The sequence below is a fragment of the Panthera tigris genome, chromosome B2, assembly GCF_018350195.1.
Source record: "Panthera tigris isolate Pti1 chromosome B2, P.tigris_Pti1_mat1.1, whole genome shotgun sequence".
NCBI classification, from domain to species: domain Eukaryota; kingdom Metazoa; phylum Chordata; class Mammalia; order Carnivora; family Felidae; genus Panthera; species Panthera tigris.
Genome location: NC_056664.1, coordinates 34,218,640 through 34,741,995, shown reverse-complemented (window position 1 = coordinate 34,741,995; position 523,356 = coordinate 34,218,640). Strand labels below are relative to the sequence as shown.

At 43.5% G+C, this 523,356-nt stretch overlaps 9 protein-coding genes, 5 long non-coding RNA genes and 2 pseudogenes across 30 annotated transcripts; 7 read left to right on the top strand and 9 right to left on the bottom strand.

Annotated features, from left to right (window-relative positions):
• Positions 1-46,980: 46,980 nt before the first annotated feature.
• On the bottom strand, positions 46,981-80,968 carry BRPF3 (bromodomain and PHD finger containing 3). Of its 4 annotated transcripts, none has more exons than XM_042986210.1 (13): positions 80,812-80,968; positions 75,917-77,393; positions 72,689-72,845; positions 70,224-70,355; positions 67,853-67,981; positions 67,250-67,562; positions 66,217-66,519; positions 64,082-64,588; positions 61,149-61,242; positions 57,305-57,402; positions 54,327-54,424; positions 50,544-50,698; positions 46,981-49,285 (listed from the first exon to the last, which is right to left on the bottom strand). In XM_042986210.1, exons 2-13 carry the CDS (start codon positions 77,365-77,367, stop codon positions 49,102-49,104), a joined length of 3,621 nt encoding a protein of 1,206 aa, XP_042842144.1. In that variant the 5' UTR covers positions 77,368-77,393; positions 80,812-80,968; the 3' UTR covers positions 46,981-49,101. The 4 variants fall into 4 exon arrangements, with proteins under 4 accessions (XP_042842144.1, XP_042842146.1, XP_007085326.2 ...); XM_042986212.1 differs by having other exon boundaries at positions 75,917-77,372; XM_007085264.3 differs by lacking the exon at positions 80,812-80,968 and adding an exon at positions 79,780-80,069.
• Positions 80,969-81,031: 63 nt separating this feature from the next.
• LOC122238613 lies at positions 81,032-136,690 on the top strand. 2 transcript variants are annotated; one of them, XR_006217610.1, is made up of 5 exons: positions 81,032-81,735; positions 125,285-125,422; positions 125,861-126,141; positions 129,674-129,811; positions 136,427-136,690. It is a non-coding gene; the product is annotated as an uncharacterized LOC122238613 (long non-coding RNA). The 2 variants fall into 2 exon arrangements; XR_006217611.1 differs by having other exon boundaries at positions 136,422-136,690.
• A 92-nt stretch (positions 136,691-136,782) lies between these two features.
• Positions 136,783-145,261, bottom strand: MAPK13 (mitogen-activated protein kinase 13). Its single transcript, XM_042986214.1, has 12 exons — positions 145,056-145,261; positions 144,085-144,214; positions 143,038-143,096; positions 140,033-140,141; positions 139,808-139,837; positions 139,369-139,416; positions 139,138-139,252; positions 138,923-138,994; positions 138,047-138,126; positions 137,702-137,780; positions 137,415-137,591; positions 136,783-137,124 (listed from the first exon to the last, which is right to left on the bottom strand). Exons 1-12 carry the CDS (start codon positions 145,172-145,174, stop codon positions 137,042-137,044), a joined length of 1,101 nt encoding a protein of 366 aa, XP_042842148.1. The 5' UTR covers positions 145,175-145,261; the 3' UTR covers positions 136,783-137,041.
• Positions 145,262-148,327: 3,066 nt separating this feature from the next.
• LOC122238612 lies at positions 148,328-155,429 on the top strand. Of its 2 annotated transcripts, none has more exons than XR_006217609.1 (3): positions 148,328-148,416; positions 148,754-149,096; positions 151,107-152,557. It is a non-coding gene; the product is annotated as an uncharacterized LOC122238612 (long non-coding RNA). The 2 variants fall into 2 exon arrangements; XR_006217608.1 differs by lacking the exon at positions 148,328-148,416 and adding an exon at positions 153,466-155,429 and having other exon boundaries at positions 148,792-149,096; positions 151,107-152,873.
• A 681-nt stretch (positions 155,430-156,110) lies between these two features.
• Positions 156,111-158,539, top strand: LOC102967508. The gene is made up of 2 exons (XR_006217281.1): positions 156,111-156,964; positions 157,947-158,539. It is a non-coding gene; the product is annotated as an uncharacterized LOC102967508 (long non-coding RNA).
• Positions 158,540-163,686: 5,147 nt separating this feature from the next.
• MAPK14 (mitogen-activated protein kinase 14) lies at positions 163,687-238,490 on the bottom strand. 6 transcript variants are annotated; one of them, XM_042986207.1, is made up of 12 exons: positions 237,933-238,472; positions 213,361-213,490; positions 206,371-206,429; positions 192,439-192,550; positions 191,685-191,714; positions 191,308-191,355; positions 190,054-190,168; positions 189,406-189,477; positions 172,369-172,448; positions 169,948-170,026; positions 166,938-167,111; positions 163,687-166,114 (listed from the first exon to the last, which is right to left on the bottom strand). In XM_042986207.1, the coding sequence occupies exons 1-12, from the start codon at positions 238,046-238,048 to the stop codon at positions 166,047-166,049; spliced, it is 1,083 nt and encodes a 360-aa protein (XP_042842141.1). In that variant the 5' UTR covers positions 238,049-238,472; the 3' UTR covers positions 163,687-166,046. The 6 variants fall into 6 exon arrangements, 4 of the variants coding, with proteins under 4 accessions (XP_042842141.1, XP_015394374.2, XP_042842143.1 ...); XM_015538888.2 differs by lacking the exon at positions 172,369-172,448 and adding an exon at positions 176,465-176,544 and having other exon boundaries at positions 237,933-238,470; XR_006217607.1 differs by lacking the exons at positions 163,687-166,114; positions 166,938-167,111; positions 172,369-172,448 and adding exons at positions 175,491-175,631; positions 176,465-176,544 and having other exon boundaries at positions 237,933-238,482.
• Positions 238,491-238,613: 123 nt separating this feature from the next.
• Positions 238,614-319,842, top strand: SLC26A8 (solute carrier family 26 member 8). 3 transcript variants are annotated; one of them, XM_042986203.1, is made up of 20 exons: positions 238,614-238,833; positions 250,685-250,871; positions 257,218-257,357; positions 268,882-268,998; positions 270,687-270,868; positions 278,378-278,542; positions 279,215-279,364; positions 285,186-285,268; positions 292,902-293,049; positions 294,340-294,453; positions 299,938-300,015; positions 302,550-302,669; positions 303,791-303,897; positions 303,973-304,042; positions 304,476-304,568; positions 304,684-304,815; positions 309,024-309,395; positions 313,267-313,321; positions 313,418-313,602; positions 319,018-319,842. In XM_042986203.1, the coding sequence occupies exons 2-20, from the start codon at positions 250,687-250,689 to the stop codon at positions 319,465-319,467; spliced, it is 2,946 nt and encodes a 981-aa protein (XP_042842137.1). In that variant the 5' UTR covers positions 238,614-238,833; positions 250,685-250,686; the 3' UTR covers positions 319,468-319,842. The 3 variants fall into 3 exon arrangements, with proteins under 3 accessions (XP_042842137.1, XP_042842138.1, XP_042842139.1); XM_042986204.1 differs by lacking the exon at positions 238,614-238,833 and adding an exon at positions 240,837-240,938 and having other exon boundaries at positions 302,550-302,645; XM_042986205.1 differs by lacking the exons at positions 238,614-238,833; positions 278,378-278,542; positions 279,215-279,364 and adding an exon at positions 240,837-240,938 and having other exon boundaries at positions 302,550-302,645.
• Positions 319,843-335,895: 16,053 nt separating this feature from the next.
• On the bottom strand, positions 335,896-336,372 carry LOC122238373 (annotated as a pseudogene).
• A 1,656-nt stretch (positions 336,373-338,028) lies between these two features.
• Positions 338,029-341,285, bottom strand: LOC102968772 (annotated as a pseudogene).
• Positions 341,286-341,619: 334 nt separating this feature from the next.
• LOC122238372 lies at positions 341,620-347,110 on the bottom strand. Its single transcript, XR_006217280.1, has 3 exons — positions 346,976-347,110; positions 342,093-342,205; positions 341,620-341,871 (listed from the first exon to the last, which is right to left on the bottom strand). It is a non-coding gene; the product is annotated as an uncharacterized LOC122238372 (long non-coding RNA).
• Positions 347,111-347,276: 166 nt separating this feature from the next.
• Positions 347,277-426,615, top strand: SRPK1 (SRSF protein kinase 1). Its single transcript, XM_042986202.1, is given in 16 exon segments — positions 347,277-347,448; positions 347,451-347,973; positions 393,923-394,041; positions 395,452-395,560; positions 396,506-396,593; positions 397,623-397,710; positions 401,755-401,861; positions 402,711-402,876; positions 404,379-404,404; positions 404,831-405,044; positions 405,421-405,840; positions 406,210-406,310; positions 414,724-414,831; positions 419,308-419,377; positions 424,271-424,363; positions 425,876-426,615. Coding segments are annotated over 16 exon segments (2,493 nt in total). The 5' UTR covers positions 347,277-347,372; the 3' UTR covers positions 426,061-426,615.
• Positions 426,616-433,384: 6,769 nt separating this feature from the next.
• LHFPL5 (LHFPL tetraspan subfamily member 5) lies at positions 433,385-450,044 on the bottom strand. Its single transcript, XM_042985280.1, has 3 exons — positions 449,633-450,044; positions 442,992-443,228; positions 433,385-433,790 (listed from the first exon to the last, which is right to left on the bottom strand). The coding sequence occupies exons 1-3, from the start codon at positions 450,042-450,044 to the stop codon at positions 433,774-433,776; spliced, it is 666 nt and encodes a 221-aa protein (XP_042841214.1). The 3' UTR covers positions 433,385-433,773.
• Positions 450,045-459,414: 9,370 nt separating this feature from the next.
• On the top strand, positions 459,415-461,771 carry CLPS (colipase). 2 transcript variants are annotated; one of them, XM_007085269.1, is made up of 3 exons: positions 459,415-459,498; positions 461,055-461,177; positions 461,640-461,771. In XM_007085269.1, the coding sequence occupies exons 1-3, from the start codon at positions 459,415-459,417 to the stop codon at positions 461,769-461,771; spliced, it is 339 nt and encodes a 112-aa protein (XP_007085331.1). The 2 variants fall into 2 exon arrangements, with proteins under 2 accessions (XP_007085331.1, XP_007085332.1); XM_007085270.1 differs by lacking the exon at positions 461,055-461,177.
• A 14,494-nt stretch (positions 461,772-476,265) lies between these two features.
• Positions 476,266-478,325, bottom strand: CLPSL2 (colipase like 2). The gene is made up of 3 exons (XM_042985279.1): positions 478,227-478,325; positions 477,446-477,568; positions 476,266-476,361 (listed from the first exon to the last, which is right to left on the bottom strand). The coding sequence occupies exons 1-3, from the start codon at positions 478,323-478,325 to the stop codon at positions 476,266-476,268; spliced, it is 318 nt and encodes a 105-aa protein (XP_042841213.1).
• An 18,094-nt stretch (positions 478,326-496,419) lies between these two features.
• ARMC12 (armadillo repeat containing 12) lies at positions 496,420-511,341 on the bottom strand. Of its 3 annotated transcripts, none has more exons than XM_042986199.1 (7): positions 511,148-511,332; positions 507,407-508,463; positions 506,654-506,799; positions 506,305-506,439; positions 499,356-499,529; positions 499,138-499,209; positions 496,421-496,814 (listed from the first exon to the last, which is right to left on the bottom strand). In XM_042986199.1, the coding sequence occupies exons 2-7, from the start codon at positions 507,648-507,650 to the stop codon at positions 496,482-496,484; spliced, it is 1,104 nt and encodes a 367-aa protein (XP_042842133.1). In that variant the 5' UTR covers positions 507,651-508,463; positions 511,148-511,332; the 3' UTR covers positions 496,421-496,481. The 3 variants fall into 3 exon arrangements, with proteins under 3 accessions (XP_042842135.1, XP_042842133.1, XP_042842134.1); XM_042986200.1 differs by having other exon boundaries at positions 507,488-508,463; positions 511,148-511,329; XM_042986201.1 differs by lacking the exon at positions 499,356-499,529 and having other exon boundaries at positions 496,420-496,814; positions 511,148-511,341.
• Positions 511,342-516,486: 5,145 nt separating this feature from the next.
• On the top strand, positions 516,487-522,129 carry LOC102970136. 2 transcript variants are annotated; one of them, XR_006217605.1, is made up of 3 exons: positions 516,487-516,575; positions 521,264-521,330; positions 521,717-522,129. It is a non-coding gene; the product is annotated as an uncharacterized LOC102970136 (long non-coding RNA). The 2 variants fall into 2 exon arrangements; XR_445464.3 differs by having other exon boundaries at positions 521,264-521,395.
• The last annotated feature ends 1,227 nt before the right edge of the window (positions 522,130-523,356 follow it).

Sequence of the window (523,356 nt, the reverse complement as noted above, 5' to 3'; positions counted from 1 at the left end):
CTCCAGGCTCTGAGCTGTCAGCGCAGAGCCTGATGTGGGCTTGAACCCACAAACTATGAGACCATGACCCGAGCTGAAGTCGGACAGTCAACCGACTAAGCCAGCCAGGCGCCCCCGGGACTATACTTCTTGAAGCTGGGGGGAGGTCCCAGGGCTTTTGTGTGTGTCCTCTCCCTGTTCCCTGGCTCCTCCCTCCCCTCAACCTCCCCTGTTCTCATAGATCGATGGGGTTCTTCGGAACACAGTTTGGAAAACATTGGCCAAAGCAAGGTCCACCTCCAACCAGTTACTTCCTCTCCCAAAGTCTAAATACAATCATCTGTAAAATGAAAAAGTTGGACTCACTGACCTTCCTTCTATGAAATTCTATATTATAAGTCTAATCAGCTGCATAAATGCAGAAACTTATCTAAGAGTCAGGTAGACTCCAAGATAGAAATTGCAAAAACACGTTCAACGTCATGCCTGCCAACAGCCAGCAATCATCGGGAGTTTATCAAGCATTTCTTGTTTGACAAGCAGTTTGTGGAGCCACGGGACTCATAAAATCTCAGATTGCTCAACCAGCTAGTTGATGAAACAAGACACAGCCCTCGAAACGAAATCATTAAGACCGTCTACCATCAAGTGCTAGAACAGGTAGACAGGTTCTATGGGCAAATGAGAGATCACGGAAAGAGATCCAGTGGGGTAAAATGGGAAGGTACCTTGGAAGAAGGTGACATCTCTCCAGAGAAAACCAGAAGGCCATTTTAGGTAGAGGGTGTAATGGCTGCTGTGTTGCACCGTCCGGGCCCTGTAGCAGGACTGAGGTTCTCACACCCTCAGCTGCCCAGAGGGCAGCCTACTGATGGTTCGGAGCTGAGGCCCTCCCAGCCAACAGAATGGACTTGGCCCGGTGGTTATGGAGTCAGGGTCTTGGTCCCAGGCCGAGACTGAGTTTTCCCTCATTGCCATGTCTCCAGTTATGGTCGTTGTGGCAGAGACTGCTAATTGTCCCCACCATCCATTCTCCGCTTCTTCCTTGGGACTTGAACCTACGGTTTTGAGCCAGACACGTGGCTTCCCAGAATAAAGTCTGCATTTCCCAGTTTCCTTTGCAGTTAGATGTGGCCACGTGACTAAGTGCAGATCCATGGGATGTAAGGTGACATGATGTGTGTCACCTCCAAGGCCTGCCCTTAAAGAGAGGAGGTGTGCCCTCCGCTTTTCCTTCCCCACCTAGCTGGAATAAAGACATCATGGGGAGCCCTACTGGACTGTAGGCAGCACAATGGAAGGAAGCTTGGTCCTAACTCTGTGGTCCCAAAGCTAACCACACTAGCTTTGGGAGGCTGGAGTGCAAAAGGTCACGTAAGTGAGCAATGCTCTTCTGTCTTGCTGAAGCCTCTGCTATCCCAACCAAAGCAACTATAGTATCAACCCCTTAGTTGGCAAAGCTCATTCATAGGAACCACTGTGATTCCCAGAGCGAGGCCGTGGAGAGGGAAAGGCAGGCCTGATTCTCTCCCATTGTACAGCCACCGAGCTAAGCTCAAGATGGCTGGTCCAAGGTCACTCACTGCTGAGTGGATTCCTGGGCCCAGGGGGAAAGGAAGGGTTTAGACCTCGGGAAAGGAGAGAGTTTAGACCTTGGGATCACACCAGCTTTGGTTTGAACCCCACCTCCCTCCTTACTGAACCCTACCATGAAAGACCAGGTGAAAACAATGTGTGTGGCAAGCTAGGCTGATGATCTGCCTCTAGGACATTTTGGTTCTCAGAATCCAGAGGGCCTGATGCCCAATCAGGTGCTCTTTCTCATGGGGATTCTGGCATCTGAGGTAAGGGCTATTCTCTGGCTGTGGGAGCAAGAAGGAAATCAGGATTCACTCTCAGGGGAAGTGATGTCTGAGGTAGGCCTTGGAGGATGGGGAGACGTTACATGGGGAGAGAAGAAGGGACGGCATTCCTCAGAGAGGGAACAGCTGGAGAAAAGGCACAGGGATATGACTCATCCTGAGACTCCATACCGTGGGACTGAAAACAAAAGCTCCCAATCCTAGCCCTGGTCCGGAGTCCCACCCTTTTAATATTTTATTTAGTGGTTTGGGGGTTTGGAGTGGTGGGGGCTGGGGCAGAGGTTGGGGGTTGAGAAGACAGCATGACAGTGCTTGGAAAATAATTACTTAAAAAAATTTTTTTAAGTTTGTTTATTTGTTCTGAGAGGGAGAGAGAAAGAGAGAGAGAGACTCTGAGCGGTGGGGGGGGGGGGGGGGGCAGGGAGAGGGAGAGGGAGAGAGAATCCCAAGCAGGCTCTACACGCTGCCAGAGCAGAGCCCAATGTGGGGCTCAAACTCACAAACTGAGATCATGACCTGAGCCGAAACCAAGAATCAGATGCTTAGCCAACGGAGGTGCCCCAGGAAGATAATTATTTTTAGAGGACAAAACAAAGTCACCTGATGAGCTCATGGTCCCTCCTCTCACCCACTAGGAGATGCTGCATAACAGCCACTGAAGCAGGTGCCTGCCCCCACAGTCTGTGCTGTGTGAGCAGATCGACCCGCCTCCGTGCCCCTGGGCTTCCTCAGACTCACAGTCTTTCTCTGCACGGAGATACATGGTCTGAGACGTTCATGTAAAAAACAAAGCCTGGTGAGGCTACATGCAACTTACAAAACAAAACAAAGCTGGGTGGGGAGGCTCTGGATGAAACCCAGGTTGTAAATGCTGATAACTATTGAAGTTACAGGATGGGTTCTTGGCCGGGGCGGAGGGGGGGGCGGTGTGAGTGTCCATGATATTGCCCTTTCTCCAACATGTTTGAAATTTTTTTTGTTAAAAAAGTTATTAATAAGTTTTTTTAATGTACATGTATTTTTATAGCAGCATTATTCATAATAGCCCAAAGTAAAAACACCCAAATGTATATTACCTAGTGAATACATAAATAAATAAAATGTGTTATATCCACATAATGGAATATTGGATAAGAGAAAGAATGAAACAACCACACATGTGACCATATGGACACATTTGAAACCATTCTGCTAAATGAAAGAAGCCAAATACAAAAGACCACGCATTGTGTGAGTCCATTGATAGGAAATGTCCAGAATAGACAAATCTACAGAGACAGAAAGTAGATTAGCGGTTGCCAGGCACTTGGAGGGGGCGCGGGGTGGTGGTGGTGTAGGAATTCAGAGGTGACAACTAAGGGATATTGGGTTTCCTTTGGAGATAACTAAAATGTTCTAGAATGGATGGAAATTGAATGGAAAAAGCCATTCCCCATTAATAATCGGACAGAGAATTTTCATTAGGCCAGTACTGTGATGGGCATTTTACAGGTTTCCATACGAAATGCTCCAGCCATTTCCACTGCCTCCTGGTCAGACATTCACCAAGTCTTAGGGAGGTAGTTTTCCAAAGTTCACTGGGTCTCAACCCTGGCTGCACACTGGAATCCCCTGGGGGTTGGATAGACACTGGTGCGTGCGTTCTGCCCCTGCCCCAGGAGGATGGTGATTTAATTTGCTTTAGGAAGTGAGCATTAAAAAAATTTTTGTTAACGTTTGTTTTTATTTTTGAGAAAAAGAGAGAGACAGAGCACAAACCGGAGAGGGGGAGAGAGAGCGAGACACAGAATCCGAAGTAGGCTCCAGGCACTGAGCTGTTAGCACAGAACCCCACGCGGGGCTCAAACTCAAACCGGGAGATCAGGACCTGAGCCGAAGTTGCATGCTTAACCGACTGAGCCACCCCAGGCGCCCCATGGGCAGCGGGCATTTTAAAAGCGCCCCAGGTCATCTGAATGTGCAGTTGAGGGGAAGACTGTTTTAATGACTAGAAGAGAATATTGAAATTATGACATTAGAGTATGGCATTCTATCATTTTTTTTTTTTTTTTTTTTTTTTTTTAGAATTACGTGTACATGAGATTATAACATAAACAGTATTTCTCCCTGTGCATTTCAGTCTGGGAATCTGGAGACCTTGGGTCTACAGGTCATCTCTGTGACTGCACCAAACAAAGGGGACCCACGGGAGCAGCAATCGGGCAGGCAGGTGGGTCTCTCAGAGGGCTGGTGCTCCCTTCTTCCAGAGCGGCCCTTTCCCATCTTGGACAACTCTTGCTGAGCCCAAAGCCGCTTCTCTGACACTTGCACATGGCCCCTGACCTCAGTCAACCTGCACCATTCACCACTCCCTGGAGGTATCCCCTTCCTCCCTGCCCTGCTGTGTTACTGTTGTGATGCAATTTGAGGTCCTCACGAGAAGCCCCGGCTCCTGCCCAACCTATCCCCTACCTATGGAACTTCTCACCACTTTCTTTTCTTTTTTTTTTAATTTTTTTTTAACGTTTTATTTATTTTTGAGACAGAGAGAGACAGAGCATGAACAGGGGAGGGTCAGCGAGAAGGAGACACAGAATCTGAAACAGGCTCTAGGCTCTGAGCTGTCAGCACAGAGCCTGACGCGGGGCTCGAACTCACGGACCGCGAGATCATGACCTGAGCCAAAGTTGGCCGCTTAACCAACTGAGCCACCCAGGCGCCCCCACCATTTTCTTTTTTAATGTTTGTTTTTGAGAGAGCACAAGAGGAGGAGAGGCTGAGAGAGAATCCGAAGAGGGTTCTGAGCTGACAGCAAAGAGCCCGATGTGGGGCTTGAACTCACGAACCATGAGGTCATGACCTGAGCCGAAGCAGGACACTCAACAGACTGAGTCACCCAGGTGCCTCTCTCCTCCCCTTTCAGACACCACCTCAGATGCCACTTCCATGAGGCATCTCTGGAGACGTTGCCCCCTTCCTCTGCACTCCCATGCCTTTGAATTTTCTGACATTCAGCTGGAATTCTCCTGTGTTATACCTACCTGCTGGCTGCCCTTAGGTCCAAGTAGACTATAAATAAGTTCCTTAAGGGTGAAGGCAGAGTTTCATTTTATGTTATATGTCTGTGTCCTCTGTAGAGCCTAGCATAGGCTCAGCAAACACTTGTTGAATGAATGAATGAATGAATGAATGAACATAGACCTTTACTGCATCACTAATGAAAACCAGGCACTGTGCTAAGTGGTTTTACAAACATTTTCACGTACCCCAAATCGGTCCTATCACAGAGCTTGGCACACATTTCCAGAAGATGGACCTCCTGCTGCCTTGGCTTTCCCAGGAACAAAACATACAATCTCGGGGCAGAAAGCACAGGCTGGCAACAAGAGGAGGGAATGTGACCCGGAGGAGAGAGGCCCTGCGTACCACATGTTGAAGAATTTTCTAAAAAAGAGACAAACCTCAGGGACACCTGAGTGGCATCTAACTCTTGGTTTCAGCTCCAGTCATGATCTCACGGTGTGGGGGTTCAAGCCCTCCGCTGAGCCCCCCATCGAGCCTGGCAATGGCAGCATGGACCCAACAGCAGCTTGGGATTCTCTCTCTCTCCCTCTCTCTCTGTCCTTCCTCTGCTCGTGTTCTCTCTCCCTGTCTCAAAAATAAACTCACAAAAATAAAAAAAAAAAATAAAGAGAGACTAACCTCTGGTTACATGGTGATACAGTGATTATTTGCACCTAAAATATGAAATCATCTACCAACAGACTTTTGGAACTATTAAGAACGTTCGCACGTTTGCTCAAAACCAGCTCAATACGTCAAAAACAGTCAACCTTCCTTTATATCAGCAATAATCAATTAGATTAGAAAATGCCATAGGAAGAAAGAACCCGTATTTCACAGAAACAAAAACTAATAAATTCAATAAAGACATACACAATCCTTATTGAATGGCATTAAAGGCCAGAAGAAATAGAGAGAGACTATATTTACAAATGGGAAGATATAATTTCAGTTAGAATCCCAACAGAGCTTTTCCCAAGGGGAAAAGCGGGGTCAAGAATAACAGAGGCAATATTTGAAGAAGAAATTGGAACAGGAGCAGAGGAGGAGAGGCGTTGCCGTATATAATAAGGCTACTGTGATGAAAACGGTGAGATGTAGTGCAGAAATGCACAAATTCACCAGTGGGAGAGAAGAGAGACGCCAGGGACAGACTCTTGAGAGTCCGAAGCTTGAGTAAGCCAGAGGCAGCATCTCAAACCAGTGTGAAGAGGGTTGACTGTAAATGGTGTGGAGAAATTGGTTCTCACACGGCAAAACAATGAGAAACTTTGATTTCTCCCTCAAACCAGCCACAAAATAAAATTAAGGATTTTTTTAATGGATTAACGAAAGAGCAAAAACCTTCAGAACTTTTGAAAGGAAATGTAGAAGAAGCCATCGTAATGAAGTAAAGATATTAAAACAGAAATTATAAGAGGCAAAGTTTGAAACATTTGTGTTAAAAGTGACATTTTCTGAACGACAAAAGACATCCTAAAATAAAAAGACAAGCCACGGAGTGGAATAAAAGGGCTGTAATGTCTGTAACTGGTACATGAATTCGTGTGCTGACTGTGTAAAGAACATCGACTACAAGTTAAAGAGAACAAGATGATGGTAGGAAAAAAAAAAAAAAAACAGGAAAAGCTCACAAGCAGGCAGGTAAGTCACAGAAGAGGGCACACAAGTGGGCAGGAAATACACAGAGATGTTTAACATTACGACCAATCAGGACATGACAATTAAATAAGCAAAATAAAATGTGATACATTCTCACACGCATTAGATTGACTTAAAACTTTGAGGTCTGACAATACCAGGAACTGATGACATTGTGGGAAACTTAGAACTTGCACATGCTGCTGGAGAATGATTTAGTCAAGCCTGGTAACGTTAATGGGAATGCGTGTCCTAGAGAAATATTCGATGTGGGCATCAGAGACACAAAGAAGGATGTTCACTGACGTGTTTATAACACAAACTTGACTGTTCCATCAATGGAATGGCTAAGCGAGCCATGATATAGTCTTAATGGAATATATACGGAAAGAGGTAAAGATGCTCAAAGAAAGGAGTCCTCAGGTACAGATGCTCAGGAAATGGAGTCCTCCTTCTTGTTCTGCTTCTAACTGATGATGGGATGTTGCACAAGTCCCTTGTCTCTCTTTCTTGAATGCTCTCCTCAGATATTGTCACAGCTGGCTCCCTCACCCGCTCCAGGTCCGTGCACAAATTCGACCTGCTCAGACTTTCCTGACCCCAGGATCCACACAACCGGCATCTGTACTCCCTGACGTTGCCTTGTCAAGAAGAAGCATATTTCTGGGACGCCTGTGTGGCTCAGTCGGTTACGCGTCCAACTTTGGCTCAGGTCATGATCTCACGGTTAATGAGTTTGAACTCCGTGTCGGGCTCTCTGCTGTCAGTGCAGAGCCCCCTTCGGATCCTGTCTCCCTCTCTCTCTGCCCCTCCCACACTCGCTCTCTTTCTCTCTCTCTCTCAAAAATAAATAAACATTTAAAAACAACAACAACAACAACAAAAAGAAGCATAGTGGTTTAAAAGATGAGTGTGCATAATAATGAAGCAACAGAAAGACAAATAAAGAAACTGATCCCATTCACAATTGCACCAAGAAGCATAAAATACCTAGGAATAAATCTAACCAAAGATATAAAACCTCTGTATGCTGAAAACTATAGAAAGCTTATGAAGGAAATTGAAGAAGATATAAAGAAATGGAAAAACATTCCGTGCTCATGGATTGGAAGAATAAATATTGTCAAAATGTCAATACTACCCAAAGCTATCTACACATTCAATGCAATCCCAATCAAAATTGCACCAGCATTCTTCTTGAAACCAGAACAAGCAATCCTAAAATTCGCATGGAACCACAAAAGGCCCCGAATAGCCAAAGTAATTTTGAAGAAGACCAAAGCAAGAGGCATCACAATCCCAGACTTTAGCCTCTACTACAAAGCTGTCATCATCAAGACAGCATGGTATTGGCACAAGAACAGACACATAAACCAATGGAATGGAATAGAAACCCCAGAACTAGACCCACAAACGTATGGCCAACTAATCTTTGACAAAGCAGGAAAGAACATCCAATGGAAAAAAGACAGTCTCTTCAACAAATGGTGCTGGGAGAACTGGACAGCAACATGCAGAAGATTGAAACTAGACCACTTTCTCACACCATTCACAAAAATAAGCTCAAAATGGATAAAGGACCTGAATGTGAGATAGGAAGCCATCAAAATCCTAGAGGAGAAAGCAGGAAAAGACCTCTTTGACCTCAGCCGTAGCAATTTCTTACTTGACATATCCCCAAAGGCAAGGGAATTAAAAGCAAAAATGAACTACTGGGACCTTATGAAGATAAAAAGCTTCCGCACAGCAAAGGAAACAACCAACAAAACTAAAAGGCAACCAACGGAATGGGAAAAGATATTTGCAAATGACATATCGGACAAAGGGCTAGTATCCAAAATCTATAAAGAGCTCACCAAACTCCACACCTGAAAAACAAATAACCCAGTGAAGAAATGGGCAGAAAACGTGAATAGACACTTCTCTAAAGAAGACATCCGGATGGCCGACGGGCACATGAAAAGATGCTCAACGTCGCTCCTCATCAGGGAAATACAAATCAAAACCACACTCAGATATCACCTTACGCCAGTCAGAGTGGCCAAAATGAACAAATCAGGAGACTATAGATGCTGGAGAGGATGTGGAGAAACGGGAACCCTCTTGCACTGTTGGTGGGAATGCAAACTGGTGCAGCCACTCTGGAAAACAGTGTGGAGGTTCCTCAAAAAATTAAAAATAGACCTACCCTATGACCCAGCAATAGCACTGCTAGGAATTTACCCAAGGGATACAGGAGTACTGATGCATAGGGGCACTTGTATCCCAGTGTTTATAGCAACACTCTCAACAATAGCCAAATTTTGGAAAGAGCCTAAATGTCCATCAACTGATGAATGGATAAAGAAATTGTGGTTTATATACACAATGGAGTACTACGTGGCAATGAGCAAGAATGAAATATGGCCCTTTGTAGCAACGTGGATGGAACTGGAGAGTGTGATGCTAAGTGAAATAAGCCATACAGAGAGGGACAGATACCATATGTTTTTACTCTTATGTGGATCCTGAGAAGCTTAACAGAAACCCATGGGGGAGAGGAAGAAAAAAAAAAGAGGTTAGAGTGGGAGAGAGCCAAAGCATAAGAGACTGTTAAAAACTGAGAACAAACTGAGGGTTGATGGGGGGTGGGAGGGAGGGGAGGGTGGGTGATGGGTATTGAGGAGGGCACCTTTTGGGATGAGCACGGGGTGTTGTATGGAAACCAGTTTGACAATAAATTTCATATATTGAAAAAAAGAAAATTTCCATTTTCTTTTGGTAAATAGTCAGTAGTGGAATACCAGATCATATAGTATTTCTACTTGTCAAATCACTTTGTTTTATACCTGAAACCAATGTAACAGTGTGTGTTAACTATACTTCAATTAAAAGAAAAAAGGAAAAAAAAAAAAAAAAGATGAGTGTGCAGATGTTGGGCCAGAGTGGGTTCTAATCCCAGCTGTACGAACTACTGCTTGTATCACCTTAGGCAAGTTAGTTAAGCTTCCCGTGACTCGGTTTCCTCCTCTGTAAATGGAGATAATAATAGTTATCTCAGAGGGCTGTTGTGATGACTGAGTGGGTTGATATGCCAAAGACTTAGAACGGTGCCTGATATAAAGGAAGTGCTAGTAAATTACTCGGCAGTTAACTTGAATGAAGACGACTGGAATGCCGTGAGATAATAAACCTCACAAACATGCTGCTGAATGACGAGGGTAAGTCCCACATGCACCTCACTCCTCCTTGAACTACTCTCCTGATTGAAATGAATGAGTTCTGACAAGTCCTTGAATGCCAGAGGATGGAAACACCACTTACTCTCCCAGATGGTGTATTTTAAGAAGTTGCAATAAAGATACGACGAGGGTGGGAGCAACAGAGCAGGTGAGTGGCACAGATACACAGAAAGGGACAGAATCCCAGAGGCAGGATGTCTCCAAGGGCAGGAATTCTGTGACTATCAGACGAGGGAGTGGGGGCTCTCACCCAGCTGCTTTTTGAAGGCTTGTCCTAGGGTCCATTGTGTGACTGAAACATTAACTGCGACATTCAAAGAGGTCTCTGTGCATTAAAAAAGATGTAGAAGGGCCAAGAGACACCTGAAAAGATGCTCAACTTCACTCATCCTCAGGGAAATGCAAATCAAAGCCACAATGAGATAGTACCTCCACCTGTCAGGGTGGCTAAAATCAAAAATACAAGAAACAACAAGTGTTGGTGAGGATGTTCAGAAAAAGGACCCTCAGGCACTGTTGGTGGGAATGCAAACTGGTGCAGCCGCTCTGGAAAGCAGTGTGGAGCTTCCTCAAATACTTAAAAATAGAACTACCCTATGACCCAGCAATAGCACGGCTGGGAATTTGCCCAAAGAATACGGAAACACTAATTCAAAAGGATAGGTGCACCCCTATACTTATGTGATTTACAATAGCCAAATTATGGAAGCAGCCCAAGGGTTCACCTATTGGTGAATGGATAATTACTCAGCCAAAACAAAGAAGGAAATCTTGCCATTTGTAACGACATGGATGGACTTTGAGGGTATAATGTTAAGTGAAAGAAGTCAGTCAGAGACAGACAAATACCATGATTTCACTTCTATGTGGACTTTGAGAAACAAAACAAACAAACGAGAAAAAGAGACAAACCAAAACACAGACTCTTAACTATAGAGAACAAACTGATGGTTACCAGAGGGGAGGAGGGTGGGGGGATTAAAGAGCACACTTACCATGACGAGCCCTGGGTAATGCAGAGAATTATTGAATTGTATTGTACACCTGAAACTAATGTGACATTCTATGTGAACTATACTGGGATGTAAAATTTTTTAAATGAAAGAAAAAAAAAAGATCTAGAAGGATCTAAGCAGAGCCCTTAGCACTGGCTACAGGAGGGAGGCTTAAAAAAAAAACAACAAAACTCCATTTACTTTTGCATTGTTCGAGTTTTGTGCAGTGAGAAAGAGTTAATTGCTTGTGAAATACTAGAAAGAAAAAGTGATTTGCCCATAAGAGGTCCTCAGTAGATGGGCGTTACTATTATTCTTTACAAGGAAGACAGACAGACTTCTCAGCAAGCACAGAGGTGCCCAGGAGGGGAAGGCAGTCCCGCCGGCATGCTTTCCTCACACAATGCAGCTGGGCCTTCTATAAGGCTCACTGGCTCTACCTTCAAAGTGTATCCTGAACCCATTCATACTGTCCTCATCACCCAGCCACCTGCTGTGCTCATCCCTCGTTAGACACAACGGTGGTCTCCCTGTTGCTGCCCTTCGCCCTCTGACTCATTCTGCCCAGCAGCTGAATGAGGTTCCTTAAAAACCCCAGCCCGGTAGGGGCGCCTGGGTGGCTCAGTCTGTTGAGCGTCTGGCTGCGGCTCAGGTCATGATCTTGCAGTTTGTGGGTCCGAGCCAGCTCGGAGCCTGGAGCCTGTTTCAAATTCTGTGTCTCCCTCTCTCTGCTCCTCCCCCGCTCATTCTCTCTCTCTCTCTCTCTCTCTCTCTCTCTCTCTCTCCCCCTCAAAAATAAATAAAAACATTAAAAAAAACCCAAAACCCAGCCGGTCGCTGAAGCTTACCAAGCAAGCAGTTCCCATGTGCCAGACTCTGATAAACCGGTCCCTCTAGCTCAGTTAATCCTTTAACGACCCCGGGAATTCGGTACGAGACAGAATTTCCACCTTACAGAGGCGGAAACAGAGGCACAGAGCATTCAGTAGTTTGCCCCAAGTTCGTGGCATCACGGGTGCACCATCTGACCCCTGCCTGCCTCTCCAGCCTTGACCCCCACCCCCTCCTCCTCACCCCTACTCCCTGGCCCCCTGGCTGCTCCTCCACCTGGAACGTTCTTTCCCCCATCTTCAAACGACCTGTGCTCTCATATCACTCGGGTCCCTGTTTGAATGCCGCCTTCTCCGAAAGGGCTCAGAAGTTCCCCCAGGGAACCCAGAACCAAGGCCTTACCCATTTCAATCCCGCAGATGACCAGGGCCGCAATCACTGCCCCCGCCGACGTCCCGGCAAAGCGATGGGTCGTTTCCAGCATCCGGGGGGCCAAGTCTCGAAGGGCATCCACAGCCCCGGCCTGGTAGAAGGAGAGAAATCCACTGCCGGAGAAGGAGATGGAATGAGGAGTGTCTGGGTCCCCCTTGAACACCTGTTCTTCCATCTCCTTGGCCCCTCAGTGCTTGCCTCTGGCTGCTGTCCTACTGGAACTCAGGGCCAAGCTTCCCTGCCGGCCCGGAGCCTAGAGTGGGGCCGTCTCTCCCCGGTCGGCTGGGACACTCACGGGCGGCTCAGGCAGCCACTGCCTGGGCTTGTCGGGCTCCTCCGGGAGGCAGTCCCAAAGGCTGGTACAAGGTCTCGGGCCCAGGCCGAGGGGCAGAAGGCACCCCGAATGTGCGAGCGGCGTCCTGGACCTCCGAGCGTGCCTCTGGCTTCATTGTGTGGCTAGGTTCATCTCTGGCACAGACTCCTCAGCCCTTGTCCCGTGCTGCATTCAGCTAGCAGACCGGCAACTGCCACCAGGGCCATCCCAAAGAGGCAGGCACTGCTCAGCTCTCAGCCCAGGAGGCTTCACACACTGAGTTGCAAAACCTCCACTGATGGTTATCATAGGGTGTCTCTGACATGCTGCGGCAGCAAAGGAATTATGTGTTGGCCTCCCTCCAAGAGGATGGTGTCCCCTCCCCGACAGGGGCAGGGCCGGCAGGTTGGCTATGGTCTTTGAGGGGGACCCACTCACTCCACCCGTGCCCCCCGACAGCATCGCCCCTCCCCAGGCTCCTTCTCCAGGCTCTACGGGCCACACAATGTGTGTTACACAATTGTTTTTATTTGTTCTTATGTAAGACCGTGTGTGTTTGTTCACGTGTTAGGACTGGCCACGGGCAAAATTGTAAAGGAAGAGAAGTCAGGCTTCAGGGCCCCACCCATCACCACCTCACCATCTCTTCCCACCTTTCCTCTCCAGCCCTACACTGACCCACTCACGCTCAGCACCCTCTCACCAAGCGCCAGACTTCCATGCTGTCTCCTAAGTGTACAGGAAAAAAGTCAACCTGAAATCTAGACATTCTAAGTGATGGGAGCTTCATACTGTATACTCTTCTAATGATAAGTTGGAGAGGGCAAAATTTAACCCCGAGAATGAACAGCTTTGGGAGGCCAGAAAGGAGGGCATTGGGGTCAGGGCCGAGAGGTGTTTGGAGCCCAGAGGGCAAAGGAAGTGGTGCGTGGGGACCAAGGTTGGCTCCAGGGAGCATCGGTCATGCCCCTTCTGGAGCTGTGTAATGTGGCCCGGAGAGGAGGGCCCTTCCTCAGCCCACAAATTTCTCTGCCTAGGATACCACAAAGCTGCAAAGTGGCAAAATCACATCTCTCCCCTCCCCCCAACCCAAGACCATACAGTGGTAGGACCAGAATTAGCATTGAGACACCAAGTCCCCCACCCAACGCTCAGCCCAGCTCCACACGCGATGTCAGTGCTTCCCCCTGTCCCAGGGAACCCCCACCAACTCGTGGCCCCACGGATCCACACTGGAATCCACAATGAGGGCAACACCCCGGATTCAGTTAGGAGGAAGTTTTCTCTCTTGGGTGGATAGTTCCAGATATATAATTGTCTCCTCCATCTGCGAAGGGACCTTTTGATTAACTGTGTGTTGTAACAGGGACAACGTGTGCGTCTGTGAGTACAGACAGAGGGACGCGAGGCTTTACCGCTGGTGGGCAGGATGGCGGGACGTGACAAGGTGGAGTCCAACCAGCTTTCGGAACACGGAGACCCTGCCTCCTTCCTGGGAAACCAGGTCAGCTCCACTGAGTATTTGCGCACCCAGCTCTGTGTCGGGGGCCTGGGGGACGGGAGTGTGTAGAAGCACCATCCTTGAACTCAGACACTCGCAGGCTTCTTGGGAATAAGGCAAAGCCAACGTGAAACAGCCAGAGAAGCACACACGGCAGTCTATAATTAAGGACCAAACTGCGCAGAGCTGAGATTCCTGCCAGGGAAGTTAAGATCCGAGGGCGAGTAGGTAGCATGGGCTGAACCCACCAGAGAAGCCATGCGGCGGACCCCTGGGTTGGGGGGATTTGAAGAAACTGGAAGGAAGAGGGAAGGAATAGTGGCAAGGAACAGTACAAACTCCCCGCAGAAGGCGGAATGGGCGTGATGGAGGGCAGTTACACAGGATGAAGGGCTTTGGATCATGCCGACACGAGTTGAATCCCAGTTCTGCTATTTATTTTTTTTTTTAATTTTTTTTATGGTTATTTATTTTTGAGAGAGAGGGAGAGACAGAGTACGAGCAGGGGAGGGGCAGAGAGAGAGGGAGACACAGAATCTGAAGCGGGCTCCAGGCTCCGAGCTGTCAGCACAGAGCCTGACTCGGCGCTCGAACTCACGAACCGAGAGATCATGACCTGAGCCGAAGTCGGACACTCAGCCGACTGAGCCACCCAGGCGCCCCCTCCCAGTTCTGCTATTTATAGGGAGCGTGACCTGTGTGTGAGGCTCCTGGCCTCAGTTTTGCTCATCTGTGAAAGGGACGATAATACCTATGCTGTGGCTATAAAGGTTAAAGATATGGCTGTAAAATGCCTGGCACGTGGTACCTCTGCTATTATTAAAGGGTAGTAAGGGTGGAGGCTTCTGGAACAGATGGACCTGGGAGGTAAGATAATAGAAACGTGGGCTCTGAAGAGGGAGGCATGATCCACTGGCAACCTTCGGGAGCTGGCAGTGGGCTCGGACAGGGCAGTGAGACCAGGACTGGAGGGTGGGGAAGGAGAACAGCACTGTATCCTCCTAGAGATGTTGGTGGCCAGGCCAGCGCCGAAGCGGAAGGAAGACGAGGTAATGAAGCCAATGCTGCAGAGACTCTCATGACCAGGTGACTGGTTGGGTGAAGAGGGGTCACTGCTGATGCCTCGTTCTCAGCCTGGGGGTCGGGAGGGGTAGGGCGGCCTTTGCCTAACTGGAGGAGACTGGGACAGGGCAGGGGAAACTGAGTTCACTTGAAGACGTGTCTGAGAGGACAAGAAGATGAGGGAGCTGGAGGGGGGGTGGGGAGAGGGAAGGCTCCGGAGAGGGGGCAGAGACCCCTGCCATTGAGGCAGGAGAGAAGGGTAAGCATTTGGAGGTTGGCACAGGGTTCCGCTGAAGAAGGACAACCTCGGGCCGGTAGTCTCCTTGCAGAATCATGTTGCCATCCCCAAAGAAGCAGGAAGCAAGACCACCTTGCTCTGCTAAGGCTGCGAGGCTTCGGGAAGGCTGGGGCCCGCCATCCTTTCAAGGACGGTGCCCTGCCCTGACGTGGCCTCAGGAGCCCCCACCGCCCCGGCCTGGCTGTTGGGTCGGGCTGTCATCTTCGCTGAGGGCACTTATCTGCCGGGGATGATGGAGGCCCCGGCGGGTGCAGCACAGCCTCTCTGCAAACGGGCAACCCAGAAACTCAGGATAGCACACGAGGAGGCCCCGTGGGCGCTGCTAACGTGTTCCCCCAGTGCTGACCCCGGCGGACTGCTTCTCGCATCTTCTCCTGCGCCTCGGAGTCAAACCACTGGGAAGGTTCATCTCGTTTCCCCTTGTTCCGGATGTTATACTGAAAGCCCTGAGAACTCCAAGTGGACGACGTCAAGAAAGGATCCCACTGCAACATTTCTGCGCCTCATTTTTCAGGTCAGCTCATAATCCTCTGAGGTGTTTTGAACGAAGTTACCACGGCCCATGTGACTCATCAGCCCCTGGGGCAATCACAGGCGGGAAGAGGAGACTGTTTACCGCACACAATCCCATCAAGATGACCCCAAATGAATTTATGGAAGAACCTGCAGTTCCCATTCCTAGAAAATGTGTGAAGCCACCCAGGACACGGCTCTCGGGGAGAAAGGCAGCGGGGAGACTGAGTTAGCCTTTCACTGATGATGCCCCGCCCTCTGCTTAAATGTTGTAAAATATTTCTTTAGTGAAGAAACTTCGTTGTTTCTTGAGGCGAGAGAGTATGAAGGTCACAGCATCGCCCGTGAATGATCTTGCCAATAATGTTTAACCTGAATCTGATTAAGACTTACTTTCCAGCTTACAGTGAACACAGAGTGTGAAGGAAAAAGCTAAGGGTGCCGGGTGAAAACAACCAGACAAATTGCAACTGCGGGCAGGGCTGGTAGATACTGTTGTTGCTCCACAACAGTCGTTCCCCGACCACTTGTTCTTTGGCCACTTCCCTATAAAGCAGCTAAAAGACCTGATACTTGATTTCCCAGTGCGCTGCCCACCCCCCCCCCCCCCACCCGCATCTAGAAACAATCATGAGATCCAGTTCCTGTCAATGTGAAGTAAGGGGAAATCTGCTAGTGGCTTCTAGGAAGTATTTTCCTCCTTGGTGAAGGAAGAAGGTACAGAGAGAAAGCCCCTTTGGCTCCATCCTCCATTTTTCCTGTCTGAGATGCTGCCCTGTGAGAATGTGATGTTTGGAGCTATGGCAGCCATCTTGTGCCCTTCAGGGGAAACATGGTGAACACATGGAGTGTATTCATTATCTATTTCTGTGTCACAAATTACCTCAAAACTTAATCTCTTAAAGTAACATTTATGATTGTACGTAGTTTCTGAGGATTAGGAGCCCAGAAATGGCTTATTTGAGTGGTTCTGGCCCAGGGTCTCTCATGAGGTTGTAGTTACACCGATTCTCAGGGTTGCAGTCATTTCAAGGGTCATTGGGGTGGGAGAATCCACTTCCAAACACACTCTCATGGTTGTTGGTAGGCATCAGTTCTTTGCTGGCTATTGATAGAAAGCTTTGATGCCTTGCCACATGGATCTCTTCAGTGGGCTGCTCACAAGATCACAGTTTGCTTTCCCCAGAGTGAGAGATGCAAGAAAGTGAGAGAGAGAGAGAGAGAAAGAAAGAGAACAGTGTGAACCCACGTTGGGGATTGTAGTCTTTTTATAACCTAATCTCAGAAGCGATAGCATCCTTTCTATCATATGCTATTGGCCACATTGATAACCCCGGTAAAGTGTAGGAGGGATATGAATACCAAGGTGGGAACTGTTGAGGGCCAGTCTGGAGGCCAGCTACCACTGGGGATAGCAAAAGAGAAAGAAAGAAAGAGCCTGAGTCCTTGAGACGATTGGTGACTGACTGTACCAATCCCCCAAACATTTTGTACCCTTTCTATTATGCCAGGCAACTGGGCATCTCAAATGTTTAAGCCACTGTTGATTTTATACTTGCTGTGAAAAACCTCAGGGTTAATGCCAGGGCTATTAAATATTTCCAGTAAAATGTAAACTTGACCTTGAAAGGAACAAATAAAATATGCCATGGGTTTTTAGTAAAAACAAGAAGAAGTACTTTAAGGTAGTTTGTTATTATCGATGAAATCATCTCGATGTGTGAAAATTCTGAAAAATTTAAAAATTTTCAGGAAATTTTTATAATACCTTTTAGAAACTGCTTATCAACAATGACTTTTGTTAGAAGAAGTAGAATGTTTTTCTCTCCGGTATTCCTCCTGAAAATGAAGTGGGGCTCTTGCTCATTAATCAAACAGGGCTCTAACACGGCACTTTGATGCATGTGGCTTAATTTCTGGATACTTGATCGACTATACGTGTATCCTCTGTGTGGTGCAAAGGTTCACACCTTTTCTAAAAAGTCAGCAATTTTTGGGGCGCCTGGGTGGCTCAGTCGGTTGAGCGTCCGACTTCAACTCAGGTCACGATCTTGCGGTCCGTGAGTTCGAGCCCCGCGTCGGGCTCTGGGCTGACAGCTCAGAGCCTGGAGCCTGTTTCAGATTCTGTGTCTCCCTCTCTCTGACCCTCCCCCGTTCATGCTCTGTCTCTCTCTGTCTCAAAAATAAATAAACGTTAAAAAAAAAATTAAATAAATAGATAAATAAATAAATAAATAAAAAGTCAGCAATTTTTAAAATTAAGGCTGAGGGAGAGGAGAAAAATGTGACACAAGGGAGTTGGGGACAGAGCTTGCTGGCATGGTGTCATGGTGTCCTTTACATGACCTTGAGATAATTCATGCAGCCTCAATCATATCTTCCCATTATGAAATAGCTCCAACATAAAGTACCAAAAATAGAAGAGGAAGTATCCAAGGACCTACCAGACATATTGAACAATCTTAACATTTCACCACATCTCAGTCAAATATTTGTTTGGTTTTCAAGAAACGAAATATCGCAGATAGAGTTGAAACCTCCTTTTGAACCCTTCCCCTCTTTCCTAATCTTATCCCCCTGCCCCACTCTCCTTCCCATGGGAAACCAGGTCCCACATTGGACAGAACCTATCTCTTCCATGTTTTTATAGTTCTATTACACAAATATGATTTATAACCATGTATACTGTTGTTTCATAAATGTTTCTAAATTTCACGTAAGCAAACCCTTTGATTTATTCTGCGATTTGCCATTTTCTTTCGGGTTGTGACACACGGTTCTCGTCTTTTGCATTTCGCTGCTTTCGGGTAACCCATTATGGGACCGTGGGACAACATATTTATCATTCTCCTACTGACGGACATTCTGGTCATTTCCAACACTTCACTATAACAGCAATGCTGAAGTGGTCACCCTTGTGTACATCTCCCTCTGTAAGGTATGGGAATTTTTCGGGTCTCGGTATGGGTGTATCTGAATTTATGGAGGGGACTGAGTGATGATGGGAAAGCCCAATGCCACTGAAAGCAGATTTCTCTTACAGTGGTTCCCCATAACAGTGGCGATGCGCCCCAAGACCCCCCCAGTGGATCCCCCAAACCCTGAATAGTAGTGAGCCCCCTATGCATTAGGTTTTTCCTGTACGTACGTACCTATGGTAAGGTTTAACTTATAAATTAGGCACAGTAAGTAAGAGATTAGCAACAACAATAATAAAACAATTATAACAAAATCCCATAATAAAAGTTTTGTGAATGCGGTCTCTCTCTCAAAATATCTTACTATGCTGCACTCACCCTTCTTCCTGGGCTGGTGTGAGATGACAAGATGCCTACATGAGGAGATGCCACGAGGAAAATGACGCAGGCGTTGTGACACAGCGCCGGGCTGCCACTGACTTTCTGGCAATACGTCAGGAGGACGGTCACCTGCTTCCGGACCGTGGTCGACCACTGGTAACTGAAACCACAGACAGCGAACCAGTGGTTGGGGTGGCAGGGGGACGGGGGTGGGGGGTGATGCTGCACTTACATTTCCAGAGACCAGGGCACATGCAGGCCCACCTGGGGAAGCAACGGGTTTGGTCAGGAAGCAGAGGGATAAGGGGAAGGCAGGCCCCAGAGCCTTTCCTGTGTTTTCTGCCAGAAACACAAGGCAGGTGGGAGGAAAAGCTTGGGTTGGCTAGTTTGAATGATGTCAGGGGCTGTGGACCGTAGGAGTGGTCTTTAGCTGTCTGGTCCCCGGCCCTGGGTGACTAGGGCAGAGGAATATTGCCTCCTGGAGTATAGGAGCCCACGGAGGAGGTGGGTCGGAGTGTGGGCTTGCGATTGCTTGTTGGCATAGGAAAGGTGTTTCCTCGAATTGGCTAGCCCTGGGGGTTCGGGCGTGTGGGCAGTCTCTCCTCAGTCAGGGATGCCACACAGGCCAGAGCAACAAGAATATACAAAATAAGAAAATAGAGTTAATGCAGAGGGCACTTCTTCAATCGGGCTATTGCTCTCTAGAATGGTTGGGCCAATTTACGTTCCCACTGAGAGTTTATAAGAGATCTAATTGCTTTGCTTCCCTTGTATTACCAGAATTTAAAAAATTGCCAATCTGAGTGATGTGAAACGCGATCTCATTGTTCACCTGACATTTTCCTGGTTCTTTGTGAGGCTGGGCATCGTTTCATCCATCCCTTGGTCAATCCAGTTTCCTCTTCTTTGAATTGCTTTTTCTTAGCCTTTTTCCTTTGGGGGTGGGGGCAGTATATGTCTTTTGTCAGTAAGGAATACATGTTGGTACGAATACTAGCTAATATTAAATGCGTCGCAAATAGCCTCTCTCAGTTTGTGACTTGTAACTTAAAAAAAATTTTTTTAAGTTTATTTATTTTGAGAGAAACAGAGACAGTGCAAGTGGGGGAAGGGCAGAGAAATAGAGAGAGAGACAGAGAGAGAATCCCAAGCAGGTTCCTCACTGTCAGCACAGAGCCTGATGCGGGGCTCAAACTCACGACAACATGAGATCATGACCTGAGCCAAAACCAAGAGTCGGAGGCTTAACTGACTAAGCCACCCAGGCACCCCTTAATTTTTTTATGCTGTCTCTACAATACAGAAGTTTAAAATGTATCATTCTTTTTCCTTTATGATTTACGTTTTTGTGGCTTGAAGTCATAAAAATGCTTTCCCATATAAAATAGAATGTTGGTTATTTTTTTTTTTTAAATTTTTTTTTCAACGTTTTTTATTTATTTTTGGGACAGAGAGAGACAGAGCATGAACGGGGGAGGGGCAGAGAGAGAGGGAGACACAGAATCGGAAACAGGCTCCAGGCTCCGAGCCATCAGCCCAGAGCCTGACGCGGGGCTCGAACTCACGGACCGCGAGATCGTGACCTGGCTGAAGTCGGACGCTTAACCGACTGCGCCACCCAGGCGCCTCGAATCTTGGTTATTTTAAATGATTTAACCATCAAGCCTAAGCTATCGGTTCAGTCTCCGTCGAGAAACTACAGTCTGGTGGGCAATTTGGCACCATCTATTTTAAAATAAATACTTGTAGAAATTTATCCTACAGACATACTCACAAGAGTCCCCAAAAATATATGCACAGGGTTGTTAAATACAGCAACATTTGTAATAGCAAAAATCTAGAAGTAACTAAATATCCATCAGTGGAAAGAAAGCTAGCTAAATGAATTATGGCACAGTCATATAATGTAATTCTCTGCAGCCACAGAAAAGAATAAGGGAGATCTGGATGTGCTCATATGGAAAGTTCTCCAAGATATATTAGTAAGTAGGGAAAATGAAAATAAAAAACCAAGGATCCAAACAGTATGCTATCATTTATGTTGAAAAGAAAAAAAAAAAAGATTCTCTGTGCACGCATGTAACATTTCAGAAATAAAACTGAGGGTGGTTACTTTGGAGGAGGGGGACCGGGGTTTGAGGGCGGCAAGGAAACCCATTTTTCATTGCCAATCTTTTGTGCTGTTTTCACTGTTATTTCCATTCCTGTAAACAAAGCAGTATCGCTGTGGATGGTCCCATTTGCTGTAAGTTGCTATTTGTTTTGGCATTTGAAATATTCCGAGGTGAAGAGGGCCTCTCGTTCCAATAGCGGAGATGAAATTGAATTATTAGAAATGGGGCAGGAGACTGGGCATCCGCAGGACAGTTTCATTACATGTGTTCTGGAGCTGGGTCGGAAGGGCAGCGCTCCCAGCAGAGAGCAAGCCTGGTGATGAGATTCAGACCGCCGCTGTCTGGGGGACAGGGGGGTTGTCTGAGAGAAGAGGGGGATGGGGCGCTGAGAGATGTGGGGGGAGGGGACACAGGAAAGACAATGGAAGGTCGGGGCAGGTCTGAGCCAGGAGGATCCACCCAGGTCCCTGCAGTCTTGGGCTGAGTCCCGAGGTCTGGGCCACCTTGCGCTGCTTGGCTGCAGGGTGAGAAGAGGCACCCTTTTCCCCAGTGGAGGAGGGGAGCCCCCAGCTCAATGCTCCTGGCAGGCAGTTCTCTGGAGAGGAAGAAAAGCCATGCTCAAAGTAGGAAAATGCTCAGCCTGCAAACGAGCATTAAAGGCACTTGAGCCTACCCTGGAGATTTAAGAAGGAAAAGGAATCAGGTCAGCAGTCATAGAACAAAGACGAAAAGTGCGGCCAGGGTTAAACCCAGCTGCTCCTTTCAGGGCAGAGCAGTGTAGCTGGTGAGGGGCCCGGGCTCTGTGGGTTCTAATCACAGCTGCAACACTGTCCCGCTGACAGGTTACTTCACATCTCTGTGCCTTAGTTTTCTTACCTGTAAAATGGGAGAATAATATTTACCCGCATAGGGGGTTCCCTGGCATATAGTAAATGCTGATGAAGCGTTAACCTCTGTTCTTCTTTCCTTATTTACCACCTTTGTAAATTCACCGTGGCTGAGGCCCTGGCAGGGACAAGGTCAGCACATGTCTGTCAGACACGTCTGTCGTGGATGAACATTAACCACGTTCACAAGCCTGATGAGTAAACTGTAAGCCAACTTGTCCATTTACACTGGCCAGCACAGCAGGTGGGTCCATCATCCTTCTCTGTGCTCCCCATGTGGGAACCTAGACTGGTGCTCAGAGGCTCCCTGGGGAGTAGAAACAGTTCTGTGCTGTTATTTGTTTCCACCTGCTTGCCTGTCAGCCCCTTAGGGGAAAGCACTTTGGTACACAGGAGGATCACAATTCATGGCTGTCAACAAAGTACTTGTTGAATGAGTAAATGGTCATAGCGCGTCCCCTGTCATAGCGACACTAGAAATGATCTACATGTTGGACAACAGGGAGTTATTATTAAATGTGGTCCAGTCACCCCACAAAACCACACAGTCCTTGAAAAGGACGATTATTGCAGTTATAGAGAAAGATCGAGTTACGCTTATGATGTAGTCTTAGAAAAACAAAAGAAAACAAAATAGGCTGGACATGATGTTGATCCATCTTGGTGATATTTCGTTAACTGAAAAGGCAACGCTCAGAAGAGGGAGTATAATAAGCTACCATTTGTGTCAGAAAAGGGGCAGAGAATATAAGGTGTCACGCTCAATTATAAGCATAAAATACTTCTGAATGACACACAAGAGACTGAGAACACTGAGGGCCTGTAGGGAGGGGACAGAGAGGTGAGCAGTGGGGGACAAGTCACTGACAATTCTTCTGTACCTTCTGAATGTTGAGCCATCCGAGAATGTTTCCAATTCAAAAAATCAAATAATTTCAAATACCTGCTGGAAAGAAAGAAAGAGAAAAAAGAAAAGTTTAGGGGGTGCCTGGCTGGCTCCATCAGCAGAGCAGACGACTCTTGATCTCAGGGTTGTGAGTTCGAGCCCCACGTTGGGTGTGGAGATTACTGAGAGAGAGAGAGAGAGAGAGAGAGAGAGAAGTAAAATAAAACACTTGATGATACATAGCAAAGTAAAACAGATCCATAATTTTTTCCTACTATATTCCTCAATTCTAAGGTATGGGTTTTGCTCCCTACATTTTAAAGTTTCTGATATCAGAATGAATCTCATGATCAATGGACATCCTTAATAGGTTCTTGCAGTGGTTTCTTTTTTTCCCTAAAATGCTTTTAGTAAACGGATGCTAAGTCTTAACATTGATGGTATTTTAGAATCAAGGAAAAACAGTACATAAAAATGTGGCGTGTGGAAAGGGATTGTAACAACCAAAACTGTTATGGGGTGAGGTGATGGGGATCTTTCTACTTTACAATGGTCCTGACTTGTATTTTTGTATCATCTTTTCAATAGTTTGTGGAGGTTTTTTAAAACATATTTTAAACCATTTTTTAGGACAATCAATGGTTTGAAAGGGAGCTGTTCCCCAGCAGCAGGGTTTAGCTAACCCGCAAAGCGGTAAATCCAGGAAAATCACCCCTTCCTCAGCTTAGTTTAGTTTAAATAATTATCAGAGCCAAGCCCTGGGCCCTCCATTTAGCTGTGGTTACAAGGAAAGACTCACTTCCCGTGAATTTTTTCCAAGATACCACCTTCCAGGAATCTTGCTTCAAAAATTGATAAACACTCACTCTGCCACCAGGGGTGTTCATTCCTGCAATCGGCTCGGAACTCAGGTTTTGGTCCGAACCATCGCCATGGTTCACAAACGTTTGTTGAGTTGAGAACGCTGATAAAACCCAGTGCCCGCTGGTCAGTCTGTCGTTGCAGTGAAGCACACGGAGCGTTATAACCAGAAGGTGGCCCAGGAAACCTGTTGCTCAGTGTGCTGAGTGTACCCTACAGGACGCAGTTCTGACATGTGCTCTGTGGGTAAAGGATTTCTTAATCAAATGAACAAGTGTAAGAAATACTGCAGATGAGATTGGGGATAAGAACTTGGAGATCCACAGTGCAAACCTTCATATTAAAGGCTCTGAAAAGTCCTGGGTGGCAGTTTCCTTTGCTTTTCTGCTTAATAGAGATTCTTAACTTATTCCTAGCTAATCAAACCCTAAATCTGTTTACCCTCTTCAGGGCAACCATGTCCCTCAGGGCAACTAAGTCCCAGAACAAGGGGGATTAAGAAAGAGCAGGAGAACGCAATTGTGGCCAATGAGACAGAAGAAATCTGCCGGGGGATTCTAAGAAAGCCCTCTTTGTTTTTTAAAGAGACACTAATAAAAATTATGCATCCAGGATGACATGATATTATAACAGAAAATCCTAAAGGGGCGCCTGTCTAGCTCAGTTGGTAGAGCATGTGACTCTTGATCTTGGTATTGTGAGTTCGAGCACACATTGGGTACAGAGATTACTTAAAAATAAAGTCTTTAGGTGCACCTAGGTGGTTCAGTCGGTTAGGCATCCAACTTTGGCTCAGGTCATGATCTCATGGTTCGAGCCCCATGTTGGGCTCTGTGCTGACAGCTCAGAGCCCAGAGCCTGCTTTGGATTCTGTGTCTCCCTTTCTCTCTGCCCCTCCTCTGCTTGTGCTCTCTCTCTGTCTCTCAAAAATAAAAAATAAAAAAAAAACACTAAAAATTTTTTCTTAAAAATAAATAAAATCTTGGGGCACCTAGGTGGCTCAAAAGCAATATACAGATTCAATACAACCCTCATCAGGAAATCCAATACAGTTTTCATAGAAATGGAACAAACAGTCCTAAAATTTATATGGAACCAGAGAAGATGCCAAATAGCCAAAGTAATCTTGTGAAAGAAGAACAAAGCGGGAGGCATCATGCTCCCCGATTCAAACTATATTACAAAGCTATAGTATTCAAAACAGTACGGCACTTGCATAAAAACAGACACATAGTTCAAAGGAATAGAATAGAGAGCCCAGAAATAAATGTATACAGTCAATTTATGACAAAGGAGCCAAGAACATACAATGAGGGAAGGACAGTCCCTTCAAGATGGTGCTGGGAAAACTGGACAACCACATGCAAAAGAATGAAACTGGACCCCTATCTTACACTATACCCCAAAATTAACTCAAAATGGATTAAAGACATGAACATAAGACTTGAACCCTTGACACTGGTCTTGGTGATGGGTTTTTAGATTTGACACCAAAAGCAACAAAAGGAAAAAATAAATATTGGGACTACTCCAAACTAAAAAACTTCCGTACAGCCAAGGAAACCATCAACAAAATGAAAAGACAACCTATGGAATGGGAAAAATATTTGCAAATCATAAATCTGCTAAGGGGTTAATATCTAAAATGTATGTTTAAAAAACTCATACAACTCCATAGCAAAACAAATAATCTGATTAAAAATTGGGAAGAGTAGGGGCGCCTGGGTGGTTCAGTCAATTGGGCGTCCGACTTCGGCTCAAGTCATGATCTCGCAGTTCACGAGTTCGAGCCCCGCAGCCAAGCTCTGTGCTGACAGCTCGGAGCCTGGAGCCTGCTTCGGATGCTGTGTCTCTCCCTCTCTGCCCCGCCCCTGCTCATGCTCTGTCTCTCTCTGTCTGTCAATAATAAATAAATGTTAAAATTTTTTTTAAAAAATGGGAAGATGATCTGAATAGACATTTTCCAAAGAAGCGCTCAATATCACTAGATGTCAGGGAAATACAAATCAAAACATCAATGAGATAGCACCTCACACCGCTTAAAATGGCTATTATCAAAAAGACAAGAAACAACAAATGTTGGCCAGAGTGTGGGAAAAAGGGAACTCTGGTGTAGTGCATTTTGGAATGTAAATTAGTGCAGTCACTATGGAAAACAGTACGAAGATTCCTCACAAAAATAAAAACAAAAAATACAGTCCAACAATTCCAATTCTGGGTATTTGTTCAAATAAAATTAAAACAATGACTCAAAAAGGTATCCGTGCCACCAGGTTAGGAACAAAAGGAATGAAATCTTGCCATTGCAACATGGATGGACCCTCAGAGCAGTGTGCTAAATGAAAGAAGCCAGACTGAGAAAGACAATACCATGTGATCTCACACGTGAAATCTGAACAAACAAAAACAAAAACCCAAGGAAGCTCATAGACAGAGAGAACCAATTGCTGGTTGCCGGAGGCAATGGAGGGCTGGGGTGGAGTGGACAAAATGCGTGAGGGGACTCAAAGGTATAAACTTCCAGTTCTAAAATAAATAAGTCCTGGGGATGTAATATACAGCATGGTGGTTATAGTTAATACTGTATTGCATATTTGAAAGTTGCTAAGAGAATAAATCGTGAATGTTCTCATCGCAAGAAAAAAGTTTGTAACTACGTGTGGTGACAGATACTAACTAGACTTATTGTGGTGCTCATTTTACAATATATACAAATATCCTAATTATTATGTTGTATACCTGAAACTGTTATATATCAATTACACATAAATTAAAAAAAAAAAAAGTCATGCATCCGATGACTGAGCAGCTCCTATGGGACCACAAACCATCCACAAGACAAAATTATAAAACGCAACTATGAAGTCACTGAAGAGTGATCAAAGCACACAGGTAATGAGGAGGAATCAACACTGGCAAGAAGGGGATAGCACTGGATAGGTTTGTTTTCTTTTCTTTCTTTCTTTTTCTTTTTTTTTTTTTTTGTAAATTTTTACACGAGGGAATGCCCATCAGGTTCATGTGGGGTGGTCAAAACTGGAATAGAAGCCCACAGTTGTGCTGGCATGAAAAACAAGAGGACAGAGTTCTGGTGAACACATGGCTGGCAAGTGAGGAGCGAAATCCTAGAAAGGAGAAGGAGCCACAAAATGGGAGTCCCAAACTCTGTATGTAGACTGCACAACTCTCTGAAGCCCACTTGTGCAGGACAGACTTCAAGCAGCACAGTTAAGGCTAAAAAGGTCTACACTGAGATAGACGTCCATCCGCTCACATCCACCAGAGGGGAGACGGTGTTTGCAAAGTGGGAGTTCAGCCACGCCAACGGCCTACCGAAACAAACGCACGCAGAAAGCAACACCCTTTAGAAGAACGACAGGAATCGGGAGTCTACATCGTATCGTTTGCAATGTTCAGGATACAATCCAAAGTTACTTGACGTTAGAATAAACAGGAAAACGCGGCCCATATTGACAGAGAAAACTCAATGAATGGAGACCAACCTCCAGATGACCAAGATGTTAGAATTAGCAGATGAGCATTGTAAAGCAGCGATTATAACTACGTCCAAGAACATAAAAGAAAATAAAGGAAAGGACCGGCAATAAATGAAAAATTAGAAATCTCGGCAGAGAAACAGAAACTATAGAAAGACCATAATGGAAATTCTAGAACTGAAAAATACCCCAAAGGAAAAAGACTGGAAGAAGAAATAGCCCAGTTTTTGCCTTTGGCCAGCATCAAGAGGTGATGATTCTTTTACCACTGTCGTCTTCTAGTTGCGAGGATAGCTAGCGCAAGGATGGGGCCCGTGCGCCACACGAGGCAGAGCAAGAAGATGGACGGGACCGGGGTCCTTAATGATATCAGTCAGCCACTGGATTAACCAAACTGGGACCTTCCGTGATTTCTTGTATTGGGAGAAAAATAAAAAGTGCTTATACTAGCAATTTCTATTTGGGTTTTATGTTACTTAGACGAGAAAGAAAGCATTATAAGTTGTAACACCATAGTGAAGAACTTGGCTTAATTTTGCTTAACCCAAGGTTGACCAAATTTCTGTGACCACATCTTTTTTTAACTAATACCTATGGAAATGTCAAGCACACTTAGGTGAGTCCTGTGTCAGCCCTAGTTTCTACCTTCTAAATCTGTGCCATTCAATTATATCACCTGTAGGAAGTTAAAGGCCACAGGCTGTTTTGCTCATACGAAAAAGGGGAATACATAACAACTGTCCAAACTGAGGATTTTGAAGCCTGCCCGGAATCTTCTTCTTCTTCTTTTTTTCAAAAAATTTTTAATGTATATTTATTTTTGAGAGACAGAGTGCAAGTGGGGGAGGGGCAGAGAGAGAGGGAGACATGCGATCTGAATCAGGCTCCAGGCTCTGAGCTGTCAGCACAGAGCCTGACGGGAGCTCAAATCCACCAACCGTGAGATCATGATCTGAGCCGAAGTTGGACGCTTAACCGACTGAGCCACCCAGGCATGCCTGTCTGGAATGTTCTATTAGAAAATGTCACGTTTGCAAATTACCGCAAACCCTCGTTACTGAAAATGCGGGGTGTGAACCAGCAGCAGCAACAGCATCTCATACCCCAGACTCACTGAATCGAAGATCGGCATTTATTTTTTATTATTTTTATTTTTTAGAAAGAGAGCGCAGCAGGGGAGAAAAGCAGAGGGAGAGGGAGAGAATCCTAAGCAGGCTCCATGCTCAGGCTGGAGCCTGACACAGGGCTCCATCCCACGACCTTGAGATCATGACCTGAGCTGAAATCAAGAGTCGGATGGCCTGAGCCACACAGGCGCCCCTAAGATCTGCATTTAAACAAGACTTCCAGATGATTCATACACACACCGAAGTTTGAAAACTACTACAGACAACATGTTGCAGTATAGATGTTAGCTGCGTTATCATTAATGAAAACAAAACATAGTAATTAGTTAATTTCTTAATCTGCTTTCAGAGACCTTCAGATAATCATCTCATTTGGCTTTCACATCAATACTGAGTTGGAGGTTTTTTTAAACCCCCGTTTACAGAAAAGAAAATGAGGCTCAGAGTAATAAAGTGATATTTATTATATTGAGTTTCACTAGTCCTATCCCGGGGGTAAAGGTGGCCAATTCATTATTCAGATGCTGTCAGGGTTTTTGATAATGCAGACATTTGACGTCCAACTAGACTGGGTGGTCAGTCCCTTCCATCCCTTCGGACATCCCTTCCAGTCTCTGCTACGATTGTACTCTTCTCTCAATGCCCAGGGCTGTCCTGCCCCTTAGGAGGAAAAATACGACAACCCAGTTCACAGTTCAACCTGTCTGCTTAGCCAGGCTTCAGAGAGGACTCAAGCCCCAGTGGGGGTTCTTGAGCCCAAGGCTGAATAGCCAGGGTAACAGATTCCAGGTCTAGAAAGCCAGACGGGTGCTTACACCAGCCTAGCAAGGACTTTTAAACTCCACTCCAGTTGGAATAGCCCGTTCTAATCAATTAGAGGATCAAGGTCAAGATGTTATTAAGCTGTGATTGAAAATAATTCAGGATTTGTGAGAAAAGAACAGAAGCATTTATTTCTCATGAAACTTAAGTATTGTTTACACCTCAGAGGGGTTTTTTTGTTGTTTTTTTTTTTAACAATTGATGATGTTGGATTATTTGCTTGGCTATTTAATGGTTACTTTGTTTAGCTGTTTGACCAAGGGGTGCGATTTCTTTTTTTTTAATGTTTATTTATTTTTGAGAGAGAGAGAGGGACAGAGCACGAGCAGAGGAGGGGGAGAGACAGAGGGAGACACAGAATCTGAAGCGGGCTCCAGGCTCTGAGCTGTCAGCACAAAGCACGACGTGGGGCTCAAACCCACGGACCGTGAGATCATGACCTCAGCTGAAGTCAGATGCTTAACTGACTGAGCCACCCAGGCGCCCCGCGGTTTTGTTTTTTAGAGGAAATATTTTGCCTTCTAGCTCAGTTAGCAATATTTACAACATAAGCCCCGTATCCAGACCAGATGAACTCAGGATCAGAGCAGCATACCCTGACTATAAGGATCCTAAGATGAAAAAAACAGTGGCGAGGGCTCAGCTTCCAAGGTGAAAATAGCCACTATACATACTAAGTTCTTCCTGAGTCAGGCAATCCATTCTCGCGACTTTAACATTAAACACATTCTCTCATGCAATCATAGAAGCATTTTGGTTCTACCAATTTGCAAAAGCAATTTGACTATTCAGAATCATAGCACCATTTTGGAAAGCAATTTGGCTATTTACCAAAAATCATAGCAGTTGTGTCTTGGGTGAGGTCCACTGCTTCCAACTCACTTCTTTGAATGAGTTATTCCATCTCTGGAAACTTATCCTCATAATCTTAAGTCAGAGGAAAAACTCTGGCCAGAAGAACTCACCACAGCGCTATGTTGAATATTCAAGCATTGGAAATTCATAGCAACTGAGAGTAAGAGAATAGTTAAATGACCTACCGTGTATCCACCTAATGATGCTAAGTAGCCACATTTTATTTATTTATTATTTATTTTGATTTTTTATGCTCAATGCCCGTCACCCACTTTCCCCTCCCTCCCACCCAAGTAGCCATATTTTATTTTATTTTTTTAATTTTTTTTAACGTTTATTTATTTTTGAGACAGAGAGAGACAGGGCATGAACAGGGGAGGGGCAGAGAGAGAGGGAGACACAGAATCTGAAACAGGCTTCAGGCTCTGAGCTGTCAGCACAGAGCCCGACGCGGGGCTCGAACTCACAGACCGTGGGATCACGACCTGAGCCGAAGTTGGACGCTTAACCGACCAAGCCACCCAGGCGCCCCCAAGTAGCCATATTTTAAATGATGCTTACATTCAAAGTATATTCACAACGCCTTCAGCACACAGCACGTGTCTCCTCCACTGGGATCCTTGACATCAGCCACTGGGTTTTCAGACTCCTTTTATTTCGCACAGCCTGCAGCCCAACCCCTGCACCCAATCACTGAGTCCTATTGATTCTACCTCCTAGCTTCCCTGAGCTCTCTTTCTATTCCTTCAACCAAGGCCTGCACCCAGTGCCTCCTTAAATCTCTCAGGTGGACTCCTGCAGTCCTGTGGCTAACAGTGTTGTATCGTTTAGTTTGCTCTTGGCTGCAAGTAACAGAAAACACAATGCAGAGTGGCTTAAATCATGAGGAAAGTCTGTTCTTTTTGTTTGGGAGAAAACCCCTTTCCAGAAAGCCCTCCAGAAGACGCTCCCTCAGGGTCCACTGGCCAGCGTTGGGTCACACATCCATGCCTCAGCTGCAGGGGAGGCTGGGAAGGCCATCATGTGCCATTTTCATCTTTTTTTTTTTTTAATGTTTATTCATTTTTGAGAGACAGAGCGCGAGCAGGGGAGGGGCAGTGAGAGAGGCGGGGGGCGGGGAGGGGCGGGGTGGAGGGCTGCGGGCAGACACAGAATCCAAAGCAGGCTCCAGGCTCCGAGCTGTCAGCACAGAGCTCATCGCGGGGCTCGAATCCATAAACTGCGAGATCATGACCTGAGCTGAAGTCGGACACTCAACCGACTGAGTCACCTAGGCTCCCCATTAAAAAAATTTTTTTAATCTTTATTTATTTTTGAGAGAGTGAGAGAGAGAGAAAGAGAGAGAGAGAAACAGAGCGCTGGGGGGAGGGGGGGGTGGTGCGGAGTAGGAAGACAGAGACAGACAGACAGAATCCGAAGTAGGCTCCAGGCTCTGAGCTGTCAGCACAGAGCCCGACGCAGGGCTCGAATTCACAAGCTGCGACATCATGACCTGAGCCAAATTTGGACGCTTACCCGGCTGAGCCACCCAGGCGCCCCACATGTGGCATTTTCAAACTCTACAGTGAGTTTGGAAGAAAGTAGGCTGAAGAGGTAGCTTCTATGAGGGCAGGGACTCAATAGTATCTGTCTCAAAATCCCTGCCTGGGTCTCCCACCCCTTTAACCCATTTCCAACACTGCCATCATTCATTCATTCATTCATTCATTCAGTTAATGATTCATCCATTGATGAGTCAGGTTAATTTTCAATGGCCATGGGCAGCGGGGGGGGGGGGGGGGGGGGGGAATAGAGCACAGAGATCCATACCAGCTCTCACCTGCTTCTGCCTACAATCAACATGTATCAATTCTGCTCACATTTTATTGGCTAAAGCAGGTCGTACAGCCACACCTAACTTCAAAAGGGGATAAAAGTGAGATCATCCTCTGTGCAGGGTAAATAGCACTACCAGTTACCACATTCAGCAAATATTTATTGAGCATTGATTACATACTAGGCAAGGTGCTGGAGGTGCGTTGGGAAGAAACACAAAGTACTGCATCTGTTCCAAAAGCATTTACAGTCTAGAAAGGAAGCAAGTTCTTCCTCCATGCCCTCATGCTAACATATAAAGACTCCCACTGTACCACCTCTTACATTTTTATTGCGTTAAAAACAAACAGTCAAAAAATTTGGCTGTCTGCTCGAATAGGCTGTAAAACCCTAAAGAGGTCTTCTCCCTCCCTGTAAACCTAATACCTCGAATGGCGCCTAGAGCTAGTCGAAACTTAATAAATGTTTGCTGAATGATATATGAGATAGGTTGGGCTCAGCTATAAGGAACAGGAAGCCCCGCTGACAGCAGCTTAAATAAACAGCGCTCGTGCGTTCACACAGTGACGAGTCTAACAGCCAGCAGCTGCCGTGGTTGGTTTCTCTGCACCCAAGCTCTTCCCAGCCTTATGCCAGGACATGCTCGGCTTATTGGCTTTTTCTCCTTGTGACTGTGCCTCAGGGTCACAAGACCGCTGCCACTGCTCCGCGTAATGTATTTACAGTTAAGGTGAGAAAACATAGAAGTGGGGGGGGGGGGTAGCAGGGGACTCTCCTCCGGTGACTGTCCTTTATCTCAAGGCACAAAAGCTTTCCCAGAAGCCACCCAGGAGCGGATGTCTCACAGCAAACCATGGATCACATGGCCACCCCAAGCCTCAAGGAAGGCCGAGATAAAGAGTCCCTAGATTTCCAGTCTCTGTGGTTGGATGTGGCAAAGAAGGGGCTGGGAACCGTGCGGGGAAAAACCCGAAAGGGTTCGCCACCAGTGCAAAATCTGTGCTCAACAAATGTTTATTGGTGGAAGTTCAGATTTTCATGATCTGGCTCTTTGTTGATTTTTCACCACCCAGAAAGAAACTCCATCATTGTTGTGCCAAACCAGTCTGAGTGCAACTTCTGTTCACGCCGGCCCCTAGGCCAAACGGGTTACATGAATTTTCTGATTCAGTCTTTGCAACCTCATGACAAAGTTCTGATCAATCTGTTTTACATATGAAGCAATTGTATCCCAGGGTAGTTAAACAACCCGTCCAACCTGTTCACTTACCAGCTAATAAGTGATAACACAGGGGCTTGAACTCCAGTGTCTTGAGTCTAGAGCCCGTGTTCCTACCCTAGAGCTTTAGGTCTAGAGGGCACTAGAGAGCTCATTAGAACTAAGCCCTTTATTTTCATGGTGCCAAAGCCCAGAGATGGCAGGTAACCTGCTCAAGGTCACCCAGCAAGCCCAGGGCAGAGCCGGGTCCAGGCCCCAGGAGTCCTGACCTGACTCGCAGGTTCCCTCTACCACAGTGCACTGCCTCTATTTAGAAATCTCACGGATTCACTGATCTTTAAAAAGATGAACTGCCAAACTTGGGATCCCGTTGACAATTCAGTTAAAAAAATAACTATTGGACTTAGGGTTGGGCAAATCAGAACAAGTTGTTTCCTTTTTGGAGTCAAAACCTGGTGATGAGTTGGTCCAAACTCCTTTACCCATCTCAGTGGAAAGGTATCAGTGACCCATCTGAGACTCCAGTCTGCACACTATTTTCTCAAGTCGTAAGAGAAAGTAGAAGTTCAGAGCTTCAGCTGGGACTTCCCGAGATCACTTCAGACTCCAAGCTCATGGCCCAGAAATGCCTTCCTTGGGGTGTGTAAATACGTCCTGTCTATCACACAGCCTTGGGAAGCCTCTCGATAGAGTAGAATGTATCTGATTCAAATTCTCCTTCCACCATGGACTAGCTGTGGGAACCCACCAAGTGGGGCTCGTGTACAGAAAGCCCCCGGCACAAAATGGCACACGGTAGGTGTCGGTCCCCTTTCCTGGTCTACTTCCCCTTCTGACTCAGGGCTGAAAGTGCAGCCGGCAGGTGACCTAACCAGCAATGCCCGTGTTACCCGCACCACGCCCTGTTTCAGGAAGGTCAAGTTCCAGGACTCACAACTGTTGGGGGAAGAGTTTGCTGGAATTGAAAAGTCATTTGGCTGTGACATTTAAGACCCTGGAGAGTGAAGGTTATGGGCATAGGCTCTTGAATCACACAAGGGTTTGGATTTAGGCTCTGACACTTCCCAAGTCTGTGTGTTGCTGTGTAACCTCCTTGCGTCTCAGTCTCCCTCTCCATGCAATGGGGGTATATTATGATAGTGCCTACCTGGCGGGGGGGGGGGGTTGTTGTGGGGGTGAGATGAGAGAATGTGGCCTGAGAGCCAAGGACCGTGAGTCCGCCCCACAGGGAGCATTGTGTTCACATTTGATGGAGGCCCATAGGACCCTTCAGTCTCTTCCACAGACAGCCTTTTTCTTTTTTTTCTTTTTCTTTTTTTTTTTTAATGTTTATTTATTTTTGAGACAGAGAGAGACAGAGCATGAACAGGGGAGGGTCAGAGCGAGGGAGACACAGAATCTGAAGCAGGCTCCAGGCTCCGAGCTGTCAGCACAGAGCCCGACGTGGGGCTCGAACTCACGGACCGTGAGATCATGACCTGAGCCGAAGTCAGATGCTTAACCAACTGAGCCACCCAAGCGCCCCCACAGACAGCATTTTTCATCTGAGCCCTGAGTGTGGCATAGACAAAACATTTTCTCTGCCTCTTTTAGGGGTAAGGACAGTTGGGCAAGTGACTGCATGTGACATAGCAGTAGCAGAGAACCCAGGACCATGGGGCAGGAGACCTGGATTTAACTGGGTGGGGATTTTGCAGAGTGACTAGGATCTAGCAAGCTTGATATGTGAGAGGTGTAGGCAAGAAAGAAAAAGCCGTAGTGACTAACTGGGGAGTTGAGGCTGGGAAAGGAGTGGAGGCGGGGCTTGGAGGGGACAGTGAAAAGGTAGTGAGTCAGTGACTGTGGGGCCCTTCGAGCCAAAAGCTTGAAGGAAGGAGCTAGGAAGAAATTTGAACATGGGATCTTCGGAGGGCCCAGGGCTTGACCGTGGGGCTGAGTAGCTGAGCCATTGCAGGAGAGGAAATCAGGGAACGGGGAGGCCAGGACATCAGTGGATGACAGACGAAAGCACCGAGCACGGTGGCAGGACCAGTGGAGAGAGGACAGTAATCGGGGAGCTAAGACCCTCAGGTAATCCATTAAACTGACAGCGGTGAGTGGCGGAGCTTATAAGGACATATTTACCAGTGTAATTTAATGTTACATTTCGGGAAGTCCTCTGTTGCTTTTATAAGACCTACAGGAAGGGAGAGAGCTGTTTCTGTCACGAAAGGCAGGCCTGAGCATTAAAGGGTGGGGAAGTACCTGGGAGAGTCTTGTTTCGTCCAGGATCCAAGTTGTCAGCCTAAGAGACGGAGCTCTACGCGTGCCATCGAAAGCAGCCCTAAGCTGATGGGAAGGTGTTTTGTTTTTCAGGCGTGAGGGGTCTTCTTGCTTCTCCTGAAATACCAAGGAGGCAGCCACCATTCCAACAGAAATTTGCAATAATGCAATGATGCAATGATGCAATAATGCAGTAATGCAATAATGCAATTATAATGATAATTTAGGAGTGTCATCTATGGGAAGCCGTTGACTGAGAGGCCCTGGTGTAGGGGAGTGAAGAATTTGGGTTCTGCCCGGTGTTAATCCCAGCCCCGCTCCTCACTCGTCCTCAGTTCACCGGATCGGACAGCGGGGGTCAAAACAGCACCTACCCCTTCCGCCTCTGAGAAGTAAATGAGCGGATATATGCAGAGAGATTAGCCTGGAGTGTGGGAGGACTAAAAAAAATGTTGGCTAGATATTCTACTCTTTCTCATCTCTGTTGGCAAATAAACAAGCAAATAAAAGCAGGCCTGGAAGGCCCCGCATCCTTCCTATTTCTCTGCATGGAAAACCAGCCAGAGATCAGAGCTGAGACATGGGTCCTTCCTCCACTCATTGAGAGCCGCTGGGAGGCAGTGTGGGCCAAGGTCAGGGAGTCCGCTGGGCGTGAGGAGCCCTGGGATTTAGTTCCTCCTCAGGCTCCGAGGCCCCAGCCGAGTGCACCCAAGGGCACGCCTGGTGTCTCTGAGCCTCAGCTTGCCCACCTGCAAAAGGGAGCGATCATCCCCCTTTGAGGAAAGATTCCACGAAGGTAAGTGGTGACTCTCTGGAGGAGTGTGTGTGGCTCACTGTGTTGAGTGCCTGCCTCCTGCGCGCTGAGCACAGAGATTCAGAATTTGGCCCATGGAATTTCCCCTGCCAAGAAGCACCCAAAAGATAGCCAGAGTCTATGGGAGAAAATGCTAGAGGGGTCAGGTTACAGGAGGAAGTGTTTTTATTGTTAAGCTTATGAGCAGAATTGGGGAGAATACAATGGTGGTACTGAGTGTAGTCAGTAATTCTCGTCCAAGAGCTCCTCCCAAAAGATATTCCTGCTCATGGAAAATGACCTGAGCTCAAGGCTGTTCACTGCAGAATGGTTTAGAGCAGCATGAGTTCAGAAGCCCCCTGAATACCCACCAAAATGAGCAGGGGTTGTATATATGGGCTATAAAGCAGGATAAGGAGGGGTGCCTGGCTGGCTCAGTCAGTGGAGCATGTGACTCTTGATCTCAGGGACGTGAGTTCAAGCCCCATGTTGGGCATGGAGCCTATGGAAAGGAAAGGAAAGGGAAAAAGAAGAAAAGAAAAAAGAAAAGAAAAGAAAAGTTCTCCATGAACTGACGTAGAAAGACTGCTGAGAATACTAAGGAAAAAAAAAAACTAGGTGCAAAGCAGTATGTAGGATGCTACCATTTTTTGTTCAAAGAAGCAGGGGAGAGTATCTATGGAATATTTTTATTTATATAGGCACAGAAGATGCTAAAAGTAGTTATAAGAAACGAGTCCCATAGTCCCATTAGTTGTCTCTAGGAAGGGTAGGAAGAGGAGTATCACTGTATATCCGTCTGCCCTTTTTGATTTTGGAGGCCCTGTAAATGCAGTATGTACAGGGGAGGGGGTGGGGCGAGGAACACTGTGTGGGCTGTGGAATCAGGGAGCCGGACGTGAATCCTAGCTTCACCTCTTCCCAGTTGTGGGAGCTTGCATGAGCCGCTCAACCTCTTTGAGGCTCCGTTCCTGCATGAAAGGGGCATAATAATGTGGTAACACCTCCTGGTGTAACCCGCCTGGACTCGGGAGACTGAGGCTGAGTTTGAAGCACTCAGACGGAAAATGGTTGCTGTAGCCGGTTCACCAGCCAGGGCTTCCCACTCTCCAGATCAGCTTCCAGACTTCCTGGAGGGTACATGCAATGCCCCAGGCACCCAGCCCCAGGGAGTCCCTGTGCCTCCGGGCTACCAGGTCCAAGCAGAGGGTGTGTGGGGCTGGGGGGCGAGGGGAGTGTCCTGAGTCAAATGCAATACAATTCTTCCTCCCAGAGAAAAACCCTGCAGATAGGCTGCTGGGCTCTCCGGTAACAGGGATCAGCTCTACTGAGCCCCACACCCCTTCACGCTGCTCTGCAGCCCCTCACTCTGTTGAAAACAGCAATTCTCAAACATGACAGCGTGCGTCTGAATAGTAGGTACACCTCAGATTCCTGAGTCCTCCCTAGGACCTCGCTTGCCCACGGAGGCCTCCAAGATGGAGATCCAGCCACATCTCCAGCACTCGGTCCCACACTTTTTACACTCCATGTCGCTCCCCAGATCACTCACCCCTCCTCAAGCATTTTCCACCTTCACTCTCCACGCTTCGGATTTCAAGGATCTCGTCCTCAAGGGAGGTTTCCCCACTTGTCTAAATGATGCCTGTCTGGATGGATCCAGCACAAATATCTCCTCCTCCAGGAAGGCCCTCTGATTTCCCCCGTCCTCCAGGTACTTTCAGACTCAGAATCTGCATCTAAAATAGCACCACCGTGGCTTCCTTGAATTAGAAGTATCCTCGGTAACAAAGAGAGCTATGACTCACAAGGGCCTGAACGTGGGGTGCTTTGTAAACATCAGCCCCACAGTGCCCTGAGCCCCAGGGACATGTTACTGTCCCCGTTCTATAAAGAAGTGAGCTTCAGGGACATGGGGGTTTGTTCAGGGTATCATAGCTGATGGGTGTTGGATTGGAATCCATCCTAGCCCCTCTGGTTGTTTCTGTGTATGTGCTGCCCCGACCCCTTTGAGACTATATACTCTCTTAGTTTCTATTCTTCTCCATCAGGGCCGAGCCAAGTCCAGCCCCTCAAGGAATACTAATTCTGAGACAGGGATGGTCATAAGAAGGAGATGCTGGGGCAGGGACTGTCCCTGAGTGATCTCTCTGGTGGTGGGGGTGGCGGTGTAGACGCCAACAAGATGGTTCTGGGTTGGTGCAGAGGGAAGGACGGGGTGCGGGGGGTGGGGCGGGGGAAGATGAACATCATCATCTAAGGAAAAAGACAGTGCAATGAAACAAGACAGGGCATATGCGGCTCCCACCTTGGGGAACTCAGGGAATGAAGGGAGTTTTCTGGAAATAGGCACAGTGCCAGAGGTGAGCAAAAACGGTCTTCCATTTTCATCTAAACGTTTCAGGAGGTTCCTGTGTTAGAAAAGTACACAGACTCCTCCGCGAACAGATACACTTTACCACCAACATACACCTATTCATTGCGGAATTGTCTGGGAAACACTGGGGCCAACTCCGTGTGTATCAATAAGGAATTGGTCACATCAGTCAGATTTTCATCTGATAGGTCACTCTCCAGCCCAAAAAAGGAGGAAGAAGTTCTCATTGCTCTGATATGGAACAATCACCAAAATATATTTTAAAGAAAAAATGCGATGTGCATAATGGGGCGCCTGGGTGGCTCAGTCGGTTAAGCATCCGACTTCGGCTCAGGTCACGATCTCGCGGTCTGTGAGTTCGAGCCCCGCGTCGGGCTATGGGCTGATGGCTCAGAGCCTGGAGCCTGCTTCCGATTCTGTGTCTCCCTCTCTCTCTGCCCCTCCCCCGTTCATGCTCTGTCTCTCTCTGTCTCAAAAATAAATAAACGTTAAAAAAAAAATGCGATGTGCATAATCAGGAAAATAAATCTTTTTTAAGTTTGTTTATTTATCTTGAGAGAGAGAGAGACAAAGAGGAGGAGGGGGGCAGAGAGAGAAGGAAAGAGAATCCCAAGCAAGCTCTGTTGCTGTCAGTGCAGAACCCTGCATGGGCCTCGATCTCACCAACCAGAAGATCACGACCTGAGCCAAAATCAAGAGTTGGGTGCTTAACCGACTGAGCCACCCAGGTGCCCCAGGGAAATAAAATTTTAAAGCATGCTGAGTGATAATTTTACACGTTATCAGTCTGGAAATTTTTCAAAACTGTTAATTCCAAGTGTTGGCGGGGAAGTGGGGCAAAGGGAATTCTTAAGCATGTTGGCAAGTGTGTGAATTGATACAACCACTCTGGAAGACAGCTTGGCATTATCTGCTGAAGTTGACAAGGTGCATTCCCTAGGATCCCGCAAATTGCCCAAGGAAGATCTGTACCCAAGTCCCCAGCAAGGTCCCCAAACATACACACCAAAAAAGAAACAATAAACAACATTCACACCAGTACTGTTCCTAGAAGCAAAAAATTGGAAGCAACCCAAATGTCTTAAATAGTACAATGAAAACTTAATGCCATTATCTGAACACAATGGAATTCATACAGAGTGAAAATGAACCGGCTTGCAGGGGCACCCGGGTGGGCTCAGTCAGTTAAGCGTCCAACTTCAGCTCGGGTGACAATCTCACGGTTCGTGGGTTCGAGCCCCGTGTCGGGCTCTGTGCTGACAGGTCAGAGTCTGGAGCCAGCTTTGGATTCTGCGTCTCCTTCTCTCTCTGCCCCTCCCCTATTCACGCTGTCTCTCTCTCTCTCTCTCTCAAAAAAAATGAATAAACATTAAAAAACATTTTAAGATTTTTTTTTAAACATTTATTTATTTTTGAGACAGAGAGAGACAGAGCATGAACGGGGGAGGGGCAGAGAGAGAGGGAGACACAGAATCGGAAGCAGGCTCCAGGCTCTGAGCCGTCAGCACAGAGCCCGACAAGGGGCTCGAACTCACGGAGCGCGAGATCATGACCTGAGCTGAAGTCGGACGCTTAACTGACTGAGCCACCCAGGCACCCCGAAAAAATTTTTAGAAATGAAGAAAATGAACCAACAGCCATGCATATCAGCATAACTGAATCTCAGAATCATAGTCATGGATGGTATCAAAGCAAGTTGTGTAAGGCTGCATGCAATATACTTCCTTCTCTTCAAAATCAAAAAGGTGAGTCACTACACAATATTTATCGTGTGCTGGGGTGCCTGGGTGGCTCAGTCAGTTGAGCATCCGACCCTTGATTTCAGCTTGGGTCATGGGTTGTGGGATCACACCCCAAGTTGGGCTCCATGCTCAGCTTAAGATTCTCTCCCTCTCTCTCTTCTCCCCTGCTCACTCTCTCTCTCTCTCTCAAGAAAAAAAAAAATCAAATGAATGAACACATAAACAAACAAATAAATAGTGTGCTGATTTAAACATATGGCAGGACTATAAAGGGGAAAAAAAAGGGCATGACAAGTATAACATTCAGAGTAGTATTTGGGGAAAGAGAAGGCGGGGTGGGAATGGCCACAGAGATGTTAGAAGTTCTGCTTCTTTGTCTAGGGCAGGTGGCAGTTACCAGGCGGCTTATCGTGCGGTGGATTTTTTAATTTATATATTATTGTATAACTGCTATTTTTGTATCTGCTCAATATTTAATAAAAACAAAAAATTTTTTAAAACAAGGCCTAGGCCAGTGTGAACAGTTTGCTCCCATTTGTATAACAAAGGGACCCACACCAGCACGTGCACGTACAAGGGTATTAATGTTTGTCTGGAAAGTTCCACATGCAACTGGCAAAACTGGTTGCCTCTGGCAGGGGAACTGGGAGACTGGGGACAAGGAATGACAAACTTCCTTGAATTTTTAAAATTTTGAATCATGTAAACGGGGCGCCTAGGTGGCTCAGTCGGTTGAGCGTCCAGCTTCTGCTCAGGTCATGATCTCACGGTTCATGAGTTCGGGCCCCACGTTGGGCTCTGTGCTGACAGCTCAGAGCCTGGAGCCTGCTTCGGATTCTGAGTCTCCCTCTCTGTCTGCCCCTCCCCCACTTGCCCTCTGTCTCTCTCTCTCTCTCAAAAATAGAAAAAGAATTAATTTTTTTTTAAATTTTGAATCACATAAACCAACTTAAATTAAAAGTAATAAAATTTGAGGGGTACCTGGGTGGCTCAGTTGGTTGAGCATCTGGCTCCTGGTTTGGCTCAGGTCGTGATCTCACGGTTCATCGGTTTGAGCCCCACGTGGGATTCTCTCTCTCTCAAAATAAATACATAAGCTTTAAAAAATAAAATTTGAAGACAGAGAAACAAGGTGGGGGCCTGTGGGAGGGAAAAGGAGGGTGTGAGGGAAGGAGGAGGGATGGAGCAGGAGGAAGACTGGCCAGACTCTGGGTGCCAAAAACTTCCTGTGTGCCCAGGGTCGCACGTGGAGCCAGAAACCCCTCGGACGGGCCAGGGGGGCCTGTGTCCTCATCCCACAGCTCAGGCCTAGAACCAGATCACTGTCTTGCCCCTAAGGACAGAGCCACCTTCCGACAGTTGCCCAAGTCAATTCTGGCTCTGCAATCTTTTGTCTCCAAACAAGGTGTCCTCAGGTCTCTTTCCCTGACCCTGCCGTCTTAGCTCAGACCTTCTCCCCACCGGTGATTTGAGCAATTCCTTTGAAGTCGCTTCAGGGTCTTCTGAGCCTTCATCCTCAATGACTCTGAAATATGCTTCTGCGTCACGAAGGACAGTTAACAGCACATGGGCTCTCTTCACCCCCATTCTGATCCTCCCCTCAAGGACATCAAAACAGGCTCGCACCTCCTTCATTCACAGGATACCAGTTCAGTCCCTGGAGGCTTGGGTCTGTAAGAGAGGGTAGGGGGCCTGAGGCTGGGCTCACTCCCCCTTGCCCAGTAGCCAGGGATGAGGAGAGGGCCAGGGAGGGTTGTGTTACTCTGAACTTAGAGGTGCCTTATTTCACAAAGAGCCGGTGCAGGCATCTGTGTGGCGCTGAGACGTGGGTTCCCTGATGGAAAAGGACCTAGCAAAGTAGGGCTGTACAGCAGGGGACAAGCCCGGCTATATAGTGGAACTCAGGGAGCCTGTCAACAAACCCCTCCAGGGCCAAGCCACTGACGGTGCTAAGCACCGAGGGTGTGGAACAGCTGGACCCCCCGCACACTGCTGTGGGAGAGCAGCCAATGGAAACTGGGAGAAACTCCTAAGGCTTAACACATAAACTTTAAGCTAGAGCTAAATGCTTAAAGCTAAACCCCGTGACCTAGCACTCCTGGGGATAGTCTGAGGAGAAATGGGCACTGTGTCTACAAAACGTCATGTACAAGAATGTTCACAGCAGTGTTATTCGTGAGAGCCCCAAACCGGAAACAACCCAAGACCAGCAGGAGGGCGGACAAATTGTACAATGGAATACTCTTCAAAGCAAACTACAGCTACATGCAAAACAAGGATGGAGTTCAGAGGCATAACGTTGAATTAAAGACGCCAGACTCAAGGGGCGCCTGGGTGGCTTAGTCGGTTGAGCGTCTGACTTTGGCTCAGGTCATGATCTCGCGGTTTGTGAGTTGGAGCCCCCTCACTGCCGTCAGCGCAGAGCCTGCTTTGGGTCTTCTGTCCCCCTCTCTCTCTCCCTCTCCCCTGCTCGCACTCTCTCTCTAAAAAATAAATAATAAAAGTAAAAAAAAAAAAAAAAAGCCAGACTCAAAAGATCACAAACTGTATGTGTCCATCATATGAAGTTCAAGAACAGGCAACACTAATCTATGGCCATAGAAGTCTGGACAGTAGTTACCCCCTTAGAGAAGGGGGATATTGACTGGGAAGGAATGGGAGGAACTTTCTGGGGCACTGGAAGTGTTCTGGACTTTAATTTGGGTGGTGGTTTCATGGATAGATACACATGTAAAAATTCATGGAGATTAAACTTAAGGTTTGTAAGGTTTGTAACTGTCATATGTAAAGTTATATCTAAAACAACAATAAAATTCAAGGTCTAAAGTTCCACCGCTCCTCAACACAGGGTCTTGCCCTCAACACAGTGTTGTGTGTACCTTGGAGTGACCTCGTAGGCCAGGTGCTGGTGGCTGTACCTGAGCACAGAGTGGAAACTTCTCAAAGTAGAGAAGAAAGTATATGGCCATTGGGCGGCGGGGGTGGGGGTGGGGAGGGGTGTCTCCTTATTCGCAGATGTTTGAACACAGGGCAGAATTTGGTCTAGGACTTATTTGCATGGAAAGGCACACCCAATAACAAATTTCTTGGGATAAAAGTATATAACGCCCATTCAATTTCAACTGCTGGAGGCTGCCACTATGTTAGCAAAACAGAAGGAAAAAACAAAAACAAAAACAAAAACAGCCAATAGTTGGCTTGGGCCAGTTCATGATACACAAAGGAAGAAAAGGTTGGAGAGGTGTTGGGCCTCGTGTTCCGATCATGCCAAGACCTTCTGCACAGATGTCAGAACCCACACCCTCTTGGGGAGGCCAATTTCTCAGCTACCCAGTACAAGAAACTGCAATACATGCTTTACTTAGAAAACACAATAGACTATAAGGACTTACATTAAAGTGGTTGGAAATGGTTATTTCTGGGTAGTTCGAATAATTTTTCTTTCTCCTTTGCACTTAAAAAAAAAAATCCCAAATGAGGTAGCAAACAACACATTTTATAACCTTCCTGCCAGCTCAGATAAAATCCCCTGGGGGATCTTTCTAGACTGTGAAGCCAGGGGAGAAGAAGCCCTCCCCCGGGGCCCCGTGCATCTTGCACCCTTGCCCATCAGGAGCCAAAAGTGTCGCATTGCCAATACTGCCTCTTTGTCCCCCAAAGGAGCCTATGCAAAGCTGGAAGGAAGAGGAAGGAATTCACACACTGCCGCAGGAGAAAGCAGTTAGACTGAATTCAGCCACTTCCAACCCCGGGGCCAGGCAAAGGACACAATGTTCTTTGAAAGACAACAACCCTTCTGAAATTTGGGGACGATTAGATTTTTCTACTCTGCGTAGCCGGAGTCTTGGCCCTCTCAAAAATATGAAAATTGTTGGAGTGCCCGGATGGGTCAGTCGGTTGAGCGTCTGACTTCAGCTCAGGTCATGATCTTGCGGTTCACGAGTTCGAGCCCCACACTGGGCTCGCTGTTGTCAGCCTGTTAGCGCAGAGCCCGCTTCGGATCCTCTGTCCTCCCCCGCCTCTCCCCCACTTGTGCTCTCCCCAAAATAAATACATATTTTTAAAAAAACAAAAAGAAAATTAAAATGGTGGAAAACACACACACGCACATCTTTTCTTTCCATCCCTAGAGCCCTCTGCTACCCTTGAAGGGAAAAGGCAAGCAGAAGGGCACCCCCAAGTGCCTGGGGGGTGTGGAGGGGCCTGCAGACACAGGGGTAGTCAAGGCCTCACCCTCTATCTCCCCTCAGCATCCCCCCCAGAGCCTGGCAGTCTGATCACTCACCCCTCTCCTCTCAAGAGTCAAAGCTCACAGCCTAGTCAGGTGGGGAGAGTCCATCTGGAAGGCAAATTCACACTCAAGTGTTAATAGCAATATATTAAAGGAAGTGGCCAAGCTGACAGGGTTAAGCAAATGTTTTTAATTATGTTTTAAAACTCATTAGGAAAACGGGGTTTTGTATTCCTACTCAGTACCCCCACATGCTCCAGTATCATAATATTTTAGACTTGGGTCCATGACTTTTAATCGCAGGATTGATCAGATTCATTAAGGACACTTCTGCTCACCTTGAGGGCTCTGAATACACGGGCTGGTGGAGAGTAGAAAGTGCTGGTTTCTGGGTTCTTTCTGGTCCAGCGCTGCCTTTTCCTGCTCTGTGAGGCTGAGTGCATGTGACCTGCCTCCTTCTGTGAAATGAGGGGTGAGTGGGTCTAGCTGATCCCTAGGGCTTGACTGCCTCTGTGTGAGGCCCTCTCCAGGGAGCAGACCCCTCTGAAGGCACCGTTTTCCTCTTTTCTTCCCCAATCCCAGCCTCCAAATATAAGAGGCTTTCCTCAGGTCTGTCCTTTCCCTCCTTGGCCATTGTCCTAACTGCCCTGGTGTGCTCCCGTGCCTCCACATTTCTGTCATCTGCTCCTACCTTCCTCTTGAACTGCCCAGTCCCGTCTGCTTGCTGGGGGGTTTTTCTCAGATATCCTGCAGCCAATACAAGCTCCTCAAAACTTAGCTCTCCTTCCTCCCCTTCAAACTCACTGCTGATGCCTCCGGCCATGCGGCAACCTTGTCTTCCCACTTCTGCTTTTGGCCTCTGACATCTCGTTCATTAGTTGCCAAGTTCTGGTCCTGTCCCTTCCCCAATCAAATGCTTCAACGGATGCTACTTACCATGCCTCGCCCTGGCCTCAGGTTCCTCTGTTAAGTCAGCCTCAGAGAGGCTCAGAGAGGTCAAGTACCATGCTTGAGGTCATACAGCCAGTGAGTGACAGGGCTTTAACCCCAGCACACTGCCTTGCCATCTCAGTGGCTGCCAGTCAGATGGGGCAGCGGAGCACGTGCCCAACCTCCCTGAGCCCTGCCCGTGTTGTGTCATCTACAATGCTTTTCCTTTCCATCCTCACCTGCTAAAACCCTACCCCTCTGGTCATTTTCTCTTTATGTACAAAATGGCTTCTAAGATGAGCGTTTTCACATCTTTCTAAATATTGCCTTTGTAGTTCAGAATACAAATTTACAAAGAGGGATTTTCAATCCCATTTTTTTAAGGCTTGAATGAATTGCTTTATTCTTCTGAAAGCTTTTGTGATTCAACTAAACGTTGAGTTTGGTTGGAGGAGTCTCCCAAACTCCTCCCCTCGGGGCGGGGGGGAGCTCCACACCTGCCACGTTCAGAGTTGCCCTGACAGGTCTCATGAATCAGGTTGTGAGCATTCTGTGGGCCAGAGGGGCGCATGTCCGCACCCACAACGTGCAATTCAAGAGTTAGCACACTAGAGGTACCCTGTCGACGTTATACCAAATTGAGCACTTTTACCCTCTAGCAACTTCAAAGACAAGAATTTTGAAGGAGCTTGTGGAGGTGATCAGGAGACCCTTATCCTTTAGTCACACGGCTGTGAGATGTAACTCACAGCCAAGCACATGAGCCAGGCAGGAGCAGGCAGGAGCAGAGATAGGACAGGGGAGGGGATGGGGAAAAGCTATCCCAAGGCCCAGTGACCAAGTATTGAGTCCCTGGGAACTCTCTCTACTCTCCCAGATGCCCCTCTCCAGAAATGCTGGAACCATAGCTGGTGAGAGGGGAGCTGGTACAGAACAGGCCAGCACAGCCTTGAAATGCTGTAGAGCCCACAAGAAACCCCCGCCCAGATCCTTGTCCCAGGATTCTGCCGCCATTTCTTGGCCAGCTGTCCTTGGACAAGCCTGTTGATCGTGCTGGTCTGTTTTCTCATCTGCAAAATGAAGACCAGGTAGGCGCCAGGATCCCTTCCAATTCCAAAAGGAGCGAGGTCCATGTTAACGCCTGTGTGTCCCAGCTACCTACCTACAGAATGGGGACAGCAATAATTACAAAGGAGGCGTGGGCACCCTCGAGTCTCAAATTCAGCAAGCTGGGTAAACAGGTGGCAGACACAAGGGGCTACTTCTCCAACTGCATGAGGAACAGATGCTCCCAAAGGAACAGGGCCACAGGAAATCTGAGGCATGAGAAGACAGGCTGGACCTTCTACAGGACCCAGAGGGTGGTGCTGTTTGGGGGAGGAAAACGTCAGAGCCCATCTTCACACCCCTCCCAGGCGTCCAAGAGATGGACAGAGCCCTTTCCAGCTGGCAGTCTGCAATGGCTAGACAACCCGTTCTGAATGGTTCCTGCCTTTTGAGGTGGGGGTGGGCTATGGGATTTTGGAAGAGAAGCACATGCCCCCACTGATGACACCAAACACAGCACAGCAACTGCTGCCCATTAGAACATTTATTTCTCAGAGAGAAAATAAGTTTCAGACAGTCATATTATAGTAGGTAAAATTAACTTTTGTATTCTTTACAAGCATAGATTTTTCTCTGTTTATTACCTCTCTTATACCATCTGTTATAAACAATTCTAGAAAGCAAATAAAGTCACTTTCTACAATAAATAGAGCATCGTGTGCTTCACAGCAGACGCGACTGAGACACGTAGGCCCCATGCCACAGCAGGATCTGAGCCGCTTCCCGTTCTAAAAGAGCAGTTTTAAAGATGAGACTCAGAAAGAGACTGAAAGAGTCAAGGAGATTGAAAAAAAAGAGAGACTAGAAAGAGAAAGTGTTGGGGGGAAGAGACACAGAGAGAGAGAGAGCCCCGAGATCTTACAACACAGGTTGAGACAAAGGTCACAGAGTCCACAGCTGACCGACTACCTGGGGAGAGGGGGACGCATTGGCTCCTTTAAATAAACCACACTGTGTGCATTTAAAATACTCAGCCACACAATGGAGGACTCCAGTAATGGAAACTATAGGCGTGAATAATTTAGAACAGTATTTTACAATTATATACACCATGTCCTTCCCTAGCCATATGCTGTATTGTATTTTTATTATTGTACAAAATCCAAAACCCCATCCTTTATGTTATAGAGAGTTTTGTTGGTTCCCTTTTAAACTCTGGCTCGTGTCCCAAATGTATAAGAAGTTGTGGTGGTTGGTTGGTTGTATTTTTAAAAAGTCGAGTGTGTAAAAATGGCAGTGATCTCCCCAGTGACTTTTTTTTTGTCCAAAACTCCCCTATGAAAAATTTAAAACAATTAAAAAGAACGTCAGGTTAAAAATCAACATGGCGATCAGTGGCCTGCAACCTGGCCCTGCGGCTTTGGTGCTTAAGAGGTGAAAAGAAACATCCAGAGAACAGACTCAAAGCCTCTGAAAGTTGTGTTGGTTTGTCAGTCAGCATTTCCCATTTCACAGTTTTTTTCCTTCCGTTTTTGAGAAGGTGAAGGTGGGGAGGGGGTTGAAAGGTGGAGAGGGAAGGGGACAGAGGGCGTGAAATAAGTGTGGTGTCCCCCGGAGTTTGGGAGCGGGAGCAGCAGAGGCTGGGCTGGGCAGAGCGCAGGCAGGGAGGTGCTGGACCGCGGGCACCACCGTCCATGGTGGTGGAGAGGGAGGCCCACAGAGAGAGGACAGCAGGGGTGAGCAGACCCAGCTGAAGAGCACAGCTTCAGTCAACACCCCTCAACATCCAAGTGGACAGACGGACACTCCCACAACCAGCCTGGTCTGACGGGAGCCCGTCAAGCCTCGGCCCGCCTCTCAGCAAGACAGGGACGGGGCAAGCTTTCACAGCCTGGCCTCAGCTGTGTGTCTGCAGCAGATGGGGAAGGGGTGTGTGTGCTGGTGGAGGGGTCACCCGAGTGGTAGGCTGGCCTCTGTCCTGGGCCCTAAGGAGCCAGGTGGAGGAACCCACCTAGCATAGCAGCTGGCCTCAAAGGGAATGAGACATAAAAAGAAAAAGACCAGTTTGGTGATGGTTTCTGTTTGGCACAAAAGAAAGGAAAGGAACATGGGAAAAGAGAGACGGCACTGGTGCAGAAGATGGGACAGGGAAGAGGTATGAGAATGGGTGACAGAGGGGAGAGAGGGTGAGCTCCGTGAGCTTCCCCGCGGGACTCCCATGTATCCACAGCACCTCTGGGGTCAATGTCAGAGCCTCGCTTGCCCTGAGGTGTAGTTAGCTGGGAGTGGGAAGGAGCGGGCCAGGCACACCTTTGAGAAAGAGCCTAGGACCTCTTGCCTTCTGGCCTCAGGTCCATCTCCTCGGCCGGGCCCAAGCCTCACAGCTATTTATACTTCTAACTGGTTCTTCAGTGGACTAGCCCCCCCGAGCGAGCTCAGGTGGGAGTTTTTGGCACACAGCAGGCCCAGCAGGGGAACCATACAGTTGGTCAAAACTGGGGCCTTGCCCATGGGGAGGACACGGCCCAGTCCCTGGCCTGCCATGGAAGGGGGAAGCTGCCGGCCATATGACTGGCTGGGGCAGGAAGGGGCCTCTGTGCTGCATGGGACAGAGGCAGGGCAGGCAGACACAAGCCAGGACCCACCCTTACAGGTAGCTGGAGGTGACAAAGGAGTGGGGCCCCCGGACGCGGCTCAGGTGGATCATTGCACGGTCGTAGGCCACTTGCACCGACTTTCGGATGCTGGTCTTGCGGCCTTCCAGCATCTTGAGCTTGTCCACGGTGTCTTCCACACCCAGGGGTAGCACTTTGTCCCTTGGAAGCCACTGCCTAAAATACAAGCACAGTAAGAAGCCTGGGCTGAGGCGGGTGGCATGAAGGGGCTCCTCTGGGCCCGTCTGCCTAGGACAAGCAAAGCCAGGGGGAGGGGACAGGGCAGGAGGAGACAGACTGGGACACCCCAGGCAGGAGGCCACCAAGGGACCTTTTTTGCAGCCAGGCCCTTCCCTGAGCCTCAGGGCACTCACTCTGCTTTAGAGGGCTGTTAGGACCCAGGAGCTAAGAAAGACCCATATTAGGGCTAGCTCTCGCCTTGGGGCATCAGGGAGCTATGGCTAGGAAGTGGGGCTGATGCCAGGAACCAGTGATTCCTGATGGGGCCTGCACCAGGTGTGTTTTTCTAAAGATCGCCAGTTGAATCTAACGTGTGGCTAAAAGCTAGCCTTTGGAGCCAGATCTTGGCTTGTATCCCAGGTCTGGCAATGGGGTCTTTGCTTTCTGAGCCTCAGCTTCCTCATCTGCAAAATGGATTGGGAGAGGACTGATGAAGATTTAATGAGGATTAAATAAGGTTATGTATGTAAATCGATTTGCATCAGGGCACGGAGTAAACAATAAGTGATAGCTATTATTTTTACTTGTTAGTCCTACCTCCTCATTCTATAAAAGCAGAAGTGAAAGAACTCTAAGAGAAACCTTAAAGGGCAAGCAAGCCCTTTGTAGTGGACCCCACACTGCCCCAAACCACCCTCCACCCCATCCCCCCACCTGAGGACTAAGACGTGCACTCCCACAGCCACTGGGAGCGTTGGCTGCTGACTAGCTCTCAGCTGAGTCCTCTTCAGGAATCACCCGCCACCAAGGGAGTTACCTGGACCAAGGTGACCCCGTTCCCAGGGGCAGCCAGCATTCAATGACTAGTTGCCATGGGAGGACATGCCCACGCACAGCCCCAATTCTGGACATCATTAACAAGCCTCCCAGCTCCGGAGCTCCCCTTAGGATCAGCTGAGGCCTCTATACCAAGTGTTCAACATGTTCCTCCACCCAGCACTGCACCCTTCATCCCCACAGCTCTCCTCAATAAGCCTCCTGATAGAAATATCCATCTCAGAATGTTTTCCAGGGAATCTGACCAGCCACACTCCTCAGTAACTATTAATGTGGCTGGGGCAGGCCAGCTGTTGGTAATGCCTCACCTTGTCTGGATGGAGGCAGGTTAACTGAGCCCACAGCCCCTCTGTGTACTGCATGGCAGGCCCCTTAGCCCTCATCCTGGCCCAACCTCCAGGTGGTAGTACCCACTCACCAGGTACGCTTGTTGTCAAAGAAGAGGACAAGGAAGAGCTTCTCTCCAGCCTCGGCCTGTTTCTGCTCTCCCAGCTTCAGCACATCCAGAGGGGGGACAGGGATGGGAACACCATTGTGCAGGAGGCCCTCCCGGGGCATCTTGGGATCGATGATCTAGAGACAGGAAAGGAGACGGCACTCAGATGGGGGTGGATGGGGTGAGCAGGGCATGCTGCCTCAGGACTACCTACTGAACCACCCCTCAAGTTATGCAGGGCCTTGGCCAGGCCCACAACCAAGTGATGAAGGGGGCTGACCTCTTGTGACCCTCAGGACCCCAAAATGGAAATCTTGAGTGTTTTCCCAGTTCATTGGCCAAATCCTTCAGCCCTGCTCAATCAGTTCTTCCAATGAGGGAGCTTGTGCCATGAACCCCTGGGGCCCAAGTGGAAACAGAAGAAATGTGAATCCAGTATGGGAGATACCAGAATTGAGGGTATATCTATGATGTCCAGGCCAGACTGGCAAATTCCACCTTCCTAACATCCCTTAGGGGAAGGGAATGGAGGCCAGGAGGCCATTTCTTCCTGTCAATTTTTCCTTTAAAACCTTTGCAATTCACTTCAAAGGCTCAGGGACTTTCCTAAACACCATGGCTATAAAGGAGGTTCTGCATCAGCAGCAGGGCCCATCACCTTGGTTCTACCTAACAGAGCCCCTGGTTACCCACTACCTTCCTGTCTGACCATAATCTTCCTGCTGTGTGGACTAGGTACCTTTGTGGGCACCTCCATCTAAGATCAGAAAGCTTTAAGACTGAACTTGAAGGGTTGCTGGAGAGGGGAAAATGAATGATGTGGCTGGCAAGAAGGACCACTGGAGGAATTAATGCTCAAGGCTGCAAGCTCTACAGGGCAGGGGCTCAGAAAAATGCCTGGTGGCATCAACACAACAGTGATCTCTAGCTCTATGAAGCACTAACAGAGTGACTGAAGATCCTAGTTATTCACACGTCATCCATCATCTTATTTCACCTTCTTGCCGATGCTGAGAAGTCTGCTGACAGGTATCACCTGACAGAGGAAAGCCGTGAGCACAGAGCATGTAGCTGGCTGTGGCCATGGTGGCTTAAACTTCTGCTGCCTACTGTCCTACACAGCCCTCATTTCCAAAGCAGTGAGTTGATAATCTATGTGTGTTGAGGCCAGAGAGACTTGGAAACTTACTGAGGAAGCAGCTTTCTCCAGAGATGGAACAATCTTAATTTCTATACTCTGTCCCAGGGGGCCTGTTCTCATAATAAACTGCTCTCGCTGTTTACCTTTGGGTGTCTGCCAGCTTCCTTACTTCCCTTCCTAGATAAGCAGCTAAAAGCAGGTGCTCTGGTTAAGAGTTTTAAGGAAGAACCATCCCTACCCTGTTCGAGCTGTGTAATTTGGTCAAAACTCTCCCAGCTTGTATGTCCCCCCTGGGATTAAAGCTAAGGGTCCTAATGAGAACCACCATACAAGCCCTCCTGAGCTTCCTCGATTATTGAACAAGATTATTGAACAAGATAGTGGGGCCACTCTGGTATGTTTCCTCGACAGCCATGCTGGTTCCTGCCTTGGAACATGGGGCAGATTGTGAAAAATGTACCCCCCACCCCCTGCCACCAAGGGCAGAAGCAAGGAGAGCTCTCCTCCCTTTCTAAAGAAGATAGATGCAAATATGTCTCAAAATAATAAATAATGGACCATTCACTCAAATGTTATGTGGATGTAAAACAATGTGGCTTATGAAATACTTTAACACATTATATAATGAAGGCATATATACATACTATTATTATAGCTGTAATACATAAACAAATAGAAGAAACGATACAAAACGCTTATAGCTGACTTGCTAGAATGATGGGGTTTGTTGCTTTTCTCTATTTTTTCCCCCAACTTCTATAATACAGATACATTATTTTATGAGAAAAAGCAATTTTAAACAAGAGCCAAAAAAATTTTTTTTAAATGTATATTCATTATGGACACGAGTCATATTTAACACAGGAGAACAACGGGAGAGCATAAACCAAAATAAAAACACAGCTTGCATTCAGGTGGTAGGTTTTTTCAGGTGGTGGCTGAATTTATTTACTCATTAAAGAAAATGTATGATTAAGAAGATAATTAAAAAGGAAAAAAAAAGACTATTTTTAGACTTTTTTTTTGCACCATGGGACTTAAAATCACAAAACCAAACCTGTACAGCTTTAATCACTTCCTCAACAATTATGCTGGAAGTCTCACTGACAACAGGGCACACAGCCTTGTGAAGGCAGGCCCAAGGCCCAACCTCCTCAACTGCTGGATCACAGCATGGATTCCCCCTCCTGCCACTGCTGAAGAGGGAGTGAGGTAGGCAACATGGTTCCAATATGGCTCCTGCAAGTTGTATAACCTCTTACAGCTGTAGCTTCCTCACCAGTCCAAAAGGGTCAGAGTTCCTGCCCTCTTGACTTTAAGGGGCTGCTATGAGACTTGAAAGACCCATTGATGTGAAAGAGCTAAGAGAAGCCCAGAACTCCTGTGTGCATGCAAGAGGTTGGCAGGGTAGTTCACAACCGTGGCTACAGATCATCTGAGAAGCTTTATAGAAAACATTCATACCTCGGCCTGGTGTCAGTCTAATTTCATAGTTCTGAAATGGGGCCTCAGTTATCTGTATTGTTTTAAAAACTCCCCCATGATTCTGGCATGCCCTAAAGGTTTAGAATCACTAGCTTCCAGTGCCAGATGGACATTACCTCCCCAATACAGAAAGAGCTCTAACAAATAACAATCAAGGTGGTAAAAATAGAATTTTTTAGCTACTGCTGACGGGAGCATAAATTGGAACTAACTTTCTAAAGGGCAACTTGGCAATGTGTATCAATTTTGCACAGACCTTGTTCTAAGAAGGCACGCCTAAGAATTCACAGTATGGAAATCATCATGATGTGCACAGAGTAAAGCTACAGTGATGTTTATTGCCAGCTATTAATCATAGTGAAAAATTCAAAACAATCTAAATGACCAAGTAGGGAATGGTTAAAATAAGGTACATGCATACAACTGAGGACAATGCAGTCATTAAAGTAATGTTGATGAAGAATGTTTAATGGCACAAGACATGCATGTTCATGGTATGCTGTTACGTGAAAGGGAGGTTACACAGAGTACGGGCTTGCACTTATGCGTTAAAAAAAAAAAAAAAGAGTGCCTATATACACCAAGAGGTAATCTCTGAATAGATGAGACCATGGGTGATTTTGAACTTGGTGGCTCAGAACACAGGCTTTGACATCACACATTTTGAGCCTTGGGCTCAAATTCCAACCCTGCCATTTAATCAGCTAGATGGCCACAGGGAACAGATAGATCCTCATTTTTCTTCCCCACAGAATGAGAAAAACCACATCTTCCTCAGTATTTCAAGAATTTAGCATGACAAATGTCTAATACAACACTTAAGCATTATAAGCAGCTTTAAAAATTCTCTACAATGAGCATACTACTTTTATGCATAAGCAAATGAATAAATGCTATTAAATCCCTATGAGCCCTAGTCCCTGTCTTCACACTTTTACCCTATTTTAAGTGCTCTGAGCTGAAGACCTTGATGGTTTGACCCACCCAGGCTGGGCTAAAACCTCCCTCCCCTCTGCAGCTAAAAGCACCCTGATTCCCACCCCTCTGCTGGCTTGATCCAATCAGATAAGCTCCTGAGGCAAGATAGGGGCCAGAACAGCCCAGGGGAGGGAGGAGGGTGGTGTCTGGGGCAGACTCACCAAGGCGGGGTAGGAGGGATAGCCTCGGCACTTGGCCCACACCAGCTCCAGGGGCTCCAGGTCTCCGCGGTCTTCAAAGGGCATCAGGAGGCTTCTGCCTGGGGGTTGGGGAGGGGAGGAGACAGTACCCAAAGGGGACTTGGAATGGTGCCCAGGAGGCCTGCCTGTGGCCTCCATTTGACTGGGGCAACCCAAGAATGAGTCAGCAACATCCCCTCCACCCTTCCCCTTTCCTGCCCTTTCCTTAGTTCTTAGACTAGATCAGGGGTCGGCAAACTCATTCTGTAAAGGGCCAAACAGTAAATATTTTAGGTTTTGCAGTCCACATGGTCTCTGTTGCAACTATTCAACCCTATTGTTGCAGCATGAAAGCCACCACAGATACTCTACAGAGGAATGAGTATGGCTGTGTCCCCATAAAATTTTACTTTTAGATGCTGAAATTTGAATTTCATGTAATTTTCATGTGCTACAAAATATCATTCTTTTGATTTTCTTTTCAATCATTTGTAAGTAGAAACCATTTTTAGCTTGCAAGCCCTACAAAAACAAGCTAATATGTTAGTTTGCCGACCCCTGGACTAGAACACTAGAATGGTGTTCCCTAGAAAACTAGGACTGCTTTTATCACCAGGATCCCAGGAAGAACAACAATAACCCAGCTTGGCAAAGCCACAAACTGCTCTCTGGGCCTAAGTGGTGGGCCTCATGATAGAGGCTTCATGGAAAAAGATGCCTGGGACAGACATCCCAGTAAAACCACTTGCTAAATGAGTTCTTTTCTGACAGAGCCACACCTGGCCATTCAGGTCACCTGGGTGCACGGCACGCAGCAGAGCCAAGCAGATCTGCAAGCCCTTCACGTGCCTGCATTTCTCAGAACCTGACACTGGGTGTCCTGCCTAAAGCAGGCACCACATCTCTCCAGCTTACTTTGTTCGCACACAATGCACTAGCATATGTGGATGGGTACACTTCACAAATGCTCCTGAGCAGAAAGGAACCTCCCTTCCCCCTCCCCACGCCTATAAACCGGAAGCCCAAGGTGACCACAGGGAAAAGGGTCCAAATCCTGCATAGTGGAAATTGTGTTACTAAGGAAATACTACTATCCTCATTTATAAAACAAAACAAAACTACTACTAATAATGAGGTTTTTTTTGTTTTTTTTTTTACCCATTGAGTCAATAGCAGTAACAACCAAGAGATAAAATCCAATACTGAAGAGGCTGGCTGTGGGGAAACTGGTGCAATCATACACTGTTGGAAGAAATTGCAGACCAGTCTAATCCTCAAGAACATAATTTGGTGGCATGTCTCAAGAGCCATTAAAAAAAAAAAGTATGAATCATCTGCTTCAGTAAATTCCTTCCCTGGGAATTATTCTAAGAAAAATAACTTTAAAAACAAATAAAAGGATTTTTAACAAAAATATGCATTTACTACATTATGTATAATATTAAAAGTTGGAAATCACCAAAAATCTAACAATAAAAAAGTTAAGTAAATTGTAATGCATCGACTGGAAGACATATTGTTCCAATAATATGAGTTAAATCAAGATTGTGTCAACACAAAAAAAAGTGTATAACATTGAAAAATGCAGAAAACGAAAAAGCGTGTGTTCTGGATTAACATTTTGTTAAAAACGTGCCTGAAATAAACAGAAGGCAACACAGAGAAATGAAGACAATTGTGTTAAGGTGATGATGGAATAGTAGAAGGTCGAAATTTTTAAGTTTCCCTTGGCATCATTTTATAAGTATGTGGTTTTTTAAAATAAGAGTAAAATGTCACTACCAGAATTCCAATGTTTGTGCCAATCCACTGCCAGTTTTGCACTAGATGCTGTACACTTTCATGTAGATAGGAGCCCTGCTTTCTGGGCGCCAACAGTCAGACAACAATGAAACACGCAGGCATGCATTCATCAACACACATGTGAGACAGAAACTGATGCTAAGGGAAAATAAAGCAGTTGGGAAAAGGAAAGTGGGGAAAGAGGCCCTGAAGCCTGTGTTAGATGGGAGCTTCGAAGACCGGGCATCCAGGGTGCACAGCTCCCACAGGAGGGCTGCAGAGATGCACTCGGAGAACAGCCCACCCTGTACCCACTCCACCTGTGCACCAACCAGCCCTCTCCTTTGGCCCTGCCTTGTCCTGTTCTTGAATCCCTTGGTCCAAAGAGACAAGACCCATGTACTTCCCTGTTTGGGTCGGCTAGAGAAGAATGTCTCATGAGGACAGGGCTGAAAGCACTGGATCACATGAACCTACACGGCAAGGTGTGAGATTCAGTGATAGAGGCTATCGCTGATTACTCCAGCAAGGGCAGGCTGGCAAGACCCATGGAAATGACAAATACACACTCCCTTCAAGTTTAGCAGCTCTGCTTCTCTATAGAAGTGTATGCTCTCCAGGGCTACAAAAGATCTATGTACAAGGTTGCTCACTGCAACACTGGTTATAACAAATACATGAAAACAGTCTAAATGTCCATCTGTAGTAGGCTGGCACTCCTAGATAATGGCACATTAGGCAGTCAATAAAAAGCACGGAAGGAGCTCCAAGATCTATTATTAATTGAAAAAAGGCATGGTTTAGGAGAATACGTGTGTATTAGGCTTCTCTACCTATGCTCTTAAATATACACAAGTTTTGGCTTATATGTATATAAATTACAAATAGAGAGACACAGAAGAAACTGCTAACAGTGGTTGTTCTAAGGAGGGGACCCTGGCTTTTCATTATGTACCCTTCTGTGCCTTTTTGATTTTTGTTATCATGGGCATATATTACTATTCAAATTTAAGATGAACTTAAAAAAAAAAAAAAAAGTATGAATGACCTGTGAGGGGGGGGCATCTCCTTGCCCAACGCCTGAGAGTTTGGAAGAATGAAGGGTTTGGCTGCAGCCCACAGAGCTGGTTCTTTGGAAGGCCTGGGCCCCCCAGATTCACCTGTACACCACTCCTCACCTGAGCTGCTGTAGTCAGAATCTCCATTTACACCTTCCAGGAAGGGTACACGAGATAGGGCTGGCTTCCCACGGCTGCGTTTGGGGGGCGTCAGACCACTGCATATAGAGCAAGAAGGCAGAGGGGGCGAAATGAGCCATTTCAATGACTAACATACCCACTCCTGCTCTCCTATCTCTGAGATGAGTGGAGCTGTAAAAACCGTTCAACAAGAATGGTTTCTCACCTTCCCCTAACAACTCACATTAACCCATGACACCCTTCTGACCACAAAATTCCCATGAGGCTTTGAGAGACCATTTCATGCAGGTGGAGGGACTCTGGAAAGAGACGCCTGCCTCCCTGCCCAGGGACTTTGGACTTCATCCAGATGAAAGGTCGCTCCAGGCACTTGTCAATCCTTCCAGGGTCTAAGCAGCCTAGCCATGAGGAGGGCCCATCTCACATGGATCAGAATTTGTTACCCTGTGGTTTCTACGGCTTCTTTAGAAACCAATTTATTTTTGAGGTACAAAAATTTGCCTCTTTCCCAAATTGTCTATGAAGGACACGTCTTACTCCTTAATTAGAAAAGACACTTTTTAATTAAAAAAAACATCCACTTCTCACTTCCACTTTGTGTATGAAATTTTTCTTAGAGATGGACTTTTTTTTTTTTTTTTAATGAACAAGCAGAACAAGTTTTTTCCATGTGGTTACTACAAAGAGGTAAAACAATATATAGATATATTTGACAAAGACTAGAAAGGTAATAAAGCAAAAATGAGGATGGTAATACCAGAGTAATGGTATAACTGGAACCCACCCAAGGATCTGTAGTTTTAAACAGCTCCCGAAGCAATTCTAATGTACAACCATAGTTGGGAGCCTCTGGGCAAGAATGAAGTGGCTAGGGCCTTTTCCCATCCAAACTTTAAAAAATATCATTGCTATATAATTTTTCCACTAAAAAAAAAATGCTTAAAAGGTGGGGAAACAATCTGCAGAAGAGTAGAAATGCTTAAGAAACCCCTGGTGGGATAAGAGGAGGTTGGTGTTAGGACTGGTTGGGGAGTAGGGTACTCCTGTTTTCCTAAATCATACGGACTTTATCAGAGTCTTATTCAGAAAAACTTGTACAAACAGAACACAATGAATCATAATCCTTCAGTAACTGGCAGATTGGTAGTTTTTTTTTTTTTTTTCTGCTATTCAAAATTAGGACCTGTTTGGGGAAAAAAAAAAAATTAACACCCAGTTTACATTTAGGATTCAGTTCCCACTCATCCTATAAAAATCTGTCACTGTGCTTAGAGACTCTGAGGCCTCTCAAAGTTCATTATTCTGGAGCTGGGGAGACATCTTCAAATATAACAGAAGAGGGCACAACAAAGTGTTTAAAAGAGAAACTCTGGAGCCAGACTACCTGGGTTCAGAACCTGGCTCTTATCTGTTTGTTTATGTTAATGTTTATTTATTTATTTTGAGAGAGAAAGAGACACATATGCACACAGAGCAAGCAGCGGAGGGGAAGAGGGAGAGAGAGAATCTCAAGCAGGCTCTGTGCTGTCAGTGCAGAGCCCAGTGTGGGGCTCAATCTCATGAAACGTGGGATCATGACCTGAGCTGAAATCAAAAGTCTGACGCTTAACCTACTGAGCCACCCAGGCGCCCCTGGAACCTGTCTCTTCTATTCATGAGTTCCATGATGTTGAGCAAGTTACCTACCTTCTCTGAGGCTGCTGTGAGGATTTAATAGATTGATACACAGAAAACACTCAGTACAGCACATACCAACTACTCAATAAATGGCAGATGATAGTTATGTGGCAAATATTATATGAAGAGCAGTAAATTTTAATGCCTCACTTTAAATATTATAAACTACTAATGTTGTACTATCAAATGATGAGCTCTGAGACAGATGAGCTTAGTAAAATAAGAGGCAACACCAAAACTAGGTCCATGTATTCCTGTTTCATAGAAAAAGCACACGTGACTTGATATGGCCTGTGTTTCAGTCCTCTTTCCACATTACACAGACCAAAGCAGACAACCCAATCTATAATTATTCTGTTTACTGGTTTAACACTCATCTCCCCCTTCTAGAAGATAAGCTCCATGAGAACACATACCTTTATCAGTACTTAGAACAATGTCTGGCTTGAAGTAGGTGCTCAATTATTAATAACCAAAAGCGTGACCCATAGAAAGGGGGAGCAGCTCCAATTTCCTCAGAAAATCATCAGGAAAGATAAACCCAGGGACAGGTGGGGAGGGGAATGGGATTAGTGCAGGTTCCTTGAAGGGTCTTTCTGATTCTGGGAGTAGAGGATTCTAGTCTAATTAGTAAGTAAAATCTTCCTTTATGTACTTACCACCACAGTGGGGCAGGGGGAGGAAAGAAAGAAAAAGAAAAAAAATCCTGCAGTTGCAGTCCTGAATCTCCTGTTTTAAACCCTGAAATTCCACTGAGGTCCACTGAGTTAAAAAGGAAATGCCTTCCAAGGGCATTGTTTCCACACTGAGCAGGGCTCCAGACAAATCGGCGGCACAGACTGGAGTTCTGCAGAAAGGCAAACACACAGTCTGACCAGCAGGCTGACCAGAGCCTAGTCTGGCTTTCTTCTTGTGGTTCATGGCTGGGAAGACTGTCCTTCGTGGCGTGAAAAGCCCAACACACCTTCCACCTTTAGTCAAGGGCTAGGAGGGGACAGTTTGATAACCCCACTCCTTCCCCACCCCAATGAACTGGGTTTCCAGGCACCATTACCTTTGAAGGGAGTTAAGAATTCCCACCCAGGACCAGGGTGAAACCATTTTGTAGGATTCCAAAAGCTCTGCCTCCTCTATGCCTAGTAACTATGTTTTTCCCATTCGTTCCCCTTATGTCTCTAGAAACCATGGAGAAGACAGCTAAGGCAATTCTGAGGCTTGATGGGAGGAAAATCTCAAAGCAACCATGGAAAGCTGGGCTATGCCACAGTAAGGGGCCTCCCGTACCCACCACCCAGGAGCCCAGGAGCCACGGTAGAGTGAGTACCTGACAGAACATAATGCTCAACCTGCCTTGGAAGCACTTCAAACACTGCTGCCCTGGGACCTTTGAAACCGCCCCTACTCGGAACTGAGGATCCATTCAGTAGCCATGTTGGGGGCCAGTAATTAGCCTTCAGGACAACTTGTTTCTCCTCTGTGGCACTGAGGGTCTCCCATTTCCAAGAGTCCTGCAGCCCCCGATTTCTTACAGAGTACACTTAACACAGAGTAGGGATTCAATAAACTCGACTTGGAAGAAACTTTAACATTTTGGGTCTCAGAAATCCTCCCTTCTTGTAAAAGAACAGGAAAAGCAACCCATCCTTTCCCAGCTCAAGGAGGGTAGAAGAGCTAGGGCCTTTGAATAAAAGGCCATTCTGAACTTCCTATCTGCCCATTTCTTACTCCCACACCACACCTCTACAGAGGCCTTTGCTGTGATGCCCCAAAAGGCAAAGAGCAAAACTATGTCTGTAACTGGGTCATCAGAGTGGGCCAGGGGTGTGGGTGGGGGATTGGCTCAAATGTTAACTTCACTGGGCAATACAGATTTGGCTGGCCCTGCCCTCTGGAGCCAAATTCGGCTTCACAAACCCTGTAAAGCATCAGCATCACTCCTCCCCTCCTAGTCAGATCAGGCCTGTGAATCAAGGGTCACACTGTTTCCTAGGAGCTACCAGTTACAGACCAGAGGCCTCAGGAAATAGCAGGGGTGGAGGAAGAAAAACCTTAGATAAGCAGGAGGAGGCTCCATCTGTGGCTGAATGGAGAATACAGAGACAGGTGGAGGAGCTGCCAACAAAGCTTTGGGAACAACTGTTCTTACCTGCAAGCTTCAAATGCCAGTCCACCACTGAGACCCAAACTACATTCTGAGTCAGACCCGCTTTCGGTGTGTTTTCCAAATCCGTTGGTCACGCCTGCCAAGGACACATAGTGTAAGCCTGAGTGCAGAAACCCCCCTTCCCCTGACACATGCTGCAGTGTGAGGTGGCCACCTGAGGAGGGGTGGAAAGGATGGTTGTTGCTTCCTGCATGGGAAATGGGTCTCGGGCAGTGGAAAGACCCCGATAAAGGTTTGGGGGAAATGTTGGCTAGGGAAATAAGTAGACCCCGCATTTTCCTTCTCATCCTTCTGGTTCAACTTGAAGGAAAACACAGCACACAGCTCACACCAGTTACTGTCATTTGGCTACAAAATGAAATACCAAGACTTCCCCACTCTGGCTGGCTCACAAGTCCCTAATTCTGCTCCTAATTTCAAGCCTCAATTATCAGGGAGTCTCCTCTGCCTCTTGGGGAGCCCACCCGCCTTGCCTCTTCAGATAAACACTCACGCCCTATCCATCACACAGCTGGCAACAGTGAGCTTCATTCTTTTGGGATGGTGTCAGCAGAGGCTGGGACAGGAGAAGGGCTATGTCAGCCACACCCTGAGATCTCCAGCAGAGCTAGTCAGAGCTGGGGGACTTCAACAGATCTAGAGCAGACTGGACCTTCCTGGGGTGGAAAGACAGAATTCCCTGGGTTCTAAGCAAGGCTCTGAAATACAGGTCCTTTTTCCTCTTTAACCTCTGCTTCTCCTTTTGTGAACATAGTATCTTCTTCTTCTTTATAGAGGACAGTGCTGAGTACGAATGAGAAGTCTCTTTATAGAAGGCGGCCGTATGGAAGCAAATGAAGACCGGTCATCCCAGGGACAGGAGGAGGCTCATCGGCTGTAGAGGCTTCAACTCTATTATCTGGTTCCTAACCACAATCCAGACAGAGTCCTACAAGTCTGGCAGCTGAGCCAAGCGCTTGAGATCTAAGTCACAGATACCTTGGCCAAAAAACTGTGAGGCAAGTTACACCACCTGTAAGAGCAGGTGCCTGAGCCAACACATCTGGACTCTAACCTGGCTCTGTCTCTAACATTATGGCTTCTGTTTAAATCACGAAGCCAGCTGTGCCTCAGCTGCCAAAGATCAATACCTGTTCTTGTGAGACTCCACTAAGGTCATACAGAAATATTCCTGGGTGCCAGGCCACTACGATGGGGGACAAACAGATTCTAGCAGGTTCCCCAAGCAGTGGGCCCTCTTTAGGTTGGATGAGCCTGATATCCAGACCTATTTCCTATTAGAGGGATTTTTCATTTTTAGTGCACAGCATTCTCAGTGTTGTTTGGCTAGTCCTGATACAGTGGAGACAATGACAACAGTAACTGCTACCATCGACTGCTGTATGCCAAGTACTTTATACAGACGATTTCCAATTCTCGGAGCCCTGCAAGATAGGTATAACTAGTCCCATATTAGAAATAAGGAACAAGCTTGAAAGGTTAATTAATCTGCCCCAGGATACACAGGTGGTCAGAAGATGGGATATGAACCCAGGTCTGCCTAACTCCAAGCCTCAGACTCGATTCTATGAACTAATCTACTCCCTTAATACGGGGAAGCTTGGGCCAAACGGGAAGGGAAGGTATTGTTGGAAACAAAGTGTTAGGAAGGAAGAGAGAAGTATGTGCTAGCCAAATAGCCCAAAACCACCACATAAAAAGGCAAGAGAGGGACATGAAGAGCACAAGCCAAGAGTAGGCCCCTCCCCACCAAGTAAGCTCACCTCCCATATTTCACTAAGACTAAACCACACCATCCAGAAAAGAAGCCCTGCATATGCAGGCTCACCTCACCCATCCAGCCTTGGCTCCCGATGCTTCAGGAAGCCCCTCTCCAAACTGTCCTTCACAGGGATTCTGTCCTTGCTTCCATACACCCAGGCCTGAGCCTTCGCTCCATCTACTCCCTTCTTTTCTGATCTCTTCTCACAGGGCCAGCTCAGGCACCACCTTCATGGAACCTTCCTGACTCCTCTAGCTCCTAGTTGCTAAACACCTCCAGCAGTGCTGTCACCTAACACATAATCACATACTGTCTGGCACCATGACATCTCTGCACCTTTGCTCCCCACTGGACTATGAATTCTTCCAGAGCTGGAACTCAGTCTGACTCATTGTATGACCCCCTGTGACCAGCTTGTGCTGGATGTGTAGTAAGGACCCTTTAGTATGGCAGCCGCCATTACCTACCTCTGGAACCTCATCTCTAACCATGCCCTGGCTAACTCTGCTCCAGCCACACTGGTTTCCCCACTATTCCCCAGGCATTCGGGCATGTTCCCACCACCAGGGCCTGTGCACCTACTAGTTTATCTTTTTGAAGTGTTCTCCCCCAGAAACCCCAATAGCCCATGCCTTCAACTCCCTCAAACCTTTACTCAAATGTCCCCTCCCCAAGTCTCCCCTGGCCACCTTCTCTAATACCACCCCAGTATCCCCTATTCCCCTTCCCTGCTAGATTTTTCTCCATAGCTTCTGATACAAGGTACAATTCACTCATTTGTTTTTAGTCTTTCTCCCCTACAAGGGAGATTTTTGTCTTCTGTTCAAGGACTTTTTTCCCCCCAGTGCCTAAATATCTGATGAATGAAGGAACTAAAGTCAAGGCAGGAACCACTTTATCATATATAGCTTTGCATTCCCTTCAAGGCCAAAGAAAGCCCCAGAAACAATGTGGCCCTCTCAAATTACTTTCTCAAAGCCTCTTCTCCAGGCCACTACTCATGTGCCAGGCACAACTGTAAGCTATGGATCCCTCAATGGTTCTACTGGCGTCCACAGGGACCATTAGGGAGGCAGCCAACTAGGGGAGGTGCTGGCTGGCAAGGCAAAGCAGGAAAGCAGATGAGAAGTAGAGAAGTCACAGGCGTGGTCACCTGTCTCCTCCTCCTGCTGGGGGGACCTCTCCCCTTCGCTCTCACTACAGCTCCTGCTCCTTGGCCGCTTCCGGGAGTGCCGTTCATCCTCGATGCTGGCCGGAGAGGCAGGAGAGCCCACTGTACCATGGTCCTCACCATTCTCTGGGGCCCTATCTGGGCTCCTCTGTAGCTTAACTCCATTTTTGGCCTTCTTGAAGAGGACGGATGTGCGGCGGCCCACGCCACTGAGTGGGGCACCAGCAGGGGTCTCAGGGGGCATGAGAGACACTCTGTTGATGCCATTGTCACTGAGCAGGCGTTGCAGGGGCTCACTCCCTATCTGCAGAGGTGATTTTTCCAAGAGCTCATCTTCTTCCACCTTTCTGGGCTTTAGGAATCGGCTTGGAGGCTTACTATCATTAATGGGTTTCAGAGTAGGGGGATCCGGAGGGGAGTCTTGCTCAGACAGGGAAGGTGCAGGCCCAGTGGGCTCGAGGGTTGGTGGGGGAGGCAGTATGGAGTCATCTGTTAGAGAAAAAGAGAACCTGCTTGAACATTTTAGAAAAGGTCTGCCCCTACACGCCAGATAATGACTCTGATAAGCAAGAACCAAAGGCATTGGTTCTTGACATGTATCCCAGGTCTCCCATCTGAGGCAAAAAGAATGTAGGATTAAGTTTTATCTACATTAGTAATTCTAAACCCTATGTATGAGAATCATCTAGGAAGTTTCTTAAAACTTCCAGCGTCAAGGTCCGATCCAAGACCAACTGAAACTAAATTTCTAATGATGGGGTATTTTTTAAAAAAGCTTTACCAGGTGAATCTGATGAAGTGAGAATTACAAAACATTACTCCACACCTGAGAAAGCTGAAAGCTACCTGGCTTAATCAATAATCAGTTAAGTCTCAGCTTCACAGATTAGAGGTGCACAGCTCTCATTAGACTCAAGTGTTTTCCCTTCTGTCAATGTGTTCTGTTTCCTATCACCCAAGTGAAGCAAGGAGGACAAGCAGAAAGAGTAAGTTTATAAATGTGAAAAAATGAGAGCAAGTAAGTTAAATCAGTGGTTCCCAAACATGTCTGTTCACTTACTATCTTGAAACTTTTAAAAATTAGAATTTCTAAGCCACAGCCCAGACTTCCTTAATCTGAATCTCTGGGATGTGAGGCCTGGGAATTTTGTTTTGAAACCCTCTGGAAGAAGCTGTTGTAGCCGGTCAGTGGGCAGGACTCTGCATGGCCACAGCCCAGGAGTGGGATACAAGTGGCATGCTGGTTGCCACACAGGGAATCAGGAAGAGTCACTGCCAAATGTGACCTCCCAGCCACGTCCTTATTCTCAGCCAACCTAAAATAAAATGGGCCATTCCTTGCAGTTTGGGCCCTGGAGAGAACTACCCTCTGGAGATAACTCCGAACCCTTCTAGACTGTGTGGATGACAGACCCTCCCCAAGCTGTAGGCTCAGCTCTGAGGACCTGTATAAGGGAGACAATTCTGTCCCCAACGAAGTGGGGAGGATGGAAAGCAGCTCAGTTTTAAGGCTGGGTCTCTGAGAATCACTTCCCCAGATGTCTCTTGCAATCTGACCTTTCTGCTTAGGATGGGCCTGTAGACTTGGCCAGCTGGGGTCAAAGCCATGAGGTAGTTCAAGAAGCCAGACCATCTTTAGGGTCTTTCTTCCTTTTCTGTCCTCCCACACCACAACCTAACCTGCTCTAAAAAAGCCTATCTACATGATGGTAGGTGAGCAAATATTTAACTGATATGTGCAAGATAGCCATTATCAGGTACAAAATACTGTAATACTTCTTTATTAGTTAGTACAGAGCTGCTGGGCCCCAGCCTCTAAAACTCCCCAAACCTGTCCACAATCTAGCAACTAAATATCCCCATCAGTGGTCCCCAGAACCGACTCCAATGCAACAGCCAACATCTACTCTGATGAATTTTGGTCTCTACTGATTATTAAATATTTTGAATATCATCCCTGGATATACATGGAAGCACGACCTCTCCAAGGATTTTTGCTTGCCCACAAGGGTCTGACCTAAACTCAGGAAAGGATGCTTGCACCATCCTTGAGATTTTAGCTTAACCCTTACTCCCTTAGTTTGGCCTCCAACCCCGTCTGCCCCTGATTGTCTCACCTCTGTCCCCATCATCTTCTGGCTCCTCCTGTGGGGCCTGCTCCAGCACAGCCGCATCCCCCTGGGGCCCTGCTGGCAGCTCCCCATTGGACACAGTCTTGTTCAGTGATGGTGGCTGTGGTGGTGGTGGCTGTGCCAGCTTCTGCCGAAGGGCATTGATCTCCCTGCGCAGCAGGCGGACGCGACGGGTCCGGGCCCCACTGGACCGCATGGCGCTCACCAGGTCCAATTTCTCCAGCAGCTCCTTCAGCTGCACCTCCGGGGACAAGTGGGCCCGGTTCTCTGGGATGAGGATGTTGTCCACTGCCAGGGAGAAGGGAGGACAGAAGGGCTGAAGGATCTGCCCAGCCCAGGGCAAGGGGAAGGGGCTGAATCCTTTGGATGCAAAATATTCTCCTGGAATGCCTGGGCCAGTGGCTTCCAGCAGCATCACTGTGGGGCCCTGGCCCTGGTAACACCGTTGCCCGGAGGGCAGCCACAGGGACAAGGTCAGAATCTGGGAAACATCTGCAGGAAGCTGTTCACAGTCATAATTACAGGCTCTGTGGAGCAGGCACGAGGCAGCTTGGCAATCTCCTGGGCCTGAGTGACTGGCTACTGCCATCGAGAAGCAGAGAGCAGGGGCAGGCAGGGTGTGGGGCTCAGAGGCAATTCCATTTTTCTGGTCCTCTACTTGCACTCTTCTGAATGAGCCAGACATACACTAGCACTGCACTCTCCCTGCCCCATGCTCTGGACGCTGTATAGAGGGCATCCAGAAGAGGAAGACCCCTGGTAAGGATTTAAGTTTTCAAACAGACAGCCAGTACCTGATTCCTTTTCCTACCATTCAAGAAATAGTGAATTCGTTAAACTTTAGCTCCTAGAACTACTGCAAGCCACAAGCAGGAATATCCCAGTCTGGGCCTACCCTCAGCTCTCCTCGTGTCTACCCTAAATAGCTCCAAGGCCCACCCTGATCCCTGGCTCTCTGGGCTCCATCCCTGTGCCTCCTCTTGGTCCCTCTCCTCCCCACCCATCCAAGGCTTCTCACCGTCTTCCCAGGAGAAGCGGTAAAAGTCCTCCAATTTGGGTGACTCAGGCAAGTGGGTGCCCCTCTCGGGGTCATAGCCGATGTTCTCTGCCTGCCGCCGGGCATGCCGCAGGATGGCCCCTCCCAGGTCCCGCAGGCGGACAGCTGCTCGGTGGAAAATTGTGTCTTTAGCATTATACTTCATGCAGTTGGTAACTATAAGGTTAAAGTCCTCCTCAAACTCCTCCAAGGTGCGGTACAGGTGGGACTCCAGCTTCCGCCTCATGGTAGAAAAATCCATTGGCTTGGATATGAATTCCAGGTAATCTGGAACCTAAACATATAAAACCTGTACAATTACAACAACCATTTACTAGCCAAACAGGTGCACCCTTCACCAGCACTCTTGCCTCCCCATTTTCTGGTTTGGCACGCTGCGCAGTCAGAGCCCCAGGGCCCTGGCCCACCCTGGCCTGCTAACTCCTCACCATGGTCAAGTCTACTAGCTTTGCCAGAAACCCCCAGGTGTCATACACCCTGTGGCCTGACCCCTTCCTGGCCTACTCAGACCCTGTTTCCAGTCCAGGAGGGGCTCACTGCTCAGGAAGTGGTGGGGGAACTTGCCTCACTGAGGTTGACAGGTTCGGCAAAGATGTGTGCCGGATCCTTCTCCTGCAGCAAGTCCAGTGTGGTTCTCAGCAGAACATTGAATGGCATAAGCTCCAGCTCCATCGCGGCCTGCTGGACTTTGACCTGTGCAGAAGGTGGAAAGAGATCAGGACACCCTCTGCGAAGAGGCACCAAACTTTTTCTTGATTACTTTTACCAATCATGTACAACAAATTTTCACAGGATATTAAGCTGACCGGTATATGAGGAGAGATCACCCAACTTTCAGCCTAGAAATAATGACCAACAGCTACTGCTGTGTGAATGTTCCCTACATATCGAGCACCGTACCAAAACTTACAATAACAGTTAACACTTTCATAGTCCTTCCTAAATGCCAAGTAACATTCTAACCATTTTATGGAACATTAACAACTATATCAGGTAGGTACAGATGAGGTGTTTTACATGGAGAAAACTGAGGCACAGAGAGACTGACCGGCCCAAGGCCACATAGCCAGTAATGAGCAGAATAGGGATTTAGTCTCCAATAGCCTGATTCCACAGTGTGTGCTCTTGACTACTATGCCACACTGCTTCTCTACTTATGTTACTTTGATTAATCATCACAATAATCCCGAGGGAGAAATTATTATCCTCATTTTACAAATCTGGAATCTGAGATTTGGAAGTATAATGAGGAGTCACTAACCCAATGAGATAGGACTTGAACCTAGCTTTGTCTTAGTCCAAAGAGCACACTGATGATTTAAAATGTGACTCAGGCCAGCATTCCCACTTAGTATGCTAAGCTATTGATCCCATTGGCCTTGAGGCCATCTTGGGATAACTAAGGCCTCTAGGCTCACCTCCTCAGGCAGCCAGAAGCCTCACATATGTACAGTGACAGAAGTACATTGCACAAATGTTATTTGCTATGTATGCCCTAATGCTAAAAGGTTGGGAAGCCACAGATTAGATTATGAAATGTTTCTTCTTCTTAGTGACATCAAAATGGGCCTGACTGCTTCCTTTCCCCTTTTATCTCTCTGAACCAGAGGCAAGAAGAAAAGCTCAGCTGTGCGACCAAGACTGGGATGGCACAGTCTGAATCCACAGAGAAGGTCCTGAGATGTCCTCTGTGCCACCCACACACACTATGTATGGCAAGAGCTGCCCAGTCTCACAGATGGAAACTCAGACTACAGGTCTACAGAGAGAAGGGCTCGTGCTGGGGCTGAATAGTGAAGTAGGATTTGGAGAAAGAGAGAAAGGAACATCTTTAACCCAGGCCTCTGAAGCATGCAAGGAACAGCTGCTATTCCTAGACTGGAGAGAATGGTTTTGGCTTGTCACTGATTCAATTAATAGTATTTACTCTCTGCCCTGTGCAGAGTGCTGCAGTAGACACTTCAGGGAGACAGACTATCGATGATGGTGATGCTGACAGCTGACACTTCTGTAGCTCCCACTGCATGCCAGGCACTGTTCTAAGCTCTTTATATATAGTAAGTCATCTAATTTTCACAACCTTCTGGTGTAGGTTCTATTATTACCCCCATTTTACAATCAAGGAAACTGAGGTAGAAAGAGTTTAGCAATTTACCCAATGTCACATAAGCACTGAATGACAGAACCAGATATAAAACCAGGTAGTCTGGTGCCACAGTTCATATTCCTAACCCCTCTGTTACACTACTACCTCAACGTTGCCCATGCTTAGAGGCTTAGAATCTCCTTGAGTCAAAGCTGGCAATTTGTTTTCAATTTTTTTTAATGTTTATTTATTTTGGGGAGGGGGAGGGAGAGAGGGAGAGAGACAGAGTGTGTGCACATAAGTGGGGGAGGGGCAGAGACAGATGGGAGATACAGAATCTGAAGCAGGTTCCATACTCTGAGTTGTCAGCACAGAGCCCGACGTGGGGCTCGAACCCATGAACCGTGAGATTATGACCTGAGCTGAAGTCAGATGCTTAACCGACCGAGCCACCCAGGTGCCCGAGGTTGGAATATCTGAATGATTCAAGACCATAAGGGCCAAGTGAAAACTCTCAGAAGCTCTCAGGCCAGCCGCAATGCCCATCAGAATGGGCTGAGAAGCTTTTCAAAATACTCAAGGCCAGACTCCTGAGATTTTTTAGGTCAGAAACTCCAGGGATGGGCTCAAGCATATGATAATAGCTTATGCTTGAGGCCACCAGAAGCTGAATCCCCATAGTTAGAAGCCATGTGCAGCACCATACCAATACAGAGTAGGCAGGCTTTGGAGGGCAGGAAGGCGAGAAAGGTGACACCAGGCAGAGGCTCCTGGCTCTCCTGATGCCACACTGAGAGCGGGAGAAAAAGATTCTGAACAAGAACCCTGGAGCTGGGGGCTCTTCCTCACCTGTTCTCGCTTGAGCTTCTCTCTTTTCCGAATCAGCTCAATCAGCAGCCGTGCCCGCTCCAAGTCATGCCGGAGCTTCTGCCAGTATTTCAGCTCTTCCTTCACTGCACTGGTCTTCTCATCCTGCTCTCTCTGCAAGAAGGACAGGAAAGGAAGAAGGAGCTGGGGGCCTCCCTTTTACCCAGAGTGCCCTCCCTGTTCAAGTCTCACAGGGCCTCGGCAGGTGACAGCCCTTGACCCTTGCTGACCCACACTCCTGAGAGCCCTTCCACCCCTCCCTCTCTACCCATGCCTTCTTCCTCTGCTCGCCCAGCCTTGCAGCAATGTTTCTTGCATTGCCCCACAATAACCACTGCTGGAGTGAGATCTGTGACTGCTTCCTCTACCCCTGAGGACACCAGGGGGCAGCTGTGCCTCTCAGGGATAGAAAGAATTTCAGAAGGAAAACTAATAGACACCTCAAGGTGGAAAGAATTTCACCCTACAGCTTCGACTTGGCTAGAAAACAAAGTGAAGTTCTTACTACCAGCCTGTACTAACTGACTTGACCATATTTTAAAATACCACCAGCACCAAAAAAGATGATTCCTGCCCTAAAAGAGGTTACAGTATAGTTGGGGGAAGGCAGAGGCCTAGGGTTTGACACATAAGGGCACAGTAGCATAAAGACAAATAATAAAAACTCAACAGATAAACTGAATACAAAATGTTAAGAGAATGTAAAATAGAAAGGATCTGAGTGGGTTGGAGTTAGGTCTGGGAATGCTTCTGGTGAAAGCACTCTCACTAGGGGTTTACGGTAGTGATGGACACGGATGAACAAAGCAGTAAGGAACCAAAGGGACCACACAGAAGAAGTGCTGGAAGAAGCAGAATTAGTGATTTTTTGCCTGGTGAAAAAAAATGGCCTGGCCAGAGCAGAAAAGCTGGATAACCATAAAAGTTAAGCAAGATCCAGGATTCAGCTGATAAGAAGGCTCAAACTCCATGCAAAGGATCCTGGATGTGGCCTGCCTGGAGAGGGGGAATATATTCTGGAAATGGAAGTGACAAGATGGAAAATGGTATGTGAATGAGACAGTATCAGTAGTAGAGCAAAGAAAGAATCAGAGGTGGGAGACCAACTAGAAAGCTACTGCTGAAATTAAGGGGGCATGGGTGAGCAGGGGAGCTGTAGAACAGAGACAAAGGATCATATACTGATAAACTCCTCCGAAGTAGCATAAGGGATGATTAACTGTGGCTTGTTATGGAGGGAAGAATCAAAAGTAACTCTAAGGTGGGGAAATGTCTGAGGTCAGGAGAAAGAAGGTTCCATGTCAATATTAGGGAAATACATTTATGAAGAGAAGAATAATGAATTCAGTTTCCAATATATGAATTCTAGGAAACAACATCTACAAGAACATCTATAGTCTCTCTGCCCCAGGACTGAGGGCAGAAAAAAGGGATGAGGACAAGAAAAGAAACCCGCCACACTTATTTACAACTATGAGAGTGTACAGCTCTCCAAGCCAATGGGGAGGCAGCACAGTCCCTGGGAATGTTAATATTGCAGTCAAAGGGTGGAGGAGGAGCAAAAGGGTGTGACAGAGAAGCTCTAAGACAAGGTGATCCATGGTGACAAATGTAGCCCAATGGACAATACAATGAGAATCTGAGGTAAGGCTTGCTAGGCTGGGAGGAGGTGGCTGATGTTCTAGGAGAAGCTACAGGGGAGCCGGTGGACCATTTCAAGGAAGGACGAGATACAGACTTGCACTTCAGGATTTTAGTTACAAAAGGCAAAAGTGAAATCAGATAGAACCCAGAGGGCACCAGAGTCACGTAAAAGATTGCTTCATCTCTGGGGTAGTGGTGTGGAAATATTTAAAGGCAGAAGTAATGGAGCAAGTGAAGAGGGAAAAAGAAGTAAATAGTAAAAAAAAAAAAAAAAAAAAAAAAAAAAAAAAAAGAGTCTCTCACGAGGCTTCCACCATCTCAGAAAACAGTAAACATGCAGCAACTCCGTGGCTAAAATGCCACAATTGGCCAGGCTGTGTGCTACAACTGAGATGGCACATTTGTGTGTTTTCTATGAAACATTTTTGGCAGATGTCAGTATAGTGTGTTAAGGAAAGTGCTCCTTGTCCTAATTCATGCAACATGGCCACCTGGCTCTCATTCAGCCCATTCCTTCCTTTCTGCCATGTCTGCAAGGTTTTCCCCACATAATGGAAAGTTGGGCTTATTCTCCATTCTCCCCTAGAATATGCTTCAAAGTCAAGCCTCTCCCATCCAGAAGGAGCTGCTGTCTGGTCCCAAAGACTCTACAGTGTTGGAGGTCATTCCTAGGCTATGCCTCCTGGAGGGGTGACCGCCTACAGGTAAAGGCTCTGCAGAGGGCTCAGGGAGGGGTTACCCCAACCATCATTTCTTCTCCTTCACCCTCCACCTCCTCCATCATCTTCAATCACTTCACCTACCTGCTCGGCGTTTCTTTGGGACTGCAGGTGGGAATGCAGGCGCCGGATGAGGGGGACACCGTTCCGTGCCTGCCGCTTCAATAGCCAGTAGTTGTGAAGCCGCTGTATGAATTGGTTTTTCCTCTGAAAGGAGAGACCACTACAGATCTTGTTCAACCTTGAGTGGAGGCACAGGGAAGTGAAAGACAAGGTCAGTGGGCAGCCCTGATTATAGCTTCCTATTCAGACCCTGGTTCATTTCTGAACCTTATATATAAAAGAATATAGGATAAAGTGGTCAAATGCCTAACCTCAGAGAAAGGCTTAAAAAAGACAGCAAAGTTAAGCAGCTCAGATTCAGCGTGAGATATATCGCCTGATTTTCTACTTCCTACCTTGCAGTCCTGATTCTCCAAAAGAACCCTCTCCCAGGAACCCTGTTTCCTACAATCCTAAGAAACAGGCCTGTGCCCCATACCCCTACACTTCTCTTGATAAAAGCAGCAAAAGAAGGCAGGAACTCGAGTAAGCTATAGGCAATGTGGTCACTATTTCCAGCCACCCTGTGGCTGAGGGTCTCCCCAGACCAGGGACTAGTCAATAGCCAAGCTGGAAGGAAAACTAGTAGAACTACACCAGGCTACTGCTTTCTGAGCTCAAATGCAACACCTTGGAGTTGTCTGACCCCTGGTTTTTAATTAAAGATCTCAGCAGCCTAAAAATGTCTAATTTTGAACCAAATGAAAAAAAAAAAAAAAAACTGGATAAGAGGATGGAGAATCTGAAAACTTAGCTGGCTAAACTAACCCAATAGAGAAATCTTAAAGTAAGGATTTAAGCCAATAATACGTGGGGACGATGGAGGGGTAAGTGAAAGGGAAAGGAATTAATAAACCTATAATCTTTATGTTAACAGCCCTGTTGCGAAGTGGGTAACATTATTCTCATGGTAACAAAAGATGGAAAGGCAGCTTAGGAAGAGAGGCTGAATAAACTATCAAAGTCACTAATGCAGTTAAAAATATGGTGGCGCAGTGCGCCTGGGTGGCTCAGGCGGTTAAGGGTCTGACTCTGGCTCAGGTCATGATCTTGCAATTTGTGGGCTCAAGCCCCACATTGGGCTCTGTGCTGACAGCCTGGAGCCTGCTTAAGATTCTGTGTCTCCTTCTCTTTCTGCCCCTCCTCCACTCACGCTCAGTCTCTCAAAAATAAACATTAAAAATAAATAAATAAATAAATAATAAATAAACAATGGTGGCCCTGGATGGGATTTGAATCAATGATCCCTCTGCTACACCATCCTGTGTCCTAAAATTGGTTATTCACACAGTAAGCAAGGCCTCAGTGCCCCTGCTATGTTTCCCCCACTTCCTCATCTCGCTGCACTGAAAGGAAGGTTAAGTGTGGCTAAACAAGAAAGTAAAACCTAACAAGGGTGGGCATGTTGGGCTGGACATTGATCACCTAGGCCTTGTGCCTATCCAAGGTCAGACATTCCTGTCCCAAAGCCAAGCTTAAAAAACCAAGACCTAGGCCTTTCCCCAAAGAACAGATTCCCCACCAATGCCCATGCCAAGCACACCTGCCCAGATGCAGGCAGCCCCCTCCCTCTACAACCTCTTGGCTATGGAGGGTCCCAACAGCATTTGTGCAGGTAGAAAAAAGAATAATAATAAAATAGCAGCAGCAGCAGCAGCCACCATTTATTGAGCACTTACTATTTACCAGGCACTGTGCTAAGTGCTTTACTTATATTATCTCATTTATTTCTCACAACAACTCTATCAGGTTCATTAACAAATAAATAAGACTTGAAGAAATAACTTGCCAAAGTTCACATGGGTAGTGACAGGAGCAAGATTCAAAAGCAGGTCTGTCTGGTTTCTTAGCCAGCATGCTAAGGCCTCTGCAAGACACATCTATAAGAGCAGATATGACAACCAAAAAGTCTAGTCCCAGGGCACAGCCACCCTACAGATGTTACTAAGTGTGAACTCCAGTCAACATCAGGGAAGAGGGTAGCCTACAACAGCTCTGTGACTAGAAGGCATTTCCAGTTGACTGAATTCTAACTCCAGTCATGGCTCACAAGAGCCTCTCCCTCCTGCTCTGCTCCGCTCTTATGTCTCCTTCCCAGACTGACAAGTCTGTTTGCCCGTTCCTTACACAACTCATTCCCCACTACCCTCTAGCACTCTTTTCTCCCTATCCTTTTCAACAAGAGAGACAAACAGCAGGAACAGAGCCTGGAGGCATCATGAGTTCCAGCTCGTGGTCAGGTTCTGTTGCTTTCCGCCTGGTTCCAGCCCTTTGAACAGGACTTGGCATATAGTAAGTGCTCAATAAACATCTCGTTGAATGAATAAAGGAGTGAACAACTTTACCTCCTGTTGCCGCAGTTTCTTCATCTGGGGGTGTGGGAGAAGGTGCAAGGACTACATTAGATTAAATAATCTTCAAGATTCCTTCCTACTCTAACACTGTATACTTTGCAAAGAATATCACCCTTGAGATGACCTTCCAATGAAAAATCTTTCCTGTCTCTGGCTTTTCTGCCCTCTAACAGCTACTTCTCTAATGGTTTAAAATAGATACAATGATGTCTCTACAGACTCACTAGGGGCCAAGGTGCCTTAGACATACAGTTGAGCTGAGTGATCCTTTTCCCCCTAAATCTAAAGCTTCTCAAGAAGAGAAATAGCATATCCTCCCCACACCACCACCCCTTCACAAAAAGTCTCCATCATTCTCAGAATAGAGCCTTCTAGATAGCAGGCACCCATACTGACCCCTTAAAACAGTGGTTCTCAGTTCTATCCCCCCAGGGGTTTTTGGAAACATAGGAGATTGTCACAAAGACCAGGCAATGAGGGAGTGGATACAAATGGCACTTACAGATCAGGGATGCTAAACATCAAGAAATGTATGGGACAGTCCTAATGATAAACAATCATCCCATCCAAAATGCCACTTGTGCACCTGTTGAAAAATGCTGCCTTAGACATCCTTCACCTGGGTTTCTAAGCAACTTAATTTTGTCTCACCTTGAAGCCAAGGAAACACACTGCTGTCAGGGCACAATCAAAACCACAAACCAGACCAGGGACCAAAGGAGAAGTCTAAATTTGAGGGCACAGAAGAGAACAAATGTTCACCAACCATGCTTGGGGAAGGAGGTCCTGGCTCAGGGCCAGCACCAGCCCAACCAGAAACCATCGGTCCATGTGGAGACCTCCTGACCAAGCTTACCTATATGAGGGGATCTGTGGGACAGTGACCATGGGGACAGTGGAGGGTGTATCTCGGCCCATTTCCTCTGGCTCCTTCTTGATTTTCTGCTTCAAAGTCATCTTGTTCTTCTTGGGCACTCCCTTGAGGGGGCCACCTACCCCGCCTTGGCCTTCATCTTCCTCCTCTTCTTCTACCTCTTCCTTCTCTTCCTCCTCTCCACAGCCCTCCTTCAGGCCTTCCTCATCCCCAGCCTCACTGAGGCTTCCAGGGGAGTCACCCTTCCTCCTAGCAGTGGCAGCACCTGGCGGCGAGTGGGCCTCACAGTAGGCGGTCTTGCGTACTGTGAAGATGGTGCCATTGAGGCTGGTCTCACGCATGGGCTCAATCTTCATGAAGAGCCCAGCCCGCTGTGCACATGTCACATGGAAGGCTGTGTAGCAGTTCACCTTATGGCACTGGATGGCTGCACCCAGCCCCTTCTGCTTGCAGATATAACAGGTTAGTTTCCAGCGGGCAGGTGGGATGTTGTCAATGCCCTCAATGGGCTCCAGGAACACGGTGTTAGCGAAGCAGACTTCAGGGATCCAGATGGCACACACCACGTGGGCCCAGTGCCCATCACTGGTCTGTTTGAAGGCGCCGCCCTTATTGGGGCAGAGGACGCAGTCCACAGGTCGGGAGGGAGACTGTAGGCAGCAGCGGCATAGCCACTGGCCCTCAGGGATGTAGGGGACACCGTAGCACTCCTGGTGTACAGCCAGGTTGCAGATATCACAGAAGAGAATGACATTGCTGTTGTGGCATTCGTCATCCAGGCACACACAGCAAAAGGCGTCTTCATCAATGAGTGACTGCTGGGCCCCACTGCTGCGACTCTCCAAGTATGACTCCTTCTCAAGCCGGTCTACCAGCAACTCAAAAGTGTCTGCTGACACCAAACTGTGCCCATCTACTCGCCGCTTCTCATTCACCATGTCCAGCCAGGCAAGGTCCTCCTCATCCATGTCGTATTCTACCTCCGCATCCAGGTCTTCAGGTGGCTTCTCGATGTAGCGGTAGTAGGCAGCAGGCAGTGGGGGTGCTTCTGGCTGGCTGCCTGAGTCCACCATGCGAAAGCTGGGTTGCGGGAGGTGGAAGGAAGTGCCGGATGCATGCTTGGAACAGGACTCCTTCTTCTTGCCCTTGGAGGAGGGTTTTTTGGACTTGCCAGGAAACTGAGGCTGCTCACTGTTCTCCTTGTTACTATTGCATTCGGTGATATCCTGGGCAGTCAGCTCATCCTCTGTGATGATCTTGAGTGGATCATAGATGCTGATTCGATGCAGGCGTCCATCGATGTCCACCTCGACAATCCTTTGGGCCTGAGCATAGGTCAGGGTCTCCCGAGTAGGTGAGCACTTCAGACTGTAGGGAGATGGGGAGCGCCGACCCTCGGCATTCTGCCGCGACTTCCGGCGCGGCTTCCTCATGGCACCTGGGAACCAAGGGGACAGGCCTAAGGAGAAACCAGGAAACTGAGGTGAATGTTCAGGCATGCACTCATTCACCCTTCCATCTGATCGAATGGCCACCACGAAGACTGTCTGTTCCCTCTGCCTGAACATCCTGCCCCTCAGACATCATCCACACAGCTTGCTCCTTCGCTTCAACTTTTTTCACAAACACTGCTTCTCAATGAGACCCTCTCTGACCATTCTGTCTTAAACTGCAAATCTCCTTCCCCCATCAGCAATCTTTCATTTTGCTTTATTTTTCACTATGACACTCACCATTTTTTATCATGCTATGTAATATGCCTATTTATCATAAATGTTTGCTTCCTTCCATTAGAATGCAAGCTCCATGAGGGGAAGATTTTTGTCTATTTTGTTCACCGCTGTATTCCCAGCACCTGGAATGATACCTGGCTCCTTAATAAGCACTCAATAAATATTAGTTGAATGAAAGGAGAAATCAAACCTGCATGGTCCCTGCCTCTAGGTGCTCCATCTAATTGAAAGGACAGAAAAGTAAACAGATCTTGGGGCGCCTGGGTGGCTCAGCTGGTTACGCATCCGACTTCGGCTCAGGTCATGATCTCACAGTTCATGGGTTCGAGCCCCGTGTCAGGCTCTGTGCTGACAGCTCAGAGCCCAGAGCCTGCTTCGAATTCTGTGTCTCCCTCTCTCTCTCTGCCCCTCTCCCACTCATGATTTGTCTGTCTCTCAAAAATAAATAAATGTTAAAAAAAAACTTTAAAAAAAGAAAAGCAAATCATTACAAATGATCATTACAGAACATTACAAAACAACACAGGGAGAGATCTAAAATTCTAATGATGTCCTACATAAGGCTGTGGGATACCTACCTATGGAAAAGGATGGGGTGGTTAAGGGTTCAGAAAAGAAGAAAACAAAAAGAGCATCCACTTTTAAGCTGTGTACATGAACAGTGGCCCCACCAGAGGATCAAAAGCTCACAGGTCTAAAGCCCTCTCCCAACCCATCTTACAATGATCAGAAGCCCTATCCCCTAACCACACCCAGGAGTGAAGAGGTGAAGGCACCTGAAATGTCTACTATGTACAGTCTAAAGACTTCAAACTACAGTATAAAGGGCTGTCTCTGGAAAAGGCAGCTTTGAGGATGCACTGGCTAATACATTTCTAAGCGGAAACACTGGAAGCTCTGGGAGTAGTCCACAAGTGGCACTGAAGTTTTAAGTGGCCTATCTGAGACCCTCATTGGACCCAAGGCCAAGATGATTGGGGCAATATCTGAGGTAACCTCAGAAGTCCCTCTCTCCCCAAATCCTTACATTTAGTTTGCCCCTGTGCAACAAGGAGAAAGCCCTTAAGTTTCCCATATCATGCTCTGGATAAAGGGAATCATGACAAGCTCATAAGGAGCTACGGCAGCAGTTACTGAGGCCATCACTACTGGGAAAGACATTTGGAGATACGGGGCTCCAAGTGTGGGCAGAGACTTGGAAAGGAAACAACAGTGAGAGGATTTCAAAGAGAAAAAGAGTCTGTCACCTTGGTTGCAGGATCTACCACCTTTATCTATAAAAGCAAAGATGATGATGATAATTTAGCACACTTTTGCAAACTACAAATCCTTTTCCCTTTTTTTTTTTTTTTTTTTTAAATTTTGAAGTAATTTCTACCCTCAACATGGGGCTCGAACTTACGACTCTGTGATCAAGAGTCACATGCTCCACCAACTGAGCCAGCCAGGCACCCCAATCCCTTTTACTTTTAATTATTTCTCTCAACTAGCTTGGGAGGTAGGATAGATATTATCGTCTCCATTTTACAGATGAAGAAACAGAAGCTCAACAAGATGTCACTTAACCCAGAGGTAGTGAGTGATAAAGCTACAGTTCAAACCCAGGTCTCCCGACGGGTTGAATTCATCTCCCTGGGAAGTAAGACCACCACAGAGATGCCGTGGTCTGGTTCAAAAAGAGGCTCTGGGGCGATCTAGGTTCCAACCTTGGTCCTGCGTGACCTGGAGAAAGTCACTTAATCTCTCTGTGCCTCCACGCTCCACCAGTAAAATGAAAAGCTCTACCTCTTAAGCGTTGCTCTTGGTCAACAGAGAATTATCACCACCCTTGTTTAAAAGGCCTTCCAATCCCCAAGTGTGACTGAAACACACAAACAAACACCGACTTGGCTGAGGAACAGTGGCGGGCAGGCACACGACCCATTGGGAACAAAAGGCAACAGAATCATCACGGCAATTCTGTCCAGGTTCCAGAGACCCTTGGCCACTACATGCCTGGCAAATGCCAAGTCCCTGGGGGCAGCCCAGGCCAACAGACCCGCCTCACTGCCCCCACGCCTTCGCGGGCAGGGAGAACCTCGCAGGAGTGTGAAACCCTACCTCGGTACTAACCTGAAATCCTGAAAGAGTTTGGAGGGTGTGGACCCTCCTTTGTTAAAGCGCTGTATGTTCTTCCTCCCTACCAGCTACCACCTCCTTGGCAGCGTGGGTTAGTCCTCACCCAAGCAGCAAGTATCTAAGGAATACTTAGAGGTTTCTCTTGGGTCCTCCCCAAGCCTCCAGGCACCGGGGGGCAAATTCTGGAGAGGGAAGGGCGGCTGCTGAGGAAAAGGAGTTTCGCCCGCAAGGAGCTTACAGTCCAGTTTTTTGGCGGGAGCGTCTCATCCCACACAGCCCTTCCCACAGACACGCGTCCAAATACCCCCCAACACCCCCAGAGGTCTCCTCAGCACCCCCGAAGCCCCACTTGCCCACCCCACCCAGGTCCCCGAAGAACGAGGAGTTTCTGCAATTAGACCCTACCCCCTGTACCCCCACGAGATACTCATGAGACAAGGGAGAACCCCAGCCAAGGCTCCTGCCCCTTTAAAGGGGCACCTCTTCCAGAAAAATCTTGACCCTTCCGAGGAGAAAGGAGGGAAATAACATCTCCTCCCCCAAGGGGAGGGGGGCGAGCGCGCCAGAGACAGACTGACGCGCAGTCCGACCCTCAGACAGAGAAAGCTAGCGCCAGCGAACCAGCGGGGCAGAGAGGCGAGCGCCCATTGGTCGCCTCACCTGCCGGTCAGCAGAAACCAGGGGGCCAAGGGCCGTTCGGGGGGCGGAACCTTCTTCCGGCCTGACCAATTGGAGAGCATGGCGGGGGCGGGGCTCGGCGGCTCGCCAGCCAGGGCCGGGGGGGAGGGAAACAAGATGGCGGCTACGGGAGGGGGTCCTCGCTTTTCAGCTCCCCCCTCACCCGCCTTCTCCTTCCCCGCCGCCGCCCTCGCTCCTGGAGAGCGCTTTCGCGCCGCCCCCGCCCCGCTCGGGAAGCCCCCTGCTTCCCTCTCCCTGCCCCCCCCACCCCGGCGCGCAGTCCCTGGTCCCCGTAGGCCCCGCTGCCCCCGCCCCCGCTCCGTTCGGCCCCTCTGCCACCCCCATTACCTCAGCCGCCGGCCCGGCCCCACCGTTCGGGGCCCCTGGGCGCGGGCGGGCCGGCCGTCGAGCAGGTCGGCGCGGCCCTGGGAGCGGAGCGCGGCCTCCTCCCGCGCTAGCCTCCGCGGCCACCGCCGTGCCCCCTCCCGGCCCGCGCAGGGGCCCCGGCCCGGCCGCCGCCGCCGCTCCCGGGGGAGGAGGGGGAATGAAGCCGCTGCCGCCGCCGCTGCCGCCACGGAGCCCGGCCGAGGGGAGGGAGGGATCAGCCCCCAGGCAGGATCCGCCCCTCCGGCCTCCCCCCCGCCACCTCCACCCCTTCCCTCGCTCCCTCCCTGGCTCCGCGGGCTCTCCCGCTGAACAGGAGCGAGAGCGCGAAAGAGGGGGGAACGCGAAGAAAATCCCCCCGCCCGTGCCCGGCGCAGCGGCGGCCGGGGCGGCGCGGAGAGGAGCGCGGAGCCGCCGCCGCCACGGGGCACCGTCCCCGGCTCGGCCTCACGGTGGCGGTGCGGACGCGGCAGGGGCGCGGAGCAGAGACCGGCTCTGCGCCCGCCGCGGCCGTGGCTCACCCCGCGTACCCCGCCGCCGGGCGAACCCCACAAGACAGCGGGGGACGTTCGGGTCTGGTTGGGAAAGACCGGCATCCCTAACTCCTTAGAGTGGTCAGTCGTCCACTCCCCCTGCTCCTGCGAGAGGTGGCTACGGTTTGGGGCAACAAACCCCCCACCCGAGCTAGAGGGCCCCTCCAGAGGTTAAGCCAGGGGAGTCATCGGAGTCAAAACCCGTGTGTAGTTTCTTGGGGTGCAGGTGCCTGTATTCCTCCCAGAAAGTCGCCCTCCCTCCCTGGCCGTGCTCTGGTCCGGAGGACAAAGGTCTGGCGATGTCCATCCCCTCCCCCAGTGAGGACAGCCGGGAAAGACCCTCTGTTGTGGACAGGTGAGCGTCTCGTTCCCCATAGGACATCCTTCTTAAGAAACAGACCTGACTTCGTTGTGCCATTCTCTCCCTTACGTGTTGAAAAAGAGTAGACATGAAAGTTTGACAGTCTACTTAAGGACGTCTGGTAACTCGTTTGTCTCTGGAGACAAGGGAAACTCTCCTTAAACCTGATGTGGCTAGGAATTGGTTAATTTAATGCAATAAGCGGCTTTCTAAAAGACTCTTGACAAATGGCAACTCGAGACTTCAAGATATGATCAAGATATGACTGGCTTTGTTTTGATAAGTAAATCTAAGAAGAGATGACTCTTTTGCCACCCCCTTTTGCCTATAAATTAAAAAGCTTGCCTCATACGACTGAAGTCTTAAGTACCAATATTTAATGACGTGTATAAAAGATGTATGGATAGACTGCCTTTCAACGTGGAGATGAATGACATATTTTGAAAGCGTTTCCTCTGCCCGCGCTGGTGGTGTAGCTTGATGAGACTTTCACAATCTCTTGCCTGGTTCTGATGATGAAGGACACGGATTCTAGAGTCAGAGGACGAAAGGTAGTCTTGGGACCCAAGTCTTCCAAATGTTTAAACCGAACGTATTGCTACTTTTGGAAGTATAGATGTTCGTTATCCTAAGGAATTTAAATACATTATGTTGTGAATTTGGAAGTGTGGTAAAAGTTAGGAAGCTAATTTGTATTACGAAGATGTTTTTCTGGTTACACAGTAGCACCTTGTAAAAGTGAGAGCAAAAATACTTCTGTTTACCAATTTTTTGAAAGAGAAGGGAGTGTCTCGTGGAGCTAAGCAAGGCCAGGGCAATGTTTTGAAAACTGTGAAGAAGTATGAATTGATGTCAAGTGTTCTAAGGCTATGGGGAATAATCATTTGGACGGAAGGTGTAGAAAAAAGATGATTAATTGTGGGAGGGAGAGCCCCAGAGGCAAAAGAATATTACAGTTACTTTTAGTTAAGGGGGGGAAAAAAAACCTGAAGACTAATAGAAACAATACTGAATTTCTTTTCTTATTCTTTTAAAATGTGAACTATATCCATGTATCCAGGGGACTAGTAACTTCTATTTCGTCACAAATGTTCACAAAATTTATGTAGCACATTTCCTGTTTGTGTGATTGGGCGCTGTTTTTTTCCCACCAAAATTAATGAACAGATATGTTGGGGAAATGCATTGGTTTCCACTTGTAACAGTAAGTATAAAATAATGACTTAAATGCCATTGAAAAAGCATGAAGTTAACCTAATGCATTTGATGTCCAGGTTTTTCTGTTTGAAGTTTCATAATAAGACCTTATTCAACAGAGTGTTTCGCTTCTGTTTTCAACTTCTCTCTTAATGGTAACGTTACAGTTGTCCTCAACTTTTATTTTTTGACATTTATTTATTTATTTTTGACATTTGGTATTGGTTTCTGTTAGTGTAACTGCACACATAATCAGTTCACAATGATGTAATCTTAAATGACAATTATGTCATTAAAAACAAATTTGGAACATGTATCAGAAATCCCAGAGAACTAAAATTTAATTAACTTTAATCTTTAGCTATTAAATTCACTAGCCCTCAGCCCTTCCATTAAACCATACAGCAATTAAGTTCAACAAACATATGCACAGACCTTTGTTTCCAAATAGTTTTTCAAAATTCTGCATTTTTAAATAGAAACTAATTTATTTGGAGTAGGAGGGATGTTTTATCATTTAGAACTAAAAAAGGAACTACAAAAATTTCCCCCCCTCAACATTTGTTTTCAGCATCTCAGGATATCTTTGTCAATGCTTTATTTTATCATTAGTTTATCAAGGCAAGAAACCTCTCAAGGGTCAGATGCGATACCACTGGATTGGTAAAATATGTATGGTGAGAGAAAATAGGCTTTGATTGATAAATTTTTTAATGGAATATTCCTTCCTTAGACCTTGGCTAAAAGAAGTATGAAACCATAAATGGGATAATGTATGAGGTTGGAATCACTATATTTTAATGCCACGATGTAAATTGTTTAAGAATGTAATGTTTGCTTAGAAAAAGGAAAAAGTTTCTAAATTTAATTCCACTTATTTATTCCTATAGCGGACACTTACTGAACACCCACTGTGTGTCCAATCTTACACAAGTCTCTTTGGATATAATGGCAAAATCTCAGCCTAAAAAAGGGCCAGTGATCATATTTTCCCTTGCTACTACTCTTAGTAGTGTACAACTAAGAAGCAAGCTAGAAATAACTAGAAAACACATGTGGGAGAAATTAGATAAAGTAGTAAACAGTGTGGAGGAACTATTATTCAAATGGAAGATGGGAGGCTTTTTTTTAGTCAGCTTCTAAATCATGATGGATGTGACTTGGTGAAAAGAGTATAGAATGACATTAGGATAGTGACAGGTAGCCCAGGCAAAGGAACAATATGCAGGGAATAATAAGGAAATTATTCTAGCCGGTCTATATGGAAGATGCTAAGAAAAGAAGAGGTTGAATTGGATATGAGGTATAGCAAGGGTATAAGGATAATAAAAATGATACCTAGCACTTAATGTGCAAGGTAGTATGCTCAGTGCTTTGCATACTGTATCAAAAAAAAATCTTTGTTGCACTTAGGAAACAAACTCAAATTAGTTTAATGAAGGAAATCTATTGACTCATAACCAGAAAGTCCAGGAGTGCATCTGGCTTTAGGCAAAGCTAAGTCAAGAGATTGAAATTATGTCATCGGGATACTGTCTCTAGCAGTCTCTCAGCCAACCTAAACGTTAGTTGTGATCGGAAAGACATAATACTGTGATGAAGTCTGGCCATTGTCCACTACTAGAACCAGAGGACATGGGCAGGAGGTGATTCACCAAAAGCACAGTGGGCACACATACAAAATAGGTCCAATATACGTGCCATTTCTCATTTATCAACTTATTAACTCATTATTGTTATTCTTATGGTCCCCATAGGATAAACTAGAGCTGGAACAGTATTAGGTAAACCCAGAAGAATGTACTACAGGTAATTAAGTGTTGTGACAATAAAAGGGCATTAACCAGAATGATAGAGGGGATGGTAGAGAAAGAGGAGGGAAAGGGAGGTTCAAATAAAAATCAGAAGATAGATCAGTAATTTGATGGCTGATCGAACATAGGAACAAAGGAAAAGATTATCTTATATTCAAACTTAGAAGGTACAGTTATTGGTACAATTGGTATAATTGGTACAATTATTGCAAATTAAGAGGTGGCAAAGGGTTACATAGGAGCTCCTGTTGGGTCTGAGGACCCAAGGATTGAGGAAATGATGAGTCAGCTCAAGTTCTCTGGAGTTTCTTTTGTCACACTAAAATACATATTCATTCAATGATTATTTGTGAGCTCAGGTAAGTTTCTATTTTATGCTTGTAAAGACCACACAGGTAAAAAGGCTATGCTCTCCGGCCTGAAGGCACTAAGTCTAATCACAGGAATAAAGCAAGTATATTAACAAACATATAATATAATATAACATATAATAAGCATGTAAGCCACTCAAGAGAGATACAAGCAAAGTGGCATGAGGGTTTTAGAGGAGAGAGACGAGGGAAGGTCCTGTGAAGAAGGTGCTGTTTGAGCTCCACCTTAAAATTTGGGTTGAATGTCAACTGGGAGGATGGTACAAAGCTGGCGGGCTGAGTACCAGCATGACCAAAGGTAAAAGGAACACCGAAAGACTGATTCAGGGAACAGTGGGTTACCCCCGGTTGACCCAGAAATGGGAGATGGCAGAGAAAAGACTGGAAAGGTAAAAATAGAGTCAGAGCATGGAGACTGTTAGGTAGAGAAATGGATGTTAAGGGGCAGCAGTCCCTGATAAGTTTTGGAACAGGGGAATGACTTGAATAGTTCTATGCTGTAAGATCTAGTCAGGCAAGAAGAGTATGGTATACTATGGCTTGCATTATGCACTTAGCGTGGCTTGCATTATTCTCTTTGGGCTTGAATTCTAGCTAGAACATTTTACCATATGCTCAGTGTAATGCTCAACCACAAGCCTGAAAGTAAATAGTTTGTGGTTTAAGTGTAAATTGTTCAAATTGATTTAATGTTTTCTCATGTCATCCTTTAATTTAGCATTCCCATTAAATCCTAAACCTTAATCAGAGTAAAGTCAAGACACCATAAAATGTAAGTTATTTCTATATTTTATTTATTTTTTTAATGTTTATTTTGAGAGAGAGAGAGAGGGAGAGCACGCACACACGAGCAGGAGAGGGGCAGAGAGAGTGGGGGACAGAGGATCCGAAGTGGGTTTCACACTGTCAGCAGAGAGCCCGATGCGGGGCTTGAACTCACGAACCGTGAGATCATGACCTGAGCTGAAGTTAAGACTCTCAACCTACTGAGCCAACCAGGCACCCCAATTTCCATCTTTTAGCAAAAGAGCCAACCTTGCAAGTAGCCATTTATTTGGTATAATTTTACAAAGAGAGGGAAAATACACAAAAACATGGCACCTCCTGAGCCAGGACCTGTTTTTTACAAGATCCTCCCCTAGGTGATACATACATGTAATGGTTTAAGTGTCAATTTGACTGGGCTAAGGGATGCCAAAGAGCTGGTAAAACATCATTCCTGGGTGTGTTTGTGAGGGTATTTCCAGAAGATTAGCATTTGAATCAGTAGGCTGAGTAAAGATCATCTTCACCAATGTGAATGGGCATCATCCAATCTGTTGAGGATCTGAATCAGACAGAAAGGTAGAGGAAGGTCAAATTTACTCTCTGCTTGAACTGGGACATCATTAATCCTGTTCTCGGATATTGGTGCTCCTGGTTACCGGGCCTTTGGACTTGGACTGAATTATACCACTGGTATCCCTGGTTCTCCAGCTTGCAGATGACAAGTTATGGGACTTACTGGCCTCCATAATTGCTTGAACCAATTCCTATATCTCCTCTCTGCATATACATATATATGTATACACACACAAACGTATACACACATATTATTTCTCTGGAGAACCCTAACACAATATGCAAATCAAAGTTAAGCAATAAGAGCATATTAGAGAATTCAGGAATAAAGTGTTTTAAGGTTCTTGAATTGTCTGGGAAAAGAGAAGAGTTCAAGGATTTAATATCAGCCTTTGATTAGTTAAGAATACTAGTAACATAACATATGATTTGGAAGTGCAAAATCTATAGTCACAGAAAGATTGGTAGCTGCCCACAGGTGAAAGAGATGACTGACTGACTATAAAGGGGCATGAGGGAACTTCTGGAAATAATGGAAACAATATGGAAGTTGATTGTGGTGATGAGAAACATTTGTCAAAAGTCTTTGAACTGCTGAATAGCTGTAGCTTATAGAAATTGTACCACAATTAAGTTGATAAAAAAAATACCTGTTGTTATTTTTTAGACTAATCATTAAGAGAATGAAAAAAAGAGGACATAACTCACAAACTAGTGGAGAGGAAAAAAGGAATAATCAAAGACTCAACCAACCAAAAAGAAAACAAGGAAAAGGAACATAGTAAAGGTGAAACAAGCAATGAAGTAAAGGGATACATTTCTGGGAAAGTTTAATGATGGGTGTTTAGAATGTGTGGATTAAACACATATATTTATCCCCCAAACTTCATTACTATGTTAGTAAAGGATTTAAAAAAAAAAAAAAAAAGTCCACAAGAACAAAGAGAATGGGGAAATAGCAGATGAGAATTACCAATAAAATTTTGGAGAATGAAAGTAGATGGATATCAGAGAAAGCTAAAACAAGTCTGCAAAGAGAGCCAGTAAAAACCTGATTCACATGAGACCACTAGAAAGGCTTAAAAGTAGGAGACTGTAGATACTTCTGAAGGAAGGGTGGGTGGGGGTGGTAACTGGGAGAATAGACCTGAAGGTAGAATTGGCTGAAAAATCTGTTAAAATGGGCAGTTAGATGTTGCCAGATCTCCACACTACTCCTTGGAGATGTACTATCCCAGTATCATCTCAAGAAATTGAACTAAAGAGATCTGGACTTGGGGACACCAGTTACCAATGATGGCAGGGACGAAATGCCATTTTGAAAATGGGAATTCAAATGAAACTACATGCTGAATGGTGAGATAGCCCGTTCCCCACTCTCATTTCTCTTCTTGAAGCTGATAAAGAGGAAGGGGGTAGCTGGTACAAATTGCTGGGACTGGTGATCCAGAAGGGGGCTGAGAAAAAAAATCCCATGAAAAAATTTTAACCAGCCCATTTTTTCAGTGGGGAATTGGAAAAAAAAAAATGTTTTCATGAGATCAAAATCCTCAGTGGCCCTGCCCTTTTCTCCCCTCATATTTCAGAACACTGGAAACCAAGTTTATATTAGAGCCATGCTACTCAGATTGTTATCCAAGAACCAGTAGTATTGACATCCCCTGGAAGGTGGTTAGAAATACAGACTCTCTGGGGCCCACTCCAGACTTAACAAACCAAAATCTGCATTTAACAAGATTCCTCCTAGGTGATTCATGTGCATATTAAAGTTTGAAAAGCCATGGATTAGAGGATATTAGAGAATTTCAGGATTCCTCTATGAAAGTAAAGATTCATTTATGAATAGGGACGGAGGAACATCTCTAATAAAAAAAAATCCAGCTTGCCACTTTGGCCTTGTACTAAAGCCCATCAGATATCAAGTGCTGCCTCAGCCTACCACAACACACACAATTTTAAACAGCCCTTTTTGTTTAAACCTCTTAAAATTGAATAGACAGTTGAGAACCAATAGATGAGAAAAATCTCTTGAAAGAGCCCAAAACAAAGGAACAGAGGGAAACAGTCAATGTAGAGAACCAAGAAATCTTGACAAAAAAATCTCTTAGCCTCAGAGAGTAACATCCATGGAATGGGAACATGGTATTGTTAGAGAGAGAGAGACAAGAAAATAAAAGAAAAGTCTGAAAAATATGAAAGATTTTTGAAGATATAAAGGGAGATTTGAAAGGTGAAGTTAAGGAAGTCTCCCAGAGAGAAGAAAGAAATAGAAATGTAAACAGAAAAGAGAATTTGAAGATGAATTCAGGAAGCCCAACATCCTATTTATAGTAATTCTAGAAAGAGAAATGAGGAATTTTCCCAGAAAGGAAGGTAGTGAGTTTTCAGAATGAAGACTCCCCAGTTCTCTGGTACAATGAATGCAAAAATACCTAAACGAAGAACACCAGTGCTATAAAAAGGGAGTATCCTAAAAGCTTCTGGAGAGAAAAGACAGGTCACATAGAAAGGACTGGGAATCAGAATGATATCAAGCTAGAAGCCAACAGAATAACCCTTTCAAATGCCGAGAGAACATTGTTTTCCATGTAGAAGTCTATGCCTAGCCAAAATATCAATCAAGTGTACAAATAGTGTAAAGACATTCTCAGACATGCAAGTTCTCACTTAACTATTCTTTCTCAGGAAGCGACTAGAAGACACTTTCTTAATTTTTTTTTTAATGTTTATTTTGGGGGGGCGGGCAGAGAGAGAGAGAGAGAGAGAGAGGGAGACACAGAATCTGAAGCAGGCTCCAGGCTCTGAGCTGTCAGTGCAGAACCCAACACGGGGCTCAACCCCACGAGCCCAACTATGAGATCATGACCTGAGTGGAAATCAGACACTGAGCCAGGCACCCCTGGAAGACACTTTTCCACAAAAGTGATGGAGAAAATAAGAAAAATCCAAGTCATGGGATCTATAAAATAGAATCCAATTCAAGAAAGAAACAAAAGGCAACCCCAGGATTATGGTGAAGGGAAGTCCTGGGAAGAATTGTGCATCACGCCTAGAGTACAACCATTGGAATTGTAGGGCAGAGGGAGGACTCAGAAACAATTGGAATGGATAGATTACCAGAAGCATTTGACCATATGGCGGGAGGTTTTTCAGTACTGATGGAGAGTTTAGAGATGAATTTAATAAAATGTAAATACAAAATGAAAATTTTAAAATAGACACTGGGGCACCTAGTGGCTCAGTCGGTTCAACATCTGACTCTTACTTTTGGCTCAGGTCATGATGCCAGGGTCCCAGGATTGAGCACTGCAACAGGCTCCGCACTGAGCATGGAGTCTGCTTAAGAATATCTCTCTCTATCGCTCTGCCCCACATGCACGTGCACTCTCTAATTAATTAAATAAATAATATTTATTAATAAATAAACAGGCCCTAAATCCTGGAAAGACAACTCACATGAAAAAGAAGTATAATTTCAGTTGAGCCAATGTGGCTCACTTACAAACATTTATATAATTATAATAATGAGGGGCGCCTGGGTGGCTCAGTTGGTTAGGCGACTGACTTCGGCTCAGGTCATGATCTCGCAGTTTGTGAGTTGGAGCCCCGTGCTGGGCTCTGTGCTGACAACTCAGAGCCTGGAGCCTACTTCAGATTCTGTTCTCCCCCTCTCTCTACCCCTCCCCTGCTCATGCTCTGTGTCTCTCTGTCTCTCAATAATAATAAATAAACGTTAAAAATTTGAAAAAAAATAATAATGGAAACAGAATAGAGATTTAGCTAACAATTGTAGTAATTGTTTTGGGAATATGAGGTAAGTGGTAGGAGATATAAGAGGGCTATTTAAATCCTCATTGTCTATAGTTGAAAGATAATAATGTATAAAATTGAAAGAGCAAGAACTAACAGTAAATGCATGCTATTTAGAAATGAAAAATAAGAGTTTGAAATCGCTGCTTTTGAATTGCGAGAGCAGGAGTTGGGGTGAAGCAGGGATCTCTGGTTTTATTTTTAAGCCTTGTAGTATTACTTGACTGTTTATTACGATGTGATTTCAGGGGTGCCTGGGTGGCTCAGTCAATTAAGTGTCTGACTCTTGATTTTGGCTCAGGTTGTGATCCCAGGGCTGTGGGATCAAGCCCCACATTGGGCTCCATGCTGAGCATGGAGACTGCTTAAGATTCTGTGTCTCTCCTCTCCCTCTGCCCCTCTCCCACTTGCGTGCATGTGCTCGCTCGCTCTCAACAAATAAAAATTAAAAAAAACACTACGTAATTTCATAGATGTTAATATGAAATATATTTAAAGATAAATGATATTATTCCAGAACTAAGTAAATGAATTGACAAGAGGCTATAATAAATTAGCTTTCTAATTCAATATGGCAGAAAGAATGCACATTGTGCAGAAAAGGGCTAGCATAGCAGGCTTGACAGCCATCCTTTGAAAGGCCTGCTTACTAGGTTGGCCCATGGCTGACATCTGGGATTTCGTGACGTTCTTACCACCCTAACTGATAAGAGTGACTCACTGTGCTTAAACTATTTGTGCAAACAATATAGTTGATGCTAAACATCTGCTTCCTTCTGGAAGTCTGGAATTTGAGTACATTCCAGAAAGCAGAAGGTGCCTGTGTGACCAGGCACCTGATAAAAACCCTGGGCAGTGTTTCTAATGAGCTTTGCTTGTAAACAACACTTGCTTGACATGTTGATACAACTCTGTGCTGAGGGAAATAGTGTCCTGTGTTACTCCGCCCGGCAAGGACTCATGGAAACTCTGGCCTGGTTTCCTCCAGACTTAACCCCATGTGTCTTTCCTCTTTGCTGATTTTGCTCTGTATCCCTTTTCTAATTAATTAAATAAATAATATTTATTAATAAATAAACAAACAGGCACTTACTAAATCCGGGAAAGACAACTCACATGAAAAACAAATATTTCAGTTGAGCCAATGTGGCTCATATAATGTGGCTCAATAAATAAATCATAGCCATAAATACAGCTGCATGGTGAATCCTATGATTCCTCCTAGCCAATCATTTAATTTGGGGGTGGTCTTGAGGACCCCTAACACATATTTTATTCCAAATACCAACTAATACTATAGCATAATTACAGGATGCGTGCAAGCAACAAACCCCCAAATCTAGCCATTTTCAGGCAAGAAGAAAATGTTTAAGGGGGGCTCACAATTGACAGGATGACTGGAGGACAAGTTAGACATCGAATACAATCTAGCCAGGTCATTGCCACCACTGCCTGTATTGTAAACAGTATCTTAAATATTTTTCTGTTAGTTGCTGGTATTGGAAAGACAATGTATTCTTGCATATTCATCTTATATTTAGCCACCTTGCTAACCTTTCTTATAATTTCTAATATTTGGTATGTTCTTAAGGATTTTCTCTTTAGATAATTCTATTATCTAAATAATAGTTTTAATCTTCTCTTTTCAAAAACTAGGCTCTGTCTGTCTGTCTTACTGACCTTCAGCACAATGTCGGCCAGAAGCAATGATCATAGAATCCTTGTCTTTTTACTCAGTGTAGAGAATGCTTCTGAAGTTTCCCCATGAAGAATGGTATTTGCTTTAGGTCTATGTTAAATACCCTTTAACAGATTAAGAAAGATCATTTCTATTGATACTTTGCTAAGTGTTGTTTTATCATGATGAGTGTTGAATTTTATCAAATGCTTTTTCTGTGTCTATTAAGATGATAATTGGTTTTCTCCAGTACTGTTAATGTGAAGAATTGGTTCTCTAATAACAAACCATTCTTGTATCCCTGGAATTGCCTGACTTTGCCATTATTTCTTACCTGTTTTATACATCACTGATTTGATTTGCTAATACTTTAATATATTTTGCATCTAGGTTCACTAGTGAGATTGGCTGTAATATGATTGCTTTGGGAATTAAGCTTTATTAACCTCATACGATGAATTGGGAATATTTCCTCTTTTTCTGTTTTCTGGAAGAGTTTATATAAGATTGAAATGAATTGTTTCTTGAAAAGTTGGTAGAATTTGCCTAGTAAACTATTTAATCCTGATGGTTTCTTTGTAAGAAATGTTAACTATCCTCAGTTTCTTTAATGGGCATAGGATTATATGAGATTTTCATTTCTTGAGTTGTATTTTTCTAGGATTTTCTTCATCTAAGTTTTGCAAAGTATTATCTTCAAATCTCTGCTGCATCTGTAATTATGTCCCCCTTTGCATTACTAATAATATTTTCTTCTCTCTCACTCCCCCCTTTTGTGAATTTTATTAGTTTTTTCCACCTAGATTATCAGCGTTTGGCTTTGTTAATTCTCTGTATTTTTCTTTCTTGATGCTCTTCATTTTTATTTCTTCTTTCCATTTTCTTTGGGTTTATTATTATTTTTCTAATTAAGTTAGGTGTCTAGCTCTTTTCCAACATTCTTCATTTCTAATATAAACATTCAAGGCTATAAATTTACCTTGAATTATCACTATTGTTTGTTTCTCAAGTCTTGATTCATAGCATTTTTGTTATTGCTCAGTTCTAAATATTTTTTACACTTCTATTATGATTTCATCTTGGACCCAAGGGCTGTTTTTCAAGTGTGTATGTGTGTGTGTGTGTGTGTGTGTGTGTTTAATTAAATTTTTTATTTTGAGATAATTGTAGATTCATATGCAATTATAAGAAATAATACAAACAGATTCCATGTACATGTTACCCAGTTTCCTCCCAGTTGAGAATATCACAACCGGGATATTGATCTTGATGAGAATTCAGCTATTAATCTTACTGAGGCTTCCTTATATGTGATAAATCACTTCTCTCTTGCTACTTTCAAGGTTCTCTCTGTCCTTGGTTTTCAACAGTTTAAATTTTGATGTGTCTAGGTGTGTATCTCTTTGAGTTTATCTAACTTAGAGTGTGTTGAACTCCTTGGATATGTGGATTAATGGTTTACACCCAGTCCGGAAAGCTTTTGGCCATTACTTCTTCAAATATTTCTCTCTCTCCTCTCCTTCTGGGACCTCCATTATGTGTGTGTGTGTGTGTGTGTGTGTGTGTGTGTGTGTGTGTGTGTCTGTGTGTGTGTGTGTCTGTGTGTGCGTGTGTGCACATTTCATGGTGTTTCATAGGTCTCTGACACTCTGTTCCTTTTCTTTATTCATTGTTCTTTCTATTCTTCAGACTGGAGAATCGACTGACCTGGCTTCAAGTATGCTGATTCCTCTTTCTGCCAGCTTGAATCTGTAGTTGTGCCCCTCTAGCAATTTTTTTTATTTCAGTTATTGTACTTTCCAATTCCAGAATTTCTCTTTGGTTCTTTTGTAATTCTGTCTCTTTACTGATGTTCTCTATTTGGTGAGACATTCTCATACTTTCCTTTAGTTCTTTAGACATGATTTCCTTTGGTTCTTTGAACATGTTTATAATAACTGATGTAAAGTCTTTGTCTAGCAAAGTCTATCCATCTGGGCTTCCTGAGAAACAGTTTCTATTAACTGCTTCCTCCCCCTCTCCCTTCATATATGTCATATTTTCCTGCTACTCATCATGTCTCATAAGTTTTTGTTAACTAGACATTTTAAATAATATAATGTGGCAACCCTGGAAATCAGATTCCCTTCACTTCCCAGGGTGTGTTGGTGTTGCTGTTTATTGTTTGTTGCTGCTGCTGCTCTTTGTTTAGTGATTTTCCTGAACCAATTCTGTAAAGTCTATTCTTTGTCATATGTGGCTACTATAATCTCTGCTTGGTTAGCTTAGTGAACAGGTAATGAATGGACAGACACTTCCTTACGTGCCATTCATTAATAAGTTTCCCAGCCTTTGCCAAAAGTGTGTGTGTGTGTGTGTGTGTGTGTGTGTGTGTGTGTGTGTGTGTGTGTTAGGGTGTATCTTCAACACTCTAGCACACTGTGGACAACTCTTTAGTCTTTACTTCCTGTTTGTGCAAAGCCTCAAGGTCTGCCAATGGTGAGAGAAATTAAGTCTTCTCAGGCCTTTCCTAGGCACGCACACAGTCCTGCACTTGCATATGCTCTTCTAGATTTCCAGGAATATGTTGGAACTTTTCAAAGATAGCCATAGATATCCTACTCCCAAATTTTTCCTTTTAGGTTTTTGTCTACTTCTTTGCCCCACCCAATTGTTATCACCTAGAGCACCAGAGATGTTAAACAATTGCCACTGATTGTTTTCCATAAATGTTCCAGGGAAAAGTGCATTCACCCTGAGTGAAGTATGAGTCAGTTCAAATAAACACAAGTCCTGAGAGTGGTGCTTTACCTGGAACTGCGAGACAGGTCAAATAATGACTTATCTTTGAGGACGGGACCTTTGAGAAGCTCCAAAACCTATGTTGTCCCCTCTAGTGATTACCAGCCTCCTGGTTTTCATGGATAACATGATTGCTGGGCTGTTGGTTTCCAAAGCCACTGTGAAACTGAGAGAGGGATAGGAACAGAGCAAATTAAAATGCCACAAAGTTCTCTTGTTTACTGAGATTCAGCCATTTTTCATGAATAAATACTCGGATTGTTCTGAGCTTTTGGTTAATTTCTAGAGTTCTGAAAATGTTGACTTTGATCATTTTTACCTGTGCTTTCATTGCTTTTATGAAGAAGCAAATTTTTGATAGTCCTTACTCCACCATTTTGAAAGTGGCTCTTATCATACTGACTTTGATACAGTCAAGATAAAGAACTGTTCATCACCACAAGGATCCCTTATGTTGTCCTTTAATAGCCACACCTATTTCCTTCCCAAGTAACCCTCTTAAATCCTGGCAACCACTAATCTGTTCTTTATTTCTATAATTTTTTATCTGTAGAATGTTTTGTAAATGGAATTCTACATTATATAATATTTGGGGATTGGCTTTTTTCACTAAACATAATTCTCTGGAGATTCATCCAGATTGTTGCCTTTATCAATAATTTGTTCCATATCATTGCTAAGTAATAATCCATGATATGGATATATCACAGTTTGCTTAACCATTCACCCATCGAAGGACATTTGAATTGTTTCCAGTTTGGGGCCTTTGTGGATAAAATGCTGTGAACATTTGTGTGCAGGTTATTATGTGATATGTTTTTGTTTCTCTGGGATAGATGCCCAAGAGTGCAATTGCTGAGTCATATCGTAATTGCATGTTTCGTGTTTTTAATAAGCTGCCAATCTAGAAGACATAAAAAATAGATATTCCATGCTTATGGATTAAAAGAACTAATATTGTTAAAATGTCCATACTATGCTAAGCAATTAACAGATTTAATGTAATCATTATCAAAGTTCTAATAGCATTTTTCACAGAAAATAGAACAATCCTAAAATCTGTATGGAACCACCAAAGACCCTGAATAGCCAAAGCAATCTTGAGAGGCATCACACTCTTTTATTTCAAACCATATACAAACTATAATCAAACAGTATGGTATGGTATGGTATGGTATGGTATGGTACAGTATGGTATTGGCATAAAACAGACACATAGGTCAATGGAACAAAAGAAAGAGCCCAGAATAAACACACACATAGATGGTCAACTAATTCGTGACACATGAGCCAAGCATATACAATTGAGAAAAGGCAGTCTCTTCAATAAATAGTGCTGGGAAAACAGGACAGCCACATCCAAAAGAATAAAACTGGACCACTATCTTACACTATACACAAAAATTAACTCGAAATATATTAAAGACCTGAACGTAAGACCCTGAAACCATAAAACTCTCAGAAGAAAACATAGGCAGTAATGTTCTTGACATTGGTCTTGGCAATGAGTTTTTGGATCTGACTCTGAAAGCAAAACTAAATAAGTGGGACTACATCAAACTAAAAAGCTGTAGCACAGCAAGGGAAACCAATAAAATGAAATACAATCAGCTGAATGGACGAAAATATTTGCAAATCATATATCTGATAGGGACTAACATGCAATATGCATTAAGAACTCATACAACTCAATAACAAAATTTCAAAATAGGCAGAAGATCAAAAGAAATATAGATGGCCAAAAGACACATGAAAAGGTGTTTAACACTACTAATAATCAAGGAAATGCAAATCAAAACCACAAAGAGATATGGAGACATTAGTTCCTATCGGTTAGAATGGCTAGTATCAAAAAGCCAAGAAATAACAAGTGCTGACAAGGATGTGGACAAAAGAGAATCTTTATGCCCTGTTGGTGCAGCCACAATGGGAAACAATATGGAAATTCCTCAAAACATTAAAAATAGAACTACCAAACATTTTTTAAAAAATGGGGCGCTTCAGTGGCTCAGTTGGTTAAGTGTCCAACTTCGGGTCAGGTCATGATCTCGTGGTTCATGAGTTCAAGCCCCACTATCGGCTTTCTGCTGTCAGCGTGGAGCCTGCTTCAGGTCCTCTGTCTCCCCCTCTCTCTGCCCCTCCACAGCTTGTGTGCTTTCTCTCACAGAAATAAAATAAACATTAAAAAATAAATTTTAAAAATTAAAAAAATAAAATAAATTTAAAAATAGAACTACCATGTGATCCATTTCTGAATGTAGTCAAAGGGAATGAAAACAACTTGAAAAGATATCTTCACCTCCATGTTCATTGCAGTATTATTTACAATAGTCAAGGCATGAAAACAACCTAAGTGTCCATCAGTGGATGAATGGATAAAGAAAACACAATGGAACATTATTCAGCAATAAAAAAAGAATGAAATCTTACTATTTGCAACAACATGGATGAACCATGACAGCATTATGCTAAGTGAAGTAAGTCAGGCAAAGAAAGACAAATACTGTATATTATTTACATGTGAAACCTACCAACTCATAGATACAGAGAATAGGTAAGTGGTTGCCAGAGGTGGAGGTTGGGGTGGGGTGAAGGAGCTCAAAAGGTACAAACTTCCAGATATAAAATAAATAAGTCCTGAGGATGTAATACATAGCACGGTGACTCCAGTTAATAATACTGTATTTTATATTTGAAAGATGCTAAGCTAAGAGAGTAGATCTTAAAAGTTCTTATCACAAGAAAAAAATTTTTATAACTGTGTATGGTGAGAGATGTTAACTTATTGTGGTGATCATTTTACAAAATATATACATATATCAAATCATTATGTTGTACACCTGAGACTGATATAATATTCTATGTTAATTGTATCTCAAATTAAAACAAAGGTTTCCCCAGCGACTTATTTTTCACCCTGCAAAGCAGATACTAGATCAGGAGAGAGTTGCCATCACAATATGAGATTTATTCAGAATTGGTGAGGATATAAGAAAAATGTATCTGTTATATACTTTTAAGTCAAAATTATGTTCTTCCTGAACAAAAATTTTTCTAACTCTTTGAGTAGGGATGCATTATTTATTTTCATTCTCGTTCACTGACAGCTATGAATTTTCCTTTCAGCTTTAGCTATATCCCTCAGGCTCTAATATATGGTTTTCTAGAAATTCTGTAATATCAGTTTTGAGTTTCTCTTTGACGAAAAGATTGCCTAAGAGAGTGTTTTTAAGTTGCCAGGAAGAAGCTTTTGTTTTCAGATTTTATTGTTAATTCCTACATTTGAATTCAGAGAATGCAGTTTGTGTTATCTTTACTTTTGAGAATTCAGTGAGGTTTAGTGTGTGTGTCTTTTGATAAGTATCCATGGTCCCTTGAAAAGAAAGTATATTCTCAATATGAGAGTATAAATTATGTGCACACACTAGGTGTGAATGTGTATGTGTGTGTGTGTGCGTTAGCCTTGTTTTTATTCATGGGGATCTTACAAATACTGAAAAGAATGAATTAAAGTATCATCCTGCTAGTGTATTTCTTCCTATATCTCCTGACAGGTCTGCCTTATTAATTTGATTATTGTATTATTACATAGATATTCAGAATTGTATCTATACTGTGAACTGTGCCTTTTAGAATTATGGAGCAATCTTCTTTGCCTCATTTGATTCTTTTTTAATGCCTAAATTCCACCTTTCTGACATTAAGAGCAAGACCCCACTTTTCAAAAATTTGCATCTACCTCTTATATTTTTAAAATGTGCCTTTTGTATATTTTACCTTTCTGAATTGTTTGGGTAAATAATTTTCTTTTCATGGATGATTTAAGCTCATTTATATTTGTTGATATGATGGGTATATTTGGTTTGAATTATCATGTATTTTATATTATATTTTTCTATTTAAATCTTTCAGTATGTTCACTATGCTTTGCTTTTTGTCATATGGCTCCTCTGATACTTAGAGAGGTTTTCATTTTTGTTTCATTGTTCCTTTTTATGATTATAATTTGATATAATAGCCTTAATTCTCTATTTCTTTAGATAGTATAAATTACCTACTATGACGTATTAAAATCAGTGTTTTTATCTTCTTTCCCATTGCCCTCCTTTTCTTCTACTGTCCAATGTTAGTTATAAAAAAATACCTTTCTTTGTGTTTACCTTTGAAATGTGAAATATGGTTCTACTTCTGTCACTTGATTTGCCAACTCTGAATGGGATTATTGGACCCTAAGATGTTCCAGATGAGGCAGTTATTCAATGTAATATATTTTCCATCTTCTTTTTCCCCTCCCTTCCCTTCCCATTTTTTGTTCGTCCTACCATTTCTGTGTCATCAGACCATATTACATTACATACTGATTTGCCATCCTGATCTCAACATTTATTTTAATCTTATTCCAATGATTATATATTAGGTTAAATGTTCATCACCACACTGTAGTCATAGTCTGCAATCATCTTTTAGTTGGCTGAAGTTTAACCTTTAGATGTTTTCTTAAGGAGAGCTCGGGGGAACAATATCCCCTGAGTTTTTGTGTGTCTGTAGTCTTTATACTTGAAAGACAGCCCAGCCCAGCTGGATGGTAAATCCCTGGCTCACATTTTAAGTATCTTTCAGGTATTGCCCTACATTCTCCTGGCACCAAGTATTGCTTTGAAGAAATCTGAAGTCAGTCTGAACTTTTTCTTCTATAAGTGACTTTATTTTGGCCAGTGGGGGGGGGGGGGGGGGGGAGATAACCTGGCTGCCCAAACATTTCTTTGTTTTTATGATCCAGTGATTTTACTAAGACATATTTGAATCTGTTTTCCCTGTTACATGGTGTGTATTTTGATTTGAAAAGAACATCCAGAGGTGCCCGGGTGGCTCAGTTGGCTAAGTGTAGGACTCTTGGTTTCAGCTCAGGTCATGATTTCTTGGTTCTTGGGTTCCAGCCATGCGTGGAGCCCCACATTGGTTTCTGTGCTGACAGCACAGAGCCTGCTTGGGATTCTCTCTCCCTGTCTGTCCCTCCCTGACTTGCGCTTGCATTCTCTCTCTCTCCCTCTCTCTCTCTCTCTCTCAAAAAAAATTTAAAAAACGTTAAAAAAAAAAAAAGAACATCCAAATCTTCTGTATGATTTCAGGAAAGATCTTTACATTTATATCTTGAAATAGTTCTTGAACTATATCATAAATACTTAAATGTCCATTGGTTTGGTTTTCTTCTTCAGGGATTCCAGTTATGTGTGGGGTCCTGTCTCCTTTGGCTGTCTTCTGCTCCTATCATTTTCTCTCTCATCCTACACTGCCCAATACAGTAGCCACTAGCCCCATGTGGTCATTTAATTCATTAGAATTAAATGAAGTTAAGAATTCAGTTCCTTGGCCTCACTGCTCCATAGCCACACATGGCTAGAGGCTACCACAATGAACACCTTTATTTCCATTGCATTTTGTTTCTTTCTTTTCACTTTTGTCCTCTATGTCCCTTACTGTATTTTGTATCATGTCTATTCTCCCTTGGGCCCTTACTAACTACATACTGAATTCAAAGATGGTTTATTTTTTCCTCTTCTACTTCTTTCTTAAGTTTGGCCAATTTATATTCCATCTCCTGTTTTCTTGCTGTCTCTTCCTTGGTTTCTTGCATTTCTGCTATGAAACCTTTCTTCATTGAGGCAGTTACTTATTTTGTTTTGGTTTGGTTATAATTAACTTTTGATCTGAATTTTAATCTGTTCCTTGTTGGTTTTCATCTCTTTTGCTATCCCTTCCCACCTTTTTTCTTATAGTATTTTTGTAATGAGGATGTGCCAGTTCCCTTTTTGTTATGCTTTATGCAATGAGTTGGATTTTTTTGGCCCAGCCATTGGCAGGAGGCTCCTTCGGTGGGTGTATTATGTGGGCATTTTCTGAGATCTGCCACCTCTGTGTCATTTCTCTGTTCTCCCTTCATCTTTATTGTACTTCTAACCATACAGTTTCTGACCAGTTGCTTTCTGCCTACTGGTTTCCAGCTCTTGTGGTGTGTAAAAGATGTTGGTTGCTCATTTCAAGGTGAGTGTTCTTTACCCACAGGAAATGTAGTATTACTAATATTTTCTGAGATCTGTCACCTCTGGCCTCTTTCTGTTCATTTAATCTCCTGTAGTATCTATTGTACTTGATCTCCATGTAGCTTCTGTAATGCTTTTGGCAGCATTTATGCCTTTTTGAGTATACATATGATATCTGTCACTCAGTCTTGCTGAAAATGGACTTACTGGTTTTTAATGCCCCATATATCTTGTAGTTAATGCAAGACATCTTTTTTTTAATGTTTATTTATTTTTGAGAGAGAGAGAAAGGCCCAGAGTGTGAGCAGGTGAGTGGCAGAGAGAGAGAGATACACACACAGAATCTGAAGCAGGATCCAGGCTCTGAGCTCCAGGCTCTGCACAGAGCCTGATGCAGAGCTCGAACCCATGAACTGCAAGGTCATGACCTGAGCCAAAGTCAGACACTTAACTGACTGAGCCACCTAGGCGCCCCTATGCAAGACATCTTTAAGAAGAAAAATTGCTCTCACCAATCCCTTCTTACCACAAGTCTTGACCTTTTATTAACTCTATGCATTAGACATTTTCTTTTTTTTAACTTTATTTATTTTGAGAGAGAGCACAGGTGGGGGAAGGGCAGAGAGAATAAGAGAGAGAGAATCCCAAGCAGGCTCTGTACTGCCAGCACAGAGTCCAATGTGGGCCTCAAACCCATGAAGTCAAGAGATCATGACCTGAGCCAAAACCAAGTCAGTCGCTTAACTGACTGAGCTACCTAGGTGCTCCTGTATTAGACATTTTCATTATTATCATTTTACAAAGTGTTTGTTCAGATTGGCCTACACATTTACAATTCTTTTTAGCCTTCAGTTATTTCTTGCATCTGAGAACTTCTTACTGGGATTATTTTCCCTCTTCCTGAACTATACCCATATCTAATGTATAATTTTAGGTTGATATTTGCTCTCAGCTCTTTGGACACTATTCCAGTATTTTAGAATTTGCTGTTGCTATTGAGAAGTCTGCTCTTAGTTTGTTTTACTTTGTGGGTAATCGGCCTGTTCTCTTTATCTGCCTTGAAAACCTTCTCTTTGTCTTTGATGTTCTGAATTTTACTATACTGTGTTTAGGTGTTCTTTAAAAAAAAAAAAAACAAAAAACTATAATGCATAGTACATTCTGCATCCTAGATCTAAAGACTCGTGTCTTTCATCTGGTCTGTAAAATTCTCAGTGATTACTTTTCCAAACATTGCTTCTCTCCAGTCCCTTTAATCTCTTCTTCTGTGGCTTATTAGATGATATTAGACTTTCTCATTCTTTCCCCCATACCCCTTAAACTGTCTTTCTGAGTTTTTCCAACATCTTAGCTCTCTGTGCTCCATTTTGGGTCTTTTGTTGTTCACTCATAGTGTGATTGCATTTTTATTGCTTTAAGCATTTCATACATTTAAAAATATTCTATGCCAAGTGAAAGATGCCAGATGCAAAGGGGAGCATGGTGCACAAGTCCCTAGATGACATTCTATAAAAGACAAAAGTTTAGGTTCAAAGGTCAGGTTAGTGGTTGCCAAGGGCTGGGTGTTGGGGAAGAAAATTGACTTCAAAGAGGCATGAGGGAACTTTAGAGCTAAAAAAAATATTTGATATCTTGATTGTGGTTGTGGTTATATGACTGTACACTTGTCAAAATTCATTGAGCTATATACCTAAAAGATGAATTTTACTATACTAAATTATACCTCAATAAACCTGATATTTAAATATCAGATATTAGATTTCAATATCATATAATTAACTACTACTTACATGCCAAATATAAATAGTGGAAGTGGAGGAGAGGAAGATGAAAATTTATTGAAATCTATAAACATTTATGCAACAGGAAATATGTGTAGAGGCGACAGTCTTTATTCTGTAATGACTTATGAGGATGTAGTTGGTATTTGTGACTTTCACCCACTATAATTTACGCTATGCTCCCTTTGCCTTCACACAGGTACTCAGTGAGTTGGGGTTTCTTACCAAAATCACAAGGGATCTGAGCCTTTGATAATTCTATTCTTATGGGGACATGGTATTCTTCCATTAATTTTTCCATTGGATGTGGTAGTGTAAGACCTGCTCCAGAACCACATATCTGAGTTCTGTTAAGATTCTTCCATGCCCACTTTGAAGCTGAAGTATTTTTCCCCCTTGATAGACAAGATTATTCTGGATCAGTCACCTCAGGTAACATTATGGCCTCCTTTTTTGCCTAGTCATTTGTGGTATAAAAGCCCAAAATGATCAGCAGCAGAAACATTGTTTTTTCCCTTACGGAAGCAGCAATCTCTTGTATGCCCAAAGCCCAAAGCAGCAGATCCCCAAGTCATGGAGAAGAGAAGCAATTATTTGACTTAATCACAAAAGCCACTATCTCACTTTCACTTCATAGTTTTCATACTTGCATATACTAATTATAGGAGAAGCGGTGCTATAGATATATTGGTTCATGATTCTGAACATATAATACTTCCTGCAGGCCAGATCCCAACTTCATGAGGTGTTGTCCCATTTGGAAGCTTAACTGGATCTTCAGTAGGCCTATCCACTGTCCTGTAAGGCAAGTTGCTGGTCTAAGCATGGAGGAGTATTAGTGACATACTCATACCCCTTAACGTGTCTTCAGAAATGGCTGGAGCCTAATCCTATATATTCTACTTCTTCTAGCTAATGATAAAGTGTTGCTTAGAATGTCCAACTTTGTAGCTAGATGGCTCAGATAACTCCCAGTGGGCAGCTTCAATATGTACACCAACATTTGGGCTCCCCAAGTACCTAGGAGCACAATGAGAGCAGTTTCTCAAAATGAAAAGAATTACTTGTCTGACAGGTCATAGTTTTGCTCCACGACTCTAGGGGCTTCTGCTCAGATTCCTACTGAGGCCTGCCATAAACTCCACATGGCTTTCTCATCTGCCACCCATTCATGGAACATTATTGGATACATTGGGTCATAAAGTCTAAGTGAAAGAATTCTCTGCCTCTTCACTGGGGTTTTTCAATATATACGTCAAGTAAGACTTGAGTATATTGTCCACCTTCTTCCATCCCAGGGACACATCAGAATGTTTTTAACTACAAGAAAAACTCTAATTCAAACTGTCTTAAATGATAAGAAATGCCACAATCTGACATAAACTGAAAGTCTATAGAGGTCAGGTGAGTTGTGAATCATAGGGTGTGAGTCAGTGGGGTTCCTTATGATCAGCACTCAGTACTATCATCACAGAGGTTCTTTCTGTTGCTCTACTTTCCATCCCTCTGTATGGTGGCCTTGCTCAGGCTGGCTTCCCTCAAGTTCACAAAGTGGTTACAGGAATTTGTGTGTCACATCCAGACATAAAGTCCACAGGAAGAAGAAATCTTCCCTCCTCTCCTCTTCCTGTGTTGGGGTGGGTGTCTTACTTTAGGACCAACGAGACATTTTCCAAAACCTTCCAGTAGAATTCCCTTCATAGCTCCTTCTCCAGAATTGGCATGTCCTAAACCAATCAGTGGCAAAGGGAATAAGAGTACCATGATTGACTTAGAGATTTGGGGTGGAATAGATGTTAGAAAATCAAACACCATGACAAATACAGACTCAAAGTAAACACCTCTAAACTCTCTTGTAGCTTATTTGGGTAACAATACTCACTATTTGGGTAACAATACCCACTTTGCCTCTGATGGTAAAGTGCCACTGTGTGACCTCTGCCACCCTGGAAGCTCCCAACCCCATTAAAATTAGATATTCCATCTCATTTCTATGTTCCAGCAGCATAGGTGGCTTCCAGAGAAGAGATGTTAAAGTGCTTTTCAAAAATGGTGACACTCCTTCACCAACGTCTTAAGGCTTTGGTGAAGAAAATACTTCTGGGCTGTCTCAGGGCCCATAATTGTATGTACATGGTGGTGATGGTGGTATTTACATAAATTGTTCCAAGCTTTCTGTCTCCCTAAGTCTTGAAGTTTCTTTTAATGCATTATTTCAAGAAACTTCTGGTACTTCAATTTGGTGTGGTCCATTGTTAAATGGAGGCCATTGTCAATCTGGGTTTTGGTTAACCAGCTGAGCAAATTATTAAAACTATTCTCAGCTGCCAGCACAATGAATTTAAAATCTTCAGTAAGGACACCAACATCAATAAATTCAGTCCCAATCTAAAATTACATTCCTCCTAACTTGGTGGGCAGACACAGAATCCACTCCTGCTATAAATCAGCAAAATCTCTATAATTATTTTTTGTGTATAGGCTACCTTCTCCAAGATTTGACTTGAATTTTTCTCTCCCAGAGCATGCCCACATCTGACTCTAGTTATAGAGGACTGTCCTTCTCTTGCAAGGGAAGGGAGTAGATGTGTTTTCAAGCAAGGGAGGACAGCTTCATCATATAAGGGGAAAGAGATTGTTTTAATGAGTATAAGAGTAGACATGAACATAAGAAGCTAAATATAAGAAGGCAATTGACAGTCCCTTCCACCAATTCCTAGCACAAAGAGCACAGAATAATTCTCTAAAAAGAACTGAAGACAAAGGCAAGAGGGATCTAGGGTAGCTAGTGCGATTTTGGCACCTCACGTAAAGCCCTCCTCATTCTGAAATTTGAGAACTTCATTCAAAACAAGATCCCAACATTTTACCCAAAGAAGTGCAGGCCTTCCATGTGTATGGCCCTCATTGAGCTGTTCTCTTTTGTATTTTTATAATATGAACAGAAAACCAAAAATCACCCAACATTGAGGAAGGCCTATAGCATGAAAGTGGAAAACCAATATAAAAAATACATATAGAAAAAACATCTGTTGACAGGGGTGTCTGGGTGGCTCAATTGGTTAAGTGTCCAACCCTTGATCTCAACTCAGATCTTGATCTTGGGATTGTGAGTTCAAGCCCTGCACTGGGCTCCATGCTGGGTGTGGAACCTACTTTAAAAAACAAAACAAAACAAAAAAATGCCCACATCTGACAACAGAGACAATTTAAGAAATAGGATAGAAACAATAATAGCAACAACAGGTAATTAATAGTCCCAAAGATACAGGGTTTTTGTGTGTGTGTGTGTGTGTGTGTGTGTGTGTGTGTGTGTGTTTTACAAAAACAAGTCATAATACTATGAAGAAAAAGAACAAGTAAAGAATCTTGAAAATCAGAAATATGATTGCTGAATTTAGGAATATGATGATAGCGTCATAGTATTTTTTTTCATTTATTTTTTTTCAATATTTATTTTTGAGAGAGAAAGCGTGAGCAGGGGAGGGGCAGAAAGAGAAGGGGACAGAGGATCTGAAGTGGGCTCTGCGCTGATAGCAGTGAGCCCGATGCGGGGCTCAAACTCACAAATAATGAGATCATGACCTGAGCCGAAGCTGGATGCTCAACTGAGTGAGCTACCCAGGTACCTCAGTACTTTTTTTTAAATTAAAGCTTTTTTTGTGGTGTAATTGAATTAAACTGTACATGTGTAAAGTATAAATTATAAATTTTGACTTATGTATATACCCATGAAACCATCACCACAATCGAAATAATGAACATATCCATCACCTCCAATAGTTAGGTGAGACCAATTTGTAATTCCTTTCTGTTATTCCCCTGTCTCCCCTTCCAGAAAACCTATGGTACATAAATGGAATGATACAGTATGTACTCCTTTATGTCTGGTTTCTTTCATTGAGCATAACTATTTTAAGATTTATCTTGTGGCATGTATCAAATAGTCATTTGATTGCTGAATAGTTTACCATTATGTGGATATACCACAGTTTGTTTACCTTTCACTTGTGGATGGACATTGGATTATTTCAACTTTTTAAAAATGTTTATTTATTTGTTATTTGGGGAGACAGAGTGAGAGAGAGGGAGGGAGGGGCAGAGAGAGGGAGACAGAGGACCCAAAACAGGTTCTTCTCCCTGTCAGTGCAGAGCCTAATGCGGGGCTCAAACTAACAAACCATGAGATCGTGGCCTGAGCCAAAGTCAAATGCTTTGCTGACTGAGCCACCCAGGTGACCTGGATTATTTTAATTTTTTAAACATTACAAATAAAGTTGTTATGAACACTTGAGAACAAGTTTTTATGGGCATATATTTCCTTTCTCTTGAGTAAATTCCTAGGAGTGGAATGGCCAGATCATATAGCAGATTTATGTTTAACTTTTTCTTTTTAATATTTATTTTTCGAAGGAGAGAGACAGAGTGAAAGTGGGGGAGGGGAAGAGAGAGAGGGAGAGGGAGACATAGAATCTGAAGCAGGCTCCAGGCTCTGAGCTGTCAGCACAGCGCCCAGTGTGGGACTCGAATTGTGAACTGTGAGAGCATGATGTGAGCAAAAGTCAGATGCTTAACTGGCTGAGCCACTCAGGCATCCCAGATTTATGTTTAACTTTTTAAGAAACTGTCAAATAGTTTTCAAAAGTGGTTTTTACATTCCCACCAGCAGTGTGTTAGGGTTCCAGTGATTCTACGTCTTCACCAATTCTTGGTATAGCAAGTCTTTTTAAAGCAGCTTTATTATTATTTTTTTAATGTTTGTTTATTTTGAGAGAGAGAGAGAACACACATGTGCTCACATGCACATGAGCAAGCTGGGGAGGGCAGAGGAAGAGGGAGAGAGAGAATCCCAAGCAGGCTCTGTGCTGCCAGCATAGGGCCCAATGCAGGGCTCAATCCCACAAACCATGAGGTCATGACCTGAGCCAAAGTCAAGAGTCGGACGCTTAACCGACTGAGCCACCCAGGCACCCCTAAAGCGTTTTTATTGAGTTATAACTTACATACCATAAAATTCACCCACCTAAAGTATACAAGTTAATGATTTTTAGAATATTCAGAGTTGTGAAACCATCACCACTAATTTTCAAATATTTTCATCACCCCCCAAAAGCCTCATATCCATTAGCAGTCACTCCCTACTCTCCACACACACCCCCGTTTTAGGCAACTACTAATCTACTTTCTGTCTCTAGGTCTGTCTATTCTGGACACTTCATATGAATTGAATTATATAATATGTGGTGTTTTGTGACTGGCTTCCTTTACTTAGCATAATGTTTTCAAGGTTTTTCCACATTATAGCATGTATAATATTTCATTCCTCTTTTTAACATTTTTGAACTCTGAAATAGTTATAGATTCACAGGTATTTGCAAAGATAGTACAGAGAGACAGGTGTCTTGTACTCTTTACCCAGTTACTCCCAATGGTCACATCTTAACTAACGATAGTACAATATCAAAACCAGGAACTTGACATTGGTACCCATTGTGTGCATTACCTTTTTTTTTTTAAGTTTATTTATTTATTTATTTGAGAGAGACAGAGACAGCGTGAGTGGGAGAGAGGGAGAGAGAGCATCCAAGGGGGCTCTGCACTGCCAGTGCAGAGCCCAATGCAGGGCTCCACATGGGGCTCAAACTCATGAAACCACGAGATCATGACAGGAGCAGAAACCAAGTCACATACTTAACTGAATGAGCCACCAGGTGCCCCTATGCATTATCTTGTCATATGTGTAGATTCACATAACTGCCATACACTCAAAGTACAGAGCTACTTCATCACAAAGATCTTCCTTGTGCCTCCTATCACCCCTAACCAGTGGCAGCCACTAATCTATTTTCCATCTCTTTAATTTTGTCATTCCAAGAATGTTATGTAAATGGAATCACACAATATGTGACATCTTAAGATATCATAATGAATTTCCCCTAGTGTTAAAAAAACAAGTACAACTAGATAGTGAAACCAAAACCTTGTGGGTAATACTTATTGTAAAATTAAATGGCAAACCCCAAAATAACAGAGCTAGGGGTCAAAACAACAGCACCAAACCTGCCCAGTATCATCATATGTGTGAGAGGAAGCAGAGGGAATAATGGTGTGTCTGGAGGGCCTTAGAAAAGGAGAATCCCAAAATAGCCCAAGGAAGTAATACTGGAAAGTGAAACAGGAATTCTGAGAACAGCAGCAGAAACCTGAGTTTTGCTCACTCCAGTAGCTTGTGAGTGCAAGGCTATCCCCCAGGAAAATCTAAGGGTGCTGGAGAATTCTCTAACTATACATTCGCGAGATTGACCACGCAGGACCACCATACTGAGGAGAAACTACAGGGTGGAATCACAGTTGAGCAGAACAGGGACAATATAAGTAGCAAAGGAAACATAAAGGCAAAATAAAATTTGAGGGGGTAAGGGGAGGAGAGAGAGAACCAGGAAATCCCAGAAAGTAAGCTACCATTTATTTGAACACTACACAAAAACAGAAAAGAGAACTCTGCTAGTTTAGAAAAGCTGTTCTGGCCACACCTCCTTTTAAAAGTCCAGGGAAACCAGCTCATATAAAAATGAGCAACAGTAGGAATAAGGTAAGGATGCCTGTTTTTAATACTTCTATTCAACATAGTGTTGGAAGTTCTGGCCAGAGCAACTAGTCAAGAAAAAGAAATAAAAGCATCCAAATTGCAAAAGAAGAAGTAAAACTGGGGCACCTGGGTGGCTCAGTTGGTTAAGTGTCTGACTCTTGGTTTCAGCTCAGGTCATGATCTCATGGTTCATGGGTTTAAGCCCTGCATCGGGCTCTGCACTGGCAGCATGGAGCCTGCTTGAGATTCTCTCTCTCTCCCTTTCTTTCAGCCCCTTCCCTCTCTCTTTCTCTCAAAATAAATAAATAAATATTTTTTAAAAAGAGAGAAAAAAGAAGTAAAAATTGTCTGTTTGAAGATAATTGATCTTATATGTAGAAAACACTAAAGATTACACACACACACACTGTTGCAACTAATAAATTTAGCAAAGAGTATACAAAGTCAACACACAAAAATCAGTTGCTTCTCTATACATTAACAACAATCTGAAAAGAAAATTACAGAAAAAAATGTTCATTTACAGTAGTATCAAAAACAACAAATGCTTAGGAATTAACCAAGGAAGCAAAATACATTGAAAACTATAAAACATTGCTGAAAGAGAGTAAAGAAGACATAAATAAATGGAACAAAATAGAAAGGCAGTCCACAGAATGGGAGAGATTAATAGCTAGAATATATAGAAAATTCCTAAAACTCAACAACAAAAACAACCCAACTCAAAAATGGACCAAGGACTTGAATAGACATATCTCCAAAGAAGATATACAAATGGCCAATATGCACACGAAAAGATGCTTAGCGTCACTAACCATTAGGAAAATGCAAATCAAAACCACAGTGAGAGACCACGTACACCCATTATGATAACTACTATCTAAAAAACAGAAAGGTGAGGATGTGGAGAAATTGGAAACTTTGTGCACTGTTGGTTGGAATGTAATGGTACAGCTGCTGTGAAAAATAGCATGGCAGTTCCTCAAGTAATTAAACATTGAATTACCATATGATGCAGCAATTCCACTTCTGACATAACCAAAATAATTCAAAGCCAGAGTCTCAATGAAATATTTGTGCACCCATGTTAATAGCAGCATTTTTCACAGTAGCTGGAAGAGCTAACACATGCCAGGAGAGGCCAAACAGTAGATCAAAGCTATAACATATTAATTAATTAATTAATTAATTAATTAATTTACTTATTAATATGAAATTTATTGTCAAATTGGTTTCCATACAACACCCAGTGCTCATCCCAACAGGTGTCCTCCTCAATGCCCATCACCCACTTTCCCCTCCCTCCCTCCCCCCATCAACCCTCAGTTTATTCTCAGTTTTTAAGAGTCTCTTATGGTTTGGCTCTCTCCCTCTCTTTTTTTTTTCTTTCCCCTCCCCCATGGTCTTCTGTTAAGTTTCTCAGGATCCACATAAGAGTGAAAACATATGGTATCTGTCTTTCTCTGTATGACTTATTTCACTTAGCATCACACTCTTTCCAGTTCCATCCACGTTGCTACAAAAGGCCATATTGCATTCTTTCTCATTGCCAAGTAGTATTCCATTGTGTATATAAACCACAATTTCTTTATCCATTCATCAGTTGATGGACATTTAGGCTCTTTCCATAATTTGGCTATTGTTGAAAATGCTGCTATAAACATTGGGGTACAATTACCCCTATGCATCAGCACTCCTGTATCCCTTGGGTAAATTCCTAGCAGTGCTATAGCTGGTTCATAGGGTAGATCTATTTTTAATTTTTTGAGGAACCTCCACACTGTTTTCCAGAGTGGCTACACCAGTTTGCATTCCCACCAACAGAGCAAGAGGGTTCCCGTTTCTCCACATCCTCTCCAGCATCTATGGTCTCCTGATTTGTTCATTTTAGCCACTCAGACTGGCGTGAGGTGGTATCTCAGTGTGGTTTTGATTTGTATTTCCCTGATGAGGAGTGACGTTGAGCATCTTTTCATGTGCGTGTTGGCCATCTTGATGTCTTCTTTAGAGAAGTGTCTGCTCATGTTTTCTGCCCATTTCTTCACTGGATTATTTGTTTTTCGGGTGTGGAGTTTGGTGAGTTCTTTATAGATTTTAGATACTAGCCCTTTGTCTAATATGTCATTTGCAAATATCTTTTCCCATTCTGTGGGTTGCCTTTTAGTTTTGTTGATTGTTTCCTTTGCAGTGCAGAAGCTTTTTATCTTCATGAGGTCCCAATAGTTCATTTTTGCTTTTAATTCCCTTGCCTTTGGAGATGTGTGAAGTAAGAAATTGCTGCAGCTGAGGTCAGAGAGGTTTTTTCCTGCTTTCTCCTCTAGGGTTTTGATGGTTTCCTGTCTCACATTCAGGTTCTGTATCCATTTTGAGTTTATTTTTGTGAATGATGTAAGAACATTCTTCTTCATGTTGCTGTCCAGTTGCTCCCAGCACCATTTGTTAAAAAGACTGTCTTTTTTCCATTGGATGTTCTTTCCTGCTTTGTCAAAGATTAGTTGGCCATACATTTGTGGGTCCAATTCTGGAGTCTCTATTCTATTCCATTGGTCTATGTGTCTGTTTTTGTGCCAATACCATACTGTCTTGATGATTACAGCTTTGTAGTAGAGGCTAAAGTCTGGGATTGTGGTGCCTCCCGCTTTGGTCTTCTTCTTCAACATTACTTTGTCTATTCAGGGTCTAATTTGATAACATATTATTTTAAAACAAGCTAAAAGATATTAAAATAAAATAAAATATTCCATTAAAAAAACCCTAAATCAGGATTACAAACACTCAGGATAAAGTGACAGAGTTCAGGAAGTAATTCAAAATAATTCATTCCATAAACAAAAGTCTAATTAAAAGAAACACAGTAGTGAAAAAACACAACAGATGAAACTTTAATAATGATAAAAGGTGAAATGAAAGAAAAATTTAAGACTAAAGTAAATGAAGAAAAAGTTAAAAAAAATTTTGAGGGAAATAGCAAATATTGAGGAAAGGCAAAGAAGAACCAACATACATGTAATGGAAGTGCTGGGTTATTGTTTTTTTAATTAGAGGATGACAAATACTAAAACTATAACTCAACAAAACATCCCAGACACTAATTTTTTTAAAGATTTAAAACTACATTTTGAGGGGCGCCTGGGTGGCTCCATCGGGTGGGCATCTGACTTCAGCGGTCATGATCTTGCGGTTTGTGAGTTTGAGCCTCCCATCAGGCTCTGTGTTAACATCTTGGAGCCTGGAGCCTGCTTCGGATTCTGTGTCTCCCCGTCTCTTGGCCCCTCCCATGCTCATGCTCTGTCTCTCTCTGTCTCTCATTAATAAACGTTTAAAAAAATTTTTTTAAACTACATTTTTTTTTTAAACCATTTTTTTTTCAACGTTTTTTATTTATTTTTGGGACAGAGAGAGACAGAGCATGAACGGGGGAGGGGCAGAGAGAGAGGGAGACACAGAATCGGAAACAGGCTCCAGGCTCTGAGCCATCAGCCCAGAGCCCGACGCGGGGCTCGAACTCACGGACCGGGCCGCGAGATCGTGACCTGGCTGAAGTCGGACGCTTAACTGACTGCGCCACCCAGGCGCCCCTTAAACTACATTTTGAATAAGCCAACTTCTCCATCATCATCTCTTACCTCTTCCAACCCTTACATTCTGTGTTGCAGCTTGCTGTGTTTTCTGAAGTTCCTGAAGTGTACTTTATTATCATGCCACCGCTCAGACCAGTCCTCTGCCTACAATATCTTTCCCTGTTTTCTCACCTCTCACACTACAATGTATCCTTCAACTCAATTCCAATATCCCTATCTCCATAATGTATTACCTGAATCCTCTTTTCCTACCTCATCCTCAGTTCTCAATTATATGCCCTCCTTTGTGCTTTTATAACAACTGGTAAAAATGTTGTCAGGTCTATGTGCACCATATTTTAACACACGCACACACACAAAACTGTAGTCATGTCTGCACTGACTGTGTCCATTCCCTGCCCTCTGAACTATAAGTGTTTCAGGGCACAACATGTCATTATTTGTCCTTAGAGCCTCTTTTTTTTTTTTTTTAATTTTTTTAAATGTTTATTTACTTCTGAGACAGAGAGACAGAGCACGAGCAGGGGAGGGGCAGAGAGAAAGAGGAAGACACAGAATCCCAAGCAGGCTCCAAGCTCTGAGCTGTCAGCACAGAGCCCAACGTGAGGCTCGAACTCACAGACCACGAGATCATGACCTGAGCCGAAGCCAGACGCTCAACCGACTGAGCAACCCAGGCACCCCTAGATCCTCTTTATCTGGCACAATATATGGCAGTCTGTCACTGTTAAATAAACAAAACAGGATGGATTTTGTGTAAGTGACTAGTAGAGAGACAAAATAGCCCAGCTATCCCATTTGTTAAAGAGACAAAGAGAAGAAAGCATCAGCCTACAATATTTATATTGTTATATATCATTATCTTAATATCTTAATATCATCATATTAAGAACATTTTTTGCTCTAATCTAGCAAATAGTAATATCGTGACAACATTTTCTCAGAAAAAAAACAAAAGTGTGATAATAAATATGAACTTCCCAAAAATAGTGAAGGAAAAAGTATGCATAAGCCAAAAAAAAAAAAAAAAAAGAAGGATATTTAAAAAAATACTTGGCACTGATATTTCATCAAAGGTTTCCACTCCCTGTGTTGGAACCTCTATCCTCTGATTAAAAAGGAACTGATCAAGTGAGCCAGAGATAACATGGATGAGCCTCTTCCTACTAGTCAGTGGCAGTTCATCTCAAAAATGGCTGAAAGACTCTCATATCTCATGCCTTTGCATTGTGAGTGCCTTTTTCATGTGCCTTCTAATGAAGAAGGAGCTAGATATTGATATTCATAGTCATTTAGGTACAAACAAGGTGATAGAACAGACAAATCCATTGTCTGGGGTTGTTCCCATAAGCAAAGCCACACTAGGGTACACACAAAAGAGCCTGGGGAAGCTGGAGAGACTTATTTGTAATCCAGACTATGTACTTACATTTTTTGGCAAGCATTTCTGTTTATTGCTGCTGGGAAAAAAAATGATTGATGCTCAGCAAGGCTGAAATCAGTTAAAAGATAAAAATAAAGTTATCTATCTTTGTCCACCTGAGTCATGACTATAATTTTCAAATGTGGTACAATAGGGTGATATTTCCTTTGGTCCAAGATGCTTCTTGCACAATAATTCATATCTCACTAAAGCAATTTCTTTTTTATTTTTTATTTTTAATTTTATTTATTATTTGAGAAAGGGAGAGAGAAGGAAGGAGAGAGATGGAGGGAGAGGGAGAGAAAGGGAGGGAGAGGAAGAGAGAGAAGCCCAAACAGGCTCTGCACTGTCAGCACAGAGCCCAACTGGGGGCTCAAACTCACAAACCATGGGATCATGACCTGAGCTGAATTCAAGAGTTGGACGCTTAACCAACTGAGTCACCCAGGCACCCCTCAGTAAGGCGATTTCTTAAGAGAATAATCAGTTATGACAGAGCTGTTTTCTCATCATTAGTAAGTAATAGCTTAGGGTTCATAATTCTCACACCTTTATTGATACTATTTTCCTCACTTAGTATTTGCTCATATTATAATTCATTTGCTAATGTTCTGACCAGTTATACAACTTCTCAACGCCTTCCTGCAGCTTGTCCCCTCTTGCTTGGTACATCATCTAATGTCATCTCTAAACTCACTTAACTTTGCACTCCTTGTCCAAGATTTATGAAAAATAACAAATACGATAATATCTGCATTTGTTCCTGGGAAATCACACTAAACTTCTCCATCTAAAGAACTCTCCATTCACCCCTGCCCACTATCTCCACCCTTTTAGTCTACATTTGCTCTCTCATTATTTGAGTCAAAATATCTTTAAAATTTAACTCGTACAGCTTGGCATTTCCTCATAAAGTTAAACATAGAACTATCGTATTATCCAGCAATTCTACTCCTAGTTATATACCCAAAAGAACTGAAAACAGATACTCAAACAAATGTTTATACGCCAGTGTTTATAGCAGCCCTATTCACAGTAGTCAAAAGGCAGAAATAACCTAAATGCCCTTTGGTGGGTAAATGGATACACAAACTGTGGTGTATACATACAATGGAATATTATTCAGTCATGAAAAGAAATGACTTAGCGATACATGCTATAACACGGATGTACCTTAAAAGCATTAAGCTAAGTCAATGAAGCCAGACACAAAAGGTCACATATTGTATGATTCTACTTATGTGAGTATCTATAATAGGTAAATCTATAGAAAGCTTGGGGTTGCCAGGGGCAAGAGGTAGGAAGGAATGGGGAGCAATTGCTTAGTGGATATGAGGTTTATTTTGGAGTAATGAAATGTTTTGGACCTTGATAAAGGGAGTGGTTGTACAACACTGTACTAAAAGCCACTGAATTTTTCACTTTAAAACATTTAGCTTTATGTTATGTGAATTTTACCCCCCCCCCCAAAAAAATCCTCTTTGCAAATCTTAACTGTATCTCAGAGATGTTCTCTAAAACTTCAACAAAGAATATTCTTTCATGAGGGGCTCCTGGGTGGCTCAGTCGGTTAAGCATCCGACTTTAGCTCAGGTCATGATCTCACGATTCATGAGTTCGAGTCCCACATCAGACTCTGTACTGAAAGCTCAGAGCCTGGAGCCTGTTTCAGATCCTTGCTCTCTGCCCCTCCCCCACTCATGCTCTGCCTTTCAGTCTCTCAAAAATAAATAAATGTTAAAAACAATTAAAAAAAAAATCTTCTTTTGTGAGACCACATCTGGCTGTGCACTGGTGGTGTGGAGCCTGCTTGGGATTCTCTTTCTCCTTCTCTCTTTGCCCCTCCCCTGCTCATGCTCTCTCTCTCTAAATAAATAAACATTAAAATAATAATAATAATAATAATAATAATAATAGAATGAACTAAGGAATATAAATAACCGGAAAGAAGAAAAGTTTATGATTATTTTAAATGGTATAATTGTTCCAACTGGAAAACCTAGGGGAAACCATTTAAAAAGTACTATACATAGTAAGAGACTTTACTCAGGTGACTGGATGCAAAATTAATATTCAGGGATCAGTGGGTTAATGGAAGAAGAGTTTTACTTACAATTGCAACCAAAAAGACAACATTTCGAGAAATAAGTTTTAACAAAAAATGTGCCATTTACTGAGTGACACAAAAGAAGGCTTGGACAAATAGGCATACCTATCATATCTTCTGGATTTCATTTTTTCCAAAATAATAATATGCAATATTTTGGTGAGTATTTAAAGTTAAAGGCACTTGGCACAGCATACTAAGTGATACAAAGCATACTAAGCGATGTGATACACACTTTCCCAAGTTTGGATGAGCACATATGTGTCAGTGGGTAAACTATACATTTTGTGTAGCAAAGGGGAGAATAAGAACATATAATAGCATTGGGGAGGGTTGCATTAGGAAAACTTGGGAAATCTTCACAATAAAACGGTAGGTACGGAGTGGATCAAAAAAAAAAAAAACAAACCACCCTTCTAGAACTAACAAATAAATTTGAAAAATCTCTGCTAATTCGAGAGATGACCTTTTATTGATACTGTAATTAGTCAATAAAATTTGACATTTAAAACGGTTCACCGTAATCTCCAGCGCCGTAAGAGTTGAGACACCACAGGACCAGTGGGTTTTGGCCTCAGCTTGTCAGTCACACTCGGAAAGCACAATATGTTCGTGATTACAGGCCGAAGATTACTAGCTTTAGGACAAGACACAGAGCAGAGAAGACAGCACTATGAACAGCCAACCCTTCACAGACACGTGTGACACCAGTGGGAGATTCAGTGGCTCCAGTTGCTTCACGGCATGTGTTTTAGTCATGAGGAGTGACAAGAGCTGTATGCATATGGGGCACATTAGATCAGGGAAGCCGTGGTGCCGAGGATCCCTCAGCCTATATGTCCTTCCAGTCACATAGCTCCTGGAGGGAGTGTGTGCAGTTCCCATTCTTTAGCGCACCGCACTGCAATCTTCAATCACCAGTGACACAGGAAACAACAACCAGAGACCACGTGAATCCCAGGTGTCCTTGGATGAGTAGTCAGCACAGAGCAACTCCAGCAAGATGGTCCTTTCTCTCTACTGGATAATCACTTCACTCGCTGATGGAAGAAGTTCCACTCAAGGTCAGACTTGTCCCTCAGCTGGAGGAAAAAAGTGACTCACCCTTTCCTTCCAGGTACTTCTCAGTGGACTCTGAAGTCTTTCCCCCTTAGACTCCCACGTGTCTTGAGTGGCAGGATAGCACGGCCAGTGCTTTTTGAGACTTGAGCAAATGGTTGAGGGAAATGCCAACCCGTAATATGGATGAGAAATGTTTACCAGACGCTCGGTCAACTGACAATGAAGCCAAACACAAGGAACACAAGGAAACAAAAATTAACGTATAGTGATTATGTTGCCCTTTATAACTTGGCTGGTGACCCCATTGTGAGACCTAGTCTCTCAGGTCCTGTCCGTGTGGAGCTGCAATTATTTTGCTTTTAACTGTTAACTAACTTTGATAATTCCCTTTAGTTAATATTGAAGATTTGGGTTCTTTGTTTTCCTCGTTATTCTTTTCAGGGCTAAAGTCAAACATAAATTTAGACCCTGTTTCTCTTAGAAGGTTTAGAGTAGGCACCTTCTTTGTCTGAAGTAGTCCTTCTAAGCTATAACCATACCACCACCTACCCAGTTGTTCTCCTGAGGCACGTTTCGTCCTGTGTGGTTTTCTCTTTAGCGTATCTCCTCTGAGTTTGATGTTTATAGCCTAGGCCTACAGCATGAACTCTGTTGTGGATTAAATTGTGTTCCCCAAAATGAGATGTTGACATCCTAATCCCCGATTCCTGTGACTGTGACCTTATATGGAGAAAGGTCTTTGAAGACATAATTAGTAAGATGAGGTTGTGCTGGAACAGGGTAGGCCCTAAACCCAATGACTGGTATGCCTAGAAGGAGGACTTTTGGAGACACACAGAGGAAAGATAGTCATGTGAAGACGGGGGCAGAAGCCAGAGTGATGTAGCTGTAAGCCAAGGAATGATAGGACAGCCAGCGTCCGCTAGAAGCTTAGAAAGAGGCCAGGAAGGATTCTTCTTTGCTCAGAGTCTTCAGAGGGAGCACAGACCACCCTGCTAACCTCTCAATTTCAGATTTTTTGGCCTCCAGAACTGTGAGAAAACAAATTTCTGTTGTTTAAACGCACCCAGTTTGTGCAAATTTGTCACAACAGCCCTTTGGAAACTAACACGTACCCTTTGTCTCAGTTTGTTTAAATTGAACATGTAAGACAGACATCCTGTGAATGGTTTAATTGATTATCTGTATAAGAAGCATGCTTAATCAGGGGCACTGGGATGGCTCAGTCAATTTAGAAGCTGATTCTTGATTTTAGCTAAGGTTATAATCTCGCGGTTTGTGAGTTGGAGCCCTGAACTGGGCTCTGCACTGAAAGCATCAGGCCTGCTTGGGATTCTCTGTTTCCCTCTCTCTCTCTCTGCCCCTGCCACGGACGTTCGCCTGTGCTCTCTCTCTCCCTCTAAAATAAATGAACATTAAAAAAATAATTAATGAAAAATTAAAAAAAAGAAAAAGAAGCATGCTTAATCAGAACTGGCAGTCATTTATAAAACCACTTACCGACCAAGTCTCTGAAACACATTTCCTCTTATTGTTTCTGAATGAAAAATAAAGGTATGATTGTTAGAACCTTTAGGAATTCAAATTACTCAGTTACCAAAAAGGCAAATAAGAAGAAATGAGTTAGGTTTTCTTTTCTGATATAAGAGATATTGTCAGTTTAAATTCTGTAACTGAAACCTTTTCTTACAGGCATTTTCTTGCTAAAGCTGCAAGGAAGATCAATAAAGAAGGCTGTTAATTAACAAGGGGGCACTGCGTTTAAATTTAGATCAAACAGGCTGGAATTACAAAGTTTGGGAAATGTTTGTTCTTTTATCTCCTGAGGCAGGTTCTGGAAACTAGCAAATGCAACCCCCTTATCATTTGCTTTCCTCCCTTTTTTGACCTCTGTGGCAATGTTTTGAGGATTTAAAGAGTGGAATGATGGTTTCCAAAACTCAAAGAACACAGCTGTGAGACCAGAGACACTAGAAAACTGAAAAAATACTGAGCCTTGGGGCACCTGGATGGCTTAGTCAGTTGAAGCATCCAACTCTTGATCTTGGCTCAGGTCATGATCTCATGGTCTTGAGATCAAGCCCCACATCAAGCTGTGTGCTGATCACACGGAGTTGCTTGGGATTCTCTCTCTCTCTCTCTCTCTCTCTCTCGCCCCCTCTCTCTTTGCTCTCTCTGTCAAAATAAATAAATATAAACTTAAAAAATAGTTGACTTGGGAGATGATTACCCACTAGGGAAGAAAACTGGTACCTGAGAAATGAGAGATTCAGAAATATGACTGCTAAAATAGGAACAACTAGAAGGAAGAGCTCAGAAATTTCTGAGTCAAAAACAAAAGTAAATTATACTGTGAAGAATGAAAAGCCAAACATTTTAAATCAGATACGTGTGTAATATAGGAGAACATCTAGATGACCTTGGGTTTGGCAATGAGTTTTTAGATACAGCACATAGAGTGTGATCCATGGGAAAAGAGATAGGTAAGTTGGGCTACATTAAAATTAAAAACTTCTGCTCCACGTGGAGCCTGCTTAGGAATCTCTGTCTCCCTTTGCTCCTCTCCCCTGCCCACATGCACACACTCTCCCAAATTAAAAAAAAAAAAAAAAAGCATCTGAATTTCAGATGAATGCAACTTCTTCAGTTGAATGCAACTGAAGAACATGAAGAGTGAATCCTAACGTAAACTATGGGCTTTGGTTAATAAGAGTATATCAATATTGGCTCATTGATTGTAACAAATATACTAAAAGATGTCAATAATAGGGGAAACTTTGTGGGGAGGGAGAGAGGGAATATGTGGAACCCTCTGTACTTTCAGCTCAACTCTGCTATAAACCTAAAACTGCTCTAAAATATTAAGTCTATTTTCAAGAATCATTAGCACATGTTCTTTGACACAATGCAGCTGAGTTAGAAATGCATAGGGGTGCCTGGGTGGCTCAGTCAGTTGAGAGTCCAACTCTTGATTTTGGTTCATGATCCCAGGGTTGTGGGATCAAGCCCCATGTCAGGCTTTGTGCTGGGCATAGAGCCTGCTTAGGATTCTGTCTCTTTCCCTCTGCCCTTCTCCACCCCTTGTACTCTCTCTCTCTAACAACAACAAAAATTAGAAATGCCTGACAGAAGGATACATTTTAAATGTCAGATGTTTGGAATGTAAAAACTTATTATAACTAGCCCCAAAAGAAATCATAGTGAAGATTGAAAAAAAATTTAATAATAATAATCAAGATATCATGTGTCAAATCTTATGGGATACAGCTGAGAAGTGAATTCATGGCCTTAAATATGTATATTAGCAAAGGAGAAAAATTGAAAATTAATGAGCTAAGCACCCAATTTAAGAAGTTGGAAGAGAACAATAAAATAAACCTAAAAAAAGAATGAAAGCTAAGAATAGCAATGAACTTTTTAAAAAGAAAACACAAAATAAATATATAGCAGATCAACAAAGCCAAAAGTTGATTTCACAAAAAGAAAGACTAGTAAAGTAAAAAAGCTCTGGCAAAATTGAGAGAGTGAGCAACAGAAAATGCCAAGAGCAATATTAAGAAAGAAAAGAGATACATAACTACAGATAGAGCAGAGATTTTTTAAATCCTAAGAGAATACTATGAAAATATTTATGCTGATATATTAAAATCTTAGATTATATATAATACATATATAGCTTCTTATAAAATACATAGTATAATTTCCTACAGAATTGCAATTTACCAAAACTAATTGACAAACACTATCCATTTGTTGCCTCTTCGACAACCATATTTGTGTGCACACACACATGCACGCATGCATGCACAGAACTCCAATTTATTTACATAGCAGGTAAAGATTCCTTGATCTCAGAAAAGATCAGTCCCAACGCCAACTGCTGTCCCAAATGAAAAGACAACGTTTCTCAGCCTGTCCCTGTTTGGATCCACACGGTGCCTAGAGGTGCTGTACTCAATTTGAGAACGCAAAGTGACAAGCCAGCAGCTGAAGATAAGGAAGTGAGGACGTGGAAGGAGACTGTGTCCTTGAGTATCTACACCAGCCTGCAAATACCTCCTCTGCGCTCTGGTTGTGCGAGGCAGAAGGATGAGAGGGACTTGTTACTTAGGCCACTGTTAGGTTGTGGGTTGCTTACTGCCAAAAGCATCTGTAACGCTATGACACAACACAAACCAGAAAATCTGAATGAACCTATAACCAAGAAAATCAAATCAGTTGTTAAATATTTACACACACCCAGTAGGCCCAAACGGTTTAATAATCATTTCTTCCAGACATTTAAAGAACATATCCATCTTTCCTTCCTTCCTTCCTTCCTTCCTTCCTTCTTCCTCTTTCTTTTTTCTTTCTTTCTTTCTTTCTTTCTTTCTTTCTTTCTTTCTTTCTCTTTCTTTCTTTCTTTCTTTCTTCCTCTCTTTCATAACCTCTACCCTCAATGTGGGGCTCAAACTTATGACCCTAAGACAGAGAGTCACATGCTCTACCTTCTGAGCCAGCCAGGTGCCCCTCATTTTATTCTAATACAGATATATAACCCTTCCAGAGAGAGAGAGAGAACTCTCAAAGTCATTTTATAGATTAAAATAACTTTATCATTAATCAAATGAAGCTAGTGGGGGAGAGGAAGATGGCACACCAATTTCACTAATAAACATAGTACATGTGTGTGTATGTGTTATGACCAAGAAGAATTTATCATGGGAATCTGAAGATAGGTTAATCTTGGAAAATCTGTTAATATATTTAACATATTAACAGATTTAAAGGGGGAAAAAACCATAATTTTTATAGAAGAAGGATTCAATACCGTTTAACATAGGTCAGCTTCCTTAACCTGATAAAGTGTATGTACCAAAAATCAGTAAATATTCATACATTTTTTTTTTTTTTTGGCAGCAGGCAGAAGTTTAATCAGAATATAAGATTAGAAAGGAAGAATAGTAAGAAAGCTCTTTTTTCAGAGAGGGGACATCCAAAAACAAATGCCTGAGGACTATATGCCAGGGTCTTTGTTTTATACGGTTCTGTCAGCCCTTCCCCCTTGTCCCTTCTCGGGGGCTTATTGGCTTGATGGTTCTAGGTGCTGGGTTGTCCATTCCTGATTGGCTCATTTCCATTGTATGAGGGGTGATCTATGGCCATACCTAGGTCTTTTGTCAAATTCTTGAGGGGGAGTAGATGGGGTTTGTTAAGTTCTTAAGAGGAACCTTATGCCTAAGGGGGCTTGCTCTGGTCAGACACTCCCAGCATGGTTCCAAAATAGGTGTTTTTCCCACCTGGGGACCTCAGGCCCTGATCTTTCCCTCTCTGCCTAGGGAAACCTATCTTCCCCTATCACATTGCCCCCTCTGAACTCGTGACTCCTAACTGCCGAGGAAACGTTCGTACTTAACCACAACATTAAGTATTTTTGAAGTGCCTCCTTTGTGTTTTTTTTAGTTTATTTATTTATTTTGAGAGAGAGAGTGTGTGCACATGAGTGTGCCAGTGGGGAGGGGCAGAGAGAGAGGGAGAGAGAGAATCCCAGCAGGCTCTGCGCTGACAGTGCAGACCCCAACTCAGGGCTCAAACCCACAAACCCATGAGATCACGACCTGGGCCGAAACCAAGAGTCAGACGCTTAACTGACTGAGCCACCCAGCCGCCCCTGAAGTGCTTCCTTTAAAACAAGGCAAGGTTGCCTGCTATCTCCGCTTCCACTTAGCCTCATATGAGGCTGTTTGAATTGATGTGTAGGGAAGGAGGCAAGGCAAACCAGTGGTCCTGGTAGGGTAAGTGGGATAAAAGCAGTCTGAGTTGTGTGTTTGCTTCCCAGTTGTCTTAGGACAATTGCCAATCATAAGACAACTGGAGGTAATTGCTCAGTTGGTATAATTTTTTAAAAATTCAAGTTCACTCTTCTTTCATGTTCAATATTCTATTAAGTATTTAGTAAACTGTTCACTAAACAGTCTATTTAGTAAACTGTTCACTTCGGGTACTAAGCTTTTTAATTCTGGAATTGCCATTTGGTTCTTTCTTAGTTTTTCATTCTCTGTTGAATCTGCCCATCTGTTCATTCATTATGATTATATTTTTTAAGCCACTTTGAAATCTTCACCTACTAATTAAATAATCTGAGTTATCTGAGGATGGTTTCTTTACTTTTAAAAATTTTTTAATGTTTATTTTTGAGAGAGAGAAAGAGAGAGCGGTTGGGGGAGGGCTGTGAGAGGGGGGCAGAGGATCTGAAGTGGGCTGTGTCACTGACAACAGCAAGCCTGATGTGGGGCTCGAACCCACAAATGGTGTGAACATGAGTTAGATGCTTAACCTACGGAATCACCCCGGTGCCCCTTTGAGGTGTGGTTTCTATTGACCAGTTTCTGTGGCATTCACATTTCCCTGCCTATTTGCAAGTTTAGTGGAGTTTTTAAAAAAATCTTTTAATACTGGGCATTGTAAATGAGACATTGTAGAAAATCAAGATTCTAATATCTTCCTCTGGAGAGTGTTTATTTTTAGTAGGCAGTTAACTTGATAGGCATATAATTCCAAATTCTGTGTTCTCTGAGATGGGCAGCACCGAAATTTCTACCTTGTTTGTTCAACTTCCAGTTATTTATTTACTTTTTTTTTTTTTCTAGTTGTTTTCTGCTAGGGTCCTTAGAGTATCCCCTGCACGTGCACAGATCAGGCGTCAGCCAAGTGTTTGGCCAAGTTTTATGTGAACTTTTAAAAGGCCTCTATGAGGGACATCTGGCTGGCTCAGTAGGTAGAGCATGTGACTCTTGATCTGAGGGTCGTGAGTTCAAGCCCCACATTGGACCTACAGCTTACTTTAGATAAATAAAGAGAGAGGGAGAGATAATAGATAAATAGGAAGCCTCTGTGAATTCTTCCTTTCTTGGATTTCTCTTCCTTCCTATTCTCTGACTTGTCAAACAAGTAAGACTAGCAAATTTATGCTTGAATTCTGGCCATCACATGCTACATATTCTACACAGTGCCTTCAGGCAAAAATTTTTATAATCACAAATCTTACTCACTGCCCCTCCCTTCTACCAACGGTTGGCTCTCCACCAGTCTCTGCCTGTTTGTGTTCTCTCTAGTCCCTTCAAATTGTGTGTTTTAAAAAATTTTAGGGGCGCCTGGGTGGCTCAGTCGGTTGGGCGTCCGACTTCAGCTCAGGTCACGATCTCGTGGTCCGTGAGTTCGAGCCCCGCGTCGGGCTCTGGGCTGATGGCTCAGAGCCTGGAGCCTGCTTCCGATTCTGTGTCTCCCTCTCTCTCTGCCCCTCCCCCGTTCATGCTCTGTCTCTGTCTCAAAAATAAATAAAACGTTAAAAAAATTTTTTTTTTAAATTTTGTCCAGAGTCTATCATTATTAAAATACAATACAGGCTACTTGACCACTATTGAGAAAAAAACAAAAAACCTTCAACTTTTGTAAAACACTCAAGGAAAGGGGTGCCTGGGTGGCTCAGTCGGTTGAGCATCCGACTTTGGCTCAGGTCATGGTTTCATGGTTCCTGAGTTTGAGCCCTGTGTTGGGCTCACTGCTGTCAGTGCGGATCCTCTGTCCTGCCCTCCACCCCTCCCCCACTCACTCTTTCAAAAATAAATAAAACACTTTGAAAAAAACCACTCAAGTGAAGATGTTGACTTGTCTGAAATTCACAGGGATGATAAAAAGTAGCAATATGCATCTAGTATTCACTGACATATTGATGGTGTTTAAAGCCATGAGAAGAGAAGGGACCACTAAAAGGTGAGCATAAACAGGAAAGGGACCAAGAATAGAAAGAGAGAGGTTTTGGGGTTTTGGGGTTTTTTGTTTGTTTGTTTGTTTGTTTGTTTGTTTTGCTTTTTTGTTTTTTATTAAATAGTTAATGTAATCCTCTTGAAATTAGCAGTAATTATAGATGCCATTTATTGAACCTGGCACTGAGGTGTTCCATGCATCTCACTGAATTCATCCAACAGTATCACAAGACAAACTGAGGCTGACAAGGGAAGTGCACGCAAAGAGGAACTTTAGGAAGAGATGAGCAGAAGGGAACATTAAGAATGGATGAGAACAGCAGAGTGAAGGAAACTGCTGAGGCGGAGCACAGTTTACAGGTAAAGGAAAGCCTTGGGGAAGTTTTTTAAACCCTCAGACACCCAGTTTCCACATGTGTGAAACGGGAATAATAATTACCTTGCAATTAGTGTGAAAATTAGAAATAATATGGGGATACCTGGGTGACTCAGTCAGTTAAACATCAGACTCTTGATTTCGACTCAGATCATGATCTCATGGTTTGTGAGATCGAGCCCCACATCAGGCTCTATACTGGCAGCGTGGAGCCTGCTTGGGATTCTCTCTCTCTCTCTCTCTCTCTCTCTCTCTGCCCCTCCCGCACTTGTGCTTTCTCTCTCTCTCAAAAGTACCCAAAACACTGCACCTAGAAAACATGCAATAATGGAATAGCTATAAGGCCTATGAATGTTATTTATTGTATTTAGCCCTATTCTGTCATCCAAATAGAATGAAGGTACCCCCCAAATCCTTACTAGGTGTGGGTGCACATAGGAGTGGAAAAGACTGAAGAGCAACAAGGGTGAAGGCGGACAGGAGAGGAAGGGCCTTCAGGGTGTGCATCCAACATGGACTTTGTGGCATGACCAGCATCCAAATGGAAGAAGTGAAAAATGTTTCCCAAGACCTCTAGGACCCCATTCGTTTGCATGATCAGTGAGTGGGCTCACCTCCTGGCTGTGGACAATATCTCCGGATCCTTTCAAGGATACGGGCTCAAGCCACATGAAAGGAAGAAAATCTACAAATCAAGTCAAAGGTAAAGCTTTTGCTATTTATTATTACTATTAATTATTTTATTTTATTATTTTATTTATTATGTGAAGTATAAAGCTACATCAATGAGTCCATGCTGATGTCGATAAATTGCTGAATAAGTCTCCCATACAGAAGAACTCCAAATAGGTTTTTTAGATACTCTCTCCTCAAGAAAGTGGAGCATAACTGCCCCTCCTGAAGCGTGGGCTGTACTTAGTGAGTTGCTTCCAAAAGGAATAGCATGAAAAGGGCGGGGATGTAACTTCACAGTAGAGAAATCTGGCAAACACAACCTCGGCTAGGCAATCAAGCTTGACATCAACAGTGATAAATCATATTGATAGTATGTGTGTTGATACAATGTAATAAGAACGGCATTTTACCCCCTTGGCCTTCATCCCCAAAACACATGAACCCCGGTAGGAGAACATTGACAAACCCCAACTGAGAGACATTTTACAAACTACCTGACCAGTGCACTTCCAAACTGTTCAAATCACTGAAAACAAGAGAAGTTTGAGAAACTGTCCCAGCCAAGAGGAGCTTCGGGAGACATGTGGCATCCTGGATGGGACTCTCGAACAGCAAAGGACATTAGGTAAAAACTAAGGAAACCTGAATGAAATATGGACTTTAGTTAATAATATATCAACATTGGGGGCACCTAGCTGGCTCGGTCAGTGGAGCATGTGACCCTTGATCTCTGGGTTGCAAGTGCGAGCCCCATGTTGGGTGTCGAGATTACTCAAAAAATAAAAATCTTAGGGGCACCTGGGTGGCTCAGTCGGTTAAGTGTCTGACTTCAGCTCAGGTCATAACCTCGTGGTTCATGGGTTCAAGCCCCGCATTAAGCTCTGTGGTGACAGCTCGGAGCCTGGAGCCTGCTTCAGATTCTATGTCTCCCTCTCTCTGCTCCTCCCCTGCTTGCACTCTGTCTCTCAAAAATAAACATTAAAAATTTAAAAAATCAAAAATAAAATAAAAACAAGAATAATATATCAATATCGCTTGATTGGTTATGACAAATGTACCATACTAACATAAGATAATAATAACAGGGAAAGTGGGATCCAGGTATATGGGAATTCTCTGTATCCTCTTTGCAGCTTTTTTGTAAATTTAAAACTGTTCTGTAATTAAAAGTTTATTTTATATTTATATATATATATATACATTAAAAATTTTTTTGTAATGTTTATTTTTGCGAGAGACAGAGACAGAGTGCAAGTGGAGGAGGACAGAGAGAGAGGCAGACACAGAATATGAAGCAGGCTCCAGGCTCTGAGCTGTCAGCACAAAGCCTGATGCAGGTCTTGAACTCATGAACAGCGAGATCATGATCTGAGCCGAACTTGGACACTCAACCAACTGAGCCACCCAGGCGCCCTATGTATACATACTTTTACAAGTAAAACACATATATAGATATAATACACACACACACACACACACACACACACAATTTTTTTTTTCCCCTTTCTCTCTTCTTTTTTTTTCAAGTACAGCTTGACACTGGACACAAAGAATGTTTTTTGGAATCATTTTATTCCTGACTCTGGAGGAGGTGGCTGAAGTCCTGGTTTCACTGTAAAAACACAGGAAACAGTGGGGGACAAGTGTGGACAAAGGCATGTGGATTCCTGGACAAGCAGAAGGGGGTGCCAATTAGTTGGAACAATGGAAAATGTCAGAGAGAGGCAGAGAGACCCATATCTCATCCCACCTACTTTTTAAAAAAATTATGTTTATTCATTTTTGAAAGACAGAGAGAGAGCACAAGCAGGGGTGGGGTGGAGAGAGAGGGGGACACAGAATCCGAAGCAGGCTCCAGGCTCTGAGCTGTCAGCACAGAGCCCGACGCAGGACCCAAACTCACGAACCGCGAGATCATGACCTGAGCCTAAGAAGGACACTCAACCGACTGTGCCACCCAGGCACCCCGAATCCCACCTACTTTTAAAAACTCATGCCTACTCTGAACCTAGTAGAAGAAGTAGTCCAATGCTGGGTAACACTAGCTTAAAAAATGAAAGGAAGGAAGGAAGGGAGGGAGGGAGGGAGGGAGGAGAAGAAAAATAGAGAAAAAGAAGAGGGAGAGAGAGAGAGAGAAAGAATTTCCTTTTTAAAAATAACTCTCATTTAAAACAACTTTCTGGAATGTTAGCAGTATTTCACAATGCAGACATCTCAGTTTGGCAGCTTGATTGATTTCCTGATTTCCAGGAAAACTGAGCTGTCATCTGGTCCCTACTAGGCTGCGTACCCTCATGAATATGCAGTTCTTACAAAATGTGAAATGGTTGCTGAAGAAGAGAAACTTAATTCTTTCTGACATATCGCTCCAAGCCCTCCACTGTCTCAAAGAGAAAGAAAACCAGTGGAAAAACTTTCCTCCTTTCCACATAAAGGAGAGGGTGAAGAATTCCTGACGATCCGTTTCCCTGGGCGTCTTCCCACGCACCAGAGGTTCTGGACCCCTCTGTTGGGTGATGAGTCAGAGGAGAACAGTGCACCTGCACGGTTTTGTGTGATACCTACTCAACCGAAAGCCAGAGAGCAGCAGCCATGGCTTCTGTTCCCTGGAAGCCCGAGAGCACTGACTGCCACCCTCAGCATGTGTTTCGAGCGCCTCCTGGTACAACCATAACAACGGTGGAAAAGACTAACATTTACTGTGCACTCTGTATGCACTCACCCCTCACCAGTCCTGCACGGTGCGCTCTTCTATTATTCCATTTCAGACGAAGAAACACAAGGCTCAGAGAAGTATCCTGCCCCACACACCTGGTATGATGGTTAATTTTATGGGTCAACTTGGCTAGGCGATGTGCTCAGTTATTTGGTTAAACACGAGTCTAGATGACGCTGTGAAGAATTTTTATTTTTTTTATTAAATTTTTACTTATTTATTTGTTTTTTAAGTAATCTCTACACCCAATGTGGGGCTTGAACCCACAACCCCGAGATCAAGAGTCACATACTCCATCAACTGAGCCAGCTAGGCACTCCCGCTTCGACGGATTTTTGAATATGAATAACATTTACAATCAGTGGACTTAAACATTTTTTTAATGTTTATTTTTGAGAGAGAGAGAGAGAGACAGAGTGCAAGCGGGGGAGGGGCAGAGAGAGAGGGAGGCACAGAATGTGAAGCAGGCTCCAGACTCTGAGGTGTCAGCACAGAGCCCGGTATGGGGCTTGAACCCTTGAACCATGGGTTCATGTCCTGAGCCAAAGTCAGACGCTTAACCGACTGAGCCACCCAGGCTCCCCAACAACCAGTGACTTTAAATAAAAGCAGATTACCTCCCATAACGTGGGTGGACCTCATCCAAACAGTTGAAGGTCATCAGAGCAAAAGCCGAGGTTTCCCGAAGAAAAAGGAATTTGGCCTCATGACTGTAATATAAAACTCCTGCCTGAATTTCTAGCTTGCCAGCCTGCCCTACAGATTTCAAACTTGCCAACACCACCCCCTCCCCGGAGAGGTGAGCCAGTTCTTTAAATTCCACTCTTTTTCTCTTAACCCCAAGGCTTTTTGTCTGCAAAGCCCCTGTTCTGCCCTCCACACAATGCAGCCTCCCAGACCCCAGAGTCATCATATAAGCCAAGAGTGACCGGGACGTAGTCTCTTGAGGACCTACTGAAGGAGGATTTGATGTGGAGACCAGGTGAGTGAAGAAAAGTGCTGTTTCTTTCTTTCTTTTTTTTTTCTTTAATTATAGTGTCGTAATTTTATTTTTTAAGTTTATTTACTTTGAGAGAGTGCCTGCATGTGCACACACACATATGCTCAGGGGAGGGGGAGAGAGAGAGAGAATCCCAAGCAGAGCTCGACACAGGGCTCAATCTCATTGAACTGAGATCACTTGATCGCTTGATCAAGTCAAGAGTTGGATGCTTAACTGACTGAGTCACCCAGGCACCCCGGAAGTGCTGCTTCTGAGAAGGAGGAAGGGAAGATGACAGGAAGATGGGGTGAGCAAGGAGAAAAGAGGATGTGGTAGAAAAAAATCACACTTAATGTTCAGTGAGCGCTTCTTATGTGTCAGACACTGTCTTGAATGCTTTCCTTCTATTAATTTCATTTTTGGGGTATGGAAACAGATGCCCAAGATCACACGGCTGGTTAATGGCAGGCAGCGCACGTCCAGAGCCCAAAACTTAACCGGTGTTGTGCACAGGGAAAGAACGGGGATAGAAAGAGGCACCGCTCTTCTGATGGGGGCTAAAAAAGAAGAGGCCGGACGAAGTTAGAGCTTCTAAAGCCAAGGCCCTGTTCTATTGGGCTGGGCTCCTCCTCAGAATTACACAAAAGTTCTGGGATCTTCTGGACCCCACGACACAAAGAAAACGTCTCTGATAATCCTTCTGTGCCTAAAACCACTGTGCTGGTGCACGAGTTAAGAATGTGTGACCTACACGTAGGAGAATCTCTGAGTGATGGTGCCTTCGGCTACAAAGTTATGTAGTTATTTCATATAATAAGAAGCCTGGAGGCAGGCAGTCCCTGGAGTGGTGTCATCAGCTTCCTGATGTCTCCAAGAAATCGGGACCTTGGCATCCTTACATTTTATCATCCTCAGTGTATGGACTTTTTAGCCTTGGGCTTGTTTCCTCGTGGTTACAGAATGGCTGCCAGAGCTGCAGAGCTCACAAAACCATCTTCAGGGCAGATGGCAGGTACACACCACCTAGATCTCCTTCCCAGACTTCCCCTAAGTCCTCTTGGGCAGAACTGAGTCCTAAGCCCACAAGCAGCAGAGAGAATTAGCTCCTTTGGTGTAGAACAATCATGGGTCACCATCTGGGGCTGGGGGAGAGGCCCACGTTTCTGTGCAGGTTGCAGCCTGAACAAAATGTGGGTTCTTGAAAGAAGAAGGGAGGGTGGCTGATGGATAGGAAACCAACTGTGTCTGTCACAGAAGCCCCCTGTCCCAGTCCACAGGGCTCTTTCAGGTCCATGGTTCTGATGCCACAGGACACACTTGTCACACAGGAATTTCAGCCAAGATTAGGAGCCCTGGGCTCCCAAGCATACTCAGCAGCCTCCTCTTGAGTTTTGCAAGGGTGTTGACAGGGAGCTGGTCACAGTCTCAAAAGAATATGGGGACCAACAGGCCCACTACTTCTCATACCTACTCACCTCCCAACCTGTTCTCTTCCCAGAATCCTAGCAAAATATTCTCAAAGATGAGACCTTGGGGATAACAGAGAAATAAATGCCTTTCTCACAGCTTCCTCTGTCGGCCAGTTAACACAAACCCATCTCTAGGCTTGGCTGTCTTCATGCCTGTGGTGGTTGGGGGGACAGGGACAGTAATGCAGTTCTCAATCAATCACCACACCACTGTCACAGTGGAAAGAACAGTATATGGTAGGTAGGAGGCCTGGGCCCCATCTCTACTCTGGAACCCAATGTCTTCATCACTAAAATTGTTTAGAGGAAATGCGGTAAAGTTGGGATGGGAGAATTCCATGCAGTTTGCAAACTAGTTATGGAGGCCTCGGCAAATTCCCGAGCAAAATGCCCCAGTCAGACCTTTCCTACTGGACTGTGAGGTTAGGAGACACAGAGAAATGGGGAGGGGGGTGTAATATGTGTTGTAGGCTTCCAGGTGCAGATGTGAAAGTTTCCAATCCAGCTCTGTGATTACACAAGACAGAGGACGGGGTGAGAGGGAGGGGGTGCGGGTGGTGGTGGGGCTGGGGGATCAGTTAAGAAATAGCAGAGGTTGGGGCGCCTGGGTGGCTCAGTGGGTTAAGTGTCTGACTTCAGCTTAGGTCATGATCTTACAGTTTGGTTTGTGAGTTTGAGCCCCACATCAGACTCTTTGCTGCCAGCACAGAGCCTGCTTCAGATCCCTGTCCCTTCTCTCTGTCCCTCCCCTGCTCACTCTCTCTCTCTCTCTCTCTCAAAAATAAACACTAAAAGAAATAGCAGAGGATATGTAAAGTCACATTTTAGGGGTACCTGGGTGGCTCAGTTGGTTATGCATCTGACTGCAGCTCAGGGCAGGATCTCACGATCCGTGAGTTCGAGCCCCACATGGGGCTCTGTGCTGACAGCTCAGAGTCTGGAGCCTGCTTCACATTCTGTGTCTCCCTCTCTCTCTGCCCCTCCCCTGCCCTCTCTCTCTCTCTCTCCCTCAAAACTAAATACACATCGGGGGTGCCTGGGTGACTCAGTCAGCTAAGCGTCTGACTTCAGCTCAGGTCATGGTCTCACAGTTCGTGAGTTTGAGCCGCGCATCGGACTCTGTGCTGACAGCTCAGCCTGGAGCCTGCTTTCCGATTCTGTTGTCTCCCTCTCTTTCTGCCCCTCCCCCATTCATGCTCTGTCTCTCTCCATCTCAAAAATAAACATTAAAATTTTTTTTAAAAAAGTCACATTTTAGTTTCTATAACAAGGGTTCTTCACTGGGTCCACCAATCACAGACTGCACCCTGTAAGTCAGACTCCGTGAACTTGGGTTGAAAAATATTACGATTTTCCGGCCACTTGCTGCCATGTCCTCGGTTCTAAACAGAGGCTGCAGACTAAGGTCATATGAGCAGCATCGATAGAAAGCACAGAGCTTTTCATTTCCCTCTACAGTTGCTGCAGTTATCTTGAAACATCGTTCATGCTCATTTCTACTTCAGATTTGTGGTTTATCAGGCTCACGGCTAGATCTTGTTATCTAATGCATTAATAAAGAAACCCATGAATTACAACATCACACATTTAAATGTTTTCACAACTGTATTTCAACATAACTGGCTTCTGCTGTAATCCTGTGTGTTTCAATTTATGTTTATGAAAATATTGTTTTGAGAAGGGATCCAAGGCACAGAAAATGGTTAAGAGCCCCCCACCCAGAGGTGCCTTGTTGTCACTGGCCCAGAGCGAGGGCAGAGGTTCCACATCTGCAGGTGGGATTAGATGAGAATTCCCAGGAAATCTCCGGGCAGGGGACCAGGGGTGAGGCCTCCATGGTGACATCTCACTGAGATCTTCGATTTGGTTGAACGGTGTCTGGTCTCTGCTGCCCGTTGTGAAAAGGGAGAAAGTCACTAGCTTCTTACCTTAAATCACAGGAGGATTTAGGGAGGATCACAGAGCCCCGAGCTCACTGTGGATTAGAGGGAGGGGGCACCCCAGCACTAGTGCTTAGGGAATTGTTTCAACTGAATTTAACAACACAAAAGCCTAGAGTGGGGAGAAGAGGTGGGAAGACATTCCTCCCTCCTCAGAAGTGAGTTTCCCACACCCTGGTAGGGAACCAAAGCTATCTCTCTGTGCCAGGGGAAAGCTGATCCCTTCCCCTTTCAAACAAGCCTGTGGCCCCTCAGGCACTGGGTCATTCACGCACCGGGCTCTTCCCGGCAGGGACAGTTCCAGCCTCCCATCAGCTGCCCCTCACTGGGAACAGCGCCACCCCTAACACACCAGGCAAGCCCTGGCCTGGGTGACACTGGTGGCCGGGCCCCGGCTGTAGGCCCCAGTGGCCTTGGGAGAAGAGCTGCACATTGTACAAGGACACCCTTCCTTTCACAGAGGAGGAGATCCAGCGTGCTGTCACTGAACTGTCTCCAGTCCCTGAGTTTGGCTTCCCTATCTCTGTCAGGAAATTTCAAGCTTCCCTGCCTATCGCAGGCAAAAACAACCTTGTCCACCAACAGGAGGGACACAGAGACTCGTCAGAGGTCCTGCAGGCCGATTCTGAGAGTAGCTGAGCCCAGTCCCCCAGCCAGCCTATAATTGGACTCGTTTCCTGTCCCTCCAGCCATGTGCCCGACGGGCGAGGCCAGAATCCATGAACCCCTTCCCACTGCCCGGCACTGTCACCTCCCTTTGGAGAAACTTCCCGGGTTTGAGAGGATTGTAGGGAAGGGGTTGAAGTGACACACAGAAGTTTACTTCTGGGATGGGGAGGGACTGGAGGGACACTGGGATGATGGGCAGAGGCCTGGGAGTTTGAAAGCCTAGAAATTTTCGGGGGAGCAACTCTAAGATGCAGGCCAGGGCCACCTGCTTCTGCTTCCTGCTTTGTTCTCTGCCCTTGATACTATGCAGTCTGGTGGGGGCAGAGACATGATCGGCAGGACCCTGGGACGACATCTGCCCATTCACAGATAAGCTGTCCCAAGCAGGGCTCACAGTGTGCTATGGGGAGGGGAGGCAGAACCACACGGACTGTAACAGACTGTAGCTACTGCCCACAGAGGGCCTGGGGCAGAGGGAGGAAAACACCCATTCTCTTAGGGAGGATTATGGAGAACTTCTTCTCCCATCCAAGTACTAACCAGGCCCGACCCTGCTTAGCTTCCGAGATCAGATGAGATCCGGCGCGTTCAGGGTGGTATGGCCGTCGATGGAGAACTTTCTTCTCGATGGCGGCCTGAGGCAGAGTCTCGAAGGCTAAGGAGGATTTTCCTAAGTGAGGAGGGGGGTGAAGGACCTCCTAGGCAGAGGCTCTGAAAGAAGCTCCAGGCCCACCTGGGGAGCAGTCCTGGGACTCGTGCCCTGAGCTTCACTGTGCAAATGGGGGCTGTGTGTGTGATGGCTCTCAGGAGATGGGGTCTTGTGGTTAAGGACGTTTGGCAAGTTCAGGGTTAATGTTGAGCAGACCTCTTTACTGACGGACTTGTCAGAACCTTTAACCTGTTCATGTGCAAAGTGAGCCCCGTGGTGTATCCCAGGACTGGTGGTCTGGCAAGTCACGTTGGGGGGAAGGAAAATAGGAGGCAGTAGGAGTACATGATGTTAGGTAGGATGCCAGGCCAAGGAGACTGGACTGTGTCCTTGGGACCAGTGAGGAGTCTCAGAAGGCTGAAAGATTTAACTGAGGGATTTTGACTCGGGGGACTTGGGGCAGTTTAGTAACCAGCAAGGTGAGGGCTGTGGCAGGACATGGCCAGCCCCTCTCTCCTTGACGGCAGGTTCACCCTGTGGGAGAGGAAGCAGAATCCATGGACATAGGCAGAGAAGTTCAGAGAGGCAGGCTAGAAGGTACAGAAGGCTGAGCCACCATTGAATCCAAGTGTGGGTTAAGTGTCTTGGGCCCAGTGGTCAAGGCTGCTCGGTTCAATTCCTGACATCCCTACTCCCTGGCTGTGGGTATCAGACCCTATCTCCCTGGGACCTCAAGCTTTTTTCTTCTCTTTTTTTAAAAGTAGACATGGTTTATTTAGAGCAATTTTAGGTTTGCAGAAAACTCATGCCAAAGTACAGAAAGTTCTATATACTCCCTCCCCAACACTCCTCCCGCCCCTGCCTCACAGTTACCCTATTATTAACAGGTTGCATTAGTGTGGTCCATTTGTTACAAGTGAGGAACCAATACTGATACATTATTATTAACTAAAGTCTATGGTTTACTTGAGGGTTCACCCTGTGGTATTCAGTTCTGCTGGTTTTCACTAATGCATGATGTGATGTGTCCACCATTATAGTCTCAGAACAGTTTCACCTCCCTAAAAGTGCCCCGAGCCTCAGTCTTCACTTCTGTAAAATGAGTGTGTGAAGCCCATGTAAGTCCTCCATTGCAGGTTGCTGATTTAGGCCTTGACAAATGGTACTGAACCCAATGAAATGTTTTTCTAAATAAGGTCTGGCGTCCATCAGAATCCCTGGGCATGGGTCAGGGAGGTCTTCATTAAATGTTCTCAGGTCTCAGCTTCAGACCTGCTAAATCAGAGTGTCTGGGGTAGGGCCCAGGAATCTGCATTTAACCCCAGGCCCCAGGGCTGGAACGACTAGGCCAGGCTCCTGGCTCCTTCCCTGCGCGTGGGAATTTGTTCTTGCCAAAGCTCTTCAAATGTAAACAGAAAAATCCCATCCACTGTCAGGTTAAAGCTCAGGAGAGATGTATCATTCCCGAGAGGAGGCCGGAGTGGAACAGTTTTCCAGAAAGCCCGGAAAAAGCCTGTTTCTGCCTGCCTTCTGCAGCTCCCAGTCAGCAAACCTGCTATTGTTTCGTATCTTGATTGCTTATCACTCACCCAAAATAACCTGCATGTAATGTCTCACCAGCTGCAGCTCTCTGCAACTCCCTTAATTTAGCAGCCAAACACGTCTGGCTCGGCAACAGAGCGCGGGGCCCAGGAAGGAGCCCCTCCCTCATGGCCATCGGTAGTGGGTCCAGTAGTGTCCTCCCCGAATCCATGTCCACCCAGAACCTCAGAATGTGACCTTATTTGAAAACAGGGTCTGGGTAGATGTAATTAGCAAGGACCGAGATGAGATCAGACAGGATTAGGGTGAGCCCTAAATTCAATCACTGGTGTTCTTATAAGAACAGGCGAGGCCAGACAGATACGCGGAGGGCAACAGGCCACGTGAAGACAGGGGCAGAGACTGGAGTGATGTAACTGCAAGCCAAGGAACACCGACGGTTCCAGAAGCCACCAGCAGCTGAAGAGAAGCAAGGGAGGATTCTGCTCTGAATCTTCAGAGGGAACATGGCCCCTCCGACACCTTGATTTCAGACTTCCTGCGAGCAGAGCTGTGAGGGCATAAAGTCCTGCTGTTTTAGGCCATCCGGTTTGTGGGGATTTGTCACAGCAGCCTTAGCGAACGAATAAGCCGTCACTGCCCAGACCCCCTGCCCTGGCTCAGTCCGCCCCTCAGCTCGAAAGAAGGACCCCACACATAGGCGATTCTCCAGACTGGCATTTTAATGTGGCTGGTTGTGATCAGAGCTGTTTTCTCCCAGCCAACATCCCTGAATTCTGCATGTACTAGGCCTGTTTCCTACCACAAGGACAAGGGCCCTGTGTCCTCCGCCTGGAAGGCTATAATCCAAGAAGAGCTGAAACTGTAGTAGTGACAAACAGACATCGGTCCCAGGGGCGGTGTCTGGCAGGTGGTGCCGGGTGGTGGTCCCTGGGCTCAGCTAAGGGTGAGGCTGGGCAGGTCACTGCAGCTTCATGCCACACCGGCGCCGTGAGTCCTTCCGGGCAATGGGGCTGAAGTTCACAATCTCCTTGTAGATGTGCTCTGAGAAACACAGGGTGGCCCGAGGTGTGAGGTGTGAGGTGTGGGGGGGGGGGGGGGGCGGGTGCCCAGAGCAAAAGAGAGGCCCCTCCCCGGATGTAACGTGGAGCAGAAGTCAGCTCAGGGAGTAAGAAATGCACACAGGAGACAATATCTGCTCAGAGAGAAGGAGGTGTTGACAGTGATCCAGGAGGGCGGTGGGGCCGCCAGAGGCCACGCATGGAAACCGTGGAGCCAAAGGAGAGAGAGGCTGCAGGCAGAGAGAGGACGAACCCGAGGCCCCCAGCTCTTACGCTTCCATTCATCCACTGTGAGTTTCTCATGTTCTAAGGAGTCATCAAATGGCTGCGGGGCCTCTGTCTCCTCCTCCGGGTCTCGGAAGGGTTCAAAGAAGGGGTGGGCGAGGGCCTGCGAGGCCGTCAGACGCTTGTCCACGTCCAGCTCCAACATCTTCTCTAGCAGGTCTGTGGCTGCAGCGACAGAACACTCATCTCACATCCCAGGCCTGGGAGAGCCCGCCCGCTGGGACAGACGTCAGAGGCCCGTCAGAGACCCGTGGAAGGCAGGGCCCAAGACTCACCCTGGGGGCTGGCCCGTGGGAAGAGCTGAGAGAAATCCTTCTTGGGGCTCTGTGGCAGGGACTGGATGTAGGATTTGGCCTGGAAGACAGAGAAGCACTGAGTAATCCCCATCTGTCAGCCCCTCGGGCTCAGGACTTGGGGTACAGAGCGGGGGGACCCCAGAAATGCCCTGGAACCGGGCTGAAGGCTCAGGTCAAAGCCCAAAGTGGGATGAAGGCAAGAGCATCTGCCAGGGCAAAAAGGAGGCAACGGGGGAGCCCTCCTTCCCAAAGGCCCACAGCCCACGTGACCCCTGGTTAGCCAAGTACACAGCCGAGGCCAGTCTAGACCCATTTGCCACTCACTGCTTTGTCATTCAACTTCTGCACAAACTCTGCACCCGGCACCCCGGTCACTTTCAGGATCTGGGACAGCTGGTCCAGGTCTTGGCAGTGGGTTAAGGCTCCGCCTCACTCGCTGCTGGTAGATCTGAGGCTGCCCTTCCCGCCGCCCTTCCGTCACTCCCACCCAGGCCCCGTGGCAACGAGCCAGGCTCCAGACGTGCCTTCCTTCCGGAGAGGACACAGGTCTCTGGAAGGCTTCCCACCCACCAGGCTGGGTTAAGAGTCCTTCGCCACAAATGTTCCTGGACACGACCCCTTTCCAGCTCCCATCCCGCCCAGCCACCTTCATCCCTCTCTTCATCACCGTCCCCCCTGCCGCACACTGAGTTCGGCAGTGCAGACTCCACATATTCTCCTCCTGCACAGCACACAGGGGCTCAATTAGTATGTGTGATGCCAAAGCATGATGTATTTTCTACATGGTGCCAGAATGACAGGTGGTGCTTTTCATCAGTTCCCTTACCTGCATTTTAAAATTGTTCTAGAGTCGGAGGGCACCCGGGTGGCTCAGTCAGTTAAGCATTTGACTCTTGATTTCAGCTCAGGTCATGATCTTGTGGTTCATGAGCTCAAGCCCTGCATCAGGCTCTGCACTGTCAGTGTAGACAGAGCCTGCTTGGGATTCTCTCTCTCTCTCTGTCTCCCTCTCTGCCCCTCCCCTGTTCTCTCTCTCTGAAAAATAAATAAATAAGCATTAAAAATAAAATAATACAGTTGTTCTAGAGTGAGCACGTACCACTTCTACAATAACAACAAAAAAAGAGGGATTAAAGTAATAAAGTGTCTGTTGAAGGAATGAATCCCTGGATGGAGGTGGGCTTTTCCAGCAAAGGATACAATCTTTCCCCTTGAACAGAGTTTTCCCGGTCAGCATCTCTGCCATGATACAGCCCACAGACCAGATGTCCACTGCGGAGGGAGGGAGGAAGCATCACCTGGACCAGCTGACCAGGACCTGGCAGTCAGTCGACCCAAAGGAACTACAACGGCCCTGGAGAAGCTTCCAGAGAAGATCCCCAGCCCCTGCCACCCCCGAGCAGCTGGCCACTGACCAGTCTGGTTGTAGTGCATCCAGCTGAGGATCACCTCAGGGGCCCGGTACCAGCGGGTCACCACATAGCCGGTCATCTCAGCATCTGCATGCCGGGCCAGCCCAAAATCCAAGATCTGTGACTCGCGGGACAGAGGAACAAAGAGTTGCTGCAGACAGTCCTGGAGCAGCTTTTGGGGGCTCCCAGGGGAGAGGGGCCCACCCCAACCCACCCCAGCCCACGCCCACTCACCTTCAGCTCACAGTCCTCGTTTACGGCCAGGTTGCCCGGCTTCAGGTCCTAGATGAGAGGAGAGAGGAAGCACTGGGCCGAGAGGCAGAGATGGGAGCCTGCCCCCCTCTCCCCTCTCTGGGTGTCAGTCTCCTCGTGTGGAAAATGACGGCTGCACCAGGTGTCCTCCTGGGCCCATCTAGCTCTAAGATACTCCTGATTCCTGGAGCCTGAAACAGTTCAAGGCTTGCTTCGTTTGCAGCACCCAGAAAGTTCCCCAGAACACAACGTTCTTCTGAGCAGGACTTCCTGGGCCAAGGCTGGGGGGGAAATATCCACACGCCAGGTTCCAGAGGACTCTCGCCTCCCCACTCCTTTCCTCCTCCCCGGCTGTGGAGAATCCTTCCATGGTGCGGAGGGTGGAGGGGCCTCTGAGGACCGGAGCGGAGAGAGCACTCACCCTGTGGACGACCCCAGCTGAGTGGATGTACTGTGTGAGAGAGAGGGAGAGAGTGCGAAGGGTGAGTCCGGCACCCGGCTTCCACACCAGGTGGTTCAGGCTGCCTCCAAACCTCCTCTTCCCTGTCACAGGGTGCTCTCCCAGCCCCCAAGTCCTGGTGTTCTCCAAACCTCAGGTGTCAACACCAAGGCGCCCCCCTCGGTCACCTTCCGGGCCCCCACGCACCTTAAGACCCTTGAGCATCTGATACACCAGGTACTGGATCTTGTCCTCACTGAACTCCATCCCCATGATCTTCTGCAGGTCTGTCTGCATGAAGGGCATCACCAGGTAGCTGCAAGGCATGAGAGCTTCTTGACAGTCCCCAGTCCCGCCCAGCCCCAGGCCTGAGATCACAGGAGGTGCAAAGGAGCTGGGGCAGAGCACAGGCCTTAGAGGTGGCCTCCGTGTGCAAGAACCAGCCCCCATCATAGCCAGCCGGACCTCCACACGGGCCTCCTGGCTTCTGGCCCCCAGCCTGGCCACGGTGGCCACCCAGCTGGCAGAGCTCAGGGTAAGCATTCTAGCTGGAGCGTGCTCAGGAAAACCAAATGGATCTGTGTGCCCTCGCCTTGGCCCCTTCCACGCCCCACAGAAAGCCACAGCTGTGACTTAGAAACATCTGCCAGAGTTCCCCTCTGCTTCTGTTTAAATACTTTTTCCCCCAGAGGGTCATGCCCAGCTGGGAGAACTCCACAAACAACCAAGGATGTGTGCCCTTCCAAGAAGGAAATAATAAAACATTTTATTTTTATTATTATAGAAGGGCAGAAGAAGGAAGAAGGAGTAGCTGAGCCATTGTACCCTCCTGTGGGATTGCAAAACAGGTCAAGGTCAGCAAAATATAGCTGTTGCTCAAGGTAGTAACAGCAACGTCCAGAACAAAATATGATTTAAAAAGGAATATCAAAGGGGTGCCTGGGTGGCTCAGTCAGTTAAGCATCCGACTCTTGATTTCTACTCAGGTCACGATCTCCCGATTTGTGAGATCGAGCCCTGCATCGGGTTCTGCGCTGACAGCACAGAGCCTACTTGGGATTCTCTTCCTCTGCTCCTCCCCAGCTTGCTCTCTCTCTCTCTCAAAATAAATAAATAAACTTAAAAACAATTTTTAAAAAGGAATATTAAAAAAAAAAAAAAAAGGATGTGATGAAGGCCATCTCTATGAGCCTGTGATTTTCTGAAACTTTCTTTTACCTGATCATCTGCCCTCCCCCATGAGGGACCCTGCTTCATGCACTGTCCCCTCCCTAGTGTTGTCTTTCACCTCTACATGGACCCTGGTGCTTTCTTCTCTGGTGACAAACTTGAAGTCTCACCATGCTAGAACCACCTTCCCTTGACTTGGTTCTTCAAATAACTACCCTTTCTCCCTCCTTCCCTCCCCAGCCAAACTTCTAGAAAGAGTGGTCCACACCTCTTGACCCGCTGCCTTAACTTCCAATCCCTTAACAATCTGGTGTCTGCTTCTGCCCCTCCGAAATGGCTCAGATCAAGATCACCAATGACCGCCCTCCTCCCCACACACACACCTGTGGCTCCCTTTCTTCCTGTTGGACCTCTTGCAGTCTGACACCTCCTCAAGATTCTCTGTTGATCTCTTAATCAACAGTATTATACCATGTTCTACCCTAGCCCAGACCTTCCTGGGCTCCAGATGTGTTTGCAACTGCTGATTAAACACTGGAACGTTCATAGGCTCCTCAAAAGTAGTGTCCAAAATGGAGTTCGTTCTTTCTCCCAACGTCTGTTCTTCCTCCACTTTGTATTTCAAGCAGGAGCCTGGCATCTTGACCTACACCCCCCTCTCCCAGCCACTGCGTCCCAACAGATAGGGCCTTTTGACAGGTCTCAGGTCTGCTCTTTGGCATCCCATCACCTCTGCCTTATTTAGATCAAGGTCTGGGTCTGGGACACTACTCTCCAGGCTCTCTCTCCTGCCACAGTGCACCCCAAAATCTTATCTGACCACATTACCCCAATGTTCAAATCCTCCCTGGACTTGAGGCTGCCTGTGGGATCAAGTGTGGACTCTTCCCTTGACCAAACCAGCCACTGGCCTTCACTAGCCACAGTGAACTTCTCAATATCGCCCCAACAGTCCAGTCTGTTGGGTTTCATGCACCATGGCCTTTGTCCATGCAGTTCCTTCTGCCCGGGATGCTTTTGGCACCTTTACTGCAGGCAAACATCTACTCACCCTTTGGGGTTGAGTTCGAGCTTCCTCTGTGAAGCCCCCTGAGGCAGCATACAGTCCCCAGCACTTGACCATACATAGAGCACCGACCACACTACTGTGAGTATTCATTTCAAGACTACACCCCCACCCTTCCTGGGGGGCTGGTCCACTTTAAATTCCCCACGTTAAGCCCAGCAGCTGGCTTCATTGGAAAAAAAACTCTATTCAGAATCACTGCATTAAATTTAAAACAAAGGCATCCTAACAAAAAGACCTTCAGCTGCATGTGAAATAGGGTCAGTTCAGGGAGCCTGGGTGGCCCAGTCGGTTGAGCATCTATCTGACTCTTGATTTCGGCTCAGGTCATGATCCCACAGTTCGTGAGTTTGAGCCCCGCGTGGGGCTCTACAAGGACAGCATGAAGCCTGCTTGGGATTCTCTCTCTCCTCTCTCTGCCCCTCCTCCTGCTTTTGTTCTCTCTCTCTCAAAAATAAATAAGTAAACTTAAAGGAAAAAAAGAAAGACTCCATCTTCCCAAAGGTTCCTACGTTTTAGACCAGGCACTGGTCTAAATTTTCTGGTTCTATGTGACTGTCAAACACCCCATCAGCCAGAGGCAGCCAAGCCTTCCCACTCCTCGCTCCATGCCCAGACCCACACCTGGGACCCCATAGAATGGGGAGGTAAGCCGGTGCAGATCCTGTGAGGACTGGCAATGAGGTCTTGGTGGTATTAAAGCGGGTAGTAAGCGAAGCCAACAAGCAGACAGCTCTGTGTCAGTCAAGGACCCCGCTAAGCCCCTCCCACCTCTTCCTGCCTGCCTTTCTTTCCACCCTTGGCTGGATCCAGACAGAATCCAGACAGAATCACGCATTAGTGGACGGCACAAAGGGACTAGCAGGACAGGAAGCCCCCCTACCCAGAAGAGAGAAATCTGGACTCTCCCCCAGCTTGCTCCCGAGGGGCAAGTAAGGCCTGCAGATGCCCCGGAACCCAGTGCAGCCCAACTCACAAGTCATGGAAGCCACGCAGGGAGGAGGCTGGGGTGAAGACATCCAGGAGCCCGATGACCTGGGGAGAAGGTTGTCAGTGAGGCTGGGCAGCCGCCACAGCCCTCTCTGCCCCCAGCCCCGGGGCCCCAGCCATGCCTATGACCACCGGCCCTTTCCTAATACACCGTCTCCAGCAGGAGGCAGGCTCCTGGCCTTCTCAGAAGCAGTAAAAAGGGCAGAAGAGGAATCCAGGAGCAAGATCACCTGTGGCTGGGGGCCATGGGGAGGGGCTGGCTGAAGAGCAACGGGGCTTAAAACGTGCCCAATGTTTTGAAATCATTATTTTAAATGTTCACCCTCCAACCTAGGTATCCTGTTCCAAAGCCCAGTTGCTAGGCCCAGAGCTGGGTGACCAGCTTTCCCAGCTGCTTCTGTCAGACAAGATGCTCTCATAATTCTGCACTGAGGCCCCAGAGCCTAGGTTCAAATCCCAGCTCTGTCACCGACTAACCATATGACCTCAGTCTTTGTGTGCCTCAGTTTCCTCTTCTGTACCTGGGAATAATAGTACTTAACTCTTGTAATACGTGAGGATTAACAAGTCAGTTTCTGCAAAGCTCCGAGAAGAGCACTTGGCACACAGTAGGTGCTCAACTGTCTGTGGTTATTGTTGTTATTATCAGGGCCACGTGTGCAAATACATTAACCAGGATGGGGGGCACCACAGCTCTGAGACCTCAGAACAAATGACAAAGCGCCTCTGTGCCCATGAAACAGTATGTTTGCACCTCCCAAAGCTCCTTTTGCTCCACTGCCAAAACTACCCTTTTCACCCTTCCTGGGAAGTAGGCAGGGCAGGTCCTGGCGCCTCGTTTTAATGAGGTGAGGAACAAGAGTGGGAGGGGCAGGAAGGAGAGTCCCCTTCTCCTGGCCCTGTCCTGAGCTCCCTGCACCCCTCAGGCCGGCGCCCTCCCCCCCTCATCCACACACACAGGGAGGGACCTGGTCAGGACCCCTCCCGGGCTCCCCCTCCCCTTCTCCGGAGCAGCCCCCAGGCCCAGCCCTACATTCTCATGCTGCATGTGCTTCAGCAGGCGCAGCTCTCGGTAGGCCCGCTTGGCAAAGATCTCCGACTGGAAGGGCCGGCTCAGCTTCTTGATGGCCACCTTCTCCCCTGACCGCTTGTCGATGGCGGAGCTGTAGGGCACAGACAGGTGAGCGGGCTGTGGCTTTCCTGCCCAGCAGCCCCCACTCCACATCCCGGGTGGAATCTCCCAGGTCACTCGGGAGAGTCCAGGCCATCCACCCCCCCCCCCAAAAAAAAATCCCTCCTGGCCAGGGGGCTAGGCTGGGAGGCACAGAGCCCCCCCCCCCCCCGGGGACATGGGGGAGCAGCCTCAGGTACAGTGACAGGTCAGGGGTATCAGAGGGGACCAGCAGTAACTGACAGGGGTGCACTGAGCCTGGCGATACACAAGTTAATGCCAACAGGATCCAGAACCCGGAGGGAAGCTCACTCTTTGCAACTTGGCAAGTCGCTTCTCCCTCTTTGGGCTTCAGTGCGCCCACTTGTAACATCAGGGATTCACCTGGATGAACTCCGGGGTCCCCTATAAGGTTCAAGTCCTGGAGAACCAGACCCAGTCCTAATTCAAGCCACAGAGACCCCGCAAAGTGAGAAAAGTGAGATGGCGCCTGTAGTGGCCTCAGGCCAGCCTCTGCCAGCCTGAGGCTTCTTGCTCATACTCCGCTGCCCAGTCGCCTCCTCCCAGCTCCAAGCGCTCAGCTCAGGAAGAGCCCCTGCGAGGGTCTTCCAAGCCCGCAGGGACTCTGGACCTTGGGGTCCTCGCTCAAGGCGGTTGGGCGAGCGGCCCCGAGGGCCCAGCGGCGGAGGGGACCCCCAAGGCGGGTCTGGGAAGGGGTGCACTGGCCCGGCTTGTCGGGAGGCTCCACCTGCGTCCCCGTGCCTATGCGCCCGCCGCGTGTCCGGCCCGACGCCCCGCGCCCCCCTGCGGCGCGCAGGCCCGGGGGGTCTCACCACACGGCGCCGTAGGCCCCGCTGCCTACGTGCGTCGGCGACACGTAGGTCTTGGGCAGCTCCCAGGCGGTCTTGTTGACGTCCTGCTTGTAGAAGCCCTTTTTCCGGGTGAAGCTCATCCCGGGCACCCAATCTCGGTGGCCCCGGCGCGGCGCCTGCGTTCGCGGCCCGCCGGGCTCCCGGCACCCGGCCCCCGCTCGCGGTCACGGCCCGGCCCGCCCCGCCGCCAGCTCCTCCCCCGCGCGAGGGCGGGCTGCCGGCTCGCCCAGGTGCGCGGTGCGCGGCCACGCCCGGGCTTGCCCGACAGCCCAGGCGGTGTGGGGACGCGGCGGGAGACCCAGCCAGGGCGGCAGGTGCGCTGCCCTGCAGGGGCGGCGGGGGGCGGTGCAGGGGCGGCGCTGGCGGCCTGGTGGACCCCAGGGCGTCCCGCGTAGGGCGGAGCGGGACACCACAGGGCCCCCTAGGTCCTTCCAGCCCGGGACTCGGCAGGAAGATCTGCCTGGGGCTGGTGAAGACAATTTTGGAAAAGCAAAACCACACCCCACAACTTTTTGATTGTGGAAAGTTTCAAAAATGCACGAAAGTAGAATAGCCCAGTGCTTTCTCACATTTGAACGTGCTCACGAATCCCTTGGGAATTTTATTTTATTAAAATACAGTTTCTGATTCAGTTGATCTGGGGTGGAGCCAAGATTCTGCATTTCTAACCGGCTCCCAGGCTCCGGGGCTCTCTGGACGGCACTTCGTCGGTGAGGTTCTAGTAAACCTGAATGACCCCAATCCTTCAGCTGCAACAATGATATCAACTCTTAGTCAATTTTGTTTTCCATCATTTTGAAGCAAAACTAGGCCTTATATAATTTCACCCATAAATATTTTTTGTATTTCTAAAAGATAAGAACTACTCTTTTAAAAAAAAAATGTTGTTATTTTTGAGAGAGAGAGACAGAGTGTGTGTGTGTGGGGGGGGGGGGGGAGCTCCAGAGAGAGAAGGAGACACAGAATCCAAATCAGGCTCTCAGCAGGCTCCCAGCTGTCAGCTCAGAGCCAGATGTGGGGCTCGAACCCACGAACCCTGAGATCAGGACCTGAGCTGAAGTCAGAGGCTTAACCATCTGAGCCACCACGTGCCCCTAAAAGTTCAGGACTACTCTTAAAACATAACCACAATATCATTTTTACACTTAAAATTAACAACGGGAATTCTGTAGCATCAACTATCCAGTCCAGGCTCAAATTTCCAGTTGGACAGTTTTTTGTGACTTCCTACTGCCCCATGAGGGCAATGATAAGCCAGGGCCTTCTGCCACCTGTGTCTGGTGGCTCATGAAGCCTGAAGAAGATTCTGTGCTGGAATTAAAGCACGGAGGCCTCCCAGGAAGCGGGGGTGGCGGGGTGGGCAGAGAATAACCACAAGAGGTCCACATGCCTGACTTATCTTAAACTGCACTGGCCTGGGGAAGGGGTGGGGACCTCTCCCTCCAAGTTGTCAAAAGGAGAGAGGGTGTCTTGGAGAAGGAAAGCAACTTGCTTGTGGCCTACAGCAAGCTGGGGGTCCTCACTAGGGAGTCTGCAGGCCCCAAATCCTGTGCCACGCTCCCTCCCACAGAGTTGTGCAAGTTATGCAGCATCGGGCACGGTCTGGAAAACCACCGCAGGGTGAGGACCGTGCAGAGATCCCACAGAAGTGCCCAACAGGCATTGCAGGTAAGGAATCTGCCTTATTCATGTCCGGCACACGGTAGGAGATCGAAAACTGTAGTGAGAATGAAATGGAATGGAAAAATCAGCCCATTTGAAGTGAAAAGATATTTACTGAACACTTGTGTTTGCCATGTGCCAGTCATTATTCTAAGTGTTTTACGTAGACAACTCCCTTAACCCTGGTAAGAGGTCTGTGAGTGAGTCAGTATGATTATTATCCTCATGATAGAGATGAGGAACCCGAGGTACAGAGAGGTTAAGTAACTTGCTGAAGGTTGCACAGCCGGCAAGGGGCAGAGCTGGGTTGAAGAAGTGAGCACAGGGGCACCTGGTCAAGTGTCCCCTTCTTGATTTCCGGTCAGGTCATGATCTCATGAGTTCGTGGGTTCGGGCCCCACATCAGGCTCTGTGCTGACAGAAGAGATCCTGCTTGGGATTCTTCCTCTCTCTGCCCCTCCCTGGCTTGAGCTGTGTCTCTCAAAATGAATCAATAAAAAGTTAAAAAAAAAAAAAAAAAAAGAAAGAAGTGAGCTCTGGTTCTAGAGGCTATGTTCTCAGCTCCAAGTCTATGCAGCGTCTCGGGGTTGAGAGGCCTTGCTTCTTAAAGGAGATGGTCTGCATTCCAAATCATCCCCCTCACTCACATCGTGAGGACATGTCGACTGATCAAACCATGTCTTCCTCCGCACATCCTGTACTAGGGTGTCCGACATATTCCCCACCCTCCCTGCCCCATCCTCTGCTCTGGCCCTGAGACCCTGTGGGAGGAAAAGGGAAGGGGCTGTGTGCCTGGGAAGGCTGCCAGGGGAAGGCACCCTGACTCTGAGGCTGGGGTGACGTCCTGGAAGCCAGAGTTCAGGACTGGGCGCAGGCAAGACAGAATTGTCCGGGGGACTGAGATTTCCTTCTGGGTTGAGGATCCAGTTCCCCAGGGTGGGGACAAGGCTTCTGACTCTCCCGTCTGTGTCATCACCTGAGCGTGGCAGAGGTGAGCCCAGAAAGGTGAGGAACACCGGGGCTCCTGCCCAGGTGGGCACAACCCCATGAGGGCGCGAGCTGGCCACTCAGGCTGTGGCTCTGGGTGCCTCTGAAGCAATGGTCAGGAAGTGACTCAGGCCTCAGACTGATGACACTGACCCCTGCCCCCTCGGGCCCCAGCTGGGCCTGTGTTTACTCAGCAGCCGGGCGGCCTCGGACAGAAATGCCTTGGAGGATCCAGTCTGGGAAGTCACACGTGGGAGAGCAGTCACAGGGGGTGACTGAGGACGTCCTGGGTGCTCCCTCCGGCCGCCCCAGGGCTCTCTTCTCTTTCAGCCCCAAGACCCCCCTGCTCTTCTCCTCCCAGATGCTTCGCCCTGTGTTGTCATGTTAGTTTCTGCCTTCTCGAGGCCGAGGCAAGGGCGTTAGGAAAACAACTTTGGAACGTGACCTGGCTTTCCACCCTGACTCTGCACTACCAGCTGTGTGGCCCTGGGCAGAGCCACCGCCCCTGTCTGGGTCTCAGTGCCCTCCTTGTAAAGCAGAAGTGAAAGGAAAGCAGGGCAAACATATCTGAAGAGTCCTGGCAGTGTATCATCCCACGTGCCCGACCAGGTGGGGACCGTCGGCGCCTCCAGCCAGAGATCACTCGAAACATACCTGGGAGTGAACAAGCCAGGTCTGTTACTCGTCACAGCGAGGAACATACACCAGGGGAACCACGGGGTGTCTTGGTAGCAGGGTGCTGGAAAGGACTCGCTATAATGTTTGGGTTTGTGTTGGGCGATTGGTGGAGGGTTTCGGGAAGCAGGACTTTGATCTGGATTAGAGGCTGTCGGGAAGTGGAGGTGACTCTGTGATTGGGGATCTTACATCTTACCTCGGAGGAGGGCCAGCTAGAAAGAGGAGAGAACTTGGTCACCGGTAGAGAAGTCGTCTTTACTCGGATTAGCTGCCCGGGGGATGTTTGGTCGTTTTTGTGGCCTGGACGCTATTCACGTTTTGTCTGTTTTCAGACGTGATTCCGGAGTGCTCTTGTGTTTGTCTCGGTCCATCACGGTGGCGGATGGCCCTGTCCGTGTTCAGCGGGAGCCACACCAGGCCCTGGCTGGGCCAGGCAGCTCCCGGATGTCACGGCTGCTTTGCCTTGTCAGGATGCTATCGTTCCCCCTAGGACAGATGGAGAGACCGGGGCACCTCTTGGCCAGAGTCCCACAAGACCAAGAAGGTGGTGGATGGGGTCTTCAAACCTGTTATCCTGCTCCAGAGTCTGCATGTTTCACCACCAACTAGGCGGCCCAACACCAGACAAGCACCTGTGCAGTGACTGTCGCTGTAGTGTGGTCTCCCGGTGACGCTGTGAGCCTCCGGAGGGCAGGGGCGTGGGTTTTGGGGGGGATTGGTGACCGGTTTCTTAGAATGGAGACAAAGCCTCATGGGACATTGAGGCTGGCTGCCCGTGTCCCCTATCCTGGCCACCCCGACTCCATCTTGCCTCAGGCACACGGCCACTCAAATACTAGAGCCCCCTCTGTCCCAAACACAGGGCCGATGACTCAAACCCTCACCACAGCTGGCCAGGAGACTTCTACGAAATGAGAAACCATGATGGGCCTGGGGCTCCTGCCGGGATGAAACAGCAAGGGGCCCCCAGAGCTCTGGTTCCAGCTTTGGGAGATTCCCCTGCTCCTTAGGGACTTCCAAAACTCCACGAAACAATCAAAATGGAGACAAAGTAGGGAATTGCAGAGGGAAGGCCACGCTTGGGGGCTGCCCTGAGGCTTGTTAGCTTAGCTAGCCTTGGACAAGTTAGCCTCTCTGAGCCTCAGTTTCCTCATCTGTAAAACGGGGCTGGTAACAAGACCCACCTCACGGGACGTCACGAGGACTAAAAGAGATGCTGGGAGAAGTGTCTAATTCAGTGGCTGGCACATGGTAGGTGGCCCTCCAGAGGCTCCTTCCCCAGTGTCATCCAGCTTTGCCTCCCGTTGCCAGACCCACACTGCTCCACCCCAGCCCCCACCCCCTGCCCCAGAAGCCACTCCCTAGGTGGCTTTGCTCCCATCCTACTCCCTTATCATGCTTTTATTATTACTTTTAAGTGTTCATTTATTTTTGAGAGAGAGAGAGAGGGAGGGAGAGGCAGAGAGAGAGGGAGACAGAGCTGACAGCAGAGAGCCCAACTCGGGGCTCGAACTCATTAACCGTGAGATAATGACCGGAGCAGAAGTCGGACCCTTAACTGAGCCACCCAGGCTCCGCCTTTGATTATCTTTTAATGTTTGTATTTAAATTCCAGTTAGTTAACATACGTTGTACTACTAGTTTTAGGTGTAAAATATAGTGATTCAGCACTTCCATACAACACCCAGGGCTCAGCACAAGTGGCCTCCTTAACCCCCATCACCTGTTTCACCCATCCCCCCACCCACCTGCCCTCTGGAAACCATCAATTTGTTCTCTGTAGTTGAGAGTCTGTTTCTTGGTCCCCACCCCCTCCCTCTTCTTTTTAACCCAGCCCCAGGACACATTGGCCCATCCACTCAATGTTTATTGCCTGCCAGATACTGATCCAGGTTCTGGGCACATGGCCAAAAAATAACAGATAAAGATCCCCCCCCCTCCCCCGCCGTGGCGAGGAGCTGACATTCTAGGGGGGAAGCAGAGGGAAAACCAATGAACAAATTCTAGCCTTAGGTTGAACCACATGAAACTGCTGATATTTGACCATTTCATGGGATTCAAGCAAATGTAATGTCAGGTAGCGGTAAGCACTGTGAAGAAAATACTGCCGAGTAAGGACACAAAGAAGGATGGTGGTGCTCTTTCGGGCAGGGAGTCAGGGAAGGTCCGTCTGAGGAGGCGATAGGTGAGCAACACCTGAATGTACGGAGGAGTGAGCTGTGCACATCTCCCGCCTGCCTTCGAAACTTTTCCCCTGTGCTCCCCCATCTGCCACGCCCTTCCCTCAGCGTCCCTGAAGGTGGGTGAGACCAGCTCACAACACCTGGGAGCAGCCCACTGGCCCCATCTGGGTACTGGGCCATCTTCCCCAGCACCTCTTCCTCTTCTGGGGGGCTGGGCCCACTCAGGACCTGAGCAGAACATCCATCTCAAGAACAGGACATCGGTTCCCCCTTCTCACTGGTGCCCCTCAACTGAATGAGCCTTTTTCCCAGCCACCTTCGCTCTGCCGTGGTCCCCTCCCTGCCCTCAGTTTTAGCACCCCCTGGTGGAGTGCGGGGCTGGGGACAGCTCTGCTGGAGTGGCACCTCCCAGCTGGCCTTCTTGGGACCCGGAAGGTGAACCTCCCCTCCTTACACCATACACCCCTCCACTCGACCCCAACACCTGTCTCTCTTTATCCAGCCTGCACCCTTGACCCAATCCTGTGAAGATGTGGCCTGGGGCCAGCCTGGTGAGACACTCCAGGGATGCCGAGGACACTTCTCCATTTGATCTGCGTTGTCCTTTGTGGTGCTCATCGTAATCTCAATTAATCTGCACTGTCCTCTATTGAAATGTCTGCCTCCACCACCGGACAAATGAGTCGTTGGGTCGGCAGTATCTTGGTCACTGCTGAGCCCCTGGCCCTGTGCCTACTCCACAGTAAGTGCTCAGTAAACACCTAGTGAATGAACGAACCAAAGATTTTCGTCTCTTGCGGGTTCAAGAGGCAATGACCGGAAGGTGGTTTGAAGACCCAAAAGGTGGAAGTGAGGAAGCAACAGTAGAGGGACCCTGCTTGAAATCAGGTCCCCCGTGAAGTGTCTGGAACGTGTGGTCTCTGTTTGGTTGGACATGCTCTATCCTGAAGGGATTTTGGCTCTACACTGTGAATTTCACTGCTCTCTGAGGCAAGGCCTAGGGGCTCTATGCTTGTGTGACCCTCCAGCTCCTACATGTGGTGGTAAAAGGCTTTTGATTAAGAACCAGGGTACACAACCTGACCTTGGGGACCTCTTCTGTCACCAACAATCTGCACCAAACTTCCATTGTAAAGCAGTCCCCCCACCCCCTACGGTCTTCACTGCTCCCACTGACCCTGTCGGGAAGCCAGACCCTCTACCCTTTGGAATTGCCCTTCCTTCCTGATCTTGAAAGTTCAGCTCTAAGCTCACCTCTTCCAGGGGGTGTTCAAGAGTGAACTCTAGACCTGCTTGCCTCCGTACCCCACTGTATACCCTTCCTACCCCCGTGACCCTGGCTTCCCCGCACCGCACACACCCAGGCTTTGTGATGACCACAGTGTCTTTGGGTATACTCCTGGGAGCCAGTGGAGAGGTCGACAAGGACCAGGAGGCAGACCAAGGGTTTGAATCCTGGGTCAACACTTACAGGCTGTTTGACCTTGAGTGGGTGAATGCATGTCTCTGAGCTTCCTCATCGGTAAGATTGGAGAGCAACGCCCACTTAGCCAGGACACGCAGGAGGATTTGATGAGACTCTGGTTTCCTGTTTGCTCCCTCTCATCCTTCAGGACTGCTCACATGTCCCCTCCTCTGAGTGTCCTCCTTGACCCCATTGCAAGCCATGCCCCACCTGCTTTCCCGGCCTCATTTTCCTTGAAGACCTTCTATAGCTCTCAATTCACTCGTTTATCATCCGCCTGCCTCCGCTGGAACATCAGGGTTAGGGAATAGGGGTTTTGATGATTTTTCCCATTGCTGAATCCCAAGGTCCTAGAATAGTGCCCTGCATACAGTCGCTGGCTGAATGGCGGGTACGTAGTGGGGGGTTTCAGCAGAAGCTGCTATTACGACTGTGCAACTCTGTCTTCTTTGTTTGCAACTGACAGGTTGGCCGAACTTACCTTCGGGCCTGGGGCAGTCCCAGCTCGACGATCTGCCAAACTGGGGTAATGGGGTCACCATCCTGCCTGGGTCCCTGTGTGCTCTGCTTTGGGCAGAGGAGGCTGTGTGCCCTGGAGGCCATCTCGACAACCTGCCCTTCCAGGGCAGAGGCCACTGGGCCCGCCTGCTCCACCCCTTCTGTGTAAACATCCAACACTAGGACACATGAATCATCTCCAGGAAACCCACAACCCTTGTCAGGGTCAAAGAAAGCCAGATAAGACGAGTAGGACTACCCGCCATGACAGAAGTTTGGGCTCTGGTTCCAGTTCTGCTTCTTTGGGTACTTCAGCTTTCTATTTTTTGTACTTAACAAATATTGATAGAGCGCAAATTACTTGCCAAAAACTGTTCCAAGAGCTTTATCCATATGTAACTCATTCGGTCCCCTTAAGAACCTTAAGAGATGGGTTAATAATACCCTCCATTTTGTATATGAAAAACATGAGGCACAGAGAGGCAAAGTGACTCACCCAAGGTCACACAGCTGGTAAGGAACAGAGCCAAGAGTCAAGTCTGGGGCCGTCTCAACCGTCTGCGCTGGTAACCACTGTGCTGAACTGCACTGGACAGCGCCCCTGAAGGCCCAGCCTTTGCCTTTTAGGAATCTGAATTTACAATCCCAGATGGCGTCTCCGTTGTTTGGCCATGCACTTATCTTCCTAAAGGTTCCGTTTGGCTTCCCTAAACAAGAATCTCCTTTCCTATCCTCCCTATCTAATCCCTGAATCTCCCTTGTTTCTAGAAGGAAACGGCCAGTGGTGTGCTAGAAAACTGGCACGGGGTGGAGGTGGGAGGAGGGGAGGAAGGGGGAGCCCCAGTGCCTAGCGCTTACTGATTTGTGGCATAATCCTTCCATCACGGCCAAATTCAAGCCACCGACGTGATGTCGCCGAACATGGAGTCGAGAAGAGGTGCTCGACGTCAGCTGTCGAGAGCCACAACCAGCGGGCCCCAGCGCTGTCGGCAAAGATGCGGCAACAGGGGTAGGTGGGATGCGCGGCACGAACCCCCAGCTGGGCCGCTGGGCCCAGGGACTGCGCTGCTCCCTAGCCTGTGCCTCCCAGGCCCTCCCGGGACCCTCGCACTTCGGTGAGGCCGCCCTCCCTCGCCCAGGGCGGGATCTGGCTTCGGTCGCCCGCCGAGCAGACTGTGCACCAGCGGGCCAGCGGCCCAGCGCAGGTGTGACGGGCAGCCCAGCTGTGGTTGGTCCTCCTGGTTACAGCAGCCTTTCCTCCGCGACACTCCCCACCCCTGGTAGCTCCCTCTTGCCTCCGGGGGAAAAAGTTAAAACTCCTTAGCCTGTTGGACAAAGCTTGCCGTCATCCGGGCCCTGCCTTTCTGGCTAATCGGATCCTCCACGGCGTCGGGGCGCAGACGACGTGCCTTACTCATCCCTGGCACCATACCTTTGCCTGAGCTGTTGCCTTCCTGGAATGCCAATCTTTCTGGAATGCCCATCTTCTGCTTCTCCAAGGGTGGGGAGGGACCCTCGTGCCTCAAGGCCTGGCTCAGTAGCACTTCCTGGGGCTGGCTTTGCCTGGCCGCTCCTACCCAAGTGCGTTCTCCTCCTCTGACTCCTGTAGGACACAGCAGGCCGTGAGAACTTGAACTGTCAGTTGACATTCAAACCAGACTAAACTGCCTGTCTTGAGGCTATGAGTGTTTTATTTCTCTCTGTCCTCCGAACCTACTGAGCAATGTGTCGTAAAGCCTTAATCCATTCCACTGAATTTTACCGAGCGCCTATCAGGACGGTGAAGATACACGGACAAATGTCACAGCCTCTGTCCTCAAGAAACTCATACCCTCGTGAAGGAGGCAGAGCAAAACAGGAAATGAGAACACACTGTCACCTGCAGGTGGGAATGTAAATTGGTACAAGCTTTTAGGAGAACGTTGAACAACCCCTTAGATGTAAGGGGTGAAAACGTGAGCCTCCTTTATCCTGGGGATTCCGTAGCTGTCAATTTAGTCGACATAAAACGGACAAGGGGGCACATACTTATCAGTGTTGTTTATCATCTGTAGCAATAAAGAGAACTTTCTAGCATCGTTAGAAAAAAAGGAAAAAAGGGCCTGGACGGATTGTTCCAGATTTGCAGAGTGGGTGTGCATTATTCCCATATGTGATTTTTTACTTGTGCTATATATGTATCTGTAAAAATATCAAACTGGATCACGCTGCAACTTCCCTTTTCACTCAAGATTGGTGGCGAGGTCTGCCCATGTTGATTCAGACTAGCTCGAGATTTCTCAACCTCGGCACCAGCGACACTTGGGGCCTGGTAATTCTTTTTTTTGGCGGGGGGGGGGGGGGGAATGGGGGCGCTGTCCAGCGCATCATAGCAGAGCCCTGGCATCTACCCACTAGATGCCAGCAGCTCACCCCTCACCCCCAAGTTGCGACAACCAAAAATGCCTCCAGACCCTGCCCCACGTCAGACAGACAAAACCTGGGAGGAGGCAGAGAGTCCTTCTAGTACATTTGCTCTCACCGCTGTGTAGGATTTTGTCATAGGAACATACTGCCGCTTATTTTAAGCAATCTCTACACCCAACGTGGGGCTCGAACTCACAACCCCGAGATCAAGAGTCGCACGTTCCACCGACGGAGCCAGCCAGCGCCCCCCTGCCCCGTTTGTCTGTTTTTTTCTATTACACATAATGCTGAGTGAAGAGGCCCCAGTATTCATTTCCTTGAGCCCAGTGGGGAAGTTTCTCCAGAACAATGACCTAGAAGCAGATGCGGAGTTATAAGGTATATATGCAGCTTCTACCCTTGCTAAGTCCTGCCAAACTTCTTCCAACCAGTGCAAGTTTTACTCACAGCCTTGGTGTAGTCGAATGCGTTAGCCTTTTCCTTTATGATTTCTGGGGTTTGTGACATGCTTTGAAAGCCCTTCTCCGTTCAGATCTTTGGTTTGTCTGGAAGTGATTACAGCTAATGGAGGAAAGTAACTGTCCAGTTGTCTCGACACCATTTACTGACACAGATGACTGACTGACATGCGTCACCTCCGTAGAATGTGTTTTTACAGATTTAGAAAATCTTCTAGAAGTTAAACCACCCTGTCAACAGCTCTTATTTCTGGGAAGTGGGATAATGGACGCCAGGGAGCTGCATTTAAAATTTTGTCAACAGGGGCACCTGGGCGGCTCAGGCGGTTAAGCGTCTGACTGCTGATTTCGGCGCAGGTCATGATCTCACACGGTTCGTGGGACCGAGCCCCGCGTCGGGCTCCTCGTGCCAGCGCGGAGCCTGCCTGGGATTCTCTCTCCCTCTCTCTCTGTCCCTCTCGTGCTCACACACTCCCCCACCCTCATAAATAAAAAAAATAAACAGAAAAAAAACAAAAAATGGTCAAAAGGGAAACAGGTTTCGTGGTCACAAAAGAATAGTGGTAGTTAGAAAAAGTCGTGTGCGACTGGTGTGCTTGGTGCAAGTTACAAAAACAGCTGGAGGGGTCACGTGACTGGAGGCTGGGGGGGGGGGAGCCCCCGCGCGTGCGCGCTGGGGGGTTTCCTAACTGGGGAGCGGGTGGGACTCGTCCGCGGCAGAACAGCCTCCAGATGGGAACACGCCTCGCCGCAAGCATCTGTCAGCAGTCATTACCAGGTAGTCACTGCCTCTGGCACTGGACGGAGCTGCGGGTGTGGGTTTTCGGTACAGGGCCCATGGCCTGTGTCATACCCCAGCCATAGCCGAGGGGAAACGGGTCTTCGTGTCGCGGCAGCGGATGCTGGCTTTACACCTCACAGCCGGAAACAGATGACTGCATTGGCAGCCCCGCCCGCCAGGTGGAGCCCGCTAACGAGGTCGGGGACACAGGCCTAGGACTCCCACGAGAAAGTCGCACAGCGTCGGCCGCGCGCCCGGGAGCGGGAGCAAGAGGTGCACCCGGCCCAGAAACGGCCACCAGCAATGAGCCCTCAGATGTGCTGTTCTTGGGGTGCCAGGGGAGTGGTACTGTCGTCGCCCGCGACTGTCTTCTTCCCCATTAGTATGTCAGCTCCAAGAGGGCACGACTCTGACTTTTAGTCTTTCTCGTGTTCCCAGTGCCTGACCCAACAGATGTCTGTGAAATTGAACGAGGGTGCGAGATACCACAATGACTTCCAACTTCCCCTTCTTTCTCCCTGATATTTTCATTTGAAGGTGGCAGATGGATGGGGAAACAGTAGGAAGTATCTGGATCATGGCCATCAGCCACCTTCAATCATCTTTTGATTCTTGTTCCAATTCATTAAACTGCGGTGCCTCCGACTCGAGTCATACAGCAAGATGCAGCCAAGAGAATCAGAGTCCATTTATCCTGAAACTTGGCCGTTCCTGAGCTGGAAACTTCCACACCGCACCGTTTCTTAGGGCAGGTAATCTGTGCATATTTAGTATCTTTCTTTTGATGGTCTTTGCTCGGAAAGACTTGATTATACAAACGGGAAGCAGAGGACAAGATGATTTGCAAGCGATTAAAAGATGATAGTCATTCAGTGACGCAGTCAGTAAAGATCGGCCGCCTGTTGTGTGTCAGGCACCATGCTAGGTGATGGGACACAGTCGCAAATAAGATGGCTTGTGCCCTTGAGGACGTACAGCCCCGAACTAACATTTATTGAGCGTTTAATGTATGCCATTGAGCATTTAACGTGCCTTAACTCATTTTATCCTCACCACAACCCTCTGAGGTAGGTTCCGAAAGATGAAGTAATTTACTCAAGATCGTACCACTTGGAGATAGAGGGGCTGGGCCTCGGACCCACGCAGACTGTTTCCAGAGCCTGTGTCCTTGACCTTTGCAGGTTTTTGCTCTCGAGCGGGTGATACAAACATCAGGCCGTGACAAAACATGGCCAGGGCCACCACAGATCAATGCAGACCCGCACAAGCGGCACCCGGAAGGGACCGCTAATCCAAGCTGGGGGATGGACAGGGAAGGTTTGCGGAGGGAGTGGTGTGGATAGCCAGCCTGGAGGAGTGAAGAACGAGGCAGGGGGTTCTGCACAGAGGGAACGCCATGCACAAAGACCAGAGGAGACAAGGCTTAAAACACATGGTGGCATTCTACATGGTGGCATTCTACGAAGAGTACCGCCTTAGCGAGGGAGGGAGAAGTGACAGCTGGGGACAGAAGCACTGAAGGGGGGCACAGGTAGCTGCATGCAGCTCGTCCTCAGACCCACTTCTCTCCCGAGCGCTGGAGGTACCTTTCCATCCCAGGTGAGCAAGAAGGCAAGGGAGAGGGGACTGGGGCCTGGGAGACGCCCAGGGTGCCCTGAGTGAGGTGAGGCACCAAGTGCCCGGCTGTGGCTGCCGTGGACACTGGTGTCCTTTTCACTCCTCTCCTCTTTTCAGCCAGCAAGTCCTTAGGGAAACTATGCAGAAGGAATACAGTTTTGATTTTCTTTCGGAAACCAGGAGGGGCGTGTCTAATGTCAATGCTGCACAACTGTGGAGCTGGGAGTCCTTCAATGGCGATTTTTGATTTTTGAATCCAGCGTCAGCAGCCACGTGACTCGGGATGAGGCTCTGAGACAGTACTTGTAGAGACTATACAAGTAAGGATATCAATTGCTTAGCATACAGGAGGGGTCAGTAACTGCTTTTTAGCAGGGAAGGCGGGGAACCGACAGGGGAGAAGAGGAAGTCAGATCATCGACATGGAGGTTTCGCTGCTTAAGGCTCTACAGCCCTTGAGTCATTTCTATGTCAGCCGTTCTCAAAGGGTGACCTTTGGAAGCCGTTGCATTTTTGGTTGTTGCAACGACCAGAGCTTTCTGATACGTAGCGCACAGGAGGCATCCTGCAGGGTGAGATTCTCAACGAGAATTGCTTCATATGACAAAATACATCCTGCCGGACATTCACAGGGGTGGAAAAACCTATTTATGGTTATCTGAGCCTAGGCTGTAACTTGACTTTATGTGTAAAACACAGGCTCGTTGGTTTTTCTGTTTGGTGGTTTTTTGTGTATGTACTTAAAATTTCCAGGATCACAACTGAGTATATGAAAAAAGATTATACTTGTTTCATTTGAAATTTTACCAACAGTTGTCCCCCAATTTCAGAAAGTCACATGACCGACAGCAGTCCATCATGGCATTTGAGTTGCCAAGACAACACGACACAGTGGTCACATTCAACACGATTCTAGGTTTAGGAGCAAGTACCTAACTGCTTCCGTATGTCTTTTATTTATATATTTATTTTCTTTTTAAAAATTTTATTTTATTTTTGGAGAGAGAGAGACAGAGCGTGAGCAGGGGAGGGTTCGAGAGAGAGGGAGACACAGAATCCGAAGCAGGCTCCAGGCCCTGAGCTGTCAGCCCAGAGCCCGACGCGGGGGCTTGAACTCATGAGCCGTGAGATCGTGACATGAGCCTAAGTCAGAAGCTTCACTGACTGAGCCACCCAGGTGCCCCTGCTTCAGTATGTCTCTTGTGTGGTTATGCTTGAGCATTAGCATGTTGAAGTGTATCTTTTTTTCTGTATCCATCATTTATATTAGATCATTCTATCTGCTTTGAAATCGTGTGTGTGTGTGTGTGTGTGCGTGCGTGTGTGTGTGTGTGCGTTGTCTATGAATTTCACTTCAGGATCATAAGAAGAATGTCTCAAGATATTATGCAAAAGCATGTTGGATCTGATAAAGACTTGAGAGCCACTGTTCTTTGCCAAGGGGCCAGGTTGGCCCTGTGGTTTTACATCGTCTTTGTGCCCACCGTCAAACGACACTCAAAAGGTGGTGGTGTTTATATATTTTCTTCATTGCAAAATTGGACTTAAGGTTACTTCCTTACTTAATTGCTTAATGACTTCTACATGAAGCACATTCTCCAAACTGAACGAATCAAGAAGTTTTGCAGTACAACAGTGTCCTGCTGGCGATGGGTACTCAGGCCACAGCCTCTGGCCTCAATAATAGGAGTTTTCCAGAAACCTCCCTGGAGCTAGGCCCTGGACTATCTCGTCCAGGGAGCTCTCCTCCCAGGTGGCTTCAGAAGCTCACACTGCAGGGGTGCCCGGATGGCTCGGTCAGTTAAGCACTGACTTCTGCTCAGGTCATGATCTCGCGGTTCGTGGGTTCAAGCCCCACGTCGGGCTCTGTGCTCACAGCTCAGAACCTGGAGCCTGCTTTGGATTCTGTGTCTCCTCTCTCTCTGCCCCTCACCCCTCCCCCTCAAAAATAAACATAAAAAAAAAAAAAAAAAAGAAAGGCTCACACTGTGGGGAGGACACTCTCACACTCACTCTAATAGAACAGCCTCAATGCCCAAGGTCAGTTCAAGAGAGATGCAAACTAACCAGTATCTTGAGTGTCCACAGCATACTGGGCACAGAGGTTTGTTATTTTGTTCATTTACAAATCTTCAGTCACCTGAAAACTAAAAGCTATTATCCCAGCATCACATACCTGACAAAAGCTTGAGTCAGGATTTGAACCTGAGATTTATGGCTTCAAAACCCAGTTATTGCTTTCCACTGTAACCCACACCTAAGAAAATCTTGCAGTCGTACCCCAGTTTAATTAATACATTTTCTGGCTGTGGCAATGGCCCAAAAGCTTCTGAACAAAGAATAATTGTATCCACTCGACACCCACTTCCTTTTTCTTTTTTTGAGAAATGGAATAGCCTTAATCCAGTATCAAGCATACCTTCTTCTGAACTATCCTTTTCTCCAAAAAAGATCTACTCCAGTTTTTAAAAAGCCCTTTCCTACATTGAGAATAGGTTAGTAGGTGTTAACCTTCAATTATTTCTTCAAGAAAAGGGTCTTTGTGGGGCGCCTGGGTGGCTGAGTCGGTTAAGTGTCCGACTTTGGCTCAGGTTGCGATCTCATGGTTCATGGGTTGGAGCCCCGCATTGGGCTCTCTGCTGTCAGCACGGAGCCCACTTTGGATCCTCCCTCTCCCTCTCTCTGCCCCTCCTCTGCTCATTCTCTCTCTCTCTCAAAAATAAAGAAGGAAAAAAGGAAAGGCTCTTTGTTATTCTGCAAGACTAGAGGTGTCCCAGCTTTATTATTATTTATTTTTGTTTGTTTTGTTTTAAAGTAAGCTCCAAGTATGGGGCGCCTGGGTGGCTCAGTCGGTTAAGTGTCCGACTTCAGTTCAGGTCATGATCTCACAGTTCGTGAGTTCGAGCCCCGCGTTGAGCCCTGTGCTGACAGCTCGGAGCCTGGAGCCTGCTTCACATTGTGTCTCCCTCTCTCTCTGCCCCTCCCCCGCTTATACTCTCTCTCTCTCAAAAATAAACAAAACATTTAAAAAAAAATAAAGCAAGCTCCAAGCCCAATGTGGGGCTTTGACTCACAGCCCCAGATCAAAGAGCCACATGATCTACTGACTTAGCCAGTCAGGTTCCCCGAGGTGTCTCAGCGTTAGACCAGTGGTTCTTAACCAGGGATGATTTTGCACCAGGGGACATTTGGCAATGTCCGGAGACATTTCTGGCTGTCATAACTGGGAGAGAAGGGAGTATGCATGCGACTGTCATGATGTGAGCAGAAGTCAGGGATGCTGTTTGACAACCTACAATGCGCAGGTCTGCCTCGACAAGTAACAATGTGACCCCGGATGCCAACAGTGTCAAAAACTGAAAAATCCTGCTTCAGATCCCCCCCGATACACTCTTCTACTAGGGAAGAAACTACCCAGGGCTCTCAGCTGGGGGCAGAATCCGGCTACACAGGAGTGGTTGTGTTATGCTTGTCAAGAGGCCCCATAGCTGGGTGCAGCCCCTTTCCACCCTGTGTTCTCCTGTCTTGGAAAGTTGGGCTCTGACCCTGGCAAAACTGAAATTGGGGGATGGTTCTCCGGGTCACACACACACACACACACACACACACACACACACACACACACGATATCTTTCTTCTGCTTGCCACTTACCTTCTCTCGCTCCTGATATATCCTGCACATGTACCCGTCTCCATATATGGTTTTCCACTGTAAGATGGCCGTGTTATTCAAGTTCTCATTGGCAGAAACGTCAATATTTTGCTATCGCAAAGAACAAGACCCCGAGTGACCTTTTATTTTTTCATTCGTGCACTTGTGAGAAGTGTGTTAAGTCCAAAGCATATGTTAAGACATATCTGTATTATTAAAAAGGTCTTCATTTGCATATTTGGTAGCTAAGTCCTCGTAGCTATCAGATCGTACAGAGAAGTGAAGGTCATCACACAAGCACATTCAACTAGTTAACGGACTACTTAGAAAATCTGTCCCTTTTTGCTTCATAAGCATCTGAACCCAGAGTGTCTATCCTACCCATTCTAGTCTTCTGTTAGTCTCTAATTACGTTGTACGCATATGACCAATGACACAAATATAAGGCAGATTAACTGCAGCAAGTAAATCTTGCAAAAGATTTTGCAAAAAAGATTTGATAAACTTGATAACGCTCGAAAACTGCTTAGATCTCAAAAATGTGGATCTGGCGGACTCAGACCAGCCAATAAAAAGGGAAAAGTAATAAAGTGATCACCAAGAGAGACTTAGAAAAAAGAACAATGTATCAAAAGATTGAGGTCTTTAGGAAAACTGAGGAAGCCTCAAATATTCTTGCCCAAACTCCCCCTCTGATTGTGCTGCAAAAATCAAAATGGGAAGGATACCGCAGGCTGTTCAAGACGGTGTCACGTGAGAAACATTTTGTTCTTTGTTCATGACAAAAGCCTATCTGAAATTATGAATGTGCTTTTACAATTCTGCTCAGTTTTCATGATCATCCCAAACAGACTTCCCCTGTCCTCCAATCCCCACCACGTACTAGGAGATTCTGGTCCCCATTTTCAATGGGTTCACTTTAGGGAGCTCTCTCTGGTGTCCATTCTTTTGAGCCACCAGGCAGCACCCACTCAGAAGCCTAGGAGGAAGGCTGAGTCACAGCACTCGTGCCTGGTATGCGAAGGCAAAATATTTCCTGCAACTGTCTGATCCTTGCAGGGGCTTATATATCACGTGTGACAACTGGGTCCCTTTCCTTTTACCCTCTTAAGAAGCGGATGAGGACAGGATGAAACAAAGAGTCTGTGCTCAGTTTGCCTTCTGCCATTATTCCCAGCTGCCAGCCTGGGACCACACACCGCAGGACAGAACACCCAGCTGCACACGCTCGATATCCTCGCAGGCTGGGCCTCGACAATCCAGCCTGGGACACCTGTCAGCATTCCTCGGCCACTGAGAAAGGAAGCACACACGGACACAGGCCCTGAAAACAGCCACGAGACCTCGTGGACCTTTAATCCTGTGGTGCAAGTCACTTGTTTTGAGGAATACTGTCAGGGGTCATAAGATAAATGAGTCATAAAACAGATTGCTTAAAAATCTATAAACAATATACATATATAGGTACACATGCAACCTTCTCTCTGGCAATTTCCAAATGAAAATATACTTTCTACAGATAGAATGTCAAAGCTGAAAAGAACCCAAACAACTACTTAAACAAACTTCATTTTACACATGAGGAGACTGAAGTCCTAGGCCAGGGGTCGGCAAACTTTTTCTGTGAAGGGCCAGAGAGTGAATTGTTTAGACTCTGTGAGCTGTATGGCCTCTGCTGCAACGACTCAACTTTGTCACTGCAGCACAAAAGCAGCCATAGAAAATACATAAATGTGTGACTGTGTTCTGATAAGATGTTACTTACAGACATTGAAATTTGAATCTTCTATTATTTTTCACACGCTACAAAAATACTGTTCTTTTGATCCCAACCACTTAAAAATGTAAAAACCATTTTTAGTGGGCTTTACAGAGACAGGCGGTAGACTGGATCTGGCTCTGGGGTCATACTTTGCGGACCCCTGTCCTGGGCTACTCTGACACCCAAGCGTAGTAATACAGAGCCTGCTGTGTTATACCTTATTTGCGATTTGCTCTATCCGTCCCATCAGTGACTCAGATCTGCTTCACCATAAAGTGGACAACTAAGGACCTCTGTAAGTGTTTTCTAAATTTCAGGAGTAATATTAAGATCTATCAGAAACGTACGCCAGGCCACAATGGAAAGAACATTGATATGATGCCATATTGTGCACTAAATAAAATGCAATCAACATAAAAATATAAGAAACTTGAGAAACTCACTAAATTTGAAAAATAGGCTTTATTTTAACCAGTGGTATTGTATGACATCCTATACGGCATAACTGATTACAGCCAAGTTCATGAATACAAATACAATAGCAGTTTCCCTCATTCTCTCTTTTGCTTTCTGTTCAGAGAAATCAGGAGATGGGAGCCTGATGCTCAGAAACGAACGAGCTGTTCCATAGGCTCCAGCCGAGTCCAGGCTCCTGGAGCATATTCAGACTCCTAACACATACACAATCACATGTGCAAAGACCTTTATGAAAAATACTCAGAGCAGTATTTCTTCAGGAAATCACACTAGCATTTACAATCAGACACGGCCGATAAAATTCATCTTGCTGTGGATTGTGAGGATTTGAACTGCACATAAAGGAGATGAGGCCTTTGCGTCCATTTTTCTTTAAAGAGGGGGAGAATCTCAGGTGAGGTGCGGTCACCATCAGCCTGCCTCCTTCCTTCTCGCTCCACAGCTGACTCAGGGGAGCTCCCCATCCCTCCGGAGGGCATGCACCACGGCACTGTGATACAGAAATGGATACACCTTGTCCCAAATACAAGATTTTGTCGCGCCACCAACAGTGGAAGTGGCTTTACGCTTTCTTATTTCACAAAAGGTTTAAATACGTGGGCCCTTAGGGGGCACAAGATGCCTGAAATTCAGAAAATTAAGGAAGCAACTCTTCTCTACCCCTGAGGATATTTCATCTTTATGAAGTTGAAAATACAAAATATTAGAATAATTTGCCCTTTCTCCCCATCAAATGGAATCACATTCTCAAAGGATTCCTGCAATATACAAAATTCTGAAACAAAATTTTTTTCTCCCCAAACCAAGACCAAGATTTCAATGTTAAGCTGCCAAGAAGACCCTCTCCCAAAGACGGGTGGAAAAGACACCTCGTTACTTCTCTAATAACCACGTTTAGACAAAGATAGCAAAAGGAGTTTCTGGCCTCATGAGTTTTTATTTTTCACTTTGATTTTCAGCATTTCTTAGCATTGGCTATTGGGAGTGAAGAGAACAATTTGTTTTTCAAAGTCTGAGATATTCCCGGGAAGAGCCCTGATCTTTCCCGTGACGGTTCCCTATAAATAGTCTGTCAAAAACCAGACGGCAAGAGTGAAAATGCTATCCACCCATCTGTTCCATTTCTTCATAGTTTTCACATCAAAAGCACCTAGAGTATCAATTGTGTTCAACACAAAATAGCACTGGGACTGGAGAGAGGATGTCACCTGCCCGTGGCATCGGCCGAGGTGATGTGGGCTCTGAACTACCCAAGAAGTCTTCACCGGCAAACCTGCCAGGCACCAGGGCCTCCCGAAGAGAACAGACAAGCAGCTGTGCATGCTCAACTAGCAAGACGTGCAAAACACATCATCACTCTGCTGGGAATAAAGAGCACACAGGAAGTACACTGACAGCAAGAACCGGCTTCTGCCTGCTGGGGCCGATATGCGTGAGACCTCGGCACTGAAGGTCGGGGGCGAGCAGAGAGAGGGCAACACCTGGGGGGCGAGGGGGAGAGAAGCACACACACGCATGCTCGCACATGCACACACGATGCCTCCAGGGGCTCCCTGGTTACTTTGGGTTCACGAGTGGCCGTCCAACAACCTGACTACTTGCCTGGCTCAGAACGTTCATCTGCCGCGCTCTCGAACTGCCTACACTTTCTTCTCTCCTTTTAAGGCACAAGCATATTTACAGTTTCAGACATACCTGCTGAGTTCTGAGACTCATACTAAGCGAAGTCAATCACAGACTAGTGCACAGAAGCCAGTTGGTCCTTTTCGGCTGCGTGTGTCGCTGAGGGACGGCTTCTGAAGCAGCCAGAAAGTGTGAGCCCCTTCTCTGTGCCACTGTGGGATACAGGCGCGTCTACCCCCCACTGCAAGGCGGGGCCACAGGAGAGGCCAAAATGGCAAAAGCATGGCTGGGATCTGGGATGTTTAATATTTTTTACTTTGCATTTGACAAACCCTAACCAGAGGGCAGCTCTCGCCTGCCTGAGCTGACTCTCACAAAGAGCAAGCAGTGGCTGCCACAGAGCTTCTGGAACCCCACGTGAAGTCACTGTGATCATAGTTTGCTCATATTCTTACCCCCACCCCCCACAGAGACAGACACACACATGCACACGCACAGGAGCGCACACATACACACACACGCACACACACGCACGCGCACACACACACACACACACACACACACACACACGCACGCACACACACCCCTTCCACCATGGAGGAAATCTTTGCAACAAGAGGCACTTGAATGATATTTGGAGAGTTCCCATGAAAAGGCCTTCCCCTCACAGTGAAGTGGGATCAACAAAACAGAAACCAGGTGCTCAGGATTCCATCTCTTCTTGGTCAAGGGGTGGGGGCACAAAGCTGATGACTTCATCGTAGGTCAGGCCTGGAAATTGGGAAGGAAAAGTAGGATGTGAGGGTTTAGACGATTCTCTTCGCTGGCAAGCACTCGAAGCTTCTAAGCTCGAGATCCTTCCTCCCCGTGCAGGCTAATGGTTTGATGGGCGACTTCAAAGAACCACCTCATTGCTTATGTGCCTATCCTAATGGAACTTGTGATTACACGGCAGTTCAGTGATACACGTGAAAGAACCATTTTTACTTATTTGTTTTATTCCTCAGTGTCTCCTCTTTAAAGTTCTCTGGAGCAGGTGCTCAGGAATAACAGAGCACTCCTGCAAGCTACAGCAACAGGTAATTTTGGCTTGGGGATTTAACTGGAGTTCTGAATGTGTGTTTTATGGAAAGAATTTGAGATTGGACATAGAGGAGACATAGGCTCCATTTCTGGCTGTGTCCCTAACTAGGTCTAAGGTAACAGACAAGATAAAAACTCTCCATCAATTGTAAAACTGTAATTCTATAGTTCTATCAACTGTAAAACTATAAAAATACCTTATTCCCTACTTAGAGAGATATTGTAAATGCAGATTCTGAGAACCTCAAAGCTCTATACAGATGTGAGGGGCTGTGTGCAAAATCAGACCAGACAGAAGCACCTCAAAGGTCCAGAGAGTATCATCTACAACAGACAGTTGCCATCAGGGAAACATATTCGTTCTGCATCAAAGACACTAGTGACAAGTTTTAACAAGTCGGTTATAACCAGAAATTCTATTTTCCCACAGCTTTTGGTTAGTGGCTCACCTAAGAAAGATTTTTAAATCTAAGTCCTCACACTAGATGTTAATCCTGCTCTTATGACTTACTCTTCCATTCATCTATAAGGAGGTCCCTGCTTTCAAAGGACTGATCATAAGGATCGGCCACTGGTTCATCATCAGGATCATGGTACTGGGCAAAGTAGGCGTGTGCAAGTGCTTGGGCCGCTGTGATTCTCTTGTCTGAGTCCAGTACAAGCATCTTCTCCAGCAAGTCCACCGCTATCAGTACCATGGATTGGAAGGAAAAAAAAGAGTTTTTAACATGACAGCAAAAAATTATGCTTCATTAAGCAAACACACAATTTTGACTCTTCATAATAAAAAGAATTCTCCTCCCAAATGTCTGCTCTAGGATACATTATCCCTCTTCTTCTTGTGTGTGTGTGTGTGTGTGTGTGTGTGTGTGTGTGTGTGTGTGTGTTGTATCGTGCTTTTTAAGAATATATTACTAAAGAGCAATTTTTAAAAATAACTGAGATTCTGTTTGAACAAGCTTTTGTGGGACGCCAATGTCAAACTGCTACCACTGTAGTCAAACTGTGTCAAAATGAAAGCCTATAACCAAAGTAATCAGGAAAAGGTAAGCAGCCTGATTTTTGTTTTTTTATTTTTTTGTCTGCTTGCACTGTTTATTTACTGACATAAGGCAATGAGTATCCATTAAACAGATCTTCAAACAATGAACAAATTGAGGGTTTTACATGGGTGTGTGGGCGAGACACAGTATTTGGATAAAGGAAATAAAATTTTCACTATGAAAAATTTCAGTGTACAAAACAATAGTACAGTGAATACTCATGTGCCCACCACCACCCATATCCAACAATTAAGATAATCTAGGGGCGCCTGGGTGACTCAGTCGGTTAAGCATCCGACTTCAGCTCAGATCATAATCTTGCAGTCTGTGAGTTCGAGCCCCGCATTAGGCTCGGTGCTGACAGCTTAGAGCCTGGAGCCTCCTTTGGATTCTGTGTCTTCCTCTCACTCTGCCCCTCCCCTGTTCAAGCTGTCTTTCTCTCTCTCAAAAATAAACATTTTAAAAAGTTTAAAAAAAAAACAAGAAAACATTATCTATCTATTTAGCTGTGTTTTCTGCTGGACCATTTTAAAATAAAATGATAGGCATGGTACTTTACCCCTAAATATTTCAGCATAAAGACATCTTTCTATATAGTCACAAAACGATCATATCTGACAAACAGATAATTCTCAAATATCATCTAAAATCCAGCTTATGTTAACATTTCTCCAATTATCCTAAAGTTGTCTTTTATACCTAGTTTGTTCAAACCAAGATCCAGTTAAGGGTCACGCACTGCATTTGACTGGGTTTCCTAGGGTGAAAAGTACCAGGTCCTAATAACCGATACCTTGATGAGGAATAAGGTTGGGGTAAGAAAAAGATTCCTCTAAGATCTTGACAGATACAAATATACACACCACATCAAAGGGCAATTTAAGTTTTAATTCATGTTTTGAGAATGCCAGTTAAACATGATGTCAGTGACTGACAAAATACAGCTGTCACTATTTACATCGTTGGTGTACTCCTGCTCAGTTAATATGCTGGGCACAAGTTCATGGTCAGTAACAACATGTTCTGTCTGCAAGAAGAAACTCTTTGTATGACATCACTGTTTGGCAGTGAGCTACGAGGCATGTTTAAATCCTGACAAGTGCAGTGCTGAACACCAGATGGCCCAGAGCCTCCATTCAACTCATCTGCAGTCTGTATTGCTAGGTGGTATCCAGTTCTTTTGAGAATATTTAAATTCATGATTCCAGAGAAGGATGGATGTGACCTAAATAAACTGCTGGGACACACGCATACCTCCCCCCTTCTCTAGAAAAGTGAGTTAACAAGTCTCTTTGAGTTGGCTAAGAGGAAGTCAAACAGTGAGCACTGCCAGGTCTGAAACATGAACTGATAGGATGAAAATACATTCAGAACAGAATGACAGACAAGAAAGCTACCAGCATACAACATGATTTCCCAACATCCTAGCGTATTTACGACTCAAAGAGAGCTTCTCACAGATCCTTGAACTGGATACTACAGCTCAAATAAATCATACAAAGCCAACGGGAGCGTACCAGGGCAGATGCAAACCTCAACCGACTGCACAGAATTCTGTATACCCCTGATGAGTCTGTGGACTCATTTTTGGATGTGAGAGTGGCCCAGCTGAGGTCTGGCACACTTACGATCTCCAAGGCTGACACAGGCTCACCCAGTACTGCCCAACTTTTCAAAAAAGGTGAGCATCTCTGCTATTGTAAGAATTATCACAGTAACACTGAAATCACTCTCAACAATCACTATGGAAGAAGTACTTAAAACGGTAAAGCCACTCAGCCTTCACTACAACCTGAAGAGGGAGTCGTGATTATCAGCCCTCGGAGGATAAAACTAAATGGGAAGCGCAGCTGCTGGGACCCATAAGGAGAGGGAGGACCCACTGAGAGATTTCAAAACATCCCACAATCTTGCACATATATATAACATGTGACATATAATACACACAACACAATCTTCAGAAAAGAGAGAAGGTTGATTATACTATTATCATAGCATTGCCCCCTCCCTGTCATAGGAAGGCCCTGATCTGATCTTTCTGTGTCTGCCGTTAAAAATCACTGTCCACTGCACAGTCCTTGAATCAGGGAATTAGAGGCTCAGGCAATGACACTTTTAGGGGCCAACCAAAGCATCTATTAGCCCTAGCTTTAAGGAATAAAGCAACTCCCTTTTTTTTTTTTTTTTTAATGTTTTATTTATTTTTGAGAGAGTGTGCACACACAAGTAGGGGAGGGGCAGAGAGGGAGACAGATGATCCAAAGCACGCTCTACACTGTCAGCCCAGAGCCCGATGTGGGGCTTGAATTCACAAACCGTGAGATCATGACTTGAGCTGAAGTCGGACGCTTAACTGATGGAGCCACCCAGGTGCCCCAGTGGTACCCTATTTAATCAAAAGGAAAAACTCTTCTTCAGATCCCCAATTTATGTCATAAACAAGTCAATATCCTTGAGATGAGGATACGATCAACTTACCCAAGGGATTGGCACCAATAAATACATTTGCAAAGTTCATTTTCGGCATCTGGGTCAAAGACTGAATGTAGTTTCTTGCCTGTAAAAATAAAAGGTTTTCAAAATGGCTTTGTTCAATAATGTTACTGCTCCCAGAGTCTCAGTCCTGCCAAGGAACAAGTGTTAACTAACAAAATCTGCTAGCTTCAGTGTTTATGACTGTCTTTGATATTCAGTTAAAGACTTCTCTTTTACTGCCTTATGTATGATCATCACCTTTGTTTATTCTGGTTATCTCTCACAGTTACATTTCAAGTGAATGAGAATGCTAACCAATTAAGTTCCCTTTTAATAGCTTTCTGATCAAAGGATCAGAAGTTTAAAAAAAAAAAAAAAAAGAGGCCAGGAGATCTAAGAAGTTCCCCTTTCTGAAACAGCCTTCTTAGAAAGCTAAAATTAGCACAGGGATTGGTACTCCTAAGGAAAGTCTGGGACTAGCAGTCTTCTGATGGTGCTGATCTCAGTAGGTACTCTTGGTACATAAAAAGGATATTCATGTTAAACCTTGCTAACAAAGTAATCTTGGTAACAAGAAAGTAAACATAAGCCTAGTAGATTATTCTAAGAGTCTTGAACACATTTAAAAAATACTCATTATTAAGAGTAACAAACAATAGTGGGCTATAAGTTACACGGCTTGTGTGGAAATCTTTCCCCTACCACTTAGAAGGTACATCTTTTGGGGCTAGTCCTCAGCTAACACATCAGTGACCTCATCTGCAAAATATTAGTATTAGATATTAGTATTTGGCTTGCCTGTAACATACAGTCACTGTGATACTCAAGTACGATAAAAGTTTATGAAAGAGCTTCAAACTAAAATTCTGCCACAAACATTTATATTACCAATATAGTTGTTATTAGTTTGGTGCCTACGGTGGAACGGGCTTGAGTTTGTATCTTGAGTTTATCACTTTGGGTAAGTCACTTACTCTCTTTAAGTCTTGAGTTCCTCTTCTGTAAAATGAGATTAACAATGCTGACCTCACCAGGCTGCAGTGAGGATTAGAGATAATAAGCCAGCACTTCCTCAGCACAGTGCTTGGTTCAGAGTGATGGCTCAATAGGCATTAACTGCCAACACTGTTGCCTTTAGAAAGTTTGCTCTCATTCACTAAGGGTGTTTCAACTTCACAAGTTCTGAATTTCACCCGAAGGAACTTAAGGCACCAAATATTATTCAGGACTGATAGCTCTACCAAGGCAAACCAAAAACTGGTCTTGAGAATAATCATATAAATACAAATGTAACTCATAAATGTGTACTTCAGAGAGTAGGTATTAAACTATGTCTATGGACATCCCTGTTTCAAAAAGTAAACCCCACTCACTATCAGTCCATCTGAGATAAAATTTCTTTTATCTTAACCACTTCCTTAAAATTCCTGTTTTAACAAGGCTCAACACTAAACGTATGTGTGCACGCCGTATGTGTGTAAAAATGTACACGCACACACGACCTTAGAAAAAGTTCTGGTTGCTAGGGTAACTTCACCTTCTTAGTCATTGTATGTGGCGCAAGTAGAAGTCCGCTTTGAAAAGCCGTTGGGTCCGATTTGAAAAGAACTCGACTGTCCACATGGCTGTAATCCCTTCCTACTTGAGCGTAAAGATAAAAGGATGAAGGGAAAACAGAGGTAAGAGAGACCTGTCTGTCTCATGCAGGGAACAGTCATCCCTCTAATAAGATTTTTTAAAAAAAGGTAAATTTCAAGACTGAAATATAGCTGAAATAGAAACAAAGCTGCTGGGAAGGGCCTCTGGATGCCAGCCTGGCTCCCAAAAGCATTAAAGGCGCCTTAGAAAGAAGTGCCCCAATCACCTCTGATAAGAAAGCTAGCATTAGATTAAGTAGTAAGAACTGGTCAAGAAGACACCTTATCCTGTATCAGTGTTCATATTTATTCCATATTATTTACATATTTTCTTTTAAATACAGTACTTATTAGTGTTGGATATTTTATTGATTTTTTGTATTTTAAAGGAAGAATACTCTTTTGCTCATTATAAAAAATTGACGAATAGCCCATCCTAATGGTCCTCAGTTAAATACACTTCCAGCCTAAAGCCATCAGATGGTAACATACCCTAACTAGGAACACACAACAGTCTCTTACGCACTAAATTCATAAAACCCAAATATAGAAGTAATATCATTTTCTATTTACAAGCCTGTAAATTATATTCTCAATCCATAGGATTGGATGACATTTTATCCCAAATGTCAACATCTTGCAACAGCACACAGGCAGTCATCAGTAGCCTTCAAGGCACATGCAAAAGCACTCAGTGACATTAAAAACTGTGTTGATTATACAGTGGCAATAAAATGAAATGTGGCCTTCTGAATTGGATATCCCTATACAGTCTGTTTGTTCTCACCTCATGGCTTGGCATCCTGTTAATGAGATAAGCAGGGGGGGTCCCCGTCAGACGCATAATCTGCTGAAGCTGGTTAATATCTTAGATGCCTAGTCAAGGGCATTGTTAAACATACAGTGCAAAAAAATAACTTTCAACTCAAGTTTTTAAGAAGGCCAAAAAAGCCACCCCAAAACAAAGGAAAAACCCACCCACTCATTCCCCCCACCCCCCACCCCAGGCCAGAGCCCAAGGCTGTATGTTAAGGCACACTTCTATGAATGGCATGAGAGTTATTAGGCATGCAGCCAGTGACTGGCCATGCAGATAAGAAAAATTGCTTTTCTTTCATTTTAGCATCATCTTTAACATGAAATATTTTAGGCTCCCTGGAAAGAGACTGCCCTGTGATCCAGGATGCCAGCCAGAGAACTGTTTTCAACAGGATGGCCCAAACCTGTTTGCTTGGGGATGGGGGGCGGGGGGAGGGGGGGGCGGGGGGGAGGTAAATGGAGAGGATTCAGAAAATTTTGATTTGGCTCTGGACAAAATAAAACTTTCAATATATCCATTCAAGGAAGAGGTTAAATTTTTGTGGCACAGGTTCTGGTGACTCTCCAAGGCACCACCCCTCCAAACGTAAGACATGGCCGGGTGTGTGAGCTGATAAGCAATGCCAAGTTTCAAAGACATTAGTCGTGGTACATTTATAACATGCCACAAACACACAGTTTGTGTGTTATCACAAACACACAAACACACAGGAAGAAACAGGAGACACGGGGGAAAGTTAGAAGCCAACGGCAAGGACGGAACAGAAGTCACAGGCCACTGATGGTGTTCTAGCAAGCCTCAGTGATTTCCTCCACAAGTCTCTAACAGGTGGACAGGCTGACTCCACTTCATAAACAGCCGGGAGGGAGCCTACAAAACAGTCTGCCGGGACCGAACCATGAGGTCTTCTGTAGGTACGCGCGCGTATGTAAGCGGCACTCCAAGCTTTCCTCTTCGTGCTGTCCCATCAGCTTTAACACAATTCCCCCGCCTCCAAAGTGCTGTAAGAACTGCCAGTTTATCATGTGTTCCTATTAAAGGAGAAGTGATGGGATTTGGAAATCAACACAATTCAATAAAAATGGTCTTGTATTCCCTTTCTTCTTAAACCTTTCGGTCCCCGCTGCGGCTGGCGTGGCATCTTCAGTGAGCACCCTGGTCAAGTAATTACACTTCCTTGGGGCTCCCTTCAGTAAGTTTTCACCTTAACTCATCCTCAGAGCTCCAATGCCCTAGGGGTCGGATGACGTGTGTAAGGCTGGCCATCAGGAGAGGGCTGGGGCCACACGCTCCACCCCGCCTGTCACATTCTGTTTCACACCGGCCCAAAGACAGGCCAGCAGATTCAAAAGGTGGCATGAAGTCGTTTTAACTTTCTCTCAACAAAGTTTAGATTTACCTTTAAGCAAGTTACATAACGAACGTTACTTTGCATGCCAAGAAATGTAACCACAGGGGGCCCGCTAAGTAAACCCCCCCCCACCCCCCCGCAGTAGTGGAACACCAGTTGGGTTTTAAAATCTTAAAATTCTGCCACCTCTCTTGTCTTTCTTGTGAACAATACTTGGCCTGTGCATTTTCTGTCTTTGTTTCCTTTAGTCAAATAGGTTCTTATACCCCCTTCCTGTCAGGAGGTTAGGAAGAATAGATTTCTAGAGAAAAATGTGAGTCGGTGAAAGGGCTTTTGCTTTTTTAGTATGATTTTTTTTTTTTTGTTCTTTCACTGATTACTATAGGTGTTGGGTCACTAACCAAAAAACTCTCTCCTCAGCCATCCACCATGACCCATTTTATCCCCTTTTCTCCCAGCACATCCCAACTTGTTCTCAATCAGCCCACCCGTTATTGCATTTTCTTACAATGTCTTCTTATTTATTGATTGAATTTCTACATCAGTGATGGCATCACTACCTCACTATTCTTCACGAGTGATGAAAATAGCTATTGGCTTTCTTTTTTTATTACATTCCTTCACTAATGAATTTTTCTTTTTATTTCTAATACCTTTACACAGGTTTCCTCACCTGGCTTTGTTATTTACACAGCATGTATCCTACACATCATGTGCTTTTAAAATAAACTGGTACTTGGGGAGTATCACTGACATCAAATTAATCTTGTTTACCCTTTTGATAGTTTAAAACCCCTTTTATCTACTCGCCATAACCATGTAGGAAAAAAAAAAAACAAAACTTTCTTATTCCTGTACTCGATACAATATTATTTGAGTGCGCTCTATATTCTGGTACTCCATTTTATTATGCCCAACTCTAGAGCTATTTAAATGTATAATATATCCTATTTCACTGAAGATAAAGGTGATCTCATTATTAGTTTGGGCACTTGATGTTGTTTCTTTCTTAACAATAAATGATGGATTAATAATAGGTAAATACTGTATCACCCATGCTTTTTCTTTCAGAAATTCTTATGACTAACAGCACACACCTATAAGGCAGATGGTTGGGGTGGGAGACACGACTAAGCAGGAGCTGCTAACAGCCTTTCCCAGACAGGGAATGAATTTACTATCTTAGTCTCCTTAGTACTATCAGTAAACAAAGTGAACTTCCTCCCAACCCCGCTCCCTTGCCCCCGTGTTTTCTCTATTACCGGTTTTTCTCAGCAAATGCATTTAAAACAATAAAGCACCATCCTCACTACGCAGCATCTCGTATCTTCTTTGATTCATTCTATCCAGCTTCTGCACTTCATAAAGCAAAAGAAAACACTCCTTTGGGTTAACACTGTGGTCAGTAACTCTGACAATGACTTTCAAAATAGTGTGCAATCGCATGAGATTCAAGTTTAGAGATCATGTTATCAGAACATCTGATATCTATGCTCAGCTCTGCCAAGTGACTCAGTGCATGACTCAGGCAAGTCACAGCTTTTCTGTGCTTTTCCTTCTTCTTCTTAAATAAATAAATGAAACAAAATAATAGAGCCAGCACAGTCTCTTACATCCCTCAGAATAGAAATTGATAAATACACTGGACTTTGTGCTCTTTTAAAGGAATGTACCGGAAACATACCAGATGACAATATTCTTTATTTTGTAAGGGAGACGATGAACCATTCAAACTCACCTGCTCAAGCCTGCCTCCAGCTACCCAGCAGTCCTTCCAATTGGGCAAAGGGACCCCGTTAGTCAGAATGCTGGGACGAGAATTCGGGAAGGCACGACTGGAGCTTGGCTCCACAGCTCTTTTTCCCTTTTAGTCAACTGCCTGGCGGCAGACAGAGGAGAAAAGGGAGAAAGGCTGAGCTTTCATGATCTCTCTCTTATCTCTGGCCCCAGAAAATGACCAACAGCAGGAAATCGGAGCCAAAGCAAGCCAGAGTCACATTCCCACGGCTTCTCTCTAAACCCCTGCTTAGAGGCAGGAAAGCATTAGCTCTAAAGCTTTTTCTCAGGTTATTTGACTTGTAATTACAAAGGCAGGCTGTGGGAGGAAGGATTTACAAGCCAACTCCAGTGGATGTGAGGTACTAGGACTGGTCTGGAGACAGGGTGGAGAGATGGCCCTGCTGAGAATAGACAACTTATACAAGATGCAGAGTTGTCGATTCTAAAACAATAAAAAGCAGGAACTTCTGGAAAAGGGCAGTAGCGTGCACCCAATGCACACTTCATCCTTGTGGTGATGAAGCTAGACTAGTACATGGTGAAGCTCATGCTCTGAGAGCAAGCACTAACCAGAATATAAAAAGAGCTCAGGTATATGTGACACTGCCGAGGAAAATGATGTCAGGGCTTGGTAACAGAGACCAATTTTCCATTGATCTCTTGGAATGAGTTAGAATCTCAAATCATTTACTGGGACACGACTGCTCAATACCAGCTCTCGTGATCTACGTATGTACTCCAATAGAGAACGAAACACATGCACGTGAGCAAATGTGTACACACACACACATACACACACACTTATACTTCATCCTGGAAGTCAGCACAAAAGGGCACACGTGCTTACAAACATACCCAGGTCAAAGTACAGATTGAGGGAAGCGGCAGAGGCTCCCAACAGGGCAGATAATTACAATCAAAGCATCAACTCACAGACTCTGAGGAGATTTTCTTCAAAAGATCAGCCCCTGGGGTTCCAACGAGTCTTAAAATGAGCTTCAACTGATCAATATCTAATGGTGGACTATAAAGGAAAATGTTGGGACAAAATAAAAATAAAAAACACAAACGACAACAAAACAAACAAACAAAATACCCCAATAACAGAAAGTGAAAACCCCCAGCCAAGCCAAAATGGTGAATTAACCTAGATCAGGGCTTCCATGGATGGTCACTTCAAGTAGAACATGTTCCTCCTGTGCGAAGACTCAAAATACTACCACTCACACCCCCAATTTATATTCATTCTGGGCATCTGTCAACATTACCCATCAGTAAAGCGAAGTGACTTTAGCTGGGTCAAAGACAGCAGGTGACAGCACAAAAGCTTCACTCAGTCCACACCTAACCTCTTTACCTTCCACCAAAGCGTGAGAAGCCAGTTGAGCAGAAAGCACTGGTAAGCAGAGTGCTACACGAAGAGAAAGAGCAGCGGAGCATAGGAGCTAGGGCTGGCCAAGCTCCCCTGGGAATACTCCCCCGAAAGGCTTGACCCAAGGAGCTTGTAATAGGACAGGAGCCTGCCACTACCCCAGGGCCTAACACCACTTGAGCGTGCCCTCTGGGAAACCTGTCCCTCTGCAAAGGCTAGAGCAGGCAGAGAGGAGCTGTGAGTGATAGTCGGCCAGCAGAGGGCCCCACTCCCCCACTGCATCCGCGTGTTCTTCAGGAGCGCCATCATGAAGCAGAACAGGAGAGTTTTCCATCTCACAGGCGCAGTGACAAACCTCACGCATCCCAGAGGCTCTACACAATAGGCTACAACGTCCAAACCCTTATTCGGGTAGCCAACTATTCCGCGTATGTGCATATATTAACCAGAAGACAGAAACTGTTCGTTTGTTCTTATTGCCTTTAGTCTTGCCCAAGAAGGAAGTTAAAAGGGGAGAGAAAAAAGTTATATAAAGTAAGCTTTTAATATGCTCTATGAAAGTGTGAGAGTTTATCCACGTCTCTACTGACATTCGGGGAAAAGGAGGGGAGGATGACTGTCTTCTGGTGCCTATCACACATCCTGTCAGGTTGTTGGCATATTAGATCCTTCTCAACCTCAGGTCTCACTTCCTCAGAGAGGACTCCCCCCACACTCTAAATAAGAAAGCCCCTTCTTCCTTGTATTCTCTACCCCAGCACAATGCTTGCAAACATCAATCTATAATTACTTCGTTTGCTTTCTGTCACCTCTGCTGATCTGTATGTAGCTCCATGAGGGCACGGGCCACCCTGACTGCCGCCTATCCCCCGTGCTTAGCCTGCTATCTGCTACATGGTGGGCACTCGAAATATCTGAGGAGATCTTCTCCTCAGGAAGCAGGAAGGAAAGGAGGATGGAAGAAATATTTCTGTTTATGATTACACATATAAAGGTAATACGGTGTAACTTAAAATAATGGCTTCTGCAAACCACAGTTGCCTAAGTTACAGGAATTACTGACGCAATATCACTGGCATCTTGCCCTGTTCTTCCCCGTCCCCACCCCCACCCCCAGCTAAGAAATTGGCTTAAATGGAAGAACATTCTAGACAGGAGTCAGCAAACCCCAGCCTGCTGCCTGTTTTGAAAATAAAGTTTTATTGGAACACAGCCATGCCCATTCGTTTATGTACTGTCTGTAACTGCTTTCACCCTACACAGCAGAATTGAGTAGTTACAACAGAAACCAGATGGTCCCCAAACCCTAAAATATTTACTATCTGGCTCTTTTAAGAAAAGGTTTGCCAAACCTCAGCCTAGACCCAAACAATTTGTGTTCTGTAGAAAACAAGGTTAAATTAGAAACAAGTCCACTCACAGAAATCATTTCTAAATTAAATATAGTAGAGAACTTTGTCATCTGCAAATGGCAAAAATCAATGTGTTCTGGAGGTTAAAATTTCAATACTGACTCTTAGTTCAAAGTGCTGACAAGAAAAAAAAAACTAAAGCGTGCAATAATGGGGACAGAGAGGGGAGGATGGACGAATATGGTCTTGCTTTAAAACAATCAAATTAAGGGGCGCCTGGGTGGTTCAAGTCGGTTGAGCGTCCGATTTCCACTCAGGTCATGGTCTCACGGCTTGTGAGTTCGAGCCCCGTGTTGGGCTCTGTGCTGACAGCTCAGAGCCTGGAGCCTGCTTTAGATTCTGTGTCCCTCTCTTGCGCTGCTCCTCCCCCACTCATGCCCTGTCTCTCTCTCTCTCAAGAATGAATAGAAAAACATTAAAAAATAAATAAAATAATAAAATTAGCTATATGACAACAGAATTTAGTACAGGATCCCCTCTGCCCATTTTAATTGATTCAGTTTACAAGTATTAAGTCCCTTCACACTCTCCAGGAACAAATTTAACTGGGTAGCTCTCCCACAACACAAAGCATATCATATATGAAAACCAACTAGACTGCTTCAACTCTTAAACAGGTAGTTTTACAATATATGCATCAAAATTAATCTCAGGAAATAAAACTGTTGAGATTGGTACTCTTGTTTAAGAGACTTCTGACTACTGAAATGAGAGTCAAGTTTTACACTCCCTTCAGGGAAGCCAGAAGACTCTGGGCTGAGTTTCTTAACCGCCCTACCTTCACCTCATCATACCTGAAGAGTGTGGCACTCCCACTAGTCACAGAGGCTCACGACAGCAATGAGCTGGGGGCCCCATGTCTCTGCCAGTATAAAACGATCACACGTCTGAAGAATAAAGCCCGAATTCTTAGCCCCTCATGGCCCTCCCTGACTTGGCATCAAGCTTCTTTTCTGACTGCCTCAGACGGTTTGCTTCAACGCACACCAAATATTCTAGGCAATTCTAAGCTTCCACCTTCTTATTTATGCAAGTCATATGCAGGAATATCCTCCGTTCTCCCCTCCTATCAAGTCTTTTCTTATTTATTCTACAGTCCTACTCAAATAAGAACTGTGCTGTGAAGTCTTCCTGGATATCTTAAGTTCGAATTACTTTACTTCTTCTCAATAACTTATTTGTACCTCTATTATAGCATTTTTATCACTCTGTCTTATTTTATAATGAGAGAGTAGACATTTGTTCTGGTAACTCCTATAACTCACTTTCCACTGAGTATGATCACTCTGGTTTGGGGGACAGGTACTATCTTATCCCCAGCACCTTCCACAGTGTAGTTTGATAAATATTGGTTGGCTTAAAAAGACTAGTTATAATATGCTTTCTAACTCAGCTCCAGCCCTCTGCCTTGCCCTAAAAAACCTATAATGATCATACTCGATGGAAAGTCTAAATACAAAAAGTAGTCCAGAAAAGTTGCTTCACTTAATATCAGGCCTAACAAAGCCCTCAAACCTTCCAACTGAAGTGTCTACACCATAAAGAGTACGCAAGTATAATGCCATGAGTGTGTAAGGGCTATGAGCAAAGAGAGTTGCTACAGCATGATAGCCAATACTTGGGAGATTAGTAAGCACACAATGCAAAACAAGAATCTGCTTAGTAGCTAAAAGTACTTGTAAGAGGGAAGTCAAAGCATGCAGACCTCAGAAGAAATCACCATAGGTTCTCCAAGAGCTGGCAAATCCATTGAAATACAGGTCAGTCTTCCAATAGTACCAGCTACTGTAAGGCCACTACAATTTGTCCAGGCAGTTAAGGCCAGAAGGTGCTTCAAGCAGCTACATAAGCAGAGCAAAGCAAAATGTATCACATAATGACAATTAGTTATCTCCACAACAAGCCATCCTTCATAATTGGTTTAACCCTCTTTTTCCCCCCTAGATAGAAGAAATTTTTCCTGTTAGGTAAACATGTGTTTCAGTTATAATGATCAAATTGTCAAAATTCAAATCATAGATGTCTTGGTCCTTTCTAAAACAACCACTGAGGCCCAAGATTACTCTTTAGGTTCTCTGTAACAAAAGTAATAGGTAGAACGAATAGATGAGGAAATCAACCTAAGGTTAATGGGGTAATCAGAAGGAAAATAAAAAAACCAATATTCTATTCACCTCTAAGTGTTCTAGACAAAGCCAGAACATTAATGTCTGGAGGGTGGAAAACCTTCCTATGACAGACAGGATGGACTAGAAGAAGACTTAGGCCTACTTTCTTCTCTTCTTGGTTGTCAAAATAGTCATTTTCACTGTCACGCACGCTAAAATTCTTAAGGTACTTTAGGTTTGTGGACACACGTGAAAATTCCAATCTTTTCTGGGAAAATATAATGTCAAGTTGGAGAAGAAAAGGCAAATAATGTAGTAAAATTTTTTTTCTTCTTCAGCATTTATTAGGACCTTGCTTTCAGTGTCTAAAGTGAAACTTTTTTTTTTTTTTTAAGAGAGAGAGAGAGAGAGAGAGAGAGCGAGCACGTGAGTTGGGGAGAAGGGAGAGGACGAGAGAGATAGAATCTTAACCAGGTTCCATGCTCAGCACAGAGCCGACACAGGGGCTCGATCCCACAACGCTGGGATCATGATCTGAGCCAAAATCGAGTCAGATGCTCAACCAACTAAGCTACCCAGGCACCCCATGAAACTGCTTTAAAATGAGAGAGAATAGGGGCACCTGGCTGGCTCAGTCAGTGGAGCATGCCGCCCTTGATCTCGGGCTTGTGAGTTTCAGCCCCATGCTGGGGGGTAGAGATTATTTATTATTTTTTAATTAAAAAAATAGTAAAATGAGAGAATATTTGAAACTAGTGACGGCAAGTGAGGGGTAGACGTGACAGCAAGGGGAGTGTTTTTACTGGCGTGTTTTAGCCCATAATCTGGGAGCTGAGAACACAGGTGTTCATTATGTTATTCTTTGTTTTTTTTGTATTTCATAAAATCTTTGAAAAAAAAATCAAAAGAAATAAATAAAGTAGAATTAAGGAGCAAATTTAATACACTAAGGAAATTCATATGGAGTAAGGCAGCAGCTAATGGCAAGTAGATTATAACTCAACAGCCCCATTAGCCTCTGGTTAATATCTTAAAGGTACCCCTTCTATTAAGATGAAAGAAGGAGGGGCACCTGGGTGGCTCAGTCAGTTAAGCATTTGACTTCAACTCAGGTCATGATCTCACGGTTTGTGGGTTCGAGCCCTGCACCAGGCTCTGTGCTGACAGTGTGGAGCCTGGAGCCTGCTTCAGATTCTGTGTCTCCCTCTCTCTCTGCCCCTCCCCTGCTTACACTCTGTTTCTCTCTCTCAAAAATAAAAACACATTAAAAAAATTTTTTTAATGAAAGAAGGAAAAAAAGTTTTACACATGAAGGAAATTCATTTGATTACTTAGGAAAGGAAAATGACAGCAAACAAACACTGTGGTCTCCAGAAGAGGAAACAGTATTTGATGTGTAACAGGGCTCTGAAACTCATTTTCTCTCTTCCTTACACTACAGACTATTAAGTATTGGTAATACCATTTTCTAACTGGCCACTCTTCTCAAAACCAATGGCATTTGAAATAGGCTAGCACTATGCCTGAAGGGACATTCTGTATCCTCACTATCTTCTAATGTGAAGTTCACCAGCTGTGTCCACCTGATATACCTAGTTGACTGGACTTCTAAGGCAAGGCTTCATTCTTTAAAACAATAATCCTGTTTTTGAGCTAGATGGAAAAAGTGTTCTACAAAGTCATAAATGAGAATAGCTCCAAACCTAACAATATATACTTAGTTTTAAGACAAAAATTAGTATTTCTTACACCTTTAGGGGAACTCCAAGGATTATTAACAACCAGTACTAAAAGCATCTCTCAAGGAGGAGACTCATCACAAAAAATGAGAAAAAGGTAGAATACGAAGAAGACTTATAGAGATCTAAAACTGCGTTGTCCAATGCAATACCAGTAATCACATGAGATTAACTAAATTTCAATGTAATCTAAATAAAATCTAGTAAGATTTGAAATTCAGATTGAAGACTCATAAAACTATGAATCCAAAGGAACTTCTCTGAAGTGATACTTCCTTGACATGATAAAGAGCATTTATGAAAAATACACGGTTAAAATCATAGTCACCGGAGAAAGGCTGAAAAACTTCCCTCTAAGATAAGAACAAAACAAGGATGCTCACTTCACCACTGCTATTCAACATTATACTGGAAATCCTAGCCAGAGCAACTGGAAAGGAAGAATTGAAACCATCTCTATTTGCAGATGATAGGATCCTGTAGATAGAAAAACCAAAGAATCCGCAAGAAACCTACTAGAGCTAATGAACAAGTTGAGTAAAGACGCAGTGCACAAAGTCAACAAGAATCAGTTTTGTTTCTTCACACCAATAATAAACAACCTGAAAAAGAAATTAAGAAAGCAATTCCATTTCCAACAGCATCTAAAAGAATAAAACACCTAGGAATGAATTTAGCCATGAAGGTGAAAGATTTGTCCAATGAAAATGATAAATCGTTGCTGAAAGACATTAAGAACTGAAAAATGGAAAGACATCTCGTGTTCATGGATAGGAAGACTTAATATTGTTAAGATGTCAATATTATCCAAAGTGATCTAAAAATTCAATGCAATTGCTATCAAAAGTCCAACAGCCTTCCAGGGTACCTAGGTGGCCCAGTTAAGCATCCAGCTCTGTTTTTTTATGTTTTACTTATTTTTGAGAGAGAGAGAGAGAGACAGACAGACAGACAGACAGACAGGGAGCGAGCAGGGGAGGGGCAGAAAGAGGGAGACACAGAATCTGAAGCAGGCTCTAGGATCTGAGCTCCAAGCACACAGATGTTCCTCCACAGAAGATATACAAATGGCCAATAAACACAGGAAAAGATGTTCAACATTACTGGTCATTAGGGAAATACAAAGTAAAATCACAAAGAGATCATGACTTAAGCCGAAGTCAGATGCTTAACCGATGCTACCCAGGCGCCTCATCCGACCTTGATTTTGGCTCAGGTCGTATCACAGTTTGTAGGACTGATGGAGCCTGGTGCCTGGCTCTGTGCTGACAGCCTGGAGCCTGCTTGGGATTCTCTCTCTCCCTCTCTCGGTCCCTCCCCTGCTTGTGCATGTGCACACACTTTCTCTCAAAATAAATACATAAACATTAAAAATACATATTAAAAAAAATTCCAACAGCCTTTCCTGCAGAAATGGAAAAGCCCATCTTCAAATTCATATAGGATTACAAAAGAGCCTGAAAAGCCAAAAAAACAAAAAACAAACAAAAACCCCCAGCCATTTAACAGTGAGAACAAAGTTGAAGGACTCATACTTCCTGAATTCAAAAGTTACTATTAAGCTATAGGAATCAAAACAGTGTGGTACTGTTATATAAGCATAGATATACAGGCAAATGGATTAGAATTAGCCTTGGACAGAAATGCCAAGCCTATTCAGTGGGGAAAGGATAGTCTCTTCAACAAATGGTTCTGGGACAACTGGGTTTCCATATGCAAAAGAACAAGTTGGACCTCAAACCTGACATCATATACAAAAATTTACTCAAAATGGATCAAAGACCTAGGTATGACAGAGAAACACATACAACTCTTAGTAGAAAACACAGTAAATCTTCAAACCTTGAATTTGGTAATACATTCTTAGATATAACATGAGCAACAAAAGGAAAAAATAGATGAATTGGAACTTCATCAGAATCAAAACTTCAGTGCATCAAAGGACATTATCAAGAGGGGCGCCTCGGTGGCTCCAGTTTGTTGAGCGTCTGACTTTGGCTCAGGTCATGATCTCACAGCTTGTGGGTTCGAGCCCTGCATTGGGCTCTGTGCTGACAGCTCAGAGCCTGGAGCCTACTTCGGATTCTGTGTCTCCCTCTCTCCCCCCTCTGCCTCCCCCGCTCATGCTCTGTCTCTCTCTGTTTCTCAAAAGTAAACATTAAAAAAAATTTTTTTTTAAAAAAGGACCTTATCAAGAAAGTGAACACACTACCCACAGAATGGGAGAAAATACTTGCAAATCACATATCTAATAAAGGCTTAATATCCAGAATATACAAAGAACTAAAAACTCAACAACAAAAAGACAACCCAATTAAAAGATGGGTGAAGAACTTGAACAGACATTCCTCCATAGGAGATACACAAATGGCCAATAAACACAGGAAAAGATGCTCAACATTATGAGTCATTAGGGAAATACAAATTAAAACCACAAAGAGATACCACTTCATACCTATGAGGATGGCTATAATTTAAAAAAAAAGAAGAGGGCGCCTGGGTGGCTCAGTCGGTTAAACGTCCGACTTCAGCTCAGGTCATGATCTCACAGTCCGTGAGTTCGAGCCCCGCGTCGGGCTCTGTGCTGACACCTCAGAGCCTGGAGCCTGCTTTGGATTCTGTGTCTCCCTCTCTCTCTGCCCCTCCCCTGCTCATGCTCTGTCTCTCCCTGTCTCAAAAATAAATAAAAACATTAAAAAAAAAATTTTTTTTTTTAAAAAAGAAGAAAAGAGTAAGTGTTGGTGAAGACACGGAGAAAAGCTCCTACATCACTGGTGGGCATGTAAAATGGTACAGCTGCTGTGGAAAACAGTTTGATAGCTCGTCAAAAAAGTAAACGTAGAATTACCACAGGACCCAACAATTCCACTCCTAGATATATATACCCAAAAGAACTGAAAGCAGGGCCTCAAACAGAGAGCTATATGCCAATGTTCATTGCAGCACTATTCACAATTGCCAGAGGTGGAAATAACCCAAGTGTCAACGAAAAGATGAGTGCATACACACACAGGGGAATACACAGAAAACGGAACGGAGTCCTGATAACATGCTGCAACACAGAAGAACCTTGAAAACATTATGGCTAAGGGAAAGAATCAAGGAAAAGAACAAATATTGTGTGATTCCACTTATATGAAATATCTAGAATAAGCCAATTGAGGAAGTTGAAGAGAGGAAACCAGAGGCTGTGGGAAGGAAGAATGGGGGTTATTGTTCAATGGGTACAGTTTCCGTTGGGGTGATGAAGATGTTTTGGAAATAAGATAGTGGTGATGGCTGCACAACTTTGTAAGTATAGTTAGTGCCAGTGGACTGTGTATTTAAAAATGGTTAAGATGGTAAATTTTATGTTATGCGTTTTTTACCACAATAAAAAAAAGGTAAAATGGCAAATTTTATGTTAATACCTTTTACCACAAAAATATTTTTAATTCAGTTTCTAAGTTTCACTAGCCACATTGTAAGTGCTCAATAGCCACATGTCACTGGTGGCTACCAACCAGTGCACAGCCCAAACAGAAAACATTCACAACACCACAGACAATTCTATTAGATAGTTCTTATCTAGCAGCTAAAACCACCAGTTTTTTTTTAACTTTTTGATGTTTATTTTTTTTGAGACAGAGACAGAGAGAGAGAGAGAGAGAGAGAGAGTGGGGGAGGGGCAGAGAGAGAGGGAGACACAGAATCCGAAGCAGGCTCCAGGCCCTGAGCTGTCAGCACAGAGCCCGACGCGGGGCTCAAACTCGCGAACCGCAAGATCATGACCTGAGCCAAGTCGGCCGCTTAACGGACTGAGCCACCTACGCACCCCTAAAACCACCAGTTCTAGATGAGAATAATATGATTAATACGTGAGGAAAACAGGGAGAAAACTGCACTCAACAGAAGAGCAGTTCTAGAGGCTGCCTCAGCATTCAGTTGCATTTAAAAATCATAAATAAGCAGTGGCTGCACATCTTGCCGGGCAAAGAAAGAATGTGTGGGGCCAGCACATCCTCCAAAGGAAAAAGAAAAAGAAAAATTTTAAGAAAAAGAAAAAGAAAAAAGAAAAGAAAAAGAAAAATTTGGGGAATAGGTAACAAATAAAATAACATAAAGAAACTGTGACCTGAGTCATAAGTAACAGTTTTGGATCTATCTTCTCTGGGTCTTGGTTTCCTCACATGTATAAAAAACAGGGAGTTCAATTAGATGTTTTCTAATATCCTTCCAGGCCCCCAAGTGGATAAGTCTAAATTATTAACTTTCTCATCTCATCGGTACCTTTAAAAAAAAATGAGGGGGCGCCAGGGTGGCTCAGTCGGTTAAGCATCTGACTCTTGATTTTGACTCAGGTCGTGATCTCACAGCTCGTGGGATCAAGCCCTGTGTTGGGCTCTGCGCTGACAGCATGGAGCCTGCTTGGGATTCTCTCTCCCTCTGCCCCTCCCTCTCTCTCTCTCTCTCAAAATAAGTAAATAAACTTTAAAAAAAAATGAGGAAAAACTGCCTAACTAATTTTTTTAGGATCAGCCTGAAAGGTTAAGAGTAAAAATCAACTGGTCTAAACTCTAGTCGTGCTCAGCACCTGCTGCACATTGGCAATAACCGGGGACTTAAAACATACGTCAAAGCCTGTGCTTGGACCCCACACCAACTTTAGTTGAGTCTGTGAGGTGGTGCCCTGGCACTTGGGAGTTTTTAAAAGCTCCCCGAAGTATTCTGGTGAAAATGAGAGTTAAGAACCACTATGCTAGAATGCACATAACTGTACACTTCAGGCAAGAAAAAGTCCTAGAAAACGTTTTCCTCTCTCCTTGTCCGGCCACCAAATCTACATCCACACAGCTGGCAACTGACAGGATGGGGGTGGTATGTATTGCAAATACAAATCCTCTGAATTTGACTTTTATGATCCGGTAGAATATCTGTCTGAAAAAGAGCCAAGTACAAAAGAAATGGTGTAGTACTAAAATAGGAATTTTGAAATGAATTTTCGTGTATTAAAAAAAAGCCCATGGTAAAAAGCCTAAATGCTAGGTTTTCTAGCTAAAGCTCACAGAAGGAAAAGAAGTATGCACAAAAAGGGAAGACTTCTGGGGCGCCTGGGTGACTTGGTCAGTTAAGTGTCCAACGCTTGATTTCAGCTCAGATCAGGATCTCACAGTCATGAGATCGAGCCTCACGTCAGGCTCCGCACTGACAGCACGGAGCCTGCTTGGGATTCTCTCTCCCTCTGCTCCTACCCTGCTTGCACACATGTGCACACACTCTGTCTCTGTCTCTAAAATAAGAAAAATAAAGGGAAGATGTCTTACAGGTTGAAAGTTAGCATTCTAAAAGAGTCAAGCCATCAGGGAGTAAGTCTGTGAGATAAAACCATAGGGCACAATTGCTTTAAAACCTTTCTACCAGTAGCCCGCCAAGGGGCTCCATCCTTTACTACTTGTCACACAATTTAAATAAAACAAACAAAAACTTTTAATGATTCACAGGCAGACAGTAAAGTGGGAAGGTAAAGGGAAAAAGTGTTTCCCAAAAGTCAGTAATGAAGATGATGGCTAACATTTCCTGCCAGGCTCTAACTACTTTCCAGATACTGTCTCACTGAATTCTCACAACTGCCTTGTAAAGTACATACTATTAGCCTTTTATGGTTAAGGAAATCGAGAGACAGAGGTTAGAAAACACACAGCGGGGAGCATAAGAGGCAGGATCAAAACCCAGGAAGTCTGATTCCAGAGTATGTGTTCTCAACCAGTACACACTACTGTCTCTCTCCACTACTCTGCATGTCAATGCAGGCACGCGTGTCCAAAGCTGACTGCAGGTAAAAGGAGCTACAGATAATAAAGAAGAGGAAGGGGAGGGAGGAATAGAGAAATGCATCAGAGTAGTGTGCTTGGGAAGAGAGACATTAGTCTGGTGGATGGGGACTCTGAGCTGTGCACCTGAGGAAAAGGGGAATTAAAAATTTCCCTAATTCTCTTAGCTTGGACTATAATGTATATACCACATTTCTAAGAGGCAGATATAAGGTGAATGAAACAAACACTAGGTATTTAAACCAAGAATCCGGGACCGAGGAGCAGTAAGGTGAGTTCAGTACAGGGAGACAGAACTCTATCAATGCAGAAATAGTCAGGGAAATACACAACTTTGCCTGAGGGACAGAAGCTTTTCAGTTCATTAGGAAAGCACATTTTTCTTCAGCAGAAGATAGATAGAACATGTGGAGAGATAGCATGAACATTCACAGTCACCACAAAAGTATATCCCAAACTGTAAGCAAGTAAACGGACATTCTGGTATAAATTCAATGAGTTTGCTTAGGTGAGGGTCCGTTAAAACAGCTTTTAGGTCTCTAAGCATGATAGAACACATTCATAGCATGACTGCAGCATTTTTAAAGCCCAGCCAAACCCACTATAGGCTAGCCAGATGAATTTTACAAAAATCTTCAAACCTAATTCTAGACACATATTTTAACATTCTTTCTCACTTGAACATCTTCCCCAAGTGAAAGTAATGGGACTTCTAACAAACCACATTTGGATGATACTACTTCTAAAGCATGAAATGGGCATACAGCAGATGGGAAAGGGCCTAAAATAAAAGGGCCATGGTAAACCATGGGCTAGATGGTAAATCTGGCAGTAAATTAAGGTTTGGCTACAATCTAGATAAAAACAAAATTGTGCTGGAAAAAAAAAATTGTGCCATCACATGGCAGGATGACCTTATCATGTCTTCCTTTTATTATTTGTTGTTAAACAACAAATATAAAGAGAGTCAGCAGGTACATCATTATAGGGATGAAATATAATCTTTTTAACATGTAAATCAAACATAAAAGCTAAAGACACCCCTGATTTATAAATGGGTATCTTGCTCTCATTAAGTGTTTGTACAAGTAGACTAAACCAGTCATTGAGATCTGGAGTCTCTCAGGAATACGCTCGGGTTGCAGAACTGCTGTGGGAAGATTAATGTAATAAAGAACTCACTGCAAAAGATGACAGGTGAAAGATATAAAGAGTTCCCCAGCTTGTGAGGAATTTTTCCAACTCACAAGTAAAACTGAAGGCACTTTGTTGGCAAGGCAAGACACTTAGCCAGAGGGCAGATCTCATAACGCATGTCTCAACTATATAAGCAAGTAACTGAGAGCTTCTCTAGAGATAGGTAAAAATAATATACTTCCATGGACACTGGAATACAGATAAGAAACAAGAATCCAAAACTTTTTAAAGGATACGGTCTGTACCAGGAAACAACGTTCTTCCAGTCAACAGCTCGGCCATTATGCATCCCACTGACCAAATATCAACTGGCAAAATTAAAGAGAAAAGGGCATACAATGTCACTGTTATCATACCTGACCACAAATGGAACTATAACTAGAAGTGAAATACTCAACTTAATATTTAAGACATTTGAGGTCCACGATTCATGCTCATCTTTATGGAAGTTAGCTTACTAAGACCTTCACCCCACTAACGGGCTTCATAGGTAGGATATCAAAACATACTTAAGACAAAGAGAAATAAGCTGTTCACAAAGGGGTAGAGACTCTTATTGGTGGAAATGGTGGATTCTCCCAAGTCATGTTGAGAGGTTACAATTATGAACCCATTGTCTTCAGATAGAAGTACTCACAGAATACGCGGGAAATCTAAATAAATAAAAACTCAACTGCTAAATCATAAAGTTTGAAAGCGGTGTACATACAACACCACCCCCCTTCTCTATCTGAGCGACTGAAATATTTGCTGTCGACTTTAAAAGGATTACTGATGGACACAAAAGATGCTTCCTCCCATTCCCACTACCTCCGCTTCTGAGAATCCCAAATACGCTCAACATGCTGCCCAAGAAGGTGCTAAATAACCAATAAAAGCAATACCTGTCTGGTTGTAATGCATCCAGTTCAGCATGATCTCAGGAGCCCTGTACCACCTAGTGGCCACATAGCCTGTCATTTCATCATCTGTATGTCGAGCCAGTCCAAAATCCAAGATCTAAGGGAGAGAAGAGAAATCAGGCACTGGAACAGTCAGGATCCTAAGTCTCATAAGGCAGGAGGGAAAAAACTCTACTGCCTCAGAAATGGGAAGAATAATACAGCACTTTCATAAACATACTTCCAAGTCTATGTTTGGAATGCATGATAAACACAGCAATTTAAAAAATGAAATTACAAAAAGCAAAACAAAAATGTTACTCCAAAGCATTTACCCAAGAGCAATGAAAACATACAGCCACACAAGGGCTTGCATGTGAATATTCATAGCAGCTTTACACAGCCCCAAACTGGAATCGAAGCAAAGGTCTATCAACAGGTAGATGGATAGACAAATCGTGGCATAGTCACAAAATGGATACTATTCAGCAACAAAAAGGAATGAACTACTGATATAACACAGATCTCAAAAATATTATACGAAGCAAAAATCAGATACACACACACAAATACTGTATGATTCCATTCGTGTGAAATTCCAGAAAAAAATAAATCTGTTCTATGGTGTCAGCAATTAGATCAGTGGTCCAGGATTAGGGGTAGAGGAGCAGGGAGTGGCTCGGAAGGAGCATAAGTCAGCTTCTGGAAGTGAAAAGGTGTTCTTTATTTTGATTGTGTTGGTGGTTAAATGGATACATAAATTTATCAAGGGTGCACTTAAAATGATTCTTCTTATTACATTTAATTACGTTTAAAAGAGTGATTAAAAATGAGAAAAAATATTCCAAAGCTGCTTGCTCTCTATATATTTATATTTATCCCCTATTTGAATTATTTTGAATGAGTGGCTTTTGCCATTCTTATCTTAGGAAACTAATCTAGTAATTATCTCTTCAGGATTGCTTACTTAATATTCAGACTATGATTTTCCTTTATTATAACTAACAAATTAAATTTCTAATGTAACTTTATTTTAGAATGAAAATACGACACCTGATGCCACCTTCAATATCCTTTAAACTAAGACTTATTAAGTCTGTGATTCAAATTTCAAACTCTGATATTTCTAAGGAAAATATGAATTTTCAGACAAAATGTCATGATTTTATAAACCCATTTACTACGTAAGTCTGCCTGGTTAGTCAAACATGTAATTACAAGTGGAAACAAACAATTCCCACCATCTCTTCATCTTACCTTCAGCTCACAGTCTTCATTCACAGCTAGATTACTAGGCTTCAGGTCCTAGGAAGCAAGTCCAGAGAGGACATGATCAACTCTATGATTCATGCTAGGTTTTCTCCCCACAGGTAATGATGAAGATCCAAACATAAAAGTAAGACTTTATTCAGCTATAAGTGATCTCCATCTATAGTCAGTCACTACCTAGTCCTAATTAGCCTTAAATAGTAAAAACCACACACATTTCTTTAATCAGTTTAAACTTAAAGTAAAGTTATAATCAATAGTTCAATGGCTAAAATAAGCTTAGACTAGGATCTTGGCCACATGCCGGTCCTTTCCACTTCAGCGCTCCCTCCCCAAATAATGCAATCAAAATCACAATACATTACCCTGTGAATTATGTCAGCTGAATGTATATACTGTGAAAGAGAAAAAAGTCAGTTAAATCAAAAAGTTATCTCCAACCTCTCATGGCCATATGACATAGTTAAAGTATATTTTCATGAATCAGTAAGAACTACTAGTATTAAAAAGTAGCATTAGAAATGACAAGTAATTATCAGTAATCTGAACATTTATCATAACTATGATTTCTATACCATCGACTCTATTCATAGAGTTGAAGTATAAGTGAAACAGCTTTCAACCTATTTTCTGGCTAGTGCTCTGGAGCTCACTAGGGACTCAAAGCTGCTAAATGTCAATGTCAAAGGTGCTTTAATTTTAAAACATTACTTATCTGCCCTTCCCACAAACAAATTAGCATCCTAGAGGAGGTTTTTAAAGTTTCAACATGACTCTGACCAGACATTAGATTAGATCAAGAGATTATGACTACTCTTTAGAAGGAAGAATGAAGAGTCCTGAGCTCTCAGACATACATATTGAAATATCTATTATGGGTGGAATGATATGATGTCTGGACTTGTCTTAAAAGAATCCAGGGCTTGGGGAATACAACAGAAACAAGATTGGCCATATTTTGGTAGCTGTGGTCATTGAGTAAACGCAGGGGTTCATTACAGTATAATTGTACTTGTGATTTTATGTTTGAAATTTTCCATAAGAAAGGGTTTTTTTTTTTTTTTTTCTTTCTTCTTCTTCTTTCTCTTAAGCCTTGAGATGGAGAAAGGGAGACTATACCTTGAGACCTCGGAGAATCTGGTAGATAAGGAACTGAACATGGTCATCCGTAAGCTTCTGACATTTCACAATGTTGTTCAGATCTGCTCCCATGAGATGGGTCACCAGATACCTAGAAATTAATGGAGAGTTACACAATAATCCAGAACCCCTGTGAAAGCTCTTAATTTCATAAGACTTCTAGAAGTATTTAAGAAAAGGCAATTGCCTAAAAGGCAATCTACTGAATAGAAGATATCTGCAAATGATATATCTGATAAAGGGTTAGTATCTAAAATATATAAAGCACTGATACAACTGAACACACCAAAAGCAAATAATCCAATTAAAAAATGGGCAGAAGATATGAACAGACATTTCCCCAAAGAAGACATACAGATGGCCAATAGACACAGGAAAAGATGCTCAACATCACTCGTTATCAGGGAAATGAAAATCAAAATCACAATGAGATACCACCTATGACTGTCAGAATGGCTGGAATAAAAAATTCAAGAAACAAGTGTTGGTGAGGATGTAGAGAAAAAGGAACCCTCATGCACTACTGGTAGGAATGCAAACTGGTGCAGCTGCTGTGGAAAACAGTATGGAGGTTCCTCAAAAAATTAAAAATAGAACTATCATATGTCCAGTAATCACACTATTGGGTATTTACCCTCAAAATACAAAAACACTAATTCAAAGGGATACATGCACCCCTCTGTTTATAGCAGCATTATTTACAATAGCCAAGGTATGGAAGCAGCCCAAGTGTCCATCAACTGATGAATACAGATGTGGTATATATATACACAGTGTAATATTTCATATACCATATATGGTATATACATAGTGCAACAACATAGATAGAGCTAGAAAGTATAATGCTAAGCAAAATAAGTCGGTCTAAGAAAGACAAATACCATATAGTTTCACTCATATGTGGAACTTAAGAAAACAAATGAATAAAGGAAAAAAAGAGAGAGAGAGAGAGACAAACCAAGAAACAGACTCTTAACTACAGAGAACAAACTGATGGTTACCAGAGGGGAGGTGGGTAGGGGGGTTGATGAAATAGGTGATAGGGATAAAAGAGTACAGTTATCATGATGCACAAAAGAGAAGAGAAGAGAAGAGAGAAGAGAAGAGAAGAGAAGAGAAGAGAAGAGAAGAGAAGAGAAGAGAAGAGAAGAGAGAAGAGAAGGGAAGAGAAGGAAGGGAAGGGAAGGCAAGGCAGTAAGTATGACAGTGACAGCTAAAAACTTAGTAACTACATGGGGGGCTCATTACCCCTATTCTAACTTTACCACCTTCCATCTAGTTTTCTAAAAATTTCTATAATCCTTCTTACTAGATGTATCTTTTCTTAGGTTCTCTGAAGAAAGAGACAAGAAAAAAGCAAAGATGAAGATCAGAATGATGTATGTGTCAATATCAGTTTAAAAAAAAATGTTGCATGAGAAATACACAGTGCAACTAAATACATGGCCATGATGAAGTATCTTGATTTTTAAATCTATCATTGTTATTTTCACCTCATTATAAACCAAGTTGTAGGCACTAAAATAGGAACATTTTTAAATTTTCAAATTACAATTCTCCTTTTTCAGGATTCACTGGTAAAAGGATATTGTTCACTGACAATATTCCTGCATTTACTTTAAAGGAAGGAGGAATATTATCTATAAAGCAAAATGGGGCATTCCAGAACCTCTCCGCACAGGTGTGGTCCTGGTTATTAACCTTACGTGGTAAGATTAGGGAAACGATTACATTCAAGTCCAACAGGTTCACCACAAATATTCTAGATGCAATGCCTTACCCACTCATTACTGTATTACACAGCTATGGGAACATAAAAACCAGATCAGCAGTAAAAAGGCTGAATTTTTAAAAATCAAGTTAGGTTTTATCTACTGTGTAAGAATCACTACCCGTTCCTGAGGCTGAATAATAATGTATACCAGTTGAGCTATTACAAATGCTTTCATTTCATTTCTATTTTTATATTTTATAAATTTAGAGGAAAAGAGACTAGGCCAGTAAATTTAAATCTATTAATCGTTATATAAATATGTGCACGATCTCTCTTCATACACACACACACCCCACCCCACCCCACATCACACCACACCACACATTATATTGTTACTTTCTCTCCTTAAAGAGGAACTGAATTTTTCTCCTGTTTCGTAATTTCCCTTTTGGGCGGATATGGTCAGTTCCCAATTTCACATAGATCAAAAGAACTTAGCCTAGATATAAAAGTAAGACTTTAGCATTTCATATTTTTAAAGGTTGCACAATTACACGTCCTTGAGGAAAGGGCAGACTCTAAATGTAATTTAAAGAGTAAACTGGACTTTTTGAAAGGCTTCATTAAAGGTAGTTCTCTTTTAAGAGATGTTCCAAGCTCAACATAACAACCAAATGTAGTCAGTGCTTGCTCTGTGTATCATGCCTGTGTCTCATGTATTCTTCCCGACAACTCTATAAGGTAAGTCTCATTAGCCTTGCCATTTCACTGATGAGGAAACAGAACAAGGATATGTAACTTGCTCAAGGTTAAAACAGTGATAATACCAAGGGTTGAATCAAAAACCGTTTGTTCTCAGGACCATGGTCTTTTTTTTTTTTTAACTTTTTTTTTAATGTTTATTTTTGAGAGAGAGAGAGAGAGAGCTAGCATAAGCAGGGGAGGGGCAGAGAGAGAGGGAGACACAGAATCCGAAGCAGGCTCCAGGCTCTGGGCTGTCAGCACAGAGCCCGATGAGGGGCTTAAACCCACAAACCGTAAGATCATGACGTGAGCTGAAGTCAGATGCTTAACCAACTGAGCCACCCAGGCACCCAGGACCATGGTCTTAATCACAGCACATACTGCTTCCAAATTCTTCCATTTGACCTCAAATGTAAGTCAAAAGAATGATCTTCTTTAAAAAAAAAAAAGTTTTCTAAGTGTCACAATAATCAGGGAAGCAGTATCTCTAGATGATTTCCATAATAATTCTCAATTAAGTAATTTGACAGTAAGTATCAAAGTAAGTAACTTTGATACTTACTATCAAAGTTAATCTTTACTGAAAGAAGAAAGTTGGCAAAAGCCTAGCAATATTCCATCTTAATCACAGTCACTGTATTTTTTTAGCCCCAACTAACACATAATCTGACAAATATGAGAATGTTATCAATAACTGGTTAATATTTTGAAATCAGGACTTCTCCCAGAAGATCAAGTATAATGGTTGCCATATGCATAATATCAATTATGACAAAATGTAAGGCTCAGGTTGAGGAAGAGAGAATCCAATTTCTATTTTATAAGTGTTTTGCAAAGAATTACATTTTATGACTTTGGATAGAACAAGGATTATTCTCTCGATTTTAAAAAATAATTTTAAGGAGAAAAGGTAAACAAAGAGAACATTGTTCTACATGATTCCACTTAGAATCTCCCTCAATTTGTCTTGAAATAAAACCTAAAAATCTTAACTCTCTAATATGCCTGTTCTAGTTCACAAAGATGTTAAGCAGTATTATCAAAACAACCATAGTAATTTCAAATATAACTATTGTGTTTAAATGGTTACCAGTGACTTAAGAAATCCTATACAGCCAGGGGTGCCTGGATGGCTCAGTTGGTTAAGCGTCCGACTTCAGCTCAGGCCATGATCTCATGGTTCGTGAGTTCAAGCCCCGCGTCTGAGCTGACAGCTCAGAGCCTGGAGCCTGCTCGAGATTCTGTGTCTCCCTCTCTCTCTGACCCTCCCCTGCTCGCACTCTGTCTCTCTCTCTCTCAAAAATAAATAAACATTAAGAAAAAAAAATTTTTAAGAAATCCTATATAGCCAGAAGACCACTGAGTGCACAGCCTGAGAGACAAAGAGCATGCTTTTAATTAGAATATTCCACCACTGTCCCTATCAGAGACCACATCTATTTTATCAGTAAAATTTCCAGGTAGAGGGTGAGACTGTCAAAACATTAAATTAACGAGTCTATATAGTAATAACTATCATGCATTGCTGCCAGGCTACAATTAAATAAACTAAAAAGCATTCATGGCAGAAATGTCTTGCAGGGAGTAACCTAATCACTGTATGTTGTTTCCACGAATCCCAAAGACTAATTCACAACAACCAATTGTCAAATTCCAGCTCATCATACACTGAAAGGTTTCAAAAATAAACCTTCCAACAGTGGACAAAAGCAAGCATCATGCAAAGTTACTGAATGTTTATGGAAGAGGTATGAACTTTTAAAACGGTGAACAAGGGAGAAGAAAATGTAGATGAACACATTTTGAATAAGTCTATTCCAAAAGGAGCATTCATGGATAACCACATTTCTACAGCATTTGTCTCTGGAAAGCAAATTTAGTTACATTTTGGTAAAGACATGACTACTATTGTCAGTGTTCATAATACCTCAAATAAATTAACAGAGGTTTGACTTGAGAAAGCCAGAATGCTATCTAGTTGTCATCTTTTCTTTCTCTCTGTTTATTTTTAAGCTAGAAAGGAAAATCAAATGTAGAACAATTATGATGGACTTTTCAAAGAAATTAACTACCACAGATTTGGGGCCCAAGCCTCGTCTGGATTCCAAAATACATGGTTTCCTCAACCCTAATTGGACAAAGAAATAAATTGAAAGTTTTTTTTTTTTCCATAAAAGGAATATTTGACAAAATTAAAGACATTTATTTAGGGTAAGAGAGATATTTTTCTCAAATAACAAGATGAGTTATAGATACCCTATTTCAAGAATTTATAACTCACCCAGTCACAAAGAATGAGGACCATATAACCATCTCTCTCTTTAAATGAGAACCTACGGCACAAGTGGTATGGAGTGGTAAAAATTATGATAAATCTTAAATTCAAATGACAAGTTCCTTTTGGCTACAGAGTGAGACAGGGATACCACACAGCCTTAGACTGTGCAATCTGTAAAGACACTGATAAAGTGACTACTTCATAGACGAAGATAGACAATGTGCTCTTGAACTTACAAGGGACCCCCCCGCATGTGACAGGGAGAGGAAAGAACATATTTTAGCATCATAAGCAGTTGCCTTTACACCTAAAGAAAGGCTATCAAGATGAATGTTTGAGCAGTTCTCCATAATGGTCTACATTTCAGCTGTGTCCTCAACACCCTCTATCTCCAGCTCAAAAAGCCCCCTGCTTAACAGTGGTTAACTGTATCCAGAAGGCTCTGGAAGAGGTCTGCTGGGCAGCAGGGTTGCTGCTGTTGATAAGAGGCCCCGCGTTGGCCTGGAGACCAGGAGCCGAAATAATGACCAGAAACAAAGATCCACTGGTGTGTCAGCCAAGCAGGATGCTCGACCAGTCAGCTTCCTCCCTCCCTGCTGAACGGTTCTGAGGGCTCCCTATCGCAGCCGCAGGCCACTAGAGCAGACAGAGAATGTAGGCCAGAATGACCAGGCCCAGGATGGCAAAGAACATCAGGATGAAAATACCCAGCATGATGGAGCCCTTGGCCAAGGAGGCCTTTGGATTCTGGGCAAATTGAGCTGTGAGCATAGAGGCTGCAGCCAGTGGAGAGACATGGGTCCCTCTCTTCCCTTTCTAGTGCTCCCATCTTTAAAAATGAATTAAGTAATTAACAGAAACCCATGGGGGAGGGGAAGGAAAAAAAAAGAAAAAAAAGAGGTTAGAGTGGGAGAGAGAGCCAAAGCATAAGAGACTCTTAAAAACTGAGAACAAACTGAGGGTTGATGGGGGGTGGGAGGGGGGGGAGGGTAGGTGATGGGTATTGAAGAGGGCACCTTTTGGGATGAGCACTGGGTGTTGTATGGAAACTAATTTGACAATAAATTTCATATAATAAAAAATTTAAAAAATGCACTTAAAAAAATGAATTAAGTAAATTGGACTTTATTAGTCTAAAGGCTGAAAAGACAATTTCATGGCCTGATTCAAATCTTGTTCTTCACTTTCCTTGGAAGATGGTCTCCCTTAAATTAAATCAAACATAAAGAGCACAAATCACCATCTCCCAAAGTGATCATAAGTAAAATCTACTGTACCAGCAAAAAGGCAGAACTCTACATTAAGAGGTTTTCAGTACTCTCAACAGTGCCCCATTTTAGAACTTCACTTATTAAGCACTTCTTCGATAACACCCAATTGTCAAGACTCCTCCCCTACCACCTTTCTTTTTAAAGCATGATACAATCAGAAAAAATCTTCATAGAAAAAAAAAAATCTCTCTTATATCTATAGATTGGCATGTCTACTACTGTTAGTCCTATTTGATAAAGCAATCATCACAAGGCAAAAAAATATTTCCACATTTAAACAAAGTATTTAAAATAATCACAGGGATTGACAATTTGTAACCACAAGCCTCTGAAATACATCCAGTGATCCTTGGGACTCATTACAATCTATTTGCAACACAGCAGCGGAGTAATTTTTTAAAAATAAAAATCAGATCATATCACTTCTCTCCTTTTCCTTTAGAATAAAGATAAAAACCCCCTCAATGGCCGAATAAAACCTTACATAATCCAGCACCCTGTTCCCAAATATCTCTCTGACCTCATCATCTACTTCTCTCCCCTGTTCCATTCAGCTCCACACTGGCCTCCTTACTCCAGGCACAGAGACCCCTTGCTGAAATTCCAATTCAGCATGGAGTCTTCTATCTCAGGACCTTTGCACTGGCTATTCTTTCTGCTTAGAATGCTCTCCTGCCTGGAATGCTCTTCCCCCAGAATATCCGTGAGTCTAATTCCTCTACTCCTTCAAATGTTTGCTCCAAAATTCACCTTCGCAATGAGAAGGCCATTGGCCACTGCATCTCACACCCTGCCCTCACACTTCTAAATTCCCCTTTCTACATTACCTTTTCTTTCTGTCCACAGCATTATTGCCTGCTAATACACTAAATTTTTTTTATGCTCATGGTTTATTGTTATCTATCTGTACAATGCTCAAGGAGGACAAAATTATTTTTGTTCCCTGTAGTATCTATAGAAACTAGAACAGTATCTGGTAGATAGTAGGCACTAAATTACTACTGAACAGAATCTAATGACTCAGGACAATGCATATAGAATTACTAGTAGGACCAAGGAAGATACATCTCATTAAAATACTCATGCCAAAGATCTTATCTGGTAAGCAGACCAGATGGTTTTAATGTAAGGAGTAAAGGCACCATTTAGCAGCCATGTAGACAGCTTAGCCAGCTTATTTCACAACAAACTATTCTCCTCATTTAAAGCAAAGATCACTGAGAGGTGACTTCTAAATTATCTGCATCAATAAACCTGGACTCAATATTTTACTATATGGTCTACATTACAGTATAAAAACAAAAAGCTAGTCAAAAGAGAATATACTGAGCATACTACCAGAAAATTAGATCATCAACCAGTTGTAAACAAGACAGCACAAGGTTATTTCTTCAATCACTCCACCAACAAATATTAATTGTTGAGCACTGGGGATGCAATGATGAAAAAAGGGAGTTACAGAATTTAGATGAGAGGAAGGCATTTATGAATATAAACTCCTAAGAAAGCATGATTAGAGCTATAAAATATCAAGGTGCTAGAGAACACACAAAAGAGGGCCCCAACCCAGACTTAGGAAGGAGTTAATTGAAGGGAAAGATTTATTTTTTATTTTTTATTTAAAAAAAAAATTTTTTTTAATTTATTTTTGAGACAGAGCATGAGCAGGGGAGGGGCAGAAAGAGAGGGAGACACAGAATCTGAAGCAGGCTCTAGGCTCTGAGCTGTCAGCACAGAGCCCGACGCGGGGCTCGAACTCACGGACTGTGAGATCATGACCTGAGCTGAGGGCAGACGCTTAACCGATTGAGCCACCCAGGCGCCCCGGGAAAGATTTATTGAAGGACCCAAACTCTAAGCCAGACCCTGAAGCTTCTTTACCTTTTTAAATTAGCTCATCTGAGAAAAGGGGGACATCTTATTGACCATATCAGACAAAAACTCAATGGTATTAAATGTAAGTCACTGAAGACAGCTACAAGGAGTTTCACCAACTCTCTACCCTCGGCAGGTCGGCAGCAGACCTGCGAAGGAAGTAAGTTGCAAATATACCGTTGATACAGTTAACTCCTTCATCTTTCTCCCAGACTGCTTCTCTTCCTGCATTACCTATCTTGGGTGCTCAGCCTATTTTCAAAGAATGAAAGTATTTCTGTAAGCCCAAACAATGAGGCTGGGTATTTCTTTCACAGTGATAGAGGAAAGCATTACTTCCGAGCAGATAATGCTTATTTGCTAAATTAGGAAAACAACTCTTCTCTGCCACAAAAGCCAATCAATCATAATTTACTTACACAGTTTTTATCCAAATACAAAACAAAAATCAATGCTTATCTATCAACTCCTTTAACATTCTCCATTCAATCAAATCTCTTTTTCTGTACACTTGACACGTTTTCTTCATTTCTTTGACTGTCTGGAATAAATTTCAACCTCTAAGCCCCATCTATATTTACCTATTTCTTCAGACCCAATTATTACTGTGTTTAGAGGCTTTCCTCTACTGAGTTTCTCCTGTGTCTTGAGACCCTGCATGTTGCTTTGACATTAGAAATTTGACTTGGTCCTTTAGTTATTTTAGGCAAACATTTATGTTTTGTCTCATTAAAATCAGGCACCACATACAACTGGAAGGCCTTCAGTTGTGACATCTTACACAGAACCAATCATAGTATCTACCCAGTAAGAAAGGCTGGCAGACTTTCAAATAATAATCACAGCCCTGGATCAAGAAAAATGTCATTAGAAATACATTTAGAAAAAAAAAAAAAAACATTTAGAGCCAAAAGACCTGAGTTGTATGCAATTTCATATGTAGTATTACAGAATTCAGTTCTTCTCTCGACCACAGTTTCCTCATCTGAAACCTCTAAGTACTAAAGATTCGACTATCTCTCTGCCCCTCCCCCACTCGTGCCCTGTCTCTCTGTCTCAAAAATAAACAAAACATAAAAAAAAAACAAAAACAAAAACAAAACTTTAAAGATTCAACAAGGAAGAAAACAAACTCCCTGCTCTACTAGACCGTGCAAGCCAGAGGGAGAAGAGACACAATCACAAATACAGGATGGCAACATCTGCTAAGAACAACGTGGAGTAAGGTGTAGACACGGATGGTGGTAGGCTGAAGCTATGCTAGTGAGGGGAAAAAGAGCTTCTGGTGAAGAGACCTTTGAGTGGGTCCTGGAAGAAACGAAGGAGCCAGTCATGTGGATATGTGGGGAGGGTGTTCAGGCCAACGTTAGAAACCAGGATAAAGGTCCCACTGGGAATGTGGATGTCCATATTCGAGCAAGAACACAGAGGCCAGAGTGGATGGATGCAGAGAGTGGGTGGGAAGAATATTAGATGTGGTCAGGGAGTGCACAGGAACAAATCATGTAGGATCTTCCAGAACCTACCACACTGCCTATGGTTTATTAAAAATTTTGGGGCGCCTGGGTGGCGCAGTCGGTTAAGCGTCCGACTTCAGCCAGGTCATGATCTCGCCGTCTGTGAGTTCGAGCCCCGCGTCAGGCTCTGGGCTGATGGCTCGGAGCCTGGAGCCTGCTTCCGATTCTGTGTCTCCCTCTCTCTCTGCCCCTCCCCCGTTCATGCTCTGTCTCTCTCTGTCCCAAAAATAAAATAAAAAAACGTTGAAAAAAAAAATTAAAAAAAAAAATTTTCTTCTCTCCTATGAGGAGTCTCAACTCGATCATCAGAGATCATGCTTATCTTTATTTACTGTTACATTCCTCAGAAACTAGTACCGTGCCTAGCATAGGATGGGTGTTCAAATACTGAATGAAATCAGATTAAATGTAAATCCAGAAACTCTCTTTACCAATGCAGTATGCTCAGCAGCTTTTATTTACAATGACGTAAAAAAGCTACACTTGTTAGGGGTCCCTGGGTGGCTCAGTCGGTTAAGCATCAGACTTCAGCTCAGGTCATGATTCACGGTCCATGAGTTTAAGCCCCGAGTTGGGTTCTGTGCTGACAGCTCAGAGCCTGGAGCCTGCTTCAGATTCTGTATCTCCCTCTCTCTGCCCCTCCCGTGTTCATGCTCTGTCTCTGTCTCAAAAACAAACGTTAAAAAAAATTTTTAAAGGAAAAAAGCTACACTTGTTAGATGAACAGTCATTTTTATCAAGTGTAACTCTACACAAGGTGATAATTTGCACACTGGTTTTCACTGAAGCAATGGTTGCTGGCTGACCCTGTTGTAAGGTCTTCTGCTAGATCACAGCAGATTCTAAAACCCTTCTATTTCCTCTTCAAGAACTAAGCAGAGATAAGGAACTCAGGTATAAGAAACCTGCAATGTGAAGGTGTAAAAAACAAAAAATGCAAAAAGCAGTAGAAAATTCCACTTACCATGACAATTCAGCTTTCCTGAAATTTGAGGAAATCGTTCCCACTAAGAGTCCAAAGACTCTTCATTGCCTATAAGCTTGATTAGAGAACTGACACCCCCAAGAAAAGGCAATATTGTTGCACAAAGTTGCAGCTTTCTCTAGGGGCTAGGTTCTAATCAAGTATTAAATGGCCAGTGCCATTTAAAATTTCTGGATTTCTGGGGTGCCTGTGTGGCTCAGTTGGTTAAGAGACTGACTCTTGACTTCAGCTCAGGTCATGATCTCATGGTTGTGAGACTGAGCCCCGCATAGGGCTCCACGCTGAGGGTGGAGCCTGCTTGGGATTCTCTCCCTCTCTCCTTTTGCCAGTCTCCCTCACTCATGTGCTCTCTCTCTCTCAAAATAAGTAAATAAACACTTTAAAAAATAATTTCTTTGGGTTTCTATTGGGAACTAAATATTTGAAGCATACATATGCATATACATGCCACCTCCCAGCAAACATACCATCAAGAAGCCAAGAGAAATGTCCAAATGATTTTCAGTCACCAAACTACAAAATTTTGCCATCTGTATGACATCATATGGCAGTCAAGAACAGCTTCATATATTCATCTTTTAACTCCACATTTCCCAAACAATCTCTCTCTCTGTTAGATTCACATTGTTCCTAATGACCAAAACTCACTACCTATTGTTCCTTTCTCAAAAGTTATGTTCTCACAGGGGCGCCTGGCTGGCTCAGTCAGTAGATCATGTGACTCTTGATCTCAGGATTCTGAGTTCAAGCCCCATGTTGGGGGCAGAAATTACTTCAAAATAAAGTTTAAATTTAAAAAAGGACATAGTCTTGGGGCGCCTGGATGGCTCGGTTGGTTAAGCGTCCAACTTCGGCTCAGGTCATGATCTCGCGGCTTGTAGGTTCAAGCCCCATGTCCAGCTCTGTGCTGACAGCTCTGAGCCTGGAGCCTGCTTCTGATTCTGTCTCCTTCTCTCTCTGCCCCTCCCCCACTTTTGCTGTCTCTCTCTATCAAAAATAAATAAACGTAATAAAAAAATTTTTTTTAAATAAAAAAGTATATAGTCTTACAAATGAAGTATGCACAATGCCTAGTAACCAAGAAGTTACAAATTCAGGAAAATTGTATTTGAATTGTATGATAAATGAAAAATGCTAACTGCAACATAAAGGCACAAATACACATAACACATGATTAAAATTCAACTGTAAATATGAAAAGTAACTAGAGATTTTATTAATTAGCACAAAAAATTCATGTTCAAAATTACAGCCTACTCTAAACCTGGCAGGCTACAGAACCACTCTAGCCTTCAGCGCGTCTGATTTGGCCAGAATAGTGGGTTTTTATCTGCCTGCTTTGTTTTAATGTGAATTTGACTACTTTAAGGAAGTACAGTACCAGTATTTTGTTTTACCACACACACCCCCACTCCCAGTTGTATAATGCTGAGCCTCATTTATGTTAGTTGGCCCTAGAAGTATTTAAATTTGCAAACCTTGCAATTAATTGTAGGCAAAGATGTTTGGTCTCTTATGCAAATTCTGAAATGACTTTGGAAAACTCTGAAATAACCACAGTCCTGGACAAGCACTAATTTTTTTCAGTGATATAAACATTATAGAAAAATAGACAATGAAACATTTTCTTAAGGCAACCTTAGGTTCACCATTCTGTTTTCCGAGATTCTCCAGTATTAAAAAAGCTTCAGAAGTCAACCACCCCAATTTTCATCATTTGCCTATTAGGTTTAATTAGAGAACCACTGGGGGCCCAGGGAGGCAACGTGACTAGTCCAAGGTCCTATAGCCAATTCGTTTCTTGATTACAAATGTGTTTTAAATTTACTTCCTTCCCCCAGTAAGATTTTGATTTGTCAAGGGCAAAGAGTAGTGTTTTCCATTATTTTGAGGCTTTTTCTAACACTCTGCTCAGCAAATATTCAATAAGTGGTACTGAGATTTCCTCCTAAGAGATAAACTCAGTTCTTGTTTATAAATCCAGTAAAACCTTGGTTTGTGAGCATAATTCTTTCTGGAAACAAGCTTATAATCCAAAGCACTTGTACATCAAAGGGAATTTCAAGAACCATTGGCTCAGTTGTGATCATGTGATGTTTGGCATCATGTACTATTTGTATTGCAAGACATTGCTCGTTTATCAAGTTAAAATCTATTAGAAATGTTTACTTGTCTTGCAAAACACTCGCAGAACAAGTTACTTGCAATCCAAGGTTTTACTGTAATCAGAACCTGGGGCACCTGGGTGGCTCAGTCAGTTAAGTATCCGACTCTTGGTTTTGGCTCAGGTCATGATCTTGGGGTTCATGACTTTGAGCCCTGAGTTGGACTCTGTGCTAGCAGCACAGAGCCTGCTTGGGATTCTCTCTCTCTCTCTCTCTCTCTCTCTCTCTCTCTGCCCCTCCCCTACTTGTGCTTGCTCTCTCTCTCTCGAAATAAATAAACTTAAAAAAAAAATAATCAGAACTCAACTTACACAACGTTCTATGTCAATTACATTTCAATAAAGCTGGAATTTAAGGTGTTACTTCTCTCTTACGGCATAGTGTATCTGTGAATTAGGGATGAGAGGGAGGTGTGCTAATTCAGATACTGGGAAAGCTACAGTAGATTGTTCCATGCACAAGAACACCTGCTGGAATCTATCTTGAACTCATACATGTGCAACCTGGGCATGTGAGGTCATTAATTCCCCATAGAGCAACCCTTGCCAATGGGGTCAGGGGCCAGGGGATAAATGTTCCCCATCTGAGGTACATTGAAACTGCTTCCTAGAAGATTCTGGCAGTTTTCAGCCCAACTACCCACAGTAGTGACCTCCTAAATAAATAACCTTATAGCAGCTTTCTCTCCTGCTTCATTTTCCCAAGCCCCTACTACTGGTTTCTGAGAATCTCAGGGTCTGTTTTCCAGGGTGGGTCGCAGGCTTGACACAACAGAGATGGTCACAACTGGGAGAATCAGCACAATTCATCAGCTTTCTCAACACGTGAGGTCCACCCCTTGTCCCAGGACAGAAATCCAGTTCTTCAAAGAAGAGTGTGCAAGTCTAGTATCATTTCCACACGCAAGTGGGACAAAAAAGAGAGAAGAACTTGTATAAAACCAGGTCCTGGTTTTTTGATGTAAATTTAATGATGCAAATTTAATGATGTAACGTGGAAAGGCGTCTCTTTAAGAACTGGGACAGTCAATGTGAGAACAAAAGTCATAGTCAAAACTCCCTATACTCCTTTCCATGGAACTCTGCAAGGACTCACTACTGAATCTTCACAATGTGCCTTAAAATGATGAAGATACTACTATGTAGGTGACCCTTGAACAAAGCAGGAGTTTGGGCACCGACCCCTCCCATGCAGATTTACACCACACATAATATACCATCTCTGTGTTCATCCCCATCCCCTAGAAGAGCTGGATGACAGGAATAAAGAATCTTGTGAAGTCTGTTTACTGCTAAACAGGAATAGAAATAGACTGCCACTCATCATCTAGCTAAGGAAGGCAAATGCAAAAGGTTCACTCACACATCATTGAATTCCTCCAGAGACCTTGCAGGTGTAAAAACATCCAACAGACCAATCACCTATGAGAAAACAGAAAAATCAGACAGTAAATAAATATAGAACCATAGTACCCATCAAGCTTAGTCATTTTAATAGGAACGAATTTCAAATCCTACCATCTCAGTTCAACAACACCACAACATCATACATTTAACTACAACTTATTTTTTACCCATATTATGGTTTTGATTTTTACTTGTTAACATCATTTCCCGTAACATATTTTACCACTAAAAACTTCATCTCTTTAGAATTTGCTCACATTTAGCCACTTGTAAATAAGAAGCAAAAAGATTTAGAGCTCTTGACTCACATATGCACTAATAGACTAATGATTAACAAGCAGAAAAAGGTCAGACTTCTAGAACTATTGTTACAATATCATGTTTCTTTTTTTTAATGTTCATTTACTTATTTATTTTGAGAGAGAGAGAGAGAGAGAGAGAGAGAGCGCGCGCGCGCGAGTATGCATGCAAGTGGGGGAGGGGCAGAGAAAGAGGAAGAGAATCACAAAGGTTCTGCACTATCAGCACAGAGCCCAACACGGTGCTCAATCTCACAAACCATGAGATCATAACCCGAGCAGAGATCAAGAGTAGGACACTTAACCAACTAAGCCACACAGGTGCCCCAGCATCATGTATCTTTTTTAAACGTATTATCATTCCATGAAAATTTTCCAGATGTAGTCTTCAAGACTGATATTTTTGAGCTCCAAAATATTCTCTTAGTATATAATCTTGGTATTATTCTTACAATAGTCTTAAAATTCAGATACTTTTCTTAATCATCATCAGGTATTTGGATCAGAAAATTTAAAGCTTTTTTCAAAAGGCTATCTTTATGCAAGGATAAAGAGAAAACTACTTAATACTCAGTAATCCATGGTCTTTGCAGTTTTTCTGGTCGTGGAGTTATACTGATCAATCCATTTATACCACCACCATCCCCCAACCACCATCAGTTACTTCTAAAACAAGAGTTAAGAATATTTGGAAATGATCCTGAGAAACTTAATGGGAACCCACAGGGGAGGGGAAGGGAAAAAAAAAAAAAAGAGAGGTTAGAGGGGGAGAGAGCCAAAGCATAAGAGACTCTTAAAAAATGAGAACCAACTGAGGGCTATGTGGGGTGGGAGGGAGGGGAGGGTGGGTGATGGGTATTGAAGAGGGCATCTTTTGGGATGACCACTGGGTGTTGTATGGAAACCAATTTGACAATAAATTTCATATATTAAAAAAAAAAAGAATATCTGGAAATGAAACAAATGAAAGCCAAATGGCCTTCATGAAAATTGACCCATGACAGTGGCCTCATTAGCATCTTGCTCTAACCAACCAAGCTAAACAAACAGCTCTGAAAGTAAAATACACCAATGCTCAACACCTTATCATGAAAAAGAACACTTTTAATTGGAATGTTACTCCACTCATTCAACTATCAGGCTTTTAAAAGCAATTTCAATTATATTTCAACTATATAGCCTGAACCCAAAAGGGAAAGGCCTTGGAAGTCAAGGAGAATAGCTTTCCAAAACTTTCCATCTTATTCCAAAGGAAAGGTACCTGTAAGATCATTACCCAGACAACTGTATACAAGAAAACCAAAACTGGGATGTCTGGGTGGCTCAGATGATTACATGTCAAACTCGATTTCGGCTCAGGTCATGACCTTGCAGTTTGTGAGATCGAGCCCCACATTGGCTCCTTGTTGACAGCACAGAGCCTGCTTGGGATTCTCTCTCTCCCCCTCTCTCTGCCCCTTCCTGCTCATGCTTTCTCTCTTTCTCAAAATAAACTTAAAAAAAAAAGGAAAACCAAAATTATTTATAACTGTACTACCCATTATAACTATCATTAACATTTTGAGATATTTCCTTTGATTTTTCTGATATATGTAAAATAAGTTGGAGTTATATTCTGCATACAGTTTTATATCCTGCCTTGTCACTATATAATGACTATTCTCATATCCTCAAATATTTTTCATGCTCTACCATTTGTATATACCGTTAATTAACCAATTTCCTATCTTTGGACATTTAAGGAACACTGCAAGTGTGCATGTACATGTGTATGTAATATATATTTTGCACATCCTGTATTTCCTTCCAGAAAATAAATTTCAACAAATAGAATTACAGCATCAAAGGATACTGATATATTTAAAGATCTTAGTATTGTCAAATTGTCCTACATAAAGCTGAGGTCAATTTACATTCCCACCAATAGTGTATCTGTGACCTTATAACAGCTCTGAATCGTGCTTTAAATTTAAGTCAAATCATTTTCTTTTACCTTCTCCATCTAAACCATAACTGTTTTTCTTGAGTCTGATATACTCCTGGCTTAAGATCTTTGGTCTTTTGATTACTCTGCCCATCCCCACTTGTACTTTAGTTAACTGAGATCTAGAAGTCGATTTTGTTCAACTGTTCCAATATTTTTTAATCATTGATTCTTATTATGTGAGATGTTCCATCTCCCCAATACGACAGGAAAAGTTTAAAACAATTTACATTGTTTTACATTATTTCAATTGTGATTGTGAAAATCCTCAAATTAAAACACTAGATGTCAATTTACATAGGATTTTTCATGTAAGAGTTACCTCAAAGATAGTAAAACAATGTAAGTCCAAAATATTTTCAAATAAAGCTCCAACTTCAATTTGAAAACACAACAAGCATTTTGGAATCAAACAGCTGTAAGTCTGAACTCCACAGTCAGTTTGTGATTTCCTGGATCCATGAACTTATGTCTTTTTCATTCCAGTAACCCCAGCACTTGGAATACTGTCTGGCACACAGCACCTCAAGTAATATTTGTTAAATAAATGAAAGAAAGGAATCCTCTCTGAGCCTCATTTTCCTCATATGAAAGAGAGGGGGATGCGTATTTTTATCACATTGCGAGGAAGATTAAGGAGACAGTGTAACTGAAGGTGCCTAGCACAAAGGACTGACTCTCTGTGGATTACCAAATTAAGTGGTGATCACAGTCCTTAGAGTTTATAAAGAATTACAAAATACAAATCACAGAAACAATCTGAAGCAGCTACTTCCAGTAACGAAATCTGAGATACAAAGCTAATCTAAATTATTCAAATGACTAAGAAGCATGCCTGCAAGAAGCACAATAAACTGATCTGGAAAAAATAACAGCACAAGCATGTCAGTAAACAGTCTATCAAATTTTAATTTCTTTAAAAGGACACATCTTATGAGATTAAAACTACCCATGTTACATCAAAGTATCTTTAATTTTTTGTGGGCTTTTACATTAATTACATTACATTAATTGTATTTATGGAGTACTCACGAAAAGGAAAATACTATAAAACGAGTTTCCCAGCATTAAACTGGGGAACTTGGGGGAACATTCCATAATCTATTCACTTCTCAATTCTTATTTTGCTAAATGTTTGTTTGTTTGTTTATTGACTTTGAGAGAGAGAGAGCACGAGTGGGGTAGAGGCAGAGAGAGAGGGAGAGAGGATCCCAAGCAGGCTCCATGCTCAGCACGGAGCCCAACAAGGAGCTCTATCCCACACCGTGAGATCATGATCTGAGCCAAAATCAAGAGTTGGATCCTGAACCAACTGAGCCACCCAGGTGCCCCTATTTCCCATTTCTTGAATGGAAATTTCCTTTTAATTCAAGTTGTATTTTAGCCTGTTTCTTTACTCCTGCTTTCAGACACCCAAAAGTAACCCAGGAATCAATTATTTAGAAAAGACATTTACAATACAAATAATCAGCAAATGTCCCTGATGACTGTCGTACAATGGTCAAAAACTGATAGACAGAAGTGATACATTTTTACCAAATTGGCACACACTCAAGAGAAAACCCACTTTAACTCAGAAACCAACAATATTTAATATCTTTAACACAAGTGCACCAAAACAATGACCGGATCTACCACGGTAAGGTAGATCCCAAATAAAAATTTTTAAAGGATTCCTTGAATAGTTTTAAATTTCAAAATGCACAGATCTCCAGGCCCTTAACTCCAGGCAATCTTTACAGTACCTACCCAGAAGGCAAAAAGATGCAGCTGGCAAGATGCTCCCCTTTCATGTTTCCTTAGAGCAGGTGTTAATGAGATCAAGGTCGCAAGTTCAATCAGGAATGCACCAGGTAACTTTGTTCAAAGAATAACTCTTATAGGCACAGAGGATATTCTCCCTAGCTCATTCCCCTTTACCCATCTGGTAAATGTGTGTCTGTCATTCGTTATCACTAATAAAAGAAATAAACTCAAGATGACATATTGATTCTGAGTCCAGCATTTTTGGGAAAAAGATCACATGTGCATTTGGCACCTAGAAATTACATTTGTTACCAATACTTAATATTGTCAAGAGTTTTAAGCTGCTACTGTTTTTGGAGGCCTGGTGTTTTTGGAGGTACCGTGGCCCAAAAGAGTCATTTACTTATTTATTTTACAGATTTTATTTTTAAGTGATATCTACACCCAATGTGGGGCTCAAATTCACAACCCGGAGATCAAGAGTCACATGCTCTACTGACTGGGTCAGGCAGGCAACCCCCAAAAAAGTCATTTAAGAAAAAGAAAGAGGAAGAGAAAGAGGAAGATGAAGGAGAGGAACTCCTCTTAAAATCCTCGATTAAACTTACTTGGAAGCCTTGGCTCTTCCCTGGGTAAAACTACTTTTACACTGTCAGTTCCTAAGGGTTTGTAGAATAGGCTGAAGTTCAGGAATTTTTCTACATGGAGTCAAAGTCTGTTAGCCCCTTCCCATTCCTCCTTCAAATACTTGCCAACAGAAGAGAGAACTCTGAAATGTTCAGCCATGTGCCTTCTTTTGTTCAAAACCAAATCACCAATACGTAAGTACAGGTGTGCTACATTCATACCGCTAAAACCTAAACATGTTACCATAAAAAGACCAACTGTTATTAAGCAAGCTGCTTGTACAACACCTTGTGTAGATTAAAATCCTAATACTATCAGTCCTCTTTTTTAAAAGATTCTTTTAGCCTCTCCTAAATTAGAACAATTATATCCCATCACTGTGGCCTTTTCGTTTCTCCAGAGTGACCCAAATGTAACCAGCCTAATATCATATAAGACACATTTTGAAGTGTCTCATCACAGAAAACTAAAGCGCAAAAAACTAAATAAGGTTGTTTCTTATGACCAGTAGAAAAGCCAAGGCATGGATTCAGATAACCCAAAAGAATCCCTGCCCTAAACATTGGCTTAAATGGTCTATGAAGCGAGGCAGAACAATAAAGTATGGCGCTGGTAATCTAAACCAGATGTTCGTAAATGAGCGCTGGCAGCATCGGTGGGATCCCAAGGCCTCCTGAAAGTGCTTTGGGGTTCCATAAATGTTTGGCTTGTATTCCATTTTCAAAGTATTCTTTATTTAAAAGCTATGATAATGTCTTTGTCACATTTATTAACGTGTAATGAAAAACAGCATACACACTCAACTGTGTTAAAAACCAAATGTAAACGCATCGGTTAAGCTGCCAGGCCACCTTGATTTTATGCAGACCCTGGAAGAGAGCTTCTCCTGCTGGCTTTTTCCATGTATATCAACTTCTTGTAAACATGTCACTGATTAGGAAGGGTGCAGCTCTGCACGGAACTCTTTAAAAACTCAGGTTTGCACATGGATGCTCATGCACACTATACCCAGGAATACAGGTTACCTGTGGAGAACAACTTGCTCAATAGGATGCAATTAAAGCAAAATATGAAAATAAATAAGAAGCTACAGCTATAATTACAAGAGCATCCATAATCCAATTCCAAATTTAAGTCTCAATGCTCCCAATGTAGAAGAAATTTGTACCTTGGGAAGCAAATGTATGTTAATAAAGGATCACATCTCTGTAATTTTTTTCTTACCATGGGAAAAAAAAATCAATTATTAAGACAGAAAAGGTCTGAATAGCCAAGTAATAAATTTACAGATTTTGAATTTTTTTCTACACAGTAACAATCCATAGGGTCAAATGATTCTAAAATCTCTGTCGCCACTGTTTCTACAATGCTACAAATTTTACAGATCCTTTCATACACAATCACATAAGTTCTTTTAAACTTGATTTTGAAATTTAGGAAAGTATCTTCAATCGTTTTTTTCTCTTTCAGCTAACATTGCAATTGCATCCCTTTATTTACTGTATTAGGGTTTTTACGTTTATTTATTTATTTTCAAAAAGAGAGAGTGTATGTGTGTGCACTCGTGCCAGTGAGCAGAGTGGGGGTGGGGCAGAGAGAGAGGAAGAGAACCCCAAGCAGGCTCTGTGCTGTCACAAGCAGGCAAGCACAGAGCCCTACTCGGGGCTCAATCTCATGGAACATGAGATCATGACCTGAGCTGAAATCAAGAGTCGGATGCTCAACCGACAGAGCCACCCAAACGCCCCCACGGTATTAAGATTTTCTAGGATTTTAGGATTTTTTGCAGTATGGCATTGCTTTCAAGTTCCCAAACTGACAGAAAAGAAAAAGTTATATTTAACTTAAACAATGTCTTTGTCACATTTATTAAAATGTCTGAATTTGGAAAAGCTGTCTTGAAAAAGATTAAAAAGGAAAATTATAATATTAAATTATCCATAAAATAACAGCCACCTTTGAAAGGACATTCAGTGAGCCTAACACATGCTGCCTCAAACTCCCCCACTGAAATAATCCATAATAACATAAAATAGCCTTGGACTCCCATATTTGAACACTACAGCCTGAAGTAAATGTAGTAAAGAATGCAAATTTGTTTAATATTTTCTCTCAAAAATCCTTTCATTAAAAAAAGTCTGTTCAATGCAGTGGCCACTACACCCCAGTACGAAAGGCACGGTCCACAGCGTGATGCCTTCTAATGTACGCCCATTTGCAGCAATTAAAACACAACTTTTTCCAGTTTATTCAACAGCAGCATTTATTCTTCCTTGAATGAATAACTTACATTTTCATGTTTCATATGTTTAAGTAACCGCAGTTCTCTGTAGGTCCTTTTGGCATGAATGATGGACTGAAACGGTCTGGAGAGCTTCTTCACTGCCACACGTAACCCAGTTTTTGTGTCAAAGGCAGCACTAAGGAAAAAAAAAAAACAAAACAGGAAGAATTCATCATTAAATGTACTTTAAATATTTCAAAATCAGTATTTATAAGGCTTTTCCATTTTCAGATTAAATGGGTCTACACAAAGATACATAAAAAGTATAAAGTATACTGGGGCGCCTGGGTGGCTCAGTCGGTTAAGCGTCCGACTTCGGCTCAGGTCACGATCTCACAGTCCGTGGGTTCGAGCCCCGCGTCGGGCTCTGTGCTGACAGCTCAGAGCCTGGAGCCTGTTTCAGATTCTGTGTCTCCTTCTCTCTGTGACCCTCCCCCGTTCATGCTCTGTCTCTCTCTGTCTCAAAAATAAATAAACGTTAAAAAAAAAAAATTAAAAAAAAATAAAAAATAAAATAAAAAAAAAAGTATAAAGTATAAACATAAAAACTAAAACAACCTATAATCCCACTATCCAAAGTAATCTGTTATTTTTGGTGTTTCCTTCTCATCTTTTTTTTGATGCATCTAAATCAGGGATCAGAAAATTTTTTCTATGAAGGACCAGATAGTAAATATTTTAGACTCTGGGAGGCTTAGGGTCTTTGTCACAACTCCTCAACAACTCTGTGGTCATAGAAAGCAGTTAAACAATAAATTTAAAAATGGATGTAGTTGTGTCCCAGTTAACACGAAAATAAGCAGCCACTTCATCTACATGAGCCAGTAGACTGATATATAAAGAGCTGGACTCTGTCTTCTCTGATGTAGCCTTCACTGTCACCTTGCCACCAAATACTGCCTGACCAGAGAGGAGGGCTTGGGATGCTTTCAGGGCAATGAGTTGGCACAACAATTTCCTGAGCATCTACAAAGTATCTGCCACTTTTTAGAAGCTTAGATGTAGTAAGGAACAGGTCAACAAATCTCAGCCCTCAGGGGATGGGGGGAGGGAAGAGCAGGATAATAAAAATAATTTCAAATAGTGATGAATGTTAGGACTAAATAAAACAGAATGGGACAAATGAAGACAGCCAGTGGGGTTTTGCTACTTTAGCTAGAATGTCTGAGGAAGGACATTTGAGCTGAGACGACTGAATGATGAGAAAGCAATAGCCATATAAAGGTATAGGGAAAAAGAACTTCAAACAGAAAAAAACAACAACAGTATTATTAATATTTATGGAGTCTTTATCACATACCAGAAACTATTCTAGGCCCTTTACATTAATTTTTAAAATTAAAATTAAAATAATTTTTAATCCCTAACACCCCTACAAAGTGAGTGCTATTATCATTCCCCCAGTCAGAAATTCGGAAACTGAAGCACGGAGAGATTAAGCAACTTGACCATGATCACAAAGCTAGAAAGTGGCAGGAGCAGGGAATCTGGATCCACAGCTCATGCTATTAACCACTTTGCCATGCTGCCTCTCAGAAGAGCTAGTGCAAACAAAGGAAAAAAGAAACAGTGGTAGAAAAAATATGGCGTGCTGGAGGGCATAAAGATGGCCTGTGTAGGTGGGACACAAGGAGCAAGGGGAGAGTAGAAAAGAATGAGGTCAGAGGCATGGGCAGAGGCTAGATCATGTAGGACAACTACAGCAAGAATCCTGATGTGTATTTTAATTATTTTTAGAGACTGGGCTAATCCAATCATGCCGCATCCTCCTGTTTATCTCAGCCTCTAATGGGCATCCAAGACTTTGGGATCATCTACCACGACCAAACTCTTTCCCATGTGACTCTGTACTTGTTCCAGAAGTTCCCTTCCCTTCACTCCCAAATCCTTACACTATGTACTTACCCTTCAACTCCCAATTTGTTATCAACTCCTGTAAATCTTCAACCCCTTTTCTGAGCCTTCCCTCCAACTCTGATTTAATTGAAACTAGGCTCTACCTTGAAGACACTACTTGTCTTACAGCCCTGCCCTTAGCGGGCACATCCCAGGTACCTCAAAGCTAGCAGGTGGGGCAGATGTCCTCCTTGCCAACCATGCCTACTTCCAGCCTCTAATTCTCCATTAGTTCCATTCTCCCTGCTGCTATAATCCACTGACCTGGAATTTTCCATTATTTACCAAAAAGTTAGTTCCTATCTCAAAGTCTCTCTCCACCCTCAACATCTGTCATCATTCTTGGCAACTTCAACATCCAGGTGGAAGGCACATCCAACATCCTGGCCTCTCGGTTTCCTGACCTCTCCAGGAAACTCCACCTCGTCCAGTCACCTCCATGGTCACACCCTGGACCTCTGTCTCCACCAAAAGCTGCCCTGCCTACACAATTTTGAATGCCAGCACCCGTTTTCCATCACAAACCTTCTTTGCCTTTCAGTTTACTTCTAGTTTAATTGTATCCTGACTACAACAATTTGTGGACCTCATCATCATTGCCTGATTCGACCCTTCAAGCCCTCTCCCATCTTCATTTTCCTTCTCGCCTGGCTTAGATTACATGTTCCCTTGTGTGTTTGCCTCTCTCTCCCATACTCACCTGGATAAAGTCCGACTTTGGGTGATCTCAACTATTTTTATTTCCCTTGTCTGAATCCAAGAACAAATTGTGGTTGAAGAAAAAAAAAATGGACAATCATACAGACTGGTTTCATTCTTAATTTCTGGCCTTACCCTCAAATAAGGCTCTCAAAACTGCCACTTTTTTTAAGAATTTTTTTTTTTTAAGTTTACTCATTTATTTTGAGAGAAGGAACATGAGCAGGGAAGGGGCGGAGAAAGAGGGAGAGAGAGAAAGGAAGAGAGAGAACCCCTAGTAGGCTCTGCACTTTCAGTGCAGAATGCAACACGGGGCTTGAACTCATGAACCGTGAGATCATGACCTGAGCTGAAACCAAGAGCTGGACACTCAACCGAGCCACCCAAGTGCCCTAAAACTGCCATTTTTTTTTTTTTCCTAGGAAGTCCATTTTCTTACTCAAAGTCATCATTTCACACTGTCACTCTCTTCAAACCTCCAATTCACTCTCTTCCCTCAAAGTTGTCCTTGGCTTCATTGGGAAAATAGAAACCATCAAAGGGAAGCTCCATCTGCCTCCTGGGTAAGTCTACAAACCCACCTGCAGTTGGACCTATCTTCTCTGCTTTGTCTCTTGCTCTAAGAACACATGTCCTTTCTTACAAAAATCCAAGATGGCTCTCACTTTGGAGCCATCTCCCTCCTCCTTTCAAGTTCTTTACTCCTTCATTCCTTTTCTCTCTCCATTCTGAGTTTCTGCCTATCTTTTGGATCATTCTCATCAACATAAATATGCTCTAGGTATTTCCCACCCTCAACAAACAAACAAAAACTTAACCTTGAAAGCTCCTCACTACAGTTAATGTTCTTCAAGGGTTCTCAAACTATGGTTCCTAGACCAGAAGCATTCGTGTCACCTGGGAACTTATAAGAAATGCACATTCTCAGGTGTCACCCTAGACCTACTGAATTGGAAACCCTGAAGTGGGTCCGGCAATCTGTATTTTATGAAGCCCGCCACATAACTCTAACCCACAGTGAAGTCTTTACCTCTGCCATTCCACAGACCAGCAACACTGGCATTATGTGGGAGCTCTTTAGAAATGCAGACTCTCAGGCCTTAAAGTAGAATCTACATTTTGACAAGATCTCCAGGTAATTCATGTGTATCTTAAGGTGTGAGTCATTTCCTTGGCTCCCATTCTTTCCTCAACCCATTACACTGAAACCGTTCTTCTCGGGTCATTAATGACCTGTTACCAAATCCAACTGCCACTTTTCTGGATTAGAAATTGACATGGTTAACACTTCCCCTTTCTCTAAACACTCTCCATTCTGGAGTCCGTATCAGCACATTCTACTGGTTTTCTGTGACCTCTATGGCAGCTCCCTCTCTGTCCTCATTGCATGTGGTTCCTCTACTTGAACTCTCTGTTAGTTCCTCAGGGCATGGCACTAGGCCCTCTTCTCTCTCCTACATTATCTCTGGATAATCTCATCTATGTCCAAGACTTAAATGCCATCTTATATTGAAAACTCCCAAGTCTCTCACTGAAATCCCTTCTCTGCGCCTGACTGCCTTCCTAACATCTCCATATGAAAAACACATAAGCACCTTAAAGCTTAGCAAGTTCAAAACACCTATAACTATTCCTCTCCTTGTCTCTTATATTTCAATAAATGGACTTTCATCCAATTGCTCAAGTCAGACATCTGAGTATCACTTGTTTTCTCCCTTTCCTCCAGCTCCAGCCTCCTGGTCCCCATCCAAACCTATCAGCAAGTCTTGTAGTTTCCCATCTCCAAAATACATCTCTAATTCAACTTCTCTTCATTGCACTGCTAACATACTAGTCCAAATCATCGTCGTCACCAGCCTGCCGCCTTCTGCTGGTCTCCCTACCTCCTGTTTTGTGACATTCTTTTTCTTTTTTTTTTTTTTAACATTTATTTATTTTTGAGACAGAGAGAGACAGAGCATGAATGGGGGAGGGTCAGAGAGAGGGAGACACAGAATCTGAAACAGGCTTCAGGCTCTGAGCTGTCAGCACAGAGACTGACACGGGGCTCGAACTCACGGACCGTGAAATCATGACCTGAGCCAAAGTCGGCCGCTTAACCCACTGAGCCACCCAGGCGCCCCTGTTTTGTTACATTCTAATATACTCACCACAAGCATCCAATTCAATCTTTTAAAAATATAAATTAGATGACACTACCTACTGCTTCAAATCCTTCAAGAAATTTCCTTGGTACATAAAATAAAATGCAAGTTTCCTATCATAGCCTACAAGGCTCAGATGACCTGACCACCAATGACCACTCTAACCTGCTCCTGCATGACTCTCTCCTTTCCCCCAGCCACTATGTTTTGAACATGCTGGCTCCTTTTAGTTCCTTAAACTCTTCAGACAGGCTGTTTCTGGTTCCTGAGCTGCTCTTCTCTCCCACCTCCACTCTACCCTACAGCCGAATCCTTCTTCTTCAAGCATTGGTTTAAATAGCCATCCCCCTCAGAGATGTATCAACAGGTCTGTTATTCTCTGTCACAACACCCTCCTTCTTGTTTCCTTCCTTATCCTACAAAAAGGGAGGGGGTGTTCTCTTCTCTCCCACTCCTGTTCCTACAAACCCATAAAATAATAACTTCTTCCCTCTTGGAAGTACCAAGTAAACTTATACTCTTCTCTAAACCCCTCAATGGCTCTTGTGAGACAGAAAATGGCCCCTGCTATGTGACCCATCCTCCTCAACTCTCCACCTCAGTTTGCCTGCCCACCTGTGGGCTGAACATGTTTTCTCCTCCACTGATAAGCCCTTGGGGACCTCCTGGAGCAAGGAATGTCATCAGGTTTCTAGCTGACCTGCCTGTATGACTGAAAGTGCAAGTTAAACTCAGTAGGGAAAAAATAAGAAGGCTACTTGAGCTGCCTGTCCAAGCTGTTCTCCATGCCAGCTTTACAGTAATAAAGTACATATTTTCATCTCTATTTGACTCCTGTATCTATTCAGCAAAAGGTAGGCTAGGATTAATCAGTACCCTATCCCAATAATCACAATTTATTACTGTATGTTTATTTACCACCCAGCAGGGTGGTTAAATAAGGGTTTGGTATTAGACAATCTGGATTTTAATTCAAATTCTGTCACTTAGTAGCTATATAATCTTGAGAAAGTTAATTAAATTCTCTCGGGCTTATATATAAAATGAGGATAAGGTACGTATCTAATAAGGAGAACGCTTGTTAAGATTAAATGTGATAACTTTTGTAGTAGCTTTAGCAAAAGGGCCTGGCCTATAGTAAAGCTTAATTATTAGACATTAATAATGTCTGCCTTTCCCATTCATCATAAGCACCTGGAGGGCAGTTACTGTCTTCTGGTTTATCACTTCTGTATTGCACAGTACTTAGCATAATGCCCGGCAGGGGCACACTCTCAAAATATGCTTAACAAAAGCATGAAAGAGTATTTTGTAATGCAGTTATCTGAAACATGAAAGAAAAATCTTCAACTTTATTATTTGGCTCTCAATTTTTACAAATTCAGTAGCATCCAGGGGCACCCAGCTGGCTCAGTCGGTGGAGCGTGCGACTTATGATCTCAGGTTGTAATTTCGAGCCCCACGTAGGGTGTAGAATTACTTAAAAATAAAATCTTAAAAGAAAAATAAATTCAATAGCATCCAACAAGAAACTGATAGTAATGTTAAAAACATACAATCATTGAGTGCTTTGTTATTGCAAGATACTGTTTTTAGATCTTTACATAAATGAACATCTTTAGCAAAAAGACATCATTATTGGGGCTCCTGGGTGGCTCATTGGTTGAGCGTCCAACTCTTGGTTTCGGCTCAGGTCATGATCCCAGGGTCAGGGGATCAAGCCCGGCGTTGGGCTCCCTGCTGAGCATGGAGCCTGCTTGGGATTCTCTCTCTCTCTGCCCCTTTCCTCAGCTGGTGCATGCTCTCACTCTCTTAAAAGAAAGACATTATTATTATTTCCATTGTACAGATGAGAAAACTGAGGCACAAAGCGATTAAACAATGTGCCCACAGTATGGACAGAAAATGGCAGAGCTGACATTCAGATTCAACTGGTATGTTTTCAAGCACGAACTCTTAATGGATACCATTGAATGACTACTTAATGGATCTCTGAATGGAACTCTTAAAGAATAATGAAGTTCAACTTTGCCAACAGTTCAGTCCATTTTAAATATATCCTAATGATATGAACTCTGCTTTTCTAAAATGCTTCCTACTATAATTAATTGCATTTCATATGGACAAAGTATTTCTTGTAATTTTACATTGAACTCAGGATAGCATTAATAAGCATTTCAGAAGAAAAAACTTTCACTCTGGATGCATTACTTTATGTAGGGGAAGTTTCTCAATCCCTAAAGTTCTAACTACTCCCTGTGAATCTAGGACACTGATGGAGTCAGTGATGTGGTTTCTTACAAATACCAAAGTATCACTTCCTGAGTATTTGCTGAAATATCTCCTTCACGAGAGCTTTATGGATATAAAAGAAACACTAAACATAGTACCTGATATCACAGAACTTGCCATCTGAGATTATGAAACATACATGAAAGCAAAGAACGCCCACAACACAGTGTAACTATACACAGTTGACCACGTTTCTACAAAGTGGGTTCAAAAACATATACATTGAGTATACAAATTTATATATAGTGGCGTCCAGCTGGCTCAGTCGCAAGAGCATGTGACTCTTCATCTCAAAGTTGTGAGTTCCAGCCTCACGTGAGGTGTAGAGATTACTTACATAAAACTTAAAAAAAAAAATGTACTTATGGGGTGCCTGGGTGTCTCAGTTGGTTAAGCATCCAGCTCTTGATTTTGGCTCAGGTCACAATCTCAGGGTCGTGAGATCAAGCCCAGTGTGGGTTAATATTCTCTCTCTCCCCCTCCTCCCTCCACTCTTTCTGCCCCTCTCCTGCTCACACGCTCTCACTTGTGTGTTCTCGCTCTCTAAAAAAATTAGATTAAATAAAAATAATAAAAATTACATATAGTATATAAATTGGGTTCAAAATATACAAATGTTTACTGCAGCCTGTTCACAAGAACAAAACCAGAAATGACCTTAATGTCCAACGACAGAGAATTTAGATTATGGTACATTCTCCCATATATTGTAGCCATTAACAACAATCTCCACGTAGTACTAACATGTACATGTTATATTATTGATGGGAAGAAACAACTTTCAGAAGTAAAGAATGAGCCTATCTGTGGGAAAAAAAAAGTGTGCTTGTACATGTATATATACATGTGCAGACAAGAAATATCTAAAATATTCAGAATTTTAACATTTTTACTTATTTATATTTTTCTATCCTCTGATTTTTAAAAAAATGAGCTTATATCTTTTAATAAGGTCATTAGTAAATTACAAGCATAAGTCATCTATATTGTTCTATTAACCTAAAATAAAAAAATAGGTACTAACTTTAATAAAGCCACTATTAACATTGTATCTCCTTCAAATGATACTTACATAGCTATACTCACAGAACATAAATTTGTATCCTCTATTCATAAGCCATACGCATTTTCCATTTTACTAAACAATAATTTACAGTAATTTCCTTAAATATCTGCACCACAATCTACTTAACTATTCTCTTTATTGATGGGCATTATAGCCATTCTATTCATTCACATACTACAATGGACATCTTAATTCATACTGCTTCATCAATAATTGCATGATTTCCCTAGAACAAATAATTTTTACTTCAAAGGACATACACTTGCACTTTTTAAAACATAATACGCTTACAAAAGAGAACAAGCAGGAATTGTTCAGAGAAACTGCTTTCTGTTTATCGGTTAAGCAGAATCCCTATAGCAAAGCTACTGAAACAAGGAATATACGACCCATCCCCAACACCACTGCTTTAAGCATTTAATTGCTCTGACCTAGCCTCCCGTTACTATCACTAATCAAAGCAATGTTTGGAGAGAGGAGAAATCACTCATTTAATCCTAAATTGAACACTGTGATCACCCAAAGCAGAAATTATTAATAATTTCTTAATCACCTAATAAAACCAATTAAATACTCAAAGGAAAGAAATTCAAATTTACTGAACACCTGACCATGTCACATACTATCTGGGAAATGTTTAATCCTTATAATAACTTTTTGAGATAGTTATATTTACTTTCCAAAATAAGAAACTGATGGTCAGAAATATTAACAACTCACCCAAGGTCATGTAACTCATACACAGTGGGATTCAAACCTAGATTGGTCTAATTTCAGTGTTCACTCTTTTTCCAGAATGCCAAACTGCCCAGGATTAAGGGCAACCCAAGGAGCAGCTACTGGCTTTGCCTTTATGATAATGATTCACTTACTAGTATTACCAGTTGGGCCTCTTAATCACATTTTTTAAATTAGAGCTACAAATAAAAACCTTGTTTTCATGAACAACATCATAAAATGGAATTATCTTTACAATGGTGAGGTTCTCCAAACTAAAACTCAGGATACATTGCTTAATAAGTTTTTCCTCCAACTGTAAATTCACATAAAGTCTCCCAAAGTTCTAAAATTAACTCACATTTTATAAAGTTATTGATATGGTAAAGAAAAAACTAAAGAAAAAAAACGTAAAACTCACTGAAAGCAGTTATGTCGCAGTCACTCATCTGCTATGAATCCAGTGCATAGGATATAATATTCACTAAATAAAACTGAATGGTTAAGTACACATTCATACTTGCCTCCTCCCTCCCTGAAAAAAACTGGCTTACTAGATTCTTAATATAGCCTAATATAATTGTTTAACTTCTAAGTTTATTTATCCTACTTTATTCCACAATGGATTTAAAGCAGCCTGGAACTGTACATACATAATTTGAAATGATAGTGATTACAGGAGAATAAACTCTGGACGGATGAGGTTAATATACAAATGTATATTATGAGGGGCGCCTGGGTGGCTGTTACGTCCCACTTCAGCCTAGGTCTTGATCCTGCAGTTTGTGAGTTCAAGCCCCGCATCGGGCTCTGTGCTGACAGTTCAGAGCCTGGAGGCTGCTTGGGATTCTGTGTCTCCCTCTCTCTCTGCCCCTCCTCCAATCATGCTCTCTCTCAAAAATAACCATTTAAAAAATTGAAAAAAAAAAATGTATATTGTGAGGTCCTTTCTAAATACCCATTAGAGGTGGGTCTCAATTTTGGCTCTGAGTCCACTAAAGCCATCATACAACAAGAGAACACAACCAGTTAAGACATGAGTCACAGGAACCATATAATAAAAACAAACTGGGTACTCAGGAGAACTGAAGAAAGGCATAATTATTCCTGTAGTAAAACCAGGGAAAAGTTCCTCCTGCGTATGTTTATGAAGGAGACACTGTATAATGTGGTAAAAATGTCCTAATCACCATTCTTACACAAATATAATAGTGGGTTTCTGATGGTTCTTTTCTTAGAGTATCCATCAGTGGAGACTTTCATAAAGCCAACATACAGTTCATTATTAGCAAAGGTGGGTGGAGAGCACATGATAGCATGGCACTCTGCTCTCTGACAGACTTAATCAAAGAGGAACTTTTAAGTGTGTTTAGAAAAAAGAGAGTAAGTTCCATGTTCCTCAGAATCCTCCAAAGAGGATTTTCACCAACTGAGCTTTTGATAGGTTTAGAGACACAGGTTTTGTTTCTGCTCCGTGGCTGACACCTAGCTTGCAGATTTTGTGTCGCAAAGTAGAGGCAGATCAATACACGCTCCCAGCCAGGTGAGCTGCTAGGTAGAGGAAGAGAGACAGCCCCTTAAGAAAGGCAAGGGGCTGCGTACCGAGGACAAGTGCCCACACTCACAGTGTGTGGGAGTGTACAAATGACAGCACCAGGTCTTTCCTCAAAAAACAATTGGGGTTTTCCGCAACAGAATGAAGAATGAGCAATCACCTGACAAGTCTCTGAGTAATCTGTGGGGATCAGAAGTGGTTTTACAGTTTCTTTCAATGGTCGTAGATGACTTCACTAATCCCTGAATGATGTTAATGAGAAAAAAATGAACCCTCAATCATGGTTAAAAAGACAAACACAATTTTATTTTTGGAAACTAATGAAAAATGTAAATATATTAAAATTTGTAGTTACAATGAATTAACAAATTCTCATTAGTGCATTAATTAAAATACCTAAGGGGAGAGGTACCTGGGTGGCTCAAGGGGTTAAGCATCAACTAGATTTGGGCTCAGGTCATGATCTCATGGTTCATGGGATCCAGTCCCACGCCTGGCTCTGTGCTGACATGAAGCCTGCTTGGGATTTTTTCTCTCTCTCTCTGCCCCTCCCCTGCTCATGCACGTGTGCGCTCTCTCTCAAAATAAATAGACTTTAATGTGTATCTAAGGGGAAAGAAATAGTTTGCAAAAACATGACATCTCTTCTCCCGATCATACAGTTTGAGGCTTTTTTCCAATTGAATTCAGGTTAATTGATAACAGCCTTTAAAATGTGCCTTTTAAATAACTAAGTAATTTATACTACTAACTTGGGAACTTTCTCTTTACCTAGAACACCTGATACAAATTTCAATATACAGCATACTGGAAATATTTTTTGGCACACATCTCCCTCTATTACAGAAATCCACTTTTCCTTTCTTCTAAATTCAGGCAAATGTGCAAGTATCCCTGTAGTTTTTTATTTTTATGCTCTACCCCTCCATTTTGGAAATAATGTCATGAAAATAAGGCAAATTTATGCAAAAACTAGAACTCAAGTTTTGATTTAGGAACCTCAAAAAATATTCAGAGAAGCAAGAAACTTAAAACTTAAAACGGACTTTAAAAACTTGTAACATTTGAAACATTATTAGTTTTTTTTTAAATATCTTCACTAACTCTCAAATACTTTTTCTAAATAACACTTTGATTTTTTTTAAAAAATCACAAAATTATTTGACTATTTGCAACTATATATAGTACTTTTAAGTGGAATTTCTTACAATAACACTTTCATACTTATGGGCAGAACAACAGATGTTATTAACACAATTGTTACAAGTATGTACAACATGACCAGTTCTCTAGCTTTTCAGTTTTAAATATTCCTCTCAAAGAAGCTCAAAACACAAATAACATATAAAAAACCCTATCAACAGATTAGTACCCTGAATGGAAAAAGGAATTTAATTGACCACATAACTCGCCTTACATAACTATTAAGAACTTTTATGCAAATTCAGTATTTTCATGAAAATCTCATTCAGATAGGAAAATGTATTTGTGACAGCATTTATCAGGGACACTAGTTATGTGGCTGGAATTCAGGGCATGACAACACATACACGAGATACTTGCCACTCCTGATTGGCCCAATTCTTGCTGCAAAACTTCTAAGCAACTGGAGCAAAAATGTTTTTCACAATTGCTTCAATTTTTATTAGCCTGATGAAAACTTAAATTCAAACAATGCAGAAATTCACTCAGACGTGCAGTCTAAAAACCCAAACTGGGGTGCCTGAGTGGCTCAGTTTGTTAAACATTGGACTCAGGATTTCGGCTCAGGTCATGATCTCAAGGTGGTGAGATCGAGCCCCACCCACTGCTCTGGGTGCAGAGCCTAAGGTTCGTTCTCTCTCTCTCTCTCTCTCTCTCTCTCTCTCTCTCTCTCTCTCTCTCTCTCTCTCTCTCTCTCTCCTGTTGTCCCTCCCCTGCTCATTCCCCCTCCCCTTCTAAAAAACAACAAAACAAAAACAAAACAAGAAAGAAAATAAAATGATTTTTGTAAGATATTTCTTCATTGAAGCTTTAAAAGTCGCAGTGGAGGGATGTCTGGGTGGCTCGGTCAGTTAAGCCTCCAGCTCTTGATTTTGGCTCAGGTCATGATCTCATGGTTCCTGAGATTGAGCCCCACATTAGACTCTGTGCTGACAGCACAGAGCCTAGTTGGAATTCTCTTTCTCAAAATAAACAAATAAACTTTATAAATAAGTAAATAAATGCCACAGTGGTGTCTATTACCATATTTTTTTTACTTTATTTTTTATTTTAGAGAGAGAGAGACAGTACAAGCAGGGGAGGGGCAGAGAGAGAGGGAGAGAAAGAGTCACAAGCAGGCTCCATGCTCAGTGCAGAGCCCGACGTGGGGCTCAATCCCACCAACCTGGGATCATGACCTGAGCTGAAACCAAGAGCCCAATGCTCCACCAACTGAGCCACTCAGGTGCCCGTTAACGTATTTTTTTTATTGCAAATGCAAAATGATACATATGCATCAAGAACAATAGTTACCTCATATTGATTACAAAAATATTACATGTGGATTATTTTATTACGTGTGGCTTTATTTTCCCAAGCCCCATTAGAATGTTGTCACCATGGGTTTATCTTCTCTACTTTTGTGTTTGAAAACTTCAGTAACAAACGTTTTGAAGTTATCATTAAATAATTTTTAACTGCATGCAAGCAAATATGAAATAAACTAACCATGTTACATTGTAACTGTTTAGTATTACAATCAATGAACTTTGCTTTGCTACTACAATTAAAAGGCTTTTACAGTAATAGTGCTGATAGGCTTCATATCCAGAAAAGCACCCTTACAAGTATATGCTATGAACATGAGTATCTATAGATGCATGTAACAGGCATTAACGTGCCTTCACAATTTTTGGTTTGCTTAGTCTGTGACTCTCCATCTTATATGACATGTATTTTACAGTAACATTTAATGTATTACCCCCAAATTTGGTGGCTTAAACAAGATTTATTATCTCACAGTTTTTGTGAGTCAGGAATTGGGGAGCAGGATGCTGAGTGGTTCTGGCTCATAGTCTCTCATGAGGGTGCAGTCAGGATGCTGGCCTTAGTTGGCTACAGTCATCTGAAGGCTTGACCGAGGCTGGAAGTGCCACTTCCAGGATGGCTGCCTTACATGGCTTTGGCAGGCCTCAGTTCTTCGCAATGCGGGCTTCTCTTCGGGACTGCTTGGGTGTCTTCTCAGCATAGCTGCTGGCTGTCCCTGAAGTGGTGGTTCTCAACCGAAGGCAGTTTTCCCCCAGGGGATATTGGATAATGGCTGAGTCATTTTTGCCTATTACACTTGAGGGGGGGGCAGTGTTGAGGGGGCTGGGGAGGGGGGTGCTATTGGCATCTCTGTATGGGTAGAGGCCAGGGATACTGCTAAACATCCCTCACAGCAAAGAGTTATCTGGCCCAAAATGTCAATAGTGCTGAAGTTGAAAAACTGCTCTAGGGAAACTCATTTCAGAGAAACGTTCAGAGAAAAGAGCAAGATGGGGGCCACATATCTTTTATGACCTACCCTTAGAAATCACACTCCATCATTACTACACATTCCATATATTAGAACAGTGAGTCAGTAAGTCCAACCTTCACTGAGGGTGAAGATTATGAGCTCCACCTCTGTAAAGGAGAAGCATCAAATAATTTATGGTCATATTTTTAAATCACTAAACAGAGTGACTTGATTTTTTTAAACAAAATACTGGAATTTTCGAGATATCTCAGTTACTTTTGGGAATATTGTATTACTTAAGAATCTTTTTACTCCCTAAGAAAAATCACTGGAATTCCATTTAACAAAGCTACTTTTCATCCTAGTGAATGGTCTCTGCGGGATTTTGATGCTCTAATCTCAAATTTTTCTATTAAGCATAAACGTATGCGGTGTGATACAGAGAAAAGTAAACTAGTAGTCAAAAGATCTGAGTTCTAGTTTTGGTTCTGGCACTTCCTAGCAGGTGATCTCAGACAAAGTTTCTACAAGCCTGTTCCCAAATCAATAAAATGGGGGTATCACCAGCTCTCTTTATCTCACAATGCTGTTTTGAGGTTCAAATAAGATTATGTGACTACTTTACGAACTATAAAAGATAGTTTTAAATGTTTTAAGTTGAGGGGTGCCTGGGTGGCTCAGTCAGTTGAGCGTCCGACTTCGGCTCAGGTCATGATCTCACAGCTCGTGAGTTCAAGCCCCACGTCGGGCTCTGTGCTGACAGCTCAGAGCCTGGAGCCTGTTTCAGATTCTGTGTCTCCCTCTCTCTCTGTCCCTAACCCACCTGCATTCTGTCTCTCTCTCTCAAAAATAAATAAACATTAAAAAAAATTTAAATGTTTTAAGTTGAAATAACATGCTATTATAAAATAGTTTCACAATCAGCTTCCAGCATGGGGTTTAACACATAGTAGATTCTCAATATGTATTTTTAGATCTCTTATTCTCAAATCTGAGGTTGAGTAAACCTCTGAGATAACAGTAAAATAGAGAAATTAAAATATAATTGAGGGACCAAATCCTTGATCATTTGTTGTCATGATATGGATAACTAAAATATAGTTTCCTCAAGTTAAAATATAAATTATTCAGCAATTAGATAGGATCTAAGACTACAATCAGCAACATAATGTAGCCAATATTTTAGACACTGAACTAAAACAAAAAACAAAAAAAATCCCTTTATTATTTGTTTCTCCTTCCCATGAAGGAGAGCAGAAGCTATAGGTGATCTGTGTATCCTCCAGTACCTGGAACATAATGCAAGATTAATAAATACATAACAAAACAGGTAGTTCCTGACCTCAAGAAACTGAGAAATCTAGCTGGGGAGTCAGAATAAATACTCACATAAACAAATCACTGAAGACTTTTAAAAGCAATACATTTGCTTCTTCCAATCCATTCTACACACTCCAGTCAGTATCAATTTTAAAACACTTTTCTCTCGATACTTTACAACTCAAGAAACTTTAACAGCCCTCCATGGCCTAGAAAAATGCAACTGCCTTAGCCCTACTCCAGACCTAGTTCTTCATTTCTGGGTGTAGGACCCAAGTGCCTACAAATGATTCGGAAGTATAACCAGAATCTACAAAAGCTCCACAAATGATTCTGAAGTACAACCGGAATGAGAATCACAACTGGGTTCACCGTACCTGAGATATTTTTGCTGTCAAGCTAGTCCATCTCATAGCTAATTCTCTTAGTTATGTTTTCTCCTGTTACCTTAAAACATTCCCTTTCCTCCTCTCCAAATACTACCCATCTTTCAAAATAATCTTCAAATGCTTTTTCTTCCATGAAACCACTCAAACTACAAAAGCCCACAACGCACCCATACCTCTAGACACATCAATACCTTTTTTATATACACAGTTCACTTATATTTTATGTCTACTTCTTTTAACATTGATGGACATTTAACACTAATGGATGACCAATAGATTTTCTTCACTACAGTAAATCTAAAGCATAAACGAATACATATACACACACATTTCTAACTCTCAAAATCATGCTGCCTTAATATTAGTTACAGAAACCTTCAGGTACTTGACTCATTATATGATTGCAGTTTTCATGAGCACTGTCATTTATCAGTGCCAATGAAAGCTTCCTTCAAACATCACCTCCATATCTCTTAGGATGAACCATATAAGCTTATAACATCAATCTATTCGTAGGGTAGTTAGTGCCACATTTGAGATCATCCTCAAGCAATGTGTAGAAAAATTATCAAGGGAAAGCATGAAACATTACATTTCAATGGACTTGAAATCCAAAGGGTTAGATATTTCTGAGATAAGGTTTGGAAATACAAATATGGACATACAAGTGTATGAGCAAGGCTACTGTTAAGATTGTATCAGATGATGAATTCAAAAAAAATATGCACAGAAAGTATAGTTTTTCTGTCTTTTTGGAGGTGGAAGGTTCAAGTTATCCTAACTAGTTTTTCCTCAGGGTTAATCAATCCAAATACGTAGGGTTATATAAGTAGGTCTCAACAAAGGGTGATTTGTCCCCAGGGGACATATGGCAACGTCTAGAGACATTTTTCGTTGTCACAACTGGAGGTTGCTACTGGCATCTAACAAGTAGGGTACAGGGATGCTGCTAAACATCCTACAATGCCTAAGAGCCTCCCACCAACAAAAAAAATTATCTCACCCAAAATGTCAATAGGTTATATTATATTTGGAAATGTAAACACAGCTTGATAGATGTTCATAAAACTGTCTGTTTTCTTAATTTGCTATTTTCCTCCCTTTGGTTCCCTTTAGCATCGATATCATTTAACTTATTGAGATTGCTAACCTCAAAGGAGATCATTCAAAGCATAAAGAAGGCACTTAGGACGCTAAACTAGGATAGAAAATGAAGTAAGACAAACGTATAATGTCAAGAAAACTATTAGAAGTTTATCAATATAAGATGTCAACATCAATATTTCACTTCGACTTAGTACTAAAATCATTAGGAAGCCTAATTTTATTACACCAAATGAGGAAGATAACTAAGATTTTTCGAGCATTTGGTAGCCTGGAGCAGAAAACGTAAATAGAAACTATTATGCAAAAGTCTAAGTTCAAGAGGCTCAAGTTAGCTAAAGCCCTACATGGATATGACAGAAGAGGGGGGTAAAAAAAAAAAAAGAAAGAAATAGCTCTTGGGGATATTAAGAATAAAGCATTTATTTCTGGGGATAAAGTTCTTTTTACCACAGGAATGAGGAAATACAAAAAAGAAGAATTCGATATTACACTTGCATAACCCAGACACTTCAGGCTGAATGTCACAGGACAGACTAAGGGCATGATTAAGGGCACCATCCCAAGTGGAAGTACAGGACTGGGTTAAGAATCTAAAGGACCTCTACCCTCACAGTCCCTTGCTTCCCCTAAAACACAGCCTCCCTGAGCCCTAGGCAGATCAAAAGAAGAAGTTCTGACCTATTGTGGGCACGTGCTGATGTCATCACTTTCTAGATGTGAATCATCAGATGAAAAGGCTTCTCTGACACAGATATCCAATACATATCCTTACACAAAGTTGCCTTAGATATAAAAAGTGACCAGTATATCACTAGAGTCAAGAGAGACACAAAAGAATCTAAAAGAAAATTTCAAGGGAAGCAGTAGAAACCTAAAGGTAGATATGAGATGGCAACTTAAGTGAAAGGATGCAGAACAGAACAGCTACCGAGGACATCCAAAGCAATCTCTGAGGAACCAATGTAAACGTGTCCCTTTTAGACTGGTATGTTCAAAAGCAGGCACCCTTCCTGCTTTTTCAGTTGTTTTTTTTTTTTATCTTTATAAACACAACACCTAACACAGTGCTTAGCACTGCCAATATTGAATTAATGAATTCAAGAAAACAAAGGGGACAGTTGGTATGCTTTTTTGCCTTTTTTTTTTTTTTTTGTGGCATGGTTGTGTGTTGTGTGATGCCTACACTCTGGACCATAAGCCTGCAAAAGCAACCAATGCATACTTGTGGGCAGACTGACAGTAAAACACACATACTCACATACCTTCCTTCATGTCACAGGCACAGTGACAATACCACCAAGGCCTAGAGGTTTTGAGGAAAACAAGGAAATCTGTAACAACATCATTCAAAGTAACAGGAGCCAACGTGTTCAGGGTCTAAAGTTACTCAGACAGCAGCTAGACAAAATAAACATTTGTTCTATTACCTTTTTGTTATGTTGCCATGGGAATCTGTGTTTAGGAACACTTATTTTCCGCAACTAGATGATAGAGCAGTAAAAGGGGGATAGCTCCCGTGAAAGAGGAGAGAAGCCTGTATCTATAAAGGCAAGGAAGACAATAAATCCTATGGGGTTTTGTAAGGTCACATACATGCAGGATCTTTCAATCTATTCAAATTAATCGATCTATTTCAATTTATTCAAGTTAACAGAGACGGCTTTGGAGCCTCACAGCTAAAACATTAGTAACAGGTAACAGTCATCGGGGGAAGGTGGAGGAATGTAAAGCAGATGCAGAGCCAAATAAAACAAAAAATAAATGAGATCTGCAATGCTGAAGGCAGGTAAAAATGTCTTTTAAAATATGACCCAATAGTACGAAAAAACCTAGAAGCCCAAAGAAGTTAGAAAACATTCAACCTGCCAGCAGGCTAATCTTCTTTTGTCAGCAGAAGTCTAGAGCTAATCTCTTTGCTCCCTTCCTTTTGGCAACAGAAACCTGAAAAAGTGAAATAAGCCCATGTTATTTAAAGAGCTGGACTGGAATACCCTGAATTTCTAGGGCCCAACAAAAGTACTGGCTCCAGTACTCAGAGCCTTCTGGAATGACAGTTGTGCGCATGGGTTGGGGCAATGCACCAACTCATCGGACTCCCCCATTCTACCCTGAAGTATTATTAGCACCTCTAATGGGTGCTAACAGTTCTTACAAAAGTTCTTATAAGGCCAAGTAAGGTCCTTCGTGATCCCTGTGCATCTGCAGCCCCTCCACCCTCTTCTACTACTGTTTGGCCCCTGGTTCATTCAGTGCTAGCCAGACTGGTCTCCTAGCTATTCTGGAGAAAGAGGCCTTTGCCTCAGAGCCTTTGCAACTCCTGATCCTTCAGCCTGGAATGTTCTTCCCTCCACACCCAAGTCCAACCAGTGTTCTAGATCACTTCCTGCAGGTCTTTGCTCAACTGTCACTTCATCATCCAGGCCCATCCTGACTATCCTGCTTAAAAGTGCAACACAGCCATCCCAGTAATTCCTCTCCTTACCTTGCTTCATTTCCCCCACAGCACCAACCATCTGACATACTAAAAATTTTTTTTAATTTATTATCTACTTCTACTTTCATCCCTCTTAGAATATAATTTCTTATGGGCAAAAATTTTTGTCTGATTGTTCATACTCCATTTCCAACACCTGAAGAACGACCCATACATAGTAGATGCTCAGGGTATCAGTTTAACACACAGTCCTATCCTCAAGGAACCCATCTTTCTTTCCCTTTGCTTTCACAATCCTTACAATACTCCAAAGTTCAGATAATGGCACTAAAATCTATCCATTTGTCCATAGTCAAAACTTAGGGGTAATCCTAGACTCCTCTCTTCTATACTCTTTCTCCCCCACCTTCCACCTAGGAGCCAACAACTCAGAATCCAGAACCCATTTGTCAAAAGTGCAGAATTTACAGACCACCATTTTCCTCATTCTTAAAAATAAATTCTTAACAGGTTAAAATGCTGGAAAACCAGCTAATTTTATAAATCTTTAACACACATGCACTTAATTTATGAAAATCCCTGAAAGCTTTATTTACAAAAAAATTTTTCAAGTTTAAATAGTTCTCTTTTTGTTTTTGTTTTTTGTTTGTTTGTTTCTCTTGTCCTGAAAAAACATGCACGTGACTTCTAACTACATGGCAACCATGAGAGGAAATCCCTAGGTTCCAGGTCAGGGAAACTCACTTTACAATGAGGTTTTTATTGAGCATTACAGTAATGATACCTCTTAGATAGGAACAAATCAATACAAAATTTCACAGTAAAAAGCAAAAATCTAATGTATTTTCAAAAGCCTGGATAAGCAACTATTTCTATAGTTATATAACACAAATATGTACAGATAGTCCCAACTTTACAAAATGCACACTGAAGAATTCCAAACCAACAGGATTCATAAATTCAGGAAATAACTATTTGCACTAATAATTACTTGGGGGAAAAAATGTAATCTGGGCAATGAGTTCATTTTTGGTCTATCAATTCTGAGGAAGAGGGGTAACTTTAATAAGTTAGGTCACTACCCCTCAGGTCACCTAGGCAATGATGGTGGTGGGATTGGAGCTGTACAGTCACAGGTCTATTGCAAGTGACTCAGCAACCCTTCTTCACAAAAGAAGAGGGAAGGACAAACAGCACAAGAGATGTCATCACACAACCTCAGCAGCTTACATGTAGAGGAAAGATGACTTCTAAAGTGTCGAAACCCTAGAACCAAATCCAAGGTACCACTGGCAAGCAAGCCATTTCCTTCAACGGATGAATCTCGTTCTTCACCTATATAACTAGGTTAATAACACCTGCCTTCAGAGAGCAGGTGAAGACTGAACGATAATGCTCTGAGTGAAAATACTTTATAGTGTAAAATCCCATACAAATGTCAATTTATACTAAAGTGAGAGTGATCTAGCCCAGTGAATTTTTCCACCTTTGGATCCTAAGCCTCAGGGGCTCAATGCCATGTGCACTGTTGCCCATGAAAGGCCAAAGTCAACACACAGATCACCTCTGAAGCTGAGCTAGAGGGAAATCAAAAACAGAGCACTCTTCAGTATCAAGAAATTAAACTGGCGGAACTGAAAAGCCAGAGATTCAGAATACTCTTATTTAAAAATGGGAGCCAGCAGAAAAGCATCAGTTAAAAAAAAAAAAAAAAAAAAAAGGATTCAATAAATAAAATATGACTTTATAACAAACTTGAATTCTTTCTTAAAAGTCTTTATATATAAATAATATAAATATTTGCCACTATCTTTAAATATTTATTGGTTGGTACTGGTAACATGCAGCCAATCACCTTGCTTTTGGTTACAAACAAAAGCAAACGGGAAGAAAGATCAGCATGGGCCTATTATCACCACTAGAAAAATAAAGGGCATGCCCCCCTTACTGATCAGGAGTCAAGAAAGTCATCTTTGCATAGTCAACAATGATGTATATTCATTTATTTGTGCCCTGGCTCATCCTAAAAGGAAAAAAAAGAAGATTAAAAATGGTGAATGGCTAGTAACACTAAAACTTAGCTTTGTTTATTTTTATTATATTTATGTATATACAATTTGTTCCACAAAGCATTCAGGAAGCTGGATTTGATATCTTAGTAAATTTTGCCATCCTCTTACTAAAAATCTTGTATGTGCTTTATATACTGATGATAAATATAAACCACATATCAAAATGCCTAGAACATAGTAAGCAATCCATAAAATGTAGTTATTATTCGCATTAGGCTATAAGCTCTCCAAGGGAATGGATTACCTCGTTCTGTCTTGTTCAGGGCTCTATCTCAAGAAACCTAGCCCGTTACCTAATCCGTAGTTGGTATTCAATATTGTTGAATAAACAACTGAATATGACTTAAGAGTAATTCTCAACTCTCGCCTATTTTATGGCTGCCAGTGTTCCACCTCCTCTAATCAACAGCAAAGGTCTGGAAAAACCATACCCAGAGGAAAGGCATTTAAGTTCCTGTTTATATTTCCTTAAACTCACCACAAAGAGTCCCCCCTTCTGTCTCCAAACCAGAAAATCAATGCTTCGCAACAATGTATTCTTAAACGATTTTGCTTCATTTCCCCTCACTGACAATGCACAAAGTTCCTTAAAACTTCAAGACTTGGTTTAGTTCCCTTTACCCCCTAAAAAGGAAAGGCATATTTATAAAACCTTATCAACTCTCAATTTCTAGTCTGATTCCTTGATCTTTGATTCATAGTTGGTTATCATACAGGCTGCTACTTGCTTTTTTACTATATACTTAGTACAAATTAAAATAATGAAAATAGGCTTAATATAAGAAAACTTTTTAACTTATACATCAAAGCGTATCACACTTTAGAGCAATCAAATTAGGAAACTGACACATATTTTAGTGAGGCTGCATTCCTTGAAACACTTTCAGAGATTCTTTTTTGGAACAGACCTCAGATCCAGTTCTACGAGTCACACAAGAAATTCTGTCATTACTTTACAGTTACAACTCCTATTTGACCTAAAACTGTATCATCAACTTGAATGCCTAATCTTTTTCACCAGACGTGAGTACAAACTTCTCTTATTTGGATTCAGTTTGATTTTGTTATTCCCTAAAGTCAAATCTGCTCCCAAAGGATGAAGGTAGCAAAAAATAACACAGGCTCCAGAAAGGATACTAAAAGAAATTAAAAAAAAAAAAATATATAGTTTTCTGCAACACCCGAAAAACTGCTAATTGAAAGAAAACCTTCATGTAACTCTGAATGAGAGAACACTTACTTGTAAATCCAAATTTTGATATTTTCAATCCAAAATCAGTTACATTTATTTACAGTCAATTGTCACATAGTATCAGATGTATATTCCTCCACCAATATACCATAGGTTACACTTCCAATCCCTTGGGGAAATACTACTAAAAAACAATGAACAAGCTCTGCCTCCCTGTAAAAACACTTAAGAAACTTAACAGTGGAGGTCTCTGAGGAAAGGAATAGCATGGTTGGGGAACAAGAAAGGAAATGAGGCTTTTCACTAAATATTCTTTTATACAATGTGAATGTATTACCTATTTTTAAAAATCTGTTTAACAAAGTACTTCAAAGTGTCAGAAACTGCAGGCTTCTGTAAGCCAGAAAGCATAGTACTAAAGAAATGTAAAGGTCATTTTAATGACACTTTACTGTAAATCTGGATCTCTAGTTCCAGTGCAAAGCTGTTCATACCAACAACAGGAAAACTGCAAGCAGTTCTTCTGAAGTTCACTAAACTCCCCATAGTTAAGATATTCTGCTTTACCATTCCATTAAAGTTTAAGCATCATTGGAAACAAAAACTTGGTACTACAAAAATTAACGTGTCAATTCAAGAATGAAAAATAGAGGTAAAATAATCAGCTATTAAAGGAGCCACAATCCAAACACATCTTTGAAAATGAGCAAACAAATAACACACACACATATATGTGTATATGTAGTAAAATGTTGCAAATTCCCTTAAAACAAACTGTCGCACTATAAAAATGGGGAAAGATGTCAAGGTGGTACCATCAGCAACTTAACTCAAGCAGCTTGAACTAGAAAATGCAATATGATCTGTTGCTTGACACAGTTGCACAATCTCAATTACCCAGAAGATTCTACCAAACAGGAAATTCATAATGTGACTTTAAGAAACACAGGAATTACAAAGATTAACACGTCCAAAAGCCTGGAGTTTGTTCCAAAACAAAAAAATAATTTTATAAAGGCCCTTTTCAAATGATGCATGCGCATGAATACATGAATTACTCTCAGATCAGCAGCTCTCAAGACACAGTAAATCTAAACTACAGTGTATAAAACCGAAGTTAGTGAAACATTTCGGATCCAGAAGTTTTATATCAATTTCATTTAAAACACACAATGTGAATGAAAGCTGAGATGTGTCTCTTCCTTCCTCTGGGTTACATTCCATATCCTTATGAAAACCATGGTGTACCTCACGCTACAAATGGAGACAAGTTCCCTGCAAACTCTCTAAGGGACTTTGAAAACACAGTTATTCGCAAGATGTCTTGCAATTAAAAAAACAACATTTACAATACCTCCCAGCATTGTCAACAACTTTTTGACCTCGAGCGCGTCCAACGGGTCTGAATCTCACTTGCTCCAAAGGAGAAAACTGTTTTGTCAAACAATACCTAAATGAGCAGCGGTATGTGACTAATCAGTGAGGCCGCCAGTTTCTCAAGCTGCAGTATTCTTGCAGGCACTACCACCCACCCCCACTCTGCGAAAAGGAAATACGCTTTCAGCCGAATCGGAAACACACCACTCAAGCTGGCACTGGGCTCGCCGAGATAAAGTCGGTATTTCGGGCTCTATGGGTCGCTGCTGATTCAAGTGCGAATTCAAAAAGAATGCTTCTCAAAAGGAGATTTCGAAAGAGGTTTGCAAAAGAAGCCGGGACAGAACGCCCTTCGTCGTCAGTTTTGTTCAGACGACCGCGCTCTCCCGGTCGAGCTTTGCCCTTCTGCTTCTCCCCGCAGCTCCCAGGGCTTGTCGTCTGCTTAGAGGGCACGCTCGGCGCCCAAAGCGGGAGCACCTCCGGAGAGGGTCTTTCTGCTCCATGCGGGCAGGGAGACCCCCGAAGAGACACCCCCGCCTCCAGGCCAGCCCCCGGAACAGAACCCCACCCCCCACCCCCAGCCGACAGGCGCAGGGTGCGAGCCAGGGCCGAGCTCCGGCACCACCGCCCGCCGAAGACCTGCATCTTGCACACAACTGACCGCCTACCTGGGGGTGCAGAGTGAGGGGTGCAAGGGGTACAGGGAGTGCAGGACAAGGGTCGAAGGGCAGCGATGCCCTCCCCCAAGGAAAATTCCTGCCGCTTGGTGCATCGCTGAGCTGTGGGGGCAGGCCTGGCTCTGGGGCATTGAGGGCCACCCAGCCCCACCGCAGCCCCAGGCCGGGTGACACTCACCACACGGAGCCATAGGCACCGGAGCCCACCGGGGACAGGTTCTGGTAACGCTCCGGCACCTCCCAGATTGTCTTGTTCAGCTCCTGCCGGTAGAACGTGGGCCTCTCCTGAGACATCTTCCAGCGGCGGCCGCGGGGCTAGGAGGTGGCCCTAAGGGGCCCCGCCTGCGCCCGCACCGGCTCCCCGGCCCTCGTCGCCCGCCTGGCCGGGCGGGGGACCCGGCGCTGGCAGGCGGCGCAGGTGCGGCAGACGCGACCCCGCCGAGTCCCGCGCCCGCGCGGCCCCTGTCAGCCGCAGCTGCTGGAAGCGCCTCAGCGACGGGGAGCGAGCCCGGCTGAGGGCAAGGGCACGCTCCGGGGCTCGAGGCTGCGACCACCACGCTCCCCCTGCACCCTCTCCCCCACCGGGCCGACTCTAGGCTGCGCCGCGGGAGTACCGCTCCAGCTGCAGCGCCCGCTGAGGTTCCAGTGGTCGCGGTTCCAGAGCCAGCGAACAGGAGCCTCTGGCCGTAATCTCGCGAGAACAGCTCCCGGGACTCTCAGCGAGTCGAGATTTTACCCAATATGGAACCCGCCCACGGGAGGGGGTTGACGACGGGAGAGGATGGGAGGAGTACTTCTCGCGAGAAAAGAGCAACAGCTGGCGACCAGAGGCAGGAACTCTCAGGGACTGTTCTTAAGGGCGCGAAGGCGGACCCGGGAAGGAGGGATAAGTGGGCAACACATGCCGCGTGCGCCCCACCGTGGTCACCGGGGCGAATGCCTGGCTCGGTGCTGGAGAGCGACAGTGACTAATAGGGTGTCGGCAAAAGAACCGAAAGATCTTTGAACTGCGGGTAGTCACCAACAGCCGAGCATCTGCTCAGTGGAACTCTTAATTTCCAAGAAATACATTTAAAAAGGTAGGTTCTGGCCAGAAAGCCGTTGTATTCCAACCGTTCAAGGACATATGGCTTATTCTTCGGAATTATGACGAAAACTGTCCCCAAAGCAAATATTAGCCCTGCATGAAGGCTAAGGTTTTTCCACTCTCTTAGTGGTTCTTAAACTTTTATGTGCAGAAGAATCATTTCGGGTGCTTAAAAATGCAGAGTCCCAGGACGCACAGGGAGTCTAAGAGTATAGGGTCTGTGAAGGCGCCAAGAATGCGCATCTTTACAATATGCCCCAGGCAGTTCTGATTCAGGAAAAGTCTCCGGTATCTCCCTTTGAGAAGGATTTCTGAAATCATTACTCTGAGGATTTGAAACCGAGCCCTGCTCTGAAGAGCTTCCAGCGAAGATGATTTTAAGCATTTGATTCATTCCTCTCAGATTAAGGAGTAACAAGGCAGAGATTACACTGTTTTACGGAAGTGTCGCATTAGGCAAGTCAATTGACCTTTCTTGACCCTAGTTCCAGTTTCTGCAAAAAAAAAAAAAAAATTCCTGCCTTACATTCCCACCTAACGGGGTCATTTGTAAAGCTGAACAAGATAATAAAGTGTAAACGGGCAAGGTATTATAACCCCATACCTACCCCCACTGTTACCATCCTATTCCTTTGTTAAAGTTTGTTCCAATCTCTCTTAGAAATAACTAGATCCAATCCAGGACACTTCTCAACACTTCCCATGATTATTCTCTTTGGTGTTACGCTTCCCTTGGAGTGCTCAGATTTTGCTTATGCTTGTCACAGCATCTAGCACAGTGCCTAGAACATAATAGGTACCTCATAAATATTTATTGAACAAATTATGAATAATGAGCATGATCTCCCTTAGGAGGTGGTGCAGGATCCTTAGTTCTCCTCAAAGAAAACAAAAACAAAAACCAGAGTCGTGGATGATTTGTGGAAAGCCTTTCTTGGGGGGGATTCAGTGTGGTTTAGCCTGGATTCTCTTGCCTAGGAGGACATGCTGCTTGAAAATGTCCCAGGACAACCTGCAGGTTAGGGAGCTTTCCAAGAAAGAATGAAGGCTGAAGGAGGAAATGAGAGCAAAAATGTCACTGAAAAAAAAAAATGGCAAGTGGGAGTGGAAAATCAAGGAGATGAATGGACAATGGAATCCTACGGAATTCATATAATTATCCAACAAATGGGGATGGTGAGGTGAGAGTGACTGAAAGGGTAAAGATTCAGGAGGCAATCCATTCACTCACTCCTTCAACAAATCTGTACTGAATGCCTCCTAGGTGCGGGGCACTTCCGATTAATGGGGATCCGCAAACATGCTGCCTACATGGAGTTTACAGTAACAGCAGGGCAATCATCCAATCGTTCAACACAAATTTATTGAGCACTTACTGCATCTACCACATTGTTTAGGCACGGATAATACAGCAGTTAATGAACGAGATGAAATTCCCCGCCCTTATGGGGGTGACAGTTTACAAAAAGGAATAGGTCCAGTGAATGATGCGTTACACACTAACACAGTAATCGAGTCAAGTCTAAAACTGCAAAGGGGCCAAGCAGGAATACAAGGCATAGTTAGAGACAGTGACAGGGACTGAGTAAACTTCAGAAGGTTAAAGGGCAGGGAGCAGAGCAAGAGACCTGGGCTGGAGAGTGTCCTTCCGTGGGAGGAGCCAGGCTAATGATGGCAGAGAGCTAGGGTTGGAGACCTGGGTGACCTTATAGCCTCAGTTTTCCTTGTGTGTCTTCCGACCTGACAAGGTCGTCGCGTGATTTAAGTGAATTACTGTGTGCGGCGTGCCGGGCACGAGGGCTGGCATCAAGAGGGCCCCCAATCAAGAGCAGTCAAACCCCAAAGCAAGTGGAGGCCTGGGTGGCACAGATTAAAGGGCTTCCCTGGCCCCAGGAGCCCCCGCTCGGGGCTCCGCACCGTAGCTGCCCTTGCTCTCCTTCCTCGCCCCCCTCTCTGGTGCCCCGCCCGCCAGAACGCCCTCGGGTTCGGCCGCAACGGCTCGGGAACGGCCGGCGTCCGCGTCTACGGCGCCGCCAGCCAGGCCGCAGCTGCGTGGGACCTCAGCGTCCGCCCCCGCGTCCCCGCAGGGAGACCCAGGTGGAGCCGTGGCAGAGAGCCGCCCGGGGCCCGGGGGCTGCAGGGTGGAGGCGGGCGCGGGCGTCCGGGTGCGGGGCACCAGCCCCGGTTGCCCTCCGAAGTCCCGGGGCGGGGGCTGCGTCAGTGGCCGGCAGGGCCCGGCGCGTCGCGGGCGCTCAGTGTTTGTGGCATGAATGAATGACGGTATCCCTGAGAGCTTATCTCTCAGAGGTATCTTCTCTGCTTGATGAAAGGCCGCCGAACCGCAAGGACAGGGGGCGATGCATGCGATTCGCAATCGGAGCCTTTCAAACTCTTTGGTCCGAGTTGCCAGAAGCCCCAGAGCTGAGCTGCAGCCTGATCCTCTCGCTACCACCGTCTGTCTCCTCCTGCGGCCCCACTGCCCAGGCGCGCCTTCTTCTTTCAGACCTCACCGCCCTGTTCATTTTATTCTTTCGGACCGCGCCCCCACTCCCACCTGCCATGGCTCCCTTCTCTTTCTCTCAACTCCTGTTGATGTATCAGTGCCCCCCTGTGAAGCCTTCTCCAACATCCTCACCCTGACAATGAGTTTCTCTCCAACACACCCCACTGGTCGCATCGAAGGTAGTTGTGTATGCTTTTGATGGCTGTCGACCCAGTCCTCAAGGCTCTTCATCCGCAGCCACCAGACAGCATAACTGAAGGATACTAAAAGCAGTGCACCCCGCTTGTGCCTTTGCTATATCCCAAATACATTCCCTATAAAAATGGAGGTAGTAACGGGCAAAGGGCTGTTGTTTCTGATGAAATTACAAATGCTTATTTGAAATTTTGGAAGTGGATATTACCTTACCATGATTATAGAGAATATAGGAAAGATGACAGTACGAGGCAAAAGATATTCTTGCAACTAAACTAAGGTTCAGGATTTCACATCTATCAATCAGGTTAATAGTCAGAAATTTGGGTTGCATTTAAGTTTTTTATTATTGGCCTTTAAAATACTTTCAACATATTATGTAAATGAATCAACAGATGGTTGATAGACAGGGGTAGTTTGGGGAATGCAGGGGCTAGGTCAAATGTGCCTTTTTTATTTTTTAATGTTTATTTATTTTTTGAGACACAGAGAGAGTGCAAGCGGGCAGGAGCAGAGAGAGGGGCAGAGCATCCAAAGCAGACTCTGTACTGACAGCAGCTAGCCCCATGTGGGACCCAAACTTGTGAACTGTGAGATCATAACCTGAGCGAAAGTCGGACATTCAACCGACTGAACCACTCAGGTATCCCAAAAGTGCCTGTTTTTAAAAAAACATTTTTAAAAATGTTTATTTGTTTTTGAAGGGGGGGGAGAGAGAGAGAGACAGAGACAGCATGAGCGGGGGAGGGGCAGTGAGAGAGGGAGACAGAACTTGAAGCAGGCTCCAGGCTCTGAGCGGTCAGCCCAGAGCCCGATGTGGGGCTTGAATTCATGAACTGTGAAATCATGACCTGAGCCAAAGTGGGACGCTTGATCGACTGAGCCACCCAGATGCCCCCTTTTTAACATTTTTTTTTTTTGCTTATTTATTTTTGAAGGAGAGACAGTAAAAGTGCCTGTTTTTAACAATGCCCCCAAATTGAGCATGGGAAGACTAACCAAATAAATGATAAATAAATAATTGGCTATACTTACAGCAGTCCTCACACTTTATTGTGTAGCAGAATCACCTGGAGGTTTCTTAAACCAACTGCTGGCCCATCCGCAGAGTTTCTGATTAATTAGGTCTTGCTAGGTGGGACCTGAGAATTTGCATTTCTAACATGTTCCCAGATTATGCTGATGCTATTTGTGTGGGCACCAAGTGTGGGCTACACAGATGAAAATAATTTGTTGGTAGTGAAGCCAGATGCCCAGAATCACATTTGTAGAAAAAGAAAATGAAACCCTAGGAACTTCAGACCCATAGTCCACCCACCTAAATATTTTGTCTGATGTCAAGAAGCATCAGGGAATTGTTTTCTAAGCAGACACTTAGCTTCAAGATTATGGGTGGAACTTAGCATGTTATTGATCACACCATGTGCAAAGACCCATCACATTGATGCCCTCAGGAGTCAGCAACAGAGACCCCCTCTTGTGTTGTGTCTCAGCTGAAAGGTCATTCCCATCAGTGTACTTTGATAACTTTTTTCTGAAATGTACCACCTTCTCCACACCAAACTGCATCTGCCACTTGTAAATAGGAGCTTCTTATCATCAGAAGTGTCCTGCTAATGCATGAAAATCAACCAATAGGGTTCCTATGAAATCAAGAAAGACATAATGGAGCTGCACAAAGTCTAGAGATGACTGAAAAAAAAAAAAACCAATAAGGAATCATATGTTTTATCTTTATCATGTGATGAGTTCTTTAAAGACAGCTTTCCTCCTGTCCCTCCTAACCAGCCTCGCTGTGGTCCCTCCCATGAGTGATGACTTTATTACTTTCCCCCTAAGCTACAGTAATAATAGTGGTCTCCAACTGGACTTTCTGCCTCAGTCTCTTTCATTTCCAGCACTGTCCAATAGAACTTTCTGTGGTGATGGAAATGTTTTATACCCGCACTATTCATATTCAGTATGGTAGCCTCTGCCCCATGGGGCTGCTGAGCACTTGAACTGTAGCTAGTGCAACTGAAAAACTGAAGCTTTCATTTCATTTTATTTTAATTAAGTTAAATTTAAATAGCCACAGGTAGCCAGTGGCTACCATGCTGGATAGTATAGCTCTAGACCACCACTGACACTTTGTCTTGCCAAAAAGCACTTCTCTGTGCATATTACTAGTCCTGCTCAAACACTTTCTTTTTTGTCATGATAAGTGTACTCTTTGATCCCTATCACCAGTTTCACACATCCCCACGACCCCCTCCCCTCTAGTAACCATCAGTTTTTTCTCTACAGTTAAAAATCTGTTTCTTGGTTTCTCTCTCTCTCTCTTTTTCCTTTGCTCATTTGTTTCCTAACTTCCACATATGAGTGAGATCATATGTCTTTCTCTGACTGACTTATTTGGCTTAGCATTATACTCTAGCTCCATCCATGTTGTTGCAAATAGCAAGATTTAATTATTTTTCATGGCTGAATATATATATATATATATATATATATATATATATATATATACACACACACACACACACACACACACCACATATATATTTCATGGCTGCATACACACACACACACACACCACATCTTCATTCACTCATTCACCTATTGATGGATACTTGGGCTGCTTCAGTCGTTTCACTATTGCAAATAATGCTGCAATAAACAGAGGGGTGCATATATCCCTTTGAATTAGTGTTTTTGTATTTTGGGGAAATGCCCAGTAATGCAATAGTGGTTCTATTTTTAATGTTTTAAGGAACCTCCATACTGTTTCCATAGTGGCTGCACCAGTTTGCATTCCCACCAACATCCCTTTTTCTCCACATCCTTGCCAGCATTTGCTATTTCTTATGTTTTTGATTTTGGCCATTCTGACAGGTATGAGTGATATTTCATTGTGTTTTGATTTGCATTTCCCTGATATTAAGTGATGACAAAGATCTTTTCATGTGTCTGTTGGTCATCTGGATATTTTCTTTGGAGAAATGTCTGTTCATGTTTTCTGACCATTTTTAATTGTATTACTTATCTTTGGGGTATTGAGTTGTATCCCTTCTTTATATATTTCAGATACTAATCTTTTTTCAGATATGTGATTTGCAACTATCTTCTCCCATTCTGTAGGTTGCCTTTTAGTTTTGTTGATTGTTTCCTTCACTGTCCAGAAACTTTATTTTGATGTAGTCCCAATAATTGTTTTTGCTTTTATTTCCTTTGCCTCAGGAGGCATAGCTAGAAAAATGTTGCTACAGTCAATGTCAGAGAAATTACTGCCTGTGTTCTCTTCAAGGATTTTTATAGCTTCAAGTCTTGCATTTAGGTCTTTAATTCATTTTGAGGGTTTTTAAAAAAAAATGTTTATTTATTTATTTTGAGGGAAAGAGAGAGTGAGAGAGCATGTGTGTGAGTGGGGAGGGGCAGAGAGAGAAAGAGAGAGACAATCCCAAGCAGCCTCTGCGCTGTCAGCACAGAGCCCTATGTGGGGCTCCATCACACGAACTGTGAGATCATGACCTGAATTGAAATCAAGAGTCAGATGCTTAACCGAGAGCCACCCAGGCACCCCTTGAGTTTATTTTTGTGTATGGTGTAAGAAAGCGTCCAGTTTCATTCTTTTGCATGTTGCTGTCCAGTTTTCCTGACACCATTTGTGGAAAAGACTTTTTCTCACTGTGTATTTATTCCTCCTTTGTCAAAGATTAATTGACCATATAATTGGGGGTTTATTTCTGGGTTTTCTATTCTAGTGTATTGACCTTTGTGTCTGTTTTTGTGCCGGTACCATACAGTTTTAATTACTATCACTTTGTAATATAACTTGAAGCCTGGAATTGTTATACCTCTGGTTTTGTTTTTCTTATTCAAGATTGCTTTGTCTATTTGGTGTCTTTTGTGGTTCCATACAAATATTAAGATTGTTCTAATTCTGGGAAAAATGCTGTTTCAAATACTAAGTAGCTAAAAAATCCAGGTTCAACCCAGCATTTTAGGCCCTCCAGGAATAGGCCTCAACCTACCTTTTTGGGCTTGACACTGACTTTACTCCATCTACTAAATCACTTGCTTTATATTATCTCTGTAATTTTATCTTATTTTCTTCCTGAAATACCTGATTCTTCTCCCTGCCCCCAGTTTAGACAGTGCAGAGCTCAAATCATATCCCCCCTCCCCCAGGAGGCCTTTCTCATCCCCCTAGGTTGGAATTATTAACCCCACTCTGTAGGTCACATGGTATTTGGATGTAGCATTTTTTGGAGCCAGAAAGATGGAGTTCAGGTTCTGGCTCTGCTATTTGACTCTGAGAAACTCAAACTAAACTCATCAGTAAAATGGGTACAATCAGTATCAGGAAAATACTACCTCTCTTGAGAGGATGTGTGTGAAGAACCTGCCAAATAGCAGGGCAGCAATAAATGTTAATACCTGTCTTTCCCACTTCTAAACTCTTACAGCACTATATTTTGGGATTTTTATTCTACTAAACTACAGAGTCTTTGTTCTTTTGTATCCCCAGAGCACCTAGCATTCAGCAAATGTTTGTGGGATACTAAATTAATTGACCACAGATGAAATAGTAGGTGAATTCTTAGGTCACAAATGAAGGCCAAGAGGGACACCTGGGTGGCTCAGTTGGTTAAGTGTCAGACTTCAGCTCAGGTCATGATCTCATGGTTCGGGAGTTCAAGCCCTGCATCAGGCTCCATGCTGACAGCCTAGAGCCTGCTTCAGATTCTGTGTCTCCCTCTCACTCTCTGCCCCTCCCCTGCTTGTGCTCTCTCTCTCTCTCTCTCTCTCTCTCTCTCTCAAAAATAAATGAACATTAAAAAGATGTTTTAAATAAAGGAAGGCCAAGAGTACATATGGTAGAAATTTATAAAATTGTGAAAATAAAAGCAGACAGACCTATCCAAACTTAGTCTGGTAGATGGGGGCTACCTCTCAAAATATCAGTGATGTAGATTGAAGACAATAAAATGAAATCTTACTTTCTGTAAGTGAACTAGTGGGATACAATACCTCCAAAGGGTGTGACAACAGAAAATGTATATACTTTAGCGTGGAAAGAGAGAGAAATTCTTGGGGGAAAAAGCTCTTGGTGCAAAGGTCACACCCTGATGGTCCATTGGCTGATTTCTGGCCTGCAGAGGTGTTTTTGTTCAATGGGATATGTAAAGTGATGGACAACACTTCCAAGTCAGAAGACCTCAGATAAAAATCTGAGATAAAAAATTATGGCTTCTCTTGAAAAAGATCCAATCTGTGGGTACCTGGATGACTCAGTCGGTTAAGCATCTGACTTCGGTTCAGGTCATGATCTCACAGTTCCTGAGTTCCAGCCCCGAGTTGGGCTCTGTGCTGACAGCCTGGAGCCTGCTTCAGATTCGGTGTCTCCCTCTTTCTGCCCCTCCCTCTGCTCAGTCTCTCTCTCCTTCAAAAATAAATAAACATAAAAAAGTTTTTTTAGGGGCGCCTGGGTGGCTCAGTCGGTTACGCAGCCGACTTTGGCTCAGGTCATGATCTCACAGTTCGTGAGTTCGAGCCCCGCGTCGGGCTCTGTGCTGACAGCTCAGAGCCTGGAGCCTGTTTCAGATTCTGTGTCTCCCTCTCTCTGACCCTCCCCCATTCATGCTCTGTCTCTCTCTGTCTCAAAAATAAATAAATGTTAAAAAAAATTTAAAAAAAATTTTTTTAAATAAAGAAAGGAAGAAAAAGATCTGATCTGGTCATGCTGGGCCCCACGTGACCCATGCCAGCTGGAAATGAGTAGCCTTTGGTGCCTCTGTCAGCTCCAGTGTCCCCCCACCCCACCCCCCACCCAGTACCTCGATGGGCATATATTGCCTGCTTCATGCCAACCCCACCTTAGTGCCATTTTCAGGAACAAAATGCTGGATTCAAGACCCTGGACCCAACCCAGGATAGCAGTTTTTATCATCTCATTATACTCAGCAGGTTACTGGGCTCTCGCATTTGCCAGGAACAGATACATTCCAGTAAAGGAAGCTTGTTGTAAGATTACATAGGAAGGGGCGCCTGGGTGGCTCAGCTGGTTAAGTGTCTGACTTCATCTCAGGTCATGACCTCACAGTTTGTAGCTTCGAGCCCTGCACTGGTCTCTCTACTGTCAGCAAAGAGCCTGCTTCAGATCCTCTGTCCCCACCCCTTCGTCCCCTCCCCCATTCACACTTTTTTTTTTCTCTCTTTCTCAAAACTAAACATTAAAAAAAATATTACATGGGAAAAGTAAGGAAGACTGGATGAATATTCCTACAGGTGGGGGAAAGAAAGGGAAAAATACTGCTTGTTTTAACGTACAGTTCTGTTTCTTTCTGTAAAAGACACAAATTACTAATTCTCTCTTGTTTTTTAATTTTTAATTTTTTTAAAATTTACATCCAAACTAGTTAGCATCTAGCGCAACAATGATTTCAGGAGTAGATTCCTTAGTGCCCCTTACCCATTTAGCCCATCCCCCCTGCCACAACCCCTCCAGTAACCCTCTGTTTGTTCTCCATATTTAAGAATCTATTATGTTTTGTCCCCCTCCCTGTTTTTATATTATTTTTGTTTCCCTTCCCCTATGTTATCTGTTTTGTCTCTTAAAGTCTTCATATGAGTGAATTAATGTGGTTTGTGTCTTTCTCTGACTAATTTCACTTAGCATAATACCCTCCAGTTCCATCCACGTAGTTGCAAATGGAAAGATTTCATTCTTTTTGATTGCCGAATAATACTCCATTGTATATATATACCACATTTTCTTTTTCCATTCATCCATTGATGGACATTTGGGCTCTTTCCATGCTTGGGCTATTGCTGATAGTGCTGCTATAAACATGGGGGTGCATGTGTCCCTTCGAAACAGCACACCTGTATCCTGTGGATAAATGCCTAGGAGTGCAATTGCCGGGTCGTAGGGTAGTTCTATTTTTAGTTTTTTGAGGAACCTCCATACTGTTTTCCAGAGTGGCTACACCAGCTTGCATTCCTACAAATTACTAATTCTCTTAAGTGATACATTGTAAAATACCTCTTCCATCCTCTTTTATATTCCCCAACCACATTCTCACTTTATTGAATTGTGATCTTTAATTCACAGGACTGGCTATACAACACACAACTGCTACCCAGTGCTTTGAAAGTAAAAATACAATATTGGACTATGGCCCAATCAGTTCACTTTTCAAAAATCTCGGTTTTATCACCTATAAAATGGGGATAACAGCAATATTGGGATTGTTGTGGAAATTACATGAAATAACTCGTGAAAAAAATTGAGTGCAATGCTTGGTATATAGTAAGTGCTCTATAAATATTGGTGATGATGATGATGGTGATAAATGAGCATTCTGAAGGAAAACAACGTTGCCGACACATTAAACTTGTTTTCAGCTTCACCTATAAAAGAACTACTTGGGTAATCTACATATTTGGAGTATTTTATAGCTATGTGATATGTGTGTGTGTGTGTGTGTGTGTGTGTGTGTGTGTGTATACACACTTTTCCATATTTATGTGGGAAGCAATTTAGAGTTTATGCTTTTTTTATTATTCAAAAACATAGATGATCAAGAATGACTGGGGCACCTGTGTGACTCAGTCAGTTGAGCATCTGACTGTTGATTTCAGCTCAGGTCATGATCTCATGGATCATGGGTTCAAGCCCCATGTCAATATTTGCACTGACAGTGGGGAGCCTGCTTGGAATTCTCTCTCTCTCTCTCTCTCTCTCTCTCTCTTCTCTCGATTTGTCTCTCTCTCTCTCTCTCAAAATAAATAAATAAAAACTTAAACAAGACTGTACTTTCTTCCACAAATGAATCTATAGCTATCCTCAGTAACTCCTCCTTCTCATTTTCTTTTTTTTTTTTTTTAATATTTGTTTTTGAAAGAGAGAGACGGAAGGAGAGAGAGGGAAGGAGAGGGAGAGAGAGGGAGAGAGTGCAAGCACAGGAGGGGCAGAGAGAGAGGGAGATAGAGAACCCCAAGCAGGTTCCACACTGTCAGCACAGAGATGGACATGGGGCTTGAACTCATGAACCATGAGATCATAGTCTGAGCCAAAAATCAAGAGTCAGACACTTAACTGACTGAGCCAATCAGGGGTCCCTCCTCATTTTCTTAAAAGAGCAGGATGAAAAAAAAAAAGAGCAGGATGATATAGATTTGGTTTTTAAGTTTTTATTATTTATTTTTGAGAGAAAGGGGTGGGGGAGGGGCAGGGAGAGAGGGGGACAGAGGATCTGAAGTTGGCTCTGCACAGACAGCAGAGAGCCCAATGCCAGGCTCAAACTCATGAATTGTAAGATCATGTCCCAAGAGCCAAAGGCACATACTTAACCCACTGAGCCACCCAGGTGCCCCAGGATGATATAGATTTTTAAAGTTTACTGTGACCCTTTGAGACTGTGTGTTCCAACCATGTTATTTTATGCATGAAACTGAAGGAAACTGAAACTCAGTTTCTGAGAAACTTAAGCCCAATCATACCATTAGTTAGAAAAACAGCCAAGGCTGGAACCCCAGTCTCCTGATACCCTGTGCAGTGTTTTTTCTGCTACACTGTAGTGCCACTAACTGGGTACTTGACAGTCATTTAAGAAATAGCAATCTTAAGTATCAGGCACTATTCTGGCACCTGTGGACACAACCATGAAAAAAGTCCTGCCTCTTGGGTTTAGACGAATGGACAAACATTGAATCAGGTCCTGACAAGTGCTATGAAGAAAAGGAAAGGATAAAGGGAAGATGTTGTATTGACCAGTTAATCTTTAGTATTTTTGGTGAAAATTGGAGGTGATACTGACTTTTACCTCTTAATCACTTCCCCACAACATAGCAACATAATTGAATGTAAAGAAAACTAGGCTTCCCAGCAAGACACTTGGGCTTTAGCCCCAATTCTAATTATTAGACAACCAAGGCTGTTTAACCTTCTGTGTTTCTCCATTTGGAAAATGAGATTAATATATGCCTTGAATTTTTTTATAGGGTGGTTTTGAGTATAAAATTGTACAAGAGAAAGTTTCGCAAAACAGCATTGTTATGCAAATGTAAAATATCATTATATGGAAATTCTATTTCCATAAAAGTGTACTGAGAATCTAGATTTTAAAAAAATTTTTTTTATCTCTTTCCACTCAACCAGAAATGATGCAACCAGAGAAAGACTTCCAGGGTTTTGGCTTTAAACGTAAGCAAAATTCTTTTGCCTATGACGTCCAGCGAGATGTGTACAATGAGGAGACCTTTCAACAAGACCACAGAAGGAAGAGCATTTCCTCTGGGAACTTGGATATTGACATCACTACCTTCAGACACCACATCCAGTGCCGGTGGGTGTGTGGGGTCATTCAACTGCCTCCAAGCTGTCAGCACCAAAACTCTATTCCTCTGGTGATGACTTCTGTCTTCTTCCTCTGAACTCCTGTCATCAGGACCCTTAGTTTACTGTGCAATTTTTCTTCAGTCACTTGTTTGTGGTTTGTCTTGTAGCACCCTCTTGATTATAAATTTCTTGGGCATAAAGACCTTGGATGCCCCCCACAGCATCTAGGGATGATATTTAATAAATACATTGTTCCGTTAACCACTGTTACCAGTTTCCTAACAAGAAGCAACTGGGATGGACTAATTAATGGTAGCAGAATGGGATCCTTCTAACCTCATAGCCAGTGGTGCCCACCAAGTCCTTGTAGTCGTACAACATAGGACTTACCCCCCTGATACCCAGTGTGATTGTGTAAGTCCGAAGTTGAGGGGCTCTTAACCTGTTTTTGTGCTGCGAGCCTTTTAGCAATCTAGTAAAGCTTATGAACATCTTTTCAGAATATTTTTTTTTTACTTTTAAAAATTGTGGTAAAACACGTATCACGTAAAATTGGCCGTTTTAACCCATTTGAAATGTACAAATCATGATGTTGTGCAACCATCACCACTGTTTTCAAAACTTTTTCATCATCCCAAACAGAAACTTTGCACCCATTAAGCAATAATTCCCCATTTCCCCCTCACCCTACCCCTTGGTAACCTCTCCTCTATGTTCCATCGCTGTGCCTCTTCTAGATATTTCCTTTTCTTATTTAAGTTTATTTTGGGACAGCGAGAGAGAGAACACCATCAGGGGAGGGGCAGAGAGAGGGAAAGAGAGAGAGAGACTCCTAAGCAGGCTCTGCACTGTCAGCGCAGAGCCCGACGTGGGCTCGAACTCACAAACTGTGAGATCATGACCTGAGCTGAAATCAAGAGTCAGATGCTTAACAGACGGAGCCACACAGGCCCCCTTGATATTTCATTTAAGTGTAATCACACAATTTTTGTCTTTCATGTCTGGTTTGTTTCACTTAGCATAATGTTTTCAAAGTTTATCTATGCTGTAACCTGATCAGTACTTCATTTCATTTTATGGCTGATGATATCCCATTGTGTGTATATATCACATTTTGTTTATCTATTCATCTGTTGATGGACACTTGGGTTGTTTCCACTTTGGGGCTATTGTGAATAATGCTGCTGTGAATATTGGCATAGGAGTATCTGTTTGAGAACTTGTTGCCAATTCTTTAAGGTGTATACCTGAGAGTAGAATTGTTGGATCATATGGTGACTCTATGTTTAATTTTTTGAGAAACTACCAAACTTTTTCACAGTAGTACACCATTGTACATTCACACTGGCAATGTACAAGTGTTCCAATCGCTCTGTGTCCTCTTCAACTTGTGTTATTTTCCATTTTTTAAAAATAAAGTCATCCTACTAGACATGAAGCGGTATCTCATTGTGGGGTTTTGTTTTGTTTTTTGAATTTTCCTGATAACTAAATGTGTTGAGCATCTCTTCATGTGCTTATTGGTCATTTGTATATCTTCTTTGAGGAAATGTCTATTTATTTCTTTTGCTCTTTTTAAAATTAGATTGCCTTTTTGTTGTTGAGTTGCAGTAGTTCTCTATATATCTTGGATATTAAACTCTTATCAGATACATATTTTGCAAATGTTTTCTCCCATTTTGTGGATTGTCTTTCTGTGGATTGATAGTGTCACAGTTTTTAATGCACAACAGTTTTTAATTTTAATGAAATCTGATTTATCTATTTTTTTGGTTTTGTTGCCTGTGATTTTTGTGTCATAGTTAAGAAACTATTGTGAAATCCAAGATTATGAAGATCTTCCTCTATCTTTTCTTCTAAGAGTTTTATAGTTTTAGCTCTTAAATTTAGATTGTTTTCCATTTTGAGTTAATTTTGTATATGGTATAAAGTAAGGGCCCGACTTCATTCTTTCCATGTGGATATTCTGTTTTCCCAACACCTTTGTTGAAGAGACGACAGTTCTTTCCCCCACTGAATGATCTTGGCCAGAATTTTTTTTTTAACGTTTATTCATTATTGAGAGACAGAGAGACACAGAACATGAGCAGGGGAGGGGCCAAGAGATGGAGAGACACAGAATCTGAAGCAAGCTCCAGGCTCTGAGCTGTCAGCACAGAGTCGGATTCGGGGCTCGAACTCACAAACAGCGAGATCATGACCTGAGCCAAAGTTGAACGCTCAACAGACTGAGCCACCCAGGCACCCCCAGAATATTTTTTAATGCATAAAATACATAGGATTATAAAGGAAACCAGTTGAAATACAGTTCTCAGAATAGAAAAAATACCACTATTATGTTATTTAATAATCTGGATCTAGTAACTGCCATAATTTCAAAGTAGTGATGAAATAAATGATGTTTTATGATCTCTGCAGCAATTTTAGTGTAATATGAAAATATTGTGATTTCTATTAGTGACAAAGTCAGGTTCTGCTGATACTATAGTGGTTTGCTGTCAATGTTCATAATTGAAGGAAATGCTAAATTTCAGTTAGGAGGTAACGAAAACAAAGATAGAATTTTTCCTAAGTTCGTAAACCTCTACAAATTCTATCCATAGACCCCTTGGGGGTCCATAGACCTCAGGTTAAGGACCCTTTGTGACCTATATCATAGTATTAGCCCTAATTATTCAAGTTGTTCTCACTCATACTTGGGATTTTCAGTCCCTCTCATCCCTTGATTTATCACTACTATTGGCATGTGTTGGGTGACAAAAAAGAAAGGCCTCCATGCAGCCCAATTGTAGACCTTCCTTATTGAGGCCTTCTCCTTTGTCCATATCCTGCCTTTTGCAAGTTGTAGTCTCAGAGACCCTCCCTAGTCCTACATCACTACTCTCATGTTCTTTGCTCCTGATGGGTCAGAGGTCATATGTCAAAGAAGGAGTTTGGGGGCACATTGGCTTTGTCTCTACAAAATAAGAGTCTTTTCCTGACTTATACTTCATCACAAAAGTGTATGACCAAAGAGGCATGGGTGGCTCAGTCAGTTGAGGTCTTGCTTTCGGCTCAGGTCATGATCTCAGAGTTTGAGTTCAAGCTCCCCATTGAGCTCTGTGCTGACAGTGCATCTGGCTTGCTCTCTTGCTCGCTCTCTCTCTCTCTCACACACACACACACAATAAATAAATAAACATTAAAAAAATTTTTTTAAATAAAAAATTTTTTTAAAAGTTTCAATCAAAGAAATTTCAGCCTAACTCCCCTCCACCTGCCCTATCCTTAGACACTTAAATCTGATCAATTCTGCCTCCCATGGGCTTTTGTCTTACTCCCTACTTCTAAAATGTACAGTTATATCCACTTCTGGATTTTAACGTGAAAGGTAGCACAGCTCCGTGGTTAAGAGCAAGACTCAGAGGCCAGATTGCCTGGTTTTGAATCCCAATTCTGCTGCTTCCCAACTGTGTGACATTAGGTAAGCTCTCCAACCCTACTTTGCCTCAGTTTCCTCATCTGTAAAAATGAGGATGATGCTTACGGCTACTTGATAAGGGGATTGTGAGGATTTAAAGAGTATTTGTAAGGCACCTACCAAATAGAAAACACTATATGGGTGGGGGTTTTTAGTTTTAAAAAAATCTTTGAACTCTACCTCTTTTACAGAAAACCTCATCTCTTTCCTCATTTTCTCCCTTTTTATTAGCAACCACAAATACTCCCTTTGTTGTCAAGGGAGTGTGCTTTCACAATGACTCTTACATTCCTCACTTTAATGATGCCTTAAGTCAAATCCAGGTTCATGTTGAAATGCTTATACTGTTTCCCCCACTGGCTTTAATTCCTATTCCTCTAGCTCCTTCCTTGATTTTCTTTCAGTTTTAGAGCCTTGTCATTCGAGGTCCTCTGTATTTTTTTTTTCCATGCTAATGAGCTTTGATGACTCTGCCTACAGTGGCTTGTCTTCTGCCAAGTGGCATATGGAGAGAAGGAGAGACTGGACTGGATGAAGAAACAAATTGTCCCAGTGACATGCTCTGCTGTCCCCTTTGGGGGCTATAATTGGAGAGAGCACACTGTGTGCACCTGCCTAACATCCAGGGACTCTCATAAAAATAGCAATGTGATGTTCCTTCCAAACCAATGGTCTTGTTCCTGGCTCCCAAACAGAATTCAATAGCTGTCAGTAGGAATTGTGGTGGTAATAGAGTGTACAGAACACGGAAGTAGAAATCAGAAGACCCGGTGGTTTATAGCCCCAGCTCTGCCCACACTACTGCGACCTTGGAAAAGTCACTTACACTTAGTTGGTCTTAATTACCTTAGGGAAAGTGAGGCTCATAGTTGTGGGAATCAAACATGTGAAATTCTTTCTAAGCACACATTTTAGCCTTGCATACACTAAAGTTATATTTGTTACTATAGTCAAATCTCAGCTATCCAACTATAGCGCACACATGGAAAACCTTCATACATTTTGCTTTCAGCCCACACTAAAATATAAGCAGCAAAGAGCAATTTAAAACTAAATTAGTTTTGGGGCGCCTGGGTGGCTCAGGTGGTTAAGCATCTGACTTCGGCTCAGGTCATGATCTCCTGGTTCATGAGTTAGAGCCCTGTGTTGGGCTCTGTGCTGACAGCTCAGAGCCTGGAGCCTGCTGCAGATTCTGTGTCCCCCTCTTTCTGTGTCCCTTCCCTGCTCACCCTCTGTCTGTCTCTCTCTCTCAAAAATAAATAAACTGGCTGATTGATTAGCTGAGTGACTGATTGATTTACAATGATTCTGCTGTTTTAGATGATCTAAGTATTAGGGGTGCCTGAGCGGCTCAGTTGGTTAACCATCTGACTCTTCAGCTCAGCTCGGGTCTTAGGGTCATGAGTTCAAGCCCTGTGTTGGGTTCTGGGCTGAGCGTGAAGCCTACTTTAGAAAAAGTATTTCCAGGGAGGTAGATTAATCAATTTATTTTAAAAATAAATAAAGGGCTCCTGGTGGCTCAGTCTGTTAAGCGTCTGACTCTTGATTTTAGCTCAGGTCATGATTTCATTGTTCCTGAGATCGAGCCCTGCATCAGGCTCGACACTGATGGTGCAGAGCCTACTTGGGATTCTCTTTTTCTTCTCTCTGCCCCTCCCCCACACTCTCTCCCTGTCTCTCAAAATAAATAAATAAATAAACATTTAAAAATAAATAAGTAAAATAAAAGTTAAAGTGGGTTTTCTCAATCTCAGCATCATTAACATTTTGGACCAGAACATTGTTTCCTGTGGGGGGGTTGTCCTATGCACTGAAGGATGTTTAGCAACATCCCTGGCCTCTACTCACTGCCTACCAATAGCACCCCCTCCCTGAGTTGTTGACAATAAAAAATGTCTCCAGACATTGCCAAATGACCCCTGAATGACAAAATTGTTTCTGATTGATGTCCACTAGGTTAAAGGATAATAAAGCTTTATTTTAATGCCTTTTCTTTACGTAGCTAACTCCTAAAGCACAGGATTCCATCCACTACATTTTTCTTCTTCTTCTTCTTCTTCTTCTTCTTCTTCTTCTTCTTCTTCTTCTTCTTCTTGTTTTTTAATATTTACTTATTTTTGAGAGAGATGAGAGAGAGAGAGAGGTGGGGGAATAGGCAGAGAGAAAGGCAGACAGAGGATCTGAAACAAGCTCTGTACTGACAGCACACAGGATGCGGGGCTTGAACTCACAAACCACGAGATCATGACCTCCATCAAAATCTGACACTTAACCAACTGAGCCACCCAGGCGCCCCTCCACTGCCTATATTTTCTATAAATTTCGACATACTACAGATCAAAACCAAATAGAGTTAATTTTCAGTAAAAAAAAAAAAAAGAAAAAAAAGCATATGGAATGACACGGATGTGTTAATTGCCCCTGGTTTCCATCAATATCACATCTCAAAACACTGTGCTTATCAAGAGAAAGCAATAACAGTCCATTTTTCTACTAGAAAGTTTCTAGGTTTAATTCTTCCCAAACATCCCGTTTTGTATGCTAGACTATAAGGCTGAGTTCTTGTCATATGTATGGCATTTGGTTCCCAACCAGAGGCAATTTTGTCCCCGAGGGAACATTTGGCAATGTTTAGAGACTTTTTTTTGCTTGTCACGAGTTGAGGAGGGCATGCTATTGGCATCTGGTGGGTAGAGGCCCAAGGATGCTGCTAAACATCCTGCAGTGCACAGGACAGTCCCACAACAAAGAGTCATCTAGCCTGGCCTGTCAGAACATCAACAGTGCTGACAAGAAACTCTGCTGTATGGGAAGAACGACGCACTGTGCCTTTTCTTGGCTATGCGGGCTTTTTCTTCGGAAAACCGAATCAAGTCTCTGTTCTTTCTCACAGCTGCTCATGGCACAAGTTCCTAAGATGCATGCTAACGATCTTTCCCTTCCTGGAGTGGATGTGTTTGTACCGATTCAAGGATTGGCTTCTCGGAGACCTACTTGCCGGTATAAGTGTTGGCCTTGTGCAAGTTCCCCAAGGTAAGGAAGATACAAAGCCTTTTCACCCACAACCTATCAGGCCTTGTCTGCTTACCCAGATTAAACAATTTACTTTGCTAGGCGAATAGAAAAAAAAAAAAATAGGTGAGTTCCACTCACATTATTATCATTTCTTCCCTTACCAGCCAGATTTCGAACTCTTCCAGCATGGTTCCAAAAGATTCAGTTTAGAGCTATAAATACCTTCCAGAGTATTTGCAATGCCCATTCAATGGTCATTTTTTTGTTTTGTTTTGTTTTGTTTTTTGGTTTTTTTTTTTGCTTGACTAGTTATTTCATGTTCATACAGCTACAATAGACCTCAGTGGGCATTAGTTTTTCTTAAGAAGGTGGAGGATAAGTATGGGAGCTATCTGGGTTTTAGAAGCCTCATTTTCCAAATAGAACCAACATCTCTTGTCATTCTCTTATCTGTTGCTTCCAGAGTCCCACAAATGGCATGCCCCATTACAAGAGTTATTGTGCTCCAAGAAGCCCAAAGCTAGGGATTCCCACTGGGTATTTATTGTTCTGGACCTGTCTTCTTGGTCCAGGTATAGTAGACTAATTGGGCTCATTTTTACCGTAACCAGCATTAGCTGGGAACACAGCTGACATTCCACCATTACCAGGTTTCCAAAGAAACAACTGGAAAGTGAACCCAACATCAAATTTATCCACAGAGAAAGTGAAAAGATTGTATTCATTCTTTACTCAGAGTACCACGCAATTCCCTACGTAGTATTGTTTAAATACTATTTCTCTATTTTTCTGGAGCCAGCCAGGTAGGATTGAATCCTGTGATCATACAGGTTGTGCAAAGCACAAAGAGGCCAAGCAAAGGAGCAAGTGGTAGGTACCGGACATCCAAATGTGGCACAAGGCTGATCATTGAAGAAAAGGGATCCCTTTTAATTAAAAAAAATTTTTTTTAACATTTATTTATTTTTGAGAGACAGAGCATGAGCAGGGGAGGGGCAGAGAGAGAGGGAGACACGGAATCCGAAGCAGGCTCCAGGCTCTGAGCTATCAGCACAGAGCCTGACACAGGGTTCGAACCCACGAACCGTGAGATCATGACCTGAGCTGAAGTCTGACGCTTAACTGACTGAGCCACCCAGGCGCCCCCCAAAGGGATCCCTTTTTAAATAATTAATTACCCTGCAGTAAAATTGACTTTTTTCCTTTTGGTGTTCAGTTCTATAAATTTAAACACATGTATGGATTTCTGTAACTACCACCACAGTGAAGATCCAGAACAGTTCCATCAGCCCCCAAATGCTCTTATGCCACCTCTTTAAGTCACATCCTCCCCTGGCAGCTACTAATCTGTTCTCTATCACCATAGTTTTGCCTTTTTGAGAATATCATGTAAATGGATTCATGCAGTATATAACTCTTAAAGGCTGGCTTCTTGAATTCAGCATGATGTCTTTGAAATTGATGCAAACTGTAATATGCATCAATAGCTTGTTCCTTTTCATTGCTGAGTAATAGTCCATAGGATGGCTGGACTGAGCAACAGTCCATAGGATGGTTTGTTTATTTATTTATTTACTTATTGATAGATATTTTGTTTCCAGTTTTTGGTTGTCAAAAATAAAGTTGCCATGGACATTCAGGTACAGGTGGTTTTTAAAAAATGTTTACTTATTTATTTTGTGGGGGGCGGGGGAAGGAGCAGAGAGAGAGGGAGAGAGAGAATCAGAGAATCCCAAGCATGCTCCATGCTGTCAGCACAGAGGCTGACTAGGAGCTCAATCTCACGAACCAAGATCGTGATTTGAGCCGACATCAAGAAACTGATGCTTAACTGACTGAGCCATCCAGGCACCCCAGGTACAGGTTTTTATGTAAACATAGATCTCATCTCTCTAAGGTGATATGGTTGGTCATGTGGTAGGTGTGTGTTTAACTTTATAAGAAACTGTCAATCTATGTACCTGAGTGGCTGTACCTGCCACTTTACATTCCGACCAGCAAGGTATGAGAATTCTAGTTCCTCCACACCCTTCATTTTATATTGTCTGTATTTTTTATTTATTTCCACCAGCACAAGGATCCCTCATGTTGCCCTTTATTTTTAAGGTTGTTTTGTTTTGTTTTGTTTTTGTTTTTGTTTTATTTTTTGAGAGAGAGATTGCGAGCGGGGGAGAGGGGCAAAGGGAGAGGGAGAGAGAGAGAGAGAGAGAGAGTGAAAGACTCTTAAGCAGGCTCTGAGCTCAGTGCAGAGCCCAATGCAAGGCCCGATCCTACAACCTTGGGATCATGACCCGGAGCCAAAATCAATTGTCAGATGCTCAACCAAATGAGCCATCCAGGCGTCCCTCATGTTTCCCTTCTATAGTTACCCCCACTTACCCCTTGCCCCCATCCCCTCCTTAACCCTGGAAACCACTAAACTGTTCTTTTCTAGAATGTTGTCACTTTGAGAAAGTTACATAAATAGGGTCATATAGTATGTAACTCTTTGAGATTGCCTTCCCCCTCCCCCCATCTTAATTCTCTGGAGATTCATCTAGGTTGTTGTATGTATCAATAGTTTATTCCTTTTTTTTATTGCTGAGTAGTATTCCATGGTATGGATGCACCACAGTTTATTTAAAAATTTTTAATGTTTGGGGCACCTGGGTGGCTCAGTCGGTTGAGCGGCCAACTTCGGCTCAGGTCACGATCTCGCGGTCCGTGAGTTCGAGCCCCGCATCGGGCTCTGTGCTGACAGCCTATAGCCTGTTTCGGATTCTGTGTCTCCCTCTCTCTGACCCTCCCCGTTCATGCTCTGTCTCTCTCTGTCTCAAAAATAAATAAACGTTAAAAAAAATTTTTTTTTAAATAAAAAAAATAAATTTTTAACGTTTATTTATTTTTGAGAGAGAGACAGAGACAGAGACAGAGTGTGAGGGTGGGAGGGACAGAGAGAGAGGGAGACACAGAATCCGTAGCAGACTCCAGGCTCTGAGCTGTCAGGCACAGAGCTTGATGCAGGGCTGGAACCCGCAAACTGTGGATCATGACCTGAGCCAAAGTTGGACACTTAACTGATGAGCCACCCAGGCACCCCGCACCACATCTTATTTAAACATTTACCCTTAAAGTACATCTGGATCATTTTCAAGTTTTTGGCTATTACAAATATAGCTGCTATGAAACATTTGTGTGTAGGTTAATGAACATAGTCTTCTTTTCTCTGGGATAATCGTCCAGGAGCACAATTATGGGATTGTACGGTAGTTACAGGTTTAGAGTTTTAAGTAATTGCCAAACTATTTCCTAGAATGGTTGTATCATTTTATGTTCCTACCAGCAATCTCTGATACAGTTGCTCTGCATTCCCACTAGCATTTGTCACTACTTTTTATTTTAGCCATTTTAGTAGGGATGTGGTGAGGTCTCTTGTGGTTTCAGTTTGCATTTCCCTAATGGCCAATGATGTTTAACATCTTTTCGTATGCTAATTTACTCACCTAAATATTTTAATGAAATGGCTCTTGTCTTTTGCTCATGTTCTAATTGGATTGTTTGCATTTTCACTGTTGAGGTTCAAGAGTTATTTATAGTCTAGATACTAGTCCTTTGTCTTTTGTGTTTTGCAGATAATTTCTCCCAATCTGTAGCCTGTCTTTTCAGAGTATTTACAGAGCAAAATTCTCAATTTTGATGAGGACTAGTTTTTAGTATTTTTTCTTGTAGCCATTAAAAGAGGTATGTAGTGAGATCTCATTGTGGTTTTAATTTGTATTTCCCTAATGGCTGATGGGGTTGAACATCTTTTCATGTTCGTATTCACCATCCTCATAATCTCTTCGGTGAAGTGCCTGTTCAAGTCCTTTGCCCATTTTTTAATTGAAAAAAAAAATTCTCTTTTCTTATTGTTAATTTTTGAGACTTCTTTATGTATTCTAGATACCAATCTTTTGTCATACATACAATTTGCAAATAGTTTTCCTCAGTGTGTAGCTTATCTTTATTTTCTCTTGAGAGTGTCTTTGACAGGACAAAAGGTTTTAATTTTAATAAGTCCAGTTTATCCATTTTTTTCCTTTTATGGATTATGAATTTCCTACTGTATGTAAGAACTTTACACCTAATCCCCAGGTTACAAAGATTTTCTTTTATGTTTTTTTCTAAAAGACTTATAGCTTTATGTTTTACATTTAGATCCATGATCCATTTTGAGTTAATCTTTACATAAAGTGTGAAGTTTAGGTCAAGCTTTATTTTTTGTTGTGTTTTCAACATGATTTTTAAAGACTATCCTTAAATGAATTGTTTTTGCACTTTTGTCAAAGATCAAAGAGCCATATTTTTGTATGTCTATTTCTGGACTTTCTATTCTGTCCCATTGATCTACTTGTCTATCCCTTTACCAATACCATGTCTTGATTATTCTATCTTTATAATGAGTCTTAAAATTGGATAGTGTGATCCTTCCAATTTTGTTCTTTTTCAAAGCTGTTTTAGCTATTTTATATAATTTTTAGAATCAGCTTGTTTAACCTACCAAAAAACCCTATGGAGATTTTGATAGCTGCTGCATTAAGTCCATAGATCACTTTGGGGATAATTGATGTCTTTATTATATTGAGTTTCCAGTTCATGATCACAGTATGTCTCTCCATTTACTTTCGTTTTCCTTGATTTCTTTCATTAGCATTTGGAGTTTTCAGCATACAGATCCTGCCCATTTGCTGTTAGAATTAGACTGAGTGTTTCATTTTGGAGATACTCTGTGTGGCGATTAAAAACGTGTTTGGTTTCCAATTATTCATTGTTTGCATATAGAAATACAATTGATTTGTCTATTCACCTTGTGTCCTGTAACTCATTTATTAGTTCCAAGAATCTTTTGTAGATTCCTTGGGACTTACTACATTGATAATCATGTCATCTGTAAATAGGGACAGTTGTGTTTCTTTCTAATCTGAATGGCTTTTATGACTTTCTCTTGCTTATTGTACTGACTAAGAGTTATATGTACTCTGTGTTGAATAAGAGTGGTGAGAATAGATATTTTTGACATGTTGCTGATCTTCGGACGGAAAACATTCAATCTCTCACCATTAAGTATGATGTTAGCTGTAGGATTTTTGTAGATGCCCTTTATTAGGTGGAGGAATTTTCCATTCTATTCTAGTTCACTGAGAATTTTTATCATGAGTGGATGTTGTATTTTGTCAAATGCTTTTTCTGCATTATTGATATGACCATGTGATTTTTCTCTTTAGACCATTAATATGGTAGATTACATTGATATTTAAATATTGAATTAGCCTTGCATTCCTGGAATAAAGGAGTACCTTTTCAAATTTCTATGTGGCGGCTGTAAACCAAAATGATCCATTCATGTGAGTACCTTCACTTCCAGGAAAATATTAGAAAGTCTCTAGAGCATTCCTGTGGGGCTGCAATGAGAGACCTGAACTCTTGGCACTGATTCTTTAACTGTGAGCCTTCTACCCACTGCCACTTATGAAAGGTCCTTTATTTATGGTCAAAGTTGTGGATGTCTCATTGCTAAATTACCAAATCATCAGTGTAATTTCATACCAAAAGAAGAATGGCATTAGGACATGTAAGTATACCTAGTACCCAGCACAGTATCTAACACATAGTGGGTACTCAAGATCTTTGTGGAATAATAATGATCACATGACTATATAAATGCATAAATCTGAGCAACTCTTGCTAACTGGCTGAGAGATTGTGTATTATTTTAAGTAGTGTGAATAATGGAATAATTTGTAGTGTAAATAATTCAAAAGTTTTACTTACATTTGAATAGGTAGTACCTGACATTTAATGATTTTCTCAAATGAAACAAAAGTACTTCACGGTGAAGAACTTATTTAAAAAGTGCTAGGGGTGCCCGGCTGGCTCAGTTGGTAGAGCATGTGACTCTTGATCTTGGGGTTGTGAGTTTGAGCCCCGTGTTAGGTGTAGAGATTACTTAAAAACAAAATCTTTTAGGGGGCACCTAGGTGGCCCACTTGGTTAAGTGTCTGACTCTTGAGTTCAGCTCAGGTTATGATCTCACAGTTTGTGGGTTCGAGCCCCATGTCGGGCTCTGCACTGACAGTGCAGATCTTGCTTGGGATTTTCTCTCTCCCCCTCTCTCTGCTCCTCCCTTGCTTGTGCTCTCTCTCAAAATAAATAAATACACTTAAAAAAATAAAATCTTTTAAAAAATTAAATAAATAAATAGATAGATAAAAACTGCTAGATCTTCCTCATAGTAGAATTCCAATTTATAAATGTAAAAGAAAATACAAAATCACCATTAGGGAAACACCACAGTAATAATTGTCATGATAAAATCCACTAACTGATGTTAAAATTAGTGGGTGAAAGTTTGCAAATTATGTAGAGATTTGCATAGTTTCAAAGTATCTTCCTAAAGATATTTGTTAACTACTCCACTACTCTACATTAGAGAATCTGGGAGAAACAACTTGAAACAACCAATGCTATATCACCAACAGTAAGGCATTTAGAGATCATGAATCCTGTGATATGATGCACTAAGAAGGACACAACAGATGAGGTCTGTAGCATTCTCGCCAAAAATGTGTAACCTTAGTACACTCATGAGGAAACCTAAAGACTACCCCAAAATGAGAGGCATTTGACAAAATAACTGATCTATTAATACTCTTTCAAAGCGTCAAAGTCCAGAAAGACAAAGACTGAGGAACTATTACAGATTGCAGGGTAAGGAGAAATAATAACTAAATACAATGTGGGACTCTGGATAGAGTCGTGGAACAGAAAAAGGAAATTAGTGAGAAAACGGTGATGAGATTCAAATTAAGTCTTTAGTTAATTTGTAATGTTAATTCCCTGATTCTGATAATTATACCAAGACTATAAAAAATGTTAACATCAAGAGATGCTAGGTAAGGGATATATGGAAACTCTCTATTATTTTTGTAACTTTTCTGTAAGTCTAAAACTAGCTCAAAATTTAAAAAAATGTTAAAGTGTTGGAAAGTTTGGAAACTTGGTTTCCCTTTATTTCTCCACAGCCTAAGCTTACCTGAGACTAGATCACTTAGTTCTCAGGCACTTACCAAGTAATTCTCTAACTTCCTTGTATTGGTAAATTATTTGAAACCCTACATTTCAAAAGCCTTTCTCTTTATGCTATATGTTGCTTATCAAGAGTAAATAGGAGCTATTCAACATTATACTGGAATTCATAGTGTATTAAAGTAGGAAAAAGAAATATAAGGTGTAAGGATTGTAAAGGAAGAAATAAAACTTCATTATTCATAGACGATAATTTTTAATGAAGAAAACAATCTACAAATAAATTAATAGAATTAATGAGATTTTTGTCAAGGTTGCTGGATACAAGATCAGCATATAAAAATCAATTATATTTCTATATACCTGCAGGAAACAAGAAGTGAAATTTTTAAAAAGATGCCATTTACCAAAGCATAATAAATATGAAGTAAATTATAATGAAACTAAGAAAAGATGTGTAATACCCATTTAGAGAAATTATACAACTTTACTGAGTAATATTAATTAATTAAGTTAATGGAAATTAATTGAAATATAACATGTTCATGGGTTAGAAGATTGAATATTTAGGGGTGCCTGGGTGGGTCAGTTTCTTAAGTGTCTGACTTTGGCTCAGGTCATGATCTCACTGCTCATGAGTTTGAGCCCTGCATCCGGCTCTGTGCTGACAGCTTGGAGCCTGGAGCCTGCTTCAGAGTCTGTCTCAGTCTCTCTGCCCCTCCCCTGCTCACGCTCTGTCTGTCTGTCTCTGTTTCTCAAATATAAAATAAAACATAAAAAAAAAGAAAACTCAATATTTAAAGATCTCAGCTCTCTCAAAATAAGTTTTATAGATTCATTATAATTTTAATGTAAATCCATTTTTTAATGGAACATTTTAAGAAGATTCTAAGATGTATATGTAAATTCAAAAGCCAAGAATGGTCAAATTCTTTGGAGAAAAGCAACATGGGAGGACTTGCTCCTCCAATTATCAAGACTTAATATAAAGTTATAATATTTAAGATAATGTTCATTAAAAGTGGACAGAATAAACAAACACTCATATATGCATATATTGGAATACACAGAAGAAACATGGGCAGTCTCAAGCAACTCACCCCAACATGGAAGTCTGTCATATATATAATACGGAGCAAAAGAGCAGAAATAAAAATTGTATTCAGTGTAATAACTCCATCTGTACACTAGTGGTAAAACTATAAAGAAAAGCAAAGAAAGTATTGTCACAAAAATCAAAATAATGAATACTTTTGTGGGGATAGATGGAATTGTAATCAAATACTGGGGTGGTGATAACAAAGGTGCTTGTTTTATGAGTATTTATTCAGCTCAAAATCTGTTTTAATGCACTTTATATATGTGCATTACATTTCACAATAAAAATAGGCCATTACTAACACCAAAATTATTACTAAATTAAGTACTACAAGATAGTAAGGCTGTGGTATTGCAGAAATAGACTATTAGACCAATGGAACGGAAAAGAGACACACATATATATTAGCTTATATCAGATGTGTCGCTATAGAAAAATGCTTTAAACATTATTTATTTATTTATTTATTTATTTATTTATTTTTATTTATGTATTTATGTATTTATGTATTTATGTATGTATGTATTTATTTATTTATTTATTTATGTAGAGAATTTCAAGCAGGCTCAATAACATCAGTGCAGAGGCCAATGGAGGGGCTAGAACTCATGAACCATGAAATCATGACCTGATCTGAAACCAAGAGTCAGGCACCTAACTGACCGAGCCACCCAGGTGTCCCTAGAAATAAACTTTTTGATGAATGATATGAAACAACCTGATACTTATATGAAAAAACAATTTTTAGATCTCTACTCCATGCCATATACAAAAACCTCCTCCTGGTACATTAAAGACCTAAATGTGAAAGGTAAAATAATAAAGATTTTTTAGAATTATTTAGGAGGTGGATGTCTTCATGATCTTGAAGCAGAAAATAATTTCTTAAACAAGATATAAGAAGCACTCACCTAAAAGGAAAAGATTAATAAATTAAGTAAAAGTCTTGTTCATTCAAAGATACATAAAGACTGAAAAGCGAACCACAGAATCAGAGAGATATTTGTCACACATACACCCAACAAAGGATTCAAATCTGTAATATATATACTCCCACATATCTGTAAGGAAACAACGCAATGAGATTGATCAATATTATTGACAATCCATGCAGTGAAAAGTGAAATTTAAATGAGTTACATGCTAACTCATACACACTGAAATTTAAAATCTGACACTATCATATGCTAACCCAGATGCAGTTGATGGGAACTGTCACACAATGCTGGTGGGAGTGTAAATTATAAAGCCATTTGGAAAACAGTTTGGCTTTTTTTAAATGTTTATTTATTTTGAGAGAAAGAGTCAGAGAGAGAGAGGAGTGGGACAGGAGCAGAGAGAGTGAGAGGGAGAGAGAGAGAATTCCAAGCAGGCTCCATGCTGTCAGCACAGAGCCTGACATGGGGCTCGATCTCAAGAACCATGAGATCATGACCTGAGTAGAGATCAGGAGTTGGACGCTTAACTGGCTGAGCCACCCAGGTGCCCCAGCAAATGCTTTTTTTTTAAAGATCACCCCCAAACCCACCATATCTTTGGCTTATGGTTTTTCACGTGGTTGTAGTCAAGCTGTCAGTCATCTCAAGGCTCTACTGAGGCTGGAGGATCAGCCTTCAGGCTCCCTCATGTGCTTCTCACCATGGGGGCCTCTCCATCAGTGCTTGAGTATCCTCACAACATGACAGCTGGCAGGGGCCGACGACATGCGGAACCCCTAGTTCAAAAATTATTCAGAATTTCAAAATAGTCATAGAGTATTAAGCCAAGTGTGGAGCCTTCTGAGCCCGTGTAATTGCATTGGTCACACCCCTTTGAAGCCAAGTCTGGCAACTGGTGACCTGGATGAAAGAGATAGAGTCAGAGAGCAACCAAGACAGAGGCCACAGTCTTCTTGCAACCTACTCTCAAAAGTGACACCCTACCATTTTTGTTGTAGTCTGTTTATTAGATGTAAGTTACTAGGTCCATCTCACACTGAGGGGGTGGGGGTCACACAAAGGCATGGATAGCAATGAGCAAATCATCTTAAGGGCTGTCTACTGCAACAACTATTTATGAGATAAGCAGGGAAATTTGAACACTGACTATTATTAATTGCTTAGGTATAATGATGGTATTGTAGTTAAATTAAAAGAGGGTTTGCTTTTGGGGCACCTGGCTGGCTCAGTCAGTAAGAGCATGAGACTCTTGATCTCAGGGTCATGAGTTTGATCTCCTTGTTGGGCATAAAGATTACTTTAAAAAAAAAAAAAAGAGGGTTTTCTTTTAAAGATATATACTGAAATATCTGCAGATGACATAATTTGATGTCTTGGATTTGCTTCAAACTAATATGGAGTGGGAGAGGAGTGAGGGAATAGAGGAGACAAGACTGGCCATGAGATGACCACTGTTGAAGCAGGTGATGGGTACATGGGAGTTCATTATACTCTATTTTTGTGTGTGTTTGACCTTCTATACACACACACACACACACACACACACACACACACACACACAGAGCCTTGTTTTGTCTAAGACACTAAATCAGCTCACTAAACTCATAACTGAATTCAGATGAGCACACAGTATGATGTAAGTTGAAGATAGGCCCTCAGGGCAGGAGCTGTGGGCTTGAGACATCAAAGGATGCCACCATGCATGTTAATCCATTTGCTTCAAAACTTCCGAATTCTCATGGTGCTTCTTAAAAAGTAGGGGCACCTGGGTGGCTCAGTCGGTTAAGTGTCCAACTTCGGCTCAGGTCATGATCTTGAGGTTCGTGGGTTCAAGCTCCATGTCAGGCTTTCTGCTGCCAGTGCAAAGCCCACTTCGATTCCTCTGTCCCCCTCTCTCTCTCTACCCATCCCCCACTCTGAAAAATAAATAAACTTTAAAAAAAGAAAAGAAAAGAAAGTAAGCATAGAAGAAGGAGCTGAAAGAAGAGACTGGAGTGATTGGCATATGGAAGAGAGACAACACATACCAAATTGGAATCATGTCAGTTAAGTGGGATCCTTGCCTCGCTCTCCAGCTTTATTTCCAGTCCTAGAGGATTCCCAGGGTCTTCTGCTAACTAGACTAGGGGTGGAATGGGGCTGCTTCTGAGCTGTTGGAATTAGAGGTCTCATTGTTATGATGTCTGTTTTCCATGATTAGCATGAAGACCTTGCAGTGAAGGGTGTTTAAGCCTCTGATTTAGAATTGAGGTGTAAAAAGCATGTAGTAGAAGTAGAAGCTAGGAATCAAAGGAGATGATAAAGCTGCTAATTAAGAGCCTTATATCCAGAGATATTGTTCCCACACTCTGTCAGCTACATACTGGATTGTTTTTATTTTAAATATTCTTTACAGTTTTTATTCAGGGTGGCTTTTAAAAGCCAGCCTACCTTTGCTTACTTAAATTATCTTGTTTTTCAGCCCTGACGTTTAGTTTGCTGGCAAGGCAGCTGATTCCTCCTCTCAACGTCTGTTACGCAGCTTTCTGTTCTTCAGTAATTTATGTCATTTTTGGATCGTGTCATCAAATGTCCATTGGTGAGTTCAGCACTGGAACCACAGGAGGTGGATAGAGTCTCTGTCTTAATCGTTTCCTTATTGCCAAGAACCCAAATTAAAACTATGTTTCAGGTACAAAAAAATGGAGGCAGAAGATGGACATTCTATCCATTTCAGTGTTCAGATTTTAGAGACTGAACACTTCCAGTGTGTCATTATTAATGCCACCTCCAGACCAATCGGCCAGCAAGCTGTTTCCCAAAGGAATTAAGTGGCAGGAGGTACTTCCCTTGGTGAAATTACCACACGTTTGAAATCTGACTGCCCTCAACCTGGAAGATTCAGAGGCAATTTTGCCAGTATTCCTAGAGCGCATCCATCTTTCATCTGGACCTTTAATAACCAAAGTCCATGGGCCTACTTTCTAATAGTTGTGTTAGCTTATAATTTACAGTAAGAAAATGCTGCCACGGTAATCAAAGCATTCAAATCCAAGGATAAGCACGTCCCTTCCCTGAGTCAAAAGTCCGACTCCTAATTTATATTTAGAAATGATTGTTACAGGCACCACACTGGTTGAAGGTCATAGAAGCAGCACATTTTCTTCGCCTAGGTAAACCGGCATAGAAATCAAATACAAAACGCCCAATAATGTTGGAAGGGCATTGCCAACAGCTGCCTAGTGAAGTGCCTTTTCCTGCGCTTCCCCACTGAACGACTGACCACCCAGGCAACCTTGACCATTTTGACTGACACACTTTTTCTCCAGATGTGTTTATATATTGAGGCCGGTTACCATCCCATTGTCCTAGATGCAGAGTGCTACCCTGCCTTTTTTAAGGACAATATCCCACGTCTTTACTAAAATCCATTATGTGTTGATTTTACATTTGGACACTGAGAGGACACTTTTACTGCCATATTTCCAGGCTCCTGGGGCACACTGCAATCATTTCCAAGTACAGATAATAAGGCACTTAGAGTTTTATTTCTGTTAGGTAGTTTAAAGGTAAGATTTGCCTTTGTTCCCATATGTCGATGTGAGGACTAAATGAAATTATGTTTGAAACAGGCTAAGCTCAGTGTCATCTTGCACCTAGTAAATCCTTCATAAGTGTTAGGTGTTATTTTTTTCTTCTTCTTCTTATTGATTAGCTTTGTTTTCTGATCCTCTCAGCACCATCTCACTTTTTACTGTCTCTAAGACCAGGTAAAGTGGCTGAGCCTCATATGCAATTTCCCCTTGATCCCACTCCATATGCCCACATTGCAGAGAGGGTAATATGTGGACACCAAGATCTAAATGCTAGGAGTTGGTCACAGCATGTGGAACCAGAGTTCTTTCCTCTGCTCTTTCTTACTTCTCAGTGGCCACTTTCAAAAGAGAAAAGTTCTTGAGGTCAGAGGCAAAACAACATCACACCATACCTTCCTTCTGTCCAATATGTCAGTTTACCTGCATTTAAAACTTCAGTGGGGCGCCTGGGTGGCTTAGTCGGTTGAGGGTTCGACTCAGGTTCAAGTCATGATCTCACAGTCCATGAGTTCAAGCCCCATGTTGGGCTCTGTGCTGACAGCTCAGAACCTGGAGCCTGCTTCGGATTCTGTGTCTCCCTCTCTCTCTGCCCCTTCCCTGCTCACAGTCTCTCTCTCTCTCTCTTAAAAAATAAACACTAAAAATTTTTGTTTTAAACTTCTCTTTTCTGCCTAAACACCTTCTTTCATAGGTTCCTACTTCCTTGTGAGTGCTCTGATGATCAATGTCCTGAGATTGTACCCGTTCAACAATGGCCACCTGATTCTGGGGGCTTTCATCAAGGATGACTTTTCTAAGCCCTCCTTCTTTGAGGACTATAACAGATCCTTGAGTGTGGTGGCATCCACAACTTTTCTGACTGGGATTATTCAGGTAGGATCTGAGTCTCTGAACCCCTGAAATAAACAAAGGAGCTACAAACAGACCTCTTCCTTTTGTTGGTCCTGTTATCCATTGTGATGTATGTGGAACTTTAGTGATTTATTTGGGGGAAGCCTATGGGATGTGTAGATACACTCTCCTCAGTGACGAAACTTCTTCCTCCTCCACCCACCACTGATTCAGGATGAGATACTGAACAGTCTCATCAGTCCCTTCCATAAAGCTAAAGAAGGGCTCCAGGGACTATGGTCTAGAGTTCTATTCACGATTTCACGTTTAAAAAAAATTCTTTTGGGGTGCTTGGGCGGCTCAGTCGGTTGAGCGTCTGACTTCAGCTCAGGTCATGATCTTGCGGCTTGTGGGTTTGAGCCCTGCATCAGGCTCTGTGCTGACAGCTCGGAGCCTGGAGCCTGCTTCGGATTCTGTGTCTCCCCGTCTCTCTGCTCCTCCCCTGTTCGTGCTCTGTCTGTCTGTCTCTCTCTCAAAAATAAACATTAAAAAAAGTTTTTTAAATTCTTTGTATTTTTTCAACAAGAATAGCACTTGTAGGCTCACATACTATATCTTGGGTTAAGTAAGCATTAGAGTCAGACCTGGAGTTCTTTTCTTCAATGACAGAAGCACAGTTAAAGGACAATAATATCAATGACTTATTAAGATATCAAAACTTATTTTTGGCATGTCTTTGATTCTCTGTGAGAATTTACCATCTAAATCTTCATCCATTGACCTAAAGTCACATATGCTAGCTTTATTTCTCTTTCTTCTCAACCAATCAATCCTCTCTCTAGCTAATTTTTGCTGATCTCTCCTGAGACCATCTTTTACTAGGTAAGGATTTATTGAAAACCTACATCAGGCTACCAGAGTGAGCTAACTCCGACCCTGATACCAGCTATATAACTTACCTAAATCACCTTACCTTTATGAGCCTTGGTTTCCTCGTGTATAAAATGGAAACAATAACATTTGCAGGACTCTTAGGATTAAATGAGAAAATGCATGTAAAGCACTCAGCTCAGAGCCTGTCACATAGTAAGCATCGATATGTTATAATTACTGGGCACAGAAATAATGAATTTGGTACTTTGACAGAGATCAAAAATAAAAAAGTAAATATAATTCCTGTGGTTAAAAAATTCAGTCTTGTAAGAGAAGACAAAATAATGGGCAGTCAGCACCCTCAAAAATAAACATTAAAACTCATTTGTTTTTGAGTCAGTACCTCAAAAATAAATAAACATTAAAAAAATTTTTTTTTAAATTGGGGCACCTGGGTGGCTCAATTGGTTGAGCGTCTGACTTCGGCTCAGGTCATGATCTTGCAGTCCGTGAGTTCAAGCCCCATGTCGGGCTCTGTGCTGACAGCTCAGAGCCTGGAGCCTGCTTCAGATTCTGTATCTCCCTCTTTCTCCACCCCTCCCCTGCTCGCGTCTGTCTCTGTCTCTCTCTGTCTCAAAAATAAATACACATTAAAAAAAAATGTTAATAAAGGAGGAGACGTTCCATTTCCAGGAAGATGAAATCGATATACTTTTCCCTATTCCTCCTGCTAAGTACAACTAAAAACCTTGGAACGTTATACATAAAGCAAACATAAGAACACTCTGAAAAGTGGAGAGAAGAGGGCAAACTGACTCAGAACCACCGGACCCAAGGAACAACACAGTGATGAATTCCCTGGGTTTTCTTTTTGCCTCATATATTTCAGACTTGGTGCTGAAGAAGCCAGAAACCCAAAATGCTAATCAGTGAAGACGAAGAAAAAAAAGAAGCCCTAACAGATGTCTGTTCTTTATAGCCACAGCACCAAGAAGAGGCTAGCAAGACTGAAAAGTTATTTTACATAATAACTACTATACTCCAGACAAACACCAAGGAAAAACAAAACAAAACTGTGGTATCAGCCCCCTCATACCAGCAAAGGCCAACTGAAGAGCCCAGACCATATCACTCTTACCCACCTGTAATGAGGTGCCCACCCACTCCCAACTGGGGGGTTGTCAGAGAAGGCCAAATAGGGAGTCAACACTTGCACTCCCATTGGGCAGTAATGAGACACTCTTTCCACCCTTTGCTGGGGTGGTGTCAGAGATGGCCTCATAAAGGGGACAACCCTCTCTGCTGCAGTGTCCATGGAGGCCAAGTGGGAAGAAGTAAAGACATTCTTGTCACTTCCAGCCAGGATAATATGAGCAGAGGGCTAGTGGGGAGCCAGAACTCCCACCCCTGCCCGACAATAATGAGGAGTCCCCACTGCCTCAGCAGTCAGTGGAAACTGAGGGGAGAACCTGGGCTTCTACATCTATAGGCAGTAACAAGATGGCACCTGCCCCTTCCCCGGCCAGCACTTTGTCAAAATAAGCTAGCTAAAACAGAATATTTAAATAAGATCTAGCATCTTCTAGCACAGTGCCCAAAATGTCTACAACTGAACTGAAAATTACTTGTCATATCAAGAACCAGGAAAATCTCAACTTGAATGAAAAAAGACAGTGAAAAGATGCCAATACTATGATGACAGAGATGTTAGAATCCTCTGGCAAAGATTTTAAAGCAGCCATCCTAAACATGCCTCAGTGAGGAATAATGAACATTCCTGAAACAAGTGAGAAAATAGAAACTCTCAGCAAATAAACAAAGTGTGAAGAAGCAAATGGAAGTTTTAGAGCTGAGAAATACAATAACCAAAATTCAAAATGGAAAGAATGGACTCAATAGGAGGATAGAGGAGACAGAGGAAAGAATGAATGAATTCAAAGAAAGAGCAATAGAAATCATCCAACCTGAACAACTGAGAGAAAGTAGACAGGAAAAAGAAATGAACAAAACCTCAGAGGCAAGTAGGGTGATAATGATATACCTAATATACCTAATATTGGTATCACAAGAGTCCCAGAAAGAGAGGAGAAAAAAGATGGGGCTGAATTACTTGAAGAAATAACAGCTGAAAACTCCTGAAATTCGGCAAAAGACATAATCCTACAGATTCAAAAAGCTGAGAAATTTTCAAAAACTAAATCCATAGAAATACACACTAAGACGAATCATAGTCAATATTCTGAAAACTAAAGACAATGAAAACAATCTTGAAATCAGTGAGAGAAACACTTTACCTATGGGGTAGGGGGGGTGGACAACTCATATGACAGCAGATTTCTTATCCATAGAGTCCAGAGGGAAGTTGCACAATATTTTCCATTTGCTGAAGAAAAGAACTGTCAATCCAAAATCCTTTACCCAGTGAAAATATCCTTCAAGAATAAAAGGGAAATCAAGACATTCTCACATGAAGAAAAACTAAGAGAATTTGCTACCAGCAGACCTACCCTAAGAGAAAGGCTAAAGAAAGTTCTCTAAACAGAAAGGAAATGATAAAAGAAAGAATCTTGGAACACTGGAAGGAAGAAAGAACAATGGAAAGAGTAAAAATATGGATGAATATGATAGATTTTCCTTGTCCTCCTGTGCTTTCTAAATTATGTTTGATGGTTGAGGCGAAATTACAACACTGATGTGATTCAAAATGTATATGACAGGAATATTTAAAACAATTACCATTGACCTTTGAACACCATGAGTTTGAACCACACAGGTCTGCTTATATGCAGTTTTTAAAAGATAAATATAGTGCAGTACTATAAATGTATTTTCTCTTCCTTATGATTTTCTTAACATTTCCTTTTCTCTAGCCTACTTTATTGTAATAATATAGTATGTAATACACATAACATACCAAGTATGTGTTTATCAGTTATTTATGTTATTGGTAAGGTTTCCAGTCAACAGTAGGCTAATAGGAATTATGTTTTTGGGGGGCGCCTGGCTGGCTCAGTAGGTGGGACATATGATTCTTGATCTTGGGATTGTGAGTTCAAGCTCCATGTTGGGTGTAGAGATTACTTACAGTTAAATCTTTTTTAAAAAGGAGTTAAGGGACACCTGGGTGGCTCAGTCGGTTGAGTGTCCAACTTCAGCTCAGGTCATGATCTCATGGCTCATGAGTTCAAGCCCCACATCGGGCTCTGTGCTGACAGCTCAGAGCCTGGAGCCTGCTTCTGATTTTGTGTCTCCCTCTCTCTCTCGGCTCCTCCCCTGCTCATGCTCTGTCTCTCCTTCAAAAATAAATAAATATTTTTAAACAATTTAATAAAAAAATTTAAAAAGGAGTTAAGCTTTTGGGGAATCAAAGTTATACATGGATTTTCAGCTGTGTGTTTTGAGGGGAGGGTTGGTGCCCCTAACCTCTGTGGTACTCAGGATCAACTGTAGTTCGGCAAGATGCTACTATTAGGGCAAACTGAGTAAACAGTACACCAGATCTCTCTGTACTGTTTCTTACAACTGCATATCAAACTACACTTATCTAAAATAAAAAGTTTAAATTTAAAAAAGAAATCTGCACCAGATAATAATGTTTAACATTTAAGGCTACGTGCTAGTCACTGTTCAAAACACTTTACATTAATCATCTCATCTGATCCTTATGACTCCTTGTATGAAGGTAGGTATTACTATGACCCTATTTTAAGGGAACAAAGGTATAGAGAGGTTAAGAGAATTGCCCAAGATCACACAGCCAGTAAGATCCCAACTGGGAATTAGACTGATGGTTGTCTACCTTCAGAATCCACACTTCAGATAATTTTAAAGTTCAAGCTAATATTACTAAAAGTGAAGTGTTTTGTGTCAAAAGAATATAAAGTACAGGAATAACCTTTAGTTGGTTGGAGTTGTCTGTGAAGGAAACAACCACACATTGAGACTTTTCTTCATTCACTGAACCTTTAGTACTTTCTTTTTTTTTTTAATGCTTATTTATTTATTTTGAAAGAGGGAAAGTACATGCATATGAGCTAGGGGAGGGGCAGAGAGAGAAGAGAGAGAGAACCCCAAGCAGGCTCCATGCTGTCAGCAGGGAGCCTGACTCATGGCTGGATCCCATGAACCGTGAGATCATGACCTGAATAGAAATCAAGAGTTGGACACTCAACCAACTGAGCCACCCAGGTGCCCCTAGTACCTGCTTTCTATAAGAATAGCAGATAGGTTTCATGTCCTAGGCCAACTCTGACTGACTGACATTGGCTGCCTACAAAATTATATTAACACAGATTCCGGTGCTACATCACAGGTGAGCAAGAAAGAGTTTATGGTTATAGATATTTGCCACTTACATGGTGGAAGGAAGAAATGGTATTAAAAATGAGCGATAATGTATTTGTATTTGTCACTATTCTCAGATTTGAGCTAAGTGTTTTACATGTCTTATGCAATGTAATTCATTCAAAACACTGCATGTTGAGTATTATTCACTTTTTATAGATGGGGAAACAGGCTCAGAGAGTTTAGTTAACTTGTCCAAGCTCACACAGCTAGTGAGTGGCAGAGCCAGGATCGAAAGCCAAGGTCTTCATCCCTAGGAATCATGCTCTTTTCACCACATCTCCTGAAGAAGAGGAATTTTCCTGAGCTCTTGAAAGAGATGATGGACATGGATTGGCAGGAATGGAAAAAAAAAATTTCTGTGCACAAGCACAGAAACAGAAATCACACAAAAGACAAGAAGCTAACTGGCCCGACCAGAGTAGTGGTGCCTACTGGGCAGTAATGACCAGAGATTCTAGAGACCCAGTGTCCAACTGACTGAAAGCTTGGAAACAAAAAGCTTTTAAACTTAGAAGATTGGTTCTTCCAAGTTTGTTTTCTGAGGTCCTAGTGCAGTGGCAGATGAAATGCGAACAGTAGTAGGTTCAACACTTGTTTATCTTTCCCCATTTTCTTCACTAGGCTCTGTAAGTTTTCTTAACCTGCCTTCTTAAGGGAATTGGAGCTCACCCTCTGTCTGTCCATCAATTTTCCTTTTTTTTTTTTAAAAGTTTATTTATTTTGAGAGAGAAAGCACAAACGCAAGCAGGGCAGAGAGAGAGGGAGAGAGAGAGAATCTCAAGCAGGCTCCACGCGGTCAGAGCAGAGCCTGACTTGAGGCTCGATCTCACGAACCATGAGTTCATGACCTGAGCCAAAATCAAGAGCCGGACACTCAACCAACTGAGCCCCCCGGGCAGCCCTGTCCATCAGTTTTCTCATTGTTTTTTGTTATAAAAAATGGGGGGTGCCTGGTTGGCTAAGTCAGTAGAGCATGCAACTCTTGATCTTAGGGTCTTGAGTTCAATCCCCATGTTGGGCATGGAGCCTACTTGAAGAAAAAAAAAAGGTAGATTGCAAAAGTCTCAAGTAATAAAAAAAAAATGCATAAATTTTAAAGTATTGCCTCAACCTTTAATTCCATTCCCCAAAGGTAACTTTTTTTTTTAAGTTTATTTATTTATTTTGAGAGGACAGAGACAGAGTGAGTGGGGGAGGGGCAGAGAGAGAGGGAGGGAGAGAGAATCCAAAGCAGGTTGTGTGCCAACGCAGAGTCCAACATGGGGCTTGAACTCACCAAATAGTGAGATCATGTTCTGAGCGGAAACCAAGAGTTGGTTTCCAGCCTAACTGACTGAGCTACCCAGGCGCCCCTAAAGATAACTTCTGATAATAGTTCGGGGTGTAACTTTTTAGATTCTTTATATATTTAGAAATACAAATATATAAGACACATATATAATTTATATATTATATATGTATAAGTACATATAAAATACTTTGTTATAACATTATATTTAATATATAATATATGATACAATATGTTTATAACTTATTATATAAAATATATACTATATATATATTATAATATAGTATTTTACATGTACATATGAATGTATAACATCTAAATCATTTATTATATACACTGAACTTATAGAAACTAAATTTGTCTTCAGGATTACATATAATATAATCTATTATAATACATGTATATATAATATATTTCAGGATTACATATATACGTATTTACATTATACATACATTCTATACATTATACATATATACATATACATACATACTATATGTATACATAATATATATATTATACATATATAGCTATATTATAATAGATTATATTATATGTAATCCTGAAGACAAATTCAGTTTAATCATTCTTAGTAAAGACAAAAGTCGAAGGCCAAGAAGTTTGAGCTGGAGTTTTTTAAATTGTCTTTTCCTTTGTGAAAAGCCACATTCCTCACTGGGATATTAACATCTCCTTAAAGGAGCTATCAAAGCTTGCAACAAAAGGGGCTTTAAAAAGGCAAAAGCTTGTTCTGATCACTTGGTCACTGTTAACGTCACATTGATAAGGTCACTAGATTCTGGGGCAAGAACTTTAGCTTAAGTGCTCCTGAAGAAAGAAGTGTGGTCTAGTGCCTGTACAGAGCTGCTGAATCAACACCAAGGACTTCCTTGTATCTTCAATATCAGTTGATGAGAAAAAGAGAGAAGAGTTTATCCAAGGGGCCTAACTGAACTTTTTTGTTGGAAGCCCCCTGGAGAGTGCCTAATTGACGCCATTGTGGGTTGCCTCTCACTGTGGTTTTCTTTCATCTGAACCTTCTACAGCTATCAATGGGCTTGTTAGGTTTCGGCTTCATTGCCACTTACCTTCCGGAAGCGGCAATCAGCGCTTACCTGGCGGCCACGGCACTACACATTATTCTGTCCCAGCTGACTTGCATCTTCGGGATTGTGATTAGCTTCCACTCTGGTCCCATCTCCTTCTTCTATGTGAGTAATTTCTACCTTCACCCAGAGATACCAGTGCCCTCCCCTTGCCTCCAAAAGGAAGTGGACCCGAGTGGAGAGACTGCTGCATAGGGAGCAGAGTCAACACCGTCCTAGACATAATCTCAGCTCTTCTAGATTTACAGTCTGAATTAATTGCAGATGCCAGTTGGACCATGTTATATACAGTTATAATTTAACATGTTCTCAGTTCATTACCATTTTGCCCAGCCCTTTTAAACAAACACGATTTGCATTAAACTTTGGTTTTTAGAATACTGTAATCTATCATAATTCTTCCCATTACATGCCTCATAACAGACATGTATTCTAAAACATCTAAAGAACACAAAATGGCTAAGTAGTCCCTTAAAAGAATGGTGTAGGAGTCACTCTAAAGAATAGGCTGTAAGCAGAACTCCTGGGTCCTTTTCCATTATACTGAAACACATAAAGTGTATTCTCTCCTTATTGGGCATTATTATATTTTAATATCTCTTTTTCAACTTAAAAAAATGTGCATCCTCCCATTTCCCTTCACTGTGCTAGTAATGCTCATAATGACCTTTGTGCCTAAGGATTTCTTTTTGAACTAATCTTGAGGGAGTGTCACCTTCTAGATTTAGGCAATTATCATACCCCTTTCTAAGCCTCTGTAATTTTGTTTTCTTTCAGAACATAGTTAACTACTGTGTAACTCTCCCAAAAGCTAATTCTACCAGCATCCTACTATTTCTAACTGCTGTTGTAGCCCTGAGAAGCAACAAATGTATCAGAATGTCCTTCAATCAGTATCCCATCGAGTTTCCCATGGAAGTGTTTCTGGTAGGTGTTTTGATGCCCCCAATTCATGGTTTAGATCATTTAAAATGCCTACTTTCTAAAAAAAAAAAAAATTTATTTTTTTTTAATTTTTTTAACGTTTATTTATTTTTGAGACAGAGAGAGACAGAGCATGAACAGGGGAGAGGCAGAGAGAGAGGGAGACACAGAATCTGAAACAGGCTCCAGGCTCTGAGCGGTCAGCACAGAGCCCGACGTGGGGCTCGAACTCACGGACCGTGAGATCGTGACCTGAGCCAAAGTTGGACGCTTAACTGACCGAGCCACCCAGACGCCCCTAAAAAAAAAATTTTAATTAAAAGCAAGCAACCTAGGAAGGGAGAGATCAGAGGATACTATAAAAATGATGTTTAAAAAACATATGTTAAATCGTGACAAAGCAGAATATATTTAATTTTAAGTACTAGCTTTTATTTGTAAAACATGCTTATTTTTATTTTTCAATAAATTTCTTATTTTTTAAGTTGATTTATTTATTTTGAGAGAGAGTGTGCGTGTGTGCAAAAACAGGGGAGGGACAGAGAGAGAGGGAGACAGAGAATCCCAAGTGGGCTCTACACTGACAGCAATGCCCCGTGTGGGTCTTGAACCCACAAACCATGAGATCATGATCTGAGCCAAAATCAAGAGTTGGATGCTTAATGACTGAGCCACCCACGTGCCCCAAACATGCTTATTTTTAAAGTATTTTTCTCCATTGCTTCTTTTTCATACTATTTCATAAGTAGTTTTTTTTTTCCTTATGAAAGCAATCCAGGCTCATTTTAGCAATTTTGAAAAACATAAGAAAAAAATAGAAGAAAAGAAATTCCTGTGGCTGCACCTCCCGAAATCAACTACAATTAATAATTTGGGGTTTTCACTTATTCACTGTTTCCTTCTTTCAAATATATGACAGGCTTATGCTCAGTGTTGGTGAATTTCCATCTTCTTCTATGTAGAATTTTGTTTCTATTTTACTTTTTTTTATTTTTTAAGTAATCTCTATCCCCAGTGTGGGGCTCAAACTCACAACCTTGAGATCAAGAGTCACATATTCCACTGACTGAGCAAGCCCATGCCCTTGTTTCTTATGTATGTATGTATGTATGTATGTATGTATGTATGTTTCTTTATTGGGACACCTGGGTGGCTCAGTCAGTTAAGCATCTGACTCTTGATTTCGGCTCAGGTCATGATCTCACGGTTCATGATTCGAGCCCTGTATCAGGCTCTGTGCTGGCAGTGCAGAGCCTGCTTGGGATTCTCCCTCTCTCCCTCTGTCTCTGTGCCTCCCCTACTTGTGTTCTCTCTCTCTGAAAATAAATAAATACACTTAAAAAAGTAAATACTTATTTTTGAGAGAGAATGCACGGGCTGGGGAGAGGCAGAGTGAGGGAGAGAGGGGAGAGGGGCAGAGAGAGGGGGACAGAGGATCCAAAGTGAGCCCTATGCTGACAGCAGAGGGCTTGAACCCACGTACAGAAAGATTATGACCTGAACTGAAGTCAGATGCTCAACCAACTAGGCCACCCAGGCACCCCTGTTTCTATTTTAATAGTGTTGTGATCATTCTGTTATTCAGCCTCCTTTAATCCTCACTATGCTACAGTAGAGAAATTGAGGGAGATGAGATGTCAAATGGATTGCCTAGTCCGTGTCACTAGTAAGTGGCAGAGCTGGGGCTCACCACTATCTAATAGCAATATTTCTTCTTTCTTTTAAATTGTTTTTTTAATGTTTATTTTTGAGAGAGAGAAAGAGACAGAGCATGAGCAGGGGAGGGGCAGAGAGACAGGGAGACACAGAACCCGAAGCAGGCTCCAGGCTCTGAGCTGTCAGCACAGAGCCTGACGCGGGGCTTGAACTCATGAACTGCGACATCAAGACCTGAGCTAAAGCTGAACGCTTAATCGACTGAGCCACCCAGGCGCCCCTCTTCTTTCTTTTAAAAAAGTCCACTGATAAAATTAATCTTTTGCAGTTATAATTAACATTTTTACAATGATAAAGACATTTTCATAAACAAAGCTCAGGTTTTTAAAGTCAGCATTTCTCATATTAGGATCACTGAGTGCTTAGGTGTCCATGAGAATTAATTCCTCCTTAAGAAGTGTCCTGTTGCAGAGATCCCAAAAGTTCACCAAACGTCCATGTATTCCCGTCTATTTCCCAGGTGCCCCGTAGTTAGGCAGAACCATGTGACTTTGGGGCCAAAGCATAGGAGAAAGGGTGTGAGTCTCCATGTTCTTTCCCTGGTGTGATAATCATAGGACTGTATGTTAAAATAATATAGTCCCCCAGGTGGAATTAGCCTGGATCCCTGAGGCACTATTTGCAAAGAAGTTGCCCTGGAGAGACACTGACCCACAACACTCTGTGAGGGCAAAAAAAATAACACTAAGATCTCATGGTTTGTATGTTACCACAGCATAACCTATTCTATACTAAATAATCCAGGTCTGTACTCTGCATGATTGAAAGAGGATGGGAATTGCTTTGGAAATTGAGACCAAGCTCTATCTCATAACTGTCGTCTACTGCTTGGAGATGTGAATATTCTTCCTTCCTTGGAATAGTTGAAAAGCTATTAATTCACAAAGTCCAGAAACGGAAAGACTACTTTTGTAGGAGACTTTCCCAATCACTGTGCATAAATAATGGTGCCCTAGAGCCCAGGGGACAATGTGCACATGGAATATGAGGAGCAGGGTCACAGGCAACCTCTCCTTTTCATGGAACCCAGCTCAGCTCTGGCACCCTTGAGCAAATATTCCCAGTATCTCAGCTGAGGCTTTGGAGTTACCAGCAGATGGCATCTGTGACGCAGATATCAGTCCTCTCTCTCTCTCTCTCTCTCTCTCTCTCTTTAATTTCAGCTTTATTGAGGTATAATTGACATCTAAAGTGGTAAGAGATTTAAAGTGTACATCGTGGTGATCACACGTGCATATATATTGTGAAAGGATTCACCCATCTAGTTAATGGACACTTCCGTCACCTCACGTATTTATCTTGCCTGTGTGTGCATCTGTGCTGAGAGAACATTTACGTTCGACTCTTAGCCAATTTGTTTTTTTAAAGTTTATTTATTTTGAGAGAGAGAGCGCCAGAGAGTGTGTGCGAGTGAGGGAGAGGCAGAGAGAGAGAGAGAGAGAGAGAATCCCAAGCAGGCTCCACACTTTGATGTGGGGCTCGCACCCCCGAACCTCTCGAGATCGTGACCTGAACATTTAACTGACTGAGCCACTCAGGTGCCCCCCTACTCTTAGCAAATTTCAATTATACAGTGCAATGTTAGCACTGTGCACAATTAGCACAATTATACAGTGCAATGTTAGCAATGTCACCATACTTTCCACTAGATCCTCAGACCTTATTCATCTTAAACCTGAATGTTTCTACGCTTTTATCAAACTTTCCCCATTTCCCCCACCCACAGCTCCTGGCAACCACTTCTCTCCTTTCTGTTTCTATGAGTGTGGCTGTTTTGTTTTTGTTTTTACTTATTTATTTTCTAAATGTGTATTTATTCCTGAGAAAGCCCAAGTGGGGGAGGGACAGAGAGTGAGGGGGACAGAGGATCCAAAGCTGGCTCTGCACTGACAGGCAGCAAGCTCGATACAGGGCTCGAACTCACGAACTGTGAGATCATGACCTGAGCCAAAGTCAGACGCTTAACCAACTGAGCCACCCAAGCGCCCTGTTTTTGTTTTTAGATTGCACGTATAAGGGATACCATACAGTATTTGTCTTTCTCTGTCTGGCTTATTTCATTTAGCATAATACCCTCCAGGTTCATCCATGTTGTCACAAATCAAACCCCTCTCTCTCTTTTTTTTTTTTTTTTTTTATCTTAGAGAGAGTGTGATTGCGGAGGGGGTCAGAGGGAGAGAGAGAGAGAGAGACTGAGAATTTTAAACAGGCTCCACGCTCAGCGTGGAGCCCAACGCAGGGCTTGATCCCACCACCCTGGGATCATGACCTGAGCTAAAATCAAGAATCAGATGCTCAACTGACCGAGCCACCCAGGTGCCCCAAATCAACCCTCTCTTGAGAGACAGCAACAGCAGGAATCATAGTGACATTCCTTCAAGCAACCTCAAAGGCAATGAATGTTAAATTATGAGGAAAGGCAATGAGTATAGAGGGTGCTGTGGTGGACTATGGCTGACAGATTAGTTTGTGAGCCACAGTTAAGACATTCCTTTGGGAAACGCTGTAAATAATTAGGATGCACCGTGGAGTCAGGTGGGGGAGGAAACTGAGGTCCAGCAGTAAAAGTCAGTGGAGACTTAGAATTGTTGCAGTTGAGACATTAAACTTTTTTGTGACCTACTTTATACTCAAAGGTTATCAAAGCCTGCAGTGCATTACATATGCTTATGTCAAGTCAAGTGATTGGGAACACTTTCTGCCAAGGAGCAAGGGGATATCATTTCGAACTGGGGAAAGACCTCCATGTTTCCCCTGGCAGTGAAGAAAATAGGAGAGGGAGGGTGAGAGCTGTTCTGCCTGAGGGTATAAAAAGCTTCTTACAGCACCCACCAAGACACTACTGTCTGGATGTGCTGGAGGAAAAACACCCACCAGTCTGTCCTTAACACAGTAGCGTCAAACAGTAAGGGAAAGTTTCAAGGCAATATCTGGGACCCAGGTAGAAGACACTGATAAATAATTCAAGAATCCTATAGCTATAAGAGATGATGCATATTTTAGGTTCATAATTTACATATATGTATATGTGTGTGTATTTGTGGATGTGTTTATGTAAGTTGTACGGCAAACACCAAGAAAGCATCAAAATAGCTGTCTTTGGGTGATTTGTTTCTGCTTTTTAATTTTTCATATTTTCTCTGTGTTCCTTTATAAGCCAATACTACCTTACATTGGAAATAAAAGAGTTCCTTGGCCAGTGTGTACACTTCCTGTCCCTTAACTAGGTAAAGAACAAAACTCTTCTCTGACTCAAGCTATGATCCAGATTCTTCTTTCCATTCCGATCTGTAGGGTTCCCCGGTGTTTTCATCAGATCACAGCATCACAGGCAAACCAATTGCGATCCTGCTTGCTGTCTGGTTGAACTCGCAGAGCAGATTTATGTGTTGGTAGGGAAAATGGGGTACAGCAGCTCCATATTTATTATTCTAAGACCTGGGCATTGAGTTCTGCCGTCACTGGCTTGATTTGCTTTGGTGTGAGGTCTCTATAAGGTGTCACAGCTGCTGGGTTGTCTATTTTCCTGCTTGTTGAAATGGAAGGGAGACTTGCCATTTTAGGAGGAAATGAAAGGGTGATTTAAAAAAAAAAGGCAAGTAATTGCTTTGCTGAAGACTTTTTCTTTGTGCTGTCAAACTCTACTCCATTACTTATTATTAAGGGTTAGTGGGTTAGTCAGTAATGATTCTCAGTATACCTCAACAATCCCCCAACGGATTCTTTATATTGACACAGAGTACCTAGATCTAAAGACTTTTACACCTGAGGCCTTTGTATAGCTATTACCTGAAAACATGTTTGTATTGGGGCCAGATGTTTAAGGTTGGTGAGGACATCCATTTGTTCCCATTGTTATGTCAGAGACCAAGGCTGAATTTGCTTTTCATTCTGGCTACAGTGCTAACAAGAGATTCGGGAACCAAGAGCCAGAGAGGATTTCTGCCATGCCTGCTCCACGGACCTGGCCCCACCTCTCTCTCCAACCTTCATGTGTAGGGAGTGCCACATATCTCATTCCCTGTCTTGCCAGAGGCTATAAGCTCTACTCCTAGAAGCAAAACATAATATCTAGATGATCATATGCATTTTATTTTAACCCCTACAGATTCTTGGCTTCACTGCATTTGCAAACAAGATAAGCATGGCCACAGAAACCAGCAGGACGCTCATCGATATGATTCCTTATAGGTCAGTAACTCCACTTTTCAGGATTACTTTTCCCTTTGTGTTAACCTTTGCTTAGCCTCTGACCAGACAGCCTGATTGATGGTCTCCACTAGCAGTCAAATTTGGGTAATGGGCTCAAATTCATTTTAGAATACAGAAGCTCATGAAGGAGGATGGGCTAGGACAACCCTGTGTTTTGTCTCTGCTCAGCCTCTTAACTCTCATAGTTGAGCCAGTCTCCTTACACAAGGAAACTGTTGGATGTGCTGGAAACCAGAGAGATTCACGCAGTTTTTTCCGCAGTACATCATGAGCCTTCTCAACCTCTGCACCTATCTAACCCTCAAGGATGGAACAAGAGATGCCTCTTTTCCTGGCCTCTCTCCTGGAGCTCAGTGCTCAGGAGATGAGTGTTCCTTTCTGTCTTCACCCACTTAGACTGAATCGGGGTCCTTAAACATTTTCTCACTCGGCGTAGGAAGCTATCTTCGAGTCGTCTGGCATATGCAGTTCTTAAGGACTTGCGATTAATTTACATCATGATTCTTACCGGTGACTATGGGTCACTCTTGCTTCTGTTAAGAAAGTTTAATTTCCGTAACCCTGATCAGATGAGAGCGCTGGATCCTGACCACTAGACCAACAGGGAACAACGCCTCGTAACCTTGATCGGATGAATCACTTTGGCTAAGGAAGGCAATGCACTGCAGTTTCTCCACCCACAGGCAGGCTCTGGAAGAGCAGTGTTCATTTCCTGAGGCTGTTCAGTAAGGAATACTGCAGAGTCCGCGATACTGGCAGACTCCAGGATAACACAACGTAGGCTACTTTGATGAAGGCAGATGGGATTAGTCTCATGTCCTACCCGTTAGTTCTCCGTGAAATCTGATGATGACTAAGTCGCTTGAAATTCTGTTCAATTAAAAAAAAAAAAATGTGAGCAGACCACCGAGGCACCAGGAAGTGCAATGGTAAATAAGACTGAAAAAAATAACAACAATCAGACCGATGTTTTGCATAATTATTTTATTTCATTTGCACCTCACAGTAGTACTCCTTTTTATGGCTGAGCAAACTAAGGCTTACCAAATTTAAATTACTTGCCCGTGATCACACAGTCGGTCAAGGGCAGAGCTACTTTTGAACCCATTTCTCTTTAATTCCAAAATTTATGATTATAATCACTCTATCATACACACTCAGTATGCTTCTGTTATTGATGACTTAAAAACCACACAGTCAACTTTTGCTTATGTTTTATCCTAAGATTCAGAGTATAGATAGACAAGTGAGCATTTCAAAATGTAATGCTTTGAACTTCCCTTTTTCTTTTTTTCAAATTGTAATGTATGACCATTTATACACTTTATTTTTTTAATTTTATTTTTTATTTTTTAAAATTTACATCCAAATTAGTTAGCATCTAGTGCAACAATGATTTCAGGAGTAGATTCCTTAGTGCCCCTTACCCATTTAGCCCATCCCCCTCCCACAACCCCTCCAGCAACCCTCAGTTTGTTCTCCATATTTATGAGTCTCTTCTGTTTTGTCCCCCTCCCTGTGTTATATTATTTTTGTTTCCCTTCCCCTATGTTATCTGTTTTGTCTCTTAAAGTCTTCATATGAGTGAATTAATATGGTTTGTGTCTTTCTCTGACTAATGTCACTTAACATAATACCCTCCAGTTCCATCCACATAGTTGCAAATGGCAAGATTGCATTCTTTTTGATTGCCGAGTAATACTCCATTGTATATATATGCCACACCTTCTTTATCCATTCATCCATCAATGGACATTTGCGCTCTTTCCATACTTTGCCTATTGTTGACAGTGCTGCTATAAACGTGGGGGTGCATGTGTCCCTTTGAAACAGCACACCTGTATCCCGTGGATAAATGCCTAGTGGTGCAATTGCTGGGTCGTAAGGTAGTTCTATTTTTAGTTTTCTGAGGAACCTCCATACTGTTTTCCAGAGTAGCTGCACCAGCTTGCATTCCCATAAACTTCCCTTTTTATTATATATTTATCCAAAGTTGCTAAAGATTAGAAAAATTGAACAATTTAAGTTAGTTCTTTCTGTGTCCGTGTCCCCTTTTAACCTAAGCTAAGAAAGAATTAAATGTGAGAGAACATCAAAAAGGAAAAAACATAAATATTTAAGGTTTACTAACATAGATTTAGGCAATAGATTTCATTGACTGTATACTTCTTTGGGACAGCCACAATATATATTTTTTTAAGTTTATTTATTTATTTTGGGGGGGGAGGGGCAGAGAGAAGGAGAGAGAGAATCCCAAGCAGGCTCTGCACTGTCAGTGCAGAGGGGCTAGAACTCACAAACCGTGAGATCATGACCTGAGCTGAAATCAAGAGTCAGATGTTTAACCAACTGAGCCACCCAGGTGCTCCCGGGACAGCCACATTCTTTTTTTTTTTTTTTGGGGGGGGGGGTGGGGGAACAGCCACATTCTTAACTAACTTCTTAAAAGAACACAAAGGGGAAATTTAACCAAAGGTTAAATATCTAACTGACTTTGAGTATTTAGTTATATTTCTAACTAGCTCATTCATTACCTGGAAAACACCCAGGTGCTTGTAAATTATAAGTATATAATAAACAGGGAACTAACATAGACATAGTTAAATGGTGAAGGAAAAGATATTCAAAAATAGGAATTTAGATTCCTGTACATAATAATGGTATGAAATAGGAAAACAGGAGGAGATAGTGCTTTGAGTACTTTAAGTGATGCTTCCTACTTTAAGGAAAATGAAATTAAAAATGCATAAACTAATGAATTTTAATTGATAAAGGATTAAAAATACATCACAAAATTTATTTTAAAATAATTTTTCCAAGTCGTATGTAATACATTGCTCATTTTACTGAATTTAGATTTTACACAAAACTTTAGAAGTCAATTTTGAGTCATAAAACTGTGTCTTGGTGAAATGATAAAAATAATCAAAAGAATAAACATTTCAAATAGTAAATCTCATCTAAAACACTTAGAAGATTTTTTTTTTTTTTACTTAGAAAATAAACCTAGAGGTATAGAAACCAAAGCATATTTGTGCTTCCAAACTCAGTTTAAAGGATTATTCTATGAATCTATGGGAAAATAACACTGGCCCCCAAATCATGAAAATTTCTTTTCCTTTTTTTAGTCTGTTAATGTCATGATTGATTTTTGAATGTTAAACCAACATTTCATCCTTAGATAAACCTCACTTGGTAATCGTGTATTATCATTTTATATATTGATTCACAAAGATGTTGTTAAGAATTTTTGCATTCATGTATATGAAGAATATTGTCCTGAGAGTTTCTTTTCTTGTAATATCTGCATCTGGCTTTAGTATCAGAGTATTGTAGACATCATAAAAGGAATTGGGATGTATTCTCTTGTCTTTAATTTCTGGAAGAGTTTCTATAGAATTGGCATTATTTATTTCTAAAATATTTGGTAGAATTCATCAGTGAAAATATTTAGGCCTGCCTGGAGTTTTCATTGTGGGCAGGTTCTTAACCAAAAATTTAATTTTTTTTCTACAAATTTAATTTTTTAATAGTCTATTAAGTACAATTATTATTAAATTACATAAGCATTGTCTATAATTCAGGTTATCTATTTCTTCTTGAGAGTACTGTTAGTTTTTGTGACTCACAGAATTTTTTTTAATGTTTATTTATTTATGTATTTTGAGACAGAGAGAGAGCATGAGCCTGTATGAGCAAGGGAGGGTCAGAGAGAGAGGGAGAGAGAGAATCCTAAGCAGCCTGCCTGCTGTCAGCACAGAGCCCAGTGAGGGGTTTGATCTCACAAACCATGAGATCATGACCTGAGCTGAAATCAAGAGTCAGATGCTTAACAGACTGAGCCACCCAGGCTCCCTGGTGATTGAACAAATTTGCCCATTTAATCTAAGTTGTCAAATATATTGGTAAAAAGTTATTTATGTTCTCTTACTATCTTGTTTTAGTAAACAGCATTATTAATATATAATTTATATACCATAAAACTCACCATTTTAAAGTGTACACTTTTGTGGATTTTAGTATATGCTCAAAGTGGTACAACCATCATCACCATCTAATTTCAAAATATTTTATCACCCCCAAAAAGAAACCCTGTCCCATTTGTCCCTCTCCTTAGCCCTTGGCTACTACTTTATCTACTTTCTTTTTCTTTTATTTTAAGTAAACTCCACACCACACGTGGGACTTGAACTCACAACCCCAAATTCAAGAGTCACATGTTCTACCTACTGAGCCAGCCAGGTGCCACTCAATCTATTTTCTACCTCTAAGGATTTGCCTATTCTGGAATCATAAAATATGTGGCCTTTTGACTCTGGCCTCCTTCACTGAGCATAATGTTCTCAAGATCCATCCATATTGTACCATGGATCATTCCTACTTATGGCTGAACAGTATACTTATGGTATATATGGATATACCACATTTTGTTAATCAGTTCATCAGTTGATGGACATTTCAGTTATTTCCAGCTTTTGGTTATTATGAATAGCGCTCCTATGAACATTCAGGTGCCAAGTTTTTCTTTGAGTACCTGTTTTCTTTCCCTTTGAGGATATATCTAAGAGTAGATTTGCTGAGTCATATGGCAACTCTATGTTGAACTTGTTGAGGAGTTGCCAAACTACTCTCCACACTGCACCATTTACTTTCCTGCCAATAATGCACAAAGGTTCCAATTTGCTCCTTCTGGTCACAAAGGTGCAGACAACAAGGTGAGCAGTCATTGTTGTTGCACCTCACTCCCATTGTTTCAAGTCCCTCCCCCTCTGGCAAAAGTGACTTCCAAGGGATTTAAAGGACTGGCACCCCATTTTTTCTTCTTCATTTTTTTCTTTTTCTCCCCTTTTGGAAGTCATACATTAAAGATTAGGACATTAAAAAATACCTGCACTTACAGGGAAAATTAGAAAATAACCACACATGCCTGGAGAAAGGAACAGGCTCAGAAAAGACCTGAGAAAACCTTAAGTTCAACGTTTTCTTCAACTGAAGTCTTATCCTTGACACAAAAACAGCCAACAACAACAATAACAAAAAACAACAAACCCTAGGGATGGGGAGAATCTGATTTCCAGAGGCACTACATTATTAGATTCAAATATCCAATGTTCAACAAAAATGTCAAGGCAGATAAAGGAACAGGAAGTATGGCTCATTAAAATGAAAACAACAACAATAGAAATTGTCCTGAAAAAGACTTGATGGCAGATCTACTAGACAAAGACTTGAAAGCAATTGTCTTAAAGATACTTAAAGAACTAAAGGAAAATGTAGAGAAAGTAAACAATGTATGAACAAAATGGAAATATCAAAAAAGAAATAGCAAACTTAAAAGAAACCAAAAAGAAGTTATGGGGCTAAGAAGCACAATAACTGAAAGGAAAAATTCACTAGAGAGATTCAAAAGCAGATTTGAACAGTCAGAAGGAAGAATCAGTGAACTTGAGGATAAGATAATGGAAATTATTGAGTCTGAGGAACAGAAGGAAAAAAGATTAGAGAAAAATGAACAGAATTTTAGGGACTTATGGGACACCATCAAGCAGAGCAACACACACTCAGTGGGAGACTCAGAAGGAGAAGAGAGAAAGAAAGGGATGAGAACAACATTTGAAGAAATAATGGCTGAAAATTTCCCAAACTTGATTTAAAAACATGAGTGTAAACGTGTAACTCTAACAAATTCCTAGTAAGAGAAACTCAAAGAGACCCATACCTAGATATATAATCAAACTTCAAAAGACAAAGAGAATCTTGAAAAGGAAAAGAGAAGTGACTCATACGTAAGGGCTTATCAATAAAGTAATGAGAGACTTCTCGTCAGAAACTCTGGAGGCCAGAATGCAGTGGGCCAACAAAGTGCTAAAAGAAAAAAAAAAACAAAACCATCAACCAAGATCCTATATCCAGCAAAATTTTCCTTCAAAAGTAAAGAAGTTAAATCATTCTCAGATACCGAAGCCAGACAAAGACACTACAAGAAAAGAAAACTTAGGAACATTGATGATCAGTGATACAAAAATCTTCACAAATATAAGCACATGATAAGACACAATATTACTAATTATTTGGGAAATGCAAACTGAAACTATAGTGAGATACGACCTCATACCCATTAGGATGGCTACTGTGTATGTGCATACGCACACACATACACATACACATACATATATATGCGCATATATACATATACCTATACCAGTGTGTGTGTGTGCATCTAAGACAGAAAATAACAAAAGTTGGTGAGGATGTAGATTTCTTTGTGCACTGTTAGTAGAAATATAAAATGGTACAGCCACTGTGGAAAGCAATATGGTGGTTCCTCAAAAAATTAAACATAAAATTACCAGATGATCCAGCAATTCTACTTCTGGATATATACCCCACAAAATTGAAAGCAGGGTCTTGAATAGATATTCATGCACCCGTGCTCATAGCAGCATTATTCGTAATAGCTAAAATGTGGAAGAATTCATAAGTGTCATCAACGATGAATGGATAAGCAAAATATATATACATATCATTCAGCCTTGAAAAGGAAGGAAATTCTGACATATGCTACAACATGGTTGACCTTGAGGACTTTATGCTGAGTGGACTAAACCAGTCAGAAGAAGACAAACCCTGTATGATTCCACTTACAGGAGGTGCTTAGGGTAGTCCAAATCATCAAGACAGAAGGGAGAATGGTAGTTGCCAGGGCTGGAGGAGGAGGAAATGGAGAGCTATTGGTTAACCGGATTAATAGGGTTTCAGTTTTACAAGGTGAAGAGTTACGGCGTGGATGGTGGAGACGGTTGCGCATTCCGAGTGTATTTAACACCACTGAATGGCACGCTTAAAAATGGTTGAGATGGTGGATTTCATGCAATGCATATGTACCACACTGAAAAGAAATGAGGGGGAGAAAACTATGGGGGGAAGGTGTAGGTAGAATTGGAAGTAATTTATATAAAAGAGGTAAAGATGTAAAAAATGTATATAAAATTATACCCTAAAAGATTTGAGTGTGAATACAAGGGGATTCATTGGGATTTTGGCTCCAAACCATCTGAGATGTGGTATCTGCCTATTGTTTATCCGCTGGTATGGTCCCTAACAGTGTAGGTGGGGCCATTTTCTGTCAGTCTTTGTGGTTTGCCTATCCTATTTGTTGCTATTGCTACATGGCAAGAATGTCGAACTGGAAGATAGCAAGTGTTCTCTCAGTGGCTTTTGTAACCTGGCTGGGTTTCCCGGCAGTTTGGGCAGGCTGCTGCCTCAGTACTCTTCTATCTTTTGTTGTTATTACTTTTTTTTTTTTTTTTTTGAGAGAGACAGTGCGTGCACGCCAACAGGGGAGGGGCAGAGAGAGAGGGAGAATCTTAAGTGGGCTCCAGGCTCAGCACGGAGCCCAGCACAGGGCTCCATCTCACAACCCTGAGATCATGATCTGAGCCGAAATTAAGAGGCCGAAGGCGCTCAACTCACTGAGCCAGCCCGGCGCCCCTCTTATTGTTATTTTCAAAAAAGGGTCAGGCCTGCCTGCCCCACATGATAAGGCTGGAGTGGGGAAGGAGCCAATAAATGGTTCCTGCTTTCTAGGAATAATTCCACCATTTTATTCCAGCTTCCTGTTTCCTGTGATGCCAGATTTCAACATTCTTCCTGAATTAATTTTAGAAGCCTTCTCCTTAGCTTTAGTGAGCTCCTCTCTGCTGGTATTTGTGGGCAAGAAGGTTGCCAGTCGCCATAACTACCGTGTTAATTCCAACCAGGTGAGATGAGAGGCTGTTATTTCTGTTATTTCCTCTGACCCTTAAGTCTTTGTTCTCCAATCTGAGCCTCCTGTCAACATGAAGATTGCATTTTTTTAATGTTTATTTTTGAGAGAGACAGAGCATGAATGGGGGAGGGGCAGAGAGAGAGGGAGACACAGAATCCGAAACAGGCTCCGGGCTCTGACCCCCTGCCCCCATGTGGGGCTCGAATCCATGAACCGTGAGATCATGACCTAAGCCAAAGTCTGACGCTTAGCTTAACCACTTAACAGACTGAGCCACCCAGGTGCCCCAAGACTGCATTCTTTTGTAACTAGAGAGTCAGTGAGACCAAAATTTGAATTATAATTACCAAAGGATTTTTGAGAAGCATGGCATACTTAACTTTCGAGCCACTTAAATTAACATGAGTGTTATTCGCCCAGAACAGCTATGGTGTGGGGAGGCAAGAAGATAACATATGGCATCATGTTGTTAAGCTAACAGAATTCCTCTCCTCTTAATTTCATCCTCCTTTCCAAGTTCTTAGGAGTCAACCACATACCGAGGTGCGATAAGAAATGCTAGGGAATATCAAAGCCAGGCTACTAGCATAATTAAATTGGTCTCCCAGAAACAGTCCTTGTTTTTTGTTTTTTTTTTTTTTTAATCTCCCAGCTATTCTGAGTTTGGCCCTTTTCCTAGAACTCAAAAGAGAAATGTGGAAGAAAGAGTTGTCCCACTTTGATTTTAAGATAGTATGGAAGGAAGGGAGAAAAATTAGTATTATGTTTCCTCCTGTCATCCGAAGTCCCAGTGAAAGGGAATAATAAGACAAAAATTTCATTTCTCACTTTGAAAAAAGTGCTTTTCTTAGGATGGGTAGCTAAAATGAAGATTCAAGTTAATCCGGAAATCAGATTTGGCATCCTTTTGTTCTTTGTAAGAGTATTTCCGGGGCACCTGCGTGGCACAGCCGGTTAAGCATCTGACTTCAGCTCAGGTCATGATCCCGCAAGTTGGCAAGGTGGAACCCCATGTTCGGTGCCACTCTGACAGCTCAGAGCCTGGAGCCTGCTTCACATTCTGTGTCCTTCCCTCTCTCTACCCCTCCCCTGCTCGTGCTCTCTCACACTGTCTCTCTCAAAAATAAACATTTTTTTTAAAACGGAATATTTCTGTGTTGTTTGAAGTGAAGTAAACAATCCTGTCTTAGTACATAGGAAATGGACGGTGTGTCTTTAGCTCAAACCCAAGTCTGCCTTCTTCAACAAAAGCGGGCCTAACACGTTTGCCATGTCTTTCCAGGATTTAATAGCCATCGGCCTTTGCAATGTCGTCAGCTCATTTTTCAGATCTTGTGTGTTTACTAGTGCTGTTGTCAGGACTATTATCCAAGATAAGTCTGGAGGAAGACAACAGGTATGTTGAAATAGAATCTTCTTCCTGATATAAAAGCATATTTATATCTATTCACATGTATATTCCCAGAAGGGGATTTTCTTAGTTTAATCATGTTGCTGCTTTAATGTTATGTTTGTTAGGCAAGATCTCTTGGAGGAACCTGGATTTCACACTTGCCTAATTTTTTGCTTAGATTTTTTTTTTGTCTTAAAAGCTATTTGTCAACGTTGAACTTGAAAGTCATTTTCTATAGAAATATTATTCTATTTTAGTGGTTTCTATGGATTAGTCTGTAAAAACCTATTTTCCATGTAGCACACCCCAAAGAGTAGTATTTCAGGTAAACTAACCATCACCTATTAACATTGCTTTCTATGGAAGGGTATATTCCCGGTCCTAGTCTGGGGAAGTAATAATACAACTCTCCCTATCCTAGCTCCAGAACTAGAAACTTCCCTAGCTTCCTCAAGGCGCATGATAAGAGCCTTTCATGAGAGAGAGTAAGGCCTTTGTCTAGATGAACCTAGAGAATTTATGACCGTTCTGCCTTTGAATATGAGAAAATTATCCAAGTCAGATTTTCTTCAGGTGCTCCGAATTAGTAAACTAAATGTGTGGGGCAGAGGGGAGAGGGAGAGGGAGAAGAAGAGGGAGAGGGAGAATGCCAGCAGGGAAGGCTCTAAAGGTGAACTCTGTCTAATTGCAGACATGATATTTTATAAGTCCAATGTTCACGGGTTCTGAACTAGATTAAAGTTCCAGCTCTACGACATGGGATATGTCCCAGCTCAGCTATGTAGCATGATGAAATGTCAAAGAACTCTCAGAATCAAAACTGGAGTAAGCCCAGGGAATGGGTTAGGACTCAGAAGGCAGAGAAATAACGACAGAGGTCAACAAGAAGCTTAGGCCACAGACGTGTGGTAGAAAGGTACAGCAATGGTCAGAAACGGAAGTGTCAGACGAATGGACACTAAATTTGCATTGGGGTGGGGGGGAAGACAAACTGTCCCAGTCCATAGGTAAATAGAGCTGAAATATAAGGTGAAAGCCAATAAAAGTCAGAAGGGGCGGGATCTTGGGTCTAGAGTAAGATCGTGTCCTATCACTTCATGTGGACTGAGTTTTGTCATAAAGCTTCTGCCAGACATGCTGGCCTTGAAGGTATACCTCTTTTCCACTCCCGTTTGATGGAAAGAAGGAACTTGGGCTATGGAGAAAAGAAGAATGTTCTGTGCAAGTGTGCAAAAACGTTGACATCCATACGAGAGGATTTCATGATAAGAAGTAGAAATGGCGTTCCCAGACATTAGTCCCCACTAACTTTTTAAGGTTTATTTATTTTTGACAGAGAGAGAGAGAGAGAGAGAGACAAAGCATGAGCGGGGGAGGGGCAGAGAGAGAGAGGGAGACACAGAATCTGAAGCAGGCTCCAGGTTCTGAGCTGTCAGCACAGAGCCCGACGCGGGGCTCGAACTCATAGACGACGAGATCATGACCTGAGCCGAAGTCGGACGCTCAACCGACTGACCCACCCAGGTGCCCCAGTCCCCACTAACTTTGACAGCATGCTTCGTTTATTTGGTATATAAGCATGACATACATTTGGGGAGAAAAAAAGGCACACAGGTGGAAAAAATTAAATCACACGGCAAGTAACATTAAGTGCAGAATAAGCCTCATAAATAAAAAGTGCCATAAATATTACAAGAAGGAGAATGAGGGAGGAAGTGGATTTTCATGGATTATTGAAAGAGGGTTAGGATATGTAGAGATAGCCGGAAGGAAGAAGGGCTTCAGTTCAGCCTCAGAGTTGCCTTTAGCCTGTCAGACAAAGTGCCTGCTTCAAAGGCAGCCTGTGGCTCTCATTCTGTTTTCTGCTGCTACACTGTTCTCCTGTGCAGCACATTCCCCTACCAATGATATGTCCCTGCGGGGCTGTGACACTTCACGTTGGGGCATTCTTCTAGGAATGCTGGTTAAGTCCTTCCCTGAGAGCCTGGTAAATCGGGTAAATCGCCAGTTCGAGCAGAGAACGCTGCTGGCCCCCAGCCCTGGAGGCATTGGAGCTACCCAGCCTCCACCCTTCCGATCTGGACAAGCAAAGGCCCCTGAGATTCATTTTGTCTTCTTCATCTCACAGCGGCCGATGCTCTATCTCTTCTCTCGGTGGATTTTTGAGTCACTTTGCCTGAGAACACCCTTGCTTCTTCAAAGTTCCTCAGGACTATAGGAAAGAGAAGCAAGGGGCTGCCTCTGTACCTCTCAGACCTGACCTGCCACCAAGGGCCACTTTATTTTTTTTTTTTTTAATCTGGCATAAATACAAACTGCGTATGTGTACCTGGATTTCGTAATTCTCCTTGTCTAGAACCCACTTGCCTTCACTGGTTGCAGCAAAACCTATTGACTCTTGCTGCCACAGCCTGGGCCTGCCGTGTTGGCAGGCCATGACAGAGAGGATGTGAAGAGCCCCAGACCCATGGCCAGTTGGACTGTCCCCCACTCTGTCTTCTGGCTCATCTAGTTCTAACCACTGGGTTTCTCTGTGCTCCACAACTGGGTTCCTTTCCTTATTCCCTGCTTTCCAAGGACTGGCCATCTTGCCATGTCCCCAGACTCTCAGAACTGCTTAAAAAATTAATTATTATAAAAGAAAGAGGGGTGCCTGGGTGGCTCAGTCAGCTAAGTGTCCGGCTTAGACTCAGGTCAGGATCTCATGGTTCGTGAGTTCGAGCTCCAAGTCAGGCTCTGTGCTGACAGCTCAGAGCCTGGAGCCTGCTTTAGATTCTGTGTCTCCCCCTCTCTCTGCCCTCCCCCCTCTCCCCCCGCCAAATAAATAAAACATTTTTTTAATTAAAAAAGATAAGAAAGAGATTATAAAAGAAAGATATGTGTTGTATTCTTTTTAGAGGGAGCAAACGGGACAGTGGAGAGAGCCTAGATTTCAGAGTCAGCCGGTCAGGTAGATTGAATCCTGACTCAGTGGTTCCTAGATGTGTGTGTGACCTGGGACTTTTGCTTTTTGAGGCTCTAGTCCTCATCTGGAAAATGGGAATAAAGATAACTTTTCGGTTATGAGAATTAAATTAGGTGACAATAGTGCCTATCATAGTGCCTGTCACTTAAGAGGTTCAAAAATCACAGCTTCTACCCTAGCTCCCTAGGGCCCCGGCCAGTGCTTGGCAATCTACAACACTTCTGCTTCATGGAACCCACTATGTATGAAGTAATTGGTGTCTGAGGGTCTGCATGTCCACAGTGGCTGTGGCTTATGGGAACTCACATTGCCTTGAATTCCCAAAGAGAAGGCAGAGTCCCCGTTTTTCTTCAAGAAAGCCTGGGAAAGTGATGGAAATGAGAACGGAATAGCAAAATATGCACGAGTTGTAGACTTCTCCATGTTTGCTGTCTGTAGACCCTGTTCAGACACAGAGGCTGAGATTCGGAGAGCCATCAAGCATCCTCCTAAGGCACAATGCCACCGAGGATTGCCCTGTGGTCCCAAAGCCCACTCCTTTTGTGTGCACAGCCAGGGGAGACACACCGTTATTGGCAGACCTCCCAACCCTGTCTCAGCCGCAAATTTTATGGGATTCACTGTCCAGTTTGTACTCATTTATTATTTTTTTTTAAGTTTTATTTAGTTAAGTAACTCTTCACCCCGCATGGAGCTGAACTCACAACCCCAAGATTAAGAGTCACATGCTCTTCTGACTGAGCCAGCCAGGCACCCCTGTACTCATTTAAATCTAGGTTTAACGCAGCTTATTTTAGCATCTGCATGTCTTTGTTTCTTTAAATCAGAAGAATTTGGAGAAAAGAAGTGGTAGGTCGAGCCTACCCAGGGACAGGGACGCAAAACACAAAACAAAACACCAACAAAGAAGAAGTGATAGGAAGATAGGTGAAGGAAGAAGTGATAGGAAGTCCTGATGTATTTTCCTGTGCTGATCGAAGTAGTTTTTCTATAGAGCCAACAAAGACCACCTAAAGCAAAACGCTTAGATTAGATCCAACAACAGGTTGATGTGTACATTGGCTGAAGGAGTTTATGGCCTCAGTTACTTGTTTCAGTTCCACGAGGCATAAAATGCTTGCCCTTAGAACTTCCTGACTTTCTGTTGTAGTGGTCCATTTTCCTAAATCCCCCTTTTTGTACTACCATCACCTGGTGTCAACTATGAAGCAGCTGGGACGGGGAAAGAAGGAAGTAGGAAATTGATTTCATCGCTGTTAGTTTCAGTGGCGCATTTATATGCAAATAGCAGTGCGCAGTGAGAGGGAATCCAGTAGGAAGGGTTTTTCTTTTTTCCTTTTTTTTCACACCTAAGAAATAAAGAGAAAAATGGGAGAATCACTGCTGAACAGTCACTTGATAGTTTAGCTTTGAGGGACTCCCTCAGCTCTTGCTTGTATATGCCATTGTTCTGATTTGTGGTTAGTTTTATTCTCCCACACACACATCCCCCAGTGCAGTGAGAGATTATACTGCTTTCCATCAGTTTTTATTTTTAGGGGCTTAACCAATGGAAACGTATCCATAGAGGATGTATTGAGTTCAAGACTATGTCCAGAGAGTGTTGAGACCGTAACTTAGCTTGCTCTCTGTATCTGCCAATCAACCACTGCTTGCCAAGCAACGCTGAGCCCACAGTCATCAACCCAGCCAGTGTAGGACCCAGAGCTGCTATTTGCAGCCCTGGCTCACATTTGTACCCTTTTTTATGGCAATGAAGCAGAGAAAAACTGAAGTACGGAAATCAGAAATGATTATCGTTGCAGTTTTAAGATAAAACGCTACCGAGGGGCGCCTGGATGGCTCAGTGGCTTAAGTGTCTGACTCTTGATTTCAGCTCAGGTCATGATCTCACCGTTCGTGGGATCAGGCTCCATATTGGGCCCCGAACCGATAAAACGGAGCCTGTGGGATTCTCTCTCTCCCTCTCTCCCTCTCTCTGCCCCTCCCCCCGTCTCAATATAAATAAATCAACATTTTTAAAAAACGAAACACCACTGAAACTGTTAAATGGGAAGCTATCCAAGCTCCAAACAGGAGAGCGAGGAGGGAGATATTTACTGATATGAAAAGTGGACTGGTTGGGATTTTAGGGCTGACAGTGACGAGTCTACTAAGGCTTTTCTAGACTATTCCAGGAGGAGTTAAAGTTGGGAGGGAAGGCAAGCCAGACTTTAGGAGACTCCAGATGCACAGCACAATGCTATGGCAATAAAGATCCAAATACCTGAGACAGTTTGGCACTTTGCAGAAAGCATTCACGCATTCATTCGACAAATATTGATTGAGTACCTAGTATGTGTTTAGCACTTTGACAAGACCTGAAAATATCAGTTCAGTGAAAATGCACTTGTGCTGGATGGTGACATTCAACTCCTTTTAAGCAAAAAATGACACGCTTCTCACCATGCATAAGGCATCAGTTGCAGACAGGGACCAATACGTTCCCGATGGTCTCTCTCCAACTGGCTCTGTCTCCTCAGTTTGCATCTCTGGTAGGCGCTGGTGTGATGTTGCTCCTGATGGTCAAGGTGGGACCCTTTTTCTACGAACTGCCAAATGTAAGTAGCACTGATAAAGAACGTGGAGTAGAGAAAAGACCAGATCTCCCCACTGCGTCTTGGTGGGGCATTCACCTTGTTCCCAGCGGTCGCCCCACCCTATCTCTCATCCCTTGCCTTTAAATTAATAGCAACCACTTCACAGGAGTGGTGAGTAAATAAGATGATATTTCTAATATAAACAGAATGGTGTTGAGCTAGTCATACGTGCTCAAGAAATATTAGATAATATAATTATTCTCATTTTCGTTGACCTTCATTTTATGGCTTACGCTAGAAAGTAAGCTGTATAAGTAAAGATTCAGTTAAAGATGACCAAAATAGACTTCAGATGCCAGAACGCCCCTCACCGACTCAGGCTTGGAAACTCATTGTGTATGCATGCCATCTGTTTCCCAAGCCGTTTCCAGAAGGCCTTGTTCTGCATTCATATGAACTCAGTTGCCCTGTGACAGTCTCTCTGCCTTGTGGTTGGTTCACAACACTAGAAAGCAGGGGTCTGAAAGTTGAGTTTTTAACTCTGTTCAGCAAAGCCACCTCTGTGCACTTCTATACTTCTGTGCCATTTCTTCCCTTTGTGAGAGACTGATGACCTTGCATTTAGAGGTGCATTACATATTGGCTATAATCAATTTGTTTTCTGTCACCATATAGATCACAGCTCAGTCACCATGACTTCCTTTTAAATTTCCTTAATGTTCCCGTTAGCCATTTTTAGATAGTGCTGAGGGAGGTGGAAGGAAGGAGGTTTCATTTCTGGGGTAGCAGCTTGGTGACACTGAGGTGGCCGTCCCTGAAGCCGGAGTGGTGGTAAATGTTAGCCCCATCCTTTTGAATATCTCTGTCCCGCCCGGTGAATAGTCAGGTTTCTGAAGAGCAGGACTGCCTCAAAGCTGTTGCTGCCTTCTGCTCTTGTGATTCGGAGACCTTGGAGCCCAGCCCCAGAATCTATGCACAGAAGGTGGGATCAAGCTTGTATTCATCACACAAGCTGTCTTCTGATGCCCAGCAGAAGTCATCTCCAAAATTTAGTTTACATAGCACCTTTGGTGCCATCACTCTGAAAGTCTGTCTTCGGAGGGCCACTCACTAATTTACTCTGAACGTGATTTTTTTTTTTTTCTCTACAGCTGGAAGAATCAGAATTTTTAAAAATTGCAAACATATGAAAATCTGTCAGGGGGTCCCCCCTGGGTGGCTCAGTCAGTTAAGTGTCCGACTCTGGCTCAGGTCACGATCTCACAGTTTATGCGTTCGAGCCCCGCACGGGGCTCTCTGCTGTTGGCGAAGAGCCCACTTTGGATCCTCTGTCTCCCTCTCTGCCTCTCTCTCTCTCTTTCTCTCTCTCTCTCAAAAATAAATAAATGTTTTTAAAAAAAGACTAAAGATCTGTCAGAATCCACTAAGGGCACTCCTTTATTATCAATACATTAGAGACAGAACAGCCCTTGCTTTTGGCTAACCATGCTATGTCACATTATTTTTATACCATTTTCTGGGTGGGAAAATGTGAACACCATCTGATCAGTGGGATATCTGAATAGCTTTAATAATGGGGCTCTGTGAGTATTAAACTATGAATGAGCCCTTCATCCTTGAGAGATTATGGACCCCTTGTTACAAAATCCTTATTGGAGTAATTGCTGGGGCATCCTGGCCAGGATCTCAACTGGTCGGCAAGGGGACCAACACAATGTGAAGGTTCACATTCAGAAAGGTAAAATTTTTCTGGTGTATGACTTTGTGAAAGGATTTGTTTCTTCTTCACACTCCCTACTCTTCTTGCAAGAACCTCGTGAGGTTGAGTTTCTTTTCCTTCCCACCGCATCCTCCTGCAATGCGCAGAGCATGTGGAGATTCTTGACTGAGGATGGAGATTGGAGAGAAGTGATTCCTGCTGACTTCATCCTTGCCCTTCCCTCCTCTGCTGACCTACTGAGCCCACTGGTCACCAAGTCACCTCAGAAAACTAGAGTAACCTGCCATTCCTGGTGGCAGGATCAGTCTAATGCCCAGGCAGAGCATATACAGAAGAGATGGCTAGAAAAAGGCTGAGAAATGTGACCCTCATGCAGGGACTTCATGAAAACAAGAAAATGTTTCTTAGAGTAGGTGAGAGTCTGCTTTATCTTTTATTTTTATTTATCATTTTTTAATGCTTGTTTATTTTTGAGTGAGGGAAAGAGAGAGCACAAACGGGGGAGGGGGAGAGAGAAAGAGGGAGACACAGAATCTGAAGCAGGCTCCAGGCTCCGAGCTGTCAGCCCAGAGCCCCCCCACACAGGGCTCAAACCCATAAACTGCGGAGCCGAAGTCAGATGCTTAATCGACTTGCCACCCAGGTGCCCCCAGATTCTGCTTTGAGGTCCTGGTGATTTTTTACATTTGAGTGGCAAGGGTGACTTTTTGTGGTACCTTTGTGAAGATTTGGGAGTTTTACCTCCCCACCCCCACCCCTCCCCACCCCAAATTTTCTCCAAAGGGAAAATGAAACAGGGCTTACCTTCCCCCCCCCCCCCCGCCGCCCCCCGCAGGCTGTGCTGGCTGGTATTATTCTGAGCAACATCTTCCCCTACCTTGAAACCATTTACAACGTACCCAATCTGTGGAGGCAGAACCAGTATGACTGTGTGAGTACAGACGCGCTGGCTGAGGTAGGGAAGGACAGGGGGGAAGGTCGGAAAAAGGGCACGAGAACAAACAAAGAGATCAGGGTGAAGTACCCTAGCAATTCGTCGACAGCTGATACTCAAGCCTCAAAAAAGAAAAAATGGGTGCATGGAATGCTGAAATGTCATTCCTCCTATGCAAAACTAAATGAAAAGGACAGAAGTGGCCACAGTTAGGTATGAATCTAGTAAAAAGGGTTTGCCACACATTAAGTAGTCGAATGACTTTTAATCCAGTCAGTGTGATTGCATGCCAGGATAGGAGAGACAAATCCTGCTATGAGAAGGCGGTGTCTTGAGAGGCAGAGCTGCTGGAGAACCCTCCTCCCATCTAGAGCACAAAACTGGGGACACAAAGGGGAAACAGCAAAAAATAAAATATGGGGGATATAATACAATGAAAGGAGAGGAACCCCATAGAGGCAAAGAGAAATGAAAGGGGGTAGTTTTCGGATCCAGGTCCCTGAGGAGCTAAGAGGGTATGTGGTCCAGTGCACAGGTACCACTTCTAGGAAGAGGGGTAGCCCTTCCAGCAGGACTGGAGACAGGGAGGGAGAATGACGTGGGGACAGCAACTAACAAGTAGCAGGTGGCGGTGGGGGGGGGGGGAGCAAATATTCAAGGGAGTTTTAGCCTATTCACACTATGAAGATGAAAGTCAAGTGGCTTGCTGAGAGCGATGGAGAAGGTGGTGAGGTAAGGGGCCAAAAAGGATGTTAAAGATTCCCAATAGCCACAAAAGGTCTTAAAATAGCAACTACTATTTGGTGAGTGCTCTGTGTTGCTTTGGGGATGATATTTTTAATCACACACAAAAAAAGCCTATAAAGTAGATTTTGTTATCCCTATTTTGCACATGAGGTTTCAAGAGAGATTTGAAGAGAGGAGTGATCAAGGACACCTGCAAGAATGGCTAGGCAGCGTTGGGGCCCAATCATTTGTGAAGGCGACGGCCCAGAGGGCTGTGCAGTTTGTTCTCTGCACCCTGGGTTTCGGGAGGGAGCGGGAAGGAGAAGATGGGTTGAGAGATACAACTGATCTTCCCACTTGTGCTTATGGTCATGGTCTTCCCTTCCCCTTCTTCCTTCCCCCCACTTCTCCATAAGATTATCTGGATGGTTACTTTCGTATCTGCAATTTTCCTGGGACTGGATGCGGGACTACTCGTTTCACTAGCCTTTGCCTTCTTCATCATCGCTGTTCGGTCACACAGGTACTTTGTCTCAGGTGATAGGAGGCTGGCTGTGGCGAGGTAAGGCAACCTGAAAGCACATATGTTTCCTTTCAGAACTAAGATTTTCCTCCTGGGTCAGATCCCTAACACCAACATCTATAGAAGCTTCAATGACTATCGGGAGGTAAGATTCCAGATCAGTCCCGCTCCTTTGTCCAAAGGATGGTCTGGACCAGGCCTGCTGCTTGGTTTTTCTACAACAATCCCTTTGCTGTTGTTGTTTGCTAACCTACAGACACATGTTTGCAGAGGCGGGGAAAGTGATGCAGGACGGTGGAGGTGGGGAACTTAAGTAGGTAAATCCTCAGAGTGCTGCAGCCAGTTAAGGATCATGTCCTTGGTGGGGAGGGGCGGTGGGGAAGGCCAAGGAAAAGAAAAGAACAAATGGAAGGCGGAGAAGAAAGCAGGAAAAGCAGGGGGTGAAAATGACAGGGAAGAATTTGCTAATCCTGGCTTCTTATGAAGAAGAATCCAGATTCTCTAGGGAGTTCTAGAGATTCTTTCTTATTCTACAAAAGAGCTGAGAAGTTTCCCTCCACTTCACATTTGTCTTGCAGGTTAAAAACATTCCTGGGGTGAAAATCTTCCAGTGCTGCAACTCCATTACATTCGTCAATGTTGATCAGCTAAAGCACAAGCTATTAAAAGAGGTGATGGCTTCCTCCCCTGCCTTTCTCCACCTGCTCCCCTCCCCCGCCCCCTCGCCAGGGACACCCCCTCTTCCTTCCCCCACTCACCATCTGGCCTCTCTCTTACATCTCTCAGGTTGAAATGGTTAGGGTGCCTCTTAAAGAAGAAGAAGTGTTCCACCTGTTTAATCAAAATGAAGACAGCTCACAGGAAGAAAAGATTTGTCAGTGTTTCTGCAACTGTGACGAACAGGAGCCACCACCCAGGGTTGGAAACCTCTTTTCCTTTCTGCATTTTTCTCCACATTTTATAAAGAAGTGCACTGGTAGTTGAAGAAGAAGTAAGGAAAGAAAATCAAAACCCCCTCAGGGGCTTTGACTCTTAGATGGACCATGGGTAACTGGAAATCAGAGATTTCTACCCAGCAATGAAGGCACAGGTCCCCTTTTGAGATGTAGATCTTGACCTTAGTAGGTAGGAGGAGATGTTTGGGTCGCTACTCAATGGCCAGTGACTGACCTGAGCACAGAGAGCACAGTTTGCCTACTGAGATTGACGGTAATACCCTAGTTATACCTATTTCCCTGACTTTCACCTGCCTGGCTTTCGATTTCTGAAAACAAGTGGCTGAAAGATTGTTTTCCAGTTCCAACAAAAGCAGCAGAGTGAAGGTGGCTGCCGTTCTCAAGGACATGCCAGGGTCTCCTGATGTCTGCCTGTGACGGAGGAAATGGTGGTGGGGGGTAAGCAAAGATGGAAACTTCACACCATCTGAAGGCTATTTTGGCTGAATTATAAAGTGCTCATTATTTCCAATTCAGACTTGATCTAAATTAAATTAATTCCCTTCATCTAATATTTATTTCCTTTCCCCTCAGCAGGGCTGCTCATTTCTAGCTTTGGGGGCCTTTCACCCAGCCTATACTTATACCCTGGAGGGGCAGCTCTATCTACACACACACACACACACACACACACACACACACACACACACACACACACATTTACTCCCCCACCACAAACATCTCCTGTCCCCCTCCTCATGTTGGCCCTTGCAAACGCCAAGCACCCACTCTCCTTCCCATACACCCTAGTGGAGTGTAGGCTCTACTGAACTCCCTGAAAACACCAACTTTCCTGCCAAGAGGATGGAATTAACACTGTATCAAATTTTTGTTCAGCATCCACACTGCACTGAGCATTGTAGAGGATGTTTACAGGACATCAGCAAATACACTTCAGAGTAGAATAGGATCACAAAGCATTTGAGTTTCTACCCTGTGCCCAGAACTGTGATGCAATGAAAAAAGAAAATGAATTTTAAGGGTCTCTGCCCTTAAGTAGCTCTGTTTTCTTTTTCTTTTTTCTTGTGGCAAAAAGACATATAACATAAAACTTACCATGGTAACTATTTTTAAGTGTACAGTCAGTAGTGTTAAATATATTCCCATTGTTGTGTAAGCATCACTACCACCTACCTCCAGAATTTTTTCATCTTGCAAAACTGGAGCTCTGTACCCATTAAACAAGAGCTCCCTGTTTCCTCCTTCCCCCCCACCCCCTGCCCAGCCCCTGGCTACCACCACTCTACCTTCTGTCTCTATGAATTTGACTATTCCAGATACCTCATTAAGTGGAATCATACGGTATTTGTCTTTTTGTGACTGGCTTACTTCACTTAGTATAATGTCCTCAAGGTTCATCCAGGCTGCCCTTTTTAATTTTATTTATTTATTTATTTATTCATTCATTTTTAATTGTTTTAATGTTTATTTATTTTGAGAGAGAGAAAGAGAGAGTGAGCGTGAGCAGGGAAGGGGCAGAGAGAAAGGGAGACAGAGAATTCAAAGCAAGCTCTGCACGGTCAGTGCAGAGCCCGACGCGGGGCTGGAACTCACGAACTGTGAGATCATGACCTGAGCCAAAATCAAGAGTTGGACGTTCAACCGATGGAGCCACCCAGGCGCCCCCAGGTTGTCCTTTTTTAAAAAGGACATTTGTCCTTCAAAACATTGACAAAAGTAGACACAAGTATAATGAGCCTCTGTGTACCCACCATCCACCTTAAGATTGATCAGTTCATGGACAACTTTGTTTCATCTCTAAACCCACTCCGAGAGTTATTTTGTAGCAATTCATGAAATTTTTTTTAAAAGATTTTATTTTTGAGTAATCTGTGCACCCAACATGGGGCTCGAACTCACAACCCCGAGACCAAGAGTTGCACACTCCACTCACTGAGCCAGCCAGGCGCCCCAGTTCATGGAATTGTAAATCAAACTAGGGAGATGACTCTCTGTTAATGTGACCTACACGGCTATTATTGTATTTTGTCAATCCTATGCTCCATGTTTTTTCACATCTCTGAAATTTGGATTCAGGGCACAGCTGATGGCATGCCACAGTTTAATTTGCAGTGATTTCTTTTCTTTCTTGATAATATAGAAAGTAGTGGGACACCTTAAAATTGATGAAGTAGGAGAGTAAACCATTCCACGTAGTATATTGTCACGTTCGAAACTGTGTCTTTAGATTTTAACAATTCTAAGTAAAGATTTTAACAATTTTAAAGGGAGATCAGCATGAGTTCGAGAAGTCAGGAAACAACTTCTTGATAGCAATGGGCTTGAGCTAGGCAGGAGAGAGAAATTTGGAGTTAGGTCAGATAGGAAAAAAGAGGACTCTCCGTCTGTGGACGGACTTGAACAAAGACGCTGAGGTAGAAACAACTATGAGGTCCTCAACAGCAAGAGGCTTGGCCTGGAAAGTAAGTTCAGGCAGACACAGCGCGAGTGGATCATGAAAGTCTTTGAAGGACAAGAGTGTAGAGTGGATGAAGGAGAGAAAAGGGAGGCTCTCAGAGGTCTCCTTCTGCCTGAAGGATCTTGCATCTCCCTGTCACTGTGCCTGTCCTCCAGAGGCCTGGCCTCGGTGACTCCGAAGCCTTAAGGAACACCCCTGTCCTTTGAACCGTAACTTATTATCTGTGCATACCACTTTTTTTTCTGTTATGCAAAATATACTACCTCGTACAGTTTTTACCTTAATGTTTTTGTACTTGTTTAAATGTGTATTTATTTATTTTGAGTGGGGGGAGGTACGGGCAGAGGGAGAGAATCCCAGACAGGCTCCGTGCTGTCAGCACAGAGCCTGATGCAGGGTTTGAACCCACGAATCGCGAGCTCATGAGCCGAAAGCAAGAGTCAGTTAGGGGGGCGCCTGGGTGGCTCAGTCGGTTGGGCGGCCGACTTCAGCTCAGGTCATGATCTCGCGGTCTGTGAGTTCGAGCCCCGCGTCGGGCTCTGTGCTGACAGCTCAGAGCCTGGAGCCTGTTTCAGATTCTGTGTCTCCCTCTCTCTGACCCTCCCCCCGTTCATGCTCTCTCTCTGTCTCAAAAATAAATAAACGTTAAAAAAAAATTAAAAAAAAAAAAAAAAGAGTCAGTTAGGGGTGCCTGGGTGGCTCAGTCAGTTAAGCGCCCAACTCTTGATTTCGGCTCAGGTCATGATCTCACCATTGGTGAGTTCGAGCCCTGCATCAGGCTCTGCACTGACCGTGCAGAGTGTGCTTGGGATTCACTCTCTCCCCTCTCTCTCTGTCCCCACCCCACTTGCTCTCTCTCTCTCTCTCTCTCTCTCTCTCTCTTAAAGTAAATTTAAAAACTTTAAAAAATTGTTTAAAAAAAAAAAAAGCAAGAGTCAGATGCTTAACCGACTGAGCCACCCAGATGCCCCCCCCATTTTTGTATTTAAAAATTTTTATTTTATAAGCAATATAATAAGCACAATATCGCCCAGACTGTACCACTCTAGCAAGTGCCTCATGGTTTTTGTCCATCTCTGTTGTTGTTGATGCTTTGAACGGACACGTGCCCTCTCCCCAGGTAGAAGGTGGGACGCGTAGTCATTACCTGTGACTGCAAAGTGGGCATTCACCTCTTCCCTGCCATTGTATTCCCGGTGCTTGGTGCTGTCCTTAAGCCACGGCAGGCTCTCCAAGCCTATTAGGATGAAAGGAGTGAAAGGGAAAAATAGGCCCGCGCGAGTAATTTCTGTCTTCTTAAGGAAGCCTGATGAAAGATGGAAGTGTTGAGAAAAGGGACTGATGGAAGGAACCCTTCAAACAAACTCTTAGTAGGCACCCAGACAAACTAGAGCCCAGGGATGAGGGGAAGGAATAAACCAAAGATTATCTTAAGTCTGGCTCACAGGGCAATGAAAGCATCCTCGGTACGCAGAGGGAAGTTGGGAGGGCAATGCCGTGAGCGGCAAGGATATGGCAAGACGAATGCAGCTTTTTCGGTCACTAGCGTGAAGTGACAGTGAGGTGTCCAAGCGAAACCCAAGCACCTGGTCTGTGGGGAGGTTTCCTGAGGGAGAGGGAGGTGAGTCAGGAGACAGAAATGGCATCATTGCAGGTACTTGTAGCCCCTGCTCGAGCCTCCTCACGGTCCTCCCCTAACTCTGTTGTCCCAGGTTGTCTACACAGAACGATTTGAAAGTAGACAGGACCGCGACTCATCCTCCATTAACCTGATCCGCTGCTCGCATTTCGACAGCATGAACATGTGCCAATCCGTGTCCCATGAGGAAGTACCGTACATCGTATCTTCCACGTCTTACAGAAGTCAAGGGCAAAACTACGAGGACGTGGACAAAGTTTGGGTTTCTAATGACCCCCGTAGAAACAGCTTGATGCCACTGCCTGACGCTGTGGAAACCCAAGAGAGGAACAGGTCACTCCTTCCCTTCTCGGATACCTCTCATCTACCCAGCATCCACACCATTATCCTGGATTTCTCCATGGTACATTTCGTGGATTCACAGGCTTCAGTGTCCTTAAGACAAGTAAGTACTAAGCAGGCTTTCACAAGACCTCCGATCCCCTCCTACCACTGCCCCCCCCCCACCAGCCCCGACCCTGATCGAATCCTCTGAGTCACTGATCAGCTGCTTTGTGACCCCAGGGCCACTAGAAACTTGGACACTAAAGATAGTTTAAGGTCAACCGGAATGAAAAGGAAAGAAACCAACCCTGTCTTTTGAACTGGGGTTGGCTCTGTAAGCAAGGCATGTTACTTCTCAAAAAATCCAAAATGGAAAACAGCAATCTGTGCCACACCCAGCAACTCCCAGGATCTCCTGGGAGTTCACTGCACATCTTTTCAATAGGTCTGAATGCTACAGGGAAAAAAAAAAGCACACCAAGAACTCTCACTCTTCATCTGCTCTGAGGTAGACATTGTAAAACACCCTCAGATGTGAAGACATGATAACATGGCCCTGGCAAGCCTGGGGCTGCCCAGTCCGGAGCCTACAGGATCTCCCCCAGTTCCCTCCTCATTGCCTGCATCATTGGGTGCAAAGGGCAGGGAAGACTTCTCCTTCAGAAGCCGTAACCCTGAGTCCTGGCTTCTCTCCTACTCTCTGATTTCTCTTGACAATTTTCATTCCTCTCCTTCTATACAGCATGGACAGTTTAGATGCACAGCTAACTGTATCGGTTTTTATTGTTGATGTCTTATAAGTACTGTATCTGCCTTTCAGCCAGCTTATCTCAGTTTACAGCCCTCTGCCTCACTCTTGCTCCTTTTGGTGGTGGCTCAGGTTTAAACATCCTGAACACCCACTTCCTGGACGCTGACTGCACCCACTTGTTTTGTTTTGTTTTGTTTTGTTTTGTTTTGTTTTTTGAGACCTGCTCCGTTGGTTGACTTTCCTTCTTTTATCCTATTTTATCAAACTTTATTCCTATTTTATCCTATTCTTTTATCCTATTTTATCAAACTTTATTCCTAAAGAAATATGATTCTGTCTTAAGTGAGTCCAGTTCCTCTTTGGTTTGAGGCAACAGGAAGCTTCTCGTAGCAGAAAGAACTCTGGTTGGCACTCTGTGGGTGTGTACTCTGTCCTGGGTTTGCTACTGTTCACTGTCCATCAGACCTGAGGTAATTTACTAAATTGCACCGGGCCTTCGTTTGCTCATCTAGAAAACGAGAGACCTGGAGGGGGGGCACCTGGGTGGCTCAGTCGGTTGAGCATCCAACTTTGATTGGATTCAGGTCACGATCTCGCGGTTCATGAATTCGAGCCCCACATCAGGCTCGCTGCTGTCAGCCTGTCAGTGCAGAGCCCGCTTCAGATCCTCTGTCCCCCTCTCTCTGCCCCTCTTGCTTGTGTTCTCCCAAAAACAAATAAATATGTAAAAAATAAATAAATAAAACGAGACTTGGAAGAGATGAACGTTAAGGGCTTTCCCATCCAAGACATCCTCTTCTCCACCCCATTTGCAGATTCAGTTCTACTTGGTGATGTCTCAACTTTTGGGCTTCTCCATGTTAGGGTGTACTGCTGGGGTGCGTTCTCTTCTCCCATTCTCACTTGATAGTTACTGCTTTAGATGTCATTAAACCTACATCATCAAATGCCTGCTACACGGCAGACTGAGTTGGGCACATTCATATACACTATTTCATTTAATTCTCCCACTAGCCCTGAGAGGCAAGTCATACTCCCCCTTAGGAGTTCTAGGCTCACAGCTAGTAAGCGGCCTGCCCAGCATGGGGACTCAAAGCATCTGACTTTATACCATTCTTCCTCCTGTTCTGTAGTAAGAGTTGTGCTATTCTGTCTCTCCCCTCTTGCTTTCCTTTTTTTTGTGGAGGCACCATATGTTCTGGTCCTTGGCATAACCCATCCACACCTGGCCTGTGTTAATGACTTTCTGCTCCAGCCCAATGTAGAGGCAATGTAGACACCTTTACTTTACAGCCTTCAGAGATTCGAGGTGCACTTTCTCACCTTAAAGTTACACATTTCTTCATTCCTTCTGTAATTGTTCTTTTATTTTTAAAAAGATTTAAATGTTTATTTGTTTTTGAGAAAGAGCATAAGCAGGGGAGGGGAAGAGAGAGAGAAGGGGACAGAGGATCCAAAGCGGGGGCTTGGATGTGGGGCTTGAACTCACAAACTGTGAGATCATGACCTGAGCCGAAGTCGGACACTTAACGGACTGAGCCCCCAGGCGCCCCACCGTTCTCTAATTGTTTTAGACAGCCCAATTGGAGGAAATCATTATTTTTTGTTTACTTTAACTTTGAAAACTTAAATTTACTGAAAAAAATCCCAGCAGTCATTCTTATTAGAGACAATCATGCAATTTAAGCTTCTTCCTAATTCATGAAATGTCACTCTCCCATTGCTTGTCATTTAGAGAATGTCCAGAGGCACTTGGGTGGCTCAGTCGGTTAAGTGTCCGTCTCTTGATTTCAGCTCAGGTCAGGATCTCATAGTTGTGAGATGGAGACTCGCATGGAGCTTCATGCTGGGTGTGGAGCTTTCTTAAGATTCTCTCTCTCTCTCTCTCTCTCTCTCTCTCCCTCTGCCAATAAACAAACAAACAAACAAACAAACAAAGTATGTCCATAGTGGCTCTTTATCAAATGACCATGATCAAGAATGATTTTCTTGTTTCCTCTTGGTAGTAAAAGAAGTATCAGGTTTTTGTGTTTTTGTTTTGTTTTGTTTTGGTTTGGTTTGGTTTGGTTGAGAAAGAGAGAGAGCATGGGCAGAGGAGAGGGGCAGAGAGAGAGAGAGAAAGAGAGAGAGAGAGAGAGAGAGAGAGAGAGAGAGAGAGAGTCACAAGCAGGCACCACGCCCACATGGAGCCCAATGTGGGGCTTGATCTCAAGACCACGAGATCATGACCTGGACTGAAGTCAAGAGTCGGATGCTCAATCAACTGAGCCACCTAAGTGCCCCAAGTAGAGTCTGTTTCATTTGTGTCTTTTGATATTTTAACTCCATGCTCAGGGTTGGAGTCTATTCAATCTGAGAGTGTTAAGGTTAACATGGACTTTAAAAGTTATCACACCAGAGCAGATATACTGGCTGAAGTAAACTTGAGGTCAGTATCCGATGTTTACTGATCTGCTACTCCTAAATATCTGCTGTTTTACTAAAGTTAAATGCAACTTTGCAGAGAAGTTCCAGATATGACCTTCAGGACTCCTGAATTCCATTCTCTACAATATCACTTGACCAGCTCTGAGCCTCGTTTTCCTCCTCTGCTCAGCGAACTCCAGGAAGAAGGGGGTCACATGCATACACTAAACAATAATACCAAGAACGGCTGTTCATGAAGGCTTTCCATTGTGTTCCCATCATACCCATGCCTGTCTCTCTTCTAGCACTGTCCTCAGTAGCATTCTCTCTCTCTCTCTCTCTCTCTCTCTTTTATGTATTTATTTGGAAGGGGCGGGGCAGAGAGAGAGGGAGGGAGAGAGAATACCAAGTAGGCTCCACACTATTAGCACAGAGCCTGACACTGGGCTCGATCTCGTGAATCATGAGATCATGACCCGAGCCTAAATCAAGAGTCAGATACTTAAACAACTGAGCCACCCAGGCTCCCCAGAAACATTACCTCTTTATGGGAACTGTTTCCCACCCCCCGCCCCCAAGAGACCATGGGCAACACTCCCTCTCACTCCCCACCTCACATGAGACCATCTGATTCTCTTTTGTATTCCTAGCACTTTAGACATTTCCTGGCATATGGAAGTCCACGCATCAAATGTTTATAGAGCTGAACTGGAATGCAGAGGTACATATACCCAGACAAGTGAATGGCCAAAGGGGTATTAAAACTCCTCTAATTAGAAGGCTCTTTCGTAGTGCGTGTGAAGATCACTAACGCTGATTTACTCTCTCCCCACAGATGTGCAACGCTTTCCAAAATGCCAACATTTTGGTGCTCTTTTCAGGGTGTCACAGTGAGTATCCTTCACCCTATGAGAGGACTGTTTGTACCCTGGGTGCTGTCCTCCTCAGGCGTCTGACCCTGTGTATGTTCTGGGTTTGGTTTGCAGCTTCTGTGGTCAAGGCATTTGAGAAGAATGATTTCTTTGACGCCGGCATCACCAAGGCCCAGCTGTTCCTCACCCTCCACGATGCCGTGCTATTTGCCTTGTCAAGGAAGTTTCCAGAGTCCTCCGAGTTAAGCGTGGATGAATCCGAGACAGTGATACGGGAAGCCTACTCAGAAAGTGACAAGGTTGGATGATGTGAAGCATCACGGTGTGGGGCGAGCAGTGGGGAGACACCTGATTAAGTAGAGATGAGCAATGTCTAGGAAAGGCTTTTGAGTATGGCTGGGCCAGACTTTGAGATGTTGAAGTGCTCCCTTATCAGTTGGTAAATAACAGTGGACCTGAATCCCAAGTTCCCCCACTGCCGTGGCATCTGGGTGTATTCAGGACCCTTTCCCAACTGAAAGGAGGGTTACCCAACCCAGCAGAGGTCTCAAGGATTCTTTTATAGCAAGCTTGATTAGTGCCAGTGCCATCCCAAATTCCTGAATATTTTAAATATCTCCACCAGCTATACCTTTAGAATCCATGCCTACACCACCCTTGGGATGAAAAATAGAACTAATGAACTCACAGAGGTAAAGATCTGCCAGTCTAACATTTTGGCTATTATTTACATTGTGAGTAATATATAAGATTTACTCAACCTGAAAAATGCAAAGGAGAATGATACATAAGCCAGAACTTTTAGCTGTCTATTAATACTAAGTAAAGGCCCGGGTCAACTGCAGTGTTTTTATTTTATTTTTATTTTTTTCAGTTTATTTATTTTTGAGAGAGAGAGAGAGAGAGCGAGAGAGAGAGAGCGAGGGAATGAGTGGGGGAAGGGCAGAGAGCAAGGAGGACACAGGATATGAAGCGGGCTCCAAGCTGTCAGCACAGAGCCTGATGTGGGACTTGAACTCACAAACCATGAGATCACGACCTGAGCTGAAGTCGGCAGCTTAACTGACTGAGCCACCCAGGTGCCCCCCTACTTCAGTGTTTTTAAATCAGAGTCTGTGAAGGTTAAATGTGCACCCCCCCCCACAAAGAAAAGGAAATTAAAACACAGATGGGCACCAAATATTATCTAACAACTAGAAATTATTTTTTTTTAATTTTTTTAACCTATATTTTTGAGAGAGAGAGAGAGACAGAGTGCAAGCGGGGGGCGGGGAGGCAGAGAGAGAGGAAGACATAGAATCTGAAGAAGGCTCAGGGCTCTGAGCTGTCAGCACAGATCCCAACGCGGGGTTGAACTCACGAACCAAACTGTAAGATCATGACCAGAGCTGAGGTTGGACGCTCAACAAACTGAGCCACCCAGGCACCCCTAGAAATTATTTTTTAATTAAATCCCTGATTCTTTGACTTATTACATTTTAATCATGTTTGAATTTTTTATGACAAGAGAAGTATTACCAGAGCAATAAAGTGTGGATTTTTTTTGAAAACTTTAAGAAGTAAAAGATATCCAAGCTTATAAAACATGGCCTTTTTCTTTCTTCTTCTTTTTAACGTAATGTCTTTCCCTTGCTTATTGAGAATTCTCACAGGTTATGTGCCTCCGCTTATCCAGAGCAACTTTTTCCTCAATGGACATATTTTTTCTATTCTGCTCTATAGTCCACTCCCGTCTATAAAATCACAGAGTCACAAAACCTTTCAGTTGGAAGAAATCTCAGAGCTTCTTAGGCCCATTCCCACCTGGAGTAACCATTCTTTTAACAACATGTCTGGCCAGCGGTCCCTCTGCTTATGTTTGGAGATTTCCTGTGGTTCTCAAACGTTAGTATGTGTCTGAGTCACCAAAATCTGCTGTTAAAACACAGACTGCTGGGCCCTCTCTGTAGCCCCATCTCCCCTAAATTTCTGATTCAATGGGTCTGGGGTAGGGTCTGAGAATTTGCATTGCCAATAAGTACTGGGTAATACTGATGCTAACAATACAGAAACTACACTTTGAGAACCACTGCCTTAGAGATTCAATGTGCATTTTTTGCTATCAAAGTCTAGTGTGCCCGGCAATCTTTGGGTGTGTGCCAGACATTGTATTTAGAAAATGTTTATAAAAATACTCTGAGATCCAGGATGATGTTTTTCTTCTGGAAAGAACTTCATTGTTTTGCCAAGTCCCTGGAGGCACTAGCAATCCAGGGTAACTGATCTGATTTTAGGACTCAAGGTGTTCTAGGCCATCCAGATGACCCACAGCCCAGCTGCAGTCTCTGGGAAGGTATGCCACAGTCCCTCCCTTGGCAGACCCTAGAATGCAATTTTGGCAACCTTAAGCCCTCAAAGCTGTCAAAAGCACTGTTCTCTGCATATATGTGCCACTTCGAGATCATCAAATACCTTCTACAAAAGTGGTCCCAAATGCCAGACTCACCTCTATAGATTTTCACCTTTTCCAAATCTTCATTATAATCTTGTTAGCTTTATGGTATCTTCAAGCAGAAGTTTTAAAATATTTTATTCAGGGGCACCTGGGTGGCTTAGTCAATTAAGTGTCCAACTCTTGGTTTTGGCTCAGGTCATGAACTCATGGTTTATGAGTTTGAGTCTCACATCAGGCTCTGCAGTGACAGTGTGGAGCCTACTTGGGATTCTCTCACTCTCCCTCTCTCTCTGCCCCTCCTGTGCGTGTGCTCTCTCTCTCTCTCTCAAAATAAATAAATAAACTTTAAAAAATAAATAAAAATAAAATATTTTACCCAGCTCTCCTGGCTGTCCTCAGTAGGAGGGTGGGTCTGAATTACGTAGTCTGCCTTTTCTATAAGTGAAAGTTTCTCTGTTTTATTTATAAATTATGATACACTTGACAGATTTACGTTATATATTACATTGCCTTTCCCATATTAACCTTTCTTATTTTCTGTTTGCCTTTTGTTTAGAATGTCATTCTCACTTAGGAAGTAAACTAATCATTTATGTTTTCTTCTAGATTTTAATGTTTTAAGTGTTTATATATTATGCTTTTTAATCTAGGTAAAATGTATTTCAGTGTATGGGGTTAAAGAATAATCTTTTATTTTTTATCTGTACAGCTAACAATTCTGAGAAAACTCATCTATTGAATAAGCTTTCTTTCCTCTGCTGATTTGAAATGCTATTTTCATAAAATATTACATTATTATGAAAACTGAAGTCTATTTATAGCATAGTTTTTGTTTCATTGTTGTTAATAGCTTTAATATAGATTTATAACACATTTACTGTTTGGTTTGAAGTCTACTTCAAAATTTGCTAAATCATTCTCACCAATTTATTCCTCCAAGCAAATTTTTGAATCTTTTGTTAGCATCCCCCCACAAAAGAATCCCATTGGAATTCTCATTACAATTGCATTAGAAATATAAAATAAATTGAGAATTGATATCTTTCCAGTATTTGTTCATCTTATTGAAGAACATGAGCTGTCTTTGTATTTATTCAGTCTTTTTTTTTAAGTTTATTTATTCTGAGAGATAGTGAATTCCAGAGGGGCAGAGAGAGAGGGAAAGAAAGAGAATCCCAAGCAGGCTCCACACTGTCAGCACAGAGCCTGATGCGGGGCTTGGAATTCACAAGCTGTGAGATGGTGACCTGAGCTGAAATCAGGAGTCGGAGGCTTAACGGACTGAGCCACTCAGGCACCCCATTCAGTCTTTTAAATGTTGCATTCATAGTAAGGTTTTGTGACTTTCTTTCCTTTTTTTAAATTTCTTTTTTTTTTTTTAAGTTTATTTATTTATTTATTTAGAGAGAGAGAGAGAGCATGTGCAGGAGAGGCAGAGTGAGAGGGAGAGAGAGGATCCCAAGCAGGCTCTGTCAGTGCAAAGAGCCTGATGTGGGGCTCAAACCTATGAACCTGTGAGATTATGACCTGAGTCAGACACTCAACCATCCAGAGCCACCCAGGTGTCCCTGTGACTTTCTTTGTATAGACAAATCCTAGATACTTTATACTTTGTTTTACATATGTATTGCTTTTTGAAATTAACATTCTTTTTTAATTATATTTTCTACCTGGCAATTGCCAGCCTGTGATAAACCTATTGATTTGCATAAAATTATTTGGCTACATTTGTGAATCCTTTTACCAGACCCAAGAGGTTTCATTGGTAATTCTCTTGAGCTTTCCAGATTGAAAAAAAATATTTTCTACAAATAATATAAATACCTTATTTTCCAGTTGTCAAAATTCTTATCTCAGTATCATATATTATAGCATGAGCTACATCTCCCAGAACAATGTAAGTACTAGTGGGTGGTCTTGTCTTACTCCTGAATTTTACGAGACAAACTAATTATGCATTTCTAGTAAGGTGGTAACAGTTGGCTTAAGACAGACATTATATTTACTGTGTTTTTTTTTAAAAAGTATTTTTCTAGTTTACTAACATTCTTATCAGGACTTACATTAAGACTCCGTATTGAATATGTCAAATTTTTTTCTAGCATTTAAACAAGGGAAGCCTAGGAGAGGAGCAAGTTCTACTACAGATGTATTGCATTCAAGATGCCTGTTAAACATCCAAGGGGAAATGTCAGAATGGCAGTGGGTACCTGAACAAACAGATCAGGGGAAGGGTTATGATCAAAAAGTCACTGGCACATAGATGATAATGAAAATTATGGGACTAAATAAAATTGCCTATGGAAGGAGTGTAGATGCAGAAGAGAAGCCCTGAGGCTTGCCAACATTTAGAAATCCAAAAGAAATAGAGGAGACAACAAGGAGACCAGAAAGAAGCAACCAGGGAGGAAAGAGGAAAAGCCAAAGAGTATTGTGTGACAGAAGAGAGAAAACTATTTCAGGAGAGGTGAAAGTTGATAATTCTATGGAATGCTGCTGTAAAACTGATTGACCAAGCCTATGGGGCATCTGCTAGGTGATAGGCTCAGTCACTGGTACTGGGGATATCAAAAACCAGGCACTGCCCCACCTCAAAGAGCTTAGAGTCTAATAGGGGAAATAGATTTATAAATTACAAAAAGCAATACATTACTGGCACTATGACAGAAGTGTGAGTGAAGTATAGATGAAACACAAAGGAAGCTGAGATCCTGGTTGATCGTCTTTGATCTGAATCTGGAACGATGAATAAGTGTATGTGGATAAGATGGAGAAGGACAAGGCAGGCACAGGGAATAGCATGAGCAAAGGTAAGCAGAAGTCAGGCATCTTTAGTTAACTTTATGGCCAGAGTAGTGGTGGGGACCACAGACACAGGTAAAGCTAAAGAAGATGACAAGAAGTCAGGTCACGAAGGGCCTTACATGCCCTGCCAAGAATCACACATGGGGTTGGAAAGACAAGTAAGATCAAGAAGACAAGATGTTTCAGAATGCTATCAAGACCACTGCTGTTTTAATGGTTGACCATGAAACCCAGGCTAGCTAGAAAAGCCAAAGAAATCAGAAGTTATGGATTGATAGAGCCTGAAGAATAGTGAGTAACTGAGGAACCAGAGGTTGCAAAGATGAAAAGCAGATGTGGCCGGGAAGATTTCCTATTTTGCCAGGAACTCATGATTTCTTGGTGTCTTAAGTCCTTTTGTATTCTGAAATTCCTTGGCTGTTCAAAAGCTAAATTAAGTTGTAAATTTTAACCCATCTAATTGTGTGTATTTTAGAATGGAGAGCCAAGACATGAAATGAGCGGCAATCTTCTAGAAGTCTCTAAAAACGCAAATCCAGACTACATCATGATGCAGGAACCGATAACAAAGGAGGAGTTGGAGCTAGACCTGGAGCTGGAGCCCACAGTGGAATCAGAACAAGAGACTGGACTAGATCTCGAGCTGGACCTGACTCATGGGATGGAGCCTGAGTCAGAGCTAGAGCCTGAATCTGAGCTAGAGCCTGAGTTAGAGCCTGAGTTGGAGCCTGAGCCCGAGCCCGAGGCTGAGCTCAAACCCAGGCCAAGGGCTCACACTTATCCTTGGCAGCAGTACTGGTCTCTGTATCCATCTACACTTCCCAGATCTCCAGTTCAGGCTCGGCGTGGGACACCGTCAGTTGAAAGGAGGCGTCAACATATGAATTCATATTCACCCAAGGACAATAATACTGAAGACTGTTAGGAAATGAACTGGGAATAAGAAGTCAGATTCCCTTGGCAAACCCTTCCCACCCAAATGGGGTCACTTGGTCAGAAGACCTAGACTAGTTACAAACTAGCAATACTCGATTTGGGACTCCTTCATCTGCTGGCCTCTTCCTTCTCAACACGGATCTCACTCCCAGATCACAATGCTAAACACCAAGAGTTATCTCTGAATTCCCTATCTAGGCTTACCTCATCTCACCATCAGCAGATATTCTAGTAATGGATTTCCTTCTTTGCACACCCCGTACTCTGGGGGTTTTGTCCAAGCATCTCTAACTTCCTCCTCTCATCTCCGTTCCCCTTTCTCCAAAGAGATGAGACTCAAATAAAATCTACAACTCTAGTTACATTTGGACACTTCCTGCATCTTTCCCTTCTCTGTAGTCTATATGCCTAAAGAAAGGTTGGGTGGGAGAAATTCCAGAAGTGGGTGGACATGGTGAAGAAGATATAAGAAAGAAAAAGAAAAACTCGGTGGCGTTTGTATTTTATATGCAAGGTATCTTCATTACACTGGTGGTGGAAATGGGGAAGTAGATAGGTTAAGTTAAGCCAGCCTGCAAGGTTTATAATCTAAGGAACTGTTACGCTGAAAACACTTTTGTCATCACTCCGAGAGCAGGATGTTTTCCTAATCCTACCACTGTTTCAGAAGACAAGTCAGCTGTACCAACTGATGAGAAGGTTAGCTCTATAGAGCTCTATTTGGTATCCAGATTCATATTCACCACTGTTTCGTCCTTACAAGTTTTTAAGATACAGGCAATCTAGAATCTGTATTCTTGGTGGACCAAACTTGGAGTCTATGACAGACACAACCTCTTAGGAATTGGAAAAGTCAGTCATTACTAGTTTGGTGCAAATCCATTTTAAAAATTTCCCCCTCCCCCGTTAAAAAATACCTTAAGCTACAAGCAAAAGATAAATATAGACCCCTGGGCAAAGGTTTATGGAATCCTGAATTTTATTTTCCACTCAATAAACAAGACTCCTCTTGCTTGGATACTTAATTTCTCTCATCTGTTGGGTTAAAGAAATTCTTATTAAAATATGTCTCTTATCACAGAGATGACGTGCAATCACTCAGTCTACAAACATTCACTAAGCATCTGCTCCACGCACACCCCAAAGAGTGCAGTAGATAGAACAATATTAGCCCTACTTTACACGTATAAACTGAGGCTCGGATAAGTTTTGTAACTAGCCCGAGGTCATATACAACTGTACCCTAAAAGAGGTGGGAGCCCAAGTCACAGGCTTCCTTTGTTCATGCTTACATTATACATTTATTGAACTCCTACTGTGTGCCAGGAACTGTCCCAGGTGCTGAAGATATGAGATGAACAGAAGAGACGACAAAAATGATTATAAATTGTGATAAGTACCTTGAAGGTAAAATATAAGAAAGTCTACAGGCATACATTAGGAGGGCCTGAACCTACCTCAGGTGTCAAAGAAGTTCTCCCTACAGCAATGACCTATGACCTGGCACCTGAAGGATGAGTAGAAGTTAGACCTAAAGCAAGTTCCAATGAATGCTAGGAGGGCAGAGACAAATGGGAAACCAAGAGTGGTGGCCATGGGTAGGTACAAAATCTGAGTACCCAGGAACACAGCTAGGTGTAACCTTATGGTAATTGCTATGGCACCAAGGGCTCAATCAGAAACTGGGTCAGACCCAGAATGAATTGTCAAGGTGGCAAGGGCAGGCACAGTAATTTGTCAAGACCAAGAAAGTATTTCACACTTAAAACAGGAGACTAGAAATATTTGGAGAGCCCAGTTTCTGTGGACTGCCTCCCTCTCACACCAGCCGCCTTCTATTCCTGCGTTCCCATCAGAGGAAGGCCTTTAAATACAGAATGAGTTGGCTTCTGACACTTGACTAGCAAGTGGTAGAGTTTAGACTCTGGTGCTTTCTGCTGCAACTACAACATAGCTAAATCTTGGCATTGGTGCATGACATCAGAAAGACCCAACTAAATGCTTGGACTACAGGCTATCTTTAAAGAATATGCTACTATAAACCCATAACATCCAGCCTTCCCCAAAGTAATAACAAATACAAATGGTTAATTGATTGTAATTACTACAGCATTAAAGAAAACATAAAGTAACAATTCAAGGGCTGAGTCTTCTTCCAAAATGCAAATCACCTGAGATTCTAAGATATTTCAAATTCTATAAAATACTACGGTTTTGGTTGCTTAGCCCACTTTTCATAGCATGGTCATCATTGCAGCCTTTATCATCAATGAGAGACTAGAGAAAAATGCTAAAAACTGAAAAACCAGTACAGATCGGATCTGAAAGTGTCTTAGCACAAATTTTTCTCCATTACCGAAAAAAGAAAAACAAACCTCAAGGCAGCTCATGTTCTATAGTAAATGGGGCTTGCGGTGTGATTTTTAAATATGAAGAACTAAGTAGAATCATTAGGCCTGCAGAACAGTAGGTCTGGAAAAGAAACTGGTCAAAATAGGTAACATTAGGTTATCTGTGTCTAAATATGTTAAATATCGCAAAGCCTAACAAATTGTAACATGAGTCTCATACATATCTGATTTCGACGATATGTAGATGAGACATTGGACTTAGACCTTCGGGTTCATGACATGTGAGAAAGACAAGAACTTGGGGGGGCAGAAGTGGAATGCTCTGGTCTGAATATATCCCCCCCAATATTGTATGTTTAAATGATAATCCCCAAGGTGGAGGTATTGGAAGGTGGGGCCATTGGGAGGTGATTAGGTCACCCTTATTATTCATTACTAATGGGATTAGTGTCCTTATAAAAGGCCTCAGAGACAGCCCTCCTACTTTCCACCCCCTCCTGCCTTCCAAAGCAAGAAGATGATCATCTGCGAATCAGGAAGTGGGTTCTCACTAGATGCCTAATCTGCCAGCACTCTGGTCTTGGACTTCCCAGCCTCCAGAGCCGGGAGAAATAAATTTCTGTTGTTTATAAGGCAGTAGCCTGCAGTATCTTGTTAGAGGCACCCAATTGAACTAAGACATCATGGTCTGAGGATAAAATAGTGAATAAAGTATGATTTCTGCCCTCATACAGCTCCCAAACTACAAACAGGCATTGCAGGAGGGAGCGTCACAGACTCCTAAATGAAAAGGTGACAGTGAGAGGTACAGTACTATGGAAATGTAGATGAGAGGAGGGGTTAGAAAGAGTGTAGATCCGGGGAAACAGTTACCAAGAAGAAATGATATTGGAGCTGGGCATTAAGAATATGTAGAAATTGGGGCGCCTGGGTGGCTCAGTCGGTTAAGTGGCCGACTTCAGCTCACGTCATGATCTCACGGTCCGTGAGTTCGAGCCCCGCGTCGGGCTCTGTGCTGACAACTCAGAGCCTGGAGCCTGTTTCGGATTCTGTGTCTCCCTCTCTCTGACCCTCCCCCGTTCATGCTCTGTCTCTCTCTGTCTCAAAAATAAATAAACGTTAAAAAAAATTAAAAAAAAAAAAAAGAATATGTAGAAATTGCCAACTATTCTTCAATTAAAACGTTTGTTTGAGGGACGCCTGGCTAGCTCAGTTGGTTGAGCGTCTGACTCTTGATTTCAGCTCGGGTCATGATCTCACAGTTGTAAGATCGAGCCCTGCATTGGGCTCCACACTGAGCGTGGAGCCTGCTTAAGATTCTCTATTTGTGCCCCTCCCCTCCTTGTGCATGCACTCTCTCTCTCTAAAAAAAAAAAAAAAAAAAAAAGTGTATTTGAAAAAAGAATACATAGGAATTATACGATAAAAGAGGTTTCATAACCTATGAAATAATCTTGCCAAAAAAAAATTGAACCTGAATATTGTCAACCCTGTGGGTCTCACTACCAGATTATAGGAAATACAGGGGTCAGAAGAACATGTTAAATGACACTGAGTAGAGGCAATCAGTGGAATCTAAAAACTCAACAGGACAGGGGCACCTGGGTGGCTCAGTCGGTTAAGCGGCCGACTTTGGCTCAGTTCATGATCTTGCGGTCCGTGATTTCGAGCCCTGTGTCGGGCTCTGTGCTGACAGCTCAGAGCCTGGAGCCTGTTTCAGATTCTGTGTCTCCCTCTCTCTGACCCTCCCCAGTTCATGCTCTGTCTCTCCCTGTCTCAAAAATAAATAAACGTTAAAAAAAAAATTTTTTTTTTAAACTCAACAGGACAAATGAGCCAGTTTCTTCAACAAATAAGTTAAAAACAAATACAAAAACGAAGCATGGAAAATCTATAAATTCATACCTTCCTAGGTGAGTTGAGGTTATTGGCCTTTTTTTTTTTTTCCTTCAGGGTTATTTGCTGAATTTGGAATCAAGCTTTTCTTAGGCAGAGGGACTCTGCCAGGAAAAAACAAAACTAATGAAGCTTTTGATGGCCACTTAAGCTGGTAGGTTGACTGGTTTCCTCTCAGAGACACTGAGTGCCAGGGTCACTCAGGAGGTTAGGGATTGGTCTACAAAGGCAAAATGAAATCTCCCAAGTCTCAAAGTACCTTTGTCTAGACACAAAGTCCACGAGAGGAAGGGGCCTTTAATAAGCATACAAAAGACCTTGCCCTTGAGACATTTGGAGCCAGAGATGGACTGAGTCTAGCTAAAGCCACAACACAGCTCAATTTCTAATACAGTTAGGAATGACCTGTCCCTCACTTTTTTGCCGAATCAGAAGTATGTATCCTATGTAGGAAGAAATAACATTGACTTCAGGTTCTCTTTTTTGCACAACCTCCAGCATATGATTTTTATTTTTTAATTTACATTTTTTATAAATTTTTAAAAAGTTTCTTTTGAGAGAGACACAGTGTGTGGGGGGGAGGGGCACAGAGAGAGAGGGAGAGAGAGAATCCTAAGCAGTCTCCCTGTTGTCAGTGCAGAGCCCAAGGCAGGGCTCGAACTCACAAAACTGTGAGACCTGAGGCAAAACCAAGAGTTGAACGCTTAACTGACTAAGCCACGCAGGCACCACCTCCAGCACATAATTTTTAAAAATCACAAGGCAGGGGTGCCTGGGTGGCTCAGTCAGCTGAGCTTCCAACTTCAGCTCAGGTCATGGTCTTGCAGTTCGTGAGTTCGAGCCCCACGTCGGGCTCTGTGCTGACAGCTCAGAGCCTGGAGCCCGCTTCGGATTCTGTATCTCTCTCTCTCTCTCTCTCTCCCTCCCCTGCTCATGCTCTGCCTCTCTCTGTCTCTCAAAAATAAATAACTGTTAAAAAAATAAAAATAAAATAAAATAAATAATAAAAATCACAAGGCATTTGAAGAAACAGGAAAAAATGCTTGATAATTAAGGGAAAAAAGAGTATACAATAGAAGCTGTCCCAGAGATGATCCAGGTGTTGTAGTTAGCAGTGAAAGACTTAAAAAAAAAAAAAACTATTATAAATATATTTAAGAAAGTGGACTAAAAGAGGGAAAAAAATAATTAAAAAGTGGGTAATTTCAAAAGAGAATTATAATAGAAAAAGAATCAAATGGACATTCTAGGACTGGAAACTGAACACTCACTGGACATGTGTATCAACAGACTGGACATAGCACAAGCTAAGATTATATTACTGAAAGACAGTAAACATAAGATCTTCAAGATGAAGTACATAGAGAAAAACATAGAAAAGACCAAAGAGAACATTCAAGACATGTAGAGCATAGTCTAATGGCCTAATATACGTGTATAGGAGTCCAAGAAAGAGAGAAGAGACGAGAATATTTGAAGACACGACGACTGAGAATTTCCCAAAACGTGAAAAATAGCAACTCTAAGATTCAAGAGGCTTAGCAAACCCTAAGCAAAATAGGGGCTCTTGGGTGGCTCAGTTGGTTAAGCATCTGACATCAACTCAGGTCATGATCTCACAGTTTGTGGGTTTGAGCCCCACGTCGGGCTCTGTGCCTGGAGCCTGTTTCAGATTCTGTGTCTCCCTCTCTCTCTCTGCCCCTCCCATGCTCACACTCCTCTCTCTGTCTGTGTCTCTCTGTCTCTCTCTCAAAAATAAATTATAAAAAAAAAAAAAAACCCTAAGCAAAATAGGAAGAAAACCAAGCTTAAAAGCAACCAGAGAAAAAAGACACATACTTGCAAAACAACAATAACACTTATTGCTGACTGTTTAACAGAACTTCTGGAGACCCGAAGACCAAAGGGTGATATCTTTTAAGTTCTGAAAGAAGTGAAAAATCTGCTGACCTGAAATTCTGTAACCAGTGAAAATATCCTCTAAAAATAAAGATGAAATAAAGATTTTTAACAAATTAAGAGAATTCATTACCTACACTTCACTCTACAAGAAATATTAAAGAAAGTTCTTTAGGCTGGGGTGCCTGGCGGGCTCAATTGGTAAAGTGTGCAACACTTGATCTCGGGTTGTGAGTTCCAGCCCCATGTTGGGTGTGGAGATTGCTTAGAAATAAAATCTTTAAAAAAAATAATAAAAAGAAAATTCTTCAGGCTGAAGGAAAATTACTCTAGGGGGAAGTTCAGAACTGTAAAAAGGAATGAAGAGCGTTGGAAGGGTTAAATATGTGGAAACATATAAAAGAATATGGATTGTAATCATTTAAAGCAATAATAACTATATTGTGTGCAGTTTATAACATGTTAAAAGTATAGGACTACAAAAATGCAAAAAGCAAAATGGTAAATGGAGATAAAGTGTTCACAAAGTGGTAAAGAACTAATTTAAGGTAGAAGAAACTTTTAAAATAATAATGCAGGAGCACCTGGGTGGCTCAGTGGGTTGAACGTCCGACTTCGGCTCAGGTCATGATCTCACGGTCTGTGAGTTCGAGTCCCACGTCGGGCTCTGTGCTGACAGCTCGGAACCTGGAGCCTGCTTCAGATTCTGTGTCTCCCTCTCTCTCTGCCTCTCCCCTGCTCGTGCTCTGTCTCTCTCTGTCTCAAAAATAAACAAAACATTTTAAAAAATTTAAAAATATAAAATAATAATGCAAAGAAGGTATAACTAAAAATTAATAGAGGAGAGGGGCACTTGAGGGGCCTCGGGCTCTGTGCTGACAGCATGGAGCCTGGAGCCTGCTTCAGATTCTATGTCTCCCTCTTTCTCTACGCCTCCCTCACTCATGGTCTGTCTCTGTCACTCTCAAAAATAAATAAACATTAAAAAATTTTTTTGATTAATAAAGGAGATAAATGGAATAATGAAAACACTTCATGAATCCAAAGGAATACTGGAATAAGAAAACAACATATAGGACAAGTAGAAAAGAAATTCCAAGATGGCAATCAAACTCAACTATATCCATAACTAAATAAATTAAGTATTCTAATTAAGATACCGACTTTTGGGGGGCACCTGGGTGGCTCAGTCAGTTAAGTGGCCAACTCTTGATTTCGGCTCAGGTCATGATCTCACGGCTTCTGGGTTTGTGAGCATCGGGCTCTGCATTCACTGAGCGAAGCCTGCTCCGGATCCTCTGTCTCCTTCTTTCTGGCCCTCTCCTGCTTGCTAGCGCTCTCTTGAAAAAATAAATAAATAAACGTTAAAAAAAAAAAGTTTACAGATACAGACTTTTTTGGATGGATGTTTTAAAAAGACCCAACTATCTATTTATGAGAGACACAATGTAAATATGAATATGCAAATATATACACAGTAGAAGGACGGAAAAATACAACAAGCGAATAGCAACCAAAAGAAAGCTGCAGTGGCAATGTTAATATCAGACAAAGTAGAGCATAAGACAGAAAATATTCCTAAAGGTTAAAGGTTTCTCAGTGATGAAAGGGTCAATGAAACAGGACAACATAACAATCCTAACTTTGCGTGTGGATAATAACACAGTTTCAAAATACATAAAGCTGACTCAGTAGAGCATGTGACTCTTGATCTCAGAGCTGTGAGTTCAAGCCCCACTCTGGGAGTAGAACTTACTTAAAAATAAAATAAACAAAATACATAACGCAAAATGACAAAAATAAGAGGAGAAAGAGACAAATCTCAGAGCACAGTTGGAGATTTTTAACACAATTCTCTCAGTACAGAAACAAAGGATTCTAAAGGCCTTGTATTTTTCAGGAGGAAGACAGAGATCGTGATTAATGCCTTATTTCAGATTAAATATGTGTAGCGGGGGCGCCTGGGCGGCTCCGTCAGTTGAGTGTCTGACTCTTGATCTCACAGTCTCTACTGTCTGTGCAGAGCTCACCTCAGATCCTGTCTCCCTCTCTCTCTCCCCTCCCCTGCTCACGCGCTCTCTCACTCTCTCCCTCAAAAATAAACATAAAAATAATAATGAAAAAATAAAACAGTAAAAGTAGTTGCATAGTTCAAAAAATAAAAGCTACTCAGTTAAGACAGTGAGGAATCTTTGCTCCTAGCCCTGTCCCACACTCCCATTCCCATATTCCTTTTTCCCTGCCCCACCCAGATAACCACTACTACGACTTCCCTTTGTGCGTTTCTAGGACCTTCTAGTAGGTCTTTATGCAAAAACAGTGCGGCTATTTCTTTATGCAAATAGGGGTAAGTGTGAACATACAGTCTTATGTTCCCTTTTTCTTGCCCAAATGGTTATTAAATATGTTTGGCAACTTCCTCTTTAAAAAAAAACGATCTTGGAGATTTATAGTATTGATACTGATCTGAAGGAGGGTTTTCTGGTTTGTTTGATTGATTTTTTTTGTTTTGTTTTGTTTTGTTTTGGTCTCAGACTTCAGGTCATTTTTGATTTTCAACAGCTTTATGGAGCCATAACTGGCATATAATAAATGACACATTTTTTAAGTGCCCAATTTGGTGTTCTGACCTATGTATACACCTGTGAAACCATCCCCACAATCAAGATGAACATATTGGTCACCCCCCAAAATTTTCTTGTGCCTTCTTGTAAGACCATGCTCCTGGCTCTCTCCAACCAGGTCTCCATTCCCAGACAACCGCTAACCCGCCCACTGTCACCAGAGATTTGTTCTCATTTTCTAGACTTTTGCAAAAATCGAAAGACACAGTAGGTGTTGTTTCTGGGGAGCGTGAGCTGGCTTCTTTAACTCAGCGTAATTACTTTAAGATTCATGCATGTTGCTGCACGTACCAAGAATTCATCCCTTTTTGTTGCTATGTAGTTTTCCACTGTGTAGGCATCTCATAGTCTGTTTATCCATTCATCTCCTTATGGATAAAGGTTGTTTCTAATTTGGGGGTATTAAAAGTAACGTTGCTATAAACAGTAATGCAAAAGTCTTTGCATGAACATAGACTTCCACTTTTCTCAGCGATAGAATGGCTGAGTCAAATGGTAAATGTGTGATTAACGAATTTCTGAAAATGTTTGTACTATTTATGTCTCCACCAGCAGCGTCTGAGAATTCAGTTCCTCCCTCTCCTCATCCACACTAGCTTTGTTCAGTCTTTTTAATTTAAGATGTTTCGATAGCTATATAGTTATATTTCACTGTGGTTTTAATTTGCCTTTCCTAATGGCCAATGATGTTGAAAATGATCTCATATGCTTGTTTTATATTCACGTATCTTTTATTGATTTGCAATACGGTTTGTCTGATCTTATTTCATTGATTTCTACTCTGATCTTTATTTCTTTTCTTTGCTTGCTTTGGGCTTCATTTGCCCTTATTTCATTAGATTCTTACGGTGGAAGCTGAGGTCATTGATTTGAGAACTTCTGTTTTAATACTGGTGTTACAATGCTATAAATTTCCATCCACCTGCTGCTTTAGCAACATTCCACAAATGTTAATATGTTATGTTTTTATTCAGTTCGAAATACTTAATGATTTAACTCTTGATTTCTTTGACCCCTGGAATATTTAGAGGTGTGTTATTTAGTTTCCAGATATTTGGGGGATTTTCTAGATACCTTTCATTTATTTCTAACTTAATTGCTTTGTGGTGAGAGAACACACTTTGCATGATTTGATTCCTTTAAAAATTTTTGAGACTTGTTTTATGATCCCAAAGAAGGTCTGCCTTGGCAAATGGTCCATGTGCACTTAAAAACAATGTGTTCTGCTGTGGTTGGAAAGATTATTTTATAAATGTCAATAAGGTCAAGTTGGTTGATAGTGTTGTTCAAATCTTCTAAATCATTACTGATTTTTTGTCCACTTGTTCTATCAATTATGGATTATGGGGTATTAAAAACTCCAACTATTGTGGTACCTGGCTGCCTCAATCGGAAGAGCGTGCGACCCTTGATCTCAGAGTTGTAAGTTCAAGCCCCACGTTGAGTGTACAGAGATTACTTGAAGCAAAATAAAATAAAATCTTTAAAAAAAAGAAAAGAAAAGAAAAAGAAAACTCCAACTACAATTATAGGTTTGTCAATTTCTCTTTGCATTCTGTTAATTTCGCTTATGTATATTGATGCTCTGTTCTTAGATTCTTAATACTTAGCTTTGTTATGTCTTCCTGATGAATGGACACATTCATTCTTTATGAAATGGCACTCTTTGTGCCTGGTGATACTTTTGCTCTGAAATTTGCTTTGTCTAATATTATTGTTGCCATTTGTCTAATATTACTATTGCCATTAGGGCTTTCTTTAGAATAGTGTTACATGGTAAGTCTTCTTTTTTCTATCCTTTTATTTTTAACATATTTGTATCTTTATATTTAAAGTGGGTTTCTTTTTGTAACTCTTTTTCCCCTTCCCTTCCCCTGTGGTCTTCTGTTAAGTTTCTCAAGTTGCACATATGAATGAAAACATACGATATGTCTTTCTCTGATTGACTTTCTTCACTTAGGAGGCAAACCATAAGAGACTCTTAATACAGAGAACAAACTGAGGGTTGATGGAGGGGGGTGGAGAGGGGAAAATGGGTGATGGGCATTGAGGATGGCACTTGTTGGGGTGAGCACTGGGTGTTGTATATAAGCGATGACTCACAGAAATCTACACCCCAAACCGAGAGCTCACTGTGTACCCTGTACATTAGCCAACTTGACAATAAATCATCTTTAATTAAGTAATTAATTAATTAAAAATAAATAAATAAAGCGGTTTTCTTGTAGGTGGTGTATAATTTGATCTTGGTTTTGTCTTGTTTTTTTCTCTCTAAAACTCTCTCACCTTTATTTGGGATATTTAGACCACTGCATATAATGTGATCACTGTTAGGGTTAGGTTTGAGTCTATCATTTGCTATTTCTTATCTGTATCGTTTGTTCTTTGTTTCATTTTTCCTTTTTCTGCCTTCTTCTGCATTAAGTATTATTAGTGATGCAACTTTATCCTTTTTGTTGGATTGTTAGCTACAACTCTTCACTGGGTTGTTTTAGTGGTTGCTGTTGGGTTTATAATATACATATTTAACTTATCACAGTCTACCTTCAAGTAATATTGTGTGGCTTCATGTATAATATAAGAACCTTACACCTGTATACTTGTATATCTTCCCTTAAAATCTTCATGCTACTGTGATCATACGTTTTACTTCTATGTATATTAGAAGCCCTCAAATGTATTGCTACTATGTTTTTTACTTTAAACAAGTTAATTATCTTTAAGAAGATTTAAATAAAAAGAACAAAATTTATTTTCTTTATTTTATTGTTCTTTATTTATCCACATTGTGTTTCTATTGCTTTTCACTCCTAGGTGTAGATCTATGTTTCTATCTGGAATCACTTTCCTTCTGCTCGAATGACTTCCTTGAACATTTCTTGTAGTGTAGGTCTTCCAGATTTTTTGTGTCCAAAAAAAGTCTGTATTTCATCTTTGGTTTTTTTTTTTTTTTTTAATTTTTTTTTTCAACGTTTTTTTATTTATTTTTGGGACAGAGAGAGACAGAGCATGAACGGGGGAGGGGCAGAGAGAGAGGGAGACACAGAATCGGAAACAGGCTCCAGGCTCCGAGCCATCGGCCCGGAGCCTGACGCGGGGCTCGAACTCACGGACCGCGAGATCGTGACCTGGCTGAAGTCGGAGGCTTAACCGACTGCGCCACCCAGGCGCCCCTCATCTTTGGTTTTGAAAGATGCTTTCACTAAGTAGAATCTAGGTTTGGCAGTTTTCAATATTTCAAAGAGGTTGCTCCACTCTCTTTTGGTTTGCATGGCTTCTTTTCTTTCTTTCTTTCTTTCTTTCTTTCTTTCTTTCTTTCTTGAAAGAGAGAGAGCACAAGGCAGGGGAGAGGAACAGTGGGAGAGAGAGAGAAAGAAAGAGAATCCCAAGCAGACTCCACACCCAGTGAGGAGCCCAATGCAGGGCTCGACCCCGGGATCATAACCTGAGCTGAAATCAAGAGTCAGTCACTCCACTGGCTGAGCCACCCAGGCATCCCTGGCTTGCGTGGTTTCTACAGAAAAATCTGCTGCCAACTCTTTTTGGTTTTCCTGCATGTAATGTGTCTTTTATCTCCTACTGCCTTTAGGATTTGTTCCCTTTTGGGGCCCCTGGGTGGCTTAACTTTGGGATATTTAGACAACTGCATATAATGTGATCCCTGATAGGGTTAGGTTTGAGTCTATCATTTGCTATTTTTTACGTGTATCATTTGTTCTTTGTTCCATTTTTCCTTTTTCTGCCTTCATCTGCATTAATTGAATATTATTAGTGATTCAATTTTATCCTAGTTGAGTGTCAGTCAAGTCAGTTGAGCGTCTGACTTCAGCTCAGGTCATGATCTTGCAGTTTGCAAGTTTGAGCCCCAAGTCAGGTTCTGTGCTGACAAAGCCTGGAGCCCGCTTCGGATTCTGTGTCTCTCTGTCTCTCTGCTTCTCCCCTGCTCACACACTCTCTCTCTCTCAAAAAAATAAATAAACATTAAAAAAATTTAAAAAAAGAATTACCAGGACTTTAATTTTTGCTTAGTTTTATTAAGAATTTGCTCTTTATTAGTGGTTTTAAGCAATTTGGTTATGATGTGCTTTGGTATAGTTTTCTTTTTTCTTTTAAGATTTTATTTTATTATTATTTTTTAACGTTTATTTATTTTTGAGAGAGAGCACAAGCAAGGAAGGAGCAGAGACAGAGAGGGAGACAAAGAAACCGAAGCAGGTTCCAGGCTCTGAGCTGTCAGCACAGAGCCCGACGCAGGGTTTGAACCCATGAACCGTGAGATCATGACCTGAGCCGAAGTCGGACGCTCAACCTACTGAGCCACCCAGGCACCTCTCTATTTATTTTCTTTATTCTTTCTTTCTGTGTTTCGTTTTGGATAGCCTCTGTAGTGAGAGCTTCAGGTTCACTGATTTTTTTTCCTTCTGCAATGTCTGTTCGGCTGTTAATCCCATACAGTAGATTTTTTCATCTCAGACGTTATTGTTCTCTTTTCTAGAAGTTTATTTATTTAATTTTTTTTTAACGTTTATTTATTTTTGAGACAGAGAGAGACAGAGCATGAACGGGGGAGGGGCAGAGAGAGAGAGGGAGACACAGAATCGGAAACAGGCTCCAGGCTCTGAGCCGTCAGCCCAGAGCCTGACGCTGGGCTCGAACTCACGGACCGCGAGATCGTGACCTGAGCTGAAGTGGGACGCTTAACCGACTGAGCCACCCAGGCGCCCCTCTAGAAGTTTAATATTGGCCTTTTTCTTTAACATCTTTTACATTTGTATTTAACGTATTCAATATTTCCTATAGTTTCCTAAACATACAGAATACAGTTATAGTTGTTCTTCATGTACTTTTCTACTAATTCTATCAATGTACATTCTGGATTAATGTCAGTTGGTAGCATTTCCTTCTCATTAAGGGTCACATTTTTCTACTTCTTTGCATACACATGAACTTTTACTGGATACTGGGCCAATCGTATTAGATATTGGAAATTTTCTCTTTTGGGGGATGGGATACAATTGCATTCCTAGAAATATTCTTGAGCTTTGTTCCGGGATATGGTTCAATGGGTTGGAAACATTTTGACCGCTTCAAGTATTATTTATGTTTCGTTAGGTGAGACCAGAGCAGCATTTAGCCTAGGGCTAATGTTCCCCCTAAACTGAGAGGAAAAAAATCTTTCTAAATATAGCCAATGCTCTGAATATTGGATTTAACATAGTCACAGGAGCCTCAGGCTCTAATTAATTTTGCGTTATTTTATCAATCTGCATATGGAGACTTTTGGGGGCTCATAATATACATTTGTGAAAATAAAGTTTTCCATTCTAAGAGTAATACTTGCTGTTAAGTGAAAATCTACAAAATACAGAAAAGCAGGAAAAAAGAATCCCTTGTACATCCATTCCCTAGAGATAAATTCTGTCAACATTCTGAGGTACTTTCTTTGCTTTACTAGAGAGCACGGGCTTTCTCAGAGCAATGGAAGGATGCTCCCCTCCCAAAGTTATAGAACTTTTTAAAACTTCAGCAAATTAGGGTGCTTCTTTGATTAAATCTAGGAGAAAAATCACCCATACTAACATGCATTTCTTGTTCTCAAGGTGATTTTTTTTTAAGTTTATTTGTTTATTTTGAGACGGGGGGAGGGGCAGAGAGAGAGGGAGACAGAGAATCCCAAGTGGGCTCCATTCTGTGCTGTCAGCACAGAGCCCAATGCAGGGCTCAATGTCACAAACCGGGAGACCGTGACCCGAGCTGAAGTCGGACACTTAACCAACTGAGCCACCCAGGTGCCCTTCTCACCCTCTTTTTTAGGAAGCCTTGGTCATGGCTGCCTCTCCAGTCTCAGAGCAAGTTGTCCTGGGCCAACCCATGATGTCAGCAGTTCACGTCCAGATTTTTTCACTTAGGGAACATTTGAGTGCTTGCCAAGTGCTGAGCCTTATGCTAGTCTGGGTTTTTACAGAATGACTCTGGAGGAAATCTGGAGGAAATCATAGGCTGGAGGAGGAGACAGCTATAACCCAAGGAGTGTAATGCTAAATACACTGATCCTTAGTTTGAAAATGCTGCAGGGCTTTAAGGGCAAAGAGGGGGCAGGACTCTATGTCACCCTCTGCTGGGAGCATCAGGAAGGTATTTTAGCTTGGGCTGGTTGGTTTGTTTCTGGTTTTTACAAGAACACCAAAAATACTTTATTAGTTCTCAAAAAAGCAGCCATCACAAGGCACATGAAGTAGAAACATACCTTAGCAGTCAAAGGGTTAGGGTTATATACAATTATTGCTGTTTTTCTTTTGTAGCCTTGCCCATAGCCAGAGGGATGTAAACTAACATTCTGCAGCACCGGTCAGGAAACTCAGGGACACTCGCCAGTGGTTCTGAGCACATTAACAAAAAGACTCCATTCTTGTGAAAGAATCCATTCTTGTGAATGGATTCGACCACCTTAGTGAAAAATGTCTAGGATAGAACTGTAAATTCAGTTCAATACTACGAAGCAAACACTAAAACTTGATATTACTTCCCGATAGCTCACTCAAGTAGTATCTCGTACTATTCTGAGTGACAAAAAGGTGCAAATAAACTTATTTACAGATACAATGGTTGAACAGTCCCTTTTAAATCTGCAATTTAGGGGGCGCCTGGGTGGCTCAGTTGTTTGAGCGTCCGACTTCGGCTCAGGTCACGACCTCACGGTCCGTGAGTTCGAGCCCCGCGTCGGGCTCTGTGCTGACTGCTCAGAGCCTGGAGCCTGTTTCAGATTCTGTGTCTCCCTCTCTCTCTGACCCTCCCCCGTTCATGTTCTGTCTCTCTCTGTCTCAAAAATAAATAAACGTTAAAAAAAAAATTAAAAAAAAAATCTGCAATTTAGGTTTCAGATTCTCCATTAAAAAGTAACTGCCCTGAAACTCGATAAATTGTACTTAAGCAACTTGGCTATTAGGGTTTACAACAAAGAGAGAAATACCGCCCTCCGAATTATTAATTACAGTTTAACAATTACTTCAACATCAGCAGCCACTGGAGTTACTATTATCTGATTTGTCTGGGCAGTGTCTAGTCTCACTTTCTTCTTGGTTCACAAAACTATCATGGGACTAGGAACTCGGCATGGGAATCAATGATTAGACTTACACACGTCAACTTAAAAGTCACACACAGGGGGCACCTGGGTGTCTCAGTCGGTTGAGCATCCAACTGCTGCTCAGGTCATGATCTCACGGTTCACGGGTTCAAGCCCCATGTCGGCCTTTGCACTGGCAGCGTGGAGCCTGCTTCAGATTCTTTCTCTCTCTGCCCCTCCTCCACTCACTCTCTCTCTCAAAAATAAACACACATTAAAAAAAAATGTTTAAAAAGTCACACACAGGATTACATTGCAACAGCTGTTCCAAATGTCTGTTTTTTAGTTTGGGGTAGAGGGAGTGCGGGTTGTTGTTCTTGTTTGGTGTTTATTTCATAGCCATAAACTTAACTCTGCAATCCAGCTAGACTCAGAGGAGGGTAAGGAAAATATGGGTCCCACAGAACTGCAGTGAGAACACAAAGATTAAAGGGTATTTCGAGCAGATGGGGACAACGGGGTAGCTCCCGGCTACAGAAGGAATAGTCTTACAGCGAAGACAAAAACACAAGTCAAATTTATTAGATTTGTCCACAGTTTGCAATGACGATCTTCTTGCTGGCCTTGCCATGCCTGGAGCCGAAGTGTTCCGTGGCTTCCTGGATATTCCTGCCCTCTCTCACCTTGTCCAAGACCACAAGCCCATCACCCAATCGCTCAGCGTTGGCAACGCAGATGAAGAACTGGGAAGCGTTTGTTTGGGTCCAGTACTTGCCATGGACAAGATGCCAGGACCCGTGTGCTTCACGGGTGAAATTCTCATCATCAAATTTCTCCCCATAGATGGACTCACGGCCAGTGCCATTACAGCACGTGAAGTCACCACCCTGGCACATAAATCCCGGAATAAGCCTGTGAAGGCAGGAGCCTTTATAATCAAAGCCTTGCTCCCCAGTGCTCGGAGCACTAAAGTTCTCTGCTATCTTTGGAACAGAGATGCGGCCCCACGGCTCGCTGTCACCGCCAATGTCAAAGAACGCCACTGTGGGGTTGACCATGGCTGGACGGCCTGAAACGTCTGTTTTAAGTTAAGGCACTCATTGAACTATTAGTAGCTAAGGGCTTTAAATAAAATTCTACTACCAACTTGGGGCACCTGGGGGGCTCAGTCGGTCGAGCGTCAGACCTTGGCTCAGGGGATGATCTCACCGTCGTGAATACAAGCCCCGCGCCAGGCTCTGGGCCTACAGCTCAGAGCCTGGAGCCTGCTTCAGATCGTGTCGTCTTCTCCCTCTGCCCCTCCCCTGCTCGCACTCTGTCTCTCTCTCTCTTAAAAAAATTAATTAACATTAAAAAAAAAAAAACCTTTACTACCAACTTTATAAATCTGAAATTTTGACGAGTGTTATTTAGAAAACCAGTTTACTTAACAGTTCACTTAACCTTTTGCAGAAGAGACAAGGAGACTGAATATAAACTATATCAACACTTAAGTGAACTGTACTATGCCCTTGTGGCCAGAAAATTGCATTTTTTTTTCCTAAAAGGAAAGCAGTCTTTATTTTTCGGACTTCCAAAGCCTACTTTATGTAACTACAAGTACCACTGCTTTTGGAAGGTTATAGAGAAATTCTTTTTAAAAAAATAACTTAAAAATTAGCCATACTCGGGGTGCCTGGGTGGCTCAGTCGGTTAAGCATCCAACTTCAACTCAGGTCATGATCTCACGGTTTGTGGGTTTGAGCCCCACATCGGGCTCTGTGCTGACAGCTCAGAGCCTGGAGCCTGTCTGGGATTCTGTGTGTCACTCTCTCTCTGCCCTTCCCCAGCTCGCACTCTGTCCGGCTCAAAAATAAGCATTAAAAAAAAATTAGTCATACTGTTGAAACACTCACCCAATATAAATAATTCACTCTTCAATAAGAAATAGAATTATTTTTAAAATTTTTTTTAACATTTATTTAATTTTGAGAGACAGAGAGAGATAGAGGGCAAGTGGGGGAGGGGCAGAGAGAGAGGGAGACTCAGAATCCCAGCAGGCTCCAGGCTCCCAGCTGCCAGCACAGAGCCCGACGCAGGGCTCGAGCTCACGGACCTCGAGATCGTGAGCTGAGCCGAAGTCGGCCACTCAGCCAACTGAGCCACCCAGGTGCCCCAGAAATAGAATTCTTTATAGCAAGTGCCCCAGAGTTGCGTCACTCAGTTACCGCAGATATTAAAAACCAATCTGTTAAATCGGCAAGATGTTTCTGTAGCCTTACTGAACACCTGTAGCTCTATCCTCTGTTGTCTCAATAGGCACCGCACTTACCTAAGTAACAGCAGATCACATCTGACAGGTACTAACGCTAAGCTTGTACACTGTACTGACCAAGCCTAACATAGACATGTGTGCTTGCCTCACATGGACATGTGTCCGATGCACGTAAAAGCAGATCTAGTTAATGCCCTTTGGGAACAGGAGAGTTTACTTTGCCTTGACTGGTTCTTGTTCTAAGCAAGGAACTCTCAACCTTTCATTTATAATGATACTCTTTAAAAAAAAAAAAAAACAATCCCGTGACATTGACGGTAAAGGGAGCCCATCAGTTCCATCACATGTAGTGTTTCTGCACATTACTGCGTGGCAGATATGTTGGAGGCTAAAAGGCAAAGTCCTATTTAGTGATATCGTAAGCAATGGCTCGAAATACATGTAAGAACTGGGGTCTTTTTCATGTTCCAAAAATCCTGTTAACAGCGGAGGAGTGAAATAGACACAGGGCGTGAACATCAAAATCAAAGTTGGGGTTCCAGTGTTCAATCTGGGCATGAAGGGATCTGCTGTAGCCTTGGAAGCTCACGGAGAAGAGGGAGTCCTTTTGCCCAGAGCCCCTGAGCAAAAATGCAGCTTTCCCTTCAGGAAGGGTTTCCGGGGCACCTGGGTGGCTCAGTCGGTTGAGTGTCCAAATTCAGCTCAGGTCATGATCTCACAGTTCGTGGGTTCGAGCCCCGTGTTGGGCTGTGTGCTGATAGCTCAGAGCCTGGAGCCTGCTTTGGATTCTCTCTCTCTCTCTCTCTCTCTCTCTCTCTCTCTCTCTCTCCTGCCCCTCCCCTGCTTGTACTCTGTCTCAAAAATAATTTTTTTTTTAAAAAAGGGCGTCTGCTTTGGAACACTCTCCAGCAACGGGGATTCCCTGTAATCAGAAAAAAATTAGACAGGAGGCAGTGGATGTAACCAATCTGTGGATAGCTATCTCCAGATACCTGACGTTGCTTCTGCCTACGTGACTGCAAACACAGGGTGGTTGTGTCCTCTTCTGTGTCACAACTAGCTTGTGAAATGGCAAAACCGTCCCCACTTATTTCAGGCATTCCAGCAGCTAACTTCGGTCCCACTTAATATAACCAACTAGCCTGTGCGGTGGCTTCAATGGATGTATTTGTGTATTAGGAGGGGTGTCAACCTTCTGCAATACTAAGCCACCTTCTTTTTCTAAGCTTATCTTCTTTATCCTCTATAGAAGCCAAATATGGATCAAATGTATCAAAAAAAAAAATGTTGAATGTGGTTTCACAGGGGCTGAATGCTTATGTAATCAAATGCCATTTTGGAGCTAAATAGGAAAAGGGCATTTTCAGGATTTAGAAAGGTGTATTAAAAGGCTTGATTCAGACAGGTGTATTTTTCTTTTTTAGAAAAGAAGGGCTTTAACTACTTGTTGTAAGTTCTCGTGGGAAAACACAAGCCCACAGTTCTTGCAACCTTTGTCCCACAGACTGACTTCCTTTCAGGGGTCCAAACAAAGGGACATATTGAAATACTGGTGTCTGGGGCACCTGGGTGGCTCAGTCGGTTAACTCTCTGACTTCAGCTCAGGTCATGATCTCATGGGCCATGAGTTTGAGCCCTGTGCCGGGCTCTGTGCTAACATCTCAGAGTCTGGACCCTGCTTCTGATTCTGTGTGTGTTGTGTCTTTCTCTCTGCCCCTCTCCCACTTGTGCTCTGTCTCTCTCTCTCAAAAATAAATATTAAACACACACACACACACACATGTATATATATTGAAATACTGGTGTCTGGATTGAGAAAGTAAACAACTTTAATGACCAGGTAGCACATCTTTATGCAAATCAGGTAATTAAAAAAGTTTTTTTTAATGCTTATTTATTTTTGAGAGAGAGACAATGTGAGCAGGGGAGGGGCGGAGAGAGAGGGAGACACAGAATCCGAAGCAGGCTCCAGGTCAGCTCTGAGCTGTCAGCACAGAGCGCAATGCGGAGCTTGAACCCATGAGCTGTGAGATCACAACCTGAGCTGAAGCCAGACGCTTAACCAACTGAGCCACCCAGGCGCCCGCAAGCCAGATAGTTTCAAATTATTTGGTTTTGATAAAATTCAATGAGCGCCTCCTGGAATTGTCAGTTGATGGGTCATTAAAACAAGCTTTGGTGATGGTTACTGCATGATTTTTGGCAAATTCTTTGGAAGAAGTTGCAAAAGAACTCCGAGAATTACATTGCTGATGGCAAAACTCTTTTTATTCCCATCTACTTGTTTTATACAAGCCAATTGTCTTGGCCATTACCAAAAAAAAAAAAAAAAATAGGAACAGAACGACGCAGGACCTGTTGAGAAAAATCACCTCCCTTCTACTGAGGTAGTATTTGCAACAAGACTTCATTTATCAAAAAATGATGCTGTACATTATTTTGATTAATCCTGCAATAAAAATCCTTGTAATAATAGGTAGAAAGTTTTTAGAAGACTACGATCACAGGAAATGTCTTTAAAAATTGAATTTCAGTGTAAATGCACATTTCTGTGGTAAAGAAGTATCATAGGGTGATCAATAAGAACTTTCAGGCATAAAATTATACTACTTGAGGATAAACTTCTGCAAGAGTACAATGGAATAAAAACGCAAATTCAAGGAGAAAAAGGAATAATGTAGCGTTTCTTGTAGTTAACAAAGTCGTTTTACTTTATTTACATATAAATGGATGATGGTGGCCACCAAACTGCTGTAGTATTTAAATTCCGCTGGATGGCATTCAAAGCTGATGTAACACTTTTATTTTTAAAAATGTTTATTTATTTTGAGAAAGCACGCGCAGTGAGAGGGGGCAGTGAGAGGGAGAGAATCCCAAGCAAGCTCCACCCTCCGCGCGGAGCCTGATGAGGCGGGGGCTGGATCCCACTACCATGAGATCTTGACCCGAGCCAAAATCAAGAGTCAGACGCCCAACCAACCGAGCCACCCAGGTGCCCCTGTAACACTTTTATTGTAAAGTGTCAATTTCCTTTCCAGTTTGTTTGCTTTTATTTAATCTTCTTGCCTAGTGACTCTAGCTGGAACCTCCGGTTCAATACTGAAGAGAAGTGGGAAGAGTGGACATCCCTGTCTTATTCCTGACCTTAGAGGGAAGGCATTCAGTCTCTCCCCATTAAATACGATGTTAGCTGTGGGGGTTTTCAGAGATGCCCTTTATCAGATTGAGGAAGTTCCCTTCCTTTTCCAGTGTGTTGAATGTTTCGCATGGGGGTAGTCTTAAAGAGCTATTTTAGTAAGTTAGGGGAGCAAAATGTTCGAAAGCTCAAGTTCAGGCTCCTTGGACACCCTGTCCCTGCTATACCCTCGGCAATAAGCACAGTCCTGCACATATAAGAGGCCCAACAAACATTTGTCGAGCAAACTGTGTCCCACCTCCCCCCTGGCATTTTATTCTCTGGTGACGCTGCGGTGTTTAGGCCCCGCCCCCACTCCCCAATACCCTGCTTATGTGGCCAGAGTTCTCTCCCCTCTCTTCTGTTCCCAGCTGGCACCGATTCATGCTTTCCAGCGCTGTCCAGGTGTCATCTCATTCAGGAGATACCTCTCTCCCCATCCCTCCTCAGATCCTGAGCTGTCAGGGTCTAATTTTGTGCTGCCATGGTACTTCGTGCTTCGACCATTGTGCTCTATGTGAATTATTTATTTACCTGTCCATCCCTCACTAAACTAGATAGGCGATATGGTTTGCGGCCAACAGTGTGGATTCAGGAACCTGACAGCCCAGATTCAAAACCCTGCCTCTTACTACTTTGGATGGCCTTGGTTATTTATTTATTTATTTATGTATCTATTTATTTATTTATTTAGAGGGCGCAAGTGAGTGAGGGACAGAGAGAGAGAAAGGGGGGGGGGGCAGGGAAAGCTGGGCCTCACCTGAAGTGGGCCTTGTATTCCACCTGATGCGGGGCTCAAACTCACTCCGCGTGAACTCACAAACTGTGAGTTCGTGACCTGAGCCGAAGTCAGATGCTTAAAGGCTGAGCCACCTGGGCGCTCTGGGTGGCCTTGGTTATGCCTCAGTTTCTTCATCTGCCAGAGATGCTGATAATAGCACCGATTTGGTAGTGTTGTTTGACAGCTGAGCGACAACAGTGTCTAGTAAACAGTAATTATTATATGAGTTAGCTATTAAGTCCTATAGGGCAAGGAGTTGGTGTTTTCCTTCTCTGCTTCTCACGGCCCTGGCCTGCGGGCGGGCGCTCAATAAATTCGTCACGAAGGGTGAGCATGGCGGCAAGTACCTGCGAGAAGGAAAAGCAAGATGGGTTCAACATGGCACAGCAGGTCGATTCCAGAATTCGAGTGTGTAAACCATTGCTGTGTATTGCCTACACTGCCTTCGCTCTGCCCCTGAGATTGCCAGACTGGAGAAATTAAATCCCTGTCATTATGGGCTTCCTCTCCCTAGGGTCACATAAGAGCTTGGGAGGTTTAGGCACTGCTCAGAAAATAGGGTGCATACTTCCGATCTTCAGTCCGTTATTTTTATTGTCCAAGTCTGCATGGCCCCTGGAACGTATTTAGTATAGCAGAGCATCTTTGCCTGGCCGGCAGCCTCCTGGGGGCTTCTGGTACCTACAGAACCATAGAGAGGATTCGATGTATCCCTGTTTTGGCAACTCACCTGGAGGGGAGGTGCTGTAAAACTTTCTGAATCGTTCCTCTGGTGTTGGACTCCCATGTTTCTTCCTTCTTCTTTAATTGGCATTTTTCAAGAAATGAACCCACCCTTTCAAAAGAAAATACTTGGGGCATATTAAAACTTTGGGCAAAGACAAAATGACACTTGTAGGCACTACTCATAGTTACCCCCTGGGGCAGCTTGTACTGTAATCTGCAATTCCTCTGCCAGGGGTGGTTTGCGAACATCCTAGTCAGAAGATGGCTTCGACCAAGGGTTCAGGGTAATCGATTACCACGAATCCCGCCAACGACAGCTTTTTAAAATGACAATGATTACACAAATTGACATCAGCTCACCTCGTGAGAGGAAACCTGCTTCTGATGTCACCTCTGGGGTTGATCAGGATTGGAACAGCATAACGAAGTTGAAAGCAGACTCCCTCTCTGGTTCTCTGATGCCTCCCATGTGGGAGACAGAGTCCTCCCTCTGTGACACCGTTGCCCCACCCTGAGTAAAGCTTTGATTCATGCCGTGGCCAGAGCATCCAAAAGGACAGAGAGACCTCAAAGAAGCTATATAGTCATAGGAGCTGTTTTGTGCCTGCCTGCTAATGAGTGTTTAATAAATGGTGTGTGTGTGTGTGTGTGTGTGTGTGTGTGTATGTGTGTGTGTGTGTGTGGTTGTGGCAGATTTTAGACTGCAACGTTTTCTTTACATATTCTGGGAGTAAGGATGTGAAGCAGGCAACCCCTCGCCACTTCGGACTTCTCTGGCAGCTACTGTAACCAACAAAAAAAAGAAGGCCGAGTTGGACATGATCATCTTAGGTCAGTTTGCAACACCTTGCTGTCTCCCTGGAGCACTTCCAGGGAGCAGGGCAAGGGCTCTAGCTGCCTCTGGAACCACCGATCTCTGTAACCTCCTCATTGCCAGAGAATCTCCTGTTTCCCCTAACTTTCCTGCGGTGGGCAGAGCATCCAAAATGACACAGACACTAAGACCTCAGAGAACTTACGTAGTTTCCCATCTCACCAAGCCAAGCCTTTTATTCTTTCATCTCCTCCCCCTAGTCTCCCCAACCCTTCACTCCAACACAATTCCCTTGTGAAGCTTAAGCTTTTATAGAAAGAAAAAAACAAACAAAGCCAGAAAGGGGGCTATCTCCAAGCAGCTTTTGTTCTCAAGCCTCTCCAGGGACCAGGGAGCCCAAAAGGCTGACTTACTGGCTTAAAAAATGCTAGCCACCTTGGGTGTATCCTATAGACTGCCCAGACGGGCTGTGCTGGATATTCTGTTGTCCCTCCAGATTAACCCTCCACCCGTCTCCACCCTCTCTGTGTCCTGGGCAGCTGGCTTGCATGGACTGCATCACCCAGGCACCCTTGCCTTCTAACTTGAAGTGGGTTCAGTCAATGGGAGGCACTAGCCTGAGAGGATGAGAAGGAAAGAAGTGGGGTATTTAAATCCCTGCTGGGCAATGGCTTTGTCCTTTTATCAAGGGACACAGCTGCTGTCAGGCACTTCTTTCTTATCACTACAATTCTGATATGGGTTGAATTGTGCCCCCCGCCCCCCCAAAAAAAAGATATATTGGAGTCTTAACCCCCAGTACCTCAGAAAATGACCTTATTTGGAGATAGGGTCTTTACAGAGGTCATCAAGTTAAAGGAGATCATTAGGATGAGTCCTGGTCCAGTACGACTGATGTTCTTATGAAAAGGGGAAATCTGGACACAGATCGAGACACACATAGAAGAAAATATAAAGAGATACGGAGATACAGTCATGTACAAGCCAAGGAAAGAGGACAGATCCTTCCCTCACAGTCCCCAGAAGGAACCATCCCTCCTGATACCTGGATTTCTAGCCTCCAGAACTGTGAGACAATAAATTCTCTGTGGATTAAGCCACCCAGTTTGTGGTCCTTTGTTATATCAACCCTAAGCAGACTAATACAAGCTATTATTGGGTTCTGGTAACACCTCCACCCCCTGTCCCTTCGGGCCTGGGGGTGGTAAAGACTCCCACTATTGCTACTCCCTGGATGCCTCACCATCCCTCGTCGGTTTCCCTTAACCCTATCCACACCTCAGTCCTTTCATCCAGTCCTCTTCAACTAAGTGTTGAACATGCCTTGTGTTTGCTGAAACTCAAGTCTAGAATATGTTTTCCCAATATACTTTACAAAACTATGTAAAATTCTATTGGGGTTCTCCAATTATGTAGACATCTATTGGGAATCTCCAAAATAGAGCATGTGATGTATTCTTTTTTAATTTTTTTTTTTTAATTTGAGAGAGAGAGAAAGAGCATGAGCAGCAGAGAGGGGCAGAGGGAGAGATAGAGAGACAGAGGGACACAGAGAGAGAATCTCAAGCAGGCTCCACCCGAGGCTCGATCCCATGACCCTGGGATCATGACCTGAGTCAAAATCAAGAGTCAGACACTCAACCAACTGAGCCACCCAGGCTCCCAGCATCTGATGTATTTTCAGTTTCTTCTGTTGTCCATTTCATCTTACAAGACAAAGGGGAAGCCATACAGAGAAATGATACTTGGGATTTAATTCAGATCAAAACTTTGGACAAAGTGTAAGAGTTTGTGGTAACCAAAGTGTGTCTGAAACTAAAGTTTGGGTGAACAAATTTCAAAACGCGCAAGCGTTAGGGAAGACTCCAGGGCAGTCTTAAGAAATTAGCTCATGGAGAATGGGATCATTTCAGAAATTAAATTCTGACACTACTCCTGAACAGTTCACGTTCTCTGAATAATTCTACTTTTAAAAGAACTTGAGAAAAACAGTTGTGGGAGTATGTATGCAAGAGTGGCCACCACTTGAAGAGGAAGGGTGAAGTCCAGGATAGAACAAGCCCTGTGAAAGTGGGGGTGAGACGGAGGGAATGGGGAGCCCAAATGAAAAAAGGAAGGAATGGTCAATTCAGGGAACTCAATCCAGTGAACTTTGACATGGACTCTGGAAAAATTCTCAAATGCATTATTAAACAGTTGGTAAGCTCTTAGAGCAAAGAAAGAAGCAATGATCACTCTCATGCCAAGTTAAACTTATTCCCTTTTTGATGAATCTGCAGGAACCCATTTGGGTGTTAGCACAGCTTCATGTTGTTCTTCTCAGTGTTTTCTCTCTCTCGTCCAGAACTTTCTCATACACTGCACATCATTTATTCTTTGATTAGACAAACACCTGAGCACCTACTGAGGGCTGGACACTGTTCTAGGCACTGAGGATACATCAAGGAAAATCCAAACAGGGTCCCTAGCCTCACAGACCTAACTCTCTGGTGGAGGGTACTTTCCCGATTCTGGAACTTTTCGTCAGCTACCACAGCTCTCCCGTCTTTTCTAAATCACATGAGGTTTTGCTGCCCTAGCAGAATCCTCAGACTCCAGGGTGTCACTCTCTGACCCAACTCTCCTTCTGTTCCTAAGCAGAGTGGCGAGCAAATTGGGAAGAAGTTTTCCTTGGCCAACAGGTGCTGTCCTCTTTTGCAATATGTCCAGAAATGCTATCATTCAGGTTCCATGCAACAGATATTAATTATCTAAATTTCAAATTTGGCAAACCGGCATTTCTGGCCTCGCATCCCACTTGATCCACTTCAGTCATTACCAGTCCCAGCCCCCACCCATTTCCAAATCGGTCCTTTTTTGCTCAACTGATTTTCTCATTCAGGAATGCCTAACATCTCCTTCTCCACCTATGGAAACCCTACCCATTTCCCAAGACCCAGTCCAAGAGCTGCCTCCTCCCTGGCTGGATGTAATTATTTACTTTGCTCAGCAAAATCCCACCCAAGCCCCCATGCTTCACTTGTGCAGCACTATCCCATTTTCATCTTCCTTTCTCAATTAATTACTTGTCTGTCTTCCCCACTATAGTCTAATTTCTTTTAGGGCAACGGTCTCCAGAGCTTCCGCCCTGTCCAGTTGTAGTACTTCACAACAGAAGTTGGCAAACTAAGACCTGAGCCAAGAATGATTGAAATAGTTGGAAGAAGATCAACAGAAGAAGAATATTTCATGACATGAAATGCAAATTTCAGGAACCGTTAAGTAAAGCTTTATTGGAACACAGCCCTTATTTTCCATTTTCCTTTTGAGCTCCAGTGGCAGAATTGAGTAGCTGAGAAAGAGAGCTTATGCCCACAAGCCTTAATGTTTCCTATATGGTCCTTTACAGAAAATTTTTGCTAACCTTGCTTTACAAAACGGGTTTGATGATTGAATCATTGCATCGAGGCACCAAGATTTAATAAATACGCATCCTTTCCAGCTTTTTGTTTCTTTGTATAGTGGAGGTAACATTTTGCTTTTAAGTTGTCATAAATATCAAATGAGACATAATGCACCTAGAAAAGTATAAAATCCTATACGACAACTATATTTATCACGTACTGAAAAGATGATAGTGGTAAGATGAGAAAACATTGTCTTTATTCTCCCCCTTCCTTCCTTTACAGCCTTCATTTAAACGTGAAATTTTAAAAGAAAATTCACTTTTAAAGTTTTCACTTTTAAAGTGAGGATAGGCTCACGGGTTTCGTCCTTCCAGTCTTTCTTTTGTGTTGCCCCACTTTTCTTTTCTTTCTCACTTGTCATCTTTCCCCCCGGCCCCCCATTCTCTTTCTATAGTATCTCAATTGATCCTCACAAGAGCTCAGGGGAGGAACTAGGACACGCCTAATTAAATCCATTTTACAGACCAGGAAACTGAGGCGGACTCCAGTAGGCTGCAGAGCACTGACGCAGCACGCAGGGAACCCTCAAGGCCACGGTCTCCTCCTCTGCTAAAGGGCAACCTCCCCGCAAATGGAACGAACCTGAGCCCGCCAGGCTTCCAAGCCTGGTTCTTGAACACCTCTGTAGCATTCACACTCGGCGTTCTTTCCTTCTTCCAGCCCCCGATTCTTTACCGCCGCCCCCCCTTCTCGAGAGCAGGTGGTAGGCTCCGCGCTCAACGCGCAGGCGCGCGCCGTCGTGGGGCGGGGGCGGGGCGGGAACTGGGGGGCGGGGTGTGCGCGGGCTTGGTTTTGGGCCGCGGCGGGAGCGGGAGTCGCCGCCACTCGAGTGCGCAGGCGCCTGGCGGTTACCGGTCTCGCCATGGAGCGGAAAGGTGAGCGGTGGAGCGGCCTCCGCCACGAGGGGCAACGGCCGGCGGGGCGAGGCCCGGGTCCGCGTCGGAGCTTTGCCTATTCGCCGCAGTCCGGTCCCCGGGCGTGCGGCGCCCCCCCACTGTGGTGGCGCCGCCCTTCACCCCCCGCCTCTGGGCTGCGGGTCCGCGCCCCTCAGCCCAGGCGTCCTTCCGCACCGGCAGTCATCGCCCCTTGTTCCCCGCCAGGCCGGCCCGCGCCTTGGGGCCGCTGCAGGGCCCGGCCCGCGGCCGGCGAGGCGGACCCCCGCCCGCCGGCCCCCTGACCCGACCCGAGCCCCCGCCGGCGCACCCCGCCCGGGCGCAGCTCTGCGCCCCGCCGGCCGCCCGCCGCTCGGCCGGCCGCCTCGCCGAAGCCGCGGCGCTCGTCCCGGAGCCGCCCCTCGGCCAGGCCCCGCACCCGGGCCTCGCGCCCCTGCTGGGTCTCCACCCTCACCTTGGTCGCCTCCTTTACTCCACATTCGCCCTTCATCCATCCCTCTCTCCTGCAGTGCTTGCGCTCCAGGCCCGAAAGAAAAGGACCAAGGCCAAGAAGGACAAAGCCCAGAGGAAGTGAGTCTTGTACCCCGACATCCCATTCTTTGGATTTCCTCCCGCACCTCCTCTCCTCTGGTTTCACCTCTTGAACGTGCGCCGGGTTTGGGCGCCCTGCGGCCCCAGCCACATGGTCGCGGAGTGGCCTTGGAGGGTCGCACTCCGTGAGCCATGCGGAGCGGAGCTGATGTTGCCGAGGGCCAGGCCCGCTGGAAAGGGCTGTTGGAGGAGGACCAGAGCCCGTCCGGTCCGTCAGCTCCCCAACTCCAGAGAGGAGGCACGACCCACCCCCCTTCCCCCCCCACCCCCCACCCCCCGGGTCTGGGCCTCCCGACGGAGCTGGTAGATCATTATCTGTTTGTGAACTCTGGCCTCTCCCCCACCTGCTTCCCCGAGTCTTAAACTTGACTCCTACGTCTGCACGGTAGGCCGTCAGGGAGTTCTTAAGTGAATTTTCCGCATTTTGGTCTGCCAGCCACCCGCTCGCTTTCATAGAGGAGGGCATGGAGCTTTCCCCCTGGTCGGGCAACTTCCTGAGCCCGCACGGAGCGTCGCCTTCCTCGCCGTGGCAGGCAGACCACTGCGTTTCTGTTTCTTCTCTCAAAACCTCCAGCCCTCGCGCTGAATGCAGATGCCTTGTGGAGTGGGCCTCACGCTAGTGACGGGCAAGTTCTTTAGCCAACGCTCTTGGGGATTCTGGTTTGGTGTGTGAAGTGCCACATGTCCGGGTTTTACCAGCAGGATGCATAACCGTGGTTTTAAGCGCTGCTGTGGGAAACACAAAAGTTGGTCGCATCTTAGGAACGCCCAGTAGAGGGCTTCTGCAAAGTGAGGCTTAGTCTAGAGAACTTTTATCTTGTTCTCACGTTTAATTGCAGTGGCTTGCAAATTGCCTTTACAGAACAGTGCATCATTTTCCGGACACTCTTCCATTTCCTTGATGTTGTGTGGAGTTGTATACGGTCTCCTTCTTGAGCTGAGAAAACGAGCATTTCTGAGGTTTTCCTAGGTTACCTTTCTGAATGATATTATCAGATGCGTGTGTGTGTGTGTGTGTGTGTGTGTGTGTGTGGTTTTGGTGACTACCTGATGTTTGAGCATGACACATAATGGCTTATAGCAATAGAGCTAAAGTGGTAGGTGACCTCACCTCTTGCTCCATTTCTGTTAACTGTCTCATGAAATTTTTTATTTTATAAAGTGCTTGGTAACCAAACATATTTAAATGTGAGTTTATCTCCCTGTGTTTGCCTCGTGATTATCCACATATGGGTTGTTCCAAAACCAGTTTTTACTTATTTATTAAAGAAAAAATGTTTTTTTGTTTATTTTTGAGAGAGCACAAGAAGGGGAGGGGCAGAGAGAGAGGGAGACACAGAATCTGAAACAGGCTCCAGGCTTTGAGCTGTCAGCACAGAGCCTGAAGTGGGGCTTGAACTCACCAACCGTGAGATCATGACGTGAGCGGAAGTCAGATGCCCAACGGACTGAGCCACTCAGGCGCCCCTCAGAACCAGTTCGTAATCCCACATTGGTTTAATGGAAACAGCCGAGGAGCTAACCTGGTTCTTGTCTGCAGTGGGAATTTAAGTGTTACTCTTTTTTTGTATGTGCCTTAGTTTTATTATTCCCTGTGGAGCTGATAGGAATGTGCTATAAAACGTATTTTCTGCTGATGTAAAGAGATGGTAATTTTACTGTTCACTGTATTGTTGAGAAGTGATCTGTCTTGGTCTCTCCACATGGAAATTATTTTGTATTAACCTGAATCAACCTGTAACTTGGGAGGAAAATATATAAAGGTGATCATATATATATGTATTTTTAAAGTAGGCGCCACACCCCATGTGGGGCTTGAACTCATGACCCTGAGATCAAAAGTTGCATGCTCTACCAACTGAGCGAGCCAGACACCTCATCATCTGTTTTTGGTACCAGATAATCATTACTTTGGATTATCTATTTAAACCATATTCTTTATTTCTAAAGCCGAATATATGTGCTTTGGATTCTCTGTTACTCCTTCATTCACTGTTAGGTAATTTGTGTCCATTATTTTCACACTTGCACAAAAGCAAGCGAGTAGTACAGATAATCTAGCAGTTATTTTACGGAATATTTCATTTTGTACAACTGTTAATTCCTGAAGTTTTATATAAATGAATGACCTTCATTTACTTGCAGTTTCAGAGGTGCTTTATTTTTGTCTTCAGTTAATGGTTTCTCTTGACAATTTTACCTTTCTTTTTTTGTTTCTCCAGCCTCCTTTTAAGTAGCTGAAATGTCTAATTAACTTGGTTAGAATACTGTGTCAGAAGTTCAAGCCCCACCTGACTCAGGTAACTTGACTCTGTTCCATGACCCCTGACTGCACTCTGGACTTCCAGTCCTTTTGCAAAGGCAAGCTGCTGGTTACCAGATTAGTCAGGAAGAAGGTCTAAAGAAGAAGCATGCCATAGAATTTGGTCTCCCAAGTGAGTCAGATCTGGTTTGAATTGTGATTTTGCCACTTTTTAGCAGTTTGACCTTGGATGAGTTAGTTAAGGAAATGGTCTTGGCTTAGTCATGATGACAACCGAGAAGTTAGAAAAACCAAGCATTTAAATGAAAAGTAAAACTGTAAGTAACGTCTTAGTAATTTAGTCATGGCGGGGTACAGGTGGAAAGGATTTCAGTCCCCTGATTTTGTAGATCTTAAAACTAGAACCTACATACATGAAAAATCATGTCCATGGAGCTGTAGCTGGTTGTAGCAAGGACAAAACTGGAATCCAGGGCCCCTGCCTTCCAGCGCAGTGCTATTCAGTATTTGTTTCCTTTGGGCTCTTTCACTGTGCTGAAAGATTTGACCTTGGGGGTTTTCAGTTGTCTTATTTGAAGAATTTTGTCTCCACTTCACTTTTTCAGACACTGTATTCCTATTTACTAAAATTAACTAGTTGATGATAAACTGTTTCACTTTACAGATAAGGAAATTGAGATTTTTCCAGATTACTTCCACAGAAAATTGTAAAGCTAGTATTCAACCCCGGGTCCGACATACCCCAAAGCCCTGGTACTAACCACTGCTGTCTCCAAGTGACAGTTCCTTCTGATGTGTCTGAGGACAAACAAGGTAGAAACTGAGCAAACTAAGGCTTCTGTATAAGGTACCACAGGATGCCTGGGTTAAAGTTTAAGTACCCTTTCAGAGCCCCCTGGCTATGTCTCCAAAAGGATGTAATTCTCTATCTTCCTTTGGTCATTCTGTTTTCAATATATATACCAATAGGTGTGTGCCTTTATCCGTTTGTCATAGCTCTTACAATTTAACACAGTTAATGTTTGTTCTTCATATTATTTTTTTTAATCAAATAAAAATTTTTTTTAATCTTTATTTTTGAGAGAGAGACAGAGCGTGAGCAGGGGAGGGGCAAAGAGAGAGGGAGACACAGAATCTGAAACAGGCTCCAGGCTCTGAGCTGTCAACACAGAGCCTGACGCGGGGCTCAAACTCACGTACCTCGAGATCATGGCCTAAGCTGAAGTTGGACGCTTAACCAACTAAGCCACCCAGGTGTCCTATTTTTCCCATTACTTCTATGGAACATACTTCCAGAATGGTATTCATATCTAATAATTACTTAGCTTAGGAAATTACTTTGGACAGTAATTTTTACTTACTTGCAGTTAAAGAACTGGGTTTAGTATAAGTTTGGTAGTAAAACAGTTTGAGCTGGAGAAGTGATTTTGTTCATGTTAGTACTCACCAATCTGTGAAGTCAAAGGAGAGGAGAGATGGCTTTATTTCCTAATTTTCCAAAATATCTGATTATATTGAAAATTCAGAAGAAAAGATAGTTGAAAATTTCTTTTTTTTTTATTTTTGAGAGAGCGAGCGTGAACAAGGGAGGGGCAGAGAGAGAAGGGGACAGAGGATCCATGGCAGGCTCTGCACGGACAGCAGTGAGCCTGATGTGGTGCTTGAACTAACAGTTCAGATCATGACCTGAGCCAAAGTCGGATGCTCAACTGACTGAGTCGCCCAGGTGCCCCGATAGTTGAAAATTTCTAACATTTTTATACAGTACAGTACATGAACTTGAAACAATTTTTTTAAGTTAAATGGTTTTGGATGCTTTTTGTACTTACCAACGTACCTTGGAAATTGATTCTGTATCAGTTCCTTATAGCATAACCTTACTATTTTTTTAAGGTCTGCCTTTTCCACTAAGGCCTAGAAGTGGTTCAGTATCAGGACACAGTGAGTAGCTTCATCTAGATAGCATTCTGTTAAACGGGTATATCATAATTTATTTTAGTTAAGACAAAAATGGAATCATTGGGTATACTTTTCCCCAGCTAACCTTATCATGAATGTTTTTCATAGCATTAAATATTCCACTTGCTTTTAAAGGTTCCAGTATACATTGGTTCAAGTTTTTCACACTTCATAGCAAAGATGAAGGGTCTTTTGGATAGCCATTGTTCACGTCAGTGATTATTTACTTAGGATAAATTCTTAGGAGGGATATTACTGGTTATGTACATTTTAAAGGTTTTTAAATTCATATTGTCAACAAAATTTTCTCCAGAGACATTTACTAGTTTAATTAGGAATTAACTAATTTAGGGGCGCATGGGTGGCTCAGTCAGTCAGTTAAGCGTTGGACTCGGCTCAGGTCATGATCTCACGGTTCATGGGTTTGAGTCCCGCCTTGGGCTCTGTGCTAATAGCGCAGAGCCTGGAGCCGGCTTCAGATTCTGTGCCTCCCTCTCTGTCCCTCCCCCTCTCACACTCTGTCTCTTTCTCAAAAATAAACATTAAAAAAAAATTTTTTTAAAGGAATTAACTAGTTTAATTTTCCTATTCATTAAACAAACAATTTTTGCAGACCTCCTATATCCCAAGCAGTTTTCCATCCCTGTGAAAGAAAAACATCTTTGTCCTTGGGAACTTTATTTTCATGGGGATTGGAGACAGAATAAACAATGCACATAAGTAAATTGCGTAGTATGTTAAGACCATAAGTTGGAAAAATAGAGGAAGATAAGGGGAATTTGAGGAGTGGGGGTGAGGGTGCGGTTTTAAATAGGGTGATTGAAGCTGCATCGAGGTGACACTTGAAGGAGGTGAATGAAGGAGGACTGCTCCAGGCAGAATGTTGGAAGTGGGAATACTTTTGCACATCCTACTTGGCCACCAGAACTGGGGCATTGTTACTTGAAAATGTTGCCCAAGTTTGGTAATCTATAAGTATCTTGTTTTAATTTCTTTTGTTACCGGTCAGGTTGACCATTTGTGGGATGTATTTATTGACCAGCTCCTATCTTTCACCCATTTTTGTATGGATTATTGATCATTTTCTTAATCTTAAGAACTATTTATTAAGAATATACCTTTTGTCGGAGCCCCTGGGTGGCTCAGTTGGTTAAGCATCTGGCTTCTGATTGCATGGTTTGAGTTCAAAACCCCACATGGGGCTCCCTGCTGCTATCAGTGTAGAGCCTGCTTTGGATCCTCTGTGCCCCACTCTCTGCCTGTTTCCCACTCAAGCTCTGTCTCTCCCAAAAGTAAACAAACATTTAAAAAATAAAAAAGAAATACACTTTTTGTCATGTGGCAAATTTACATTTCTCGGGTTATTAGCCTTTCTAATTTCATTTATTGATTTTTTAAAAAATGTGCCCAATCCATCTTTTTCTTTGCTTTTTATCTTTGAAATTTTCAATGTGAGTTGTCATCTTAAAAAGGTATTATTTTTAATTGTCACTCCATTAAAGTACGTGCTTGCAAAATTACATTTCTAGAATTGTGGTTGTCAGAAATAGTTTCTTCTCTTTTCTTCCTCGATAAGTTTATATACGTTAGTAAATTTTGTTTACATTAGTCTTTCTGCTGCAGTGAGGCCCAGAGGCTTGCCAAATTACTATGTTCTTTAGATTACTTGAAACCAGCAACTTATGCAAATGCCGAAGTGGTGGTGGGTGCTTAGGAACTCCTTTATTAAAAATGAAGAAAAGATGGGCTGGTCAACTAGACTTAGTTTTTATTATAATTTTTAGACCTGGCAAGATAAATGAGGCAGTGTTCCCCCCCCCCCCGCCCCCGTCATACTTAGACTTTTTGCTCGATACTTCCCAGATCTTCTCTATCACGAATGCTAGTTTGCAGACTAATTTTATTTTTATATTGGCTAAAGTATCATTTTAATGATTCTCTCACTGTAACTGAATTAATCCCAAGCAAGTAAGAAAATGGAGATAGTCAAGAGATTTTTTTGAACTCTTCCTTTCTAGTATGATGCAAATAATGATTTAGCTAAGAGATAAATAAGCAGATATATTTATAATCTTGTACATTTTTTTCATTGAATTTGGGACACAATCAGTTTTAAATTACACCATTTTATATGCCACTCAAAAAAAAAAAAACCACTACCAGTTAAACTGATACACCATTCGCTATAAGATGCTGTCTTGATTTCAGAGATGTGGGAATGGTAGGAAACCTATTTGTGTTTGAATCTGTGAAATGGAGTAATTCCAGTGATGTATGGCATTGGCAGCATTGTTGTCTTTTTAAAAGTTTAATTGTGGTGGTGCCTGCGTGGCTGTCAGTTATGTGTCCGACTCTTGATTTGGCTCACGTCAGGAATTCACGGTTTCTGAGATCAGGCCCTGAGTGAGGCTCCATGCTGACAGCACGGAGCCTGCTTGGGACTCTCTCTCTGCCTCTCTCTAAGTAAATAAAGAAATTTTTTAAAAAAGGTTTCTTGTGGAAAATTTCAAATATATCCAAAAAAGAAAGTAGCAAGATAAACTTTTTAAAAAATGTCTATTTTGAGAGAAAGAGAGAGCACGAGTAGGGGAGGGACAACGAGAGGGGGAGAGAGAGAATCCCAAGCAGGCTTAGTGCTGTCAGTGCAGTGACGTGGGCTGGATCCCGTGAACCTCAAGATCATAACCTGAGCCAAAATCAAGAGTCGGATGCTTAACTGACTGAGCCACCCAGGTGCCCTGCAAAATAAACTTTTGTGCATCCATCTCAACTTCATCAGTTACTAACTATGGTTCATGTTTCATCTTTATCTTCTTTTTCTGCTCTACTCCATCTTTTTTTAATTTTTATGTTTTTATTTTAGAGATTGTGAGAGTGTGAGCAATGGAGAGGGGCAGAGAGAGAGAGAGAGAATGTTAAGCAGGCTCCATGCTCATCGTGGAGCCCAGTGTGGGGCTAGATCCTACAACCTTGGGATCATGACCTGAGTGGAAGTCAAGAGTTGAATCCTCAATGAACTGTGCCACCCGGGTGCCCCCCACCCATCTTACTTTAAAGCAAACCTCAGACATCATATCATTTTGTAAAATATGGACTCTTTTTTTTTTTTTTTTTTTAATTTTTGAGAGAGAGAGTGCGCGCATGCGCATGAGTGGGGGAGGGGCACAGAGAGAAGGTGACAGACAATCTAAAAGGGGCTCTGGGCTGACAGCAGTGAGCCCAATGTGGGGCTCAAAGTCACGAACCATGAGCTCATGACCTGATCCGAAGATGGGTGCTCAACCAGCTGAGCTACCCAGGTGCCCCTAAAATATGGACTCTTAATTTTCAAAACATAGCTACAGTACTAATATAACACTCAAAAAAATTATTATTATTATTATTTATTTTTTTTGAGAGAGAGAGAGAGAGAGCCTGTGAGTGGGGGAGAGGGGTATAGGGGCAGAGGGAGAGAGAATCCCAAGCAGGCTCCACACTCAGCACAGAGCCTGATGTGGGGCTGGAAATCAAGACCCGAGCTGAAATCAGTAGCCATACGCTTAACCAGCTGAGCCACCCAGGCGCCCCCACGCTTAAAATATTTTGAAACAAGTCCATAATAGCAAATACCCAATCAGGGTTCAGATTTCCTTGCTAATTTTAAGTTTGTTTGAATCAGGACTTATAAGGTCATTATATTGCTGTTTGAATAGTCTCTGGTCTTTTTATCTATATGTTATTCATGGGTTATTTTCCTTGCAAATCTGTTTTTGTTTGACTGCTTCGTAAGTGGCATTGTATACTTTGACCAGGAGGCACCTACTGACTGGTTAATTTTTTGTGATGTTAGCGGCCACTGAGCATTGCCTAGATCCATTTATTTTATTTAGTGTTGCAAAATGGTAATATTCAGTTCTTTAACTTACTAATTATATAGTTCTATAAAAAGGAACTTTACCTCATTTCTTTGGTGTTACCCCTAGAGACACTTTATATATAAGACACAGGATAAATACTTGTACTTTCCAAATTTCATTAATGAGTTAGAGTCCTAGCATCCTCCAAAATGACCAGTTAAGGTTAATTTTAGTATGAGCTCATAGCTGTAAACATATTTGTGGTTCAATCCATTGTAGTTGGGCTCCCCCCCCCCCTACAGTTTTCTGGAATTATAATTTACATACCATGAAATTCACCTGTTAAACGTGTACAACTCAGTGGTTTTTAGTATGCTCACAGAGTTGTGCAGCCATCACCATAATCTAATAAGTTTGAAACATTTCTGTCACCCCAAAAGAAACCCTTTACCCATTAGCTATCACTCCTCATTACCCCCATAGTACACCACCTCCAACCCTAGGCAGTGACTAATCTACTTTGTGTCTCTGGATTTGCCTAGTCTGGACATTTTGTATAAATGGAATCCTACAATAAGTGGTCTTTTGTGACTGGTTTCTTTAACTTAGCATGATGTTTTCAACATTCATGCATTTTGTAGAACGTGTAGTTGTTATTATTTTTATCGATTGTCCTGTCTTTGGCCAGTTGGAGTCCCTTCACGATGGCCCAGCCCCAAAGTCCATTTGATTCAATCTGAGGCATCTTTGATAGCTTTTTTGCTATTTAGTATGGCAGTTTGTCCAGATTTATCTTGTACGTTTTCTGCCCCAGACCAGAAAATAGCCCTTTCTCTAAGAAGCTTTTCAATGGGAAATGGAATTTCAGGATCACAATCTTAGGCACCTTTCCTAAAGTTATCGTAAGCACAGTTGTGGAAGAGCCCTGTGGTTCTGTGTACCTCTTACTGGAGAATTAACTTTGAGAGTTTGAAAAAACCCGTGAGATCAGCTATGAAGACCAGAGTATACAGTTTTTCAACTGCTTCGACAAAGAATGACTTCAGAAATTATCAGAAGCCACAAAATAAATTAAACACACTTTATTCATTTTCAGAGAAGTATAGTGGCACTGGACACAAAAGTCAGTTGGCAGGAGCTAGATAAATAAAAAGCACGTTCATTTGTACCATGACATGCCTTCAGTTATATAGATGAAGACTGAGGCCAGGGGTAATTTGTTGCTATTGGGTAATAAATGTATTGGTGGCTTAAATGCCTTGAACAACATGGATGGGTATTTTAGGGTAGCTTATCACAAACTTTGAGAACATGTAATAGATATTTTAACTACCAGATGAGAAGTGTCACCTACCGTGGTGAACAAACATCAGTGCCATGAAGTTTGGTGTACCATGAGTCACGTTGATGACCTTTGTATATTTAATTTACTCAGGTTCTAAATTCTTTGTACTGAGTGGCTAGTCGTTTTTTAAAAGGTTGCCAATACTTCTGGGTGTGATTTTGTGAACTCTTGTTTCTTGACCTAAGGTAGCCTTATTTTGTAACTGATTATAAATGTAATTTATGGCAACTGTATCTTATTCGCTTTGCTCTTAATTGTATATAGTGCGGCTCCAGCTTGAGAAGGTTCTTGAATGTCCTTTCAACCTAGGAGTTTGATCAAAGATGTCAGCTTGTTTTTACACATGAGCTTGGTGGCAAGCTCCCTTGATACTCCTTTTCTCTTCTGTAACTACCTATGACTTTGAGAATAGATTTAACAGGAACTGTATTTTGCATTTTTCGTTGCTAGTATTAACAATATAATATGATTAAATTAGGTAACTTGTGCTCATGTTTCTAAGGTGGAAGGTTAATATAGATACATGCTTCTATGCTCCTTAGCAAAAAGAGCTTGTCTTTCTGAATCACACAGCCCCAGGTTCCAATTTGCCTCCAACGCCACTGGTGGGTGAACTTGGGCAATGTCGTTTGACTTCCTGAGTCTGACTTGCCTTATCTGTAGATGGTGAGATTCTGAGGGTGAAATTGCGTGTGAGTGCCTAGCCTAGTGCTGAGCTAGAGTAAAGTGCTTTGGTGGTTACTTCCTTCCTCATGCATTCTTCCTTAGATGGATTTACCTTTGACTTTTCCTTTAATTTTTTTTTAATGTTTATCTATTTTTGAGAGAGAGAGACAGATGTGGCATGAGTGGGAGAGGAACAGAGAGAGAGGGAGACACAGAATCGAAGCAGGCTCCAGGCCCTGAGCTGTCAGCACAGAGCCTGATGGCAGGTCTCGAACTCATGAACCATGAGATTATGACCTGAGCCGAAGTCAGACGCTTAACCTACTGAGCCACTCAGGTGCCCCACCTTTGACTTTTATGTGACATTTTTTATTATTACTCATGCATCAAACTAATGGTTTTAACTTGTCAGTATTTCCTCTGTTGGGGTCTATATAAAGTTTAATTTGGAGTATAGTTGCCTAAAGATAAAGAACGGTTTATATTTAATTAACACCTAATAAACTTAGACACTCAAATTTTTATTTTGATAGGGCCAATTCCAGTGTGTCTCAGAAATTAACTTTAGCTTGTCAATTTGCAGAACAAAGAAATGCTTGTCAGGAAAAATATATATGGAAAAGTAGTGGGAGAATTTGAGTACTTATTAAGCGCTACTGTGTTTAGGTGCCGGAACTTAAAATAGTATCTTATTAAGTTTTTGCATTAGATCAGATACTTCAAAAGAGATGCAAAGATGATTTCAAGCAATATCAGCTCTACCCTATAAGAGGTTTATGATTTTTTTTTTTAAGTTTACTTATTTTGAGAAAGAGACAGCATGAGTGAGAGAGGAGCAGAGAAGAGGAGACCGAGAATCCCAAGCAGGATGGGTGCTGCCAGCACAGAGCCCAGTGCAGGGCTTGAAACCACGAGATCATGACCTGAGCCAAAACCAAGAATCAGATGCTTAACCACCTAAGCCACTCAGGAACCCCTGTGACCTTTTTTTTTTGTTTTTTTTTTTTTAAGTTTATTTATTTTGAGAGAGCAAGTGGAGGAGGGGCAGCGAGAGAGAGAAAGAATCCAGCAGGCTCCACACTCATTGCAGAGCCGGACTGTGAGATCCTGACCTGAGCCAGAACCAAGAGTTGGACACTTAACAAACTGAGCCATCCAGGTGCCCCAACAGGCTTTTGATCTTAAGGGAGATGAGTATGCAAATAGATCTTCTCTCAGTCTGTATTGGTTTTCTAGGGTTACTGTAACAGTGCCACAAACTGGGTGGCTAAACCCACAGAAATTTATTGTCTCACAGTTCTGGAGGCTACAAGTCTGAAATCAAGGTGTGAACAGGCTTAGTTCCATCTGAGGGCTCAGAGGTAAGGATCTTTTTCAGGCCTCTGTCCTTATTTTGAAGATGGCTGTTTTCTCTCTGTGTCTATGCATCATCTTCCCTCTGTGTGTGTCTCTATGTGTGTCCAAATTTTCCCTTTTTATAAAGACACTAGTCCTACGGATTAGGTCTCATTCTAATGACTTCATCTTAACTTGTTTACCTGTATAAAGATCCTATCCCCAAATAAAGTCACATTCTGAGATATAGAGGCTGGGACTCCAGTGTATCTGTTTTGGGGGGATACAGTTCAACCCATAACACAGTCCCTGGAAGACAATTCTCTGCACTAGGAGATCCTACAATTTTTTATTTTCCACAGTCGAAAGAAATGAAGACTAAAGTTTACAAGTAAGCAAACTAGAGTTGCTAGGGTGCTTTCTCTCATCCGCTTTTAGTTTGCCTTTTTTAAATTATTTATTTTAGAGCGAGAGAATCTAAAGCAAGCTGCACACTCAGCACGGAGCCCAACACAGGGCTTGATCCCACGACCCTGGGATCATGACCTGAGCCAAAATCAGTAGTCATACTCAATCGACTGAGCCACCCAGAGGCTTCTAGTTTGTTTTTTGAAGCCAGAGCTAAATTATTTCTAAGACCCCAAACACATCATCCTCAAATCTGTTCTTCTGGATTTCACTTTTTTTGAAACATTCCAGAGTAAATTCCAGTATCTCTCACCTCTTTACTCAAAGGTCACAACTCTTATTTAAAATGATGTCTATGTATTGTTGTCCCCTTACCTTCATTTTTCTTCATAGCCCTTCTCATAGCCTGACATTATAGAACACGTGTCTACCTTAGAGATCTTGAGAATAGGATTTTGCTGTCCCAGCATTAGCTGTTCACCAACAGAAACTCAAGAACCAGGTAGATTCAGATATTTAGGGCTATTTTTTTGTTAACCTCCTGCTCAAATATAAACATGATAAAGAAAGACTCTGAGCTATTTTTTTTTTTTTCTTTTTGCTCATGGCTGCATTTCCAGTGCCTAGAAACGTACTCAGCATACTTATGAGCACTCAGTAAAAATAAATTGACTAATGAACAGATATTTGCTTACTCCCTTTCCCTTACTTCCTACATGCAATGCTAAAATTTCTGTATCAGGCCCTGTACCAAGCATAGGATAAGCATAACCTCTATGTTCCCTATAAGGTACATTTTTTACTGCCCTCTTTTTTACACACTGGGCAGCTGAAGGACAAAGAGCTTCCTGAATTAGCAATTTATCCAAAGTCATGGAGCTCTTGCAAACTGTAGAGCCAGGATCAAACCTAAGTCTCTTGGCATCAGAGACCTTGGCTGTTGTAACCACTACCTCGACAGTGTCCCTGTATCTTTGCTTTCCACTCCCACTATCTTTTACCACCTTCTTGACAAAAGAATTTTTCTAAAGCACTGTTGTTATAGGGTCACTTTGTGCTTAAATGGCTTGATGACTTCCACATAAAATAGTGCTTGACATTTAAGGCTCTTCACAGTCTCTCTCCTTTAGGGGACTTGTTGTGGGGGGTGGACATGTAATGGACAATTGGAGGAGGATGAGTAATAGCTAGTGATGAAAGAGAAGAAACGTGCCTTGTGTGCATCTCTTTTCTAGACATTTGGGATACAGGCATTGAGCAAAATAAATGTCCTCCTGAGACGTACATTCTGGGAGTGTGGGAAAGAAGACAATAAAATGTCAAGTACTGAAGAAAAATAAAGTAGGGTAAGGGGGTAGGGGAGGGCATGCAGCCAACTCCTGTTTTATATAGAAGTGTCAAGAAAGTTCTGTGAAAAGGCAGTACCTTAAAAGAGATGTGGTCAGAGAGATGGGTTTGTGAGCCAGTGAAAAGTCGGATCATGAAAGACCTTGTAAGACCTTTGTGAAAACATCTGTTTTGAATGTAGTAGTTGCCCGGTAATGGTGGTTTATTAAAGATCACCAGTTGTGTTTTTGTTTTTTAACAAAATGAATGTTTTTTAACATAATGAAGTCTAAAATGCTGCCTATGGAAACCTAGGCTGTTGGGATTAGAAGATCACAGAGTGCCATCTAGTGGTTGTTTGTTGTAAATGTGGGTGAGCCTTCCAGATGGTAAGCAGGCTCTACAGTAGTTTGTTTTGCCAGCTCAGACATATAAATGGAAAATTTGGATGCCTGAAGAAAACTTTTGCTTATGAACTGTTTGAGAGTAAGTTGCATTGTCCCCTTTACCCCTGAATACTTCATGTATTGCCTTAAAACAAGGACATTCACTTACATAATCGCAATTATCAAAATAAGAAATAAGGCATTAATACAATATTATTATTTAATCTGGATCTTATTCAGATTTTGCCAATTGTCCCAATGAGCTTTGTAGGAAAAAAATTTTTTTTTCTGGCCTACTATCTACCTTAAGATTGTGCATTGCATTTAGAACAGTTCCATGGCCTGCCTTTGTCTTTCCTGGAATTGATATTTTTGAAGAATATAGGCCATTTATTTTCAGACTGTCCTTCAGCTTGGGTTTGTCTGTTTCCTCATGATTCAGGTTATGCATTTTGGTACCACCTAAGTTAATCTTCCTTGGTGAATCATATCGGCACAGCAGACATATCTGTCCCAGTATGGGTGGTGACTACCAAGTTTCTTCAGCGTATTATTATGGTTTTCTCTTTTGTAAATCATAAGTTCGTTATGGGGAGATATTTTGACCTGTGTAAATAACTTTTCCTCATTGAAATTTCACTGCGTTAGTATCCATTATTGATTCTTGCCTAAGCCAGTTATATGACAGTTGCAAAACAGTGATTATATAATTCTCCCATTTCCTTATAGAGTTAATTGTCAGCATTTTGTTATTAGGAAAAACTTTTCCTTTTCTCCATTCATCATCCTAGTCATAATCATTGGTATGAACTTAGGGAATCTGTTTTTATTCGGTGAGTTTAATCCATTACTCTCACTATTTGATACTCATATTCTTTCATATTTGGCCAGTGGGAGCCCCTTCAAGGTGACACTTTATCTTTCAACAAGTCTCTTTCATTCTTTGAGTATTTACACTTTCTAGCACAATAGCATGTTCCAGATTCATCTTGTACTTTGCCTGCTCCAACCATGGGATCAGTCCTTTCTCTAAGGAGCCCTGGTTTATTTTATTTTATTTTATTTTATTTTATTTTATTTTATTTTATTTTATTATTTTTTATTCTATTCTATTTTATTTCAAAGGTTATTTTTGAGAGAGCGTGAGTGGGTGGGGAAGGGGGAAGAGAGAGCATCTCAGGCAGGCTCCACGCTTGTCAGCACTGAGCCCGACGAGGCTCTATCTCACAAACCTTGAGATCATGGCCTGAGCTGAAATCCAGATTGGACGCTTAACCAGCTGAGCCACCCAGGCACCCCAGCCCTGGTGTTTAGAAACCAAGATTTGGATATGATTTTAAGGTCTTAAATTTTTATGTTGGACAGTATGTTGGCATAGTAGTAGGTCTGTGACATCACAATTCTTTATTTCCAATGGAAAGCTTAGGTGGCAGAACCTGTGATAACCTCCTCATGCCTGTTTGTTGGCATTGCCCCGCAGCAAGTAGGCTGTTTGGAGCAATGGTAATTAATGTAGTGGTAGTGAAACTCCGTATTTCTGTCCTTGACACAGTGCCATCGTAGAATGTGTGCTTAATACGTCACCTAAAATATTGAGTATGTGAGGACTCATTTAAATAATAATTAGTTCTCCCTAAACTAATATATAAATTTCCTACCTAGTGACAATATTCTGTTAAAACTAAAACAGATTTTAACTTTTATGGAAAAATACAAATGTTAAGAATGGTAAAAATTCTGAAAAGTGTAGTAATACGGGTGGTATGGGAACTTCCCAGATATTTTAAATGCTATGAAGTTATAACACTTAAAATTGCTTGATCCTGATGCCTGAATAGACAAGACAGTGGCACAGAATGGAGACTCCAGAAAGAAGTAAATACATGGGAATTTAACACCATATAAGTTGTGTTTCAAATGAATTCAGAAAAAAATGGATTCCAACTGCTGTTGGAAGAACTGGGGTAAAAAAAAGGTTATATTCTCACCCTGTTCTTAACATAAATAATTAGAGATGGATCAAAGATTTAAACATTAGAAAAGAAAACGGAAACCATGAACATGTAAGAAAAACTGTAAAACTTGAAACTGAAATAATCTTAGAGGAAGGCAGTCCTCCTAATCATGACTAAAAAGCTGTATATATAAAGACTGAAATATTTTATCCCATAAGAGTAAAAAATGTATGCATAGCAAAAGGTAAAAAGGAGAGTCAAAACCAAAGAAACGTTGGGGGGAGAAACTTTTAGGGGCTCTTGGGTGGTTCAGTCAGTTAAGCGTCTAAATCTTGATTTCACCTCAAGTCATGATCTCATGGTTCATGAGAATGAGCCCCATGTTGGGCTCTGTGCTAATAGTGTGGAGCCTGCTTGGAATTCTCTCTCTCTCCCTCTCCCTCTCCCTCTCCCTCTCCCTCTCCCTCTCCCTCTCCCTCTCCCTCTCCCCCTCTCCCCCTCTCTCCCTCTCTCCCTCCCTCTCTCCCTCTCTCTCCCTCTCTCTCCCTCTCTCTCCCTCCCCCCCTCCCTCCCCCCCCCTCTCTCTGCCCCTCCTTTACTCTCTCTCTCTCTCTCTCTCAAAATAAACTTTACAAAACAAAACAAAGGAAACCTTTTGAACCTGTGCTCAAAGTGTGATGTTCATTTGGCATGCAGTTAGGTTCATTTGTTAGTGTTTGCATTCCATTTTGGGTGCTCCTCACATCCTGGTTTTTATTTTTTTTTATTTTGGGAGCCAAAGGACACACTACTGTGGTTCTGAAAGTCAGAGCTATACAAAATATCTACCCAGAAGTTCACTTCCTCCTCATCCCAGATACCCGGGTCCCATTCCCCTCTCTTTCCACCCCTTTCCCACTTGCCCATTGTTGCTTTAGTTTCTCTGTTAGTCCCACTGTGTTTCGTTTTGCACAAATGAGCAGGTGTGTGTATTTTTGTTTTTTAATAACCTCTTCTTTCTTTTATGGAAGGTAACATGGAATAACTTGTTTGCACTCTGCTTTTCCCATTCAGTTACTATTACACTATCACAAGTTATAAAAAACTTCCTCATCTTTTTTTTTTTTTCCAGCTTCACAGTGCTCAGTTCTGTGCATGTACCACAGTGTATTCAACCACTCCCATGTGTGAGCATTTAGGTTGTTTTCAATATTTTGTAATTACAAGCAAGGCTGCGGTGAATAGCCTTGTGCAAATGTATTTTCATTCGTGAAGGTGTATCCTCTAGGGCGGATTCCTAGAAGTGGGATTGCTAAGTTGAAACCCAATGAGATTTATAATTAAGTATTACCAGATTTCATTTCAGCAGGATTGTGCTGTGTGCATTCTCACTAGCAGTGTATCAGAGTGCCCATTTTCCAACAGCTTCACCAGCAGAATGCTTATTAATTTTTGGCAGTCTGATAGGTGAGAAATGGTGTCTTGGTATTTAATTTACATTTCTCTTTCAGTGAGTTTGACCTTCTTTTCATATCTATGGAGGGTCATTTTTACCTCTTTTTGTGAATTGTCTGTTCTCCATTCAACTTTGTTATTTGAAAAAAAATTTAAGCCTGCAGCAAAGTTAAAAAAAAAAATGGTATGATAACCTGTAATCATCTTCTCCTGTGTTTACTAATTGCTGACATTTTGCTGTATTTTTTTCCATCTTTCTATACCAAAGTACACAATTTGATGACTTTTGGCAACTGTATGCATCCGTGAAACTACCACAATAATCAAAGTACAAAAATTTTTGTTGTGCCAGATGTTTCCTCAAATTTTCCTTTTTGCAGTCCATCCCTTCCTACACTGCTGGCCCCAGGCAGTGACTGATCTGTTCTCTGACACTACACATCAGTTTACATTTTCTAGAATTTTAGGGGCGCCTGGGTGGCTCAGTCGGTTAAGCGTCCAACTTCGGCTCAGGTCATGATCTCGCAGTTCATGGGTTCGAGCCCCGCAGCCAAGCTCTGTGCTGACAGCTCGGAGCCTGGAGCCTGCTTCGGATGCTGTGTCTCTCCCTCTCTGCCCCGCCCCTGCTCATGCTCTGTCTCTCTCTGTCTCAAAAATCAATAAATGTTAAAAAAAATTAGAATTTTATGTAAATGTAAATACACAGCATGTATTCTTCTGTATTTGGCTTCTTTCATCATGATGACTTTGACATGCATCCATGTTTTATCTATCAGTAGCTTATTTCTTTTTATTGCTGCATAGTATTCCAGTGTGTGGCTATACCACCATTTGTTTCTCCATTCACTTTTTGGTGATCATCTGGATTGTTTCCACTTTTGGGCCTCTAATGAAATAAAACTGTCTATGTGGTATTTGTTGTTGAAGCATTTGGAAGTGGCAGGTCTCATGACACTTCATCTCTAAATACTTCAAGATACATCTAACAATGACATTTTCCTTTAATAAATGCAATAACATTATTACACTGATAATGATCACATGTAAGAAAGTGAATATTAATTCAATATCATCTAATACTCCAACCATATTTATATTTTAGTATTTTCTCATATATGTCTTTTATACCGTCTTTCTTTTTTTGGATCTAGAATTTAGCCAGGGTTCAAGCATTACATTTGCTTATGTCTCTTTATCTTTAGTTATGTCTTAGCTTTCTGCAAAAGGAAATATTCCAGGTTCTCTATCTGCTGTCCCTGCCCCAGACTGGAATCTCCCATTTTTCCAAAGACCTCCTCCCACCCCCTTGTGCTTTTTAGTGAGGAACTATATTTGGAAACCGAGGTCTAGATGCTGGTCCTGCTCATTGCTATTAGGGTTCTGTTGTTTCTAGGCCCTTTCAGTGGGCCTAGAGGGCGGAGCTAGGAAATATATTTAAATATATATTAAAAAATAGGTAGGTAGGTAGCTTATGGTACTTCCAATTCAAATGTACTATGGGTTTTCTTCACTTTCTCCCATTCTGTATTGACATATCCCTTCTTTGTTCTCAATGAATCTATATTCCTTTTTCTTTCCTCCAGTTACACACAAGTACTTTCAAGATTACATGTCACCATCAACAGTCAATTAAGTGCAAGATTTCTTTATAGTTCTTTAAGTCCTCATGATGATATCCCACTTAAGGATGCATAGACAACTGTCCAGAATTAATTTTTCCCTATGTTTTATTCATTTATTTTTTCATCTGTTTACATTTAATTTTAGGTTTGATTTTTTTTTTTTTAATGTTTATTTATTTTGAGAAACAGCATGAGCAGGGGAGGGGCAGAGAGAGAGGGAGAGAGAATCCCAAGCTGGCTCCTCAGTCAGCGCAGAGCCTGACGTGGGGCTCGATCTCATGAACTGTGAAATCATGACCTGTGAAATCAAGAGTCAGAGCCCAACCAACTGAGCCAACCTAGGCTCCCCTTTAAGGTTTGATTTTTTTTTTCCCCCATCAGTTTTTTCTTTTCATTTCAGTAATTAAAACGTTGTACATGGCTCAGGAAGTCGATTCCCATCCCTTTCTCCTTTTTCTTGTTCCCACCCACTGCCTAAAGGTATAACCATTTCATTCATTTCTGACTTATTTTTTGTAAAAATGAGCAAGTATTATATATTATTTTTCTGTCTTGTACGTAAGGCAATAAGCATACATTCTTTTGCACTGTACTGTTTTTCTCCTTAACATTGTATTCTGGAAATCACTTTGTACCTGTTCTTAGAGATCATCATTCTTTTTATGGATTTCCAAGTTTTTTAAGTTCTTGCTTAACTTCAGAGAAACCCCAACTGGAAATTAGAATTGATACATATGGGTGTGATGATTACAAGAAAGGTGATTAGGCACAGGAGTCAGTACATCCTTAGGCAAAGAAATGGCCTGTTTGCTTCTATGTTTTAGGTAATAATAACTATTTACAGTGTATATAGGATTGCCTGCTTTTTACTCTAACATTTTTATTTTTTTTATTAAAAAACTTTTTTTTTAATGTTTATTTCTTTTTGAAGGAGAGAGAGAGAGAGAGACAGAGCATGAGCTGGGGAGGGGCAGAGAGAGAATCCAAAGCAGGCTCCAGGCTCTGAGCTGTCCACACAGAGCCAGATGCGGGGCTTGAACTCATGGGCTGTGAGATCATAACACTTTCATTTTTACTTAAGACAACTACCAATGTGATCAACTTGAATTATAGGGCTTTTTACCATCCTTTGAGATTCTGTGTTTCCCCATCAAGTTGGAAAAAAACCAAAAAATAATATATGGCATTGAAATGGAGAAACAGTCATACATTGCTAATAGGAGTGTAAATTGATATAGCATCTGTGAAAGGCGATCAGTAGTATGTATCAAAAAGTAAATTAAATTGCACATACCCTTTGACCTGACTTTTCCGTTTCTAGGCATTTGTTACACTGATATACATATCCATGTGTAAAAAAGTATTAAATACAAGTGTTAGTAGTTTGTGACCGTAGAAGGAAACGTCCCACAGAATGCATACTTTTTAAAAATTAGGGTATATCATGCTGCCATTAATAATGAAACACCTGGGGTACCTGGGTGGCGCAGTCTGTTAAGCGTCTAACTTTGGCTCAGGTCATGATCTCACAGTTTGTGAGTTCAAGCCCCATGTCGGGCTCTGTGCTGACAGCTTAGAGCCTGGAGCGTGCTTTAGATTCTGTGTCATCTTCTCTCTATGCCCTTCCCTTGCTCTTTTAAAAACTAATTTCTTAGGGGAAAAAAAGGAAACACCTGCATCCCTAGTTAAGGCATTATTCTGAAATGTTGCTGAATGAAAAAGGGATGCCTTGAATATTGTATTGTATGCTAACAGTAGTTAAAAATAAGGATATGTGTATATGTGCACCCATGTACACCCATATATACATTTACTCTTGTATAGAATCATATAGAAGAAACTGGCTTGTATTCCCTTTGGAGAAAGGAAAAGGGATGGGGAGCTGGAGTAAGAGAAAGACTTAACTTTTAACAGTGAGTGACAAAAGATCCAAAGTAATAAGTGGCTAAAACAAGATTATTTCTTCCCAGTGTAAAATTCTGGGGATGTATCCTTAGCTGTTCACAGTGGCTTACTCCACAAAGTGTCATGGACCCACAGACATCTTGCTCACTTCTCCTGCCATCCTGGGTTGTGCCCCGTGTGTTCAGAGGCCCAGGTAGCATCTGTTTCAAGCATGGGAAATGGTGTAGGGTGCTTGCCAGTTTCTTGAGGAGTTTCCTTCTACATGGCCTGTAAATAGCTGCAAGGGAGACTGGGAAATATGGTGTCTTTCTCTGGTATGCCGTGTGTCAGCTTAAAAACAATTACTGTAGGGGCTCCTGGGTGGCTCAGTTGGTTGAGTGTCTGACTTCAGCTCAGGTCATGATCTCGTGGTTAGTGGGTTTGAGCCCTATATTGGGCTCTATGCTGACAGCCCAGAGCCTGGAACCTGCTTCAGATTCTGTGTCTCCCTTTCTCTCTGCCCCTCCCATGTTCATTCTCTCTCTCTCTCTCTCTCTCTCTCTCTCTCTCTCTCTCTCTCTGTCTCTCAAAAATAAACAAACATTAAAAAAAATTTTTAAATCTTAGTTTACCCTAAAAATCAAGAAGTGCATTAGTTCTTTTGAATGACTGCTGCTTGAATTCATTTGAGATTAGAGGGATTTCAAGTGACTACAGAGAATCAACTAGACTTCAGATTTCTAAAAAGTTTTAGGGTATAGAAACATTTTCAAGTAGGTTTTATTAAAAGGAAATAGAAATTAGGCAGACTTCCAAATTTATGAATTTTTCCAAACTAAATTATGGGAAATTGTTCTGTAATGTCTCCTCTTAAAGGTATGCATTTTGTAATCTTAAGCTGACCCACATGTATTTCTCCTACTTGTTTTTGTTGTTAGCACCCGTTCTTTGTGCTCTTTCAAGGGCCCCTTGCAAATGAAGTGCTTGTCTCCAGATCTGCTGTTCTTGCCTCCTTTGTCTCATTCACTGCTTATTGCTGCTCCATTACAGGACCTTTCCTTAGGAAGAGCTCTCAGTTTCCTGTTGTTTGCCAAATGGCAAAAACTCTGAATACTCAAGGAGAATTCAGTTCCTTGGCTTTGTATTAATCCAGGGATAGCTTTAATTTCTATTAAAAATAGAAGGAAGGGAATACCATGCCCTATTTTAAAGTCAGTTCTATTGAGGTGTAACAATACAGTAAAATGAGCAAACAATAAAATTAACCCATTTCATAGTATAGTTCAGTATATTTTGACAAATGTATGTATCCATGTAATTACCCCCTCCCCAACCTGACCCCGGGCCAGGTCTTCTTTCTTCATTTTAGATTAGTTTGGTCAATGAACTAATATAAAAGGAATTGTACAGTATCTACTCTTTGGTGTCTGTCTTCTTTTGCTCAGCATAATGGTTTCGAGATTGATCTGTGTTTGTTGTATGTTTTAGTAGTTCCTTTTTATTGCTGAATACTAATCTATTACATGCCTGTACCTCAGTTTTTAATCTTTTCTCCATTGATAGACATCCGTGTTATTTTCTGTTTGGGCCTATTATGAATGAAGTTTCTCTGAATTTATGTATAAATTATTGAGTGAACATATCTTTTCATTTTACTAGGATTGGATCTAAGAGAAGCATCAAAATGTTTTCTTAAAGAACTCAACAGGAAAACATTCCTTTTCATGGAATCAGTAGATAGAATGAAACCTTGATGTAAAATTGAAGGATGATTATATTTATTAACAGGAGCCAAAGAAATAAGTCTGTTCAATTCAGTAAACATTTGAATGCCTATGAAATATGAGGGAGTATGTAAAACAAAAATGGATAAGGGGGGCACCTGGGTGGCTTAGTTGAACATCTAACTTGGGCTCAGATCATGATCTCATGAATTGTGAGTTTGAGTCCTCCATTAGGTTCTCTGCTGTCAGCCCAGAGCCCCCGTCCTCTCCACCCCCCCCCTTCCCTACTCATTCTCTCTCGCACTTGCTGTCTCAAATAAATAACTTGAAGGTTTTTTTTTAATGTTTGTTTATTTTTGAGAGAGCACAAGCAGAGGAGGGGCAGAGAGAGAGGGAAACACAGAATCCAAAGCAGGCTCCAAGCAGGCTCTGTCAGCACAGAGCCCGACATGGGGCTCGAGCTCACAAACTGTAAGATCATGACCTGAGCTGAAGTCAGTCACTTAACTGACTAGCCACCCAGGCATCCCAATAAATAAATACTTTAGAAAAATTAATATTGTTACACAGATATTCTACCTGCTGACTAAATCTGGTTGACCAGATGTCAAAGAAACACTTTTCATTCTTGAACAAATACCTACTTTACAAAGGAAATTTCTGCTTTGACACAGATTGGTGGTGTATATAAATGGAATTCATAACCATACCTGTACTAGATTTCTATAAGCTACAAGAAAATGATTTATTACCTATAGTTGTACCATGTCAGGAAAGTAGATTTAATGCTTTCCTGTGTATCCCTTTTTTTTAGTGTTTGAAGTTATTAACCACAGAAATCTAAATTTCCAACAAATTAGAAATAATAAATAATGCATCTGTGTGGAATATTTAATGTTTTTAAGTGTAATAATAATGACTATAAGCATAAGAAAAGTTTGATTCTATCCTAATCCTTTTCCTCAATGATGAGAAATTTCAAAAACCTAGAAAAGCTGAGACTAGCATAATAAATACTTAGTACATTTTGCCATCTAGGGGTGTTAGTTAGATATATGTATATAAATACTTCTTTTGACTGAACTGTTTGAAAGTAAGTTGCAGAAACCATGACCCCATATCCCTAAATACTTCAGCTTGCTCCTCCTAAGAATAAGGATGTTCTTTCACATATCTTTCTTAGCTGTGGTAATGGTATTATGGACAATAATTCCTTAATATCATCTCACAGGCAGTTTATATTTATGTTTCCCCAGTTGCCTTATAAATGTCTGCTGTTTGAATCATGATTAAATCAAGTTCTCATGTTTTCTGTGTGTATATATTTCATCTAAAACAGTTCCCCCTACCCCACCACCATAACTCCCCTCCCCCCCCACCCCTCCCACCCCACCCCCAGCCAAGAGATCAGACCAGTTGTCTTAGAAAATACCCCACACTCTGGATTTGTCTAACTTGTTTAACTTGTTCCTCCTTTCCTTGCATTTCCTTAAAACTGGAAGTTAAGACGAAAAGATTGATTAGGTTTCAGTTAAACATTTTGATGAGAGTATTCAAGAAGGTGTTGTGTATCTCATATTGTATTGCTACGTGTAATGGGAAGTTTGACCATATGGTTATTAGAATCTAGGTTTTGAATAATTTTTAAGGTAAAACCTTGTTACAGTACATGTCCCCTTTGGATTACATTAGAAAACATTAGTATTTGTGAATATATTGAACTTGATGGCTTTTCTGTCCCCCAAACGGGAGAACAAGTTTTGATTTTGTTGCATACTTTCTCCTCCTGGACTATTTTCAGTAGTGCATAAAGAACTAGATGGGAAGGAATGGCTGCAATGTAATTTTGTTCTGTATTCCCATGTACTTTGGTAAAATACTTAAAATAACTTTTCCTCTGTTATGTACATAGTCATTACATAAAGCGGTGGTGGACTTTAACCTCCTTGTGGTTTTGAATTAGGCTGAAACAAGGAGGCTTGGTCTTTTTGGAATAAATTTGAAAAGTAGATGTGTATGCAGTTTTTAAAGTTGACATTTTTGTTATTTAAAAAAAAATTTTTAATGTTTATTTATTTTGAAGGAGAGAGAGAGAGAGAGAGAGAGAGAGAGACAGTGTGAGTGGGGGAGGGGCAGAGAGAGGGAGATACAGAATCCAAAGCTGGCTCCAGGCCCTGAGTTGTCAGCACAGAGCCTGACCGCCAACGCAGGGCTCAAACTCAGGAACTGTGAGATCATGACCTGAGCCGAAGTCAAGACACTTAACCAGCTGAGCCACCAGGGTGCCCCGATGTTATTTAAAACATTGCTTCTTTTAAATCTATTCTGTCTTTGGAGAGGAAAGATTGTAACATGCTTTTATGAGTTGGAATTTCTAAACTGTATTCCTTTGAAGTGCAGAAACTGCCCTAGATGGGAGCTGTCAGTTGACTTCTCTATAACATTTTAGGCAATATGTAATAATTTGAAGTCAAGAGATATTTTAAGGTTACCATCAAATAATTGCAGTCATGAATGATTTGAACATGTCCAAATAAAATAAAGGGGAGGAAAATCATGTAACAAGTTCAGACTTCTTTTTTTCTTCCTATTGTTTCTCTGTCATTAATGAACAACTGCACTTCTTGAGAGAAGCAACAGAATTGTGTTTGCTGGCATGCTGGTGTATGATAAGCATCAGGCACAAATAGATGACCACAGCGAAGCAGCTTCATAGTTACAAGAAAAATTCTCATCTCTCAGTATCAGAGTGCTTTTGTATACGTTAATCATGTAAGGAGCTTTACTGAACTCACTTAAATAATTTTTCTCAGTGGCAAACAACAAAATAAGATCCGTTATTTATTGACAGGGATAGCAATAGAATCAGTAGCTTTTAGGTGATGTTTCTGTTAAAAGAAGAAGATTCTAGAAACAGTGATTCATCTATGACAAAAAGTGCCACTCTAAAAAGAAAAAAAAAAACCTTCCATCTAATAAATATTTTCGAAGTCCAGATAGTGTTTTTATCTCAAATAATATCGTGTCTTAAAATTAATTGTACTTGGGTTAAATGCAGGTACCTTTCTCCCAAAACTTTTACATTGCATTTCTCAGACTAGCTGCCAGTATTTGTTAATATTTAAACTATCACAGAGAAGAGCTCCAGCCAAAGAGACTATCCAGATTTCTCTATTAGAAATGGTAGTACCTAGGGGCGCCTGGGTGGCTCAGTCGGTTAGATGTCCGACTTCAGCTCAGGTCACGATCTTGCGGTCCGTGAGTTCGAGCCCCGCATCGGGCTCTGGGCTGATGGCTCAGAGCCTGGAGCCTGCTTCCGATTCTGTGTCTCCCTCTCTCTCTGCCCCTCCCCTGTTCATGCTCTGTCTCTCTTTGTCTCAAAAATAAATAAAACGTTAAAAAAAATTAAAAAAAAAATAGTAGTACCTATTACCAGACACTATCCTAAGCCTTGTGGTGAGTACTACTAACTCATTCAGTGCTCAGAGCAACCTTATAAACTTGGTGCTTTTATTTTTATGACTTTATAGACAAGGAAACAGAGACAGGTTAAGTTACTTGCCTAAGATCACACAGGGAATAAATAGCAAAGCCAGGATTTCCAGGATTTGACTGTAGGTGAGTTATGTTGCAGTCCATGCTCTTACCCCGTTATAACATCTTTCATAAGATACGATTATCTGTTTGGCATTGAGATTCTGGAAGAGGGGAGACAACAGGGCACAAATGTTCTGTAGAATCTAAGGTCTTATGGTCAATTCATATAGAGGAAACTTTTTTTTTCCTTACATAATCTGAATTGCCATGAATTCCCTTATACAGTCCCTTAATCTTATTGGGACTATAAAGGTACAGGAATAATGCTAACTTCTTTCTGCAAGTGTTTATGTAGAATGTTTTTGTGATTTTTGTTTTGGGAAACAAACTCTGGAGCTAGAGGTCAGAGGGCTCTAAGAGGGAGGTCTTAGGGAAAACACATAGACAAGAAGTATGCTTCACACTGGAAGAATCTAACAGTATGATAAATTAGCTTTTTAAAAAAAGATAGTAATGTATACTTTAGAAGTTCATTGCACAGAAACATTTAAAAAATAGTAGAGCCTGAAAATGAAATACATTGATTAAGGGGTACAAATAGGTGATCTTTTCAGCAATTACAGTTTTTGTGTCAAATGAACAAATTGGCAGTCAAATTTGACACAAATGATGATTTAAACAGCCAATAAATTCACTTAGCTCTCTCTTGTTGGATGGTTAGGTTTCTGGTTTTTTCCAAGATGAATTATGTCTCTTAGTATTGGAAAAAAAAAAAAAAGAAGAATGGAAGCCTTTTTCTTTTTTAATGTTTACTTATTTTGAGAGAGAAAGAGAATTGCAAGCAGTCTCTGTGCTAACAGTGCGGGGCTTGAACTCATGAATTGTGAGATCTTGACCTGAGCTGAATTCAAGAGTCAGGATGCTTAACTAACTGAGCCACCAGGTGCCCCTAGCATGGAAACCTTTTTAAACAAAAGCTACACAGTGTTCTGCCCTACCCTTTCCCCAGTCATGGGCCTACTTCCTAAGGCAACTACTTTGAGCTGTTTCTTTGTAGCTGGTTGCTTTGTTTTATTGGAATATAATCGACATGTAACATTATTCATTTCATATTCTGTTTAGTGCACATCTCCATCATGCTTATTGTGATTTCTTGATTGCTCAGCTTTACCTATTACCATCTATTCCTGCTATGATTTTTTTAATTTGAAATTTTATTTATTTATGTATTTATGAGAGAGATAGGGAGGGAGGGAGGAAGGAAGGGAGGAAGGGAGGGAGGGAGGAAGGAAGAAGGGAGGGAGGGAGGAAGGAAGGAAGGGAGGGAGGGAGGGAGGGAAGGAAGAAGGGAAGGGGGAAGGGAAGGGGGAAGGGAAGGGGGAAGGGAAGGGAAGGGAAGGGAAGGGAAGGGAAGGGAAGGGAAGGAAGGAAAAAAACGTGCAAGCTAGGGAGGGGCAGAGGGAGAGAGAAGGACAGAATCCCAAGCAGGAGCCCCGAGCCCAATGCAGGGTCGATCTCACGACTGTGAGATCATGACCTGAGCTGAAATCAAGAGTCAAACACTTAACCACACTTAACCGACTGAGCCACCCAGGTGCCCTAAGTCCTGCTTTGATTAAAGAGGACTTAATTCACTTATCCTACCCCTACTCTCTCTCCCGTATCCTAGAGCAGAGTCGTACCATCTTACCACAATATAAGTTTAGAACATTTTTACCACCACCACCATCCACCACCATCCGCCACCAAAAACAAAAAGGCCAAAACTGATTACCACTCACCTTACACCCTTTCCCTAGATTCTGGCAGCTAATCTACTTTCTGTCTCTGAATTTGCCAATTCTGGACATTTCATATAAATGGAGTATTATATGAGGTCTTTTTGTGGCTGACTTCTTTCACTTAGTATAATGTTTTTAAGGTTCATCCATGTTGCAGATGTGTCAGTACTTCATTTCTTTTTATGGCTGAATAATATTCCATCATACGAATATATATACTTTTATTTATCCGTGCATCAGTTGATGGACATTTCAGTTGTTTCCACTTTGGGGCTATTAAGATTAATGCTCTTGTGAACAGTTGTGTACAGTTTCTTTGTGTGTGGACGCATGTTTTCATTTCTGGATATATACCTAGAAGTAGAATTATTGGGTCATGTGGTAATTCTAACATTTAACATTTTGAGAAACTAACAGACTTCCAAAGTGTTTATATTATTTCACATTTCCATGAGCAATGTATGAGTATTCCAGTTTCTCCACATCCCCACCAACACTTGTTATTTCTTGTCTTTTTTGCTAATAGCCTTTCTAACAGATGTGAGGTGATATCTCATTAAGGTTTTGATTTGCATTTCCCCGGTGGTTAGTGATGTTGAACATGTTTTCATGTATCTGTTGGCCATCTCTCTGTCTTTGGAAAAATGTCTATTCAGATCTTCTTTTAGAAGATCTAAATTTTTTAATTGAATTTTTTCCCTGTTGAGCTTTATGAATTCTTTAATATTTTGGATATTAGCCCCCTATCAGATACATGATTTACAAACGTTTCCTCCCATTCAGTAGCTTGCCTTTCATTTTGTTGATGGTTTCCTTTGCTGTGCAGCTTTTTAGTACAAAATATAGTCCCATTTACTTTTGCTTTTGGTGTCAAATTAAGAAAAAAATCAAAACCTTTGCCAAGGAGTTTACCACCTATATTTTCTTCTAGTAGTTTCATGGTTTCCAGTCTTAAAAGTGTTTAATCTATTTGTGTATGGTGTAAAATAGTGGTCCAATTTCATTCTTACGCCTATGACTGTCCAGTTTTCCCAGCATTGTTTATTGAAGAGACTATTCTTTCCCCTTTATATATTCATGGCTCCTTTGTCATAAATTAATTTAAACCCATATATGCATGGATTTATTTCTGGGTTCTCTATTCTGTTCTGTTGATCCAGGAGCCTATTTTTATGCCAGTATCATACTGTTTTGACCACTGTAACTTTGTAATGTAGTTTGAAATCAAGGTGCATGAAACTTCCAGCTTTGTTCTTTCTCAAGATTTTTTTGGTTACTGGTTTGCTTGGGTTTTTTTTACAGTTCCATACAGAATTTTAGGGTTATTTGTTCCTTTTTCTTTGTAAAAGGCTATTGGAATTTTGATGGGGATTCCATTGAATGTGTAGATTGCTTTAGGTAGTATGTACATTTATTTAATCAACAATATTGATTCTTCTGATCCAGAGTATAGACTGTCTTTATATTCATTTGTGTCTTTTTCATTTTCTTTCATTAATGTTTTCATAGTTTACAATATACAGATGTTTCACCTCCTTGTTAAGTTTATTCCTAGGTATTTTATTTATGGTGTTATTTTCTTAATTTCTCTTTCTGATAGTTCATCATTATTATATAGAAACACAACTAATTTATGTGTATTGATTTCTGCAACTGAACTGAATTTATTCTGTTCTTTGATGAAGTCTTTAGTTTTTTCTATATATAACCTCACGTTATCTGCAAATAGTGACAGTTGTACTCCTTTCCAATTTGGATGCCTTTTATTTCTTTTTCTTGCCTAATTGCTCTGATTAGGCCTTCCAGTACAGTGTTGAATAGAAGCAGTGAGATGAACATCTTTGTCTTGTTCCTGATCTTAGAGAAAAGGCTTTCTTGCTGTTGAATACAGTGTCAGGTGTGGGCCGTGTCATATGTGACCTTTATTATGTTAAGGTATGTTCTCTCTATACCTACTTTGTTGAGAGTTTTTATCATAAATGGATGTTGTTTTGTTAAATCTTTTTCTTCATCTATCAAGATGATCATAATTTTTATCCTTCTTATTATTAATATGTGTCATGTTGACTGATTTGCGGATGTTGAACCATCCTTGCATCGCTGGAATAAGTCCCCCTTGATTGTGGTGAATGATCCTTTAATGTATTGTTGAGTTTGGTTTGCTAATATTTTGTTGAGGATTTTTGCATCTATGTTTATCAGGGATATTAACCTGTAATTTTCCCTCCTTTTGGTATCCTTGTCTGGTTTTGGGATCAGGGTAAATCTGGCTTCGTGAAATGAATTTGGAAGGTCTCCCTCCTCTTCTCGTTGTTGGAAGAGTTTGAGAAGAATTGGTATTGTTCTTTGACTCTAAGGTAGAACTTAACCAGTGAACCTGTCTGGTTTTTGTTTGTTGGGAGATTTTTTATTACTGATTCAGTCTCCTTCCTAGTTATTGGTCTGTTCAGATTTCCTGTTTCTTCATGATTCAGTCTTGGTAAGTTATATGTTTCTAGGAATTTATGCATTTCTTCTTGGTTGTCCAGTTTGTTAGCATATAATTGTTTCATAGTAGTCACTGATAATCTTTTGTATATTTGTAGGCGCAGTTGTAACCTCTCATCTTTCATTTCTGATTTTGAGTCATCTTTTTTTCTTAGTCTAGTTTAAAGGATTGTCAGTTTTGTTTATCTTCTCAGAGAACCAGCCCTTAGTTTCATTGATCTTCTGTGTTGTCTTGTTAGTCTCTTTTTTATATATTTCTGCTCTCGTTTTTGTTATTTCCTTCCTTGTACTAACTTTTAGCTTTGTTTTTCTTTTTCTAGTTCCTTGAGGCGTAAAGTTACGTTGTTTGAGACTTTTCTTGTTTCTTAAGGTAGGCATTTGTCACTGTGACCTTCCTTAGAAGTACTGCATCCCACAAATTTTGGTACGTTTCAGTTTCATTTGTCTCAAGATATTTTTTTATTTCTCTTTTAATTTTTTTGACTCATTGGTTGTTCAGTAGCATGTTGTTTAATCTCTTATTTCCTAGTTTTCTTGTAATTCTAGTTTCATACTGTTGTCAGAAAAGCTGCTTGATATGATTTCAGTCCTTTTATATTTATTAATACTTGTTTTGTGAACATACAATCTGTCTTAGAGAATGTGCGTGTACACTTGGAAGAGCGTGTATTTTGTTGCCTCTGGGTGGCATATTCTGTATGTATCTGTTAAGTCCATCTGGTCTAATGAGTCATTTAAGACCTTAGTTTCCTTACTGATTTTTTGTTTGGATGATCTGTCCATCAATGTAAGTAGGATATTAAAACTCCCTGTTATTACCATATTATTGCTGTCCTTTTCTCCCTTGAGATCTGTTAATATTTGCTTTGTATATTTAGGTGCTTCAATGTTAGGTACATACATATTTATAAATGTCATATCCTACTGTTGGATTGACCCCTTTATCATTTCATAATGCCATCTTTGTCTCTTATTACAGTCTTTGTTTTAAAGTCCATTTTTTTCTGATAAAAGTATAGCTAGTCCAGCTTTCTTTTGGTTTCCATTTGCATGGGATATCATTCTATACTTTCATTTTCAGTCTGTGTGTTCTTACATCTGAAGTGAGTCTCTTGTAGGGCACATATAGATGAGTGTTGGCTTTTTATCCATTCAACCATTCTATGTCTTGGTTGGAGCATTTATTCCATTTACATTTAAAGTAATTGTTGACAGGTATGTACTTAGTTGTTTGCTGGCTGGTTTTGTAGTTCCTCTCTGTTTCTTCTCTTGCTCTCTTTGTGATTTAATGACTTTTTTTACTGATACAATTGTGTATTCCTTTCTCTTTACCTTTTGTGTATTCACTATAGATTTTTGCTTTGTGGTTACCATGAAGCTTACATACAACAACTTATATCTAATAATCTGTTTTAAGTTAATGACAACTTAAGTTTGAGCCCATTCTAAAGCTCTCCCAACCCCATGTTTTTTGTTTTGATGTCACTTTTTACTTGTGTATCCCTTAACTCATTATTATAATCATAGTTGTTTTTACTGCTTTTGTCTTTTAACCTCCATCTAGCTTTATGGTGATTAATTATGTTTCTTTACAATATGTTTGCTTCTTGAGGGAGATACATTCTTAACGTTTTCTTGCTGCCACTTAGGGCCTTTTCTTTTCAGCTTAAAGAAGTCGCTTTAACATTTCTTTTTCTTATAAGGCTGCTTTAATGGTGATGAACTCCTTTAGCTTTGGCTTGTCTGGAAAACTTCATCTCTCCTTCAATATTGAATGATAACGTTGCAAATAGGGTACTCTTGGTTGGAAGGTTTTTTTCTTTCAGTACTTTGAATATATTGTACTCTTCCCTTCTGGCCTGCAGAGAATTCTGCTGAACAGTCTGCTCATAATTTTATGGTGGTTCCATTGTACATAATGAGTTCTTTTTCTCCTTGTCTTTAACTTTTAAGATTTTAATCATGTGTCCTGGTGTGGATCTCCTTGGATTCATCTTTTTTGGAATTCTCTGGGCTTCCTAGATCTGGATGTCTGTTTCCTTTCCCACATTATAGAAGTTTTCAGCCATTATTTCTTCAAACAAGATTTCTACCCCTTTCTCTTTCTCTTCACCTTTGGGACCTCTATAATGCAAATATTCATCCAATTGATATTGTTTCATAAGCCCCTTAAACCGTCTTCACTTTTTTTCCTACTCTAAGTTTTCACTGTCTTTGAGTTGACCGATCCTTTCTTCTGTTTCATTCATCTGCTGTTGAATCTCATGTATTTTTCAGTTCAGTTATTCTATTCTTCAGCTCTGTGACTTCTATTGGGTACTTTTTAGTATTTCTTATCTCTCTATTAAAATTCTCACTGTGTTCATCCCTTCTTCTCCCAAGTTCAGTGAGCAGCTTTGTGACCATTGTTCTGAACTTACCTCTGTTTCATTAAGAGTTTTTTTTTTCTGAGGTTTTATCTTGTTCTTTCGTTTGAAACATATTCTTCTGATTGATCATTTTGCTTGACTCTCTTGGTTGGTTGAAAACAGCCACCTCTCCCAGTCTTGAAGGAGTGGCCTCATGTAGGAGATGAACCTTATTGTTTAACCCTACCCCAACTCTTTGTTGTCTTTCAAAATGTTGTGTTTGTCCAAGCAGCCTATTATATTTCTCATATATCCCAGGATTTGAGAACATGCCAAGCAGTTCTTAATAGCTCCCAGTAATTGAGAATGTCCCTAAGGGGAGGATTTAAGCACCTAGAATCAGGCTCTTTGGAAGCCAGACCCGTAGGCAGCAGCTTTTAAATGTGTGCAGATACATACATTCCTGTGGAATCACAAGCATAAGTCTTACTGTCCAGTGTCCCCTGGGCAGCAGTTGCAAAAATCAGGCCTCTAGATAAGTGTATAATCTCTTTTCTGGTAGATACTGGCAAGCTGGAGCAAGGCAGAGGAAGAATGCCAAGAGGTGTCCACAGCTATGTTCCTTGAGAGCAGCTCTGTAATCTACTAGATGTATGCCAAACCTGAAGCCTGTCTCTGAGACTGAAGTCCCAGGACAAGCCAAGAGGTCTCCTTCACAGAAAGACCAGGGGTTGTGCCTTGATGTGCAGTCTGCACAGTGCCCTGGAGATAGTTTCCTGCCAAGAAGTATCTCTTTGACTTCTACAGTCCCATGGAACTGGAATGCAAGCCCCATTGGCCACCAGAACCAGGTGATGATAGGTTATCCTCTCAGTGGCAGCTTCAAAAACCAGGGCACAGGACATAAAAACCAGAGTACCAACTGCATGTAAAATTCCCCTCTAGCAGGCCCTGGTGCTCCAGAGCATGGCAGGAGAGCACAAAGATGGTGCCTGCCCTCTGAAGTCCCTAGAAAGGATTACAGTCAGCCCCCTAGATGCATGTTTAATCATGGTGATTTTGAAAGTGGAAAATCAATAATCCGTCAGTAACTTATGTTACTTTAACAGCTATACCTATAATTGTATATCCTTTTTTGTTTGACTTTTGGTGGTTTTCTGGAATTCTATTTTTCTGCTTTGTGTTGTCTCCTTTTATCATGTACCTCCAGTGTTTCAGGTATACTTTCTTGTCTATGTGTTTTCCCTGAGATCTCTCTTAGAGACCTCTGGTCTCTGGCTCTGGATTAATTTCAGATTAAATGCATTTCAGGTTTGTTGTTTTTTTTTTTTTTTAATTCCAGTATAGTTAACATATATGGTGCTATATTCGTTTCAGGTGTGCGATATAGTGACTTAGCACTTCCATACACGACCTAGTACTCATCACAAGTGCACTTCTGAATCCCCATAGTTTTCTTTACAGTTTTTCTCTTGGAACCTTTTTTTCCTGTCCTCTCTTTTGGACTCACTGTTTACCTGGATCTTATGTGTTCTATCTCAGTTTTACCTTTTGTTTTCTGTCCTCAAGTAACTTCTTCAGAAAAGATGAATTATAGGTGCTCCTGGGTGACTCAGTTGGTTAAGCGGCCAACTCTTGATCTCAGGATCATGAGGTCAGGCCCCACATTGGGGCTTGCCCAGTATGGAGCCTACTAAGGAAAGGAAGGGAAAGGGAAAGAAAATCCCTCCATGTTTAAAAGACTCTGCCCTCCAATGCAATTCAGAGTTAGAATGGCTAAAAAAAGAAAGAAAAGAAAGATTTTACTCAGGATTTGGAAGTCATTGCCTCATGGTCCTTTTTTATCCTGGGTTTCTAAATGAGACATTTAATGCCAGTGTGATTATTGCCCTTTTAAACCTTTTTCCCCCCTAGAAGCCTTTAGGATCATAACACTGGATTCTGAAATTTCCTTAGTAATTTATCTCTTTGTAGGTAAAAGTAATCCAGGTTAACACCAGGAGGGCTCTTCTGATTTACATGGGGATTCCATTTAATCCCCACACATTTCTTGTATTTCTTTAATTATATCCTCCCCTCCAAATCTCTTGTTCTGCAACTCCCATTATTCAGATGTTGGACCTTCTGAATTGATTGCCTTTGCCTCTTATCTCTTTTTGGTGCATTTATCATCTCCATGGGTAATTTTTTTTCTCCTACATTTAGAAGACTATTTTCTGAAGCTTCTTTTTCACTCATTACTTTTCCTTTAGTGAATCTTACTCCATTTGGAAGCCAATACCATTTAAGATCTCTTTGTTCACATAATTATAGTTGACCTTTGAAGAACACAGGGGTTAGGGACGCTGACCCCCAACACAGTCAAAAGTCCATGTATGATCTGACTTCGGCTCAGATCATGAGTTCGAGCCCTGCATCGGGCTCTGTGCTGACAACTCAGAGCCTGGACCCTGCTTCGGATTCTGTGTCACCCCCTCTCTCTGCCCCTCCCATGCTCATGCTCTGCCTCTCTCTATCAGTCATAAATAAAAATGTTTAAAAAAAATTTTTTTAAGTCCATGTATGTTTCGAATCCCCAAAAATTCAACTGCTAAAAGCATACTATTGACCAGAATCCTCATCTTGCCCATAACGTAGTTGATTAACACGTTGTTTTTTATGTTGTATATTAGATACTATATTCTTCCAATAACGTATGCTAGAGAAAGGAAAATGTTGCTAAGAAAATCATAAAATACGTTTACAGGACTGTACTGTATTTGTCAAAAAAAATTGCATATAAATAGTCCCACATAATTCATACCCATGTTGTTCAAGGGTCAACTGTAGTTTTAAAAATCGTGTTCTTCCTGAATGCATTTCTCTCCTCTAGGATCAGTTTTCTAGTTGTTTATTTTGGTCTCTATCTTTGGGGGTTGGAAGTTTTCCTCAAATGTTTACTTATACTTGGTCAGCTTTTCATATTTATGAGATGAACAATTAGAGAACTAATTGAAAGCCCTGTGTCCTTACCAAGGATTTTTCTTACAGGTGAATAGGCAGAACACCACCATGATGCCGGGCACCAGAATCTGGAGAACTTTATTCTGGAGTACCAGTATCCACACTGACAGCCTTTGTTATTCTGTTTGTGTTCATTTTCTTTAGGGATCATAGCCCTACAGGATAAATTCCAGGCTGTCTACTGTGCTGTGTTAGGGTATCAATGCTATTTTACAAACTTTCAGTTTATAAAACTCTTTTTACCATCCCTCTTCTTATACCCGCTTTCCATCATATCTCTGTATCCATAGTTTAATGATAGGTTGGCTGTCTCCCTCCACCACTGTGACTCACCCCACCTTTGGTTTTCTAGGTTGTTAGGATGTTGCTCTCTCTCTGTTTCCACATTGTTTTAGATTTATTAATGTATCCTTTGTTTTAGTTTTATTGGCTTGGGGCAGGAAGATAATATAAATTTTGTGTAATCCATCATCTTAAAGTTTTTGTTTCTAATTTTTTGCTATAATAAATACTATGATAAACATTATGTCCAAATCTTTGTGTGTATCTTGATTTTTTCCACAAATTTTTAAAGCTTTTTAAATTTTAAAATAATTGCAGATTCACAGGAAGTTGCAGAGATAGTATAGGAAGATCTCAGTTACCCTTCATCCAGTTTCCCCCAGTAGTTGCTTTTTATGTAACTGTATCAAAACTAAGAAGTTGACATTATTATAAAGTCTGTGTTCATGTGTGTATTTATTTTAATTTATAGGATAAATATTTAGAAGTGGAATAGTTTAAAATTGTTGCGATTATTGCCTCATTGTGTTTATGTATGTGTCTTATTTAGAATGCTTCTTTTTATAAGTACCCAGTTCAAACTCAGGCTATATCCAGAGGGATTAATAGGTAGGGAACTGCCTCTGGACACTGGAGATACATTCGGTACCTATTTTTTTCCACCCCTAGCCAATAAATGTCTTAGCTTTATTTTTATTTTGACTTCATTCTCAGACATTATCTCCCTACTTGGTGGCAGTAATCATCTCTGACAACTCCTTGGTCCTTATTGCTTAAGATTTCAGAAATAGAGCTCTGCATCTGTCATTTCCCTCTAAAAAGGATTCTAGATCTTGCTTAGATCATGTGTCCACCTGTCTAGGGAGATAGGGTGGATAGAGCCATGTGATTGGCGGCCTTGGCAAGTTGTAGAGGGTCATTTCCTTTCAGAAATTATGCTGGACAGAAAATGAAGCTGAGTGTGAAAGTAGCAATCCAGGGGCACCTGGGTGGCTCAGTTAAGCATCTGACTCTTGATTTCGGCTCAGATCATGATCTTACGGTTTATGTGTTGGAGCCCTACATTGGTCTCCACACTGACAGTATCGAGCCTGCTTGGGATTCTCCCTCTCTCCCTCTCTCTTTCTCTGTCCCTGCCCTGCTCACGTGCACACTCTCTCAAAATAAGTAAACTTAAAAAAAAAACAAACAAAACAGACAGTAGCAGTCCTGTCCCTGCACTCTTACCAATTTAACAGTGAGTTTTATCTGTTTTTAATTTTATCTATTTTTTAAGTGTGTGACTATTTCATGAGTAATTCTCATTGGAAAAGATCCTAACAATTCAGAATTGTATTATACAAGACAAAATGTGAAAACTCCCTTTATATTTCCCTACATCCTTCCTTATTCCTTCATTCTTTCCTCCAGGGGAACACTGTGAACAATTGTATTCTTGAAAGCCCCTCAGTATGTTTGTATAGTAGTATATGTACCTACATACATTTTTAAAATATGTGAAATGGATCACACTCTATGTATCATTGAGCTACTCATCTTTTTCATTTTAGTATGTGCACTGCCAAAGCAAGCATTTGTCTTTTTCATTTTAATGGTGTGTCTTAGAGAGCTTTCCTTTGTAGTACCTTTGCTTTTTATGGAGGTGCCATAAATTACTTAAATTACTGCTACTATTGATTACAAATTGTATTCATTTATGTCACACTAACAATAAAGTGATGGCTTTCCTTTTTTTAATTTAGTATTTTTATTTCCTGCTTAATTAAAAGATCTAGGGATCTATATATTGTGTGACATCACAGCATCATGCCAAAGCACTGTTACAAATTCTGTCATGGTGTTTGGGGTTGGATTGTGAGTTTTTCTAGGTTGATGTTTTGGTTTTTTTTTTTCAACTTGTGATAAGGTACATATAACAAACATCTTAACCATTTTTAAGTGTAGTTTAGTGATATTACATACATTCACATTGTTGTGCAATCATCACCACCATCTATCCCCATCTTCTTTCATCTTCTAGAACTGAAACTCTGTGCTTATTTAATATTTGAGTCCTTGCTTTCAGTTCTTTTAGGTGTATACCCAGAAGTAGAATTGCTGGATTCTATGGCAATTATATTTTTTATTTTTTGAGTACTCACCATACTGTTTTCCATAGCATCTGCACCATTTTTACGTTCTCATCAACAATGCACAAGGGTTCCAATTTCTCTGAGTCCTCACCGACATAGTTGTTTTAAACACGTATATGTACCTTAGAATGCATTAGTAACAGCTAATAACAAGCACTACCTACTTACTAGGCATTTTGTAGATGGGTCATTTGTGAAACTTGGGATCTTAAGTGACTTCAGTCACACATCTTATAGAAGGTAGGACAGATTCATTATTCAAGCAGTCACCCTCCAGAACTTGGGCTCTTAACCATTCCATTATTATTGCCTCCCAGAAGTGGACTATTACCAAGTCAAAGGATATGTATTTTTTAAACTTTAAACTGCCAAATTACCTTTCAAAAAGACTCACACATTAGCCCCATTAACAGCATAAAAGAATGCCCATCTATGCCCTCCAAATCCTTGTCAACATGTGAAATTAATCCTTTTTAATTTCTGCCAAGTCAGTGGCAAAAATGGTCTTTTTTAGACCATTGTGGTTTTTCTTAACTTTTAAAAAACGTTTTCATTATTTATTTTTGAGAGAGAGAGAGAGAGTTAGGGGGCCAGAGAGAGAGGGAGACACAGAATCTGAAGCAGGTTCCAGGCTGTGAGCTGTCAGCACAGAACCCAACGTGGGGCTTGAACTCACAAACCATGAGATCATAACCTGAGCCAAAGTCAGACGCTTAAATGGCTGAGCAACCCAGGTGCCCCAAAAGATTTTTGTTTTAATTTGTTTCCCTGTTGCTGTTGATTTTGAGATACTTGTATATGTTCATGGACCATTTCAATCTTTCTTGAATTGACATATTAGTAATGCTACGTGGCTGTATTAGTTTCCTATTGCCGCTGTAACAAATTACCATAAATTTAGTAGCTTAAAACAACACAAAGTTACCATCTTACATTTCTGGAGGTTAGAAGTCTAAAATGGGTCAGCAGATCAGTATTCCTCTGGGGTCTCTAGGGAAGAGTCCATTTTTTGTCTTTCACACCTTCTACAGGCCACCTGCATGCAGTTCTTGGCTTAAGGCCCATTTCTTCACATTTTATCACATCCCGTCTCATTGATCTATCTACCTGCCTCCTTGGAAGGACCCTTTCCCCCACATAGCTGATTTTCCCAGTGATTATCATAAACAGTCAGTGTTTTTCCCATTGTTTTGAAATGCTCCATTAATCCAATACTTGATTTCATTCTAATCCAGTATCAGTGTTACAGGATTTTAATTACTATAGTTGTTTATTATATCTTACTCCTTAGAGGCCAAGTTCCCAATTATTTCTCTTTTTAAAAAAATCTTGGCTGTTTTAGCTAATTTTCTTTTCTTAGATATTACTGGACAGGTTCTACAAAATATCCTGTTGATTTTGATTGAGATGATTTTGAATGTATATAGATTACTTTCTGGAAAATAGACACGTTTACAGTTTTGATTTTTCCTATCTAGGAATAGCTTTTCTTTTTGTTTGTTAAAGCATCACATATTTTTCAATTTTGTATTATTACTGTAAATTCATTGTATTTTATCAATTATATTTTTTATTGGTTATTGCTAGTCTGTAGAAATACTTTTATAATTGGTTGTTTTTCTCAAAATTTCTGGGTAAAATTAGCCACTTTGTAATGGTGACAAATCTGGTTCTTTTTCTTGCCTTAAATTATCATCTAAGACTGTCAGTACAACTTTGAAAAGTACCATAAAACTGTTTTACTGTAATGAAGATCTTCTGATTTGTAGAACTATGTATGTAATATTTCTATGGGTTTCTAGTAGATATCTTTAAGTTAAGTTTTTTCCTAGTTTATCAAGGATTTCTATCCCAAATGCATCTTGAGTTTTGTCTGACATTTTCATAATTTTTGTGTTCTTTTCTTCTGTACATATATTTAGTAATGAATGACAGTAATAGATTTATTTTTGTTTGGCTTATCCTTTTATAAAAATTTGCTTGTGAATGTTACTCGGTAATTTTACATAAAGCTCATTGAAAAGACAGACTAATAGACAGTCTAAACCAATGGTTTTCTATTGGTTGTTTGTATGTGCATTGTATACATGTGTGTGTCTTTCTTCTCAGCCTTGGAAGTCAGGGTTAAGCCAGTGATCTCAAAGTGGAGACCTTTTGCAATTCTTAGGATGTACTGGAACATTTATAAAAAGAAAGCTATCCAATAACCCTTCTTTGAAAATGTAGTAGCACTTGACCTGAAAACTGTCTGGACTTTTGTTGCCTTTTTTAGGATATGGATTTTCAATTTTTTAATCTCCATTACTGTTACATCGTTACAGGATTTTTTTTTTAATTTATTTTCCTAAAGCCTTATCTTATTCATCTTTTACAAATAATTAACTTTTGATTTGGAGTTTAAAATTCTTATTCCTTCTGTTTTTGTTTTTAGCTCTTTATTTAATAACAGCTTTTGTTTTATAATTGGTATAGTCAAGGTTACAAATATTTCTCTTGGGTGAAACTGAGTGTCACAGATTTTAACATGTAATGCACTCATTTCTAAATACTTTGAAATTTTAAATTTCATTTCCTCTTTAAATCAAGATAGCAGCATGACTCATAATAGCCAAAAAATGGAAACAACCCAAATGTCCATCAACTGATGACTGGATAAATGAAATGTGTTTATCCATATAATGGAATATTATTCATCCATAAGAAGTAATGAAGAACTGCTACATCCTACAACATGGGATGAACCTTGAAAACATGCTATGTGAAAGAAGTCAGAGAAGACCATATATTGAGTGGTTCCACTTACATGAAGTGTCCAAAATAGGCAAATTCTTAGAGACAGAAAGTAGATTAATGGCTTTCAGAGTCTAAGGGAAAGGTGTAATGGTGAGTTACTGCTAATGGGATTAGTGTTTTTTGTGGGAGTCATGAAAATGTCCTAAATTTAGATTGTGATGAGATTGTACAGCTCTGTGAATATACTAAAACCACTGATTTATATGCTTTAGATTGGTGAATTTATGGCATGTGAATTCTATCTCACTGAAGAAATTAAAAATAATTCTAGGACAGTTTTTTTCAAGCCAACCTGCTAGGAGGTTATAAACCAATTTAGTGGGTTACTAATAGACTTGGTTAAAAAAAAAAAAAAAAGGCAGGGGATGGGAAGTTCACGTAGTTCATTCATGTAAATATGTAAGTTCCTTAAATGTTTAAGTAAAAACTCATAAGTAGCATATTCTTCATGGCAATTATCGATATATAGTATTTGCTCACAAAGACAGTAAGTTTTTGTTTGGCACTTTGTTTTTACTATATATTTGGGTGATTAGTGATTGGGGTGAAGGATGGTTAGGAATGAGAATTATACCAGGAATGGAATCTGAATTGAAAGGATCCTTAGAAATGGCAGCAGGGGGCACCTGGTTGGCTCAGTTAGTTAAGCGTCCGCCTCTTGGTTTCGGCAACTGTCACACTTTTCCAGTACTTTCTGCCTTCTTCATAGATTTTTGCCTTGGCTTCATTCTGTATTCTGGCCAAGTATATTCTTATTTCTAACATTATTGCTCTTTTGATCAGGTTACAAATTATTTGACTCTTTTGAAATCATACTGCTATTAAAATTTTATCTGTTGTCTGTTTCAATTTATTCGAGATTTTGTAAATGTACTGGGTTAAATTTTATATGCTTTAAAGTGCTGACATAATTTCTTTCTTCTGAACATGAATAGCAAATATTTGAGACATGAAGTGTAGGTATAAAGAGTTTAAAGGCACAGACTGAAATTATTTTAGAACTCTCCTTTTTTTTGTTCCAGGAAGAGTGGGTTTCAGTTCCTAATATTAATAAGCTGAAATTTCTTTCTGTAACATTTCTTCTGATTTTTTTTTTCTCTTAACACCCATCATCAATAAAAGTTAACAGTGATTCTGAATTCTTTAATCATGTCATCATCCTCATTATCTATTAGTAACTGTCTCTGTTTCCTCAAAATTTCTTTTTTTGTTTTTTTGTTTTTTGTCTTTTTATGACAGAGACTTTTTTCGGTTGTTTGATATTCCTTGAGGGACATCATATGTAAAAAGTATGGGATTAGTAAAACATCGGCAGTTTGAGAAAGCCAAGATGATGCAAGGATCAGAAGGAAACTTAAAACTATAAATAGTATCCTTAAGGTAAAAGATTACAGTGCATCATTGAAACTGTTCAGGAGTCTGTAAAAAAGGAACATTAAGAGCAAAAAAGGGGCACCTGGCTGGCTCAGCTGGTAGAGCTTAAGCTTCTTTTTTGTTTGTTTAATTTTTTTAAAACGTTTATTTCTTTTTTGAGAGATAAGAGAGCATGAGCAGGGGAGGAGCAGAGAGAGAGGGAGTCAGAATCTGAAGCAGGCTCCAGGCTCTGAGCTGTCAGCACAGATCTCAGCATGGGGCTCGAACTCACGAACTGCGAGATCATGACCTGAGCTGAAGTTGGACACTTAACCGACTGAGCCACCCAGGCGCCCCTAGAGCATATGATTCTTGATCTCAGGGTCATGAGTTCAAACCCCACAGAGTTTACTTTAATAAAAAAAACAAAAAAAGACCAAAGTTTAGGAAATTAAAAATATGGTAGAAATGTAACAGACAACACAAGTTAGAAGGATAAGTGTTGAAAATAGAACAACAAGATCTAAAGAGATAGAAAATGTAAGGAAATTAATGTAGTAAGCCAGAGGGTCCCGCATCTGGGGGGAAAAAAAAGAGTTCCAGAGAGAATAGACAGAGGATTAAATTCACATTGAAATATAGGAAACTTTCTCAGAACTAAATGAATCTCTACTTTGTAAGTACTGATACAGAAAGTACTTAGCAAGTTAGATTTTCAAAAAGCCATTCAGGAAATTTCAGAATATGGGAATTAAAGAGCAAATTCTTGGGGTGCCCGGATGGCTCAGTTGGTTGAGCATCTGACTTTGGCTCAGGTCATGATCTCTCATCCATGGGTTCGAGCCCCACATCGGGCTCTATGCTGACAGCTCAGAGCCTAGAGCCTGCTTTGAATTCTGTGTCTCCCTCTCTCTCTGCCCTTCCCCTGCTTGCATTCTGTCTCTGTCTTTCAAAAAAATAAAATTAAAAACGTTTAAAAAATAAAATTTAAAAAAATAGAAAATTCTTTAAAAATAAGATTTCTTCCTTCCAGGGAGAAAAAACAATCCCTGTTTGGAGACTCAGAAATGGGAAGGCATTGATTGGATTTGTCAGCACCACTGAAAGCTAGAAGGCAACGGAGCATTTATTTTTTACTCAGACTGGCAGTCAAGAGTGAGGATAAAATAATAGGAGAGATCTTAATAAATTTACCTCCCATGCACTCATTCTTCAGAAATTACCAATAATATGCACTATGGAAATGAAGACGTAAATCAAGACAGAGGAAGACTCTGGGACTGAAGGAACAGGACATCTGCCACAGAGAGATGACTGAACATTAAGACGTTCTCTATTTGAAATTAATGCTTATATATAAATTTAGCATATTTTTAAAATGATATTTAAAAGTTAAAGTAGGATTTTTTTCTTAGGTGATCTCTTTCTGTATTGTTTTAGAATAAGAAGAGAGTTTCTTCTGTGTCAACACATGTCTCAGGGTAGAGTCTTGCATTTCTCATTGTGACTTGCAGTCTATAATTCAATCATAAATCCTTTAACTGGGAATGCTATTTAATGTACAGTTTTATAACTAAAAACTTCTGTTCACAAATGTATTTGCTTCCAAGAATATTCAAATCTTTAAAAAACAATTTTTAACATAACGAATCCCATGATATTTGTAGAATTCTAATATTCCAGCATTTTTATGTCTGGTTTTCACTTATACCTCAGCACTTTTCAAATTTTTCACAATTTTCGTTCTTCTTAAAATCATATAGTAATTTTTGTTCGTTTGTTTTTTGCTTTTTGTTTTTGTTTTTAAGTAGGCTCCACTTCCAGTGTGGAGCCCACTGCAAGGCTTGAACTCATGACCTTGAGATCAGGAATCAGACACTTACTTATCTGACTGAGCCAACCAGGCACCCCAGTCAAATTGTAATTTTAATTGTAACAGGCAACAAGTTTGAAATTAGAGATCTGTTGTAGAAATTCATTTTGATCTGAATTTTAGGAATATTCATTCAGACTCATTATTTCTATCTAGGAAGTTGGGCCGGGTAGTTCTTAATTAAGTTTTCCAAAGACACGTTTTCACTAAAAATGAACACATGGAATCATGTAGTTTTATAGCTGCTCTGTGTTCCTGGAAGACCAAAAGTGTCAAGAAGTGAGGTAGGTTGGAAAGGTCACCAAAAATCTAATCTGAATCATTAAGTGTTGCTTGCCAAGGTATGTCTTCTGTCTCAATAGCCCATGTAACTGGTTTTGCTATTAAAATTTTTTTGTTGTTGGGGCACCTGGGTGGCTCAGTCGGTTAAGCATCTGACTTCAGCTCGGGTCATGATCTCATGGTTCATGAGTTCTAGCCCTGTGTCAGGCTCTGACAGCTCAGAGCTTGGAGCCTGCTTTGGGTTCTGTGTCTCCCTTGCTCTCTGCCCCTCCCCTGCTCATTCTCTGTCTCTCAAAAATAAATAATAAACATTAAGAAACTTTTTTACTACGTGGCAATGAGAAAGAATGAAATATGGCCCTTTGTAGCAACGTGGATGGAACTGGAGAGTGTGATGCTAAGTGAAATAAGCCATACAGAGAAAGACAGATACCATATGGTTTCACTCTTATGTGGATCCTGAGAAACTTAACAGAAACCCATGGGGGAGGGGAAGGAAAAAAAAAAAAAAGAGGTTAGAGTGGGAGAGAGCCAAAGCATAAGAGACTCTTAAAAACTGAGAACAAACTGAGGATTGATGGGGGGGTGGGAGGGGGGGGGGTGGGTGATGGGTATTGAGGAGGACACCTTTTGGGATGAGCGCTGGGTGTTGTATGGAAACCAATTTGATAATAAATTTCATATATTGAAAAAAAATAAAAATTAAAATTAAAAAAAACTTTTTAATAATGAAAAACATAAATTTTTTTTTTGTTGTTTTGAAAAGAGAATCTGATGAAACAGATTGATAAAAAGGTAAATAAAATATTGAAAATGGGGGTTAAAATTCCTTTTCCTGCAGCTACTGGAAGGAATGTTTTGTACCTTGCTTATTTTGTTTAAAGCTTTATTATTTATTTATTATTTATTATTATTAGCAGGCAGCTAATAAGTGTCAGCCTGAGTGTAAATCTAAGTCTTTTTGCCTCCGAACCTTTCAGTGCACAGAAATTTTGATATAACTAATTGATTGGCATGTAGAGGAAGGAATTAGTAAAATTTTTTAAATTTTTAATGAGAGACCATTTTTACCTATCAAAGAAGCTAAGTTTTCCAAACCTGGTAATACTTAAGTACCAGAAGCCCATATATGTGAGGAGATATAATTCAGTTACAACCCCTTTAGAAAAGTCTTAAATAATAATCCTAAAAGCCAGTTATGGCCACAGACTGGAAAGAAGTAGTTTAAAATGTTAATTTGTTCAGAGTAGCAGTGTTTTAAAACAAAGTAATTATTTTCCAATTTTTCAATATTTATCATGTTATTTTTATAAATAGGGAGAATGTTTTTATCCTTACCTGGTAGTTTAACTTTAGGGAAATAATTCTAAATGCAGAATAAAGATTATCCAAAAATTACTCATTGGCTTTATTTTTAGTGGTAAAAAATTAGAAACAAGGTTAAATGTCCAGCTGAGTGAGCAGAACGTGCCAAAGTAAGTGGTGATATGTCTAAGGGAAATATGTGGATTTAAGAGATTGCATAGGAATAAAGAGAAAAGTTTATAATAGGAAAAGCAGGATACAAATTTGTATAGTGTGTGATTATAGATACATATTTTCATAAAAATACAGGAAAATATTGAAAGAAAATGTAATTTTATTGGCAATTTTCTTTGGATATTGAGTCTCAAGTAATTTTTTCCCTTTGTACTTGTGTTTCCCAGATTTTATTTAATCATGTACTGACTTTTTATATAAAAAGTATTATTTTCCTAACATAAGGTAAAGTGATAGTTAATATTTTCGTAGGCCACCACTAGATAGTGTTCTGTTTATATTATCTGTTAAGTGGGGAGACATTTTGATAATGCCATTTTCTTAATGTCCTATTTTATTCTGTCTGTATGGAATGAACATGTTTGTGTTTCTTAGATCTGAAACTCAGCACCGAGGCTCTGCTCCCCACTCGGAAAGTGATCTACCAGAGCAGGAAGAGGAGATTCTGGGATCTGATGATGATGAGCAGGAAGATCCCAATGATTATTGTAAAGGTAAGGCCTTTGATAAGGACACACCAAGTAAGACATGACTCATGAGTATATGCAATTTCTCACTTGAATGTTGGGTCTGTCAGTGTAAGCTGTTTTGATGCTTTCTGCTTATCGCATCCTTTTCTCTAAGTATAAGAAATAATATTTCCTCTCAGTTCAATTTAATTTATTAAAACTTGATTTTATGTTAAATCTGTTTTTACCTTTCTTTCTCCTTCAAAATGATAGTGCATATTTACCTTAGAAAATTTCCGAAATATATTAAAAAGAAAATAAAAACTGTCTGTGATGCTGTATCACCCAGAAATAACCAATGATGAGATTTGGTATACAGGCTTTTCAAAAAACCTTTTCATTACTTTTTTCTCATAGTAATGCTTGCTAAGGTAAGTTAAACTGGAATTATAGATACTTAAACTGTGTCATAAAGTTGCCTGATAGCTTTTTTGCTTCTTTATTAGACTTTCTACGATTCTGGGTGGCAAGTTACAACAGAATGTATCTTACCATCTAGGAGAACATAGTTTGTGTTATTCTCAGCAAGCAAAGATACATGTAAAAATACCTTGATTCCTGCCACTGTTGGCAGCCTTTTCAGGCCTTCCTGGTTTTTATTTTGTTTAAGGGAGCAAACTCTCTATTTTCCCTTTCTTTCTTTCTTTCTTTCTTTTCTTTTTCTTTTTCTTTCTCTTTCTTTCTTTCTTTCTTTTAATGTTAAATAAATGGAATTCTTTTTTTTTTTTTTAAGTTTAAGGGTTTTTTTTGTTTTGTTTTTTTTTTTTTTTTTTTTGAGAGAGAGAGCATGCACAAGCAAGGAAGGGGCAGACAGGGAGAGAGAGAGAGAGAGAGAGAGAGAGAGAGAGAGAGAGAGAGAGAAAAGTCAGTGCAGAGCCAGACATGGGGCTCGAACTCCTGAACTGAGGTCATGAGATCATGACCTGAACTGAAATCAAGAGTCAGACACTTAACTGAGCCACCCAGGTGCTCCTAAATAGATGGAATTCATTAATCTCCTTCATAAAAGAACATCCTGAGACTGAAACTATAAATATGTTTTATTTTAAACATTCATATATTTAGATAAATCTATTGGATTATTGAGGGGCAAGAATATTGTGATATGTAACCTTGTTTTTGTTTGACAGTGACTTATTTTTTTAAGTAGCTATTGGTTCAACAAAGCATCACTTGCTTACTCTAAATCATTAGTCTTACTTGCGAAGATGTTTTTCTGTAACATGAGTTTAGTAGGTGGCTGTGTGTGTCAGACTTACAATTTTCTTCTCAATTTGTTACATAGAGAAACCATTTTTATTTGATAAACTGTGTATAGATGTTGAAAATGGATTATGAGATACCTTTTCCTTCTTACTGCTTAAGTGACTGTTTCCCCCCTGTTGTTTCTTCCAGGAGGTTATCATCTTGTGAAAATCGGAGATCTATTCAATGGGAGATATCACGTGATCCGAAAGTTGGGCTGGGGACACTTTTCAACAGTGTGGTTATCATGGGATATTCAGTAAGTTGTAGTGGTCCTGCAAAAGAATTAGTTAAGTGATGCCTAAGTGTTTTTGTCTGATTTTCCAGAGATGACCTAGCCTTCAGTCTAGCTCTAGACCAATTTCTTGGTCAGAATTTTGTTGTTGATAATCTTTATATTCTTGGGCAAATTTGTCTTTTCCTCTGGTGAAGAAGCATGTTAGGGGCAAAATTAGTGTCCATAAGGCACTTGGAACTCAGAAACTCAAACATTACAAAAACTCCATAAAAGTATGGTATGTAAATTCATAGGGTTTTGTTTTGTTTTGTTTGTCTTTTACTGGATTTAAATTTTTAGATGATGTCCTGGACCAACCTATGTGAAATTATTTTCTTATATTTTGTTTTGATAAGAGATTCGCTCGACTGTACAGTCCAAAATTTTTCCTATATAAAAATCACAGGTAATTAACATTGGAGGTTTACCTACAAGTGTATGGTCTGTCTTTGATGGGACAGTATTTGAGATCTGTGCACTTTATTTATTTTTTTATCAGTTCGGTTTCACCCAAGTATTTCTTTTGGCTTCTTATAGGAAAGTGTTACAGCTTTTAACCTTTGAGGTTTTGACATGCAGATATGTAAAATACTTCTGGTTTAATGGGGTTTTCCCCCTTATTTATTCCCATTTCATGGTTTTACTTGGATTCAAGGAGACATTGAGAAGGTAGACTTTAACTTAGAGAAAATGTATGGTGACTGACATTACCCAAAAACGGATTTTCTTCCTCCTGTAAATGAAATCTGGCCAGTTAGTGCCATCCATTAACAGGTACACGTGATCCCATAGAAATAGCCTGTGTTTAAGTACAGGGAGACGTGGAATCCGTATTTGTACTTTTATTGCCTCCTAGTTATGACTGAATCTTACCTTCCTAAAGTAAGGACAGGGCATTCGTCTTAACTGCCTGTGTTTGCTTCTTAGGGGGAAGAAGTTTGTGGCAATGAAAGTAGTTAAAAGTGCTGAACATTATACTGAAACAGCACTAGATGAAATCCGGTTGCTGAAATCAGTGAGTATGAGATCATATGTGTGAACTGCAAAGCATCATAAAGTTATATTAAATTAAGACATAAAGTTCCAATATCCTTAAAGAGGTAGAGGAAGATGAAGTATACTTTCTGTGCATGTGGTACTGGAAGTGGTGGAATACGCTGTGATGGGAATTTTCTGTATGTAAACACTGAAAAAAACTTTCAAACAAACAAAAATGTTTATTGAGCATGTTTTATTTGCCAGACAGCACCAAAAAATGTTTTACTTTCCTACTATGGTTAAAAGTTGTGTGAATAAGTTTATAACATCTGTTTTAAAATGTTATAAACTATATATAATATAAAATAAGCATTTTATTAATTCCCTTAATATCTGAAAACGTAAGTAAATTTTATTTAAAAAACTTCTGGGTTTTGCTAGAAATTAGGAAGCTGTCATTGTAGTAGAAGGAGCTTAAACTCCAAAAACCTGGGCTTTAAGACCAGCCCTAGTCTAGTATATCCTCCCTCTCATCACTTCATTTCTTCTGAGCCTTAGTGTTTTCATTTGTAAAATGAGCATGTTAGACCCGGCGAGCTCTAAGAGAGTAATTTTCAAAGTGCCAGTCTGACAAGATAAGGAGCTTGTGCCCCAAAATAAATCAATGTACTGTTTGCTTCCTTCATTGAGAAAGGTTTTTTATGGGGCGGAGAAGGTCAGCTGAATGAACAGTGTGATGAATGTTGTGGTTGGTTTACATCCTGTAAAGTCTCCTTAATTCCTCATGGCCTGATAACCAGTGATTAATTTGGGAGGTACACTTTTAGTAGAAAAATGGTTGAATTAGAGCAACAGTCTATGTTGGTGGTATTTCCTTTTGTTAACTGTTTATTTCTTTGTCTATTTGAGCTATTAAAATTTTAGTATGTTTTTCTCATAGATTTGTACGAGGCCTTTCTTGGGAGTAATTAATCCATTGTTACATGTGCTGCGGGTATTCCCTCCCCAACTATTTGGATTATTTCCATGCTTCTCCTTTTGCTAAATACTGTCTTTCTCACTTCAGGTTCGTAACTCAGACCCTAATGATCCGAATAGAGAAATGGTTGTTCAGCTACTAGATGACTTTAAAATATCAGGAGTTAATGGAACACGTATCCTTTTAAGAACCTGTTTGAAAATAAATCATGAAATAACCTATCTCTAAGAAAGGAACCAGATTTAATAAATAGCATTCATCTCTTTCCTCAAGGCAAAGTACAAGCAAACTACTTAGTTTTATTGTAAGCTTCTGAACATAGATGTGAATCATGTTTATCTTTATATGTTATGATTTTTCAGAGTATTGCTTTAGGCTTTTTCCCCTTTACAGGCAAATTAAACCAACAAAAACTTGTTTGGTTTTTTTAATGTTTGTTTATTTTTGAGAGAGAGCGAGACAGAGTGCAAATGGGAGAGGGACAGAGAGAGAAGAGAGGGAGACACAGAAATCGGAAGCAGGCTCCAGGCTCTGACCTGTCAACACAGAGCCTGACATGGGGCTCGAACTCAAGAACTGTGACATATGACTGAAGTCACATGCTTAACCAGCTCAACCACCCAGGCGCCCCAAAAGAAAACCTTTTTTAAAAAATAGCCTTGTATTAGTAAAGGTTCTATAAGTTTTATCAATTAGCACAGAAATTTTAGTGGAAGTAATTTTTCATGATAAACACTGGGTAAAGAAAAATTTAACACATTTTATTATCTCCCAGCCTTCAACAGGGAAGAGGCTGTGCATGGGTTATGCTTAGAATCTAAACAGGTATGTGATCACATTCTGTCGTGATGAAAAAACTGACTTGTTTAATGTTTTTATCTGGATTCTTAGAATTTTTAGAGTTGGAAGGAACCTTAGCTGATTTTTCTCTTACGTAAGTTCATATCAGAGTGACATACACCGAGTTAATTAAGAGGCGTTGCAACAGCCATGCTTATGAGGACCTGTCAGATTTTTCAGAATAAAAGATGTAGAATCTCACTTGGATTGGAGAGTCTAAAACTACCTGTTCATAAACTATTTAAAAATGTAAAAGGAAAGACATTTCATACCTCTCATTTCTCCTATACCTCTGCATATTTAGCTTCTGTTAACACACATTATTAATTGCCAGTTATGGCCTTTATTAAGGAGGTGGGCTACATATGGTTCTGTATTATGTGGACTATGGTAAGAGATTTGAACAGAGAAGCAAGAAGAGAGAATAAGAGAACAGGTGATAATGTGAAAAGATTTTTATCTGTCATTCTGAATTCAGTTGTAAGTTACTCCCTTTGAGAAGTACAAATCACATACCCCTGATCTCTGAAGGAGACTGCTCCAAGAATCATCCATTTTAAAACAGGGTCTTGTGTCTATTGCAGTCACTTTGTAGACGGTTTACTCTGTGTGTATATGCGTTTTGTTTTAACTGTTGAAATCTTAGTGGATTTGAATTTCAAGTTCCAAGATGCTTTCCGGATGTTACCAGATGGTTTCTCTGTACTTTTACGCACTGAGTCCCTGTTTTATTTATTTCTCTTTGTCCTTAGCCCGTTTTCTCTCTGCCCTTCCTCCTACTTGTCTCCCAGCTGTCTTGGCTACTGCATTATTTGCTGCTACTAGAGATTGACAAGGATAAAATTCAGAATGCTGAGTTAAGGGTTAATGGGTTGCTATTCTCCTGCCCCTCATCTCTGCTTACCACACAGACATGCCTGCATGGAGCTGTGTATCTGTATTTTTCTTTGCATCTGAGCGTCTCCAGAGCACTGCCCTTTCTCATACTGAAATATAAGGGCCCTGAACTGGAAAGTTAATCATGTAGACTTCGGGATACTTGGTTCATTCTACTTCCCTGAGTAGTAAGGAGAGAGGAATGATTAAAGAGGGTCAGCGAGTCTGTATATACTATTGACATTATCCAATGAGTATCAGTTATGGTCATCTATGTGACCTGCTATGTCTTTAGGATACTTCTTTTTTCTAGTATGGATTTTCCTTCTTTCCCTAGCTCCTCTTACTTAAATCTAACTCTTCTTAGTTTTCAGCCCTCTTTTTTTTTTTTTTTTTTTACACCATCTCCTCAAGAAACTTTTTCATGTATCCTTTTTTCCAGTTTTTTTGTTTGTTTGTTTGTTTCTTAAGTTTTTAAATATTCGGTCTTTTTTATATCACTGCTTACAAATTAAAATACCATTGTCCGGGTTGCCTGGGTGACTCAGTCGGTTGAACGTCCGACTTAGGCTCAGGTGCTGATCTTATGGTTCGTGGGTTCAAGCCCCACATCTGGCTCTGTGCTGAACACTTGCCCAGAGCCTGGAAGTCTGCTTCAGATTCTGTGTCCCTTTCTCTCCCTGCCCTTCCCCTGCTCACACTGTGTCTCACTCTGTCATCTAAATAAATGTCAAAACAAAACAAAAAAAACATTGTCATGGGTGCCTGGGTTGCTCAGTCAGTTGAGGGTCCAACTCTTGATTTCTAATCGGTCATGATCCTGAGGTCATGGGATTAAGCCCCACATAGGGCTCTGCACTGAGTGTCAAACCTGCTTGGAATTCTCTGTCTCTCTCTCTCTCTCTCTTTTTCTTTCTCTCTTTCTCTCTTTCCCTCTCCCTCCATCCCTCTCCCTGGCTTGTTTGTTCTCTGTCTCTCTCACTCAAAAAATACATATACCATTGTCAAATTGTAATACTTCTCTCAACAAATCAAAGATTGAAACTAGGGGGTGCCTGGGGTGGCTCAGTTGGTTAAGCCTTTGACCCTTGATCTCAGCTCAGGTCTTGATCATCTCAGAGTTGTGAGTTCAAGCCCTGTGTTGGGCTCTTCACTGGGCCTAAAGCCTACTTAAAATAATAAAATAAAAAGATTGAAACTAGGAACATAAGAGAATAATTTAAAAATCTGTTTTTCTGGATTTTTTTTAAAGCAGTCTACATTTTTAAAAATCCTGATTTGGATTTTGTATATACAAAAGTAGAGTAGTTTAATGAATGTCCACAAACCCATTACCCACTTTAGGAGTTACCAACTCATCACCAATCTTATTTTGTCTCTACCTCCTACTAATTTTGTGGCCAACCTTAGATACATTATTTTATCCATAATAATTTTAAAGCTTATTTCTTTATTTTGAGAGAAAGAGGAAGAGAGAGAGCGAGCACGAGCAGGGGAGGGGGACAGAGAGAATCCCAAGCAGGCTTTGCACTGTCAGTGCAGACCTGATGCGAGGCTCAAACCCACGAACCTTGAGATCGTGACCTGAGCCGAAGTTGGATACTTACTGGACCGAGCTACCCAGGTGCCCCCATAACTGCATTTTTAAAAATGTTTTCAGCTTGACCGGTGGCATCCTCTTGAGGTCAAGACATGTTCCTCTTGACGTATTCCATTACTGTTGTCACAGCAAGGTTTCCGGGTTCACACAGGATTTGGCCATTTCTTTAAGGAGCCCAGGTTTTCCTTCAGTAAAGAATCTTATTTAAAGGAAGAGTCTGGGCACTAGGTCATTATGACATATGTATAGCTCAACTTTCCCATATGTAGAAACTTCTAGAGGTACAAGAGAGCAACATCTTACTACTAAGTCCCAGCAGTACCCTGCACACTACTGGCTCAAAGAATTATTCCTGCTGTGATGATTGGGATGTGTGTACGTAATGAGAACACACGGTGGCACTAGAATCAAGATCAGTTTTGTGAACTACAGAGCATAAAGCAAGTCAGTTTCCTACTTTTAAAAACTGTTGGCATTCACATTTTTTTAGGTTAAGTTTTGCTACATTATCTCCTGCAGTTAAAGCAGAAGTTATTTTTCCTTGCTTTGAGGCTGTGAGAGTAAAAGTTGCTACCCTGGACATTAGTTTTTACATCAGGGAAAAGGCAACAACTTAAGCCTAGTGTGTTTCACTTTTACTACTCAGTGTTTTAATGTGCATAGTTTTATCGATAACCAGCCCCCCCCCCCCAGAGTTTTCCATTTCTTGGATGTTTTGAGTAACTAAAGCATTAAACAATCTTTGGAATTCAGAATATTAACAGCTAGATATTTTTTTAGTCATATTCTATAACTTTTTTACTAAAAGAACAATACAGTAACAATTTCATTGGGATGGGACACATTTTATCTTGCTTCTTTCTTCTTTTGTGCTTCCTTTTTCCTTCCTTAACAAATTCCTAGATATCTGCATGGTGTTTGAAGTTTTAGGGCATCATCTGCTCAAGTGGATCATCAAGTCCAATTATCAAGGGCTCCCACTGCCTTGTGTCAAAAAAATTATTCAACAAGTATGTATCTTAGTATTTTCTCTGTGGTGATTGTTTTATATTCTTAAAGTGTCAGGAGTTTTCTATATCCAATAGAGTTTTTATTTTAAAAACTAGGGATTTTTTTAATTGCTAAAATTAAGTGTTTTATTCAGTCCCTAGTGTTTATTCTGTGTTTAAATGTTTTAGCAATAACCCATTTCTCCCAGATTCATCTCCTATAATAGTCATTAGAGGGCAAGCTGTGTTCAGTGACTGATTTTGAAAATTTGAAAGTTCTGGTTGCAAATATTGGTTATGTATTAATAGAAAATTGCTATGTCAAATTATTACTGTCTATATAACATTCAAGGGCATTTTCTAATATTTTAAATAACTCTCAATATATAGTAAAGAAGTTCACTCTCAGGCAAATATTAATACTTCAAGGGGCAAATAATTTGTTTGGATAATGTGTTTTTGTGGAAAGAGCTCCAAACTAGGAATCAAAAGACCTCAGTTCTTTATCAACAAGGAAATGTGAATTAAGAGATATCTAAATCTCTTTCATCACCCAAATTTTAACACTCAAAGGGCATATTGACTTTTATTCTTGGTCTTTGTGTACTTCTTTAAATACCTCCAAATAGAATTAGCTTTTTAACACTTGAAACTTTTTATTATAAATAAACACTGACCTTTGTTCATAGTTTACAAGTAATCTTTCTGGGGAAGTTTCTTTGTGCTTTATTAAAAATGCTTTATTCTCTGTTGAAAACTACCATATTGTTTTTATATCTTTATTTTTTTAAATGTTGTATTGTGATTTCTTCCTTCTCCAGAAAGACTTGTATTCTGTGTTTGCAAGTCTACTGCTCTATTCCCATCCAGGTGTTACAGGGTCTGGATTATTTACACACCAAGTGCCGTATCATCCACACTGACATTAAACCAGAAAACATCTTGTTGTCAGTGAATGAGCAGTACATCCGAAGATTGGCTGCAGAAGCAACAGAGTGGCAGCGATCTGGAGCTCCTCCACCCTCTGGATCTGCGGGTATGTTTTCTTTGAGGACTTTGGTCTCATTAGAAGTTAAGAGAAGTTCCTAGTTTTGTTCTATTACCAGTAGTTAAGTAAGGCACCACGCATTCCTTTAACGATAATATATGGTAAGTATTTATGTGTAAGAAATAATCTCAGCCTTCAAAAGACTTTTTTAATTCTCAGTATCACTCTCCTGTAGAAAGAAGTCTAGAGATTGTGTCTTCTGGGTACAGATATTTTGTATACTTTAAAAGCTAATTCATGTTCTTGTTTTAAAATGTTTTCCCTTGTGATTCAGTGGCCATTTTTTATGTGTTTACCTCTTACCATGACAATACATGCTTGCTTATAGACCAGTGATCTGTGCAGGGGCAAGATAACTTTGCTATCAAGAACTTGAGTTTAGGCATTGGAGTGGACAGACCTGGTTTGAGTCCTGGGCTTCATCATTGGCTTGGGTGCCCTGAGCGAGTTCTTGACTTCCTTTTCCCTCTTGGCAGGAGTTCTTAGGATTAGTTCCATGTGAAAGCATTTAGTAGGGTGCCACACAGTATTATGTGCTAATTAAATGATGACTATGATTATGATGATTTTTTTGCCATTTGGGGTATAGATTTTAATATTAGCAGTTTTATTATATTTGAGGAACTTTTAGTTTTGAGGAAATTTAAGCTGAATTATCAGTTAACATAGGCTTTCTTTAAAAAGATAGACTAAAGAAGGGGGAAATGAGAAGTTAATTGATGGGCGTAGAGTTTCATTTTTCCAAAATGGAAAAGTTCCAGTAATATTGCACAACAATGTGAATATAATTAACACTATTGAACTGTACACTTAAGAATAGTTAAGAGGGAAATTTTACCTTGTGTGGCTTCTTAAAAAAATTTTTTTTTTTTAATAATATTTTTGAGAGAGAGAGTGTGAGCTGGGGAGGGGCAGAGAGAGGGAGACACAGAATCTGAAGCAGGCTCCAGGCTCCGAGCGGTCAGCACAGAGCTGGATGTGGGGCTCGAACCCATGAACCGTGAGATCATGACCTGAGCCAAAGTCAGACACTTAACTAAGCCACCCACGTACCCCTTTCAAAAAAATTTTTAAGATTCTACCTCCCACCTAAGCTAAACTAATATCCATAACATGCTGTATAACTCTAGCTCTTGGTGCTGTGCTCCTTTTAAAACAGACCAGTGCCAAGGGGAAGAATTAGAGATGGGAGTCCTGGATGGGGGTAAGGGGGTAGGTAGTTGCCTGTCATTTTCTATTTTAAACATACATGGGAATGAGATTTTTGCAGTAGTAATAATGGAAAACCAGAAATGGGGACTTGGATTTTATCTGGAGAAGAATTTAATTTATTTAAGCTTATTTTAAGTTTGTCAACTTTTATATGCATTATTTTTTTTAAAAATGGTACTTCTACCAAAGTTGCTTTATAACAGCAGTGTCCTTGACAGCATAAACTTATGTTGCCTGCCAAATACCAGGATTCTTACTTGATTTTCTTTTCTTTTCAGTCAGTACTGCGCCCCAGCCTAAACCAGTAAGTATAAGGTGTTTCTATGTTTAATTCTGATCTGTGGGCAGTGGGTAGGGATTTTTCTGTTAGAGATCACGGTTTGTTTAGAGTTTGAAAAACAAAGAAAATATTCCTGCGCTTCTATAATTTTTTCCAATAAATTCCCATGCATCTTTAACAAGTTTGTACTGGTGAGGCTTCTACGGACTTGAGTGTGCCTGAGAGTAAGCCAGCCCCACGGACTGATCAGAGGACCAAGATTTATTGTTAATTTTGTTTTTATTTGGTTTCATAAGAGTATCCACATTGTTTACGTTAATGAGAAACTTAAGTGCTATGTTAGGGAAAGAGTGAAATTTAATTAGGAAATATTAAAGTTAACAGTTATCTCCAACTGGGGGTAATGGATTAGCCACCTGAAGGCTTTATCTGTTTGTAATCTCCGCCCAGGCTGACAAAATGTCAAAGAATAAGAAGAAGAAATTGAAGAAGAAGCAGAAGCGCCAGGCAGAATTACTAGAGAAGCGAATGCAGGAAATTGAGGAAATGGAGAAAGAGTCGGGCCCTGGGCAAAAAAGACCAAACAAGCAAGAAGAATCAGAGAGTCCTGTTGAAAGACCCTTGAAAGAGAACCCACCTAATAAAATGACCCAAGAAAAACTTGGTATAAATAGAGCATACACAAAAATTTACTTTAACATTAATTTATCATTGTTCTATAATATAGTGGTTTCATGCATAAAACACATCTCTGGGGGTGTCCTTATACAGTAAGAGTACAGAACTTTCATAAATGGTAGGCAGGTAATATTCAAATGTAATTTCTGACTTTTCTATGGAAATGCAACATAGACTTCATTTTGCAATTGAGTAAGGATAAGAAGATCTTTGTCCTTCCATAAATAGGTTTTAGATGTTCAGTCATGTTTTTATGTCACCCTGTATAAGTTCTAGAAAACGTTTTAATCTTATGGAGAAATTTTTTTGTTCTTTCACTCATACACATACACATACATCCTTTTTGTCTGTTTGTTCCTTAGAAGAGTCAAGTACCATTAACCAGGATCAGACACATATGGAACGTGGTGTAGAGGGTGGTGCAGCAGAGATTAATTGCAATGGAGTAATTGAAATCGTTAATTATACTGAGAACAATAATAAAGAAACATTGAGGCTTAAAGAGGATCTACATAATGCTAATGACTGTGATGTCCAAAATTTGAAGCAGGAACCTAGTTTCCTAAGCTCCCAAAATGGAGACAGCAGCACATCTCAAGAAACAGACTCTTGTACACCTATAACCTCTGAGGTGTCAGATACCATGATGTGCCAGTCTTCACCAAATGTAGACCAGTCATTCAGTGAACAGGACATCAGCCAGCTTCAAGAAAGCATTCGGGCAGAGATACCCTGTGAAGATGAGCAAGAACAAGAACAAAATGGACCATTGGACAACAAAGGTACCTGTGCAGACATACTTCCCCAGTACCCTTCCCTGAATAGCATGTTCATGAATTTCTAAACTTACAGTACCATTGTTTTTATGCATAAAGCTTTATGGCAGGCACCAGGTTACCTTCCGTGTGTAAATTTTTAGCTAATTTTGAACTGTATTGGTCAATGTAGTGGATGCACAGCATTTTGTTGCCCTGAAGGCAGAGGTAGGTTTTAATTCCATAAACTGAGCATGTTGTTCTTTTTATCTTAGAAAATTTAGAGTGTAGGTTGCCAGTCAAGGGCCCGAGTATATTACTTCAGAGAGTTTTATTAGTCTTTGGGTATTTCTGTGTTCACTAACCAGTGTTACTGATGATGCCTATTGTCTATAGGAAAATCCACTGCTGGAAATTTTCTTGTTAATCCCCTTGAGCCAAAAAATGCAGAAAAGCTCCAGGTGAAAATTGCCGATCTTGGAAATGCCTGCTGGGTGGTAAGTTAAACTTCTCTTAGTGCTGTGTGGTGTTTGTTTGAATTTTTTTTTTAATGTTTATTTTTGAGAGAGAGAAAAACAGAGCATGAGCGGGAGAGGGGCAGAGACAGAGGGAGACACAGAATCCAAAGCAGGCTCCAGGCTCTGAGCTCTCAGCTGTCAGCCCAGAGCCTGACATGGGGCTTGAATTCACGAACCGTGAGATCATGACCTGAGCCAAAGTTGGACTCTTAATCGACTGAGCCACCCAGGTGCCTCCTTAATGCTATGTTTTGAATAGCATTGACTAGACTATTTTGAATAGTGACTATGAGTGAATGAGAATTTGGACTTTAATTGTGCTAAGGAAGAAAATATCTGTAGTTCTGTACCCAGGTTGCCAGTTAACATTTTGGTGCATATTTTTTCACTTTTTTCTTAACCTTTTATTACAGAAAAGTTCAAATATATTTACAAAAGTAGAGAGAATGGTATAATAAAACAGTCTCCACTCCCACTCCAGGTACCTGTCACCCCGATTCAGTAATGTTCACTACTGGCCAATCTTGTTTTATCTGAATTTTTACCCACTTTCAGACTCACAACCCTTACGTTCATACTTCCCCCTTATTTTCAAAATTGGCATCTAACTTATTAATTGTAACCTTTGAATGCACCTAACATATTTTGGACACTTTTCTTTGTTAACCAGATATTTGCATCAAATTCAGTTGGTTGTGTAGTTTTCCCTAATGTACTGTAGTTTCTACACATCTTTGATAGCTCTTTGTGGTGAGCATCTTCGCTCTTCAATCTTTTTGTGGTTGTCCTTAGGTTGTGTGCCACACATAAAATTGCTAAGTCAAAGTTGGGGCTCTTTTTTAAAGAGTGTTTTTGTTTTTGTTTTTTTTTAATTTTTAATTAATTAATTAGTTTATTTACTTTTGAGAGGGAAGGAGGGAGAGAGAATCCCATGAGGTACAGAGAGAGGGGGAAAGACAGAGAGAGTATGGAGCCCAGAGCAGGACTTGAGCTCACGTGATGTGGGGCTCAAACTAAGAACTAACAAACCGTGAGATCATGACCTGTGCCAGAGTCAGATGCTTAAATGACTGAGCCACCCAGGCATCCCTTAAAGGGGTTTTGGTGTATATAGTGTCATGTTGGGTTTTTTGTTTGTTTGTTTTTAAGGGTTTTTTTTTTTTTTAAGGTTTTATTTTTATTAATTTTTAAAAAATATTTTTTTTATTTTTGAGACAGACAGAGACAGCATGAGCAGGGAAGGGGCAGAGAGAGAGTGAGACACAGAATCCGAAGCAGGCTGCAGGCTCTGAGCTGTCAGCACAGAGCCCGACACAGGGCTTGAACTCATGAACCGCGAGATCATGACCTGAGCCGAAGTTGGACGCTTAACCGACTGAGCCACCCAGGCGCCCCAAGGTTTTATTTATTTTTGAGGGAGAGAGCTCACACGTGTGTGTGCATATGCACAAGTGGGGGAGGGGCAGAGAGGAGGGACAGGATCTGAAGCAGGCTCTGCTGTCAGCACAGAGCCAGATTCAGGGCTCAAACCCATAAACTGTGAGATCATGATCTGAGCCGAAGTGAGATCACTGAGCCACCTAGGCAGCCCTATACTGTCATGTTAATATAGTTGTTTACCCAGTTAAGAATTTGAGGGAGGGCATTATTTTAATGGATAGCTTATAAAAATCTACAGTAGAATGCTTTGTGCATAAATGACATGTACTTGGAGCCATATACTGTGTAAACAGGAACATTGAAGATTCTTGAGGCAAAAACTATGCGTGGTTGAAACCACTTTCATAGATTTATTTATTTATTTATTTAATACTTCAAATTTCCTGTGGTATCCTGTACCCAATGGTTCATACTCTAGGAGGATATCACTTCTAGAATATTATGATAACCTTTGAGAAAAAAGTGAAGTCAAGCTTAGCACTGACCGGTAAGAATGGGGAAAAGCTTTTCACAGAATGAGAATTACTCCACATACCTCTGTCTGGTCCACGCCCCCAAGGCTTCACCTGGATGGCTGCAGTAGCCTCCTGGCTCTCCGTGCCTGTGCCCCCTACACACTGTTGTCAACACAGCCATCAGAGCGATCCTTTTAAATGTGAGCCCTGGAGGCTCTTTTCAGAACCTTGCAGTGACTTCCCTCAAAATGAATGCCAAAGTCTTTACCAGGTCCCGCACACCACCAAGCCAAAAACACTTATCTTCCTTCTGCCTGGAATTCTCTTCCCAAGATCATATGTACAACTCACTCCCTCATTTTCTTCAAGTTCCTATTCAGTTGTCATCAGGGAGCTCTATCTATCCCTGAACACCTAACATAATTAGCAGACCACCACTCTCCAAACCCATACCACCTTCATTGTATTAATTCATGTATTTTCTCTTTCTGCCTTTCCCGGAACACTCAATTTTTTTTCTCCATAGCACTTCTCACGCATGGTCTGATTCTATATAGTTGTTTGCTTAATATTCCTCTCCCTAAACATATGTGCCATCACAACAGGTTTGTTCACTGCTGTATCTATAGCACTTAGAACAGAACCTGGTACATAGGAAGTGCTCAATAAATACTGCAGTAAATGAATTGTAAAAAACACATTGGCTGTGTCACAAATATCGCATGGTACGAACATCAAATGCTTGTCAGTTTCTGCCCACACTATATTCAAGTTTCTGTGCTTTTGTGTTTAGAACACCTTCCTCCATAATTGTCTCACCCATTTGGTGCACTGTTCTTTATTCTGATACAATTTTTCCTGTCACTTTTGCTACCACAGGTATTCTTTTTTCTTTTGCATGTCTTTTCTCTTTTGTTAAAGTGTCTCTGTGCTAAGACGACTTTGCAGTCTTTTCATCCATTCACTCTTTCAGCAAAGGTACTGGCACGTGCTCTGAGCTGGCTACTAGGATGCAGCGGTGAGCTAGACACAGGCGTCTTGCCCTGCTGGGTCCTGCTCAGATCTCACACCTTACTGATCTCTGCAGCAGAGCAGAGATTTAATATGATTTTCAGATAGCTTGATTTCTAAAATATTCGTGTCAGTTATGCATGTGTATAATTTAGATGTTAATTCAAAAATCTGCCCCTTCCCTTTGCCAAATTTTTCTCCCTGTGCGACAGTATTTACCTTTATATCGCTAATAAATAACTTGGCTGTATTGCTCCCAATTTTTTTCTTTTTCAATTTTAGGCATTATTTCTTCCCTCTGGAAAATAGGACTTACGTATCACCACTGCAACCACCCACCATGTTCCAGATTTAATAGGATTTTGGCTAGTTAATTGTTCCGTGTTTACATTATTGGGACTCTAATTCTATCAAGCATAAATTCTACTGATTCCTTTTCCCTTTCTGCCTAACACTGTATTTCATTTGCTTAGTCATCTTTGCACTACTTATTGCCCCACACTTCCACCCAGTGGTATAAATACATATACTTTAATGCATACAGATACCTCAGGCACTCTTTCAACTTCTTGCTGAAGAGCTCTAGCTTGGAACCTGGAGACTTCTTCTGTGTTCACCTGTTGGATTGCCTTGTAGGCCTGCTGCATTAGTGTCATTTGGATTTCCTTTCACCATCATCCGGGAGATCATTATTACTCTCTTTCTGTCTCCCTGATCTTTTTTTTAAGTAGGTTCCATATACAATGTGGGGCTCAAACTCACCTCCTTGAGATTAATGCTCTACTGACTGAGCAAGCTAGGCACCCCTCACTGATCTTTCTTGGTTTACTCCATCTGTTTGGTTTTTAGTTTTTGTTTGTTTGTGGGTTTTGTTTCATTTTGTTTGGGGAGTACATGCAACTTGCAGTAGCTTCCTAAGAAAGGGTGTGTGAAACTGGGAGGGGACACCTTGTATGTTTGCTAGTGTCTCTCCTGCTTTCACAGTCAGTTGGCTGCATGTGAAGTTTTAGGTCGAACATAATTTTCCCTTGGAATGTTTGTCTTACTCCATTATCTTCTAGTTCTAGGACTAGTTGCTGCTGAAGACCAACACCATTCTAATTCTTGATCCCTTGTGTGAAACCTTTTTCCCTGTGAAAGTCTGTAGGGTCGTTATTTCACACTGTTGTGCTGGGTCTGTTTTTATACTAAGAACTTGGTATGTACTTTTCATATTGAGACTCTAGTTCTTTGGTTTTGTCTGTCTACAGTCTGTCTTGTCTTCTCCTTGGTCTCTCTTCTCTAGCTCTGAAATCTTATTCAAATGTTAGACCTCCTAGGCAGGTCCTGTCGTACCTTTCTCTCCTATTTTCTGTCATTTTCTTTTTGCTTTATTTTCTGGGAGATTTCTCAACTAGTTATTATAAGCTTTATTTTTTCTCATTTCTCCTATTATATTTTTACTTTTCAAGAGTTCTTGGTTCTCTGATTATCTGTTAGAGGATATAGTTTATTATCCTATTATTGACATTTTCTTCTTCCTGTGTGTTGTCTGTTGCCTTCTTTCTGCAGGAAAATGGGGGGTTCAACATGCAGTTACACAATCACTTAATTTCCTTGTTTTCAGAACGGTACTCTCTCCTCAACTGTGTGGAGCATCTTCCAGAGACCCCATTTTACCCATTTAGAGAAAACCTCCAAATGATCTGTCTGGCCAGGGAAGGGGCTGTTAGATTGCACTATGCCCTGTTCTCTGGAGCCCTGTTTGTTTTAATTTTTTTTAATGTTTTTGTTTTGTTTTTTGAGAGAGTGTGTGTGTGTGTGTGTGTGTGTGTGTGTGTGTGTGTGTGTGTGTGTGAGCGGGGGAGGGGCAGACAGAGAGGGAGACACAATGTGAAACAGGCTCCAGGCTCCAAGCTGTTAGCACAGAGCCTCATTATGGGGCTCAAACTCATGAACTGCGAGATCATGACCGGAGCCGAAGTCGGACGATTAACCAACTGAGCCACCACAGGTACCCCTGGAGCCCTATTTGTTTAAAGGATGTTTTAAAGCAGTGTTTCTGGTTTAATCCCACCTAATACTGCCCAACTCTGAGCCTTGAGGGGATATACATCACAGCGCTTCTCAGCTTTCACCTGCGGCTTATTCTGTTTTCTTGGATCCACTAAGACATTTACCAATGATCTGTTCCATCTTGTAAGCTCTAACTTCTTTGCCATTCTCTCTGTCAGTTTATGCTTTAAAAATTAACACTGGAGGGGCGCCTGGGTGGCTCAGTCATTTGGGCATCTGACTTCGGCTCAGGTCATGATCTCACAGTTTGTGAGTTCGAGCCCCACGTCAGGCTCTGTGCCGACAGCTCAAAGCCTGGAACCTGCTTTGGAGTCTGTGTCTCCCTCTCTCTGCCCCTCCCCTGCTCACACTCTGTGTGTGTGTCTCTCTCAAAAGTAAACATTAAAGAGAATTTTTTTAACAAATAAATAAAAATTAACACTGGATTCTCTACTAAGTGGAGTTTTAGGAGTGAGTGGATATGTGTTTGTATTTGATCCACTTGATTCTTGACCTCATTTATCATTTACACCATCTTTTTAAGGCACTAATGAGGCACAAGGAGTAAAAGACAAGTCCCTTGAGCAGCATGTCCATTTTTCTAAATGTCTCACTGGACCCAATCCTAAAATGCATGTGTGTGTAAAGGCTTTCCCATACCAAGCAATTCTTGGGGCACCAGGCTGAGAATTCAACTCAATTCTGACACTACCAGGAGATCAATGAGATTCCACAGGTAAAGCGCTCAGTCCCACAAGACCTCCTTCCACTTCAGATGCCACTTGCAAGCCCAAGTTACCTGTGCTTCTGACCAACCGGCTACAAATTGGAAGCTTAACCAGCCCCTCCAAGTCAGGATGCCGGTCACAAGTCCTGGTTGTTACCTGTACTTCTGACCAACTGGCTATAGGTGAGAGGTTCCCTCAGCCCCCTCCTTGGGTTTGACTGACTTGCTAGAATGGCTGACAGAGCTCAGAAAAAACATTTACTTCACTACATTACCGGTTTATTACAAAGGATATAACAACCAGAGGAAAAGAGATGCACAGATGCTTGTGTCCTCAGCTTGGGGCCTGCCCCAGTACATATGGAAGCATTCTGGTTCCCCAGAGTGGAATCTACCCAAACCCACCCCTCCTTTTGGAGGAAGCTTCATTACATAGACGTGATTGATTAACTCATTGACCATCGGTGATTGTTCAGTCTCTAGCCCCTCTCCCCTCCCCAGAAATCAGAGGGTAGGATTCCCTCTATTCATGGTCAGTTCCTCTAGCAACCAGCCCCCATCCTTAGGTGCTCTCCAAAAGTCAGCTCATTAACATAAACTCAATTGCAGTGGAAAGGGGCTTCTTATGAATAAGACACCCATTTTACCTCTACAGCTCTGAAGGGTTTTCTGGAACTGAGGACAAGAGACCATATATAACAAATATGCTATTACTCTTACTGCTCAGGGAATTCCAAGAATTTGGGGAGTTGTGAGCTGAGAAGAGTGGAGGAAGACCAAATGTATATGAGAAATACATTTTGAATCACCAGTACACATGAATGACCAAATATAAATGTGTCTTATAAATTACAGCATCGCAGTTGCCTGCAGTACATCCCACTTCAGACTCCGTCTCTGAACCCATTGTCTTCTTCTAAAACCACTTCCCAAAGTCTCTCCACCTTGTTTTCATCAGCAGACAGCTGTCCCTCTGCCGCTAATAAGTTCCTTTTGGCTCTTCCTTACTGTCTCTCACACATAGCCACTGAATTTTTGAGTTCTGCTTATTCTTTCTGTGGCCATCCTTGGGTTTACTTTTCCCTCTCCTATTTCCACAACCAGTGATTTTCATTACTAAGCCTAAATCTAGCCACCAACCAGAAGCAATGGTGTCCTTAGATGTCCTGTCAGTCTTCTTACAGTCTTCTTACTCTCTTGTGCGCTAACACTCAGTGGTGCCAGATGAAATCCAAACTCTAACCTAGCAAATTAGCCGTTGGCTTCAGCAGATGTCTTTCTGTGCCTTTATTGGTGATGCTCTCTCTACCCGGAGTGCAGGTCTTTTGGTCTTTTGGTCAATCTTAGTCCCTTTGGAGCTCTAGTCAATACTGGTTTTCTGTCTGAAACTTCATCTGCCTAATTTCTCCTCTTCACAAGTGCCCTTCCTCGTTTTTGAGTTGCAGTAGGATTGGAGAATCGTCTTCCACACTTTGTTGTTTCATGTTTTAATATTATCTGAATTTTGTTTTGTGTGTACGAATCATTCTAAGCCGCTGCTTCCTGCAATATTTTTTATTACGGCCAACTTCACACCTATACCAAAGTAGAATAGAACAGTGAAATCCGGTGTCATGACGCTAATATCACCCAGCAGCTATCAAGTCATTGCCAGTCCTCTTTCATCTATATACCCACTCTGCCACCCACTCGAGATTATTTCGAACTATATCCCAGGTATCTTATGTTCTTTCATAAATACAGCTTTCCAAAAGATGATTCTATTCCGTCAGTTTTGCTAGTTACCTTGGGAACATCCTTTTCGTTTTGTTTGTAACAGGATCCGAATAAAATCCATGGATACAAAATTGAGTACTATGTCTCTTAAATTGCTTTTACTTCAGAGGTTTTCCCTTCCTATACGATTTAATGTGTTAAAGAAACTCCAGTTGTTTTGCTGATTGCATTCTCATAGTGCTTGCCATGGTCCCTGTTTCCCCAAGAATCATGTTTGGGTTTTGTGGAGGAGTGAGGGGGACAGAGGAGAATTGAGGGCAAGATTTCTTTATAGATGGTGCTTATAAGATTCTTGAAAATTGAAGCCTAATGTCTTATTTCTTCATAATGGGCGCATGGCAAGGAAGGTTTGAATTGACCCTATATTGGTGTCATTTATTTGTTCAAGTACTTATTAACTTTAGACAAATGAACAACTTAATTTTTGTTGGGGGTAGTAGTTTTCCATTTCTTAAAAAGCCATTGTTATTCTGCCATCCGTGCATCTATATTAAGGTTAGACTCCATGTTTGCAAAAATAATTTGATGTGGATGGTGTGTTAAACCAAGGTACTGTTTGGAAGTAATAGCATCAAAATGATAACCTTAAGAAACTTGGTGTTCCTGGTGGCTTAGTTGGTTAAGAGTCTGACTCTTGATATTGGCTCAGGTCATGATCTCAGAGGTTCCTGAGTTCTAGCCCCACGTCAGACTCTGCACTGACAGCATGGAGCCTGCTTGGGATTCTCTGTCTCCCTCTCTCTGTCCCTGCTCTGCTTGTGCACTCTCTCTCTCTCTCTCTCTCTCTTAAAAATAAATTAATTTTTAAAAATGGTATCTTAAACTAGGTAAATGAAAACTGGTTTGAGGGAAAACTTCAGAGAATTTATTTTCATCTCCATTAAGTAATTGTGACGTGTTACTTTTTAGAGTAACTGAATTTTAAAATACTGTTTCTTCATTTACTCAGCACAAGCATTTCACTGAAGATATTCAAACAAGGCAGTATCGCTCGTTGGAAGTTCTGATAGGATCTGGCTATAATACCCCTGCAGACATTTGGAGCACGGCATGCATGGTAATGTTTCTTCCCCTTGACCTTGTTATGTGGTAGCTCTGTTATGTGGTATGTGATAGATGTTACGTTGCGTTGCGTTGCGTTACGTTACGTTACGTTACGTTACGTTAACGTTATGCGGTAGCTCTGTGCCTTGCTCTGTTTGCTGATTTTCAGTAGACTAGTGAATTTTACAAACAAGAAAATAAAACTTTTTGTGACATCACTGGCAGTCTAAATTTTCTGTCTGGATAGGTAGGAATTCAAAGCTAATTAAAAACACCTGGCATTCCGTTTGGTTCTGCCAAACTGCTGTTGCGCTGAAGGCACCAAATGTTTCTTACTGCTGCTGGGGGTTAGGGGCTGTTAGAAACAACTGCTAAGGTGGTACTGTTTTTGATGAGGAGGTTACAGGTACCCTTGCCCTTTCAGCTCTCATCTGTTTTCAGATCAGGGAAACCCCTGGAAACTACTTCATTCTGTACAGTTTGACAGTTCCTCAGACATCTTTACACCCCACAAGATGTGAAGCCCAATCATCCTAAGATTCTTAAATGGCTACTTTGTCCCTGGCAAACAAGTACTCAAGAGGTCAGATTTAGTTGATACTAAATGGTTTCCCACAAATAGCCTATGTTAGAACATGTTCTCTTGTTTCCTGAAATAGAGTATACTCTTTCATTTGTAATTGTGTTTCTTGTTTCTCTTCTACGAAGTTGTGAGTGCCATGCTGACAGGAATCGTGGCTGTTACGTATAGCTAATTGTGTGCTTCCGGGCCTGGCCCGTTATGAGTGGGTGCTTACAGTGCAGTTGTGGTGGTAACTACCCAGAATTCTGGCAGACTTTGTAGAGTGAGGGCATAATTTCCCACGAGACTGCCTTCATTTCAGACTCCAGCTGCAGACTCTGGAGTCCACAAGCCACCTGCTTTTCTGACCTACCGGCTACAAATTGGGAGGTTCCATTATCCTTTCAGATTCAGTAACTTGTTAGAATGACTCCCAGAATTTAGGAAAGCGTTAAAACTGCTATTACAGTTTTGTCATAAAGGCTACAAATCAGGACCAGTCAAATCAAAGCATGCATAGGGTGAGGCCTAAGAAGGTACCAAAGGTGAAGCTTCTGTGTCGTTGGGACGTGTCACTTTCCCAGCATATCAGTGTGTACCACCACCTAGGGAAGTTCACACAGCTTCAGGTGCCCAGTTTTGTTTACTAAGATTTCATTACTTAGTCATGATCGATTGAATGAACTCCATCTCCAGCCCCCATTCCTTCCCTGGAGGTTAGGATAATGCTGGCTCAAAGCCCCAGTTCTCACACAGTTGGATCTTGTGCAATTAGGAGGCATATCCAGCCCCCCAGTCTTAACTGTGTAGGGGGGGTGCCATTAAGTACTCATCACTTGGAAATGCCAAGCGTTTAGAGGCTTCCTGTCAGGAAACAGAAACAAAGACCAAATAGATTCTTTATTATATAAGCAGTACTTAGTACATATTTGTGGACCATCAAATGAGGAAACTAAACCAGAAACCTGTTAAACTGTCATTTCAATTAACAATATTCACAGTCAACTCTGGGAAAAACTTGAGAAACTACAGACTAGAAGATCATAGATTTCTTGATACGCACATTCCTGAAAAACTATGTCTTCCAGAGATAATAGAGTTAAAACTGTGTTGTTAATATGGCATGACCCTGTAAATCATTCTGTTAGGTAGGGTGTATCAGGGGTCTTTTAAGATGGCTGACTGCCTGAAATGTAAGGTTTGGTACTGTGCACCAGATGGAAGAACATTGGAATAAAATCTAACTTCTTTTAAAGTTTTATATTTGGAAGAATTTGATTTGCTAGAGAAAATACGTGCTAGAGATGCCACCGTTTACAAAATATAGCTAGTTTATAGATGACGTATGATTTATTATGATGTGGTTCTTAGTAGGAGGTTAACTGTTTAGGCCAGTAGGTCCTGCGTGCTATTTAGTACATTAATACTAAGGCAAAAAAATAAAAGGGGAATTAACCTTGCCTCCCGTTAAGTGGACCAGCTCACATGCAGGAAATTTCTTGACCAAGGGAAGGAAAGCACTTACCTGATATGACAATATTGTGACAAGTTGAGCCCCACTTGTTCCCCCAAATTTCTCTCGTTTTGCTAATAGACCTAGAAATGTTGCCTTACGTTTAGCCCGTAACCAGAAAGTAAAAACAAATCCTGGAATATCAGAAGTGCCTGAAAGCGATGGATCATCCTGCATCTGATACAATTAATTAATAGAAAGATTGGACCCTCTCTGAGAGAGAGTTTGCCTGCCACATTCGTGATTGAGACTACCGAGTTAGAAGGGCAGTTATGAAAAGGGAATGTTCTGTGAAGACCGTTTAAGAGTTGATAAAGAATAGATGTTTTTAAATCCTCCGTTCTGTGGATTTTGACAAATGTACAGTGACCTATATCTACCACAGGAGTATCCTGCAGAATGGTTCCACTGCCCTAAGATTGCTCTGTGCTCTGCCTGTTCCTCCCTCTTCCTCCAGCCCCAGCCCCTGGCCACCACCAATCTTTTTATTGTCTTCATAGTTTTGCCTTTTTCAGAAAGTAATATAGTTGGAGTCATAAAAAATGTAAACTTTTCAGATTGGCTTCTTTCACTTCATAATATTCAAATATTTAAGGTTCTCCTTTGTCTTTTCACGACTTGATGGCTCATTTCTTTTTCAACACTGAATGATACTCCATTGTCAGGATGTGCCAGCTCACTGGATTGCATAACTGATGTTGCCTATGTACGGCCGCGTGACCCTGACTGTCACAGAGCAGGCTCTTTGGTCAGCGTGAGACAAGGGCAGGAGTGGGAATTAGGAGCCCCTACATTCTAGGATGGGCTTTTTTGCTTGTCAGTTTGGGTCACAGTTTTCTTATCTGTAAAGGGAAGCGTATTCAACTGAAGTGTTCCGTAACCTAGAGCTTCCGCTAGTTTTGAATTTTGGTACTGTGATCTTTTGGTTTGGTTTGATTTGTGGGGGGATTTTTGCTATTACTTACAAAATGGTAACTACTAGCATCAACCTTATGTTCCAAAAAATAGTTCTGTCAGAGAGCTTTAGGTAACTAGTTATAAGTATCTAGACGAAAAGATTTAGAAAATACTAAAATCTTAGAAAATATTCTTTACTTCTGTGAACTTTAATTTCAGGATATTTACTGAGCTCCCACTCTGAGGCTTTGAAAAAGTACTGGTTTCTGAAGATAGTAACAAACTTTGATGAATAAGAATTAACAGGGTTTTTTTTTTCCACTTTGGGACTGTAAACCTCAGGACAGTAAGGGGGTGGGGGTAGAACACATACCAGGTTCAGTTTCAAAATAAACTGCTGGGATGTAAAACCAGCTATGCCTGGTAAGAAGCCATAGCATCCCTGACATTTTAGGGACTGTCCTGAAACTTCTAGTTTTGTGGCCTGGGCGGTAGTACAGTTCAGGTAATGTCTTGAGAAAAGCTGTCCCATGGGAAAACTGCAGAAGCGGACACTGGCAAGCACTGAGACCTGCATCTGGGCCCGAGTTAGAGAGTGTGCTCCGGAATCCACCCCGTGGTTCCTGTAATTGTCTGGGCCACTCAGTACCATCGACTCGATCAAAATTGACCCGTGACTAATGACTTACAACTGTACTTTTATGCCAATTAGGTTCTTTATACAACTGCAGTTGTACTACTTGCTTTTACTCCATCTTTTTATTCAGTGAAAGATTAACGTCACTCAGATGCTGTCTTTCCGTACTGCTTGGCACATATTCTAAAGGAAATCACTTTTTCACGCTTCTTGAACACTGTTTACAAGAGCTTTTCTTGTAGAAGACGTGTCTTTCTTTTCTCGGTGGTGAATGCTAAATGTGCCAGTCACATAAAACATGAATTGCTCTTGACCACATTTACACCCAACCCTTTTCTGATTTTCTATAGACCTAGGAATTGGAAGTTCTATCTAAAACTTTAGGGAGTATGTTCCAAAGCAAAACTTTGAAAAACTATACTTTTTGCCAAATAATAGTCATACGTAGGTAGAGATGTGTCTGTCTCAGTTTTTTGGTTTTGACGCTGGGTACAGAATCTTAATTTCTAGCCATGTGAAATTACAACATAAGAGGAGCTGCTCTTCTCATGAATAATTTAATAACTTAGAACCACCTTAATATCCAAATGTACCCCACTCAGCAAAAAGATAAACTCAAGAGAGCTGAATTGCTGATGGGGGGAGGGGATAATCCATATGTTGATGATGTTATTGCTGTTTTCCTGCTTCATTTTACTAAGATACAGGTGTGGAAGGAAAGCTCTTTAGGAATAATCTTTAAGATATTTTTTTTAAATGATCATCTGTGGCTTTTCCAGAGAAGGAAAAAATTACTTCATATTGAGCCAAATAGCAAGCAGTAAGCTTCCCAAAGGCTTCCTGTTGTTGTTGCTTTCATATATTGTCCTCTTTTTCTTAGGCGTTTGAACTGGCCACAGGCGACTATTTGTTTGAACCGCATTCAGGGGAAGAGTACACTCGGGATGAAGGTGAGTCCTCTTAACTGAGGATGTCTGTGCATGGTAGTTACACTTGTGTGGCCGTGTGGTTTGTAGTACTGAAGAGCTTAGTCTTTTTAGTATGCTAAGAATATATAAATCCCAGAAAAGATAGAAATATAAGATGTTTTATATTAAGTATTAGGTATACTCAATATTTTATAGTAGCTATTAAAGAACTCTGTGAGGATTAAGAGAAAAGGCTACACATGGTCAAACTAAAAATTGTATTTACTGGGTAATTTCTTCTAAAACATCTAGTTATTTTCCTTTCTCTATAAATCAGTGATTCATTCTTTACCCCATTTGAATTACCTGTTCGTCAGCTTGCTCACTTATGCCTGCAACTTTATTTGGAAGTCAGTAATTTTATAGGCAAACATACGATTTGAATGGTGTTTGTGAATGCAGAGACTATATCCTGTTTGTATACATTCTACAATATTGAGCATTCTCTTTTTCTAAAAATTAAAGCCATACTTTTTTTCTTTTTAAATGATATTAACATTTAGAGTTCCATTTTATTTATTTATTTATTTATTTTTAATTTTTTTTTTTCCAACGTTTTTTATTTATTTTTTTTGGGGGGGACAGAGAGAGACAGAGCATGAACGGGGGAGGGGCAGAGAGAGAGGGAGACACAGAATCGGAAACAGGCTCCAGGCTCCGAGCCATCAGCCCAGAGCCCGACGCGGGGCTCGAACTCACGGACCGCGAGATCGTGACCTGGCTGAAGTCGGCCGCTTAACCGACGCCCCTAGAGTTCCATTTTAAAACAAAATATTATTGGCTTACATTTTGTGATAGCCGGTGGGAAAGGCCCAAGCTGTGAGCTGCTCCATCTGAGAGGCTGTAAAAGCAGACAACTAAATGTGTGATTGTCGTAGACTGGGTCTGGAGTTCTCTCTTGTCCAGCAAGAGAGTGGGATGCAGGATTAAAATGCAAGAGAGGCTAATGTTCAGGAGTTGACAAGAGCCCTGAGTAAGGGTCCTTGCTCCATTTTTATTAGGATCAGAAGGCTTACAAGCGTGGCAGATGTGTAAAAGAGACCGTGAAACCATGAACATTAACTCATAGACGGGGGAATGAAGAGTTTTGAAGATAGGCGGTGTTAGGGGTTTGGGTCAATACAAAACAAAGCTGGGAGGGAGTTTGTTTACAGCAGGCCTGAGGCACCACCTCTGTTTACCTAAACTGGCCTAGGGGACAAGACAGAGCCTGCACCCTCAAGGGTCAGCAAGGCACCTTTTTTTTGCTAATTAGCTCCACTCTGGGCACTCTGGGCTCCACTCTAGGCCCTACTGGGGTCTATAGCCCTATTTACCTATTTTGGTCCTTCTTCCCTGTGAAAGCAGCTTTTTGCTATTGTACTAAGTTGGGGGGGTGTTTCTGCCCTGAATACCTAATCTTGTTTACCTCATTTTTGATACTTTCATCCTGAGGCTTTTCTATTCCAGTATTTTGTCCTCTACTGGGGGCCTTTGCCCTGTTTACCTAATCTTGGATGCGTTCATCCTGTAGCTTTCTATTTCCTTATGCCTTATTAACCCATCTGTGCAAGCTCAGGGAATTCCTAAGCTTAGTCCCCACATGTGATTTTTTTTTTTTTTTTTTTTTTTTATCATGGTGGTGGCCAGATAACTTAGATGAGATAATTGTGAATGAAAGAACTGTTAAAGAGGTATCTTACCTTCTTGATTAAACAGTTTGGGCAGATTTTGTTTTCAGGATTAACGGGAATTACTTTGAGAGAGCACTAGCAATATACCCTCCCAATAAGGAAAATATGTCCTTCACTCCCTGTGCTTTCCTCCATCTTAGGGAAATCAAGTTTTGTGCCCTGTGGAACCAAGAAAGCTCTATTTCTCACACTGTGGTCCCTTGGGATATTAGTAGGCATTTTTAGTAGGACCTCCTGACATTCCTAATAAGTACTGTTTGGAAAATGTTGCGCCAGTTCCCATAGCCAAATGCCTATTTTAGTGGGTACAGTATGGATGTGTTTTCTATACATCAGCCCTTGTAAGAATATAACTGTAATTACTGTCTATGTACACACTTAATTTTCCCTAGTCTTTGCTGCTTTTTTTTTTTTTTTTCTGGTTGTAAGTTTGGCACTATAGACTTACACCATTTTAGAAATGCCCTACTATAGGGGTGCCTGGGTGGCTCAGTAGGTTGAGCGTCCGACTTCGGCGGCTCAGGTCATGATCTCACAGTCCATGGGTTCGAGCCCCGTGTCAGGCTCTGTGCTGACCGCTTGCTCAGAACCTGGAGCCTGCTTCAGATTCTGTGTCTCCTTCTCTTTCTGCCCATACCCTGCTTATGCTTTGTCTCACTCTGTTCCTCAAAAATAAATAAATGTAATAGAAAGAAAGGAGGGAGGGAGAGAGAGAGAGAGAGAAAGAAAGAGAAAGGAAGGAAGGAAGGAAGGAAAGAAAGAAAGAAATGCCCTACTATCTTTGTTTGGGAGGGTAGTTGATTTTTTTTTTTCTATTTTTGTACACTCTCTGTAAATAGTGTGTGGTACAGAACACATAGAGCAGCTGGAATTATATTGTATAGGATCTTATGCTACCAAACTTGATGATTGAAACATATATAAAAAGTCCCAAGTAAGGAATAAGGGAGAACCATCTATCCTAGGTATTTCTATACAAATTTATTTCCTCCTGTACCAGTCAATACTAACAGTCTTTAGGTGAAACTTTAAACTACTGCCTAAGAGGCCCATAAGAGCAGAAAACAGCAAACCCTTATCCTCCAGCCAGTGTATACATAGTTTGTTACAAGTCACGGTAGGACTGGGGCCAACCTAAGAAGCATGTTCTCTGATGATATTCTCCAGCCCCTAACTCTTGGAATAATACTTGGATAATTTTGCCTATCAGGTATATCAGCCCTATGATCAATTGATAAACCAGATACAGGTTGCTGGAACTAAATGTAAAAACACATTCAGGGGAAAAATAATTCCTTGGTATAGGAAAAATATTAAAAGAACCAATACTTCACTTGGAAGTTTACAGAAGATAAACTGTGGTCTCATTTATAATCTGTTTATACAAAGACATTTATTTGCAGGTTTTGCCTAAAATAGGCAGAAATTTCTTAGCAGCTGAGTCCTTGTTACCGAACTATAAATTCAGTCAAAACTGCCAAAAGGTTATAGTGAATTCATGAATGTAAAGCCCTCTTAAAATGACAGCACCGGGTCCTTTACATGAGAAACAGATAGGACCTGAGACATTCACAAATTCCCAGATATATTGATGTCTCTGGCATATTATTATTCCCCTTTAAGGTAACGTTAGAAATCTTTAAGTAATTCCTTTTGATCTTCATGATTCTCTAACAGGATTAAAGTCCTTTTGTGACTAGCAGCCATCACTTTTTAAAATGTACTTCGTATTCTTAGTTACCTGCAGAATAAAAAAAGGTAGTAGAGCTGCCTGTAAGCGTGGATGGATGCTGGCCAGTCCCAGGCTCACCTGGGGACACACTGGACACATCCCTGGCAGTGTTCACAGTCCATATTCATGCCGTGACAGTTACAACGCACTGCTATGATGTGGACATCTTTTCGTGGCCTACAGAAGTCAAGTAGCTGTATTTTAAAATGTTTTTCGGGGCACCTGGGTGGCTCAGTCAGTTAAAAGCATCCAACTTTGGCTCAGGTCACGATCTCACAGTTTGTGAGTTCAAGCCCCACAACGGGCTCTGTGCTGACAGCTCAGAGCCTGGAGCCTGCTTCGGATTCTGTGTCTCCTTCTCTCTCTGCCTCTCCCCCACTTACACTCTGTCACTCTCTCTCAAAGATAAACACTAAAAAATTTTAAAAAATAAATGAAAAGTAAAATGTTTTTCTCTAATTTGTACTTAAAATATGATTTATTTTAAAACAAATAGCTCTGAACTAGACATGATGAGATGTGGGTTTTCATTTGAGTTCTAGCTCCTTTTAGCCCTGTACCTTCAAGTAAGCCATTTATTCTCTCTGAGGTTCTATTTTCTCATCTTTACAATGGGGTATTAATCTTTGGCCTGTTGTACAGGGTGGTCGTGAAAACTCAAATAATCATATGTGATAACTTAATCGTCATGAACATTGTTAAATAGAGTGATATTATTACGTGAAGCCCAGGGCAGTATCATAAATAAATAACAGTTCCAGAATGTATAAAGAATATTGGTACAGTTTTTCACCTCATCTGAAAAACCCACCTGAACCTAGATGTATAGGCAAAATAGAAATAAAGATCTAGTTAAGCCTCCAAACTCCAGAGTGGGACTTGCCAGCTGCTATCAGGTAACCAACCACCTGAAATAATTCTCGACCTTCCCAGTCTCCCCTGGAATATCCTTGGTTATATTTGTAGTTACTCTTAAAGAGCTAGTCCTTGAAAAAGCTATTCATAAAAAAAAACCCTTTACAGCTTGTCCTTGATCCTGTTCTTCTTACCCTTCTATTTTAGACCACATTGCGCACATTATAGAGCTGATAGGCAGAATTCCAAGACGCTTTGCCCTCAGTGGGAAATATTCACAGGACTTCTTCAATCGCAGAGGTAGTATTATTAACATGAGTTTTCGTCTAGGCCCCAGGTATACAACTTAAGGAAGCAGAGCATTCACACCAAGATTGTTTTTAGTTATCTTATCACTCAAGTCCCACTGGAGTGGGTGCGTGATTTTGTTATGGTTTTCTGGACTCTCCATTAGGTGGATAGAGTCCTCTTCCTATTTAGGACAGAAAGCAACCCTGAAATGCTTCATAAAGAGGTGTGCATGCTACTCTTTCTGCCATTGTCTAGAACTGCATTTGTTACTCCTGTTATGTATGTCTTTTTTTTCCCCTTTCCTGAAATGTTTGAAACATACAGATCACATTGCATTGATCATAGAACTTCTGGGGAAGGTGCCTCGCAAGCTCATTGTGGCAGGAAAATATTCCAAGGAATTTTTCACCAAAAAAGGTAAAATAAATGTGTTTGTTCCCAGACATTAAGGGGGCAAAGTGTTTAAAAATGAAGAGGTAAGTACTGCTGGGTACATGTATTCCCAGCACCTATAGAAGAATGGTCCTGTCTTGACTGCTGAGCTGTAGTAGTGTGGTCAAGAGCAGAGACTGGAACCAGACTATCTGGGTTCAAATCCCAGCTGCTACACAACCTCAGTCTGCTGATTTCTAACTGGAGATTATAAGTGTCTACTTCATATTGAATAAGTTACTTTGTATATAGTACCTGGCACATTGATTACTCCTATTATAGCACTTCTGGAAAATGGGCAGATTTTTGCTAGCATTTGGTCTAAGAACTGCCTCTTTCAAAGGGCAAATCATTTACTTCAAGCTTCCTAAGGGCAGGATTACATCTCACTCTGTCTTGTGGCCTAGTGACACCCAACATAGTCACTTAAGCCCATCAGTTCTACAAATTAACTTTACCCTTGACAATTTTATAAGTTTATGTCATCACTGAGGAGTGAAGGAAACCAAGAGAATACTCTTACTTCAACTTTTTGACTCGATAATATACATTGACATATTTAAATGTGTACTTATGCATACAAATAAAATTTGAAAGCTGAAATTTGAACACCTGACATGGAAGGGATTGGAAGACTGGCCTTTTTTTCCCTTTTTGCCATGATTCCCTTTTTCCTCACAACCTCTACGCTAATGCTGAGGAAAATCATTTTTCTCAACACTTGACAGCAAGCATCCTCAGAAACATTTAATGTTTCTATTTTGGCAGGAAAATACTGAAGTGCTTCATAAGAGTTCCTCCTTGCACAAAGACCAGTTAATGGCATGCATATACCGAGTAGGTAATTAATCAGGCACTCACTGCCCACAGAAGAGACCTCAAATAAGTGTTGTAGAAGTTTTAAAGCAGCATTTACCTTAATAAGGCACTGTAATTGACCTTATTTTTTTTTAATTATCATTTCAAAGAAGCAAAATTTAGAATGACATTCCAGAATACTACAAAGTGTAGTGTAGCTATATCTGAAACCTGTGTGGGGTTTGTTCTTTTAGTCTTGTTGCTTTTATACAGGTTTGGCGTGGTATTAGCTCTTACTGCCTTATTTGGAAGCAATATTTACTAGACTGTTAAGTCAAAAAAAAAAAAAAAACAGTACAAACAAATTGTTCTTGGTATGTGGTAATAAACTGCCTCTGAACACCATATGACACCATGTTGCATATATAGGCATTTAATATTCATTTTAGTGAATACCTAGTTCATGCTAGGCCTGCCCAATTTGACTGGGACAGAATATTCTGGAATGGTGGAGCAAACAAATTATCTTAAGTTTTTAGGCCCTCAGAATGGAGAATGTGAGAAATTTGAATGAAGAAAGATTCAATTCTGGTGGCAAAATTTCTTTATAGAGCACCCGGATTAGTTCCTGGATATCCACAAAAGGCTCTTGTCACTTGTCAGTGTCAGTCAGTTTCTTTTGTATTGTCTTTATCATAGGTGACCTGAAACACATCACGAAACTGAAACCCTGGGGCCTTTTTGAGGTTCTAGTGGAGAAGTATGAGTGGTCTCAGGAAGAGGCAGCTGGCTTCACGGATTTCTTACTGCCCATGTTGGAGCTGATACCCGAGAAGAGAGCCACTGCTGCCGATTGTCTCCGGCACCCTTGGCTCAACTCCTAAGCCCCAGCCTAACAGCGCAGCAGAGATCACATGCTGACCCTCACCCCTCCCCAACAAGCATTTCCCTCTTCCCTTTTCAGGGTGAAGCTCTTATTTCAAGGGTTTCCTAAGGGGTTTTGTTTTTTTGTTTTTTTGTTTTTTGTTTTCTTGTTTTCTTTTTTTAAATCAATCTGTTCATTTGGGTTTGCTTACTTGACCCTGTGGAGATCCCCCACAGCCATTGGGCATCCTAGGTGAATTTGGCCTTGATTGGGCTCTGCCAAAGACGAATAGACTAAAATGTGAAACAGCCTCTCACCCTGTACCCTTGTCTTTCCATTAGAACACCCTTTAAATTATACACATCCTTTTTAAAAACTATGAAGATGTATGAGCTCATCCTTTTATTCACTGACTCTAAGAGTCAAATTTTCTAGTGCGTATCCTAGTGCCAGCATAAGGATGAGAAGGGGAAAGGGTGTTACTTCTGTGTACAGCAGAGACATTAAACTTGCTGTATCCAGGCTGCATCATCTACCTGGACTGTTTCTGTTGCTCTCTATGTTCACATTTTTTCCTGCGACTTTCAGGCTATCTTTTTAAAGGAGCTGTATAAGCTCCAAATTTGGGTACCATTTTATCACTGTTCAAAGCACTATCAAATTCCTTTCATCCTTTAATAACTCTAAGATCCTTGAATCTTTGGTGTGATTTTTGATGAGAACAGAAGCGGAACCATTGATTTGTAATTTCTGCAGAACCACAGCTGTTTTGCAAAACAGTCCTTTCCTGTGTGTCTTCTGTTACCCTAACAGCAGAGTTCGTTCATTTGGCTGTTTTGTTTTTCATTGTTTTAACCCCTGGCTGGCACTTTACTCACTGCACTTGAGTTTATTGCCCCATAACTAACTAAAGAATTCAGGATGACTCTAGAAAGGAGATCTGGGTATCAGAGATTTCCCCTCTAAGAAGAAAATGCCCTAGAATTCCTGATTCTTTTCCAATCAGTCCCCTACTTGTATTCACAGCTTTTTCTTCATCTTGTCCAAATTTAGCCTTGAAGCAGTTTCCCTCTGTGGCTTAGCCTTTCTCATTTTCTGAGAGGCTTCAGGTCTTAAGTGAAATCCCAGTATAGAAGAACCAAGGGGAAGGGTGGGATGGCACTTTTTGGGGTGGGGTTTTTTTGTTTTGTTTTGGAGGGGGTGTTTTGTTTTGTTTTTATTTTTGTTTTTTGTTTTTGGTTGTTTTAAGATTAGCCATTCTCTGCTGCTATTTCTTTGTATAATGTAAGTTTTTAACTGCAATTTTGGGATAATTGAGATGTACTTGAGGCTTTTTTTTTTTTTTTTTTTTTTTTAATGAGAAAAGGCTCTGTGAATCTTACTTTAGAATGGGCGTCTCTTAGACTTGCCCTAGACATCATATATTCCTCGGGTCATATTGAAAAGTAAAAGAGGGGCAGGCTTGGGGTCACAGCCACTTGTTCAGCACAGACCAAGTGGGCCTTGAGGACTACAGCATTCTGCGGAGACGGCTCCAGGAGTGATTTACAGAAAGCCAAGGAAGTGCAACTTGAGGCTCTCCTAGCAAAGCTGCTGATGAGACTTTCAGGTAGCTGACCCTCTATACAGGAAATTGGAGTCCAGATTCTGCCATTTTTCCACCAACAACAGCAAAGGAAAACATGGTGCAATTATGCAATCCATTTAACTCATAAACCTAGAACCCTGAGTACCGATGGCCAGCCATTCATCGGATCCTTGATTGGGTAGTCCTGAAATCAGACATGTTCCTGTAGAAAGAATTTTAAGTGAGGCTGTCTATGCACCTATCAAGAATAAAGAAAATAGATTGTATCCAACAACGGCAGGGAAAATCCTTCGGCACTTCTAATCCACTTTGGCTTTTCAGCTGTATATACATCTAAAGCAATAGCAGACTAGAACTGAATTCTTTTCTACACTGTAAAATAACAATTGTGGAATTACAGGAATTCTGGTGATGATATTAAAGTAAAATAACCAAAACACAAATAGAAGGCCCCATTTTAACAATTGATGTAAAAAGAAATTTTAAGAAGAGAGAACCTATAACTTCTTTCTTGGACATGTTTTCCCTCCAAATAAGGGCTTTTCCCCCTGTCATTTAAGGAGCCAGATGAATTAGAAGCCGTAGAAAGAGGCAGCTATAGAAATTGATCTTCCAAGTACCCCATGTACCTTTATTGAACTTAATCATAATACTGTCAAATTGCCATGATCTTACTAAAGGATTTCTATTGCTGTCAGTTAAAACCCCAAATGCATTTTTATTCTTTCTATCAGGTGCATTGTCTGTTTTCTTTATAAATGCAGTACAATAAACAAATTATTTAATAACCTACATGTTTCCAGAGCATTTCTGTTCATTTGTTGCCCAAGTTGGTCTGAGCCAACCTTCAGGATGGAGGAAAGGATTGGTTGAGTATGCTTTTTGTACTTAAATAAGCAGTGAAATTGTATAGCTTGAACACATGCCACTTTATGTCATTTGTAGCTTTGCTTCTATCTTTAAATTGGGGGTAGGTGAGATTAACAGTACATTTTGGAAAGTTTTAAGAAAATTGTTATTCCCTATATCCAATAGCATTTTCCCAGAATATTTGTGGTAATGTCTTTCCCACCCCGGCCTCAGATTACAATCATTGTAGATGCAGAACGCCAAAGATTTGTGAACTCTGCCTAAGGCACTGGCATGACAAACCCTATTGTGCCCAGGCTGTCATACACATCTGATTTATTGCTTAGCACAAATTCTTAGACATGGAATGGCTGGGCCAGGTTGTAAGCACATTTTTATGGCTTGTAGTGAATGTCCCATAACTTCTGTGGGAAACGGACTGTTTGGCTGTGACTAGCAGTGTTTGGATGGGCCTGTTAGGATCGCACTCATTTTATTCCTTTTTTAAAATCTTTTTTTTAGACTTATTTTATTTTTGAGAGAGCACAAGTGGGAAAGAGGGCAACAAGAGATCACACAAGAGGGGAGAGCACAAGAGGGGGCAACAGAAGATCTGAAGTGGGCTCTGTGCTGATAGCAGTGAACCCCGTGCAGGGCTCAAACTCACAAACAGATCATGACCTAAGCCAGTCGGACACTCCACCGACTAGCCACCCCAGGCGTCCCCACACTCATTTTATTCCTGATGCCCAGTTTGAGTGCCAAAAAAAACAGGAGTGTCTTGTTTTAATTTGCAGATTGGATGACTAGTGAAGTCAGAAACTTGTTTCATGGGTTTTTGGCCATTTTTATTTGGTTATCTACCTCCATTACCCAGCTCTATGTTGGTGTGGTTCCCTATTTGATTATGTGGTAAGGATTTGTTATATACTAAAGATGATGCATTTTTATCATTTTCCATCACATACTTTTCCAATTTTTTATTTGCCTTTCATTGTTATGTTTGTTAACGTTATTCAATAGAAAGTCCTTCCCCACCCCTGAACTACATAAACTGTCCTAGTTAATTTAATTACATCATGCTGAAGACCTGTGTAGTGTGTTCATATTGTAGTGTTGCCCAGAAGAGAATGTAACATGTTTAAAAAACAACCTAAACGAATTAAACCAGAATTCCTCAAACCAACGTGTTGGTTTACTGGACTGACCAGTCTAGGCAGTCTCACTAGGCCTTGTGTCAAATGTATGGGCCTAGAGCTCAGAGGGTTTTGGAAAACTTCATTGCTGTTGTCCTAGGAGAGCTTGTCGCAATCTCAAAAGAACCAGCAAACGGAGATGGAGTTAAACCATCCCCCTCCCCGGACCCCTGCTTTTCACTCTTCATTTGCCCTGAGTGTCCATAGGGGAACCATTTAGCTGCCCCAGAGCAGGCCCAGGTTACAAGACTGTATTACTGCCCATTCTTTTATTTGTGAAACCTGTGGAATCTAACAGTCTGCCCTTCTGAGGAAAGGGATTTGCTGTTGGATGACTGTCTCATAGAAAATGGATGATTTATTGATAATAGAATCAGAATTACATTTACTCCAGAAATAAGGCCTAATGACACCAAAGAAGCTTGAATAGTCGTCAGTTCTTTGTGTTTTGCCCGCCAATGTGGTGCCTTTGCAGTTGGCAAGGTACTAGTATCTTAACATCGCTTGCATAGTCTTCAGTATATGAGGATTAAATATATAAACTTGTATATATTACATGAAGATAGTATGTGAACCTTGAGACCTACTTAGGAGGAGGTTTGTCTCTGTCACTAAAGTCCTGTTTTTAAAAGTTGGAATTTAAAAACTACACGCATGATGTGCGTTTGTCTTTATGTCTTTGCACAAATGCCAGTCCACACCAAGTCCTTGTGATATCAAATATCCCCGTTAAAAAGCCAGAAGATTGAAGATGATGTTAAGTGTTTAGAAGTTTTAACGAATTAAGCAAGTTTACATTAGTATGTAGTTGTGTTGCTGACCATACCATTCCTTATAAGGGAGGAGGCTTTTTTATCATAATCTTGTCCTTCATGCAGATGTAGTTTTTGCCCATTTTAATACAATAACAATTGGCAGAACTTGACCGTGTTCTAGAAGTGCACCGGCTGCCTGCATTTGAGCTATGCTCCTAGAAGTTGTGCCTTTAAGACGTTGCATTGATTGCTTTGGATTTACTGAATACAGAGGAGAGGACCATCAGTGTTAGAAATTAGTGAACAATACTAGGGGCTCCTGGGTGGCTCAGGGGTTAAGTGGCTGACTTCAGGTCAGGTCATGATCTCACGGTTCTTCGTGGGCTCAAGCCCCCCCCGCATCGGGCTCTGTGCTGACAGCTCAGAGCCTAGAGCCTGCTTGGGATTCTGTGTCTCCCTCTGTGCCCCTCCCCTGCTCATGCTCTCTCCGTCTCAAAAATGAATAAAATGTTAACAAAAAATTTAATAAATTACTGGGCCCTACTATAAATCCTCTTGAGGTTCAGTAACAAAGAGGGGTGAGTTTAGAGGGTCAGAGCCCTTGTTTGATCTTCAGCAACTTATTTCAAAACAAATACGTATCCATCAGCATGTAAGGTTACTGGACTCTAACCTTTGTTTCAATAAACCATTCTGGGAAGTGCCCATTGCAGCAGAAAATAATGAGTAACTTCAACTTTTAAAAAGACTCCAGTGACTCCCACACGGATATGAACACATTTTTGTAATCCCCTCACCTTGAATGTGGGCTGGACTTAGTGACTGTTTTAACAGATCAAGGCAAAAGTGACAGATGTTACTTCTACGATTGGGTTACAAAGGGCTGTGCCTGCTGTCTTCTCTGCCCCCCTCTCTCGTTCTGTCTTGGAACTCTTTCTGGGGAAGCAAGCCGCCATGTGAGTAGCAGTATGGGGAGGCCCACAGTCTGCATCCTGCAGACAACCACTGAGTCTGGAGGCAGATCCTGATAGCTTAATTGCAGCCCTGTGAGAAACCTTGAGACAGAGACACCCCTAACCCACAAAAACGGAAACGTTTTAAGCCACTGGGTTCTGTGGTAATGTGCTCTGTATGCAGCAACAGGTAACTAATACAGGGATGTAAGACAAAGCATTTAAGATATCCATCCAGTTAGCATCTCAGATCTAAGTGACTAGTCCTCTCTTGACCATATCGGCCCAGGCCTAGTCCCTGGTGAAGTTTGGGCATCACAACCATCCTTACGCCCCAGCCCAAGGCAGAGGCAAGTGAGAAGGCAACTTGGTTAGACAGGTGCTGATTTTATTGATTTTCTATGTACTTTCAAAGATGAGATTCAAGGTGCCCTTAGGAGTTTAAGTAAAGGTAAAGCCACTTGAGCTGATAAGCAGTTACTAGCTTTCAACCAAAATCATTACTGTGATTGGAGAGGTTGAATTCTGAGTTTCTTTGAAGATCAAGCAAAAGGTGAAATGCTGGCTGACTCCTAAACAGATTTGCAGATCCTTCTCCAGGACTGGTCATTAGTAAACCGACTCCTGCTTTGGTGAAACGTGCTGTTCTGGCAAGAGCAAGGTGCAGGCTATTGGCAGATGCTCAAGTTCCCCAGAAGCTTCTGTGGCCCACCATGGTTGCCATTGTAGTGAGAAATTTTGAGAAGGTAGACTTAGAAATGTTTCTTTTCATATGAAAAGTAAAATTATGAGAAATAAATGGATGTAAAGTAGAAAAGGCACTAAGCTACAAAAATTGTCAAATTCTGTTGTTCATCAAGTTTGCATAAAGTAAATGCCTGACTGAAATAATTTTATCAACACAAGAAAATATGAATGGGATTTTTTTTTTAAAGTAGGCTTCACGTGTAGTACCCAACACGGGACTTGAACTCACAACCCTGAGATCAAGGCCTGAGCCAAGAGCAAGAGTCAGATGCTTACCCAACTGAGCCACTAAGGCACCTCTGAATATGATTGTTCTTAAGTCTCACTCCAATAGTTCCCATTACCAACAACAGGACGATGCTGGGGTGCTCGTTCCAAATCCATCTGAACTGTAGAAGAAACCTCACTGGGTAGGTTGTCAGGGCATTGGTTAAAAAGCATGCCCTACAGGGGCGCCTGGCTGGCTCAGTTGGTAGAGCATGGGACTCTTGCCAAAGTCATGAGTTCAAAACCCCATGTTGGAAGGCAGAGTTCACTTTAAAAAAAAAAAAAAAAAATGCCCTTACAGCCCAGGAATGAGAAACTTTACCGTTATCAGTGACTGCTCCTTGATCAAGTAACAAGATCCATTACAGATTCGTTCTGTGTTTACCTCCCCTCCTCTACCAGCAGCTACATTTTCTCTTTACTGAGTAAATGCGCAAGACCAGGAAAAACTACCTACCTCTCAGGATTATCCACTGCAGATAATCAGCAAGCCCTGTTTCTAGGTACCGTCTCCAGGCAGGGAATAGCCCAAAGAACCTGTCTTCGTCTTTGCTACAAGGAGGTATTCCCTCAATCAAGCTCCCCTCTGGAGGCTGGCAAAAGATTCACCATTGAGTGCCAAATCCAAAGTCGTTTTGTTTTGTTCTTACAAGAAATGTGATCTATTACTAAAACAAATTACTTGGACACAAGTAACAAATTTCTTAAGCTGGGGGCCGGTCCTGATTGGGTCGGAGTGGGCACTATGAGGGAACATAATGGAGTTTACTCTCCTAAGTTTTTAGATCCTATGTTCACCCAGTCTTCATAGGACTTCCTGATAGATTTGGGTTCTGGTGGCCCCTCCATTCCTTACCCACCTCGGATCATCAATAAGAAAACAGTTAAGAAAGGAGAAGCAAAGGACCCCCTAAGCCCCAACCTGAAATGATCTGGCATGACAACCGCCTCTCCCTCAGCTGCCCTTTGAGAGCTGGGTGGCAGTGTCTGCTGTGCCTGCAAACGAATGTATCCTCAGGCTCTCGAGACTCAGACCTGGGAAGCCCTGAGACGTGGACTCAGCCCTCTCATTTTACAGACGAGAGGCCTCCAGGGAGTAACGTGATCGCCGGTATGAAGGGGATACGATGAGAACTGGGGCCCCGTCAGGAGAGTACCGCCCATGTCTCTCTGAATATCTTTAATGTGGGTCACTGTAGTTCTGCTCCTCCTGAAAGTGTTCTGCATACGGTAGGAGGTCTTGTCTCAGGAGAGTGTCAGGTTCGAATCCTATAGTGAAAGGCTTCAGGGTATCAGACCTATAGTGGCCAGGAACAGGGAAGCGTGGACGGAACAAGTTTCTATCGCTGAAGAATTCGATTCCTTAATTTTCCATTGTCAGGGAAATAGATGACCTGTGGTATTAAAAAAAAAAAAATCGCAAGATTATAAAATTTGACACTTTTAGAAAGCCAAGCAAAACCAAATTCCCCATGTATGTGCCCTATGTCCCCCAGAAGCTTACGTTTTGATTTAGCCCTACCCAGACAGGCAAATTTCGTTAGTGTATAAAATAATAGTCAATGTGCATCAAGTAAAAACTCAGGTCTCTTAAATAAATAAAGTATCATTTTTAAAAAGCAATCTTGGGCAAGAACAAAGCTAGAAGCATGATATCATGGCTCCCTGATTTCAACCTATATTACAAAACTTAAAACGGTATGGTATTGGCATAAAAGCAGACACACAGATCAGTGGAACAGAGTAGACGGCCCAGAAATGAACCTATGCTGTGGCCAATTTATGACAAGTCGTGAATATACAATGGGGAAAGGGCAGTCTTTTCACTAAATGGTACCGGGAAACTGGCCCACTACCTTACACCATACACAAAAGTTAAATCAAAATGGGTTAAAGACTTTAATATCAGACCTGAAACCATAAAGCCGCTAGAAGAAACCACAGGCGGTAAGCGCCTTGACATAGATCATGGCAACGATTTTTTAAATTTAACACCAAAAGCGAAAAAAAAAAAAACAAACCACGTGGGACTACACAAAAAGCTCTGCACAGCAAAGGAAACCATCAACCAATAAGAAAGCAGCCTGCTGAATGGGAGGAGATATTTGCAAATCATGTATCCAAAATATATCGAGAACTCCTATAAATCAATAGCAAGAAAACAATCTAAAAATGAGCAAAGAAAAAAATGAATAAATATAAATAAATACATAAAAAATGAGCAAAGGATCTGTATAGACATTTTCCAAAAGAAAACATACAGATGGCCAACAGGCACATAGAAAGATGCTCAACATCAATAACTCTCAGGGAAATGCAAATCAAAACCACAATATCACCTCACACCTTTTAGAAAGGCTACTATCAAAAACACACAAAAAAAGTGTTGGCAAGGTTATGGAGAAAAGAGAACATCTGTGCACTGTTGATGGGATTATGAGTTGGTGCAGCCACTAGGAAAAACAGTATGGAGGTTCCTCAAAAGATTAGAAATGGAACTGCCGTATGGTCCAGCAATTCCATTTGGGGGTATTTACCCAAAGAAAAACATACTGATTCAAAAAGATGTACGCATTCCCATGTTCATGGCAGCGCCATTTACAGCCTAACTGTCCATCAGTGGACACTTAAAACTTGTGCTATGGAGGGATGCCTGGGGGACTCAGTCGATTGAGGACCCAGCTCTTGACTACAGTTCAGGTCATGATCCCAGGGTTATAGGATTGAGCCCCGCATCAGGCTCCACACTGAGCGTGGAGGCTACTTAAGATTCCCTGTCTCTCTCTCTCTCTCTCTCTCTCTCTCTCTCTCTCCCCCCCTCTCCCTCGCTTGCATGCTCTCTCACTCTCTCTAAAATAAAATTTAAAAAAACTTTTTTTTAACTGTGCTGTAGAGGCTCCTGGGTGGCTCAGTTGGTTAAGCATCATCAGACTCCTGGTCATGATCTCACAGTTTCGTGGGTTCCAGTCCCGTGCTGGGCCTCGCACTGAATGTGTGGTGCTTGCTTGGGATTCTCTCTCTCTGCCCCTCCCCGACTTGTGCTGTCTCTGTCTCTCAAAATAAACAAACTTAAAAAAAATTGTGCTATATATCCATATTGGAATGTTATTCAGCCAAAAAAAAAAAATGAAATTTTGCCATTTGTGACAACATGAATGGACCTCCAGGGCATTATGCTAAGTGAAATAAGTCAGAAAAAGACAAATACTGCCTATAATCTCTGTGGAATCTTGAAAGGTAAAAAACAAAAAACAGGCGCCTGGGTGCCTCAGCTGGTTAAGCATCCAACTCTTAATTTGGGGTCAGGTCGTGATCTCACTGTTCATGAGTTCAAGCCCCACTTCTGGCTCTGCACTGACACTGCAGAGCCTGCTTGGAATTCTCTCTCTCTCTCTCTCTCTCTATCTCTCTCTCTCAAAAATAAATAAATAAATAAACATTAAAAACAATGACGAGCTCATAGATACGGAGGGATAGGAGAAATGGGTGAAAAGACATAGAGGTGTGGTTACCTTTGATTCAGCAATTCTACTCCAGAATTTATCAACAGAAGCAACACGTTCTTATCTGTGAGAACAGTCCTCGATGGCTAATAACCAAGGTCTTGTTTAGCCATTAAAGAGTACACCAGGGCTATGGAGTTTGTGGCTTTAAAAAACTTATAATAATGAACATTGAAAAAAAAATGAGAAAATGTTTACACTCTAACAGTTTGCTATTCAAAGTGTAGCCATTACGTGAAGCAGGTTAGGAACAGTGTCTATGGCCCCTGAATCAGAATTTCCATTTTAAGAAGATTCCCAGGTAGGTTGTATGCATATTAGAGTTTGAGAATCACCTAATGGGGGGGCGGGGGTGGGGGCGGGCAATGTTTATTATTATTGAAAAAAGTATATCTATGTGGGCAAGGACTGGAAGGTACTTTGCAGAAATTAAAATCGTTTAAATGGAGATAACCCCAGGGCACCTGGGTGGCTCAGTCGGTTAAGCAGCCGACTTTGGCTCAGGTCATGATCTTGCACTCCCTGAGTTCAAGCCCCGCATCGGGCTCTGTGCTGACAGCTCAGAGCCCGGAGCCTGCTCCGGATTCTGTGTCTCCCCCTCTCTCTGTCCCTCCCATGCTCATGCTCTGTCTCTCTCTGTCTCTCAAAAATAAATAAACGTTAAAAAAAAGTTTCTTTTTAATGGAGATAACCCCTTCTACCCACACGAAGGGCCTAGCCTGCTGTAGGTCCTCAATAAATGGCAGCTATTTGGAAGGTGATACTATGATGGGCTTTTATATTTTTTTAATGTGTTCCTTAATATTCTTGTTAAATCACATTTTGGAAACCTGAAAGGCAATAAGGAAATTGATATGTTGTGCTTCCTTTTCAACCAGACATTAAAATCAGTTAAAGTCATATTTTTCTTTTTGTGTTGGCTATCAGGAAGCATAAGGAAGGTAGTATTTCTATTAGCCTAGCTTTCTAGAATATTTGTTTTCCTCTCTGTGACTTTTATTTTTTTTTTTAATTAGGTTTTCTATTTTTCTTACAGATCACTTAAAGTCTTTCTGAAAATAAGGGCCCCATTTACAAGAATGACTTCTAAGCAGTCTGTTCTTGTTTGCCAGGCTCCACAGAAAGATGAGTTTATGAAACCACCTGGCTGTTTGACATTATTTCTTCCTGTTCTTTTTCCACTTCTCAAGTAAGAGGTAAAACAAGGGGGTCTCAGATGCCAGCTAGCTCCTGCGGGAGTCACTGCTCCGCCCCCCAGGCCCTCCGCCAGCCCCTACACCCGGCCCCACGGGCCATGCCGCCTGATGAGTCTGTAAGGAAACGGAGGCCAAGGAGGCCACAGCCCTTCCCCAAGGCAGGCAGACCACCCAACGGTGGGATTACTCACCAGCACGCCAGCTGCTTCAGACTTCCTCTGCAATGAAAAAGAGAGCATTATGTGTATACACCCGGGCCTCGTTTGCAGGATAATTCCCTGCACACAACTCCCTCGCCAAACCAGATCAGATTTCTTCACTCTCGAGAAGGCTTGCATTGTTGTTGTTGTTCCTAACGTGTACCAGCTTGTAACTGCATTTTGCATGTGGTGTCCCTTATCAGACGGTAAGGTCCAATCAGACCGCTTCCCTCACCGCTGTCCCCCCAGTGTCTGGGGGTGTCAGTGGGCACCTGGAGCCCAGGAGCTGTTAGTAGTCGGGCAGGTGATTACGTAAGAAGTAGAGATACCGGAAGGACAGAACGAGGAGAGAACTAACATTTGTTAATCGCCTGTGTAACATGTAGGCTTTGTTAGTGATTTACCCACTGCCTAATCCTTCACGCAGTCTTTTGTTTTTTTGAGATACAATTCACTAACACGAAATCTACTCAACTCAAAGTGTACAGGTTGGTGGGTTCCAGGATAATCACTGGGCTGTGCAGCCATCACCGCTGTTAGGACACCCGGGTGGCTCAACTGGCTAAGCGTCCAACTTCGGCTCAAGTCATGATCTCGAAGTTCGTGAGTTCAAGCCCCGCATCGGGCCCTGCGCCGACAGTACAGAGCCTGCTTGGGAGTCTCTCTCTCACTCTCTCTCTCTCTCCTGCCCCTCCCCCACTTGTGCGCTCACACGTGCACCCTCTCTCTAAAAATTTATTTTTAATAAATAAGCTTTGGAAATAAATAAAAATAAATAAAAATTTAAAAATAAATGAAAATAAACTTTAAAAATAAATAAATAAGTGGGATCATACAATACATGGCCTTTTGTGTATGGCTCATTTCACTTGCAACGTCTTCAAGGTTCATCCACTTGGTAGCAATTATCAGTACTTCTTACAGCTGAATAATATTCCACTGTGTAGATTTACACATATTATTTATCCAGGTCATCAGCTGACTCACGTTTGGTTGGTTTCCACTTCCTGGCTTTCGTGCCGCTATGAAGGTTTATATCCAAGTTTTTGTGCAAACGTGTTTGCAGTTTTCTTGCCTACGTATCTAGGAATAAATGTGTGAGTCACAGAGCACCTCTCTCTATGTTTAACCATTTGAGGAACTGCCATCCTGTTTTCTATAGCAATAGCGCCATTTTACCTTTTCACGAGCCGGGTATGAGAGTTCCTCTCTCCACGTGCTCACCAACACCTGTTACTGTTCATCTTTTTTTTTTTTTTTTTAATTTTTAATGTTTTATTTATTCTTGAGGGAGAGAGAGACAGAGCATGAGCGGGGACGGGGCAGAGAGAGAGGGAGACACAGAATCTGAAGCAGGCTCCAGGCTCTGAGCCATCAGCCCAGAGCCCGACGTAGGGCTCGAACTCATGAACCATGAGATCATGACCTGAGCCGAAGTCGGATGCTCAACCGACTGAGCCACCCAGGCGCCCCTGTTCATCTTTTTTATCAGCCATCCTAGTGGGATGTGAAGTAATAGCTCATTGTGGTTTTAATCTGCATTTTCCTCATGACTAGTGATGTCAACTGTCTTGCCAATTTGGATATCTTCTTTGGAGAAATGTCTATTCAAATCCTTTGCCCACTTTAAAAATGGGGTTCTTCGTAGTTTTATTTGTCAAGTTGTAGGAGTCCTTATTATATTCTGGATATTAGAATTATGATTTGCAAATACATTCTCCCATTCCGTGGGTTGTCTTTTCTTCACTTTCTTGTTGGTGTCCCTTGACACACCAAAGCTTTCATTTTTATGAAATCCAATTTATACGTATTTTTTCCTTTGGTCGCTTGTGTATTAGGTGTCACGTCTAAGAAACCACCACCTAAACTAAGGTCACAAGGATTTATACCTATGTTTTCTTCTAAGAGTTTTATTATGTTACATCTTACATTTAGGTCTTTGATCCATTTTCAGTTAATTTTTAAATATCATGTGAGGTGGGCAGTCCAACTTCATTCTTTTTTTTTTTTAATGTTTATTTATTTTTGAGAGAGAGACAGAGTGAGAGCAGGGGAGAGGCAGAGAGAGAGAGAGGGAGACATAGAATTTGAAGCAGGCTCCAGGCTCCAAGTTGTCAGCACAGAGCCTAACCTGGGGCTCGAACCCATGAACTGTGAGATCATGACCTGAGCTAAAACCAGACACTCAACCAACTGGGCCACCCAAGATGCCCCCGACTTCATTCTTTTGCATGTAGATGTCTGGTTGTTCTAGCGCCATTTACTGAAAAGACTATTCTTTCCCTCCATTGAATGGTCTTGGCATCTCTGTTGACAATCAGTTTGCCATTTATGTTTGGGTTCATTTCTGGACTCTTAATTTTATTCCATTGATCTGTATGTCGATCCTCATGCCAGGACCACACCATCCTGATTACTGTAGCTTCATAGTAAGTTTTGAAATCACGGCATGTGTGTCCTCCAACTTGTGGTCTTCTTCATGATTGTTTTGGCTCTTCTGGGTCCCCTGCGTTTCCATACGAGTTTGAGGATCAGCTTACCAAGTTTTGCAAAAAGCCAGCAGGGATTTTGATAAGGATTGCACTGAATCTGTAGATCAGTTTGGGGAGCATTGCCATTGTAATATGAAGTGTTCTCATCCGTGAATGTGGATGCTCCCATTGATTTAGGCCTTTGATTTCTTTCAACAGCGGTTTTTAATTTTCATGTACAAACCTCACACTTCTTTTGTTAAATTTTTTTCTACATATTTTATTTATTTTTTTTTAATTTTTTTTTAACGTTTATTTATTTTTGAGACAGAGAGAGACAGAGCATGAACAGGGGAGGGGCAGAGAGAGGAAGACACAGAATCCGAAACAGGCTCCAGGCTCTGAGCTGTCAGCACAGAGCCCGACGCGGGGCTCGAACTCACGGACCGCGAGATCGTGACCTGAGCCGAAGTCGGCCGCTTAACCGACTGAGCCACCCAGGCGTGCCCCTACATATTTTATTTTTTGATGCTATTATAAGCGACATTGCTTTCTGACAAGTCATTTTCAGATTGTTCACTGCTGTGTGTGCGAATGTGATAGATTTTTGTGTATTGTTTATATCCTGCAGCCTCGCTAATGTTGCATGTTACCTTTCATGGTTTTTTAGTGGATTCTTTAGCACGTTCCATATGCAAAACCATGTCATCTGCTAGTAGAGATCGTTGCGCTTTGTCCTCTCCAAACTGGATTTCTTTTCCTTCTTTTTCTTGCCTAACTACCCTGGCTATAACCTCCAGTATGCTCTTCAACTGCAGTGCCAACGGCAGACGTCCTTGTCCTGTGCCTGAGCACGATCTTTTGAAGTAGGTAATTTTTTCAACCGAGGAGAAGCCTGCCACCTCGCCCTGTAAAAACGGGGCTCGGATGAGGAAACGCTCAGCGAAGTTGAGTAGAGCCCCAGTTTTAAAACCAGGTCTGACCCCAAAGCCCACACTCATTCTCCTCTGCCTCCTTAACCCTTAACGAGCGGATCAGCAACCACGTACTCGTGCAAGCCTTCACTTCCGTCATCGTTTCCTTCATGTCACACAATAATAGAGGTGGCAGAGCAGGAGTTAGTGTCCTGCTTTTTCGTGGGAAGCGCCTTGAGGGAAGCGACTTGGAGGAACTGGGACTCAAATTCTGCCTTCCAGGGCACCTGGGTGGCTCAGTCGCTTAAGTATCCGACTTCGGCTCTGGTTCTGATCTCGCGGTCTGTGAGTTCGAGCCCCGCGTCGGGCTCTGGGCTGACGGCTCGGAGCCCGGAGCCCGCTTCGGATTCTGTGTCTCCCTCTCTCTCTGCCCCTCCCCCACTCATGCTCTGTCTCTCTGTCTCTCTCAAAACTAAATAAGCATTTAAAAAAAAAAATTTTTTTTTAATTCTGCTTTCCTGACCCAATTTTGTGCTTTGACAGCAGCGATAGCTACTTCACTAAGTAGTTAGATGTGTTCAGAAAGGTTATGTGGGTGTTTCCTAACAGGTTATAAACAAGAAGGATAAATTGAATCCTGCATGATAGTGAGGGAGCTAAAATATGGAGAGAAAAGAATCTGAAAAGATTGAAACAGGTGCATGGGGCACGAAAGAAGAGGGACAAGGAAAGAGAGGAAAGCCAACTGCCATTTTGATCGGTAAATAAAGGGTCAAAGAGACAAACCCATCTCTCCACAAGGAAGCGCTGTAAAGGGAACTCCGCGCCCGTAACATTTCTTTCCAACTAAAAGAATCCCTGGTGGAAAGGAAAGAATGCAAATGAGGACTACAAAAATGTCCTCTGCAGTGTTTCCAGATTTAAGGTTGGCCCCGCCTGGGGGCTAAAAGCTGAACAAAATGCCTCCAGCGGCGGCCCCTGCTGCAGCCTCCCTTGGAAAAACCTCCATCGCTGGAGAAAGTGCTGGTTGTGCAGACAGATCCTGCTGGACACCCCCACCTCCAACCCGTCCCCCCAGGGCTGCTGGGCAGATTAAACAAAGATGGCCCCCCGGGAACAAACCTTACATCACTCCTGCACATGGCAAAGCCTCAGTACATACTAGTCCCATTTCCCTTCCCCTCACGGGGTTTTCGAGGCACCCAGACCTTAAGTGTTCCCAGAACCTAGGAACTATCGGCCCCCTCCTTCAACAGAAAGACACCTCTCTCTCCTCTCCTCCTTGGTCCAGCTCATTCTAGCAATTTGGTTTTCAGCTTTCATCCTATAACTTAGGCGTGCGAGTCTTCCACTGCCAGAGGAGGATGAGATGTCTAATGACTTCCTTATGGAGCAGTGGGCCCTGGGCTGAGCCAGAGTCTGGTCATTTTTGCCACCACCTTTCTGTGTAGCCCTGGGGCGGGGGCGGGGGGGGGTCTCCCTTCCGGGCTGCAAGTTCCTCATCTGGGAAGCGTCCTTGGTCCCAGGGGGCAACGGAGTTTGCCTCCCCCTTCGAGTTCAGGTCAATGGGGCGAAGACTGTGGGGAGAGTGGGCAATTTTGGATTCACACGCATGTGAGACAGGCCTTGCCCTATGACTAGGAGATAACATTTATGCCCTGAAAGAGAAACGGGAGCAGAAAGTACCATAAGAGGAAGAAAGGTCAGTTGGGAAGGAGTCAGAAAAGGCTAAAGCATCCGTCTGGGCTTCGGGTCTCCTACAACTGACTCATGACTCAGGGGTAGGATTTGGGCAGAAGGAAATTGAAACAGGATGGCATACAGAGAACCCCAAGGTTATTCTAACTCAAGGGACCGCCCACCGTATGCATTCCAGGAGCTGTCACATCTGTCCCCTCACCTACCTTTCTCCTCCTGCCCCAACAACGCAGCCCCTCTCCTGACTGGCCGCTCCTCTCTCCACCAAGCAGACTCCTGGTGAACTTGGGGACCCAGCCCCAGCACCGCCTTCTCTAGGAGGCCGTACCTCGCCCCCCAGGCTGGATCAGGGTTCTCTCCCCTGGAGACCCTGACAGAAGTCAGGGGCGGGGGAGGCATGAGGACACCCTTCTATCACAGACAGCCTCTGCCCCACAGGTCTCTCTCACTGCCTCATCAGCCGCCAGCTTACAACCCCCCACTGGCTTTTGGCCTCTGGAACGAGGCCTGTGTCCAGTTGGTCTTGGTGTCCGTCCCCAACCCCGGGCCAGGGACCAGTCCTCTGGTAACCGGCTGAGAGGAAGCCCCACCTCCCCGGGGGAGGGCAGGTTACCTTTTCCATCGGCCTTGTAGTCATCGGGGAGGAGCTTGTCCTGCCGGTAGCCCAGCACGAAGGCCAGGAAGGAGAGGATGAGGGCGTCTCCGATGCTGAGGATGGCCAGCATGAAGGCCCAGCGGATGGTGCACTGACCCAGCGTGTACTTGCCCGTCTGCTCCCCACACATGCGTCGCACCTCACTTGAGTCCCAGCCATCCGGGTAGACCAGGCAGCCGATCATGAGGCCTGTGGCTGAGGGGGTGGGAGGGGGTGAAGATGGTGTCAGGCTGGCTGTGCTCCGTCTGCTACCGCCCCCCCCCCCCCCCCGCCCACTGTTGCCACCTTGTCACTCCCCCCTCCTCCTTGAGAGGGCGGGCAGCTCCTACCATGGTTCTTGTAGAGCACAGGGGAGAAAATGGAAGATCCAAGAGTTAAAGTGACTTGCCCTTGGTGGGGATAGAGGCAGAAAGTGGAGCTCCTCTGCCCGGGGAAAGTTCTGCCATGGCACCAGGTGATCCTACCAGGCCCTCAGCCGTGCCCCTCACTTTGGACTTGACGAGGCACTGGCTACTCTGGTTTCAAACCCCTCCAAAATCTGGTCCCGACCCAGAGAACTCGTCACTCCTAAGACGTATATTTGTTCGTGCTCCGATATCTCTGAAATAGTAAGAAAGCTTCAGGCCGTGGTTTGATTACAAGTATTTTTTTCTTTTGGAGACACCTGGGTGGCTCAGTTAAGTGTCTGACTTCCGCTCAGGCCATGATCTCCTGGTTAGTGAGTTCGAGCCCTGCATCAGGCTCTGTGCTGACAGGGCAGAGCCTGCTTAGAATTCTCTGTCTCCCTCTCTCTCTGTCCCTCCCCCACTCGCTCTCCCTCTCTCTCTCTCTTTCAAAATAAATAAATAAACTTTTTTTAAAAAAAGGAGTATTTTTCCTTTTTACACACATAGAATCATGGTATGTCCCACAACTTGGGAATCTTAGATTTAATGAAAACACAAAGTTTTCCAGCCCCATCTCTGGCTGCTTCCCTCGTGAACCTTTCATTCAAGCAAATAGGTCTCTCCCTCCTAACTCAGTGCATAACACTGCAGTTGTCCATACTTCCCTAAATTTGAGAATCCCCTGGAATATTTGTTTAAAATGCTGATTCCCAGGCTAGGGGTGGGCTCAGGAATCCCTGGGGGGGGGTTAAAAATTTTTTTAATGTTTATTTTTGAGAGACAGAGAGACAGTGTGAGTGGGGGAGGGGCAGAGAGGGAGACACAGAATCCAAAGCAGGCTCCAGGCTCCAAGCTGTCAGCCCAGAGCCCGACATGGGGCTCGAACTCACAAGCTGTGAGATCATGACCTGAGCCAAAGTCAGCCGCCCAACTGACTGAGCCACCCAGGTGCCCCGGGAATCCCTGTTTTGAAAATCATTCAGGTAATTCTCTCACTAGGAAAAGCGGGAAACACTAGAACGGGCTGCCTGGATTTCATGCCCAGCTCTTTCCTAACTAGCTGTGTGACTCAGAGCAAGCTACTTAAGCTTTTTTTTTGGCCTCAGTTTTCTCGTCTATACAGTGGGAATATGGGTAGGCCCTACCTGTTTGGATTGCAGTGAGGTGCAAATGAGTTAATATTGGAAAAGTGCCTAGCACATACTTAGTGCTTCACGAGTGTTAGCTACAATTATCCCATCCTGTGCTTTCACTGACTTAGTATTTACAGGCAAAAATTTCATTTTCCCTCCTTCTCCTCACTTCCCTGCCCTCCCACCAAGGACCACCCCACCTTAGCTGCACAGGTATGTGACACGATCCTGGGATGTGACCAAGGCCAACCCCAAGCACAACCGCCATGCAGGCAGGGGGTTCCTTCCATTCTCTGTGCCACCTTCTGAGCCCTCACCCTCCGTCCACAGGCCCAGAGGCTCTTCAGTTCCGAGGCTGAGCCCTACCCAGGAGCACCTCGGGGAAACACCTCACAGGACCCAGTTACCTACCTTGGGCTCCGTTTGTGCTTGCAAGGAAAGTCAACAGATCAAACAAACGCAGAGTAAAGTATAAAGATCAGGATCCCTCCTCCCCGCCTAAATGCATCAACTCGCCTTTGATTTTACATGGGACAAGCTAATTCATATAAGCGTATAGGTCTTTTAGGTCCAAAATACTTCGTGTACCCTTTTCCTCTTGATCCTGACAACAGTTCTGTGAAGTAGGCCATGTCTTAATATCCCATTTTACAGATTAGAAAACTGAGGTCTCAGAGAAACCAAGTGAGTTGCCCAGGGCAGAGTCAAGACCTGAACACATGCTCCTGGCTTTTTTTTTTTTTCCCTCAAAGTTAATTCCCTAAACTCTCAGACTGACATCACTCCAAAGAGCTGAATGTATTTAGTGCTGACATTTCAGACTTCATGACAAAATGAGAAGTGTTTCAGGAAGATACTTAGCATAGGGGAGGGGGGACTTTCCCAGAGCTCTTCGGTAAAACCTATGGCCTTCCCCAGTTGGTGTAAGACCAGAGTTTTGGTGCCAACCGTGGCCCCCACCTTAACCCGGGCGGAGGAGTGGAATGGGTCAATGTGGAAAGGAGCTGCCCTTCTGGACTTTCCATTCTCCCCATCTCCTCCCCTTGGTCCCCTTCTCCTTCCGTAGCATCTCTGGAAAATAGCCCAGGGCCTCCAACCTGGAAACAGGTTGTTACAATGGGTGCCATGACCCTCTGTGAGGACCTGACCCATCCACCCGGGCACAGTGGGGGGCAACTCCATTTGTAATGTCTCAGGACTCTCAGCAGAGGCCAGCATGGTATCCTCAGGCAAGTTTACTTACCCTTTCTGACTTCCATTCTCTCATCTGTAAAATTAGGATAATACTACCTGACTCATAGCGGAGTTACGAAGATTAAGTGTGATCATGTATAGAAAACGCTCACTGTGGGGACACCTGGGTGGCTCAGCTTGGTGAAGCATCTGACTCTTGATTTCAGCTCAGGTCATGATCTCATGGTTCGTGAGTTCGAGCCCCGAGTCAGGCTCTGTGCTGACAGTGTGGAGCCTGCGTGGGATTCTCTGTCTCCCTCTCTCTCTGCCCCTCCTTTGCTTGCACTGTCTCTCTCTCTCTCTCTCTTTCTCTGTCTCTCATAAATAAATAAATAAACATTTAAACCAAGAAGAAAGAAAGAAAAAAAGAAAGAACGAAAGAGAGAAAGAAAGAAAGAAAGAAAGAAAGAAAGAAAGAAAATGCTTACTGCAGTGTCTGGTACATGGTAACCAGCCAATTAAAGTCAGTTGTTGCTATTATTATTGGCATTGAAGTCAGATGGAAGCAACCTCAGGGGATGTGAATGTCATTAGAGCTGTTCACAAACATTTCAGGTACATAGCGGTGTTAGATTTCCTTGCTCCCCTCTTTTCAAGTTGGGCAAGGCCATAAGACTTCCCTTAGACAACAAAATAGGAGCGGAAATGTGTGGGGTTGCAGGCCACAGCATGTAACTTCTGGGGAGACGCCTTCCAGAGCTCCCTTTCCCTCTGCAATGATGACAGCCAGATGACAGCCGGTGCTCCATCAGCCCGGGTTCCAGAAGAGAAGGGTGAAACAAGAGCCCCCAGCTGATCCTCAGTGAGCTTGTGCCACCAGCAAAGAATAAATCTTTGTTTTAAGCCACTATGATTTGGGAGTTTTTTTGTCACCCCCGCCCCCTCCTGACTGTTTTTGTGTTTTTCATATTTGCCGAGCACCTCCTATGTGTCAAGAACCGTACAAGGTGTTTTACACGCATTATACATCCCATCCTCACAAGAACCTTGTGATGGGAGGTGCTGTTGCTACACCCTACAGATGAGGTTATCAAGACTCAGAGAGACAAGCAACTTGCTCTACCTGTGTTTCTAGGAGCTGGAACCACACACAACTTATACCTGGGATCCAGAAGCTCAATTAACATTGTTAAACTACAGCCCCCCACTGGCCCAGGCACCAATCCTCTTTCCTTTCTCCTGCTCCCTTCCCTGGCCTCAGGCTTCTTGGCAAGGTTAAACTAACTGGTTTAGGCATCTTCAAATGGACCTGTCTCCCAGCTGCTGACTGCAAAGCAGACCCCCTCTTAATCCCTCCCTTTGGCTCATCTTCCATTCCCCTGCACCAAAGAATGGAACATGACACCACTTTTGCTCTTCCCAATGTAAATGTTTCATGGGATGGCATCTGGCCACCTCTGCTATCAATGTCTCCAGCTCCATGACCCGGCAGGGTCTAACTCAAATGGCCTGGTGACGTCTCCCCCACGTAGTCCCTCCCAAGCACTGTCTGTTCAGCACATGGCACCTGCTGCAGGAGGTTGTGGGAGGGGGCAGTGTGGAGAATGAGAGGAATGGTTGTGTTTCCAGCATCCCATAGCTCTGATATGGAGAACCAGCTGGTAAGCATGCCAGGGTCCATTCTACTCCTCTTTGTCCCAGAACTGCTACATCTGCATTTCTCCTCCTTCTCCCCACCGCCCACCAAGATTTACCTCAGCCCTGTCCCAACCTCTCACTCATGATACAGAGAGACCAGAGAGGGAGATGGTGGGTGGATTGCAGACGCAGCTCTGGAGCCAAGTGAGTAGCCTGAGTACAAAATTTGGAATCAAAGGTTCTGTCCACCACTACCTGTGCTAAAAGTCAAGTTACCCATTAGGAGCCTTATCTATAAGGCTCTTATTCCTCTTATCAATAAGAGGAATGCCCACCTCACTAGGTAGGGATGGGCTCCTCCAGAGGGTAGATGTGAAAGTGCTTTGTAAGTCATTATAGTTATGTAAATGTGTGGCTCAATAAAAGTGAGTTTGGAATACATCTTATTTCTTGGAACCTGCTGCCTTAATTCTCCTTGGTCCTTAGTTGCCAGTTGATCTGTTACAGGTTTGGCCAAGTCTTTTCCCAGATTCCTCATCTTTTGGGGGGGGGGGGGAGGGTACCTATAGCTCTCTGAGGTCCCCTGACAGAGACCTGACAGAGTCAGGTCTTAAACTCTGACAGAGTCTTAAATCTATGTGTTTCGTTGTCTGGGATTCTGATCCCCACTCCATTCCCCCTGTTATGGATAATACTACTTCTCATTCTAACCAACGATATCAAGATGGTTTGCTCTCTAGTCTGAAGTCCCCACACTGCCCCTGGACATTCCCCTAGAATGGGCAGTCTGTGCATGGTCCTTGGGATGGGAGGGGACCAAGGGCTGAAGGACAAGGCCTTAGGCCATGTCTTTCTGAGCTTTAGAGGAAAACAGGAGCAGCTGGCCCAAGGACCGAGGGGCCTGCCTGGGCCAGGAGCAGGAAAAAAGGGCAGGAAAGGCCTGCTTTGGGGCACCATAAGTAGCCACCTACCCCGCATAGTTTTTTGTTTGTTTAATTTTTTTTTAGTTTATTTATTTATTTTGAGAGAGACAGAGACAGCAGGGGAGGGACAGAGAAAGAGGAAGAGAGAGAATCCCAAGCAGGCTCCGCACTGTCAGTACAGAGCCCAGTGTGGGATTTGAACCCACAAACCGTGAGATCACGAGTGGAAACCAAGAGTCAAAGGTTTAACCGACTGAGCCACCCAGGTGCCCCACCCCTCCATAGTTTTAAAAGACCCTAGCCATCTGGGATGCCTGGGTGGCTCAGTCAGTTAAGCCTCAAACTTCGGCTCAGGTCATGATCTTGTAGTTCGTGGGTTCGAGCCCTGAATAGGGCTGTCTGCTGTCAGCACAGAGCCCACTTTGGAGCCTCTGTTCCCCCCCCTTCCTGACTCTTCCCCTGCTCATGCTCTCTCTCTCTCAACAATAAATGAACATTAAAAATAATAATAAAAGACCCTAGCCACCACCACCACTCCCCCCATGACAAAATATCACTCCTGTTTGCTGCCTCAAGTACAGAAACCTATAACTAGGGAACAAAGACTTTCACTCCACCATGAAAGAGAGAACTTCAATGCAAGTTTCTATGGGAAAGGTCACAGCATAACACTCCAAATAAACAACTGACTTTAGAATCTCCCTGAGAGAAATTTGGGGTGAGAGGGGAAGAGTGAGGGCAGGGATCTGGGGATCCATAAAGAGAAAGAACAAACACCCAGAAGTGGGAGATGGAGACATCTAGGATGTGCTTGACATTTTGCCCTGGGCTGGATCCTATTTCCACATGGCTGACAATGGAAGCTTCCTTCTTTTTCCTCCTCAGAGCAACAACAACCTCTGATGTGGTGGCCTGGGAGTCAGGACACTTTCTATCAACTAGCTGTGTGCTCCTGGGCAAGTCACTCCCCTTCTCTGGACCTCAGTTCCCATCAGTAAGATGAGGGGGTCGAGCAATTTGATCTCAACGATCCTTTTGGTCTCAACCATTCTAAAGTTCTCTACTCCTCAGAAGCTTCTACAGAGCATTGAGTAGGGCTGGGCTAAAGGAGAACAGCTGAGGGGAGCCTGGTGGACTCGGTCGGTGGAGCATGTGACTCTTGATCTCGGGGTTGTATGTTCAAGCCCCATGTAGAGATTGCTTTAAAAAATTAAATCTTCAAGAAAAAAAAAAGATAAAGAGGAACAGCTGGGAAGGAGACCAAGAGCCTCCAGAGGGCGGAATGGTGCAGCGTCCCCTGTGGCGGGGGGTGGGCCCCCACTTGCCCTCCCATTAACCCTGCTCACCTGCAGCCAGCTGCATCCATGCACAGATCTTGTAGACAGTGGCCGTGTTGCAGACGAAGAAGAGGCTAAAGCAGATGATGGAGCCAATGATGAGGAACATGGCCAAGGCCACAAAAAACATGGCAGTCTTGAAAGCTCTAGAGGGAATGGAGGAGAAGTCCAGCGGGCCACCCTTGCAGATGAGCTCAGAGGACAGCACGTTGCCCACACAGTAGGAGAAAAGGCCAAAGTAGCCTGCCTGGGGTGTGTTAACGCTGTCACCAATCCAGTAGGGCTGGATAAAGAGGGCCATAACAAGCACCGAAAAACAGATGGTGAGTGTGCCCCACATCACACCCACAGCCCTCGAGTTGCGCACATAGTTGGTGTGGTAGATCTTGGCTGCCTCCTGGGCGGGCAGCAACTTCACCATGGTGAGGCAGTAGGCCCTCACCTGGGGTCTTGTGGGCTGTAAGCTAGTGGCTTCGCAGACAGAAAAGCCTAGAAGTCAGTCACTCCTCGGATGGGTTTGGGAACGAGGCTGAGGTCAGGACACAAGGTGAGGGTCCCTCCAAAGTAGAAGAGAGAGGATTTATAAGACCAGGACGACAACCTTGGTTTCTTCCGAGGAAGATTGTCCAGATGCCTTTGTCCACTCCAGGACAAATGATGCCAGGCTGTCTCCAGTCTCCTGCCTCCTCTCAAGCCTGCCAGGGTCTCGGGCCTGCTGGCGCCGCCCTGCCCCTCCCCCCTTTCCAGCTCAGAGCTTCATAGAGCTCCGCCTCTTCGCCGCGGCCCGGCCCCTCCTTCCTCCCTCCTCGGAGAGCGCTGCTTCAGCACCGCGGCCAGCGCCTCGGGACTCAGGTCGGAGGAGGGTGGGAAACAGATGACGGCCCGGGGAGGCGTGGGGAGCTCCTGGCCCGCCCACCGCTCAGTTTCTCAGGGAACTGAGACCCCTCTTCACCCTCCTGAGTTGGGGGGGTGGGGGGGGGGTGACAAAAATTGAGAGGGTGGGGCTGCAGCTGTCACATTCCTCCCGCTCAACTCCTGCGGCAGAACCAAAACCTCTCCTTGAACACTGTTCCCCCATCCCATCCAACCCCGCCCTGGCTCCCTAGTCGCCCTCTCAGAAATCCCAATACAGGGAAGTCCAGCAAAACCTTTTCTGATTGTGTCTTCCGGTCACTGGTTTCTAGTCCATATGGTTTCTCTTCAATCAACAATTTCTAAGAACCTACTATGTGCTAAGCCCCATGTTGGAGGGTATCTTCCCTAGGCAAAACCACAGAGATAAAAGAGGGTCCCTGCCCTCAAAGACAGTGAAGCATTTACATATATGTATATCCGTAGATATATTTGCAATGCAGACTGATAGTGCTATATTAAAAAACTACAAAGCACAGCAAAGGACAATACTTGTGAGGCCTCCCAGACTTTAACATATGTTTTTTTTTTTAATGTTTATTTATTTTTGAGAGAGAAAGAAAGAGACAGAGCGTGAGCGGGGGAGAAGCAGAGAGAGAGGAAGACACAGAATTCCAAGCAGGCTCCGGGCTCTGAGCTGTCAGCACAAAGCCCGACCTGGGGCTGGAACTCACAGACCACAACTTGAGCTGAAGTCCCACGCTTAACTGACTGAGCCACCCAGGTATCCATTACCAAATGGTTTTGTTCAATACAATATCTTTCTCCTGTTTATATGTTTTTGTTGCATATTTCTTTTTCCCCCTTCTTTTTCAAAATATGTATTTCTCATGACTGTATAGGTAAATACATGTTTGGTGTAGGGATCTAGCAAATTCAGGAAAGCTACATAAAAGGATATAAATCACTCATAACCCCAACATTGGAAGCTAAGGGGAGTCAAGATTATCTTAAAAACATGGACTTTGGGGTTGCCTGGGTGGCTCAGTCAGGTAAATGTCTGTCGCTTGATTTCAGCTCAGGTCATGATTTCACCATTCATGAGCTTGTCTTCATGCTGAGTGTGAAACCTGCTTGGGATTCTGTCTCTCCCTCTCTCTCTGCCCCTCCCTTGTTCATGCTCCTTCCCTCCCTCTCTCTTTCTCAAAATAAATAAATAAACATTTTTTAAAAAAACACATGGACTTTGGCTTTAGACACATCTGGATTGAGTTAGCCACTTACTAGCTATATGACTATCTGTGGATTTAACCTCCCCAAGCCTCAGTTTCTTCATCTATAAAATGGGGAGAGGGAGCCTGAGTGGCTCAGTTTGTTAAGAGTCAGACGCTTGATCTCAGCTCAGGTCTTGATCTCACGGTCACGGGTTCAAGCCCCACACTGGGCATAGAGCCTGCTTTTAAAAAGTATGGGGAGAATAGTTCCTATCACCTAAGGGTTACGTAAAATAATACAGGTAAACTGTTTGGCATAGGGCCTCACATATAAAAGTACTCAAAAGGTTTATCACTATTATTACCTCTGTTAACATTTTGACATATTTCCTTCCTTCTGCATATACTGCTTTATACAATTGGACAATTTAGTATCCAATTTTTTTCACATAGCATTACACCATTAATATTTTCTCATATTACTATTTTTTTTCAAAAACATGATTTTAATGCGTGTATATTGATTCAGAGTATGTAATCATTTAATTGTTTGAGCATTTCCCCTTTTTAGGGTATTTTAGCAGTTTCCAGTTTTTCACTACTAAAAAAAAACAAAACCCTGTCTTTCCCCTCACCCCCCCTCCAAACCCTGTCTTGAACATACTTGTGCCACTGCCTACATTTCCTCTTTCTCTTAAATCTCTTTGGTTTTGTGACCAGTCTTCCCATCAGACTGGAAGGTCATTGAGGGCACAGCCTATGTGTCCACCATCAGACCGGCAGTTTCCCTAGAGACAGACTGTATCTTCTCCCACTCAGAGAAGGCTCTAGGCTGGTGAACCACCTCTGTTTGGCCTGCCCAGCACAACTTCCCCTGCCTCTGAGAACAGACTCTCCTGCTTCCTGAGGATCTGGTGAGACAATCACAGGGCATACAGACTCCAGAGACAAGGATGAGTGGGTGACCCAAACTAGGCCATCAGTCTCTCCCTGGAGAATCTGAATTGGTAGTAGACTGACAAAAGGAAAAAAAAGCTATTGCTTTATCAGGCCTTGGCAACATCCCTAAGAAACAATCCATGAGTTGCTGCTACTGGGAACTTCAGACACACCCTGATTCCCACTCTGCCTAGACAGTTGCCCTGCTCCTTCTTCAGCTCTGTGACCCACCCGATATCCTTCTATTTCCTTCTTTTTTTATTTCATTAGCCAGAGTACGCTTTGGCCGTGGCACCAAAGAGCCCTAACTGATCCAAACATTGGCACCAGAAAGAGGGCTTCGGGCAAAACGCTCTGAGATTCCTGTTTATGTTCCATGGTACACAGAGGAGAAATAGCTAATAAAATTGTCACCCATGAACACCAGAGATCATGTGCCCTCTGAGGGACAAGTTCTGGGAGCCAAGTGGCTTTGGTCAAAACAGATTTATTTAAAAAAAAAATTTTTTTTTAACGTTTATTTATTTTTGAGACAGAGAGAGACAGAGCATGAACGGGGGAAGGGCAGAGAGAGGGAGACACAGAATCTGAAACAGCCTCCAGGCTCTGAGCCGTCAGCCCAGAGCCTGACGCGGGGCTCGAACTCACAGACCGTGAGATCATGACCTGAGCTGAAGTCGGACGCTTAACCGACTGAGCCACCCAGGCAGCCCTGGTCAAAATAGATTTAAAGGGAATGAAGAAAGGGTGCCTGGCTGGCTCAGTCAGTAGAGAATGTGACGCTTGGTTGAGGGGTTGTGAGTTCAAGTCCTATGTTGGGGCACAGCACCTACTAAAAATAAATAAAATAAGGAGAATGAAAAAATTAGGAAATTCAGTGGGGGGGCACTGAATAATATTAAGCAAGACAAGCTCAGACATCTAGATTATTGACTCAATAAATAAAATGAGGGGTACCTGACTGGAACATAAGACTTGTGGTCTCAGGGTTGTGAGTTAAAGCCCCATGTTGGATGTAGAGAATACTTAAAAATACAATCTTTAAAAAAAATAAAATAAGGGGCACCTGGGTGGCTCAGTCGGTTGAGCGTCGGACTTCAGCTCAGGTCATGATCTCACAGTCTGTGAGTTCGAGCCCCGTGTCAGGCTCTGTGCTGACGGCTTGGAGCCTGGAGCCTGCTTCCGATTCTGTGTCCCCCTCTCTCTCTGCCCCTCCCCTGCTCATGCTCTGTCTCTCTCTGTCTCAAAAATAAATAAAAAACATTTTTTTTCAACGTTTTTTATTTATTTTTGGGACAGAGAGAGACAGAGCATGAACGGGGGAGGGGCAGAGAGAGAGGGAGACACAGAATCGGAAACAGGCTCCAGGCTCCGAGCCATCAGCCCAGAGCCTGACGCGGGGCTCGAACTCACGGACCGCGAGATGGTGACCTGGCTGAAGTCGGAGGCTTAACCGACTGCGCCACCCAGGCGCCCCTAAAAAACATTTTAAAAAATGTTTTTAAGTTAAGGGGCACCTGGGTGGCTCAGTCAGTTAAGCATCCAACTCTTGATTTAAGTTCAGGTCATGATCTTATGGTTCATGAGATCAAACCCCTAGTCCAGCTCTATACTGACAATGCAGAGCCTGCTTGGGATTCTCTCTCTCCCTCTCTCTCTCTCTCTGCTCCTCCCCCACTCAGGCACGAGCACGCTCTCTCTCAAAATAAATAAATAAACATTTAAAAAACCTAAGTCAAGACCTTTATGTGCTATGGCTCTGAGAATTTGTTGAGACCTGTTGCTATAAGGCATAGGGCCATTAAGATAAGATTCAGGGGCTGTGACAGTACAGAACTGCAAGGCCTGAAATCCATCCTATGTTCTAAATGGTTACGCCAGATCACCTCAGGAACAGGTCAAATCCTCACCTTGGCTCCCTGACCCTTGAGCTAAAGACAAATGTACCAGGAAGAGCTACGTGAAAGCCTGTGGCATTCTCTCTTACTCTCCGAATAATAAATCAAAAAGAGCACTACGTCCCCGGGGGAGCTGTAGAAATGAGTCACTACCAGTCACTCAAAAGATGCAGGCAGGCAAATGTCCGTCTCTAGTGGACACTTGTCACATTGTTTTGGTTTGGGCTGGCCAGCACCCTGACCTCCTTCCTATGTGAGGGTGAAACTCTGCTGTATGAGGCCAGGGGGACAGTCGGGCCTCTTCCCTCACTGTGGAAGCCCCACCCTCCGCCTGCTCCAGAGAGAGCTCTGATGGGGGTGCTGGCCAGGTGGGAGTGGACTACTGTGGCATGACAACCCCACTCAGGACAGCCCTGGGGACAGTGAGGAAAGGAAATCTCCCCAGAAGGTAGCACTTCTAGTGCTGTAATTATCTACCCCCCAAAGATCCACATCCTAATAACCAGAACCTGTAAAAATTACTTTATTGAGAAAAAGGTTCCTTGCAGCTATAAGTAAAGATTTGAGATAAGAAGATCCTGCCAGATTATCTAGGCGGGTCCTACATCCAATGACAAGTATCCTTCTAAGACACACAGAGGAGAATCCAGACAAAAAGGAAAAGGTGACATAACCATGGAGGTCGAGACTAGAATGATGGGGTTTCAGCCAAGGAAGCTGGTGACCACCGGAAGCAAGAAGGGGCATGGAACCGATTCTCCCCTAAAGCCTCCGTAGAAAGCACAGCCCTGCTGATACCTTGATTTCGACTTTTGGCCTTCAGAATTGTAGGGGAACCTACTTCTGTTGTTTCAATCTGCCAAGTGGGTGGTAATTTGTTATGGCTGCCTCAAAAAGTATACCACCTCTCCTGTAAGGAGAGACAGTCTGAGGTACGTCAGTCTGTGGGCAGCAGCTAATGTACAAGCCAGATGGTCATCGTCTCCAACAGAGTAAGGTTGGAGGGTTAAGAGTTTCAGGAAAGGGGTAGGGTACATGGAATCCTCAAAATAGGGACAAAAACCAGAGAGTATTTGAGTCCTATAAGAATGTTCTCCAAGGGTTTGCTACTGCAGAGGGTTTTAACATCAACTGGACAGGACACCCCACTCCTGTAAATGCTAGCCAGCCTCCTTCCCCGCCCGCTCCTACCCTGCACTGGCTCAGAGACTCATAACAAGGGGTCCATGGTGGGACAGATGGAGACTGAATGGATTTCCCACTAAGGTGGACCCAGCCAGTCATTACTGGCTCCCAATAATATGAACAGACTTCAAGCCCCTGTAGGACACTGATAACTCTCAAAACTCAGTAACAAGAAAACAAAAAACCATGAAAGATTGGTTGGCAAAAGATACAAACACTTGATCAAAGAAGATACATGGATGGCAACTGAACACATGAAAAAATGCTCAACATCATCAGTCGGTAGGGAAACGCAAATGACATACTGCTCTTACACCTATTAGAAAGGCTAAATTAAAAACCAAAAACAAAGAAACAAACAACAAAAGAAAGAAAGAAAGAAAGGAAGAAAGAAAGAAAGAGAAAAAAAAAACTAAAAAACCGGCAGTGCCAAGCCCTGATGAGGATGTAGAAAGCATTTGGAACGTTTATACATTGCTGGTAGGAATGCACATGAGTTCAGCCCTTTTGGAAAACAGTCCAACATCTTTCAGAAATCGAAACAAACATTTGCCACAAGACTCAGCCATCTCACTCCTGATTATTTGTCCCAGAGAAATGAAAACTTGCACACATACAAAAACCTGTACACAAATATGTATAAAAGCTTTTTTAAACATTTTTTAACGTTTATTTATTTTTTTTTGAGAGACAGTACATGAGTGGGGGAGGGGCAGAGAGAGAGGGAGACACAGAATCCGAAGCAGGCTCCAGGCTCTGAGCTGTCAGCACAGAGCCCGATGCAGGGCTCGAACTCATGACCCGAGCTGAAGTCGGACGCTTAACCGACCCAGCCACCCAGGTGCTCCTGTATAAGAGCTTTATTAATAATTGCCCCAAATTTTTCAGAAATAACCCAAATGTCCTTCAGCCGGAAATGGATAAACACACTGTGGTTCCATTCCACACAACAGAAGCAGAAACAGTAGAAACAAACTACAGAAACCGGCCACAACGTGCACAAATCCCAAATGTGTTATGCTAAGAAGCCAGGCCAAAAATAAAAACAAAAATAAAACACAACTTTTTTTTTTTAATTTTTTTTTAATGTTTATTTATTTTTGAGACAGAGAGAGACAGAGCATGAACAGGGGAGGAGCAGAGAGAGAGGGAGACACAGAATCTGAAACAGGCTCCAGGCTCTGAGCTGTCAGCACAGAGCCCGATGCGGGGCTCGAACCCACGGACCGTGAGATCATGACCTGAGCCGAAGTCGGACGCTTAACCGACTGAGCCACCCAGGCGCCCCAAAACACAACTTTTTAAAAGTACATACTGTGGGGGCACCTGGGTGGCTCAGTCAGCTCAGCATCCAACTTCTGCTCGGGTCATGATCTCACCATTCGTGAGTTCCGCATCAGAGAGTCTCTCTCTCCCCCCTCTCTCTCCCTCCCTGCCCTCTTTCACTCATGCCCTCTCTCTCTCAATGCCCCAAATCAAGATTTAGAACAATTCCAACATTCCAGAAGGCTTCCTCTTGCCGCCTCCCAGCCAATTTGCCCACCCAGGGGTAAACCTGCAGATTTTTATCACCATAGGTTAGTTTTGCCTTTTCCTGAACTGCATGTAAACGTAACCACACAGTCTGTATGTTTTCTGTCTGTGGCTTTCCTCACTCAACATTGTGCCTCTGAAGTTAATCCGTGTGATTGCATGTGGGGTTCCTTTTTAAAGGGGAAAAACGCAATGCACAACACTCTTTAGATTGGGCAAGGGGTGGCTAAACCTTATGGGGATTTGGTAACAAAAAAAAAAAATCTAATTTTTGCTTATATTTTGGAAGCAGAAACATTGGCCAAAGTTCTCTTTGCTATACTCTTCATCTGTAACGGAAAAAACTCCATTCTTCCTCCTCTGGGAAGTTGGCTGTGACCAGCCGGAGATAGGACTGATGCACTTTTCACAGCTCCGGTCACAGATGGAAAGAGCCCCTCCAGTTCCTTCCCCAGCCTCCTGGCCTTGACTGCTGAAAAGCAAAGTGCAATTACCCTCCCTGTGGCTCTGCTCACAGGGGTACTGGGGGGGAGGGGAGTGGGAAGCGAAGGAGGGGCCAGAATGACCTCATAGGGGAAAGTGGTTTTAAACACTGAGTTCCATAAAAATAAGACAGACTAGTGTTGCTTTAATCAGTGATACTTTTGTGTCAGGTTTCTCCCATTGTGAGGGTCTCCTAGCTCGTTCCTCCAGCTACTCCCCTCTATTCCACCCTCTAGGGCTGTAAGGCGGAGGGGTGGGGGTATTACGAGGGCAGAACACCTACTAGACGCTAGGCACTCCCACCTGCATTGTCTTACTCAATCCTGACCTTACAAAGGAGCCATCATCTTCCTTGGTACGCGAGGAAACAGGCTCAGATGGCTTACAGATTTAAATTACCTGTCCAAGGTCACGTGGCTAGGGAGGGCCGAGTTTGGAAGCCAAGTCTATATGGATCCAAGCTGTGCTCTGGGGAACCGGATCCAGGGCCTCCACAGCGGGGCGGTCTTCCACCTCCTGGGATGGGATCCTTGGCTGCCATGAGCGGTCGTTCAGGGAAAGTTGCTCTGGTCCCACACCTGAGCACACTCTGGCAGCTGCACCCTTCCCAGCCTTCAGCCCCCCTCCCCCGACCTGGGTCCATCTGCGATTCACAAGACTTCCTCGTCCTCAGCCAGGATAGACTACAGCTCACGTTCACAGGTGGCCTTGGGTAGGGGACAGGCTGAGTGGAAGCCTTAACTGAAGGGGTTTGGGACTGCAGATGTTGAGTGAAGAGGAAACGGGAGACAATTGCGTGAGAAGGACCATCCTAAGGGCCCCTGAAATCACTCACGGAGGCAGGCCCCCCCTCCCCGCCTCCCCCACAGTGTGAGGGCAGGTGGGAAGTGAGAACACACATCCCCCCTCCAGCGGTCAATCACAGAGCGGGTCAGCCCCAGCAGCCTCGACCTGCCCTAAAATGCCCCAGGGGAGGCTGGGGCCCCTCCTCACCGGGGTCTGATCCCTGGGTTTGGATGGAGCCAGAAGCAGGGCCTAGACTGGGGTGAGAGGTGCCTACATGCAAAGCTGAAGGGGGTGCTCACACCCTTGGTGCCTCTCTCGCCTCACCCGAGTCCCAGCCCTACCAGGGCTCCGGGCACCAGCGGGGAACGGAGCACCGGTAACAGCGGCTGACACATCCTAATGACAGAGCCAAGCCCGGGGCTGAGCTACCCATGTGTGTTAAGATATATGTGACATATTCACTCCCTCAGCCCTCCCAACTCTCAAAATGATCCCCAGTTGAAGATAAGGAGACTGAGGCTCAGAACAGATAACTTGCCCAGCTAATAACTTTACAAGTAAAAGTGTTCCAGAGTCCACACCCAACCACGATGCAGTATCACCACCACACACACAGGCGCACACACACACACACACACACACACACACACACACACAGGTGCACACATACACGCACACGCATGCACAAGGAACCAGGTGTCGCCCATTTGCTTTATCAGGACACGCCCCCCAGCAGATTGGCCACAGCTGGGCCTCGGTTCACGTGCAGCCCAGCGAGCGGGCTGGGGAAGGTGAGTCACACCTGGACAGAGTCCCTTTTATACCTCCACCACCCAGGCCGGGTCTGTCTTCTGCCACCTGACCTGCCAGCGGCTGTCTACACCGGCTGTGCCCGTCCATCATGGAGAAGGTCCTCGTCCTTCTGCTGGTTGCCCTCGCAGTGGCCTATGCGGTGCCTGACCCTCGGGGAATCATTATCCACCTGGTAAGAGGGGCTTCAGGGAAGGAGTCATCTGAACATCCAGGCAGGGATTTTTTTTTTTTTAATTTTTAAATTTTATTGAAATCCAAGTTAGTTAACATATAGTGTAATAATGGTTTCAGGAGTAGAATTCAGTGATTCATCACTTACAGAGAACACCCGGTGCCCATCCCAACAAGCGTCTTCCTTAATGCCCATCACACATTTAGCCCAGCCCCCACCAACACCTCTCCCTGTTTTTTTTTTATCTTATTTTTCCTCTCCTTCCTCTATGTCCATCTGTTTTGTTTCTTAAATTCCACATATGAGTGAAATCATACGATATTTGTCTTTCTCTGACTAATTTCGCTTAGCATAATACACTCTTAGTTCCATCCACATTGTTGCAAATGGCAAGATTTTATTATTTTTGATTGCCGAGTATTATTACATTATATATATATATATATATATATATATATATATATATATATATACATACATACACACCACATCTTCTTTATCCATCTTTATCCATTTGTCAGTCATTGGACATTTGGGCTCTCTCCATAATTTGGCTACTGTCGATAGTGTTGCTATAAATATTGGGGTGCATGTGCCCAGGTGGAGATTTTTTAAGCTTCGATCTTAACCTCTAATGTCTCCACCTGGGGCTGCCTGGAGGCTGAGAGGTGAAGCATCTCTATCTATCCTGCCCACGACGGTCCTGCCCTCTTCCGCTGGCGCCTCAGACAAGGCTGACCAGCATGGGACATGCTCAGGGCAATGGTTCAAACTGGCTGAGGGAGCTTTAGAAAAACCTAGAGCCCTAGGGTCCTGCCCTGGAAACCCTGGCTCAGAAATGTGCAGTAGTTTAAAAAGCTCTCCCAGTGAGTCTGGCTTCTGACCTAGAGGGACACACAGACACAGTTCTAAATGCCTCATACTGACCACGCGAGATAGGTCCTATTCGGATCAGGTCCGTTTTCAGATGGAAAGCAGTTGTAGAGAAAGGTTAAGCCACCTGCCTGAGGTCACACAGCTGGAAAACACAGAGCAGGGATTGGAGCCCAGGCTGCTGGCTCCAGAGCCACACTGTCACGCTGCCCCATGCTGCCTCTGTACCCAAAGCTTCTTAACTCAGGGCCTTACATGGCTCAGAGGGTCCAGGATCCCCCTGAGGTTATATGTAAAAGTCAGGGGAGGGAGGAATTTTCCAGGGAGAAGGTCCTCACCCTTCACAGGCTCCTCCACGGAGCGTGGGAACCAGAGAAGTTTGGAGACCCTGTTTTGGGAACACCGAGGCAGAGTGTGGGGCAGTGACTTGCCCAGAGTCACCCAGGGAGTTGATAGCACAGCGGGTGCTAGAACCCGTGTCCTGACTCGCAACCACTACCCTGCCCACTTCTCACACGCTGGGGCTGGGGGTAGGCGGATTGGCCCCCAGACCCAGGGGCTGGGTTCCTCTACACACGCCCCCACCAGGGGAGGCACTGTCAGCGGCAGTGGGTGGCGGGGCAGGGGGCGTGTAGAGAAGGGACCAAGGGAAGGGGTCCTGGGCTAACCGGCTGCCCCGGCAGGAAGACGGCGAGCTCTGCCTGAACAGCCTTCAATGCAAGAGCAAGTGCTGCCACCGTAGCACGGGGCTGAGCCTGGCCCGCTGCGCACCCAAGGCCAGTGAGAACAGCGAGTGTTCTGCCAAGGTGGGTGCCCACGGAGTGGGGGCGGTCGTGGCGGGAAGAGGGACCGCTCAGAGGAGGAGGGCCCTCAGGCTTGGGGATAGGATCGCGGAGGAGCGTCAGCCTGGGCCCTGAACGCTGAGATTAAGAGGGGGAGGTCAGCAGGCTTCAAAGCACTTTCCCATGCCATCATCTCCTTTGACCCTCACAAGTGACCAGTGAGATGAATGGGGGCAGGGGGTTGCTATCCCCGTTTCACGGACAGGTGAATAGAGGCCTCCCCAGAGAGATGTAGTTAGTCAGCGTAAATGCACAGAGTGGGACCAGCCTCGGGGCCCACAGTGCCCTCTGGGGTGGCAGTCAGAAGAAGACAGACTGAAAAGAGACTGGCCAGGGGTTCTTGGGGTCAGGCCAGGGGGCATGTTATGCCCAAAGTAGCCCCCCCAACACACAGCCTGTGACTCCAATGGCCCTGTGTCTTTGCAGACACTCTATGGGGTTTACTACAAGTGTCCCTGTGAACGGGGCCTGACCTGTGAGGTTGACAAGACCATCGTGGGCTCCATCACCAATACCAACTTTGGCTTCTGCCACGATGCTGGACGCTCCCGGGAGTAAAACCACCGAAGGCTGCCCCCCTTCCACCACCCCTCCCTGGCTGGCCACCCCTTGGCCAGCACCTCCCTTTTCTGATTGGATTCTCAGCAATTAAAGCTCTTCCTGCAACCTTCCCCAGGCTCCTGAATGTTCTTGTTGAGTCAGCGTCTTCCTTGATGTCACCTCAAGCCTTTGCCTCATCAAGGTCAGAGGAAGTCAATAGGTCAGAGGAAGGAGGGGTGGGTTGGGAGCCAGGCGGGATGAGGCTGGACAGACTGGAGACAAGGTTGTGAAGCAGCCATGCTGAGAACCTCTCCATTTGGGGACCGTGACACCTCCCTGGGATGCCCTTCTTGCCCCTCAAGTTCTCAGACAGGTACATGCACACACTTCTTGAGGGGAGTCATAATGGCCCATATTCTCTGCCCTGCGTCAAAATTTACCAGCCCCTGTCCTGGGGTCCTATCTGCTTTCTGGACCCAACTCTCAGATATGCCAGCTGGTTGACACAACCCATGTGTTAAGGAGTCAAACCACTAACAATTGCTGTGGGCTTACTCTTTGCTAGCAAATCCTCACAACGATCCAGGAGGGAGAATATATCGTCTCTATAGATAAAACAAAAACTAACGTTCAGAGAAGTTAAGCAACTTGCTCAATGTCACATAATTAGAAAAATCTGGGGGTTGCCTGAGTGGCTCAGTCGGTAAGATGTCTGACTCTTGATTTCAGCTCAGGTTGTGATCTCACGGTTCATGGGAACGAGCCCTGTATGGGGCTGTGCACTGACCACACAGAGCCTGCTTGGGATTCTCTCTCTTCCTCTTTCTCTCTACCCCTGGCCCAACTGTGCTCTCTCAAAATAAATAAACTGAAAGAAAGAAAGAAAGAAAGAAAGAAAGAAAGAAAGAAAGAAAAGGAAAGAAAGAGAAAGAAGAAAGAAAGAAAGGTCTGCTAATTAAAAACTTAAAGAAAAAGTTAGCAGCACACCCGCTAACTCCACCCCCCTACCCATTCTACAATTCCTGGTTCTTTCCCAATTATTCATACTAAGACAAATGGGTGGGATTGTAGGGAATTTGGTTTTGGTTTAACATAAAAACCATCAAACCTAGGTTGCCTTAGGCAGTACTGAGGTCCCCGTCACTGAGATATGCAAGTGGAGGTTCACTGACCCTCAGTGGGGATGTAGGAGAGGAGATTCATGCAAAGGAAGAGAATGAACTAATTAAAGCTGAGATGCTCTCCCAGCCCCAGGATTTTGTAGTCTGTGATTAAGGAGTCCTTAGAGTAGCCACTAGGTTTCTGAGTTAAGACAGGATCTACCTGAAAAGTAACAAAAAAAACCAAGGAATTATGGCTGAAACAAATAGGGACACATGTTTCTCATGAATCAAAAAGTCTGGAGGGGGCACCTTGGGGGGCTCAGTCAGTTGAGCGTCCGACTCTTGATTTGGGCTCAGGTCGTGATCTCATGATTCATGAGATTGAGCCCCTCGTCAGGCTCTGCGCTGATCACTGACAGGAAACCTGCTTGGGATTCCCTCTCTCTCTCTTTCTCTCTCTCTCTCTCTCTCTCTCTGCCCCTCCCCCACTCATTCTCTAAACAAACAAACAAACAAACAAACATTAAAAAGAAGTCTGGAGATAGGAAGTGTTGGCAGAACTGTGCGTCTGTTACCTCCTCTCAACTGGCAGATGCCTTCACGGCAGCTCCTAATGGTCATATTCTCTTACCATGTTCAAGTTAGGAAGCATGGAGTAGAGGGTGGCTGGATAGGGGCTGAGGGCAGATTATTTCTCCTAGCCTACTTTCTTATCTTGCCCAAAAACCTCCAGGCTGACATCTCCATATCTCAATGGCTCCAACTGGGTCAAGGGACCACCTCTGGCCACAAGGGAAGCTGGGAAAGCAAGTACTGGGCAAAGGGAATGGGACCGCCATGACTGGCTTGGGCTAATTAGATCCCTCTCCCAGGGCTGGGCCCAGTACCAGCCAAACAATACTGGGGTTCAGCTAGCAAGGAAGAGGGGTAAAGGCTGTTGGGGAGTCAGGTAAGTATCCTCCATACCTAAGTTAGTGCTCAACTGGAGGGGCTTTCAATATCTTAACCCAGTAGGGGGCTCAGACTCTGAGGCAGGGTTGGGTCATACTCCGTGGTGCCTAGATCCAAAGCTGGGTGGGAACCTGCATTCATTCACTTCTTCATACATCTGTTGAATGACCATAGTGCCCAGCACTGTGTTACAGTCTATAAAGGGTGCGAGGGAAATGTTCCTAGTTTCCAGGGGTGAGTGGGAAGCTGGGCTCTGTGGCAGCAAGGGGCAAAAACCTCAACCCCCTGTTCCCCGTGTTAAATCCTTTCTACTTGAACCATCTGGAGTGGTTCTTGTTTTTGGCACTGAGACTGAGTAATACACGACTGCTGGAAGAAGGGGAATATTTTTTGTTGTGTTGCTGCTGTTCAAAGGCACCTTCTTCTCACCCAGCCTGGAGCCCAGACAAGACCCCATTTTCTTTTTTTTTTTTCTTAATATTTTTATTTTTTTTCATGTTTATTTATCTTGAGAAAGAGAGAGAGAGAGACAGAGCATGAATGGGGGAGGGGCAGAGAGAGAGAGGGAGACACAGAATCTGAAGCAGGTTCCAGGCCCCAAGCCGTCAGCACAGAGCCCAATGTGGGGCTCAAACCCACGAACCGGGAGATCATGACCTGAGCCAAAATCGGATGCTTAACCAACTGAGCTACCCAGGGGCCCCAAGGAGTCCCTGTTTTCAAATTCCCATAAAGATGTCCTATAGGTTGTAGCCTTGCCATTGATACTTTCCACCTTAATATCCTAACCCCAGGAGCTCCCCACCTTGCTGTAACTTTTTTCTAGATCTGCTACAAATTCAGCTACAGAAGTGGCAATATTTTCAGCCTTGAATCCATAAAAAATGCCGGATGCTGGACCCTGTAGACATATGCTGTCTAATATGGTACCAATTAGTCACATGTTGAGCACTTGAATTGGGGTACGCGTAAAATACAAATTGGATTCAGATGACCTATTACCAAAAGAAGAATGTCAAAGATCTCAAATAATTTTTACACGTTGAAATAACATTTTTGATTGTGTTATATTGTCAAAATTGTTTCCACCTGTTTCTCTTTACTTTTTAAATATGGCCATTAGAAAATTTAAAATCACATTGCACCTTCTGCTGGACAGTGCTGCTCTTTTAAGCTGAAGGATTTTGAGAAGAGACATTTTTCTGAACTCCTTCATCTGTCTAAAAGCAGAGCCTCCCCAAAGAACTCAACTATCATAAAGTCCCTCCTGGAGAAGTTTCTGGCAACCAAGAAAGATTGACTCTTTGTGCTGGAATCTTATCACTGCAGAAGTCAGCACCACACCTAAATGGATATTGTCACAAAAACTATCATAACTGTCATCTACTCTCCTAAGGGCCCATTTGTCTTTCTTAAAAATGATGTGTTTTTTAGGGGCGCCTGGGTGGCGCAGTCGGTTAAGCGTCCGACTTCAGCCAGGTCACGATCTCGCGGTCCGTGAGTTCGAGCCCTGCGTCAGGCTCTGGGCTGATGGCTCGGAGCCTGGAGCCTGTTTCCGATTCTGTGTCTCCCTCTCTCTCTGCCCCTCCCCCGTTCATGCTCTGTCTCTCTCTGTCCCAAAAATAAATTAAAAAAAAAAAGTTGAAAAAAAAAATAATGTGTTTTCCCCTAAGTGCTCTTTCTTCCCCTATTAAGAAGCCATTTTCCAGAGGGTCCTTCTCCCATTCCCCTTCCCCAATAAAGATGATATATATGCCCCAAATTCTAACTGACTCATTGGGTCACCTTTTTCTGTGAACTCCCCCACATGCGTCTGTATGTGAATAAAAAAAATCTCTCTTTTCTCTTGACAATCTGTCTTTTGTCAGTTTAATTTGCAGACCCCCAACACTGAACCTAAGAGGGTAGAGGAAAAGTTTCTCCTCTTCATTGTATGAAACCAGTGTAATCACATCAGCAATGTATTTTCCCCCTCCCCTTCTAAATTTGAAGACATTAGGTATTCTTGGAGGCTGGGTTTCCAGCCTGCAATCTCCCCTTCCAAGGGCCTTTCATAGATTTTCTCCAAATAAGGGGAGCTCATGCACCGCAGCCCTGTGTCTTTCTGAAGTACATGTGACACTGTGGATCTGTCTGACACATTTAGGAGCAATTTCCGCCAAGATAAAGGTTAGAGTGTTGCTAAGACTTACAGGGGGTGCTTTAAGTAAACCTCAGCTTCCATCTCAACTACTGAGCTCTCGCACCATAAGCTTGACGTCCTGGAGGACATACTTGGCTCAGATCTGGGTTCACACTTGGTTCAGCTAATCAGAAGTGTAGCTAACCATGGAACTTTGGGTCCCAAATCTGAATTATTTATTCCCAGAACGTAACCCAAATATAGCAGGGCTGCCTTGAAGCCTGCTTCTGCAGAGAATTCACGACACTCACAGCCAGCAAGCTAGCGTCTGGCTCTTAAAGCCTCACAACCCAAAGGTACAGCTTGCGGAAACTCGTCCTGATTCATTGTCTCCCCGTCCCCACAGCACAGTAGGCGCTCTGATCTTTCTTTTCCTCACTCTCTTTCCTTGGCTCTCCTTTTCTCATCCCTCCTTTCTCTTCTGATCTCCCAAAAGAGTCCGATTCATCACGTTCAAGCGTTGTGACTGTGAACAAGTTGCTCAGTCTGTCTCAGGTTCTCCTGAGATGGGGTGATCAAAGTTCTGACCCCTCCTCCTAAGGTTTTTTTGTAGGATGAAATGAGATCCTGTGTGTAAGGGATCTGGCACCGCCCCTGGCATAAAGTAAGTGCTCCATAAACACAGGCAATTTTTTTTTTTTTTAAATCTCTACACCCAGCGCAGGGCTCGAATTCATGACCCAGAGAAGGACTCACATGTTCTACCCACTGAGACTGCCAATTCTTCATACACATTTGTCTTGTACACTTCCTTTCACATTTCTGACCTTTAAGGTCAGGGGGAACCAAGAGTTCAGGTGTGAACTGAGCTTTTGGCGGGTGGATTATGGAATGGGCTGAAGCCAGAAAGGGGTTGGGGTGGGGAGAAGAGCTCAAGTCTCCTCTGGGGGACTTTCATTCATGCCCCAACAGGGGAAAGGCCCAAGCCTAAGCTTCCGGCCTCTCAGCCCCTTCACTCCCCAGCAACCTGTGCCCGGCCCATCCCAGCCACGCCTCCCCAGCCCCTGGCACCAGGGGCAGCAAACACTGAAAAGTCTTTATTCCAGTGATGGTGCATCATCCCTCCCTCCCTCCCTGCCCCTCCCCTGCTGGTGGAGGCTCTGAGGGCTAGGGGCAAGAACACAAATTTGGGGAGGCGTAGGAATAGATGGAGGAGGTGGGGAAGGCAGCAAAGAGGGAGCGTTACAAGACAATGTTCTTAGCTGACTTCCTTTTTTCAATTTTCTTACAACGGCCATAGATGATGTTAAATGATTTCTCATTCTTTGGAAATGCACACGTCAGGTTCGGCAGGCAGGGACACTCCTTACACAGGCCCAGGAATGTCTGGGAAAGGCAGGACTTTGATCTTGACCTTGGGGGCTGCTTTGCCCTCAGCCCTGAGGGGGCAGCCTTCACTCCCCTGGAAGTGCTCCCCTGCAAGACCATCTGCTTGCACACAGCAGAGGAGCCCGGGCTTGAGGGACCCCTTCATGCACTGTTCAGTCTGTGCCTCTGGTTGCCTCCTCCAGGCTGACCCCTAGGATTGTTGGTGCTCTCCTAGTTCATTCTCTGGCATCACCTTTCCTGTCATTAGCCCAGGTGTCTATCCCGAGTGAAAAAACACCCTCCCACAGGGGACCTCCATCTTTTCTCCTGAAGTCCTTTCATGAGCAAACCAACACCCCTTTCCTGCACACCCAGCTCAGAGGCTACCCCAGCCCACAACCTCTGGCCCAGAACACCTGGGGCCACAGCAGAGCCCGTGGGGCTGTTGAGAAGGGTGGGCTGAGAACCATGATTAGGACCAGACCTTCTACCTGTGCCAATTGACAATGCTACTTCCAGAGTTTACTTAGATGACCCACTGAAAAGGGGAACTTATATCAGAAAGAGAAGCATGGGGGCGCCTGGGTGGCTCAGTTGGTTAAACATCCTACCTGGGCCCAGGTCACGATCTCACCTTTGGTGAGTTCCAGCCCCATTTCCAACTCTCCGCTGTCAGAGCGGAGCCGCCTTGGAATCCTCTGTCCCCCTCTCTCTGCCCCTCCCCCGCTCACACTCCCACCCTCTCTCTCTCAAAATAAATAAACATAAAAACAACAACAAACCATCTGGATTCCAAGCCCCTGGCGTGGGGTCCCACCTTGGGTCGGTCCACAGGCTCCCCCAAGCGGCTGGGAGGTGCCGTCGCAGCAGACAATTCCCCGCTCCGGGTCGCCGTCGCCGACCCCGCACCCTCCCCTGGGCTCCGGGTCCGCCCCTGCCCCTCCTTTCCGGGGGTCTTCCCCGCTCACCCCGCCCGCCCCCCAGGGGGCGCCGCCACCCACCTGCGGGTGACGCGTGCTGCCCTCGGACCCCTTGGGGGCGCAGTGCGACTCGCAGCCCTCGGTCTCCCGGCGACAGCACCCGCTCTTGGCACTTCTTGCTCCTGGATGCAGATCTCCCTGTCGTCCTGCGGGGGGATGGCGCCCCTGGGCTTCCTCCCTGCAGGTTCCCCTCCCGCGCTGCGCCCTCACCGCCGCCCCCACTCTCGCCCGGGCTGGAGTTGGGGACGGCGGACGTCTGTGCGGAGGGGCGCCGGATTTTTCCCAAAGGGGGACCAAAGAGATATCACGGGTTTGCCTTTAGAGTCCCGCAGATAGGTTACTTCTCGCTCACACACACACCAGGGTGATCCAGGCCTTCCCGGCTTGGCTCCTGCGGTTCCTTCCGCCGCACAACCTTCTCTCTGCGAACTCCTACTCACTTTTTTGTTTTTTAATGTTTATTTTTCTTTAACTTATATTTATTTTTGAGAGACAGAGAGAGAGCACGAGCAGGGGAGGGACAGAGAGAGAGGGAGGGAGACCTAAAATCCAAAGCAGGCTCCAGGCGCTGAGCTGTCAGCACTCGGCTTAACCTGAGCCACCCAGGAGCCCCCCTACTTACCTTTTCAGTCGAGCTTGCACGGCACCTACAGGCTCCCTCCTCCCCCACACTCACCCACACCAGCGATCCCCAGCGCTAGGCCATCACATCATCTGTCACTGCCACCATCATCTCTCTGACAAGTTCAATTCATTCAACAAGCAAATGCCGAGCACCTACTGTGTCCAAGTACGTTTCAGGCACCGGGGATACAGCTGGGAACAAAACAAACAGAAATGCCCAGACACGCCTTCCCTCCTGGAGCTGGCACGCCAGAGCAGCTGTCCAGTAGAACTTTTGGCAAGGACGAAAATGTGCTTTTTCTGCGTGTTCCAATTTGGTGATCGCTAGCCACGTGTGACTAATGAGCACTAGAAATGCGGCGAGTGTGAATGAGGAGCTGAACTTTAAATTTTGCTTAACTTTAATTAATTAACTTCAGTCACTCTTGCGACTCGTGATTTGCTATTGGCCAAGCATGAGCAGCTCTAGGGAGAAGACAGATAATAAATAAGTGAAATAGACAGAGTGGCACAAAATGCTGAGCAAAGGAAGCCATGAAAAGAATACTGTGTGATTCCATTACATGAAGTTCAAAAGCAGGCAAAACTAATCTAGAACAGAAGAGGTCTGGAGAGTGTTACCTTTCGCCCTACCACTGACAGTGAGCCCAAGGGTGCCTTGCAGGGTGCCGGAAGTGCTCTGTAGCTCGATCGGGGTGGTGGTTACGAGGGTGTTTGCATGGGTTTTAAATTAATTGATTTTAATGTAAAATCAAGATTTGGGCATTTTACTGTACATAGTTTTTACCTAACATATATGTGTTAGATATTATTAATGAACAATTATTACTTATGTATGTATAATCCTATCTATTGCGTTTGACTAAGTGACATAAAGAAAATAAAGCAGGAGAGGGTTGGACTGCCAGTAGCCTCTTACTGGCTTCCCCGATTTCACTCTTCCCAGTAACCCACCCCGGACCCCTGACCTCCACCCTGCAACAGTCTCACCTACCCCCCTCTCCCCATTCTTTCCAGGAGGAATCTTTTTTTTTTTTTTTTTAAGGTAAATCCCATCATGTCATTCCCTTGCTTCAAAGCAATACCCCACCCCACCCCACCCCCAGGGCATTTTGATACCAAAATTCTTTATGGGACCTGCAGGGCTTACTCATCCCAGGGCTGCCTGCCCACCACTAGATCTCTTGCCTCACCTCCAACACACACACACACACACACACACACACACACACACCCTGCAGCCATCACTGGGACTCTGAACATATCAGAATCACCTGGCCCCTGGCCATTTGCACTTGCTGGTCCCTCTGCCCAGAACATGTTGTCCTTTGAGCTCTGCCTGACTGTGTCCCACTGAGCCCTCCCCAAACACCCAGCTACAGCAGCCCTCATCACCTGGCTTCACTATTTCACAACACTAGGATTCTCTGAAATTATGTTCTTTTTTTCTTCTTCTTCTTCTTTTTTAACTTTCTGTGTCCCTCCTGCTAGAGCCTCAACTCTGAGGGCAAGGCTCTTTCCCTATGTTGCTCACTGCTGTGTTTCTTAGTCTCTAGGACTAAAGTCCTCACCCTTGGTAGGTTCTGGTTGTAATATTGTAATACCGCACCTTTAGGTCTTTGCCTAAATTTCGCTTTGTTCGTAAAGTCTTCCCTCAGCACACGGTTTCAAACCGCAACCTCTCCTTACGCCATCACACCTGAAGCCTCTTCCTTATTTCCTTTGTCCTCAGGTGTTTATCACCTGGGATATGTAAATATTTTACCTATTTGCCTCCTAGAGTAGAATAGCCACACTACAAGGGCAAGGATTTTTATGTCTTGTTCACAGCCTTATCTCTAGCACCTACAAAAGGAATTTCCCTGGGTGCTTGGTAAAATGGGTTGACTGAACGAATGTCTGTCTCTCTTACCAGACATAAGCCGGGGGTGGGGAGTCCTGTGTCATATTCCCCTGTGCGGTGGCAGCACCTCGCACATCCTGGCACAGCTCCCGTGACTAGGACGGGGGTCTCTTTTTCCTCCCGGACGTCCTCCAGCCATCACCCCCTGCTGCCTCCAATGTCCGGCTTTGACCCACATCAGTGTGCACCCACCTCCCCAAACAGTGCGGGTCTCAGCACAATGGCAGAAGAGGCGACTGTATGCTCTAGGTCCCTTACCAAATAATTGATTCGTCCCCTGCCAAATGAGCCGCTGGTGAGAAGGAAGAAAAGAGGGAGGAGGGAGAGGAGGACCAAGAGCAGCAGCTGCGTCATGGCCCAGAGCTGGTGGTGGTGCTCCTAAGTTCCCACCGAAATCCCTGCCTTGGCATGTGACTGCCATGTGATGGAGGCCTGGAGGGTACCTAATGAGGTGTGACTGCCCATTCCTAGGGTTGACTGGAGAGGCCGGCTGCCAGCTCCCAGATCAAAGGAACAGAGGAACAAACAGAGGGGGTGAAGTGGACGTTTTCCAGAAAGCGCCGCTGCGTCCTGAACCATTTACTATGCTCATTTGGCTGCCAGCAGAATAGTCTAGTCTGCACTGGGGCTCTGGCACTTGCAAGATCTGGGTTCCAATTCCAGCTCTGCTGACTACTGGCAGCATGATCCCGGACAGACTTTTTAACTTCTTTGAGCCTCAGCTTCCCCATCTGCAAACTGCGGGCTAGTGCGGTCATCACAGGGGTGACACGATGCTTAAATGGTGACAGCTTGAAAACTGTCACAGGCCAACCATCAAAAACAGTCTTCCTTTTTATTGTGTCACACTTGGGCTTCTCTGCTTCGGCCCAGAAGTTACACTGGTCACTTCACTGGCCAGAAGTATTCACACAGCCCAAGCTACCTGCAGGAAGGCAGTCCTTCCGGTGCCAGGGATGAAGAAAATGAAATGGGACTTGAATTCAGGGCATCGAGGCATCAGAGTCTCTGCCTTGTATTTGAGAGAAGGAGGAAACTATAGGGGTAGAGACCTCGCCTTAGAAATAAGGCTTCTGAGGGGCACCTGGGTGGCTCAGTTAAGTGTCTGACTTTGGCTCAGGTCATGATCTCATGGCTCATGAGTTCGAGCCCTTCATCGGGCTCTGTGCTGACAGTGTGGAGCCTGCTTGGGATTCTGTGTTCCGCTCTCTCTCTGCCCCTCCCCTGCTCATGCTCTCTCTCTCTCTCTCTCTCTCTCTCTCTCTCAATATAAATAAACATTAAAAATTTTTACAAAGAGGGGCGCCTGGGTGGCTCAGTCGGTTAAGCGTCCGACTTCGGCTCAGGTCATGATCTCACGGTCTGTGAGTTCGAGCCCCGCGTCGGGCTCTGTGCTGACAGCTCAGGGCCTGGTGCCTGCTTCGGATTCTGTGTCTCCCTCTCTCTCTGCCCCTCCCCTGTTCATGCTCTGTCTCTGTCTCAAAAATAAACATTAAAAAATTAAAAAAAAAAATTTACAAAGAAATAAACCTTCTGAGAGAGGGGCTCAGAGCAGAGAAAAGACTGATCAGATGGGAGGGAAAAGATTTGGTTAAATGAAGGTGGACTGGAGCTTCTGCCTTCTCAGCATTAAGGTTATTCCTCTAGGGGTGCCTGGGTGGCTCAGTAGGTGGAGCGGCTGACTTCGGCTCAGGTCAGGTCATGGTCTCACGGCTTGTCGGGCTCTGTGCTGACAGCTCAGAGCCTGGAGCCTGCTTCGGATTCTGTGTCTCGCTCTCTCTCTGCCCCTCCCCTGCTTGTGCTCTGTCTCTGTCTCTCTCTCAAAAATAAATAAACATTTAAAAACATTTTAAGATTATTCCTCTAAAACCTCCAAACGAGGAACATTTATTTTACTTTATTTTTTATTTGGGTGGGGAGGGGCAGAGCGAAAGGGAGAGGGAGAATCCCAAGCAGGCTCCACACTCAGTGTGGAGCATGACGAGAGACTCAGTCCTACAACCCTGAGATCATGACTTGAGCCAAAATCAAGAGTCGGATGCTTAACCAACTGAGCCACCCAGGTGCCCCAGAACATATTCATTCTTGAACGTCCAAATGCAGAAAACCAATGCCTCTGAATCTGCATATTAACTCCCATAAAGGAACAAAGAAACAAGTGTAAGTATTTATTACCACAGCAAGAAAGAGAGGTTCTGAAAAGCTTCTCATCTTCAAGAGACAGGGAATCAGTCAGGACTTACTTGGTTGCAAGTGAGAGAAACCCAATCTAAAGTGGTTAAGGAAAAAAAAGTGAGTTTATTGGGTTTTGTTCTGTAAAATCCCAGGGGTAGAGCTACCCGGTGGAAGGCACAGCTTGTCACAGGAGCTAAAATGAAGCCACTACCACCTGGCTCAACTCTCTGTGTTGGCTTCATTCTGAGTCCACATGGTAATAAGATGGCTGCCAATAACCACAGAGTACTGTCTCCCACGTTCAAGTTCAGTGGAAGAGAAAGCATTTCGTCTCAGTAACTCTTGGAGAAATTCTAGCCTTCATTCTGATTGGATCAAACCGGGTCATGAGTCCATCTTCAAACCCATCCGTAAAGGCAAGAACCAGCCTCATGGCCACCTGCTGAACCAATCTGTGTCGGATTTAGTGTTCTGTTGTGAATGGAGCCCATGCAACCTCATGGACTGGGAACGGAAGGGGTGGTTTCCTTAAAGGAAATCCAGGGTCACGGAAAGAAAGGATGCAATGAGTTTTTGGCAGGCAAGATCAGTAAGTGTTCTTAAACATGGCAAATGGGAATGTATAGGGGCTCACCCAGTATGCCTAATTTAAAGCAACATGAAATGTCACTGGCACAATTTTGATTTGATGTATTCAGTCTTTATTGGTTTTAATTTTTTCCAAAGTAGAAATATTCATACAATCTTTCATAAGTCACTACCAACCTCAGCTTGCTTTCTAAAGCAACGGTGTTTTGAGTGAATTCCACCTATTTAAGGAGGGTTTAGTGTTCTAGAATCAGCTTTCCCTCCACTCGGAAGGTTTCCTGCTCTGCCTGTCGATGCTCAGTCAGGAAGACAGAAACCAGTCTCGGTATTTGAAACAGGGACAATTGAAGATAGGGAAATGGTGGGACGCCTGGGTGGCTCAGCTGGTTGAGTGTCTGACTTCAGCTCAGCTTATGATCTCATGTTCCCTGATTTTGAGCCCTGCATCGGGCTCTCTGCTGTCAGCGCAGAGCCCGCTTCAGATCCTCTGTCCCCCTCTGCCCTGCTTGCGCTCTTTCAAAAATAAATAAATAAATAAATAAATAAACAAACAAACATTCACAAACAACCAAACAAAAAGATAGGGAGCCAGTCACATAGGGGATGGAGGAGCTGAGAAACACAGCAGGATGTCAAGGCCACCAGGAGATTAACAGCAACAGGAAGACATCGATGCCCCATGGCAGGAGAAACACAGTGACTGAAGTCCCTGGGGACTGCTGGAGGTGGGGGAGGGGTGGCTGTCCCAAAGGACACGGGAGGACTGCTGCCAGGAGGACCCCACCTGCGGCAGGTGTGGGGCTGGGGGAGGTGGGAAGAGGGGCAATGGCTCCTTCTCCTGCCCTCTCATCTTCAGCCCGTCCTAGATGCCAGAGGGCAAGGGAGGCTGGGAGATGTAGTCCCCAGGGATAAAGAGCGAGCAGTAGGAAGGCGCACAGGCAAATAACTGACACACCTGCCCTCCACACCCACCAGGCCGGGAGGAGTCAGTATGCTTCTAACTCTTCCCCATTTTTCACCCCTCCCACTCCTCGAGTCTGGCTTCAGGGGGCTCTATTATAGGGGGTCTTAAAGGGAGGAGTCGCACCTGCCACAAAGCTTATCATCAAGCTTAGGGATAGCGTGTTGTCCATGTTTGCAGTAAGCAGACTCTGGGAGGAACTGCATCATTTTCCTGGGGTTTTTTTTTATCATCAATATTCATGAAAATTTTGCCATGTTCACCTCCTGAAGAAAAGAAAGCCATGACTTGGTCCCAGATATATAGATAGGTCCTCTCCGGAGAACTGTGGACAATTGTGCCGTGTTTCCCCAGTGACTCAACTGGGCTTTGCCGCAAAGCTTGCTGGGAAGTTGAAGGTCATGAGCTCCCCTTCCTATGGTTAAGCCAGAGAGTGCGCAGCCCAGTCAAGGTGCAGCTCACGCAAGAGCTGCCTAACAGCAGATTGGTTCAAGGATGAGCTGCACGCTAAGCCAATCCAGTCAGAATCAGTGTTAGGATGTTGGCTGAGAAGGGGGAGACAGAGACGTTTCCTTTCTCGGGAAGGGGTGGTGTGGATTTGTGGTTAAGAGCCTGCCCTTGGGAGCAAGACAGCCTGTGTTCGAATCCCAGCTCCACCCCTTACTCTGAACTCCTGAGAAGGGTATTCAACACACCCTATTTGTAAAGTAGATTTATATATATATATATAAATATATATATTCAGTCATCTCTATACCCAACGTGGGACTCGAACTCATGACCCTGAGAGGAAGAGTCGCATGTTCTTCCAACTGAGCCAGCCAGGCACACCCCTATTTGTAAAATAAAGATAATTAGGGTACCTACGCTAAACTTGTTGTAACAATAAAATAAGCTAATATAGATAAGAAAGCACTTTGTACGGTGTGTGGAACATCAGTGCTCAAGAAGTCTGAGCTGTCACTGTTGGGTGACACCGGGAACTTATGTGGCTACTGAGAAGGAGTCCGTCCTGAGGGCCATGGAGCTGCTGGATTCAGCCAGACCTGAGGCACACACTTCCAGTTGTGACCACCAATGAATTTCCTGATCATCCGGACCAGTTTGGGTTGTTTTAGATACTGGCAGCAGGAAGAGTCCTAACTGATCCCCCCATGATGCGACCCTGGGCAAATCATGTAGCTCTCGGAGCCTCAGTTTCTTTATCCATACGATGGAACCGATAATATCTGAGAATGGAGAGAGACCTCTGTGTACCAGGTCCCTTTCTCACCACCAGGCACGAACATTTTTGTGCCTTCACATACATTCTCATCAACACTCTCTCAATGACCTCCGCCCTTGGAAAGTATTTCAATACTCCCTTCCAGTCCTTCCTATCACACCCCCACCCATGGGCACCCCAACACATACTCTCCCGCTGTATTCTTCAACCCCACTCTTCCCATCCAGCCCTCCATCCCAAGACTCGGCCCTTCCGGGACCCAGCCTCTTGGCTCACCCACCCCTACCCTGTTCCCTTCCTGCAGTTCCACTGTCCAGATAGGGCCAAACCTTCCTGCCCCAGACTGGAACAATCCCTACCAGATTTCCCCTCCCAGGAAGTGCAACAGAGGCCAGAGTCAGGAAGTGACTTTAATGTCTCAGGAGCTGGACTTTGAGCAAGATGGGGACTCTCCAGGCCCGTGGCCCCCAGGGAGGGAGGGAGGGGTGGCCGTGACCAGCCTGCATCTTTTTCTAAATCAAATGGCACCGGCGGGAACAGGTCGGGTCCTTGGAGATGCACTTCAAGCCCCACTGGCAGGGGCATATGATGTTGATGCTTCCCTTGGTCTGCGGGAGATGCGAACAAGGGTTGGGGGTCACCAAGGTAAAGGGGAGAAGGGAGTTTAAACAGCTTGGGGAGCAGGAGCAAGTGAAGGGGTGAGCAGCCCCCTGCAGCTTTGGGACCATAGACAGGTTAATGAGCTTCTTGGTTTCAGTTTCCTCATCTGTCAAAGGGGGATAATAATAGTAACCCACCTCACAGGGTGATGTGAGAACTAAATAAAACAGAGCAAGGGCCCATAAAGAAAAGACCCTCTGGCCACCTCAGCTGTCGAGTCAGGGGCCTGACCGGTTCCTTACAGCACCGGCAGCTCCCCAGACAGGGACCCGGAGGCCAGCCCATTCTTCCCAGGGAGCTCTGGGCCCGGGGCCCGACAAGAAGAGAAGAGCAGTAACATGACGTCCTGCACATTTTGCACGTCCACCAGCTCATAACCCAGCTCCAGTGAACGCTGTGGTTGCCGGGACGACCTGGTGAGCTTGTTACTTTAGCCCCATTTTACGGATGAGGAAACTAAGGCTGAGAGAGCAGAAGTGACCTGGCTGAGGAGGCAAAGACAGGGCTTGAAAAACTCAGGATTTAAACTCAGGCCCAACTCCAAAGCTACGGTCCTGCCGCTGCAGTGCTTTGCCCCTCTCCAAAAATGAGGTCATTGTGGCAAGGAGGTGGCGATCAGTAGGGAAAAGGTCTTCTCCCATCTACTTGGCCGCAGTGATGTTAGGGTAGGGAATACTCATTCAGCAAACATTCGTTGAACACCTACTGTGGGCAGATACTAAGCCCAGGGTGGGTAAGGGCTCGACCAGCCCTTGAAGAGCTCCAGCCAGTGGTGGAGGCAGACAGAAAACACGGCAAACCAGGGAGAGCCACGCTGTGCCGAGGGTATGAGCTCATGGGAGCTCCAAGCAGAGAAGGCTTCTCAGAGGAGGTGGCTGGAGGTGTACTGCAGGACCAGTAGGAGCTTGCCGGGTGGAGGAAGGGGAAAAGGCACTCCAAGCAGAGCACGAAGAAGGAGCGGCAGTCACCTGGGTTTTGTTAACCTTCCCCACCCTTCCGGCCAGAGGGGGCCGCCCCAGCCCAGAGGCTCACCTGGGGCAAGCACAGCCTGGCTACTCTGGCCTTGGGGGCACAGAGAGCACCCCTGTTGTTCAGGTCCATCAGGCAGCAGTCACTGACACACTCAGAGTGGTGGGAGCACTCAGCCCCATTCATCTGTGGGGACAACTCTTGTGTCACCAGCCCTCTCGCTGTGTGGGAAAGTGAGGGGGGATTCCTGGTGCCTTGCCAAGGCCCCCGGGGGCCAGGAAGGGAAGCCAGGAGATGATCACCGCCAGGTGCCACCCCCTCTACACCCACTCCAGCAGCACTCAGAGGAGCAGGAGAGGAAGGGGGACTGGTACCTCTCCCTCTGCCTCTCCTTTCCTGGGCCTCCCTCCCCCAGTGCTGGGGGAGCATATGCTCCCAGATCATGCTTTGGCGGGGAGGGGGGGGTGGGAAGAAAGGGAGGGAGTGAAAGATGGGGAAGGGAAGGAACAGTCATTGTGCTTAGGAGAGGGGAAGGAGGAATTAGGGCAGGTTGCTGAGGCGTGGCTGGCTGGACAAGTGGGCTCAGGGGAGAGAGGGCAGGATGCTGGTCAGAAGACCACTTTCTTTGACCTCAGGGGCCACAGGGAGGTGAAGCAGGGCTTTGACACTCTTCCGCGGACACATCAAGCTTCCAGCCCTGGGAACAAGTCCCCATTTTGGGGTGGTATCCACCCCCACCCCCCACTTCTGTCTCCAAACCCAACTGATGCCTCCTGGCTGGCCTATGATGCCACCGCCACCACCCTCTACTGTAGTGGAAGGTTCCAGACGTTCTTTGGCTCACCTTCATGAACTTCTTCTTGTTAAAGGGCCAGAACTCACCCTGGTAAGGGAGCAGGACCCCCATGAGGAGCAAGAAGGCTGTGGCCATGGGCCTGAGCATGGAGCTTGGAGGCTCAGGTCGGACTCCTGAGGAGCCACGGGGTGGGGGCGGGATGGGGGGGAAAACCCTGTGCCTAGCATGTGACCTGGTGCCCCAGGGCCCCGCCCTAGCCTAGGGGTGGAGGGTGGTGAAGTTAATGGTCACAGGCTGCTTAGGAGCTGAGGCAGAAGGGCCCGAAGCCCTTTCTAGCACGACGGAGGAGCCTCCCAGGTCCTAGGGAGCACTGCAAGGTATTCGGTGACACCCGGATTCAAGCCTTGGACAGGCTGGATTGTAGATATTAGGGGCTCTAGGGGCCTCCATATGCATTACTTCCAAACTGAAAAGAAAAAAAAGAAAAAAAACCTGTGAAATAAAATTTTTGGAAAAATTATACAAAGTTGATATACTGAAACGAAAATAGCTTTCTTCTTCTTCTTCTTCTTCTTCTTCTTCTTCTTCTTCTTCTTTGAAAATAGGTTCCTTCTTAATAGTCTCACTCTCTTTCTCTCTCTGTCCTTGGTGCCCCAAATTGTCCCCCACCCCTTATCTTTTGAAGAAGCCAGTACTCCCCGCCCCCTTCTGCTTCTCACACCCTCTCCAGGTCCAGTGTTCTCATCTGTAAGAATCAGGAGGTAAGACAAGATGGCCTCCAAGACCTAGGACTTGTGCAGTCCTAATGAGTTGTCTCAGAATTTGTCTGTGAATTGTATGAAAGTCAGGGCATGGGGGACAAAATGGAAGGGAGGAGAGAGGAAGACACAGAAAGAAGAGGGGGCTAAGGGAGAGCTGCATGTAGCAATCAGCGGAGTTTCCGGGGAGGTGAGCCTTCCTCGGGATGGCCCTCTCCATGAAACTCCCACTTGACCCCACCCTTGCCTGCTTCCCTTTTTAAAAATTTGCTCTAAGAAATTTATTTATTGGGGGAGGGGTGGGGTAAGGGGCAGAGAGAGAGGGAGGGGCAGGGAGAGAATCCCAAGCAAGCTCTGAGATGCCTGCATGGAGCCCAACCTGGGGCTTGAACCCACAAACTGCAACAAACTGAGAGGTCATGACCTGAGCTGAAATCAAGAGTTGGTTGTTTAACTGAGCCACCCAGGTGCCCCTAAAAATTTGCTCTTAAGAAGCGATATGAGGGGCACCTGGGTGACTCAGTCATTTAAGTGTCTGACTTCGTTTCAGGTCATGATCTCACTCTTCCTGAGTTGGAGCCCCACGTTAGGCTCTGTGCTGACAACTCAGAGCCTGGAACCTGTTTCAGATTGTGTCTGCTTCTCCGTGTCTGCCCCAAGCCACTTGCGCTCTCTCTCTCTCTCTCTGTCAAAAATAAACATTAAAAAAAAAAAGAAGAGATATGAGGGGCGCCTGGGTGGCTCAGTCAGTTAAACGTCAGACTTCAGCTCAGGTCGTGATCTCAAGGTTCACGAGTTCAAGCCCCAAGTTGGGCTCTGTGCTGACAGCTCAGAGACTGGAGCCTGCTTTGGATTGTGTCTTCCCCCTCTCTGCCCCTCCCCCATTCATACTCTGTCTCTCAAAAATAAACAAACGTTAAAAATTTTTTAAAAAGGACCGGTGGTATGAGAAGCCCTGCCTTGGTAGGGGGTGCTAAAGATGTAATTATGCCTCCTCCCAAACTCATATGTTGAAGCCCTGACCCCCAGTGGGATAATATATGTAGAGATGGGGACTTTGGGAGGTGGTTAGGTTTAGATGAGGTCATGAGGGGTCCCTCCTGAGGAGATTAGTGCCCTCATGAGAAGAGACACCAGAGCAGTGCTTGGCTGGCTCACTTGGTAGAGCATGCTACTCTTGATCTCAGGGTCATGAGTTCAAGACCCACGTTTGGCACAGAGATTACTTTAGACAGAGAAGGAGAAGGAGAAGGAGAAAAGACACCAGAGAGCTTGCTGTCTCTTTGTCTCTGTCATATGAGGACACAGCAAAAAATGCAGCCATCTCCAAGCCAAGAAAAGAGCCCTCACCAGAACCCAACTATGCTGACACTGTGATTTGGGGCTTCTGGTTTTCAGAACTGTGAGAAATACATCTCTGTCATTTAAGCTACCCAGTCTAGGATATTTTGTTACGGCAGCTGAGCTGACTAATATAGGGGCCTTAACTCTTTTCTCTAAGAATAACAGCTTCCATGGCACTCAAAGTTTTGGATCCACTGTCTCAATTAGCCCTATATTTGTCAGGGTAATTAACACTAGCTGTCACAACAGAGAACTCCTGAAATTTTGGTGGCTTGGCACAATAATGTTTTATTTACCACTCGTGTGAAGTCTGATATGGGACAGAAGACCTTTCTTCCATCTTGTAGCTACACCATCTGGAAGATTGGCTTCTGGGGTCATTCTGGAAGGTGGAAGAGAAAGATGGAGGAAGTATATGGACACTTAAATGCCTCAGCCAAGAGTGACATATGCCTCTTCCACTCAGTGACCATTGGCCAGAACTAGTCACATGACCTCAACCTTCTTCAAGGGAGGGGGGAAATTCAAGGGAATCCTGGAATATTTAGTGTATTCAGTCATTTCTGCTACCTCTTATCCCCATTTTACAGATGAGGAACCCAAAGATTCCCAAATCTGTGCCCAAATAACACAATTAAGTCACGGAGCCAGATATAAACCCAGGGCATTCTAGCTATTGAGCCCAAGCTCTTACAATTGTCCTGTACTGCCTTGGGTGGCCAGAAGTCTTTGTTCCCATAAAGGGATTCCTGTCATCAAGGTGTCCTCTCTCTCCAGCAGTCATGGTCTCTCACTCTCTTCAGACCCTTGTTCTTCTGCTTTGGTCAGCTAGTTACCATGAAGCTCGCCACATCTCCCAGCTCCACTGTGAACTAGAGGGGATCCCCGGGCACTAATAATTCTTTGCACAGAGTTACCTCCTTCCCTGTGGTATCTGGTTGTGCCCTTGTGAATGCTAGATAATTGGAAAAATACTGTTAACTGCCCAGGAAAGGGCAGTTTTGGAGGCAAGAGGCCAGAAGCTGTGTATCAGGATTGGCAATTTGGGGTTCTTGATCTGGGGTCCAAGGGCCCCTGGGAAGTTTATTGAAGGCCCTGAGAGGATGGTGGAGCCCCTGGAATTCTATGTGCATGGCTTAAAAAAAAATTTTAAGACATAGGGCCGCAGTTTTCCTCAGAAATGATTTAAGACTGATTCAGAAACTTCTTCTTTTTTTTTTTAAGTTTATTTTGAGAGAAAGAGTACATGTGCATGTGCGTGAGCAAGGGAAGGGCAGAGAGAGAGAATCCCAAGCAGGCTCTGCACTAACAGAGCAGAACCTGACACAAGGCTTGATCTCACGACCCTGGGATCATGACCTGAGCCCAAATCAAGAGTCGGACACTTAACTGACTGAGCCACCCAGGCGTCCCAGAACCTTCATTTTCAAGTGAGGAAACTGAGGACCAGAGAAGGAAGGGACTTCCACAAGTGACTCAGTAGAGCCAGGCCTAAACCCTGGGCTCTAGACTCCAAGTCCTGCACTCTTTCTTCTATACCAATGGCTTGTCTCCCAAATCCAGCTGGCGCTGGTCAAAGGCACATGTCCAGGACACCCGTGCAGTATGAAGGGGGGTGGGAGCCAGATCACCAGGGTTCAGAGCTGGGGTGTGGGAGTGGTTGCTGAGCCACCTGACCTTTGAGTGTGGCCACAGCCCTGCCCATTGGCCAGGGCCCAAACATGGCCACCCCAGTCTTGTATGATGAGAATGGGAGTCTGTCCAGAGCAGGGGGACACCTTGCTGGTGGACCTCCATAATCTCCCCCTGTCCCCTTTCCCTGTCCCTTCATTTCCCTCCTCTGACATCCTCCAGTATCTTTCTTCTTTCCTGCATCTTTCTGGTGGTTTCCATGACAATGTTCTCACTGGTCTACAGCAAAATGATGAAAATAAGAGTAACGTAGGGCTTTTGTTAAAAATAAATATATTTAATTTAAAGAATGAGTCTGTGTTCTGAAATCATGTCCTTCCTCCTTTTTTTGGTGTTTTTATGATACAAGGTGGAAGAGAAAGATGGAGGAAGCATACGGACACTTAAATGCCTCAGCCAAGAGTGACATATGCCTCTTCAGTTTTCCATGTCGTAGTAGTTGAATACATGTTGTGAATATATATATGCAAATTCTGTCGGTCCCCAAGGTTTTTTGGAAGTTTTATCAGTCTATGAGATCCAAAATAAAATTCTGGAGAAAACTGATGTAGTGGAAATTGTCTCTACTCAATTCATCCCTGAGGGGGCTCTCAGGATGATCTGGGGAGAACGATGAACAAGCAGGTGCCTGAAAGAGTTTGAGACCTGAAGACAGCACAACCAAAGCTTCCTAGAGAAAACAGGCAGTGGGGAATATTTGGAGGTGAAGGGGTGGAGACACCACGGTCATACATAGAACACCCAGGACAGCCCTGGATACCAGCAGAAGGGGGTAGTGCTCTTTTTCAAAGCCTTGAAGGGAGACTAGGACTCAGGCAAGCAGAGAATAAAGGCTTTCCAAGCGGGGGTCCAGAGTGAGCAAAGATTTGGAGGTAAGAATTAGCAGAGCACAGTGAGGACAAGCTGTCTGCTTGTGGAAAAAACAGAATGCAGTCAAGACAGTCAGTGCTTTGGGAAACTTGGAGGCCATGAAGGTAACCCCAGTTGAGGTGGCTCCTAAATGGAAAACTGTGCTGGTGGTGGCAACGGGGAGATGGGAGATTGCTGGTTCCTGGGGAATGGGGATGGATGTTGGCAGGCAGAAACACAGGTATGGAGAATACCCCAAGTTGTGACACATGAGGATTGCTCTAGATTCAGGAAAGGTTCCCCCCGGGACTAGGAATGAGTCATAGACATGATCCTTTAACCAGGGGCAATGCCAAAGGAAGGATACTCAGAAACATGTGCCATGGCCTCCCATCCCCCCAAAACCTTAAGCTATAATCCACAGACCATGAATTTCAATCACTTTTTTTTTTCAACTAAAAGAGATACACTTTATATTGGTATTCAGACAACCAGTAAATATTCTTAGCATCCATTCCAATTGGCTGATGTCTGTGTCATGCTGGTGGTTGAATATTTGGATTATCACCATTGCAAATGTGTGTGTGTGTGTGTGTGTGTGTGTGTGTGTGTGTGTATACGCATGTATAATGTGTGTATATGTGTATGGGACTGAAGTTTCACAAATAATACTTACATTTACTATATATGATCTGTTCTAAGATTGTTTATTCTATTCCATCTTTTAAAAATGTTGATTAGAATCCACCAAATTGAATCTGCAAAACAATTAACATGATGCATCACATCAATAAAGGACAAGAACCATATGATCCTCTCAATAGATGCAGAGAAAGCATTTCACAAAATACAGCATCTTTCTTGATAAAAACTCTCAAGAAACTAGGGATAGAAGAATCGTGCCTGAAAATCATAAAAGCCATATATGAACAATCCAATGCTAATATCATCCTCAATGGGGAAAAACTGAGAGCTTTCCCCCTAAGGTCAGGAATAAGACAGGGATGTCCACTGTCACCACTGTTATTCGACATAGTATTGGAAGTCTTAGCCTCAGCAATCAGACAATGCAAAGAAATAAAAGGCATCCAAATCAGCCAGGAGGAAGTCAAACGTTCACTCTTCGCAGATGACATAATACTCTATATGAAAAACCCAAAAGATTCCACCAAAAACAGCTAGAACTGATTCATGAATTCAGCAAAGTTGCAGGATATAAAATCAACGCACAGAAATTGGTTGCATTCCTATTCACCAACAGTGAAGCAACAGAAAGAGAAATCAAGGAATCGATCCCATTTACAATTGCACCAAAACCCATAAAATACCTAGGAATAAATCTAACAAAAGAGGTGAAAAATCTATATGCTGAAAACTATAGAAAGCTGATGAAAGAAATTGAAGAAGATACAAAAAAATGGAAAAAGATTCCATGCTCCTGGATAGGAAGAACAAATATTGTTAAAATGTCGATACTACCCAAAGCAATCTATAGATTCAATGCAAGCCCTATCAAAATAACACCAGCATTCTTCACACAGCTAGAGCAAATAATCCTAAAATTTGTATGGAACCAGAAAAGACCCCGAATAGCCAAATCAATCTTGAAAAAGAAAACCAAAGCAGGAGGCATCACAATCCCAGACTTCAAGCTATACCACAAAGCTGTAATCATCAAGACAGTATGGTACTGGCACAAGAACAGACTCAGATCAATGGAACAGAATAGAGAACCCAGAAATGGACCCACAAACGTATGGCAACTAATCTTTGACAAAGCAGGAAAGAATATCCAATGGAATAAAGACAGTCTCTTCAGCAAGTGGTGCCAGGAAAACTGGACAGCGACATGCAGAAGAATGAACCTGGACCACTTTCTTACACCGTACACAAAAATAAACTCAAAATGGATGAAATACCTAAATGTAAGACAGGAAGCCACCAAAATCCTCCAGGAGAAAGCAGGCAAAAACCTCTGTGATCTTGGCCGCAGCAACTTCTTACTCAACATGTCTCCAGAGGCAAGGGAAACAAAAGCAAAAATGAACTACTGGGACCTCATCAAAATCAAAAGCTTCTGCACAGTGAAGGAAACAATCAGCAAAACTAAAAGGCAACCGACAGAATGGGAGAAGATATTTGCAAATGACATATCAGATAAAGAGTTAGTATCCAAATCCAAAATCTACAAAGAACTTATCAAACTCAACACCCAAAAAACAAATAATCCAGTGAAGAAATGGGAAAAAGACATGAATAGACACTTCTCCAAAGAAGACATCCAGATGGCCAACCGACACATGAAAAAATGCCCAGCATCACTCATCATCAGGGAAATAGAAATACCACAATAAGATACCACCTTACACCTCTCAGAATGGCCAACATTAACAACTCAGGCAACAACAGATGTTGGCGAGGATGCGGAGAAAGAGGATCTCTTTTGCATTGTTGGTGGGAATGCAAGCTGGTGCAGCCACTCTGGAAAACGGTATGGAGGGTCCTCAAAAAATTAAAAATAGAACTACCCTATGACCCAGCAGTTACACCACTAGGCATTTATCCAAGGGATACAGGTGTGCTGTTTCCAAGGGACACATGCGCCCCCATGTTTAAAGCAGCACTATCAACAATGGCCAAAGTATGGAAAGAGCCCAAATGTCCATCGATGGATGAATGGATAAAGAAGATGTGGTGTATATATATATATATATATATATATATATATATACACACATACAATGGAACATTCCTCGGCAATCAAAAAGAATGAAATCTTGCCACTTGCAACTATGTGGATGGAACTGGAGGGTATTATGCTAAGAGAAATTAGTCAGTCAGAGAAAGACACAAATCATATGACTTCACTCATATGAGGACTTTAAGAGACAAAACAGATGGACATAAGGGAAGGGAAACAAAAATAATATAAAAATAAGGAGGGGAACAAAACAGAAGAGACTCATAAATATGGAGAACAAACTGAGGGTTACTGGAGGGGTAACCAGTGGGAGGGGGGATGGGCTAAATGGGTAAGGGGCATTAAGGAATCTACCCCTGAAATCATTGTTGCACTATATGCTAACTAATTTTGATGTAAAATTTAAAAAGAATTAAAAGAAAAAAAAGAATCCACCAAATTGATTTCACCACCCACTTGTGGTCCGCGTCAATTACTCTACCACTCTGTTGAGTCCAGCTGGTCTGACTGCCCAACTCATTGTGGACATCTCAGCAATCTCCATTTGCCCATTGATTCATTCACTCAACAAACATTTAGTGACACCTGCTCTATGGTAGGCACTTCATCATCAGGCTTCAGCTGCAGATAACAGACACAATCGTACCTATTCTAAACAGGAAGGGATGTAATACAGATAACTGAGGGCTTACAAAATCATTGAAATTCAGGACTGGAGGAGTGAGATCCAGACTGAGCCTCCAGGAATGCAACCCAACAAACACTGCAGACCTGATCTGCCAGGGAAGCTACTAACTCAGCCACCATCAGGAAGGTTAAGAGTCAGGAGGCCATTGCTACAACTGTTGGCGCAAGGAACACACACCTTAGCTGTGACCTCAGGATCAGGAAGCTGCCATCAAGATCATTGCCTGTGTCTGCTACATCTGTCCTAGCCAAAAGAGAGAATGTCTCCCACACAAATACCTCTGCCCCATTTAACCCCATTCACGTTAGTTCTCAGGCAGCGTGTGTGATCAGTGGTACCAAAATCACATCTGGGGTCCTGGGTGTGATAGTCTAATGTTTCGCTTTCCAGCCTGGCTATATAGGAAGACACACCAGGACAAGGTGGAACAGAAGCTACACAAGCCAGCCGACAGCAGCCCCGCTCCGCCAAAATGTCTGGAGGTGACCCCGGTTACCTGGATGGTGTGAAGGTAGGTTTCTACTTCCTGTCTGAAAACTTTTCAGTTTTTACAGCTGCACGTCACTTTGACTGACAACCTATGCTTTTTATTTCTCTGCTTCTTTTTCATATATATTTAATGTGTTAGGTTTTTTAAAATCATAAATTCATTGGCCAGGGTTTTTCCTCTCTTCTGGGAATTTGGGTGGGGGGGCGGGAAGTGTCATGCCCCACAACCTTCCCCTTTACCAACTGCACTGTTTTTATGCACCCATCCTGGCCTACTCTCTGGCAGGTGAGTGGAAGCTCCTTTTTTACTTTCTTCGAGCAACAATCAAGAGAGACTGTTCCTTCCCTCTGCTCTCTGCCATCATCAGCCTTGCTCACCGTAACTTGAACTTGCCCATCCCCTCTAGCCTTCCATGGTAATCATAAAACAATCCCTAAAAACAGTTGCTTCACAGATAAAAGATGATATCTTCCTCTTGCGGAAACTGAGGCAAGGGATGGTCCTGGGAAAGATGGGCAGGTAGATGAGCTCGCCTCCCCTTTCTGTGTCCTTTGATGGACCAAACTCACTCTCCCCACTGGTACCTAGCTCTGTGCTCACCTGCCAGCACCTATTTAAGAGGATACAGTAAGAGCACTCAGAGCTCAATAACCGTTTGTCTCATAAATAAACTGTAAAACAAATCACTGGTGGTGTCATCTCGTTACCAAGACAGGGCTGTAGGGTATACAAATAGGTTTAGCCATGGTAAAATAAACCACAGAATAAATGGCTTAATGTCAGATAGAGGTTTATTTCTCTTGCATGTAATGTTCCCGGCGTACATAGTCCAGGGCTGATATGGCATCTCCACAGCCTCAGTGGTCCAGGCTGCTTTAATTTCGATGCTCTGGCCTCTGCGGGTATTGTTTTCATCAACCTGATCCAAGATTGCTTACCAAGCTGTTTCTATTTCAGACAGTGGGATGGAGGGTGGGGGAAGACAGGGCCTGAGTCCTCCCTTTAAGGACTCTTCCATTCCGATGACCAGTTGTCGTCACATGGCCACACCTAGCTGCAAGGGAAGCTGGGAAATGCAGTGTCTGTTCTAGGCAGCCATGTGGTCTGATAACAATGAGGAATGGCTGCAGTCTAGCAGTCTATGTTGTATGTGTATGTGCCAGAGGTATGCCTACTAATTCCATAAGGTGCATTCCCGCTCAGGCCCAAGAGTCCTGCCTCTAATCTCCTTAATCATGCAGTCTCCATTCCACACCCTCTCTGCTCCCTGGACTCACATTTGACTCCAGCATCCCCCGGAATATAAGTACACAGGGTGATAGGAGAATGCAGAGGTCCTACAGTGAGGATTCATTTCCCTTTGTCATTCTTTGTCAGCTCAGACTGACAGTGCTGGGCCAAACACAGTGGCCCACATGTACACACTTTGGAAACAACAAATGCTCGCCAGCCATGTGCCCAGAAGACATCACTGGAGCTCTGTAGCTAGTCTGGATGATTTCCAGCCTTAGGAAATAGGATTCGTTACACAGTGCCTCTTCCCCACCTGCCAATAACGTGACCTGGGGTACTTCCAGCCTCAGGGAATTTCCTATAAGGTTTCACCCAGGGCTCAAATCTGAGGAATCAGTTCACTCCCTTGGAAGTAGCTGAGGTTCTCACACTTGCTCTGGTGGCTTAGACCTTCTGGTGCTCTCTACAGAACACCAGGAAATGGCAAAAGATGTAATCCAAGTTCATGAACCCCGCTCTCTTTCTCTGCCTTCCTTCCCTCTTCTCACTCTGTTGTACATATCTAGGTCACTGCTTCTCAGACAACAATACATAAACTATTTTAAGAAATCACATTTCCATGCTTTTCTATTATTATTTGTTTGCTCCATGCTCATTCATTTTGAAACGTGTTACTCTTCAGCCGATAAGCTGTAGCAAGTGCCAAACACTTAGGAGAAAAATACCTACTCACTTAACTCTTTCCTCCACTTAGTTTCGGCTATGGGACTCCTGGCCCAACTCATGGAAAAGAGGTGTTTTAACGTGGCAATGACTGTGAAACCCTGGGAGAGTGGGGTTTAGAGGAGAGGAAGGCAGTAGAGGGGAAGAGGGACCTCCCAGGCTGGGTTGTGGATTTACCAAATGACTCGGTAGGCCAGTGTCATGGAGGAGGAAAGCTCTCTCTCCACTCACTTCTTATTCCTCTCAAAGGAAACCATACATGTTCCAGGACATTCTGATGGCCATAGTTTCTTGTAGGCAGGGATCACAGGCATTAATAAGGTCCCACACCTGAGTGTACCGTTGTGGATTTTTGTTCTCATTTTAATTCTGAAAGAAGAGAAACCACCCAGTGACTGGTCCCATGAAACAGTCATTTGTTGTATTTGTTTCCTATTGTTGTATAACAAATTACCCCAAAGCTTAGTGGCTTAACACATCATTTCTTAGTTCACAGTCTCTGTGTGTCAGGAATCCAATCACAGTGTAGCTGGGTCCTCTGGTTCTGGGTCCCTCACAAGGCTCCAGTCAAGGTGTTGGCTGGGGCTGTGGTCATCTTCAGGCTCGACTGGGGTGGATCTGCTTCCAAGCTTCCTCAAGTGGTGGTTGACAGGTTTTGGCTCCTTGCAGGATCTTGGACTGACAGACTCGGTTCTTCACAGACTTTGGCCCGAGTCCGGCCAGGGTTCCTTGCCATGTAGTCCTCTCCATAAAGACAACTCACAGCATGGCAGCTGGCTTCATGAGCACAAGCAAGTGAAAGGCAAGAGAGAATGGAAGCAAGATGGAAGTCATAGTCTTTTGTAAACTAATCTAAAGAGTAACAGTCTCTTGGGGTCCCTGTGTGGCTCAGTCAGTTAAGTGTCCGACTGCTGATTTCTGCTCAGGTCATGATCATATCGTTCCTGAGATCAAGCCCCACACTGGGCTCTGTGCTGCCAGTGTGGAGCCCACTTCTCTCTCTCAAAAATAAAGTTTTAAATATTTTTTTAACGTTTATTTATTTTTGAGACAGAAAGAGACAGAGCATGAACAGGGGAGGGGCAGAGAGAGAGGGAGACACAGAATCTGAAACAGGCTCCAGGCTCTGAGCTGTCAGCACAGAGCCCGACGCGGGGCTCGAACTCACGGACCGTGAGATCATGACCTGAGCCGAAGTCGGATGCTTAACCGACCAAGCCACCCAGGCGCCCCTCAAAAATACAGTTTTAAAAATAACAGTCTCTTCCTTTGCCACCTTCTGTTGGTTAGAAGCAAGTCACTAAGTCCAGATTACATTCAAGGGAGGCAGATTATAGAAGGGTATATTTAGGAGTGGGGATCATTGGGGTTATTTTATTTATTTATGTATTTTTAATTTTTATTTTTTTAAAGATGCCTTTGAGTATCTTTTTTGAAAAGTTTATTAATCTTTATTTATTTTTGAGAGAGAGACAGAGTGTGAGCAGGGGAGGAGCAGAGAGAGAGGGAGACACAGAATCCAAAGCAGGCTCTAGGGTCTGAGCTGTCAGCACAGAGCCCGACGCAGGGCTTGAACTCACAAACTGTGAGATCATGACCTGAGCCGAAGTCAGACTCTCAACCAACTGAGCCACCCAGGTGCCCCTGGGGTTATTTTAGAAGGCTGTCAACCACACTTGCCATCTATTACTATTGGCATAAAAGTTATATTTGCTGGGACATCTGGATGGCTCAGTTGGTTATGTGTCCAACTCTTGATTTCAGCTCAGGTCATGATCTTGCTGTTTTGGGGATTGAGGCCCATGTTGGGCTCCACACTGGGTGTGGAGCCTGCTTGGGATTCTCTCTCCCTCTCTCTCTGTCCCTCCCCCACTCTTTCTCTCTCTCAAAATAAACATTTAAAAAAATTTTAATGTTTATTTTTTTGAAAGAATAAGACAGAGCACAAGGTTGGGGGGGGGGTGCGGCGCAGAGAGAGAGGGAGACACAGAATCCAAAGCAGGCTCCAGGCTCTGAGCTGTCAGCACAGAGCCCGACGTGGGGCTCGAACTCACAAACTGTGAGATCATGACCTGAACTGAATGAAGTCGGATGCTTAACTGACTGAGCCACCCAGGTGCCCCAATAAATAAACAATCTTTAAAGCTTTATTTGCTGGTGATAAAAGGATTCCTATTTCACAAAAGAGAAATCAATCTCTCTCCTCTCTCTTTTTTGTTTCTTTACTCATAACAGTGACTCTGGAGTTCTTATTGCTTTGGGCTCAGGGAGCAGGCTGGTGGCAACGTGAGTTAAGAGAGAAGGAGAGGTTCTGCTTTAAGTCTTAGGACAAAGCCAGGGACTCCAGCTCCATTTGCTTGAGAACACTGTGCTGGGATCTTGCTGGAAGTCATCTCATGGAGACAGCTGAAATTCCCTGATCTCTGCCTCCTTTAGGAAATCAGGAGTAATTGGCAGTCTGGCTCGCTAACTATCATCTACCAGCAAGCCAGCCCCTACATAGTCCCATCCGAGGGAAACTGATTGGTTTCCCTTTTGGTAAAATTCTCCGCATTCCTTCCCTCTTCTCATTCTATTGTATGTATCTAGGCCACTGCATCTCAGACAACAATACATAAGCTATTTTAAGAAATCACATTTTTAAAAACATTTTCCTATTATTATTTCTTTGCTTCTTGCTCATTCATTTTGAAAGCTGTTGCTCATCCGCAGAGAAGCTGTAGCAGGTGCCACACGTTTCTCACCCTGGAAAGCTCTTTCCTCTTTCCTCTCCCCGCCCTCTCCTCTCCGGAGATCCAAGGCAAGCCTCTCACTTCTATGAAGCCTTCTCAGAATCAACTGAAAAGATGGGAAGAGATGTTTCCTTGGAAATGTAATTGCCTGCAGGTGAAAGACGTCTGCAGGTAAGGAAACAAGCTAAACATCTGGAAGGAAAGCTGAGAGAAGGGATAAGGTGGCAGCTATGAATTATGAAATTTCCCTTCTCCTTGGAAGAGAACCTCTGTAGGGGGAGACAGATGCATCCCGCTGCTAAGCACACAGTAGGTGTTCCATTAGTCCTTTTTGATTAATGCCTTCTGCGGTGGTTCTTCAGTGTTCACAAATTCTCTACCACTCCTCCCTTCAAAAGGCAGAGCCTAATTCTCCCTTCCTTAAATGTGGGCTGGATCAGCGAACGACTTGTAATGAATAGAATATGGTGGACTGATAATGTATGACTTCAAGTTAGGTCAGAAAGGGTACTGCAGTTTTTGCCCTGCTTTCTCTTGGATGATCCACTCTAGGAGAAGCCAGCTGCTATGCCACTAGGACTCTCAAGCATCTCTGTGGAGACGGACAAACTGAGGTCTTCTGCCAACAGCCAGCATCAACTTGCCAGCCAAATAAATGAGCCATCTTGGAAGTGGATCCTCCAGCCCCAGTCAAGCCTTCAGATAATTGCAGCCCTGGCCAAAAGTTTGACTGCAACCATACCTTGACTGGATCCGAACCACCCAGCTAAGATGCTTCAGAATCGCCATGAGAGATAACAAATGCTTGCTGATGTTTTAAATTGCTAAGGGGGAGGGATCTGGAGAGATCCAGCAGGAGGAAAAGGGTTTTGTTTTCTGGATCAAGTGCGCTCAGCTGGCAAGCTCCTACAGTGCAAACAGCTTCACCCCTGCCCAGTCGCTAGAGTGACCAGCAACGCCAGTAGCTAGGAGCTTCTCCTGACACTGACCCCTGTGGGCAGTAATGTAAGCAGAGCGCCTCCACCTCCAGGAGCATTTGCAGATTCTCCAGCACCCAGTACCCGCTGTGCGTGTGGCTTCTCCAGCACGAGGCTCCTAGATCACGCATGAGCTCCCTAGCATCAGGCTTCTGCAGTCCATAGAGGCCAGCAGCACCCAGCGGGCAGCAGCTTCCCCTGTACCCTGCCCAGGCAGTTTTCTGGCCTTTGGTTTGGCAGCCCCCCGTGAAGAACTTTCCTTGGCATCCTAGAGGGCAGATCTCTGGCAAGTTTCACTCTCATGACAGTACAGTGACTTTTCTGACATCTGGCAAGCCATAGGCTATGTACTCAACAAGGTCTGGAATTCAGCTGTAGTGGGGGATGCGGATGCCTCTTCCTTGGGTGCTCTTTCCTCGACCTCAGCCATGGGGGGTAGGGGTTACTCCTATATCTACTATATCTACTATTCATGTATTCTGTACCCTTTACTCACCAATTCTTTTGTTACTCTAATCACCTGGGGTAATAATTATATTAAAATGTCCCCGTTCAAGTTACTGTGGGGTTTCTCTCTCTTGATCAGACCCAGATTGAGACATTGCATTTTGTCATAGTTTGTTACACAGCAACAAATAACCAATACACCCCTCCCCATCTCATTGCCCATTGCCAACTCCCCTGTTATTACCATCAGCCAATTGTTACCATGCACCTACGCAGAGCAGGCTCTTCCTTCAAGGTTTTTATCAGGAGTCATATATGACCTACTGCAAAAAGAACAAAGTTTTTAACAAAGCTTTAATTAGCCAAATGCCAGATATAAGGATCAGACGTGAAGGGCTGCAGGAAGCAGCAAAGGCTTGTTGGAGAAAGCTCTAGGCTGCAGTAGGGTGTCACCCAACTCTGATGACTCTAGAGGACACAGCCCAGTAGAAAGGAAAGAGAAGAGCATTGTAGGTAGGGGGAACATTGTATCAACAGCCTAGAGGCAAGACCCCATGCAGTAGAAGTAGGGCAGCAGTGACTAGTTCACTCCAGTTTGGCTGGTGAAGAGATTTGACATGGTAGGCTGGTGGCAAGCCAGGTGACCAGATCATGAAGGTCCTTGAATACAAAGCTAATTCGTTTGGCACCATCATGTAAAAAAGAGGTCCGGTGACCATATCTTTGAGGGCAAAACTCAACCTACTTTTGTTGTCAATACAATTATACTTGTCAGATCACGAGACTTAGCTTTGGAGCTGAGAAAAAGTTCACCATGACAGTTGGGAACCTGTGAATGTGTTTGAGGATGATGCAGTGTGGGGTTCTGAAATTAGCCTGGAGTGTGTAGGGTCAAAGAGAATGGAGACCAGAATTAGAAAACTCAGAATTCCCAATGTAGGGAATAGGATAGCAGCAGTGGAAAATGAAGAACTGGGTAGATGTGGGATGTTCTGAATGGTTGGCTGGATGTGGTGGACAGAGGTTGAAGGTGATGCCCAGTACTTAGCTGGTGACATAGGAACAGAGGGAGCTGGCTGAGGAGTGGGTAGGATGATGTTGGCTTTTGACAGGTTCCACTGGGGTCACTGTAGTGTATCCAAGAAGCAGGAAGGAGCAGCCCTCAGGCCTGCACTCAGGAGAGAGACAAGGGCTGATGATTCAGATCTGGTAGTGATGTCCACTCAGAGGTGACAAGTCAGACTTTGGGAGATGGTGATGAGGATGGTCCCCAAGTAGGAACCGGCTCTCTGATCAGCCCATCCTCATCAACAACCCTCCTCCCACCCCCACTGACCCAAGAGATGAGGTCCTGGGTCGGGAATTCAGTGGGGACACATTTCCCCAAGTATTCAGTCCTAAACAGACCCCTAAAAGCCAAAAGCACTATCTTCCTCAACTGCCACAGATTCTGGATTAGAATCCAGAGTCCGCTCTCATGGGGCTCAGGCCAAGGAATATGAAAGCAAAAAGCTTGAGTCTAGGAGGCTCTAACCCTATTTCTGCCCCAGATCAGTCTTGAAACCTTGAGCAAATCACTTTTCCTCTTTGGGTTTGTTTTTTCTTTCAGCAAAATGCCAGAGTTGGCCTTAGACTAGACTGTGGTCCTGCCCCTAAGAACACTGGGGTTCTTTAGCTGGGCCAACATGTTCTTCCTCCTAAATCAAGTAGTAGCAGATAGAACGACTCCAATTTTAGGGTTTTCTCCCATAACGTTTTCTCTTTTTTTAATGTTCATTTATTTTTGAGAGAAAGGGTGACAGAGCATGAGTGGGGGAGGGACAGAGAGCGAGGGAGACACAGAATCCGAAGCAGGCTCCAGGCTCTAAGCTGTCAGCACAGAATCTGATGTGGGGATCAAACTCATGAACCATGAGACCGTGACCTGAGCCACAGTCAGACCCTCAACCGACTGAGCCACCCAGGTGCCCCCCGTAATGTTTTCTTAAACCATTAACAACCACTACTGCTTGTTTTCCAGAATAACACAGGTAACACAATGAATGAACACATGGGAAATGCACTATCTGGGAATTCTGAAAATAGGTGATCATATTTGGTTTGACAGTCTTCTTGTTTCTGGAGACTACACGGTTATGGTTTTATATTATTCACATAATCACTCTGGTTTCTAAAGCTAAGTTCTAGTGGCATTTCAGGGTGCTTCTTAGAGAGTTCTGGGACTCCCCGGTGCCTGCAACCCAAAGAGACTGGTCTGCAGACACATAGGACTCAATGCTCTCTAGAACCTTTCCAGTGTCAATCTTTCACTCTCTCAATCTTCGATCTTTGGTGAATACCCTTCTCGTGCAGAACATTGTGTCTTACATTCACTAACTCACACATCCCCCACGTAATCCTCTCAACAGCCTCAGGAGATAAGTTCTCTCATTATATAGATTATTATATATGTCATTTTATAGGTGAAGGGACTGAGGCTCACATGGGGTACATGGCTTGCCTAAAGTCACACAATCAGTACGTGACAGAGCTGTATTTGAACCTGAGAGTCTGATTCCAGAGCTCTCACTCTTCTAATACACCTGCAGTCTCTGTCATTAATGCTTTTTCCACCAAATATTTTCAGTTCTTGGACACATAGTAAGACTGATCTCCCCCACCCTCTATGGCTAGTGAAGTGCGAGCATCATTTCTGGTGTAGCTTTTTTTTTTAATGTTTATTTATTTTTGAGACAGAAAGACAGAGTGTGACCGGGGGAGGGGCAGAGAGAGAGCGAGACACAGGATCCGAAGCAGGCTCCAGGCTCTGAGCTGTCAGCACAGAACCCAACGCAGGGCTCAAACTCACCAACCGGGAGATCGTGACCTGAGCTGAAGTCGGTCACTTACCCGACTGAGCCACCCAGGTGCCCCTCTGGTGTAACTTTCAAGAGCCAGTGATCACTGCCACCTTCCCTTTTCCTTCTCTAGGAGTTGTAGATACACAGTGAAGATCCACCCTCAGCCTTGGTCACAGAGAGAAGAGGATTTGGAAGAGACACCTGTCCCTCTATCACCCCAGCTGTAGGCATGGAGTAGGAATAAGAAATAACCTTGTCGGGGCACCTGGGTGGCTCAGTTGGTTAAGCCTCCGACTCTTGGTTTCAGCTCAGGTCACGATCTCACGGTTCATGAGTTCAAGCCTCACGCCGGGCTCTGTGCTGCCAGTGTGGAGCCTGCTTAGGATTCTTCCTCTCTCTCTCTCCCTCTCATTCTGCGCCAATGAATAAATAAATAAACTTAAAAAAAAAAAAAAACTTTGTCATTTTTAAGCCACTAAAATTTGGAGGCTGTTTGTTACTGTGGCACAGCCTGGCCCGTGCTGAGTAAGCCCATGCAATACTGTCTCCTGCTGATTATCTTTGGCCTCTGTCCCCGAGACGTGCCTTCTCCCTAAAACTCCCTTAAAGCACTGGCTCCACATTCAAATTTTAAAAGCAGCAGGGGCAGAAGGGAATCTGTCCCCTAAGCAGAGAAGTGGGGACGTGTTCTGGGAGATGCACCCATGCTTTGCCATGCTCCATGTAGCAATCGGGCCGGCTGAAATCCCCACCCAGCCCCTGGAAGGCCCTAAACAGAAACTGCTCCTCACGCTTTTCTCCCATAGTCATTTATTGGCTCTCCTTAATTTTATTCCCCGCTATTAAAGTAGGAACGGCTGGGCTGGCAGACGGAGGGCCGGACTCCCACATCCTGGGAGCACTGCAGGCTGACTATGACCTTGCAGGCCTGGATCTGAACCTCCTCCTCAGGGTGGATGACCAGAGCGAGCAGCCGGTCTGCCAGTCGTGACTCATCCCCAAAAAGGGCTTCGTGCAGCGACTGTTCGTTGTAATGCCACTTCACGGCACGGTAGTGGGGTGAATTCCGGCCCTCACTTAGCCGCTCGGCAAACACCAGGACCTCAAACAGCAGACTCCCTGGCTGTGTGGACTGAAACAGGTTCAGGAAGTTGGCATGCACCTGTGACGGGAGTGGAGCGACAATGGCAAAGAAATCCAAGACAAGTTCTAAAGTTCTTCCATCTTCCGATTGCCTCAGCTCCCCAGTACCTAAGCTTCAGATTCAACTGAATAGGATTTTTGTAGTTTTCCTTTCGTTATCATTCTCTAACACAATGGCAATGTGGTCATGAAACATGAGAGATATGATCATAACATTGATGCTGGGAAATCTGTTGAGTCAAATATTAAAGCTTATCATGTGGTTAATTTTTATAAATATTTTTATTTTGGGGTGCCTGGGTGGCTCAGTTGGTTGAGCATCTGACTTCGGCTCAGGTCTTGATCTCGTGGTTGGTGAGTTCGAGCCCCGCATCAGGCTTGCTGCTGTCAGCTCAAAGCCCACTTTGGATTCTCTGTCCTCCCTTCTCTCTCCCTGACCATCCCCTGCTCATGTTCTTTCTGTCTCACATTTTTAAAAAATATTTTTGTTTTGAGAGAGAGAGAGGCAGAGGGGTAGAGGGAGAGAGAGAGACAGAGAAAATCTTTTTTTTTTTAATTTTTTGAACGTTTATTTATTTTTGAGAGACAGAGCATGAGCAGGGGAGGGGCAGAGACAGAGGAAGACACAGAGTCAGAAGCAGGCTCCAGGCTCTGAGCCATCAGCACAGAGCCCCACACGGGGCTCAAACTCACAAACTGTGAGATCACGCCCTGAGCGGAAGTCAGACGCTCAACCGACTGAGCCACCCAGGGCGCCCCAGAGAGAGAGAAAATCTTAAGCAGGCTCATGCCCACCACTAAGCCCAATATGGGGCTCGATCCCATGACCCTGGATCATGACCTGAGCCAAAATCAAGAGTTGGACGCCTAACCAACTGAGCCACCCAGGTGCCCCAATTTTTTAAAATATGTTGTGTGTTTGACATGAATGTGCATTTACTAACTGTGAAGTGTTCTTTACAATTGTAGGTGTGTCTAGTGGCTCAAGCTTATTTAAGTTATTCACAGCAAATATACCCTTACTAGTTTTTGGTTTTTATCTATTAATTGCTGAAAAAATAATTAAAATCTCCCAAATCTTCCATTGTGGTAGTAGATGTGTCAGTTTTTTTCCTTAGAATGATTCAGCCGTGAAAGGAAGAAAATCCTACCACTTGTGACAACATGGATGAACTTTGAGGACATTATGCTAAGTAAGATAAGCCAGACAGAGAAAAACAGATACTGCATGGTATCACTTATTGGTGGAAACTTAAAAAAAAAAAAAAAAAAAAAAAAAAAAAAAGTCACACTCGGAAACAGAGAATAGAAAAATGGTTGCCAGGGGCTGGCAGTGTAGAAGAAATAGGGAGACATTGGTACAAGGATATAAACTTTCGGTTATACGATAAATAAGGTCTGAGGATCTGATGTAAAACATGGTGATTAGAGTTAATAACACTGTATTATATAATCAAAATTTGCTAAGAGAGTAGAACTTAAATGTTCTCACACACACACAAGGTAAATATGTGAAGTGATAGATATGTTTGCTAATCAACTAGATAATGAGAATCCTTTCACAATGTATTATCTATATTATATCAAATCACCACTATGTACACTTTAAATATCTTACAATTTTATCTGTCCATTATACCTCACTAAAACTGAAGAAAGAGAAAAAAATGTTTCCCTTGTAATTTTATCAAGTTTTTGCCATATAATTTTTTTTTAATTTTCTTTAATGTTTATTATTTTGAGAGAGAGAGAGACACACACACAATGCAAGTGGGGGAGGGGAAGACAGAGAGGGAGACACAGAACCCAAAGCAGGCTCCAGGCTCTGAGCTGTCAGCACAGAGCTGGACGCGGGGCTGGAACTCACAAACAATGAGATCGTGACCTAAGCTGAAGTAGCACGCTTAACCGACCGAGCCACCCAGGCGCACCTTGCCATATAAATTTTGAGGTTATGTTATTAGGTTCATATAAGTTAAGAGTTACTTTATCCTTCTGACCTAATTATTACGTAGTGACCTTGTCTATTCCTAATAATGGTTTTTGTTATAAGCAGCTCTTCTCTAATATGAAAATACCTACATTGCCTTTTGTTTTGTCGCCTGGATTCCTGGCTCTCAGAGTTCAGAAGGCCCTTTAAAGGAGAATCCTCCTCCTAACAAAATGAATTCTATTCTATTGGGAGAATGGAAGAGGGGATGTTTTTCAATATATCTAGTGCAAGGGCGTGAAGAGAAACAAGACGATCTTGTTAGGGCTAAGTCTGCCTGGGGAATCCGTGATTCTTCCTTCCCCAATATCTGAGTTGGTATCCATCAACCCTTCTTCAGTTCCTATCTCACCTGGCAGTTGAGAATATCATAGAGAAGATCATACTTCTGTGCCAGGTAGCTCAGCAATCGAATGGCTTGCACCTGAATAAAAGAAAGAGCAAGACATGAGAAGGCAGATTGCTCTGGGCCCGAGCAGGGAACGCACAAATCTCTGTTCCTCCCTCTAGGTGCTGGTGCAGGGCTGGTCAGGAGTGGCAGGGCCTGGGCCACGGTCCTCAGGCACCTACCTGTGCCAGGATATAGTCCGACTGCAGGATCTCCATCAAGGCAGGCATCACCCGTCTCAGCTGTGGATGCACATAGTCAGGCAGTGGGAGGTTGTTGAGGAGTCTGAGGCCTGCAATGTGCAGCTCCGAATCCCAGATGCTGGAGATCAGTTCCAGGACCTTGATGGAGTGTTCCTGGGGGGTGGGGGTGGGGGGAGAAGGATCTGCTTTTATGTGGTGATCCCCAACACTGTCCCAGACTCTGCCTTCACTCTTCCCTGCCCCACCCATGATGCCTGAGCCAAACCCAGTAGACAACACTCTTGTTATTTGACCTCTTAGGTCACTCCTACCTCCTTTCTCCCCTTGGCTTCTCCTCCACAGAAGTCTTTCCTGGTTCTTAGGCCTAACCTTTTCTTCTCTATCTTCATCTCTCCCTTAGTGATATCATCCAGACTCACAGTGTTAAATACAATTGATGCTGATGCCTTTCAGCTTTCTGTCTCCAACCCAGACCTCTCCCTGAACTCCAGATTCATATATTCAGGTGCCAATTCTACCTCAACCCAGAATGCTTTTTAGAGTGTTTTATTATTTTTGAGAGAGAGAGCATGAGCAGGAGAGAAGGGCAGAGAGGGAGGTGGGGGGGGGGGGGGAGAGAGAGAGAGAGAGAGAGAGAGAGAGAGAGAGAGAAAATATCTTGACCCTGGGCTCATGACCTGAGCCAAAATCAAGAGTTAGACATTTAACCAGCTGAGCCACCCAGGCATACCACAACCACCCCCTTTTATTTACATATACATATATATACATATATATATACATACATATATATGTATATATATACATATATATACATATATATATACATATATATATAATTTATTGTCAAATTGGTTTCCATACAACACCCAGTGCTCATCCCAACAAGTGCCCTCCTCAATGCCCATCACCCACTTTCCTCTCTCCCCCACCCCCATCAACCCTCAGTTTGTTCTCAGTAGTCTCTTATGGTTTGCCTCCTTCCCTCTAACTTTTCCCCCCTTCCCCTCCCCCACGGTCTTCTGTTAAGTTTTTCAGGATCCACATGTGAGTGAAAACATATGGTATCTGTCTTTCTCTGTCTGATTTATTTCACTTAGCATAATACCCTCCAGTTCCATCCACGTTGCTACAAAAGGCCAGATTTCATTCTTTCTCATTGCCAAGTAGTATGCCATTGTATGTATAAACCACATCTTTATCCATTCGTCAGTTGGTGGACATTTAGGCTCTTTCCATAATTTGGCTATTGTTGAAAGTGCTGCTATAAACATTAGGGTACAAGTGCCCCTATGCATCAGCACTCCTGTACCCCTTGGGTAAATTCGTAGCAGTGCTATTGCTGGGTCATAGGGTAGATCTATTTTTAATTTTTTGAGGAACTTCCACACTGTTTTCCAGAGCGGCTGCACCAGTCCACATTCCCACCAACAGTGCAAGAGGGTTCCCATTTCTCCACATCCTCTCCATTATCTAGTCTCCTGATTTGTTCATTTTAGCCACTCTGACCGGCATGAACCACCCCCATTTTTAAAGATTTTATTTTTTAAGTGATCTCTATACCCAACGTGAGGCACGAACTCACAATGCCGAGATCAAGAGTCACATGCTCTGCCAACCTAGCCAGCCAGGCGTCCCTTGCCAGAATGCTTAATAGACCTTTCAAAGTTAACATGTATGCAGTCCCCAAACCTGTTTCTTCCACCATCTTCCCTGTCTCTGCTGTTGGTTACATCGCCCTTCCAATTACTCGGGTCAAAAATCTTTAAAGTGGTCCTCTTTAACTACTGTGCTTTGTTTTTCTTCACACCACTTTTTCCAATCCTTCAGAAAAATCCTGTTGGCTCTACCTTCTAAAATCTATCAACAGTTAAGCTGCTTCTCACCGTCTCCTCTCTACCACCCTGTTCCAAGCCACCATGATTTCTCACTTGGATTTCTGCAAGAGCCTCCTGTCTCCCTGCTTCCATCCTCGCCCCCTGCCTCTATTTTCAGAATAGCAGACGTGTTAGACACGTCACTCTTCGGCTCAAGTCCCTAGTTCGTTCAGGGTAAGAGCTGAAGTCCTTATAGTGGCTTGCAAGGTCCCATATGCTCTGCCCCTCTCTCCCCACCCCCCACCCCTATTTCTTTGACCTCATCACCTATTCTCCTTGGCTCCCGTGGTTGCCATCACAATGGTCTCTTAGCCATTCCTTGAGCATGCCAGATACACACTTATCTTGTTTTTGTGCAGGCTGTTTCCTCTACTTAGAATGCTCTCCCTCCAGGTAGCCATAGCTCCCTCTCTTACCTCCTTGAAGACTTTATGCTAATGCCGCCTTCTCCGTGAGGTCTTCCCTGACCACCCCCTTCTTTAAGACTGCAACCACTCCCGTCCCAGCCCTGTTTATCCCCCATCTTTATTCCATTCCCCACAGCACTGCACGTGCAACATACATATTTTTAAACTTTTAATTTCCAAATAACTATAAATTCTCAGCAAGTTGCAAAAACAGCCCAGAGAGGTCCTGTGTGCTTGTCACCCCGTTTCCCTCAATGGTCACACCTTACATAACTATACACGATACCAAAACGAGGAAATCGGTGTTGGCACAAAGTGTGAGTCTGGCGCTGTGTCATTTTATCACGTGTGTAGATTCACGTAACCACCACTGCTCTCAAGGGATTATGCCATCAGCGGTGTCCCATCACCACAAAGATCTTCCTCCTGGGACTCCATTACGGTCACATTTGCCCCTTCCCACCCAAAACGGCCCAACTACTAATCTGTTTTCCATCTCTACAATTTTTTCACTTTGAGAATGTTACATACATTGAATCACACTTTGGGACCTTCTGAGATTGGTTTCTCACCCAGTGTGATGCCCTTGAGATCCAAGTTGTGGTGTGTGTCAAGACTTCACTCCCTTGTGTTCCCGATTAGCGTTCCATGGCGTGGATTACCAGTTTGTCTAACCATCTATCCATTGAGAGACATTTTGCTTGTTTCTAGCTTTTGACTATTACAGGAAAAGGGGCAACAAATAAGATCGTGTACAGGTTTTTGTGCAGACAGAAGTTTTCATTTCTCTAGGATAAATGCCTAAGAGTGCAATTGCTGGGTTGTGTGGTAAACATATAATTCGTTTTTAAAAGAAAAACAAAAACAAAAAAACCTGCCAAACTATTTTCCAGAATGGCTGCTGTACCATTTCACATTCCCACCAGCAACGCACAAGAGATCCAGTCTCTCTCCGCCTTCGCCAGCTTCTGGTACTGTCACAAATTTTGAGTTTAGAATACTTAATAGGTGTGTCGTGATAGGTTGCCGCAGCGTTAAGTACGTTTCCCTCAGGTCTACCGATTTTAAGCATCTTTTCATGTGCTTCTTTGCAATTCATAGATCTTCTTCAGTGCAATATCGCCACGTCTTTTGCCCATTTTCTACTTAGATTTTTTTAAATAGTGAGTTTCGAGAGCTCTTTATACGATCTAGACAGGAGTCCTTTGCCAGCTATGTGCTTTGCAAATGTTTCCTCCCTGCCTGCAGCTTGTCTTTTCAGCCTCTTAACAGGGTTCTTCACAAAGCAAATGCTTTTAGTTTTGATGAAGTCCAATGTATCGATTTTTTCTCTTATAGATCATGCTTTTGGTGTTATTTCTAGTTCTATGAACCCTTCATCAAGCTCTACGTCCCAAAGATTTTCTCCTTTGAAACTGTATAGGAAGCTCCCATACCAGCTTCCTTACCACCCTTCTTTATTTTTCTCCGTAGCACTTGTTACGTGAAATATACCATAGATTTCACTAATTTGTGTACTGCCTGCCTTGCCCTGCTAGAATATAAGCTTCCACTGGGACCGAGATCTTTCCTGTTCTGCTCACTGTTGTGCCTCCAGTGCTTAAACACAAAGTACTTCATATACATTTGTTGAATGAATAAAGGGATCTTCACTTCCAAGACGTAAGATGCTTGGACTGAGAGATACTACCAAGGACTGAGAATCCCACAAGCTGTACTTTTGTGAGCCATGTAAGAGGGAGGCAAGAATCCTGGAGTGAGGGTCACAGCATTCCCACTGGTACCTGCCTCTCCCTGCCCCAACCCCTTGTTGTCCACTAAGAGCTGAAGGACAGATAAGAGCACATCTGGTGTGGTGTTTCAGGCAGAGGGAACAGCCGGTGCAAGGGCCAGGGAGCAGAAGAGCATGAAATATACAATGCGAATGGCTGGGGCTGGGGCAAGGAAGTGAAGGACTGTGATCTTTATGCTAAGAGCTTTAAGGAAGACCAAGCAGGGGGTTGATGGGACCAGATCCCTCTGGAAAGGGTGGTCTAACTTAGGGAACAGGGGCAAGCTCCATTTTGGACATGCTGAGTTAGAGGGCCACTAGGATGTCTAAGTGGAGCAGCTGGCCATGGGTCTGGAGGTCAAGGGAGTCCCCAGGCTATCGACGGAGATGCAGGAAAGTGCATCCAGATGAAAACTGATTGGCTGCTTTTACTCAGAGAATAGGGATCAGGTCCTCAGGATACGATGGGGAAAGTGTTGCCCAGACCAGCTGCGTCAGAATCTTCTGGGGGGGCTTGTGAAAAACATAGCTCCCCGGCTCAGCTAGAATCTCTAGGTGTGGGGTCCTGAAATCTTCAATGTTAAACAGCTCTGCAGGCAATTGATATGTTTGAGAATTACAGACTTAGGGAAACTGAGAGAGTTGAGGGATAAAGCAGAGGCAGCCAGCAAGTGGAGACCTAGAGACCTTCCCCCCAACCCCCCCAATTTTTTCTTCCTTCCTTTCTTTTTAAGTAGGCTCCATGCTCAATATGGGGCTTGAACTCATGACCTCAAGATCAAGCATGGTCTACTGACTGAGCCAGCCAAGTGCCCCTCCTCAAAAAAGTTTGATGCAAAAAATTTAAAGTGTGAAAATACCAAGTTTTGGCGGGGAGAATGTAATGCAACTGGAATATTCATGCAGAGCCAGTACAGGCTGTAAATTAATACAACCCTTTTTGAAAAGTTGGGCATACCCTTTCATCCAGCCATCCCACGCCTGCATACATACATATCCTAGAGAAAGTCTCCTATATCCTCAAGGGAGATGTATACAAGAATGCTCATGGCACAATGTAGAAACAATTTAAGTGCCTACCCATGGGCAAATGGATAAATACAATCGCAGGATGTTCGTGAACTAGAGCACTATACAGCAGTAGAAAACAAGGAAACAGAGCTACCCACACCAATAAAGATGAATCTTCCAGTGCTGGGGGGGAAGGCAAACCACAGGATACAAACTGCACACTTCCGGATATGTTGAAGCTTAAAAACATCCCAAACTACATTTTGCCTATTATTAACTACCTCGCGTTGCCAGAATGATACCTGAATATATGGTAAAACTATAAAGAAATCAAGGAACAGATGCACAAAATAGAGGAAATAATTGCCTCCGGTTGGGATTGTGGGGGAGGGGAGCAACTGGAGCATCTAAGCTGTTGGTCATGTTAGATTTCTTAGCCTGGGTTTTGGTTACGTGTGTTTTGTTCATAGTTCTTTCTACCGTACACATATAAAATATTTGTAAGTTTTCTATATTTATTTTTAATTAGGAGAGATCACTTGCAGAGAGAAATTTGGAGGTCAAGGAAGAAAGGTTCTTTTTTATGGGACGGTGTTTTTTTAGGATTGGAAGGATTAGAGCATGTTGAATTAATGGGAAGGAGTTGGGGGGGGGCATATCAGACAAAGAGTCTAATTAAGGAAAGAAGTCCTCAAAGAAGGGGATGGGATCCAGTACTGAGACTAACATTGACCACAGACAGGAAGAAAGCCATTTTCCCATGGCATCAGCGGGAAAGCAGGAAAGGATGGGTGTGAAAACAGGTAAGCCTGGGGATGTGTGGTGGCTTGTATTTTCTCTATGTGGTAGTAGTGAAGGCATCAGTGGCCCAGCCACCAGCATCAGACCAACACAGCAGAGGGTGGGCGATATGATAGATCTGGTCTTTGTCCCTGGTTCTAGGCACAGAGCTCCTAAAATCCTTGCATTTGACTGATAGAATGGTGTTTTGCTTTTCATAGTAAGTTCTTCTGCATTACCCCGGAGTTTATGTCAAGCAGGTGACTCTTGTGGATGGTAGATAGCTTCCAGATGGGGATGCTGGTGCCCAGAAAGGCCAAGCCATGATTAAGGGGGTTGAAGAAGGGAGGGGTTAGTGATTGAGTTCAATCACAAATGGCCAATGATTAATCAATCACACCTACATATTGAAACCTCCACACATACCCCTAAACAGGGCTCGGAGAACTTCCAGGTTGGTGGACACATCAAGGTGCCAGGAGGGTGGCTCACCTAGAGAAGGCATGGAAACACTGCACCCTTCCCCCCGCCATACTTTGCTCTATGCGTCTCCTCCATCTGGCTCCTCCTCAGTTTATAATTAACTGGTAAATGTAAGTACAGTGTTTTCCTGAGTTCTGTGAGTCTTCCTAGTGAATTCTCAAGCCAGAGGAGGAAGTCCAAATTTATAGCTAAGTGTACTGGCACTTGTGACTGGCAGGTGACGTGGGAGGCAGTCTCGTGGGACTGAATCCTTTATCTGTGGGGTCTGCACTAACTCCAGGTAGACGGTGTCAGAATGCAGTTACATCATAGGACACCCCATTGGTGTTGTAGGATGGGATGGTATCAGAAAGAACCTTGGGGCTTTCTGCTAGTTGGGGCTCAGAGATACTCCTAGCACCCTAGTTCAGTTTCAGCCTGATATTCAAAGGCTTTTATGATCCTGCCGGGAATCTGACCACCATTTTCTCACTTGATTACAAGGAAAATCAGACCCCAAAACTTCCGGAGCATGACCATTTATTTACCCCATGCCTATTAAAGAACCCACGGTCTGTGGACAGCCTGTGTGGTCCACCCCACCGCTTGCTTTTGCTCACCTGGACTTTAAGCCTGAATTTTCTGATGCCAGAGAAAGCTTTAAGTGTGTTCAGAGCTTGGATTTTGACACTGTTGTCCTTGTCATCCAGCATGGAGCCCACCAATGCGATGTCATCAGTAGTACAAGCAGAGGCCTAGGGTGTGCCAAGAGAGACAGAAGAGGCAGGAGAAGCGGGTGTCCCGGGCCCACAGCCCCCCATGTTACCAAGGCCCCTCAGCACGACCCCTCCCGCCATCAGCCAGAGACAGGTCTCAGGACACAGTCTGTCCAGCCAAGGGGGCAGGGATCGGCCGTAGCCCCCAGGGGCCGGGCTGGTTGGGAGGGACTTCCTGCTTCCTTTCCCTCACCTCGGCCTCCAGCAAGTACACACAGCGCGTGATACTGTGCAGGATCATGCTCTTGGCGTACTCATCCTGTTTGCACTCCAGAGAGTTGAGGAGCCTCCGGAGTTCACCTGAGTCCCGCCCGTGCCGCTCTCGCTCGATTGCCAGGCCTAGACAGCCACCCCAGCCAGGTTGAGGCTGGGGACTCGGGAGTGGTCAGAGAATGGGGTTGGGAAGGGGGGAGTTGGAGAGGGAGCTGGGGACAAGACTGTCTTGCTTTTTCTGAAGCGAGGCCTTCTTGCTACATGCAGGACCGCCACAGACAGCTGAGCTGTGCCCCAGGGCACTTCGTCTAATGATGTATCGTTTGTATCCTAAATGTCATAGTTTTGTGTTTACTATAACAATTTCCTGGCATATGGCAGTCATATGTGGTATTTCGTTATAATCAGTATATGGCAACGATATTCCAACAGATGGCAATCAAAAAGTCTGGCAGAAGGGTGCCTTTTTCTACTCGGCACAAAGTTGTCCTATGGACCGGTGGAGGTTCTGGGCATGTAGGTGCCCCAACCGTTCCCTTAGGAAGAACTGCTGATGCCAAGTTTCCGAGCAGTGGCATCCTGGGGGCTAGAGTGAGTGTCAAATTCGGAGACCTGCCAGAGGAGTCCTGGAGAGCCATCTACTTCCTGGGGACTCTGAGCTAGCATCTCTAGGGCGGGTTTGAGGAAGGTGGAGGAGAGACAGAGGGAGGAGAGAGGAGCTTGGAGGAGTCACCTTTGGGCCCTCCCACACTGGAGGCCTCGGGAGCAGGTGCCTCCTGGGGCAGAGCCCTCTCCCCAGGGCCCGTACACTCACGGGCGATGCAGATTGGTGAGGTGGTGCAGAGGGGCGGTTGGCATTTTATGCCAGCCTTGATGGCCTTGTAGAGCAAGTAGATGAACCCAGCACCTGTGGCCAAGCCCACTACACCCTTGCGGATGTGCAGTTGCCCCAGGCACTGGGGGACACTCATGCCCATGTCTTCAGCGCTGCCTTGCTCCCAGGTGGGAGCTAGGCCCAAGGCACCTGGCAAGAGCCTTCTGGAACCAGAACTCTGGCAGGGCCGGGAACCAGGGTACCAGAATCAGAACCTGGGCAACAAAGGAAACTGGGGAAACAGGATGGAGGGTGGTGATCGGGAAACAAGATGGCCAGGGGCTCTTGGAAGGAGAGAAGTTTCAGCTTCTGAGGCTGTAGGAAATGAAGCTCGAGACTCTAGGGGAATAAAAATTCTGGGGGCAGGAAGGTCCTTCATGTCCCCTTTTCTTTAGGAGAGCCAGGATGGCTGGGCCCCGGTAGGCAGCTCTAGAGGCTTGCTTTCCTCCATTAGAGGGCAGCAGAGGCCCAATTTCTGGGCTTGTTCCTTGGGAAGTTTCTGGGAGGGGTGTCGGGTGTGCCCAACTGGCAACCCTGTTCCCTCACTCCCTGGCCTCTCATCTTTGATTTCTTCACCATGGATTGACTGCTGGGCATCTGGGTGTTTCTGCAGGCAGGGCCCCCTTCCATCAAGGGGAGCACTTTGTAAAGTTTTGCAGCCTTGAGGCAAACTCACCTTCCAGCAACTGTAGTTCCCCCTGTAGTGGGTAGTAATTACCTGTCTGGCCAAAAGTTCTTGAGGGCAGCTCTCTCGGCATCTGCAACATCTGGTAGAGTCCTGTACTTAGTAGGGGCTCCAATCATGACTTCTGTCAAACAGTGTCAAAATCACGACTTTTGTCAACAGTGTCAAAATCCAACCCGGAGTGAGCAAGAATCTGGTTATATAGGCACTCCAGGCCCAACCAGTGTGACCCTGGAGGAGGAAGAGATTGCCCATGTCTGGGTCTCAGTTTGTGCATTTGCAACCTAAGAGGATCCAGATTTAGCATCCTATAACTCCAGGATTAAAACTTGGGTAGGTGTGTGCCTTTAAATGATGGGGGTCTAAGGGGTGGCTGGGTGGCTCAGTCGGTTGAACATCCGACTCTTGATTTCAGCTCAGGCCATGATCTTGCAGTCTGTGGGTTTGAGCCCTGCATCGGGCTCTGGGCTGACAGTGTGGAGCCTGCTTGGGATTCTCTCTCTCACTGCCCCTCCCCTGCTCATGTGCACATACTCTCTCAAAGAAACTTAAAAATAAATAAACGATGGGGGCCTAAATCTGGGAGAACCACAACCCAGTGCCCTGCCCCACCCCTACACAGTGAGATGAGGCTTGAGGCCTCCTGTGGAGAAAATGCCACCATCCCAGAAAATGAGAGTTCGACTTTGGAGGACTTGGTCTCCACCAATAGGATAGGGCAGGTGAGACTAGACCCTTCCCTCTTTCTCCCCTTTCCCTGCTTGTCCCCTCTGGCCTTGCCTCCTAGTACAAAACAGGGAAGTGACAAACCCCAAGCCAGGCTCAGGCCCAGAGCCAGCACTGAGCACCATTGTGCCAGAATAGGGCTTCACCTGCCTGGGTTTAAGCTCCTGTTAGAAGGGTCTAGGTCCTGGGCTACACCTGGACTTGAAGGATGTGAGGAAATAGGAAAGTAGCATCCCCAAGGAGGCTGCAGCCAGCCGGGCCCGTCCTCTCAGAGCCTTCACATTGCACACCCTGGGCTACAGGCAACACTCCTAGGTGGTCATTCTCTTCCTTTCCTCTCTTCTGTCCTCGGCCCTCCTCAAGGGTCATTCCTACCCAACCACTCTACCCAAGTCACCCAAGGTGGGTGACTACATGGACTCTGTGATGAGGGGTGATAGAGGCCCCTGGAGGCCTCCCTGCTGCCATGGAACCACCTGTCATGCCGCATGGACTCCAGGCAGGAAATGGCTGCCTGATGGGACTGCTTTATGTTCTAAGGCTACCTTGGTGGATTTGAGGGTAGATCCTTCAGAACAAAGTTGCTGCCCTTCTCTGGGGTAGAAACCAGGGCTACTGGCCTCTCTAGTCCGTGGGCTTGACTCTGCAACCCTCACTTCCTATGTAAATGCAGCGCTCACCTGTTCTTTAAAGAAAAAAAAAAAAAAGCATCCTCTTTTGGCTTTAACCCAACTCCTTCCTGCTACACCTAAAGCACACTTCTCTTGGTTCTGCTCTCAAATGATACAGAGGGACCAAGAGGCAGAGGCCATGCCCAGAGTGACATTCTCACTAGTCCACAGCACCGTGAAAAAAAAATTACAGAGGAACGTCCATTTGTTGGTGTAAAGTCAATGACCGTCCTTTCTTGGGAACGACTGCTTTTGATTCAGAGGAGGTCTTTCTTATTTTGAGAATTAAAATGCGCTTGCTTTTACGAAATGATAGTGATAATAGATGGTAGTTGTGTTTTGAGTGTTCTCAGGGTGCATAAGTTCAAGAGGCAACTTTGTAGGAACTTGGCTTTTGTTTTCTTATTTTGCTTTCTGTCAAATCCAGACAGAGAAGTCTGAGATTCCATATACGCACAACCAGCCCCAAGTTTCTTTCCTATCCTGACCAAGGCAAAACACGAGGGCTGACCTAGCACACACCTCTCTGCCATCTGCACTGGCTTTCTACTCTCAAAGCTGATGTTCCCATCATGGTAGGTGCAACTTAGTTTAGTGAAGGAGAGTGTGGGCTCGAGCCAGACCACCAGGGTTCAAAACCAGGTTGGCCACTGACTTAGCTTTGCGCTCTCTTTGTCCCCCACTTTCCCCACCTGGAAAATGGTAATAATAATGTCTGCCTCTTGGGATGGTTTGTGAGGATTAAATCCTTGAAACAGTGCCCAGGGCCCATCAAATGTCAACTACAATTACTATTATAAGCAGGTTTCACCTGGACAAAAACGTTGGGTGTGGGAAGGCAGTGAGCACACAGATGATGGGTCTCAGTGATACCTAAAAGACATTCACCTCTACCCGCCCCACCCCTCTTCTCCAGGCTAATCAATCTCAACTTCCCTGACCCATTTAATTGCCTTGAACACCTCTGGAGCCTCTCTGAAGCCCCCCAAAATACTTAAACCAGGAGGACTCTTTCCCCCAGCCCATTCCCCACCTACGAAACCCCAACTACCAAGCTCTGGTAATGAGTGTTTCAACCTAGTTAATTTAAAAAGCCCATTACGCTATTGGCGGCCTACTGTGCAAGACACAGTGCTAGGTCTTTATGGCGGGGGACACTGGAGGGGACCAGCGCTTGCACGCACAGGAGAAACTAAGGGGAAATCAGCCTACTGCATATTGGAACGTTCTCTGGAGTCCGATGGGCTTGGATTTGGGCAAATCCCATAATCTGAGCCTGTGTTTCCTCCTCCGGAATATGGGTTTACTGACACCTACCAACTACCAGGAAGTGCTGCTGTCAGAACTGAATGACAGAATTTATGTTGCGACCCTTGGTGAGCAGGGGGCAATCCATACGTGCGAGCTCCTCCAGGCAGAAAGCCAGAAAGTGGAGAGACGAAAGGCAGAGGGTGCGGCCCGTGCCCTGCCGTGGACCCCACGCTTTCCGAGACCGTCCCCTCCCCAGCTGGCTCTTACCCAGGCCCAGGAACCAGATTCGGGGGCCTCTCTGTAGCTCGTTACTCCAGCGGAAGCCGGGGGACAAGGAGAAACGCGGCGAAAGCACTGAGATTGGCGCCCCCAGAGGAGGAGGGCCGGGTGGGGGGCGGAGGCCGAGCCTTTCCCCGCCCCGGGCCTCCTCGCTTAGCTCCCCCCCTCCCCGGACTACCTCCTCCCCAGGCGCGCATCCGGCGACGGGCACAGGATGTTCTTTCGCTCCCGTCCCCCCCCGCCCCCCCGCCGCCCCCGCTCTCACTTTCCCTTCGCTCCCTTCCCCCACTCCCGCCGCGCCCGGCGCCGGCACCTTGTTTAACCCCTGCTCTCCCGCGCTCCGCGGCGCTCGGGCGCCCCGGGGGCTCCCACCCTTCCCGCCTACCCCCCAGGACGCGGAGCGCGCTCCAGGGCTGCCCGGGAAGGGGCGGGCCGGCCCGGCCCGCGTTCCCGGGATCCATTGGCCCGCCAGGGGTGAAGGAGTGGGAAGGGATCCCAGAGGCCGAAGCCGGCATTCTCCAGACCCCCGCCAGTTCACCGGCGCCGGGCGGGCTGGGGGTGGGGCGCCCGCACTGGAGCGAGCTACGCGCCCGCGGGGGGCGGCCCTGTGGGCGTGGCTAGCTCCGGGACGGGAGGCGGGCGGTAGGGTCGAGGACCCCCAATCTCATCCTCCGCCGGGGTCTGAGTAGGCAGGGGCCAGGGGTTCCAGGAGAGGATGGAGACGGCTCACGCCCCGCATGCACACGTCACTGTTTCCAAGGCAACCGGGGTGGGGGAAGCGGGCTGGAGAAGGAGAGACCTTAGAGAAAGGAGGCTACTGGAGGCTTTGGGACCCAGGTGGGGGTGGGGAGTCTGCGGGGGCGGGCTTTTCAATCTGCTTCCTCACTCGCTGATGCTGCAAGAAACCGAAGGGAGGACCGGTTCTGTTCATTCAACAAACGTTCATTGAGCTTGCGCTCTGCTGGGCGCCATGCTTAGGCGCTGGGCTATGGTGGCTCAGGGTCTGAACCCTGCCCTCACCCGTTATTGTTAGTTGGGGTAGGATGGCCTTGCGCCCCGGGTCACGTCTGTGGAACCAGTGTAATGATTAAAAAGTGTTCCAGTATGGGGGGGAAGGCTAGTTAAGGAACTTTGTCCCCCAATTCAGGGAAGGCTCCCAGCGTGCAGGGAATGAAGACCAACTATTGTCTGATCACTATGCAACAGGCACTTTTTTGGGCCCTTTGTATTCTCTGTAATCTTTGCCCCTCATTTTGCAAGGTAACTATCACTAGTGACTTTTACAGATGAAGACACTGGTTCAGAGGTTGAGAGAGTTGTCCAAGGCCAAACAGCTAAGTGTTGGAATCCAGATCCAGGCTTATGTGGCCTCCAAAGTCAAAGTGTCCTATCTCATGCTCCCTTCTCTAAACAAATAGATTATATTAAATAAATAAATGAAAGATACTATCCCTGCCATGAAAGAGATTATAACCAATGGGGTTGAAAATATTACGGGACATAAGTAAGCGATAAAATAGAGAAGAGATTGAAGGCAGCTCACAGGGCTCAGAGGGAAGTTGACAAAATGATCGAAATGGCTTGTAGAGTATCAGAGCCTTCCTGCAGGAGGTAGATGTTGAAATGTTGGGGGTCAGGATCACCAGGAGGGAGAGAGAAAGTGTGTGCGTGCGTGTATGTGTGCGCGTGTGTGTGTGATCTGCTGCCAAGAAAGAGAACAGTCCACGGGCATCAGACCAGGGACCCAGAGTTAGGCAGGCTGCAATCTCCAATGGTGAAAAGATCGGTCTGTAAACCCAAAGTCACTGGTTGCGCCCACTCACCTTTCTGCCTTCCACCCTCCTCAGTGATTTTCTGTGTCTTACCAAAGCAGAGGATCCCAGCAGGCAGCTGCACTCATTCATTTCACTGTGCACTCAAGGTCTTTGCAGTTGGCACCTCGCACAAACTCCCTGATGCTAACTTGGATGTCAGCTTCTCCCTTCCCCACCCCTCTCTGAAGATTTGGTAAATAAAAAATAGGGACTTTTCAAAACAAAAGGGCCTGAGCGAGCATGAGGAACCAACAGACTCCAGGGTAATGGGGTCACCAAGTCAGCACAACCAAGTGGATAGGTCATTTGCTGCCCTTCTGCTATGTAACAGGCCCAGGGCTGGACTCTGTGGTCTGGGCGCACCATGAATTAATCTGGGCCCCTTCTTATGGAGCACACAGGCTAACAGCTGGTATGCCCAGCGTTTGAGGAATCTGAAGCTGAAAACATACACACTAAACAGCGTTTTAGAAAGATTATTCCAGTAGGAGAAAGGAAAATCCTAGGTCAGAAAGGACAGTGTGACAGAGGCTGTGGGAATTTGGGCCAAAGGTGGAATCTATGGGGATAGAGAGGAAGCGGTGAATGTGAAAAATAAGGAACGATACATCTTGTAATAAAAGCAACAAAGGGAAGAATTTGGTAGTGGATCAGATACAGGATGGGGAAGGAGAGAAAATAGTTAAAAATTAACCCACCTTGGTGGTGAGTCCGGGGGATGGGAGAGCCCACAGTGGGTAACGGGGAAGAGCTGGTGTGAGGGACAGGAGGATGAGTTCAGTCACTTCCAGGCCATGTGAGGGCAAGTGTCCTGTAGGTGACTGGACTTGGAGAAGGGCAGTGGGCTGTCTTTTGAGAGTGTCCCTGTCACTACAGGTGTGCAAACAGCTCCAGAACCATCACTGGCCTGGGATATCCTGGACTGATTTCATATACCAGGGAGAAGATTGGAGTTGACAACATTGAGGTTACCTCCTGGCTGGGAGATTCTGTGAGCTTTGGCTGGGCGAGCACACATGTGGGAAATATGACTCTATGTGTGGGAAGGGGGTCCGTGGCCCAGGCCTGCATTGGCATCCATTTCCTCAGAGGATGCCAGAGATGCCATCAGATGGCCCAGGGGCATGAGGCCCAGGTGAGGCACTTCAGCTGCCTGGGGTCCCTCCCCCAGCCCCACCCTCAAAGGCCCTGGAGCCCAGGCCTGTGCTGACTGCCAGGGCCTTTCCTGGAACTCAGCAGAGGACGGAGCCCCTCCCTGCCAGCCCTGGCACACGCCAGGCACAGCGTGTCCCCTGGGGCACCTTGCAGACACCCCAGGAGGCTGGGGCGTGGGACAGGTCTCCACCTCCAGGAAGAGTCCTGCCCTGGGCTGTCATCCTCACCAAGGCCCTACCAGACCACAGGGGACAGCAGGCACAGCAGAGGAAGGAGAAGCTTTGTGGCTGGGTGGCAGGATTCATGGGTCTTTGTTGTGGCTTTGGGTGGGAGGGTGGGGAAGGCAGAAAAGCAGGGTCTCAGGCTTCAAAGCACCTCCCCACCTGCTTCTCCCTCCCTCTGAGGAAATCTTCAGGGGCCTCGTGGTTTTGAGGGGAGGGGACAGGAAGAGACTCTAAACTCTGGGTCAGCCAAGGACAGAGGTGGAGGAGATCTTCTTGCCCTATATCCCATTTTCTCTCAGCATCCTCTTCCTGTGCTCCCCGCCACCCTAGAACAAATTTCTACCTCCATCTGCCGCTATGAGTTACATCCCCCACACCAAGACCTCCAGGGGCCTCCCAGAGTAGTGGGCTTTGGGGAAAACGGGCCTTGTACACAGAAGCTGCAGGCCGGGCCACACCTGCGCAGGGGGGCAGGAGGACAGCTCCCCTCCCAGATGGGCCGAGGCTGCTCAGCTCGGGCTGGGGGGCCGATCGACGCTGGAACGCAGGGGCGAGAAGGCAGAGGGATGCTCACAGGGGCCACGTAGAGGTCCCGCGCGGCAGGCAGGGGCAGGCAGGGGCGGGAGCCGGGGAGCCGGCGGTACGCCCGCACCCCCCCCCCCTCCTCCCCCGGGCTCGAGGGAGCCTCCGAGAGTCGGGTCGTCGCTGACCGCAGGCTGCAAGAGCGGTTGATCTGGTGAGCGAGCACACCCACTTACCCAGCTGCTGAGTCAGGCTGTTCTCGCTCCCCGCTCGCCCGCCCGCTCGGGACATTGTGTTCCAGCCCCGGCGCGCTGGCACCGGGCCCAGGCGCTCACACCAGCCTCCTCGCCCTGTTTGTGCTCGCGGCTTGCGCTCGGCGCGCAGCCTCCCCGCCGCCGCAGCCCTGCGAGTGCGCGCTGGGGCCCGGCCAGGGGCGGCCGGGGGGCTGGTGCGGAGCCCCGGCGACGCGCACCCGGCCCGCGGGGCCCCGCAGCCCAGCCCGGGCGCCAGCCTTACGTACAGCACCCAGACCTCTCCAGCCCCCACCTGAGCCCTGCTGTGGAAGCCCGGGCGCCACACTTGGGGGGGGGGGCAGGTGTCGATAGCTCCTCGAGGGAGAAGGAGCCGCCCAGGCTGCCGCCCAAGCCCCGCTAGCGCTCGGTCCCGTCTGGAGGAGGATAGCTTGGGAGCGCGCCAGCCCCACACTTGGAAGACCTGGGATGCAGTCACGTGACAACGGAAGCCCGCTGGAGGGGGGCTGATTCAAGCGATCCCCCCCACCCCCACCCCACCCCCGCCACGAGGAGCCTCCTCCTTCTCGTGTCTCGGACCCTCTTCCCCGTCCGCTCTTCGCACCAGCCTGGAGACTCCAGGGATTCCCAAGGGCTGGCAAACCAAGCCCAGCCCTTTGGGAGAGCTTGGGAAACCCCTGGCAGGACGCCGGCAGTACGAAGAGCCCGGGAGCAGACGGCAGGGTGGAGAAGACGACCCCGAACTGGAACGTGACCCCTCCCTTTGTTCCAGCCCCAAACCCGGATTTATTCAGAGCCACGTTTTCTCTTTACCCATCCATCTACAGAAAGACGTCATTGAGTGCAGTTCCTGAAGGTTCCGCCGTCCCCAAACCAAGGAGGGGACAAAGGGCTGACATACTGAGCATACCATATGGAAGGCTCTGTTGGGTCGTGCTAACGATGTCAGTAGAAAGTTGAAGACACAATTCCTAAAGTCCTTTTCGTCTCCCACCTTCCAACCTCCGCAGTGTGCTGTGCCATTTCTGCTGCCAGCGGTGCCCATGCTCCGAGGCTACCCATCTCTTCAGCTCCAGCTCAGAAAGCCCGCTTGAAACAGCGCCAGCCAAATCTGATTCCTCTCCCCTCCCAATGCCCGGCACATTCAGTCTGTACCTTTCTCACGGCACAGCGTGTGGCCTGTCTCGTATTCTAGTGATCTGTTTACTAATCCTGTTCTTCTAACCAGATTAAAAAGTCCTTGAGGCGGAAACAAAGTCTGCCTCTTTGAGCCCCCTCCCCCCCCCATCACTTGAGCTCATCCCCCACAGGCCAAGTTTGGCACTGGAGTTGATGTTCAGTAAACGTTGGGTGTATTGAAATGATTTCCTGCCCTTGGGCAGTTTGCAGACCAGTTGAAGAGACAAACACACAGCTCGTGAGGTTAAATAATAACCCAAGCCAGCAGGTGGTGAGTACCAAATGTTAAGAGCTATAGGGACTCAGGAAGGAGGTGGTGATATGGGAGAAAGATCCCAGGAGGTTCTAGGCCTTGGGCTGTGTGTGTGGAGGAGGAGAGAGGAGGCGTGGAGGTGACTCATTCTGGTTGACATCACCACAAACCAGCCTTCATGCTAGCCACTTTACATGCATTATCTCTAATATTTAGGTGGAGGGAGGGGGGTAGGTTTGGAAGGAGTGGAGGGAATGGTGCCCAAGCCAGACCTGCCCAGAGCTTAACCAGAGCATAGAGGCAGCCTTGGATCTGGGCTCCCCACCCTCAGTTCACGGGCACTGCCTGTTCCCTGGCCTGCCACGCCTGCACGCTACACCCAAGAGAGCTGCCCAGCTCTGGATGCACTCTGGTCCCACCCTGGTGAACAACTGGCTGTGTGATCTTGGGCAAGGCACTTCCTTCCCTACACCTCACCGCCATTTGTACCTCTGTTGCAGCGCTTATGGGCCGGGGAGTCTGTGAGTTAGCGTCCTGGCGGCCACGCGACGCTTACCACCTCCCCTCATGTTATCTGGGCTGCTGTGGCTGCCTAAACCCCCAGCCCTCTCTCCCTCCCCCACTCGCTGCTCCCTCCCCGTCTGGAGCTGCTGAGAGGAACACTGGGTACAGAGTGTGAGCAGGGATAGTAGGTTTCCTGTGGTTGCAAAAGGAACATCGGGACTTTCCCTGCGGTGCCCAAACTGTGGGAGAAGTGGGGGAGGAGGAGGCAGGGCCAACCTCGAAGGAACCTCTGCTCCCTTCCCTCCCCTCCACGCTGCTCCCAGCTCTCCAAAAGGCTGGTACAGTTTGTTACGCTGGGGCCGGAATGTACCGTGTGTTTCATATGGCCTCTGTCCAGTCCTACACTGGCCGCTTTATATTTATACTTTCTTCTTCAGCTGTGGCATCCTGCTGTCAGTCAGTCACCCCTGCTCTCATCTGCCCACCTCCCACGTGGGGTCTGGACCCCACCAAGAATCAGTCCTTGGGTTCCAAACTCTTGTGGTGGGGGCGGGGGTGCAGAGAGGACCCTGGAGGAGAAAAGCTGGACTCCAAAAGGGTAAAACCCCCAGTCCTCTTTCTCTCTCCCATCACCCAGCCCTGCAACTGCCTCCAAGGTCATGGACTCCGATTTAGGTCTGAAGGTTCTCTGGGCCTTTGAGGTCCATCCTCTGTTCCTTGCCACTCTTGTTTTCCCGAGCACTTCAGCAATACTCTTAAACCCAGCTGGACAAGTGAGCTGAAGGCTCTATTTAAGTTGCCTCCCCCAAAGCTTGGCAGACCTGTTAATCTGTGATCCTCCCCCATCAGTAGCAGAGAACACGGCAGAGGTGGGCCTGGGGTGGGGGTGGGGGGTGGAAAAGGACCCTCCCCACCCTCCAGGAATCACACATTCCTAATAGAAGCTGTGAAATGGAATTTGACACTTGGTGACTTAGTGATTTTCTGAGTCATGACCAGTTTAACCTCCTCAAAGTGGCTTCAACATTCAGAGACTGACCTGGCCTTCTTCCCCTAGGAATTTGTGATATTATTATTCACAATAATAGGAAACTGAGGTTCAGAGAAGTGACAGAGCTGGGATTCATATTTGTCTGACATCAATGCCAGCATTTCGTCTCCTTCTCCTCCCCCTCCTCCTTCTTTTTCTTTGCCTCCTACTCCTCCCCCCTCCTCCTTTTTCTTTCTTCTTCCCTTTCCTCTTCCTCTTCCTCTCCTTCTCCTCCTCTTCCTCCTCCTGCTCCTCCTCCTAGAGAGAGAGCGCGCACAAGTGAACGGGGGAGAGGGGCAGAAGGAGAGAGAATCTCAAGCAGGCTCCACACTCAGTGCAGAGCCCAGCAGAGAGCTCCATCCCACGCCCCCAGCACCATGACCTGAGCAGAAATCAAAAGTCAGACGCTCAACCGACTGAGCCAGCCAGGTGCCGCCAATGCCAGCATTTCTAAATGGTCTGCTAGGCTGCTTAGACCATGCACCTAAATTGTAAGTCCTCCATTGCTCAAGCCTCAGTTTCAGTCCCTTCTTTCTCAAGTGATTCCAAAGACTCTGCCTCCTGGGAGTCCGTGCGTGCCTTGAGGTATAACTGTTTCCGGCCCATTTGACAGGCTGGAAGTGTAGGGGCCCTGGAGGAGGCTGAATGGCAGAGCTGGATGGTCAGGCTTGCTGGCTGAGGGCATCCTCCGTTGTCCCTCTGCCAACTGGCACGCCTGCTGCCACTTACCACCCCCTCACCTGGGAATAAACTTTGCCTTGTTGTATTGGTCTGGCATGGGGTCCAAAAACCAGAGCCTGAGTCTCTGAACTCAGGTCTGTCTGTGGCACCCAGCGACATGGCGGCATGGTCTCTGTTAGGACCCATTTATGGCAGCACTTTGGGAGAAATCACCACCGTCATGTCAATCCCCGGGGTTTGTGTCAGGCCACGTACGTTTCACCTACATGTCCCAACTCGGCGTGATCTTAACGTTCCTCTACCGTGAAGAGAAGAGCAGTCACTTTCCCGATGGGAAACGTGAGGCAAGAGCAGCTGGGTTGTTCACCCAGAGGCAAGAAACTTGGTTTGTGACGGTGCGATCTCGGGTGCTTCGTTTCATAACACGGGGCCTCTTCCGAGCTAAGAGAGGAAGAGTTTCCCAAGACGTCCCGAAATCTCGTGACATGTGGCCTTTCACCCAGCTCTACCACCGTAGGAAGGGACCACATTGTCCACGCCACCCTTATCTACCCCCAGAGGCTGAAGCAAGGGCACCAGACATCCTGTAGTGAGTCGGCCTGTCCCGGTCTCTGGCTTCCTGTCTTCTGCGGCTCTCATGGGCACATTTTGTCCCCTCTGAGCCCAGTTCTTCCTCTTTCATCCTTCTCTCTGTCTTTGCTCACTGAGAGCCCTGTTTCTAAGCCTCCATCCATCTGTGTTTGCTTTTCTTTTTGCTGTTTATGTGTTCATTCTCCTGGGAAGTTTCCTAGGGTCCCAACTGACATCGACTTGTTTCCGAGGAAGCATCTTCCATTCCTACCCCCACTTGAGCTCTTCCCCTTCCCTCCAGCTCTGCCAGTGTCAGGTCGCTGAGGTTCACGTGTTCAGTGGGTACTTAATGAACACCTACTGTGTGCTCCAGGAATTGTGTTCATTCCTGGGGGCCCAAAGTCTAAAAACTGTGCTGGAGCGTCTGTTAATCTCTTACTGTTTGCACCAGGCACTGTGGTTTATCCTGGTGGCACAAAAGCTGGTCATTGCCCTTGAGGGATCTCTGGCCTACTCGGGAAGGTGCACAAAAATAGATCATTATAGTGCCCTGGGAAGTTGGGGACTGGAGGTGGCCAGAGGGGTCAGGGAGGGCCCCTCTGGGGAAGCCAGTCTGCGAGTCTGAAAGGAGCTAGCCAGGCAAAGTAAGGGTACAGGGCATTCCAGGTGGAAGGAATAATGTCTATAAAGGCACACTGGCATGAAGCAGCCTGTGTTCTCCGGTGGGCACTTTGAGTTGTTTGGTCTGGCCTGGACATGGAGTACAGGTTAGGGAACCCAGGGAGATGAGGCCAGAGACAGGCAGGCCCAGATGGTGCAGAACCTCATGTTCCAGCAAGAGGGCTGACCTTTATCCTGGAGCAGCCGGAAGCCCAAGCAGCCTCATGGCTCCCCGCAGCCTGGGAGCTTTGGGGCTGGGCCTGGGCCAGGCCCAAAGCCCTCTCTTGAGCCCTCATTAACCCACATTTACTGCCCTTTGGCTTAGTGAGGCCTGTCGGAGAGTCAGACACTGGAAAATAATGCTGTTTTTAAAGCACGATCATTATTCATTCATAAATGTTTAGCAAGCTCTGATGTTTGCCAGGTGCTGCTTTGAACGTTGGGAATGGGTCCTTGAACCCTACAGGGATCCTCGCTCTCAGGAAACTTACCTCCTTGGCAGTTGGAGAGGTAGGATAGGCCATAAACAAATAAACACATAAAACAAATAAATGAGAAGGATAATTTCAGATCCCCAAAACAGAGCGATGCAATTGAGGGGAATGGGGTAGTCTGGGTAGTCAGGCAAGGCTGCTCTAAGGAAAGTTAAGTTTGAGCTGAGATTAAGATGATGAGAACAGATCAGTGTGTGTGAACATCTACGGGCTGAGGGTTCAGGTATAGGAAACAGCACTTGTGGGGTGCTTGTGTGGCTCTGGCAGTTAAGCGTCCAATTCTTGATTTTGGCTCAGGTCATGGTCTTGTGGTTTGCGGGATCAAGCCCTGTGTGGGGCTCCAGGCTGACAGCACGGAGCCTGCTTGGGATTCTCTCTCTCTGCCCTTCTGTGTCTTTCTCTTTCTCTCAAAAATAAATAAACTTAAAAAAAAAAAAAATGGAAACAGCACAGGCAAAGGCCCTGAGGCAGTAAGGAGCATGGTGTTTTCCAGGTTTAGAAAAAAACGTTGGGTTCAAATTCATTACTCTGTAGCAATTCTATGCAAGGATTATTGTACCCATTTGGTCGAGATGGAAACTGAGGCTCAGAATGGTTACATTTCTTGGCCCAAATCATAACTGGTGGTACAAATTTTGGTTCTAAAGCCACTGTTTTGTTTTGTTTTGTTTTGTTTTGTTTAAACCAAAGTATCAAGTACAGCAACCGTGTGTCCTAAATCATTTGGGAAGATCCAATTTCCAAAATTTTGTCTCGTTGTTCTCTAGATATCCATCATGGACATTCTCCGTCCCAAATCGTGACTTTGAGCCCCGTCTCTGCCACGTACTACCGGTGGGATCCTAGGACAAGCACTTCATCACCATAAGCCTCAGTTTCATCATCTGTAAACAGGCAGAGTAATAATTCTGATAATTGAGGCTTGCTGAGAGGATTAAGTGAGATAATCCATGTCAGAGTCAGTATAGTGCCTGGAACATGGCACACGTCCAATTCATTCAATTCGTGATAGTTTTGTACTGTTACCTTGGGAAACTGAGGTCACCTACAGAATGGTCCTGCTGCCATGCGAGAGGCCTCTGAAGCATGAGCCAGGCAGGGGAGCAGTGGGAGGAGAGAGAGCAGGAGAGGGCGGCCAGGGGGGCCTCTTCCCTGTACTCAGCCGCTTACTCCTTGAGCTGGGATCCCACACTGACACATCTTGTACTTCCCGTTTCCAGGGAAATTCCTCGCCACTGGACCGCACCCGCCCTTGAGGACCTCCCCATCTCTTTGGGCAGAGCAGAAGCCAGACAGAGCAGGGGACTGTGAAGTGACAATCCTCAGCCCTGTGTGTGCCAGGAGCCCCCGAGGGGCAGGCACCACACTGCAGGCGGGCAGGGGCCGCAGAGGAGCGTGGTGTGGGCTGCTGGGACAGAGCTCCTCTCAGAGGAGGTGGGGACCCCGTGGAGTACGTGACTCGTGCCCTTCCAGGCTGCACGCTCCAGTTAGCAGGACAGAGACCCCTCCCCACCCATCTCCAACCTTCCCAGGCTTCCTGCTCTGCTGGGAGGCCCTGTCACCACACACACACATACTCTCTCTCTCTCTCTCTCTCTCTCTCTCTCTCTCTCTCTCTCTCTTGCACTCACACCCCCCTCCCAGGCACCCCTGAGAGGACCAGCTGCAGCTGGGAGGTGGGGGTGGGGAGAGTACTGCCAGGGTTCTCAGATCCCTAGCCTCCCTCTCCCACCCCTCCCTCGCCCCCAACTGCTGAGCTGCTTCTAGGTTTAAAGCAAAACATGAATCTGTCCTTCCTGCTGTTCAGTGGCAGCAGCCCTGCCTGGAATTATTTTTAGCATGGATGCAGGGAAGGCACAGTTCTCCTTGACTTTCACTGGGGACATCCCCCACCCCCCAGCCAAGACTTGGCGGGGGGGAGGAGTGGGGGGAGGTCAGTACGGAAACCCCCCTCCCAGAAAGGGGAAATGGGTGTGTTTTCTGTTCCTTCAGCTCACCAGAACAGGAGTTGTAGTCAAGCTTGGGGTTGTGCTGATGGGAAATTCTAGGTTCCAAAGCCCATGGGTTCCACCCCACCTTTGTCTGTGTCCCCCTAAGTCTGAGAAGCAGGAAGTGCATGATGTCTGCAGCCGAGATGCCCAATCTGTGGGTGTTGGGGTCCAAGGGGAGCCACTTGGTTACACCCAACACTGTGGACTAACGACATAGGGACACCTATGGGTGCAGGGTGTGGTGTTTACACGGGTGCTTGCTTTATAATTGATTAAACTGAGCATGTCTGTTCTATATATTTCTCTGCGTGTGTCTTTTAATTTTTTTTTACGTAGGCTCCACGCCCAGCCTGGGGCTCGAACTCACAACCCCAAGATCAAGAATCACATGCCCTACTGACTGAGCCAGCTAGGTACCCCAAGTATGTGTGTCTTTTAGATACTAGCATTACTTCATTGAGGTATAATCTACATATAGTAATAGCACAAATCTTAAGTTTAGAGCTTAATGACTTGATAAGTGTATATACCTGTGCAACCATCACCTAGATCAAGATCTGGACCATTTTCAGTACCCCTAAATTCCCGTGTGCCCCCTCCTAGTCAATCTCTGCCCCCCGGGGGGGGGCAACCTCGATCTGATTTGTACACCATAGATTAGTTTTGTGCGTGTGTGCACGCATACGCGTTTTACGAGGTTCAAAGAAATACAGCTGCTATCATAGGAGAGGGAAGTGGGCAATAAAATCTTTAATGTGAAAAGGGGGCCTCAAAAAAGGAGGTTAATCCTGAATTAACTAAGGAATCACTGGCATGGGAAACAGGAGGTTCCAGAACCAGCCCAACCTCTCAGGATTGGAACAAGAGGT

Bases quoted from the DNA above. Each gene is read 5' to 3' on its own strand.
- BRPF3 (XM_042986210.1), bottom strand. From the start codon at position 77,367: ATGAGGAAGCCGCGCCGGAAGTCGCGGCAGAATGCCGAGGGTCGGCGC. The intron at 70,356-72,688 runs GTAGGTGAAGTG...TCCTTCTTGCAG, and splicing joins CCCAAAGAAACGCCGAGCAG to AGAGAGCAGGATGAGAAGAC. The intron at 61,243-64,081 runs GTGACCACGCCT...TGTCCTTGGCAG, and splicing joins CCAGCAGGAGGAGGAGACAG to GCGTGACCAACGGATTTGGA.
- MAPK13 (XM_042986214.1), bottom strand. From the start codon at position 145,174: ATGAGCTTCACCCGGAAAAAGGGCTTCTACAAGCAGGACGTCAACAAG. The intron at 139,838-140,032 runs GTGCGTGGGGGC...TCTCTCACACAG, and splicing joins AGATGCTCAAGGGTCTTAAG to TACATCCACTCAGCTGGGGT. The intron at 138,127-138,922 runs GTATCCTTTGCT...CCCACTGCCAAG, and splicing joins TCTGTTCAAGGGGAAAGATT to ACCTGGACCAGCTGTCCCAG.
- MAPK14 (XM_042986207.1), bottom strand. From the start codon at position 238,048: ATGTCTCAGGAGAGGCCCACGTTCTACCGGCAGGAGCTGAACAAGACA. The intron at 192,551-206,370 runs GTGAGTGAACCT...ATTAATTTCTAG, and splicing joins CTGGAGGAATTCAATGATGT to GTATCTGGTGACCCATCTCA. The intron at 170,027-172,368 runs GTGAGAACAAAC...TTATTTTTACAG, and splicing joins ACAGGATGCCAAGCCATGAG to GCAAGAAACTACATTCAGTC.
- SLC26A8 (XM_042986203.1), top strand. From the start codon at position 250,687: ATGATGCAACCAGAGAAAGACTTCCAGGGTTTTGGCTTTAAACGTAAG. The intron at 304,816-309,023 runs GTTGGAAACCTC...CTGTTGTCCCAG, and splicing joins AACAGGAGCCACCACCCAGG to GTTGTCTACACAGAACGATT. The intron at 313,322-313,417 runs GTGAGTATCCTT...TTTGGTTTGCAG, and splicing joins GCTCTTTTCAGGGTGTCACA to CTTCTGTGGTCAAGGCATTT.
- LHFPL5 (XM_042985280.1), bottom strand. From the start codon at position 450,044: ATGGTGAAGTTGCTGCCCGCCCAGGAGGCAGCCAAGATCTACCACACC. The intron at 443,229-449,632 runs GTGAGCAGGGTT...CCACCCCCTCAG, and splicing joins ATGGATGCAGCTGGCTGCAG to CCACAGGCCTCATGATCGGC.
- CLPS (XM_007085269.1), top strand. From the start codon at position 459,415: ATGGAGAAGGTCCTCGTCCTTCTGCTGGTTGCCCTCGCAGTGGCCTAT. The intron at 459,499-461,054 runs GTAAGAGGGGCT...CTGCCCCGGCAG, and splicing joins GGGGAATCATTATCCACCTG to GAAGACGGCGAGCTCTGCCT. The intron at 461,178-461,639 runs GTGGGTGCCCAC...GTGTCTTTGCAG, and splicing joins ACAGCGAGTGTTCTGCCAAG to ACACTCTATGGGGTTTACTA.
- CLPSL2 (XM_042985279.1), bottom strand. From the start codon at position 478,325: ATGCTCAGGCCCATGGCCACAGCCTTCTTGCTCCTCATGGGGGTCCTG. The intron at 477,569-478,226 runs GTGAGCCAAAGA...TTGTCCCCACAG, and splicing joins ACAAGAAGAAGTTCATGAAG to ATGAATGGGGCTGAGTGCTC. The intron at 476,362-477,445 runs GTGAGCCTCTGG...CATCTCCCGCAG, and splicing joins CCAGGCTGTGCTTGCCCCAG to ACCAAGGGAAGCATCAACAT.
- ARMC12 (XM_042986199.1), bottom strand. From the start codon at position 507,650: ATGGGCATGAGTGTCCCCCAGTGCCTGGGGCAACTGCACATCCGCAAG. The intron at 506,440-506,653 runs GTGAGGGAAAGG...GGCACACCCTAG, and splicing joins TGTACTTGCTGGAGGCCGAG to GCCTCTGCTTGTACTACTGA. The intron at 499,530-506,304 runs GTGAGCAAAAGC...CCCACCCCCCAG, and splicing joins AATTCAGGCTTAAAGTCCAG to GAACACTCCATCAAGGTCCT.